Source organism: Panthera pardus, unplaced genomic scaffold (genome assembly GCF_024362965.1).
Source record: "Panthera pardus isolate Hobbes unplaced genomic scaffold, ASM2436296v1 HiC_scaffold_15, whole genome shotgun sequence".
NCBI classification, from domain to species: Eukaryota; Metazoa; Chordata; class Mammalia; order Carnivora; family Felidae; genus Panthera; species Panthera pardus.
Window position 1 is genome coordinate 33023155 of NW_026526710.1, and position 557151 is coordinate 33580305.

The following is a 557151-nucleotide window of genomic DNA, read 5'->3' on the forward strand; positions in this document are numbered from 1 at the left end:
GCCCGATGCGGGGTTCAAACTCACCAGCCGTGAGATCGTGACCTGAGCCCAAGTTGGACGCACAACCGACGGAGCCACCCAGGGGCTCCTGCCGACTATTGCTATATACCATGGTAACTGGTGTTCGTAATGAAGGCTCCCGTGTATGTCAAGATACAAAATACTTTCTGGAACAAAGATTCTAATTACACACCGTACAGGTTTAGTATGGAAGTAAATTGTCTTGCATTGTAGTCGCTTAAAAAAAATGCCTGTACTCAAGGAGGTTTGATTAAGGCTTCAGCAGATGGAGAACTTACTGCATTTGTAACTATCACATAACCTTGGGTTTCTCAAGGTAAACTGTTCATCAGATAGTTGTCACACAGTTTACCTCCAGCTAATGAACTATTGGCTGTCATCACCCCAGGAACTGGAATAGTTACTTAACAGGCACATTTAATTAAGTCAGAACTCCATCTACTCCTTTTCTCCAAACTTCTGATAACCTTTCCACCAGCACATGACTGTGGGCTTTTTAATAAAAACCATCTTGGAGAGAAGAAGAAAAAAAAAAAAAAAGCCTCACTTCATCACCGAAGATGCGGATTTCGTTATTTAACAAGTAAGTTCTGTTGTGACGACTTTGCAGACACAAGCCCACCAGATTTCTGCCCTTAATTCCCCCACCTTAGCTCATCTGAAAAGCGCATTCTCAGCAAGTTTTCACACAATTTCCACATTGTCTGATTTAGCCAAATCAGCCACTAGAAGCTTATACAGGATTAAAACATTAGCATTCTCTTACCTCTTGGTCCATGGATAAATTCTCTGTATAGCTAAGTTTAGGTGATGAGCAAACCCCCGAATGCTAGAGCACCCAGAGACTGACTTCCTGTGCACCTGCCGCCATGAAATCATGGGATAGGGAACACAGAAAACCTCCTACCAGGCTACACAGGTTAGAAAGGACGACCCTCTCTTTATCTCCTCTAACTTTAACTGTAGCGAGTTGTGTGTTTGCTTCAGTCATACAGGGAAGGGAGATACATGGCAAGGCTTTGTGAGGATGCAGGGGACAAGACCCCAAATCTCAGGAACCTTTTCTTGCAGGCCCTTACCTCACTTTCTTCCAGCATCGTGTACCCCCTCCTTCCTCCTCATAGCCTCCCCGCAATATCTGCGGCAGATCTGTTTTTAGGGGGAATGAACAGGTGTCCTTGTGAACAGACTAGGGGCTGGTTGGCAAAACTAGAGTTAAATAGAGAGTCCCAAAGGGAAACGATTAGAATGATGACCTGTGGTCAAAATACAGTCAAGGAGACGAGGCTTGTTTAAGGAGAGAGAGGGAGCTTTATTTTGTCAGTAAAACGACTGAAGTTATACTCTTCCCACTTAAGATTCTTTATTTTTTTATATATTTAAATTTTATCCAAGTATAGTCGACACACAATGTTACATTGGTTTCAGGTATACAACATAGTGATTTGATAATTCTACACATTACGCTATGCTCACCACGAGGGTAGCCACTGTCTGTCACTATGACAATACTTTGGACTGGGTTCCCTACGCTGTACCTTTTGTCCCTGTGACTTATTCCATAACTGGAAGCCTGTACCTCCCAGTCCCCTTCACCCATTTTATCCATTCTCTACTCCCTGCCCCTTTGGCAACCATCAGTCTGTGCTCTGTATTTATGGATTTGTTTCTGCTTTTCGTGTGTTTTGTTTTTTAGATTCCACATATAGGTGCATTCATATGCCATTTGTCTTTCTCTGACTTACCCAATTTAGCATAATACCCTCTGGGTCTATCCATGTTGTTACCAACGGCAAGATCTCTTTCCTTTATATGGCTGAGTAATACTCCATTGTGTTTATATACGCACACACATACACGTATATACCACAACTTCTTTATCCCTTCATCCATTGATGGACACTTAAGTTGCTTCTACATTTTGACTGTTGTACATAATGCTGCCGTAAACATGGGGGTGCATTTATCTTTTCGAATTAGTGTTTTTGTTTTCTTTGGGTAAATACCCAGTAGCGGAATCAGCAGATCGTACGGTAGTTCTGTTTCCATACTGGTTTCCACAGTGGCTACACCAATTTACATTTCCACCAACAGTGCATGAGGGTTCCTTTTGCTTCACATCCTCACCAACATTTGTCATTTCTTAAGACTCTTTTCAATCCCCCGAACTTAAGCGCTGTGGGCTGGCCTAGCTCAGCTGCTGGAGATGATGTTCCGACAAATTCAGGGAAGATGGTTAGCACAGTTTTGGAAGGAGTGTTTATGAGGCCGACACATCTTCTATTTCATCAGCTACATTTGCCAGTTATTCTAGGCGTTCTATTCTTCAGGTCATCATCGTAGATTTGATAAGAATTTCTCCGTAGAGCTCTGATAAAGCTATATCATAATACCATTTTAGTATTATGGATTATCACTTGATCAATTTAATTGGTATTAATTATCTAATGAAGCTATATTGTCCTCAAGTACCACAGTTGTGTTCCTGAGAAACCTTATATGCTGCAAAATTACACGCTAAAACCAGCGGGACTTGGGAAAAATGGGGTTGAAGGAGACCACTGGAAATCTGTGTAACTTTGTAATCAGAGAAGTAAAAACCAACAAAACAAAAAATTATTAAAATACCAGCACAGTTAAATCTCTACTGACTTTGTGTCTATGCACACAGACCAGATGTCATATCAGCCTTATACTCTGGGGCTCATGTTGCCTCTATCAAGATTTAGATCCTTGAAAACATTTACCTATGATAGACCAGTTTTGTCAATATCAAATGTATAATCTGGGGGTAGGCTTCTTCATCAATTTTTGTTGACATAGGAAAAAAATGTCTTTGTAAATGCTTCATCTGCATTTACGGCTTCCCCAGATAGTTTAACATAGAGGACAGGTTCTCAAGTGTGATCCTCAGACCGGCAGCTTCAGCACTGTGCGGAACTTTGTTAACTGTAAGTTCTTAGACTGTCCTCCAGACCCACTGAGCCACAAACCCCTGAGGATGCAGGCTGGGAAAGAGGGAGAGCCCAGAAATCTGCGTTTCAACCAATTTTCCAGGTCATTCTGATGCGGGTAAAGTCTCAGGACAATTGTGCTACTTGAAATGTCTCTGTTCTTGAAGGCACTACAGCAGCCACTTCTTGGAGAAGGCATTTTGCACGACGTCAGCTTTTCCCATAAGGTCTTCAAAATTGCTAAGACTTTGAGTTACTTGTGAGAAAGCTGGCTCCCGATCTTGTCAGAACGGGATCACACCGGAAAAACCACCTGATGTTCCAACAGGACATCTTGATGTTAAACTGAACCAAATCCCCATTGATCGGTTGCATCTGAACTGAGTCATGGTTAATGAAGCTTGTGTTTTGCTAAACATACTGTGAGAGAACAGAAGTGTTGGGTACAGCGAGAGGAACATAGGTCTTAGGGCCCAACTGAGGTGAGTCTGAAAATTCACTATCTCCCGAGACCTCTCCTCCTCCATCTGCAAAGGAGTATCATTGAGAAGCACTGTGTCTAAGTGAAATGATACATGTAAAATGTCTAGCATACAGTGGATCCGTAAGTAAATTCTAATTCCCCACCCTTCATCGTTTACCTTATAAAACCAGTTTTAGGGGTGCCTGGGTGGTTTCATCAGTTAAGCGTCTGACTCATGATTTCGGCTCATGTCATGATCTCGTGGTTTGTGAGTTCTAGCACCGTGGAGCCAGCCTGGGATTCCCAGTCTCTCTCTCTCTACCCCTCCCCTGCTCATGTTCTCTCTCTCTCTCTCTCTCTCTCTCTCTCCCTCTCTCAAAATAAACTTTAAAAATAAATAAATAAATAAATAAACAATTTTTATAAAAAGAAAATTAAAAATAGAAGCTCAATACATTTGTATAGATCTGATATCTGATTTCATTCAAGATTGTTCTATATTCTTCGTGTGCCCGACTCTTTCTGGTCCTGCCTCTTACACGATGTCAGCCTGCGATGTGCATTGTGAGTCACATTAAAGTCAAAATTCTACCTGATGGGCTTCAGGGTGATTGCTTCACTGTCTACTAAATCACCAGAAGTTATTTTAGAAATAAATTTAGTAATTTAATAATTGCTTATTAAGTATATTAATATAATATAACCTAATATAATATACAGTTCTATATAATAATTAATCATCATTTCATACTGATGAAGACGTCCCAAGTATTACCCCTCCGTAAAAGATGGTGACGGTTATAGAAATAATAGCAATTTCTTTTAAACACCTACCAACATTATAGTGGTAGTGGTAGCAGTAGATGTTAAAAGCAGTAGTTCTAATAATCTTAATTGTAATAGTCCATGTTATATCTACGAGAGCAGAGGCAAAGTCTGTTATGGCCACAGCAATATTCCCAGTGCCTGACACAGCACCGGGAATGGAATATGTGCTCGATAAATATTTGCTGAATGAATGAATGTCGTGTTTTAGGTAATTCAGAGTGATTGCATCTGTATCTTCTCTGTATCCCCATACTGCCAACACCTGGTAGGCCGAGAAGATTATTAATTCAATTTTACAAATAAATAAGAAGAGCCAGGAAGGTAAAAGGACAGACAGAAACACAGCAAGGTCTCAAAACCGCTTATTGACAGAGCTTCTGAGTTTCACAACTTAGAATCTATAGAGACACAATCTGCTCTGAAATATTTAGTCTGGAGATGCGTTAGCTTCCAAATGTGGCTTTCATCCTCTCGAAGTTTATATTTAGTGTTGGCAGTTGCCTGCCAACATATGCTTTGACAAAAACACTAGGTTCGGAGGTCCCTTGCAGAAGCATTCAAGAGAAGGTGAGAGATAATGAATTTCTTCCTGTGGGCTTAGAGCTAAAAACTTCCGCCTAATGCCGTACTATTTCTGTTTAAAATAAAGCATTCTGGAACTTTTAGTAAAATAGGTTGCTTTAAGCGTATCGTGTCATTGCTCTCATGGCTACACCACGGAATCTGTGATCTTCAGAGAAGACAGCTTCCATATGCTAAACGAGTATGTCCGACGTCATTCTTTTGTCGTTAGGCAAGTTGGCAGTCCAAAGAAATACTGGGCTATGAACAGACATTCTATAATTTATTAGTATAGATAAAGTGTGGGTAACTTTTCCTAAGGAGGATAAACCAATAGTTATGGACAGATGGGCAAGAACAAAACAAGAATCATGGAACTGAGCAAAATCTATGAGATGAGAAATCCAAGAGGTATAGAGTCAAATATTACTGAGTTAAGAAAACGGGAGACGCAATTTTTAATTGCTCAGCAGTGTCTGAATAAGATACAAAATATAAAACAGTCAGTTGCCCCTTCCCAGATAATATGAAAAACAATGAAATACCCGCATAGACTCAAGTAGAAAGTGTGAAAAATTATTGATGCAGCTTAATTTAGAATGTTCTATTCTTCCCTGAAGCGTTTGATTTTTCTTAGTCCTAGTAAAAATAGATCATAGTAGCAAGTAAAACACTATTCCAGTCCACTGCAAAATGATAGCTATGTGTAAAGGATGGTTGATATGGAGCTTGTGCTTAACAATTCTCTCTCCTAAATGGGTAAGGGGCATTAAGGAATCTACTCCTGAACTCAGTATTGCACCATATGCTAACTAACTTGGATGTAAACTAAACGATAAATAAATTTAAAAAAAGAATTCTCTCTCCTTCTCTCTCTCAGATGATGTTTTATTAAGGTAATTTTATCTGAATGAAATTTTTATTTTTAAATTTTTTTGTTGGACAGCGAGATGTAGTTCCAACATGGAGATCGGGAGACATGGAGATTCTTCTGAGAGGCCCAGACATCGTTCTGCTTTTGCTGACGCTCGCGGGCTTGATTTCAGCTAGATTGGAAGATCTGAAAATCTCAGTATGCCTTTCTGAGCAGTTTACAAGAATCAGAAATAGTTAAAATTTAGAAACTGCAAAAAATATAATGTATTTAAATCTGAAACACTAGGGAGACTTTTTAAAATTTTTTTGGAGCTAGGAGCTGATCTTGTTGGATAGGAAAAAAATAGAAAGCATTATTATCTCCCACTCCAATTCATTTGAAGCTAAGGAAAATCTCATTCGATTTCATTCAAATTATGCTCTGGCTCTGTGTGAATGATATATGTTATTTGAGAAAATGAGGGAGATGATCGCCTCTCGGCTAATAGCCCATGACGAGATGTTGTGTGTGTGTGTGTGTGTGTGTGTGTGTGTGTGCGCGTGTCGCGTGTGTGTGTGCATGCGCACACACGTCTTATAAGTGGTGGCTTATTTTTTTGTAAAATACCACAGTTAATGTGTTTCAGGGGATATGAAGAGTTCTATGGTCAAGTTTATTAGGAATAAGGTTAAATAGTAATTGATTTGTAGCACAATTACCATTTTGATTAATTTAGTCTTTCCCTTGCCAAGAGGTGGTGGGAGGGTCATGCTAATTGCCTTTTGAATTACTATTTTGTGTGTCTGGTACTGGCGTTGAAAAGTCCTTTTAAATCACCACTGTATGTCAAAGTCAAGTATTTCATTCAGTGCGGTTTCTAATTAAAGTTACAAGAGGGCTTGTCAGTCACTGGGAAGTAAGATATACATTGAACAAAAATACTCTTATCCTGAAATTTTGTCCCTGAAAATGATGAGAATTTGTTCTTAGTGGGGGAAAAAAGAGAGACTCTGCAAAGATTGTGCCAGTTCAAGGAAAAAAGTTTGGACAGGTAAGGTATGATTTGGAGGACTATTATCTTTCTCTGTCCTGCTTCTCATCCCCTTCCCACATCAAGACTGGGCCATCAGGATATGGCATTGGGCAGCCTCTGTAACCAAGAGATTCCCCCTCGAGCCGTAGAGAGACCCTGTTTGCCAGGCCCCCCAGTCCTCCATCCCAACTGAGTCCCGTCTTTCCATATATTTTCTCTTGTCTTGTCCTCTCTAGAGTGGCAGTCATTTGGTGTGGGGTGATTAGTTAACCACTCCCTAGGATCCCAGCTACAACCTTTGCATTGTAGTTGGATCTCCAGAAAAATATTGAGGAATGTTAAAGAACGCCTGTGATAATATTTCCCATGTGGTTAAACGTAGGAAGCAAGAAAATAGCATAAGACAACGGTTCCTTTCAGAACCCCTGAAACCAAGAACTAAGCTGACATTCACAGGTTCCAGGGATTAGGACATGAACCTATTTGGGGGCCATTACTCAGCGACCACAAGCACTGTGTATGAACATGGTGCTTGCTGCTTGCCTCAAGAGATGCAGACCAACCTAGGGTTTTAGATTCGAACGTATCCCTAATGATCGTATGGGTGAGTAAGGGAGGTGAGATATATGTATGAGCAACAGACAGAAAGTGAGGTTGCAACAAGATCAATGTAGACAGAAAGTCATGGATGTTCAGAGGTGGGGGGGGAAATTATTTGAGAGTAAGTGGAAAGAAAACTCCCGCTCAAAGTAGTGTTTGAGCCTCGAAGGGAAATAATGCAGAAGTAAAGACCAGGAAAGGCAGGAATAGGGCAAGCAAGTAACTGGTAGGGGGTGGCTGGACAAACCATGCCTAAAATTTTATGTTGACATGAAGCAGTGGGAAATGTTTCAAAAGAGAGTTCTTGAATGCTAGGTGAGGGGCTTTCATTATATCGGTAGATAGCAGGAAAGCCATTGAAGCATCATGTGTAGAGGCATCGAAAGATTATACTGGTGACAGCGATGTGTGCCTGGGCATTTTTGCAGTGTGGACCGCACATGCAGACCTGAATTCAACATGGCATCCTCGCTAGGAAACACACCAAGGCAGAACGTGCCAAGGAACTAGAGGTTCAGGGATGGACGCTAACACATTGCTTTTCTAGAGGAGATACTTTGATTCTCACATGCATGTGGTATACCCTGAGACAGAATCAACAGAATGCTGTAAAACCCAAGAGGACCCAACCAGCTTTGCAGACTCTCTCTGCATCAATTATTTAGGCTCAGATTATTACCTACAAAATCAGATTCTCTTAAGATTTATGATTAGTGCTGGTAGTGTTTGGTCTTTTTCATGATGTAGCTAAAAAGGAAAAGAAAAACCACTCAAACCCATGGCCACTTGAGAAGACCATCATATTTATGTTGGTAGTATTACCCATTTACTAGGTTTCTGACCTTGAATGGACCTCTTTAATCTCTTTGAACTTTAGCCATAATAGTAACACCAGTTTTACTAACTCACAGGCATGTTTTAATGAGATAATATGCAAAGTGGCTTTGTACATCCAAAATGGTGTCATAAAAATTAGTTCATATTCCAAAAAATGATACAGCATCTCTCATTTGTTGAGAAAGTATTTCTCACGGGGTATTGCTGTATTGGTTACAATGCAGATCAAGCTAGAAGAGTAAATTGGGCCACCTCGGAGGTGTTGATCCCTTAACCGGGAGCATCTAAGGTTGCCTGATGTCCATCTGACTGGTTTCCATTTTGGGAAGTCATGAAGACCACAGCCATCTGACTTGAGGCAGATACAGAGAGGGAGGCTGATAAATCAGGAATTTAATTAACAGAGTGACTCAGGTGGAAAGGTTAGAGCCTAACTGGGTTTCTGTTTACATTAAACAGATGTGATTTGTAATCTGACTCAATCAGCCAGAAATTACATGCATCTTGAGGCAGAAATATCATGGATGTAAATACTCTCTTTTGGGGGAACAAGACACACTCAGGAAAATGACAACGTTTCATCTCTTCGTGTGGTCTTACTTTAGGGATGCTACGTCTTCTCTCCAGACCACAAATAGTTACCTTCTTGCCCACCCCATCCCCACCTCCACGTTTGCCTTAATCAAAACTGAAAGTACTATTCTCTCGGTGCCCCAAAGTACTCATGGTAGATACTTACAGGTACCGTGATGAATGATTCCCTGCTCATATCTCGGCAGTTACTCCAAGAGTTCGTAGCTGCTATTTCAAGATAGGTAGAGTAAGACTTGAAGCAGGGATGCTGCCTTAAAAAACAATCCTACTATCAATCAACTCGTATGAGCTCATTGGGAGCAGATGGTGTTGGAGAAGTCTTCCCCCTCTGCAGTGCAAGAACAAACTAAGCTTCAGTTGAAACACTGGAATGTGTTCTCTCTCCTCATAGGAGACTGTTGGTTTCTGTCAGTGTAACTGAGGGAGAAAACCATTGAGGGAGAAGCTGAATCCAAACAAAAGGATGACTGAGCAGGAATTCAGGGTCTCTACCTTCAGGACTTCTCTACTGTGACCCAGAGGCTCAGAACTTGGGCTCAGAATCATCCACATGTTCTCCTGCAAAGTATTTCTGGACCCCCACTACCACAGTGCGGGACCCAAGATGTTGTTGGTGCGTAAACCACGACCGCGAACAAAGGAACATGAAGAGAGAGGAGGGCATTTCTGGAGATGAGCTTCATCTCCAGACTTCATCTTCATGACTCGGCTCGATCCAGATCCTTAGCATTAGGGTCTACAGCTCCTTTGGCGGGGGGGCCTTCTTTTGCCACTTGTCCTTGGATCCCAAAGTCATTCCTCCAGGCTAGGAAAGAAAGAAGCAAACACTCAGATCTGTTTTTTCCAGGGTGTATGTTGACATGTGGGGAAAGCTGTTGCTAGTTCTGAGTAGAAGGCACAAGAAGATGGAGACTGTGTGATCATGCTTCTCCAGAGCAGAAGGCCGCTCAGCCAGCAGGATACCTGATGCCGGGAGTGGGGTGCACCTGGAGGACGAATGCTCAGCCCCCGCGCTGGGGCAGGTACTGAGCATCGGGAGGTGAATGCTCAGTCCTAATCCTGACTCTGGGCCAGCTTCTGGCTGGTCCGCTGCACTCACACCAAAGCCAGATTATTTCCTTAAGTTCCTCCGTTTAGTTCCTGGAGGGTAAGATCATTTTCCAAAGCACCTTGGGTCTATCTGGTTTGGCACCTGCCCCCAGTGCCTCTCATGCCTTCCCCTCGCCCCACTCTAGTTCCTATCTTCTCCCTTACTTCCCCTAGCCCTGGCTTCTAGGCTCCTCTCTTGGTCTTTCCATTCTGCTGCCCTACATCATCTGAGAAAAAAAGAACTTTATTAGCTGCCTCAGCTCTCATCACTGTGTAACCCGCATGACTCCTTTCTCCAGAGCCGTTAACCTGGACAGCTGCATCAACTTACTCTCCGCCTCAGGGGTCAGCCTCCGTCTGAGACTCCAGGAGCCATTCTGACTCCCAGGGGAGGATACGCAAGTAGCCACTCTAATGCAGATCTGTCTAGACACAAGCCTTCTTGCTTAACAGTCCCCTCCCTATGTCCTCCGCGTGATGGCCTATATCTGGGAATATCAACTGTCACACTCAAGAAGTCTCTGATGGAAGATCTTTAAGGGAAAAAAGTCCGTTTGTGACTTCAAGTAGAACTCTGGGCCTTTGTTCGTTTAGAATATTGGCAGAAGATTCTTATCGCGCTACTTTGAAACATTTGTTCTCTGTTGCTGACAATAAGAGGCTTCCGGGTACAGATGTGATTGTGGTTGTCAAGAACCAGTAGAGATGAATCACCACCAGGAGTCTCTGTGCCTGAACAACCCCTAAACTGGATGTAGGGGAGGCGTGCCCTCCTCATAATGTCCTTCTGATAGTCCTTCCTCTTCTGTTTAACGTAAAGCTCAGAATTCAAACGAGCTTATAAAGTAAAGATAGGTCTCAAATCAATAACGTAACTTTATACCTTAAGAACCTAGGAAAAGAAGAGCAAATTAAGCCTAAGGCAAGCAGAAGGAAGGATGTAATAGAATAAAACAGAAATAAACAAAGCAAACAATAGAAAAACAATAGAGAAAGATCAGTGAAACCAAATGTTGAGTTTTTGAAAAGATCAATAATATTGACAAAGCTTTAGCTAGACTGGTCAAGAAAAAAAAAGAAAAAAAGAAAAAAAGGAAGGCTCCTTAGTAAAATCTGGAACTAAAGAGGGAACATCACTACCAGATTCTAAGAGAATATATAAACAAATATATGTCAATAAATTAGATAATCCAGATGAAATAGAAACTTCATAGAAAGGCACAAACTACTGAAATTGACTCAAGAAGAAATCGAAAAATTAAATATATTTCTAACAGTAAAAAGATTGAATTAGTAATTAAAAAAAAAAAAAAAAAACCTCCCGCAAGGGGCGCCTAGGTGTCTCGGTCAGTCGAGCATCTGACTTCAGCTCAGGTCATGATCTCATGGTTTGTAGGTTCAAGCCCCTCTTCGGGCTCTGTGCTGACAGCTCGGAGCCTGGAGCCTGCTTTGGATTCTGTGTCTCCCTCTCTCTGTTTCCCTCCCCTGCTCATGCTTTGTCTCTCTCTCTCTCCTTCAAAAATAAACATTAAAAAAAAAAATTTTTAACCTGCCCCAAAAGAAAAGCCCAGATGTTTTTATGGGTTTTTATGCATTTTTATTCTGCCATGGGAGAAACATTTAAAGAAGAATTAACACCCATCTTTTACAAACTCTCCCATAAAATAGAAGAGGAAGGACAATTTCCAATTCATTTATTAAGGCCAGTATTACCTTGATATCAACACCAAAGAAGTCACAAGAAAACTAAATAACAATGTTTCTTTTGTATATAACACAAAACCTCAATAAATATTATCAAACTGAATACATCATTCTATTCTATTCTACTCTATTCTATTCTATTCTATTCTATCCTATCCTATTCTATTCTATTCTGCAAATGAAATTTATCCTAAGAATATGAGTGTGGTTCACATAAGAAAATCAATCAATGTAATACACTACATTATAGAGCAATGGGGGAAAAACACATGATTATCTCAATCAATGAACTAAAAAACATTTGACAAAATCCAACAATCTTTCATGGTAAAAAACATGACTAGAAGGGAATAGAAGGGAATTGTCTCAATATGATAAGGACTAGATATCTATGAAAATCTCATAGCTAATATCATACTTATTGGTGAAAAATGGATGTTTACCTTCTACGATTAAAAAAAAAACAAGACAATGATCCCACTCTTTCCATTTCTATTTAACATTGTACTGGAGGTTCTATCCGGAGCAAACAGACAAGAAGAAAAAATAAAAGTCATCCAGTTGGAAAAGGAAGAAGTAAAGCCATGTGTATTCACAGATGATATGATTTTATAGGTATAAAATGCTAAGAGACTCATTAAAACATGATTAGAACTAACAAACAAGCTTAGCAAAGTCACAGGATCAATATACAATAATCAATTGTATTTCTATACAATGAAATCTGAAAATGAAATTGAAGAATCAATTCCATTTATAATAGCAACAAAATAATAAATACTTAGGAATAAATTTAGCGAAGAAGTACAAAAACTCTTCTCTGAAAACTACAATACATCATTGAAAGAAAGAAAACCTAAAAAATCATTAAAGAAGACCTAAATAAATGGAAAGATATCTCATCTTCATAAGTGGGAAGACTTAATATTGGTAAATGGCAATACTTCCCAAATTAATCTACATGTACAATGCAATCTCTTTCAAAATCCCAGCTGCCTCCTCCCTTTTTTGAGGGGTGAGAGTAAAAATTGATGAGCTGACTCTAAAATTCACATGGGACCCGGAACAGCCAAAATCATCTTGAAAGCAAAGAATAAAGTTGAAGGACTCACACTTTCGAGTTTGAAAACTTACTAAAAAGCAACAGTAATCAAGATTATGTGGTATTGACATGAGGGTGCACATACAGGTCAATGGAACAAAATTGAGGGTCCAAAAATAAACCTGTATACATTTATGGTCAATTGATTTTCAACAATACCATTCAATGGAGAAAGAAGTCTTTTCTTTTTTTCTAATGTTTATTTATTTATTTTGAGAGAGCACACAAGCGGGGGATGGGCAGAGAACGAGGGAAAGGGGGAACCTCAAGCAGGCTCCATGCTTAGCGTGGAGCCTGACACAGGGTTCGATCTGTGAAATCATGACCTGAGCCAAAATCCAGAATCAACTGCTTAAGTGCCTGGGTGGCTCAGTCGCTTAAGTGTGACTCTTGGGATCGGCTCAGGTCATGATCTCTTAGCTCGAAAGATCAAGCCCCCCCATTGGGGTCTGATCCGATAGCGCAGAGCCTGCTTGGGATTCTCCGGCCCTCTTTCTCTGCTCCTCCCCCACTCACAGGCTCTCTTTGTCTCCCTCTCTCTCAAAATAAACGTTAAAAAAGAAAAAGAAAAAGAACATAGGAATAAATCGTTGCGACCTTGGATTAGGCAATGACCTCTCAGATATGACACCAAAACCCATGGGTAACAAAAAGATAATGTGGACTCCATAAAAATTTCAAATACTTGTGCTTCAGAGGAAACCATCAAAAATGTGAAAAGACAACCCACACGGAAGAATATAATATTTGCAAATCACGTATCTGATAAGGGACTCGTATCTAGAATACATTAAGAATTCCTATAACTCAACGATGATGCATTGTACATTTTTAAAAACTTCCTATTTTCCTGATGCTCCAACATTCTCACAAACAAGTGTGAGCACCCTGCCCAGGGGACCCGGTACACCTGTGTAATAAGACACGTCTCTGTCACAAGTTCCATTTCTTGCCCTCCCCTGACCGTGGCCTAATGACATTCAAAACACCGGTGAAATCTCCTCCTACCTCTTGCACGTGTTCCACTCCCAAGAAAGACACTTGTTCTCTTGTCCTCTCTATCTCTTGGCTCCCCAGCTGCTGGGCTGGGCCAACTCTTTGGTGCTCCATCCACGTGGCTCCATGGGTGGTATGCCATGCCTCCCTCTTTCTGGGACCTGTGAATGTAATAAATCTCTTTCACTTACACCTGCCTCTCTTACTCCATGTCCATGCCAGACTGATAATCAAAAAACCCGTATTTAAAATAACATAATTATTCTTTACCACACAAATAAAATGACAACCCAATTCAAAAATGGGCAAAAGGGTAAAGAACCATTTCTTCGAAGAAGGTATATAAATGGCCAATAAGCACTTGACAATAACACTCAGTCTCGTTAGTCATTAGGAAAATGTAAATCAAAATCGCATTAAGATACCGGTTCCTATTAGGATGGCTATACTAAAAAAGATGAGCAGTTGTAAGTGTCAGTGAAGACGGGGCCAGATTAGGACCCTCATATGTCGCTGGTGGGGAAGTAAATGGTTCTGCCACCATGGAAAGTTTGGCGATTCCTTCAAATGTTAAACATATAGTATACAGGATATACATATCCTGTATGTATATTACCCAAGAGATTTAAAATCAAATGTCCATACAAAAACTTGCCCATGATTGTTCATAGCCACATTATCTTTCATCATTTTTAACTGAAATTTATAATCACCATACTGTACATGACATCCCCAGGTCTCATTTATCTTATAACTGGAAGCTTGTACATTTTGACCACCTTCCTAGCAGCATTATCCATAATCACCCCAAAGTGAAAATAACCCAAATGTCCACCAACTGAAAAATGGTTAGACAAAATGTGGTGTATCCATAGTATAAAATGTTTGGCCCTAAAAAGAATGAAGTTCTGATACATGCTACAACATGAAAGAACGTTGGAACATACTAAGCGAAAGAAGCCATATATTCTATGATTCCAGGTGTATGAAATGTCCAGAGAAGGCAAATCCATAGAGGCAGAAAGCAACTTAGTGGTTGCCATGGACTGAAAGGGCAGAGAAGAGGGGAGAGACTGCTCATAGGTATAGGATTTCAAATTGAGGTGATAAAAATGCTCTGGAATTAATAGCGTTGGGATGCACAACTCTGAATAGATCCCAGAGCACTGAAGTATATACTTGAAAAGAGTGAACTTTATGGTGTATGAATTGTATCTCAGTAACGTTGTTATTTACAAATAAAAGCCCCCAGTGCCTCCCCACACACACACATACAACTTGTCTCCAGTAAACAGTTCAAGCCCCATAGCAGGTGTGGTTGGTCCTGCCTGCCTTTTTCATCCACACAGTCATCTGTGCCCTCTTGGCCTTGACCCTCCAGCAAAGTGGAGCTCTCTGTGGGTCCCAGAACCCATTATACGGATTCTCACCTCCCTGCCTTAGAACCTTAGCTTGTCCTTACCCTTCTTGTTAAATTGCTATTTTACTTTCTTTAAAAATGTTTAGAATAAAAATCTCAAACACACAGAAAAATAGAAAGACTGATACACTGAACACCCACCACCTACATCCAACAATTGCTTTTTCCTGTATAACCCTCTGATGTCATGTAATGTACAGTTCAGACCTCACTTTGACCAGTCAGCCTTACTATCTTTTACGGCTTTTCTTTTTCCCCAAACCAGACTCCCACATGAAGGAACACACGCTACATCTGGTTGTTATGTCTGTTAAGTCTTTCCCAAGTCTAGAACGTCCTCCACCCCCCCCCATCACCCTCAGTTTAATCTCTTATATTAAGTCTCTTTTCTAATAGATGGGGCCAGTTGTCTAGCAGAATGTCCCATAGTCTGGATTTGTATAATTGTTCCTTTCTGGGTCCTATTTAACTAGTTTCTCTATTCTCTGAATTTCCTGCGAAGTACAAGTTGGATCTAAAAGGTTAATTAATTTCCAGTTGTTTGGAAAGAGTACTCCACGGGAGTTATTATGTACTTCATATTACATTGCATCAGGACGCAGATTATGTTATTAGCTCACATAGTTTGCATTCAGACCCGTAAAATTTCCCTTTTTAGAATACCCCTTTCATCGTTAATTGATTGTGTTTGTGAAGAGAGGTTGTCCTTGGGCATAAAGTTAATTCAGGGCTGTAACTCTAGGCTTCTCTTTCATAAGCGCTATTACCTCTGCGGCTTCATTGTGCTAGCCCATGGGCTACCGAAAGCTGAATGAAAGGTAGCGCCTGTCCTCAGGGATAGCACTGGGGGACTCTAGCATTTCCTGCATGTCAGGTGTTGGGTCACAGGCACACACGTGGACACACAAGGACACGCATGGACCCACACCACTGTGTCAAGAAGAAGAGTGCCTTCAACAATGCTGAGCAACCAACCAGGGCCTGAACCACGCTCCAGACTCAAAACTCCTGGGACACTGCTGGCCAGGGAACTCCCCGGATCCTCTGCTTTCCTGCCATGCAGAAAGGCGGAAGAGCCGGGGAGTCAGCAAAATTTTAAACATCAGTAAAATAATCTGTGACTGTTCCTTGAGCACCAAACATGGGATTTGGCTCCAGCCATCTCAACGTTAACAGTTAAAACAAACAACCAGGCAAACAAACTGGTTCACGCTGGGAACCAGCTAGACATGCCTGCTGGCTTTAAGTCAAGCCACAAACCCAAGTTGCTTTCAACTCTCTAGGCTGTATGGAATACGGTTAGAAGGAGCCCGGAGATGTTCCTCCCTCTGCGGTCAGCTGGGAGGCCAGCAGATCTGAGACCTCCATCTGTGCCTGCATATACGCCCAGTTTCCCAGTGTTTTCTCAACATGCAAGGCTCAGGCAGGGTTTATATACTGATCGCTCAGTTAAGTCGGCTTGATAGGTTTGATCCCTGGTGGCCCAATGAGGATGGATTTTAGAAATGCAGCCCTGCCTTTCTGGAATTGCTAAAAGGAAACGTTCCAGGGAAGGGAAGCCAGCACGATTTGTACAATTATGGCGGCAAGTAAACAAGAGTATTCTGGCAGTTTCTTCATCCTGCCGCAATCTGTCTTGAAGCGGTCAGCAGTTCCCAGGTGCACATTTCTGTGATGCGCTGTGTTTCTCTAGACAGTTCCCCTCGCACAGCCTGGGACGCTCCCTGAAGAAGTGCGGAAATCGATGCAAAGGGCTCTGGTCCACGGGAATGACCTAAATACCGGCTTTGCTCCTGATGAAGCAGTGCTGATTGCTTTTTACGCGTATCTTTCATCATCATTAGCCAGCTCCAGCTTCCCTTCCCCAGATAAGGGTACCAAAAACAACAGACTGAGCAGAGAGAGAGAGCTGAAGAGGCACAATTCAGCCAACAATCACGAACACACGAAAAGGCAGCAAAATATGATAAAATAAAAACAGTGCATCTGAGACCTACCAACACAGGCAGGGAATTACCAATGGCCATTGCACATGAATTCTCCCTTCCCATCAAGGGCACGGCAACCACATTCCACACCAGCACCAAGCCTTTCACTGAACATTCATCCCAGGGAAGTATCTTTCAAGATATGCTTTTTTATTACCAGGCGGTGAGATAAATGGCTCTTGGGTAAATCAAGGAACAGCGTAACTCTGTATGATCTCTTTTAAAAATTATAATATTCATCTTGCTACTTCTGCCGAAAAACCAAAATAAAGTCCAAGTTGTTTGACAAAATGCCATGCAGCTCTGAAAACGGGAGTCTGAGTGTACTGTATTACATGTGATATTATATATTTATTAGTCAGGAGTTTGCATTTAAAAAGCTGTATGGCTGCCCATTCTTATCCTTCCTGGCAGGATAGCTCATGACGATCAGGAGGGAAAAGCCCCACGTATTACGACTTTCACTCTGTCTTCGGTCATCAAAAATGAATTTCCCCTGGCAAACAGTTTATTTTGCAAATGAGTTTAAGTGATTCATAGTCTGCTGAAAAATAGCATCTTGAAATTTATTCTTAAACATAGCGCTTTATAAACTTAGTTCACACATATGGTGTTTCCCAGGCAAATATTCAGAGGCACAGGGATGGGCCTGTGGCGGGGATGAAGCTGGAAAGCTGTATGGGGGCAGCGCTCTGCTAACTGCTTGGAGGCCCTACACGGCCTCTCCAGCAGGGGTCCAGGCAGGCGCGCACGGGACCGGGACCGGTGACCTGGAAATCAGTGTGGCCAGAATCAGTGCAATAGCAGAGAGGAGAGAAGGGGCCCTCTCTCCCCTTCCTCTCTCATCCCCTTTGCTCCTAGTGCACACACAGAATGGGCCATTTCCCTGTTTTGTGTCTTGTAAGAAAGCCCCCGAATCACTGGGAATGATTCACAGAGAAAGAGTCACATATCATCTGGAGCACAAAACCCTGGAGTGCAGATGGCAGAATTCAGAAATAGAATGAAGTTCCATAGCTCCAAGCACAGGGCCAGACACCTGGCGTTGGGAACGCGATGGTTACAAAACTAACATGGGACCAGACGCTGCAACCTGGCAGACAAGTGTCCTGGGAGACAGCTAGACAGAAGTCAACCATGAATCTGCTGATGTAGGAGCGTGGCTTATCTCAGCCAACAGACTTCCCTGGCCTTTTGAGAGGCGGTGGGGCCATGTGGAAAAACAATTTATCTGGACCCAGAAGACCATCATTCTGGTCCCAAGCAAGTCGCTTAACTTCAGTTTGGATCTCAGTTTCCTCCCCTGTAAAACCTGCGTCGTGGTGCCCTGTTAATCTCCCCCACCCGCCACAAATTACACCCAATTCAGGAATACGAGAAACCCGAAGTGAGTTCAGAGACATCCCTGAGTTTTTGAGGCTTTAAGAAACTTACCAAGTGGTAAGATATGGAGTTGGGGCTAATTTATGCGTGTCCTCGCCCCCGGAACAGGGCTCTTCCTAAAGCCACAAGGAATGGGAACATGGTACCAGAGCACAGGTGGAAGGTCCCCACCTCCTTTCCAAATAGATTCCCCCTCCCTTGCCCCCTGTTTGCTGAAGGGGCCAAGGAGGAGGAGTCTTGGCTGGGAACTCTTTCCCCATCGCTGTTGATGGGATGCTAAGTGGAACAGTGAATAATGATACATTATTTACAACAATAAAGACAAAATAGCAACAGCCAACTTTTATTGGGCACTTACTCTATTCTAGGCACTGAGCTAAGTGTTCTACGTGCATCATTTATTTAAAATTTCTCGTAACAACCTCACGAGGTAGGTCCGTGCAAATAATATTATTATTCTTTTCAGAATCCAAGAAACAGTGTTGGATAAGTTACTTACTCCAAAGGAGACCGCCTGTCCATGAAGGAGCTAAGACAAGGACCCCACCCCACCTGGGGTCGTACCTGCCTCCTGGCATTCTCACTGGAGGGCGAGGATGGGTGGTTAGAGAAGCCATATCTTTGGTATCTTTGTGAGGCGGAGAATGGGTCATGTTGTCAGTCTGCAGGATGTGTTGGGGGGGAGGTCTGGGACTCAGCTGTGCTCAGTGTTCTCCTTGTTCCTCATCTGCACACTGGTCTCTGCCCCAAATCTGAAGAAAAGTGAGGGAAAATGGATCCATCCAACCAGAAGAGGAAGGGTCTCCAATTCCAGATTCTGGGAGGTGATGAAGTAACTTCATTGTCATCTCTAAGTGTGAGGAGTGACCTCACCCAGATCACCAGGAAGCCCTCTCTCCCCTGTTCCCAATAAGGAGAGGTGGGCAAGGAGCACATTTAAGCCACAGCCTTAGGGAACTGCCAGGGAAGAAAGCATTTCGTGACCGAGTTGTTGACCATGGGAAGAAGCTGCCGGAAAGGGAACATCTCCTCTGAGCTCCCTGACAGGAGGGGACATTTCTGCATGGCAGTGTGTTGCTGTTCATTGCAACACTGGAAATTTTTAAATCAAAAATGAGATTTCCAGAAATGTGTTTTCCTAAATTCTTCACACGGGTGTGCTATTAATATGGAAATGAGGAGAGAGTTTAATCATGTTTGACTGTTTGCTGGAAAGAAAGCAAACATGCTGGTAGGCTAAGTATCATCAGGTTTGTAAAATGGGGTCAGGCTGATGTGGGATTGATGGGTTTCTTGCTGCTTATTATCCTGTTGGATGGTCGGAATAAATCCAATGCTGAGAGAAAGCCACTGCGCCCCTGCACTTGGCACGGCGATCCTGAGAAGCAGGTGGCCTTGGCAGTGACCTGGAGGGCTGGAAGGTGGACCTCTTCAGGCCGGCACCTGTCCCTGTGCCTGAGCCTGGCCCCGGCCCCACGCCCTGCAGGGTGATTGTGGCGGAGGGCGGGCTCAGGGCAGGCACAAGGCTGGAGTAGAAGATCAAAGGGCAGATCAAACAAGAATGCCTCATCTGCGTATAATTGATTCCTGTTTACAAAGTGTCTCTGTGTATATTGTTTCAATTAATCCTCCTACGGTATCAGTGAGAAAGGCAAGGCAGATCTTTTTATCTGCCTGATTTACAGATGAATGAATGAGGCCCCAAAAGAAGGCAAGCGGTTTCTTCAGTGTTACTCAGCTCACAAGGCACAGACAGAACCCAGGACCCCGGCCCCACTATGCCACAGTGCTCCCTCCATGCCAGGGCGGTGCTCCGGGGGCTGGGCTCTACGCCTTCCTCCTCCACACCCCATGTGGGCTCTGCCCCTAACTTAGACTCTGTTACTTACACGTTCAGGGGCTAAGCTTGCTCCTGGACTTGGCCGAGGTAAGTACTCCAGGCTGATTTCAGCACCAACTCCCCCCAGTTAGTTAATTAATCTCTTCAGGAAATATGTTATGGGGTCATCTCGTAGCTACTGCGAAGACCATGGTGAACAGGAAAGAAAAGCATCTGTTCTAGGGAGCTTGTCGCCGAGGGCTGTGCTCCTTCCTGACTGTAATGCATGCGTGGGTCGCCCCGGGACCCTGACCGAGGGCAAATTCCGATTCAGTAGGTCGGGGCTGGGGTCTGAGCTTCTGTATTTCTTTCTTTTTTTTTTTTTTTTTTAACGTTTATTTATTTTCGAGACAGAGAGAGACAGAGCATGAACGGAGGAGGGTCAGAGAGAGAGGGAGACACAGAATCCGAAGCAGGCTCCAGGCTCTGAGCTGTCAGCACAGAGCCCGACGCGGGGCTCGAACTCACAGACCGCAAGATCATGACCTGAGCCGAAGTCGGACGCCCAACCGACTGAGCCACCCAGGCGCCCCTGAGCTTCTGTATTTCTAATGGGTGGTGTCAGTGCTGGGGGTCCACAGACCGGGCTTTGAGCAATGGGCCCCTAGCACCTGGTGGTAGAAAACTCTGTCAACAGACAGCAATAGAACCATGATAGATGTAGAGTTTCTGAATCCCGGTTTTGCTTTTCCTTCCCCCTACCCTTCCAATGGCTAAGCTCTTATTTACCCGGTAATGATCTTCATCATATTCTCTGAAATATGTGAACAGTTCTGTTTTCCCTAAGTTTTGTTCCTACTTGTTCCCAGGCCTTGTTCCCTGAGTCCCGCCTTGACTACCTGCCTGCCCAGCCCGCACTGCAGGATGCTTGTTGGCTTACAAGGCTGCCTGGAACTCACTGCCAGATGCCCCTCAGGCTCTCCACGGGTCCACCTCAACGTGCTTTCATACTGAACTGGGAGGTCCGAGCCCTTCCCTTCCAGCACATGCTGCCGTTGACTAGTGGGATCAGGACACAAAAATGTGTCCAATCAGCGCCTTGATAAACTAGGATCCAAGGCGTTTGATTCCCAAGCAAGGAGGTGTATTTTATGCAGTGTCAACCTCTTAATTAGACATTAGTTTTATTTACTGTCAATTACACAGAAGAGAACCCTTGTCCCATTGAGGATAAATGCCTCTCTGCACTCCCCTGTGAGGCCCACTTGTTTCTGCTGATGACTTTATTAAAAGGTAAGAAGATGGGCCTGCTTTATTAGCATCACAGCAGGAATCAGACCGTTGCTATAAATGAACCTCCTGAGATCCCGTCTAAAATTGCAGATTGAGAAGAACCAACTAAGAAGCCAGGGATTCAACTTTCCAAGGTAGAGAATGGAGGCGCAGGATCTGAATATTGCTGTCAAAATGCACGATCCGAAATTTCAAGAATATAAGTAGAGCTCGTTGAGGTAACATCTGTCGTTCCCAAACTGCACACGTGTTAGGGTGTGAAGACAGTCCGTGACTTCACGATCACGGACGTGAGCTTTCAGAATTCTGTGGACATCAGCCTCGGATTTGCATTCCACCCGGAGGCACAGGGCAGCCACTTGGTGATTCCTGGTTCTAGAAACACTTCTTGCCAATGTCACGTCCTTAGCGGAGAAGTCTGTTTATTTCCTACTCTAACGGGGGTCTTTGACTCTTGCGTGCTGACAAAATGAACTGTTTTTCTCTGACCCAGACTCAGCCTCCCCCTTTCTCCCCCAGCCTTTGTGTGATGAACTGCTCACCACATCACATATTTAAAAAAAAAAAAAAAAAAAAGGCTATCCCCATGTTCGAACCAGAGGATAAAAATCTTCTGATTACCAAACACTGTCTCTGAGTTCTTGTTTGCAAGTAGCATTTCTTTTTGGAACCCTAACAATCTGACCTCATCAGCTGGAAGAGAGCTGTCCATATTGAACAAAGGGCAACCACACCACACAACTAGACTTCCCGCAGCAAGGAAAGCAGGGTTTCTTTTCCTGAAGGTTCACGGGTGCTGGAGCCGTGAGGAAGGAGTCTCGGAGCAGATAGAGTGCCGTGACGTCACCTGTCCTCCTCACCTGTGCACGCTTTCAGGGGGCCCTGGGGCCAGGCCAGATGCAACACCCCAACACGGTTATGGGACAGGATGACATACACTGAATGCTTTATACCCCAGTGCCTACCTCGTTTCCCAGACTCCCCAAATGTGAGAAGTTAGTTGGAAACACGACAGACTCATCCAGAGCCCTTGGGGCCCCAGAAGCCAGAAGATCCCAGTGGAAGGTCCCTGTCATGGGTGAGAGGGGCCACAGAGGTGGATGGAGGAGCAGGAGAGGGAAGGAGCTGAGGTGAATGGGTGGGTGGGCAGCCGGAATCAGAGAGACCCGAGGGGCCGCAGGCGGCATGTTGGCAGGTGTGAAGAAATTCAACAGCGTGCACTTGGCCACCGTCTCCCGGAATTCTTTAGCAAGCGGCCCACACCCGGCCAGAGGGAAAGGCAAAGCAGACACAGAAGGCCAGGGGAAGGCCGACACAAGTGAGGCAGAGCCCCAGTGTCAAAACAAATGTGGATTCTGCTTAGAAGGCTCAGGAAGATGAGAAAGAACCCAATGACCTCAAACTGAGGAAGAAGAGTGAGGCGTTGCCATTAGACATAAGAAGCCCGGGGGCACTTGGGTGGCTCAGTCGGTTGAGCATCTGACTTCAGCTCCGGTCATGATCTCACGGCTTGTGAATTCAAACCCCACATGGGCTCACTGCTGTCAGCACAGAGCCCGTTTCAGATCCTCTGCCCTTCCTCTGTCCCTCCCACTCTCATGCTCCCTTTCTCAAAAATAAAATAAAGCATTTAAAAAAAGGAATAAGAAGCTTGAGGGAAGTCCCTGGTTCACCCAAGAGGAAGATGAAGCAAACTCGTGTGTCTGAGCCCAGGAGCACCCCCACCCCCACCCCCATGCTGTGGGCCCAGATCTGAGTCCCTGGTGGAGGCAGAGAGGGAGAGAGAACATAAGGCTAGACGCAGGGATGGAGGAAACAACTTCTTTCTTTCTTTCTTTCTTTCTTTCTTTCTTTCTTTCTTTCTTTCTCCCCTTCTCCTTCTCCTCCTCCTCCTCCTTCTCTTCCTTCTCCTTCTTCTTCTTCTCCTTCTCCCTCTCCTCCTCCTCCTCCTCCTCCTCCTCCTCCTCCTCCTCCTCCTCCTCCTTCTTTTTACAAAATGCAGGAATAGGCTGGTCAAGCAGGTATATAACGAGCATAGAATCAGACAAGTCAAGCGCAGCTCAAGTGAATGAATACACTCCTGTGCTTCTAGCAAGTGAGTTCTGGCCATTCACATAAGCAGTGGTACAACACTGTCTAGGTGGGGCTCAGAATTCCCTAGCACCGTCTAATCCTGCGGTCTCTGGCCCGGGGCACCAAGAGTCATTCCCACTTGAAACTGCAATCCAAAACTCACTTCTTCCAAGTGACTTTTTTTTCCCTGACAAATTCCTATAGTGTCCATGCAGCTCTAAGTAAGCTCTGGCTTTTGTTCCTCTTCCCACCCTAGTGCTTCCAAGGTCAAATGCACATTCATAGTACATGTAGAAAATGATTCTTACCAGGCTGGTCTCAATTCCCTGAGAACTTCTATTTCATAACGACTATTAGTATGAAAAAAATATTAATTAGCACAGGCCTGTTCTAGGAATAAATGACTTGTTTAACTATTAATAGTAATTATTATTTTAAATATAATTTACACATACTTATGAAATTCAAGCTCTGTATCGTTCACTGACAAGTGGTAATGATAATATAAAACTCAAGTAACCTCAGTTCAGATGAGCAAATAAATTTGACAGTAGAATGACTCTAATTAATGAATTTGCTAAAAGCCTTTCCCTATTAACGAGTCCTTAGTCAAAGGTGAGCTTAGAATTAGGATATAAATTTTAGGTATACTGATAATACATGGGGACATGCGAAGGATTCAACCCAACAAATATGTATTGCTTTGTACTCAGTACAACAAATTTGTATTCAACCCAACAAATATGTATTGCTATGTGTTCAGTACTGAGGGAAAACATTGATGAATCAATCGGGGCCCCTGCTTCTGAGGCTCTTAGCATCTGGGGAAGATGACCCGACAATATTTGTGAAGCAAGAGCTAACAGGAGAGAGAGAGAAGTTGAAGATACAAGGGAAACGAGGCAAACTTTGGCGGCAGGGGGTGGGCCGTGGAGAACAGAATTTGGGAAGAGGGATTGACCTTTATCTGAAGATGAAAGGGAAGAACGAAGTGTGGGCTTCGTTCGACATAGGAAAGCGTCCATGCTCTTTACTTAGAAAGTAGGAGGCTTACACTTTGCTGAGGGTGAGAGGGTTGAAAGGGGGAGGGATGACTAGGGAGTTTGAGGAAAGTGGAAAAAGACGAACGTGGTCGTTGACAAACACTAAGGAGTAGTTTCTCAGTGTTCAAGACCCAGCCAAGGCAGGGGAGCCAGGATCTGTGGTGACACCAGTGGATAGGTTGAGGAATCTTTTCCGGCAGGACTGGTGATACCTAATATCTGGGTGTATTAGCAGACATTGTATGGAATAGATCCCTTGTTGGGAGATTCTTGGGAAGGGTAAGAGAGGAAGGGGGCACCAAGGCATTGAGCGCGCTCCTGGATGGTGCTTGACCCCGTGTCGTGTCAGAGAGAAAGAAGGGCTTCAGGGGAACTAATAGAAGGGTTTGGGAACTGGCGGCCTGTCTCCAGTGGAAGAACAGGTACCATTGGTAGAATATAGGGGGTGAAGAGTTCTGTAGAGAAGCAGTTCTCAGCAATGACAAGCTCCTCGGTGTGACGCTGGGTGTAAGTAACAAGAGGGACATGGGGGTGGAATACTCTGGATCCGAGGTACCGTGAGGTTAGGTTGTTTGCTGGACCGCCTACATGGATACCGAAGTCGGGAGCTGATGATAGCAGGACCGAGTGCAGGGGAAGTCTCTGCCTGTGCTGCTAAGAGGGCAGTGAGAGACATAGAGATGGGGAGACAGAGGTAAAATTAAGAGGAAGAGAGTGAGGAGGATAGCAGCACCTGACTCTGGGAGGTGAAAGCCTGTTCAAGGATTCCCCTATCTTGGGGCTTCTGGGTGGCTCAGTTGGTTAAGCATCCGATTTTGGCTCAGGTCATGATCTTGTGGTTCATGAGTTCGAGCCCTACATCGGAGTCTGTGCTGATAGTGCAGAGCCTGCTTGGGATTCTCTCTCTCTGCCCTTCCCCTGCATGTGCGCTCTCTCTCTCTCTCTCTCTCAAAATGAATAAACTTAAAAAAAAAAAAAAAAAGGTATCTCCTACCGTAAGAGAGGCAGGAGAAGGCTGCCTTGCATTATGAAATCAGGATCGCTTTTTCAGACTCCCTGGCAGATGGCATAACGTCATGTGACCAGGCTCTGTCAATCAGACACACCTGCCCAAGCTTGTGGCAGGAAGCTCAAGCTTATACCCAATGTACAGGAGCCCTTCTGGAAGGGGATGGCCGCCAAATCCCCATGTCCAGCTGCTAGCTGCACAGGTGCTGGTGTAGACGGAAGCCTCTAGGAGTGCCTGCTGCTGAGTGGGCCAGCAGTGGCTTTTCGACGTACCAGTCCTGCAGAGCGGTTTGGGGCTTTGCTCCTGTTTGCAGAGCCTGTTAACATGGTTCTCCAACCCGGACCCTCACCCTATCCCTCTACACCATCCCCGCTGCGGCTCTCTGGCTATCTGGCTCTCCCACGAACGCATTTGTTTCTAGCCCCCACCAGCTGGCCAGTTTCCATGGCTTGGGACCCAGGGAATCCTGACTGATGCTGGGATACAGCCTGATGGGAACCACCTCAAAGGAGAAAGGGTTTCCCCACAAAGGTGAGAGGGTGATGGTTTGGAAGTGGATTGGACAGGTGGCAAATTCTGCCTCTGTCTGACCTTGTCCTCTTACATCCTTTCCAGACTCTCATCCTGATAATGCTCTGTGCTTCCGGAGAATGTCACCTTCCCCATAGCCCTCCGATAGAGAGGGTTCATGCTCCCACCCTCCAGTTGTCTATCAGTGGGGTAGGGTTCATGTTCAGGTGTTGAGCAGGTGGTGCCTGGGGTTTCTAAGTTGGTTGGTTCCACATCAGATCTGACCTTATATCCAGAGGGTGTTGCCTATGACCATGGGAGTAGTTCTTCAGGTGCCATGCACGGAGGGTGTAGTTTGTCTCCTCTGCCCATCTGAACACCAGGGGATGGATGCCAAATTCTTGTTGGATCAACCTGATTCAGGGATTCTTATACAGCAAGACCTGATGGGATCCCTGAACTTGGGACTTAAAATAGACAATAAAGGACCAGGGAAGGGGCGCCTGGGTGGCTAAGTCGGTTAAGCGTCTGACTTCAGCTCAGGTAACAATCTCACAGTTCGTGAGTTCGAGCCCCACGTCGGGCTGTGTGCTGACAGCTCAGAGCCTGGAGCCTGCTTCGGATTCTGTGTCCCCCTCTCTCTCTGCCCCTCCCCCACTCATGCTCTGTCTCTCTCTCTCTCTCAAAAATAAATAAACGTTAAAAAAAAAAAGGACCAGGGTTAAGAAGACTTGACTTTCGTGGAGTGCTTGGGTAGCTCAGTCAGTTAAGCGTCTGACTTGATTTTGGCTCAGGTCATGAACCCAGGGTTCTGGGATCTAACCCCGCATTGGGCTCCATGCTGAGCTTGGAGCTGCTTGGGATTCTCTCTCTCTCTCTCTCTCTCTCTCTCTCTCTCCGCCCCTCTCCTCTGCACACCCTCTCTCTCTGTCTCTCTCTCTCAAAAAATAAAATTAATACAATTAAATCTAATAAAAGAAGAAGAAAATTTGACTTTCATTGCAGAATAGAGAAAACGGAGTTGACAGAATCATTCATTACTTAAGCAGACATGTTAAGTAAAAATAGAAATAATAAGCAAGCATAGTGTTTTGCATACCATTGTGGTTCTGGTGGGAACCACCCGAGCCATGAGTGAGTAGAGGGTATCTCAGCACCAGTTGTATTCAAATCTTTTTTTCTATTAAGTCACCTATAGAGTATTCCTTCCTGCATTTCACTCGGATCCATGCCAGTTAAATCAGACAGTAATTATTATATGCCCATCATCCGACAGGCTCTGCTAAGTGTTGAGATATGGCACCGACTACAACCTAGGTGCCGTTGAAGAGAACCCACAGTCTTTCTGGAGACACAGGCGATTACATCAGGGAGAGCCAAGCAAGCATCTGCATTGGGAAGCGTATGGGATGTGGGGGGGATGCACATCCAGCTGGCTGTTTCTCTGTGGCTCAGTAATACACTCTGAAGGAAGTTATCAGTTGACTTCTCTGAAATTACTCAATTTTAATACTATTTTAATACTATTTGTATCATTCTCTCGATGTCTCCTTTTGCTATTTTGCAGATCCATGCCAGAACAGAACCCAGAGCTGCTGAAGGTGTTTAGCAATGCAATTCGCTCCCGATGCAAAACGCTCCATTGATGTTTGCCACAAATGACTCCTTCAAAATGCATTCTGGAAATACTTTTGCAACCAGGTGGGAGGGATTTTATAGTCTTTGCTGCACGCACGTTGGAGAAGTTCAGCCCTCTAATAACGCCACCCTGAAGCGATTTCCCCGTCCTGGGTGAGGATTCCTCATTCCCCATCGTGGACTACCCGTCAGATCCTATAGCTGGGGTTAAGAGCCACCCCTTTATATAAGACAAAATGCTACCTTGCCAGCTGTTGGCCGTTTCACTGATGTATCTTTATGGCATGTGGGTTTCAAAAGCGTTCGAACACTGGAAGCTTTAAAAATTTTATGTCTTTCCTCCCTCGACAGTCATCTCCTCTGTCCATTCCTTAAATAAAAACATTGTCCCCGATTTAGTGTTTGCTCCTCTGCCATCTCCCTCCCCATCCCTTGGGAGTCTCGTCTGCAGAGGCTCATGGGATGTTGGATTTGGGTGGGGACCTTGCGATCCACCACTGCGGTGGTTCTCCACTTCCTGTGCTATTCTCCATGCAACCCCTTCCTCAAAGCAAGTCTTGCAGAGTCCAATATATGATCCAGGCAGTGGGGGGCTTCTGGTTGTTTAGGGGGATCAGGGTCTAGACCCTGTTGGCTGCTTCTTTACACAGCCATGCAGCAGTCCCTACCTAATGCACTCAGTGTGTCCTAGCCAGTGCTTCTCAAAGTGGGTCCCGCTGTGCTTGCCAGAAACTCAGGCTTCTGCCTTCCGAAGCACCACCACCTGCTACCCACCGAATCAGAGTCTCAGGAGGGATCCTGAGGATCTTCATTGGACGAAGCTCCTCAGCTGAGTCTCCTCTTGATAAAACTTGAGAACCACTGCCTTGTCCTCCAAAGGCAGAGTTTAAAACTGCTGTTGTGACACTGCCCCCTTATCTCACCGAGGAGGCTCTCCAGTCCCAGCGCGACAGAGCCAGACCTTCAAACAGAGCGTGTAGGAAGGTGCCCAGTTGACGCTAGGCTCCCAGGGACCTCTTGCAGCTGCCTGCGGGGTCTTAGAATCAATGGGCATTTCCCACTCCAGGGTCCCGTGGCACTGGCCCTCTGTTCCTGCCACACCCGCCATCCAGGGATGGGTGGTGGTCTCCTGGAGGTCTGGAGCCCGGCCTTCAGACCTGAGCTTGTGCTTCTGACCCACGATTCTAGGGGACTCCCTGCTTCCCTGGGGCTTCCTGCTCAATGTCCTCTTCTCGGCACTGTCACCAGTGTTAATCACAGACTCTCTCCAACACCACATCCCTGTAGAAAAAGCCCTGAAGGTCACTGCCGCGCTGATGCCTGTATTCTTGTCCTCATAACAGATGCAGTGACGTACCCATTGTTGGTCTCCAGTCTTGGTTAAACATCAGCACCACCCAGGGAGCCTTTTAAAGACACCCACCGGGTCCCACCTAGAGATTCTTTCATTGGCCTGAGATGAGCACTGGGCATTAGCATTGTTTTAAAAAAGCTTCACCACTGCCCACCTCCTTCCTCTGCTCCCCCCTCCCATAAACCTGAGTGGGAGCAAAGATAGAGAAGCACTGTTCTACCTTTGCATAGAGTTAGTTAGGGGCACGTCTGTCCCCCTGGCAAGGCTGTGAGACTTGCCACTGTACACACTGTGTCCTCATCACCTTTGGATTGCGATTCTTCCTTCCTGATTGTCTTTACTGACTGTATCGAGTGCCTACAGTATGCTAGATATTAAAGGCACTATGCTGATGGACCTAGAGGTATTTTGCTACGTGGAATAAGTCAGACAAAGACAAATACCCCACGGTCTCACTTATATGTAGAATCTACAGCACAAAACAAATGACCAAACATACAAAAGGAGAAACAGGATCGTCCAGAGAGCAAACCGGTGGTTGCCAGAGGGGCGGGGTGAGACAGGTGATGGGGATCAAGAGGTACAGCCTTCCGGTTCTAAAATAAACAAGTCGCAGGGATGAAAAGCACAACGCAGGGAATGCAGTCGATGGTATTGCAAGAACGTTGTGTGATGACAGAGGATGACTACATTTATCCTGGCAAGCAGAGTATAGAATTGTAGCATCACAGTTGCACCCCCGAAACAAACCCAACGCTGCATGTCAACCGTACTTTAATAAATAAATAAAAAAGAATCAGACTAGCATTCTAACTCATCTGCAATCCCAAAAGGTAGAAGCAACTAATATTCACAGATCACTGAGAGGAAAGGACTGCGATCAAGAACTCATACCCAGATGAGACACCTGTCACCTGGGAAAATAAAAGAGGTCTGTCTCTGGATACGTAGCCTAGTGTAGTCCCATCAGAAGAAGTATGTGCAAAGGTACACGCAGAAAGACACTCTACTGATCTCATGCTCGTGCACAGAGATGACAGATAGATAAGGAGACAGATATAATACATGATTCTTACCATTACCGTTTATCGTATTTAAACTGTAATCTCCAGAAAGATCTGTGCCTAGCTTGAGCATACAACCCCACACTTGCAGCGCAATATCCTACCCCTTGAAAGAGAAGCAGTGTGGAGTGCAAAGCACTCTTGCTTTGGTAACTGGCTGTCCTGGGTTCAAATTCAGTTCTGACGCCTCCCAGCTACATGGCTGAGCAAGTTCTTTAACCTCTCTCTGAACCTCAGTTTCTTCCGTCATTCAAAATATCTCTCAGGGCGCCTGGGTGGCTCAGTCGGCTAAGTGTCCATTCAACTTTAGCTCAGGCCATGATCTCATGGTTCGTGAGTTCGAGCTGTCAGCTCAGAGCCTGGAGCCTGCTTCAGATTCTGTGGCTCCCTCTCTCTCCGCTCCTCCCCCACTCACACGCTGTCTCTCAAAAATAAATACAGGTTAAAAAAATTTTTTAAATATTATCCCTCTGTGGAATTGTTGTAAGAATTGCAGGTGGACGAGAAGCTGGCCAGGTACTCCCAGTGAGTGCCCAATCAGAGTGAAGCTTTGTCTTCCCACCTGCAGAGAGCACTCCAGCCTTTCTGGGTATGTCCAGAGTTGTCTAGATTGTGCTAGAGAAAGTCAGAGAGAAGGGAGGAGCTGCTTCTCTGCACATAGGATTGGGCAAAACACTAGTGATTTTGTTCAAGCCAAAAGAGAAAATTGTCGGAGTGTTTAAACCTGCTGCAGATTTAAGATTACCAGAAAAGATCAGGTGGTAATGCTGTTCAAAAATATGGGAAAGAGAGCAGACAATCAACAAAGGAAAAAAAAATACGAAACAAGACAAGTTAGCCCAATTTGAGTAGCAAGTAAAAACAGGAGTAGGTTTTGGGAAGGAGAGGCAAATCCTGGCTGAGCCACTTGCTAGCTGTGTAGCTTTGGAGCAGTGTATGCCCGACGTTACTCGTTGATTCAATCTTCAAAACTAGAAAGCACAATAAAAATGTTAGCTATTTTAAATCCATTTTCTGAGAATGAGCAGAAACTTAAGAAATATACATCCAAATACTAATATTTGATCCCACGACGGCAAATTTTCTCTCCTGATATTAGTTCCACAGTTTTCCCGCTAGGTCTGAGTATGAGCAAAACTGTTCTGCATCGGACGTCACGAATCGTTGAATCTGGGTCAGACAATGTAGCAGTGGCCTAATCTCTTCTTATAGCCCCCAATCTGAATAAGAGAGGAGCTTACAGATTTCCCAGAGGAAGACCTCTCGTTTTTAAATGGCTTCCAGCAAGCTGATGTCATTGGACTTCTGTAGGAAACACCATTTTTAAATATCATTTCTATTCCATTCTGGTGCTCACGGACGTGGTTCATTGTTTAAGGGCTACGGTAAGAGTGACTTAGGTGCTATTTCACCTCTATTTTCTCTCTCTTTCTTTCCTTCTTTCTTCCTACTTTTCTTTCTTTCTTTCCCCCAGTAAACTAAACTGCAGAGTAATATGGTCCTTCCTTTTCTAAAAGAAGTAAAGAGATTTTGCACATCTGCACCATTTTATGACAGAAGTAACCTGAAACCTATTTTTTTTAAGTACCATTATTACACTTTATCCCAAAGCCATTACATTGTTCCTTTTTAACCTGCCCTAAGCTAAAATGCAAAGCCGTAGTCCTCATTCTCGACCCCCTGTAAGTCTGGCTTTTTGAAAGCAAGGGTGGGAGCAGTTCTAAAGGCAAGGCAACCTCTGTAAATGACTCAAATGAGCACATCTAAGACAAAAAGTCCCCAGAGACCGGTGGTTTTTCCGCAAGACGGCCCCACCACTTGCTGCTTTCGGACTTGGCTGAAATCAAGAAAGGGACGTAATTATCATTATTTTCCAGTCAGAAAGTTAAAACCAGACGGTGACAAATCAATTCTCAAGGCATGCATTTTCACTCACGAAAGTGAGAGAAAAAAAAAAGGAAAAGAAAAAGAAATGAAGCCTGAGAATCCCTGTTGCTAGTCTTCAAAGTTAACACGCTGACCAACCTCCTAGTGTTGGAGATTGTCAAAATCTCCAATGCACTATTTTGCAAAGGGAAACTGATGACCACCAGATGGCAAATCCACTGGGTGTGGTGAAGCCGTCGTAAGACAGAGGTGGGCGGTGCTGAGGAGTTTAGCAAGGGTCATGAACAGCTCTATTAGCCCGGGGATTGGATCCATGTGAAACTTAATACTTTAATGACTGAGCTGCTCGTGGGCTCTCTCTCTCTCTCTCTCTGGATTTTTAATTCTCTGGGTCCCTAGAGAAAAATTTTCTACTCTCAATCAAATCTTCTTGAGCAGAGGAGAAAGCAAGGGTAAAACTGAGTCAGGAAGAGCCAGGAAGAGCTTCCAAAGAGCGAATCTCCCATGTGGATGGCTGGCAGCAGAGGGTGGCAGGTAAGTACTCAACTTCTAGAATCAGACTTCCCCATCCAAGTAACCTGACTGAGCTACTTACCTGATTTAAGTCTCGTTTTGGAATGAGAGCATCCCATAAAACATTGACTATAGTGCCTGGCATGTAGTGAACTCTTATTAATTATGGGGAATTCTAATGATCTCTTCTTGTCAATGTTGAACAATTTGCATCGTGGATATCAAGCGGTCAGCACATTTTGGGTGAAAGCATGATATATGAATGATGGTCTGAATGGTTCACTGTTGGAACTAGCCAATGAACTTACCATTATCACCAGAAGTTGCTGATATATAAAAGCGATCTGAGTTTATAGGCACCTTTTCTGACCATATTCCCGAGCACCTTGATATATGTGTATTTCATCCATCGAGATTGGTGGCAAGTGCTACAGCATCCCAGGCTTTAAAAGATCTGGGACCTAGAGAGAGATAGACTTTATAAATAGAATTTATCAGTATCCAAGGGACCCTCTAAAGAAAATGACCATGGTTTCCGCTGTGAAAACGATGCCAACAGTCATACCATCATGTAATGTCCAAGAGTGTAAGAATGTTTTCCAGTTGAATTAGAGCAGTTCCTGTGGTTTGCATAACCAGGGAGCAGTTGGCAGAAAGTACAATAAACAGACAAGAACAATAAAACGCATTACGCACACAGTATGTGGTTGGGGGTGGGGGGAAGGTAAAGGAGGTAATTCTTCCCTGAAGGGATTGGAAAAGCGTTTCCGGAGTCCAGAAGTCTCGATGTGACTCTTGAAAGGTGCATGTTTGCCTGACAGTTGGGGCTGAGGAGGGAAAATACAGGGATTATTCCAGACACAGAGAGATGCATAAGCAAAGATACGGAGGAAAGCATCTGCAATCCGTTGAGCTAAAATTTGACTGGAGCATAGGGTGTACATGTACATGTACATGAGCCTCAGCTAAAGCTGAGGCTTTAGCTTTCATTCCAACCCATTCGTTTCCACTTGTCTTGCTCTACCAGCCGGGATTCTTGGTTACCTCCACCAGAACCCAACTCTGGCTGTTTTAACGACAAAGTAGGTCGAAATAGTTTCTAGTTAAACAAGGTAAATTGAATACATGTGTTTACCTGGGCTCCCTACTGAGATTCCACCAGAAGCACAGGAAAACAGTCAGGAGTTTCCTTTTTTTTTTTAATAGCATAAATACAAAAAGACAATGAAAATGGTAAAGAGATAAAATCAAATGCTTTTTGGAAGCTGAAAAGAAAGTGGTTTCCTTTTAACAGACTTAGAAGACTTAAGGAAATGGACATATATATATATATGAAGACTAACTTGTTCTGCGAGTCTTCCGTAAGACGAGCAAGCGTTTCTAATAAGTTTTATTTTGATAAACAAGCGATGTCTTCTAATAGGAGTAGTAGGTGGCACTGAGTGTCACGTGATCACAACGGAGCCAATGGTTCTTGAAATTTGCTTTGATACACAAGTGCTTTTGGTTTACCCGCATGTTTCTGGAACAAATTACACTTGCAAACCAAGGTTTTACCATATATATATGCATATATATATATGTACATATACACATATATATACATATACACACACTATATACTTCTTCTCCACCCCAGAAGGACCAAAGGCTCAGGAATTGGTGGCACAGAGTAACCCTGGAAGTGAGCTAGAGGTGGGGCTGGAAACAAAGACTGGCTTGGCATCTGTTCAATAGTAACTGGACCTCCAAATCCTGGCCCTGTTCCAAAGGGTCAGACGGTTGGTCCCTCACTGCCTCCTATGAGAAAAGTGGGTATTTGTTCTTTGGAGAAGGCAAAATAGGAATCTCTGGATTGGAGTCACAACAGGCACAGATGAGGGTAGGAAAGTACATTGAAAACAAGGAATCGAATAAGGGTTTATATATTGAATGCTGGTAACACAGCCCTCTTCCCTTTAGTAACTGCCCGAAGGCTTGTGTCTAGGCACATCCCCTCCAAGTAGAAGATGGAAAGTTGTAGTTGTCGTTGTTGTTGATCATCTCAGAAGACAAGACCTGTTGATGCTACCATGGTAACACAATGGCCCGGATGGAACACCTTACAGTGAAACCCACTACGGTCCATCCCCTCCCACTTGGGGCTTCCGCTTCCAACTCAGCTCTTCAATGCGCTACTCTAACCTATAGGAAGACAGCCTCTTACATCATAGACCAGACCCTTGAGGAAAGCTTCAACATGAAGGTCAGAGACACTTATGGGTTGAATCACATGCCCCCCAAGTTCATATATTGAGGTCTTATTCTAACTCACTATCTCAGAGTGTGACCTTGTTTGGAAATAAGGTGATTGCAGATGCAATTAATTAAGATGGACCCCTATCCAGTATGACTAAGGACCTTATTAAAAGAATGTCTTGTGAAAAGAAAGAGACATGCACAGAGGAAAGACCATGCAAACAAACATAGGGAGATGATGGGAATTTACAAGCCAAGGAGAGAGACCTAGAAGAGAACCTTTCCAGGCACCTGGGTGGCTCATTCGGGTAAGTGCCCAACTTCGGCTCAGGTTATGATCTCATGGTTCATGAGTTCAAGCCCCGCATCGGGCTCTGTGCTGACAGCTCAGAGCCTGGAGCCTGCTTCGGATTCTGTGTTTTCCTCTCTCTCTGCCCCTCCCCTACTCGTGCTTTCTCTCTCTCTCTCTCTCTCTCTCTCTCTCTCAAAAATAAATTAACATTTAAAAAATAGTAATAATCTCCCACAAACTTCAGATGGAGCCAACTCTGTTGCTTTTGACTTCCAGACCCCAGAACTGTGAGACAATAGATTTCTGTTGTTCAAAGCCAGCTAATTTGTGGTGCTGTTACAGCAGCTCTAGTGAACTAATACAGAAACAAAGACAAATAATTAGGATAAAGAAAGGTGGGGGGAAAAAAACCCCAAACAATTATACACTAAGATTTAAAAAAATTAGAAAAACCCAACTCAGAGGGTTAATAGACGATATTCCCTCCATAAAACCGAAACAGTGTGCTCTTAAAGAAAGAACACTTGAGGGCACCTGGGTGGCTCAGTGGGTTAAGCGTCTGACTTTGGCTCAGGTCATGATCTCACAGTTCGTGGGTTCAAACCCCGCATCGGGCTCTGTGTTGACAGTTCAGAGCCTGGAGCCTGCTTTGGTTTCTGTGTCTCCCTCTCTCTGCCCCTCCCGCTCCCTTGCTCACTCGCGCTCTCTCTCTCAAAAATAAACCTTAAAAAAATTTTTTTCAAAGAACCCTAGGAGAACTAAAATGAGCTATTTGAAGTTAAAAAGGAAATTTAAATATTTTTGAAAGCTAAATAAAAATATTATAGAGAAAAAGTTGGGTTTATTGCCCCAACACAGATTTTAAAAATCAAAGTGATTTAAAAAGAGAGAAAGAGAGAGAGAGAGAGAGAGAGAGAGAGAAGTTAAAAAAATAATTAGGAGAGAAATGCAAAGTCTGATATACAAATATATAAACAATAAGAGCTCTAGAAAGAGACAACAGAGAAAATGGAGAAAAGGATACCATTGATGCAATGATGCAGACATGCTTCCCCCAACTGATACTCTTGTGTTTCTAAATTGAAAGAGCCCAGAAATTGCCCAACTTGATGGATGATACAAGGCCCCCACAAAAGGGTGTCACCATGAAAACAGAACATAGAAAACAGAATGAATACTTTTAAAGATGCTAGAGTGAAATGATAGTTTATATATGAGATAACAAGACTCAGAATGGTATCTGGCTTCTTAAGAACAATCTGGAAGGAAGGAAGAAGATAATGAATCAAGTTTTCAAATTTCCATCCAAAGATTTCCGAATCTTACATTCTATTCCTGATCTATCAAGTGGGAAATAAAATATTTCAGAAATTTTACCTCATAAGTGCTTTCTCAGGAAGCTAGCAGAGAATTTGTTCCATCAAAAGGAGAGTAGAGGTGCCTGGGTGGCTCAGTCGATTAAGCATCTGACTTCGGCTCAGGTCATGATCTCATGGTTTGAGCCCCCCCCCCCCCGCCCCCCCCCCCCCCGTGGGGCTCTGTGCTGACAGCTCAGAGCCTAGAGCCTGCTTCAGATTCTGCGTCTCCCCCTCTCTCTCTCTGCCCCTCCCCCACTCACACTCTGTTCTCAAAAATGAATAAATGTTTAAAATTTTTTTTTAAAAAAAAGAGAGTAAACTGGGTACTCAGGTGTCTCAGTTGGTTGAACGACAGACTCTTGGTTCTGGCTCAGGTCATGGTCTCATGGCTGTGGGATGGAGCCCCACATTGGGCTCTGCACTGACAGCACAGAACCTGCTTGAGATTCTCCCTCTCCCTCTTTCTCTGCCCCACCCTACTTGCACTCCCTCTCTTTCTCTCTCTCTCTCAAAAATAAGTCAACATGAAAATCTTTAAAAAGAAAAAAGGAGAGTAAACTAAGAAAAGGAGGGGGGAATGATATCCAAGAAATAGGGGGTCCAATATCAGAGAGGGAGTGGGAAGAGAAAGAGAAGTGGGGGGAGAGATAGAGAAATTGACAGTGGGAGAAACCCTGAACATCAGGCTTAGAGGGCAACTAATGCAAGGAATTAGTAAAAACAATAAAGGAATTCAGAAGACACGTCTCTAAGATAAAAAATAGATAGATAGGTGATAGATGGATAGATAGATAGGTAGATAGATAGATAATAGATGATAGATGGGTAGATAGATAGATGATAGATAATAGATGATAGATCGATAGATAGATAATAGACGATAGACGATAGATAATAGATGATAGATCGATAGATCGATAGATAATAGACGATAGATGATAGATAATAGATGATAGATAGATCGATAGATAGGGAATGGACATGCTCCCTATTGCATTGTAATATATTGGGAAGAGATATACAATTCTACAGACAGGTTTGGCAAAAGTAATAAATACATGGACCATGGAATAAATGAAGAAATTATTAACTCTGGATGGGGGAGTTGTAAAAGGAAGGAACTGTAATCATGGTGTAGTATATGTGCAGCTGTAAATAACTCTTCACATGCCTAATAATATAAACTGAAATTTTAACCAAAAATTAAATGAATCACGTTGTGAAGGTGGTGGGAGAGGTGTTTCTGTATGGCCAGAAGAAAGGGCTGCTATTTTTATAAGTATTTTAGAACTATCTAACTTTTAAATGGTGCACATTTGCAGATAAAAATGGGGGCATTTATTGGAAAGATAGAGAAGAAGCTTCACAGCTGCTGGGAGGGACAGGCTTGGAAAAAGCATGGGAATTAAGGAGGCTCCAGAGGCCAGGAAGCGTGAGCACGTGACTAGAGAGCTGCCCCCATATCCCCGCCCAAAAGACCCCACCCGTTTCCTTCTAGTTACATTCTCGCTGTCTCTGGCTGAGTCTGGGTCACTTGCCCAAGCCCTGGCTACCAGAGGGTGGGAGGGGAAGAGTTTCTTCCTTCAGCTGTCACAGCTGGCAGTAGGGCCTGGGTTCTAGCAATGAGGACCTTGTCCCTAGGGCAACTGGTGGGGTATAGAAAAGATAGGCCACCCATTCTCCCATTTTTGTCAAATTGGGGATAGTCAAATTTACTAGCTCCCTGCACTTATCAGTTCACCTGCGGAAGCTCCCTCTTCTGCAGTAGATAACAGGGGCCCTAAATACTTCTACCTTCATCCAAGACATCCTTCTTGAAGGACAAGGAGATTGGAGGGGACAAAGAAAAAGGGTCTCTAGTTTTTTAATCCTTCATCTTTGACTTTCCCCTGCCTGTAGTGGTTAGAGGGGGTTCAACACACATTGCTCACTGTGGAACAAAATGAATGTTCACTAATAACGCTGGGACTGGAACTCAGGCCTCTGAATGTCTCCCCACTCCATTGGAGAACAGACTAGGAGGTGGCCAACGGGGTGGGGGCGAGGGGGAGTCTCAGCACCAAGGACGGGGGAAGAGTGTGCAGATAGGAAAGAGTTAAGGCTATCGTATCCCCATGGAAAAGGAAGGAAATGTTGTTTTGTTTGAACATACTTTGGGGGTACAAAAGAAAATATCAAACCGTGAATAAGTCCCTCTTCTAATTGTAGCATGACTACTGGCACATTGTGCAGACAGCCCTTGGAATCCCTAGTAGATATGAAAGGAACATCATTGAGGTGGCCAACATGTTGGGTATGTTCTCCTAACCTGTTCATAGCCTTTGCGCATCTTTACTTTTGAGCTGTTGTTAATTGGGGTGTGGGATTCAACTGAAAGTCATTTTAATTGTACTTGTATTACTGGGTTATTGGTGGGGTTGACACTTCTTTCATTCAGGCTTCCAGGTTAGAGATGAGGAGAAAGTGGATGGGGGGGTGGGGTGGGAACAGGAAGGTGACTTGAGGACACAGGCAGCCCATTAGGTAGCATAAGGTAGTTTTCTGTTGATCAAGAGTACCTAGGCATCGAAACACTGCCCTGTACCCCAGCATCAGAAAAAGTAACTGGCTTGAGCCGAGAATGGCTTGCTGGGGCAGTAACACCACCATCCTGACCTTTGGGGTTGGTTGTGATAGCAATAAAGCAGATGTGTTTGATTACGTCACTTCATAGTCCTATGATTCTAGGAACTGTTTAATGTGATTACTCTGTAAAATAATTACTCTGCAACAGCCAGTTGCAGCCATGAAAAACTAGAATTTACTACTTGTGTTTTCACATATACACATACCATCAAAGCTTCACACTAACTGTCTACCATAAATTTCCTACAGATTCACCTCTAATAATCTGAAAGTGTAGTCAGGCTAAACTGCACACTGCTTGGAAAAGCACATTTTTTTTTTTTTCAAAACCAAGATGGCTGCCAGGAAAATAATTAGATTATCACCAGTAGTACAGCCTTGGACCAGTTGTTATTGGTCCAGTTGTGATTTCTTTTTGCAGCAAGGAGGCTGGGAGCCCAGCTGAATCTGAGAGTGGGATTCTGGGTCCCATGCACCTCTCAGATGAGTATACCTTTGCAGTCTAGTTACACAGAAATAGCAGAGGTAAGACAGTTCCAGAAGTCATAGGACTCCACTCAACATCAGCTCGGTGTTACAAACCTTGGGACTCTGCTGAGTCTAGAATTAGCCTAGGAAACCAAAGCAGCCATCAATGAATTTGAGCAGGACAGCTCTGAAGTTCATTCAGAATGGCACCACAGTATTCACCTACAACAATGTTCATGCTGTCAGGGGTAGGTAGTGGGAGTTTTAACAATCTAGACGTGAAGACTCCATGGATTATTACTATAACTGATTCTTGTGGAAGGACAAAATGTCGTCCAAGTAGACATAGACCAAATTAATGGAAGCCTGAGACACAGTTAGGTATTTTCTTCCTGCAAAGACGAAGCTAAGTGGAGATTTGCAAGTTATTAATCAGTTAAGCACAACCCCAAACCCCTAAGAATGACTCCATAGAAAGCCTGGTTGAAAACTTGTTTTTCTGTGAGCTTTCATTATAAGTGAAATTACTTTCTTAGCTGCTCAGCTCTGTACTTGTTGCCTAAGAGCAAGGGGTGTTTCAGTATTAAAACTTCCGCAAAGCCTTGAGTGACTTTGTAGGTTAATCTTTTATCGTAACATCCTATCTCCTTTCCTTGGGAGTACGTCCTCCAAGATTCCAAGGGAGGAGAAGAGAAAAGCTCACCCTTCACTTTCATTGGACTATCCAGGCAAGACAGTAGGGTTTTATAATCCTGGATTTGAAAATGCCAGGATGCCTCATAAAATTAGCCAACTGTCTGAGAGATGGACGCAGCTATTTAGGCACTGCTGATATGTAACGGGGTTAGGATTTCAAGCAACCCCATTGCTCTCCTGTTACATCACCAGCTCCTCTGGTGGCCCATTCCCCACAAGCGGTAAACATATTATAATGAGTCATCCCCACATCCTAAATCTATATCAGTGTCCCTGTCCCGTTTAAACATGACCCTATTATCCCTTGGTTTTCGAAAGTGAGGGAAACCCGTGGCAGGTATGGAAACTCTGACTTTGCTAAAGCTGTCTATGGCAGAGACAGATGTGTTTACACCACCCTAACATAGGAGAAAGTGATTTAGTCCATGCATCTCTGATGGTACACGTCCACTCTCAATTATAGGGTAGAGAAAATATGACTTATTGTTACTTATTTACGTAGGATCTGTTTCTGTCACTGCTTAAGCACTGAACGTTGGAAATTAGCTGCTTCGGAAGTTAGCGTATACTAAAGCTGCTAGGTCAAGGATGCTAATTCCAGGGACTATTGTTTTGCCAGATGTCTCCTGCCCAAACGAAACACGGGTCACAGTTACGGAGAAGGCCATGTTTAAGCGGAATAGGAATGACGGTATGGACTTGCATCGAGTCCAGCTACCATAGGCACGCTTTCAGAACAAGACTAACTTCTTCCTTCTGTGTCAGGGGCCAACCAATCACAGAGCAGTTGTAATAGTTCAGCCTTCAGTTTTTCTTTCTTGTGTTCTTTTATTTCACATAATTTTTAGTTTTTTCATTCTCTGACACTGTCTAGTAGATTTAGAATTCTTTTCGAGAACTTCATTTTCAAGAAGGCTGGATGATTCAAGCGCTTCAGTGGATTATTAATTACAATAGTGTTGGCAGTGAACCAAGGTGACTAGCAGAATGCTATTAAAATAAACCTTAAATACTTTTGATTGTTGATAAACCAAATCATTGATAAGAAACCATTACGTTATGTTCCGTAATTGCTGGTATAATCCAATAGTTTAATATTATATTATCTACTCCTGCATAACAATATTACTACAAACTTAGCAGCTTAAAACAACACATGTATGTTACCCCTGTTTCTGTGGGTCAGGAATGTGGACACACTTAGCCGAGCCCTCTGCCCAGGGTATCTCACAAGGGTGTAATCAAGGTGTCAGCCAAGGTTAGTCCTGAAGTTGGACTGGGGAGGAATCCCCTTCCAACCTCATGATTATTGGGAGGATGCCAGTTTCTTGGGGGCTCTTGGATCTAAGGCTTCAGTTCCTTGCCGGCCATGACCACCCTCAGTTCCTTGCCTTGTGGATCTCTTCACATAGAAGCTTATCTCGTCAGCCATCAAGACAGGAGTCGAGGGAAAGAGCACACCTGCAAGATGGAAATTACAATCTTTTGTGACATAAAGCGACAGCGCACCATCTTGGCTCTAATTTATTGCTGAGAAGCAAGTCACAGGTCCTACTTACACTTATGGAAAAGGGATTACACACAGACAAGAATGCCAGTAGGGAAGCATAATTGGGAAGCTATCTTAGAGTCTGTCCGCCATGAAAATATTGAGAAACAATGAAAGATTTGACCTCGTTAGGCAATCCCCCCTTAAACGTTTAGGTCTAAACCATAAAGGGGGGTAAAAGACATATTGGTGGTAGCAACTCAAAATAAAATGTTGCTGCAGGAGTAAGAAATCAGTAAATATATAGATAATCTATTAATCAGAGGGAAGAAATAAGAAGAGAGGTTAATAAATTACTCTTTGTAAGAAAGTAAGGACAAAGCAAGCCAGAGAAATACAATTCGACACACTTTTATTGAGCAGCTATATAACTTGCACTCTGCTTATATGCTGTGGACAGTGAGGAGATTGCAGGAGTGCAAAAAAAGATGAAAAGAAATAATACAGGGTCTTTTTCTCAAGCTACTTATAACAATAACAAACATTTATATTGATTTTAACCTAAGCCGGGCACAATTCTAATACCTTTACATGGATTGCCTAATTTGAGCCTCAAAACAATCCTATAAAGCCAAAAACAACCCCATAAAGCCCATCTATAAAGGTGTTATTGTTCCCATGAAGAAGAGAAAACAAAGGCCCAGAGAGATTTGTTATTTGTCCAAGGGCACAGACCCAGTAAATGAGTTAGTGTGATACCAAAGTCTATGATTTGCACCAAGGATCACCATAGGCCATATTTGAAAAGCTACTTGCTTTTATAAGTTAGAACACAGATATGCACATGTTATTACATGTCCATGACTGCTTTCACAGTATAATGGCAGAGTTGAGAAGTTGTCCCTATCTCCTGCAATGCTTGAAGTATTTACTACCTGGCCCTTTATAGAAAAAAAATTGCCAGTCCTTGCTATAAGCCACAATAGCATATCACCTCTTTGGTGAGAGACAGACATATCATGTACCCAAAATTCTTTTTTTTTTTAACGTTTATTTATTTTTGAGACAGAGAGAGACAGAGCATGAACGGGGGAGGGTCAGAGAGAGAGAGGGAGACACAGAATCTGAAACAGGCTCCAGGCTCCGAGCTGTCAGCACAGAGCCTGACGCGGAGCTTGAACTCACGAACCGCGAGATCATGACCTGAGCCGGAGTCGGACGCTTAACCGACTGAGCCACCCAGGTGCCCCAATCATATACCCAAAATTCTAAGATACAAGAAGAAATATGAACTCCACAGAGGTACAAGGAAAACGGAATAATGTTACTGTGTCTGTCCTGAACACAACAGTGGTGACGAGGTGCAGGTCTTAGGAGGATGGGGGTGTCGTTTAAGGTTTTCAGGCCCTAAAACTGATGTAATTGCCTAGAAAGTGGAAATAAGAACAGCATAGGAAAAAAAAAAAAAAAAAGAACAGCATAGGGGAAAACTAAAGATATGACACAGCTAGATTCAGTGGTTTTAGGAAAAAAAGAAATGGAAAGAAAGATGTATATCCTATACTGTTTGTAAGTAACTATTATGCAAATAAAGTAGTAAAATCTAATTAAACGTCTTGTCTAAAAGGCCATTTTCACCTCTCAACTTCAGTTTCAACTCATATGTAAGTTTCTAGCAATGGAATCAAGCAGATAGCAGGAAGAGATCACATGAAGTCTGAGAGTTCTGTTTGCTTTACAAACACGAAACTGTCCTTTGAATCCAAAAGAGCCTATGAAGACATTAGAATTAAGCTCATTGACAACCGGAAGCCAGAATATTTGTCATCATGGCATCTGTACCTGCTTCATTCAATTTCTTTAACTCTTACTCCTGACTAGACTTTCCATATATATTTTTTAATCATTTAGCTAATTCTTACCAAGGGACTCAGCAAGGGAATAGTCTTATTCAAGACATTTAAAATTGGGTGAATATTTGTTTTGATCTCTTGCTCATCTTGGTGACTTACTGATGGTTAACAACTGGATTGCTAGGTTGCTGGTCTGTTAGGTCTGACATCCCGGTCCACTGGTGGGTGTTCCGGGCCTCAGACGAAATAACCACCCTCCAGTGAGCTTTCCTGGAAAATGTAACTTATTTCTTTGATGGCAAACATCACACAGAGATGAAACTGAAAACAGAAAATTTAATAAGATAAAGACACGTTTGACCATCTTTCTCTACAGCTTCAGAAATAGTTCAGCGTTTCATAAGCAGTACATGGCATAGCATAGGCACATCCAAAGGATTGATAGGCATCCCACTACTCCAAGATTTCCCTTGGTGATCATAGCCTGGAGTTTCACTGCTTGCCGAATTGTTATTACACGATTCCTGCCTTTTCAGCCCATTTTGCTATCACTTATGTTCTTCTGGTTTTAATTCTGATGTTGTGTTTTTGGCAAAATTGAAGTAAGTTAAATGGGGTTGAAGGTACTTGGAGTCAATTGAAGTCAACTGCTGTTAAATATGTATGAAGGTTATAGGATCAGAGCCTCACTTGCCAGAAGAAAAAAAAATCTCTTATTTTGCACATTTTCTGCCCCTAGGCATTTTAAAAGAGGCTCCTCAGCATGCCCAAGCTTCGTCTCAGCTATGTTCCATTCCATTTCTGGTCACACACTTTTTATTCCTTAAATATCATCCCATTTCCAGAGAGAAGTTCAAATTATACCTAAAACTTTAGGTGCCCTTTCTGACAAGGCAGATGTTAATTGAATTATGTAAGTTCTGCATTCTCACCTGCTTCTTAATCTTTCTGGATTTCTGTCTACCTCACTCTGAAATGAGGAAAGCACGAGGTTTACCCAGGAGGCCTGCATTTAATTCCTTATTAGAATCTGGTTCCCCAAGAACTAGATGAAAGCAGGAGTCAGAAGAGTGACTGACTGACCCAATCTGTTGAGCACCTCCATTTTCTTCCAAGAAATGAGATATTAATGGTCTGCAGAAGGTGTTAAATACAGACCTGCTCCACTAGAAACAGAAGATGAGGTTTTCTTTCCATTTGCATTTATTTCTCTGTTCCATGGAAAAGCCTAATATTAATATTAAGAAAACTCTTACAAGTGAAAAGAACTATCAGGAACACCAGAAAGCATCAGAAGATGAATCAGAGGGCCAGGCCTGGGTGAAAATGAAAGAAAACCCCACAGAGGGGCAACATCATGGCATCCTAGCCAGGGGGCTCCCTTTCCCAATGTGCATGCTGCCTCATCCTGTAGGATCCTTGTTTCCCCAGGAATAAAGTTAGAGTTGTCACAATTTCTCTTAATCTGCCAGACGTTATTAGACTATGCAAGCAAGAAAATTCTCTTTTGTTCATCTACCAAAGTTTATATTTGGTAGATGAACAAAGAATATAAGACACTTATATTCTATGTCATAGATAATGTTATAATTTCAACATAGTAATTTTTCTCCCCATGTGCTCCTTTCTATGGGGGTTTGGGTTGGGGTGGATGTCTCCTTATGAGAGGATTAACCATCTCTGCCACATTGATTTCATGTTACTTGCTTTGAGGCAGAAATGACGTGTGCTCCTTCTGAGCAGAAGCTTCAAGGGCCATCTCATGGCTCTGCATGCTCTCATTTCCCTCTGCCAAGAGATAAGCAGTCCTGGAATAGGGACTGCTACAAATGCCTGGGACCCAGATGAAGAAGATGGGCAGCAAACTTGCAACAAGGATATGATATGAGCAAAAAATAAAGCTTTATTGCTGTCAGCTGCTGGAAGTCTGGAGATGTTTGTTACTGCAGTATAACTGAGCCTGAGCTGACTGGTACATATCATTTGGAAAATTCTAAAGTCTTTTAATAAGTCCAGCAGAAGTCTAATTTAGAGCATTCACATTGGCTTCATCCTACACACTTTGTTAAGTATCATCTCTTCTTAACCACTCATACATACATTTATTTAATCAGTCACTCAGCAAGTGTGTATATATATATAGATATATAGATAGATAGATAGATATCTATATATATCTTACATCTAAAGTGCTTGCCATGTATCTTGTACTCTGCTAAAAACACTTTGAACAAAAAAGTACTGTGTATGCCATTGGGAGCACACAGTCTGAAGATGGACATGAAACAACCACACAAATAAATGCAAAATTACTAACTGTGCAACTAATACGAAAGAAAAATAAAGGGCTCAGCAAGAGAGAATAGCAGGGCACCCGAGTTAGATTGGGAAGTCAAGGAAGTTCGTTGTGTGGCTCAAAAGCTGAGACCTAAAGGATGAGTAGAAGGTAGCCAGGGCACAAGTGCCCCAGGCAGAGTGAACAGAATATCCTGATCCTGTGCAGTGAGAAGGGAATGGATGTTTGAGGAATGGAAAGAAGACAACGTTGTTGGAGCATTGCAAGCGAGGGGGGAGAAGAAAAGGCAAAAATGGAAGGACAGGCAAGATCAAGAAAGACCCTGGAAATTGGGCAGCTACATGCCCCAGCTTGCCCCAGACAGTCCTAGTGAATGTTGTTGTGGTCAACATTTAGACGCCCCCCCCCCTTTTCTGTCACGGTGCCTCTACCTGGATGACAAATTATATATCCACCTTCCGTATCAGACATTGTAAAGACTTGGAGTTTATGTCAAGAGCAAGGGAGGAAAGTGAGTTAATCAGATGTAATATTTTAAAAAGAAAACTGCTGTATAGAAGATGTCAAGAGTGAAGAAATGGAAACCAGTGTGGAGGCTCCAGAGGCAGAGATGAGAGCAGTGAAAATTTATGAGCTGTATTTTTAATGGCAAACCACCACTAAATTCTATCATTTTCTTTGTTGCTGACCCCCGGCACATGAGGTGCACGACCTCAGATAAAGAGATAAAACCTTCGACTTTGGTTTTAGGTTTTCTCTAAGCCCAGTCCCACTACCCTTCCCTCCAATGTATCTGCACCGTATGAAAAAGAAACCAACGGCTTTGCATATCACACTGATACTTTATTTTCTATGGACCGCTTTGGCTGCTTGACCTTCATGGCCTCCTTTTCCTCTCATCCCACTTCTTTCCTTGGCCTCATCGTCTTCCTCCATATCAAATTCCTTTCCAAATTCCTTTCTTCCTCTCTTCTATACTTCCCTCTTCTCCTCTTAGAAAATAAGGACAAAATAGGAAATATTTTCTAAATAGAAGACCAAGGGATATGTATCTATCATGTTCATAGTGCATTTTTATGTACTTTAGATTATACTTCATTAAAAATATATAGAGCTACTTTGTATGAATAAATTATTCACATAATTTTACCACGTATTTATTGACCAGATTCCCATCACATGATGCTAGAAAAATTTAGTGCCTACCCAATATACACGGTCTAGAGTGGGTGGGAAATCAGGGAAAGCTGCATCCTCTAGGAACGTGAAGACAGCTTTCTGGGCTTCAGTTTCTCCACAAAGAAAATCAGACTTTACATAGGAGGTCCAAAAAAAACCTGATTTTATTACTCTCTGATGTCATGCTAAGACATTACTCTGAAGATAATCACAAAGTACTCCAGAGGTAGCTGAAGTTCAAATACCAGAACATAATGACTCTAGCCATTCAGTTTGGGTCTCAAGTTTGTTCATTTTTACTGAGGTGCATATTATTACTGAAAAAGTCTTGTCTCTCCAATACAAGGCAACCGAATGAGAATAAAATGTTCCTGTCCTTCAAATATAAGAAAGGGAAAGTCCGATTGTTCTTTGATGGTAGTTGGAAACCATCAACACTCACCAAAAACCCATTCGATCCGTGACAACTCCATTAGACACGCTTCTGAAAGTCAGCCAATCAGGGACACCTCAAGTATCTGAAAATCAACCAATCAGCTAGAGTCTCACTCTGGGAGCCTTGCTTCCACACAGAAGCAACCAAACCTTAGGGATTGGTTCCATAGTTAATTCCCACCCTCCTCAAACCCTATATAAGATCAGACGTTTTACTTTGACCCCAGACTGTGCCTTCCAGGTACAGCTCTCTCTGACTTTTTAAGCAGTATGTTCGGAGAGCGATTCATGGCTTTTTCCTTCAAGACATGGAATTTCTGGGGCTTCCTTCAATACCTGTTGTTTGGAACTTCTTTAAAATTTCACATAACTTTAGTCTTCTCAAACAGAGGCACTTAGTTGACTATGGAACCAAGTGTGATTTCAAAGTTTAACTAACGTTGGTAAGTCTAAAGACCCACATTTAAAAATCCTCAATCAAAGCAAGTGTTTAAAGTTTTGACCCAGAAAACAGAGACATGATTGAGAGGGCAGACTTGTAGGAGTTTGGGAAATGTGGGGCAGCAACATGAATTAGCTTTGAGCAATTGTGTTATTTTTGAAAAGTGTTCCGGCAGTCTGTTTATGGGACAAAAAACACATGGAGGCTGGGAGCTGGGAAGGAAGGAATCCAGACAAGATGGGGTATAGATTTTGGGAAAGTGCACAAGTATTCCAAAGTTCCCAGTTTAGTCTTCAGACGTATGAGTGTTTTTACGCTGTTTTAATTTTCAATACTTATTTCCTCTTGTTTCTCCTTCATTCTGTAGTCTCATGCTTTCTGAAAATGTCAGCCTGAGAGAAAGGGGGGGGATGTTCAGCGTGATTCCCTGAAGACCAACCCCTGAGGGGGTGGCAATGGGAATTGAAAATTCAAGGGGAATGTGAAAGTAATGTGAATTTAAACAACTATGAAATGACTTCCACCTTTCAAGTTAAATATAATATTCCCTGTAAGCAAACGTGTTAGGAAATGGTCACTCTCATGTTCTTCTGATGTAAATATAAAATAATTAGTTTTCTAGAGGACAATTTTGTAATATTTATCAAAAAGACTTAAACCATGCAAAGCACCGGAATCCCCCGTAGGGCTGTATCCTAAGGAAATAATACTAGATATGCGTAAGGTATATGTAGAAAGATGTTTTTGCAAAGAATAAGGGCTTGAGAGGACGAACTTCATGGGGCTAACAGTGCTTGTATCTGTGTTGTGGAATTAATAGGATTTTCATATCTTTTTGAAAAATTGTGTTCTTTGTGGTAAGGGAAGAAATACAACTCAGGAAAAAAAAAAAACAGAGGGAAATTCAGAAAGAGTTTTTGTGCCTCTCAGGTAACATTTTCCTTCTGGTGACAACAGCCTTCTGTATCTGACTGCTGTGGGAGTAACCTCAACTGGGAATTTTCTGTCAAACAGGAAGTGAGGGGATTGCCATGGGAGGAGATGGCAAGGGAGCCAGAAATGGCAGCTAGGGCCTTTTTTTGTTTTTTTGGGTTTTTTCTTTTGGCCTCACTATGCCCTTCGTACCTGTGCTCAGGACCTGGGGGATGACCCTAGAAAATAGCCTTTGTGGGAGGAAGTCTGCAGGAACCGGAGCTGAAAGAGGTAAAAGCATACCTTACATTCACCCAAGGCCCGGGGCCCACTTTCCGTTTGGCTTTCTGCCTGCTCTCCTACAGGCTTCTTCCGAGGTCTTTCGGCCCAGGGTACCAGGAGGGGTCCCACTTTCATGGCTGGGCTGACTCCCTTTCCAGTCGGGTATTTTTCTTTGCGGCCATTTTCTTGGTTCCCTCTTGCTTCTGAGGAGTCATTAAGCTACATGTGCAAACCATATTTCGGGGCCGTGCAGCTGCGGAGGCCCATGGATATTGAGCAGTGAACAAATCTCCACATTTTTCAAGCTCAGCTGTTTGAAACGCGCTGAATGCAGAAATCATTGGTGAGTTACAATGTGTTAAATGACTCTAATTAAATGCCTCTATATTATGACACAGTGCATGATATTTCATTGCCAAAATTAAAGCTGGAGCACCTAGCGTGGTGCTCCCGTTCTGTGGAACTGAGGAAGAATTGGCACAAAAGCCACACTGAAAGATAATTGTGTTACCGGAAGACGTTTATTATTCGGATTCTTTTAGCCTCTTTATAACCTTTAGCGAGTGATGTTTGTACAATGTTGCACATTGTCTCCATGCTTTTCATCTACTGGACAGAAGAATGGGGAACAAATTACATCTAACAAAATTTCCAGCAGATGATAGTGTCTAGATAACTGGTCTGTTGTTGTTTTTCTAATTTGGGTGTTTTGCATAAAGCAGTTGTGAAAACAAGACACGAAATAAACTAAACTGTCATTGAGTTCCGCATCACGTTGGCAGCTTGGGTGAAGAGCTTCCTGGTCAGTCACTAAAACACACTTTAACTTTCTCATTTAAATAAAAACTTCTGGAATTCCCTAAGATCTGTAAGTAGTATTTCCCTATTTTTGTACCTAGAAACCTGTATTTGGTGCAATTTTCTTTCTCTTGTACATACCTCTGAGTTTGGCTCTATTCCCAATGTCGGTTGGAAGGTCAGTTCTTTTTTTTTTTTTTTTAATGTTTATTTAATTTTGAGAGAGAGAGAGACAGAGCAGGAGTTGGGGAGGGGTAGGGAGAGAGGGAGACACATAATCTGAGGCAGGCTCCAGGCTCTGAGCTGTCAGCACAAAGCCTGAAACGAGTCTCGAACTCACAAACCGCGAGATCGTGACCTGAGCTGAAGTCAGATGCGTAACCGACTGAGCCGTCCAGGCGCCCCTGGAGGATCAGTTCTTAATAATTTCCATAAATGGTTGAAATTTTCAAGTTATTCTTTTTTAAAATATTTTTAAAAAATGTTTTAATATTTACTTATTTTTGAAGGAGAGAGATATAGAGTGTGAGCAGAGAGGGGCAGAGAGAGAGAGAGAGAGAGAGAGAGAGAATCCAAAGCAGGCCCCAGGCTCCAAGCTGTCAGCATAGAGCCCGACGCAAGATTCGAACTCACAAACTGCGAGATCATGACCAGAGCTGAAGTTGGACACTTAATATATTCTATTAAAACAAAAATTGTGAGTCTGATTTGGCACAGTCTCTAGTCCAGTAAATTATTTAGATTGTCGGTAGTCATTCCGCTTGAGTAAGGACCGTAGTGTCCAGCCATGGGAGATGATAAATGTTCTGGATCCCAGTCCTGCTGCTGCCTCTGTCACTCAGAGCTCATCTTTTTGTCTTTGTGTCCTGAAGGAGAAAGTATGGCTCGTAAAGCCCAACTTGTCATCGAGGGTATAGAAAGAATAAACATAATTATTGTAAAATGCTTTATAAATAAAGGGTGATGTTGCTTGCGGTATCCTGAACTGGCTACTCCAGTTTAATTCCAGATTGGAAGCCAAAAGTTTTGCCTCAGCCGATTGAGCCGGCCCCAGACCTCACTTAAGGCAGATTAACTCACTTAACTCACTTAACTCAGATTTCCCTGGGACACTTTTAAGGTATACAGATGCCCGGGTCTCACACTGAAGCAGGGTATCTGGGGGAGGTTCATGCATCTCTATGTGTGATTCCTTATTTCCTTTCAAGAGGACTGAAGGGTCATCGCCTAATCACCCGTCTACCTGGAAGGATGTTAATGTTTTACATGTATTCTTGCATTTAGTCTTTAGAACACTGTTGCTCTTATTTGACAGATAAGAACGAAAGATTTAGGATTCAGATGCTTCAAATTTGCCAAGGTCACAGTTTCCAAGCACACGGCCGAAATGTAGCCCAGCCCTGGGTGGCCCCAAACTCCAGATCTCTTCCTCTGCCATTTTGCCTCCGTAAGCGAGCGTTGACAAGGCAGAGGGAAAAACTCTGGCAAAGGAGTGGAAACATGCTGCAGTGTCTTCCTACCAGCACCAGCTCCCGTGGACTGACTGGTAGAGAGCTTTCCAGGGAAGGCAACCCCTTGCCTGACTGTCGATGAGTCAGTTCCCCACCATTGCTTATCTTTGTTACCTTCTGCAGCCCTGTGTAGAAAAACTAAAAGCTCAGAACAGATGCCGTTTGAACATGAGGTTCTGTTTAAGCAAGATATTTCCATGCGTGGCCAATAGTAACAATGATTTGCAGATCTGGTTTCAAAAGATTCTGCTAAAATGAAAATCCCATAGAACAGCTGGAATCCTAAGTCTCTGTCCATAAATGTAGTAAATATTTGTAACAAAGACCTTGTTCTGTTGCTCGCATTTGTGCTATGACTGCCCTTGAGGCAACGAAGGATTGTTTTTTCCAAAGGCATTTATTTGGCTTATTTATTTGAAAAAGACGTGTCTATGATTTTTGGTTTAGTCACAAGTCTTCCCAAAGACAGGAAGACCACTGTCAGCAGGGGCTCAGCATTTATGGAGCCCCTTACCTTCAGCACTCAGAAGGTAAGAGTGAAAGATAAATCTTTGCTAATAAGGAGAAGAAGGAACACTGAGGAGAGAAACCTCAACTGGAGGGAAATGCCACACAATGGAAAGGCATGAGCTTTGTAACTAGAAAAATCTGCGTTCAAATACTGACTTTGCCTTATGTAAACATTTATTTATTAAATGAGTTCTAATCCTGTACAGGATACTGAGTTAGGCATTAGGCATACAGAGATAAGTAAGGAATAGTTCCCGGGAGCACACAGTCTAGAATATGTACCAAATTTTTAATGTTTAAATTAATGATGGCTAAACACTACGACAATGCCTTTCATTGGGTACTAAAGAGGCACAGAGGGGGCTCAGTTGGTTAAGGGTGTGACTTCTCAGCCATGATCTCAAGGTTCATGAGTTCGAGCCCTGCATTGGGCTCTTGTGCTGACAGCTCAGAGCCTGGAGCCTGCTTCGGATTCTGTGTCTCCCTGTCTCTGCCCCTCCCCACTTGTGCTGTCTCTCTCTCTCAGAAATAAATGAACATTTAAAAACATTTTTTTGCAAAGGGGCGTCTCACGTCAGAGAAAGGGGGCCACCCGGGAAGCCTTGCTGACTGGTGACTTTGGGTGAGTTACCGACTCTCTGTAAGCGTCGGTTTTCTCAAGCTGATGGATTACTTGCCTTGCTGGATTGTTGTGAGAACTGAAGAAGCCAAACGTGATCTATCATGGTACCAGGCACTTAGTAGAATTTCTATGAGTCGTTAGATGTCAATAGTATGATTGCAATGACAAAGATGATATTGACATGAAGGACAAACGGGTCAAAGAACGGTGGTTGGAAGACCCGACTGCTTTGCCACTCAAAGTTAGGCCACGTGTGCGCGTCTCTCCTCTGTGCTCTAAAAGTGCTGCCCGGTAAGTATCGCTTAATTCCGTGAAATTGTGAGCTTCCTGAGGACAGGCGCAACTCCGTCTTATGAACCACTCTGTGTCCAGGACTTAGCCTTGATCCCAGCACGTGCTAATACCTCCAGCACGTTCATGGAGGGAAGAACATGGAAGGCAAAGAAAAGATGGAAAGTGAAACAGATGAAAGGAAGAAGGCAGAATTCAGGCAAAATCCTTCCTCAAGGACGCTACATGCTGTTGGCCCCTCACCTCTATTTCGTGTTTCACAGCAACACCTTTTGCGACTAACTCATCGTTCCAAGTCATTCTCTAACCCGGCAGCACGCACAATCTCAATCCTGATTTCCTTTTTCCTTTTCCCTCCTCCCTAGAGGGTCAAAATTGTAGCCATGCCACTTACTGAGCTGTGTGCCCTTACTTAACCTTTTAATGTCTTTGAGTCAAGTGAGGATAAATACAGTGAAACATGGCAGATTGAAATATGCATTAAGTCCACTTCTTCCTAACATTCTATTATAATTACAGTGACCATTTTTTAAATGGAAGAGGAGATAAACTTAAAAAAAAAAAAAAAACAAAGGTGACAGCAGAGAAGAGTGGCTGAGAGTTTTTGAAAGTTGGAAAGCTCGTGGAAGAAAGATAATTGACTGAAAACTTGGCCTGAATAGGGGAAATCAATAATGAGCAAGCTGACTCATTACACTGACTTGCAGAAATGCTCAGAAATTGTAGGTACCAGGAACCTCTGAAGACAAAGGTGTAGGTAAGGCTTAAAAGGAGGGAGAGACAGATAGGCAGAGAGACAAAAAGAGACAGAGACAGAGACAGAGACAAATCTCCAGATTTCCTCCTTGGTCTGCCCAGCCAGGCTACTGCCCCTTCCATGTCCTTGACTGGAAATATGAATGCTTCCCCTCTGAAGAGCTTGGACCGGAGGTGTTCTGGAATTGGAATACGAGGCAGAACCAAGTGTGGGGACATAGCACCATGCCAGAACCAGGAAAAATAAGTGAAAGTCTACACATTGGGCTGTGACATTCCCCTAAGCCTTCCCCTCCCCTTCTGCTACCAGAGTCCTGGTGGCCAGGCCTGTGCCGCAAGGAAGGAGATGGCAGGACTCCACTCGGGGAGACTCAGCCAATGAAAAACACCTACACACACTGACAAAGGAGTTCTCTAACAAAATGGCACGGTCTCGACAGCAAATTCTCCTGGTTGACAACTCCCATTCACACAAAACTGCTTCCAACCAGCATTTCAGTGCTTCACTTTTACGTAAATACAGGCATCCCCAAGTCTAGACATTTGAGGACATCTACTAATGTGAAGGAGAAAAACAAAAACAAGCAAATGGGGGGAAAAAAAAACTTAGAAGAAACAGATAGAATGTAGCAATCAAAAGAACAATTCAATGAAATCATTAATATGACCAGAGGGAGGCAGAGAGAGCTAAAGTTACCATGTCATTCAGAGTGAAAAAAAAAAAGAATATATTATAAGTAAAACTGAAAAGTCAATAAACTGTAATATAAGGAAAATATTTAGCAAGGTGGAGAAAAATGCCAGAAGAAACAGCTAACATGCTTGCAAAGGATTGTTTCACTTGAACAGAAGTCGCAGAAAAGAAGGAGCAAGTCCTCATATTTATGAATAGAATAAATATTAAATACGTAATGCACAAAGTCCCTAGCAATTGCACCACAGACAATAGGAACTCAAAAAGCAGTTTTTACAACAAAAATCCATTTAAAAACGGGCAGAGGACCTGAATAGACATTTCTCCGAAGACGACACACAGACACATGAAAAGATGTTCACGTACGTCACTGATCGTCAGGAAAATGTGAATCAAAACCACACCCAATACCAGTCAGAATGGCTAAAATCAGAAAGACAAGAGATAGCACGTGTTGGCGAAGATGTGGAGAAAAAGGGACCCTCATGCACTGTTGGTGGGAATGCAACCTGGCACAGCCACTGTGGGAGACGTTATGGATGTTCGTCAAAACATTGAAAATACAAATACCATAGGATCCAGTAATTCCATTACTGGGTATTTGCCTGAAGAAAATAAAAACACTAATTCAACAAGACTTATTGCAGCGTTATTTACAACAGCTAAGATATGGCAGCAGCCCAAGTATCTCACAACAGATGAATGGTAAAGAAGATATGGTATTTTATATTTATATATTTCCATTATTTATGTGTATATATTACATATACATTCCATTATGTATATAAAAGAATATTACTGAGCCACAAAAAATGAAATCTTGCCATTTGTGACAACATGGATGGACCTAGAGGGTATTATGCTAAGTAAAATAAGTCAGAGAAAGACAAATACCATATGATCTCACTTACATGTGGACTCTACAAAGCAAACCAAACAGGGGCGCCTGGGTGGCTCAGTCGGTTAAGCGGCCGACTTCAGCTCAGGTCATGATCTTGTGGTCCGTGAGTTTGAGCCCCGCGTCGGGGTCCGTGCTGACAGCTCAGAGCCTGGATCCTGTTTCAGATTCTGTGTCTCCCTCTCTCTCTGCCCCTCCCCTGCTCATGCTGTCTCTCCCTGTCTCAAAAATAAATTAAAAAAAAAAAAAGTTAAAAAAAAAACAAAACAAACCAAACAAATAAACAAACAAAAAGCAGAATCAGACCTATAAATGCAGAGAACAAACCCATGGTTGCCAGAGGGGAAGAGGATGGGCGGATGGGCAAAACGGGTGAAGGGGAGTGGGAGGCACAGACTCCAGTTATGGAGTGAATAAGTCATGGGAATAAAAGGCACAGCGTAGGGAACACAGTCGGTTGTACTGTGATAGCACTGTGTGGTGACAGATGGCAGCTATACTCGTGGGGAGCACAGCATAATATATTCAGTGGAGGTTGAATCACTATGTTGCACACCTGATACTAATGTAACATGTGTCAACTGTATTCAAACTAAAATACACACACACACACACACACACACACACATATACTGTATTCAAACCCCAGGCTGAAGTCCATGTTGATGGTGTCAGCAGCCTGTCCACATCCCCTCTGGAAGTATTGGAGGGACTGGGAGGGAAGGGAGGCAGACATCTGGTTGAAAAAAGAAGCATCATCATTTATAGATTTCCTCTCTGCTTCTTAAACTATTACAGTATGGGGGCGCCTGGGTGGCTCATTGGGTTGGGCGTCCGGCTTCGGCTCAGGTCAGGTCTCACGGTTCACGGGTTTGAGCCCCGTGTCAGGCTCTGTGCTGACAGCTTGGAGCCGGGAGCCTGCTTTGGATTCTGTGTCTCCCTCTCTTTCTGCCCCTTCCGCACTCATGCCCTGTCTCTCTGTCTCTCAAAAATAGATAAACGTTTAGAAAAATTACAGTATAACTAAATATGTATTTATAGTATAAAGCAAAGAATAAACATATCCCCTGCTATCTGATGCCCAGTGAGTTTAGGAGCTCTACAGATGGGGGGGCACTGGCAGGGAAAAGGGGCACATTTTGGAATGTTTCTTGCTTCCTTCAGCCCAGAGGCCATTGTGGTAGCTGTCAGGTACCGGAAACCAATACGATGAGGGAGTCGTAGCCAACTGGATGGAGATTCTTACATTATCTTTTTCTTTCCTGAAGATACAAGAGCCGCAGGTTGAAATCTGGGAAGAACGAGGTTGTCTCCATCATTTATAACTCTTCTCCGAGAAGCTGACCAGAGATTGGGACCCTCCTTGTCATTCTCCATCCCCGATACGCTAAAAAAAAATATGCATTTCGAGTGTTACTGCTCCCATCGCTATTATTCTGTCCGCAGGTGAAATCTGTTCTATAGTCCATAATGCCCATACAGGCCTAGAGTTTTCTCTGGAAAGGAAACAACTTCTACCGGCACAAAACAAGAAAATGTATGTCTGGTAAAATGGACCACAAGGGAGTACAGAGCGTTCTCAAGCCAATGCATCCAAGCAAGGCACCCCCTTCGTTGTGTCTCTTGTTATCTTAAGGACTGCTCTCCCCCGGACCAGGAGAGCGTGGCCCTCGAGAGTCACTATGACGATGATGAGCGAGTACAAGAGAGGTAGCCTCAGGTCACTGGCCTCCGGTGTCGTCCTAGCTCTGCCCTCAGAACTGTGCGTCATTGCAGAAGTCGGTCTCTCTGGGCTTTGCCCTCTTCCTCAGGGAAGCATGTGTGGACGCCGTCCGAGTTTCCTTACACCCGGACTCCTGGTACCCTGCTTTTCTCTCTCTTTCCAGAACTACAGTATCAAGGACAGGCTGAGAAGACCGGGGGGCCAGTCATGGCTGGGGCTGCCCCCGTTCCAGCTTGTCGTGTAACCTGAGCCAGCTCTGGGGCTCTCTGAGCCTTAATTTTCTGTATTTAAATGGACAAAACATCAGCGCCTTTCCCACATTGTGCCTGGGATGACTGGAGGCAGTAAGGGAGGTCCTGTGTTGGCTACACCGCCTGGCACAGAGGAAGAGAGGCCGGTGAAGCTTCCCCAGATGAGAAGCCTTGCAAACCAGCCACTAAAAGTGTGCTGAATCCTCTGAGGAGCTGGGGAGGGGGGTGAGGATGAGCATCCTAGGGGACAATGCTCATCCTTGGAAAGACGGGATTAAAGTGGTGATAGAGACAGTGATGACAGAAAGTTCCACAAAGGCAAAACAGAATTTTTTTTAAACATGGTGACCTGTTCTATAGAACCCGGAGGAGGCAAGATGAATTTTTCACAACTCTAAATATGTAGCTCTGTCCCCGGAGCTGCCGTCAAGGGCTCTCTCTGCACACCCACACTCACACACTCATACATACTCTCTCTCATACACACATATGTGCTCACAGACTGTCTTGCACACACACATACACTTGCTTGCTAGTACTCTTTCTGTGTGTATATGTCTCTCTCTCTTACATGCACACACACACACACGCATGCATACACATACACACGCACAGTTGGTGCTCTGTCCAAGCTGGCCTCATTCAGTTGCTGGCTCTGGCAAGGTTACAGTCATTGCTCATTATTCATAAAGTGTCATAAATGTCGACGTTGCCTTACAATGGGTGACGCTCTAGTGAAAAACAACAATAGCAAGATAAAAAGACTACATTCTTGCCCTGAGGAGCATACAGTTCGAAACCTGCCCCACAAAAGGTTAGGACTGAAGACCCCTGCCAGCTTCTAGAAATGTACCGTGTAGAAACAACAAACATGTACCAGGGAAGCACGATTACACTACAGGTTCTCCAGGAGGTTTTTGAGATTTTGTGAGTACAGGCTTACGTTGTGTAAAGCTACCGATACCTCAGCTAAAAAACTCTGGGGCACCTGGGTGGCTCAGTTGGTTAAGCGTCAGACTCTTGATTTTGGCTCAGGTCATGATCTCGTGGTTCATGAGGTCGAGCCCCGTGTCAGGCTCTGCACCGACAGTGTGGAACCTGCCTGGGATTCTCTCTCTCTCTCTCTCTCTCTGCCCCTCCCCCTCTCATGTGCATGCGCTCTCGCTCTCTCTCTTAAAATAAATAAACTTTAACAAAAAAAGGAAAGTAAAAGAAACTTAGAGAAAATAAGTGTTTTCCAGGGCTTAATGCACCCTGGAATCTTGGAATTTTTGTCCAATCCCAGAATTCATGGCATCTGACACCCAGGTGTCTTTCTCCTTTAAGAGTTGGAAGTGAATAAGGACACAGCGCCTAACATGAAGCAGGTACACTCACTCACGCTACACTGTCTCCTCTATGATGCATAAGATCTCCACAAGCTAGTGAGGCCTTCATTCTCCCAGCCATAGGCAGATTAGTTACTATGCCCAAGATCCAAGTTGCAAGTTGCACTTTGAACGAGGTCCTCCCGATTCTGAGGTCTTGCCAGGTCTCCATGCTACTTCCTCATCACTGGACTAGGAATATAACAACATTTCAAACACTCATCCTCTCCTTATTCTTCCAGTTCAGCTACTTGCTCATGCAAATCCAATAGGAAGAGTAGCTGGAGGTACTGTTGAGGAGGCGAAGGTACTGCTGAGGAGGTACAGTTGAGGAGGGGAAGACTTTGAATACAGCAGAGGTATCCTCTTATCAGCATCGCTCACAGACTTGCAGACAGGCTAGGGAGGCAGGCAGGCATCCCAGGCCACCCTGGACTGGCTTGTTCAGCCACAAATGCACAGCATGGATGAAGTGATGATTTCAGGGGCAGTGTCTGGGGACCAGGGGAGAGAGACAGCTAGCCTGAGTCTCTACAATATTATTTAGTGGAGTATACAGCAGATAATAAAAAAAATATGCTTATTGACTGACTAATGGACTAACCCTAACCTATTCCCTACAGGTGTATGTGACATTTATCACCAAAAAAAACTGTCCAGTCAAGGAGGATGTACGAACGGCAGAGACAAAGTACACAGCTGTTCGGGAGGTGCAGTTTTGGAGGCATCAACACCCCAGCCCCCAAATACCCATGTTTTTCTGCTGGCTGATCCCTGAAACTCCACCCTTGGAGCTTCGTCTTCACTCCCTTCACTTGCATTGTTGATTTCGATCTTACTTACCCTGTGCCAGCCCTTCCTGGGCTGGACTGGAGACACAGGCAGTGAGATGAGAACCTTCCCATTATCCCAGGGAGAGACAGATAAGTGCAAAGGCAGTTAAAACCTAGAATGAGGGGCGCCTGGGTGGTTCAGTCGGCTAAGCGTCCGACTCTCAACTTTGGGTCAGGTCATGATCTTTCAGGTTTGTGAGTTTGAGCCCTGCATCAGGCTCCCTACTAACAGTGTGAAGGCTGCTTGGGATTCTCTCTCTCCCTTTCCCTTTACCCTTCCCCTGTTCTCTCTCTCTCTCTCTCTCTCTCAAAATAAGTAAATAAAAAAATTAAATAGAGTGAGTCAGTGGGAGGCAGCAAGTCACGGGTGGAATGTGCCCCAGAAAGGAGACATCTGCCTCCAGCACAGAGGTAAGTGTGACCCTGGTCCACGATGGCAAAGGGTCCAGAGCATGCAGCACTGGAGGGAGCCTCGTCCAAGACCCTGTTCTGCCAGGTGGAGGATTCCAGAAAGGAAAGATGCTGCACGAGGGAGTGATATCATCAGATTTGTATCTTAAAATATAAACCAGGACAAAAATAAAGGAGGCTGGCACATGTAATCCATTATGTCACTCCGACTCTACTGTTAGGAGGATTCTTAGAAGGGATAATGATTTTTAAACAAGTTATGTATTCTCTGGAATGAGTAAAGGATTCAAAGACTATTTTTTAAAGTTTCTTTATTTTGAGAGAGTGTGTGCGAATGGGGGAGGGGCAGAGAGAGAATCCCAAGCAGGCTCCACCCCGTCAGCTCAGAGCCCAACTCGGGGTCCATCTCAAGACCCGTGAGATCATGATCTGAGCCGAAATTAAGAGTCAGATGGTCAACTGACTGAGCCACTCAGCTGCCCCTCAAACACTAATTTTTATAGTAAAAGAGGAAGAACGCCCAGTGGGGTCTGAGCACCTGTGGGAAGTAGCAAGGGGAGATCTGAGGAAGGAGAGGTGGAGATGTGGTGCGGAAAAGATAAATGATCGTCTTAGTCTTGTCTGGCCCGGTCTCTTAAGAGGAGGGACATAAATCACATAAATTCATTAGTTTTACTTCATCTATCAGAAATTATTATTCCATGAATTTAAAGCCCAATTTCAATCAACAATAGAATGAATAGAGTCTTTAGGGCGGAATTGGCCCTGCCTGAAAGATAACATTTGAAGAAGGTTTGGGTACCTTTGGTTTAGGTCACCTCAAGTCACCTCAAAACATTATTAAAGTTGAATTTCCCCCTAAAAATGTTATTTTGAAAAGGGCAGCTGACGTCTGTCAAATAATCATTGGCCAGACTGCAATTGTTGCCGGTATAGTGTTCCGATGGTATCGGCTTGTACGGGAAGGGCAGCCCTCACGTCGGGCTGGAGGAAAAGTACGTGTCTGCAAATATCTGGCAAGCGTCTGCCACGTAGCAGGCACCACGCCAGGCTCTGGGATAGGACCGTCAACAAAGAGGTACAGCCCGAGAGGTCATGGTCGTTACACTCCAGTTAGAGAAGTAGACAGATTCAATTCAATAAGCAGGCAAGGAGAAGAATCCTTCTGTGACGGGAAACCTAGAGAGAGTTTAACCAGACAACGGGATGGGTTGACATCAGTTTCCCCCAGAGAGGTCAAGTCAGGCTTCCCAAGGACGGTGGTATTGACGTTGAGGACTGGATTTAGGAACAACTAGCTAGTGGAAGTTCGAAAGGGAGTGGTTGGGGCAGAGAAGAAAGCATGCCCGGGAACACAATCTGTGCTGTAATCGAGAGGCAGATGAGGTGCAGAAGGTCAGGGGAAGAATCGTCAAAACCATGGAGGGTGAAAAGCAATACTTAAGTCCGCTCATTAACCCTCACACTGGGGGCCTGCTGCCATGGAGATCTTTGACTCTCCACCAGGGTGTAGGGTCCCTTGTTCACACCACTCCCGCATCAGAAAACCTACCCGTCAACACAAAAGACCATTCCCCTCTGGCGGAACGTAGCGTTACATTGTCTTTAGTGATTTGGGAAAAATAAACAAATGGGGGGTGCTGAGAATTCATTCCCAGCGAGCCAATATTCCATTAGGATTTCACAGAGAGGGTAACAGCCTCAGCAGGGAGCGGGGGAGGGACGAGCATGCATGGAAAGTTTGGATGAAATGACAGATCCGGCATTTTATTGTTCCTGAATGGATGACATTGCAATTGAATTTGCTTTTCTCTTGAGACAGAGGAATTTTGTAGTCTTTTTCTTTTCCTAAAAAAAGGAAAGAAAAAGCAAGAGAATACCACTCTCTGATTCCAGATTGCTCACCCCTAGGGAAAAGTTGTTTGGTGCCGGGAGGTAGGAGGCTCCAAGGAAATAAATAGAGCATGAATTGCTCCTGAGGTATAGATGTCTTTCTACGTCTGACATTCAGAAAAGGAGCTCTCAAGCTGTATTGTGGGAACAAAAATCCACTGCAGTTATCAGTTTCAAGCTAATCCTAGAAAGGAAAGAACTCGGAGACTCTATAATTTTACTCTATGTTTCGCTTCCTTCTTAAAAATCAAAACAGCCACCCTTCTTCCATCTGGACTTCTTAACCGGCTGGAGGGGTTATTAGTCTCGGGAAGTATATGGCTCCCCATTAGTATTGGCAGCACTGTTTTCTGAGGCTCAAAGTCCTTGCAACGAGGTCACAGTGAACGCTGGCCTCTGAGTAAGGCTCCTTTCTGATCCCACAATCCTGAAAGGGGATCCGTGTTGCCTCTGTGTACCCGCAACATGGGAAGCCAAAAGCATTCAATATGAGTGATTAGAAGGTCGCATAAAAAAGTGCTCATATCTTTCCTCCAAAATGCTTCCTCTTGTCATTCAATACTCTTGTAATTTTTCCTTTACTAAGTAACTGTTAGGGAAGATAACTACCCATCATCTGCTAAAAGCTGTGATCTCAGCGAGTCGCCCCGAGGGGACAGCCTGGTTCCCGTTTCTAGTGGCCTCTCTGGGGAAACAAGGGGCTTCTGGTTGAGAGAGAGCGGGCCTTTCTTACAAAAGCTTCTTAGAGCCTACGCCATTTCAGAACGAAAATCTGCCGTTACGTCAGTAAGGAGCTTGAAACTGTTTACATTTGCTCCCTCCCAACATCTTATGTCAGAATAATGAAAGCTGTGTGCTTCCTTGATGGAAGGCTGACATTCTGTCCTTCCTGGGCTTGTACTGGCCATCGAGAGAAATGAAGAAATAATTTTCAGAGTCCCTATTGATCTGGCATTGCATTAACCATCTGCTGAGCCAAGCTATTTATTGACTAAACGCTAGCTGGCCCCTTCTAATTAGCTCAGCTTCCCTGAGCAGATTTTAGGATGGGTGAAAAGATGCCAGAATGGGATTCTCTGAAGCTGTCAGAGCTATCTCCATGACCCCTAAAAGTCTTTCTGAGTTTCCAATCACGTTTTAAAGGAGCCAAAAGACAATGTTTGGTTCTTATTCACAAACAACCACTTGCATGAAGGAACACAAAATTGTCTCTCAAAAGACATTGAGGACCACAGGAAGGGGACCTTCTTTCTTTCATAGAGGCAAATGGCAGAGTTCGTATGGTGGGGCCAAGTCTTTCTCTGCACGGGGATCGGTTTCCTTCCAATCGTTGACCTCACTTAGGTAACACCCTCTTGGAAGCTGCTCTTGTCTATTTAGATCCACTCTTTGAAATGCTTTAGAATCAGGGAACGGTCCATTTTTACAAAGTAAACTCAGTATTGAAATAGAAGTTACATACAGAAAAATGCCCAAACCGTAAGCACACAGTTTGATATATTTTGTACAAAGTGAACTCACCTGTGTCATCAGACCACAGATCAAGAAACAGAACATTTGGGGGCACCTGGGTGCCTCAGTCGGTTGAGTGGCCGACTTTGGCTCAGGTCATGATCTTGCACTTCATGAGCTTGAGCCTTGCGTCGGGCTCTGTGCTAACAGCTCAGAGCCTGGAGCCTGCTTCGGATTCTGTGTCTCCCTCTCTCTCTGCCCCTCCCCCATTCATGCTCGATCTCCCTCTCTCAGTCAAAAATAAGTAAACGTTAAAAAAATTTTTAAAAAAAGAAAGAAACGTTTCCAGCAGCCAAGGAAGCCACCTCTGTCACTTCCTGTCGCTGTCCCCCAAAAGGGTAACCACTATGTGGGCTTCTAACACCAGAGCTTCGGTTTACCTGCTTTTGAACTTCATATAAGTGGAATGATACGGTACACAAACCTTTGTTTCTGACTTCCTTTACTCACTATTCTCTTCATAAGTTTCAACCAAGAATGGGAGAAGTTTGAGGTGAAGTCACACAGGAGATGATATCTGGTCTGTAAGTTTTTGCTGGATTTTGACAAGTGCTTATGAAACGCCAACACCAAAACCCCAAGTCTTTATTAACACAAGTTCAGCAGATGTGCCAAAGTTATTAGTGCAGATAATCTTGAACATAATGCTTTGCATAAGTAGAAACTGCTACGACAAATTACTTCAAAAATATTCAAAAGCCTGTGTGGGTCCAGGTCAACTGAATAATAGTAAGCACTCACAAATTTCAAGTGTGACATGAATTTATTCCTATTTATAAGTTTACAGTGACTCCCTGCTTTAAAAAAAAAAAAAAAAAGCTTTGCAGAATTCTCCTAAGCTTCTTAAATTCCCTGCGGCTTAGAATCACCATATAAATATTCACAGGATTTTCCAAAGCAAAAATTGCTGCTTTTCTTGGCTCCTGACAAGCAAACCAGCAAGAGACTTTACTGGAACAAGATGCAAAGCACAATCATATTGAATTTGAACATCAGTTTCAAAAGCAACTTTTTATAATTTCTGGAGCTAGTAATCAGAGGAGCAAAATATTAATGAGACTCTGTGTCAGACGGTTTAGCTCTCAGAGTTGGGATTTGCTCCTGCTTTTAAAAGTAAAAATAACCTGTAATTTATAAAAATACATTTTCCTTAATATCGCACCATGAAAGTAAAAATGACTTTTTATGATAATTAAATCATACTCCCTCATGGTAGTGGAGGGAATGGTTGACTCTTCTCTCGTCTAAAGAAGGGGCACTAGAAAAATCTGTAGGAATGCTCCCACGTCCCACATCCCACTGGCATTTGAGAGCCTCAGAGGAATATGAGAGAAAACCAAAAAGGGACGGAGAAATCAGTACGTTTCAACGACCAGCCGAGTCTCAAAACCCAGCATGGAGCAGTGTGTATATCTGCAAGAGACCCACCCATGCGTTTATTCATCGGTTCCTTTGCAGACATCTACCATATACGTATCGTGTAGCAAGCACAAGGTTTCCCAAATGAATAAAGTGCCTTGGAAAAATGCACGGTTGGCATCAATCGTGTGCTTGGTAAACAGGTGCTCTGGAGAAAAAAAAAAATCCTTCATTTTAGGGTTTGCCACATTCGACGATGTAAATATCCTCTCCATGTCTGATGTCAAGATAACCAGTGTGAAATCACTGAACGGAAGCTGGGACAGGATGCAGACTTAGGTCTCGTAAGCAGGCAGGAGCCGGCTCCAACACCTTGAACACATGGCTTTGGTGATGGGAAAAAAAAAAACAAAACCCATACTTGGAACAAGATAAAGGCAATACAAACAGTATTGGACCTTCTTATCAATGAATCAAAGAAAACAGAGTGTACATTCTAGGACTCTGAAAGCCCACATACAGGGTGTCTCATTCAAGGCTAACGGAGCTGAAAAGCAAGCAATGATTTCCCAAGGAAAAGCAACGCAAATAAAGAATCACTACAGGGCAGTGATTTGGAAGAGTGCCAGAAGGTTGGAGGGCCCAAATATCTCCCCGCATTCATTTCACCTTGATGCGAAATTGCCATGGTGAGCATCAGTCTATAGAGTTAAATCTTTGTGTGTCAGAAGGGCCTTGTGAGATGCCAGGGTGCCCTGAGACAGGTGGCAAGATGAGCCCCTGGTAAGCAGGTGGCTGGGAGAAGGGGAGTGGGTGCTGACTGGAGCGGGCTGGTCAGCTCCATTCCTGGCCTGCTAACAACTGTGTGGCATGCAGTCAGCCCCTTCGCAATTTCGAGCCTCGGTCTCCTTGTGGACCCAATGACATCCTCTTTCACCCGCCTTGGACCGCAGATCACCTCTGCATCAAGTAGCCTGGACTCGGACAGCAATTGTTGGTGGCTCTATGCTAGAAGATCCCACGCCTTGACACTCTGTCTGTTTGGAACAGGGGGGACTGGATACGGGGGCCGAGGGAGACGCCCATCTACTTTTTTACAAATGCTATTTTCTGTAAATAATTCACACTGCATCTAGCATGAGGTGGAGCCTTCTCAGGGGTTCCCGTGAACATCACCAGCTCTTACTAACGCTTCATGAAGGTTCTCGAGATTTCCGAAGAAAGATGTCATGCAACTGTGAGCATCAAACTTTCTGGAGCCTCAGAAGAACCTGAACCTTGTAAAGATGCGGCGTTCCCCGGTGGGCCGAATGAAACGAAGCATAAGAGAAATGCCCAGAATTTTAAATACCACGAATCAAGGTTAATGGCTAGATTCCGTTATTTTTAATATAGCCAAACTGGGCTTGGATTTTTTTAGTGTTTCCTGTCACTCCTTCCAACACATCTTTCATACGCCCAGGGTGTATATGAGTGTGCATTTTTATCGTCCTCGTAAGTATCCTAAAAGTGACGGCCTGGTTAGCACACAGCAGAATTCACTTTGGTCAGCAGTAATTGGTAAACAAAGCTGCACTAACTCCGCGCTGTTCATCGTAACTGTACCCCAAGTCACCACAGAGCCAGACGATGCAGAAAGCTGAGCAGGAGCAGACTCGAACCCTCCGAGTGCCCTTCCAAAACTGGGTCCCAGGTATCCTAACACGTGCCTGCCACTGCCCTGCTCCTTAACTCCTTTTTGGAGAAACACCGATTTTGCCAAATCTTAATTTTTAAATATTTGATCATTAAAAAAAAAAAGCCCCTTGATAGCTTGCTCTCTAGCCATTTTTAGGCAAAGAAATGTGTTTTTCAAAATATTTGCTTATTCCTGGTGAGGAGGCATTTGTCTGTCGGAGAAAATTTCAGTGGGCTTGAAAACGTTAACAGACTAAAGCCGCGCGTGGCCCATCACGCACGAGCTGACGTCAGCCCGCCTCTGATAGGCAGGTGGCAGGAGAACCCCAGGGTAAGAAATGCAGCCACCGTTCAAAGTCAGTTGTCAGGGGCAAAGGCCAGTTGAGGTCTTGCAATCCTAGCGGTATCAGAGTTTTTTCCAGCGACAGTAAAGTGTGTGGTTAAGAGGACCCATTGGCTGTTGGAGAGAATGGGCCTCTACAGGTGGAGAACCTTCTTCGTGTACCTATATTTGCGTCACATTCTTTCTCTGACTTTGAAAGAAATGCAAGTTTATGAAAATGCAAATGGTAAAGAATATGAGAAATAAAAGCAAATGTTCCCTGTAATCACAAAGCCCAGAAATCACCACAGTTATCATTTTACATAGACTTGCCTGAGTTTTTATGCACATATCAATACCTACATAATAATTACCATTATTTTTTAAAATGCATCATAGCGTGTGTGTGTGTGTGTGTGTGTGTGTGTGTGTGTACTGTTTTACAACTTGTTTTTGCCCCCAGTTATCTTTTTATGTCAGTCCATGCAGTTCTATGAGCTTTTGAAGGACTGGACAGAAAGAAACCTCCTTTACGATACAGGCATCACGGGGATTTCTTTGTGAGGGGAGCAAGGGGCAGGCAGTGTCCCATTTCACAGATGGATAAATGGAGTTGCAGAGAGGATGCCTGCCCTTCTCAGAGTCCGGAACAAGATGACACCCAAGCAGGGCTGAAACAGTTACTTCTTGGGTTTTGAAGCAAGCTTCCCTTCCCTGCTACCAGTCCATTGCCTCCTGCTTCCTGAAATATAAGTTAAAACGATCACTTTTGAACAGGCTAAGCTGTGCTAACCATAGATTGATTTTGCAGGTTACTGCCAAAAGGGATACTCAAATAATCATTAAACCACAGGGGATGGTCATTCATCCCTGTAAGAACTAAAAATAAACCCACTGGGTTTTCTCTGCTCCATTTTTTAGCAGAAACTCAGAGCGAACCACTGATACATTGGCTTCCAAGTGCCTGTGTATATTCCCTTAAGAGAAGGAAGCTTTGGGAAATCATAGTTATTTATTGTTCCCTGTTAAGATGCGGAGACCATGATAGGACTTCCATTTCCTCTTGACTGGGAAGACAGCTCTCCTTTCGGGTTGGGGACACTTTGGGCTGCTTTCCTGTGGAAAGACTGGAGACCTCTGTTTCTCACCCAGTCGAGGCTCTGGCCACATGACCTCTGGGACATGTGGTCCTCGTCCGCCCCTCCACCTGGAGGCCTGTTCCTCCCTATTCATCTGCTAATATACGGTGCATTCTATCAGATGCCATTCAAATCCCTTCCGCCCTTTCCAGCTTTGACCCTCTCCTCCTCCTCTCTTTTCCTGCCCAGATTCCCCAGGCTCCTCCTGGCTCCTGTTTGCTCCTTCTCATTCACTTCTGCAATCAGGCCCTCTACCTGGGCCTCATGGGCCTGTTGTCATTCTCTCTCAGTCTCAGAGTTCTGTTGATTCTCCTGATGTGTCCCGTCTGTGCTTCATGCATCATCCCCAGCCCCTCTGCCCAGCTCTGTGCCTTCCGGGTTCTCGTCCTTAGCAGACCGCCTGTCTCCTCCTTCAGTAAACCCTCCAGAAGCAAACTCCAATCACACCCTTCCCTCTTAAAAAATGTCAGTGGAACCCCATCTCTGGTATTCATTAGTTCACTCAAGAGCTGTGACAAGAGTCCTCCGGGGAAAGATATCTTGGCCCCTCTCCACCGAGGAGCAGTTTCCACCGCGGTGGGAAGAGCCAGCAGGTAAGTCATGGCAGGTCCGTGGGATGAGTGTGAGAAGGAAGGAGGCCAGGGCTGCTGGGGGCACAGCCCAGCCCAGGGCTCAGGGGGGAGCCCTGAGGAGGGACGACAGGTCACCGGGAGTCCTGAGGAGGGATGCAATGTAGCCCGGCCACAAAGGGGGTCACAAACCCCCACCACCTGTCCTTGGCCAGCTTCTAACCCCCTCCCCACCGCTCCCCCCAACCCTGACCCTCCCCTCCAGCATCTCTGTGCAGCTCCCTTAAAATGCCTCACATCTCCTCTTGGGTTTTCTCCTGCTTACAAATCCTCCATCAGGGGTGCCCGCCCTCTCACCTTCGAATCTAACCCCTCACGCACTACCTGTGGTCAACCGTCCATCCATACGCACCATGCATTCATTCGTTCTACGGTGGCTTACAGGCTTTCCGAGTGCTGCTTTGTGTCGGGTACTGAATTACGGGCTGAATACAAACAAAAGAAGAAAAAAAGACCGAGTCTCCACCCTAGGGAAGCCCCCGTCTACTCTTTTAAGCGGTTACTTCCCACAGCTGGATGTTGTCATCAGAGCACAGGTAACAAATGTTTTACATCATACATCTGATCCCCATCTATTGGTGAACGTCTTCTTGCTCCTCCCCTTCTTCCCTCTCCACATTCTCCTTCTTAATTCGGGTTGTCATTCATGTCCTTATCACTCAAGACATTTGCCCCCTTCTACCTTGCGTTGCAGATCCTCTTATGTTTGCGTTCTTTCTCTGACTCAGTCGTAAGCCCCTATAGGTCAGAAATCTCTTCTTTTACTCCTTATGATGCCTAGCAAAGCTCTGAGTACATATTTATTGTAGAACGTTGTAACGTGTCGGGAGTTCCCAGTTAAGGTTCTCGGCCTCTAGGGTCTCCCAGCGGAATAGGAAACGGAGCACAGAGAGAGAGAGGGTTTGAAGCCAGCAGACCCCACAGCACACAAGGCCCGGGGAATTGAGAGCCTTTAATGTTACGAGTGGGTGAGCGAGGGAACATCACCACCACAGGGCACAACCTTGGTCTGACCCCCTCTCCCTTCCTGCCCTGGGCTTCCTCTGGATCCTCATTACTGGTTGTTCGTGGAGAACAGTGTTTCCTTCCTCTGGCACATTCTCCCGCCGTGAATGCACTCTGACATTTCTGTTGTTCAAAGCCGGACTCACTAGCACAAGTCACCCACCCAGTTCAATAAATTCCTTTTATTGCTAAGCCAGAGTTGCAATGATTTATCTCAGGACCTCAAATCATTTTGACTCTAACACGTACTTAAATTATAAACCATGTCAGGAAAACATCTCATTTTCCATAAGTAGTCATAGTCAGGTTTAAAAGTTACAGGATAATATTGTGCAGAGAAAAGGCTGAACTCTGTTATTTCCTGCCTATGCCTGTAATAAGTAACACAAATATAATAGGTTTATTTTGTAGTTTCCAGTGACTTCAGGAAACATTTACATGGGAACCACTTCCTGTTGCCTTCAAAGATTTAAATTCCATAGACGTTAGGAAATATTTTTGAAAGTTTTCAGTTTGGTTTTGGTTGAGGATTGCTGATAACCTGCTGAAATCACATTTAATGGAATTTCTTCTGGATGCTGCTCTATCTTGCCAAAATTTTAATGAGCTCTACATGTAAAACCTTGAGAGTGTATATATTAATAATAATTTCAGCCACAGTCATATAGAAGAGTTACCAATTTGGTGAATTGTGAGAAATGTCCCTGTTACATATTCAGCTAGATAAATGGATCGATAGATAGACAAATCGAGTTGAAATAAAAGCAGAAACGTAATAATTATCAGGGTATTTTGGCAATCTCCCACCCTTATGTCTTATTTTGAGAATAAAACGCGTAGAAAATCATCTGTAAGTGTTCAAACACAGCAAATAGGGGACTAATGATAGACTCAACTTCTTACCTTTTGCAGCAAAGGTAATTTTAAGAAGGCAGAGTTGCTGTAAGAGAAACATCTGTTTCTCTACTCAGAAAGCAATTGAAAAAATAATAAAATTCGGTGGACATTATTCAAAAGGTAACCTTTCCTTAAGAAAACATTTCAGTGTACCAATTTTATTTCATTACTAACGGGTCATTTCAACTGCAGAATATTAGAACTCCATTCCCATTATCACCGCTAATCGGAATATGGAGTCCTACACGCCGATGATTTTGACAAATTTATGTTGCTGGTAAATGGAAAATCATATTTGTTTGCAACCAAATCACGGGCTAGCACTGCCTTCATAACCTGAGAGTTGAATCCCACCTATTTTCAAAACTCTGAGACTCAAAAGCTGTATTTTCTCTCTTACCTGGGATCCTAATCAGCAGTGGGATAGTGTACATTGCTCTGTGGCATATCAGTATCACTGGATGTGCTTGGGAGCACGCAGCAAGGTTAATTGGATTGGTAACATGGCAATATACAAATGGCTGAATATTTTAGCATTACATTTCCTGGAAATCCAAAAGCCATTCTTCATTTCCTACCTCTTTTCTAATTGAACGATACCCTCTAAGTTTTCCTGTCTGACCTTGTGGGTCTGACCTCTTCCCTGAAGTGTTTAACGAGTCAACTTGGCACTGACCGAGGACTAATTCAGATCGAATGGCAGGGCCAGTCTTATTTTGTTTTACGAGGAGATAGGAGAGAGAGGATACTCTGTAGTGCAGCACTGTTTGATTTGTTTTTCCATCGCGTTTCAAAAGCTCTGTCCTTTTACTGCCCAGGAGAAGGAGAGGTGTATTTCTGTGCCTGACAGAGAAACTCGTGTGCGATGGGGGATGTGTGTTTCAGGTGCCCACTGGGCACGGCCGCCGCCCGAAAACAGGGAGCCTGCTACCGCCAGGCATCTGCTCATCCAGTTTACGGTTTTGAAGCATGCTTAAAACACCCACCAGGGAGAGCTAGCAACGAGAGCCTGGTTCTGAAGCCCGCAGCGAAATCCAAGGTTCCCACCCCTCTGCAGAACTCTGGCCAGTAGCCCATCTTCACCCACATCCGTGGGAATTCACCAACCCCAGGTCCGTGACCGATCTGAAACGCAGGGGCGGGACGCACGGGTGCACTTGCAGGGCAGGCATCCGGTCAACATGTATGGAGGGGCTTCTAGGCTCCAAATCCAAAGAGGCAAGAATGAAGAAGCCCCAGCTCCTCCCTTCCAGGAGCTCGCAGTTGGAACCACTCAGACCAGGAGCTCAGACAACACGGCTCTGCTCGTCACTGAGGCCACCGTAGGATGCTGTTCTGATGAGCACTGGGTCCTGGAAAGAGCGGTAGAGTGGGAACGGATAGAGACAAAACTGAAAAGGATGAAAAATGAAATCAAAATGAACCAAATGAAATCAAAAATGAATAGTCTTCGGTGGAGCAAGGCAACCGCTGAGCCCCCACACCTTCCCCAGCGCCAGACCTGAAGGATGACGCGGGCCAGTACAGTGGCCTCTGAGCCACGAGCTTCAAATTTGGATAAGTGGGCGCTTACCGCTGCGATCATCTCTCATCGTATACGTCCTAAGCCACGACTAACTGACATTTATTAAATGCTGACTGTGCACACAAGTGACCTTATCTCCTTTAATTATCAGAACGATGTTTCCAGTTGGTACCATAATCCCATTTTACAGATTAGAAACAGATCCAGCAACTTGCCTAAAGCCTCCCACCCGGAAAATGGGGGAATCCGAATTTGACCTCAACTGTTAAGCCTTTATTTTTGCCTCTGAGCCAGACTGCCTTCCCGAGACAACGCCGGAGGTTCCCAACAAGCACCGGGTATTTCTGCTTCAGTTCCTGAGCAGTGGGACAGCCCCCTTTCACCCTTGCCCCTAATTCAGCGGACCGACCCATCTGGGGTTTTCCCAAGCCACTCGTGGCCGGGCCAGCTTTGGTGTTTTGTAGTTGGCTCTTTTCTCTGCCACACGGGTGGGTGTGCTTGGGCTGCTGGACCATCTGCTCCTCCAGCTTCTGCCAACCCAGGATTTCTCTCCCGCTCCCTCTAGCCACCTTGGCAGTTCCTATTCCTCCATTCCCTTCGCCTTTCACTCCAGTGGACTTTTTCATTCCATACCTTTCCAGAATGCTGCTGGTTCCATTTCAAATAGTCTACCTACTTGCCTCCTGAAGATGAACCTTATCAGTCCAATATTGTAAGTCCACTGAGATGTGAGGTTTTGGAATCAACAGATCTACAGATTTTTGTCTCTGCTGTTTACCAGCTAAATGACCTTGGGCAAGTGGCTTTACTTCTCTGATCCTCAATTTTCTCATCTGCAGAATGGACATCATAATACCCACCTCATAGAGTGGTTGCAAAGACTCAGTGAACTTGCTTTTGCAAAAGGCACAGAGCAGCACTTGCTATCCAGGCCACCACATTTCACAACACCAAGCCAGGATGGGAATGATGTCCCCTGGTGTAATGCCGTTGTACAGTGCACAACCTGTACAACAGTATCTAACAGTCCTGTCTGGCATACAGTCAATAATCAGTAAATGTTGTTACGCTTTCCCTTCCTTCTTATTAGTCACAGCTTTGGAAGAAAAATTGTAATAGTCCCTTAAGCTGTCCCTTGTGGGATTGGGAGAGCAGCTAGAGTCTACAGCACATAAAGTAAAAATAACTGCATTCATTTAGACGTTTAAGAAAAACTTTCATGTGGAAGAGCAGGTGGTGATAGCGGTCTTTTGGTGTCTCTTCTGCCCGTAGTTGAAATAGGCGAGGGCACCGGCATTCAACTGCTCTTTTAGCCCACACAGAATGTGCAGACCCTCTTTGCAGAGGCATGGACACGGCAGCTCCTGAGTGCTCTGCTCTCAGCCCTCCTGGAAGACTAGCTGTTTAACTCACTGCCTTGTGTGTGCATTCTGCACCCTCACCAATAAAGTCTTGTATATCGAATAGATATTTGCACAATAAACACAGATTTCCTAGGAAGTCTCTCTGGGTTCACTGTAACGTCAGAGAAATTTCTCTATGAGTGGCAGTGGCAATGTCTCCTTAAAAAGGAGTTCATCTGAGCCATTTTCCAGTCAAATCCCCTTCATTTCCAACTTAACATTATTATTTCCTCAGCCCATTGCCTGCTAATAAATATTCTTCTCATCTGTTGACGTGGACACGATTGTTGAAGTTACTGTCCCTTTTTCACCTTTCTCTTCATAGCCGATCTCAATACGTGATCTATACCTATTCTCTCCATTGTATCTGCTTCCCATACCTTGGCCTCTGTAATCTGGCTTCTATCTATTTTAAGATTCTCTCCTATCTTATTAAGGCCCCTCCTTCCCTTTTTCTTGGCCTCTCCAGACTTCCATTTTTTTTCCTTTGAGGTCACCAATGACTTTTTCCTCATCAAATGCTGGCCTTATCAGGCTCCAAAGAAATCCATTGGGGAAAGTCTCCCCACAGGGTGTCAGAACAACTAAAAATCAATCTGGGGAAAAAAAGAAACCTTAACTCCTCCTTCATGATTCTGACTTTCATACCCCAGATTAATTAAGACTTAGACATAAAAGCTAAATCCATACGACCCTAGAAGAAAACACAGAAGAGAGTCTTTGTAGCCTTGAAGCAAGCCAAGACTTCTTAGACAGGACCGAAAAAGTATAAATCACAGAAGAAACACAAAGTGAAACACTGGACTTGACCAAAATTCAGAACTTCTACTCAGCAAGAAAGAATCATGAAGAAAATGAATTGGCAAGCCATAAACTGTCAGAAAATATTCCTCTTAGAAATATATGAGAAAATTGGGGCGCCTGGGTGGCTCAGTCGGTTGAGCATCCGACTTCGGCTCAGGTCATGATCTCGCGGTCCGTGAGTTCGAGCCCCGCGTCGGGCTCTGTGCTGACCGCTCAGAGCCTGGAGCCTGTTTCGGATTCTGTGTCTCCCTCTCTCTGACCCTCTCCCGTTCATGCTCTCTCTCTGTCTCAAAAATAAACGTTAAAAAAAAGTTTAAAAAAAAAAGGAATATATGAGAAGAGACTTGTATACAGAATACATATACCAGGGCTGGTATTGTCTGGCAGCCAGAACTCCCATACATCGCTAGCTGGGGTGCACAATGGTACGACCCATTTGGAAAGCTGTCTGGCAGTTTCTTATGACACTAAAAATATAATTATATTCTACCCAGCAATTTTGCTTCTAGCCATTGCCCAAGAGAAATAAAATCACATACCAAAGAGAGAAAGAGAGAGAGCGAGACAGAGACAGAGAGAGGGAGAGAAAGACTTGTATAGCAATGCTCACAGCAGCTTTCCTAATAGTAGCCCAAACGGGGAAAAAATAGTGACCACGAAAAGGAAAATACATTTTTAAAGTGCAGTAGAGCAGTTCAGTGGGATGCCGCTCAAACAAAAAAGGAACAACGACATTTATGTCTAAATAGCGACATATTGGGCGCTCGAAAACCCACCGTGGGAAAGGCAGACATCAAAGATGTCAAATGTCCCATGTGATTGCATTTATGTGAAGTTCAAGAAAAGCAAAAGGGAGTTCTAGAGATAGAAGCCAGGACTGCGGTGTCCTCTGAGGTGGGGAAGGGGGCAGGCAGCAGGGACTGACAAGTCAGGGACATGGGGGAGCTTTCCAGGGTGGGGGGAATGTTCTACATCTTGACAGCAATGTGATTTCCATGCATGTATGCCTCTGTCAAAACTCATCGAAATCGGGCACTTAAAATCTGTGAATTCTCTGAGAACTGTAATTCACTAAAAACAAACTTTCTGAAAAACAAGACTTTCCCCTTCTCAGACTTTTTGCTAGTATCTTGTACCCCTTCAAACTGTTCCCTTGACTTTGGGGGTCCCTCTTCTTGTTCCCACACCCTCCTTCTGTGTGCCTCCAAAGGGTCTGCCCTTATTCCTCATCCTTCCCCTTCACATCCTCTCATGCACACATTCACTACAAGCACACCCGCTGGCAAGACACAATCCAGCCAACTTCATAGATTCAAGGCTCATTTCCCAGCAAGGTTGGAGAACATTCCTTCTGCAGCCTAGGACAATGTGCCTCCAGTGATTTACACACCACCGACGCTCCCTTCCCTTCTGCCTCCCACTTCAAACCTCCCTCTGAAATCAAACAAAACCAAATTGCTTACCTGGAAATATCATAAGACCCACAAATATCAGAGCCAGCTTGGCACACGGTGCCACCCTAAGCCCGTGTCACAATGTCATCCTTGCTTTCCGGAAATAGGCTCCTTTTTTGGTTCACACCCCATTGTATTCAGAGGCTGAATTCAATGGAGAGTGACCATCGCCATTTCTGGCAACCCAATGACATCAAAGTGCATGGCTGATGTTCAGTGAATACTAAAAAATAATAACTATGTGCTTGAGGAAGGGAGCCAAGCCCCAGGCACGATGCAACCAGAAAAAATGAACAACTAATTCTGAAGATTTCTATGGTCATGAATTAAGATTGGAAAGCTAGTGAACCACATAACAAAACCAAACCAAACCAAAAAAAAAAAAAAAAAACCGAAGCAATCTTTTAGAGTCAGACTTAGAAATGCCTGGGATGATTTAATTTTACTGGGTTCTCTTTGTTTTGTTTTGCATTCTTTGTGTTTGGAAAAGAACTCTTAACTCACACAGTCATAAAGGAAAGTCATCAGAAACAGCAACTGAAAACCACACAACTGTTATTTTCTTAGCTAAGCTTTATTACTCAGCTGAATACTCAGAAATATAGAAAAGGACAAAGGCTTGTAGAGAATACAACAAGGGGTCTGGTTAAAACATTTTTAAAAATAATCACCCAGACCAAGTAATTTTCTTGTTCTACCTCTTTGTACCAAAGATGTTGAATAACTTGTTCCATTTTCTGAGAATATTTTTCTGAGTCTGATTTTCTGAAACTGGTCTTACATGACTTTGGAATAAAGTTATAAGTAGGTATCGTTACTGCTTTTACTACTAATGCCTGGATATCTTTTAAGAGTGCACATTTTGTATGTCAATACTACCCAAAGCTATCTACACATTCAATGCAATCCCAATCAAAATTGCACCAGCATTCTTCTTGAAACTAGAATAAGCAATCCTAAAATTCATATGGAACCACAAAAGGCCATGAATAGCCAAAGTAATTTTGAAGAAGAAGACCAAAGCAGGAGGCATCACAATCCCAGACTTTAGCCTCTACTACAAAGCTGTCATCATCAAGACACCAGGGTATTGGCACAAAAACAGACACATAGACCAATGGAATAGAATAGAGCCTCCAGAATTGGACCCACAAAAGTATGGCCAACTAATCTTTGACAAAGAAGGAAAGAATATCCAATGGAAAAAAGACAGTCTCTTTAACAAATGGTGCTGGGAGAACTGGACAGAAACATGCAGAAGATTGAAACTAGACCACTTTCTCACACCATTCACAAAAATAAACTCAAAATGGATAAAGGACCTGAATGTGAGACAGGAAACCATCAAAACCCTAGAGGAGAAAGCAGGAAAAGACCTCTCTGACCTCAGCCGTAGCAATCTCTTACTCGACACATCCCCAAAGGCAAGGGAATTAAAAGCAAAAATGAATTACTGGGACCTTATGAAGATAAAAAGCTTCTGCACAGCAAAGGAAACAACCAACAAAACTAAAAGGCGACCAACGGAATGGGAAAAGATATTTGCAAATGACATATCGGACAAAGGGCTAGTATCCAAAATCTATAAAGAGCTCACCAAACTCCACACCCGAAAAACAAATAGCCCAGTGAAGAAAGGGGCAGAAAACATGAATAGACACTTCTCTAAAGAAGACATCCGGATGGCCAACAGGCACATGAAAAGATGCTCAACGTCGCTCCTCATCAGGGAAATACAAATCAAAACCACACTCAGATATCACCTCACGCCAGTCAGAGTGGTCAAAATGAACAAATCAGGAAACTATAGATGCTGGAGAGGATGTGGAGAAACGGGAACCCTCCTGCACTGTTGGTGGGAATGCAAATTGGTGCAGCCACTCTGGAAAGCAGTGTGGAGGTTCCTCAGAAAATTAAAAATAGACCTACCCTATGACCCAGCAATAGCACTGCTAGGAATTTACCCAAGGGATACAGGGGTACTGGTGCATAGGGGCATTTGTACCCCAATGTTTATAGCAGCACTCTCAACAATAGCCAAACTATGGAAAGAGCCTAAATGTCCATCAACTGATGAATGGATAAAGAAATTGTGGTTTATATACACAATGGAGTACTATGTGGCAATGAGAAAGAATGAAATATGGCCCTTTGTAGCAACATGGATGGAACTGGAGAGTGTGATGCTAAGTGAAATAAGCCATACAGAGAAAGACAGATACCATATGGTTTCACTCTTATGTGGATCCTGAGAAACTTAACAGAAACCCATGGGGGAGGGGAAGGAAAAAAAAAGAGGTTAGAGTAGAAGAGAGACAAAGCATAAGAGACTCTTAAAAACTGAGAACAAACTGAGGGTTGATGGGGGGCAGGAGGGAGAGGAGGGTGGGTGATGGGTATTGAGGAGGGCACCTTTTGGGATGAGCACTGGGTGTTGTATGGAAACCAATTTGACAATAAACTTCATATATTGAAAAAAAAAAGTGCACATTTTGTTTTGTGGAACTGAAATCACTGAGCCACTGGACAGGTGTTTCTCCAAGCAAAAGGACATAAATCCTTGGGGTAGGTAAATTGCCCTGTGAGTTTAAGGATGGAAAAAATTTTTCTTTTTTTCTTTTTTTTTTTTTTTTTTTTTTTTAATTTTTTTTTTTTTTTTTTTTTAACGATTTGTGAGAGAGGGAGAGACAGAGTGCAGGCAGGGTAGGGGCAGAGAGAGAAGGAGGTACAGAATCTGAAGCAGGTTCCAGGCTCTGAGCTGTCAGCACAGAGCCTGACGCAGGGCTCAAACCCACAAACCGTGAGATCATAACCTGAGCTGAAGTCGGACGCTTAACCGACTGAGCCACCCAGGTGCCCCTTTTCTTTTTTTTTTTGAGAGAGAGAGAGAGCAAGCCAGGGAGGGGGACAGAGAGAGAGAGAGAGAGAAATCTCAAGCAGGCTTTGCACTGTCAGCACAGAGTCTGATGCAGGGCTCAAACCCATGAACTGTGAGATCATGACTTGAGCTGAAACCAAGAGTCAGATGTTTAACCGACTGAGCCACCCAGGTGACCTGGAAAAAATTGCTTTTAATAACAGATGGTAGAGAGGAAAGATAAAGATTGGGGAAGGTCTCATAAAGAAGTGCATTTTAATTGGCCCCAGATAGTGATTGAATCTGGTTATATGGATATTGAAGACACGGGCTTTGCACAGAAGGGCAAAAGTGTTAAACCTTCAAAAGGCCTTTCACTGTCCTGCATTCTTATAAATGACCTGCCCCTACATTCTTCTCTGTTGCCTCTTTGCCCACCATTTTCTCCTTGTCCACTAAGCTGGACTCACTGCAGCCTTCCCTTCCATTCCTTGACATGAGATTTGTCAGCATCTCTCTGGAATGCTCTTCTCCCAGATGTTCGTGAGGCTTCTCCTCTTCACTTGATCATCTAGCCTTCCCTGACCAACCTAGCCAGCCCGCTCAGGCCCTCTATCCTCTCGCTGTATGAAATGATCTCCATGGCACATGTCACTAATTAAAACAGTCTTAGTTAGCTTCTTACACATTTCCTATAAGCTCCACAAGGACCCTACATTCTCTGTCTTCACTTCTGGATCTTCAACACCTGGAACAATGACTGCGGTAGACTAAGCACTCATTAAATGAATAAACGAATAAACGAATGAATGGACGAGTGGAGAAAGATGCCCTTGTTCCTTGAGATTCTGTGAAAAAATGCATTGAGTCATTCATGTTCCTTACAGTTTAGTCTGGATGGAAAAAAGCTGTGGGCACTGAGGGTGCAGAGTTAGATTGAAGCCCGATTTTGGTGGGTCTCAGATGCAGGTCAGTGAGTTTCCAAGCAAGGTCCAACTGCTGGATGGACCGTGGCATCCAAAACATGAATGCTACCCGCAGGCAGGAGTCTAGGCAAAGGTGACACCAATGGGGAGCGGATGCACGCTCTTGGCCTCAGCAGTGATATGAGCAGAGCCATGATTAAGGAAGACGAAGGCAGGGCTAGTGTGGAGGATAGATCTGAAGAGGAAGTGAGACTAGGGGTAATCAAAACAACAATGGCAACCACAATGTGCTAAGGGCTTTCTGGGTGCCAGCCCCATTGTTACACACATTTGCTGCACTGTCTTACTAGTGCTCACAGAAAGTTCGTGGGAGAGGTCACAAAATGCCCATTCTACAGAAAAGAAACTTGAAGCATCAAGAGACTAAGTATAGTTCAAGGTCACAGAGCTCAACAGAGAGCTGGGAGAAAACAGGGAGAAATCGAAGGAGAGTATTAGCTGAATATGAGAATGGCAGATGTTAGGGATTCCATCAAATATTCCTGGCTGCCATCATTGGAGGCACTCTCCAGTTGGGCTTGCCCAAGGGACACTGTACATGGGAAAGCCATTGGAATGTAAGTGGAACTGAGAAGTGTCACTTTTGGTTGGAGGGTCTGAGAACCAGTGTGCAGTTCACCTGAGGTCTCCTTCCTTCTGCTGCAGAGACCAGTACCTCCAGTGTGACTGTTTTGAAGCCTGCATCCCAGAGTATCTCATGTGGAGCACGGCCCCCAGCTGAGCTGTGATGGATACGTGACATAGGTTGTTTTGAACCACTGAGATCTGAGTGCGTGTGTGGGTGTGTGTGTGTGTGTGTGTGTTTAAACACAGTATAATCCAGCCTACTTTGAATTCTTTATACAAGGAGAGTCACAACAGAGTTCCTTGGACAGAATATCAGCAATTGCCCTGGGAAGACCCCTCTACAGAAGTAGTTTGCATATTAATTGAATCGTGCTGAAGATGGGACCACAGCTTCGAATTTCTGCTCCTCTCCCCAGCACCCCTAGGCATCGAAGGTTGAGTTAATCTCCCTCCTCGGATGTTACAACATTCCTTGGTATAATCAACATTCGTTCACACAGGTGCTTATTTTATTTTTTTCCCCTTCATTCTGACCCCAAAATAAATTTATCCTTAAATATGCATGTGCCCCCGTCAAATGTTTTTGTGAGTGTGTGTTTTTAATTGACATAATTGGTATTGTGTTGTAATTCTTTTTTTTTTTTAATTTATTAATTTGAGACAGAGAGGGGAAGGGGCAGAGAGAGAGAGGGAGAAAGATAATCTCAAGTAGGCTCCATGCTGTCAGGGCAGGGCAGAGCCCAAGGCAGGGCTCAAACTCACAAACCATGAGATCACGACCTGAGCCACAATCAAGAGTTGGATGCTTAACTGACTGAGCCACCAAGGCACCCCTGGGCTGTAATTGTTGTTCGGTCTCTTAAGTTGTTTTGTCAGTATTTTCTCTTCGTGTCATTCTCTGCATATGGCTGGAGGCACATTTGGTTTGTTCCCTCCCCAGCCTTCATAGTATTCCATAGTAAATGTCCATCACCTGTCACCTGTCCTCGGCCCTAATGGTGGACGCAAGGTAATCACCCAGGCACCTTTCCCACACAATGCCAAAATGATGTCCTGCACAGATTCCCTTGCAAAATCGACAAGAATTTCTCTGGGATAGACTCAAATCACCTGGCCATAAGTCTGGACAAACTTAATTCCACTGAATACTACCAAATTACCACACATTTCAAAAGGCCTGTATAACTTTATACTGCCACCAGCAGTGCTGAAAGTCCCGGTTTCCCACGTGGTATTCAGTGTTTGTTTTCATCCAAATCTGGAAAACGTTCTTACCGCATCCCTTGCTTGTCACCTCCTTGGTATCTGGCCCTTGAGGAGCCTGTGAGCCAGCTCTGTGTGGTGCCCCGAAGTCACCGCTTAGGGACAAGACCTCTGGGAGGCCACCTCTCTGGGCCTGATGGGCTCAGCCCATCAGGCGTCCCTGCACTCTTGTACGGGTCACCTGGGGTTAGGGACCCTAGGCTGTCTGTCCTCGTGGTCACAACGCCTAGTCTGGCACACAGCAGGCACTCAAGGAATATTTGAGGCTTTGCTGAATTTGCTGCGAGAGCATCACTAACTTACTGTTCCGGACTCCACTAAATTAGTCAGTTGGCCTGAGAGCCAGGATGAAACTTCCCAAGATGCCCGAGTCCCTGGGTGAATTCTCTTCAAGGAGAAGTATAATGAGCCGTACATTTTAATTATTCCAAGGACACTGCCCGGTCAGTAGCTTTCTGAACCATGTACACGCCCTGAGCCTGAATTCTCAAGATTATGTTTGTTTTCTGCGTGTGAGATTCACCGATTTCCCATTTCTGCCTTTCTGCCTTCCTTCCTCAGGGGATCTGAACCAACATACCTCCTTTGCTTTACAAACTAGAAACGAGCAAATTTAGTGTTTCGGATTATAAAACAAACAGCAATCGCAAACAGCACCAAGCCAGTCTCTTAGGAACCAAATAGCAGACTTTGGGCTCCCTGAGGATGAGCCATCACCAGCATGGGCGGGCAGCCCAGCTCTGTCCCCAACTCGGCGGCAAAGGGGCGCTTTTGTGGCGGCTCGCCACAAATAAATGCGAGGGCGCATGCTCCCCCATCTTAAAAATAATTAGTGCAGATGCCAGGTGAATAATTCTGGAAGGCTAATTGGTGCTGCGTTTGGCTTCCTCCCAGCCTCCCCTCCAGGATGGCCTGCAGAGCCACTGGTCTATGTGCCCAGACCCGCGCAGCTCACAATCCGCCTCCGCCTTCTCTTTCAAATTTGTCAGTGTCAGCAGAATGATGAATTTGATTTAAAACAATGCCCAGCGCGTCTGGGGGGAGCACGGCATCAGCCGGGTTAAGAGAAATGTTTGGGCAATGGGGTAGTTTGATGAGTTTTATGTTCTAGGTAACTGAGAGTTAAGTAAGACATCCTTTTCTCTTCGATCCCTGTGACTGCATGCATTTCTAAAATGAACTAGTGCGTTCTCCTGTCCTTGTTAAGCGCAGGGGAGTGAGCGTGGCAGAATCCTTCTCCGAGGACAAGAAGTTCAGCCGTCATTCTCGGCCATCGTTCCTGCATGTCGATTATAAGATCATTCATGTAGATTTAGAAGGTATAGAAACCGGACGTGGACAAATCCTGTTACCTTCCAGGAGCTGAGATCTGGAAATAAGTCTTTCCTTTTTCTTTTTTGTGATTTGCCTTGGAGGGTATAAAAGAGGTCTGGTTAGCGGAGGCTCTTCATGAGTTGGCATGCAGACGAGTGAAGTTTTTGTTTTCCGTTCAGAATCTTAGTGAACAGCTGTCTAATTCATTTTCTGATCAAACTAATACTGTGTTTCAGGTTCTTCATTCCCTAGACTCATGTGGATGAAAGTACCTCCTAAAAGTCATAAATGTTGTCCAGAGAGTATTAATTATAATTTTTGCCCACTGATTTATAGTGTGCGTGAGGCGAAATTGTGGCTTTTCACACACGTGCGTGTGTTTTTTTAAGCAAATAACTTTATCTAAATGTGTTGAAAAAACTTCTATCTTGGAAAGACAGCATGGTATAATGAACTGAGTTCTGGCTTCGAAGTCAGACATAATCTGAGTCAAATTTGAGCTCTGCCCCTGCTGTGTGGCCATAAGAAAATTATTTAACCTCTCTGAGCCTAAACTGCCTCCTCCGAGAAACGAAGATAAAAATCCTTCCTTTACAGGGAGGGCCAGGCTGGAGATTAAAGGAGAGACTATGTGTAAGTGCCTGGTGCCTAGTGGTTGATGAAGAAAGTCAGATCTTTCCCCGGGATTGGAAAACAGATTATACCATCTATTGTGCTGATCGAAACCAAATAACCCTTCTCTTTGCCCTAGGATGGTAACATTGCCGACTCAGGTCCTACCTGGTGCAGATTGTTAGTGATGGGTAATGGTACGTGATAAGTTGACTGGGCCAAGGGATACTTGTGTGGGCAGGCACTGTCCAATCGAAAGGAAACCTGTACGAGGAAACCATACAAGGAAAGGTGGAGGAAGAGAGGATTTGTCCCTTCTCTGCCAGCCTGCTGGAGCTGGGACAAGCCCTGGGACAGGAACTTAACACCACTGGCTCCGCTGAGGCCTTCAGACTCAGACTGAACTACACCATTCGCTTTCCCGGGCTCCACCTTGAGGACAGCAGATTGTGGGTACCGACGATCAGTGTCCATAACCTCACGAGCCCCTTCCTTATAATACATCTTCATGTGTATCTCCTATTGCTTTTCTCTCTCTGGAGAAGCCATTGTAGTGAAGCAGCCTCTATTTACTGACCTGAATTCGAACCATTGATTTGGGAAATTTTTAGCCTTCCTACCCCACCTGTTCAGGGCTCTCATCCTGGTTTTTTTATTTTTTTTATTTTTTACTTTTTTATTGTTTTTAAAATTTTTTAATGCTTATTTTTATGTTCGAGAGAGAGGTGCGGGGGGGGGGGGGGGGGGGGGGCGGCACACAGAGAGAGAGGAGATACAGAATCCGAAGCAGGATCCAGGCTCCGAGCTGTCAGCACAGAGCCCGATGCGGGGCTCGAACCACAAACCGTGAGTTCATGACCTGAGCCAGAGTCGGATGCTCAACCGATTGAGCCACCCAGGCGCTCCAATATCCTGGTTCTTCTAAACAATGTGGGACCCCACCTCTGCAGAATTGTCCGTGTGGGAATTTTCAAGATATTATTACACACAGCTATCTCACTTTTTCTTTCTCTTTTTCTTTTCTTTCTTTTTCTTTTTGTTTAGTTATGGCCCACAGTGGCCAAACCAGATTTCAGTGGGATACTAGAAACTGAAGTCTATGCTCACACAGGTTAAAAAGAAATAAACCATGTCACTAATGACATTTCTTTTGCAGGTTTTCATGACAGGTTCCTCATTTGATGTCCTGACTACAGAGAGACATGAGGCCAGGCTGCTTTATAAACAGGTTTTAAAATTTTTTTTTTTAACGTTTATTTATTTTTGAGATGGAGAGAGACAGAGCATGAACAGGGGAGGGGCAGAGAGAGAGGGAGACACAGAATCTGAAACAGGCTCCAGGCTCTGAGCTGTCAGCACAGAGCCCGACGCGGGGCTCGAACTCACGGACCGCAAGATCATGACCTGAGCCGAAGTCGGCCGCTTTACTGACTGAGCCACCCAGGCGCCCCATAAACAGGTTTTAAATCTGTGGCCTCACACGAGTCCCCTGTTTAGTCCCCCTAAACAGCAAGTTTAGGAGGAAAGTAAAGGTGCTCTTTGAGGCCCCTTGGCTGACCCACCCCAAAGCTAACAGCACAGACTGAATCCTGGCATGAATCATAACTAAATGTCAGAGTATAGGCAATTTTGACTTTCTTCCTCTGGAAATGGAAAATAAAAATACCTCCTTTTTAGGGTTGTTGTGACATATAAAGTAAAAATAATTCACAGGCATATAGGAGGCTCTCTGTAAGTGACAAGCACCTTCTTCGGGCACAGGGAGTAACATAGGAAACAGACTATCAACTGACCTTTAAAAAGACCGGACTTGACTTTTCAAGGATGTGGCACCACCGGGACTGTCACACATGGCTGACGGAGTGGAAAATGGTGTGACCGTCTTTGGGAAAACTCTTGGGAAGTTTCTGGCAAAGCTGATCACACACTTAGCAGATGACCCAGCAACACCATTTCTAGAAATGAATGTGTATGTCCCCAAAAAGATCTTGTACGAGAATGTTCACATCAGCTTTGTTGAGGATAGACAAAAATTAAAACACAGACCAAATTTCCATCAGCTGGTAAATGGATAAACAAACTGTGGTGTGCCCACACAAGGGAATAGCACTCAGCCATAAAAAAGAAGAAACTATGGATTATGCAGCAAGAGGACTTAATCTGAAAAACGTTATATTAAACTAAGGAAACCAAGCCCAAGGGAATAGATGCTATGTAATCCCAAAGTGCAAGAACTCTAGGGGCTGATGGCAAAGTAGTGGCTACCTGGGAGGATGGAGTGGTGGTATGACAGGGAAGGAACTTGGCGGAACTTTCTGAGGTGATGGGCATCACCTAAACATTTAGGTAATGGCTGCGCAGATAGGTACAAAATCATCAGCTACGCCATTACGATATGCATATTTTACACTTGCAAATTATACCTTAAAAATAAGACTGAAGATTACCTTTGGCAGTTAGTACCTTGAACAAACCCTCAAGCCGTCGACACAGCAATTCCTAGGAGTCAGAGAAGCCTAAACACGTCCCATGGCCCCTCCATCACCCCTCCGTGGACACATGTGTAGGCATTTCTTGCCTGTCTGATATATCTTCAGTCACTCATCATTTATTGAGCATATCTCTACCACATAATAAGAAATAGGAAGAATACAATAACATCTCTTCCTTCCGAACTTTATAATGTGGTTACTGTAAGTTTCTGTCGAGTGTTGGGACAGGGATTCGAAAATACATATTTGCAGGTGCCTGTTTTGGTCCAGCTGGCATTTTCTGTAGGAACATGATGAATTCATCTTGCATCATTCAGGGGACAGGAGCCGGACACCCCCCAGAGCGGGGTCTGCTTTATAAGGCAGTCCAGTTACAGCCCCAATCTGCTGGGGAGGGCAAGAACATCCTCGTTCCCTGACTCCAGATTTTTCCTGACACAACATTTCACGCTTTCATCTGCCTTCAGAGTTTGAAAGCATGTTTACGAATTACTTACTTTTGTGGAACCTATTAAATGAGAAGCCTTGTTTCTTAATAACAAGTAGATTAAAATGTGAGTAATTTCATGGTCGGCAAAGACAGTGAAATGTTTATTTAATTCAGTAACACACACTATTCGTGTTCACAGAGCAAAAGCATATTTGTCATGAACAAGGAATTACTGTCTGCAGGTGGGATGGTGGCGGCGGAGAGGGCGCTGGGGTCCCTGCCCACCCATCGTGAGGCCACCTAACACTGCCCACACGTGCTGGGCCTCGGGCAGAAGCAGGTCCTCTCTTGGAGGACCCGGGTAAGCTCTGAGAGGGCAGGGGCCTTGTAGGCTCAGAATTGTCCAGCATTGAATTTCGCACAACTGCTCCCGGAGAGTAATGACTATTAATTGACTGCATCCGAAATACCTACTGTGAGCCGGGAAACACTGACCACTTCGTAAGCCTGATCTTAGTTAATCCTTACGGCAGCTCTGTGAAACCGGGCTCGCTATTTTAGGAGCTACTATGTAATGAACACGTAGAGAGCCCAAGGCATTAATTTAATCCTTGCAACAATTCCACAAAGAGGGCACAATTATTCTCTCCACTTTACTGAGGAGAAATCTGAAGTTGAAGAGGCCACGCGGCACCTCTGAAGGTCACGCAGCTGCAAAAGCCTAACAGGCAGTTCAGTCTGAGCACCTACCTCCCCTCTCCCAACTCTAATCTCCGACCAGGTTTGCTTCAAGGTGACCGGCAGAGCAAAGGAGAAAACCGAGGCATGCCAAGGCCAGCACCCTGGACGTAGGGAGGGCAGGGGCTAGGAGAATCTGATCAGACACAGAGGCCGGCCCTGAAGAAAAACACAGAAGTAGTTCAACCAGCCCTGTAGCTGTGTGCGTGCACGTATGTGTGTGTCTGCGTGTGGGGACATCTGCGATGGTGGCCGTGACTGTGGAGAGGGTGATGTGCACGGGAGCGGGGAGGCGTGCTGGGAGGACGCCACAGTTTCTGTCCTAATTTTGGCAACAGGTGTCCTGTTTCCAGGGTGGCCAGTCTCTAATGGAAGAGTCCGGAGCCAAAAGCAGGTGGCTTTTCCTTTCCGAGAGAATTGAAGCATTTGGACACAAAAAACAAAGCCCGACACAGTGCCCCAAGATCACACGGGCAAGTCTTTAACATGGCCGTGTAATCTGAATTTTTAGCGTTCTCTGCAATTATTAAATCTTTCCGTATGTATAATTTATCTCCCCGACTGGAATATAAGTTACTAGAAAGCCTGTGTGGCGATGCCTGTCAGCGCCCTTCCCAAGGCCCTCCCATTCCAGACACCCCTGACCAAGACTTAAGGCCCCAATTCTTGACCTATACATGGCTGTCCTCTGACCCGGAGCCGGCCTGCCTGGGCCTCATGTCCAGGCGGGAGAAGCCCCCTCGCAACGGCGGACAAGATCAACACGCAGGTCCCCCCAAGCCAGGACAGCTTGGAGGTGCGTTCTATACTGTCTACCACAACCCCCCTTGCCCCGTGGAATTTTGCCACAGGGGCACCAGGTGGTCACGGATGCAACGTCCATCTTCTTCCTTCCCTTCGCGTCCTCACCCCCGATTCCCCTTCCAGGGCTTCCTGAGATCACATCCTAAAGAAACCCCCTGCTCTGGAAACTTCACCTCCATATTCAGCTCCTGAGAGAAGCCGAACTAAGAGAAATGGGCATTTAAATCTTCCAGGCTCAGCCTTCAAATGGTGATTCCCCAGATGTGGGCACTAGGCCAGAAGCATCACCTTCCCCTGGCATTTGGTGGAAATAGAAATTCTCAGCCCCTCCCCCCAGACCTGATAAGCCAGGAACCCTTGAGGGATGGCCTAGGATTTTGTGATTTAGCAGGCCGTGCAGATGGTGTTTTTGTTTGTCTGCTTCTGGTTTCCTTGAGATATAATGAGCATGTAACATTGTGTAAGTTGAAGGTATACAACACTACGGTTTGCTACATTATATATTGCAAACTGTTCGCCACAATAAGGTTAGTTAACCCACCCATCAGTTCACCTAGCAAAATGGTGTGGGTGTGATAAGAACTTTTAAGACCTACCCTCCTACAACTTTCAAATATACAAAATTGTTGTTAACTGCATCACCATGCTGTGCATTACATCCCCTTGGCTTATTCATCTTATAACTGGAAGTTTGTATCTTCTGACCACCTTTACCCATTCCCCCTCCCCACTTCCCACCTCTGGTGACCACAAATCTGTTCTCCCTATTTATGAGTTTTTAGCTTTTTTTAGATTCTACATATGAGTGATATCACACAGTGTTTGTCTTTCTCTATCTGATGTATTTCACTTAGCATAATGCCCTCCAGGTTCATCTATGTTGTCACAAATGACAGAACTTCCTTCTTTTTTATGGCTGAATAAGAATCTATTATATATATATGTGTGTGTATATATATACATACATATACACATATATATACATATATACATATATATGTACATATATACATATATACATATATATGTGTACATATGTATATATGTATATACGTACATATGTACATATGTACGTATATACATATATATGTGTACATATGTATATATGTATATACGTACATATGTACATATGTACGTATATACATATATACATATGTACATATACATATACATATATATACACATATATATACATATATATATGTGTGTGTATATATATATATATATATATATATATATATATATACCACAACTTCTTTATCCATCTGCCAATGGTCACTAATGATGTTTCTATGTCTTAGCTGCTGTGGATAATGCTGTGATGAACATGGGGGTACAGATACCTCTTCGAGAGTGTGATTTTGCTCTCCTTGAATATAATTTCCCCCAAGGGGGATGGCCCCTGCAGAGGATTCTGTTGCAAAATACAGTCTGAGAAACGCTGCCCTCCAGGTAAAATAAGCATTTGTTTACTGCATGAATATGAGAGTAAAGGAGGGAAGAGACTGCATCCTGGTCAGGACCAGCCAGAGTGGGAGCCGCACACCCCCAGACCTTCCTGGAGAAGCCTGGAGAGCCTTTCACACTGGACAAGATACAGAAGAGCTCTGCCTCAAGTGAGACGTTTCCCTTGACATGGCGGACCCTTAGCAAGCCACGGAACTGTAGTTTTCCGTGGCTGCGCTGAAGTGGCTTCGCCCCTCCAAGTACTGCGCTTGATTTAACAAGGTTTCAGCGTTGCTCAGGATGAAGTAGCCAACAGTCAAAGCCTGCGTCCATTATTAGCTATCATTCGCGGACTTACAGTTTATAGTTTTCTAGGGGGCAAGATCTTTCCGTCTAGAAAATGATGACCCTCTCAGAGATCAGTTGTGACCCTTGATTGCTGCTAGAAGCGACCACAAACGCAGGCTCCTCCCCCGGCAGGCAGCAGGGGCGCCCCGTGGCTGAGGGCGCCAACGTGCTGAGTCTGAGATGCACGGTGGACGCTCCCAAGGTTCCCTCCGCCCACTTCGCGTCCCCCTGGCTTCCCTACCTATCATCACATCACATCCAGAGCAGATCGTCAGGGCGGGTTTCAGAGAAGGTGACAGGAGCTGAACGAAGGGCCCAGAAATGGCAGCGAGGTTTGGGGAAGAGATGGAGTCGGTGGGGCCCCAGGGACGTCGGTAGCGGCCAAACCAGGAGCACAGGGATTCGATCGCAGGCTTCACTCTTCCACCAGCAGGGGGCTCCTCTTGCAGAGAGCTGTCCTGAAAGGGAAAATTCGGTGGGATCCGCACCGAGAGCCTTCTCAGGTGTGCGCAACCTGTCTTGCCTGTCCATTTGTCTTGCCAAATGGAACTTGCGCCCCGCCCCCTCACGTTTGTGTGACGTTGGGCACATGACCTTCCTCATCGGACCTCAGAGTTGGGACCAGCAGTTCTCACCAAATTCTTGCAGATCCGTGATTCTCGACTTCCACGAATTCTCTACCATAGAGCCTTCCTCATAAGGCAACAGGGCCGAACTCCCTGCGCCGCCCAGCGCGAGCTCCGTCCCTCCCTATCACAACCGCTCTGTTCTTTAGTCTCCACTGGCCCCGGACCAAGCTCTGAGCGCCGTCAGGCTGGGGTGACCTCCTGATCTTGAGTCTCAGGTGTCCTGATACAGCCATCAGGGATTATTAGTGACCTGATCTTCCCGGGAGAGAGCCACTCTCCTGAACATCGCTCCCTCTGGGACCGGGAGATCGATGATGAGCGGACCCTTGCCCTGAACTAACTGGCTGATAGGAGAGGGCATTTTGCCTTTGGCCTTCTGACCACAGAGCCTCACAGCTGAGCTAGTCCATCAGTCATGCTAATGGAAAGCCGTACATTGGATAAGGGGTGCAAAATACACGGCGTGGGCCACCTCCTAGCCTGCATCTTTATGAGCAAAGGAAGCACTTGCTAGATACTACGCATACGTGGCTTCCCAGAGAGGCTGAGGCTTAGACGGGTTCCAAGAGGGCTGTCCCAGGCTGTTCTAAATGGAAGCACATTGTTCGCTTGGTTCTTGTCAAGATGCCAGGGAAGGTCACCAAAATCTTCGGAGCTTACCTCTATGTGTTTTTCCCTGGCCTTTGTCACCAGAAAGCACGCCGTCCCAACCCTGTGATCTTTGGGAGGAAGCAGCTCGGGGCTGCTCTGTGTTAACCTGAGCGTTTGTCTGCTTTGGACTGTCAAGGGCTGCCTGAGACGCTTGAGCCGTTTGTAATCCCTTTCCCTTCCAAGCAAATCCAGAGCGGCACTAAGGAAGCCTGCATTTCTATTTCAAATTACAACTCTTGTCACACCAACTGTCACCAACTCATTACTTGTTTCTTTGAAACTGTCCTGAATTCTAACGCACTTTGCTCAAAGGCTTTGTTTCACCCAGCGTCTTTAGCTGTGAATGTGTCTTTCAGACAAGACGTTTAGAAAACAATTGGCAAACGGAAGTGGTCGCACACACAAAGGAGGAACATGTAATCTAATCTGTCCTGAAAGACTGGCAAAGCAGGGGTTCTATTTGTTGAATAGAACGCTATGTACTGTTCAGTCATTGTATTAGTTCATTTATCCTGTCCCCAAAATTTCTCATGACACACTGTAAATTAGTTCCTTCTGATAGTATCCTCTAATTTCAGGAAAGGGTACAGGCCATTGAGTTTGCCTGGCCAGGTTCAAATGCTACCCCCATCACTTGGGGCATTTACTCTTCCTGTGAGTCCATTGCTTCATTAGACATTCTAAGTTTCAATTTGTTGTATTTAGAACACAATAAAATTGGAATTCCAAGTCAATGAGGAAAAAATTATGCCAAAAAAAATGGTGCCAGAATAACTGATTACCTATTTCACTAAGATATTTTAGTTGTTAATTGTTAGGAGAGAAAGAAAGGAAGGAAGGAAGAAAGAAAGAGAAAAAGAAAAAAAAAAGATTAATTCAAGAAAATATATTCGTGGAGTATCTGGGTAGCTCAGTTGATTAAGTGTCTGACTCTTGATTTCAGCTCAGGTCATGATCTCACGGTTCATGAGTTCGAGACCCTGACATTCGGAACCTGCTTGAGATTCTGCCTCTCTCTCCTTCTCTCTGCTCCTCCCCTACTCTCTCTTTCTCTCAAAATAAATAAACTTTAAAAAATGAAAATATGTTTGGAAAATTGGGGCGTCTGGGTGACTCAGTCAGTTGAATGTCTGAATTCGGCTCAGGCCATGATCTCACAGTTTGTGGGTTTGAGCCCTACGTTGTGGTTTCTGCTGTCAGCAGGGAGCCTGTTTCAGATCCTCTGTACCCCCCTTCTCTCTGTCCTTCCCCTGCTTGCTCTCTCTCTCTCATAAATAAATAAATAAATATTTTAAATTTCTTTCTAAAAAAAAAAAAAGAAAATATATTTGGGATGTAACCATAAAGGAAATATCCGATAGATTTGATGATGTAAAAAACTAATTTTATCAAAAACACAAAATTAAAAGGTAAATGATGAGCAGGGAAAAAAAAATAACCTTTTCAAAATGAATGCATAACAAATTCCTGCTATCCTTTCAGAAAGCGCTCTTAAAATTAGTGAGAAAGCAATGAAAACTCCAGTAGAAAATGAACAAAAGGCATGAACAAGAAATTCACAACCCAAGTGGCATACATTAAAATGAAAACTGTGATAAATATTTCATTGCAACAAGAATCAGAAAAATGCAAATTGAAAATAAAAAGGAGATGTCCTTTTGAATCTATTTGATTTATAATTTTTACAAATGACAAAAATAACCTGTGTTGGCAGACGTTTTGGGAAACAGCCCTTCGCGTACATGACTTTATAAAGTTAATAAGGAAAAACTTCAGTTTTAGTACAATTTCAACAAATATTAATTGAGCACACATGATTATGTGCCCAGCACCAGGTCAGGCTTGGGGACATATGTCAGTAAGACCAGGAAGGATCCTGCTCTTCTTGGAGCCTTTAATCTAGTTGTAGGAGGTTGTAGGGAGGGAGAAAAATTACAGAGGAGAAGAAGTAGAAGATATCTAATACATATACTAGTATTAACGATACAAGAATATTCAAATTTCACAAACTTGATCGCCCCTGACTGCTGAGCTTCAGAACTTCAGGGGAAATATCCTACCACATTCACCCCATCAGGCTCCCCTCAGCTTTTTGGAGGGGAAGTCTTGGGAAGTTTCTCACACATTAAGAAAAAAAAAAATTGTCAATATCCTTCCGTTCCTACCTCCTTGTTGTCCTCCTCTTCCCCTGAATTAGTTGAGCAGCTACTTCACCATTGCATGGCTGCAGTGGCCTCTATGACGAGCATTCTGTGCTGTCCGTGGCATTGTCTCTGACACCCTCAAAGCCATAAAACCAGAGCCAAGCTTTTTGGGCCTTCCTTTCCCAGAGGGATGGTGTTCTATTCTATAAAGAAATACAGACCATCAAATTTCTGTACCCGTTTAACGTCTGAGGCTGGCCCTCTTCCCAGGATCACCCCAAGGAAAATTACAGAAGCTAGAGGGGGAAGTAAGGACTCCAGGAACTTTTAAAAAGTGACAAAAACTCAGGGTACCTGGGTGGCTCAGTCAGTTAAGCGTCCAACTTCGGCTCAGGTCACGATCTCATGGTTCATGAGTTGGAGCCCTGTGTCGGGCTCTGTGATGACAGCTCAGAATCTGGAGCCTGCTTCGGATTCTGTGTCTCCCTCTGTCTGTGCCCCTCCCCTGCTCATACTCTGTCCCTCTCCCTCAAAAATAAATAAACATTAAACAAATTTTTTTTTAACTGAGAAAAACTCTGGAGCAACTGAAGGTTGTTTTGAGCCAATGGATGTAGGGGACAGGTGACTGGAGGTGGCAGTGAGACACTGTGGAAAAGGAAGAATTAGGTTCTACTCTCACTAGTGCCTTGAGATGTCCTGAGACGATCCTTGCTTGCTCCTTAGCTGCTCCTTCTCCAGGTCAGCTGCAACAGTCCAGGACACTGGTATCAACAGGGCACTGACAAGAGTGACAAGCTGGTAAGAGAAAACAGCAGGAAGACAATACCCATTATAACCCACAGCTAGAATTTCAGGCAATAGTGACTTGATGCGAGAGGGGGCTGGGGGGATGGGGAAGTCAGATAGATACAAGAATGTGCCCAAATACTTACCAGTTAGTGGGGAAATTAAAATATTGTTGAGTTGTTTTTTTTTTTTTTAATCAATAGGGTTAAATAATCACACGCAATTTTAGGTTTAAGGACACATAAAGGACAAAAGTAGAATGCTTAGCTTTTAGAACATCGCAAGGAAATGCAATCTAAAGGAAAAGAGGAAAGGAGAAAACAAGAAGAAGATATAGGGGGGAGATGTACATGAGATACACTGACAGAAATAATTTCTAATGTTATAGTAACCAATCAATATAAATGGGTTAAGCACATATATCACAAAACAGAAGTTTTCAGGTTGGATTTAATAGAAACAAATGCTTACCATAAATTATCCGCAAGAGAATGCCTAAAACAAAAATGACACAGAAAAACGATGGGAAAAATTGAAACAGGTAAATGTAAACTAAAAGAAACCTTGCTCTCTGATGGCAGAGAATACAGATCAGAAACATCAAAAGGGACAAAGGGGCATCTGGTAAGCGGAACAACAGAATAGGAAGACGACGCTCACATACATACATATGCCCAAGTGCAGCCTCCAACTAGGCCAAGTGACACGGACAGGACATCAGAAAGAAATAGAGAAGGCCACAATTTTAGTTTTCAAGGGGCACAGAAAGTATTTCAAAAGACGTTGGCCAAAAAATTTTCTAAAATGTGAAAACATCAAGCTACAAAGGCCAGAAGTTCTAAGAACCTTCAGCCTAAACACAAAGACCTAACTCAGTTAAGTGCTGAAAAGCAAAGAGCAAGAAAAAAATCTAAACTGTCTAGAGAAAAACGACGAAAACAATAGTGAGATCAATTCCTCGTCTCTTAGTTGGAAATGAGGGAAGCCAGATGAAGTGCAGAGTTATCACAAAGTGCTAGAAGGCAATAGCCTTAATCTAGAATACTACAGAATACTACACTCAGTGAAAACGTCCTGTCCAGATTAAAAGAAAAACAGACAAAATGTTTAAATAGACCTTTAACCACAGAAGAGACATCAATGATAGATAGGCACGTGACAAAAAATGTTCAATTGTGAATGTGTTTACTAATCTCTTTCTGCCACTTCATTATTAGTATAGAGAAACGCAACAGATTTCTGTGCATCAATTTTGTATCCTGCGACTTCACTGAATTCATCTGTCAGACCCAAATTGACGTTTTTCCGAAGACATCCAGATGGTCAACAGACACGATGAAAAGATGCTCCACATCACTTGTCATCAGGGAAATGTGAACGAAAACCACAACTGAGATCTCACCTTACACCTGTCAGAATGGCTAGAATCAAAAAGACAAGAAAAAGCAAGTGTTGGCGAGGATATAAAGCAAAAGGAACCCCCACGCAAGTTGGTGCAGCCGCTGTGTAAAACAGTACGGAGTTTCCTCAAAAAATTAAAAATAGAATTAAGATATAATACAGTAATTCCACTACTGGGTATTTATCCGCAGAAAACCAAAACACTAATTTGAAAAGATATATGCACCCCTATGTTTACTGCATCATAGCTTACAATAGCTGAGATATGGAAGCACCCCCAGTGTCCCTTGTTAGATGGATGCATAAAGAAGATGTCGTGTGCATACACAGTGGAATATTACTCAACAACAAAAAGAAATGAAATCGTGCCATTTGCAACAACACGGATGGACCTAATGTGTACGATGCTAAGGGCAACAAGCCAGACAGAGAAAGACAAACACCAGACGATTTCACTCTTGTGTGGAATTTAAGAAACAAAACAAGTAGGCAAACAAAGAGAAGAGATAAACAGAAAAACAGACTCTTGAATACAGAGAACAGACTGGTGGTTGCCAGAGGGGAAGTGGGTGGGGGATGGGTGAAATAGTTAAAAGCGATTAAGATACGCTTATCGTGATGAGCACTGAGTAACCTATAGAATTGTTGAATCGTTATCTTGTACACCTGAAACTAATAGAACAGTGTATGTTAATTATACTTCACTTTAGGGGCGCCTGGGTGGCTCGGTCGGTTAAGCGTCCGACTTCGGCTCAGGTCATGATCTCACGGTCTGTGAGTTCCAGCCCCGCGTCGGGCTCTGTGCTGATGGCTCAGAGCCTGGAGCCTGCTTCGGATTCTGTGTCTCCCTCTCTCTCTGCCCCTCCCCCGTTCATGCTCTGTCTCTCTCTGTCTCAAAAATAAATAAACGTTAAAAAAAAAAAAAATTTAAAAAAGAAAGTGTTCTATGTCATTGGTCATCAGGAAAATGAGAATTAAACCCATTAGTTAGATACCACTATACACTGACAGAATGGCTAATTATATACTTTTTAATGTCAAAACTAAATGTGTTGAGGTTATAGAACAGCTGAAACTGTCATTAATTTTTGGTGGGGAAATAAAATAACATAACAACTTTGGGAAAAGTCCTGGCAGTTTTGTTTTTTTGTTTTTTTTTTGTTTTTTTTTTTAATAAACTAAACATGCAACTATGTCCCAGCCATTCTGTGTCTGGAAAAATGAAAACATGTGTTCACTAAAAGACTAAGACAAGAATGTTCATAGCAGCTTTATTCATAAAAGCCCCAAAGCGAAAATAGCCCAAGTATCCATTAACAAGAGAATGGGAAATCAAACACACAAAAAAACCTGGTAAATTCATGCAATGGAATACAACTCCACAATAAAAACTAACTCAGTTTTTTTTTTTTTAATTTTTTTAACGTTTATTTATTTTTGAGACAGAGACAGAGCATGAATGGGGGAGGGTCAGAGAGAGAGGGAGACACAGAATCCGAAACAGGCTCCAGGCTCTGAGCGGTCAGCACAGAGCCCGACGCGGGGCTCGAACTCACGGACCACGAGATCATGACCTGAGCCGAAGTCGGACACTTAACCGACTGAGCCACCCAGGCACCCCAAAAGTAACTCAGTTTTAGTAGTACTTGCAACACCATGGATGAATTTCAGAAAACATCATGCCGCGTGAAAGAAACTTTATGCAAAATGGTACACCTGTGTGACGCTATTGTGGTATTTTGTTTTGTTTTGTTTTGTTTTTTACTGTGATAAGTTTTTCCTGTTTGGAAATTCATGTATAAATTACGTCCTCAAGAGAAAAACTGTAAGTAAGCTGAACTCTTTTGAGGATACTGATACTGAAATATTTATGGAGAAGTATACTGATGTCTACGATTTACTTTAAAATGCACCTAAAATGAGACTGATTCACGTAGATAGAAAAGAGGGATAATGGACGAAGAGATGAGTAGATATGTGAGAAAAAGTAAAGTAAAATGTTTTATTTATTTTTTTTTTTTATTTTAGAGAGAGAGAGAGCATGCAAAAGTGGGGGGGGGTGGGGCGGGGGTGGAGAAAATCTCAAGCAGGCTCCATGCTCAGTACGGAGCAACTCATCAAGTTGCTGGGCTTGATCCCATGACCCTAGGATCATGACCTGAGCTAAAATTGAGAGTCAGACACTCAACTGACTGAGCCACTCAGGTGCCCCAGTAAAGTAAAACAGTAATGGGAAGATCTATCTAAGTGGTGATTACGCAGGTGCTCACTATAAAATTGCCAAAACTTTATGTCTGAACACTTTTACAATAAAACACTGGACAAAAATACATGAGACTGCAAAACTTTCCTAAAAGCCATCGAAGGTGTTATTACTAAATGGAGAGACGTTCCAGGCTTTGATGATATAACCTTGCAAAGATGTCAATTCTCCCCCAAATTAATCTACAAATTAAACATAGCCTTAATAAACTTCCAGTTGCATTTTTTAACATAACCAACTTAGATTAAACTTTATATGAAAGACTACATACCCAAGAACAGCTAACTCAACTTCAAAAAAGAAAAGAGTAAAAACTTGTCTAGCAGATTTCTAAGCACAGACAAATTGGCCAAAGAGAGAGCTTACAGGAAGATCCATATGTGTATACAGGATTATCGTTAGGGGACAGATGTGGCCTCACTGGCCAGCTGGGGAAGGATGAGTTATTTAGTGGACAGTGCATGGAGACTGGCTCACTAAATGGGGAAATAGAAAATGGAATCCCTCCCGAATAACACATACAAAATGAGTACCAGATGGCTTACCTGGGAAACAAAAACTGTAATGTTATCAAGTGACCATGCGATCAACTATTTTGTGACCTGAGGACAGAGGACTTCTTCAGAGCTTCAGACAGGCACACCCAAGACTCTCCACTTCCCCATTTTCCTGGTTGGCCCAAGTGTGGTGACTGACTTCTCCCCAGTCACGTCAGCTCCTGAAAGTAGACACCTGAGGGTCATCTGATTGTTTTAATCATCATTCAGACAGAATCCCAGTTTACAATCAGTGAAAACATCCTGCCCTATCATATATTAAAACAGAATAACAACATTATATGAAAATCATAACATTATAATAAAAAAAACCACAGAAGAGCAAACATCAAAATGTAAACAACAGGAACAGCAGGTTTGTTTTGGCGGTGAGATTATAGGTTGTGAGCTTTTACCTGCGCACTTTTATATATTTGACAAATTGACTGCATCGAGCAGATAGTACCTGTGTAACGAGGGGTCAAACAGGTTTTATCCAAATGGGCGAGGCAAAACGGAAACATTGCTTTGAGTGGGTATGTGATCACATGGCTCTAGGGAAAAAAAGATATTGATAGATGGTGCCCACACAAAGAGAAACACTGGGTTCAAATGTCTTTGGTATGCTCCATGTTCAAGATCATCATGCTGAACACTCAGTAGGTGTTGAATGGACTTGTCTTGTTGGCCCTGAAATCGCGTCCACTGGGGCTACAAAAGGATGAATGTACCTGAAAGTAGGTGCTTTTATTGTCAAAGTGTAGTGAACACACAGAGAGCTGCATGCACACACACACACACACACACACATACACACACACCTTTGGGTTCGGGAAAGTCTGTGAATCTGGCTGGAGGTGCATAGATTGTGAGGGTGAAGGGGGCTTCTGTTTTTCTATTTTCACTGGCATCTCATTCTGCCGGTTACCTCCTAACTGGGGGAAAAGGGAGCGTGCTTCACTAAGTTGAGAATATTCCTCTACTTAGACTAGTTTTACACGGCCTTTCTCGTTAATAAATATATTCGTATATTCCTGATGAAAATATTGCCAACTTTTGATTTTCAACTCAAAGATCTCCTGTTTTAAAAGTCCTCGTTACCAGATCTGAGCTCCAACAAGCAACCGGTGATGATGTGGTTAACGTCGGTGGCAAATGTGCCTGGTGCTAAGCTGGAGCTTCGTTAGCTCTGGAAGTTTCATGAACGCGGATCAGCCCACACTGATGAGAGTTTTTTTGTTTTTTGGGGTTTGTTTTTATTAAAGTCTTTGTTTTTCAGTTTGGATTGGTATCCTTAGGAATCTGTGTTTTGCAAGTGGAGTCCGAACAGATGCTTTGTATGTGTGGAAAGATGAAGAGAACCGGAAGCAGCAAAAGTGCATTTGCAACTTTAGAACACTTTTGTAAGACTGAGTATTTCTCTATATTAACCAAGCATGTGTTTTGCGTCTATTTTAAAACAAGCACTGTGCTAGACTCTGGGGTTTCTGGAACAACCATGGCCTGCCTTTCTTCATCTTTACCCTCCCTCTTCCTCTCCCTTCCTCATTCCGTTTCTATCTTCTTTTATTTCTTCCCTTCTGCAACTATGTAACAAAGAATCATCTGTATGAGTAGCAATCTGCCACCTGATTTGAGGTATAAAGAATGATCCTTCCCCTTGCTTCCAGGAACACAGAACCTAGCCAAAGGGCAAGACGTGTGCACACGAAAAGTCAAAACCCAACGTAAAGACTTGATGCACTAAATTACAAAATAGAAGAGATGTTACAAGATAACAGTGTAAGATAGATGGAAATGAAATAGAGGGTCTATAGACAGCCGGAAGAAAAAGATCGCTTTTCTGGGGAAGGTTTTTTGCTTTCAGTTAGGCAAATGAGGGTTACGGAGCAACTAGAAAGAGACAAACTGTGTTTATTTCAAATGGATCACACTGAATAGGAGGCAAGATCAGATCCTAGGTGGAGGAAAAAAGGGAGATTTCTCGCAAGGTGGAGGTGCAGGCTCGGGAAGGCATGGAATGTGGCTGCGGGGAAAAAGCATGGTGATCTGACCAGGACAGAAGTTCCTGCAGGGACATGCAGGAGAAAGGCAGGTTTTCCATCTGTTTCCTTTGTCCCGGTGAATGTGAATTCAGACAGAATTTGGACAGGAGCCCAGAGAAATGCATTGGAACAACTCACTTAAAATGTGGCATCAGAGCACACCTGCCAGGCAGTGTTTCCAGAATGTTTGTGAGTAGCTCCTTCCCTGGACCCAACTTAATTGGCCATCAAAATTGAGGGGAAAATAAATCTTAAAGGGATCTGTGTCTGGAGCATGTTGTATGCAGCCAATTGGTTTCACTGGGTGTCTATTGGACTCAAGGTTTAAATGGATCCAACCACTAAATCCATGTTTTAATAAAATCTATGATTTGTGTCATTTTTCCACAGTTGATGCAAGTCAATAATTAGCTAACAGGATGTATGGGATAATACACTTTCTCCACTTCGGTACCATAAAACTTTTACTCTAGCAAACCTAAGGGTGGTTTCAGAAAGCTATTCATTAAGTAACCATGGCTGCCTAAAGAGGCTTACTAATTTTTGGTGCGCCTGGGTGGCTCATTTGTTAAGCGTCCAACTTTGGCTCAGGTCATGATCCTGCGGTTCATGGGTTCGAGCCCCATGTCAGGCTCTGTGCTGACAGCTCAGAGCCTGGAGCCTGTTTCAGATCCTGTGTCTCCCTCTGTCTCTCTCTCTGCCCCTCCCCTGCTCTCTCTCTTTCTCTCTCTCAAAAATAAACATTAAAAAAAATTTTTAAAGAAGCTTACCAACTTTTAAAAATCTCCCTATCTGACCCCTTCCCCATCTTAATAATGTAAAGCATATTGCATAAAAGGTCTAATTTTTAAATGAATTTGGGGAGGTCACATAAAAGTTATCTGGAGACTTAGAATATTTGATGGTCTTTACATAAACAGAAAAAAAAATCAATAAGCGTAGAAGTACTAGTGAAAGTTTTCCAAGTAAAGTACACAGAAGCCACTGGATGCCGGAAGTAGCCTTCAAAGTGTACGTGTAAGATCATACGGATGCTTCACAGACACAGGGCAGCACCACGAGCTTGTAACTGGGCCCAGGAGGCTGAGACCCCGTCTCGATCTGCACTGACAAAACCCACAACATACAACAGAGTTCCTCAGAGAAGGAAGGGCAAGGGTCTCACCCATGGAAGATTCCTGCTGCAAATGAATCATGGTATTCTTTCTGCTTAGTCTCCGTACAACCTCAGAATCCTTCTCAACCCAGTCCGTCAATAGCCAGTACCCATTTACAAGAGCTGTTACATGAGAGGGAATCTATTTGCATTCCTAACATAGATCCATCCCGCATGATGTGCAGATAATACATGGGCAGAGTAAAACGTGGAATAAGAGAACTCAGTCCTCTGGAAGACGGCATACCAAGGCGGTGTTATTCTCGTTGTTGTTGTTGTTAATCCACTTGACAAATGTCTGCAGAGGACCTACCAAGTGCCGGGGACACAGAAAGGAAAAGTTACGTTCTAATAGAATTCCTTGTTACTCTCTACATATATCATTGCAAATAAAACAACAGCTGGTATTTAAACTCACATCCACAGTGTGGCGATGGGATGAAGGAGTGTTGGGGAGAGTTATCAGGTTGAATAATGTAAAGTTGCCATTTTTGCAGGTCGAGAATGGCCAAATAACCACTTCCTACATCTGAATGTATAATTTAACGAGGCAGTCAGGCAGTCCCCTTCAAGGGGATGGCACTTGGGCTGATTACATAACAAGAGGAAGACACAAGCGTATAGAGCTCTCCTGGCAGGAGAAGAGCAAGTGGGAAGGCACAGAGGCAGGAATATACAGGACTGAGTGACAGGCGGGCCAAGTGGCTGAGTCACAGCCAAACAGAGACGGGTGGGAGGCATGCCTGAAGAGGTGGGCAGAGGCTGAGGCTAGGAGGCCAAGTCTTAGGTAAGGAGTATGAACTTTCTATTAGTTGCAATGGGGGTTTTCAGCGGGGGGGGGGGGGGGGGTCATATGATCTAATAAAAGCAAATTTTAAAAGATTGCTCTGGCTGCTGCATGGGAAATGGGTAAGAAAGGGTGGCAGCAGAAAAGCAGTTCAGAAGGATACTGATGTATTCAGGAGAGGGTCGATTATGGCTTGAACTAGGCTGGCAGCCGAGAGGCAAGTGGGCATGGCTGGATCCCAGAAACGTTTTGAAGGTAGAGCTGCCCAACCTCACGGCAGTAATAATTACAGTCGTGCTAATCACAAGCAAAACCCACCAACGATTATTGTCTGTAGAAGACTCGCCATGTGCCAGGCCTGTTGCTAAGCATTTTGCACACATTCTTTATTTTAATTCACACACAAAGTCTATAAAGTAGATACTATTATTATCCACACTCTGCAAATGAGAGAGCAACTCAGAAAAGTTGAATCGCTCGTCCGAGAACATATGGCCACTAAGCGGTGAAACCAGAATTTAAAATAAGAGGGTCCGATTCCCAAGGCAGAGTTTCAGACTACTCTAAGTTCTCTGCATCCAACCAGAAGTCCACAGAGTGGTGACCATATGTAGTGGATGCATAAATGGGGGCATGAGGTCAGGGAAATTTCCAGAGAAGGCATTCCAGCAGTGAGGCATGAATGGGAGAATAGATAGTGGAGGTGGGAAATAAAACCAAACCAAAGTTGTAGTCACTGATAGCTACCTAAGCACCAAGATGTTTCTTGTCTTTTTTTTTAAATTTTTTAATGTTTACTTATCTTTTTTTTAGAGAGAGAGAGACAGAGCGTGAGCAGAGGAGGGGCAGAGAGAGAGGAAGACATAGAATCTGAAGCAGGCTGCAGGCTCTGAGCTTTCAGCACAGAGCCTGATGCAGGGCTCGGACTCACGAACCGTGAGATCTTGACCTGAGCCAAAGTCAGATGCTCAAGAGAATGGGCCACCCAGGTGCCCCAAGATATATCTTTTCTTAATCAGCCCTTTCCCACCCTATAAAGTACACTGACTTGCTAATCAAGTGAGTGTATCCTTCACCCAGATACAGTCTCTCACCGTCTCTGCAGCTGGCCCATATTCTACAAGGCTATAAGACTTAAACATCCCCAAACATGATAGTTAGTCTTTTCCCAGTTGCATCAGAGCCTTCCGGAAGCCATACTAAATTTTCTGAGAAGACCACAGTCACCAACCATGGTGCCCTGGCATGCATCCCACTGACCTGCCTTAAATCCCTTTATGCCACTGCATAGTTCAGTGGGTTGGACCTACGATCATTCTGGATGAGTATGTACCTTCATTCATTGGAAGAAACATTTTGAGTTTAAGCGAGTTTGCAATAAAAAAAAAGTTGACATGTTAAAAATGACCACTCAAAATGCGTAGTATAGTTGCAAAGCTAGTTGAATCATGTTATCAGACAGAACTGTTTTTCCTGAATTAAAAAAAAAAAAAAAGAGCAAAGCTCTTTTGCATCGGAGACTTTAGGCCTTCTGAAGGGGAAGCAGAGCTATAAATGTTGAAAGATGCTGAAAAGACAGCTGTGGCTGAAGAACCTGCAGGAAATCTTTACCTGAGCAGGGTATGGAAAGGACTGGAAGGCCCCTCCCGCTTGCTTCGTAGTTTCATCTTTGAATTCAAATGACGTATTATAGTTTGCTCTGAATAATCCATCATTGGAATCTGTCCTAGGTAAGTTACTCATTGGCACTTGCCCTGTGGTTTTCAGGAGCTAAGGGCAGGGCCTGGCTTGCAGGGAGACTCAGGGAGGCTTGTGATAGCACCTGAGGGCGGGCACCTACCTGACTGTACTACACAAAGTAATGCAGCAAGGTATTGCTCTCCTTTGAGTAATCGGTGTCTTTCTCCTTGAATAAGAATGATCCTGGGGCCCCTGGGTGGCTCAGTGGGTTAAGCGTCTGACTCTTAATTTCTGCCGAGGTCATGATCTCATGGTGGTGAGATAGGCTCCAGCTGGGGGTGGATCCTGCTTAAAATTCTCTCTCCCTCTCCCTCTGCCCCTCCCCCACTCGTGCACACACTCTCTCCTCCTCAAAAAAAAAAAAAAAAAAGGACAACCCTTAAGAGCTATATTCATATATTATTCATATATGACTAAATACAACGCTTCTTTTAGCATTTATTTGTAAGTCCAGTGCCTCCCTGTTGGGACTAAAAAGAACTGCTTTGTTGAGTTGCTTCCCTGTTGGTGTTCTTCATAAAGCTTACTTAATACGAAAAATAATGTGATTGCCAAACACTATCTTCCTATCAAGGCTCCGGGTTCCATGTTTTGCATGTTCACATCAGACAGCAAAATTAATTAACTCACAGCATTCAGAGGTCTGGGAACTTCATGAGTCAAGGGTCATGGAGAACCAGGGAAAACCTTGATTTTAATGAAATGTTAACAGCTAATTATACATCTGAACAGGAAAGATCAATATGACACTGCTGAGCCTCATTTTCTAATTGCCTAGTGGAGGAGCGTGATGCTTTGTAAATGAAAAGGTGGCTCACAAATGGATACCGGGAGCACTGATTCTAAAGACAACCAGGAGGCAGAAGGCAATGTGGGCTGTTGAGCCATGTGGGTTTTGACCTCTGTTCTCCAGCCAGGGCAAGTCGCTTGGTGTTGACTTCTTGATATCAGTTTGGTCGTCCAGAATCATCAACTACCGTCATATTGCAGCAAGACGTCCCTTTCCAGGCTAACAATGTGTCTTCCCTTTTAGTTGTCCATAATGTTTATAAAATCAAAATGAACATTTTGCATCTGAGTCCGTGGAAGAATGTGGCGTTTGTCACTTAAGAAAGCATTGAAATAGAGGTGGCACCATGATGTTAATCCCAAAGAAAGCCTCTCCGCACAGGTAACTGAGGCCAGTTTGCCTCATGCTTTTCTAAGGATGGGGGCACAGACTCCAGAGAGATCCCTTAGAGTTGTTGCGATATCTTAATAACCACAGGTATCTGCTTTCTGCCCTGGAGTTGGCTCTGATATGTAGCGACTGAAATGCATGAGGCCAAAATAAATGTTTACTGCTTCTAATTGAAAGACGCTGTTTTTGGAACAATGCTAAGCTTATTTCAAGGTCTGAATAAAATGGACCATTCCAATAAAACTTGCATGGGGGGGGGGGCGGTCTATACAGCAGACACCAAATTACCCAGAGACCTCAGTTCTGGGTAGAACTGTATTTCCACGCAGGCTACCTGTCGAAACAAACAATTCTCAAATCTCAGTGTCTTTACCCACAAAGATTTATTTTTTGCTCCCTTCACAGCTCCATGTGAATCAGTTTGGGGCTGGTCCATGGGAAGATCCAGGCGCCTTCCATCTAGTGGTTCCTTTCATCTCCTAGGATAGGGTTTCTCAAACTCAGCACTAATGATATTTTGGTTGGAATATCTCTTTGTTATATGGGGCTGCTATGTGCATTACAGGACGTTTAGCAGAATCCTTGGCTTTGACTCACTAAATGCCAGCAACATCTCCTCTCCTAGTTATGACGACCTGAAATGTCCCCAGATATTGTCTAATGTCACCTGAGAGCCAAAACCTCCTCCTACCCTCCCACTTCCTACCTCTCCCACCCTTGGTTACAACCCGTTGCTTTAGGACCTGGCAGTCCGTCACTAGAACCTCTCTATTTAGCCAGCTAATAAAAGAAAAGAGAGAGGGCCCCTGGGTGGCTCAGTCAGTTAAGGGTCCGACTTTGGCTTAGGTCATGATCTTACGGCTTGTGGGTTTGAGCCCCGTATCAGGCTCTATGCTGACAGCTCGGAGCCTGCAGCCGGCTTCAGATTCTCTGTCTCCCTCTCTCTCTGCCCCTCTCCCACTCGCAATCTTTCTCTCGCTCTCTCGCTCTCTCGCTCTCAAAAATAAACATTAAAATTTTTTTTTTAAAAGAAAAGAAAAGAGAGAAGTCCCATCCACTCATGGATGCCTCAGCCCTGAGGTGACACCCCCGCTTGGGTTCACATTTCACTGGTGGGAACTAATCACGTGTTCCCGTCTAGAATCAAGGAGGCTGGGAAATGTCTTCTAGCTGGATGTCCAGGAAGAAAGGAAGAAATAATTAGAGCTCAGGTGCATGTAGCTAGTGAAAGAGTTCTATCAGTCAAGTAGAGGAATAAAACCAGGGAAGGCTTCGTCTGTGATTGGAAAATATGCATTTCTCTGCAGTTACTGGGTCTAAAGGCTAGCAAGCATGTGCTAACAAGCACATGAGAGTCCATTTGAGAAAGCAGAGCGTTAGCGGCCAAGACGTAATTGTACACGGTCTAGGAGGTCAGGAAGACTAGCGCTTCTCAAACTTCAAGATGCATATACATTTAAATGAAGATTCTGGTCCAGTGTTTCCGAGAGAAGGCCCGAGGTTCTACCTTTCTAATGAGCTCCTGCATTTTGCCGAGGCTGCTGGCCTGCAGACTATACCTGGGTATCGAGGAAGTAGGAAAACAATACGCATTCAGAATATATGCATGAGGCTGATCCTGGTTGAAAGAATCATTTGCCCACATAGACCCAGAAACTCCTATGCTCTTAAGAACCAGTAGGTATCTTAGTTCTTTTAACAATTCGTGTGTGTGTGTGTGTGTGTGTGTGTGTGTTAGGGGCTGTACCAAGGCTTATAAACATCTGAGCCTCAAGATATCTCAAGGGGAAAGGAAGTGGGTGCAGAGTCTCCAGGGAGACTGAAGCACAGTGTGAAGCAACACAGAGCCTTTTTATGATTAAGTGCTGAAATGAAGGGTTCTCACATTTCCTTCTCCCAGCAAAAGAGAGGTGTTATTGTCCTTTACAGCAAGATGGTATTGCTTTTGAACAAGTCCAGCCTCTATGACTGAGGACTCACGAAGCCAGATAAGACCCTGGCAATAGAAGGAACTCTTAATATTGCTCCTCCTGTACCTTGAATTCTTGCATCACGGGGACCTGAACCTTTGAAAATTTGTCAAAAGGAAAAAAAATGTGCATGCCATTTCTAAGATCTTTAACCGTTAAAGAGGATTTCAAGCAGTTAGAGTTTTTGACAGCTATAGATATTTGCTCAGGCTAATCCTTCCTTTATTAATAAAACTCTATTTAGTTGCAAAACAATTATAAAATAAACATTGATACTCTTGGGATGTTTTCCCAAATGTACTCTGAAATTGTTCACATTCAGAACTATTAAGAGAATGTCTATGTAAATATTATCCTTTTTAACATGCCAGTTCTTTATTTGCCTCTCAATACCAGGGGTGATGATTCCTAGTTCCTCATCCTATGCTAATAACCGATCCATTTGTGCTGATGATAAATTGCAATTATTTTGCCTACATGCCCTTATTACTGTGCAAACTTCCCTCCTCTTTATTTTCAGGTAGTGACAATTGCCTGGACAACGCAGACGAGATCATATCATTGCCACTTACCAGCGTCAAATAATGTTTAAAATATGTCTCGTAAAATCAACAGAATACTAAAAATAAAAATTTAGGAAGTCCTCAATAGAAATTCAACACAAAGGTGCTTTGTGAAAAATGAAAGGGAGCCCCAATATGAGTGACTAGACCCTTTAGGGACAGATCAACAACACTTTGTGCCCTGAAGATGTTCGCCTCGTGCTCCACGACAGTCACCCAAATAGGCAGAGAGTGAGTTGTATATACTCCGAAGATTCAGACATCTACAGAAAAGGGCATAAACATACTGAAATTTATGTTAAATTACTTCGCTTCTCCTTCGATTGCCTTGGAAAATACGCATTAGGGGTGGTGCCAGGCATCCCACCCTGGAGTTACAGAAATCCCACCTGGGGATTCAGAGATGTTTCTCATATTTGTGCATAAGGGAAATCACAGAGAATTGAGCTCATGTTGGTTTAACCAACACTTGGAGAACCTTGGCAGTATTAATGATAATTTGCAGTTCTATCTGTCAACTCACGCTGGTATTCCTGCTACCTATCTACTTTTATTATTTCTATTTCATTAACATTTTTTAATGTTTATTTATTTACTTTTGAGAGAGATAGAGAGTGCAAGCAGGGGAGGGGCAGAGAGAGAGGGACCCAGAGAATCCCAAGCAAGGTCCTAGTCAGCCCTTCTCAGCCCAGAGCCTGACACAGAGGGGAGAGGAGACCCAGGTACCCCTATTTTATTAACATTTAATGAACACTTTAAGATAAAGGCATCTAGATCTATAACGGTTATTAATCCAAGCTGTTAGATTTTGATATTATCTTAGAGAAATAATTACAATTTGTTTTTAAGATTAAAAAAAAATCCTTAGATATTTAGGTCTCTACTAAGAAAAATTGATCCCAGGATTTTGTAATATCTTTAGCTTTTGTGTGTATAAATACAATTTAATTCAAGAAATAAAAGATCATTATTTGATTTGTTTGCAAAATGCATAAAAGAAGGGAGTACCATTAGGACATTATCAAGACAAAATAAGAACCAAGGCAATCTTTTTGATGAATATAAATAAAAGTATAAGCCCTCCAACTTTTGGACAGATTCTGTTTTTGTAAGCAGATAAAACCCACAGGAATTTACAGGCTACCAGATGCTCCTCAAAGCATTATTGGGTAATTCCAGATCTTTTCAAGAAATTGAGGATTTTGATATCCAACCCTTTTCCTATCCAATGTTAGATAGATAAATAGATAGATAGATAGATAGATAGATAAAGGCAGGGAGGGAGGGAGGAAGGCAAAAGGAAGGGAAGAAAGAAAGAAAGAAAGAAAGAAAGAAAGAAAGAAAGAAAAAGAAAAACGAACGGAAAACAAGGAAGGAAAGAAAGAAAGAAGAAAAAGAAAGAGAGAAATAAAGAAAGAAAAAAAGAAAAAGAAAAGAAGAAAGATGTGCATATGTATTTGTGTGTGTGAATGTATGTGCGTATATACATATATGTGCATATACATGTGTGCATATACACGTGCACACACACACACACACACACACACACACAATTTCCCCTCCATCTCAGCAACTTGGGAAAGCGGGCAAGGAGGGGGAAAGACAAGTACTTTGCAAAATAATTGGCTCAATGAAATTTTTGTGATTACCTTTTAATGATGGTTCCTTCTAGTGTTCTCCATGCATTCCAACCCACAGTCCTTCCACCCTATTTCAGAAAGCCTTCCAAAATAACAATAAATAAAGCCTCCCTATATTTATGGCTAACACCCTTAATTCTCCTAATTCTGGGCTTCACAGTCTTTCAGTAAAAAGGTGGGACCTCCTAATGTCATCAACTCCAAGACAGTACTTAGGTTTGAAACCATAGATGGGGAGGAGTGAAAAGTTAGCTCCTATGTTTCGGCTGCCTAATCTTCGAGTGACACAGAATACCCAGGCCTCTCAGAGCCCCAGGGGGAGGGTGGGAGGGAGCCCAAGGAGAAGACATGCCCCTGACCCTCTCCCATAAGCCCCCAGCCTGAAGTAGGCAAGGGTGGAGAGCAGGTTTCAGGCACTGGCATCCGGATATAAAACAGTATGAAATATTTATCGCGTTTTTATGCTGCCGTTCTGGGTAGTGAGGAAGTAACCTCAAGCAGTACACAATCCAAGGAGAGACACACATAAAATATTTAACTTTTTTTTAAAACTAAGATTTTAACCATAAAGAAAGAAAAAAAAAGTTTTTAAGGGAACTTTTCTAATGCCAGTCACAGCTCCCTTATTTCTTCTGGCTGATTCTGGCTTACTTTTTTAGCTAGTGCTTACTTTTCTAGCTAGTGCTTCTCAAACACCTATACCTGGAATAACCCCGTGAGGCTCCAGGGGGCCGTGAGCCAACAGGAGGTGCAGATTTCTTCCTTGCAGTCAGAGGGATCTTTCGAAAGCTCCATCATCCTGATCAAATCACCCCCTGCTTACATCTTTATGGCTCTGTTCCACCCACAGGATAAAAATCTGAACTCTTGTCAACCTGGCCTAGAAGACCCTGGGTGATGGACCCAGGTCACCTCTCAAGACTGCAGTCTCACCGCGGATTGTCCATTCTGAGCCATGCAAAGCTTCTCGCAGATCTCCCAAACCCCAAGCTCTCTGCACTGTGTCCCGAGCCCTCCTCTCTGCTAGGAGAGTTGCTTCGGCACCAATCGCCCCTCTGCATCGTCTGAGGCCACAGACCCGTGGGACCTGCAGCTCTCAGGTGTAGCACCTATCACCTGACCTAATGGCCTGTTTGTTTGGTTCTCTCCCTCCATCTGGCACCCCTGAGGGCCAAGGCTTGCTGCCGCTCTGGTGAACAGCCCCCATGCCCCACCCCCCCAGCACGGAATCAGCACTGAACCTGCATTTGGCAAGCGCTGGCTGAGCTGAAGCAAGGAATTCGTGGTCTCGCATACTTTCCCACCAGACGGCAGACGATCTCAGGTAGTAGAAAATGGCACTGGGTGTGGAATCAGGAGACCCCAGGCCTGATCTCATCCTGCTCATATGCTTGTGATTAACCCATGGGTGCCAACCTCCCCAAATCCCATTTCCCCACAGGCAAGGCAACACAGAGAAATGATTAAATGGGAAAGCACTTTAGATCTGTAACAGATTACAGGCATGTGATTTCAGCAGATGAGAACCCTGTCAGACCAAAGGCTAGGCTCTGTCTTCTCTCCAAGGCTGAGGTAGTCCCAGGGGGTTATGTCAGTGGTTCTAACCCCTCCTGCCTAGAACTATTAGGGAGTATGGCATTCTTGTCCCTCTCAGATCCCTTGTAGGGTATATAAAAATAGAAGGAGAAATAGTTGCAGCTTATTTAAAGGGGGAAATATAGCATTGGCTTCCTGGAAGATAAACAAACAGAGCATAAGTCCCATTCACCCCATCCATCGCATACCTTTTAGGCCAGCAAGCTTGGAGCTCTGGAGCCAGGAGCTGTGGTGAATGTCCTTCAGCCTCAGCATTGTTTATCCGATGGATGATTCCCTTATTCAGATAGAAGTCATATAGGCCTAGTCAATAAAGATTTACAATGGAGGTTTGAAATCCCCTTATGGATTTGAGTGGGATTGGAAAAGCAGTGAGAACAGGACCAAGAGATAACTTTGCTTGAGTTTGGGATACAGATTGGCCTAGGTCTGGCCAAGATGGTGGTCATGCTATATATCCTCAGCAGGGAGAAGAAAACAGTGACTCCTCACGTCCATTTAGGCATAGCAAGGACAAGTAAGAAACAATCTAGCTTCGGGTGAAAATTGGGAGAGAAACCATCTCGGTGTCTTTCTACTTCGAATGAGTCTCTAACCTGATCAGCACAACCAATGCACGTTCCTCTTACAAGACTGGAACTGACACCTTTGGCTACAAAGTACCTCAGGCAGTTTGCCAACGAAATCTGCTCTCCACTAGCCCGATCTGGGTCTTGGGGAAACTTGTCCACTTGGGTGAGTCTCAGTGGAAAAGAAACCCTGTTACATACTAAGTCATCAGTACATTATATAACTGGGTTCTCAATTCCTAGGGCCACCCCGACAGCAGCTCATACCAAGGGACAAAATGCACCGTGAATCTTCACTGTCATGCGAGAATTTCTAGGTTCAGATGGCCTTGATTGCCACGTAAACCCGCCATGGAAGAGAACTGACTCCAGAAGCACCCATCCGCCCAAGGCTTGCTGACAGAAAATCTTACATTTCTCTTTGATCAGGGCACTGTCACTCATGCAACTCTAGGTAAGCACCGTCACTCTCCACCCTAAACTTATCCCTCGGAGCCTCAAAATCGTCATTTTGTATGATTAAGTCTTGACGAAATCCATATTGCCAAATATGTTGCTAGGCTTTTCCTTTCAAGTGGGACATGTTTGTGAGCCCTCAGATTCTCCGATGATACCCCTTTCTAGCCTCCTCATAGGTGAGGCAGCCCTCAGCCAGGCAAAGGCACAGGAGCTGGGGTGGGTGGGGGGACGGGCCCCACGGTAGACGGCATGGTGCTCCACGGCCGTCCTCTGCCACAGCCCAGAGCCTCCACTGGTCCCGGAGTGAAAGCCCAGGACACCCAAGGGAAGACATTCTTCCCAAAATTAAGAACTCAGTTCTGTGCAGCTGGCAACAAAGCCGCCCTAATCACCAGATCATAGTCTGAGTATAAACACCCTCTGGGACTCTGGGATGAGAACTTTTCATCCCTCCCTAACCGAGAAGGCATATTACGTGCACCAAGCTCTGAGGCAGAAATGATGGCAACTCATTTGAAAGGAGAAAGTAAGGTAAAACTCTCCTCTTTTCCTTTTCTTGGTTTCCTTTCTCTTTTCCATTTTCCCTCCTTCCCTCCTCTCATCTCTTCTCACCGTTCCTCTTTTCCTTCCTTCTTTTCTCTCTTCCTTCTCACTTCTCTTTCTCCTTTAGGCAGCGACGGATTCCGGTAAAATTGGATTTTTAGGCTAAATATGTAAAACGATCTAATGCAACTGCTCTGATGAAGGCAGTGAGGGGCACCTGTTCAGGCTCCTTCGCTTCCCGTTCCTCCCGCTGCAGGGTGCTCCCCACACCTGCACACATGTGTAGACGTGCACACACCCACGCGGACACACTGCTGCACACACGTGTTCGTGCACACCTGCTCACACGCCTGTGCGCACGTGAGCACGAACCCGCACAGCCACACACCTGTACATGCACGTGCACGTGCACACACCCACGCGGACACACTCCTGCACACACGTGTGGACACGCCCACACACCCGGACACACGCGTGCACAAGCCCACGCAGACACACACGTGCACACAGGTGGGCATGCTCGCACACCTGTACACACATGCACCAACCCACATAGACACATACATGTGTGCACACCCACGTGAACACACACACACACACATTCACACTGCACAGTGGGCCCTACAGCTCCTGAAGGCCCGAGGGTTCCTTGAAGTCTGAAGTCCTTGAAGTTCTTGAAGTCCAGAAACCACTGTTTCAGCACATTCTGGAAACACCTGGCAGGGTCATACCCACTGGAATCTTGGGATAAAGATTTTGAATGAACTTGCTTCAAGCCGGATCGCCTGCCCTCCATTCTCGAAATCCACTCTCCCCTTAAACTCGAGAAGCCAGATCTCCACGCAGCCACGTGGGGTAGCTGGAGCCACAGCCTCTGCTCCCAGATCCCATGGACAGGCAGGCCCTGCGCGTGGGCACACAGCTGTGCATGCACCGGCAAGGGCTCACCCTTGTGACCGTTTTCGGGAGTTACCGGGTTGACCCGGGTGGCTGAGAAGACATGGGGCGGGGGGGGGGGGGGGGGGTCCACTGTAGAATTAGGTATGACCTTTCTCCTGTCTTCTCTGACCTGCCCTCTGTGGCCCCGAGCTGGGCAAGATGTTCATCGCGGTCCCACCAAGGTCCCACCAGGACCCTGCCACGCAGAAAAATGGAGTCCCCTACTGGTGTTTAAAAGCTCCAGCTCCAGCCTGTGAGACAGCTAACTTAGTATTAAAAATGCCTCATGTAGCATACCATATGCTGGCTTCCCTGGAAAAGCTCATAAGGTTCGGCCCCTTTCCTTCCTCTACAGCAGAGAGAGCTCTACGGGGACCATCTTTGACACTCTGTTCTCAAGCGCAGGCAACAGGTGGCCTGATGCCAAAAGGGGAGCTGTATCCTTGTCCAGTAGGCCATGTTCGAAAACAATTTTCAGGGTTTGCAGAAAAGTGACTTAAGGTCTTGTTTTCATTTCCCAAGCGTATAGAGCTCTGGACCCGACCTAGCTGAAGGCGTGACCATCATGAAGTAAAGATAAAATTTGTGCGGATGACTGAGACAGAGGTGGCATAACGGGTCACCCCAACGGTATCCAGCCCAACCGACGTCATTAATAGTTCCTGCACCAGCATTGCCCGAGTCCCCACGCTTCCAAAAAGCAGTAGCAACTACCAATCTGTCTGGTTTCCTCCACTCCCAGCTTTAGACTACCCATTTCCCTAGTTCGCCAAAAGACACCATCCCTCTGCCCAACGCAGGTTCCGAATCTCAGATGGCACAACCCGGTGATAAGGAATGTGGGTTGGAGTATGGCCAGGGACAGAGTGGAGCCAGGAAGCAAGGAGACTCCTGGAAAACTCTGCAGGACATTCTTGTTGGTGTTTATTCTGGAGGTGAGGGAGGGGACGGAGGAGGAATGGCCTGGGGAGAAGGGGAGAAGGCCGAGGAGAGTGAAGTAAGCATTTACATAAAAAGAGAGTGTTTTCTGTTTCTTACTGCCAAGCTGACATTTAAGAGATAAAATGTAAGAAATAATCAGCGTTTACTTCTTGACTGTGACAAGCATTTTCTGAAGGCCTGCGATGTATGCTGTGGTATAAATATTTTCAAAACTATCCAAGAACCATGAGAGGCGCAGCACCACCAGGTAGAGTTTTAACTGCGCCCTGCGGGGCCTCAGGTGGCTGGTCTGGGTTTTGAAGAATGGGTTCATCAGGGAGGCCAGAGGGCGGGGAGTTTTGTGCATGAAAGAACACCATGCGTTTGGGGAATGTGTTTGGAATATTAGCAGTACAACATTCAGGGATGAGGGCAGTGGCAGAAAATATGACTGCAGAGGTAAGAAAGGCTCTATAATCCTGCTGAGGAATTTGAACTCATCATGAATAAAGTGGGCCTAATGATGCAGTGCACAATTTAGACATGTAATTTTTGATGACTACATAGTAAACATATGAGTGGGAGCAGCCAGTGGGAAGAAGGCCATTGAGAAGGCAGCCGGGGATGTTCCTACAAGGAATGATAAGGGCCTGAATCTAAGGCAATAGCAAGGTGCATGGGAAGGGTTATATCTCAGGAGAGAATCTTGGGAGGGAGAAATGAGACACTGTAGGACTTGATGAATGGGAGGCTTACAGTGGAGGGGAAGTCAGGAGTGATGGCAAAGCATGCGACTCAATCAGCCAATGGTGTCTTCTCTTCCAAGGCCTGAGGAAAGGGGACCTGAGGGAGCCCCGTCCCCATTCGTAGATTTTTGAAAAGGATCCTTGTGGGTCACTCCCCTTGCTCCCCCTTCCAGAAAGATATAAAACCTTGCCAGAACTCTCAAGAGATTCATGATCTTATTCATTCAGTATCTTATTTCCAAATGGGAAGCCAATGGAGGCTGGAAATTAGCTTTAGTCATATCAGATGAGAAGGGCCAGCTGGTGAACTATATGGTACTGGCTCAGCCTTCTTCAGCCTGTCATTTCGTTTATGAGATGGGGGAAACAAACCAGAGTCTTTTTCTGCTTGAAACAAATGCTAGCTCTTCTCCTGGAAATAGCTGATCAATAAACATTTAAAGATCGAGACCTTGTTCCCATCAGTGTTGTAGCATCAGTAAACCTGACGTTCAGAAGGGACAGGGCCCTTCCTTCTCGGGGGGGGCTGGGAGCCCATATTTTCCAGTAATGCAGCCCCATGCAGTGGAATGTGTCCCTTTTTTTGGTTTAATTGTATTCTTTGGCCAAGAAATCCCACATTTGGCTTGGTATAGTCCTGGCCCATGACCAATTACTAATGGATAGTCCTGTGGCTGTGAGCCCATCATTGGCTGGTATGACTAGTCAAATTTTTAAGAGTTGACTTCAAATAGGTAGATGGGGATGTTGGAACTTGGGGGGGGGGGGGGTACAGACCAAGCCAAGTATAATGAGCTATTTCTGCAATAGCAGAAATGCTATTTTAGGTAGTTTTGAAAATCTTTAAGTCACTGGTTTGTAAAAATTCTATTAGTCCCTCAACTGTTCCATTTACCACAAACTTGTACATCTAATAAAACTATCTTCCCCATTTAAAAAGCATTCTAACCTCTTTCTAGTTCATTATGCAACTCTGGGCGAATGGAACAGAAACATCTGTCTTCAGTGGTTGTGCTGAGTTACTCTACAAGTGTAGCTTTCCCATCAAAATAAAAGGAAATAGAATCTAGAACAATTCTTTCAAGTCTGCTACCTGATTTTTATTGCAGTTAGTCTGGGTATATTTTAATGGCGGGAGCGTATTTATTTTTATCCATTGCACTGTAATTTTCAGTTATTTGAAAAAAAAAAAAAAAGAGCTTCTATATTTAAATTGATGCAGAAGTCATGGCCCGCTACAGTTTTGTGTTTCCATCAGCAAAGCATAATTTAGATGACCATGCATGTTTGTGAGAGCCTCTTAGATAAATAAATCCCCTTCTCTTAAGAGTTCTGATGTTTTTTGGGGCGCCTGGGTGGCTCAGTCGGTTAAGCACCGACTTCAGCTCAGGTCACGATCTTGCGGTCTGTGAGTTCGAGCCCCGCATCGGGCTCTGGGCTGATGGCTCAGAGCCTGGAGCCTGCTTCTGGTTCTGTGTCTCCCTCTCTCTCTGCCCCTCCCCATTCATGCTCTGTCTCTGTCTCAAAAATAAATAAACGTTAAAAAAAAAAAAAATTAAAAAAAAAAAAAGAGTTCTGATGTTTTGGGGGCGCCTGGGTGGCTCCGTCAGTTAAGCATCTGACTTCGGCTTGAGTCATGATCTCGCACTTCATGAGTTTGAGTCCCGCCTCGGGCTTTGTGCTGACGGCTCAGAGCTGGAGCCTGTTTCGGATCCTGTGTCTCCCTCTCCGTCTCTCTGCCCCTCTCCCACTCATACTCAGTCTCTCTCTCTCCCTCTCTCTCTCTCTCAAAAATAAATACACATTAAAGAGTTCTGATGTTTTTGAAACTGAACAAATGTACCACATTGTCTTATACAACCTGCTTAGGATTGATAGATTTATCAAATAAAAATATGGGATGCCCAATTAAATGTGAGTTTCAGATAAATAACATTATATCATTTTTTAGTGTCACTGTGTTCTGGGTAACCTTCGGGACATACTTACACTAAAAAATAATACTTACTATTTATCTGATATTCACACTGGATGTCCCCATCTTAACTGAAAAACCTAAACCTTCTATAAACTGAAGGTTTACATACAAACCTAATAACCTTGGATTCCTTGACATTTCGGTGTCTTTTGCTTAAGACAATTTCAACCATTGGAATATTTTCTTTTGAAAAATAACCCCTCTGTGTGTGTATTTAGAGAGTGCTTTTGACAGGAAACTGTCATGCTACAGTCTTAGTAACTGAGCATATAGACTGTCTTTAAGGGATAAATGCCTGGGGAAAAAACTGTAAAGGAAAACAAGAGTTTTGGGGACATGTGGAAAGATGGTTCCCTTTCCATTTCACTTACAACGCGTGGAACGGATTGAGGATCCAATATTCTGGGTCACCAGGGAGGTTAGGTTTGGATTTTCACAAGCATTCAAATATTCAGGCATTATTTCACACAATTCTTAGGCGAGGAAGATCCTAGCTGGGTCTACAGCTGGGACTGTAATGTGCTCGAAATACAGGCTTTTTGTAGCCATTTCCCTAAATTGCATTTGACAGAGACAAAGGATTCCACTTATATTCCAATGAAAATTGCTTTAGTATTAGACAGACCCTCTTAAGCATGTGTCACTTTGCAAGGGGAAGCTAAGGAGAGCACTTAGCATTCTTTTCATGGGTTTCCACATAGAAAAAGCCTCTTCTTTTTTTTCACTTCTAAGTTCCTTTGGAAAGTTGCTGACCTTAATTTCCCCTTCTCTTCCAGGATGAGAAGATTAAGAAAGAAACTCCACAGTGCATAAGGCCATGTAAAGATCTAGGACAGCCCAATTAATAAAGGTATTATATGGCATCCATATTAATCCAACCCCGAATTTGCTACAACCCTAGGATGCCTTCTAGGCCTGCACATGCAGGCCTTGAAGACAGAGAACAACCCTATGCTTTGATAGGTGAGGAAACAAATGTCCGAAGATGGACACGCCTTGCCCAAAGTCACACAAATAAAAGATACAGTTGTATCTCACACTCAGGTTTCCCAAATGTGAAACCCACATTGATTCGCCCATAATTTTTGCCCACAATTATTTCTATAATCTATCAATTTATATCTATAGGTGAAAAACCTTTCTGGTATATTGTTGCTTAAAAACAAAAGCCAGTATACGTACATTCATAGCATAGCAGCATTATTCTTAATAGTCAAGAGGACCACGATTCTGTAGACAGGTGAATGGATAAACAAAATACGGTCTATCTACAAACAAGGGAATACTATTTAGCCTTCAAAAGGAATGCATTTCTTTTCTTTCTTTTTTTTTTAATGTTTATTTATTTATTTTTGAGAGACAGAAAGAGTACGAGCAGGGCAGGGGCAGAGAGAGAGGGAGAGAAAGACTCCTAAGCAGGGTCCGTGCCCTCGGCACAGAATCGGATGCAGAGCTGGAACCCACCAACCATGGGATCGTGACCTGAGCCGAAATCAAGTGTCAGAGGCTTAACCAACTGAGCCACCCAGGGGCCCCAGGAATGCATTTCTGATAGCTGCTGCAACACGGAGTACACGAGCTAAGTGAAATAGAGGTCAGTCACAAAAGGACAGATATTTTGCGATCCCACTGCCGTGAGGGACCTCAAGGGGGGAAATTCATAGAAACAGAAAGTAGAATGGCCGTGGCCAGTGGGTGGGGCAGGGGGAACGGGAAGTGCTTGGTTAACGGGTCCAGGGTTTCCGTCCTCCGTGGGCCGGAAAGTGTTCTGGAGATTGGTTGTCAATAATGCTCACGTACTGACACTACTGACCTGTGCACTTAAGATCGTTAATATGGTAAATTCTATGTTATGTACTTTTTTTTAACGTTTATTTTTATTTTTGAGATAGAGAGAGAGACAGAGCATGAATGGGGGAGGGTCAGAGAGAGGGAGACACAGAATCCGAAACAGGCTCCAGGCTCTGAGCTGTCAGCACAGAGCCCGACGCGGGGCTCGAACTCACGGACCGCGAGATCATGACCTGAGCCGAAGTCGGCCGCTTAACCGACTGAGCCACCCAAGCGCCCCTATGTTATGTATTTTTTTACCACAATAAAAAATAAGAGGGTATTATGCCAAGCGAAATAAGTCAATCAGAGAAAGACAGATCTCATGTGATTTCACTCATATGTGGAATTTGAGAAACACAACAGGTGAACATAGGGGAAGAGAAGGGGAAAAAAAAGATAAAAACAGAGAGGGAGGCAAACCATAAGAGACTCTTAAATTACAGAGAACAAACTAAGGGTTGCTGGAGGGGAGGTGGGTGGGGAGATTGGTTTAAATGGTGACGGGCATTAAGGAAGGCACTTGTTGGGATGAGCACTGGGTGTCATATGTGGGGGGATGAATCACTGGGTTCTACTCCTGAAGCCAAGACTATGTTGTATGTTAACTAACGCAAATTTAAATAATTTCTTTTTAAGTCTCACCGGAAAAGAGAAATCTGATTTTGTGAGATTCTACGGTGCTCACTCCAAGTGCTTTGCCAATAACAATTGAGTTTAAAACCAAAAGCAGACCTTAAGCCTTCAACTGTATAAAGGATATACAAGTAGTTTTAAAAAAATCTGTCTAGAGCAGACTTTGGTGACCTTTAGAAGAAAGGATGCAATGCTTTTCAGGTGGCCTGGGGCAGGTAGGACAGAGAGCTGTGGGGAAGGGGTCCTGTCCTAGAGTCCCTTCCAGCACTCGGCCATTCCATTCAGGAGATTCATCTTAAAAATACAAGTAGCTCCAGGGGCACTTGGGTGGCTCAGTCGGCTAAGTATCAGGCTTCAGCTCAGGTCATGATCCCACAGTCCGTGGGCTCCCGCCGTGCGTCGGGCTCTGTGCTGACAGCTCAGAGCCTGGAGCCTGCTTCAGATTCTGTGTCTCCCTCTCTCTCTGCCCTCCCCCCGCTCATGCTCTATTTCTCTCCATCTCTCAAAAATGAATAAACATTTGAAAAAAAATTTTTTCAATGCCAATAGCTCCAGAACAGTTCTATCGCAAAGCCCTCAATGCAACACATTGGTCTTCTTTTCTGGGCTTCCCCAACTGGTGTTCACCTTCCCGTTCATTCTCTGCACTGGACACCCCCTGCTTTTAACTTCCGTAGCAGCGCACACTCTCCCCGCAAAGCCCTTAGCAAAGGATGTGCTCTAAGTGCTCTGGTTATTTGCTCAGTACCTGTCCAGCACCCCACCCCCCCACCCCCAGCTCCCTGAAGGCAGGCATGGTTCCTCCTCTGTTCTTATGACTCAGCATCTCGCATAGTGTTTAGTACAGAGCAGGCTCACACTAAATAATTTTAAGCGTCTGGGTCGATCCACAAGCAGCTTGGAAGACCAAGGGGCCTGCGAAGTTCACCTAGGCGGTGGCTACGTGAGGTTGCTAAAGCAATCACCAAAGCCCTCCCTGCCATCTGCTCAGCGGTTATAAAAAGGACTGTTCTACCCAGGCTCCCATTGAAGTACGATGTGAAGGAGGCACTGAAGATGCAAAATAAGCCTAAGGATCCAATTTCCGACTTTTAAGGTGGAGTAAGTAAAAACCAACAAAGATGTCTTTTTAATCCTTCAGTTTTCAATCCTATGTAATCATTGCAGGTAAAACACTGCAAACTGTGTGATGCTTAATGAGAACTAGCACTGCGTATACAAAATAGAAACCCCCGTACCTTTCTGCCAGTATTTTAACAGAATATAACCCGTGCGTGGATGAATGTACATATTTCCAAAACACTTTTTTGCTAATACCCTGAATGCTTGGCCTATTAAATACTCCGTTTGCTTCCCTGAGAATTAAAACGTCAAAACAAAAATCCTTTGTGAAATCTCTCTCTGTGATCACCCCTGTCCTGGAGATCTGCCTGCAGAAAGGAAACCTTCCAGGAGAGATGATGGTGTCGTGCATGTTCTGGGGCTGAGTGTTGAGATTCTGCAGCAGCGTTGTAAAGTATATCCTTGCAAAACTGAACAGAGGCCCGCATTGCAACCCAAATTTATTCACTGATGTCTTCCTCCAGCCAAAAGCAAAACAAGCTAATGGCTTATTGTATTACAAGCGATTTTAACAGAAACATTTTCCATTTGGTCATTTTTCTCCCGTGAAAAATCAATTCTAAAGGTCTTGGGCTAAGGTCGAAGGGTTACAAAGCCACTTGAAAAGTCATTTGCTTGTTTTGGAAGCTGGAAGATGGGATTTTTCAAAATATATATTCACCAAAAACTGGGAAATGTTTAATTCTCTATTTTCTTCTTTTCTGCAGAACAAAATATCCATAAGGTTAACAAAAATTGACGTGAACCTGGGGCACTTGGGTGAGTCAGTCGGTTGAACGTGCGATTCTTGATTTCTGCTCAGGTCATGATCTCACGGTTCATGGGACGAGTCCCATGCTGTAAGTGCGGAGCCTGCTTGGGATTCTCTCTTCTCTCTGTCTCTCTGTCTGTGTCTCTTCCTCTCAAAATAAATAAATAAACTTAAAACTTTTTATTTAAACTGACTTGAACCTAAAGTTCCCCTGAGGTGTAGGCAACTGCCAATGAGGATTTAACCAACCAACCTTTCTTTCACAGGCAATACCTCACTTCAAGGCTATGATGACATTTTGGATCAATTTCTGACGGGATTAAAAAAAAAAAAAAAAAAGGTGGATTTTTCATTATCAAATGGTTTCATCCCTGATGGACATTTGGTGTTTCTCTCAAGAATTCAAAAATACTTCCTCTCTATGGGCTTTCTGTTTCTGCTCTTTTCCATTACAAAATGCTTCCATTCAGACTATGTGTCACCATGAGACCCCAGGTGGGAGAACTTGTACTTTGAATTAAACTTGAGCATAAAATTGGTGTGCCTTGCCTGGAATATCATAATTTGATAGCATAATGTAAAACTTTCCAGTCTGGTATTTAAGAAATGAAAGCTAACATCTGCTCTCCTTGGGGGTCTAAGCTAATTACTCTTTACTCAGCAAAACTACCTTTTCATTCCTTCTCCCAGATAGCTAGTTTTGATAACTAACAAGGAATACTCATAGCAATATTTGTAAGGCAACAATTTCTTGATTGATGCTAATGATTTCCAGATGTCCTAGTGTCTCCTCTCTTCTTGATGTAGCATTTTAATATTTCCTTCAGCGTATTTAGGTTTCTACAACCTAAATCCTTCCATCATGAACGATCACAAAATTTGAAATTAAAAATTAGGGTTGAGCTCAAGTATTGGCATCTAAGCTGAAGTTGGACGGCAGGAATGCGATATGTAGTTATACAACTCATCTCAAAGTGAAATAACACAGAATAAATGGAATAAAATAACACAGAAATAATCTGTATGAAAGAAAGTTTTCCCTTGAATACAGTACGGCAGTTTTTCAAAAAATTGAAAACAGAATTACCATATGATTCAGCAAGTCCACTTCTGGATATAGAGCCAAAAGAATTAAAAGTAGGGTCTCAAAGAGATATCTGCACACGCATTTCCAATACAGCATTATTCACAGTAGTCAAGACGTGAAAGCAACCAAGTGTCCATCAAGAAATGAATGGATAAAAAAAAAAAAAGAAATGAATGGATAAACAAAATGTGGTGTGGCATATGTTAGGATTTCCCTCCTTTTAAGGCTATATAATTTTCCATTGTATATATATACACAATATACATATATACACATTATATATATATATATATATTATATATATATATATATATACACACAATGGAATATTATTCATACATACACTATATATTATATATACACTATATATATACTGTTAGTGTGTATACATATATATATGTTTAGAGTATATATATGTATATAATGGAATATTTTTCAGCCTTAAAAGGAGGGAAATCCTAACATATGCCACAACATGGATGAGCCTTAGAGACATTATGCTAAGTGAAATAAGCCAGTCACAGGGCAAACACTGTATGATTCCATTTATAGGAGCGACCTGGGATAATCAAATTCATAGACAGAAAGCAGAATGGTGGATGGGGCATGTGGGTGGCTCAGTCGTTTGAGCATTCGACTTCAGCTCAGGTCATGATCTCACAGTTCGTGAGTTCGAGCCTTGCGTCGGGCTCTGGGCTGACAGCTCAGAGCCTGGAGCCTGCTTTGGATTCTGTGTCTTCCTCTCTCTCTGCCCCTCCTCTACTTCCTCTCTCTCTCTCTCTCAAAAGTAAATAATAAAACATTTAAAAATTTTAAAAAAAGAAAAAGAAAGAAGAATGGTGGTTGCCAGGGGCTGGGGAAGGAGAGGAATGAGGATTTGTTTAATGGGTATAGAGTCTCAATTTTGCAAAATGAAAAGAGTCTGGAGATGGATGGTGGTGATGGCTGCACAACAGTGTAAATGCATATAATACCACCCAACTTACACATTTAGAAATGGTTCTGATGGTATATTGCCTTATTCTGATGGATGAAATGATACTGTACCAAGGGGACATGCCTGCAGGGTGTCTGGGTTGGAAGCAGAGGGCTAGTGGAGGAAGAGGGAGGGCCGGTTTAGCCTGGGTCAGGGGATGACATATCTGTGTCCTCGGCCAGGGAGGTCAGCCCCGCCCCAGTCACAGAGTTCAAACACAGGACTGGCAAACTTAACGCTGACACAAACCAGTGTCAACATATAAGGGGACAGGGAGGAGCTGTGGGACACAGTAGCAGAAGTCTCGAGATAATAGCCAACCCCAAAGGTTGGCAGGGGGCGCAAGTACTGTGGCTCTGGGGTCTGCAAGCAGTGGCTGGCTCAAGTATGAACCTCTAGGAAGGGACCAGGAAGAGGAAGTACGATTACCAGAGCCCATCCCAGCTAGCGGGGATTAGCAGAGAGCTGTAGTCCCCCAACAGGAGCTGCATAAAAACCAAGATCCACAACAGAAGCTCAGTTAATATTTCGAGTGTTCGCTGTCTGCTTTATATCCTTTATTTTACTTAATCCCTCCCACCATTAATAATAGCTATCACTTACGTCGTACCTAGCATGTGGCATGCATAGGTAACAGTTTTCCAAGGATTGGCTCCTTTAATACTCACACGACCTGTGAGGTAAGTCCTTTTAATACCATTTTACAAAGAAGGAAACCGAAGCAGAGAAGACCACGGTCCCGGAGGCCAGGAATAGGAACATGACTGTCTGCATCACAGATAGACCGAGTGCCGAAGAGGTTGAATAAATTGCCCAGGTCACATAGGAACAAAAAGAGCTGAGCTTTAAAGCTGGGATTCTGAATTCCAGAGGCTGGATTGTGATCACTGGCCTATGCTGGCTTGTGGGCAAACTGCAAGGAGGCTCAGACAATGGCCACAGCTCAGGGCACACAGAGTCCCTCCAGGGCTGCCCCAGCACTGGGCTGACGGGTCCAGAACATATGCGAGGCTCACCATTGCCCCCTTCCTCTCCTCTCTCACCCAGCCTCTGGTGACTTAGAGAGAGAGAGGGAGAGAACTGGCCTGATTGGGACAGGATTGACTCAGCATCTGGACAGGCTGAGCACCAGGTGGGGGTGGCGGAATGGAAACTCACCATCACTGCTTGCACACGCAGAAAGAAACGTTGTGCACGTGTTCTTGGTAGATAACAGCATTAACTAGCGGTAGCAACAGCATGAACTGTAGATTTTACTTTATTTTGATTCCCTTTTCCATTTAACATTGGATTCCCTCCGGTCTAGCAATGGTTGTCGTTCCAGAAAAAGGATGCCCTTGAAGCTGGCAGTGTTATCAGTTTCACTCCATTTATAAACTGTCCAACATTAGGCACATATTCATCCAGTTCACTTCAGAACATGAATACAGATGATAGAATATGCTAAATATTACTATGAAATCATTGCTTTCACATGTTTATTTCTTTTGAGAGAAAGAGCGAGAGCGAGAATCCCAAGCAGGCTTTATGCTGCCAGTGCAGAGCCCAACGCAGGGCTTGGGGCTCGATCTCATGAGATCATGACCTGAGCCGAAGTCAAGAGTTAGATGCTTAACAGACACCCCTGAAGTCATTAACACTCCATCATGTGTTTCTGAGCCAAATGAAAAAAATCTCTGGATCTGGATTTTTTGGCTTATCCCTTGTGATGATGCCTCACTCAGATCATTGCCATAGAATACAAGAGAAAGGAAAGCATTAATGATAAGCAGATAATGCCTGGTCAGTGTAAAAATGACGAGCTATTCCTCATTTCCCTTATCTGTCATTCTAAGGGCTGTGGGGTCAAATCCCCGAGAACATGTGATCTAACCCCTCTAAGATTGTGGTTACAATTCAGTTTAAACAGAATGAGCTCAATATAGCGAATTTTATCCATGTTTAACATTTGGGAGGAATATGCATTTTTAGTGGGCAACATATAGCAGTTAAAAGTACCTTATTTTGCTTCCCTATATCACGAGTACTGATTTAAAACTAGAAATGCCTCACAAACATCATAATAACATTAATGTCATTTTGATTTTGAAGGACAATATCTTATACTTTCTCATTGTGCAATTACAATCAAACTTATGGCCCAGGTGCCCGGGTGGCTCAGTCACTTAAGTATTGACTCTTGATTTCGGCTCAGGTCATGATCCCAGGGTCATGACATCGGGACTCCATGCTGAGTGTGGAGCCTGCTTAAGATTCTCTCTCTCTACCTCTATCCCTCTCTCTCCCTCTGCCCCTCTCCCTGCTCACACATGCTCACTCTCTCTCTCTCTCTCTCGAAAATAAAGAAAGAAAAGAAAAAATCTGAAAAAAAAAAAAAAAAGAATCAAACTCATGGCCTGAAAGACACTAATTCAGCTTTACAAAGTTGTAAGGAGATTTTGATAGAAGTTTATATGATCTGTCTCAGCATTAGTACTCTATTTCCCCTGATAACAAATTTACCAGACACTCTTAACACTGGAAAATGTAAGATGGCTGGGGAAAAGTTGCAGGCTGAGAAAAAACTATAAGGTAAGATTTTTCCAATATTGTAAAATATTTGAAACCTACATCATTCTACAGTTATGAAGTTTCTGGGAATTACCCATGTCTCTGATCTTTTCAGTGATCTTAGCTTTAGAATATTTTCCAGATACTCCACATTGAAAATTTAATTTCTCAAGCACTGAATGAATATAAAAGATCTTAGTCTTTGATATCATCGGAACAGAGCTTTTTCAGGCACAATCATTAGCATTGATGACTTTGTTATTGTCACTCTAGATTAAGAGTGGTAGGAGTTAAAATTTTTGAACAGGAGGGCATCATTATCGCCCCTAAGAACATTACCTACTTCTCCTCCGTTTCTTGGTTTGCACTTGACTCTCTACAAAGGAACCAGTAACTAAATGCACCAACTCAGGTGGCTGGTTCTTGTTTTCAAAAAACTCCCACGAAGAGTGCCATTCTACAGATGTTTAAACTAAAAACGAGATGCGGACTCCAGAGGAAAAAGTTCTATGGGAAACAGGTCAAGAGTTGATGCCGTCTTCATTTTTCACAAGGACCTTTCCTACCTTTACTACTTTTGTCTGTGATTCAGCTCTTAAGAAGTCTATTTTAGCATCTACCATCATGGCAAGAGCTCTTTCAATAAGCAGAACAGGAACAGCTACAATGGTGACATGATTTCAACCAGAAACTAGATTTGCCTCCAGGGAGTGAAGGCAGCTCTGTGCATATTAAATCCTGTATGTGGTTGAAACCTGCTTCCCATTTACTGGCTTTGAAAGGGAGTAAAATGCATGTTTGGATTTTTAAGGCCTTTATCTGTCATCGGGAGAATATTTTAATGCACCTTATATAATTCTCTGAAAAAATGACACCAAGAATAACCTGTAAAACATATGCTCTTCAATTTGCTCGATTGCATTCATATCTACCACACAGCATCACTGCGATCTATCTTTTATTCCCTGAAATAATCCAAATTTGACTTCCGTGAGCAGTAAACATTCTCCTTTCTGTCATTTCCTTACTTACAGGCAACAGTTTCTTATTGGGTTGTTATTGCTGAGACTTTTCTTTGCAGTTCCTGAAGGGTGTTCATAGAATCCTCCAGAGGGCCTTTTAAAAATACAGGTGCCGCTCACATAGAGTCAACTAATCTTCGACAAAGGAGCAAAGGCAAAACAATGGAGCAAAGACTATCTTTTCAATAAACGGTGCTCCAGCAATCGGACACTCACATGCAAAAAGACCAGTCTAGGCACAGACCTTACACCCTTGACAAAAATTAATTCAAAATAGACCATTTTACCTACAAGTAAAATGCAGAACTATAAAACTCCTGCACGACAACATAGGAGTATGCCTAGGTGATCTTTGCTGTGGCAATGACTTTTGATGTACAATACTAAGGGCACGCTCCATGAAAGAAACAACTGGTAAGCTGGACTTCATAGAAATTAAAAACTTCTGCTCCCAGTGTTAAGAGAATGTTAAGAGAATGAGAAAACAAGTCACAGACTGGGAGGAAATATCTGTAAAACACACAGCTGATAAAGAATTGTCCCTAAAATATACACAGAACTTTTGAATCTCAGCCATAAGACAAGCAACCCAGTTGGTTTTTTTTAATGGACCGAAGACCTTAATGGATACCTCACCAACGAATATATACAGATGGCAAACAAGCACATGAAAAGGTTTGCCATATGATATGTCATCAGGGAATCACAAATTCAGACAATAATGAGACACCTCTACGCTACCTATTAGAGTGGCCAAAACCCACAACACCGACACCACCAAATGCTGGCAAAGATGCGGAACAACAGAAACTCTCCTCTGTTGCCGGTTGGAATGTAAAATGGTACAGACCCTTTGGGTGACAGTTTGGTGGTTCCTTAAAAAACCAAACATACTCTTAGCATATGATCCGGCAATCTCCCTCCTTAGTACTTACCACGAAGAGTTGAAAATCATGTCCACACAAAAGCCTGTACATGGACATTTACAGCAACTTTATTCATAATGGCCCGAACTTGGAATCAACCAAGATGTGCTTTGGAAGGTGAATGGATAAATAAACTCTAGTATATCCACACAATGGAATACTATTCAGTGCTAAAAAGCAATGAGCCATTAAGCCATGAAGAAGCACATAGAAGAACCTTAAAAGCATAGTATTAAGTGAAAGAAGCCAATTCAAAAAGACTGCAATACTGTGTGATTCCAACTGTAGACATTCTGGGACAGGCAAAACTATGGAGACAGTTAAAAAATCAGTGGTTGCCAGATGGAAGGTGGGGGTGGTGATGATAGGAAAGAATAGATGGAACACAGAGGATTTTTAGGGCAGTGAAAATATTCTGTATGATACCAAAATGATGGATACATTATACACTGGTCCAAACCCATAGAATGTACAACACCAAGGGTGAACACAAATGTAAACTATGGGCTTTGGGTGATGATGATGTCGATGTAGGGCCATCAGTTGTAACGAACGTACCACTCTGGTGGAGGATGTTGACAATGGCACAAGCTCGGCATGTGAAGGCAGGAAGTAAGTGGGAACTGTCTCCGCCGTCCCTTCAACTTTGTAATGAACGTAAAACTACTCTAAAAAAAAGTAAAATCTTGGGGCATCTGGGTGGCTCAGTCGGTTGAGCATCTGACTTTGGCTCGGGTCATGGTCTCCTGATTCATGGGTTCCAGCCCCTCATCAGGCTCTGTGCTGACAGCTCAGAGCCTGGAGCCTGCTTCGGATTCTGTGTCTCCCTCTTTCTCTGCCCCTCCCCCACTCACACACTGTCCCTCTCTCGCTCAAGAATAAATAAACATTAAAAAAAATTTTTTAAGGAAAATCTTAATTAAAACTTTTTAAAAATGTATTTAAAAAAACAACATATGCCCAAGTCCCTACTTGAGTTCTGAATCCATATCCCTGGAAGTGGAGTTCAGTCCCATATATTTGAAAAAGGACCCAACATACTTCTGATGAACATCCTGGTTGAAATTATTAGCATTGTATAAACACTGGCTTATTCAGATTACATTTAATAATGAGATTTTTAAAAAACTTTTAACATGGATATTAAAAGGTGGGGGATGGGGCGCCTGGGTGACTCAGTCAGTTGAGCCTCCCACTTCGGCTTAGGTCATGATCTCACGGCTGGTGAGTTCGAGCCCTGGGTCGGGCTCTGTGCTGACAGCTCGGAGCCTGGAGCCTGCTTCGGATTCTGTGTCTCCCTCTCTCTCTCTGCCCCTCCCCCGCTCATGCTCTGTCTCTGTCTCTCTCTCTCTCAAAAATAAATAAAACATTCCAAAACATAAAGATAAAAGGTGGGGGATGATGGAAAATGATTAGGTTGTTATTTCACCTCTTTTGCATAAACCACGCCTCTTCTGCTGGCCTGCGAAAGTAAGCAACAATGTAGGAATTCTATAGCAATCATATACCTGCTTCCTTAAAGTTCTACTTTAAGGTGTGATATCATTTTTGAAAACCCAATACTGCTTTTCAGTGTTACTAAATGAACTCTTTTCACTTGTATCCCCAATGTCTATTTTCCAATTTCTGATTCTGTTTGCAGTTCGGACATACAACACATTCTTAGAATCTCCTTAAAAACTGCTTCCGGACTCTGAACAGGACCCTGGAGAAATGCTACAAAATGTGCATCACAAGTTCTATGTGATATAGATTTTCTTTTTAATTCCATATTACATCGTTGGCTTTCGAAGCAGCTGTCTTAAAAGAAATACTTTCTCCCTCTCCCCTTTCAAATAAATAATGCTTGGAAACTGTCGAAGGTTTTCAGCGATCTGGGGAAATAGGAACCATAGGAGATTTAAGCCTCCTAACAGGGTAGACTTTCTTAAAAGCAGAATAGATAATTCAATTTTTAAAGAGTTTAGGCATTGCAGACCACCCCAGTTACCCCCCACCCAACACACGCACACACACACACACACACACACACACACACACACACACACACAAATAGGATATTTAACTTCGAGTATGACAATGAAGGTGAGAAGTATAAAGCAAGCTTAACATACAGGCATAATAACTGGAAATTACAAAGTATTTATTGTCTACCTGTGTCGTAGTAGAAGATTAGTAAGCTGAGAACATATTTGCTAGAATTCTCAGTCATTACAACATTAAAATGAATCGAAATGTGCAATCTTTATGTAAGCTGAGGAAATTCTTTATTAAATCCAGTATTTTATAGACTCTGGGTTACAGCTTCTGTTAATGATGAAGTAGTTTGATCAGACTTACCCTCCCTGAGATAACAATTACAAGTCTGGACAAGTAGAAAATAAAACAACTATTTGAACTATTTGCAATGACCAAAAGCAGGCAGAAACCAGAATGGAGTCTACCCTCAAAAGGGCAACTGTAGTGGTGATATTTACAAGTTTGTCATTTTTTTTGTTTTTACTTTAGTGCACTTTCCAATCTCTGTGTGCTCAGGCAGCAGAATTCTGCAACCTTACTGTAACAGAGGACAGACTTAGAGGCTCACAGAGAAGACAGCAAGTTTTCAGAAAATTCCTGGAAGGAAGGGAACCTCAGAAGGTGAGCATAAAAATGTATGTTCAAAAATCTGACTAAATTCTTGGAAGGATTCTAAATGATACATGCATGGAGGAGATCACGGGAAGGCCCAACAGCAAAAAGAGGTAGAACTTGAAAGAACTGAGCAGAAGCTTCATCTGTTGCCTGCCATGTGGGAGTCAGTCGAGAATTCAAATCCAGCCAAGCCAACCACCAACTAGAACAAAAGCTACTGTTGAGAAGAATGCCACAGAATCCAGAGTCTCCACAATGTCATTCATAATGTCCATTATCTAATCAAAACCCACCAGACCTCAAAGAAACAGGAAAATGTGACACATATTTTTTAAAGTAATCAATAGTAATAGATACTGAGGTGACCCAGATATTTCAATTAACAGAGAAGGATTTTAGAGTTGCAAGTATAAATACGTTCAGAATCTTAAAGGAAGATATATGAATAATGAATAAACAGATGTGGAATCTTAGCAAAGAAATAGAATAAAAGAGAATGAAATGGAAATTCTAGAGATGAAATTAATAACTATGATTTAAAAATTCATTGGATGGACATAATGGCAATAAAAGAGTTAATGGTTATGAAGAAAATATTCATTGTAAGAAACAGAGAGAAAGAGATTGAAGAAAAATGAACAGAATTAGAGACCAGTGGGATAATCAGGCATTACACAAAGAGAAGACAGAACGAGAGTGGGAAAAAAGGTGAGATTATAATGGCCAAAAAATGTCCCAAATTTTGTAACTATATCAAACGAGAAATCTAAGAACCTCCACAAACCCCAAACAGGATAAGTACAAAGAAAACTACATTCGGCACATCATGGTCAAACTGCTGACATCTAAATATTAGGAATAAATCTTGAAGGTAGCCTACCAGAGAAAAATAATAATGAGGGAACAATGATAAGAATCGTAGTGATTTATTTTCGGCAACAATGGAGGTCAGAAATGATGGAATGATATCTTCGAAGTATTGGAAGAAAAATGTCAACCCATAATTCTATATACAGCGAAACTATCCATCAAAAAATGACTATGAAGTAGATATTTTTACATAAAAACTGAGAATTCATTACCACAGACACCATTACAAAACATACTGAAGAAATCTCTTCAGGCTACAGAAAAATGATAGCAGATGGTGATGCAGATTTAAGGAAGGAATAAAGATTGTTGTAAATTATAAATGTATGGGTAATAATAAAATACCATATCTCTCTCTATATATATAGCTATACACACATATACATTCTTATGGTTTTAGTTTCTTTAAAATACCTACAAATATTTTTAGCAAGATTTGTGACATGATTTTTTATTCTATGAATTGGCTAGATCCAGAGGCTCTCTTTATAAAGCTTTATAGCACACAAATGGATACCATGAAGTTTCTACCTCTAGGTGAACATTTTGTACTTTGAAATTTGCCATTCATTTCATGTCCATATATATGGTACAGTCTCTGAGACATAATTCAATTTTTGATAAAGAAATGAAAATAAATATTGTAGTCTTAGCTCTACTTGGGAATTAGTAAAATTTTCAGAGAAATTCCTTGTTTCCAGTCTTGATATAGAATTAGATGTTCCACATACATAAGTTTTCAGTAACTGAAACTTTAATTATAAAACATCAAGGTTTGGGGCACCTGGGTGGCTCAGTCGGTTAAGCGGCCGACTTTGGCTCAGGTCATGATCTCACGGTCCGTGAGTTCGAGCCCCGCGTCGGGCTCTGTGCTGACAGCTCAGAGCCTGGAGCCTGTTTCAGATTCTGTGTCTCCCTCTCTCTCTGCCCCTCCCCTGTTCATGCTCTGTCTCGCTCTGTCTCAAAAATAAATAAACATTAAAAAAAAAAATAAAACATCAAGGTTTCTAAAATATTTTTCTTACCATTCAGATAAGAATATCATAAATACAGTGGCACCTGGGTGGCTCAGTCGGTTAAGCATCCGACTCAACCGACTTAAGCTCAGGTCATGATCTCACGGTTCGTGGGATCGAGCCCCGCATTGGGCTCTGTGCTGACAGTTCAGAACCTGGAGCCTGTTTCAGATTCTGTGTCTCCCTCTCTCTGCCCCTCCCCTGCTTACTCTCTCTCTCTCTCTCAAAAATAAATAAATATTTAAAAAATTTAAAGAACATAATGAATACATCTTAATCTTTCCTTTATGACTTACTTTCATCTTTAAGGACACGATGCTATGAAGCTATGTAGGCATGTATGGTCTTTGATCCCTTCAGGTAATGACATCAGACCACTGTGCTTTTTTCAGTTTATATATTTCATTCATTTATTCATCCCTTTATCTATTAATTCATTCACTGAGCAAAAAACGTTCACTCTGCTAAATGTCGAAGATACAATAGTGAATAAGACTTTCCTTGCCTTCAAAAAGCTCACAGTAGAATGAGGAAGATGAACAAGTAAAAAACACAGTTTTACTAGACTACGCGTGATCTTTGCAATTAAAGCATTGCGCTATTTCTAAATATGGTTTTGTCCCTTCTTAGCTGTGTGATCCTGTGTAAGTTATTTACCCTTCCTGAATCTACATTTCCTCATCTTTGAAAATGGAAACTGGTACCTCCTTGTAGAACTCTTAGGAGGCAAAGGGCGGAGTGGGTAACATATTAGGCATTTAAAAATGCAGCTATTAGTATCAAGTATGATGATAACACCAAATACTATAAAAGTACTCAGAAGGAGGAGAAAATTTCTTAGAGATTGTGAAATTGCGTGGGTTTTTTTGGGTTTTGTTCTGTTTGTTTGTAATTTGTCTGTCCATCTCTTGGTCAACCGGTAATTCTTGTTGCTGTCAATACACCCACCTCTGAAAGTTCATTCTGGTCCTGTCCTCAGGACTCCAGTGAGCTGAGGTCCATGACCCAGTCAGGACTGACACAGGAGAAAGCAAGCTAAAAGCTCTTCCTTGCGCTAACGCAGGGGGTCTTAGGTATTTCCTTGGCCTGCTATAGCTCCGGGAAGCAGAAGACGAGGAGCTAATAAGAAATCATACTGATGGGTCATGTTTGCAGGTCTCATTCTTTCGATAAGACTGGAAGAGAAGATATTCTCTGCATTGTCTTCGAGGCTGCCTACCTCCACGTGCTGGGGAGGACTCCAGGCTGAATGAACACCTCATACAAACACACAACCGTGGCTGGGATTCCTCCCCTGCGTGAACTCAGGGCACACTCATGGAAACATACGATGGATGAGGATACTAAGACTCAAGTGAGGGGCATCTCCATGCTTAGATGGAAATTTTGGATTTCGCCCTACAGGAAAGGTAGGGCGAGGTTTGTGAATGGAGGAATCTTATGATCAAAATGATGTTTGAAAAATAGTCTTCCCGTGGTGGATGACGGACCAATTCATGAAACTGTAAATTGCTGCTATAATCTTTTTAAACAGGAGTAGTAAAATGCCCAAGGAAGCAATATGGTTTCACCACATTTCACGTCAGCTCAGGTGCCAAAAGAGATTTCAACCTTTGGATGATAATGCTGATGTTAACAATAAATAAATAGTGAAAAGTGACTGAGTGCAGGGGCGCCTGGGTGGCTTAGTCAGTTAAGTGTCTGGCTCTTGGTTTCGGCTCAGGTCATGATCTCACAGTTTGTGAGTTCAAGCCCCACATCGGGCTCTGTGCTGACAGTGCAGATCCTGCTTGGGGGGGTCTCTCTTTGTCCCTCTCTCTCTGCCCCTCCCCTGCTCTCTCTGTCTCTCTATCAAAAATAAATAAATAAATAGACAAATAAATAAATAAATAAATAAGAAAAGTTACTGAGTGCTAAATCTATCCTCACATATATTGCCAAGAAGGATGTCAGGACCATTCAAATGGGAAAGGACAGTCTTTTCAACACATGGTGTTGAGAAAACTAGATATCCACATGCAAAAGGCTGAAGTTAAAACTTTATCTTAAACCATATACACTAATTAAGTGAAAATGGATCAAAGACGTAATGTAAGAGCTAAAACTGTAAAACTACTAAAAGAAAACATGGGGGAAAGCTTTATGACATGGGATTTGGTAATGACTTCTTGGATATGATGCCAAAAGTAGAGGCACCAAGAGGAAAAATAGATAAATGGGACTCCATAAATATTTAAAACTTCTGTGCTTCAAAAGATACAATTCTCAGAGTGCAAAACCAACCCTTTACATTCTGGAGATGGGAGAAAATATTTGCAAATCACAAATCTGATAATGTGTTAATATCCAGAATACATAAAGAACTCCTACAACTCAACCACAACCCCCCCAAATAATGCTATATTTCACATGTGCAAAATATTTGAAGAGACAATTCTCCAAACAAAATATACAAACAGCCAAGAAGCATGTGAAAAGATGCTCAACACCACTAATTTGGGGGTAAATGCCAATCAAAGTCACAATGAGACATCACCTCACAGCCATTAGGACAGCTACTATAAAAAACAAAATGAAACAGAAAATAGGAAGTGTTGGTAAGGATGTGGAGACTTTGGATGGAATCCTTGCACACTGTTGGTAGGAGTGTAAATGGTTCAGCTGCTAAAGAAAACAGTATGGCAATTCCCAAAAACTGTCAAAATGGAACTACCATATAATTCAGCAATTCGTCTGAGTCCATACCCAAAAGAACTGAAAGCAGGGTCTCAAAGAGTTGTGTATAGACCCGTGTTCATAGCAGGTGGAAGCAAACCAAATGTCCACTGACAGATGAATAAGTAAGCAAAATGTGGTGTATACATAAAATGGAATATTATTCAGCCTTAAACAGGAAGGATATTCTGGGGCATCTGGGTAGCTCAGTCGGTTAAGCATCCAGCTCTTGATTTCAGCTCAGGTCATGATCTAACGGTTCATGGGTTCAAGCCTTGCATCGGGCTCTGTGCTGACAACACGGAGCCTGCTTGGGATTGTCTCCCTCTCTCTCTGCCCCTCCCCTGCGCCCTCTCTCTCTCTCTTTCAAAAAATAAATAGACATCAAAAAAAGGAAGGATATTCTAATAATACATGCCATAACATGACCTTTGGACACATATGCTAAGCAAAATAAGCCAGTCTCTCTCTGTCTCTGTCTCTGTCTCTGTCTCTGTCTCTGTCTCTGTCTCTCTCTCTCACGGTAAGATTCCACTTATAGGAGATATTTAGAATTGGCAAACTCGTAGAGACAGAACGGAGAAGAGTAGTTTCCAGGGACTGGGGGCATTGGAGTGAGGAAAGAAGGAACAAGGAGTAATTGTTTAATGGGTACAGAGTTTCAGTTGGGGAAAATGCAAAAGTTCCGGAGATTGGTTGCCCAAGACGAATATATTTAACATTGTTGAGCTGCACACTTAAAACTGGTTAAGATGGTAAATTTGTATCTTCTGTGATTTATACCACAATTTAAAAAATTAAATCTTTAAAGGTTGCATGTTTTAGCATCAGCCTGGACTTGTAAACAAAAACTCCATATCAGAACACATTTTTTGTTTGACCCAAGTGTCTGAGTTACAGCCAGTGCCAAGGGAACCCCTGTAATTAAATCTCATGACAGAAACATCCAATCACCCACACTAAAAGATTTAGGAAGAAAGGGGCTGGGTGCGTTTTGACTTTCTTCCCACATAACCCAGAGAAAATCTCGAAGATGACTTTCTAATGGGAGAACAAAGCTTTGTTGTATCTCTCTGAAGATACAAAGTCTGTACGCATTTCTGCCTTTTTTTTTTTTTTTTTCATTCTCACACGTAAGAAACAGCAGCAAAGCTAAGACCAAGGAAAGAAAAACAAGACACCATCTTTCTAACCCCAGGCCACACTATCACCACCAACTTGCTTTCAGCTGACGGACTGATGGAGTTACTGCAGAGGCAAGGATCCAAATCCGGTATGCACCTGGGAAGTAAACCCTGGGACTCTATTTTCGAAGGAAGGAAGGAAGGAAGGAAGGAAGGAAGGAAGGAAGGAAGGAAGGAAGGAAGGAAGGAAGGAAGGAAGGAAAGAAGGAAGGAAGGAAGGAAGGAAGGAAGGAAGGAAGGAAGGAAGGAAGGAAGGAAGGAAGGAAGGAAGGAAAAAGAAAGCAAGCCGTGGTTCTCAAAGAGGTTATCCAGACCAGCAACATTGGCATCACCTGGGATCTGATCAGAGACTTGGAGTGAGACTCAGAAATCAATGTGGTTTTTTTTTTTTAACATTTTTATTTATTTTTGAGACAGAGAGAGACAGAGCATGAACGGGGGAGGGTCAGAGAGAGGGAGACACAGAATCTGAAACAGGCTCCAGGCTCTGAGCTGTCAGCACAGAGCCCGACGCGGGGCTCGAACTCACGGACCGCGAGATCATGACCTGAGCCGAAGTCGGACGCTCAACCGACTGAGCCACCCAGGCGCCCCAGAGAAATCAATGTTTTAATAACCTCTGTGGAAGGTCAAGATCCTGGTAAGTAGGAAAGCCATTACTACTCACGGAATAAGAGTTTACGGAGGAAGGGGGGGGGGGGGGGGGACAGAATTGTCAAACAAGAAAACAAGCGTGAAAATTAAATGTTTACTTTTAAAAGGCATGAAATGTCAAGTACAAATAAATGCAGGAAACAAAAAGCTGTATCAGTAGAAAATTGTTATCTATGTATTTTTCTTCCAAGTTCGTTTTCAAAGAGCATCGAAGCCAATTAATGTTTATATTTTGTTGCTTTTTCAGTACAGTTTTTATTAATTTTTTAAAAAAACTTACTGAACTGTCTTTAGCCCTTTGCAAAAGACACCACGTGTGTTATCCTATTTAGTTTTCACAACAATCCCACATTACAGGGATTGTAAAACCCCATTTTACAGACAAGAAGACAGGTTTAAGAAATTAAAGTATCTTGCCTTTGATCACACAGCTAGAGTAGGTAGCACAGCTTCCATTTTAAACTGAGTCTAGGGGCGCCTGGGTGGCTCGGTCGGTTGGGCGTCCGACTTCGGCTCAGGTCACGATCTCGCGGTCCGTGAGTTCGAGCCCCGCGTCAGGCTCTGGGCTGATGGCTCAGAGCCTGGAGCCTGCTTCCGATTCTGTGTCTCTCTCTCTCTCTCTCTCTCTCTCTCTCTCTCTCTCTCTCTCTCTCTGCCCCTCCCCCGTTCATGCTCTGTCTCTCTCTGTCTCAAAAATAAAAAAACGTAAAAAAAAAAAAAATTTAAACTGAGTCTATTTAACCCAGAGTCAGAGCTGACTCGGCATTTATTCTTCTCTGCTGGGCAGATCCTCCTGGACAATGAACTTGGGGACAATCTTAGTCCCTAACTCAAGAATCAGTGTGACTCACCTTGCCCTTTCACCACTTAATTACAACCTGCTTTCTGAGCTGGCTTCGGCAGCACGTATACAATCTACTTTCACTTTCTGTCCATTCTTTCTACTGAAAATCCCTATCTCATGCCTCCCTCTGTTCAACCTAAGCTTCCTTCTACTGGCAAGTAAGCTTCTCCTGAAATGTACCTTTCAACCTGTCAGAGCTCAGGTCAAAAACTCCTAAATGTCAAACCTCTCTTTTCTTTCTGTTCTCCACCTCTCACATCTCACCCAGCGCTAACGGATTTGATGCCCACTCAGGCTCACTCTGCCCACATACCTTGGTCTGTTATTCTTTCTATTCTTTTTTTTTTTTAACTTTGTTTTTTATTTTTTTAAATTTATATCCAAATTAGTTAGCATATAGTGCAACAATGATTTCAGGAGTAGATTCCTTAGTGCCCCTTACCCATTTAGCCCATCTGTCCTCCCACAACGCCTCCAGTAACCCTCAGTTTGTTCTCCATATTTATGAGTCTCTTCTGTTTTGTCCCTCTCCCTGTTTTTACATTATTTTTGTTTCCCTTCCCTTATGTTCATCTGTTTTGTCTCTTAAAGTCCTCATATGAGTGAAGTCATATGATTTTTGTCTTTCTCTGACTAATTTCACTTAGCATAATACCCTCCAGTTCCATCCACGTAGTTGCAAATGGCAAGATTTCATTCTTTTTGATTGCTGAGTAATACTCCATTATGTGCGTGTATATATATACATATATATATATATATATATATATATATATATATATATATGTATGTATATGCACCACATTTTCTTTATCCATTCATCCATCGATGGACACTTGGGCTCTTTCCATACTTTGGCTATTGTTGCTAGTGCTGCTATAAACATGGGGGTGCACATGTCCCTTCGAAACAGCACACCTGTATCCTGTGGATAAATGCCTAGTAGTGCAATTGCTGGGTCATAGGGTAGTTCTATTTTTAGTTTTCTGAGGAACCTCCATATTGTTTTCCAGAGTGGCTGCACCAGCTTGCATTCCCACCAACAGTGCAACAGAGATCCTCTTTCTCCGCATCCTCGTCAACATCTGTTGTTGCCTGAGTTGTGAATGTTAGCCATTCTGACAAGTGGGAGGTGCTATCTCATTGTGGTTTTGATTTGTATTTCCCTGATGATGAGTGATATGGAGCAGTTTTTCATGTGTCGGTTGGCCATCTGGATGTCTTCTTTGGAGAAGTGTCTATTCATGTCTTTCTTTTGCCCATTTCTTCACTGGGTTATTTGGTTTTTGGGTGTTGAGTTTGATAAGTTCTTTATAGATTTTGGATACTAACCCTTTATCTGTCGTTTGCAAATATCTTCTCCCATTCTGTTGGTTACCTTTTAGTTTTGCTGATTGCTTCCTTCGCTGTGCAGAAGCTTTTTATTTTGATGAGGTCCCAGTAGTTCATTTTTGCTTTTGTTTCCCTTGCCTCCGGAGACGTGTTGAGTAAGAAATTGCTGCGGCCAAGATCAAAGAGGTTTTTGTCTGCTTTCTCCTCGAGGATTTTGATGGCTTCCTGTCTTACATTAAGGTCTTTCATCCACTCTGAGTTTATTTTTGTGTATGGTGTAAGAAAGTGGTCCAGGTTCATTCTTATGCGTGTTGCTGTCCAGTTTTCCCAGCACCACTTGCTGAGGAGACTGTCTTTATTCCATTGGATATTCTTTCCTGCTTTGTCAAAGATTAGTTGGCCGTACGTTTGTGGGTCCATTTCTGGGTTCTCTATTCTATTCCATTGATCTGAGTGTCTGTTCTTGTGCCAGTACCATACTGTCTTGATGGCTATAGCTTTGTAGTATAGCTTGAAGTCTGGGATTGTGAGGCCTCCTGCTTTGGTTTTCTTTCTCAAGATTGCTTTGGCTATTCGGGGTCTTTTCTGGTGCCATACAAATTTTAGGATTGTTTGTCCTAGCTCTGTGAAGAATGCTGGTGTTATTTTGATAGGGATTTCATTGAATGTGTAGATTGCTTTGGGTAGTATCAACATTTTAACAATATTTGTTCTTCCTATTCAGGAGCATGGAATCTTTTTCCATTTTTTTGTGTCATCTTCAATTTCTTTCATAAGCTTTCTATAGTTTGCAGCGTATAGATTTTCTATCCTTTTTTTTAAGTTTATATATTTATTTTTGAGAGAGAGAGGGAGGGGGGAGGGGCAGAGAGAGGGGGAGATAGAGAATCCCAAGCAGACTCCACACCACCAGTGCTGATCCCGATGTGGGGCTCAAACTCACAAACTGTGAGATCATGATCCAAGCCGAAATCAACAGTTGGATGCTCGACTGACTGACTCACCCAGGTACTCCATTCGCTCTATTCTGTTTTTTTTTAATGCTTCATTTATTTTTGAGAGAGCACAAGCAGGGGAAGGACAGAGAGAGAGGGGGACAGAAGATCTGAAGTGGGCTCTGTGCTGACAGCAGTGAGCCCGATGTGGGGCTTGAACTCACGAATCACGAGATCATGACCTGAGCCAAAGTCAGATGCTCAACTGACTGAGCCACCCAGGTGCCCTGCCATTCACTCTAGTCTTAAATACATTCCCTTCTCCCTAGACTGGTCAGTGTCCTCCCAGCCTCAGCCTCAGGAACAGCCACCCCAGCTCCATTCTTCAGCTCGTGTCATCTTCTGGACTGGAATATTCTCTCTTCTGCCCATTAAGACTCTGCCCCTCATCACCTCTTGGCTTGAGCCTGCGTTGACCTCCTCCCCCCTCCCCACCCTCCTCCAGCTCTTGCTGCTTGCAGTGGTCTCTCAACCCCGTGGAACAAGACCTCTCGGGGAAACATTCGTGCACCTAGATTTATACTCTACATAAATGTACTACCTTATGGACATTGTAAATGTGCTTTTAAAGCTTCACAAAAACAGGGGCACCTGGGTGGCTCAGTCGGTTAAGCGGCCAACTTCGGCCCAGGTCATGATCTCAACAGTTCGTGAGTTCGAGCCCCACATCAGGCTCTGTGCTGACAGCTCAGAGCCTGGAGCCTGCTTCGGATTCTGTGTCTCCCTCTCTCTCTCTCTTTCTGCACCTCCCCAGCTCATGCTTGCACTCGGTCTCTGTCAAAAAAAAGAAATAAACTTAAAAAAGAAAAAAAGCTTCAAAAAACAGAAATTAAAACATTCTAGCATTCCCTCCCTTCCCCTCAAAAGATCACCCTGAGGATAGGGCACAAACCCTCCCCCACTGTGAAGTCTCTAGACGCTCACTCATGTGGCCACTTCATCCAATGCTGCCAGATTTCCGTGAGTAGTTTGTCATGTGCCCCTAATTTGTCTTCTAAAAAAATATATTTCATGTTCTTACAGGAAACAAACCCTGTTTTTGCTGACTAAAATAGAACACCACATGGGGGGGGGGTGCCTGATTCATTATTGACAGGAGTGCATTGATGTTCACTGCATGCATAGCTCCTGCTCGTTGTCTAGAACAAGATGGTAATGGCTTAGGTTTCTCGAACTTCAAAGGAAAGGCAGGCGATTAATGGGTCTGGTGTCACTTGGCCAGTTCCTGTGAAACTGGGGATTTCCAAAAGCATAGCCTGACTTGCAGCCCAAGAGAGAATAAAATATTTCACCAAGTGCTGGCACGTAGAGAATGGCATGGCGGTTTTTTTTGTTTCCTTCCCATCTTCCGTGCTTCTCTTCCTTGTAAAAAGTTTTGTTCTTCCAGGTTTATTGGGGTATAACGGACATATAACCTTGTGTGAGTTCAAAGTGTACGAGCATATGATACAGTATGTTAAGCTATAATCACTGTGCTATACATTAGTTCCCCAGATCTCATTTATCTTGTAACTAAAAGTTTGTACCTTTTGACCAACATCTCCCCATTTCCTCCGTCTCCCAGCCCCTAGGAAGTACCCGTCCACTGTCGGTTTCTCCTAGCTCAGCTTTTTCAGATTCCATGTATATGGAGTATCATACAATATTTGTCTTTTTCTGTCTGGCTTAGTTCACTCAGCATAATGCCCTCAAGAGCCATCCACGTTGCTGCAAATGGCAGGATTTTTCTCTCTCTCGTGGCCAAACGATAGTCCATTATGTATATATCACATCTTTTTCCACGGAACACTTAACGTTGTTTCCATGTATTGACTATTGTGAATAATGCTGCAATGAAAATAGTCGTGCAGATATCTCTATTCAATTCCTGTGGATACATACTCAGAAGGAGGATTGCTGAGTCATACGGTAATTCCATTTTTAGCTTTACAAGGAACCTCTATACAGGGTTTTTTTTTGTAATATAATTTATTGTCAAATCGGCTACCATACAGTGTGTAAAGTGTGCTCTTGGTTTTGGGGGTAAATTGCCGTGGTTCATCGCTTGCATACAACACCCAGTGCTCATCCCAACAAGTGCCCTCCTCAATGCCCATCACCCATTTCCCCCTCTCCCCCATACCCCCATCCACCCTCAGTTTGTCTCTGTATTTGAGAGTCTCTTATGGTTTGCATCCCTCCCTCTCTGTAACTATTTTCCCCCTTTCCCTCCCCCATGGTCTTCTGTTAAGTTTCTCAAGATCCACATAGGAGTGAAAACATATGGTATCTGTCTTTCTCTGCCTGACTTATTTCACTTAGCATCACACTCTCCAGTTCCACCCACATTGCTGCAAATGGCCAGATTTGATTCTTTCTCATTGCCAAGTAGTATTCCATTGTATATATAAACCACATCTTCTTTATTCATTCATCAGTTGATGGACATTTAGGCTCTTTCCATAATTTGGCTCTTGTTGAAAGCACTGCTATAAACATTGGGGTACAAGTGCCCCTATGCATCAGCACTCCTGTATCCCTTGGGTAAATTCCTAGCAGTGCTATTGCTGGATCATAGGGTAGATCTATTTTTAATTTTTTGAGGAACCTCCACACTGCTTTCCAGAACGGCTACACCAGTTTGCATTCCCACCAACAGTGAAACAGGGTTCCTGTTTCTCCACATCCTCTCCAGCATCTATAGTCCCTGATTTGTTCATTTTAGCCACTCTGACCGGCGCGAGGTGGTATCTCAGTGTGGTTTTGATTTATATTTCCCTGATGATGAGTGATGTTGAGCATCTTTTCATGTGTCTGTTGGCCATCTGGATGTCTTCTTTGGAAAAGTGTCTATTGATGTCTTCTGCCCATTTCTTCACTGGGTTATTTGGTTTTTGGGTGTTGAGTTTGGTAAGTTCTTCATAGATTTTAGATACTAACCCTTTATCTGATATGTCATTTGCAAAGAAATTGCTGCAGCTGAGGTCAAAGAGTTTTTTTTTTTTCTTGCTTTCTCCTCTAGGGTTTTGATGGTTTCCTGTCTCACATTCAGGTCCTTCATCCATTTTGAGTTTATTTTTGTGAATGGTGTGAGAAAGTGGTCTAGTTTCATTCTTCTGCATGTTGCTGTCCAGTTCTCCCAGCATCATTTGCTAAAGAGACTGTCTTTTTTCCATTGGATACTCTTTCCTGCTTTGTCAAAGATTAGTTGGCCATACATTTTTGGGTCCAATTCTGGGTTCTCTATTTTATTCCATTGGTCTATGTGTCTGTTTTTGTGCCAGTACCATGCTGTCTTAATGAGTACAGGCTTGTAGTAGAGGCTAAAGTCTGGGATTGTGATGTCTCCCACTTTGGTTTTCTTTTTCAATATTACTTTGGCTATTTGGGGTCTTTTGTGGTTCCACACATATTTTAGGATTATTTGTTCTAGCTTTGAGAAGAATGCCGGTGCAATTTTGGCTGAGATTGCATTGAATGCGTAGATTGCTTTGGGTAGTGTTGACATTTTAACAATATTTATTCTTCCAATCCATGAGCATGGGATGTTTTTCCATTTCTCTGTGCCTTCTTCAGTTTCCTTCATAAGCTTTCTATAGTTTTCCGCATCCACACTGTTTTTCATAGTGGACTCACCAACTTACATTCCCACCAGCAGTGCATAAGTGTTCCTTTTTCTCCACATCCTCGCCAACACTTGTTATCTCTTTGCTGCCTGTTTTTGAATCCTGTATAGATGTCCTTGGATTACCCCTAGGGCAGGTGGCATCTCCTAAAACACCTAACAAAGTGAAAGGTGGCACCATGCACTGGACCAACATTTAATGAACAATACAATGTTTTAACACCGTTCTTTCTCTTTAATAAAGGTTTCAATCTATCATTGCTCAGAATAATAACCTTGGTTGGGAAGGGTGGCGGAGAATCCTATTACTAAGGTGTGTGTGTGTGTATGTGTGTGTGTGTGTTACCTTAAATGTCATTTTCACAACTTTAAATGTAGTCTTATGTTATTAAAGACTTCTGAAACATGTCTCATTTCTCTCTGTTCTCCCCTCATCTTTTACACCTTTGTTAATTATCCGAGAGACAGAGAAAGTAGCACATAAGTGAAATTTGCCAGTGCTGACAAATCAGATAGTTGCAAAGGGTTCAAAGAGAGGAGGGGGTAGAAGATGGGTAGGAAATAAAAAGTCACACCATTCTTAATAAATAATGAGAAAATGTCTAGCCATTGCTGTGAGTGATTCATCTGAAGCATTAATACTCTAACTTACACATGCAATAATACTGGCAAGGAAGACAAAACTCATCAGCAAGACCTGTTTTCCATATTCCTTAGCATAAAATGCCAGCAGGATTGCCCTGTGTCACTCTCAGTGGAAGGCAATGGTTGCTTTTATTGACCTTTGAGGAAAGAAATTTACCACCCAACATTGTGATCTTGCATATGATTTTGGAAAGCAGAGTCTGGCCAGGAAAGAACCACTCTCCCAGCCCCTGCAGAGCTGGTCTGGAGCGATTCCAGGGTGAACTCTCCCCGATGATCTTCCAGTCTGATGTCACGCAAAGCACGGAGATCAGCTGTGCCTGTAATATAATGCGAGGATCTCAGGCAGTCAAGGCCAAATTGGGGACCTAGGTGGCAATGAAGTTTGCTGACGCTCCCCTTTCCCTTAGACCTTTGGGGGTCTGTGGGGCACAGAGTGGACAATCACCCTCACTGTATTATCACGATGCGACTTTTCATTCCCTAACAATCTTCTCGGCTAGCACTTTTTAATCGACAACATGTGCAGAAACTACTCTCTCACCTCCTCACGATCACCTGGCAAAGCAGGTTATTAGAAGACTATTTCCCAGATGAGAAAACACATTCAGAGAGATGAAGTCCTTTGCCCAGATTCGCACAGCAGTAAGTACATGACTTCTAAACCCAGCCTTTTCCACTTTACGAGGCTACTCCTTGCCTGCATTGCAGGGTGACTATGAATTATTATATTATATTATATTATATTATATTATATTATATTATATTATGTTATGCTATATTATATTGTACTATATTATATTATTATATGCTTACTGTCTATCCACACATCTTCCCAAATGCTAGCCTGACCCCCCTCATTCTTAAATCTCGACCTTTCCTTCCGGTTTTGTTTTTATTGTTGTGTCAGTTCAGTCTCTTGTGATTCTCAGTAGCTTCCTCTCCATCTCTGACAGCAAGTGGCTTTGATAGCATTTTCCTGAAATGCCATCGACATCCCCTACCCCCTCTAACACGCATGCCTTGCACAATGAGTGTTCAAGGGAGACATTTTCGGGTCCTTATTTTGAGTGTGTTTCCAACACAGGGCTCAAATGGCCGCAAAGTCCATCAACCGAACCTCCACACAGCAGTAGAAGCAAGAAGTTTAGTTTTATATGCATTTTTATCTGCTATTTCTATACTAGACTTCTGTAACTACAACTGAAGATTCTAGTCTGACAGAGGACTAACTTTGTGAGATGTAGGAGGTGGGAAAAAATAGACTTAATTTAACTATGAGGAAAGTATCTGAGGGTTTCAGAAAATCTTTTTTTCCCAAGCACCTTTCCCACCTACATTCCAAGTCAAGAAGAATGCTCCCAAATATCTTTTCCTAAAATACGCCCTTTGGGTTCTGTGTAATAGTAATGTTTTAAAGAATATAAAGATCATTTTTTAAAAAAAGATGTATTCTAGGAGAATAGTTCTCAAAGTGTTGTCCTTAGGGGCCCTGAACAGTACCTGAGATCTTTACAGTGAGACTGCAAAGTTAAACTGTTTTCACAACAAAATTAAGACAGTGTTGCCTTTCTACTCTTATTCTGTCATGAGACTACAGTGGAGTTTTCCAGAGGCTACGTGGCACAAAATGTTATCATTGCTCTGGCAGCCTGGATTCCGATATTTTAAAAATCTCTCAGTTTCACTTTATAAGACATTACCTATTGATACAATCTCCATGAGCAAAAGCTCTATGAGGTCCCCAATACGTTTTAAGAATGTTAGAAAAAAAAAACAACAAAACACATCATGAAATCAAAAGGTCTGAGAGCTGCTGTTCCAAGAAATGCTTGGTCATTTGAAATTAGCATCTCATGAAATATGTTGAAAGAAGGCGCATGACCAGGATGGTGATGGTAACGGAGGAGGCAACAAGAGGAAAAGAAACGAGTTCCAGCATTCCCAAAGACTGGTCCAAGGACCTCAGGCTGGGACACACACTCGTAGAGCTGTGAATGTAAGCAGTGAAACCAGGGGCTAGTAACAAAAGAGTGCTCATTCAGAATTAACGCAGCCAAAATGAGCGGATCCAGATGGGGAATTCAAAAGAGAACTTTGAGTCAAACTGGGTGTCCACACGTTGGGTTACCTGCCTGGGTTCATTTGACCAAGCACGAGCACCTGGGCGGCGATCTGAGATACACCGGTGCAATGTGCAAGGTCTGTCTGCACTCTTTAAAGAGCACGGAAAGGGGCGCCTGGGTGGCTCAGTCGGTTAAGCCTCCGACTTCAGCTCAGGTCACGATCTCGCGGTCCGTGGGTTCGAGCCCCGCGTCGGGCTCTGGGCTGATGGCTCAGAGCCTGGAGCCTGCTTCCGATTCTTTGTCTCCCTCTCTCTCTGCCCCTCCCCCGTTCATGCTCTGTCTCTCTCTGTCTCAAAAATAAATAAAACGTTAAAAAAAAAAATTTAAAAAAATAAAAAATAAAAAAAATAAAGAGCACGGAAAGGAAATCAGAGGCAGGTGCCATGTCTGCCCCGCATGGACAATGCTTGGACCCACGTGGCAGATGTGGAGGGACGCTGGCTTTACAGAGAGCCCACCCGTTTAATCTCATCAAGGATGGCGCTCCCGGAACAAGTGATTCGGTGCAGTCTCAAAGCCGCTTCATTGTACGTCTTGCAGAAGCAGTCTGACTAGTTATTCCGTGTGTAATCAAACCACACGAGCACCAGGTTTGGAGGTTTTGTCTGCGGCCAGGTTTGCCGTTATCTGATAAAGCCGGAAGAAGTCGCACGGTATCCTTCCGTGATTTGTTGGGAGCTTTGGCAAGTTAAGAGGAACGAAGCGTCCACTTTTGAAGGCCAAGTCCTGAGAAAGTTATGTCCTGGTATTGACTGATGTGCCTGATACTAGCAGCTTTCTACAAAGCTCCATACTTTTAAGTAATAGCCGAGAAACTCAAAATCATTCTAAACAGTCAGTGAGGGCCACATCAGGAAGCCCTTTGTGGCGAGTGCAATTTCAAGTATCCAGAAATGCCACGTACTTCTGGTTAGCTATCCGTTGCCCTCAATCACTGCCGGCCAGAGAAGGGCACCCACAGAAAAGGATGCTCGATCTTGCGGCTTAACTCAAAAGAGCTCGAACCATGATTGCTCAACAGCGTCAGGGTACTTAATGTCACTGAACTGTACGTTGAAATATGCTTAAGATGGTAACTTTTATGTTACGTACAGGCACGCTCTGGAGATGTGGGTTTGCTTCCAGACTACCACAATGAAGACAAGGCCACAATAAAGTGAGTCAAAAGAATGTGTTGGCTTCTCAGTGCATATAACAGTCATGTCTACGCTGCACTGTCGTATATTAAGTTTGCAATGGCGCTGTATCTGAAAAGTGTACATATCTTAATTCAAAAACACATTATTGCTAAAAAAAAAAATGCTAAACATCATCTGAGCTTCCAGTGAGTTGTAATCTTTTTGAGGGGGAGGATCTTGCCTCCGTGTTGATGGCTGTTGACTGGTCAGGGTGGTGGTTGCTGAAGGTTGGGGTGGCTGTGGCAATATCTTAAAAGAAGACCAAGCTGAAGGTTGGGGTGGCTGTGGCAATATCTTAAAAGAAGACCAAGGTGAAGCTTGCCACAACCATTGACTCTTCCTTTCATGAATGATTCTCTGTAGCATGAATGCTATAGGATAGCTTTTTGCCCACCGTAGAATTTCTTTCAAAATTGGAGGCAGTCCTCTCAAACCCTGCTGCTGCTTTACCAACCAAGTTTATGGAATGTTCTAAATCCTTTGCTGTCATTTCAACAGTCTCCACGGCATCTTCACCAGGAGTAGTTTCCATCTCAAAAAGTCACTCTCTTTGCTCATCTAGAAGAGGGAACTCCTCATCTTTTAAAGTGTTATCACGAGATCACAGCAATGCGGTCCCATCTTCAGGCTCCACTTCTCATTCTTGATCTCTTGCTATTTCTTCCATATCTGCAGTGACTTCCTCTACTAAAGTCTTGAACCCCTCAAAGTCATCCATGAGGATGGGAATCAACTTCTTCCAAATTCCTGTTAATGTTGATATTTTGACCTCTTCTCATGAATGATGAATTTTTAAAAACAAAAAAAAAAAGGTGTTTATTTATTTCTTTTGAGAGAGAGAAAGAGAGAGAGAGAGCATGAATGGGGAAGGGACAGAGAAAGAAGGAGAAAGAGAATCCCAAGCAGGCTCAGTGCTGTCAGCACAGAGCCCAAGGCAGGGCCTGATCCACAAACCATGACATCATGAGCTGAGCTGAAATTAAGAGTTATATGCTTAATCAACTGAGCCACCCAGGCACCGCAAATCATGATGTTTTTAATGGCGTCTGTAATGGTAAATCCTTCCCAGAAAGTTTTCAGTTGGCTTTGCCCAGATCCATCAGAGGAATCACTATCTACGGATAGTGTATCCATAGGTACACAGCCCTATGAAGTGCATCTCTTCAATGACAAGACTTGAAAATCAAAATCACTCCTTAATCCATGGGCTGCAGAACGGATGTTGTGTTAGCAGGCATGAAAACAACATTAATCTCATACATCTCCACCAGAACTCTTGGGTGAACAGGTACATTGTCATTGAGCAGTAATATTTGGAAAGGAATCCTTTTTTCTGAGCAGTAGGTCTCACCAGTGGGCTTAAAATATTTGGTAAACTATGCTGTAAAGAGATATGCCGTCCTCCAGTGTAAGACACCCATATCAGATACTGTCCTGGAGAAGGTCTGAAATATAATTCATCCTCATTAATCACTGTAACCAAGGAGGGCTGGGATGAAATTATTTAGAGTGTAATATATGTGAAAATATGAATAAGCTAAAATGATCACTTGTGACTTCTGTTTATGAAACTGTCACACCTTCCTGGTGAGGACTTTGCCCCCCAAATAAGAATTATCTATAAAGAAAGTTATGTCACATTAGCTGGTGTAGAGCTTTGATAATTCCAGGGTGTTTTCTAAAAGTAGATGGTTAATTAGAGCTTCTGAAAACCAGTATTTTTTTTTGTTTATGTTTCACATGGCAAAAATAAAATCCCTCTCTTACTTAAAAGAGAGAGAGAGAGAGAGCGAGAGAGAGAGATGCCGTCACCCAGGCTTTGTTGTCCCATTTCCAGAGTAGATTTAGCACAATTTTTAATGGCTCTAGATCTCTCAGGATGGTAATGAGCACTGGCTTCAGCTTAAAGTCACCAGCTGCAACGACTAACAAGAGTCAGCCTGCCCTTCGAAGCTTTGAAGCCAGGCCTTGACTTCTCCACTCTAGCTGAGAGTTCTCGATGGCATCTTCTGCTAATAGAAAGATGTTTCACCTACACTGCAAATTTGTTGTTTAGCATCGCCACCTTCATGAATCACCCTGGGGAGATCTCGCTGACCTGCTGCAGCTTCTCCATCAACACCTGCTACTTCACCTTGCACTTGGATGGCATGGAGACGGCGTCTTTTCTTAAGCCTTACGGGCCTTCGCAGAACTGAAGAGAATTAGAGCCTTGCTCTGTATTAGGTTTTGCTTTAAGGGAATGTTGCAGCTGGTTTGGTCTTCTGTCCAAACCACTGACTTCTCTCCATCCAGCAATGAGGCTGGTTTGCTCTCTTAACATTCATGTGTTCACCGGAGTAGCACTTTCAACTTCCTTCAAGAACTTTCCGTCTGCATTCACAACTTGGCTAACTGTTTGGTGCACGAGGTCTAGCTTTCAGCCTATCTTGGCTTGTGACAGGCTTTCCTCACTAAGCTTCACCACGTCTAGCTTTTGACTTAGCAGAATTACAATAGTTACATTACCATCCCAGATCACTGATCGCAGATGACTTTAACAGATGTAATAATGAAAAAGTTTCAAATATTGCGAGAATTACCAAACTATGACCCAGAGACATAAGGTGAGCAAATGCTGTTGGGAAAAAGGCACCTATAAACTTGCTCAAAGCAGAGTTGCCACAGACCTTCAGTTTGTAACACACACACACACAATCTGTGAAGCACAGTAAAGTGAAGCCCAATAAAACAAGGTATGGCTGTATATAATATCACAATAAAAAGAGGGGAGGTGTTTAAGCTGCAGCAAAGAAAAAACACTCCAACCTTGCTCTGAGCTGTCTAAGTCAGGACAATTTCCAGATAGAATGTGCCAAACTACATTTGATAAAGCCTGATCTCAGCAAATGGGAATCTATACTTGGGCAGTAAAATGGATATACATCTGTACTTTGAACACGAAGATTATTTTAATCACTATATGTGTAGGTGTTATAAAACTGATCAAACTATGAACAACAGACTTTTGCACCCTGGACTGTACCTGGTGACTGGGGAACTATTTGCAAAACCTAACCCTTTGTAAGACTAATACTTAGGATCTGTGTTTGACTGCCACATTTGTGCAGCTGTTTGAACTGTTTGGATTCGTACCTAGATATTGATTTGCAGAGTCAGTAATCTAGCACTTGAGCCCTTGAGAAATATGACCTAAGAAACAGGGCAATAGTTTTAAAAACTAAGTAAAAATTGTACTTACTGAGAAGCAAGATTTTCATGATACCTATTAAGGGAAAATAATCAGGTTATCAAGCAGTATTTGCAACGGGATTCTATTTTTATATTTAAAATATATTTATGTACAAGCATAAGCTTGTCAGAAATTTAAAGCAGTGAGTTAGATAGGATAGTCTGGGGATGGGGAGAAATACAGGCTTATTTTAAATGAGAAATGGAACTTATCAAATAGCAAACAAAATGGCCTTTAATATACAATGGTTCTACACATCTAAATTTAGTCTGCCAAGGATAAACCAGCCAACAATTCAGGACATTAATTATGTTCTTCTAACCAAAATAGGTATGGGTTTGATTCACTAAATTAAGGTGTAATTTTATGTACAAAAGCCTTTTTTAAAACTCCGTAAAGCAGGCAACTAACTCATGCCCTGAGAGAATTTGGAAACTATTTGCATTATAAACCAGAGGATATTTTTCTTCAATGCTCAGCGCAAAGTCTACACATACTTATGTAGGCTTTTTATAAAATAATAAAAAAAGAATCTATCTGGGCTATGGTATACTGGCATGTACAAAATTCTCTATTATTTTGCCCAATTCTAAGGTAATAATTATATATCCAAATCATGGCTCAGTATGTTATTAGAAGCCTTTCCAACATAAGAGGCTATATTAGCATCAGGGTCACAATTATTTCTCTAAACTTTGTGAAGCCCAGAATGATAAATCTGTAATGAATGACGGACTAATACAGAAAATACCCATAAAGATGCAGTGAGCTTAAAAAGAGGCATTACAACCACAGAGAGATAAGGTTTGAGTAGCAACAAACATTATTTGTTAGTGTGCTTTCAATTCATGCAATGTATGTATTCATTTAAAGAAAGAAAAAAAGAGAGAGGACCAAATATAGGTAACTAATATTACTTAAGGCAAGTCTTGCTGACATCAGTCAAAATGTTGGCAACTCTTACGTTTTCTCTATGGCAATATCCCTAATGAATACATTGTGTTTATAATAAAAATTGGTTAAAAAAACAAAAAAAAAAAAACAAAACAAACAAACAAACAAAACAATGTATCTCTTGTCTTTATTAACAGAGATTTTCCAGGCCCTTCTTCTATTGTTCCATCAAAAGAAATGCCAAATCTGGTTTACTGATTTCAAACCTTATTACAAATCTATAATAATCAAAACGGTATGGTACTATTGTAAAACAGAAACACAGGCCAATGGAACAAAACTGAGAACCCAGAAATAAACCCACGAATAAACCTTTTCCCCATGGGAAAAGGATAGTCTCATCAATAAATGGCACAGAGAAAACTGGATATCCACATGCAAAAGAGAGAAACTATACCCCTATCTTAGACCACTCACAAAAATTAACTCAAAATAGATTAAGGACATGAATGTAAGACCTGCAACCAGAAAACTCCTAGAATAAAATAAAGGGAAACTCTTCTGACATCTGTCTTGGCAATGATTTTTTTTTTTTTTGATCATGACACTAAAAGCAGAGACAACAGGCAAAAATTAATAAGTAGTAGGACCACATCGAACTAAAAAGCTTCTGCACAGAAAAAAAATTCAACAACAACAACAACAACAACCTATGCAATGGGAGAAAATATTTGCAGAGCATACATCTGATAAGGGGTTAATATCCAAAATGTATACAGAACTCCTATAACTCAAAAGAACAAAAAAAATCCGATTAAAATATGGGCAGAGGACTTGAACTGACATTTCTCCAAAGAAAACATGTAAGTGGCCAACAAGTACACAGAAGAGGTGCTAAACGTTGCTCGTCATCAGGGAAATACAAACCAAAACCACAATATCACCTCACACCTGTTGGAATGGCTATTATCAAAAAGACAAGAGATAACGCATGTGGGCGAGGATGTGGAGAAAAGGGAACCCTCATGCGCTGTTGGTGAGAATGCAAATTGGTACAGCCACTATGGAAAACGGTACAGAGGCCTCCCAAAAAATTAAAAATAAAACTACCGGGGCGCCTGGGTGGCGCAGTCGGTTAAGCGTCCCACTTCAGCCAGGTCACGATCTCGCGGTCCGTGAGTTCAAGCCCCGCGTCAGGCTCTGGGCTGATGGCTCGGAGCCTGGAGCCTGTTTCCGATTCTGTGTCTCCCTCTCTCTCTGCCCCTCCCCCATTCATGCTCTGTCTCTCTCTGTCCCAAAAATAAATTAAAAAACGTTGAAAAAAAAATTAAAAAAAAAAAACTACCATATTATCCAGCAATCTTACTTCTAGATATATATTCAAAGAAAGTAAAATTATTATCTTGAAGAGACACCCGCCCCCCCCCCTTTTCATTGTAGCATTATTCACAATGGCCCAAACAGAAACAACCTAAGTGTCCATTGACAGATGAATGGGTAAATAAGGAAATATATAATATTATATCTATAATATATTATAATGTAAATATGTGTATCCCATTGTATTGGATGGACTGGGAGGGCGTTATGCTAAGTGAAATAAATCAGACAGAAAGACAAATACTGTATGCTCTCACTTCGGTGTGGAATCTAAAAGACTCAGTTAATAGAAACAGAGACTAGAATGATGGTTGCCAGGAGCCGAGGGAGGGGTGGGGGAAATGGGGAGATGATGATCAAAGGTCACGAACTTTCTGTTGTGAGATGAATAAGTTCCGGGGATCTGAGGCACAGTATGGTGACTTGTGCACTTGAAAGTCGCTATGGGAGGAGAGCCTTAATGTTCTCACCATGACAACAACAAATGGTAATTTTGTGAGGTGAAGGCTCTGTTAACTAGTCTTATTATGGTAAATATTTCACAAATATGTACGCATATCACATCATCACATTATACACCCTAAATTTACACAATGCTATATGTCAGTTATGTTTTGATAAAGCTCGAGGGAGAAAAAAGAAATGCCAAGTTTGGGATCCTGTGTGAGTCATTATTACAGGCCTGGACTGTGAAGGAAAGGCAAAGAAAGTATCAAAAAATATCCATTTCAACTTATGAATAGGCCTATGTTGTACATTTGGTACTTTCAACATTGTGGTATCTTTCTGCAGGAAGGGAAAGTTGTCATTCTTAATTATGCTCACCGAGATCATTTTATTTTCTCTGTATTATTTTCTATCGTTTAAATCAAGGAAGAATTACCCACAGTGAAGAAATCTGTGACCAAAGCAGTATGAATGAATTAATTCTATCAAAACTATTAATTGAGTGCCTTCGAAAATGACCATCACTGTTTATCATTTGCCCAGAATCTTTCTAGCACTTTACATATATGAACTAAGTAAAGCCTCACAATTTCCCACTGTGGAAAGAACGCACCAGAATTCTCATTTACGGACTAGGAAATCCAATGGAGTAGATACTTCAGTGGCCGCTTTTTGCTGATAAGGACGTTGACAGACAAGGGTGTTAGATCACTTACCCCAGGTCAGAAGGACAGAGTGAGAATCTCCCCAGACAGTCTGACTCTGGATCTGGACAATAGAACCACACAGAACAGCTTCTTTCTAGGTTGTAGAGACAAGAAAGCCCTCCCAGTCCCTGTCTTCAGGGAACTTACAGTCCCATCAGGAAAGCACATCGATCAATCAATCAATACTGAATGAAAAGTGCTGGGGGGGGGGGGGGGTGCAGTGGAATCTAGTTTAAACAGAGAGGTACAGAGAGAAGCAAGTCTTCTCAGAGAAAGTACACCTTCAGTCGGATCCTGCAGGATGAATAAGCCTGAGCAAGATGAAGAGCTGGGAAGAGAGGGGTCTGGGAAATAAAACAGCGTGTGAGGAAGGTCTGGAGGTGGGAGAACTCATGGCAACCTTGAAACCCAAAGGGAGGCCACCGCTGGGGCAGAGCAAGGTGGGGGTGGGGTGCACTTGCTAGGTGGGCAGCGATCCCAGACAGGGTTCCGTGAGGCTTTTGAAACTTTTATCTGAGGTGAATGGAAGGTCATTGAGAAGTATTAAGCAAAGGAGAGATCCCTCTGGCTGGTATGAGAGGAATGTGCTGGAAGGCAGCAAGGGTCAAAACAAAGCAGGACAGCACAGAGGTTAGGAGGCTCTGACAGCCCAGGCAAGGGCAGGTGGAGATTTGGAAACTAGAGAGGTGGTCCCACTCGGGCGTATCTGGAGGTAGATGGGGCCAACACCTGACACGTGTCTAGGTGACTCACGACCCCATAGGCTGAATCCTGATGTGCCCACAAACATGGGTTTACAAGTTGAGATGCTAGAATCAATATCCTTTTCTAACTTTTTTTTTTTGAGACAGAGAGAGACAGAGCATGAACAGGGGAGGGTGAGAGAGAGAGAGAGGGAGACACAGAATCTGAAACAGGCTCCAGGCTCTGAGCTGTCAGCACAGAGCCCGATGCGGGGCTCGAACTCACGGACTGAGAGATCATGACCTGAGCCGAAGTCGGACGCTTAACCGACTGAGCCACCCAGGCGCCCCTCAATATCCTTTTCTTATACATTTTAAATCCTGGATTATGCTTTAAAACAGGGCAGCTGGGTGGCTCAGTTCGTTGGGCGTCTGACTTCGGCTCAGGTCACGATCTCACAGCTCGTGACTCTGAGCCCCGCGTCGGGCTCTGCGCTGACAGCTCAGAGCCTGGAGCCTGCTTCAGATTCTGTGTCTCCCTACCTCCCTGCCCCTCAACTACTCATGCTCTCTCTAAAATGAATAAACGTTAAAAAAAAATTTTAAATAAGCATTGTTCTTTTTATGGATCAATGGCATGTGAGACAGGAAAGCACGATCAAGTTTGCTTAAAAACTGATGATGGAGCAATTCTCTGGAGGAAATTCTTCCCCTTCAGGTGTCACTCGTATAGTATCTACTTAGAGAGCTACTCGCAACCTAGGTCCTTACAGTTCCGAAGAAACCCTTCATATTTCAGAGATGTCTGAGCGATGCCTCTACTAAATCCCTTCTCATGACATCTTGGGTCTGTGTGAGCCCCTGCCCCAAGGGACAACCTACCACCTAAACAGCTTACTAGATCATCAAAGTGAGGGCTAGAACAGAGACAGAGACTAGTAAGATCCCGGAGCCACACAGTCAAGGTTATAGAATTCTGTCACTATCAACGCTGGCCAGCCATTTGCCCTAACCTGAACTGACCCCAACCGATTTCATGAGGGTATTCTAGAGATGCATGGAACAGGTAATAATTCAATCCAGAGAATATCCGTTTTCTATCTATACAATGTCTATCCAACCACAAAGCCCTTTTCTAGCCCATTCTGTTTTGACTGGCTTTTCCTCTTCTTTCTCTTCCCTTCACATAACTTCAGGGAGAGAAAGTTCAAGCCACTGTTCTTGAAAGTTCCCCAGACAAACTCGGGGGCCATTGCAGGATGGAGTTCCTGAAAGCAATCAAAACTAAGACCTGACAAGCATAATTCACTTCTTTTAGATTTCGGTGGCGCATGAACATACAGTTACTAACCTTTAAGGCCCTGAGCAGCACAAGGTGGCCAGGGAGTTCTGGGATTCAGCCGACTCCTTGCCCTGGCACAAGGTAGCTGTGTGCCTGCAGGGATGTGTTCTGCCAGAGGGGTGCCTTTTCCCTGTTTTTAGGAAAGGCAGCCTTTGGGATAGCAGTGGCCTTGCACTTAACCCTCAAATACAACAGGCGATAAGATCATTACCCATCACCTTAACAAAAATGGAGCCAGTAGACTCTCAAGTTAATTGAAGAGGTTGCTTTCTTTAGAAACTGGGATTCTGGTCCTTGTGTTCTGCTGACTGGAAGATATTTAGTGATCTCCTATAGCCAAAATAAAGATTCACTAGATCGCAATTAATGAAAATAAATATCACTAATCAGCTACCATACCTGCAAAGAACGTGGCTCTGATTTTAAAGAAAAAAAAGTAGAAATCAGATTAATACTCGGTCTAGTTATCAGCATTGGCTTAAGGTGATACAGATGTTAACAGCCAACTTTAAATCAGTCTTATGTTGCATTTTGAAAACTTCTTGCCTTGTAAAATTTGGCAAAGAATTCACTTTTCAGATAATTAACTTCTACTTATCGCTGACTTTGCATGCTTTGCCTCAGATCAGAAAATAACCTAAACAGTTTCTGCCTCCAGAGTGTTCTTTTCACGGGTGGGCATGCATCAAGCAAAGGAACAAGGAAACCTCAAGCCCTAAATCTTTACAATGAGTTTATGATCTGCGGTTATGTGGAAGGTTTATTGATCAGTCACTGTTGTTTGATATTTTGCTGCAAAGGGCAGAGCTTACTCTGGAACTTTCTGCTCTTGGCAACTTGGTTAAAATTTTATTACAATTAAGAGATACTTAAAAAAGAAAAAAAAAAAGAAAGAAAAATCATTCTGGGGCTAGTTCATGCCATGCCAACCCTAACAAATTCTGGAGCACTGAGGAGTCACTGAGAGGCGATAGTTTTAAGTATTGGCACATGACTTCACTTAGGGGAAAACTGTTTAGAAATATAGGAGTATCTACTAGAAGAAAAAAGAAAAAGACAGGATCCAAATCAACAGCACTTTTAAACTTCTGTCATTATGCTACATAAATAGCTCAATAAGGAGATGGATGGTGGCAAGTCATTCATATGGCCCTTTATCGTTTTTAAAGCCCTTTCACCAAATTATTTCCTTTAACCCTATGTAGTTGATGAGGAAATATAAGGAAATTGAGATTCAGAGAGGTTAATCCTGAGATCACACTGCTAGTAAAGAAACAGCACTGGGAGAGGGACTTGGAACGCGTTTCAAGAAATCATAACTTTGTTTGACTTTTTGCTTAACATTTCAAAGTTTGAGGAGCAGAACAGCAGCATCAGGAAGAAAAGATTTATGCTGCAAAGATAGGTCTCCAGGTCGTGCATCAGTAGGCACGGGATGCCAGCGATGGGTTTTGCCAGCCATTGTGTTAGCAATGATGGCTCCTTCGAGAAAACATGGAAAGGTCTTCCTTTCAAAAGAAGCTTAATGCATAAACCAGATAGCTATTTTTGCAGAGTCCAAAAATTCATTTTGAGGGCTTCACACTAATGAGATAAATTTAAGAGAAATAACGCTTCCTTCCAACTATCTCATTATTCCATCAAGGAGGCGCCGAAAACTGTTAAAAGTTCGAATGCCTAAAATGTCTATTAGAGCTACATATTTCATTCAACTCACTGAGTTTTATAGAAACATCTACCTAGAAATTTGGGGAGATTTATGGAAAACGAAAATAATTATTTCTGCAATTCCAAATCTAAATCACTATGTCTTATGTGTTGTCTCCAAGCTCAGTCATTAAATAATTGTAGGATTGGCCCCAGTGAAACTTGCTTTCTAAACAGTTCTTGAATGTGCACTGAGCCTTCTAAAACATGCAGAATAAGGTACGTTAAAAATTTGATGACCAATCAATGCAGAAAGTTTGTCCGATGTGTATGAGTTTCCATTTCATTTTACATAAATGTTTTCTAAGGACTTTTGGCTTACAAAGGACCAAGCTGGACACAGGGCTTCAATAATACAATAAGGGGATTTATTTCCCTTGTGAGCCGAATTGCCACCTAAAAAAAGAAGGTGCTAAATTTGAACTATTGTGAATTCTTTTTTTTTTAAGTTTTTTTTTTTTTTTTTTTTTTTACATTTATGCATTTTTTGAGAGACAGAGCACAAGTGGGGAAGGAGAAGAGACAGAAGGAGACACAGAATCCGAAGCAGGCTCCAGGCTCTGAGCTGTCAGCACACAGACCGACGCGGGGCTCGAACCCATGAACTGTGAGAACATGACCTGGGCCTAAGTTGGACGCTTAACCGACTGAGCCACCCAGGCGCCCCTGAACTATCGTGAATTCTTTTAATTAGTCCTTTTTGCTCCAAGAGGCTTCTGTTTCACAAAAGGGAAGTGTCTAAAATTCTTTTAATAGACCACACAACTTTAAAGAATAGGTTTGGAAATATTTGTAGAACTTTGAATTGTAAGGCCTGGTGATAGGTCATCTAGTCATGTGGTCAACAAACATTCAGTTCAAACCTAACAACACTTTTCTCCAGATTGCCTACTTTACCTTATATTCATCAAACACGGTCTTTTTTTTTCCCTGTCTTTATGTTTTTGATAACCTCTTACTACACTCTGCCTTTAGTGTCTATGAGACCTTTTAAGTTAAACTACGTGGCTTCAATCTTTTCAGTGGCATTGGCAACCCTTAGCATGTGGGTGTATCTATAGTTAGTCGTAAATGTATTTATGTGCTTTTGTAATGTCATCCATTCATTTAACAAATATTTATTGAGGGTTTATCACATACCACCTTCTGATATAGGTACTGGGGACGTAGCAGTAAACAAAAGAGGCTAAAATCCCCCTTTCCCTGGAGCTTCTAGTCAAGGCAGCCGGAAGGGGCCGACTGTATATAAATAAACACAACATCTACTATGTAGGGTTGTAACACATGCTATAGAGAAAAATCAAGCAGTGAGAGAGGGGCTGTGGGTGGGAAGAAGGAAGAGTAATTTTAAATATGGTACCCCAAGAAGTCTTCATGGAGGTAGACACATTTGAGCAAAGACCTAGAGGTGGCGGGAGTTACAGAGATACTCAAAGAGTGTCTCCGGTAAAGGGAGGAAGATGCCTGGAGTGTTCTAGGAGCAGCACGGAAGCCAGTGTGCCTAGAGTTGGGTGCGGAAGGTGGAGAGCAGCAGGAGATGGGAGACACCGTGGCCAAAGAGGCAGCTCTATTAGGATTTGGGCTTTGTATTTCTACAAGGTAGAAGCAGATGAGCAAGGGAGCAAAATATGACTTATATTTTTTAAAGTTCTTATTTAGGCTGCTGGGCTGGCCGATGGTAGTCTTTAGGAGAGGAAGGACCAACACCGGGGACAAATTAGGAAGGTATTACGATAATCAAGACAAGAGATAACGTTGACCTGAACCAGGGTCGCAATGGCAGAGGTGGTGTAAAAGAGTTGGATTTTGGACCTAGCTAAAGGTAGAACAAATAGAATTTATGACATATTAGATAGGGGACGTGAGAGAAAGGGTATTATTAAGGCTGACTTCGAGGTTTTGACCTGAGCACCTGCAAGGACAGAAATTGTACTGGTGAGGTACGGGCAGAAGTTGACAGCAGCAGCAGGGACCCAGGAGACTGGAAAAAGAAGAGGCTGGGGAGGGAGGGGGAGCCAGGAGCCCAGGAGGCAGCAAGTGCAATGGGGCAGCAGCTAGGGCAGGGTGCCGGAGGCGACTGGTGCGGTCAGAAGATTGTTACATAAGGCAGCTGGAGCAAATTAGTCAATACACTGAGGGTAACGGGAGTCAGGTTTCCTTCTATCAGAGAAGAGATTTATAAATATAGAAAAGTCAGAGGCTATAAAGAATCCTGATACGTAGGATTAGAATTGGAGGCATTGGCATGAACACACGATATAGATGTAGATAGAGGTATAGACACAGATACGGAGAGAGAGAAATGTTTACATGGTTATGCATTTATAGGTGGATACATAGAGAAAGAGATACATAGATATACACATAGAAATGGACATACATGTGTGTGTTTGTGCTTGGTGCACATGTATTATTTATCTTCTTGTTCTATCCACTGAGAGAGCTTAGAGGTTACGACAGGCTGGTAGTGGTGAGCCTGTTGGATGCCCAGATCTTGTTTCTAAATGTCATCCTCCGTTAAAAGGAACCAGGGCTTCTTGGAGAGCTGACTGATTCCAGGGCTGGGGCAGGGAAAGTACAAAATGAGCTGGAACATTTTGATATGCCAGAACGTAAGAAGATGCCCAAGAATAATGGGGACAGAGGGACCTAAGAGCCAGCTTGAAGAGACACCCTCTGGCCAAATCTGGGACCATTTGAGCATCAAAATAAATAATGAAAGTAGCACAATAAAGCTCACTGAATAAAATAGGAATGAACGAGGCTACACTGACATAAATCAATACATTCAGGGAAGGGAAAGATTTTTTTACAGAAGAATGCCAATTCATAAATGCGGATGGAATGATGCACACGGAAGATTGTCTTTTGAAAATCATCATCGTGGTGGTGGATTCAGGTGAGAGTCATCAATGTCTCTCATAAGGCTCGCTGAGTACAGATTCAATGAGGAACAGAATATTGGTGCAACCTCAGAGTATATTCTTACAAATACCAAGGGGATTGATTACCAATGGGGAAATGGTGACATTATACAGGACAATTCCAGTACCTAACAATCCAGGTGACCAAGGTGAACATCACAATGGTGGGATGGTTCAAAATCGTGTGCCTTTTAATGGAAGTGTATGGTGAACACAGAGTCCTTTCTTTGATATTCCCAACAAGAATGCACGACCTGGTTTAGATATGAAGAAACATCAGATGGATCCAGACTGAAATCTATGAAATCTAGAGGAGGAAATTCATCTGGTTTTTTTAAGCTGTCAAGGAAGAGCAAGAAAGACTTGGAAAGACTAAAAAACTGTAGCAGATTAAAGGAGAACAAAGAGACATGTCAGCGAAATGTAATGTGTGATCTTGGATTGGATTCTGAACCAGAAATGGAAAAGAAACGTTGTGGGGAAAGTTGGTGAAATTTGAGTGGGTTCCATGGATTGGTTGTACACGTGGTGCTTATGTGGGAGAGAATCCTGGCTTGGGAGAGATATATACACTGGAGTATTTAAGGATGATGGGAATCATGTCTACACTTGTTCCTAAATGGTTCAGAGGGAGAATACAGATCATGAGTCGCTATCTGTCTGTCTGTCTAGAGAAAGTGCAAGAGAGATCGAATGCAATATGATAACAATCGGGAAAGCCAGGAGAGAAGGACATAGGAGTTCTCTGTGCTATTTTTCCATGTTTTTGTAAGTTCGGGGTTATTTCAAAATAAATCGTTAAAAAGTGATTTCATTGGTCACGGAGCCTAATCCTATCCTACAGAAAGGAAAAAGTGAATGATGACACTCTGAGCCCCCAAAGTTCTGAACCAACAGTAACCTCTAAAGATTTATGGGTTTTACTTAACAGGCAACTCAGTAGCATCCAGAGTTAATTGCTCATTCAAAACATGTATCTAAGAAGTGCAGGCTGCACCACCAGCAGCACTTGGAAAAAAGGGTGTGTTTTGTTTGTTGGAAGGACTGGGCTGGAGAGCTACATTCTCCTGTTAAAGAGGTCAGAGGCAATTTGGAAGGTTAGATGGCGAAACGTTGTGAAACCACAGCATTGTGTGGAGAGCCTGAAGGGGCAGGGCATGGTTAGCCCCGGCAAAACGAGTCACATGGGGGAACTGTTATTTGTCTTAAGCAATTTGGAGGGCTTCCTTGTGAAATAGGTGGCAGACATTTGTATGGCAACCATGGATAAAAACAGAACCAACCAGAGGAAAAAAAACGTAGTGCCACTCACCTCGTCTTCAAGTAAGGAAGACGAAATGGGTTCGGGGTTAGTGAGGTTCTTACCGCAGGGAATGCACAGGCAGCAGGAGCGCTTGATAGAAATGTTCCATCAGAAACAAATATCAAAAGTATTAGGGGATCATGTAGCTCCTTTTGAGCACTGCTTACCATAGGAGCTACTACTTAGTGAATGCTTACTACATGCAAAACGTCACAGTGCCAAGCGGTACAGGTGCATTGCCTCAGTTCACCCTTACGACAGCTCTACCGGGAAGGTGCCCTTCTGCCCTGTTCACAGATGAGGAAAATAAAGCTCACATGCAAATCAAGCATGTCACACACGGAAGTGTTGGAACCAAGATTCAGCCCTCTGTCTGCTGAAACCATAAGCCACTCCAGGATTCTCAGCCTCGAGTCATTGGTACATCCAATGGACCAGAGTCCCTGGATTTCTTTCACTGTCAAAAGACTCTGCAATGTTCTCTTTTTTTTTTTTTTCTTCCAGGTAATTTATTTTTTGAGAGAGAGAGAGAGAGTGCACATGAACAGGGGAGGGGCAGAGGGAGAGAGAGAGAGAGAGAGAGAGAGAATCTTAAGCAGGCTCCACACTTGCTTAGCTTGGGGCTCAATACCGCGACCCTGAAGTCGTGACCTGAGCCAAAATCAAGAGTCAGTTGCTCAACCGACTGAGCCACCCAGGTGCCCCCCGTAACTTTCTCTTTCAAGTCTTTCTCACTCCTCTTCCTACACGATGTTTTCTCACTTGAGTCCCAGCTCCTTCTATTAGGAAAATGTACCTTTTCCAGTTGTTCATGCCTCACCTGACTGTCAACACATCAGATACGTATCTGGGTTAAGGACCATTACTGCCCCCATCTCCACCCCTACCCCCAATTTTTATCAGGTAATCCCCCTGTTATTGAGGCCACTTACACTCAAATCTGAACAAGCCACACCTTCAGTCTACTCATTGTTTCACCCAGTCCAGGTCAAAGTGCAATTCATTAAGCAAGCACTTTATCTGGAGTATTGAAATACCTCTATGAATGTTTTGCCTCTGAACCGTGCTACCTGGTTACGGGAGGGGTAGTTTGCTACTAGTCCCCAAAGTGGACCTAAGGTGTTAGGATCTGGACAGGGGCTATAAAGCAGCTTTCCAAGTTGCTTAGCAACAGTTGACAGATTATGGCTTCTTGACTGGTTCCAACCGTCCCAAACACGCCCTATGAAGAGCCACGTCCGTCTTCCTTTTCCTCCTGCCTCACCCTGCTGAGGATTCTACAAGGCGCCTTTAGACAAGAGTGTGCACGTGCATGCTTTATCGCAGGTAACAGTGCCACCCCCTGCACTCACAAAACATAGATGTTTCCCCAATGGGCTATAAAATGTGCTATTTGGGAAGTTAATTTTGAAATGTTGTTCAACTAATAGGTACTTGGCAATGTACCTCTTTCACATAGGTACTCCAGGAGTGCGACGTTTCTGGTTGATGGCATGGCTTTCCAGAGAAGTACTTTTCATATTTTTATAGTTTTTCTCCTCTGTAAGACTTTACCAAGTCAGCTTCCCAGAAAGCATGATTTCAGGTCCTACTGAAGAGGCAGAACGGAGCGCACTTGGATGAGAGGAAGAAGAAAGAACAGTAACGTTCCTTTTGTTTACTTAAAAGGCCCAAGAGTTGTGCAAAACACAGGCTTCCCATGTGCTCCGGCGTGAGTTTTCGTGGCCTGGACAGGAGGCCCCAGGATCAAGCAAGCTGGCACACAGGCACGCTGGCTCTTCAGGACTGCTGCCTCCATAGGCAACAGGAGGGATAGGTGGCTTTCTGGATGCTGGAACCCTAGGTTCCTCCAGGGCAGTCGCGCAAATTGGGTGAGAAAAGACAGGATCCCAGGACTTAAGTTCACATTTTGGCTACTTCGAGTGAACTTTAAGCAAACACAACGCCCAAACCGCTTTCTAGCTCACATCGCAGCACACAGATTGCGCTGTGACGTTAACTCTTTTCAGAGATTGCATACCAGCAAAAACAAAAAACAAACAAACAAAAAACCCCCACAAGTATCCAGGTCCCCCTAACGCACACGGAGGGCATTTCTCATATCCTCTCTCTTTCCTCCAGTCCCCAACCTACAGAAAATTGGGTGTGTGCGTGTTCATGTGCGTGACGGATTCTTCCCCTGCTTGCAAAGCCGAAGCCTAAGCTTCCAGACCTCGCGGCTTCTAAAGCCCAGGGAGGCCTGGAAGGAGACCCGCTCTCAGCGAACCGGCCGCACGGAGGCGGGGAGCGGGGCGGGGCCGAGCGCCGGGACCGCCCAGGCGCGGGGCACAGCCAACCAACGCGCGGGGAGGGCCGGCCGGCGCGGGCTGAGAGGCGCGGGCTGTCACAGGCGCCCGACGCGCGCTGCAGGTGGCAACTTGGAGGTGCCGCCGCCACCGCTGCAGGAGCAGCCCGGGTCTGGCGGCCCCTTCCAGCCTCCGACAGCCCTTTCCCGCCGCCGAGCCCGACACTGGACCCGGGAGAATCCGGAGGAAAAAGCCGCTGCGCAGGGACCTGTAAGCAGCCCTACCTCTCTTCTGCCCTTGCGCTACTTTTTTTCTTCGAGGAAGGTTGTGCCTGGGGGCTGCGAACAGGCTCCAGGAGAGGCTGGAGAGGAAGGCTTCGGGTGACTCAGGTGAGCGCTTCTTCTTTCCGGTGCCCTATCCCTGTTCGCAGCCGGGCGCTGGCCGGGACATCGGCTCGCCCAGTGGGCAGGAGCCGGGGCGCGGGCGCCTGCCCTTGGCTCGAGGTCGATGAGGGAGAAAGCGAGGAAGGGGCGAGGCTGGTCCGGCCGGGGGCTGTCTGCCCGGGCCCGCCCAGAATCGGCAGGGACTCTCGGGCGGGCACCCCAAGGCGGGTGGACAGGCAGAGAGATGCTCTGAGATGGCCAGAGGGCTTGCACCCTGGTTCAAGCTGGCGGGGATCGCCCCCGTGCGCGCCGTTCGGGAGCCGCAGCGGAGCCGGGCGCGGCGCCTTTGCGAAGCCCTGGAGAGAGCGCGTTGGGCCGGGCGAGCTCAGGAATCTTCAATCCCCGCGAGCCAGAGGCGCTGGAGGACGTCATCCCTCTCGGCCCCGGCAACTCCTCCTCCGCCCCTTTCGCCTCCACCCCTCCGCGCCGGCGGTTCAGCCTATTCGCAGATTCCGTGCCTTTGCCAACGCGCGAAGTGGCTGCTGCTGTCACTACCCTCACTGCCCTCGCTGGAATTGGAACGCCCCGGGGTCCGGCTCTCCGGCCTTGGCCACCTAGTTGTGCTCCAGAGACGAGTGGGGCTGGCCAGTTCTCCGCGCGGAGGGCGGAGGTGAGCGCGGACTCGCTTTCCAGTGCTCCCGCTAGCCATCCCGCCCCCCCCCCCACTCCCCTGCAGCTTGAAGCGCTAGCTCAGGAAGCAGAATCTCAGAAGCAAGACCTTTCTTGCTCTGGGAAATTGGGGGGTGCCGGTGGTGAAGGTGGAGGGGAGCTCCTAGGATGGTGCAAGCTTGGAGGAGAGGCGAGAGCCTCTGCCTCCATCTGGGCGTTTCAGCCCCTGCCTTAAAGTGGCCAGGGGCTCCGACCTCCGCGTCCCGGCTCACGGGGTGAGGGTGCTGGTGGCAGTGTGTGTGTGTGTGTGTGTGTGTGTGTGTGTGTGTGCGCGCGCGCGCGCGCGCCAGGGTGAGCGTGTGCGATCCTCCGCGAGGCAGAGGCACAGGAGCCCGCTCCCCCTCCTCAGAGGAGCCGAGCCGCAGGGCCCTTCAGCCCCTCACCGCAAGTGGCGCGCAACTGCATCCCAGCAACTCAGCGCTGCTGCCTCCTTTCCTCCCGCTCCAGTTCCCAGGCCTCTCCACCTGGGCGCGTCCCAGGGTGGAAAACATCTGGCCAGAGGTTGCGGGTAGAGGATCGAGGCGTCCTCCCAGGCCAATGAAGCGGTTTCTCAAAACCCAGGGGAGCGCCCCGCGCAGGGCATTTCATTTTCCCGCGGCGGGGCTGTAAGGACCTCGCGTGGAGGCTGGTGGAGGCTGGCAGAGGCAGGCGCGCGCTCGAGGGAGGGCGTCGTGTCACTTGGGAAGCCGAAGTTGGGGCCGCTGAGCAGCCGAACGTCCCTGGGCGCATCTTGCTCCGAGGCCAGGGAGCTAGGCCCGCGCGGGCAGGCTGGAGGCGTGCTGCTCCGGAGGTGGGGTGGCCGGGGACCCGCTGCCGGAGGGCGCCACTGGGTCGCGTTGCCGGGGAGAAGGGGGCGGGGGGTGGGCGGGTCTGGGCAGGCCGGCGAGGGCTCGTCGGGGCTGCGGCAGTGTCGGCGGCACCGGAGTTGCGCTGAAAGTTGAGGACGGGGGTCTTCACTGTGTGGTTAACAGCCCTCGCGGCCACTGCGGATTCAGGAGCAGCAGCCGCGCGGCGTGTTGGGCCTCCCCTTTGGCCCGCGGGCCACGGCTTTCGCTTTTCTTTCTGTCTCTGAGCCGGGAAAGCCTGGGTGCAGGTGGCGAAATCCTCTCGGGAACGGGAGGCGGCGTCCAATAAACGCGGAAAGGGGAAACGCCGGGATCCGGCGCGTAGTGCAGTCTCTGTAGGGCGGCGGTGAGCGCCAAAATCCCGGGGCAAGGCAAGGCTGACCCAGTCGAGAGGTCTCCGGAGGGGCCCCAGCGTTAGCGCCCCCTTCACCCCCACCCCCAGGCTCGGCGACAACTCCTGTGTAATTCCTTCCGAAGTGCATTGGATTAAGACTAGGCCGATAGAGAGAGCTGGAATCCACGAAATGAATGAAAATAGAAATGACTGTTAAGTCCCAAATCTAATTCCGGTTTAAACCTAAATTCCATTTGATTAGAAACAGACTCTAATCTGGTACAGCAGGGTCTAGGTGGAGGCCCCTATATTGCATTTCTCCGAATGACAGTTACTAAGGGGCCCAGCAAGGTTTGCTCTTCCCACGTTGCAATTGTGTTGCCTTTGGAGGTGGGAGTGGATGTGGGGTGAGGGTGAAGGTGTACACATCTCTACCCTTAATTTATAGCCAGGAGGGGTTCGAGTTCAGGTTGGTTTTGAAATGACCTTGCAGGCCTCCTTCTTCCCCTTCCTTTTTCTGCCATAGGCATTTCCCAGCTGGATCATTCACAGTAGAGACTTGAGTCACCTCAGGGGTTAAAGATCCTCTCTCCTAACGTTAGTTTCTGAAGAGGACTTTCAAACAGGCTTCTTTTAAAGGGAAGTAACCCAAAGAAAACATTCTCTGTGCTGAGGAGCAGAGGTACAAAATAAAATTATATAACTAGACTGTGACCTCTCAATCCCAATAATGGAGATAACCCTTCACTAGAATGTAAATGATTGAAGGCAGGGCTCGGTGTTTCTTATCCTTTTATCCCTAGGGTCTGAGATATATAGTAGGTGCGGTGTTCAATTAACATTTATACACCCGCGCTTGTGATTAAAAACTTTAGCCTGAAGACATTTAATAATTTCTATGATCCATCATTATTACAATCAGAATATTAAACTAATTGTAATAGTCACTTTGAGGACTAGTATGTATTATGTAGTTGTATATATTTGTAAACTTTAAACTTATTTTTACATATATTGTTAAATTTGGGGTTGGTGCCACCCCTTTAAATAAGAATGCTCTGGGTGCCTGGATGGCCTAGTCAGTTAAGCATCTTGATTTTGGCTCAGGTCATGATCTCATGATTCATGGGTTCCAGCCCCGAATTGGGCTCTGTGCTAACAGGGTGGAGCCTGCTTGGAATTCTCTCTCTCCCTCTCTCTCTTCCCCTTCCTCACTCGTGCACTCTCTTCTGTCTCTCTCCCTCTCTCTCTCTCTCTCTCTCTCTCTGTCACACACACACACACACACACACACACACACACACGAATGCCCTTAAGATATTAGGGATTTTATAAATGACAGAATGACAGCGGCATGGCTGAAGTCCCTCTATAATAGTCTGGTTGAATACTTCTAGAAACGGGGATCTCACTACTTTCACAAGTATTCTATTTTAGATATATTCATTATTCAAAGGCTAGGATGACAAAGGTAAGCATGACACGGCATCTGCCTCCATATTCTAGTTGGTGAGCTAAAAAGGAGTCATAATTTTGTTGCTATTGTATAGGCAGGTGAGAAAGGTAATAGGTCTTAGCAAAGTGAGCCCCAGCTTAGCGCAGCAACAGCAAAGGAAACTTCACTCAGGAGGGGTCTTGTGGTATGCATTTGAAGAAGTTCACCCCTAGGACCGTATGTAAACAGACTAAAAAGAAGTTCCCTGAAGGTCAGCCTGCCTAGTTACTGATTCTTTCCTGCTCTCTCTTTTGACCTGTAACACTCCACGTCCTCTCTCCTCTATGCCCACCATTTTATTCAAGAAGTCTCCATGTCTGTTTCTTCTCTTCTTGAGGCCGGGGCAGTTGACTGTGAACGGTTCATTAAAAAGACCCAGGGAGCCGAATGAGTCACAGTCCACTCCGACTAGCCACTTCCTCCTCTAGAAGGAGAATAATAATTTTCACCTGCCACCCTGTGAGAATCCCTTTATGACTTCAGAGTTATCCGAGGTACAGAGAAGGAAAGTGTGAGACGTAGCACAGGGAACATAGAATTTTCTGATTCAGAGCAAGTTAACCAAGAATCACAAGACACACAACTGACTAGAAAATATAACTTTCAGTGTAGAGCTGGGGGCTAGAGATTTGAAAGCCGCTTTAGCATGACCTCTGTAGTACAGATGGAGAAATACAGAGAGCTGTTAGAAAGTTTAGGATTTGTCATTTCACCAGGGCGAAAAAGAAATCAAAGGTAGCTACCAAGTTGCTGGGGAGAAGAAAATTATTTATATTTGGTTGAGTAGCATGTGAAACTTTCGATTGGGAGCAGCTGATGCCGTAATGACATGTCCCATTTAAAAAAAGCAGCTCTGAGGGATGTCTAGCATGTGTTCTGAAATTCATGTGTTCTGGGAGGGGGCCCCTGGCTGGCTCAGCTGGTGGAGTGTCCGACTCTTGATCTCAGGGTCATGAGTTCAAGTCCCACGTTAGGTACAGAGATTAATAAAATCTTCAAAGAAAAAATAAGATCTTAAGAAAAAGAAAGAAAGAATGGACAGCAAACGTTGAGGAGCTGTGGGTTACATAGCCCAAAGTTTATCCAGGGGGTCGTACCCTGGTGGGAATGTGGACAGAGCTCAAGGCACAGGGGCCGAAAGTATAGTATCTTGGAATCCTCTATAATGAGCAAGTTTGAGCAGCTAACTAGGTTAAGAACAGTGATGGGATGGGGAGTGGCTCTGGATATAATTGGGGCTGATCAGGAGAGAGCAGGAAAATAGATATTAGTGGGCAAAGGAGTGCGTGCTAGTCCTTACATTGGGAGCCCTGAAATAAAAGGAGGAAGAGGCAATCATTTCTTAGTGTGGACGTGGAACTTGCAAACAAAGATGTGAATCAGAACTCGGCTCCCTTGCTGCTGACTCCGGCACATGATGTAAAGTCTCTGAGCTGCAGCGTCCCCACCAGTAAAATGGAGTTAGGAATGCAACCTGGGGAGGGGTCCGGAACAGGTAAAACCCATGGCGCCCATCTTGCATTATAGGTTAGCTGCCCTGGCAACCAGCTTCTGGTTTTCTAGAAGCAGGAGTGGAGGTTGGCTGGGCAGGGTATTTGCAGATTTTAAGTCTTCAGCCTCCATTAGAAACCTATGCATTTCTTGCATTTCCACCTGCCACGTGGATATCTTTACCCAGCTGTTCCATGGTCACCTCAATCTGAATATGTCTAAAACTCATTTGTCAGTTTTATGCTTTCCTTCTTTATCCCGGGGCAACGGTGAATCACCAGGGGGAAGCTAGTTTATGGTTTCCTCTTCGCACATGGCTCCCCCACAGACACACACCTCAGAAATGTCAGTGGCCATGTTGTGGTGGCTCCTGGACTTCTAACCCTTCAGATTTGCCACCTGTTCTGCCCCAGGCCCTTGTCACTTCCTGCTTGGATTTTTGTGCTGATAAGCTTAGCCCTGTCTCCTCCCTCCTCCCCTAACTTCTGCTTGCACTTCAATCCTTTCACAGTAGCATTTTAACTACATCACTCCCCAGCGCCAAACCTCAAGTCCCTCCTGTTTTCCTAAAATCCTTAGATCTGTATTCAGAACACTGTGTTCTGTCTCCTAGCTCTCCAACGTTATATCCCACTGGTCCCAACAGGAAACCTCGCACCTGTCACCACTTCTGATGCATCTTTTTAGCTGTGTGTGTGTGTGTGTGTGTGTGTGTGTGTGTGCGCGCGCGTGTATGTTTTATCACCCAATTCCTTCAACCGAAATGCGTCTCCTCACCCTAGATCTTGAAATCCTACCGGTTTTTCAAGGCTCAGCCCAAACACTACCTTCCTCAGGAAGTTTTTCTTGGTCGCGCTCGGAAGGTCCCTCTCCCTGATCTTTTCTTCTGTAGCTCTTTGCTTTTTCTTCTCACATGGCACATCCCTTGTATTTATTCTCCAGTGTGCTCCTGTTGATTGAGAGCTCATTCATCTCTGAATTCACCACCAAGGGGTGCCCAGAGTGGGGGCTCAAGGACTTTTCATTGTGTGAACAATCATACGGAGCCTGAGAAGGGGCGACACAGGAGAAAGATGTTCTAAACCCAAGGCAAAGGCAGTATGAGGAGGAAGCAGCCAATGCTTGATCAGGTCTTTATAGGCAAAGCGGAGAAGAGACAGTCACCTGGAACCTTCACAAACCACCCTTTACCTCATTTGTGTTTCATTATGCAAATAGTTTAAGCTTTGGTAGTTGGAAGGATCCATATAATTTTTAATATCCTTCATAGTAGAGAGGCGAAAAAGCAGACTTGAATGTGGAGAGCCAAGCCGGTAGTAACCGGGCTGAAAGAAAAATGAGGCATGCTTGCTTGGCAAGATGCCTGCGAACTGCTGGAGCATCTGGAAATATGTGAGAGAGTTCTTGGTTTGGGGCTTATGACTTCATCTGCTCTAGAATCTCTTTTACAGAGCCTTTTGTCCGATTCCTAGCACGGCTCCCTGATTCACAAGATAGAATCATGGCGCGTTAATTAGCATGGGTAGTCGTTCCAATGTTTCTGATCCAGAAGAACGAAAAGACAGCCCTGCCTCTGGTGTATACGACATGTTTGAGGACAGGTGGAGAAACAAATTATCGTAAAAGGCTTGCCAGCTTCCGGATTCCGGGAATGGAAATGCTTCCAAACAGTCTTAAATATACCACCTTCACACTTGAGAGTATAAACCCGTCCTCATCAAATAGTTAGAAAGTGCCCATTGCTCAGGAAATGAGTCAGTAGAACAAAACAGGTCATGATCAGGTACTGAGGTTTTGAATAGTTGGGAATTACACACTTTGTTGTAATGTGAGAATTATATACTCAGATCTCTTCTGGAATATGAGAAAGTGGATGAGCTGTGTTATGTAGATTTTGACACATCGTGTTCATAAAGTTTACAGACATATGTTTCAAACTGGAAAATACGTTGGTCAGCCACTATATGAAAACATTTGGCCCATACATGTGATTTCTATCCGGACACTCTTCCAAACTTACTTCCTCTGACAGCTTGTTCAGCCTTTCTCTGCTGCAGCTTTCTCACTGGTAAGTGGAAATATTGGAGGATTAGTATCTCTACATTCCACCGAGGATGAAAAAGAACTTAATGTGATAAAGTGAGATATAATATTTTAATTACTAGCCTGATAGTTTTTTAAAAATCGGCAAATCTCCCCATCTCTGTCACCTCTTCCATATAAAAGCAGATCGTGGAAAATTCACAAGAACAAGTTCAAATGCAAGCAAATATTTAACCAGAGACTCATATTCACCTTTACCTAGAGAACTTATTTTTTTCCCCAATAGCCACAAAGCTCTGCAGAGCTGAATCATCAAACCAGGAGTCCCTGTAGCCAAAGACCATTTGGATAAGCTAGTGGTCTGATTTAAAACAGATTAAGATACAGGGTGCTGGGTGGCTCAGTCGGTTAAGCGTCCAACTTTGGCTCAGCTCATGATCTCACAGTTAGTGTGTTCAAGCCCTGAGTCGGGCTCTGTGCTGACAGCTCAGAGCCTGGAGCCTGCTTGGGATTGTGTGTCTCCCTCTCTCTCTGTTCCTCCCCTGATCTCTCTCTCTCTCTCTCTCTCTCTCTCAAAAATAAATAGAGATTTTAAAAAGTGTTTAAACAGATTAAGATACATTTGCATTCCACCTAAAATCATTGTGTCTTTGAATGCTGGGTGCCCTTTTTCATTTGCATTATAAATAAGAAAATATCAACACAATGTGAGAATGTTTAAAGAGATGTAGGGGTGGCTGGGTGGTTTAGTTGGTTAAGCTTTTGACTCTTGGTTTCCACTCAGGTGACGATCTCATGGTTTGTGAGATCGAGCCCCGCAACTGGCTCTGCCCTGACAGTTCAGAGCTTGCTGAGGTTTCTCTCTCTCTCTGCCCCAACCTCCCCCCGCCAAATAAATAAACAGACATTAAAAAAATTAAAAAGACGTAGCTACAAACCCTAAAAAATAGAATAAACATGGCGATCTGATACACAATGAGCAAATAGCCTGATATTATATTCAGAACCCATCCCAATGTGTAAGGAGTCGAAGTGAAGTATCTTTTTGAGGAAAGAGGAAGATGTTCATATGTGGGTGGATGCTGGGGTGGGAACAAAGAAAAGATGCCACCTTTTGCCTCTTTCTTTCTCTGTATCTCAGTGTTTTGCTTCCATGCCAATTTCACAAATTCCCTTTTATCATGGTCTTAACGATGACTTTTTGCATAGATCCTTAAGAATTGTTTAAATATGGTCGATTTTGGAGAATGTTCTCCCTTCCTTCACCTACGTTTACACTTCCGTGAGCTAAGCCTCTGTCCCCCAGACACACACACACACCTCAGTGTCTGTGTTGTTTTAGTCTGGATTCTCTTGGAAACAGACCTTGAGATAAAGATTTGGGTGCAGGAGTGAGACAGTCAAGCTGCCGTAATTATCCAACCGCTCCAGTACAAGTGGGTTCTAGCAGAGTGTCTGGGGACAGGCAAATCACCTCAGTTTTCTGAGTCTTTGTTTCTTCTTCTGTGGAACCGGTTCAGTAATGCTCCCCTAGCAGAATTGTTATAAGAAATGGAAATAACAGTTATAAAATGTCTGGCACATGGTAAGTGCTCCAACAAATACACCCATTCGTTTGTGTCATATGATGCACGTTTTGTAACAGTTAATTCAAATGTGACAATTTATATTTAACCAATCAACTTTTACTCTCAATATCTGTGTTTCAAGCTTTTGGTCCTGACGATGTTTATTTTTTAGTCATTTAAAAAAAAAAATAACCTTGAGGGGCGCCTGGGTGACTCAGTCAGTTAAGCCTCCGACTTCAGCTCAGGTCATGATCTCACGGTTCGTGGGTTCGAGCCCCATGTCGGGCTCTGGGCTGACCACTCAGAGCCTGGAGCCTGCTTCGGATTCTGTGTCTCCCTCTCTCTCTGCCCCTCCCCACTCACGCTCTGCCTCTCTCTGTCTCTCAAAAAATGTATACACATTAAAAAATAACCTTTAATCCTGAGTATATTTAAATGTAATCTCTTTGCCACTTTTCAAGTTTTTTTTTTTTTTTTAAATAGTAACCAAAGCAAAACGCAATTAGGAAGATAAACCTGATAATCCTACTGCAAAATGTTTCTGCATTTCAAAATCAAATAGAAATTATTATTTTTAGTCTACCCCCTCTGTATCTGCATCATGCGTGTTGGAAAAATAATGAGCATCAGGGACATTTATCTCTGCCTACACTAAAATAATATGTGGCAGATTTATTTAGGCTCCTTGATCTTGAAGGCATCTACACTGATGGTTTAATTACCAAGATAATTAGGTAAAACTGCTGTACCTCATTTTTTTTTTTCAAGTGGACAGAGCTGATCTGGTTTTTTTGTTTGTTTGTTTTTTTTTGTTTTGAAAGAGCTCTCTAATTGATAGTGGATGTAAGAGTAACCCATGTTTCCAAGGCCAAACAGCTTAATAAACTGTGGCACAACCGTACTTCTTGGACTTTGTCACCACCTTGCAACAATGGTAATTCTAACCATAGTCCCCTTTCTCCCGACTGGCCTTTAGGAAGCCTGGAGGATCCCCTGCTTGCAAAACCAAGCCTTCTCTGTGCTGGGCGCCCCCCACCATTTTTATTTGTTCTTGTTCTGGCCACCATGCTGACATTTCACCTCAAAGATCCCCAAGGCACCACGGATGCTCCTAAACTCGCTGTGGCCCGAACCTAACACGGAGCCACCAGGACTGCCGGCATGTGATGCGTTCCTCGGCCCGCCTCGAGTCTGGACCGGGTGCAGGTCGTGGGTCACTGCTCAGGGCGCTGTTACCCCTGTGGCCCCGTGAGGTCCACTAGTCACCCCTTGCCTTGACGACACCACCACATAGCAATGCCATTCAGTGGACTCTGTGATCGCACAGACGCGGCTCTTACCCCTGGGATTCAGGCGCAAGCATCTGGGTTCTAGAATGGAGGACAGAGCAAGACATACTCTGTATCGCACTCCGAGTCTGTTACAACTTCTGTGTTTTCATATACAATGCTTGGTACATGGTAAATCTGAGCAAGTATACCCAACTTGTAAGCTTATGAAATTGTGGAATTTATCAGATAGGCTTCCTGGGGAAACAAGGCAGGATTTTATGCCAAAGTGTAATATGAGGGGGTTAGATATAGAAAGATTACCACGACTGTGAGTGGGGAAGTCTAATGGCACAAGAGGACAGGAAGTTAGAGGGGCAGCTGGAAGGTTTTGCATTTCCTGTTGTGTCCACACTGGCCTCGGGCCGAGATTTGCCCCTTGGTTATTTTCTCCCTTGACCTGGGTCCTTTCTCAGGAGGCTCTTTGCTTTTTCTCTTATGGTTAGATATTGGAAACACAGAAGATCTTATTTTTTTTTTTTTCAACGTTTTTTATTTATTTTTGGGACAGAGAGAGACAGAGCATGAACGGGGGAGGGGCAGAGAGAGAGGGAGACACAGAATCGGAAACAGGCTCCAGGCTCCGAGCCATCAGCCCAGAGCCCGACGCGGGGCTCGAACTCACAGACCGCGAGATCGTGACCTGGCTGAAGTCGGACGCTTAACGGACTGCACCACCCAGGCGCCCCAAGATCTTATTTTTTAAAAGGCGGGATGACTTAGATACTTTTCTGCCACAAAATTTATGAATTCCGGGGAATATTATCATGTTGCAACATCGTCTGCATTGTATTTATAAGGGATGAGTAATTTGTGCTATTCTTAGCCATTTGAAAAGCATATGAAAGATGAAAATTAATTAGGTAATGCACCAATGAGTAATGCTGTACATGTGACCCGGTTGTCAGACCTTTTCCCTGAGTAAAAAACTATCATGATGTTTTGTTTTATGTCCTGTACTTTTAGCACACGAATATACTCTTGCATTTCAGCTGACTTCATGTCCTATTTTGCCTTAAGTGTAGCTTTGCTCTCCCTACGATACGGTTAGGAGATAACTAAATGTGTTTCAGGAAAAATAAACATTGGTGTAATTTTCCAGATTGTGGGTTCATCGTCACTTAATTTCCCTGGATGACAGTTTACTCATCTTTATGATGGAGTTACAGCTGCTTCAGCTTTCAAATCTACGATCCTGAAGCGTCATGATAGGTTAAAAACCTTTTGTTTTTTAAACCTGATAACACAGCACAAGTACCGTGACAGTTTTTACGGGTCAGTGTTACCGAGACAGTTTGACACGAGGAAATGGAAATAGCACTTTGCTATATAAAAGTCCTAAAGAATTCTTTAACAAGAATGGCATTATTATTATCAGCCCAAGTAATCTCACTTTAAGTCTCTGGATAATTGGTAATGTTAGCCTGATGACAGTTAATCTACTGTTTTTCTGAACCAGCTCAGCATTTCCCCTGCTTGACCATGTTACCCGGAATCTCATTTTATTTCCCTCTTCTTCTAACTCTCCTAACAAATTTAAAGATGTTCTGGGTAGGTTTTTGTCCCGCTATGCCGGAGAATCCCAGGGCTGGGAACACGAGGCCAAGGAGTGTGAGGTGGGCTGGAGGGAGGCTGTAATTTGGGGGGTCAAGAGCGGGCTGCGGGAAGCATCGATGGCCAAGGAATGAGAACAGGATCACTCCCTCCTTCCGGTTTTCTCCTCTGAACATTAGTTAGCCTCTGCCATTTGCTTGGCCACATTTTTCAGATAACTGGCTGTCAGCAGACAGAGCATGTGCAGAAAAGATAGAGCTCCCTGGGGGAGCCGCTCCAGGGGCGGGGGATCAACTCCAGGCATAGGAGGGGCTAGGCAGGTGGTTTTTAACTAAAGGAGTGAGCGAATGAATGAATAAATAAATTACTCTGAGTACAATCTTTCCAAAGCCTAGCAAGATGCTTTCTCCGTGTAGTTTCCATTGAAATCTACTGATAGGATAAACACAAGCTAACGTGTAGCCCATCTTTCAAAATGCTTTCTCCTGACTCCGTGGAAAGGCAGTGTCGGTTACATCTGACTAGCTGTTAGTCTAGTGGAAGATGAAAGTCCACCAGGCAGGGCTTGGAAAGTAGCAAGTGGCCTTTACTGTGAGTTGCTCATATGATTCTGGAACAGCTGGGCTGAACCCCCAGTGACTTTCCATGGGAATGCAGTTAACTTCCTACTTGGAAATGAGTTGATTTGAGAGAAAGTGCCTGACCCATCAAGTTATTCCTCCGACCGGAAGTATAATTTCAGCAAGATTGAGGAAAAAGAGTTGAGAATTGAAAAACACATGTCAGAGGGAAAAAGCATCATTTCCTCACGCTACACCTCACGGTGCTGGACGTGGAGGAGAGTGAATGCTGCATATCCAATTGTGTTGCGTTCACAGAAAATTAACCCGAGTCAACCCCCGAACATCATCCTAGCGCTTCCCACCACCCCCTCCCCCAAAACCCAAACTCTCTTAATAGCCAAGAGCCAGATTTTGTGACATAGGAGGTGTTCAATAAATGCAAATCGCTACAGTGCCTCAGCATTGTGAACTAGGACGAAAATTAAAGCACAGCGGTTCATGGATTTTCGGAAACAGTTGAGGTGTCAGAGTTAATCAGAGTAATATTTTAAAGACCTCTATTAAACCTTTCCCTGTAACTTCAGCAAGCATTGGCTATCCCCTTGACACCAAATAGAGTGCGGTGAGCATGTGCATTCTACCAGGGCTGAAAACACTGAGTTCTGTTCCAAATGCATTTCTTTTTTGATGGTTGGATGGTTTTGTTGTTGTAGAGACAGGCGGAATTGCGCCTGTGTGGGGTTGCTGGCTTGAGATTTATGGTGTAGTTCTTACCCACTTTTTATTGACTCGTCTCTGTTCACAAATAGACCTACTGAATTCAGGAATTTGTTTTTAGGCATTGACCTACTAAAGTATCAGTTTGCACATGATGTGAAAGCCAGCATCAAAGATGTGAGCAGGACAAGGTCAATGACCTCGGGATGTTTTGAAGCCTTTTATTGTCAATTGCCTTCACGTGGGGGTTTCAGGAGTCTCTTGTGCCCTTTAGACACAGGTTGAGTAATGCTGCTGACATAGTCTTCCTCTTTTTTGAGCCAGTGGCTTCTTTTCAATTTCTTACATTTCCCCCATAAGGAATGCCTGCCTATCTCCTACTTGGGGAGGTTTGGGTACTCCTTTTCTGAGTGAATTTTCAAAGCGGAAGACAAGCAGTGATCAAAGTGTAGTTTAATGGATGTTGTGTGTTTTGTTTTTAAGAGCACAGAAATGCTTCTTTTCTTTAGCCTCTGGCTTCTTTGGCCCTCGGGGTGAAGAGATTGGAGTGATAAAAGGCAGAGACCTACTTTCTGAATATAGGCATTCCCCATTTTACAGATGAGTCATTTTTCCAAAAGTGTGTTTGTCAGTAGTTGTTCAGAATTTTTGAGTTCTTTACCCTGAGAGAAAATGTTAAAAGTTATGGTTAGGTTTCCAGGCTAGCCCAGACGACCACATTCAATCTATATTATAAAAAAATTTTGAAATTCAAGCCCTGCGCTGGGCTCTGTGCTGACAGCTCAGAGCCTGGAGCCTGCTTCGGATTCTGTGTCTCCCTCTTTCTCTGCCCCTCCCCTGCTCGTGCCCTGCCCCTCTCTGTCTCTTGAAATATAAAAACGTTAAAATTTTTTTTTTTTTTTGGAAATATTAGCATCAGTTGTGAGAGTTTGGGTCAGGAAGCCACATGGAGAACCTCAGGTGAAAATCTTTGGCTGAGTATGAAGTGTTTTGTGATTCCCTTCCCGAACCCCTTATTTATCTCCTAGTGCTCATCTCTCTGGGCTCTAGTGTCCACATCCTGAGTCACACTCTTTAGGCTCTTCTTTCCAAAATGTATTTCTTGCTTCAAATGTAGTACCTTCTCTCTTTCTCAAACGAAACTATCATTTTCTTAGTTCTGCTGAGCTAATAGGAAAGCAATCTGATTGGATTAATCATTTTGTGCAAACGATTGATAATACCATAACCTTTCCATGGTGTTTGCATTAAGAAGCAGAAAGTCGGGGTGCCCGGGTGGCTCAGTGGGTTAAGTGTACGACATTGATTTCAGCTCAGGTCGTGATCTCATGGTTCATGAGTGTGAGCCCCACGTCGGGCTCTGCTGGCAAAGATGAGAGGATTCTCTCTCTTCCTCTCTCTCTGTCCCCCCGCCCCCGACTCATGCTTTCTCTCTCTCTCTCTCAAAATAAGTAAATATACTTAAAAAAAAAAAAGCAAAAGTCTTGTAACTCAAATCAAATACAGGTTGTTGTATTTATTCCAGTTTGGTATTCATTTATCATTTTTAGAAGTATTTTTTATAACTGATGCAGGCCATGGGGATAAACAAGAATAAAATATGATATTTATCATCTCATAGGGAGATGAGTATTTATATACCACCAAGCATGGTATAAAGTGTGATAGTGATGAGTTTCAAAAGACAATTTTATGAAAATATCAAATCTTATACATTGGGGGGAGTGGGTAATCTGACGCAACAATACGGGAAAACAATTATGCATTATGTTATAAAGATATATACACTGCCAACGTAGCATTTCTGCATATCATCTTATTAATTTAATATTGAGTGAATAAGATATTGACTATCTCAAGAAACCATTGAAAAATTGTCCCACATACACAGTATAAAATGTTTCAAAATATCCATATTAGCAAGAAATTGGAAACGACACAAATGTCTATGCACAGGAGACTGGATAAGTAAATTATGGCATAGTCACAAAATGAGATATTATACGGCCACAAAAGCGAATGAACTACAGGTGTCAACCAACCACGTGGAAGAATCTTTAACACAGTTGATGAAAAAAAAAAGTTGCAGAAGGTTGAATGATATGATACCATTTTTCTAAGGCTCAAGTTTTCCATGGAAAACTGAACAGCATCCTTTAGGAAAACCTGTGGGGGGGGGGCAGGAGGATTGAATTGTAGATGCAATGATATTGATAATATTCTTCTTATTAAGATAGGTGCTAGGCTCACAGATGTGCATTTTATTATTATGCCTCATAGCTTACACTAGGTATGAAATTATTGCACAATAAAACATTTTATGTGCATCTTTAAGTGGCCACCCCGGTTATGGGGAAACACCAAAGAGGAGCGGTTAATTCTGACAGGGAGAGCAGGAAGGTTTCCCAGGAGAGGTGATGTTCACCTTGGACTTGAAGGGAAAGTAAGGCTTTGGGGGTCAGGCAAATGTTGAGTGGTGGAAAGTGATGAGAGAGAGGGAGGAGGAGACACATACACAGAGGACTTGAGGCAGAGCCGCATCGGCGGGCTGCACGGGAGCTGTAGGTATAAAAACTGACGTGAGGAGAGGATGGGGTGAGGAAAGGGATCTGTCATAGTATTTCTATGCAAGGCAACCAAGTGACCACGATGCCTATAACCCTCCTCAAAGACCTATAAGCTTACCCATGCCTGGAAGGAAAAAAGAAGCCACATATAGATCAGAGGATAGGGAAGGGTAGTGTGGGGAAGGCGAGAAACCCAGGTAAAGAAAACCAGAGGGACCCCCTCAAAGGAACGGGTGAGACGCTGGAGGAGAACTGGAGGTCAGAGAACCAGGACATCCCAGGCAGAAATGGATTTTGCCCCATGGAGGAAGGGATTCCGTAGCACAGAAAAGGGGTTGTCTTTGGCAAAAATGGAGTAAGGAGAAGCCTTCAGAAGAGGAGGGTAAATGAAATCTCAGAAAGATTCTAGACAAACGTTAATGTTAAAGAAGTTACAGGATCTACACCTATTCAGTTACCACATCCGGTGTCAGATATCCACGGATACAGGATTGTATTTTTAATATATTCATTACCAGCATCCGTCTTCACAATATATACACATTTGCTCTCTTTCTATTTTTTTGTCTGTTAAAAAACATCTATGTGTATACATATGCATCATAGCTATCTGGGATGCCAGCTGAGAAAGTAAGAAAAAAGGGAAAGAGCCAGAGAAAAAAAGAGCTGCCCTTTGCTGAGCGCCTACTATGTGCCGAGCATTCTGCTCTAAGAGCTGGTGGTGTCTTCATTCCTGGCCTTTGCCACACCTCTGCAGTGTGTGATGTTAAGAGAGAGCAAAATCAAGGCTTACGCAGGCCGAGTGACTCACCCAAACCAAAGTCGATTCAAAAAAGACAGACTGTGTCTGTGAAATCATAGGTTCCCTCCTTCTTTACAACCCCTCCAAAAAAAGGAAAAAAAATGAAAACAAAAAAAAGAGGCACGTTTAAATATTTTTTGCAACTAGATACCCTGCAAAGTTTAATCCCATGCATGTTGTGCTTAGATGGCTAGCAATTTTAAAGCTCTGCCCCCCCCCCCCGGTCTTGGTGCTTTACTGCCCCACTCTTCAAAAAAAAAAAAAAGTTTATTTGTTTCTTTTGAGAGAGAGAAAGCATGGGTGGGGGAGGGGCAGAGAGAGAGAGAGAGAGAGAGAGAGAGAGAGAGAAAATCCCAAGCATGCCTGCACTGTCCGTGCCCAGAGCTTCATGCCAGGTTCGAACTCACAAACCATGAGATCATGACCTGAGCCAAAGTCAGACGCTCAACCCACTGAGCCACTCAGGCACCCTTCTGTTGCCCTAGTCTCGATGGAGGTTCCAACGCCTTATCTGTTGCTCCCTTTAAGGTACAGGCTGTCTCCTTAGTCATGCTGTTCTAACAGACGTCCCTGGAGAATGTACTTTGATAACATTTTTTGCTGTAACAAGCCTTGTCTCCTGGCTACGTTCCATAGTCCCTCTTCATACACATTCCCTTGCCTTGACATGGCTTAGATCTGTCTTTTCTCACTGACTTCACTAATATACAATTATTTTCTTGTTATTGAAAATCAGAATCATGCTTTTAGTTGCTATTTATTCCTGGAAACTGCATGTTAAGATAATTATTTTTATCCTGCCGACACTCAAGTTACAACTCATAAATTTTATAGTCATGGCACATGGCTAATGACTCCATAACTTCCTGCCTGTAGCTTCTCAGTGAAGAGAGAAGGGAGGTTATTTCCTAAGAGTGGAGGGAATGCAGAAGGGACTTGACATGGATACAGTTCACAACAGCTTCGGAGGGGAGAGGGGTAAAAGAGCCCAGGAGGCTGAGCAGAGATGGTTCCAAGTCGAACAAGAGGGCCTCCCCATGTGAGGAAGGGCCATTTCCTTCCACCCCAGGGCACATGGCCAGAATGGGAGTTCTGCCCCAGAGTCTGGCTCCACTGGAATGTGGGCTACCTACTGATTATTGGGAGATAAAAGTAAGCTCATCTATAAACACTTCCCGCTTCCAGATTAACCATACAGTTGGTTTTAAGTGGTGAACATGGTGAAAACACTGCATCTGACCGTGTAGGGGAAGTTATTCTTTTAGAAAGCAGCCCCAGGCCGCCTGGGTGGCTCAGTGGGTTAAGCATCTGACTCTTGATTTCGGCTCAGGTCATGATCTCACTGTTCATGGGTTCAAGCCCTCCGTCGGGCTCCACACCAATAGCGTGGAGTCGGCTTGGGAACCTCTCTCTCTGCCCCTCCCCTGCTTGTACTCTCTCTCTCTCTCTCTGTCTCTCAAAATAAAGAAATAAACTTAAAGAAAGAAAAGACGTTAGAAAGCAACCTGGAGATTGATTATAGGGTGATGGAACTTTCTTTAAAAAAAAATTTTTTTTAACATTTATTTACTTTTGAGAGAAAGAGAGAGAGAGAGACAGAGCACGAGTCAGAAAGGAGCAGAGAGAGAGGGAGCCACAGAATTGGAAGCGGGCTCCAGGCTCTGAGCTGTCAGCACAGAGCCCGACGTGGGGCCCGAACTCACGGGCAGTGAGATCATGACCTGAGCCGACGCCCAACCTACCGGACCGGACGCCCAACCTACCAAGCCACCCAAGCGGCCCTAGGGTGATGTAGCTTTCTGATGGAGCTTTATGAATTCATTTTTTATAGCGAATCGTTATAGGGTGGAAAAGTAAATTGAACCATGAGTAACTCTGTACAACTATCACATTCAGAGAAAGGGACATTAATTGCCACCTCCTACATGTATGGAATAGCCTGACATTGCTCTGACGTGAAGACTAGAATCCGTCACGTGGCCACTGGAGTATGTTCCTGCTTCTTGATCTGCTCCTGTATCCTTCTTCAGCCTGCCTTATATTATTCGCCCTCCTGCTGTCTGCTCTAGACACAGCGGTTCTCAAATATTTCCATCTCAGGACCTCTGTACTTCCTTTAAAGTAATTGACAAATGCAATGAACTTCTATTTATATGTGTTGTATCTATAGGCATGTATTGCATTAGAAATGAAAACTGAGGGGCACCTGGCTGGCTCAGTCAGAAGAGAATGCTACTCTTGATCTTAGGGTTGCGAGTTTGAGCCCCATGTTAGGTGCAGAGATTACTGAACATGGATGAATGAATGAATAAATGGACTTTAAAAATAATAATGTGTGTAAGAAATGACAACGAAGACATTTTTAAATACTTTTAATTCACTTAAAAATAACAATAAAAGTCCATTCCATGTTAACATAAATATTTTCATGACCGTTAACTATATTTTCCAAAACAAAAATAATTTAGGGTTAAGAGTGCCACGGCAATCTCTTTAATGTCTGGCTTAAGAAGAGAATGGATTCTTATGTTTGTTCCGGTATGAGAAACTGAGGGTGTGATATACATCATGTAGCTTCTGGAAACTTCCACTGTTCACTCCTGAGAGATTGAGAGTGAAAAGACCAATAATATCTTGGTATGAGTAGGAAAAAGGTTTTGATCTCATAAGCCTCCTAGAAAAGTCTCAGGGACCTCCCAGGGATCCCGGACTATAAGAACCATGACTCTAGACTCATGGGCCTTCGTTTGGTTGGAAATAAGTCAATAGGGTGACTGCCAGATAATGGAAAATAAGGTTGAAAAGTTAAGTTGAGACTGAAGCCTATACTGTCTTATATGGACATTCCTCACCTTCTGGGAAAGAACTGAGCCTTCCTGCCAAGAGGCAGACCACAAGTAGGGACATCCCAAAGCCTCCCCGCCCCCCACTCCCACCACTGCCAAATTTCCACAGATTTGTATTTCCCAAAGGTCTTTTTCAATCATCATTTTGTTTGATCTGTACCATAACTATGAGAAAATCATCACAACTGTGATTTCCACTCAAGGAGAAAGGTGTTTAGTGGCTTTCTCAAGATCATCCAGTTCCTTCAAAGACCGTACCGTACTTCGACTCCCTAAGGACTTCCCTATGCAAGTTGTCTTCCCTCATTGCAAGGTCAACCCATGTTCACGGAGGGCCGGTGACAGAAATCATGGGCAGAAAGTGATGCAAAACAGATATTTAAGCTTACTTCTGTTATAGTGACTCGGGGATGCACCATTATATTCTCTTTTCTGATTCTTTAGCAAACAAAAATGATTTATGTATGCGAGAGGATCCGTTAGACCCTTTGGTCGGTACTATTAAAGTGCGCATGTCTACAACGAGAAGAAAATTCACCATTCACTACCAGGACCAGTGAGAGGAGATTAAACACACACTATCCATGAGCCAATTACTAAACTTTTAAAATATATTAAGAATGCTAGGAAGACCTTGCATGGACTCTTTTCAAAGTGTCTTAGACTTGCATAGGAAGGGAGGGGGCTATGTGCTGACGGGCTGGCTCATCTCTGTTCTTCGCAGGCCTATCTGTCATGATTTCTGCTATAACTCCGAGAAGACCACAGCCCTTTACGTGACAACTGTCATCCTATCATCTGCTGAGAGGAAGACCAAATTTCTTGAATTCATGCTAGGCTGCCTTTGTTCTATTACAGATTACAGTCTTTTTAACACTCTACACTGAGTGTTGACTTACACGCTTGTCTTCCTTCTTTCCTTTGGAGACTGGATCTAGCAAGAGCAGCCAAGTAGTTCCAAAGTACCATTCTAACACTGGCTTTTTTGTTTTGAATTGTAGTAAATTACGTATCACCTAAAATTGACCCTCTTAACCATTAAAAATTTTTTAATGTTTATTTTTGGGAGATAGTATGAGCAGGCGGTGGGGGGGCAGAGAAAGAGGGAGACCCAGAATCTGAAGCAGGCTCTAGGCCCTGAGCTCTCAGCACAGAGCCCTACGTGGTGAGGCTTGAACATCACGGACCGCGAGATCATGACCTGAGCTGATGTTGGCCGCTTAACCGACCAAACTACCCAGGTGCTCCTGCCACCTTAACCATTTTTAAGTGTGCAATTCAGTAGTATTACACACATTCACATTGGCGTACAACCAACCAGCAAAACACTCTTTGTCTTCTCATTGAACAACAACTCTCAACTTCTCCATCACCCCCCGCCCCCCGTGCCTAGTACTTTCTTTCTGTCTCTACGAACTTCACTCCTCTGAGTACCTCGTGTAAGTGGAATCATGCAATATTTGTCTTCTTCTGTCTGGCCTGTTTTATTAAGCATGATGTCCTCAGGGTTCTTCCAGGTTGTGACACGTGTTGGAATTTCCTTCTTTAAAGGTGAACAGCATTCCGTCACATGCGGTATATCGCGTCTTGTGTCTCCGTTCGTGCGCCAGTGCACATCTGGGTTGCTTCCACTCTTTGGCTATTGCATACAGTATTTCTGTGAATGTGGGTGTACAAATAACGCTCTGAGTCCTTGCTTTCAATTCTTTTGAGTTAACGGTAGCTGGTGATGGAATGGATTAGTAGTGGAAGGCCCCAGCATACCCCAGGATCACAGAATTCCTCTAGCATGACCTTGGCCCGGCCTGGTTTTCCAAAGTGACTGCTCATGTGGAAAGCCTGTGACACATGAGCTGTTTTCAATGAAGACTCAGCATCGGGGGGCTCCATCTACTTGAAAATACGTTTTATGTGATTTAATACCGTAAATTTTCTTCCCTAATAAAGCAACCATCGTGGCTTGTAGGGTTGAAAAACAATGTGTACTAGAAGTTTTTATGCCACGTACAAATTTTTTCTGCGCCTTTATAAAAGGAAATAAATAACTTATTTCCTTGGTCCTTTCTTTGAAAAATTCAAATTCTATTCTCTGACTCTGACCTGTAGCACATCTGAAACGGTTATAATTGATATTCCTTGAGAATATAGAATTAGAATGATTTTAGTCAAGGGCTTGTTGGGATGTGTAAATAATTTTACTGGGTTTTCTGATGGTGATTTTGAGTCTGCTGAGTCTTTGCCTTGCAGCCATCCTCCCCTCCCCATCCTAGTTCAGGCTTGCTTTCATTATTTTTATGTCCCTATATGTTCATACAGCTCTTTTCATAGTCTCCTTCTGGAAACATCTATTACATATTCAAAAGTGGCTTGCATGTGTTTTCTCTTATTTGCAACTGCTAAATGAAAATGTTAATGAGAGATCCCTTTGGCTCTCTCATGAATTATCTACCTTGTTTTTCTACAGCAACTTTCCCCTTAATCCGCAGTATCTTGGCAGTGGGCAGTTTTCAGGAAAGGAGAGAACTCTAATTATCATGCTTAGTATGGGGGTAAGTTGCCGCCAGCTTTTGAATTATTCCTAATTTTTCTTCTCTTTTCTGCCCACCCTTCCTGTCTCGCTGCCTCTCGGAACGTGGAACGTGGATCTGCCCATCGTCTGGAAAAATGTCCTCTCTGCGCAATGGGACGTTGATTATGTGGGTGAGTCCCTGAAATTAATGTTTAAGTTGTTGGTTTTTCCCTTTGTGTGTGGAAGAAGAAAACTGCCAAATGAGATTGTTCGATGGGAAAATACCATCAGCATCTCAGCGCCCATGTACGTGCACCCCCATGTGCCTTCAGTTAGAGTTAATCTGCCTGCGGTAAAGATGGAGAAATCTTGATGTGTCTTATTAGGAGTACCCAAATTCAAATGAAACAAGGATGAATCATATTCAGTGACAAAAGATGGTATTTAAAATTTTGCTCTTGGTATTCTGTTTGGGGAGGTTAATACAATCTTGAATAATAGTTTTTTATAACAAAGCAATTCAAAAATATCTCATATAGTTTGAAATGGACTTTTCTAAGGCTCTTGTTCAGTCGTCTCTGTTAATCACACACCTCAAATATTCATTGGTACCAATTATGGCAGATACAAATGTATTTATTTTTGTGGTGCTGGCATTGTTTCCGATATAAATGCATTGGAAAACAACACAGTGGAAATTTTCATTGTCGATGTACTTACGTTAAATGAGTCATGAATCTTGACGTGAAAACTTCCCACTTCAGTTGGTCCTTAAGTAGATGGACAAAGTCAAAGTCGCCAAACTGTTAAATATCAAACTCTAATTTCGTTGTTCCAAAGCTGGGTGATAAGGATATATAACAGGCACTCAGCCATTCTGCGTGCAGGACCACGACTGGGGGAGAGGGTGTAAGTCTGTTGGTGGATTTCTTGCTATGGAATGGAGACTAGAAAGCAGTCAGATTTTAAATACAAAAAATAAACTTTTAAGTACATTTTTTTTCTAGTTTTGAAGCCTGTGGGAAGCGGGATTCCGAGAAAAGTCTTTGATTAGCAAGATATTATAGAAGCGGCTGGTCTCATAGCTCCTATACCTTTCTTAAAGTGCTCGGCATGGCCGATTCCTGGGGAAGAAAAGAAATCAGTTGAGGTATACCTCTGTAGGAAAATCATTGTCTTGCTTATCAATTCCACTTTAATCCTGAGTCTCCCACTAAGCAAATTTCAAACTGCCATGTCACTGTCTTAGCCAGTTGAAGTAACAGGATTTCACTTGCTGGGAGCGAACACGTTTGTTGTTGCAATCTGTTATTTCTGAAATTTCTAAAATTATATTGAGTGTGAGCATGAAATTTGGCATCAAGGTTTGTAAGATTTTCTATTCTGGTGTAAGCAATTTGTGAATCTTTCTCTTAGATGATTTAGTTGTCCATAAATAGCCTTAGGAATATGTGTCATTTGAGTTTAATCTGTGAGCTGTGAGTAGTTAATTTGACACAATTAGCACCTAATCAGCTGTTTTGCCTGTTGGGTTATGTTATGACTCTTTGCTCCGTATTAAAATTTCCTTCTGGAATTCACATTGCTTGTTTTCCTCTTTGTATCTCTCCAGGTCTTTTCATCTCCCTCCTTCTCAGAAACAATAACCAGCTAGACAATCATCCTTAAAATCTCATTTTCTCTTCCAGTAATGATCAGTAGCCAGAACTTACTTATTCTAAATTGATCATGAGCTAAATCTTGTGAATTCTTTTGTCTGAGACCTTGAATGCCTTCTGAAGATAATGCTTTATTTGTGAGAGGCTCAGAAAATCTTCAGAAATCTCTGATCCTAAAAGTAGCAAAGTGTAAGCAAGGCTGTTTTCCTATTATTTTTCAACTGCCTCTGTAACCGTCCTTGCGTGTTCTCCCCACCAGCATCTCCCTCTCCTTTTCCTAAGGCCTCCTTCTACTGAGGGACTCTTTTGTTTTTGTTTTTGTTTTCGTTTTTTTTTCTTCAGTATATGAAATTTGTTGTCAAATTGGTTTCCATACAACACCCAGTGCTCCTCCCAAAAGGTGCCCTCCTCAATACCCATCACCCACCCTCCCCTCCCTCCCACCCCCCATCAACCTTCAGTTTGTTCTCAGTTTTTAAGAGTCTCTTATGCTTTGGCTCTCTTCTACTCTAACCTCTTTTTTTTCCTTCCCCTCCCCCATGGGTTTCTGTTAAGTTTCTCAGGATCCACATAAGAGTGAACACATATGGTATCGGTCTTTCTCCGAGGGACTCTTTTGAATTGGGGGTCGTTTGGGGTTTTTAATCTGTTTTTGGTGTACTTACTGGGAGGGAGATAGGCTAACTCTGCAGCCTAAAGAATTATTGGTTTGGCCAATTAGGGACCATTTTCTAAAACAAAACAAAACAAAAACAAAAACAAAACACACACACGAAGAAACAGGTGGTAGATTTGCACCCTGACCGTGATGTGCACGATCACCTGTCATTACCACCTTCACATTCAGCGGCACATCCTCACTTCCTCTCCCCCAGGCGCTGGGTTATGGATTTTACGTGAGTCCCGTTTCATTTCATAGCAACTTTATGATACAGGAACACTCTATCACCTAATTCTATGGGTTGCGCAAGCTGAGGTACTACATAACCTGCCCAGTGCCACGAGGGTCATTGATTCATAAAGTGTTTTCCCTAGACATGTTATCTTTTAACCAGTTTAATATACTGTTTGATTCTTCTGTGCCCCCAAAGATGGAATTTTGGTGCATCTCAGGCAATAATATGTCATGTACAACTAAATGTGTCTTTCATCTGGCAGTTCTATAAAGCTCGTTCGTGAGTCAAAAGTGACAATCCTGTGGTGGCAGGGCCTTGGGGCAAGAGCGATTATAGTAAAAGACATCTTAGGGTGATTTGCCCTGTGTAAGTGATTTCTGTTTCTAGAGAAGTTGATGTTTTTCCATCTGACAGTATGATCGTATTTTAATAGAACTAAGTAGTTTTGGTGGAAAATCAGAGGCTAACTTTTTTTCGAGTGCACATAAACCTCGTACCTACAAATTCCATTTGGATTTCCAATTCTTGTTTTTGAGGGTGATCGAACTCCTTAATCTAACTATGAGTACATCTTTTTTTTTTATTTAAAAAAAAAAATTTTTTTTTAACGTTTATTTATTTTTGAGACAGAGAGAGACAGAGCATGAACGGGGGAGGGTCAGAGAGAGGGAGACAGAGAATCTGAAACAGGCTCCAGGCTCTGAGCTGTCAGCACAGAGCCCGACGCGGGGCTCGAACTCACGGACCGCGAGATCATGACCTGAGCCGAAGTCGGCGGCTTAACCGACTGAGCCACCCAGGCGCCCCATGAGTACATCTTTGATAGCTGATTTTCTGCTTTATTAGGCGGGGTAATAAGGCCTTCTCAAAATCAGAGAGACATGAAAAGCAAAAAGTTATCTTGGTCAGCTAGCTCACCTTGCTTGAATCTTTCAAGGTACTCCATTGACAGTGTGGGGGTTAATGGAGCCAAAGTATGGAAGTGTTTGGCCGGAATGCTCATACTTCTGTTGCTGAAGGTGTGCTAAAGGTGTGCATCCGCTATCTTGCTTGAGTTTTACAACAGCTCGCTCAGCCCTTCTTTTCACCTTTATTCTATCTTCCATCTGGCTTCAGAGAGACCTATCCAAACTGTAAACCTAATCGTGTTTCACCTTTGCTTTAACCACCCCAGTGGTTCCATATTGCTTCTTGTGGTGCCTCTCCGTAGGATTACAGGGCCTGCTGGCTGTTGGTCACTTGTGTGGGTGACACAGGTCAGGCGTTACTCATAAATCAAGTATTAATGTTTAAAAGGCATGTATGTTCTAAAGCATTGTTTTAATGCTTATTTATTTATTTTGAGAGAGAAAGAGAGAGAGTGCATGGGACTGCACGAGCAGGGTAGGTTTGGGGTGGGGGGAGGGGGGGAGAATCCTAAGCAGGTTCTGTGTGGTCTGTGTGGAGCCCCAACACAGGCCTCAATCCCACCAACCACAAGATAATGACCTGAACCAAAATCAAGAGTCTGACACTCAACTGACTGAGCCTCCCAGATGCCCCTAAAAGGTATATATTTTTTTTAAAGGAAAATAGACTGGATTCAAGTTTACCTCTATGGAAAGATTGTTTATACTTGCTCTTATTCTGTATTATTTTTTTGTGGGGGAGAGAGAGAAAGAGAGAGAGAGGATGCCATGGCTGGCCAGGTACTAGGGGTTGTGTAAAATCATCAGCCTTGCTTATCGGTCCCATCACTCAATTGTACCCAGTGTCCAGGTAATCATTCTGTTTATCAAGAGTTTCAGTAGCACCTGTGAGTTGTGATTTTGTAGTTATGAACTTTGTCTATGTAATTTTGCTCACAGATGATTTGTAGGTAAGAAGGAAGGCAAAGGCAGATGACCAAAGTTCCAACAATTGCATTGGATGTAATGATGTTGTGAACATTCTCACCCCAAGAAACAATGGTTTATGATTACCAAATAAGCAGCAAAATGATGATAAATGTAAAACTTGCAATGGGATGTCATATAAATAAAAGGCTCATTTGTTTCAATAATAATAAATAACATTTATTCTCCAATAGCCCATATTTATTTACCTTTTTAATATTAGCCATATAATGGAGGTCTGAAAAAAAAGTCTTTTTGCAAAATAAAGCAAGATATTTTGAAACATTTTATGCGTTGAACGTTTTCTTATAAAATGACTGATTTTGTGTATAACAGATAATGTCGTCACTTATGTTAACACCTGTGTTGTTGGCACTGTGCTTAGTCACCCAAAGTGTCTCTTTGCTTTAGTAGAGGGCAAGAGTTGGAAAAATCTAGAAGTACAGGTTGTATGGAAATGTCCTCTGTCTTGTGTTTCAGTCTGAAAAGGGGAAGTCACAACAAAAGTTCATTAGGATTACTGGCAAGGTTTTCCCTGATCTGATTACGGCTGCATTTTGCCATTTCACTCGTGAGCCCCCCCTGGTCTCCCACTGCTATGTCTTTAGTATCCCAGAACCCTCATATGTCTGTGAGTTTTCTCGTATCTTCTTTCTGACTCCAACTCCTTGCCTCATCTTTCTCTAGCACATCTTGCTTCTCTTTTACATACAGCTCTTACAGGAAGTCTATCTTGATAACCTCCTCCCTGCTTCTCTGGGGTCTAAGAACCCTTTGGCCTCGTGTAGCAGCCTGCATGTGCCTCTGTCACATCTTTGCGCGTTGGGCGGGAGTGAGGGACTTACCTGCAAATCTCCCCCCATGTTTTCTAAAATGAGAAAGAACTGGACTGCATTCTCTCAATATTTCTTTATGCCTAACACCTAAAATTTGGCAGGCTGTCACGGGTTGTGTCTCCTGAGAAGTAGGCTATGAAATGGGCACTGGTTGGCCAGTGCGTTTCTTAGGAAGTACTCCTGGGATCAACACCAAGCAAGAAAGCAGGGCGGGGCAGAGGGAGGAGTTGAGTTTACTTATGTTCCCCACAAAGGCATTACCCACCCCCCATGGGAGCTCTGGAGTTAGGGTGACCTTCGAGTTGTTTCTAGCTAGAGCAAGAGTGCCCCAGCATTTTTACTCGCGCATAGACTGGACATTTGGGGTATTGGCTGCTCTTGACAGGAGGTGTGACTGGAGCAAGGCAATTGTCTTCAGTCGAGACGGCCCACAAAGAGGACTGACAGCTGAGGGCTGCCCTCTGGCAGCACTTCCGGCGGCTGGAGGATTATAAACTCTTCCTTCCTGTCAGGGGATCTGGACCATACGTTATACCATAAGGTCCACCATAATGCAAAAAAAAAAAAAAAAAGTCCTAATATTAGGTCCTAATAATAGGACACCGTACCTATTTTTGTGATATTAACTGAAGAACAGAATACCTATGAATTAGAGGAACCGGGAGAGCGAAGGAAATGAAACAGTGGACGACTCCTATCAGCTCTATTGATAGAAATGGTTTTAATCACATGGATTTCTTTCTGGATGGTAGTTAATAACAATGTATCATCATTAGTTCATTAATTATGACAATACTGTAATAATAAGAGATGGTATGAAGGTTGGAAACTGATCTGGTCTACTTGTGGAATCCTGTACCATCTTGGCAATTTACGAAACTTCTGGAGCTATTTCAAAAGAAAAATCTATGAAACCCCACTTTATATTTTTAATACATGTTATTTTTGAATTATTTTAAAATTATTTTAATACAAATTATTTTTAAAAATTTTTAATGTTTTTATTTATTTTTGAGACAGAGAGAGACAGAGCATAAGCAGGGGAGGGGCAGAGAGGGCGCGAGACACAGAATCCGAAGCAGGCTCCAGGCTCTGAGCTGCCAGCACAGAGCCCAACGCGGAGCTCGAACTTACAGACTGTGAGATCATGACCTGAGCCATAGTCGGACACTCAACTGACTGAGCCACCCAGGCGCCCCTATACAAATTATTTTTAAATTGTAGTATTATTTTTAAATACTAGATATTACTGTTAATTTCCCCACCACCTAGTTCTATTTCTGTTTTCAAGCTAGGATTTATGACCCGGAGAGGTAAATAACTCAGGATAATACGTAAGTTCCAATAACACCTACTCTATATATCTCATATAAAATTAATGCACATGCATATTTATTTATTACATATTATGTTTTTTGAGAGTATTTTTTGGTTGTTATCACTTTATTGATCTGGCTATGACCTGGGTTCACTCTCTAAAAAGTTTGTCACCATAGATGTAGGTCAAGATTAAGACTTTAGTGAGTCTATTATTTCACCCCATGGGTAAACATATTCAGAAGGTTGGTTTGTAAAAAAAAATAATAATGATAAAAAGATGAATAATTCAAAACAATGGATTTCTTTCTGAATAAGGAGATACGATTTTCAAAGACCCCTTACGCTTTAAGCCTTCCAACTGTAAAAGCAGCAAATGCATTGTTTGTGACGATTCCAAGTATTTAAACATCTGCTACTCTTTCCGTAAACATTTATTGACTGCCCCAAAGGCACATAGCACTGTAGTAGTTGGTGTGGGACCAGAATAAAAGAAGTCAGATATCAAGGAGATTTCAGACCATCGGTGGATGAGGACATTGAGACAAATTGATCAGAATACAGAGTAGAAGGAAACTTTGGAACGCGATGTCATATGAGCTAAACCTTGAAACCTCCGGAGACCTGAGTCTGATTCTTCCAGGAAACGTTAGCTTTTACTTTTCTGCCCGAAATAATATCTCATTCAACTTTTATCGCTCCCCGACTGCTGACCTCTATGTAGTGGAAGGAGGAACACTCTTACCAGAACCTACGGTGGCTACCGAAATGACTCATGGCTGTTCCTTCTCCATTTCACTCCCAGACGCCAAATAAAAAGACCCTCATGCCTCTCAGGTTTGGTTCCTGGAGGGGAACAAGGTCCCCAAACATGGAGCTGTATTTCAATTCCAAGATCGGGCCTGCAGTCTCACAGGTCTGCCTTCTGACATTATCTTGTAATCACTTCCCCAAGTCCACTGTGGCCCTTGTCCCCTGGGTGACTGGGAGCCCTGTGCAGGTCGGAGATGTGTCTCAGCTCATTTCCACTGTATCTGGAAGAAAGGGCCTTTGTTCACTCTCTTTTCCCTTAAGGAGGCCTCCTTCCTTTTAGTGGCTTCTGTGCATATGCAGTTCCTTTGTTTTCTCTACCTTATCTTTAATTGCCAGGATGATGAAGGTGCTGATGAATAAGACATTATATGTCTCTCTCCCATAGGTTTACTAAAAAGGGGAAAAAAGGAGACGCGTACGGAATTCCAATAGCAAAGTTCTAAATAATGCTTATGAGGCAGTGTTGATGATAAGGAAGTGGTTAAACATTACTTTGCTCAGGAAGAAATTGTTCTCAGGACCAATACTGAGTGTCAGCAAAATGAAAAACAATTGATTCATCAATTTCTTCCCTCCTTGGCATATAGAGAATGAGATTATTAGCTAGACAAAGTTATTCCTACATCTATTTTAGTCTGTAGCTTTCTTAATCATCCATTTTCCCTGTCAGTCCTGAAGTCCTATTTTTAAACATTTTAAAACATCACTTACCCATTCTGTTCTTCTAACCCTTCTGAAGATATTATTCTGGAGCTAAAGAGGGGAGGGCAGAAGGACTATAAATCTGTCAGGTCCGTACTGAACCTTCCCGCTAGTTTTGACATCACCTCTCTTGCATCATGCCGGGAGTAGATATGAGGCATCTGGCTCCCCTTTATCTTTTAGAGAACAATTTGAATACAAGCTTTACTCTGGAAGTCTCCATTCCCATATTATCGATGCTGGCTACAAGGCTGGCAGGAAAGATGGAGAGACAGTGCAGTGTTGGGGGGAAAACATGTAGGTGTGCGTTTTCTAGTCTCCGGGATAGGTGCCAGCCCCCACCACACCACCTCCCACCCACCTTCCTCCCCATTTGAGAAACGAATTGGAAGACTCCATTATATTGTAGCAGAAGGACAAACTGCTTTGCCATCAACATGACAACTTGGAATGAAAATATATTTAGTGACTAATTTTCCGTGGAGACCTCTGTCATTTTTAAAGGTATTGAATAAAGCTCTCTTTCAAATATAATTTGTTCCAGGGGCGCCTGGGCGGCTCAGTCTGTTAAGCGTCCAACTTGGGCTCAGGTGACGATCTCACGGTTTGTGAGTTCGAGCCCCGCGTGGGGCTCTGCGCTGACAGCTCAGAGCCTGGAGCCCATCTCCCCCTCTCTCTGACTCTCCTCCACTCACGTTCTGTGTCTCTTTCCTTCAAAAATTAATAAACATTAAAAAATAAAAATGAAATAACCATAGTTTGTCCAATTCATCTCATCTTTATTTTAGCCAAATGGCTTGGGAACCCAAAGCTCACTTTCTTTTCTTTATTAAAAAAAAGCACCCCTGTCATCAAAGAAGATGATCCACTCCTAAGTGCTATTCTCTATTCCTACTAGTTTTGTTTCTATAAATCATTTCCGGTAGCAGAACAATAATTTGAATTTAGTAAAAACCTCCCAAAGGGGGAAAAATCAGCTTGCCAATGGGAAATATGAGGCAAACATCAAAGAATACTTGTTTTTCGTAAGTGTTCTGGTTAAACAGGTATAAATCCCACTATGTTAGGACTGGATTCTTGCCATAACGTTAACTGCCTCCGTGTCTATCTGACCCTGATTCAACCAGTTTCTTGGACTTTCTGGAGAAGAATTTATGTGCGGTCAATGATTTGTACTTGTTCAAAGGTTACTCTGCCACATTATTCAGCTGTCAGCAGAACTATGTCTTGCCTGCTCCAAGATTTTGTATAAATCTGAAGAGAAAAAAAAAAAGAGTCCACAAAATTTATTGTCCAGGAAACTGACAGCTCCCCGTTGGCTATGTCAGCACAAGGGTTTGGGAATTGGGCAAGGGTTCTCCTTGCTGCTGATCTCAACTTTGCATTTCAAGCACGTTGGGTTGGAAGGCCAGCCCTGAGACAGCACAGAGGGAGCCAACCTAGCAACGGTGGACAGAGATAGCTGTAGGGAGATAGTGATGCTTTTATCCTGCAGCAATGAGCGATCACTAAGTTTGGCCGGTTATCTCACAAGGCTTATCTCCTCCAGCGAGAGTCCACTGTGAGGCCCCAGAGTCCTGTCAGAGACTATTTTTAACTGCAAGTCCTAGGAACCCATAATTAAACATTGGTTGGTTCAGTTCAGAAGCCCCTCCCTCCGCAGACACCCTGAGATATCTGATTAGGGCTTTCTGGATTTCTGCATCATGGAACACTGGAAGTATTTTGGATGTTCAGCCTTTTGCTTCGGGTCTGGCGTTTTCAAGTCTCTCGTTTGCTTTTAATGACAATGTATCTCTAATTGGAATGTCGTGAAGCGTCTGAGTACCATGCCGGCTCTAGACACAGGAGAACGTTAACCTTGTTAAAAATATCTTTACGAGCATCCAGAAAAGATTTGATGCCCCCATGCCCTGGATAGATACCTCCCTTCCAAATGAAATTTAATGGTTTCATTGAATTCAGAACCTTATGGCTGTTGACTCTGTGGCAGCTGCTTTGCAACTAACTAGTGCCTCTCTGTAGCAAATGTTAGCGGTCCTATCAGTGTCAAGGTCTTAATTATTAGAAAGCAAAATTCTTTTCTGGTGGTGCTGTAAGTTCTGAGGATACGTTTAATTTTTTTTTTTAATTTTTTAAGTTTTATGTAAGTAATCTCTATACCCAACATGGGGCTCAAACTCATGACCCAGAGTCACATGTTCTTCCGACTGAGTCGACCAGGCACCCCAAATTTTGAGGAAACATTTTAAAAATGAAAGAATAAAAATGCTTTTTTGGTTTGGCTTCAGTTGTTAATTTTTTTCTTAACTTTTTAAAAAAATCACTCCAAATCTTGGACAAGGGGCTCCACCTAGTGTAAGTTCAAGGATAAAAAAAAAAAAAACAAAACGAAAAACCAGTATAGACATAAAGAAAGGGCAAAACTTCCTCCTTTTAAAAAGAATATAGCCCTTTATGATAAGTATGCAAAACACAAGAGTGATATATTTCATAAAAAGCTTTTGGGGTTCAGATGCTTCCTGTAACTTAGCGAGATAGAAACATTCTTTCTCATTGCCTCATTTTCTGCAAATTCTTACTTTTATACTTATTTTTAAAAGGCAAAATTACATTATATATGTGTGTAAATGCAGTTTTAAATTATAAACATTTGCTTGGCCTACGGTAAATGGATTCAGATTCAACCGTCTTGTGGTGTAACAAAACAAGAATCTTAAATGAAAGTTTGGGATGTCTTCACGGTCAGTAAACTCAAGAGTTACTGCCCGAAATCGCATTTTTTTGGTTGTTTTCTTGTCTTTTTGTTTTGCTAAACAGGAGCTTGAATTTTCGGTTGACATTTTTATTTAATACTTTTCAGAACATCATCTACTTACATTTTTTTTTTTTAAATGTTTATATTGCTTCCAACTTGAAGGTTCGGATTTTCCACTCAGCAACCACTAAGTGGAGTTGTACTACTGTTGATAATGTAATCTTTTTATAACATTGAAAATAGCACCATAGTGTGGTATTCAGTGTCTTTTTTTTTTTTTCTCATAGAGGGGTATTTCCAGTTTTTATATCTATTGCCAGTGAGTTCCAAGAACAGAAAATATATGTATCTCTAAAGGAGTAAACCCTAGACTGAAGGGACACATACAGGAAAATGACCAAACTTAATGATGACATCAATAGCCAAGAAATGGAGAGAGTTGAGAAATTCACCTGAGAAAAATGTCCTCTCAAGCGTTTGGACTTTTGGATACGCAGTCTTTGCCCTGGAACTGACCCATCATTTTCTAACTGGAGTAGTATTTCTTGTATGCCTACTGGATGACAGATGTTGTATGCATATGATACATTTACTCCTCCTAACACCCTGTGAATTAAGGACTGAGATAAGGAAACTGAGGCTCAGGGGCGCCTGGGTGGCCTAGTCGGTGGAGCATCCGACTTCTTCGGCTCAGGTCATGATCTCGCGGTTTGTGAGTTCAAGCCCCGCGTCGGGCTCTGTGCTGACAGCTCGGAGCCTGGAGCCTGCTTCCTGTTCTGTGTCTCCTTTGCCCCTCCCCTGCTCGTGCTCTGCCTCTGTCTCTCTCTCTCTCTCTCTCTCTCTCTCTCAAAAATAAATAAACATAAAAAAAAAAAAAGGAAACTGAGGCTCAGAGAAATCCAATAGCTTCTCAAAAGTGTGTCTGGATTTGAACTAAATATGTCTCTCCATTGTATGTGCTTTTTGCTCTGCACCATATTACTCACGGACACAAGACTTACAAAGTCCTTCGTGATACCACCTCTTTATGTTTCCAATTAATCACTATCTTTTTAAGTTTATTTGTTTATTTTCGAGAGAAAGAGTGCAAAAGGGGGAGGGTGAGAGAGAGAGAGAGAGAGACAGACAGAGAGACAGAGAATCCCAAGTAGGCTCCACACTGCCCACGCAGAGCTGGATATGGGTTCGAACTCACGACCCATGACATCGTGACCTGAGCCGAAACCAAGAGGCCGACGTTTAACTGAGCCACCCAGGCGCCGCCGATTAATCATTATTTGTGTTCAAGACTCCATCTGTGTTAGACTCCAAGGGAGTTAATACTATTCATGTCCTCAGGAAGCGTTCAGTTTAACCGAAGAGACTGAGTACGAGTGTGTTTCCGAGGATTACATATTCGCTTGTACATTTAGCTAAGTGCCAGATGTATGGTATTAATAATGGGTGCAATAGGAGTTCTGATTTCTAAAAGCAGGGGTGTTTCTTTTCCACCTACCCATCCCCAGCAATGAGAACTTTTCTTCTGGAATGGAGGTGATACGATGAATGAAAGTTGTATTACCTGAGAACAGTGTTCTCAAACTTTTTGAAATCGATACCCCCTTGTGCTCTTAAAAATCATTGAGGATCTGCAAAAAGCTTTTGTTGAGATAAGCTATACTGTTGGTATTTACTATTTGAGACATCAAAACCAGTAACATGTAAACATATGTGTTAATCCATTTAAAAATAACATTAGTAGTGGTGCCTGGGTGGCTCAGTCAGTTGGGCGTCTGACTTGGGGTCAGGTCATGATCTCGCGGTTTGTGGGTTCGAGCCCCGCGTCGGGCTCTGTGCTGACAGCTCAGAGCCTGGAGCCTGTTTCGCATCCTGTGCCTCCCTCTCAGTCTGCCCCTCCCCTGTTCATGCTATGTCTCTCTCTCTCAAAAATGAATAAACATTAAAAAAAAATTTTTAATAACAACATTAGTCAACACGTTATGTATTAACATAAGGGACGTATTTTTTAATGAAAAAAAAAACCCATATTTTCCAAAAGAAAAAAAATTTAGTGAGAAGCATACCATTGCTTTACGTTTTTTTTTCAAACCTCCTTAATGTCTGATGGAATTGAAGACATTCTCATCTGTGTCTGCTTTCAGTTTGTGGCCATATGTTGTTTTGGTTGGAAGATAGTCAGAAAATCCAGCTCTATGCCAAAACATTGTTGGAAGCAGAGGGAGCCTTTCAGTAGCCTTTCCAGATAATTCTTTGACCTTGCTGACCCATGAAAGGGGGTTGAGGAATCTCAAGGGGTTCCTGGACCTCACTGTGAGAACTGCTGGACGAAGTCGTCTGAGACCTACTTTCAGATCTCAGCTCTTTCATATCCCACGTGTGAAGCCCTGGGGAGAACTGTTGCGAAAATTAGAAAGAATGCACGTACAGGATCTGGCGCACAGAAGGCCCTCAAAGAAATGTTTACGATGCCGATATGATATCGGTGGTAAGGTGCTGCTGTTCCGCTGGTCTGGGGTGGTGTTCAGGCCAAGTCAGAAAATGAAGCCCCACATCCAGTTGGGGGGTGTCTACGAGCAAAACCATGTACAAGTGACAGGGAAGGACTCATCTCCTTCCTAGGTATATGGCTTTAGTCTGTCCGATCTTTAAATGAGGCTGATAGGTAGCAGCTGCACGGCCTTCCTCTATTTTGACTACACTACATTAGACAGCCAATTATGGTGGTGATTGTTGGAAGAAATGTAATGGGGTTTCTATGGGGTTCGGTATTATGTATTTCTATTTAATATGAAATGTGTCGTTTAATGCATAATTAATAACGGCAATGTTTCATTAAAGAAACGGTAGAAACTTATGTCCACGATATTGAAAGAGTAAAAAAACACACACACACACATTCTGGGATGTCTTTATAAATGCTTTTAAGTCGTTTAATGCAATGTGATGTTGGATAAAGCCCATGTCATCTATGACATGCGTTGCGCTCACTTTTCCCATAACACTTTGGAAACCATTCGGTCACTCTGACATGTGACGTGAAAGGGCTGTCGTCAGGATGAAGTAGGAAAATGGCGGCCATTTCTAAGGGAGGGTCCTGAACCAAGTCATATTACAGGGGGATGGTTTTTTGTGCTCCGAGTCAGAAAGGGGGTTCTGAGACAAGTCCAGTATATAGGTCGGAGATCTGAGAAGCAGGGAAGACCAACATGTGAAAACCCGATGGGGCTTGGGGAGGGTCTGATGCCATTGGAGGGAAGGTCAGAAACAAATATGAGCCTGAAGCTAGAGACCGGAATAGTCTGGGATGGGGCAAGGCAAGAGTTTGAAAAGTTTTGGTTGAAACCAAATCTTGTAGAGTGTGCTTTTACCTAGGGTCTTGCTTAGTTGTGGAGCTAGCTGGGAGAGAGATTTCAAAATGCTGGAAAATATACTCTGTAAAGAGAACTTTTAAAAACTTACCAAAATATTTATGAAAGAATATGACATTATTAGAACACCACGGACATGACCCCCTGACAGGAATCTTGTTATTGCATTGTCAGAAGGATGACATAATGTTTTTGCTTCAAAAGAACATTTTAGGCACAACAATAAAACGGCCATAAGAGATTCATCATTTAGACGAAGGGAAAAAGGTCCTCTTTCTCAACTCTTGTCTTGGGATGAACAGAGAGATTCCTTTCTCTTCATATCCTCAGTGGTTTCGGGTAAAACGTATTGCTAAGTAGTTTGAATGTCTCTAACTGCGATACATTTTTGAGTCTGTTGTGGTCACCTACAAGGTTCGGAGACTCAAATGTGACTCCCTTTTGAGGACCCTGCTGATCATAGAGTGTGGTTAGAACCCAGGGTTCTGACTTAGCTATGTTGCTTTGGGTAGGCCACACCCAGCTGCTGAAGGTCTCAGTCTACTCACTTATCACATGAGGAAATAATATTAGAGCGGTGATTCTCAAAGTGTGGTCCGTGGATCAGCACCATCAACGTCACCTAGAATCGCTTCGGAGTATGTTCCTAGGCCCCATCCCGGACCTACTGAAGCCTAAGCTGTAGGAGCGGAACCCGGCAGTCGGGGTCCTGACATGCTGTCCTCATGATTCTGTGCATTCCGCAGTCTGAGAGCCACTGGACGAGGTGATCTCTGATCACCCTCTAGTTCAAATGCTACCATATTCTAAGAGTCCTGTGGCTCAGTCTCCCCTTCAGGCACGTTGTTGTCTGGAGCAATCAGAATAGAGAATCGTTCTTTTTTCAATACCCAGAGGATGGAGGCTGACTTAGGTGGCTCATTTCATTGTTCAATCATTGCAGGAAGCTCTCATACCTTATTGTTTATACAAAAACATATTCAGGGCAGTGATGTTTTTCTTTTCTTTTTCTTTTTTTTTAAGTTTTTATTTATTTTTGGGACAGAGAGAGACAGAGCATGAACGGGGGAGGGTCAGAGAGAGAAGGAGATACAGAATCTGAAACAGGCTCCAGGCTCCGAGCTGTCAGCACAGAGCCCGACGCGGGGCTCGAACTCACAGACCGCGAGATCGTGACCTGAGCCGAAGTCGGCCGCTCAACCGACTGAGCCACCCAGGCACCCCAGTGATGTTTTTCAAATTGAGTTTTGGATTACAGTTACCTTGAAGACTTAAAAAGAGCTGTAAAGATTCTCAAGGCTCTGTGTGGTAGCGGGTCGGGGGGACATACTTTATATATAATTTCAAGAGGTTCATAGATTCTGTAATGGTCCTTACGGGCTTGGTTAAGAAGAAGTAAGAAATTTGTTGGCAAATTGTTCAAGTGAGCACATTTCCAGGGGTTCTAAAGCATCCTAAACATTTTCTCCAGTTTCCATTTGTTCAGACACTCAGTGTTGGGGCAAGTGCTGTTTTAGGCTCCTACTTCCTACGAGCGTTCACACAGTTATCTGCGAAAGTGGACCGAACAAGTACCAAACGAGCCAGAGGATTGCTTCTGCCAGAGAATATTTGGGGGAAAATTCTCAAAAGAGATGGCACCTGAGTTGGTCTTTGGGGATGAGCTAGAGGAGCATTTGAAGCTAAGAGGATGGTTGTGAGGAAAGGCCAGAGATGAAGAAGTGTTCCGGAGGCCCAAGTGATGGAGGAGCTCCCCATGAGGAAGCTGTGTCTCCCTTCCAGAGCCACATAGAAGTCTTTAAAAGAAGGGGCGCCCAGGTGGCTCAGTGGGTTGAGCATCTGACTCTTGATTTGGCTCACGTCTTGATCCTGGGGTCATGGGATCGAGCCCAGCATCAGGCTCCACGCTCAGTGTGGAACCTGCTTAAGATTCTCTCTCCTCCTCCTCCTCCTCCTCCTCCTCCTCCTCCTCCTCCTCCTCCTCCTCCTCCTCCTCTCCCCCACTTGTACTCTCCCTCTCTCTCTTAAAATAAAATAAATCTTAAAAAAAAGAATTTTGAAGGAGGTGAAGTGGGTCCCTTTCTTCCCACACATACAGAGCTCTCAGGTGTATGCTCTAACTCCAAGGATTCTCTTGGAAACAAAAAATTTCTGCCAACTAAGGGTATTGGATCTTAAACAATTAGGTCGTTCTTACAGAGAAGGTTATAATCTTATGCCCGCAAGATGTTTCCTAGTGTTCAAGCTAGTCCTTTTCTTCAACTGTAAAGAAGCCAAAAATGGGTCATTTTGGAGAGCTAGTAATGAGGCTGCTTGCTCTCAATGTGCCTAGCGTGAATTGATTAATTCCATACACTTAATAGGCGATCGTAAGACATTGCCTGTTAGTGTTTTAACAAGATTTTAATTAATTCTTATAGAAGAGATAATTTTCTACTTATTTTCTAGACCTTTCCAATTATAATTACAATAGTTCTGTCTTCACCTCATGTAGCCCAACATTTGGTCTTGGTTGTTTAATTTCAGAAGAAAGAAGGCGGTCTAAAGGCATTTTCTGATTCAGTAGAATCTTTTTTTTTGGTATTTAGGATGTCACTACTGATAGAGGCTGCCTCTGTTCACCAGGAGGGGAATCAGCAATTCACAGGCTGGCTTTCGAGGCTACCTCCTGGCAAGTTGGGTAAAGGAAAATGAAGCTACTGCCTAGTCTGAAGGTGAAAGATACAGAGTCCGCGGTCAGCATTTAGGATGTCATCATTAGAAGTTAAATAGCCCGTGTTAAAGTCATCTGTGAACTGAACTTTTACGAAAAACACAAATTATATCGTTTTGTACGTTTTGTGACAGTGTAAGGCCCCGAGACAAAGCCTTTTCCTCTCTGCTTGATAGTGATACTAGACCGGACAGAATGCACGCGGACAGTCCAACACCCTCACTCTGGGCGCATTGCAAGTAAGCAAAAGGTCTCCCCTGGTAAAGAATTAGCACCGACTAATTTAAAAGTGGGCACCAGATGTTGAGGGTATAGTGGGGGTCAATGATGCATTGGAGCCATATCTATACAACGCTGAAACGTCGAACGGTATTGCTCCCCGACCCCCTCCACGAAGTCAGTACCTCTGGAGAATGGGCCCAGGTGTTGGTGTTTGAACGCTCCCAGGTGATTCTCGAGTGCAGTTAGCATCGAGGCGCCCTGGCCTTCATGACACCTGCGTGGTCATGACATTTGGCAGCGATGTGATTGAGGAGAAGATGCCAACGGGTACAGCTAGAAAAATACACATACACTGTATCTTCCCAGAGACGTGACTTTTCAGGCCCCCCGAGTTCCCCGTGGCGGTTTACAGCTGTGGTTGATGAAGCCTGTGTGGAACGAGGGTCTCCCAGGGACGGGTAGCATCGCTGGCCACTCTGAGCTCTTGCCTCCCCATCCCTCTGGCGCCCCCCCCCCCTCTGTTCTGAGGAACCTGGTTACCTGTTTGCCACTTACAGGGTGCAAAGTAGCCTTTGTGACACCCACCCCCGGACATCCCGGAGTATATAGTGCAAGATTGAGGGAAGGACTTCTGGAGGCATCCAGCCAGAACCCCCAACCGGCTAAGGACCATTTCCACAAAGGCCAGTTAGTGGTTAATCTAACTTCTATGCTAAGGATCGGGATCATTTTTCTAATTGGTTTTGCTGCGGCATGACTTTTGAGGTAATAGTTGATGAGCTCCTCGTTTCCTATTTTCCGAAGATGAGAGACACTAAGAAAGTTCACCGTTGTCTAAAGCATTTGTGTTTAAGTCTAGAGCGTGCTTAGCTCGGTATTCTTCCATAGGAAAGAAATCTGGAGCGCCCTCCCAACAGCAGGTGGCCTAGTGGAGACTTGGCAATTATTTCATTTTTCTGGGAACGGTGTGGCTGTAAAGGATTACATCACACATCTATTTTGTGATGTTCTCCCTTTCCTGCAAACCATATATTGAAATACTTGGAGAGCTTTTGCTTGATTTCACTCTTCTTTCCCTCCTGACGTTTCTTTTTTTTTTTTTTTTACCCTATACTCAGGGGTCAGAATAAAGGTGACATTCCCACACATGTTCTATGAAAGAACGACGCACCCAAAATTTTGGCAGTCATTGCCATGCCATTGGAAATTTTATTTTCCTAATATTTTCCTGCCTTTCCTCCCTCCCAGGAAATGATATTTTCCCTTCCTAAGTCTGAAAAGTAAGGCATCAGAGTGTATAGATTCCATGAATATTTATGAAACGGTAAAGGAGAGAGAACATGATGGATGGACAGTGTTTTCACGTTTGATTTTTTTGTTTACTGATTCCAGGCTTGGGATTCTGTGTGTGTGTGTGTGTGTGTGTGTGTGTGTGTGTGTGTCTGTCTTTAAAGCTCTATTTATTTATTTATTTATTTATTTATTTATTTATTTATTTATTTTAAATTGTCATACAACCAATTTGAATTTTGGTTTGTATCCGTTTCGTATGTTTACTCATGTAACCAACACCACAATCAGGAGATGGAACACTCCACCACCATAAAAAAAACTCCCTTGTGCTGCCCCTTGGAAATCACTTTCTTCCCCCACACATCACCCTGACAACCTCTGATCTTTTCCCCATCACTGTATTTTTTGTGTTTTCTAGAATGTCATATAAATGGAGTCATTTACATGACATCATACGTAACCATGCGGGAGTGGCTTCTTTCACTCAGCCTAATGCCTCTGAAATCCATGCAAGTTGTTGCCTGCATTCATTATTTGTTCCCGTTTATTGCTGAGTGAATATTATTTCGTTGTATGGATACAACTCATACAATTTCACTGTACGGACAAACCACACTGTGTTTATCCATTTTCCCCTTAAAGGACATTTAAATTGTTTCTAGCTTTTGGTGATTATGAATAGAGCTGCTATAAACGTTTGTGTACTACTTTGTGTGTGTGTGTGTGTGTGTGTGTGTGTGTGTGTGAACATAAATTTTTCATCCCTGAGGGCAAACACCCAGGAGTATAAGATTGCTGGGTCATTTGGTAAGAACTTCATAAGGAACTGTCCGACTTCCCAGAGTGGCTCTCCCATTTTGCATCCCCACCAGCAATGCATGAGGCCGTCAGGTGCTCCGCATCCTTGTCAGCCTTGGTATGGTGGGTACTTTGGATTTAGCCATTCTAATAGACATGGGGTGGCCCAGCTGTGGATTTTATGGGAGAGGGGAGGAGCGGGCCCTTGGTACTCCCTGAGCTCTGCATCACTCTGCAGAATCAGAAGTGCATTGGTCTTGGGGAATTGCTCTGCTGGTCACTCCATCAGGGATGCCCGCCCTGGTCTCCTCCTGGCCAAGCTTTGTAAGCCCAGGAAGAATGGGAAAGGAAAAGGGAGGGACAGTGGGAGAGTCAACTTCAAAGGAATGGAGCAGTTGGTGTTAGCCCTCTTCCTTCTCTGTTCTTTGGTGCCTTCTTTCTGCCATGTCCCCACCCCCTTTCCCCCGCCGTGGAAAATAAATGGGTGTTGCAAGTTGCTCCTTTTAATTCAAATTGATGCCTACCCTGAGGAAGACAAAACACATTTTACTTCAGTGAACAGCGACGGAAGAAAAAAAATTCTAGCAAAAATAAGTTGAAATAATCAAAGGATCTCTGTGTTTTCATCTTGCTCACGGTGCCACCAGCTGTGAATCTGATTAATGTCCTTGAAGCATCAGAGAGTGACTGTCCTGGCAGGAATCCTCATTTAGAACAGCAGCAGCCCCTCAAAAGCCCCCAAACCAAACAAAGTGTGTATAGAATTGAGGAGAGATATACCTATTTTGGGAAACTTTTTTTCCCCCAAAGCATTGGAAGAAAACATTGGCAAAATTTAGGACTTGGGAAATCGGAAATTAAAACACAGAGAAACTGGGGAATATACAAACTATAGAAAGGTTTTTGTTCTCGTTCTTCAAATACAGTTCCTTTTTATAACGACTTTGGATGAGACTACGCAGAGCTAAGGAATCATCTAAACATAATTAAATGTGCCTAATGGAGCTCCGTGTCTTGGTATCTTTTACGGCCACATGATCCAAAAAGATATATTACATTACTTGCTATATAGCTATATTTTATACCATCAAGTCATGATCACCTTGAATAAGAGATAAAATAACAATATTATTATAAACCAAACACCGTCCTTACTAACCTTTTACAAGAGACTCAAGTATGTTTACAGTAAGTTTTTTTATGGGTGGGGTAGGCTGGGAGGGTCTGACAGGGAAGGAAGTCTGATGTGGATTGCTGAAGATTTTAATGGTTTCCCAGAATCATTAGCATTTATAAGAGTACAGTGTGTAATGAGTTGACACCATAAAATCAGCTTTGAATTCTCCTCAATGGATATAGGGATATATTCTTTTTATGTCTTTACCTATAGTAAATCCCTAGTATCACCTGTCTACTCATTTAATTATTTATGGGAACATAGTGTGTCTACATCCCTCTAAGTGCAATATAGGACAAGTATTTAAATACCCATCTCTCAGGGCGCCTGGGTGGCTCAGTCGGTTGGGCGGCCGACTTCGGCTCAGGTCATGATCTCGCGGTCCGTGAGTTCGAGCCCTGCGTCGGGCTCTGTGCTGACAGCTCAGAGCCTGGAGCCTGTTTCGGATTCTGTGTCTCCCTCTCTCTGACCCTCCCCCATTCACACTCTGTCTCTCTCTGTCTCAAAAATAAATAAACGTTTAAAAAAAAGATTTAAATACCCATCTCTCAAATTAAATACACTTTCTCGTCTACAGAGTAAGAAACTTTTTATTGAACAAAGAAGCCATAAATACTTGGGTGCCTAGAAGCACATCTTGTAATGACTTTCCTACCCTTCATTTTCTTCAAAAAATAAAGTCAACAGATTTGTTGATGAATTCCACTTTGCAAGTTTCAAGATTTTATTTAGCTATCCATTCTTTTCCAACCCATCACAAAGCCTATGGAAATAGGAACCTATTGCTTTAATTCTAGTGCAGAGGTAATACTTTGCTGTAGGAAGCTGAGTATCAGTAACAGCCTCCTGACATTTGCTCACCCCTGAAACCTGTGTGACCTTGGCCAATGTGCTTAACTTGGAAATGTTCATGACACATGAACGTGAGACGAGTACTTAAATCTCAGGGATGTGAGAAAGTAGTAGGCATTTAACAAATACTTATAGGATAAGTGAGTGGTTCTACTATCTTACTTCAACTGTTTGGACTCAAAACTGCTTTACAGATAATGTGTATAGTTACAGAGTATGTGTGTAGTTTGTGTATTTCAAATGTATAATTATTTGATCATAGCAACATATCATGCTTAACTTACTTATAACTGGGAAAAGGCCATTCCCACACTATTGAAGTCTTGTTAAAAACATACATACAATTCGCACATACAGCTTTTTGTCCTTTTGAGGTGCATCTTAGGGTACTGATTCTAACGTTGGAGTTATTAGGTCCCAGGTCGTGGTCAGTGTTTGACCCTTGTTGACTGTGGTTGTTCTCCAAGTTCATTGCACTCGTTTGCAGGAATCTGTATGAATCCTTGTGACTCCTGCCAACATTAGATTTATTATTTTCATTTGTGTTTCTTAGTTCTGTAGGTATGAGATGGTACTTTGTATTGATTTAAACATGTGTTCCGTTCATTCTCTGTAAAGCTGAATATTGTTTCAACGTGTGTTATGTTAGTGCTCCTTTGTGCGAACTGCATTTTTACTCTTGTCAGGTTGAGGATGGGAATGACCTTATGGTATTTCTTAAGGGCAGGTATTTCTTTTTAAAAATTTTTTTTTTAACATTTTATTTATTTTTGAGACAGAGAGAGACAGAGCATGAACGGGGGAGGGGCAGAGAGAGAGGGAGACACAGAATCGGAAGCAGGCTCCAGGCTCCGAGCCATCAGCCCAGAGCCCGACGCGGGGCTCGAACTCACGGACCGTGAGATCGTGACCTGAGCTGAAGTCGGCCGCCCAACCGACTGAGCCACCCAGGCGCCCCAGGGGCAGGTATTTCTAACAGGCTTGCATTCATAATATGGGAGGAATTACTGTGAGAATTGTAGCTATTTTTATTTTCATCTTTGTTGGCTGCTTTTACATCATACGGAGATTTCTATGGATGTCATGTGAGGAAATAGACGCAGAAAGGGAAAAAAGGAAGACTGTGGCTGTCTGGGTCTGCTTCACCAGTGCCCCTTCTCCAGGATGGTCTTTTTCCAATTATAAGGCCCACAGTCACGTAATTAATTTCTACCCTTCCCTGCTTCTTCCTGATTATCGCTGTTTCCTCAAAGTTGCATGAAATTATTCTCCTTGCTAATTAATTTCTGACAGGGATAGTGACTTACGTGGGTTAAATTTCATTTCCAAGATACATATCGAAACCTATTTTAATGAACTTTTAAGTGTTCTAAGCCAAAATATGTAATTCATTCATATTTACTTGAGGATAGTTTGATGAGTTAAGGTCTTACTTCTGCTTCTCGTGCAGGTAAAGGACAAAATAATTGTGAGGGTTCTGAACAGATGAAGAAATGATGTCCAAAACGACCTGTGACACCAAAAGTTCGAATATCGGCTCTGTTTTTATAATGTGTCCTATAAATGTGTCCTGTTGTCAGGCTTCATGGAGCACATTGAACACACTGAATAGCCAAGCTGCCAAATAATTATCTTTGGAAATAAGTTAAATTACCATACACAGAACCCTGTTTATCTTAAAGAGTGCCATGGCACCACACGCAGAAAAACATAATGCAATAAAATTCACTGATATTTTTAAAATATTTAGACTACTTGCGTGTACCATATGATCCCTCAATCTTTTAGCTTCTCTGTCTAGTGTGGCTTGGCCAAATAAATGAATCTTTTTTTTAAAAAGGGCATATGCTAAACTATAGAATGTTGCTCTAACTGAATTATTGAGTGGAAGGAACAAATTTTGGTGTCCGTTAGCTTGATTTGTGGGCGTATCAACCAGGAGCATCACAGGGAAGCAGGAGGCACAGCCAGCTGTGAGTTTTAGAGACTGTTAAGCAAGGAATTTTACAGAAACCAACAAGGGACGTTGAGTCACCAGGACCAGAATAGTGGGAAGCCATTACCACCCCTCGGCTGAAATGGTAAGGAGAGGAAAGTGTGAACAGAGCCCACTGGGAGCTGAAATTGTAAGAGGGAGACCATCTAACGAGAATTGTACTGGGGACAGACTCAGCCACTGGCAGCCACTGAAATAGAGAGGAAGCCTGGGGAAAATACCCCCATCTCTCTTTCCTCCGCTGCTTCCCTCCCGATGGCAAAAGCCAACCCAAGTAAGTGGGTCAGGCGGCCTGAATGATGCGGTTCATAGGGGTAGACCCTCCTGACCAACTCCCTAGTACCGAGCAGAGCAAAAACCAAATGGAAAGTGGATCTGGGTCCTTAACAGAGAAGAGTTAGCATGGTAGAATTTTGAGGTTCCCTTTGAGGAAATCTATGGATGAACACAGTCAGAAGAGAGTGTACAGCAGAATCATTTATAATTTAAATAAATCTATGTGTGCAATCCCTTGTTTCAAGGATCTTGGTTCGAGATCTTTCTGTGTGGTTTGAGTAGCGGGGACAAGTAGTAGAGATACTTTCACCACAACTAACTGGCAGAGTCTACTCTCCGTAAATGACAGTTGCGGACTCCAATTGGGAGAAATTGCCAGCACCGGAAAAGAATAAAAGCTAAAATGTAACCGCTGCATCTAGCATATGTATTTATTTTCCTCGTTCAAATTTCCGTTCGTGAGTCTTCTTTCTTGAAAAGTTACACACAATTCCTGAAGGCATGAAAGGATCATTCTATTAATTTGGGGAAATCTCACCCTTCCCCACACAAGGCAACCATTGACTGGTACAGTAAGTCACACGGGCCTGGAGTCCAATTTTCTGAGTCATCGTCTCATGCTGGACTTAGTGTTACATTCATTTTTTTTTTTTTTTCCATTCAAGTCAGCCTTGTCTTTGAAGCTGTATACCTTTTGTGTGGATTTGCTACAGATTTTCGCTTGACAGATTTCGAAGCAAATTGAAAGACTTTGATATTTCGGGGGTGTCTCACCATTGATGCTTGCAGGATATTTTCAGATGTTTGTCGATTTGGGTGGTGAGATTTTCCTCTTTGTGTTAGGAAGAAGCATAAAAGATTACTCGGGGAAGGCAGCTAACATTTATTGAACATCTATTACGTGCCACCATCTTTCTACTTTTTGTTCTTCATTTTATTTCACCAAGAGGTTTGGAATAATGTTTTATTAGCAGGCAACAATCTTTACAGTAGCTATTAATTCCACGTAACAGATGGGGAAAAGAAGATCAAGAGAGCTGAAGTAATTTTGTAAAACTATGAAGTGAACCAAATATTTAAGTTAGACTTTGATGTCTCCCTGGTGAAAATTAGCTTATCTGCTAGTCTTAAATTCAATACCACTGACAACAAAGTATGCCTTACACCACATATTCAATGCCTTCCGATCACGCCTGTATCAAATGCAGTGACATTGTCCTGTGGCAGAGCCACTAGAGGAACTTTGGGTTTGCCACACGTAGGCCCTAGCTGATCCTTAGTGACTGAATGTAGGTAATAAAGGCCCCAGAGCTTCATCACTTTCCGTCGTACTGTCATTTCCGGTTGCCTTATGGAGAGAAAGCCAATGTAGGAAAGGTCAGAAACATGTTAGGTAAGCATTTAAGAATTATGGTCCAGGACCCCATACTTTAAAATGGTTCATCTGAAATTTTCCAAGGCATTTATCGCTAACAACAAATAACACAGCTCTTTGAATTCTCAGTTGCTGTATGATCACCCCACCAATTTAAATGTTTGTTTATTTCGAGAGACAGGGAGAGAGCAGAGCCCTGCGCAGGGCTTGATCTCACAACCCTGCGATCATGACCTGAGATGAAATCAAGAGACAGTGGCTTAACCGACTGGACCACCCAGGCACCCCTACCCCACCCATTGAATAACAGCTTTTCAGGGGAGAAAACACGATCACATCGAATATATGAATCAGTTTCACATCCTGATTTCAGAAATGTTGAAATGTTCAGAGAAAAGCACAGTTAGAAATGAAGGAAATAAGGAGCTACTTGGGACATAATTTTCTTAAAGTAAACTTTTTCTCCTATGGTCGGCTGCATCCAGATGATATTCTGAAAACAAGGAGGAAGGAAAATGCGTGTTGATTCTGAATTGTGCTATTCTGGATGACCCATTTAGATAGGGATTCGGGAAAATGGGTCAGGACGGAGCAGTGCCCCTCCCCTCTAGGTGGCTCCCGAGTTAGCCGACTCAGGATAAAACTGTAACTCTGCCAAGAGTCTCAAAACTTCTCCAGGCTTCACTGATTCAGTGGGCAGTCGAAAGCCTGTCTGGTGAGGCTGGTGGAAGCCCGGCAGAGCTAATGTGTGCCGGCCACCTTGCTCAGCGTCAGGGGCGTGGTCGGAACTGTTGCTATGTGTTTGCCACGATGCTTCTGTCATCTGTTGGTGTCAGCCATCCTGCCTGGAGTGAAACAATAAACTAAAAACACAGTCAGAAAGCATTACTCCCCTGAGCCTTCTCTCTGGCTGTATCTCAGGAATTGAGAAGCCTTTCAGGTTCTCCCCTCTCTATTCACCAGCTTATGTCTGGAGTATGTCAGGTGCGGCTCATTGTCATGGCGTTCTTCGTTACCTTATGGTGTCTGCACCTTCCTCTCTGCTGCTCTCTCTCCCAGCCAGGGTGTCTGCAGGGGCTCCCCATTCCTGGGAGATGCCAGCAACTTCCCCAGCAAAGTCTTCACTGGCCCGGCTGAAATCCCAGCGTCAGTGCTGCTCAAGCTCATGTCCCTCGGAGATCCCTGGGAAATGCTTTTAGTTTGCACTTACACTTTCTTAACAGCTCCTGCAATGCCATGGGACATTTAAGTTTTTATGAGGTTAAAATATTTAAAGTGAAAATCTCCATCCAGGTCCTACTTCCCGCTCAGTTGCAGACTATTTGTGTCCAATCGAGAAGTTGCTTACCTGTCTGGCACTCAGTTTCCTCTTTCCCAAAATGAGGGCTGGAAGAGCTCGTGTCTTTGGTCCTCTCCAGCACTAATACTCTGTTAGAACCGTGTTGGCCATTGTGAAAAAAAAATACCAAGTTGCACTTGTTGTGTTTAGAAAATGTTAGTTTTAGAATATATTCAAGCAAATACTGGGTAGCATCTAAAAAGTAAGCATCTTTCCAGCACTAATACTCTGTTAGAACCGTGTTGGCCATTGTGAAAAAAAAAAATACCAAGTTGCACTTGTTGTGTTTAGAAAATGTTAGTTTTAGAATATATTCAAGCAAATACTGGGTAGCATCTAAAAAGTAAGCATCTGTTTAGCGTTGGGAGAAATTAAGTGGTGGGTTCCAGATGTGTTTCAGTTCTCTGTGGAAATATGTGCTTAAATCATAGCTCTCACAGCTGCCTGGAGGCAGCTGCCAAGACTTCCGTCCTCCCCACCTGTTTCCCTCTACCTGCCTTCGACTCTTTGTGGGATGAGGATCTGTGAAGCTCTGGCTCCGTTGGCTTCTCTGTCTCTTCTGTGTTTAACACTTTTTCTAGCCTGGTTTCCTATTACAGCCTCCCACTGCCTTCCCTCTCTGATGTCTGAGCAAAATGTAATGACTCTGGAGCCCCACTGCCTTGGGATTCAATTTGAGAGCCAACCCGGTGGCCCTTGGATTTGAAATCCCTGGGGGGGTTCGGGGGGGGGGGGGTTCCACGGAGACACCAGAAAGCAAATTTTTCTAGTTCGATATAAAACCCAGCATTCTGAATCTTTATTCTCCTTTTCTTTTCCTTTTCTCCCTTTTGCGTGAAAGGTACAGGTGAAGCCGCAGTGTCTTAGTCTTTTCAAAAGTTAAATTTTTGTGCTTGGAAGACCTGAGCGGAGTTTGATGGAAGGTGGAGGAACTCAGTCAGGGAACGTGGGTGCAAGTGGGGGAGAGGGAGCCTTGTTCGCTTTTCCCCTGGTAACAAGTATCCCTGGGTCTCACATATATGAGAGGTTCAGAGTTTGTAGAGGGTGGGTTTGTTTTTTTTTATTTCTGTATCCCACTTTCAACTCCTATACCCATTTCACTTACTTACATCAACAGAAAACACTGAAAGTTGGGACCCATTTACCGTTTCATAATTCTCCAGGGTCCCAAGCCTCTTAAAATGCAATTTGTGCTTGTAACTGAACTTAAAATCACTGAAGAACTTCATATCTAGACACTAGACAACCCCAGAATTCAGATATCAGAAACCAAACAAGGGAAACTGGATTCTTTGTAAGTAATAATAGCGAGTGTTATTTTTTTATGATGACAGTTGCTATCATTTGTTAAGCACTGGTAACTTTCCAGACTCCATCCTCTGAGATGTCAATCTAAGTAAAACTAGATTTATGTTCCATTGGGTTGTATCACACCAGGAAGGCTTGATGGATTTTCCCCAATTTTGAGGCACAGATTACAAATATTGATTAGTTCGCTCCCACTTGGTTTTCTCTGAGGTCAGTCATAGATATGGGCCTTTCCCTCCGGAGGAGCAGAGTGAGGTCCGACCCGAGACTCCTGTGCCCACTAACATGGAGGGAGAGACCATGCTGGGAAGCATATGCTGAAAATGTGAACGACGGCTACACCTAGGAGCCCCTGGATGAAAGTCACGAGACCAGGTGCCCCAAGGGAAATACATCTATGTTGAGTCAAGTCGCTTCTCACGTGGATGACTGTGTGTGATATGTGCTGGAGGGAGAAGGAACAGGGAGTCTTTAACATCAGTTCATCTCGCGAGCAGTGCAAGGAAGGCTAGGCAACATTGTGTGTGTGCGCACATGTGTGTGATTAGTGTGTGTCTACACATACGTGTGCATGAGTGTGTATATATTATGTGTGCACATACATATGTGCATCTGTACCTGTGTGTTGGAGTACGTATGTCTGTATAGAGCATGTATGTGTGTTTGACTGTGTGTCTATACTTACGTGTAAGGAATGTGTCTATACGTGTATGTTACATGTGTGTATACACATATCTATGTACATGTGGGTCTATCCATATGAGTATGTATGTGTATTAAGCATACTTATTCATGTACGAGTGTTTGTGTTTATATATATGTGGTGTCTATACATATACATATGTGTGTATACACGTATCTATGTACATGTGGGTCTATCCATATGAGTATGTATGTGTATTAAGCATACTTATTCATGTATGAGTGTTTGTGTTTATATATATGTGGTGTCTATACATATACATATGTGTGTATACCTTAGCTGTTAGGAGCTGAGGCGACTGAACCGTCAGAGCTGGGTTCATTACTCTTGCATCATAGTTGCATGACCTTGGGGACATTTCTTATTTTTTTTTAGCTGAGATATAATGGCTGTATATATATATATGAGGGAGTTTCTTAACCTCTTTTTCTTTCAATCACTTCATCTTTATATTGGGAATAATAATTCATGCCTCGTAGACCGTAGTGAGGATCATAATAAACAATGTTGGCCAAACTGTGGCTTATAAGCAACAGAAAGGATTAGTCGCTATAATCATCACCTTTGCCGTCATCCCCAATCCTCATATCCCGAGGAAACTGAGGCTGGGCAAATGAAGCATTTCCCTCCGGTGACCCCGGCAGTACCGAGTAGGTCCGGGATTCCAGCCGAGGAGAGTCTGTATATTGCCCAGAAGTATCTGGAAGACTGGTAATATCTTTCCTGCCTTTCTGTCCTGTCTGTTTCTATCCTGATCAGTTCTTGTTATGATCCGTAGACAAGGTCATTCCATCACTGTGGGCGAATGGGAGGAACTCACTCTATTTTTGTGCCTCTAGTTGAGAAAGAAAGAGTGGCCCCTTGGGGCGCCTGGGTGGCTCTCTCTCTGCCCCTCCCCTGCTCACCCTCTGTCTGTCTGTCTCTCAAAAATAAACATTAAAAAAAAAAATTAAAGAGTGGCCCCTTCCTGGTGGCAGCACAGGCTCTGAAGTCTGACAGACCTGAATTTGAGCCTTTCATAGATTCGCTGTATGATCTGGGCCTAGTGTTTGTTTATTTGTTGTTGTTTTTCTTGGTTCTTCGGGTGCTTCGGGAAGTCAGATATACAAAGCTGGACTACCAATAATCCTTAGCTAATGAGACATTCTCATCAGTGTTCCTTCTTTATTTATTTGGTTATTAGTCAGACACTTTAAATAATGCATTGAGTCCCCACGTGACCACCTCCCAAACAAAATCTAGGATTTTGGTAATCACTTGGGTCTTCCCTCATTTCATCCTGTCTCCACCTACATTGACCTCATCCTGAGTCTCGTGTTTGTTGTTCCTTTATCTTCCTTTATATGCTATCTTATTCCACTCATTAGTATTCTGAAAAGGAAACTTTCAATGATAATTATTTTTCCTAAAAGGACCTAATGTTGCATGTACTCCTTTGAGACTTTTTATTGAGAAGATTCATCTCTGCTGTGATATGCTGCACTACATTTGTTCTGTTCTATCTAACATTCTAATGCGTAAAATATACTTTATGCGTATCCTCTCTTGTCGATGGGCATGTGGGTATTTTTTAGGATTTTACTGTTGCGGAAAGAGCTGTTTTGGCATTATTGAGCGTAACTCTTCATGTCCACGTGCAAGAATCTCTCTTGGGGTAGGAGCAGAACTACTGGACGAGTGTTCAATATTAGGAGATGGTTCCCAATTGTTCTCCAAAGTTGGTTGCACCCATTTTAACTCTCACTGGAATGTGGATTCACCGTCTTTCAACGCTTAGAGTTGTTTGATTTTTCATTTTTCCTAGTTGAATGGGCATGAAATGGTCATGTCCGTGGGGTTTTCATTTGCATTGCTCTGACCACTAATGATGCCAAACGCCAGTTCTCACACCGATTGGCACACGCGTTGTCCGGCCATGGAATGTGTCTTCATGTCTTTCGGTCGGTTTTCCGTGAGGTCGCTTGTGATTTTCTTATGGGTTTTTAGGAGATGTCAGGCAAATTACTTGATCGTTTTGGGGACATTCCTGCATCTGTAAAAGTGGGGATGATAATACAGCGTTCATGGGGTCAGTGTGTTAATGGGGTTCTGTAAATATGGCACATGATGTGATAGATGATCCCAAAAATGTTAGTTCTCATTCCCTTCTCCGTCTCCCTTGCTCTGAAGCTTCCGTTTGGCTTTGTCAGACTTTGCTCGGTTTGCTCAGTGGAGAATCTTTGCTTATTGGTGTGGCCAGCGTGGTCCTGCTCATGCTTTACTCGAGGGAATAAAGCAAGTTAGATGAACTCAGAAAGTGGAAGGGAAGTGCTTCAGTGGGGCCCTCGGCAAAATGAAGGGGAACAGTCAGGATAATCATCACGTTCCTCTCAACAGCTGTGTCTGTAGGTGTTTGAAGTGTGTATTCGTAGGGCAATTGGGAAAACGAAGGATTTTAAAAATATCCACGTGCATCACTGAACTGAAAACTCTCACCAAGCAAAAGATCCTATGACGATGCTTGGGAGCCAGTGGTCAAGGAGCCCTATGCCGCTTTCTGCCTGCCTGCTGCTGGGAGCTGCTTCCATAGCACTTTCGAGACTGCTGCACAGTCATGCGGAGAAGCCACGCTGGGAACCGGGGAAAATACCGGGAGAGGAATCTGAAGGGCAGCGTAAAATGCCGTGCAGTTACTGCTTCCTGTTCCCGGCTCGTCTTTCTGAGTGTTGAATTCAAGGAGAGTGCCTGGCTGTGATAGTAAAACAATTGCTTGTACCCCCCGCCCTGGATCTTGGCGTGCCTCACGGAGAATATTCCTGGAGGCACAGAAGCCCGAATGTCAGCGCCCCGGTAACTTCGGAATTTGCTGCAATGCCATCTTTCATCTGTCTCTATCTGTGTTCAAAGTCCCTCCTAGGATTTGGAGGTAAAGTTTTTGTATTCCTAACATGAAGTATACTTAGGAGAAGTGACCGCTTTTAGTGGTTATAGCTCTGAATTTGATAAATATTTAAGCAATACCACGTGTAAATTCAACCAGGGAGACGTGGAAATTATTCTTTGTGCAGGAGGCTTCTTAAAATGTTTGCTCATTCAAGGCTATGCTAATGGTTCTCTGGGTTGTTTTTTTTTTTTTTTTTTCTTTTCCAGCTTGAATGCTCTGCTTTTCAGGGTTTAGTAGGAAAATCTGGAATTGAGAACAGGTGGACGTTAGCTACAATGTCATCTCACCTTTCCCTGTGTCCTTGGTACACGCCAGTCTGACCGATTCATCTGAAACGCTTTGCTTTTTAAGGCCTCACACTTAAGAGTTTGGGAACACCGTTTAGCTTGATGACAACTTCAATTTAGGAAGTGGTTAAGGGAAAAGTTTGAATGCTCTCCAAAGACAAGAATGCCCTGTACTTATGCTTAGCCTTTGCAGTTCACAAATGATCACGTCTTTTCCTTTGTGCCAAAAATTACACAGAAGAATAATGAAATAGAATTTAAATTTCTTGGGGCGCCTGGGTGGCTCAGTCGGTTGAGCGTCCGACTCTGGCTCAGGTCACGATCTCGCGGTCTGTGGGTTCGAGCCCCGTGTCGGGCTCTGTGCTGACAGCTCAGAGCCTGGAGCCTGTTTTGGATTCTGCATCTCCCTCTCTCTCTGACCTCCCCTTTTCATGCTCTCTCTCTGTCTCAAAAATAAATAAATGTTAAAAAAAATTAAAAATAAGAATTTAAATTTCTTTTGTAAGTAATTATCAAAACAACTTCAATAAAACATGAACAGGGAGCAGGGAGGATACCTCGGAAGGATGGAACCACTCATTTGACTAACCTAGGAACACATTTCGGGCTTCAGTTCTTTTTCAAGTTTTTTTTTTTTTTTCGTGTTTTTATTTTTGAGAGAGACAGAGACAGAGACAGAGCATGAGTGGGGGAAGGGCAGAGAGAGAGGGAGACACAGAATCTGAAGCACGCCTCAGACTCTGAGCTGTCAGCACAGAGCCTGATGCGGGGCTTGAACTCATGAATTAGGAGACCATGACCTGAGCTGAAGTCAGACACTTAACCGACTGAGCCACCCAGGCGCCCCGGACTTGAGATTCTTTTGTATGGTCCCCTCCGTGGCTTTTGTAAGCCGTTTGTTGATCACTGGGAAATAAATTTCAATAATTGGTATTAGAAGTGAGTAATGAGCAAGGGGTATATGCAAACATACCAGTTAATGCGGAGAGATTTTTCAGGGGGCTCTTGTTGAAGCCTTCTGATCTTGATGGTTTTCACAAAGGGAGTCCTTAATGTTTACGAAAGAGCTGTTTCTTATCTGTCGACTGCCTCAGCCTGAGGGACATGGGGCCCTGGCTGAACAGAAATCCGCCCCTTTCCTGCCAGCTACTGGCTTGCTAATTTCTCTTAATTCTTTTCTTTTCTGATAGTAACGTTCAAAAACAATACCATTACCCAGGAGATTATGGCCTGATATTTTGAGTATCATTCCTATTTTTGTAGTATGTTATATTTTCCTTTAAATGTCTAATTCTGAATTGTTTCTCACATTTTTGCCGGTGCATCCAGAAATTTTTGCAGAACTGCACAAAAATGGCTTTGCATAGTTGGACGGTACAGAGAAAATAGGCCTGCCTTCGCAGTGCAGTTTTGTTTTACAATACACTCTGATCGAATGTACCTTTAGCTGCAAATCAATAAGAAATCATTTATACAGAGAGCCAAAATCTTGCACCTGGATATTATATGTATCTGTAGTTTTATTCATATTGTATGTGTAAGGATATTAAGACCTAGAGAGGTTGTGAATTACTCCCAATTAAATAGGAAATAGTAGGACAAACTGAGGGAACTAAGAACGGAAACCAGGTGCCTTCGCACCTGAGAACTTGCCTTACACACTTCCATCTCTCCTGCGCCGATGATGGTCTACCTGAAGTACAGGGTCCACCTTGGAATCCGGCGGAAGCTTCTGGAGAAGTAATGTCACGGCAGGTTCTGAAGGGCTCAGAAGAGGCTAGACGTGATGTAGCAGGCCATACGAGTTGTGTCGAGAGTCCTAGGTGCGGTGGTTTGCTAAGAGGACGCACAGGATTCAACCTACCATGGTACTCACAGCGAAGGTTTCTTGCACTGAAATGATACAAGGCCAAATCAGCAAAGGGAAAAGGCACAGGGGGCAAAGGCCAATGTAGGACCCGCGACACAACTCATATGGCTACGGAGGGAACTGCAAGCTTCCAAGAGTCCTTTCCCAGGACAGTCACCTAGGATGTGCTTCCTTCCTCCGGCAACAAACTGTGACAACGCATAGAAAATACTGTCCACCCAGGAAGCTTATTATAGACTCAGTGCCCAGGATTTTTCCTGGGGGCTGGTCACATAGATAGCCTCTGCCTCGCACCTATCAAAATTCCAGACTTCCAGAGAAAAGCATGTGTTTGGCATAAACCGCATTGTTTTGTACTACCGGTTTGGGCACAGTGAGCCACCCTGATTAGTTGGGGAGTAAGTTTCCAGACTCCAGACGAGGGTCAACCTTGCAAGGAGGCCTTTCTAAGGACAGCATCTCAGGCTTGCTATGGTAACTCTGTTGCACAGGGTCTAGGGTGGTTTACTGAACAGCTACAGTAACATTGAAAACAATTATTTCAAAGAGTTTATCAGATCCCATCAGAGAGAGCTGACAGGAAGAATAAACAGATTGGAGGTAAGTAATGAAGGAATAAGAAGATACTTTCAAGTCTGGGAGATGAAATACATGGAAAGGGTGTGTGTGTGTGTGTGTGTGTGTGTGTGCACGTGTGCACACATATGCATTTCCCCTGGCAGAAGAGGATTATTTAGGAGTGGCTGGATGGGAGAGGGAAACAGTCTACATTCTGGATATATTAACTTTGAGATGACAGAGGAATCAAATTAGAATTTTTTTTTTTTACCACAAATGAAATACATTCAAGATATTGGTAGATTACTTAAAAAAAAACAAAACTGATTCTAAAATGAAGTTGATGTCCATGGTACGTTCCCATGTCATGTTTACAGACACATCCCACCATTAAAGAATTTGGGACTCCTGGGTGGCTCTGTTGGTTAAACATCCGACTTTGGGTCGGGTCATGATCTCATGGTTCGTGGGTTCAAGCCCTGCATCAGGCTTTGTGCTGGCAGCTCAGAGCCTGGAGCCTGCTTCAGATTCTGTACCTCCCTCTGTCTCTGCCCCTACCCTGCTTGTGCTCTGTCTCTTTGTCTGTCTCTCTCTCAAAGATAAATAAACATTAAAAAAAAATTGGTAATAAGATGGAATTTTGACCTTGTATTACCTGTGAGGAACGCACTGTTAACAGACGTAATTTTAACATGAAAATACTATTTTTTTTAATTTTTTTTAACGTTTATTTATTTTTTTGAGACAGAGAGAGACAGAGCATGAACAGAGGAGGGTCAGAGAGAGGGAGACACAGAATCTGAAACAGGCTCCAGGCTCTGAGCTGTCAGCACAGAGCCCGACGCGGGGCTTGAACTCACTGACCGCGAGATCATGACCTGAGCCGAAGTCGGCCGCTTAACTGACTGAGCCACCCAGGCGCTCCAACATGAAAATACTATTAATGTTATTAAAAGTATGTATGTTAGGCATTTTTTTCTAAGGACCTGAATTAGCTTCCACTTACTACTCATTGAAATTAAGTAATTCTTTACCTGAGCTGTCTAACCTGACCTTGCTATAAAACAAAACAAAACAAAACACCACACAAGTAGCTAATTTTTCCTTATTTGTTTATGAGGACTATGTGAATAATAAGAATTATAATAAGAATTCCCTAGAGGGTTGTGTTTTTTTTTTCCCCTTGGAGAAAGGTCCTGATGGGTGTAGATTTAGCACAAGAACATAGGAACTGACACCCTGAAGGGTAATGTGAAATACTGTGGAACCTGCTAATTTGCACCAAACTGGTGAAACAGTGTGTGTGTACAGGCTTCTGAACATTCTAACATAAAATCTCTTTCTCGCTGATTCACCATACAATCTGGGCAAGTTTCAGCCCCGTAGGAGTATCCACGCCATACCCCATAGTGCCTTCCGAGACTCCCATCGTTATATTTCCTTCCTCTAGTTCTTCAATTAAGTATTCAAATCCTGTTTTTTTGCTCTTGATCAGAACTGGCACAGTTTTCTTTAGCCACGACAACTTCTCTACATACCTCTTATGTGTGTGTGTTTTAAATGAAGCTTGTCTCTTATTTGTGGGGGTGGACAAGCTCGTAACAGGTTTGGGGTAATTTTTAAAATTGCATATGCGTGTGGGACAAATCAGGATGTGATGGTTGTACAGCATAGGAACATAACCACTTCATAAATATGTATTGTGGAGATGACATTCTTATGTTATACAAATTGGATGCGTCAGGACTTTAAATGTCACCTTTGGATTTAATGCACCAAGTTCCTGACTGGCATTTTCTTGACTTTCCTTGGAAGGGACCCTGTAGCCACAGAAACTTCTTTTCAGTTCCTTGCTGCCAAAGAGGGAGGTTTCTCTCCCTCCCTCTTCTGTGCCCTCCCGGCTCCCACCTGCTCCTGTTCCCCTGAACTCACGCCTTCTCTCTGGATGTCAGGACTCACAACAAGCGGGGGGATGGCACGGGAGAAACCCTTCATTCTGCTTGGAGTCACAAAATGGAAGACCAAAGACATAGTAAGAGGATTGTCTTCTCTCTCTTCCATTGACTACCTTATTTGTGGTTAGTTTTTAAAAGTCGCACACTGCATTGCTCTAAAGGACACTTGAGGTAGGCATCCCCGTCTTTAAAATAGGATAAACGAGGGGCGCCTGGTGGCTCAGTCGGGTAAGCGTCCAACTCTTGATTTCTGCCCAGGTCATGATCTCACGGTTCGTGAATTCGAGCCCTGTGTTGGGCTCTGCACTGATATCATGGAGTCTGCTTGGGATTCTTTCTCTCTCTCCCTCTCTCGCTGCCCCTCCCCTGACCCTCTCTCTCTCAAAATAACCAAATAACTATTTAAAAAAAAAAAAAATAGAATAAACGGTTGGAGAAGTCAGAGTTAAAAGACAATATAAGAGAGGAAAATAAAGGCAGGGCAAGATGTGTGTGACAGATGCCTGCCTCCGTGCCTGGTGCAGTGGAGACAGGTGGGTTGCAGATTCGATTCTCAGGTCCTGAGCGGTGAAAGTGAAGAGGGAAACATGGTCAGTTACAGATCTGAAACATCTGTAAGATACAACCCAAGGTTTTCTTTTTTTTTTTTTTTTTTTTTTAACATTTATTTATTTTTGAGACAGAGAGAGACAGAGCATGAACGGGGGAGGTGCAGAGAGAGAGGGAGACACAGAATCGGAAGCAGGCTCCAGGCTCCGAGCCATCAGCCCAGAGCCCGACGTGGGGCTCGAACTCACGGATGGCGGGATCGTGACTTGCGCCGAAGTCGGACGCTCAACCGACTGAGCCACCCAGGAGCCCCATAACCCAAGGTTTTCTAATGCTAAAACCTAAGCGGACCTTCTTCCGCGGGTACTCTCACAGGGTGACGGAAAGGACAAGGACTTCACCAACACCCTTTTAACAGAGATAGGGAGGCTCCCATGGCTATGACAATGATGCCACAAGCAGGGATAGAAATCTTCCTCCAGAAATAATTCTGGATCCACTTCAGACCAACATGGATTGTGATTCTGATTCAGGTTGTCTCACCTTTATAGCAGTAATTTGGAAAAAATTAAAAATTCAGTCTAGGAGTCATGGAACAACCACATTGCCTAGAAAGGAAATGTCATTAAAGCATATGTTAGGCCCACTGGAAAAGAAATCTTAAAATGCATCATGCTGAAATGTAATCAACTATCCGAGAGCTACGAATCCTTAGGGGCCTAGCATTTGGTACACAACGGACTGAAAAAAAATACACCCCAGAGATGATGCTTAAATTTTGATCACATTCTTTCTCATTTCAGAATAGACCAACGAACCTATAGAACATTTTGCATTCCATTCTCTAAAGAACAATTTTTTTGAGAGAGAGAGAGAGAGAGAGAGAACAAGCAGGGGAGAGGAGCAGGGGGAGAAAGAGAGAGAATCTTAATCAGGCTCCACACTCAGTGCAGAGCCTGATGTGGGGCTCAATCTCATGACCCTGGGATCACGTCCTGAGCCGATCAGATACTCAGAGCCATCGAGGCGCTCCCAAAGAGTATTTTTTACTAGGCAGGCTAATGGGGTTGAAAATGGCATATTATTTAACGTTAATAGTGGTTCAAACTGAGTAAATGTAGAACCTATTTATATTTCTCTCTTTTTTAAATTTTTAACGTTTATTTATTTTTTGAGTGAGAGAGAGAGACAGAGAGAGACAGAGCTTTAGCAGGGAAGGGGCAGAGAGAGAGGGAGACATAGAATGCGAAGCCGGCTCCAGGCTCCAAGCTGTCAGTACAGAACCTGACACGAGGCTTGAACTCATGAACTGCAAGATCGCTACCTGCGCCAAAGTCGGACACTTAACCGACTGAGCCATCCACGCACCCCGAGCCAATGTATATTTCTGATACCTCTTGGAATGCTTCCAAACGTGTCCGCAACCACTTTGCACACAGTACATGACTTCAGAAAGCCAGAAGTTTTTCACTTTAACCTTTGAAGTGTGCTAGGGTAATACAGAAGCCCATTACAGAGCAATGTGCATATTAAAATTCTGCCTGGGACTGGGCTTATATTCAGAAAGAAAAGTCTCTAAAAGACTTGGCATTTGATAAGAAACGAAATACAGACTACTCAATACAATGAAACCTATTGAATTTCAAGGGTTACAAAGCTAGATGGAAAAGGCTGATAAGGCTCGCTTTCCATAATGACTTTAGTCTGCTCTTTAACCTCTGACATCTTTTGCCACATCACTGTTGCCAGGCAACGGCACAGCAATAAAACCTGTGTGAGTAAAGAAAGTTCCCGACATAAGAATGAATTGTATTCTAGAAGCCGGTAAGCCACTTATTTAGAATTTTAAATATATTGTTTTCACGTTGAACATATCATACATGGTGGTTGAGTACCCAAAGCAGCCACTGGAAGCCTATCTAACTCCCAATGCTCTTGACGTATTGAAAGGCGGCACCTTTCCTATCCAGAATGAATCATTTTTTGATTCTCTTTCTCCAAAATGCCAAATTCCAGGAAATGAGAAAATGCCACTGAACAGCTAAAATAGATGTTACAAAGCCCTTGTATTAGAGCATATTCTTAGAGGAACATTTCGATGAATCTGTAGCCATGTACAAGAATGTCATGTATTCTTACTTCCAATATAATTTTAACAGATCTTTCTCTTTGATTTGAAGAGTGAAAAAGGATGGTATAAGGCAGAACAGAGACAAAATTAAGAAGCGATTGCTGGGGCGCCTGGGTGGCTCATTCAGTTGGGCGTTCGACTTCGGCTCAGGTCATGATCTCGTGGTTCGTGGGTTCGAGTCCCGGGTCGGGCTCTGTGCTGACAGCTCGGAGCCTGGAGCCTGCTTCAGATTCTGTCTCCATTGCTCTCTGCCCCTCCCTGTTCACTCTCTGTCTCTCTCTCTCCACTATAAATAAACATTAAAAAAAAAAAAGAAAAGAACCGATTGCCGACAACCTGAATGCAGAGGAAGATACAGAAAATCTTAGACAACTCAAAGCATAGCTTTCGACTGCCTTGCACAAGAAGGTGGCAAGCTGCATCTACCACCAGACATCTTGCACTGTTATACCTCCTTGTAAGAATTATAATAACCATCCCACAACCAACAAAATAATGCTCCTTTTAAAGAGGAATCTGTGCATTTTAGAAAGTTTGAATCATAAATAGCTAACGTTTGGAAGAAAGCACCACAGACTACAAGTTTTGAAGGGGTATGTCTTTAGCTCTTAAACAAAGCTCATTTAGAGTAACAAAAACCTGAGATTTCTGTACATCCGACTTTACTATAGAAATGCAGCAATGTAATTAGACATCTGATTTATGAGATGTTGCCATGGGGAAACATATTATGAATTCCAACTAGGGACACCAGATAAACATCCCCCATTCAGAGGCGCTGAAATTTAGCTATAGAAAACTATCTGCTCTTGGGAAATACACAGAAAAGAGAAGAAATGTTCTCACCTTTCTGTAAGGGAAATACATGTCTCTAGGTTAGTCACCGGGGTGTTGTGAACTATGTAGAAAACGCATTTGCCCCTGAAGACTCCAGGAGCCTGCTATCCCCGTCATCTCTCAGCTGGGCTGCTCATGCACAATGGGAATATCCCCAATCTGAGGACTAATTTATATATTACACCTCAGCGACGTTTTAATCTAATTGTTCAGGAGCCCTGCTGATTCTTAATTGTTGTTTTGGTCATGCACACAGCAGTGACAGTAATTCCGAATTAAAAGGTGAGTGATTGGTATTAAGCGTTGGGTTAACTTCCCAGAGTAAGCGCGGATACCTGCTAAACATATCTGGAGGCAGCCCACTACCTCTTTAAGATGCAACCATCTAACTAAAAATGTTCGGCTTACCAAAATGGAGCCCGCTGTTACTGTTCTGTTTCATTCTTGCTTCTTCTAGTGGACTGCTATAGCTGGAGGACTAATTTTGAGTTATTCCCATTCCAGATTACTGAAAATTGTTCCAAAATGCCGTGCAGCCTTGTTGAAAGGCAATGTTGCCCAATCAAATCTACAGATTATAATCAAGATACATTTTGTAAAACCGCATTTATGGAAATGTTCCCTTAGGAGATTCCATAGCCCGCGCTGAATTTAATCTTTACACAGTTCCTCCCGTTTTGATAACTGCACGTCTTGATTTCCTTTCCCGATTTTTCAGTTTGAGTTTCTTATAGAATTCCTTAAGTTTAAAGCATGTTGGGGCTACGCCAGGGCTCTTGGAAGTACCTGATAAGAAGTGGGCAGTGCACAACATTTTCAGTAACAACTTCTTAATTTGGAAATTCAGGGGTCTGAAAGTGTGGACACGGAGAGTAGAATGTTTACCATGCTTCCTCCATTGTGGAGCCAGGGAGTGGTTTGAATACACAAGCGCGGCCAGAGGATGCCTTGGGGGAAATTAACTGCAACTAAGTCAGCCCCTCCTGTTGTCAGTATCACCCAAGGATGTTTTGCCTGTAATCAAGGCTTGGGTGTGGGGGCAGCTCCAGTTGTGGCGATACCTCTGGGAAATCTGCATCCATATTTCACATTTAGTGTTTCAGAAACATTCTTTGATACCTCAACAAAGCCTTTCTTTTCTCATACCTGATTTTTTTTTTCTTTTTAACGATTCGGAGGAATTGATAGAAGCCATAGTGGAGACAGAAGGGAAGCTCCTGGATGTGGATTGGGATGGTGCTCCACTGAGGACCGGTGGCCTTCACACTTTTTGCTTCGTACCACTTAAAAAAGTGAAAAACTATGTATCTCTCGCACATTTTCAAGCTCGCATCTAAAATCGTTATCTTAAACTTAAATGGCTTCAGATAAAATTTCAGATCTCATGCACATATTGGGCTTTTTATAATCCAATAAATACATCACTTCTTCATAGATACCTTTTAAATATCATAGCAACTGGCTATCCATCATCATCTATTTCACAAGCACAGGAACAGACTTTTCTTTTACAGACATTTTGCATCATTTCTTTTCCTCCTTAAACTTTTATTTCCATTCTACTTCCTGCACAGAGTACTATCCTAATGTAATATTTTTACGCTTGGAAGTATCTTATTGATTACCTATCAAAATTCCCTGCAATAAAATGGGTGTACAAATTGAAATTTGAGCTTCATTTTTCATTTTATGTGGCCATGATGTTCTAAGTCTTAGAACTATTTTCTGGATTAAGTGATGATTATAATTATTAACAGTAGACACTTTAGTGCGAACAACACACATATATTACAAACTATGATAAATATTACACATAAAAAGTAATCTGTTATTGGAAATTAATCTCTTAGTAAAACGAAGAGAGCATTTTTTCCATTAGTTCGTGCATTTGTGGGTAAATATTATGGGTCGCTAAAGTGAGCCATGGCTCAGCGTCCTCTTCTTTCCTTCCCCCTCCCTTCTTTCCTGCCTTCCTCCTTGCCTCCTTCCAACCCATGTTTGTTTCTTTCTTTCTCTCTCTCTTTTCTTGTCTTTCTTTCTTTCTTTCTTTCTTTCTTTCTTTCTTTCTTTCCTTTCTTTCTTCTTAGATAAGTACAAACAAAAGTATTGAGGCACAAAGGTAGATGCAAAAAGGGGCAACTGGGTGGCTCAGTCGGTTAAGTGTCCAACTTCGGCTCAGGACATGATCTCGCAGTCTGTGGGGTCGAGCCCTGCGTCAGGTTCTGTGCTGACAGCTCAGAGCCTGGAGCCTGCTTTGGATTCTGTGTCTCCCTCTGTTTCTCTCTGCCCCTTCTCTACTCATGCTCTGTCTCTCTCTGTCTCTCAAAAATAAAAAAACATTGAAAAAAAAATTGAAAAAAAGGTGGATGCACAGGGAAGAAAAACTATATTACAGCAAATATCCCCTAATTCTTGGAGCTAATCTATTAGCTACTTCATTTTGTCCTTCAGTTTGGTTGAAAGGAAAAAAATAGAGTTTACTTGAGCTGGGAAATATGTGGGAATCAGTTACCGAAGCGATTCCAGTCCCAGAAGAAATTTTTATCCGTCTTCTAGCTCTTCGTTTCTTGCCTTGCAAATGTTTGCTGTCCTGGGACAACGCATTGTGGAGATTGGGCCTGGGGATTGGTTTGCCTTTTGCGTTGCCTAGTGGGAGGAAGGGCGTGCTAAATGGGACGGAAGAAAGGAGAACCTCAGTTGACTGTTGCTCTCTCAGGCAGATCAGTTTTAGGATCTAGAAATTGAGAATCTGGAAACCGAGTCCCTTAACACTAGACAAGTGCCAGCATATTCCTTAAAAAAAAAAAAAAAAAAAAAAAAAAAAAGTTGTGTGCTCCCAGAGGTAGCCATATTCCAGTCTGAACACCATTGTGGCAGATAATGAATATTTTGCTACGTGATGGTTGGTTTGAGGGAAAAGTTCGGATTCTCAATTTAGCTGCCCTGTAGATGTTACCATTATTGGGGAAAAAAAGAAAAGCCCTATGTCTGTGTCCCACCCCACATTGTCTGATGTCTCCCCTCTTCCCTTATGACACAAGCCCTGATAGAGGCTGTGGGTGGCTACAGGGGACGGGGCACCACTGGTGGCAGGAAATTCAGTAGGCGTGGAGCAGCTAAGGAAAGACGGGAGAATTTTTATTTCCTTGGGGACTTAGGTGAAGCACAGAGGTGATAAAGGTGAGCTAGCTCCACTTCCCGGACCCGTCGCTCCCAAGCTTATTTGTAACTAAGCTCATCTTCCGGTCCTTCCTTCTCGTTTCCGAGAGTGGGAGGTCCTTCCTGTGCCACTTGTGCTCACGACCCCACCTCTTCCAGTGCTTCGCCCAGAGACCCACCATCTGTTCCACATTCCCTCCTCCCCTCTTTCCCCTTTAGGTATGATTACACTCAAAACTAGATCCATTGCAGACCCTTTCATAGTGAGTTAATTCAGTCAAAATTTGGACGTTGCGTGCAAACTGGGTCAAGAAACGGGACATCAAGTCCTGCTGGGTTTTTCTCTGCCTCTTTCTAAATCCATCTCACTTTTTCCCACCCCTACTATTCGTGCCCTACTGACAACTTAATGTCCTGGTAATAATAATCATAACTGATTTGTTAGTATCAGTCATTATTTCTTGTTTAAAGGATAGCAGAAGTCTTCTACCTGGTGTCTTTCTAATCCATCCTGTGTCTTTCTAATCCTTTCTCCTGAATGCTGTCAGAACAATAGCCCTAAAATATAAATCTAACTGCGTTGCCCCCCTCGCTACAAACCGTCGCCCACAGGTTAAAATTCAAGGAGTTACCTTGAAATACATAGTCACCAATCAATGAGACCTTATCTACCTCTGTTCAATTTTTTCCCTTCTTCTGTTTTCACAGTGCTTCCCATTCCCTTGGCTATTTCAAGGATCCTGTGCCTTTTATGATTTAGCTGTTTCTTGTGCCTGGAATGCCCTTTCCCCACCCTCCTCTTCTCCTTCCTTGCTGTCGAAACTCCCATTCATCCAGAAAGCCTCCACTCAGGCTGTGTAAGGTGCTCTTGCAATAGTACCTTGGCCCACCTCCAGCAGAACGCTCCCTGCATTCAGTGAAATGATTTGTTCACATCTGTTCTCCCATCAGACAAGTAGCATGTCAATTTTTTCCCTCCAAAGCAAGAGATCAGCTCTCTTTTATCTATTTCTGCTCTTCTAACGTAGTCCTAAGTCACACAGTGAGTGTTCAACAAAATCTGAACAAAACTGGGTAGGAACAGGGCCAGGAGGGTTTCAGGGGGTCTCTGAGAGAATCCAAATTGGTGGTATCCAGACCAGAGCTTTGGCGACTTCTGTGGCTGAGGGGTGTGGATGGGAGATCCTCAGGGGCTTTACGGAAGGAGAAGATGTGTGCCAGTGGCCGGTCATGGGTGTTCATCCGATGTTGTTGCCATCATCTCCAGCAGTATGGCTAACACCGATTGGATTTATACAATGTGCTGGGGATGCTACTCTCCTTATATGGTGATTTCATTTAGTCATTATTTCTAGCTCCATGAGATAGGTATCCGGCCTTGTCCCTTACTTATTGATGAAGAAACTGAGCTTTAGAGAAATTGAGTAACTTGCCCAAGGTCACACAGCTCATAGTTGGTTGCATGAGAAGTGGAACCAGGTCATATGATTAATTCTTATCTTATCTAAGGTAGTTATGATTCCCATTTTAGTTACCGAACCCCAAGTTTGGCTGTCCATCACTTGAAAGGTCGATACTCAAGAGACGAGTGTTGACTGGAAAGGAATATAAGCTTTATTCAGGAGGCTGGTCACCTGGGGGGAAGGAGGACTCTTGTCTAAAAGCCAACTCCGTGGTTTCTGACTAGACAAGAGGACTTTAATAGGTCAGGGGGTCGTTGATCAGTAAGGGTATGTAGTGACCTACAACATCTCCAGATTCTGTGTAGATTTTGTGGTGCCTGTTTACAGTTTTCAGTGCTTGAGGGTTTTGCAAGAAGTCAAATTCCTGTTCTAATTCCTGCAGGGGCTTTCTATTCTCCTCCTAGAAAGGAATGTAAGATTTCTAGATATGCAAGGAGGGTTAGGAACTCAGTGAACTTAAGAACACCTATTAAAGATCACCATGCTAGTTAGGAAGATCAAGGTGGCCTCATTCTCATTGTTTAATTCCTGTTCATCCCTCAAGATACAACTCCGTTTAGATGCAGAGGAAGCAGTGAAGCAGTTTTTCAATCATTTATTTCAGTTTTAACTTTTTATTTTGAAATAACTTCCAACTTAACAGAGGAGTTGTAAAAGTAATAGAGTATAGCCCTCACCCAGCTACCCCTAGTTTTAACAACTTACAGAGACATAGGACAATGATCAAAACCAAGAAGTTGACATTGGCACAATACTATAAACTACAGACTTTGTTTATATTTAGCAATTTTTCCACTAATGTTGTTTTTCTGTTCCAAGATCTATTCCGGAATCACTTGCATGTTAGTTGACTTCCTGGAATCTCCTTAGTGTCTTCTAATCTTGTTTATCATGGTGCCGACCCTCTGAAAGAGTAAGGCATCTAGGTATTATGCAGAATGTTCCTCGATTTGGATTTGTCTCATGTTTCTCTATGATTGGATTGAGGTGATGCGTGTTGGGGAGGAATCCACATAGGCGATGTGCCCTCTCTGTGTCCATCACGACAGCTAATGACTTGGTAGTGATGATATTAACTACCTTGGTTAATATCAAGGTATATTAACTACCTTGGTTAATATCAAAGTTAAGGTAGCAGAGAAGGGTTGCTAGAGGGTTCTCTAGAGGGTTCTCTGCTAGAGGGTTGACATTTTTTTGTTGTTGTAATTAAGAAATATTTGGGGGGAGATATTTTGAAACTGTGCAACTTAAACTTTCACCGACTAACTTGAACATTCTCCAGTGACTCTTGGCTGAAGCAATTATTCCTGCGGTTTCCTAATACTGATTTTTCCGTTTCCTTCATCCATCCTACAATCATTAGTTGGAATCCTTCTGTAAGGAACAGTTGTTCCTTTTCCTCCTTGTATTTATTTATTCAGTCATGTATTTATAGAATATGGTCTCATGGATATTTACTTTATTCTTTGGGTTATAATCCAATATTATCCTTATTGAATTTTTTGCTCAAATCGTTCCATCCCTGGCCATTAGGAGCTCTTTCAGATTGGCTCCTGTGTTCTTTCTATATGCCCTTCTGCCCTGTTTAGCACTTCTTTACGTTATGGTACCACAGGATGCACCGGGCTTACCAAATGGAGCAAAGTTTAAAAATTAATTACAACTGTATTTGAAAAATAGTATTTCTCATTGGACATTCCATTCGGTGTGTCACTGGCCTTTTAGAAGTTTGGCACTTCTCATGAAGGATTTGCCTTGTATGGCCATAAGAAAACCACAGAAGATAGTAAGCTCTTTGTTTTCCTTTTCCCCCAATGTAAAGTCTTGAAAATTACTATGTAAAGTATGGAATGTAACATTCAAGTCACATAACAACGCCTGCCATTTAATTTCCTTTCAATAAATGTGCAAATGTTCCTTTTCCTGATCAATGTACCCGAACAAATGTAGATTTTTGGAATGGTGCAGCGGGGCATCCTGCAGTGTTCTCTAGAACTTTTAGGATCTGTGTGCTTAATTCCCCTATTTAGATGAATTTGTACTTTACCTGAGGCTTTGCCTTAGTTCAGCAACTGGCTGTCTCTTCCTACAAAGTGAATTAAATTTGAAAAAGTTAAAATTACAAAGTTGCTCTTAGCAGGTAGATTGTGCTGCCGAAATTGTTTAGTCTTTCTAAATGTTTCTCTGGGGGAGCTTTTTCTGAGAAATTAATTTTAAGGTAGGGATGAGAATTCTTCACTCTCAAAGCTCCAGAAATCTAGATTGGTGTGGATTGGGACGTTCTCCACCTGTCACTCATCATCGTTGCTATGCCATTAATCAAGGGAACCCATCTAATTTTAAATTTAGCTTTAATCAGCTCTTGTGCTATTTCCATTTTTATATCACCCATTTATACAAACACCTTAGATTACTTTCAGCATCTCTGTAAATCAGAATTCCAGAAAAACCTAGTCTAGCACACAGATTCTGGGAGGATTTATAGGGAAAGGAGCATTTGGGGGAAGCTCAGTGGAGTTACATCTGTTTTTACACTGGGATGGAATCATAGTGTTTCAGCCAAAGATCACAATAAGATGAAAAGAAAAATCAATAAAAAGTTAGGCTAAATAACATATTCATGCTGTAGAACACATGAAGGCAAAATTTTATTTTATTTTTCTTTTTATTTTTTAGTTTTTGTAAGTAGGCTTCACGCCCAGCATGGAGCCTAACACAGGGCTTGAACACACAACCCTGAGATCAAGACTGGAGCTGCAATCAAGAGTTGGGTGCTTAACCAACTGAGCCACCCCCACACGCTGCCAAATTTTAAATATGATAACCATTGTCATGATAGAGATGCCATATAATGAATTTTCTCTGGTCTTAATAGAAAAATATGTCAATTATGTAGGCGAAAAACATTTTATTTGGATCGCATATAAAGAATCTGAGATAGTAATTAACTGTTAGGGATTCTGTTTAGTCTTCCCAGACTTTCCTAGCGAGGTAACCAAGTAAATGTTGCATGATTCGCATGAACTGCAAGAGGGTTTCAAATGAAACCCAGTAACTGTGAATTTATGAACATTTACATCCATGAGTTCATTTGTAGATTGATTATTTGGAACTCAGCAGACATTTTCCCACAGAAAGACTATCTTAGTGGTTGTCTTCCCAGGTAATTGGACAAAAGCCTCTTTCGTCCACGATACATTTAACGTCTGGATGAACTGTAGTATGTTAATTATACCAAATTGCCATTTTTTGTATTGCCGCTATGAAGCTTTGCCGTTAGGGTCCTACCTCTGGTGACTGTTGAGTAAGCTAGGAGTTCACAGAAAGCCCCAATGTAACATTCTCTCTCGTTCTCATTGTAAGGTGGGGGAAAAGCAGGGCTCTGATGGCAAAAGTAGAGGCTTCCTATAGTTAGGGTACATAATCCAGAATCCCCATCACTCCGTCTCTCTCATTTTGTATAAAATCGGCATTCTAAATTAGGAAACCAGGGAAAATTTCCCTCTGCATTACTTTGTAAATAGGGGGGTTAATACGTCCAGATCTAATGATATGAGAACATTCCATGGTAGAAAACACTATCTATCATCTACTCTATTGATCTGCAGCTTTAGACCGACTGTGGCTGCCTCCACTTCATAAAAATGAAACTGTAGTAGGCAAATATTTTGAAGATCACAAAGTTCTCTGCAGGGAAAAGAAAGTGTTTATTCATCTTCCTAAGGAGTATATGCCAAATTATTGTTTTTTTGAAGGATTCTACAGAAATGGTCCTGGAAACGTTCCACTTTAGCAACTATCATTTAATGAATTTCAGACACTATGTAATGTTGGCAAGGAAAATCCTCCTAAAGCTCAAAAAACTCATACCTGATGTAGGGTAATTGAATTAAAGCACTATTGTGAAAGACTAAGTACACTTATAAAATATGAATGTCTGTCCTGCTGTACCCTCTCCCAGATGATGATGCTTAGAAAATTAATGTATTTTTACATAAATATGAGTAATAATAGCTAACATTTATTATGTGCCGGGCACAACCGGAAGAGCTTAACATGTTTGATTCTCATGCAACCCCACGAAAAGGGTGATGTGGTCATCCCCACTTTGCAACTAAGATACGGAAGCCCTGAAGAATAACTTACTCCAGAGCCAGCAGATTCCAGAGCCAGGTTTAAACTCAGCTCTTAAACACATCGGCTGTGCAGTTTCTATATAATTAAATATAATACATAATTATTCTATTTACTACCAGCTTAAAGTTTCCATATAAGCATAACGGTATCTGGATACGGATGTCGTTATTCGTTGCTCATTTCGAGGTTTTTATTAGGCTCATTTCTGCTTCCTCTTGGACAGGCTCTCATAATGGTTCCCCTAGGCATTGGGGATTTCTGTACATTTGCAAAGCCCTCTTCCTAGTGGTTTAGGCCCTAGGCTCCATTAATCTTGCATACTTGTTTGCAGTGTTTTTGTATCAATTAAAGGAAGCATGAGCATTACATGATAAATTAAAAAAAAAAAAACCAAATATATCAGAGTGCATTCATTCAAAGGATTGGTGACTTCTTGGAAAGGAGAGATATTCAAGTAAATACCTCTATGCAGGTCAGTACAGTTCTACTGTTTACCTGGTTATGACCATGAGCAGTTACCTAACCTCTCATCTGTAAGATGGGTATAATAGACTTAAGGGTATTTTGTTTTTGTTTTTGTTTTTTGAATCTGGAGTGATAGAATGTGTGTAAAAGGGCTTAAGAGTGCCTGGCAGATAGTAAGCACCTAATAAATGATAGTTATTTTTGCAGGTGAAGATGACTGTGTTGTTCAAGATCTTTTTGGAACTACTCTTTGAACCTCCTTCCAAGTTGGCACGTTAAACTATTCCAAGAATTCTGTTGAGTGTGCTTACGGTTAAAACTCAGGGTTTTGGTTTCGTTTGGTTTGGGTCCGACGTCCGATGACCCTGACTCTAGCTGACCTCCCCATTCATTAGCTTGGTGCGAAATCATTTTGTCTCCCTCAAAAAAAAAAAAAAAAAGCAAAAACAAAACAACAATAATCCATTTCACCAACATGAGTACTCGCAGTTTTTGAAGCGATTGCCCCATAATGAGGCATATGCTCTTAAAAGAACTTCTCAGATAAGTGCCTTAAAAATGCTTCTCACCATGGCTGCAATACTGGAAAGAGAAAACAAGAGAGTAGGACCCGCACACGTGTTACTGTGTAAGTTCTTTATTTGGACCCATGAGTCTGTTCCCTGCGAGCAGGTGTGGTTTCCTGCACTTACCCCTTTTCCATCGGGCAGTGTGACCAAGTCAGCAGCCCCAGCGGATTAGCTATTAAGGGCTCTCGGCTGCTTCTTTCCCAGCTCATCTGTGGAGTTACAGGTTCAACACCTGCTTCTCCCCACCACCCTGAGTGAGGGTTGAGGGCCATCCTCCTTCACTTTGTCAAGTGGGCTGGTTCTCCAAGGGCCCCGCTGCTCTGCTTCTGCATCCTGAAGTCCCCTGAGGTGCCACGAAGGGAGGCGGGGACCCCAGGGCCCTCTGGGGGGGGGGGTGCTGAGGAGGGTGGCCAACAGGTATTACTGTGAGCTGCCCTCATAACTGCAATACCATTGTATGACACTTCCGTTTACTAAGTGCTTTTTAAATCAATTAGTTCATTTAATCCTCTCAATAGTCCTTGAAGCGGGTTTAGTCATTCAGTTTAGAAATGAGAAAGGAGATACACGGAGATGAAGCTACACGCTCCAAGCCGAGGTTAGGACGCTGGCGCGTGGGAGAGCCCGCAGGCTGACTCCAGGCCCCGTGCTCAGTCCCCCACGTGGGGCCACGGGCGGACGCAGAGACTCAGGGTCTGCCCGGCTTTCCCTCAGCCCATCCCTGAGGTCTGATGTATAAACGTCTCATTTTCCTGCCCTTCAGGTTAACAGGATTAATCGCTGACATCCAGAGAGCCAATGGCATTCAGTAGTGAAGTCCAGAGGCCGACGCTCTCCTCTGAGGGAGAGTTGGGTCACTCTCCCTCCTAGACTGGCAACATTTCAGGTGTCAAATGTTCCTACTTCAGCCACGCTGCTAGGTGTGTTTCTCCATGGCAAGGTTTTTGTTTCTCCTCAGTCCCTGTTTGCAAATGATACAGATGAATATTTGAGTGCCCCCTATGAACCTTACCGAAGTGCCCAAGATCTGAAAAGCCTTGTTGATTTGGGGTCTATGCTTCTCATTTTCCTTTGTGTCATGCAGAAGTAGAGGGCCCCTCGCAACCACCTGCACAGGCAGCCACTTAAGTATATGGATTGAGGTGTTTCCAATAATGACAGTCCACTGGTGTTGATTTCTCATAGACGGTCGCTGACTGTCTCCTACGTGCCAGGAGGTGTGCTAGTTGGGGACATCCTGGTAAGCGGAAGCAATGCCGTCCTCAATCTCATGAAGGGAGACAGTGGTTCCTTCGGAAATCACACACATACACGCACACACATACACAAGCACAATGCATTGTTGCAGTGGAGGCAATGCTGGAAAACAGAGGGACTGGTGCTATCAGAGCCCCTAATGGGGATAGGTGACCTCGTTAGGGAATGGAAAAGAGGAATGGAAAAGTGGCCAGTCGGCTCAGAGCAGAGTTAGGGGTATGGTTCAGGAGCCTGGAGAGGACTCAAGGCATTGAAGCTGCATTCGTGGGTGTTGTCCTCACCCTGGAACAGTGGGATGGGAATGTTCAAAGCAGGGGGCCACAGCATCAGCCTTACATCTCTGAGAGTTTAAGCATGCTGGGGTGGGTGGGGGGAGGCTGGATTAGAAATCTGACAAGAGATTATTATAGAACGGAGGGCAAAGATGGGGCGACATGGGCAGATCCAGGAGATGAAGGTAAAATGCAAAGGAGTTGGTAATAGATCTGATAAAGGGGTTGAAAGAGAGCAGGTGCCAGGAAGAGACCAGGGTTTCCAACTTTCGTGACTGAAGATTGGTGGTGTCATTCACTAAGCTCTCTACTACCTGGTGCTAGGAGTTTTTTCAGGTTTTTTTTTAAAGGGTTAATGTGTCATGCTGTGCATTCTGGAAAATACAAATATGAGTAAGAGATACTCGCTGCCCCCCCCCCCCCCAGAGCTTGCAGTATAGCACTGGGGGGCAGGGAGAGTGGTTGAGATACTCTGTCTCCTAAAACTTATTTAAATTATGGCTGTTTCATAAAGTTGGCAATGGTCACACACACAGATCTTCCTTCCAGGGGGGTGGAGGCCTTAGAACTTGGGTGCCCTGGTAGACGAAGAGCCTGGGAATGAGGAGACATTCTTGGCAGAGGAAGGAATGGCCTGATGACCTTGGAAAGGCACCGTGAATCACTGAATAAAACCTTAATGCAGACCAAATGGAAAAACACAGTACAGGCTTCAAGCTTGAAATTACAGAATTGAGAACTCATCTTTCATGGGCATGCCAAGTACAATCAAAAGAAGTGGACCATTTATTGGGCACAAGTGGGATGAGAGTGATTTGTGAAGACAGAGGGTACGTTGCAACTTCTTTTCCTCCAGCAGCCTTTTAAAAGTATTCACTGCCCGATCGTTGCTAAATCTTTATAAGTATCACCATGGCAACCATTGATATGAAAAATAATATTAGCCTGGACACTTCCGCTTCGGTTGATCTGACATTTTCCGCCACTGATGGTCAATTTCATTGTTTGTGCAGATGAGTAAGGAGGATCCTGCTTGGATCCTGTCAGATTTTCTTTTGTCCTGGGAAGATGAACGCTGGTTAAATCCACCCGGATGTTAAGTAATGACCCAGCGCCATTTTGGGGAGGTGTGGCTTTCCCATCTTTTCATCTCTGGGGACGTGGTGGGAGGTGCAGCCGACTGCTGTCATCTGTGTTGGCTCAGGGATGAGGATGGAGAGTGCTTTAGGGTGGTTGGGAGATTTTGCCGAAATCACTTCCACCAGTGGGCGTGGAGGAGGGACGCTGCGTAGAACGATGCACACACTTCTATCATAGGCCCACTGTTCTTTCTTGTATTTAGTTTCTTCCTTCTGAAGCTCTTCCTTCTAGTGTCTAAAACCAATCTGGGGCACCTGACTCCTCAATTCTGTATTTTCTATTCCTCTAATCACTCTTCTCCCCAGAGTCTCACATTTTATAATCCCTACTGCTTTCTTCATTCCTTCATCCAACAAATGCACGTTGAATGCCTTCCCTACACCAGGCACTGTTCTAGGTAGCTGGGACACCAGTGAAAAGGGGCCCAGAACCCGTCTTTGTGGGACTTAAGCTGAATGGTGGGAGACAGGCAATAAATATAATAAGGAAATGGTGAGTATGTTCGGTGATAAGGGGAACCAAGTGGATAAGGGGTAGGAGTGCTGGGGTAGCCCAGGCCAAGATTTAATAAGCTTATCGGGGTAGGCCCTTTCGAGAAAGTGATACATGAGCAGGCACGAAGGAGGTGAGGATGTTAGCACAGGACGGAGAGAAGCCTGCTCACCTGAAGAGCTGCAAGGCCAGGGTGAGTGAGACAGGCAGTGTGGATGGGAGATGTGCTCAGACGGTAGTGTGAGATAGCATGCGGTGGGATGATGCAGGTCCGGGGGCCTTTGGGGCCTTTGTACGTACGTGTATGACTGACACGATCCGGTTTGTTCTACTGGGATCACAACACCTCTTTGGAGAATGACTAGAAAGGACCCAGGTGCAGAAGAGAGAAATGCGGCGAGGCTGTTGCAAGAACCAGGCGAGGGACAATGGTGGCTTGCGTCACAGTGCTAGTGGTGGGGGTGAAGAGAAGTGGTTAGATTCTGGATAAATTTTGAAGGTAGGGCCACTAGGATTTACCGAGGGATCGGAGAATTCCCCTTTGGTCTTTTTCTCAAGCTGTAAGGAGTAGGACAATGCTCTTGCTTAGTAAAATCGATACAAATCTATAGAGGAATTCCACTCATGCTGCCACTTTTTAAATTTAATATTTCCCTTCCTGTAGAGGAAATCCCAACTGAACATATATGGAATTCTGTAAGAACAATTTAGCATCATGGTTAAGAGCACAGTTTGCAGAATAAAATTGACTGGTCCCAGATGTGTGACTAAGGGCAAGTTAGTTAGCTGCTCAGTGGCCTCAGTTTTATCCTTCCTAAAATATGGACCATAAGAGCTCCTGCCTCATAAAACGGTGAGGAATGAAGAGAAAATACACATATGAAGTGCTTAAAATCATGTGGCGTATACTGTATTAAAGAAAAGTTAATAGTAATGGTTATTATTTTATTAGCATTTGCCTTATGTTCTTTCAGTAGCTTCTTAAACTATAAACGACCTGAGTATTTTTTTCTATATTAGCGTTCTTAGAGATCTTTCAGAGAACTTTTCTGTTCTCTAAAATGTCCCTGGTAGTAGAGAGTCATTCCTTAACTCAGTGCTTCTCTGCATTCACAGTGAATGCAATGTTTCTCATTGAAGTGCATTATTGTACTGTAAACTTCCCATTCTTGAAAGTCAAAAAGCACAGTTGAGTATTGGCGATTTCATGAAATCTAACTAAATATGTATGTATGTGTGTGTATTTGGTTCTCTAGTTAGAGACCTTACAGGTCCAGCTAAGGAGTTAGATCACCCAAGACCATCCTGGTCCTACTGGCCATTGTGTAACCCTGGACACGTTGAACCTGCTTCTGCCTCATTTCCCCATTCTCTAAAATAGGGGGGATCAGAGAATCTAACTCCCAAGGTTCTTGTGATGGTGAAAGGTAGTCTCATAGAACAAGAGCTTGTAAAACAGCTCTCGCACACACACACACAAAATGATCAAAACATTTTGACTCTTAGTACAAATAATGATCCCTGGGCTGGGTGCCATGATGTACTATCCCAGTGCCTGCCTGAACCCTCCTGGGGAAAATGGCTAGCTCCCATTCATAAAACATTAGGATTATATCTATTTAGACATGATTTCCTATAGACCCCTCTAATTTTTTTCAAATATTTTTCATGAGTTTCATCAAAAAGTACATGCTGGAAACGTCTATTAATTTATCACTTAAGATAATCATGAGTGCTCATGTGTATTTTCTCTGTCTCACACAAGAACTTGGAATAAAACCATGAATGATAATTTTTTTCTTTGGAGTGTTTGAAGAGCTGTTGAAATCTTCGTCATGATATTTAGTGTGTTAGGCGTTCTTTATGCCTGTTGTTAAATATGCCATCACTTTACTGACACATTACAATGAAGTGGGCAGCCAGCTATAGTAATGGGTTTCCCCTGAAAAGTGTGAGTACCAACAAATCTGATGGTAGGCATGACCAGGAAACCAAATGTGTTCAAAAAACCAGCTAGTTTTATAGAGGATAATGGGTACATGCATGTGTAAGCCAATGGTTTTTATCAAGTACTTCAGGTAGTCTTTCAAAGGACATAAATAGGTAGCCAATATCTGCTAATTAATTATTAATAATCTATATTAATTCTATTAACATTTACTTTTATGGCACCTTTCTTTTGAAGAATTATGAATATTCAATTTTGTGATTTTTACTCCTGTTCTTCCACTCTGACTACACATAAAATTCATTTGGAAAAGGTTAAAAAAAATACTGATACCTGGGTGGTACTTTCTAAAGGTTCTGATCTAATTGGTTTAGGGTGGATCTCAGGCATCAGTATTTTAAAATTATACTTTTAATTTAAGCTTTTTATTATAAACTATGTCAAATGTACACAAAGTAAAGAGAATTGTAATAATAAGCCCATATGTATCTATCACCCAGGCATGATAGTGAACTTCGGTTGCTATCTTTTTTGGGTGCCTATGTGGCTCAGTTAGTTGAGCATGGAACTCTTGAATTTCAGCTTAGGTCATGATCCCAGGGTCGTGGGCTCAGGCCCCATGTCAGACTCCGCACTGAGTGTGGACAGTACTTGGGATTTTCTCTCTCTCTCTCTCTCTCAGAAGATAAAGAAAGGAATACATGAAGTTTAGTTGCTGTTTTTTAAGTGTTCCTGTAAGTGATTCTTCTAATGTATAGGCATGGTTGAGAACTATCACATGATTCTGTTTTTTTAATGTTTATTTATTTTGAGGGGGGATAGGGGCAGAGAGAGAGAGGGAGAGAGAGAATCCCAAGCAGGCTCTGCACTGTCAGTGCAGAGCCCAACGCATGGCTCCATCTCCCAACCCCTGAGACCACGAACTGAGCTGACATCAAGAGTCGGTCACTTAAGTGACTGAGCCACCCAGGCGCCACCCCCCCCATCACATTCTTCTAATAAAATAGAAAATGGAAGGAATAATTTCAATGCATATTGATAACAAGAAAAGCTGAAATTTGCCCAAGGCCACATATCATGATTTTAATGTATCATCTAGTACTCTGTTCATTGAGCCCTAATGGTGTTCATGGGCATATATGTAATATGGTAGGTGTATGCCTGATTTTGTTAAACAGTGGAATAATTTGGGAATGGGCATTGAAACACCTGGAAAAAATTCAGGAAAAGGCTTGAAATATAATGGTTTCCTAGGTAGAATTTTTATACCTTGACTCAGTATCATCCTCGGCCACCTAAGGTCACTCTGCAAAACCTGGCTCAGAGATAAGAAGGGTCTGATGAGTAAGGGTAGGACAAGTAGATTAAATTTATTAAGCAGAGAAAACATGTGGGAGGGGAATGGACGGTGGATACTGTCATCAGATTCGCAGAGAAAAAGCCCTAAGCCAATGGCAAATGAATCTCAACCTATAGCAAAGAAGTTTTGTCGGAAATGCCATAACATGTAAATATATATCAATCTGTGTGTTTTAATGAAGTCAACGTTTGAGGTTCTACCTCAACAGTGAGGCATTGTGGACAATTCCTGGTTTCTGAGTGGCAAACACTTGGAAAACAATTTGATCTCAGAGTTGGACATAACTTTATTTATTTATTTATTTATTTATTTATTTTAATTTTTTTTCAACGTTTTTTATTTATTTTTGGGACAGAGAGAGACAGAGCATGAACGGGGGAGGGGCAGAGAGAGAGGGAGACACAGAATCGGAAACAGGCTCCAGGCTCCGAGCCATCAGCCCAGAGCCTGACGCGGGGCTCGAACTCACAGACCGCGAGATCGTGACCTGGCTGAAGTCGGACGCTTAACCGACTGCGCCACCCAGGCGCCCCCATAACTTTAAATATGACATTGCCAAAGTGCCCACCTGACGGAGGACTCTATTCTGGGGCAATACTGACATTATGGTATCTCTTTGAACATTCTAGGCGGAGAGCCTACTGCTCATAAGATAGCCTGATGCACATTTCAATAGCAACCCTCTTTTATTGAGCTGAAATCTCCTCATTCTTTAACATCTCTTTTCATGAAAGAAAGTATTTCTGATGCCCCCAATGCTGTCTTTTTACCTAAATATAGGTAGATGTAGTGCTAGAATACAATTTTTCATGCTTCTAGGTCTCATCGACTATAAAATTAAAAGAACCTTACGAAGCCATATGAAAAATGTAAGAACCTTACAGTAAACCATTAATTTAATGGGATTAATGATACTGTTTTTCTGAAGCAAAATTCTTCAGGTTGTACTTAAGGGTAGAAAGATACAGCCTCTGGTCAATTTCTTTATTTATTGTTCATTAGTTTCCACTCATCAGTGCAGGGGGTGTCTGTTTGCATATGTATGTTAAACCAGAATGTATTCATAATTGAAAGTCTCCCTTTGCAGGGTTTGAGATCGTCAAGTCTCACACTTAACCAAAACTGCCAGCAATTAGTTCTCCATTTCCTGTTTTAATGAGACATCCCTTGGCAACTTTGTAAAGATGTTTTGTGCACTTGGAAATTAAGGTCAGAGTTGTAGTTTTACTGCAATCTTCAATAAATGGGCATCTAATCCAATTATTGCTGGAATTGGGTACAGAACAATCTTTCATTGTTATTTATTACTATACTTACTGCTAATGAACTGCTGTTGCAAATTGATGCATACGACAGGATCCAAGCAATAACTCTTGCAAAGTGCGTGCTGACTTGCAGTGTAGACTCCCTTTAGTTCTGCTCACCTCTATGCCTGACTGAGGCTAACCTCCCACCGCTTGTCTCTGTTCCAACTTCTAGGAAACATCTGGCCTAACACTACACTAACTTTGCCACCTGCGGGATTATTGTTGTGTGCTGGTCTCCTGGGTCCTGGGACCTTGTTAAAAGTGTCTGCTCTCTGGACTCCAGAGGTTCTTTTTTTTTTTTTTACTTTTATTTTTGAGAGAGAGAAAGAGACAGAGCACGAGGTGGGGAGAGGCTAGAGAGAGAGGAAGGAGACGGGAGACACAGATCCAAAGCAGGCTCCAGGCTCTGAGCTGTCAGCACAGAGCCCGACGCAGGGCTCGAACTCACGCACCCCAAGATCATGATCTGAGCCAAAGTTGGATGCTTAACTGATTAAGCCACTCAGGCACCTCCAAAGATTCCGCTTTGCTTAGTCTAAGGCTGGACCCAAGAATGGGTGGTATTAACAAGCACTCTGAGTGATTCTAATGTAATTAGTGTGAATACTTTTATGACTCTCCAAGATTATTGTTGACATGAAAAGTATAAAATTTCAGCTCTTTCCAAACAACCTGGATTCAGAAACTCTGGCATCCTTCTCAGATTTGCTATCAGCTGCAAATAAGCCCACCTTGCATGTTCCAAGTTCACCTTGAACAGGAAAGAGTCAATAGCAGAAGCTTTTTAAAAAATGGCTTTGACCTATTAAACACCAGATTTATTTCAAGGGACACAGATATTCTAGATGATATTTTCCTTGATTCCCAGAATATTCTAGATGCTGTGGACTAGAGTGGAATCACATTTTCAGGTTGTACCCATGCAGTTAAAGTATGTAAGTACAGTGAGGTAATTGGAAAGGGGGAAAAAAAGTGCTGGAAAGCAGGAATCAAATTAAAAAGCACAGCTGACATTTTTCTTGGTGTAGTTCTAGCTGTGTACCTCTTAATTTATAAAGTTAATTATGGCATGTTTGCCTGAAGAGGGTAACATAAACCTGGAGACAAAGTTAAGTTAATAAACCAGACATATGAATGCGTCTTATTACCCGTTTTTTTTTCTTCTTCAGCTAATTCTTGTTGATTGCTGTTAGGAAAAAAATATAATAGATGGTTAGGATTATTTACAACTTTATAGGAGACTGAGAGGCTTGCTGGCATTTATTTTATGTCCTTTGGGGCAAAGTGATTGAAATGTTAAGTGTCTTAGTATAACCCAATATAGATCATGTTTGATATATCACAGTAGTCTCAGATGGTGATAGTTTGGGAGTTGAATTTAGCAATTTTATAGGTTACCAACTTCCATTCTTTATATTTTGCCATTATATATAAACTGGCCAAATTAGTCTTAATGGATTTTTATTTTTACTTAAGGGGAGAAGAGAATTGAGCATTTAAACTTTATAAAGAACCAAGGATTAGAATAACCTTAAATTTTTAAAAAATTATTCTATTTAAAAGTGCTGAGATTTCTAAAATTTACTTGAAATGTAAAAAGTAAAAAAAAAAAACTTAGTAAGTTTTTGTATATTTTAATACAGTGGAATTTACACAATATGGATTGGCCCTACCTTTATGACTAATATTTTTACAAGAGTATAACATAAAGACAGAAAGGAGGCAAATATGAAATTCTGATGAATAGGAGTGATTTTTTAAAGTGATGTGTAGGCATGTCTAAACTTGCTTCTTCGCATGTGTACATATTTTTGTACATTTTATGCTGCATTTATAATTATTGGTGGTTTTTTTACTTCATTTTGCATCTGTGCTCTGCATGTATACAGACCCCAGAAATGATGTATACAAACCCTGAATGAAGACAGCATCTGGAAGCTTTAACGAGCTATAAACTTGACACTATTCTGAAACCCCAGAAATTCCTAAACAAATTTTTATTTCATTAGAATAAGCTTGTTGCTTTTGAATGAGGCATTAATCCCCATACTTCCCTCATTTGTTGTCCCTGGTAAGGCTGTGGCTGAAGACTTTGTATCCTGATTTCAAGGACTTGATATGCAATTCAGGCGCCTGACATTATCCTGAGCATACAACACGCCTTAACTAGTTACTGCAAATGTGGCTAACATTTTACTAAAGCATTCTAGCTTGAAAAACAGTCAACTTGAAGTGCTGGAGAATACAGAAATTTTAAAAAGTATCACAGTGCTTTATGTGATGGTAGTCTGAGGTTGTCAAAGAAGGCAAATGAGTGTTGTATGTCTATTAGAGTGGCCACATTCGTAGGGTTTGGTGGGTCTTTGATACTCTTCTAAGCCTCATGCTGGAGGGCAAAGTTCTGATGTATTCACTGGACAGATTCTTTGCCATTTCTTTCTGGGGTCTTGTTGATGAGGCTGACCGTAGGGCCGTGATACAATCTGCAAATTCTGCCCTTGCCGTGGCTATCGGGTTGGAGTTCTCTTTGCTCAACAGATAGCAGAGCAGAATACCGATACCAATGAGTCAGTATGCTGATGACACCCGTGGTTGGGTAGAGGTTTGGGGACATCCTGTTTCTATGGTTTGGGGTGAAGTTTCACACACGTCTTTTACCAGAAGTTAGCTATACCCCTCTTCTCTGTACCATGGCTAGATATCTAGATGGCTTGTTGGCCTTCAGTAATATATTCCGTGTGGAGTAGAATAATTTATTCTACTAGATGGATGTGGCAGGGTAAGCCTTAGTATGGTGCTTGAGACCAGAACAGGCATCCTGAGACGTGGGCTGGAGTCATGGAATCCTTGCCCACGTTTCTTGGATTATTTCGGTGGATAGAGTAAACTGGGAATCTGACGGACTGGGTTTGCAGGACAAATCTCTACTAACTCTAGAACTGTGTGAAAGGTATTCCCTCAACCTAAGAGCTGCATTTCTGTAACTTACTGGAAAAGCACCAGAAGGGGTTTCATACTGGTAAGAATAAGGGCTTCTCTAGGGTTACAGGTGGCTTCATTTTTGGTAGTAAGAGGGATGCAGGGAGAAGTTAGTCTTTATGAAAGAAAGCAAATCCAACTGTAATGGGATCATCACCCTGCTTTCTACTTAATTTTGTTACTTTCCTTCTCTTTTCCATGTAGAAAAGCGCATAATTAAGTTTCCCGATAAGAGTTAAAAAAGGTTTTTCGTGATTGCTTTTGCTCAGCAGGTATTGACAAGTGATCGTGTCTTTTTATTTTATAGACCCCTAGTATTTTTGAAGCATAAGGAATGTTGGAGACAGGCTCTTATATCATACATAAGGAAACTCAGCCCTCAAATATAGTGACAGTTGAGCCCATTGGTCAACATCCATTTATTTAGCAAAAATGTTCAGGGCTTGGCTTGCAATGTGCTCAGTGAGGCACTGTGGGGAGACAGAGAGGACTATGAGGGGCTCCTGCATATTAGTAAGGTAGAAGTAAACATTTATTACAGAGATAGGAGCATGTTCCCGGTAGAGCTGAATGTTGTACATGAGTTTTTGTTTGGTATTTTTCGATCTGTGCTAGGAAAAACAAAAAAGACAAGCTGAGAGCCAAAGATTTGCATAGCAGTTGTTTCCCAGATTTACTGTTTAACTATGAAGCAGTATGGTTTTTACTCCAAAATTTGAATTCGTGGGATATTAGGATAATTAGCTAGGTACTTCTAACTTTTAAAAAAATAGTATTTAGTATTCTCACGTTTTCTCCCAAGGAAATAGACATCTGTACGTTTTTGCTGATTTTCTCCATCACCAGAAAGAATACGATTTGTGAATCAGGGAGAAAACAGTTTGCTTTCGATTTAAAAAAAAAAAAAAAAAAAACAGCAGAAATATGGCAATAAAGTGAATGAAAATATGAAGCCATCTGTGTCTGAAATGATAATGTCAACTTGGTTTTTGTTGTAAACAATACAATTTGTTCAAGTCCACTTCTAAAGGAGAGCGTTTCACACAAACATGGAAGAAAAGCCTTTCTTCATTCACAGATCTGACATGCCACAAAGCCATATACGTACAAATCTGGTATGTGTTCTCCTGTAGCCCAGACAGAAAATTAATACGGGTAGTCCCCAGATATATCTTCCAGCATTTGAACTATCACCTTTATCTGTCACTTGACACTTCAGGTCCTTGTTACCCGTGACACTTGAGGCAATGCCAACATCGCTTCCTATCAGCGTCTTGTATTTGCCTATGCATTCTCCAGGTCACCAGCTTCTTTTTCCTTTGCCAGAACTTAAGCCACATTCTCTTGCTTCGAATTTCCCAAAGCTGCACATCTCCCACAGGATGCAGGTTCGGAGACTCCATAGCAACATAGCAACCGTGATTTTCCAACCTTCTCTCCCACGCCACCTGAAAAAGGCCCCCCCTCCCCCTTTCTAGTGCTTTTGCCCTGTCCTAGAAACCCAGGCCAAGTCTCCCCACCTCCAGAGCCCTCACTCACAGACCAAGCCTGTTAATCTCTGCCACAGGCTTTGATTCTGCACCACATCTTTGGCACCCAATAGTAAATGCCATAGTTTTGTGAATCCATCACCCGCCTCTCTCCCCTTAAGTGAGAGGGTGCGTCCCAGAAAGGGTGACCAGGACTATTTAAAGAGGGCCTTAAACACTTTAGTAAATATGCCTTGGCTGCTTGGCTGGAGTTCAGGTGTTGTGACCCTACTCAGAATAATTTCTTTCACTTGTAAATCAGAGCATCCGCCCCCTCCTCTCCCTTGCTGCTGAAAGCCTGGCCGATAATGACTTGCTTCCCTGAACGACTTGGAAGCTTGGGAGACCACCTGTAACTTGTGGACTTCTATGGTGGGAGGTGGGAGTCGGGAGGCGGGAGCTACCAAAAGACAGAAAACCTCTTCCGTCCCCCTTTTAATTCAAGTGTTCCCTATTAGCTTAATATTTCTTGAACACCCACCTGAGCAAAGAGGCCACCAATTTGAATTTTATCTTTAAAAAAAAAAAAAAGGAACATTACTGCAGTCCCTGAGCCTATAAATTACTCACCTGCTGGTCGGGACACCCTCCCCCCGCTCTCACAGGGACTGTCTGGGAGGCGTGAGGAGGGGACAGAGAGCCGGGGCAGTAATCTCAAGTGGAGACCCAAAGGCTAACGCTATTGGCGACTGTCTCGAGGCGTTGTCCCCGCGTCTGCTACCCCTGCGCCAGGACGGAGGGGCCAGTTACAACCTAACTGTCCTAAAGTGCCGCGGTGGCCCCCGCCCCCGCCCCCGCAGCTGGGAGGCGAAGGCAGGACGCCGCCGGCTTGCTCTGCGCCGGCTCTGGGCGTGTGCCCCCGCCGCAGCTCCGCGGAGCCTCCGAGCCGCCTGCAAAGGGGGGCGGGGAGCGGCGGCGAGCAGCCCGCGTCTGCGGCTTCCTCCCCACGCCCGAGCCTCCTGCGCACAGCCGGGAGGACGCGAGCCCGAGCCTCGTCCCCACGCCGCGGCGCGCGGGCTCCCTGCCCAGCCGAGGTAACTTTTCTGGCCGCCGGAGCGGGGGGATCCGAGGGGGGTCTCCGGCTTGAGAGGCGCGGAGGACGAGCCGGAGGCCGGGGGCGAGGCGCGCGGGGTGCGCGGCTGACGCGTGGCTCCGGCGCCGCACGGCCGCCCGAACTGCGGGAGCCCGGCCCCGGAACCCGCCTGCCCTCCGGCCGGGACCCCCGCGGGGCCGGGCCGAGCCGGTGCGCTGCGCGCCGCGCCGGGGACGTGCCCGCTCCGCCCGCCGCTCTGCAGCATCGGCTGGGCCGGCGCGCGGAGCCTGAGCACCGGCCTCCGGCCTGGGGGCCTCCCCCGGAGCCCTGGCCGGGAGGGGCGCTCGGTCCCCGCGTCCCTTCTGCACCAATTTGCCCAGATCCCCCGTTTGGGGCGCCATGTTTTAAGTTACCCCTCGGGCCGGGGGCGAGGGAGAGGCGGGCTGCGCGGGGAGGGGCGGGGGGACCGGGGGCGACACTGCGGCGCCGCCCGGGGCGGGCGGCCGGCCGGCGGGAGGGGCCCTGCGCTCAGCGCGCCGCGGTTTGCGGGCTCGTCCGGGTTGCCTGGCGCGGGCACGGCGCGGGGCCGGTAAGGTGCGCTCGCCACAAAGCATCCCCGCTCGGGAGCGGGCCGGCCGCTTTTATGTAACTTGTCGCCTTCCTGGAACTGGGGCGGCGTCCCCCGGACGGCGGCGGGGGCTGCAACCGGCCCCCTGGGGGAGGAGGAGGGAGCGTCCTAGAGAGGTTGCTTCTGGCCCGGCACCTGCGGCGCCCCCAGCCCCGGCCTGAGCTCCCCTTGCCCCCTGCGTTGGAGCCGGAGCGCGGGGAGGCCGAGGGGCGGGGACCCGCACTGCTCACCTGGCGCTCGAGGGACTGCGAGCGGCCTCGGGAGGTGTCTGCGAGGGCGGCTTTGCGGCGCGTGGGGGTGGGGAGGCCGGGGCTTCGGACCGCGCGAGTCGTGGTCTCAGCCAGTTCCGGGCGGGTGTTTCCCGGCTCCTGCCGTGGGGGCTCGCTCTCTCGGCTTTCGCCTCTCATCTCGCCCTACTTCTTCCCCTCCCCCTTTTCCCTCTCGGCTCCATCCCCCGCCAAGTTCATGGCTTCTGCAATGCGGTGGGTGTGGTTACCTAGTAAATTGTAACTGGTCCTTTGCAGTGCGAGCAGTCTGTTCTTTCGGGGGGTTTTATACCTACGAATCCAAAGTTTTCTAGGGTTTTCTCCTCCAGTTGCAGCCAGGGTTAAAGTTGGAAAGAGATTGTTGCAAACAGAATGATAAAGAAAACATGTGGTATTAATTACGTGTGGAGGCTGGGCTGGGAAATCCTGAGAGGGCCAGGCAGTCCAGCTAATGCACTGCTTCCATTACGTGTTTAAGTTGGTGTTTCAGTGTTTTTACATTAGTCTTGCAGTCCTGCAGAATTGCTTTTGCAGATATCCTGCCTGACCTTTTTGGGGGCTCCTTTCAGCCTCTCTGAGGTGGCTAGGTGTACTGGTGGTTCCCTTCGTTAACATTAACATCCCTGATGGCAGAGTCTTCACTCTTAGTCCTAAGAACATTCTTTTTAAGTTTTACTCTGATACTGAAAGTCTCAAGGGATCAAACATTATAAAATTACGCTTATACCTGGGAGCCCCGGACCCAGGGCCAATTGCTGCAAATTAAGCAGAGAAGCCCCATCAAACGGGAGCACATCAAGCTTGAGTGAACTCTGGGGAATAGGAGGTGATTTATATCTTGACTCAGAGTTTTTAAGAAATGCATCTTAATTTTGGTTTCAAACTTTAAAAAAAAACTTTAGTTGGCTTAACAAAGTTGTGAAAGGAAATAAAGGCTAGATTGAGAAACCCAACTGTAATTGGTTAATTTCACAAAGCACTGATAAAAATGTCTGAATACCAAAGACTTATTTGCATTATAATTTTCTGATGGTTTTGAAAAGCAAAATATATCAGATGCACAAGTTACTGCATCAAGTTTAGCTAATCCACTTCAGGCAAATAATTTTTTGCAAAAAAGGACGTTTTGTGAATGATTTAGCAGTAACAAAAAAAGTAGCCACTTTAATTTGTAATACCCCTTTTAGGTGAAGGATTGAGAAGATACAGGTCAAAAATCAGTGTCTCAGCAAACTGTTTACATTTAATTTTCAAGCCATTTCTTCATGAATGTGATTTAGGCAGTTTTTGTCAATTCCTTACAGTGCTTGGACTTTGGCCAGCTTTGAATTGTGTTGAAACAGAAAACCAGGGAGATAGATAGATAGATAGATAGATAGATATTTTTTTTTTTTACTTGATCAGAAGCTAGTTTATACATATGTTGGTTTTTTAAAATTGTTTGCTCAAATGCACTAGGGGCTGCCCAGATGGAAGAGGGGCAAGGCTTTGTATATCGAGAGATGTGATATTGTCATTATCTTGTGAATCTTTTCTGGATTTACTATATGTGGGATTAAAATATGGCAGGAACTTTTTGTCCAGGGTATTGTCTTACATGTTGTAATATACATATTCATCTTCTGCTTTAAAAAAGTCTTAAAATTCACAAATTAGAATTCATGTCCTCTCCATGAAGTAAAACTGCAAGAGAGGCTGAAAAATATACATGTTTCTCTTCTGTGAGAATTTGACTCTAATGAAGAGAGAGGCTTCTGATTTACTCGACTGCCCTGATCCTCTTTAATTCCCATAGTGTCTTCCAAGTTTCCAACTACAGTTTCCCCCCCTGAATGTCAGCTTTATTATGGAAGATAGACTTACTATTGAAAACCACGAATCAAATTCATCTTTAGCACCACTTCCTTTTAGAGAGATCTTGGGTGGTACAGTTGCTACATCTTTCAAAAGGCGGGCTAGCTGCTAATTTGTTGGGAATTCATCAGACACTCCTGTGGGTTCTGCTGTCATTTGCCTTGGCTGCAAAGAATTGTGTGCTCAGAAGGGAGAACTGGAGCAGTGAAGTCATTGCCCTGCCTGGTGTTGTGACATCACTATGGCTCAGAGGAAACAAGGGTGGGGCAGGCAAAACCAGACGGTCTGAAGCATCTTGCTGCCTTTAACTTTGCCTGATAAATGAATGACACTCCTTTCTCAAGTTGAACTGCGCCATAAGGTATTGTGAATTCAAGGCTGTGTAGGAAAGTATGTTCCATAGATCAAAGAAGAAGAGGGTTTTTTGTGAAATAGTAGAACCCATTGAATATTCCTTTTATGGGGGAAAATACTGTAATCTTTAAGAAGGGTCATTTCAAAAATTATCTAGAGAGCAAGAATAATGAGTCTATATAATTATGTTTATGCACAGAGCCAATGTATCTTTTTTTTTTTTTTTTTTTTTTTTTTTTTTGCTATTCTTTGTACTAAAAGAGCATTCTTATTCTTGCTAAATTTTTGGTTTAGGTAATTAGCGTTGTGTTTTAAAAGTAGCTGTGGTCTATAAAGATAGTGTATTTTCTGGGTAGGCAGTATTCTGATTTATTTTTAAGTGATGTGATTGCAATTGGCAACTGGCAACGATGGAAAAAGCTAGAGATTTCACAAGCTTGCAAGATATCTGCAGTGATTTGGGGTAGTTGATTTCCATTTAAAGTTTTGTTTGGCAAATTATTTTATAATTTAACATTTTAATTCTAACTTAGATTTCTGGTGCACAGATGATCACAGACACATTTCCCCCAAATTAGTATCGAATAAATTATAAGCAGAAGTCTGAAATTCTGAAGCTGTAAAGTACATTTCGTGTTTTGATTGCTGAATGCAGTGTGCTGTGAGCATGAAGAAGTGAAGACCTATAGAATGGCTGCAGACCTTCATTGTCTTTTTTTCTGCCTCCCTGGTTAAGATGACTGTCGTGTTTTTCATGTGAGTGTATTATGCCTGTGGAGGCCCTGGGCAGTTCTTAACTGGGTAGCTATTCCAGAGCACATTTCCAAAGCAAGGGGTGGGCGGGTGGGGGGGGGGGGGGGGAGGGAAGCTGGAAATGGGAAGAATAACACAAGTAGAGAAGTTGAAATTAGATACCAGGACTGCAGATCACTTGGTGGAAATGTCTTCGGTATTGCATTTTTAGACCCGGTGGTGATTGGTTAAATTGCACACTTTAGAATGGTAAGCTTCTATTAGCACCAAACCTCTAATTCTTTTGTAATTTGCAGTAGGGAGAAAAAGCTGACAACTTAATTTTTAGATTGCTGACATTTTGATACGCTGTTCTTGTAGCCCTTCCTTACAGACTTAAAACAAAAAAAGGAAAGAAGCGGAAAGGTCTGAATTGGACCTAGGAAAAAATGCAGTATGTAACCTGCTTCGCGCGTTTGTTTTTTCTCTCCAGTTTTACTTGAGTGAGCGAGTGCCTGATGTGAGTAGGATCTTCTTTTTCTTGGAGCTTCCTCCCCCGACCAAGTACAGGTCTAAACACTTATAGCGTTGAGTAAATACTCTTGGACTTGAATGAAAAATGAGGTCGCTTGTGACTTCTGCCTCCCTACAGAAAACATTTGAAAAGGCTTCAAAAGCACTGCTGCTTTATTTAAAAATGAGAATTATCGGGCCCGTGTGTGCAGTCATTATTTTTCGTGGCATGATCCTTTTCATAACAAGCTTGCTATTCTGCCCATAGCTTGAATGAGGTAGGACCTGGAGGTTTTCCCCTATCAGAGAAGAGAATACTGCAGGTACCAAGAGAAAAAAAGAATGGCTTCTTTAAACGGAAGATCTGCAGGCGGCCTGCTTCCTCTCCTGCCAGCTCTAATTGCTGTCATGCAGGACATCAGTATGGAGGGAATTCTCAGAAGACAAGGAGAGGGATCTCTCTGAGTGAAGTGTGGCAAAAGCTGAAAATGGATTAGGGCTGGGTGACGATCTTGATCCTGACGTCGGACTAAAACAGAAAAACGATTTTTCTGTTGTAGATCTCTCCTCTGCGGTCATTTTTGTACATAGCGTTTACATTGTCAAACAGGGAGTTTCTGTGTATTTCTGCGAGCCCCAAACTTCGTCATTTCTGGGACAAACTTCTATTTTGGCGTTTTGACGTGTCTGAAATGGGGATGTGACTTAACAGTTATCCTCAGCCATGTGGCAACTTATTTCAGTGATTGGAGCCTGCATCAGAAATTGGAGATTGGAGGTCAGCTGATTGGAAGAAAATCTCAGAGGAGTAATGGCCCTGGGAAGAAATAGTGCCTCACCAATGATATGTAGGAGATGGCTGTGGAAAAGCACAGACCACAGTAACTGAGCCGGCCTGCCATTCAAAGGAGTTGGAAATCTGACCCAGTAAAGAATTTGTAGGAATACCTTGGCCAGATGATTCTGTTTCTATGTATTTATTTATGCAAAGAATACCTAAATATTCTAAGAGTTCTTTAACTTAAATGAGAATTCCAACATATGAGTCACAGCTCGATTGGTGGAGTGCTGTATAATGTGATCTCTTGCAACGAAGGAGGTCCTGAATTTTACGGAAGCTGGTTTGTCACTTCGCTATGCAAAATTTTTTAAATGCTTTATAGTGCTCAGTGCTTATTGATGTGGCTCATTCTGTGTATTAGCATTATGTTTCTTACGTGTATCCCTTTATAGGAAACCTCTATCGAATGATCTTCATCTTCTGTTTTGGTCCTTGGAAGATGGTCGGACTTTGATTGAGATTTGTCATTGAGAAGACATTCCTGATTAGGACACTCCAGAAGTCAACAGGCCTAAATTTAGCTGGAGTGTGGCTTTTACACTAGGGAGTAGTGGGAGACAAGTTGAAGGAGGAAGAGTGGGGCCTGATCATGGAAGGTTTTTAGATACGAGGCTAAAGAATATTTTGGGCTTTACTGGATAGTGGGGAGCCCATGAGGGAAGTTGAGTAGGGAAGAAGAGTGTTTGGCTGGTGATGAATGTAAGGATATATTGGAAGAATAGGAGTCTGGAGATAAATGGTCTTGTGTTAATGGCCTAATCCAGAATTTTTCCGAAATGCATTGTAAGGATTTCTCTCCTCAGTGATTGATATTTTGGCAACTCCTTATATTTTTTGTGGTCACATTTAGTCGGAGATCAGTGGCCCACTTTGGGGCTGTTTAGAGTGGAAATTAGATCTATGGAAGATAGGAAGATTTTCATGCTGCTTATTTATCCTTCCAAATAAAATACCTTTGTTATTTGAGATTTTAAAAATAGTGCTTAAAATGGCTTCGAATATATTCTAAAATCCTGAAAAAGAGAAAAAAAAAACCTCGTCCTCTAAAGACAGCTGCTTTAATATTTTGGGCAAACACGCTTCTGAAGCTATCTCTTGGAATGTATAATATGCTGTAGCGGGTCCAGGAATCGGACAGACTTGAGTTGGGCTCCCAGTCTCGCCGTTGGATGGTTCTGTGACCCGGGTCAGGTCTCCCCTTGGAGTCTGTTTCCTAATTTCTAAAATGGTCTTAATGCTTACATCTCCAGGATATGAGTATTAACTGATAGAACACATGCTAAGCACGGCTCATAGTCACTGATACATAAGTGCTTAGTAAATAGCAATAGCTTTATTTTGTGTATGTATGGATTCAGATGGGTACATGATATTTTACAAGAATAGATTTCTAGCTTACACATTAATATGTAACCATTTTCTTTTTTATGTAACAGTATGTCCTGGGAAGCTCTCTCCTGTATACAAATCTATATCTATGTCGTTATTTTTAATGGGAGATAATAATTTTCTTTGGGTCCTATGCAGTAAGGTGAAGGATCATTACCTTAATGATAGTGGTTATTTGAAGTCTTGTCATCCAGCCCCTCCTCCTCCTGCTACTTGCCTGTACTTTTCATCATTTGTCTTGTAGTACACACATCAGAGGGCTGCAGTAAAAACAGAACACTTAAGCAAAATTAAAATCTCGAATGGCAATTGTGTCCATCTCAGTGTTGTGTGTGCATATTTAGTTATACTTAAACAGTCGGACTTTAGCCATATGTTTCTTTGTCACAGACGAGGAGTCTGGAGTTCTCTCTTGTCCAGCAAGAGAGTGGATGCGGAAGTGAATACGAGAGAGGCAAATGTCCGGGAGGAGACAAGAGCCCCAGACGGGTTTCATTTCTGTATTTATTGATTACTCAAGATCTTACACACGTGGTGAACGTGAAGGAAACCATCAGACCGTAATCGTTCACTTGTGTATAAGAAGCGAAGGGTCTGGGGGGCAAATGGAGTTTGTGATCAAGGCACGTTGGCACCAGATGGAAAGTTAATTCCTGCAGGTGGTAGAACAAGTTAACTTGTGATCCCACTACAGTATCTCACTAGCTAACCGGGGGCCCTCTCGCCCTGTGATGGCGGCTTTCCACCCTAAGCTTTTTTCTAACCCATCTATGTGAGCAGGGCCCGTTTCCCCACATTTCTTGATTTCTTTTCACCTGTAATGTGTAGTCTGTTCACAGTGATCTCCCACCAGCACAGCTTAACCTTTAGGTCCCAGGGACCCACGGTCTCCCCACATGCATTCTGGCACATTCCAACAGGCAGCAGACACCACAGCCTGTAACTGAACTAGACTCTGAGTTCAGAGTCTAGATGCTTGAGAGTCTGGGATAGTCTAGGAGGTGTGGTGGGGGCATCGGGCTTCCAGAGACAGCCTTGTTCTGACGTCTGAGCCCTCCCTTTGTCTTCAGCAGTGAGGGTTAACAAATGTCAGACTCGGTTCACGGATTTCATGCAGGTGCTCCAGGGATGTGGACCACTCTGTTGTTTTATAGACTAGCCCATGTTTTTGACCCATCTTAGGTTTACTTGAAATCCATCTGGTTTTCCCTACATTCATGTGGCTGAGGCAAATAGCTTTATGGTCTCAAGATGGCACTAACTGGAAGGGTGCACCTAGACTTCTGCTAGGTTGCCATTGTGGAGTCTGAGCTTGAGGATGGCCTGGAAGTTGCTTGGTGATTTGTATCTGGAGTTACATCGTGGGGAGAGAATTCTAGATTTTTGTTTACTTCATGCCATTATTTTGTGCTAATAGGTGCTGACTTTTATGAACTTGAGCTTAAAAGGAATACTGTTAGTGGACAAAGCATGGGGTTGGAAAAAGGATAGAACTGACTGGTTTGCTCAAGGCATTTGGAAAGCTCTTCCCCTTAAATCCTGAAGTCGAGGTAGCAGTAATTCACGGGGAGGAGCTATGTTGTAGAATAAAATACAGTGAGCTGGAGTAGATATGGGTCGAAACATCTGCTCACCTTCAGCTAAGTAACTTTGGGCAGGTTGCTTCATTTCTCCGGACAATGTTTCCCAGCTGTGAAATGGCGGTGATCATGCCAACCAGAAGGTTGAAATGAGACCTATATATCCCAAGACCTCTAGAGCCATGTGCAATGAGAGTAGGCACATAGTAAACATTTTGCCATTTAAGCTACTTTGTTGTTTGCCTACTTTGCTTGCTCCTAGAGACCTGTTAGGAATTGTGAGCCTCCAAAGCTAAATCTGCAAGAGGAGTATGGAATTTGGGGAACATTCCACCTCAAACTCCATAATCCTAAAAGATGACCCTCAATGAGGCTATAGACTTTTGTCAAGTTTGCAACTCCAAATGACAGCTGTAGGCGTTTGCAAGGAATTAGCCACGGTGGCTTTCAAATTTTCATGTGTAACAACTAGTGGGGGATTTGTTAAAAAGCAACTTCTAGGGATCTGTCCATAGTTCTCACTCAGTAGATCTGGAGCTGGGTCCAGGCATCTGTATGTCCCAACGGGTGCTTCAGTGGATATTAATTCTGTGACCTCTGGACTGCATTTTGTGATTGCTATCTTACAGAATCTTTCTCAACAACCTTCTAGTTTATTGGCTTTTTTTTTCTAGTGAATATGTAATCTGGAAAGGTAATGTACTAAATAGTACTAAGGTTTGAGAGAATGCTCTGCATAGAGAGCCCTGCCTCGTTTTCACTGTGGCTGGTCTACCGCTTAATCCCTCTTGTGGCCCTAGGAAATTAACTTACAAGACTAAGGAAGTTAGGATTAAAGGTTAGTTTTCTTATCTGTTCAAACAGGATGATGGTAGTTCTGTAGCATAAATGTCGGGAATATTAACTGAGTAAGTAAAACTACGTGGCTCAGTATGTCTTCGGTTGGGTTAATTTTCTTTCTTTTAAAATAGAGTGGAGAAGATATGCTTCCATGAGTAAAGGTGATTCTATTGATCAAAATCATACTTAGCTATTTGGGTTTTATAGATATTTTTAAGCTGCTATGAAGTTCTATATGTGAAAATTAAAAGCTTTGTGTGTGCAAATGTTACCATTTTTAGTGGTATCATATAAATGGTAAATGGCCCGATTACATAATGATGCATGTTAATTAGCACTATTTTTCTATATTCCTGTCCAAGAAGGACATACTTTTCACTTCTCTATGTACAGAGGCAACAAAAGTCAGTTGTGTTTCATACTTAAGTTACATCAGTTTCTCAGGATCTAAAGATGAATTCCAGAGGGAGTTTCCAGACCTTGGAGCTATAGTTACAGTGCAGCTTGAAGGGTCTTAAGGAGCTTTCCTGACAGCATGGCTCTTGGTATAGAGAGGCAGCAAGTGAGATGAGTTGTTTAACCATCTTCAGACATTGACTTTTCTCCCTCTCATCGCTATGTCTCCAGATGTCACCAAACTTGCATCTTGGAACCACCTGTAAGAGTGCCTAAACAATAAGATCATATATGGGAAGGGTAAAGGCTGGAATATACAGATATCAGTAAATTAAATTTCATAATCTCTTTTTCTACTTAATTTCCAATGAAATGTTCCTCTGAAACATTTACTAGTTTTACCGGCTCACCATCATACCTGTTATTTCCACATGCTCTTATTTAAGAGTTGGCTTTCAACCTAGTGATCTCCTTGCCCGCAACTTCCTCTGGCTAGAATCGTAAACCACCTTCTGTGGACTTCTACTGTACCAAAGAGTCCGTGTTGCTGGTCAGATCAAACACAGCCCCCTGAACGAGCCCCTCCACTCTGCCCTTGGCAGCTTTCCACACTCTCTGTCTCAGTGAATATTTTAACTGTCCTCCACGGTGAATCCAGGTCCTCTCCACCCGGGCCAGCTTCTGTCCCAACTATTCCTTCTCCAGATGACTCCGGTTCCAGTGTCTGGCAGCCTAAAGAAAGAAGCAAAACAAACCAACCCCGTCTTTTGACTCCGCTTCCTCCTCCAGCTTATTGCCCGTGTTTCTTTTCAGCTGCTTGGCGGTGAGCCAGACTTCTTTGAAATTATGATTTGTCCAAGCAGGATGCTCATTTGGCAACAGTGATAGTTAATTTTAAGACTCACTCTAACGTATACCAAAATACACATCTAGACTCTAAAGACCGGTGATATGCGCCAAAACATGGCACTTTGAGCCTTTGTAAAGTTTTGCTCCTTTATTCGTTTGTTTACTCCACAGATACTTACAGAAGGCTCCTTATGAACCTGGTACCTTGCCTGGTGCTAGGATTACAGTACTGAACAGGACAGAGCAGACCTATGCTTTCCTGTTTGCCCTGGATTTTAAGCAGGGGGACAGGCAATCAGCAAATAAGTGTGGTTACAGAGAATGATGAATGCTCTGAAGCAGGACCAGATCACAGACGGTGGGTGTAGAGGACTACTTGAGATACTATCACGTGGGGACTTTTAACATTATACAAAGTCCTTTCTGTTTGTATCCCTTCTCTTTGGGTGCGACACCAATTCTCCGTTGTAAGTGGCCCGGGGGCAGGAACCGCATCTGTAATCATCCTGTGTCGTTTCATTCAGCCATGTCAGTGCTGAATTAATAGCTTTCACTCTTGTCACGCCTTTCCTGTGCGTACCTTTCCGGTGCCGTTATTTTGACTTTGAATACACATTCTCTTCTTTCTTGTTTAGTTTCTTCTCCTGTCCCACTCAGGTGTCGGCCAACTGTGAAACTAATGATGCTTGTTACTTAAGTTTGAGTTCGACATTTTATAATCTTAAAGAACGTCCCCCAAATCGTAAAAGCTTTTGCGCTTACAAAACCCACATCTGCCTCTGAGCCTAACCCACTTTCAGCTGCCCCTTTGCTGAGTTCGGACTGCAACTCTGGTTAACGGGATCCAGAACCTTGGCCGTGTCCCAACTCATTCATGTTCTGAAGTATCTCACGGGTATACACGGCAGACATTCCAAAGGCTTGTGTTTATGTGCAACTTGGCTAAAAGAAGCCCCTGAACCTCTCTGAGCAAGAGTTCTAAATTTACAGTAACCTCTTGCTTCTTCCCATAGAATTATGATGACGAGGTGTGTAATTGATGTGAAAGCACTTTTCCAGCTGCGAGGATGCATACGATAATAATCAACAGTCTTGGTAGGGAGTTAGGATGGCAAACGTTAGGGGAAGGAACATGTTTGACTTCTTTCCTGCTCTGCTCCCACAGTTCTGTGCCTTCACTTGCGCTGCTCACAGTGGAATGTGTGCTGAGTACTCACTAAAGGCCAGCACCATGCAGGTGTCAGCAATAGAGCAGGAGGGAAACGAACAGCAGTACTGACTCTCCTGGGGCTGCCTGTCCCCCAGGGCACAGAGATAAGTAATTGCCTGCTTGGCAGTTCCCATCCACCATGACTGGTGCGTAGTAGGGGAATTGGGGCACTAAATGAGACAAAGGAACCTCACCTACGCAGACTTGGGTGTGTAGTCCTGGAAGGAGAGGACAAGATGTCAGACCTAAGACCTGAGCACCGTGACCTAGCATGGGCGTGTGATAGAAACAAGGGAGGGCTGTCAGGGTCTAGGGTAGGCTAGGAGGGGGTGTTTGAGGTGACTGGGAATCCTGTACCAAAGCCGAGAGGAAAGAGGGAGCTGAGTCACTTCAGGGAATCGAAGGAACTTGCCTCTGGCTAAGAAGCAGGATGGGATCCAGGGATAGTAGGGAGAAGATAAGATGAGCTTTGGAGGCCGCTAGGGTCAGCGTTCAGGGCCCCATGAGCCATCACCTGGTGGGTGGTACGGAGGCAGTTGCCCTGTTGGAGGATGTGGTCAAATGTGATTTTCAGAAAAGTTACTTTGGCTCTCGTAGTAACCTGGGGAATTTACTTTTTTAAGGGACGATGTATCAGGTGTAGTTAAAATTACTGTTTTTGAGTCATTTGAGTGAACAAATGAATCAATAAACTTAATAAGTCCTGACTGCACAGCAGTCTAGATTCATAACTTTGGGAAATACTTAGCCTTAAAAATTTCACTTTGGTTTTCTATAAACTAGGAATAATCACACTTCACAATAAATCAGCCCTTCCAGGAACCCTGTAAGTCCTTTACACGTAGTAAGTACTCACCGCCCAGGGAAGAGTTCAAGGTAGTTTGAAGTAAGGACATGGTCCTGGAAATGGAGGGAAGTGAGTCACTCGGGGAAAGTGTTGAGGAGGTGGGACTTAGGAGGTGGAATTGGGACGCTAGGTGATGCGTCAGGTTGGGGAGGTGGGGGAGAGGGGAGTGGCCCCACTTACTGCTCCTGAGCTTACATGCACCAGGGGGAGCCCTGGGGTGATGGTGGGGTTAGTGACGGTGGCACAGTCGTCAGGAGTTGGGCCCAAGGGTCCTGTGGGACCTCCAGGAAGAGATGTCCAGGAGCCTTTACACAGGAGTCTGCCCACTGGAGAGGTCCAGCTTCAGGGTCAAGACACGGAGTCATTAAAATAGGAAGGTCATTAAAGCCGGGGAAGATGAGTGCAGTATCCTACAAAGAGGACGTCGGGGAAATGGGTTTCAGGAAGGAGCGGTGTCCCGGGCTCCTGAGTACCCAGGAGATCCCGTTCCCGAAACAATTTTGCATTTAGTGGCCTCGAGGCTGGCCAGCTCTCAGTCAGGAGCCCAGAGAGGTGCCCATTTCCCTGCTCTCATTTCTCTCCCCGGCCCAGGGCGTCCAAGGGTGGGGTGGACTGCAGTGGGTTCAGGAGAAGAGGAAAGTAAGGAAGTAGGAGAAGCACACACAGTTGCAGGGCTGGGTTAGCTGGGTGCTCATAGAAAGACTGGAAGCATGGGCTATGAGGTATGAGACACCCTATGAATTTCTGTCCACAGTGTTTTATTATTCTTTTTAAAGAAGTGTATTGAGAAGCAAAGGTGACATTGCTAAAAATACCACCCATGTAGAGAAGGGGCTGTATTTAAAATTGTGACAGGCAGCTTACTTTAAAGCACTGAGCATAGATTTGCCGTATTTTCTTTTATACAGCCCTATTCTGTAGACCGTGAAAGGTTCTAATTTGAGAAAAGTGCCAGAAAAGTGATGACGGCCTTTTCATTCCCTTCATTCGCCCCCTTTTCTCCTCGTGATAACAAATGATTCTACGAGGGGTAAAATATTCTTGATCATAGCTGAACACAAGTGCTGCCTTTTACTCCAAGGTGAATGTCAAGACGACCCACGGATGCTGAAGGAACCCAAGGATGCTGGGGTAGGGTTGAGGATTCTTTTCTGAAAACAGTGCAAAATATTTCGGATCCACAGAAAGGTTGAGGAATAATATGGTGACCCCCTGTGTACCCACCGTGCAGCTTAAGAAGTAGAACAGAAGTGCTGGATCTTGCCAAGCTCTCCTTCTCAGTTGTGCCTTCCTCCTTCCCCTGAGCGGCCATTTTTCTGGATTTGTGTTTAGCCTAATGATAACCGTTCTTTAGTCCTTTCCACTTATGATTTATAGTATCACCAAATTACTTGTGGTATTGTTTTTAATGTTTAAGAAACCAAGTGATGTGCTGTATATATATCCTTTAGCAGCTTGCTTTTGTCAGTCAGCGTTACGTTGTGTTCGTGCACATTGACATCTGTCGTATTCTACGGTGTATTTCTTGGTGGGGATCAGATGCGTTAGCCAGTGTTCGTGGCTTCCTTACTCATCCTGGAACAGGGTCATGCTTCCACCTCAGAGATGTGGTACTTGCTGTCCCCTCAGCCTGGAACATTCTCCAGCAGCATAGTTACCCAGCTTGCTTCTGGCACGTAAGCCCCCCCACCACCTCGCATTCCATCCAACACTACCTGTTCCCTTCCTTGCTGACATTTCTTTATATTAAACATATTTTACTTATTTATGTTTCTCGTGCATCTGCCCCACCCAGAGAATATCAGCTTCGTGAGGACAGGCCTTCTAGCTGTTTTGTTCACTGACATAAACCCCAGTTCTTAGAACAGTGCTGAGCATATAACACGTGCCCAGGACGTATTTAAATGAAGGAGTTGTTTAAAATATAATGTGAGACCATCTCATGAATTTATGAAGGAGAAGCCTAAGTCAATCTTTAACATTTAGTGGTTCTGGTTTAGTTACAAGTGATTTTAACTTTAAATTGTAAGTATAACCTTAAAAAAGTGAGATCGTCTGATGAGAAAACATGCCCGTATGGCCTGCGGGATGATTCTTGGGATGTAAAAGAATTGGTATGTGTGCCAGATCAAGACATACGTCACTGAGCAGTGTCATGCTTCCAGAGTGACAGTTGGGTTCCAGTCATTTTCGATTAACTTGGACTTGGTATTCTTGATGGCTCGTTAGAATGTCGTAATTTACCCCCTCCTTAAGAATTAGCACTTGCGCGTTGTCAGTACCTTCCCAGACATACCATCTGGCCTGCCCCCTTTTTCCCCTTCCAATTTTAGCACAGTCTAAGGTAAACAGCTTTTTTTTTTTTCCTTGCCAATGAATATTCCATTGTCTTGTAATTTAGAAAATCATTTGTACATCTCTCGTGTTCCCTCTTTGTGCTGGGAAAATCAAGGTGCAGTTGGTTTTTAATTCTGAGCTCTTCCGGGAAATATCAAGTAGATAAGTGAGGTTTTGATTAGGCATGCATTCTAATGAAAGCAAACTGAATGATAATTTTTCATTTGGAATACAGTAGGAGGTGGAAAGGTATAAAGCTATTTGTATTTTCACAGCTGGCAAAATCAGCCACAACTTAAAGAATTTCTTATCCAAAAGAAAGTTCTCATTACTGCCTGATTTCTGTTTCTTTATAGGAAACTTAATTTTTCTCTAAATCTAAGTATCGTGTCTAGAGTACAGGAGGGCGGCAATCCAGAATTTCTTTCTGTCTACCTCCACATAGTCGGCATCAGTGAAGTGGAATGGGCTCTCTTCGTTCTTCAGTTTGTTTTCAATTACAGTTGACCTTTGAACAACACCGGTTTGAACGCAGGTCTACTTCATGTGGATTTTTTTCGGATAAATATAGTACAGTGTGTTCTGATTTTCTTAATATTTTCTTCTCTCTAGCTTTATTATAGGAATACAGTACGTAATATGTATTACAGAATCGTGTTAAATCACTGTTTGTTATTGGTAGGGCTTCAGTCAACAGTAGGCTATTAGAACCAAAAGTTATACACAGATATCCAGCTGTAGGGGGTGGATAACCCTCATGTTGTTCAAGGACAAACTGCATATTCCTTTTTTCTTGATGCCAAAAGTGACTTATTCCTTCATGAGGCTCTGAGATTAGTGTGAGCTGAGCATGTCCGGTTGATAAAGGACGGCTGACTGATAAGATGCCAAATTAGATATTCTGACAACTGACGATGTGGGAGTCCCACACCCCCCCATAGCCGTTCCTCGTGAGGTTCTTCAGCTGATGGCCCACAGGATTAGGTTTGCCCAAGACATCCAAGTGTTCCACCCCTTAGGGTCCATCTGCGGTTGGCTTCACAGAGTCTAGGATGCCTGATGGCCACCGCGACTCCATTTGAAGCCATTATTCTTCAGCGTGGGCTTTAGTCAGGATTCCGCCTCAGGCCCGGGTCGGCAAAGCTGGTGTTTTGAAGTTCTCTTTAAAGAGACTGTGAGGACATAGATCATTGTTTTTCTGGCTTTCTCGTGAAATGGAATGGTCTGGTGAGACAGTCTTGTTTCTTGGTGTTCTTTTATCTGATACTGAAAGGAAGATGAAGTTGAAAACATTTTAGTAGAAATACTAGCATCATTATGATCCTCATAAGCCTTAAATATGCATCGACCATTTCTCCTATAGAAAGTATCTTTTTTGGAAGAGGTAACTAGAGACACTGACTGCAACGATTTTAATGCATCTGCCTGATAGAGAAGTTGATCGAGTGGTAAAGATGTCAATTTAGGTATTGCTTAATAATGCAAGATTTAGAAGGCCTGTGTGCTTGCAGATCATTCTCTTCATGTTTTGTATTGTACATGTAATACCTATATAATAATCGTACATATGTATTGTGGCTATAATATATTTATATGTGTTATAATTGTGGGAGTTTGGGATCAGATTTGTGACAGCCAGTTCATTGTCTGTATATATCATACAACGTGTATGTTTAGTCCCAGCTCAGTCACTTTTTTCTCACAGTGCAGTCATGAGCAAGTTCTTGAGTTTCTTTAACTATTTATTTATTTATTTATTTATTTATTTATTTATTGAGAGAGAGAGAGAGAGAGAGCGAGCACATGATCAGGGGAGCGACAGAAGAGAGAAAGGGAAACAGGATCCGAAGTAGGCTCTGGCTGACAGCAGAGAGCCCGATGCGGGGCTGGAATTCACAAACAGTAAGATCATGACCTGAGCAGAAGTCGGATGCTCAACTGACTGAGCCGCCCAGGCGCCCTCTTGAGAGTTTCTTTACCACGGTTTCTTCACCTGCCAAGTGTGAATGGTAATACTAGCCTTGGGTTTATGTGACATTTATGCGCATGTGCATATCCAAAACGGGAATTGTAGTAAAGCTGGCCTGATTGTGTTGTTATATGGGTTATTAATAGTACTAATACTTCCTAGAGTTGGATTCAAAATGTGAGTTCACGGAACAGCGCTGATCCACGTGAAAGCTTTCCTAGGCCATGCTGTTGCTCTTGGACAGACTCCTCATTGCTTTGGTTGTCTGGCTCCTACACTGACCACCCAGGCCCCTGGGCTGTCCAGCCCTGCTCTCCTTGGGCCCAGCAAGGAGCAAATGTTGAAAGGGCATCAAAGAAGGGGAACTTATGTTACTTGGCTGCTCTCATTATTTCATTTCATTTTGAATGGAATACAATGAAGTGTGGCGTATCAGTGCTAAAACTGAGTTCCCTGCAATGCATGATTAAAAGTGAAGAATTGAAATAAACTAGACAGGTGATCTCACCGTGTTAACATTTGTCGTGTGCATCTTTCAGTCTGACCAGCACCTGCTCCCTTTTGCTCCAGAGAATTGCTCCTGACTCCTTTGTTGTGATTATCTGGGACTGCCAATCCAGGCTGCCTGCTCCCTGGCTACAGCGGTAGGCTGGGTACCCAGGCCTTGTCTGTCACGCTCCTCCGTTCCAGCCATGTGATCGGGCCAGCTCAGCAGATCCTCCCAGGACGTGTCCACAGATAGAGTGAAGGGGCCTTAATTTTCCGAGCGGTGGAGATAGAACAATGTGGCCTCCTTGCGTGGCCCAAAGGGCATCGAGTCAGAAGGAGACATGAGATTCTATTTTAGCAGCATAGAATCCCTGATCTGCCCTGTTTCCTGAAAATGACCGAAGGAAGTAGTTTGTTTATATTTGTTAATTAAGGATGGCAGGAAAGCAGCTGTCAGCAGTATAATATTGTAGTTAAGAGCCCAGCCAATTACTGTCTGTATGACCAGAGGAAAGTTAAATAACCTCTCTGTGCTTCAGTTTCTTCATTTGGGAATAGTGATAATACCCACTCCATAGGTTTGTTGTAAGAATTAAGTAAGCAAATATATTTAGAGATATCTGTATATATACACATACACATATGTATTTGTAGGGCATTATAAAAATATATACATATTTTTAAGATCCTTTTTATTTTAATCCAAAAGCTTTTAAAACAAAAAACCTAGTAAGGGCATGATCTTGGACAGCCTTTCTCAAAGAAGACAAACTGATAACCAACAGGTATTAAACTTTAAAAATTGAATATATCTTGAAAATTAAATGGGGAAGAATTGCATTTTATTTTGCAAAAAGATTGTACCTAACCCTTTTAGGCACAAATTTACGTATACATTTATCTATAGCAGTTTGAGAGTATCAGTATGTTTGACTTGGAGTGTTGGTTTATTGTTTTGATTGACAAAAAACCCGACTCAAATAGTTTGAGGAAGGAAAAAGAGAATTCATCAGGAGGAGGCTGTGGTGGTCTAGAATCGGAGGAAGGCATGGGGGCAAAACGGAACTTGGAGAGATCCACTTTAAATAGCTTCTGTCCAGAAACCACTGTGGGTGATGTTTGGCCTAGTAGCCACATCCAGTGCCATTTCATGTTCTGTGATGTCCGTTTACCAGTTTGTGAAATCGGAATATATGGAAACCGTTGCCTTCGTGGTCATTGTGGCCCGTGTAGAACGTACACAGACCTGGCCTCGTGGAAATTTTAGTGGGTATCACTCCTTCTGTATATCCCTGCTGGCTTGACCTGTGATGCTTTTGAGATTGGGTCCTTGTTCTTTCAGTCTTGAAATACAGTCTGTGTAATGTGATTTGTGGTGCACTGAAGTAAAATGGAAAACCTGTCTATTGTGTCTACGGCTTTGCTTTGTTATGTTTCATTGTTTACTATTTGGCTCCTCGTGGGATGACTTTTAGGAGCGATGTTAGTTTTTCATGGTTTCAAATCACTGAATGTAGACGTGGGTCAGAAACCAGGGGAATAGATGTGTTCTAAAGGCTTTGAACTCTAATGACATTTTATGGTGAGCAGGCTGATGAAAGCACTTACGTGTTTTTGAAGTCGAGCACAAAACAATGAAACCTACAGCCTCGAAAAGAGAGTCTATCGAGTATGACTTGCATGAAAAATACCTTTTATCCAGATCACCATTTACGTCCACAGATATTACATTGTTTGTGTTATTATACTGTAACTATAAACTTCTGTTTGGTATTGAAAGGAGTAAATGTTTCTGTTCTACAAAGATAACCCTTTTAGTTACGGTCAACAACCTCCTGAGATGCATTGTTGGATAATGTTTAATTGTGTTCTTGCTACAAGTTAAATTTTTGTTTATATTGTATATTATGTTTAAGGCTTTTAATGGCTGATGTTGAGACTAGGTGTCAGTATTTCAACATCTTGTGACTAAGGTAATCACAGTGATATTGAGTGCCAGCTGAATTGTTTATACTCATCCACTTATTCACCATATTTTTTCATGAGAACCTATTATATGCCATGCACTTTAGTACCTAGTGGTGAGCGGAAACCAGAAAATTTCTGCCCACATGGAGCTTATATTCTAGTCAGATTTTCTGCTATCTCCTCTGAGCCTGCAAAATCCTTGTTAGGTAGGTATTATGCCCAGTCTCTAAGTTCTGAGTGCAGGTTTGAGCTTTAAACTCTTTGAACCTGGGAGGTGAGGGAGGGAGGCATGGGTGACATTACCTGGAAGAGAAATAATACAAAAGCTAATGAGTGTCGCATTTTCTAATTGTGTTCCCCTAAGTGATGAATGTCAATAAGGGTGTTATTCTGTGTAACACAGATGGGGAGACACTAGTTTAAAGTGTTACTGTTTTATTATTTAAAAAAATGTTTTAATGTTTATTTTTGAGAGAGCGAGAGAGAGAGAAGGAGGGAGGGAGGAAGAGGAAGAGAGGAGGGACAGAGAGAGAGGGAGACACAGAATCCAAAGCAGGCTGCAGACTCTGAGCTGTCAGCACAGAGCCTGCTACGGGGCTCGAACTCACAAACCGTGAGATCATGACCTGAGCTGAAGCCAGACACTTAATCGGCTGAGCCACCCAGGCGTCCCTCTGTTTTATTATTAATCAGATTTCACATATTAGTTTTTAGATATTTTTTCTTCAAATAGGATTTTTACCATGGAAACGTTGGGTTTAAATTCCTGGAAAATATTTGAAGTGAATTTATCTTTAATTTTTTTATTTGATTGGCAGTGACCTTCATAACTAATATTCATACGGAAGATAGATGATTATACTTTGGCCTTTCCTAGCCAGGAGATTTTTAACTCCTGGGGAGTTGTTTAACCATCCCGACCTCGCTCCCTTCCTTTCTCATAAGAGGCAGGCAGCTTAATTGTCTCTCCTAGATTAATAGTCTGTGACTCAGAAACATGTCCAACTGACACAACTCAGAGATAAATCTGTCAACCTAGTTGATTTGACCTTGATTATTCTTTCCATGACTTGAAGCCTGTTTCTTCTGGGGGCATGTCTGGTTTGACACCCTTGAAATGTTGTCAGTTACCGTGTCTTGCCGTTAGTTGGTATGTCGTGAAGCCCAAACAGTGAAGGCGGAGATGCGGCCACAGGTCGTGGCAAAGGCCCTTGACTCGCCTCGGAAGACCGAGAAGTCTCCTAGCGGAGCAGCACTCGCCGCTTTGATCCACGCGGATGTTCTGGGTTTTGGTTGTCCTCACCAGCGTTTGCATTGCTGTGGACAAGGAGGATATTCGTCATTCTAGTGATTTCCATTAAGATTGACCAGTGTACAGCTTGTGGGGTGACCAGCTACTGGAGGAAAAGTTATTCCTCAGCTAAATCCACCTCAAAGATGGAGGGAAGGCGTAAACGCTTTCTATGGGGAAACAAAGCCTGTGTGTTGGATGGACCTCCCAGCTGAAAATGAAGATCCTACCTTCACCTCTGGCAGAGGTCCTATGGTGACTCAGTGAGGAGACCTTGCAAAGGTGTCTTCAGAGCCCAGTTCATGACTCCAGGGGTGGGGGACACCGAGCTGGTGGCTTCAGCACTGTCTTTTAGGAAAGGCATCCAACAGTTCCATAGGAACCGACCTTTGCTATTAAAACCTACTTGGGGGCACCTGGGTGGCTCAGTGGGTTAAGCATCCGACTTTGGCTCAGGTCACGATCTCACAACAGTTCGTGAGTTCGAGCCCCGCGTCGGGCTCTGTGCCGACAGCTTGGAGCCTGGAGCCTGCTTCGGATTCTGTGTCTCCCTCTCTCCTGCCCCTCGTCTGCTTGCACGTGCTCTCTTTGTCTCGAAGATAAATAAATATTGGGAAAAGAAAAGCATAAAACCTATCTGGCACTTTGTTTGTTGAGGCCTAGCAGTTCTTGGTTACAGGCGATGGCTAAGTGACTATTTGCCTGAGGAGTTTGGAAAAGGAGAAAAATGAGAGACGAGATGAACACATCAGAAGTAATTGAGGGGTTGGGTGGGCAGAAAAACAAGAGGGTTTTGTCGTCATCGATCTCCCCCTTCCTTTACTGGAAGTGGTGAGGAGCAGTTTGACAGGCTGGGAGGACATCCTCGCACGTGTCTGCACCTGTACAGGGCGGAAGAGCGGGCCCGCGCCACGTGGACCGTGTTCGCTGGGAACGTGATGTGTGCTTTCACCGCAGAACAACTGTTGAGGATTTGTTGTTGTTTCGGTCATGTTTTCTTCTCCTCAAAGCTTCGCGTGGGTCGTTTTCCCTGCAATTTTTCTCTCTTATCAACCCTATAATTTTATTGTAATAATTCACTGTGGGATGTCACTTGACACACAGCCGAGCCGACGTCTTTGCGGAGCATAACAGATTGCCTGCTAATTTGCCAAACAAACGGGTTCAGACACTTTTTCGTGAGCCGCCCCTTATTCTCTGAAACTTCTGAGATCCTCGTACCAAAAGAAAAAGTTGGAATCGTCCCATTCGAATACTCCTTTTTGTCTTCAAATACGTGTCCACGTAGAAGGACGTTTGTTGTGCCATCATCCCTCAGTTGAGAGCACAGGGAAACCCTAAACGACAGGGGGAAGCCAGTTGCCTGAGTGTTTACATCCCTACAGTGGCCACTGGTCGCTGTTAAACATTAGGGGATAGTCTCATCCATCTAGTACGGAAACTGTTAAGAAATCGTATTCACGCTACGCTGCTTATTCGTTAGTTCATTCAGCAAATATTTTCCGAGTGCCCGCCGTTGAGTGCCAGGCATCATTCTGAGAACTGAAGGTAGAGCAGCGAACGAGCCAATGAAAGTCCTCGCTGTCCCGGTGGTTGCACTGTAGCGGCGAGAAACCATACGTAAACGATACATTAACACAGAATGTGCGAGGTCTGAGAAGTGTCACGGAGCCAACAAAGCCGGGAAGAGGAATCGGAAGGGCAGGTTGAAATTCTGAAGAGCTTTAGGGGAGGCGCTGCATGGGAGCCGAGCCCTGGATTGGGGGGAGGGGAGGCCATGGGTGCCTGTCTGCGGGAGGAGCACTCCAGCCTAGGGTGTGAGGTGGAGATGGGCCTGGCGGCTTTAGTTGCTCCAAGGACGCAAATATGGCCGGAACGGAGAGAGGGAGAGTAATAAGGTGGGAGGTCAGGGAAGAAATGGGGCCGCGCACGGCACAGCTTTGGCTTCCCCCTAGTGCGATGAGAAATGTTTGGGGGCTTCTGAGCAGAGCGGTCCCCTGACCTGAGCTTCGACCCAACCTTCTGTCTTAAGACACAAACTCTAGGGGCGCCTGGGTGGCTCAGTCGGTTAAGCGTCCGACTTCGGCTTGGGTCATGATCTCACAGTTCGTGGGTTCGAGCCCCGCATCAGGCTCTGTGCTGACAGCTCAGAGCCTGGAGCCTGTTTCATATTCTGTGTCTCCCTCTCTCTCTCTCTCTCTGACCCACCCCTGTTCATGCTCTGTCTCTCTCTGTCTCAAAAATCAATAAACGTTAAAAAAAAAAAATTTAAAGACATGAACTCTAGAAGATGTGTAAAGAATCGATTCTGTGGGGAGGAGAAAGGAAGGCCAGAGAGAACAGTTAGTTCAGTACAGTGATCCAGGAGAAGGAGACGCTGTCTAGAGCCATGAGACTGGTTAAGCTCTTCGAAGACTGAGTGTAGGTAGAGAAGAGCAGAGCTCTAAGGACTGAGCCCTGTCGTACTCCGGTGTCTACAGACCCAAGAGCAGTTGGGTAGGGGGAAAACCAGGAGCCTGGTGTCGGGAGTCCTAAAGGAGAAAGCGTTTGAAGGGGGAGATGGTGCCTGTGCCCTGTGTTGCTGATAGAAAAAGCAGGGTGTGGAGCCGTGTCTAGAAGATGTTTGCCTTTTGTTTAAAACAGGGGAGCTGGGAGACATCTTTGTGCTTGACAACTGAGTATCTGGTGGGGGGGCGGTACTCAAAAACCTTGACCTTGTGTCCTCCTTAGAGGCACAGTGGGGCTCCAGTAAGGTGAGAGGGAGACTTTGAGTTTAAAAATCACAGGAGCGGCGCCTGGGTAGCTCAGTCGGTTAAGCCTCCGACTTCGGCTCAGGTCACGATCTCACGGTCCGTGAGTTCGAGCCCTGCTTCGGGCTCTGTGCTGACAGCTCAGAGCCTGGGGCCTGTTTCAGATTCTGTGTCTCCCTCTCTCTGACCCTCCCCCGTTCATGGTCTGTCTCTCTGTCTCAAAAATAAATAAACATTAAAAAAAAATTTTAAAAATCACAGGAAAGTGGGTGATGGGCATTGAGGAGGGCACCTGCTGGGATGAGCACTGGGTGTTGTACGGAGACTAATTTGACAATACATTTCCTATTAAAGAAAGAAAAATCAGTTAATTTGGGGGTGCATATAAGCTGTTTCTAATTTCTAATTCTTCAAAACATTTAAGCTGAGAGCAACTACCACGTGTCCCTTCTTTTTTCTTTCCTTGGCACTTTGAGCAGATCTTCCTGTGGGACCATGACAGGCTCTCACCCAGTCAGACTCTCAGATCGTACTTGGTGCATGCTCTTCATCCATTCACGCGCTCACAAACATTGAGCGCTTAATTGTGCCAGGGATTGCTTGAAATGTTGGGCGACGGAACCGTGAACCAAACAGACAAAATGATACTGCTGGTCTTTGATACCCAGCCCTCTTCCCTCACAACTAATCCCTGCTTGATTTATGGAGCCATATGGATCTTAGAGATTCTAGTAAAATATTGTTCATACGCATCTGGCTTAAGACTCTTCCAGCTTAAGGCTTCCTTGAAGCCTAACTCTAATTTATGACACTGTTTCTGTGAAAAACAGGATTGTTGGCTCTCGACAACCATTTTACAAGTAGCATTTTAGAAATAATTAATTGGCAAGTGGGACCTCCCCTTACCCTACTTTAGCCATTCTGATCAGCAGCTTTTGTGCAATAATCAACCCTTGGTTACCTCTGCTGATAGAAATATGTAGCAAATAGTATACATCTTGACTGCCGAGTTAAAAGAAATCAAATCTGTCTCACTAATTGTTTTGCTTAGGTCAGTCTTAAAATGAGTTTACGTTCGTCAAATCAGCTGATACCTAGGACAATAATCTAGCTACACGCAGTGAAGTGGAAACTTTGGAAGTTCATGGTGTTGAGCGTTTTTGGTTTAAGGAGTCCCGGGGGGGTGAAAGGAACAGTGACCCATTATTTCCATCAGAGATGGTTTTAAAGCCCTATTTTGATTCTGGAAGAAGTAAGCCAGTTTATTGGGAAATTCACCGGGGAAATAACTGACAGTGTCAGGAACCAGCATGGACATGCTAGTCCCCTGTTGACCATGTGATTTCTGGCTGGAGAAATTCTCTCTCTCGTCAATAGAATGAGTAAGAGGAACAAGAATTCCCAGATGCTTGCTTCATATAACAGAGGGTGCAGGGAGTCCTCGGGCGGGAGAGCTGTTCTTCACATCCATTCCTTAAATATTTCCCTAAAGTATCCTCTTAATTTTGTATTAACCATGGCATTTCAAAACCCACAAAACAGATGAGCCCTTGGTCTTCGTCGCTATCCTGTGCTTTCAAGTAGCAGAACGTGTTAGTTCCCAGAGGAGGCCCGGTGTCCGTTGCGTGGGAGGAACACATGCGTAGGTTGTGTGAGCATCCACCCCGGACTGGGGCGCTGAGTGTGGTCCGCAGACCAAAGGCATCTGTAGCTTCTGGAACGTTTGTCAGTAAACACCATCTTACCATCCCAAGGAGCCTGTTCCAGTTATTAGCTCCGGAGGGATCTGACTTCTTATGGGCCCTTGAGGGTTGGTTGATTATAACAGTCATTGTTTTGGTCCGAGAAATGGGTTTCCTGAGGTTGAGGACGACCGCTCCCTGCAAACGCAGCAGGTCCTTCTCTGTAGAGAAAATCTGCTTCTGTACATTTGTTTCTTGTGAGTACCGAGACCAGAATCAGAGGGGCGGAGGACGGGGCTGTGTGTTTTGAAAATGGTTTCATTTTCTTAAAAATCAGACTCCTTTTTGTCTCACAGACTGACTCCAATTTGAAGCGTGCTTCCTCTTTGACTTTTTCACTTGCCCCTGTCTCGGACTTGTACTCTCTTTGCGGGCACTGTTGGCCTTAAGGATTTTTGAAATGGTGAGATTTTTGATGCTCTCTCCTAGTTCCTTCTTGCCACACCGTTTTGGTTAATCCTGCTGATGGTGCCTGGAAAGGAGAATTACGTAAAAAGCTGGGCGAGCTGCTGTAACTGGTTCAGTACTGATGTTCTCTGCAGCTTTGAATTAGGAAGTTTCTGGTATCATTTTGAACTTCCCATTTTTTTATGCTTAGTCTCAATTTTCCTACTCATGTAGTTGGCTCAAGAGTTCATTCTAAAGCAAACCTCGCCTGTAGAACAGACCTATTCGTTGCAAACAATTCACATTTGCTCCCCAAGCTGAATGCTGAACAGTGGTATTCCAGTGGTACCATCTCGAAGAGGACTTTTTAGGGAATGCTGTAAAGCAAAACATTCTCAGTTCCACCCAGCAGTGTATGCTGCGGCAGCTGGAAAGTCTAATTATAGGCTGGGAAGTCCCTTAGGAATTACAGAAAGTGTTAGCAGAAGGACTGCGTGTAAATGACAGCTGTTTGCCTTGGGCACCCGGGAGCCAGAGTGCATATAGACTAGATACAGTGTCCTGTCCAGCATCTGTTGGCTTTAGACATTTGCAAAAATCACCCTACTTAGTGTTAGTAATAATAAATTGATGGTCAATCACCGTAATCGTGTTGGCTTAAAAAGCCCTGTGAGGAAGAGAACGCACACCTTCCTTGTGTAGGTCAGAATTGTGTGTCTGAGAATCTGACTCTTCGGTTCATGTAGACTTAAAGATAGCACAGAAATTAAATGTGATATACCTGTAATTTGGAATAGCAGACTATGTATGGGTGCAGCTGGGCCCTGTCTACACTAATGGATGCTAGGACCAAGGAAATCCCACCTCCCTGTCAGAAACATATGGCATGAGAAATATTCCGTCTGTTTAAAAAAAAAAAAAAAAAAAAACCCTCAAGCACCAAAGTAATACCAAGAAAGTGCTAATGATTCCTCTGAATATACTTCTCAGATAGCATTTTTTGTAAGTTCATTTGAAAATCTATGCTTTCAAACTGAGGGTTGATGGGGGGATGGGGGGAGGGGAAAGTGGGTGATGGGCATCGAGGAGGGCACCTGTTGGGATGAGCACTGGCTGTTGTATGGAAACCAGTTTGATAATACATTTCATATAAAAAATGAAAATATATGGTTTCTTTATAACTTTCATTAATGTTTTGACATTTCTTGATAAAATACATTATGTATTTTATTACCACATACATTAATAGTATTCAATGCAAATAAACTAGCTTTGTGTACTTGTCTTTGAAAGAGAAGAAAATGACACTGAAAATGAAAAATAATTATTTACAGGTGGGCGGTAATGCTTATGTGTAAATGGAGGAAGAAAATGTATTTCAAGAGTAATCATATTACCTGTATTTTCACCACTCACACAGTACAATGTCTTATTTTGGTTGTATTTTCAAATTTTTTTTTTAACGTTTATTTATTTTTGAGACAGAGAGAGACAAAGCATGAACAGGGGAGGGTCAGAGAGAGGGAGATACAGAATCTGAAACAGGCTCCAGGCTCTGAGCTGTCAGCACAGAGCCTGACGCGGGGCTCGAACTCACGGACCGCGAGATCATGACCTGAGCCGAAGTCGGCTGCTTAACCGACTGAGCCACCCAGGCACCCCCTTTTTGGTTGTATTTTCAAATTCCTCTTCTAAAGAGTACAAGAACGTGTATGCTATTTGTGATTGGCATCAGATACAAAAATGTATGTCAACTTTTTTTGTTGTTGCTCTATCCTGTAAAGGGAAAATGAACCTCACACCATAATCAATGGTGAGGATTATACTATATTAACAGCTGTTCTGGCATTCTGTTTCAGTTAGGTTGGGGCCGGAAGGAAGAATTGCTCCATACTGAAATAATCATTGCATAAGGGTTGATGTCAGCTATGTTGCTGTTGAGAGTTGTAATTTAATACAGAAGATATACTAAGGAAAATGCTCATTTTCTTCTACTTTTGTAACCTTATAATTATGCTTTTGCCTCTGTATTAACCAAGCCAAAGTCTTACTGAAGTGAATTTCAAGTTGAAAATGCAACTTTAGCGTTATCATTTTAATCATCAGCTTTCTGTTAGGAAATACATTTGACATGATTTTCTACACTGGATAAGCCGTTATTCCTGTAAGTCACTATATCCTGTACACTTTGGGTTTAGGAATCTGAATATATGGTAAATAATGGCTAATGTTTGAGTACTTAATAAGTATTTATATGTGTCAGACTGTAAATTAAATGAATTCTCTCATTTGATCTTCAACCTGGTAACAGGCCTCGGAAGTTAAGTAACTTACACAAAGTTACACAGCTCATTAACTGTGGAGCCAGTTGAACTCAAGCTCTGATTCCTACGTAGGGTTTATGCTCTTACTGTCTCTGTTGTACCATGTCTCTAGTAGAGGGAGACCAGTGAATGGTGTGAGCAGTTTCCTGACATGGCCACAGAAGAGATACCCCGTAAATATTTAAATGAGAGAAAAGTCTGTCCGGTTTTCAGGTTGCCACCTTCAATTTAATCTGGTCATCCTCCCCTTTTCTTTTTTCTAGGTGTTTCAAATGCAGCACAGACTTACTGGGGTCTCTCTTCTCATTAAATTAGATATGTGGCCTTCTCCAGTTCAGCCCATTAGGATAGGTGAGATGATGCTGCCATAACCACCCCAGATCTCTGTGGCTTAAAATAGCAGAGATTCACTTCTTGCTTGAGCTTTATGTGCCTAGGACAAGGAGAACCCAGAAATACTTGGGAGAGACCGCTGTTAACTACCTCAATCACTAGGCATGTTTCCTGACCAGGAGAACTTCCTACACCATCCTGCAATGCCCAGGCACCCTGCTTAGTGCCCTTTACCCTGACCCACTGCCTTCAGTGGATCCCCTCTCTGTGGAATGTACTCTTGTCCCCTTGCTGGTGGCTCCAGCATTCTTATATAGATGGGACTTAGCCAGGTAGGCTATTGGGAATGGGAACCTGGAGGATCTGTCTGGCACCTGCATTTGCCCTTTTTAACTATGTTTTTGGCATGGGGGGAGGTGGTTTATGGTTTAATTTATAACTGATGGAGATAATGGGGAGCGCTACAGTCCCCGTTCTCCCTGTCTTTCAGCCCCAGGTCTGCTCTCTAACTCATTGTCTCCCTTGTAGCCAGCCCCATGTGTATAAACTACCAGTCCGACCTCACCACTCCAAGTCCTAACCCCCCTGAATTGTCCTCCAGTGTTCCCACTGTGCATGGGGTTCCTTTTGTGATTAGATTCCTGCTTGCCTCATGAGCCTCAGCTCTATCTTACCATCCCCAGCCCCCTCCCCAAACTCAGACACTCTCTCTCCACCTTGCTATCTTCTTTGGGCCTCACATCTTTCTTTCTCTTGAAAGGAATTCCTGGTCTGCCAAGTCGAGGCTGAGTGCCCGGTCCCTATGTCTCCTAGCATCCAGGGCTTCCCCATGCCGTGGCATTTCTCAACTCTGTTTCAGAACTATTTGCTTGTCTGTGTTCTCTCTAGATTATGAGATCTTTGAGGGTGGGAACGCATATTCATGTCTTTTTGTGCATCTTTCCATCCCTAGCATTAACACGCGGTGCTGTGTTGGTTGAAGGAACAACCAACATGGCTGTTCATAATAAAATCCACACTAATGGCTGTCTCATTCTTCTTCCAACCTGTACCTATTTTCTTATGTTGCTGAATTTGGCCATAAAGGAAGTTCGAACTCTACCTGACCTTGTCTTCTTGAAAGCTATTCTCATATATTGCTTTGTTCCTAAAACTTTCGGAATGATGTGGGTACAGATTATTGTTTATACATTTTTAATCTCTAGCAACGTGACCCTCCTGTGATTTTTCAGCCCCATCCCTGGCCTACATTTCTAGCCAGGAGGTGTTGTGTGTGTGTCTGGAAGGTCAGGATGTTGAGGACCCTTGGAAACCAAGCACTGGGAATCACCACTTTGATGATTACTCTAATCACACTCTAAAACATTACTCTAAATGTTTTATATGATAAATGTAGAAAAGAAACAAACAAAAAAAAACCCCCTGCCATTTAGCATCATGAAATAGAGATTACATATTTGACCAAAACTTCTCTTGTTTGAATCACTGTGGAGAAAACAAAACAAAACACGTAAATCTGGGCCAAAGCCTAGTCTCCTCTCTTCCCATCTTTGAAGGAGCCTTTGACCACCTTTGCAAATAAGGGAACGTTGTGTGTATAGACAAAAAGCCATAGCTATTGAAAGAATGGGATTCAGATCCTTTTAACGTCTCTTTGTATCTTTTCTTCAGCTCTATTTTTCTAAGGAGATATTGGAAGGAAGTCAAAGTGATTCACTTGAATTCCACATATTCTTTTTCTCCTTCCTTACAATGGAAGTTCTAAAGCGTATCAAACTCAACAGTAGGTCCACGGCAGGCAAGATGGAGGCACATGGTTAATAATCCATTGTCGGCCTCTCTGGGTTTATTGGGAATGTAGGTCTTTGATCAACATAGATTATTTCCATTCTTTGTACTTTCCTTGTGGGGCAGGTACCCCAAAACTTCTGGAATGCTGACTGGTTTTTCTTGACTAAAGGGACAACACACAAGTATGGTTACTTCAGACACTCTTTCTTTTTTGGGAAATTGATGCCTCCAATGAACTTTTGATTCCTCATGCATTTCTCTCCTAAATTAACAGGCAAATGGAACTAGCATTTAAGTAAAAAAATATATATACTGTTATAAATTTAATAATTCTTAGATAAAATTTGAGGGTGATGGGGTAGACTTTAAATGAATCTAGTAGTTCTCTCTTATTCAGTATACATCTGTTGAAAAAATATGTGATCTATGTGCTAGGCACTGAAAAAGCTGAAAAAACGGCTTGCTCCCTGCTGAAGGAGACCCTGTTGTCCGTTTGGGTCCTAGGTATCACCGGGGCAGCGTGGCCTGTGTCCAAGAATGTGAGCACTGCCCCTGAGCACAGATGCTCTGTTGGAGCTCCCCAAATGCCGGGCGTTTGGTCTTGGCTTTAGTAAGGGATGCTCCACCTGGGTCCTTAAGAGAATTGCCACCTCTGGGCCCTCTTGTCCCCACGACTAAGTACGGTGTGTTGGACTACATGACATAAGGCAGGTTAGTAGACCAGCTATCCTACAGATAATAGAAATTCTCTGGGTCCTCAATCCTAGCTTCATAACAAAATTATTCAGTACAGATGTAGTCCTATCACATTAATGGCTTTCCGGATGTGCAGAGGAGTTCTTTTTCAGAACTACAAGCCCTCAGGTATTATTTTAAAACTGATATTGCAATACTAGTTTTCCCTTTCTATGTCAAAATAACGCATCTGCAGAGTGGGGCGAATACTTGTGTTCTAGGAGTACACGTGCCTTCCGACCTGGGGCTAGGCTGGTGTTAGCTGTAAGTCACTCATTCCTGTGTACGCATTTATTTATTTTAAAGTTTTTATTCATTTTGAGAGAGTGTGCACACCCATGCACAAGCAGGGGGAGGGGCAGAGAGAGAGGGAGAGAGAGACTCTCGAGCAGGATCTGCGCTGTTAGCACAGAGCCGGATGCAGGGCTCCATCCCATGAACCATGAGATCATGACCTGAGCCAAAATCAAGATCGGATGCCCAATCAACTGAACCACCCAGATAGCTTTGTGTTTAGGTATTTTAATAATTACAGTGTACAACACGTTCAGTGGTTAAAAAAAAAAAAAAGCCAAGTCAAAAGTGAAATATTAGAGCCTCACATCCTTAGGACTCAGCATATAGCATATAAATCTTATTGAATGATGGGTTAAATAAGTGAATGTTTATGAATCAAGGGTGATTATAAAGAGAAAGATCGAACAATTATCTTACGTAACAAAACAGAATAATAGAAAACAACAAAAATCCTACAGGAGAAATTTACTTACAGTGCTTTGGAAAAGAAGGCAAAGCAGAACAATTTGAGGATGATTCCAATGTTTTTATGTGAGCTGGTATCTTGGGCTTAAGCATATCCGGTCAGAGGCCTACAGACTTAACTTTTTGATCTCTTTCGATTTAACCTTTTAGATTAGTGTGATTCTAAGGTAGCAAACCGTGAAATAGAAAGATTAATGTCTTCACTCTGGTTTAAATTTCCAACCGTTTCTTTCTTCCTACCACAGTTAAGTCTCTCCCCTCAGATCCCTGTTGTCCAAGGCAGCTGTCCCTGACTGATGGAGTCACCAGGAATGGGTGCTTTGGTGTGGCCCTTTAAGACTCAGTCCTGAACTCAAGGAAGTGTCACCAGGGGGCTGGTTTGGACCAGAAGAGGAGCTGAGCCCACCAGTGCTGCGGAGGCCAGCCTCTTTGGGGGATGGTCCTAATTGCCCTCTGGTTTATCTTCTCCTCTCAGAGTTAAAGCATCCTCTCAGGCGAATGCAAAACCAGTTTAAGTGTTCCTGAAGAGTTTCTCAGCATTACACAGCGTCTGATTATGAAAACTGTTGCTTTTATTACCTTCAAGTGCGTTTGCCTGACTGGCTCTGAAGTCTGGCCTCTTCTAGGTTGGTCTTTGTGACTCTCACAGGAGGGACTGCTCAGCACTCCAAGGCTGAGGGCATTGAGGAGAAGTCTCTAAATATCGTCTTTGTTCTCACAAGTAAACGCAGTATGCTTTTCTGTGTTCACATGTAATCTGTGCTTAACTGCCCTGGGTGTTGGCATCACAATTAAGTAATAAACAGATCAAGTAGCTCTGATTCGGATTAGATGCTGTTATGTATAAGAAGCAGATACGTGGTGATGGGGAATAAACGGATATGCGGAGAAAACAGAAAAATGGAAACAGAAATGAATACTTTGCAAAAGTTTCAGAAGAAATGGAAGATAGTCCAGCGGGAGGTAGATCTTCTGTGTTGGATAATGTTAATATAAAAATTATACTGCGGTTTTAATTGTGGTCTTTTTTCCCCCATCACCAGGGAGAACATAATTTAGAAAGTGGAGTATGTTGGGTTCTTTTTTTTTTTTTTTTCCATTCCTTTGTTTTAGCATGCCTTTTGGAAGCTAAATGAAGAAGAGGAAATATTTATAGGATCAGATAAGGATTCAGCTGTAGTAATTATGACTTTATAGTTGTGGCTCCTTGATGCCCAGAAAATTTATTTTCATCATCTTCCTGGCTAACCAAGGGCGTCATTGTTCCATGTAACCTTTGTCTGAACTCTTTTTCCTTATCTCCCTCTTGAGAGAGCCCTGGAATAAGATCATTATCACACAAGCTCTGATTTTCAACAGAGTTCACGGAAGCACGTTACTGGTAAGCAGCAAGTCCATGGACTTGATGGATGCTGCTGTGAGTTTTCTGACAGAGTGGCAGGAGGGTTCAACCTTCCCTTTAATTTGCTTTATTAAATGTGATTATATTCACACTGGCAGCCCTTAAGGCCTATAGAGCTCTAAAGGAGGCGATAATATTTCATAAGCTTTAGGAACTTGGCCCAAGTCATCATTGGATTTTCACATAACGTTCATTTTCCCCCCTCACTAACATTAGAATAAATTCTAGCCCGGAGATAGGAGAGGACTTGCTCCACTGGTTTAAAATTAATCCCAGTCCATTTCTTGAAGGCCTCCGATGCGTGTTGTACTCTATTAAATGCTACCCTACGTGCGTGATTTTACTTAATTCTCAGCTATTGTAAGAGGTATTTTATCTGCACTTTACCCTTGATAAAAATCTATTTTCAGAGAGTTTGAGTAACTTCAATTCACAAAGCTGCTAAGTGGCAGTGAAAGTTTGAACATGGCCTGTTAGATTTTAACACTTTGTGGGAGATTGGTGACTTTTACCAGCTGGCAAAAGTGGTTGGTTAATGGCTCTTCTTAATGTCTCTTATAATGTCTTTTAAAAAAATGTCCTTTTGCCATTTACCGTTAATCCCCTTTGAAAGAGACCAGTCTTGGGCCAAACTGTCAATGCTAAATATTAGCTAGATAGGTTATCTTAGGCCGCTTGGAGCTTCCACTGATGTTTTCCATGTCCCTTGGTTGCTCTGTTACTTGACAAGCTTGGACAGGCCTTAGCAGAGCCTCCTCATACGGGGGACACTGTAAGGGACGTCAGGGTCAGGACAGGGCATGGATGGGGCATTCTTTGAAGTGCCTTTCTGAGTTTGACTTGACGCGGGATGGAGTCCTCCTCTTTTAGGTAAATGTGGAGCAGGTGCGTTGTACGCGAAATCAGGGGTAAGTTATTAGCGTATAAGTACTTCTAATTCTGGCCACTCCCAAGGTGTGCTTGAGGCTTGGCTTTATTCAGCCCACCAGCCAAACTGCCCTGCAGATCCCATGCATTTGAGGGCCAGCCGTAGCCGTGGTTGTGAGGAGAATGGATTCCAGAAGTTCTTAAGGCCCAGGATCTGGAGACCCTAATGCTGTCCGCTTCATTCTGGACAAGCCCTAAAGGAATCCACCCCAGTCAAGGAAGCGTCTGTGACTGCAGTGTGTCTGGATGATCGGGCACTAATGGGCTGATTTCCCAGGTATCAGCACTAGAGATCACAGCGACTGCTTTCCCTGGTCAAGGACCTGCATGTGCCTTTCTCTCCTAGTGGACCGAGCCCTCTGGACTTTTGTCCTGTCTGCTGTCCTGTTGAAGAATAGTCCACATTGGGCAATGTCTCCAGAGCATTCCAGGGAATTAATAAGGGAAACAATAATAACAGTAATAATTAAGAGCTGTAGTCTATCAGGGGTCTGCTACGTGCCAGATGTTTTATATACATCATCTCCAGTCCTCAAAGCAGCCTTCTGGGGTAAGATGTTAACTCATTTAAAGACCAAAAAAAAAAAAAAGCTTAGATTTGCAAGGTCGCACTGTTCATTTACTAGGCCGAAGAGCTAGAATTCCAGCCCATGCTTGTCTGACATCAGCACCCAAGCTCCTTTCACTAGGCCACAGTGTCTTTGTGTTAAAAATGATTCTAGGAATTTGAACAAACGTGTTGATTGTAGTGCCATTTTGCCTGGAATAACTAACAGCACAATTTCAAATAGTGTTTCAGGAATTCAGCAGATGGGTGTCCTAATTCAGTAAGCATCATCTAACGAGTGCCCGTTAAGTGCCTGACATTCACTGTTCAAGGGCCTGCACACCCGAAGCTGAGTCCATATGTTCGACAAATATGCACTGAGCACCTACTGTGTGCCAGCCACTCTTCTACACGATGGGGTTGCTGGGGCTTGGAGCTTCCAAGGAGGAGGCAGAGAAAAACAAATAAGTGAAATAGTTCATAGGTTAGAGATGTGTTGTAGGAGAAGAGCAGGGAAGGAGGGTAGGTAGTGGAGGAGGTTACCAGGGATGCCTCACTGAGGTGGTGAATTTGAGCAAAGACTTTGATGAGGTGGGGGAATGAGCCAGGGGAGGACATTCCAGCTGGAATCGCAGGTCCTAGAGGGGAGGGTCCCGCTATTTCAGAGATGTGATGGAGAGGTATACCCGCTCAGAGCAGGTAAGTGGGAGAGAAGTAGAAGATGAGTAAGCATTTGTGGATCATTTTTTAGGTGGGATAAAATGACTCTACATGAAATGGGGAGTCATGGAAGGATTTGGGGTGGAGAAGTGACACGATTTGCTTTATATTCCACAAGGATCAGCCTGGCTATTGTATGGAAAACACTACAGAGAGTGCAAGGGCAGCGGTAGGGAGACTAGTTAGGAGGATAATGGAGTAACTGGCAAGCCAAGATGGTGGGCTGGATGGAGCGCCAGTGGTGGAGGTGAAGGTGAGGTGTGCCAGGAGGGGTGCAGTGGCCACACTTGGATCTGTTTTGAAGGTAGAGCCACGTGATCTACTGAAAGGACTGAATGTGGGCATTTTTGTTGGTTTTTTTGTGATTGTATTTTCTTTGGCCTGAGACTTCTTGAAAGATGGCGGACTGGCCCGTGGGGTAAGAACGGGGGGACGACATGATTTGGGGGAGAAAACTCAGGAGTTTACTCCTGGGCACCTTAGGTTTGAGATAGACTTCTAGTACAGAGAGTAAAAACCATTCCTTGCCTTAAAAAAAATGTGTCTAGTAGCAGACTCTCAGAAGAAGCAAATGTTGCTACAAATACGGTGAGATCCACATAATGGTAGGAACGTGCACAAGCGCAGTGGTCGCCCCGCCGAGACTGTTTCCAGGGAGGCGGCAACTCAGCATCCGAACTGGAGGTGGGGTCAGGGCCAAGTTTTGAAGCATAAGGTTCAGCAGTGCTCGGGGAAAGTGGGTGGGCTGGAAGCTTCTAGGGGGGCAACACATTCGGCCTGGAGCTCTTGAAGAACGACATGCTATTTAGTAGGTCACGATTACTATAGCTCATGTTGTGAGGATAAAAGTAAAGCTTGAGGGTCAGGAAGGCTTAGGATGTGGCTGCCCTTAGTGTTGAGTCAGGGAGAAGAAAGGGATGGGGAGCTATTGAAAATATTGCATAGAAAGAAATAGCTTCTCAATTCCAAACTTGTCAAGAATCCAGCTAGGGACAAATATCGGTAGAAAACAATAGCAAGTAGGTTATAATTTGCCTTTATTTTGTTACTCTGTTATACTTTTTTTCTTTTCATAACTGGTGTTTCTCAAGCTATAAAAATGCTAGGTTCCTAGTTCTTAGTTGGGGTAACAGACTGAATTTGGTGAGAAGTGCTTGAAATGTCCTTGGACCCCCTGGCCGCTCCACTCCCACGCTGATACTCAGGGGAAAGCTCAACAGGGCTGCTAGGATGAAAAGAACATAATCAAGATGTTATCAGAAAAGGGTGTGACAGGGGCGCCTGGGTGGCTCAGTCACGTAGTTAAGCGTCTGACTTTGGCTCAGGGCACGATCTCATGGTTCATGAGTTCGAGCCCTGCGTTGGGCTCTGTGCTGACTGCTCAGAGCCTGGAGCCTGCTTCAGATTCTGTGTCTCCCTCTCTCTCTCTACCCCTCCCCTACCTACGCATGCGTGTGCTATCTCTCTCTCTCTCTCTGTTATTAAATATTCTGTTGGGAAAGAGACTGAGCATGACTGAGACACAAGAATATATCTATTTTGGAGTGTAGCTTATAATGAGTGTTACAGATTATTAAAATGAAGTTCTTAAAATGCAAAAACATACACTCTGCATGCACCTTTTGCATAAACCAAAAAAAAAAAAAATGTATACATCTGTGAAAGGCACAAAGCAGCAAGACTGCTGACTCGATTTGGTGGCAATAATCAGAAGAAGGACAGACAAATTGATATAGCCTTGACTGGGGCCAGTGATTTGTTATCTACTTGTCATTTCTGTCTCCAAATGCAGTGGATCCAAACAAAGCTTTGGGACTTGTAATTTCCTTATAGAGCAGTGGTTAGCAAACTTTAGTGTAAGAATCCCCTGGGTGTTCATTAAAAGTGTAGAAATGCTGTCCTGCTGTTCTCCATCCAGCCTGTATTCTAGAATCCCAGCGTAGCTTTTAAAAATTACCTACGCCTGCGACCTGCCACCTGGTTGAATTGGTGGGGGTGGAGCCCAAGGCATCTGAGGCCAGAGGTTCCCCACACCTGCAGCTAGGTCAGGAGAATATGCAGTTTTTCCAGAGCCCCAGGGGATCCGATCCGAGTGGCCTATGACTATCGTTCTCTGTAACCTTAAAGCTTCAACTGGTTTGCTCTATCTGCTGAATGGTGGCACCAAGTTATATGTAGAGGAATAATAGGTGTATTTCAGAAGTATGAAAACATTTTATTAGAATCCTTTTTTTTTTCCCCCTGTAAACAAATTAAGTTAAAACGTGGGAAATTCACCTAGCTGAAAGAGTATTTTAAAGAAGTGATAAATAGGTCTAGGTGCGCCCAGGTGGCTCAGTTGGTTGAGCATCTGACTTCAGCTCAGGTCATGATCCCACAATCTGTGAGTTCAAGCCCCTTTTCGGGCCCTGTGCTGACAGCTCAGAGCCTGGAACCTGCTTCAGAGTCTGTGTTTCTCTTTCTCTCTGCCCCTCCCCACCTGTGCTCTGTCTGTCTGTCTGTCTCTCTCTCAAAAAATAAACTTTAAAAAATTTCTTAAAAAATAAAGAAGTGACAAATATGTCTTTATGAAGAGAGATTTGGTAGATTTGTTTTCTTCTGCTTATGAAAGTCCTTTTATAGAAAATCTGAAAAAGACAGGGATTCAACCCTCCATAAATGATCACTCTTATTATTTTGGTCTATCACGTAAATTTTGTCTTCTCGTGGGGAGTCTGGATGTTAAATCCACAGCCTCTCCAGAGTCCTTCCCTCTCCAACTGTACAGCCACGTTTGGTTGTCACCCACCTCCTCCGTGAGGAAGAATGGCCTCCCTGCTCTCAGGGAGTAGTTTAATCTGTCCTCCTCTGTCCCTCCTAGATTAGAAACGCCAGTGGGAGTCCAGGAGACTCCTTTGCCCTGAATGTGTAGGACCCTTCCCATTAAGGATAGAGTTCCCCTGGGGCGCCTGGGTGGCTTGGTCGGTTAAGTGTCTGACTTCAGCTCAGGTCATGATCTCATGGTCCGTGAGTTCGAGCCCCGCGTCGGGCTCTGTGCTGACAGCTCAGAGCCTGGAGCCTGTTTCAGATTCTGTGTCTCCCTCTCTCTGACCCTCCCCCGTTCATGCTCTGTCTCTCTCTGTCTCAAAAATAAATAAACGTTAAAAAAAAAAAAAAAAAGATAGAGTTCCCCTGGTAAACATGTCAGGACCTACATTTATCCTCTCTTCTTATTGGTCCCAATTTTGCTTTGCAACTTTTCCTTCTCTTCTGCAACTGACGAGTTTGAGGGAGCAGACCCTCTTTCCCTGGCCGTTTGAAGACCCCTCTCAACAAAAGAGTTTGAAGCAAGGAATCTTTACAGATAAAGTTTTCACCTAGACAGATTTATTTTGCTTCCATTTTAAATGGACAGGTTGAAGGGTTTAAAATGAATTTCATTGTGAAAAGTTTAGTAATTAAAAAAATTATCAACATAGGAAGTGAAGCAGGTGTTACTGTAATTAAACCTTAAAAAAAAAAAAAAACCTAGACCATGAAGAACCTATAAAACATTTCTTAAGATGAACTGCCTTTCAACCTTTCAGTTTTTCTTCAAATTTATTTTTGTCTGTAGGGTTTTAAGTTAATCCCCACTGAGCTGGAAATATGTGGATTTAAAAATTGAAAGAGCTGTTTATTGGCTTAGTTGCCCATTAGAGGAAAAGAATATAAATGTATAAATGGAACATCACACCTGTAGCCGTTCAGTCATTTTTAGTACATTGTGTGGGAAATTCAAGCTCGGTAATCAGAATATCCGAAGGCGGCTCCAACCATGGCTGCGTTTTTATCTCCTGAGTCACCTCGGAGGCAGGAGGCAAGATGGTGGCTGAGCTGGGCCCCCGAAAGCTTTAATTACAAAGAATTGGAGCAGCCAACGAGGAACCCTTTCAGTGCTTCAGGCCCTGAGTGAACAGCCCTGGAATAAGGAGTCCTGTCTTCTCAGCACCTTCAGAGAACTCGGTGGGGCACTGTTCTCAGGCAGCTCACTCGTGTGCCAGGGAGATCTTTTAAGAACATTCTTTGTAGTCTTCATCCATTACCAGCAGAGAGATAAAAGCTGAGGCATTACAGTAAAAACAGAATAATTAAGTCCTTGGCCTCGCGTTTGAATTGAAGGATGAAAACATTCAACATTCTGTCAAAACCCCCAAAGTACAGAGGAGGATCCGGACTGCCGGAGGGGCTCCCGTTTCCTCTCTCTGTGTGACTTGCGATAAGAGTCAGCGAATGCTTGGTTAATTAATTGTGGGATGGCAGAGGCACCCTGCTGTCTAACTTTGGGGAAAACCGGGTTCTGTTAATTTGGCTTTGGAGTACAGACAGGCCCTAGAAAATATCGGGGTTAAAAAAGGAAACTGATCAAATTGAGCGTCGTCTCCGAGGAGAAGCTGAGAGGTAATAACTTCTATTCATTTCTGTCCGGTGCGGTATTCTAGGGTACCACAAAACAGCCAAGGGCTTTGGGGGTGAGAGTGAATCGGGTGTGATTTTGCAAGACTTCATTCGTAGACTTGTGGCTCGGCGCGTTTATGTTAAATGAGGCTGATGTATTCAACCATTCATTCGTTTATACATTTATACATTTAATGACCACTAGGCTGGCAATAATGGTGACTCTGTACGACTTGATAAGTATTAAATGGAAACTATAATAGAATGGCTAGAATTTCCCCGTGTAATTGGTTTCTTTTTCTTAGCAATGGAAATGCCCTCCCTCCCCCATATTTCTCTATCGATTCGATCAAATGTTACTCCTGCTGTGTGATCTCGTCTGGACTCCTCCGAAAGACTCGGATTTGTAAAGATGCAAACACTTACAGGCAGCCCACCTTTCTGGGGTTTTCTCTTTCTTGTTTTCATCACATATCCTTCTGGTGACTAGTTTTGGGTGCATGCAGGCAGCTTGCCGTGAGGAGCGAACCACAGAGATAAAAGCCTGGAGACATGCATGCAGTGACCGAAAATGGGACAGGCCAGCTCGTGCACCTGAATTTACTGGGCTCCGGGATGGAAGTGAGACCTGCTGTTCTGTCTCGTATTCGTGAAACTCAGAAACGCAAACTGTTTGTTCCTTCACGATTTATTCACCGTCTGTTTGTATGCAGCATTTCTCTGGACAGACAGGGACTTCGAGGACAGGTTATTTGTTCTTCGGTCATTTTGAGACAGCCATTCTTCTTGCTCTGGCTGTCCCCGACACCCATAAAAAGAATCCTGAAGTGTGGATTCTCGGCCAGCTAGCCCCAGATGTCAGAGGGTATATTGCCCCTCACTAGGGTGCAAAGGTTGGAGGTTTTTGCCATAACCTTTCCCTTATTTTTAAAATGAATGGTTCCGTGGGAGAGAGACCCATTTCAGAAAAGAGTTGGAGAGCTGTTTGCTGGTAGATGACTGTATGGAATCTGACTCTGTTTTAATTTATTCACTGTCTATATGGTTCACACCTCATTTCTCACAGATGCAGAGTCAGATGTTGGGTAATAGAAAAAATATGCTCCTGCATTAAGGTGCCAAAGATACTTTTTGCTAATACGTTCTTCCCGGAGATAGTGCATTTCTTCTGCACTGTTGGCCAATTCTATCTCCTTTTCTCTCCTCTTTTCATTTTAGCTGTGAAATTCTTGAAAATCTTAAACAGTGGCATTGGACGCTTATACACTTGAAACGTGTGTTCCTGGCTTCTTGTCAGTTTGAGGCCTTCCACCCACACACTTACAAAGTGGAAACTGATTAAAACTTAGGTGTGTCCGTTGGAAGCTTAAAATTAGCCACTTATCAGTGAAAAGTTGTAAATAGGAATCTAGAAGCAGAGTGGGTATCGTTCACGTTTTCTCTAGGCGTGACAGTGATCATTTATTTTTTGGTTTTCCAGGAATAAAATGGCAACCTGGGACAGAATCCTGAAGGGTCATACGAGATTAGAAACCTTTTTCATGAAGGAAGAAACTAGTATTGTCATTTTATATTATGTATATGTTATATATATTGTATATTATATATAATGTATATATAATATATATAAATACATAATTTAAAATAGGGAAAAGAGTAGAATTTTATACTTTATTATTGTTTGGCTTACGTTAAGTAGAAGAGTAAAATAGCATATTAGCAATATGGAATCATAGATGATCATATAAAACAATAACTTTGAGGGGTGCCTGGGTGGCTCAGTCGGTTGAGCGTCCAGCTTCAGCTCAGGTCATGATCTCACGGTCCGTGAGTTCGAGCCCCGCGTCGGGCTCTGTGCTGTCAGCTCGGAGCCTGGAGCCTGTTTCAGATTCTGTGTCTCCCTCTCTCTCTGCCCCTCCCCCACTCAAGCTCTGTCTCTCTCTCTCTCTCTCTCTCTCTCTCTCTCTGTCAAAAATAAACATTTAAAAAAAAAGTAAATGAAAGTACAAAAGGGTTATGAGAAATTATTTCAGCTGTTAATTCAACTCATGAAGGTCCTCTGCGTTTGAGAAAGTGAACTTTGCTTTTAGGAAGCCATATAAAGCAGCACTTTATAATATTTGTAGAGTGTTTAGAAGCAAAAATGCTGTTTGAATTATGATATACGTGTTGAGGACTTAATGACAGTTTCTGCCTAAGAAAGATTTATTTTTAACAGAAAGTGGAGAGAATAGTTGCTATGATTAGCATATTCTCTCCCACTTTCTAGGATTCACTTTGCCATAAGGGCTAAACACTCTGCTCTTTCTTTTGTATTTTTTTGGTGGCCTGAAGTTTCCATTATGATTTAATTTTTTGCTTAAAAGCTCAAGAATAGTATGGGAATGCCTTTGGCTAAGGGAAATGAAGTCCTCATCCAGTCTGAACTCTATTTCAGAGATAGGGAACGCTAATGAACTGCTATAAACATAGCTATCAGGGAACTAAATTCAAATATTCATGTTAACTCCTGAAAATAGATAGATATGTGGCAATTTCCTATCCCTGGGAAAGCTCTGTAGAGTGTTTTTGCTGTATATCGAATACTACATTCAAATGCTTGTCAAAGTGACAAACATATAAACATGTTGTGGGGGAAAGCACTGCCCTGTGTTTTGAAAGGTGTTTTTTCTGTTTTGTTTTGTTTTGTTTTTCTGTGTCCGACCCAGAGCAAGATACAGTTCATATACGGACAGTTTAGGAATTTAAATAAAACCCTTTAATAGCACCAGCAGGGCTCTTGTGTAAAGCTCATAGACTAGAAACTCTACTGACAGTTCCTGATAATGACAGCATCTTGGTGGTAATCACATTAAAGCTTCACGGGGACTAAGATTCTCTGCCAGATTATGTGTGAAACAAGCATATAGGTACAAATGCCATTTAGCCATTAGCTAGGTTCTCAGATGAAGTCTACAAAAGCATTCTATACCCAAAGGGCCAAAGCTTTTCAAGTTAATGCCTTTTTTTTTTTTTTTTTGAAACAGGAGCTGTCCCCTAACCCATCAGAATACTTGCATTGTAAATAAAGGGAGGCATTGTTTCTCACCTGAATGAGATGTTTTTATTTTTTAACGTTTATTTATTTTTGAGACAGAGAGAGACAGAGCATGAACGGGGGAGGGTCAGAGAGAGGGAGACACAGAATCTGAAACAGGCTCCAGGCTCTGAGCCATCAGCACAGAGCCCGACGCGGGGCTCGAACTCACGGACCGCGAGATCATGACCTGAGCCGAAGTCGGCTGCGTAACCGACTGAGCCACCCAGGCGCCCCGAGATGTTTTTAAAAATGGTGTAGGGCTCACCGATGAATTCCCTTGCTGAAGGTGATGGAGTGCCGCCTAGAAGAGTCCTGGCTGACCCCTGACCTGTGACGGTTGGGGGCTCCCTCCCTACCGGAGAATGCATTCTTTGCCACCTTCTCATCTTGAGGGACCCCTGTGTTTCTGGGAGACCTAATGCTTGTAAGGGAGTTTGCCTGCCAGCGTAATCCATTCCTCCTCTCATCTCACAGCCCCAGAGTTTCAGCTGGCACTGGCAAGGTGCCCCTCCTCTCTGTCTCCTCTTCTACTGCCCTGCTCCTTGTCTGGACTGTTGCCACAGCTGCTAACTGCTCTCCCTGCTCTCACCCTTGCTCCTTCACTTGGAGGCCAGACTGTCTTCTTAAAGTATCAGTAAGACCTCATCTTGAAATGTTCCATTGTGTTTAAAATAATACCCACCTACATAAAGTGGCTTGCCAAGACCCTTACCGTCTGGCCCCGGGTCACGTTTTCTACTACGTTGGGTGCCATTCTTCCCCGCACCTGCTGAGTCCCCGCTACCTCTGCCTTCTTTTCATTTCTTGACCACCCCAAGCTCATTTTGTCCTTGCGGGCCCCAGACACTAGTCTTTTCTGGAAGGTATTATCCCAGCCCCTGTATCCTCACAGGGCAGATTATTCTCGATATTGGAATACTGACTTAAATATCTTTTTCTTGGGGCACCTGCATGGCTCCGTCGGTTAAGTGTCCAACTTTGGCTCAGGTCATGGTCTCATGGGTCGTGGGTCTGAGCCCTACATCAGGCTCTGTGCTGACAGCTCAGAGCCTGGAGCCTGCTTTGGATTCTGTGTCTCCCTCTCTCTCTGCCCCTCCCTAGCTCGTGCTCTCTCAATAAATAAATGTTAAAAAATATATATATCCTCTCCTTGGAGAAGCCTCCCTTACTGCCAATGTAAGCAGCCATCCATCTGCTTTTTTTTTCTTTTTTCTTTTGTTCTCTTTTTTTTTTTTTAAGTTTATGTATTTTGAGATAGAAAAAGAGTGCTGGGGAGAGGGAAGAGAGCGTGAATCTCAAGCAAACTCTGAACTGTCAGTGCAGAGCCTGACTCAGGACTCAAACTCATGGACTCAAACTCATGAACCACGAACCCAGTGATCATGACCTAAGTAGAAGTCTGGAGTCAAGAGTCAGATGCTTAACGGACTGAGCCACTCAGGCGCCCCACCCGTTTACCCTAGATTGGATTATCTAATAACATCTATCTGACTCTGACAGTTTTTCTTTTTTCCAGTCAGAACAAAGGCTCCACTAAAGCAGAGACCCATTTGTCTTTATCTGATGTATCCTCAGGCCCCAGAACAGCTATTCAGGAAATGTTTGTTGAGAGAGTGTATTAATGGATGAAGAAATGATGCAGCCAGTATTTCTAACCTTAACTGATACATTTCCAACCACAAGTAAAGAAACTTGGTTCGCGTGAGCAGCTCTGTCATTGCCATGAATGTACACTTTCCTTTGCAATCTCAGAACAACCTCTCAGACCGAAGGTTCTCTTTCCCCGTCTCTAGGGTTCAGGAATCCCCATTTGGGAACTTTATTTCGTTTATCAGAGTGGTCATAATGCAAGCGTCCTAGAATGGAGCCTGAACCGGCTCCTCTACCTGTGTCCCTGTTGATTTTATTTGCAAGGGGCTTGTCCCCTCAGGAATCTGTGTCTCCTGCTTGTGCTGTCACTGAACTCTGTTCAAGGCTCTTCACTAACACGAGCCGCCATATAAATAGCAGTCAGCTGCTTCCTTGGCTTGTTGAAATGTATTCGGGCACTTCTGGGAACAATCAAATATTCTTGACACATCAAAGATATGTGGGGTTTTGTACCCCGGCGTGTGGCACCAGTCGGATTAGCAAATATGAACCCATATCGATAAGGTGGTCACTTACATAATCATAACCATCATCTCTGTCTGTCTGCATTGGTTAATTTTTCTGCTCACACCTAGCGCTGAACGTTTTTGAGCTTTTGAAAAGCTAAAAGCCTACCAAAAACGAACCGGGTTTTCCAACGTATTACGTAAACTCTGAGTAAGTTTCCTTCAGCTTTTCCAGATTATCTGGGTAAAGCGTTGCTTCGGTGAAATGAGACCTTAATTGCCTCAGTTAACGAAGCCTTCAGCTGACCGTGCAGTGATGGGGAGGTGGGAGGTTGGCTTTCTCGCCAGTGCCTGAGATTACCTTGCCCTGTTTGCGTTCTGGCCTTTGGGGCCAGTCGGTAAGCACCGTATCTGTCTTTTATCTTGAAGGACAACGTTTCCTTAGATTTCATGCTGTTAATACAACAGCATCTCCGGCCCTCGGGAATCCTAGAATTTCAGAATTTTGGAACACAAGAGAAGACACATTCCATCAAGGTCAAGAGCCTGTGGCGGACTTGAAGATGGTTTGTGCCCTTCTGCCCTGGCAGGGTGCCTCTCCTGCCCTTTGGTTTATCGCTAATTTCCCTTTTATCTTCCTGAATTGGCCTGTGATTTTTACAAAGCTTAAAACTAGTCCTTTCACTTGGGACAGGAGGTTAGTGATTATTTTTCCATCAAACTAGGGTTATTTCCTGTGTAAACCCTCTCTGCCCCCTCAGACTTGTTGAAAGCCCTCTTATTGCATCCTGGGCGCCGTGGTTGGTTTGCTTCATAGGGTCACCGTCAGAATATACACTCCTTGAAACGGGACTGTGGCCTTAGGGGCGGCGGGGTCGGGGTGGGGATGGGGGTGGTCATGTTTTTTAAATTCCCAACTCTGAATTGTAGATGTACAGTCCTGTCAAAAATCGGTCTCCATATTGATGGATCTGGGTAATCCTCTGCAGGCTTACACTGGTCATCGTGAAGTTAATTTTTGAATGATTGTGTCATCTTCATTAAAAAAAAAAAAATCCAGCTTTCTGCTTCTTTGATCTTAAAGTCAGCCAATGCCATAGGAATTTCCATATCGGCTTATAAGAGTTGAGGTTCGTATGGCCAAAAAGCTTGTTTAAAGAAAAAATATATATATCCATCGCCCCTGCTGTGAGTCAGAAACACGTAGCACCTCAGTTCTCTGTTGTCAAGTTGTTGAAGATCTTTTGTAACGACCAGTCCTTGAATTCCACTGTTTGGTGCTTTGAGGAGTAACTGGTCCACTGCTGCCCCATCAAGGCCTCCTTGCTTTGTTAATTTGATCTGATTTTGAGGTGAAATAATGAAAAAGTCCGGCTGGCCCCTTCTGCTGTTAGTTGTCCTTGTGGCTGCCAGAGTGGTCTCTGTGTGATGCCACAAGTCTCCTTAGCGGGATCCGACAGCCTCGCAGGACCTGACTTCCTCCCCGCGTGTCTCCTCACCCCTCGCCACTCCCCACACACCCCTTATGTTCCAGCTGCAGCAGACTGCACACTCTCACACAAGTAAATGCACTTGACTTTTCACGCTGCTCTGCCCTCGACTGATGACCTCTGCATAGAACTCTCTGCTGTTTTCCTTCTTTGCACACGACTCAAGAGGTGCAGTAGCCTGCCGTGAAGCGGATTGCGTGGGGGGGCAAGGAGAGGGGTGCTGGTCCAGTCCCTGGCTTGAGCAGCTGGACAGATGGAAGCCCACCTACTACTGAGATGGGGAAGACTGCTGTGGAAGAGATGGGGGGTTGGGTGGGAGTGTGGGGGCATCAGGGGTTTGGAGGGAGAAGTGCTCAGTTGGGCTGCCTCTGAGATATCCAGGGAAGGGAGGTGGGAAGTCAAGTTGCATATATGGATCTGTAGCTCAGAGAGGTCCCAAACTGATGAACTTCTATTTGGGAGTTATCATTACATTTGAAATGAAGTAGACGAGCTTTCCAAGGAAGAGGGTTGGGAGAGTGTGGCGGACTCCTAGAGAGCTATCAAGTTGAGAAAGAGAAAATCAGAAACAGGCCGTGAAGAGGCAAAGGGAGATGAGAAAGAGTAGCCAGAACAGGCAGAAGGAAAATCAAGAGAGTGTCCAAAACACAGAGAATTCAACGAGAAGGGATGTCCCCTTCACCTGGGGTCTATTGGCTTGCGGGGAGGTCATTGGTAAGGTGTGATAGAATAGCGGGGGACTCTCTGAAGACTGGGTGGGAGGGAGGCTTTGGTGACAACACGAGAGTCCAGTTCCTTCCATAAGCATGGCTCTAAAGAATGAGGAGGAGCTGGGACAATGCTGGAGGGGGAAGATGAGGCCGTAGTGGGGTGGAGTGCGCGTGAGCCCAAGAGCAGGCTGATTTGCTTTCCTTGCTGTCTTGGGTTTGTTTTTTGTTTCTGAAGATGGATGGTACTAGGGCTTTTTTTTTTTTTTTCTTTCTCCTTTTCTAATGCAAATAGGCAGGATCCAGGAGAAGGGCCTGGAGATATTACTGTCTTGTAGTCTGCTCACAGTTGATGGTGAATACTATTCTGTCATCACAAATGTTAACTTTTATACAGCTCTACTAGCTTCTCTTCTCCTATGAATTGATACTTGAAATGTAAGAGGAAAAAAACCTTGCTTTTTAAAAAAACAGTTTGTCCATTTTAGTCTTGTATCCCCGATAACAAGTAAATGGTCTGAAGGGTTGTTGTTGTTGTTGTTGTTTTGTTTTGTTTTGTTTTGTTAACAAAGTGCTTGGTTATTCAGTAGGAATCCTGCTTTGTGCAGGTAAATGACACTGCACATTTTCCTGTCCTAAGTCCTAGCTAGGTTGCTGTCTTTTAACATGATTGAATTTTCATATCAGCAAGAGGGGGAGGTAAATTTGAATAGAGAAGCTAATTAAGCAGTCAGGAGATGGAGATTTTAAAATGCTCCTTCTAAAAGTGGGAAAGATGAGGACAGAGTGGCTTTTTTTTCTCCCCACAAATAGAAAATTAGAGCTGCGGAGGGAAGCCATGACCATTTTTTATAGGTGAAATGGAACCATGACTTCATTTATACCTGCACGCCGTCTTCTTTGAAACTCCTCACCATTTCCTTTGGTAGTCATTTCCTAAATCTGTCCCTGAGAGAGGCATAACGAATACAATCCATGTTTTCATGAAAAGATAGAGGACCCTTCTTGCCATCCCATGGGAATACTTAATGAAAGTCCTTCCCCAACTTTTAGGATGCAGAGTTTCTAGCGATCCAAGCCTTTTTTTTTTTCCTTAGCTTAAGTAAAACACAGCAGATCAGGTAAATTTGGTTTAAAGAAAGGGCGGAGTGTGTCCACCAAAGAATTTTGTATCTCTTTCAATTTAGAATTACAAGTGCTGGTGTTTACTTCCAGTAACTGAAATAATTGACAGCTACGTTTACCCCCAAGTGAATGTATCAGAAGGGAAGGGGACATTGGAAAATAGTGGCCTTTAGTGAGCTGGAAAGGGAAATGTTCAATTTTAAGTGGAAAGGGGCATCCAAGAAAGCAAGGAGTGAGTATAAGAAACATCGAAGCAATGCAAATACCCTACAAATCTGCTTTAAGAAAATGCTTTGGCATTTTGGTACAAGACTAGAAGTGCACGCTGTAAAGTTACAAAAACAATGAGTTAAAGTTAAAAGTACTGTATTTAGGGGCGCCTGGGTGGCTCGGTCAGTTGAGCATCCAACTTCGGCTCAGGTCATGATCTCGCGGTCCGTGAGTTCGAGCCCCGCATCGGGCTCTGTGCTGACAGCTCAGAGCCCGGAGCCTGCTTCCGATTCTGTGTCTCCCCCTCTCTCTGCCCCTCCCCCACTCATGCTCGCTCGCTCCCTCTCTCTCAAAAATAAACATTAAAAAAATTTTAAAGTACTGTATTTAGATGCTTGTGTTTTTAATTGTTTGCAATTTAAAAAGCAGTTTATCATTTGCTCATATGGGCAGGCGGGTAGGGAAGAAGCTTAAAAGTTTTGAAACCGAATTGATTGATGTAGGGTGCCGATACTGTTTACTCCTATATACGGTACGAACTTACACCCTTTCAGATATGTGGAATTACATACTGACTCTAGTGAGATTCCAGAACTAAAATGCCTTGCATTTTTAGGGTTTATCACTTTACTATCTCTCAGCAGCAATGAAAATTTTATTACAATTAGTCAAGAAACAGCAATGATTTTCATTCATTATATTATGCATATAGTGCTGGCGAAAATCTTATACTTAAGAAATATTTGACAAGTGCCTAGAAGTTTATTCAAGGTTTGAGTTTCTGTGATTTGTGTGATATATGGCAGGTAAAGTATTACGTGGTAGGTAGGTAGAAAATAATGGTAGATTATTTTATAATTGAAATAGTTGATAAGTGGTTGCTGGGTTCTATCCATTTTGTATTTTTATTCAGCTTCTGTATAGCTGGCTCTCTGCCTTGGGGACAAGTCATGAAATCACAGAGAAAAGCAGGTCGCAAAATGGTTTCATGACCAGAATAATAAAACTGAAACTCAAAATTGGGATGTTTCTGTACTAATTTTTCTCTTTTAGTTCACGTATAGCAAGGAGCGAAGGCCATGCATTTGGAAAGATTCCTATTTTAACATCTATTAGACAACTTTAAAAAAAAATGCTTTTTAATATTTATTTATTGAGAGAGAGCACGAGCGGGGGAGGGGCAGGGAGAGAGGGAGACACAGAATCCGAAGCAGGCTCCGGACTCCGAGCTGGCAGCACAGAGCCCCACGTGGGGCCAGAGCTCACAAACCGCGAGATCATGACCTGAGCCGAAGTCAGACACTCAACTGACTGAGCCATCCAGGTGCCCCGTGGACAACTTTTTAAAGTTGAGAGTGCACTGATACATCCACCCCAATGGAGGCTATACTACCAATACATATTTGTAAAAACTCCTTACGTTTATAAAGACAAGGAAGCTGAAGGAAGAGATGGTGATAGAGGTGATAGACTTGTTGGCTTAAACTGTAAGAAGATCTGACGTTTGGGGCCTTTCCCTTCCCTCCACTGCCCCTTCCCCACGCCCAGCGTCCTTGGTCATCACTAATTTCTAGGCTGAACCCTTTGTTTTATGGAAGAGGAAGCAGGAGACTAAAGACATTAAGTCAGTCACCCAGCCTCCCCACATGAAAACTTACTTGCTCCTAATTATTTTCATGTATTAGATCTATAGATTATACATAGATTTATGAAATTAGCATAGTTCATGAAATGAACTAAAATGTTTATATTTTGAGATACGATTCTGGTTCTACTTCTGTAATCATTTTGACTTTTGATTATTAAGTTGTAGTTATTATTTGCTGAAACACACATAATAACAGAATGTGAAATATAATACTCATAGAAAATAGAAGAAGATACTGAAGGTATCTTTTTTTTTTAACACGCGAGTTGGGGAGAGGGGCAGAGAGAGAGAGTGAGAGACAATATTAAGCAGACTTTATGCTCAGCGTGGAGCCCAACTCTGGGATTGATCCCGTGACCCTCAGATCATGACCTGAGCCGAAATCAAGAGTCAGACACTCAACCAACGGAGCTACCCAGGCACCCCTCAACATATGATTTATGCGCAAAAACGCCCTGTCGAGGAAGAAAATTAGGCATCTTTTTAAATGTACTTTTTTTAGTAGTTGTTTGCATCTTTTTAAACATTTTATGATCTAGTGACTCTTTGGTTACTCTTCTAGAGATTTTCTAAGCCACCTAAACATTTTCTGTTTGAGTTTTTGAAAAACCCTTTGGTCTCCTGGTAAAAGCATTAGCGTGTGATCAGACCAATAGTGTCTATTACCTTGTAGGGAGATTTCAGTTCTGAAAGTTGTAACTGAGTTCTGTTTTCCATTAAACCTTGAAATACCTACTTTTTCATCACTTGAGAGATTTTACAATGGTTCAAGACTGTAAGGAAGAGTTATTACACATTTACATAGGTAGGTAGATATGATAATGGGGTTGGTTTTATTGTTCTCCAAAAAAGTATTGAAATACCTACTCTGTCCTAAGGTACTATGTTGGAACTGGGTATATTGGGGTATAAATACACCTGTTTGCCACTCATGAGGATGTTGGAAGGAGGTCAGGGGAGGGTTTGAATAACCATTAAGTTTGATAGATAATAGGTAAGAAACCATGAGCACACGTAGAGTAACTGTGTAAAAAGGGAATGCCTCTCTCAGCTGACACTTGGGGAATGGGGAAGTTGGTCACTTGAAGGACAGGAAAGAACATTCTTGCAGAGAACAGCATACCTAAAAAATCTGGAGGCAAAAAACTTTGCTGGGCTTTGCAAATCAAAAGGCAGTCACTTGGCTGGATCATAGTGGGGGAGAGGGGTAGGCAGTGCCTCTGGGCAGGGATAGGGTGTTGAGGCCGAGGCTTGTGCTTGAAACCCATGGCAATTACAAGTTTGGATTTTTCTTTGTGCACATCGGGAAGCTATTAACAGGAGTGATATGAGTACATTTATGTTTTATGAAGATTAGAATTAGAGGTGGGTAGGAATCGGCAGGGAAGAAGAGGTTATTAAGGAGTTCAGGAAAGAAATGATAGCTTGCATGGTGGCAGGGGGCCAACTCAAGATATATTTTGGAAACATGTTTTTATGTAGCTATTTGAATATGTGCAAAATTACATATTTTGCCAAAGATGGGGAAGGTAAGGAAAAGGAAATGTCAAGGCTGACTTGTGGAATTGTGGCTTGAAGGAATGGCATTGCCATTTATTGGGGTGAGGAAGAAGAGTGAGGGGAGGAACAGATTTGGAAGAGGAAAATTGATAGATACTTGTGAACTGTTCGCAATGTCAAGTGGGCAGCTGGGTTTGAAACCTCAGAGGTTCAGACCAGAGTTACAAATGCACGAGCAGTTGGCTTCTAGGAAGTATTTAAAGCCCCGGGAAAGCGTATCATTAGCTGGGGAGCAAGCGTAAAGTGAGGAGAGAGCCAGACGGAGTTTTCCAGGAGATTCCCACATGTAGAGGTTGGATAAGAAGTTGCCCATAAAAGAGAATGAGAGGGTGTAGCCTGAGAGACTGGAGAAAGGCAGGAGGGTGTGGTGCGTTCTGAATCCCAAGAGAAGGAAACGTGCTGACAAGAAAAGTCTTACCACCCTTGCCGGGGCTGCTAAGAGATCAAATGTGATGAGGATGACAAGAGTGGGTTGTCCATGGCATCATCCACCCCAGTGGAGTCAGACTGCTGTGGTTGTAGGGAGAGGGGAAGGGAGGAAGTAGACGACGATAAGGGTCAACGATATTTTTTTGAGAAGCTAGGAGTGGAAAGCAGAGAAATCCGGTCGTAGCCGATGGAGGACGTGAGATTGAGGGAAAGCTACTTTGTTTTACTGAGATGGGAACCACTGGAGTATGACTGTATTTTAGTAGAATTTTAGTCAGAAGAATATGTATTAGATTGGCTCTGAGCTAGCAAACTCACGTTCAAAGAAGACAGAAATGGATTTCTGCCTCGTGGCACAATACAGAGCAACTGAGCTGTGCTCCATGGGTTCATCCAGGGGCCCAGGTTGGAAGGGACAGCTCTGGCATCCTTCTGAATTTGAGGTCTCCATGACTGAGTGTGTGGCAGTCATGTCCACCATTTTTTTCTAGCCAATGAGAAAAGGAAACCTAGGGCAAGGGCCCTTGCCTTTAGGAAAATGACCTAAACATTTTGAATACATATGCTCTCTTTTCTCATTGATCCACACTTCATCACATGGCCTCAATTAATTGTGGTCTGAAGCTGGGGGGAGGAATACCAGTTAAAACAAAGTATTTATTTATTTATTTATTTATTTATTTTAACGTTTATTTATTTTTGAGACAGAGAGACAGAGCGTGAATGGGGGAGGGTCAGAGAGAGAGGGAGACACAGAATCTGAAACAGGCTCCAGGCTCTGAGCTGTCAGCACAGAGCCCGACGCGGGGCTCGAACTCACGGCCGCGAGATCATGACCTGAGCCGAAGTCGGCCGCTTAACTGACTGAGCCACCCAGGCGCCCCCAAAGTTTAATTACTATAAGACGGAGAACATGGATTCTGAGAAGAAGTCATTTGTGCCACTCCTTGGGGTGAGGAGGGGAGTTACAAACATGTTTATTTCTAAACCATGGACAGTACTTGGCTTCTATTTGGTACTTAATAAGAGTTCAGTGAATTGAATTGACTGTTAAAATTAATCTTCCCCTTCTAAAAGGTAGACTTTGATCGTAGGCTCTGAATTACACAATACCATCACCTTTCTTCCTCCTCCACTGTCTTTTCTGTAGACTTGATGCTTTCTAGTGAAAGCACACAACAGAGAATATACTGTTTACTCTCAGATTTGCTTAAAAATCTAAAAGGTAATGTTAGAGGCAGGAAGGAAATCCGATAGTTTTATTTGGATCACTATCTTGTTCTGTGTTTGGTCTTGATCTTTACATATGCTTTGGGCAACGGCACGCTGCCAGGTTGACGTCTTTTGTGCAAGAGGGAGAATAGCTGCTGATTGTTAAAAATAAGTAAATAAATAAACAAACGAATGAACGAGCCCTAAATAGCATGGATGTTGAATTCCATTTATAACATAGACTGGCATTTGTGTGCTCCCTCTTCTTCTAATTATTAAACCTATTCCAGCGCATATTGTGAAGATCGGAACTCCATGGTGATTTTACTGTGGAGTAGTATTTTGTGTAATTCTGTATTTCACTAATGGGTGTGTCATTTGCTTACAGTGTTATACTAGCCCTTTGTTCCTGATATATTTTTTTACCATGAAATTAGAATTAGGAAAGGAGATTCCAGGGTAGGCTGGGATATTTGTTTTTGAGCTATTAACCACATGCTCAAGAAATCACCTAAAACCACATGGTAGCCACTGGCATAGCACCTCTCTTGCTCTTGAAAGCAGAAAACTGCTTTAAACACAGTGGTGTGCCCCTTAGTTAGGGGGAAGAAGTAACCACAGAAAATTAAGTTCTCTGGATACGGTCACGTTCGCTTCCCTCATTTGGTAGATGTAGAAACGAAGGCACAAAATGCTTGGCTCGCAAGCCATTACGAGATGGTGATTATATACTTTTTAACGTTTTTATTTATTTTGAGAGAGAGCAGGACAGAAGATCTGAAGGCGGCTCTGTGCTGACAGCAGAGAGCCCAACGCGGGGCTCAAATACACGAACTGTGAGATCATGAACTGAGTTGAAGTTGGGTGCTTAACCCACTGAGCCACCCAAGCGCCCTGATGGTGGTTATATTTTAGTAGGGGTCTTTAGATGTAAGAGCAGATTACGATATGATAAGATCTGTTGTTTGAGTCCCCTAAAGAGCTGAGACAGACTCCTTTTTCAACACTCAGGGGAAGGAGGAAGCCAGGAAGAAGCAGTGAATTTTCACTCATGAAGGAGGGAGAGGTGAGACTGCTCAGCCTCCCTCCAGCCCCAATCAGGGCTGGTGCAGGGTGGGACACCTTCCACGTCACCGAGGAAGCCTCTGGTGTAGTTGTCATTGTTCATTCACACGGGGATAACAGGGTTCTGAGAAATCAGAGAAAAGGCATTTGCTCATGGAAGTAATGGATAGTTTCAGGGGTTCCGGAGGCAGAGCAAGGGGCCCTGTGTAGGGACAGAAAGGGAGAGGGAATGAGAAAGGATATCCACTTCCATTATTAGATCATCCTTCCCAGAGATTAAAATATAGACCCAGCTGATGGGGCAGATTCATTTTCTGAAATTAAATGTATCTCAGTTATGTAATTATTGTGACGTTACCTTAATGACATTGTACGGCCATCTGTGGCAAAAATCTAATAGGAATAAAACCTGTGATCATTACAAATAAATTTTGACTTCTAGTTAAGCATTAATTCTGAACCATTCACAGGCACCCGTCTTTGCGGTGCATTTAGGTCGTCTGCTAGGTGCGTGCAATAGGATTGCGTTCCGATTGCAGGCCTGTTTCGCTCCTTTTGCAGAAGTGGCTCCGCGCAGCCCCTCAGGGGAGCATCCTGGCTCTCTTGCCTAGGGAAGGTAATCGCACCAAGTGATGGGACCGTGCCATTTTCTGTTTGCAGAACAATCAACCATGACGACCGAATCCGGCTCAGACTCAGAATCCAAGCCAGAGCAGGAGGCCGAGCCCCAGGAGGCAGCGGGGGCGCAGGGGCAAGCCGGGGCGCAGCAGGGGCCTGAGCCCAGCGGTGAGGACCAGCAGCAGGCTCTGGAACAGTTCGAGGGCGCGGCACACAGCACCCCCGTGAGGAAGGAGGTGAGCCCCGGGGCACAGGATGCAGGCGGCCACCGGCTCCCCCGCACCTGCTAGCATCACCCGGAAAGCCAATTAAGGAATGTTTACTGACCTTTTCTGGGGTCTGGGGGCCGACCTTGGTCTCTTAGCACTAGAGGCAACTATGAGGGGTCATCTGTTTCCCCCTTCTGGTCCCAGGCAGATGGAAAGTTTTTGCTATTTTGAGACTTTCAATGAATGACATTCCTCAGTCTTGCTTGGTAACTCCTTCATTTGATTAAAGCACTTAAACCCACTGAAATCTGCACTGCAAGTTATTGGTCTTGTCTGGATTTCCAGGAAGGACAGACCCCACACCTTCTGATTTGGCTCCTGAGTTTTATTCAGGCCTATGGGTTAGAGCTAATTTGATTCTTCCCAGGGGTCACTCTGAACCTAATGTTGCCAGCTACTTTTAATGGGTGTTCAGGTGGATCTCTTTCCCTCTCCTATGTGCACGTATGTTCAATTCTGTTACCAAAATAGACACACTTAAGTTGCCACATGTGGTGTGAATATTTCTTTTAAAAGCTTTCATACAAAATATAAAGCATGGTTTATACTGGGCTTTGAATGAATCCATTTTTAAGTTATTTTGGCTTAAAACTTCAAACCTGAAATCAGCATGTGTTAGAATACTGTCTCGTGTGGTAAGCAAACCCAGGAGTTCCTGCAAACAGTTGGCCTTTTCTAGGTTGGAATTATATGTATCAAGCTAGAAATTCGAGATATTGAGGGAAGAGACACGAAATTCTTTGCAAGGTGCAACACATTATTATTACCTTAAACTGTGTTTGCATCCTGATTATGTTTTTTCCCATGCTATTTAAGTTCTGCCTTTAAACAGTATTAAAAATAACATTTATTGGAGCACCGGGGTGGCTCAGCCGGTTGAGTGTCTGACTTCAGCTCAGGTCGTGATCTCACAGTTCGTGGGTTCAAGCCCCACATTGGGCTCTGTGCTAACAGCTTAGAGCCTGGAGCCTGCTTCAGATTCTGTGTCTCCCTCTCTCTCTGCCCCTCCTCAGCTCACACTCTGTCTCTATCTGTCTCAAAAATAAATAAACATTAAAAAGAAATTTAAAAAACATTTATTTTCATGCTCTGTAAATAGATGCTGTGTCTAGTCTAAGCTGTTTCATGATGGGGAGCTGAGGGATATCCTTCCAACTTAAGGAGCTGTGCTTGCCCTCATGTTTTTTCTTTAATGTCTCTCTCTCTCTCTCTCTCTCTCTCTCTTTTGGAGATGTGATGGTGTTTTGCTTGTTTTTAAAACTTCAGAAATGTCAAATTATTAAGACTGGATTTTTTTTTTCCCATTCTTTTCCTCCTAACTCTGAAACGAAATAAACGTGAGAGTGGGAAATAATTGTAGAGAAGGAAGAGTTTCTGTGCCAGGACGTGATACATGTACTTGATCTTCTGGAAGTCAGATGTTGGAAACAAACTAAGAGAGATGATACTAAGCCCTTCGAGGGAAAGGTAACTGGCGGTGGAGTCCAGAGAACTAGTAAACTCCTGCCTCTTCCCTATTTGAGTCATCTCCGAGAACTTGTCTAGCCTTTGCCCCTCGGCTTCCTCGTTCACAAAGTGAAGAGATGAGAAAAGATGGTTTCCTTGGGTTCTTCTCCCCTCGGTTTCTGTGATTCATACTAGGAGCCCAGTATACTAGAGGTGAAATGAAGCACATTTTGGTTATCAGTGATGATTAAATCATGGGCTTGGCGGGATTTGAATTCCAGGCTATTAGTTTTATGACCTGGAGGAAGTTTGTTGAGGTTGTGCCCTGCACCCCCCCTTTCTGTCCTCAAGTGTAAATGAGGGTAAGGATACCTAGATACCTACCTCCCAGAGCTGTCATGAGAATTAAGTGAAACAGGATTTGCCTAAAGGGTTTTACTGATATTTTTAAATCGTAATGAATTATATGTGACTACAGTGGACGTTTCATTTGAGGTCCTTGGTCTGCTCGTCTGAAGTTAACGTTGTTGAAAAAATGGGCGTGAGAGACTCAATGATGGGTGCGTGGAAACGACCCCTGGAAACACCTCCCTTTGCACACTGGTGGTTTCAGGTGCGTCTGGCGTTGACTGATGAATAGCCCAGAAAGCTTTTTCTCACACAGATACTTTTATTTTATTAGAGGAAAAATGAAATTTCACCTTCCCTAATACATTGAAAAAGTTGATTCCAGGTAGTAAAATTTAAATAAAAATGTAGCTTCTGGTGACTTTGCCTGCGATGAGATGAAAATGTAAATTAAAAGTGCAAAAGTCTCACGGAAGTTATACGGGCACTTAGCAAATGTGCGGTATAATATTCCAAGGTTACCAGACTTCTTCAGCTGGCCTAAGCCAAAATTAATGTTTGACTTTTCTGTGGCACTATTTTAATGCTTTGATACGGAAAGACTAACAGTCAAAAAAAAAAAAAAAAAAAAAGTTGGACAAAGTCACCAGACCTGCAGGTTTTCTAATATTTACTTGTTTTAGCTACGGCTAGCCTTCTCAACTCTTTGGGCCTTTTGAAGTTGGTGTTTCCATTTTTCTTGGTTTCTTCACTCAGCAAATGGGTGTCTTTTTATCCTGAAGAACTTCTCACAACTTTGCCCTGACTTCCTGTGCAAGGTAGTGGAGGAAAAGACTGTATTTACAATATTCTGGATGGAAAACCAGATGGAAGATGCCACTTTAAAAGCAGAAATCCGGGGGTGCCTGGGTAGCTCAGTCGGTTAAGCGTCGGACTCTTGATTTCAGCTCGGGTCATGAACTCATGGTTCGTGAGTTCGAGTCCCACATCAGGCTCTGCACTGACAGTGTGGAGCCTGCTTGGGATTCTCACTCCCCCCTCTCTCTCTGCCCCACTCCCTGTGCTCTCTCTCTCTCTCAAAAAATAAACTAAAAAAAAAATTTTTTAAGCAGAAATCCATACCTAAAATCCAAAATAAATACATTGAAAGAGAACTTTGTGATTAGAGTGTCGCAAAATGGTAGCCACTGAATAAAAAGACAAGTTGAAGTGATAAGCTGTCAAGACTGCCTTCCTGCCAAGGCCATGTGCTTTCAGCTACTAGTATAATAGTATGTTCATGAGAAAAGAAATTTCATGCTTACTCAAGGGGCCTAACCTGAACTTTGGAACACGTCTTTCTTTGCGTTGTCAGTGTGTATTTGCAGACTAGTGGAAATGATAGTCTGGCCCGTGAGTTGGATCAGCACTAATACCATTGGTAGTTTTTTCATAGATAGAAGAGGGCATTGGAGGGTGACAGACGGCAGCTATCCTGTGAGCACAGCATAACGTATAGAAGTGTTTAATCACTGTTGTGTGCACGTAAAACTATTGTAGCATTGTATGTCAACTATACTTCAGTAAAACATAAGTATATAAACACACGCCCACACACATCAAGAAGAAGGCCGTAACTAGAAGAGTCGCACAGAAAGATTTCCACGGGGATTCACGGGAGAATTTCACTGTTCCATAGGATGTCCTCTGCAGTTTTGAGTCTAGCCTGGGCTACACTGTTGTGCTTTGAAAGCAGATTAAAGCTTTTGAACAGATTTGATCTGCTCTTACAGTGGCTCATTACAGTGGGGGGGAGGGGGGCTGGAACAGACTAAGGGGATTACTTTGTGATGAATTTCAGTGCCGCTGGCTGCATTGAATTGATTTAGAGCTAAATCAAATATTTTAACAATTGTAAAATTACTGAGAAGGTTAACACTTGAAGCTCTCTAGGCCTTACCTTGTATGCATATGAGGTGTCGTGGGTCGTGGAATATAGAAGGACCCAGTGAATGAAGACAATAGAGTACAGTTAGATAAACTCTAAATGACTTAATTTTTTAATGTTTATTTTATTTTTGAGAGACAGAGACAAAGTGTGAATGGGGGAGGGGCAGAGAGGGAGACACAGAATCCGAAGCAGACTCCATCCAGGCTGTCGGCACAGAGCCCAACACAGGGCCTGAACTCACGAACCGTGAGACGAAGCCGGACGCTTAATGGGTTGAGTCACCCAAGCACCCTTAAAGGATTTATTTTAAAGACCGGTACTATCTAATGCGTTTTGAAAAAGTCAGGAGTCCATTTGTATCGTCCTTTACTTAGTGAAGTCTTGATGCCATTTGCAAACTCAGTGTTTCTAAACTAAATCCTCGAGTCAAACTGAAATGAAGCCTTATTGGTACATTTAAATGGCAAAGTTATGTAGGTGAAACTGTTAGCAGTTTAAGCATCTGTATACGTATATGTGTCCATTCACAATATCCTCATCCAGACATCTCTCCTGCTCTTGGAAATAGGAAAACCAATGTCTGAAGGGTTCTGCTATTGCCTGAGCAATGCAATATTTATTCCCTGTCTTGCAGTGAAAACTGTTCATTGTTTGCTCTTCACAGGTCACTGACAAGGAACAGGAGTTCGCTGCTGGGGCTGCAAAACAGCTCGAATATCAGCAATTGGAAGACGATAAACTTTCTCAGAAATCATCTAGCAGTAAACTATCTCGATCTCCATTAAAGATTGTCAAAAAGCCTAAAAGCATGCAGTGCAAAGTGATACTTCTGGATGGATCAGAATATATCTGTGACGTGGAGGTGAGTGCACGTTTTAAAACTTTTGTTGTCCCAGATATTGAGAACTGGAGAATGTTGGTGTAAAGCATCCAAGGCACTTTCTTGTTTTCAGAACTCTGGAAAATTATTCAGACCTGGTTTCTAAATACAAAATTATTTCCAAAGTCCTTAACAGATCATATTACTAAAAATACTTATAATGTCTCCAAAATGTTACAATCAAGAGAAAAATGTGATCTTAATTAAAAAAATATATATTTTTCTAACACTTCCCATGGTAGGAAAAAAAAATGGGGCCTTAAATCAAGTTTTCATTAATATCTTGTGAGTTATCATTTAAATGAATTTACTTTTTCTGTTTGAATAGTTATACTTTTTAATTTGAATGATTTTATTTTTTTCTATTTTAAATTATTTAATATTTTTTGTATTTGAATAATTTCAACCGTTCATCGGTATAAACTTGTAAATTTCTGTACACAGCACTGTAGGATAGTGTGAACTGAATATGTCCTCTTAGAGTAACTTTTTTTAATGTACATCGTGGTGGGCATTGCAGTTTGAGTGTAAAAAGGTATAGTGGCTTTTGTTTGTAAAGAAAAAAAGTAAAATTCCTCTCAGAGAAGGAGCAGTGAGATGACTTTTGTCAGAGATATTTAGCAAGATCGAGTTAACAGATGGGGACAACACTACCTGTCCATAGCGGTGGAGACGGATAATTTGTTGCATTCTCCGTGTAGCACAGAGGACACACAGAGGGTGTGAACTCAGGCCACGGGAGCGGGAGTGCGTGTGCACCGGCCACAGTGCCTTCCCCCCACAGCTGGGAGGGAGCAGCTTGTTCTTTCCGCAGGTGATTCAATTTCAGATTTAACATTTTCTTTCGTTTGCTTATTTATTTGTTATTTTTTTAAGTTTACTTATATTGAGATAGCGTGAGTGGGGGAGGGGCAGAGCAAGAGGGAAAGAGAGAGAATCTTAGGCCAGGCACTGACAGTGTGGGCAGTGACGACGTGGGGCTCGAACTCATGAACTGTGAGATCGTGACCTGAACTGCAATCAAGAGTCGGACGCCCCACCGACTGAGCCACCCAGGCGCCCCAGATTTAACATTTTCATTCAAAGAGGTTATTCCTCCCACCTCAGCCCCCTGCCCTTGGTCATACAAGGACCTCGCACATCCGTCTACACCAGCTCCTCCCACCGCATGCTCATGGAGTTCACGTCTTCTACTGGGTGTGCTATAAGTCTGCCCCGAGGTCCCCTTAAGACACAGCCGGTACCAACCCCACCTGATTTGCTGTGTCCCTCATTCACTCCTCTCTGCTTCCTCTGTCCACAATGCCACATCATTCCTACTTTATTTTGCATACTGCACTGCTGTACCCAGTCCTTTTCTTGGATCAGAAGATTCAAATCCATTTCATGTTGATAATGTCATTTGTGGTGGGGATGGGGTTGGGTTACTTTGTAGGAACGTAGAGGAAAAAAGATCTTTTGAAAATAAACTCTTAGATCAAAAGTTACTTGATCACATATTAACTGATAGAATTTTTGTCATCCTGTGACCTCATAAATATTGATGGGTTGCTGGAGGGAGTGAAATACATGCTCCAAGGATCCTGCCTAAAGTTTGCCATGCACAGACCCTTTTTTTTTTTTTTTTTTTTTTTTTTTTTTTTACATTTTTATGGCTTTCATTTTGGCTAATGTCTTAGTTCGAAGTGTCCCATTATTGAGTTAGATGTTTATTCTGGGAATTGGGAGATTCAATAATGTACTCCTCCCTGGGTTTTACTCTGAAGTGTAAAGGACTTCTGTAACCATGAGAGAGATTGTGTTTTTCCAGTGTGGATCCGCTTTCTGGAAAAATTGACCGAAGAGAAACTTTTTTCTTAGTTTTGAGGAGAGTCTTTCTATTGACTGTATTATTAATAGAATAAATAGGGTTACCCTGCAGCCCTCTCGTCCTACCTACCAGAGCTTTCTAAAGAAGAGTCTAGAAGGAAGTTTACTGAGTTTTGTGTGGGGGTGGCGGATAAATGCTGCAGGGCTGACTGAGGTGCATGTAAGTGTTAACCATTCTGCTAAACTTAATTTATATCCCATGCTTCCAATGTGTTACAGGTAACCTGTGGTTTTGAGTTCAAAATTTTTATTTTGTGATTAACTTTGGATACAATTCAGCGTTACTGTTAATGCCCCTGTGAGCATTTTGAGTGACGTGGTCTTGTTGGTCAGTTATTTCTCTTTTATAATTCTTTTTATCAATTTGACAGCTTCTTAAGAATAATTCTTTTTTTCTGGGGCACAAAATCCTTTGCCAACAGGATATTTTCAGTTTTTCCATGGACGTTGGTAGTAGAGAAGGATGTGGCCACTATGGACTGACAGCCTTGTCGAGATAATAGAGAGATTTGGGCATATGGCAGAGTGAAGTGGACTTATTTGTAGCTGACTGGTTGAAGGAGAAAAACGGATTGTGAATCAGTGATGTGGTTCTCAAGGTGGCAACAGGATTCTAGTTGAAAAAGCACATTCAAAATGCCTCCTGGTTTTAGATACGACGGCACATAAAACTTGGCTGGCAAGGTGCGTGGGATATAATAGGTAAACGGTGCTGAAAAACCTTGCCCTAAGGAAGTGTCCTTCAGTCTTGCTCTCCTCTAAACTGAGTTTTTATCCATGTATTGGTTCATGACACTCACACACACACACACACACACACACACACACACACACACACACAAAGCTGAACTATTCCTTTCCTTTTTTTTAAATTTTTTTTTTTAACTTTTATTTATTTTTGAGACAGAGAGAGACACAGCATGAACGGGGGAGGGTCAGAGAGAGAGGGAGACACGGAATCGGAAACAGGCTCTAGGCTCTGAGCGGTCAGCCCAGAGCCCGACGCGGGGCTCGAACCCTCGGACCGCGAGATCATGACCTGAGCCGAAGTCGGACATGTAACCGACTGAGCCACCCAGGCGCCCCTGAACTATTCTTTTCAAGGGACACAGGCCTTTAAAAGTGACTAGTGGCCTGTGTGTCAGAATGCAGGCATCTCATGAAGCAGACAGTGTGTGACACTAAAGCAAAGTAACAGGTCAAACTTTGCTCTGTTTTGAGGGATCAGATGCAAAATGGAAATGTGTTGGAGGAAGGGGGTGGTCAGACTTCGTAACAGTTTGGGTGAAACTTATCTTTGGGTTTAAGTCGATTACAAACTCGGCATTAACCAGTTGCGTGGTGTAGCTGTCAGAAACATCCGTGCGGTCATGGTTGTTTCTGTTTAAGTGCAGCGTGTGGTTTGCCAAATGTGGCTGGCAGCCCCCTCTTCCTGGGCGGGAGAGATCCCGTCCGCAGTGTCTTGTCGATTAGCTCGTGCAGGATAGCACTTGTTGGAGCCACCAGACCCGGGTGTGAAAATAGATTTGTCTACTTGTAACCTGTGTGATTTCAGGGAACTCAAGCTTTCTGCGCGTCAGTTGACCGGAAAAAAAGGAGGTGAAAATACTTGCCTCAAAAAGCCATTATTGAGAAGATTAAGGTAGATATTTAGTTTGAACACTTTCTGCAACATGGCATATTCTTGAGAGAAACCGTGAACTCTGAACTGAGCTTATTCAGCAGAGAGTTACAGGATGGTGAGGGATCTGGAAACCTCTTCTCATGAAGAATGATTAGAGAAATAGAATGCGTTGAAGAAACAAAACATTTCCACGTGTCTCCTTCTAGATTTGGAGGGGACAGGATAGCGACTTACAGTTACTCGGAAAAGTTGGCATTGAGTGTCTGTCATAACACACAGATATTTTTTAAAGTATAGAGAGCAGAACTAAATTAGAAGTTACAGGAAGTCCAGTTTTTCAGTAAACAGAAAACGCATGTTTTAAATTATTGTTGTCAACCTGTGATCTATGTTCTGCAGTAGGATTCCAGCAGAAACTGTAGGTGCATTTATGGAAACCATCAGCTCCTCAGATGTGGTCTCAGACCAGATAACTCCCAGTACCTCTTACTACTCTCAGACTCCTGGAGAGAAGAGACACACAAAAATCTGAATTGAAAAAGCAGAATTGTTGGGGCGCCTGGGTGGCTCAGTCGGTTGAGCGTCCAACTTTGGCTCAGGTCATGATCCCGCGGTCCGTGAGTTCGAGCCCCGCGTCAGGCTCTGTGCTGACCGCTCAGAGACTGGAGACTGGTTCAGATTCTGTGTCTCCCTCTCTCTGACCCTCCCCCCATTCATGCTCTGTCTCTCTCTGTCTCAAAATAAATAAACGTTAAAGAAAAAATAAAAAAAAAAAAAAGCAGAATTGCTTCCCTAAATCCCTGTACCTAACACATAGAGTTTCAGGTGAATTAAGAACAGGACGCAGGATGGGGCACCTGGGTGGCTCAGTCGGTTAAGCGTCCGACATCGGCTCAGGTCATGATCTCACAGCTTGTGAGTTCGAGCCCCACGTCGGGCTCTGTGCGGACAGCTCAGAGCCTGGAGCCTGCTTCGGATTCTGTGTCTCCCTCTCTCTCTGCCCCTCCCCTGCTCATGCTCTGTCTCTGTCTCTTTCAAAAATAAATAAATGTAAAAAAAAAAAAAATTTAAAAGAACAGGACGCAGGAGACAATAACAGGCATAACTTTTTTTTTTTTTTTTTTTTTTTTTTTGCATTTAATACTGCATCAAGAAAAGCATTTTATTTTACTGAAATCTCGATGCCTAAGTGTTTTCCCCCATGGTTTATTTAAAGCCTTCATTACTTTACCATCAAACTCAACAAGGCTCACCTCTGCCATGACTTTATCACTAGACTATATAGTCACATATAAAGGACCCCCGTGAGTACACTCACATCCACACACATACACACTCCCATCTTAGAATACCCTGGCCCTGTTCTCTTTTCCTTCGAAACCATAAGGTAGCATTTCCCCTCTCCCCCCAGTGCTGTAGTGGTCTTCAACTCCTGCCTCCTTGTGGTCAGATGGAAACCTTTTTCGGTTGTGCTGGCTTTCTCCTATTTTCCTCAAGAGTAGTCTTAGGTCGGGGAGCCTGGGTGGCTCAGTCACGTAAGCGGCCGACTTTAGCTCAGGTCATGATCTCGCGGTCCGTGAGTTTGAGCCCCGCATCGGGCTCTGTGCTGACAGCTCAGAGCCTGGAGCTTGTTTCGGATTCTGTGTCTCCCTCTCTCTCTGACCCTCCCCTGTTCATGCTGTGTCTCTCTCTGTCTCAAAAATAAATAAACGTTAAAAAAAAGTTTAAAAAAAAAAGAGTAGTCTTAGGTCATTGCAGCATTTGGTGTTTTTCCATTTGACTATTAATAATTTTTTCAAACTCTTAAATCTTCATTATCTAAAATATATAAAAAAATTACTCCTAATAAAATATAAAAACAGATCTTATCATAATAAAAGGCCTTTTAAACAACTTGGTATATATGTTGGGAAATGTTTGCATGCTAACCCTATTTTCTTGTACGCCGACAGAATAAGTACTAATAGCCATTCCCTTCCCATTTTTCTTGGACCATCAGAGAACACAAGCAACTTCCTGTAGCCAGTTTACTCTCACAACGGCTGTTTACTTCCCAGACATAAATTTTAAAAGAGAAAATAAAAATACCCCCTCACATGCGATGAAGGAAATAGCGCTCCACCCCGCTTTCGTCCCATTGCTTCTGTGTCGTGCGGACTCATCTGAGTCTGACTGACGGGCGCGCGATGTATTTCCCAGTGACCATCCGGTTAGAAATGTTTTCTCTTGTTTGGGCGCCATTCTGATCGAGTCTGACTTGGTTTTAGGAAAGTCAGACATGATCTGAAATTTGAGTCCGTATTTCATAATACGAGTTTGCCTCCGCGTGTGTAAGACGTTGACGCCATTTTATGGTGTAGTTTGGTTCTCTACAAGAAAGCCGATGGCTGGAGGAGTCTAGTGCGTCACTGCAGAAGCTCCACGGGGTTTACCTTGCAGGTGTGACTTACAAGGACCCTGCTGTCTATGCATGGGAAACCGCAGCTTAGTCCACTTCAGCCGTAAACGCTGCTGGCCCGACGGTAAGGGGACACCTAGTGCTTCTGGGCCCAGGTAAATCCACACGGGGCTGGCACCTCCAGGGGTAACTGCCAGGGAATCAGCCACACTGGAGGGAGAGATTTCTATCCAGATTGGGGCAGATCAAAGAGAGCTACTTAGGCGCAACGCTGAAACTGTAAAAGCCTGCCCCCCAGGTTTGACCCTGTCTAGAGGGCCACTGGTTGAATGGGCTCCATGCCTGAGTATCACTCGGGTCACGCCAGGATGGTTCAGAATCACAAGCAAACACAGAAATGGGGCAGTTTGCTCCAACAAGCATTTCTTGCTGCCATCCAGAGATGCTTCTAAGGAGCCAGAGAGGGTAAGAATATTTATGGCTCCATATCCTAAATGTGCTTTCTGTTACCTTCTAACTGTTGGTCAGGAAGGGAATGTGTGAAAAACTTTCAAATGTTCTGTCTTGCCCATGATTCAGTTAACTGTCCAAGCCATTCTTCTGTTTCGTATTTTCACTTACTGGGATTTGGTTGGAAAAACAATCAGTGTCTGAATCTTCCAGTTGCTGTAGGTTATGCGACTAAAATACCTGACAGTACCTTTGGGGGTCCTCGACTGGAGGGCACATAGAATTGTCATAATCCAAAAGAGTCTGTTAGGGCACCTGTTGCTTTTCATGGATTGTAAGAAGTAATTAACTGTAAAAAGTAGAAAATAAGGATGTTTGCCAAACCAGTGCGAGTACTGTTCATTCGATGCTGCGTAAGTCACAGGGTGTTTGAGTCTGTGAAGTTGCATAAATTCCGATTTAACCTCTCAGTGGGTCTCTGCTCAGCTGAATGCCTGACCACATCGTGCCATCTGTCATGTGCTGTCACTGTGTCCTGTACAGCACGGCAGCTCCCCTGCTTGAAGATCGATGCCCCTGGGGACTCCCAGGGATGGAAGGACTTTAATTAACTTGGTTTTCTCATGCGACGACTCTTTGGTGCAGCTATGGGAACACTTACCTACAAGGCTCGTTACCACACACCCTCTCGTTCACCAGACAGAGCCAGTACTGAGTGTTTCCAAGGTGTTCAGATTTGTCCTCATTAAGGCTTGGCTAAGAAAAATGAACACTTTTTACTCAAGTTGTTAAATCTTTTTTCCTGGTTTTCATTAAAAAAAAATAAACTCTCATAGTCTGTCATGAGTGTAGACAGTGATCTGTTCAACACTTTATTAAGTTTAAAATTAGGAGTATAGGGGCGCCTGGGTGGCTCAGTCGGTTAAGCGTCTGACTTCAGCTCAGGTCATGATCTCACAGTTCGTGGGTCCAAACTGCACATCGGACTCTGTGCTGATGGCTCAGAGCCTGGAGCCTGCCTCGGATTCTGTGTCTCCCTCTCTCTGTTCCTCCCCTGCTTGAGCTCTGTCTCTCTTTCTCTCTAAACAAGTAAATAAAAGCATTAAAAAAAATAAGGAGTATAAATGTGAAAACATAGAACTGGTCCCCCGGCCAGGTGGTGGTGGTTTGGAAGCTGTGTGAATTTTGGAACCTGAGCGTCTGTGCACGTTGGGTGGTCGAAGCCATAGCAAAGGTACAATCACTGAGGATTCTTGTTGCTTTGCTGCCGATGGTCACGTGGAGTTAAGGCCTGGCAGGCGATTTGTTCTGCGGATGTCAGGAGTCTGACCATGTGCTGCGGGAACACTAGGTTTGCTCTTTCCCCTTACCGTCCCCCGCGCCCTTCATGTCCCCACGGTGTTGTCCGACCGCTTCCTGTTGCTGAGTTGTTGATGTGAACTTTCCCGTTCTGCTGGCAGGCAGGTGGGAGTCGCACTTTTCACGGGCACGTGGTCCCCTGCTCTGGAGAGCGGTCTTGTTTATTTCGTGCTGCTTACTTACCATAGGGTGCTTGATTTTCAGAGATGGTCATTACCCGATTGCTTAGTGAAGGGCGTGCGTGATCTTTCAGGTTGAAAACTAATCCTGGGTTTTCTACCTCTCACAGTCCTGTGATTCAAACTTCAGGTTATATTTCATGCTGTTTGTATCTGGTTTACTTGCTTAGATGTCACCTCCTTCAGAATCTTCCCCACTTTTATCTCTGAGAGTTGTCATGTGTGCTCTGGACAAAATCTTTTAAATTCCTTTACTCTTTGTGTGACCTTCTTGTCGCAGACCCTTCTGAGATGGCGGGTTGGCCACGGACCCCTTTCTTTGGGCTCAGGGGAGGGGTTGCTCTCTCTGCTGCTGCTTCAGAAATAATTCCCCATAGCACCCTGGCCTTTAGGCTTAACTTGAGGTTTAGGGAAAGACCACATAAAAGAAGGAATACCTGTTAGTGTAAGTGTCATTCTTGGGTGTGACAGACCCGCAGCCATCCCACCTGGCACCCATTCTGCTTCCACCTATTAGGTGCCAGTTTAGGCCCCCCATAACTCAGTCCTGGCCCTGAAAGCCAAGGAATTGCTTCCCTATATTAGACCAAGACAGTCCCCATTTCCCTCCTCAGGAAGAGTCTCCCAGCATGGCGGTAGCTTGTGTGGTGACCACAGCCTCCCATTCATACGGGCTGAGCTGGCGCTGTGGCCCCAGCGCATCAGGCTCCTTCCTAGCAGTGGACCTATGTCACAGCTTCAAAACATCGCTTAAGACATTGTCTCCACCAGACACCCTGTTAAAATCCTTGCATTTTCCAGAATACGTTGATCAGATTGTACAGAGTAGGCCCAACGAGAAAGTTAATCATTTGAGTTTTAATTAGCATTTGCCTTAATGCAAATTCTTTTTTGGTGTTTACAACGATTTCAATCTGTAGAACTAACGTCACACTGTGTGCACAATCTTCCCCAGGGAGTTTTACTAAGTTTGTAGAGGCTTTCCTATGAAGTATTTCTTGAGGACCTATTATGTTCTAGGCACTGAAAACTAAGTGAGTAAGACTTCAGGCTTCGACAGAGGACTGTCTTACTCATAGAGTCCCACAGTCTTAAGTCTGGAAGGGACATTGGAAATGACATTGTCTTCTGTCTCGTCTCACTGATGAGGAAATAGACCCAGAGCAGTTAATGTGAGGAAACACAGCCTGGAACCGATAGGGAAGGACTAGAACCCAGATCTCCTGCCCTCTGCTTCAGAGGTCTCATTACTATACCTCCAGAAACATCCCAAGTCTTTGCAGAAGGAGCAAACCGAAACAGAGTATTTATGTCCAGCTTGGGTTTGTGAAATAGTGGGATGAAAAGAGAAGGAGGAGGAAGATCCACTTTTCAAATTAATAATATATTAGATTCTTGAATATCTCCTTTACTGGTAATTCTGTATGCCTTTGACATCAAAATTGATCACTTTTTCTAAATTTTGTAGTTAATGGATGTAATTTGGGGGTAAGTAAGACCACCAGAGTCGCTCTTCCTTCTCTCTCTCCTTCCCTCCCCTCTGCTGGTGGCTGGAGAGCTTTGAAACCTCCTTGAAGCACATCTGCCATAGACGCTCTAAAAAGTGTCTCCTTTTAATAAACCGGCAGCTTGACTCTAAGCCTGGAGTGGCTTAATCAGGCCTCCCTGGGAACAAAAGGGCTCTGAGGTTGTAAGCAGATCCTGTCCAAGAGAGACAGGTTAAGCCAATGGAAAGAATGCCATTCTTTTAAAACTTCTTAAACCTAATTTCTAAAAGTGGTTGTCAAGTCTTTGCTTCTGATTATACTAATCTGGTCATAGGGATCACGAGATAAGATACTATGTGAAGAGTAGAACTTAAGAAGCAACACTGTTTCATTTTGAATAAGAAGAGGAACCTAATACAGAAGCTCTTGAAACTGGTACGTGGAACAGGGTTCAGGCTTGGCTCAGCTCTTTGCCTTCATACAGAATAATTTTAGGCAAGTTCTACAGCTACCATGGTCCAGCTCCAAGTGGAAAGGCCAGTTTAAACTGAAGACCCTAGCCATCCCCCAGAGAGCAGCAGTTTTCATTATCCTGTGATTTTTTTTTTTGTTTCAACTTTCCTGATCAATTGCCAGTTCATTTTATAATTACAGCATTTCCCCCATGAAAGACAGGTTATAATTTTCAAGATTATAGCTCATCTCCCCTTAGTTAGCACTTAAATTGATGCCTTTCTTTTCATAGAAATACTCTCGGCCCTAAAGGAAGTTTAGGAGGGAGACTCCTGGTATCAGCCATAAGATTAGAAAATCTTTTCATTAGATGGGTAATAACCTGGGACCGTTTCTGTGTGGGGTGATAGTCTCTTGATTTTGATATCACTTTTTTTTCATTAGCTTGTTTCAGCAGGTGTCTTTTGACTTTGTCTCCAAGGTCAGACATCTAAGAACAGCACCTGTGACCTCTTTTTCAATCCAGAAGTGAAGTCCAGTAGAATCCCAGTTTCTTCTAGTAGGAGGAGAACGTGAACTCTAGTTCAGTCCCCGCCTCCAGTATGGATGGATGGGTGTGTGTGTGTGTGTGTGTGTGTGTGTGTGTGTGTGCGCACGTGCGCACCCATGCAGTTGTCCAGCAAAATATAGAAGTGGGGTCAGGGAAGACTGGAGTACAGTATGATAATGAAGGCCTTACTGTAGGGACAGGATAAAATATTCACGAAGAAGTAGTTTTCACTTGACTCCTGGCATCTACTCACTGATCCAGTCAGTATGACATATAGTTGAAAAAGGAAGCACCTGCTCAGGCAGTACTTGGTTTCAGGGTTTGGCTGGCACACAGGCGTTGTGGTCCTGTGTCCAATTTGCATGTGAAGGGAGGTCGACATGCTTCCATGTTACTTTAAAGAATATTTATAACCCAAAAGGAACATTAAGTTGTATTTATAAGTAAACGCCTTTTTGTCATTTATTATGTCTATGATCTTGTTAATTTTTATAGCAGAGGGAAAGGGGAGAAATCGCATAGTATGTCAGCTCATTCACATTTGCTGTTTGGGTATGGCGATTAAATAATTCAGCAGGAGACAGGAAGCATGATGAAAGAGGGGCGAAAGCTCTGCTAAAACGTTTCATAGTGATATTGAACAACTGCATATTTTTGTTAGTGACATATCCTGTGGCTAATATTTATGGCAGCCACAATTAATAAATTACAGCAGCCAAGCTTGGCACCTCTTTCAAGGCCAGTAGTGCATTCAGCTTTGAGTGTGAGCCTCATTTGGGGCTATCGTACATGAAAAATAAATTGTTCATCATTCTTGCCAGAGTTTTATATTTTTTCTTACATTTACGCCTTCTCTCAAGTTTTCCAGATCAGATAGACACGCTCAGAGAGTCCAGTGCAAGTTGCACCAGTAATAAATAGGGGGGCCATTTTAAAATTCTTATGTGAATTGAAAACTTAGATTCAGCTTTGACCTATTTTTTATTTTTTTTAAATAGCCAGAGACTTTGGCTAAGAAACTTGGCCTCTCAGTGTTGATGCTGTGCTACTCAAAATATTCAGGTTCTTTACAGACAGCCTAGTAGAAATGTTGAACTGTAGTTGTACTTTCAATGCATGCACTGAGTAGCAGAACTAGCATTTAATACTTCAGTTAAAAGGATCACTTGCAGGCAGGCTTTTAAAAGTGCGTTTATGGGGGCGCCTGGCTGGCTCACTCAGTTGAGCAACTGACTTCGGCTCAGGTCGTGATCTGATGGCTCGTGATTTCAAGCCCCACATCGGGCTCTGTGCTGACAGCTCAGAGCCTGGAGCCTGCTTCGGATTCTGTGTCTCCCTCTCTGTCTCTGCCCGTCCCCTGCTCGTGCTCTGTCTCTCTCTCTCAAATAAACATTACATTAAAAAAAATTTTTTTTAATAAAAATAAAAAATAGAAGTGTGTTTCTGAAACTCATAATATGGAGGCACCTGGGTGGCTCATCCGGTTAAGCATCTGACTTTGGCTCAGGTCACGATCTCATGGTTCGAGAGTTCAAGTCCCACATCGGGCTTTGGACTGACAGTGCAGAGCCTGCTTAGGATTCTCTCTCCTTCTCTCTCTGCCTCTTTCCCACTTGTGCATGCTCTCTCTCTCTCTCTCCCTCCCTCTCTCCCTCTGTCTCTCTCTCTCTCTGAATAAACACACTTAAAAATTAAAAAAAAAAAAAACTCATAATGTGTAGATGTCCTAAAAATTGCACACATGAATATCTGTGGAAGTACCATGAAACAGTCAAATCAGACCTCAGGATTGTTGTACAGTAGGATAAGCTTTCACAATTGATTCTGTAAAGAATTGAATTTGAAGCCTAAGGGGATTAAACTTTGGGAAGCAACCTGTAATAGTGACAGCCTGTGACATCTTGGCTTCACCATTTGTTTGCACATCCCCTAAGTGTTCTCAGTTTTCTCATTTGCAAACCAGAGCTCAGGGGGTGACTGCGAATGGCCAGGGGTGGATGTTAAATGCTTACAGGTGCCAGGGACCCTGTTGGACCTATAGTGGCTAGCAGATTTGGAAGCTTCCCTAACTTGATACACTTCCACCCCATAAAGTATAAACTGTATACTTCTAGGCTTTGCCTAGAAGAATTTAAATAAAAACACTCTGTAGAGTGGAGACTTTTTAATATAAAAATGGGATCATAGCCTTTACACTGCTTAGAGATTTGCTTTTATCCTTCAGTAGGTGAATGGGTAAGTAAACTGTGTTGTAATCCAGACAATGGAATCTTAGTGCTATGGAAAGAGCCATGAAGAGACATGGAGACTTGGAGAAGCCTCAAATGCATGTTTCTAAGTGAAAGGAGCCAGTCTGAAGGGCTACATACAGTATGGTTCTGATGATAGGAGATTCTGGAAAAGGCAAAATTATGGGATAATAAAAGACTAGTGGTTGCCAGAGGATGGGGTGAGGTGAGGGGCACATAGATGAACAGGCAGAGAGCACACAGGATTTTTAGGGCAGTGAAAGTACTCTGCAGGGCACCGTAATGATGGATACATGTCACTACACATTTGTCCAAACCCATAGGAAGTACAACACCAAGAGTGAAACCCAATGTAATCTACGGACTGGGTGATAATAACGATACATACGATAATAACGATAATAACGATAATAACGATAATAACAATGAATCTGTGTAGGTTCATTGATTGTAACAACCCTGCCATTCTTGTGGGGGCTATTGATAGTGGGGGCGGCTGTGCGTGTGTGGGGCAGGAAGGACGTGGGAAAACATTTCCCTCGACTTTGCTGTGTACCTAAAACCGCCCTAAAACAAAGTTCAGTCTTAAATAACAACAACGACAAAACCACTCACCTAGAAGCTTGTCAGGATTCAGAAATGACCTGGAAAACAGGAAATTTGCTTTTGCTCATACTGCACAGCTTGAACCTGCCGAGAGGAGACAGAAGATGTAGCTAAGGTGCTATTACTATGGTGTCAGAAATCAGGAGGTGTTTAACAAGCCTGAGTGTGTTCTAAAATAATTATACGCACTCCATTTCTGGCTTTCGGTGCCAGTCTCTTATCCTGCACTGACTCACATTTTACGGCAAGCAAGGAGGTAGTGTTCCTTGGCCTCAGTAATGAACTCTCTCAAATCATGCAGGAGAGTCCATTATGGAAGGGGCCTGACGACATCACTCTGTTCTTCCTTCATGTCTAGTCCCTTTGGAAGTTGGCGTGAAACATTCTTTCTAGTTCTACTGAGCCTCGACTCACTGTGTTTTCTGATTTCTTTTTTTTTTTTTTTTTTAACATTTATTTATTTTTGAGACAGAGAGAGAGCATGAACAGGGAAGGGTCAGAGAAAGAGGGAGACACAGAATCTGAAACAGGCTCCAGGCTCTGACCTGTCAGCACAGAGCCCGACGCGGGGCTCGAACCCACGGACCGCGAGATCAGGACCCGAGCTGAAGTCGGACGCTTAACTGACTGAGCCACCCAGGCGCCCCTGTGTTTTCTGATTTCTTACCTGGCGACTCTGAGCGATGTATTTGAAGAGGCTTCTTTATTTTCAGTTTTATTTTAAGTGTCCTTACAAATTCAGATCATCCTTTATTTGTCCTTCGGTAGCAAGTATAGGCTATGGGACGGGGTTGCTCTGTTTTGGTTTTTTTTGGTTTTTTGTTGTTTTGTTGTTTTTTTGTGTGTGTGTTTTGGTTTCGTTGCCTCTTACCATATTAGGAATTCTGTGTGGTGTGCTGGGTGTTCATGAAATAGCTAGGGACACAAGAGAAGTAGCCAGGAAAAAGGAGAGAAATGGGAACCTACCCAGCTCACTTCATTTTCGTGTTGGGGCAGGTCCTCTACTATCGGTGAGAACTTCTCTCTTGCCTAAAGAAATTCAGAGCGGCTCTTTGAGGTGTGTTTCCTGGACTTTTCTTTCTCTTTTCGGACCTAGGTTTTGAAACCAGGCTATTGACAGAAAAGCAAAAGTGCACATCTTCAGCTGGTTGTAAATACCTTCTTTGGAGCAGAGGTGTTCTCAGCCCTGGTTCATCGTGTTAAAAATGGTACACGTCTGTGTCACTATTTGTCAGGTAGACACAAATTACTTGAAAATGTCAGCTGACTCCCTGAGGTGGTGTGTAAGGCCCCCTAACGTCCAGCGGCATTCATGTATTCTATTTTACTTTGTTTTTGAATTTCCAGAGTGATTCTGCTTAGGCTCGGGATATTTACATCATTCTGCTTAGAGCTTGGGCAGGGAAGGAGACATGAAGAGCGGGCATCGAACACATTTGAAACATCAGGGGTACTTGAGGCAGACGAGGCTGGAAAGGAAGGCCAAGGACCCATCCGAGGGGATAGGTTTGATGTGCTAACAAGGTTGGGTATCGTTTAGATACTTTGACTTTCTATCGCTGAGTCCGTTACAAACTACTATAAACTTAGCAACGTGAAACCACATGTTTGTCATCACATTTTTCGGCCGGTCCTCTGCATGGGTCTCCTACAGCAGAAATCAGATTATTCACTGATTGAATCTTCATCTGGAGGCCGAATGAGGGAAAGAGCCACCTTCATGCTCCTTTGAGCTCTTGGCAAAATTCGTGTTCTCCTGGTTGTAAGCCTGGGGACCTGGCTGTCGGCTGGGGACCTGGCTGTCGGCTGGGGACCAGTCTTTGCTACAGTCTGCTCTCGGGGCCTTGCCACGAGGCCCCCCCTCTGTCTCAGCAGCACAGAACCTTCCTCACTTTGAGTCTGGTTACCTTCAAATCTTTCTGCCTCCCCTGATGTTACCAGCCTGAAAAAACTCTGCCTTTAAGGGCTCACACAGTCAGGTCAGGCCCACCCAGATTATGTCCCGATTTTAAGGTCAGCTGTGCCATCAGAACATAATCTGACCATTGGAGTGAGATCCATTCTATTCACAGCTCCAGGGATGGGGATTATGCAGGAAATCTTAGGGCCGTCTTAGAATTCCACCCCTCACAAGAGGTGATGGGGTTTCTGGGGGTTTCTGGGGCTTTACCTTGGGGAGCTCTTGGGCCATTTGTGTTTTTAAAACATACTTCTATTAAATAGTCATCGAAGAGGAAGAGACTCGAAACAGGGACGTTAGTCAGCTCTGGCAGTGAATGCGGCAAGACATGCTAAGGACCAGAACTGAGGCAGCAGCAGTGGCATAGAGGGGAGAGAATGGGTTTTCAAGAACTGTCCTGAAAAGGAGCAGAGTTGATTAATTAGATGTAGGGTGGGGATATGGGTAAGTGATAACAGACAGTAACTTATAATGGCTTCCTAATTTCTGGATCAAGTGGAGTGGCTGCATAGACAGATGTAGACTACAAGGAGAAAAGTTGATAGGGGAAGATAATGAATTTAATTCAGAACGATCGAGTTTAAAGTGCCCGGAATATGAAAGTAGCAATCTGCTACTGTAAATGGATGTGTCGTTCAGCATTTGGTAGAGAGGCCGGATTGGCAGGCTTCGTGGGAGCCATTATCTTCTATACTAATTCACACTTGGGAGTGGAGGAGATTGCGAGGATAGTCAATGAATGAATAAGAAGAAGGAGGCTAGCAGAGCCCTGGGGGAACACTAGCATTTAAAGTTGGGAATGGAGTGAGCTTGGTCAAAGCTCCTCCCCACGCCTCCTGTTCTTCCCTACACCCAATCCCCCGTCCCTTTTTGCCATTAGCTTGTGCGCTGGGTGTGCATGACCCCATAGGGACATTATAAGAGTGACTGTGGTTGGCTGAGTATCCTTCAAATAGTTCAGAGAGAGCCTATGTAGAAAAGCATCCCGGATATCATTTTATAAATGCCATTAAAGCATTGGTTACACTATTGGGTGTAGAAGGCAGGAAGCCGGAGATTGTGTAAGGTACCATCCCCTGAGAAAAAATGAAGTGTTGGGCACAAGTCTTGTGCCCCCCTCCAGTTTGTTGTCTGTTCTCCTTTTATTTCTGTAATTTGGTTTTTTGCCATCCTTTGGGCTTTAGGCTTTCCATTACACAAAGTGGTAAGAACCGTAACATTACGCTCCTTACAAGGAATGACTGATCCCTGATTTCTTTGAACTACTTAACAACTATTAGGAGTAGTTTCACCTCAGCATACTGTATAGTTGTGATTTTTAAGGCACCATAATTATACTTTAAGCTGTGAAGGAGTGGTCTTGTTCAGAAAGCTTTCTTAAAATGTTTATCTCAAAGTTGAAAAACTTAAACTCTTTATGCGTAGCGTCCCGGAGCTTTCCAGTTTGGACTATGGTGAGGACCTGCTTCTCTTTCAGGTATTAACCCCTGCCCCACCCCTGTCTCACCTTCTCCCTGGTCCAGGGAAGAAGGCATCTCATACTGAACTCTTGGTTTGCTTCCCTCTCTCTACAGCAAAGAAGCAAAGGACTCTTTTTCTCTCCAATCTCTGAGCTGTGTGGACCAGCCAGTGCACTTTAGGCTTTTTATTTGTTTTTCCTAGAAGAGGTCATGGATTCCAAGCTGTGGGAGCTCTCTTTTGGAACGCATAACATTTCCATCCATAAAGCTAGCTTCCTATAGCTTGTTGGTATGGTCTCCCTTACGTGACGACTATTAGGGATATCGTATTTCTAGATAAGTGAAATTTAGGTCTTTGTCTTGCTTCTCCTGCCAAGGCGGCTCTGTTTTGTTGGCGTTGCCTGGTGACTGTTTCCTGCGGTCTTGGTCCAGGATATCTCTACAAATGGCAAATTAAAATGGCCAGATTAGATATTAATTCATGAATTGCTTTGATCAGTGGAGGTTTCCTTCTTGTCAACAAGTAACACCTCCTTGCTGTGTGGGAATGTATTGTTTTCAGTGTGACAGACAGCTGTGTTTAACTGGTGTGTACATTTGGTGTCATTTTCTAGCAGGAGTGAAAGAAAATCCTATCTCTAAGTCCCGTTCCCACTTTGGAATGCCCCGCATTTTCCCTGCTGCTGCTTATGGGAATGAGTGATGGTGTCCAGATGGACACAGCCAGTACAAGGAACTGGTTCTTATGATGGTGTTTGGAAAACTGGAAAGAATAGAGACTTGTTATTTCTTATGGAATGCCATGGTGACAGCAAATAAAGTCACTAAAGAGCCACCACATTCTTCAGGGAAATGCCATTAGACTGAGCATGTCAAGCTCATGAATGGTTTTAGATGGTTACCCCAAGCAAAATGCTTCAGTCTAATGTGCCCAGTTATTCCTTTGGGGGAAAAAAAAAGGTATCTAAAATGCCATGATCTGCAGACCTTCTTTAATAGTACACTGGCCAAGAATTGATCAGGAGAAAGAAGCCCACCAAAATCACATTTGGAAATGTGATGCATTTCAGAAATACATATTATTTAACTTGGGGCTTCTATTCATCCCCTGCCATGTTCTAACAAGGACTTCGGGTGTTTTTATGTAAGTGCACATAATGGCATGAGAAGAAAATAAATTGATAGAGAACAGCACCAAAAGAAAATGGAAGAAGCCAGGAAGGAGGTCAGTCCCAAAACACACGTCCTGAGCTCTTTACCAGACCCTGGGGAGGAAACCTTGACTCTCAGTGTCTGCACTATAAAAACACATCAGTTTCAAAAGCTTCCAAAGAAGCACGTTTTTTCCAAGTCCAGTTGTTTGAGAAAACACTCCACTGCAGCTCTCTGCTAGCTGCTGCTTCTTTCCTGAATAGCCATCAGGAAAGTCTCCATGGCTGTTACTTCTCAGTCTAACCTTCAGTAAGCAGTAAGTAATGATCTGTCAGTTGGAGATTACATTCCTCGTTAATTATCTGAGATGCAATGCCTTTTATGTTGTCCCGTTTATTGCAGAACTGTGTTTTTTAATAGCAGAACCAGAGGGGATATAGACATCTCTCAGGAGAGGTGAGAGCTTCACAAAGACATGTTCCCAAAGACATGTTCCTTCTGGAAGGACTTGGGCCAGGACGTACTTGAGGTCAAGCAAATAGTTGGGGTTAATATTTGGATCTAGGCCATTGTAGAGACAAAAAGATGCTCCAGGTCCCAACTCTGTACTCTATAGAGCATGACTTCAATGATTTCAGCTCAGAGAAACCTGAAAGCTTCAGGAGTTTCTTGTACACTCTTCAGGATAACCTCAAAGCAAACTCTCTGCCCAGGTGTGTAAATATAAACCATCTCCTTTATACAGGATTATTAAAACTATAAGCCCATTAAATGTTGGGATTGCCACAAAAATGCTGAGTTCAGTTTTAGGACAGCTTTCAGGGGGCGGGCCGGTTGCATACTTGAGGGTGAACTCCCCAATCTGCTGTTGACATTGATTTTGTATTGTCCTCAATTAGATGAGGGAAAAGAGACCGTTCTTCCTACTTTGCCAGAGAATCCAGAGAACTTCCCTGTCCTGTGTGTGGGTTGCCATCCACTCTCGTCGCAAGACCCTACCTACACTGTGTGGTGTGAAAGTGCGGGTCTGTTGATCCTGGAAGATCAGGCTGATCTCATACAGTGGAGTCCAGGGAGGTCCCTGGAAACCATGATCCTCCTTACATTTTTCTGTTTCAGAGTGAGGGGTAAAGGGTGTATCAGATGGTAGTAATGGAGTGGAACCATAGCTCCTGGAGGAAAACTTGAGAAATTTATTAACAAGTTAACCTGCAACATTGGAACGAGAATTTTATTTTATTTTATTTTATTTTATTTTATTTTATTTTATTTTACTTTACTTTACTTTACTTTACTTTACTTTACTTTACTTCACTTCACTTCACTTCACTTCACTTCACTTCACTTTATTTTTTGTTAAATAGAATTTATTGCCAAATTGGTTTCCATACAACACCCAGTGCTCATCCCAACAGGTGCCCTCCTCAATGCCCATCATCCACCCTCCCTCCCTCCCACCCCTCATCAACCCTCAGTGTGTTTTCAGTTTTTAAGAGTCTCTTATGTTTTGGCTCCCTCCCTCTCTAACTTACTTACTTATTTATTTTTCCTTCCCCTCCACCATGGTCTTCTGTTAAGTTTCTCAGGATCCACATATGAGTGAAAACATATGGTATCTCTCTTTCTCTGCCTGACTTATTTCACTTAGCATAATATCTTCCAGTTCCATACACGTTGCCGCAAATGGTCAGATTTCATTCTTTCTCATTGCCAAGTAGTATTCCATTGTATATATAAACCACATCTTCTTTATCCATCCATCAGTTGATGGACATTTTGGCTCTTTCCATAATTTGGCTATTGTTGAAAGTGCTGTTATAAACATTGGGGTACAAGTGCCCCTCTGCATCAGCACTCCTGTGTCCCTTGGGTAAATTCCTAGCAGTGCTATTGCTGGGTCATAGGGTAGGTTTATTTTTAATCTTTTGAGGAACCTCCACACTGTTTTCCAGAGTGGCTGCACCAGTTTGCATTCCCACCAACGGTGCAAGAGGTGAACAGGAATTTTAAAAACTAGCAGGTTTTTCATTTGTGGGAATACGGTGTTGCCTTCATGCAAAACATGGGAGGAAAAAAAATTTGCAACATTCTAAGATCTGGCTAGAGCAGATGATACCCACGTGGTAGGAAAATACAAGTAAATTGGTCATGAACAAATCACAAAGATCAGAGCAGTTTTTGAAGAGTTTTGAAACAAGACATCAACCCCAGATGCATGCATTTATTTAGCTTGATTTTCTTCACTAAAAAAAATCATAATTCTGCTCTATGCCAGGCCCTGTGCTAGGTGTGGGAATCCAGTCATGAGTAAAAGCTGCTTTCCTGAGCCTCAGCTGTTAGTAACACTATAGAGATCATATAGAAACCAGTGTAAAAGTGCCACCCTGACCAGTGCAGTGCAGGGGCTGTTTAAGCATGTCCTCTGGGATTTGAGCCAAGTCCTGGTGCTGGAGGAGAGATCTGAAAGATGGGCAGGTAGAACGTTCCAGGATGCAAAGATGGCTTGTGCAGGTTTTTTTGTGTGTGTGTGGTTTTTTTTTTTTTTTTTTTTTTTTTTTTTTTTTTTTTGGCAGGGGGAAGCCTGGGAGGAGAAGGGGCTGAGAGAAGGCTGTCTATAGAATCTGGAAACAGGGGAGGGGCTTTGTAGTAGAAAAGCCAGAGAGGCAGGCAGGGCCTCCCAGGCTGCAGTGGTCCAACCTTCACACTTGGGCTAGCTGTGTCCCAGAGCGTCTCTTGCTACTGAATCTGACAGTGAAACACTGGTCTTCCCACACGGACCTATTCTCCCTGAGGTTTTTAACGTAAAAACAGAAGTTAAAAGAAATGTGGTAACATCCCAGAGGGGACCTCCCTGGAGTTTGACTTCACATCCCACAGTGCATCCAGGATCACAGGCATTTTGCTGCCTGGCCATCCTTGGGAGACGTGGATAGGGCTAGTTTATAGAACCAGCAGTAAAAGAAGGGGAGAAGGCATCGCCTGAGACCCTGGGAACGTCTGTAAGTCTCTCAGGCCCAGACCTCCCAGTTTAACCTGAGTGCAGGTAAGCTCCAGAAAAGATAGTTGCTTTCTCTTGAGTGCAAGATAAAGCAGACTGATCTGGACGAGCGTGTGATACTTTGCTCTTTGCTTGAAGAGAATATTTTTAATTTTCTTGTCATAAAAAAAACGTTAGGGTTGTTTCTTCAGACAAAAGCCTGGGCCTGCTTGAAAAGCAAGTTTTCTTGATTTAATTTGCTGGATCAGTTTTTATGTGATTGTTATTTACTACCATTTGCTAATGCTACTTACCGCTTTTTTTTTTTTTTAACCACAAAACTTAAATAATCATCTTAGATTCAGTTAAGAGCAGTGACTAACATTCTTTTCAGGTTAAATGAGTACTTAGAACTGTTGGAGTAAGGGCGACCTTCTGCCCTTCTAACTTTTCCTAACGCTGCAGACCTGAGGAAGAGACGGGGCCTGTCTGGTCTGATTCTAGAATTAGGACCAGGCCTCCGTTTTCCTTAGCTGGGATGAGCAGCCTCCTCCCCATCCCCATTCACAGGAGGGGGGACTGACAAGCAAAGAGGATTAGTGCTGGCTTTCCAGGATTGTGAGCTCAGGCAGCATTAAGGCTGGATGCCCCCAATACAGCGGTGAAGAAAACAATACTGACCTTTGACACGTAGAGCCAACTGTACCCCAGAGTGGCCCATATGAGGCCTTAAACACGCCAGAAAAAGTTGAAGTGTATATCAAATCAAGATATTTAATGATCGAAAAGGCTTTTTCTCTCTCTCTCTACTGGATTTTAAATACTAATCTAAATTATAATATGCTCACATGAAGGCTGATAGAAGTAACACATAGAGTCAGATCATCTATCCTACTTTTTCCAGAGGTTTGTGTTTCATTCTAGGTCTTTCGTACACTGTAATATCATTTAAATTTAAAATGGTAAAATGATACAATTACGTCTTAAAATTATGTGAGTTGTTGATACCATAGCCCTGATATCCTTCCTCTTCCTGCTCTCAGCCTTGCCCTATGAATAGGCTAACATAGTTGATGGAAAGCACATAGGTTCGCTTGTTACCTATTTGTTTAAAGCAATGACAATATTATTCTTACATTTTTTGATCATCGATGCCTTATAGACTTGAAAAATGACCATGCTGCAAATTGATACTCATGAAATTGATATTAACAGAACTCATGTTTTCATTGTCAACATTTACATTGCCCACAGCTCTTTATTTGACCAAATGAATTATACATCACGATTTGAGTTTGTGCGTGTGTGCGTGCGTGTGTGTGTGTGTGTGTTTGAGAATTGTCTTAAGAAAGATATTAAGTACTTCCTCTGACAGGAAAGAATTCTCAAAGTTCCACGTCATTCAGAATTAGACCCTGTGGTTATTTTACATTATTCAAGTTTGTTTCTCTTACAAACATTCTGCTTCCCTAGGCCTCCTTTTCTGCATTCATTTTGCACACTTTGGCTTAGTGACCTGAATCCTTAGCAGATTAACAACAGGAAATGTTGTCTGATAGTTCACTGCCAACATCTCATATGTGTGATGTGAAACTCCTTGTAAAAAAACCGAGCCCAATGTTTTTGCTGTCCAAGAAGAAGCATGCTTCACTGGAAAGCTATTATCTACCACAGTGCATGTCTCTGAGCACAAAAGTCTGATTTCAAATAGAGACTGAAATTGCTTCAACAAATGAAGGCAGAAACAGATTGTGGCTGAGTGAAAAAGGCCTCTTTTTAAAAAAAGTGGAGAGGCTTCCCGTTCAGGAAGGGACTCTTGTCGCCAATGTGCTAAAAGTAACTGTGCACTGAGTCTGAGTCAAAACATAGGACAACTCCATTGCGTTCGAACAATTCATTCTTGTTTTGCCAGGACTATATGCCATATGGATGATTCTGTAACCATCTTCTGTTTTGGCCTGGAATGTACCAAAACAAGCCAGTGCACCCAATATATATTAACCAGTGTGTGTGTGTGTGTGTGTGTTTGTAAATGATAATTGAATGTACCCTCAGCTTATGGATATAATACTATTTTTCAGCAATTTCCCAGCTTTACCTACACAGTGATATTTGTTTTTCACAAGAGAAATGGGATGATTCCATTGCTGCACTATATGCTAACTAACTTGGATATAAATAAAAAAAATAAATAATTTTTAAAAAGAAAGAAATGGGGGGGGCGCCTGGGTGGCTCAGTTGGTTAAGCGTCCGACTTCGGCTTAGGTCACGATCTCGCGGTCCATGAGTTCGAGCCCCACGTCAGGCTCTGGGCTGATGGCTCAGAGCCTGGAGCCTGCTTCTGATTCTGTGTCTCCCTCTCTCTCTGCCCCTCCCCCGTTCATGCTTTGTCTCTCTCTGTCTCAAAAATAAATAAACGTTAAAAAAAAATTAAAAAAAAAAATGGGATGATTTCACTGCAGAAGGAATAGGCTTCCCACAGTATGCTGTTCTCTGCACCGAATTTCAGCATTAGAAACCCCAAATTTATTGGGCTCCCTATTGAAAGGGCCTACCCAGAGTCAGCAGCATTGATTGCCTGTGTCTTTCCATGAGCTAGGCAGTGTGCCTTCCTGTTTTATCTCAAGTGTTGGTATTCTTTCCATTTGATAATGAAGGCAGTGAAGCTCAGAAAGGTTGAATAACTAGTCCAACCTCACAGAGCCAGCTAGTTATAGAACCAGGGTCCATCCTCAGGGCTGTCTTCTATTCCTCAAATAGAGCATGGAATGTTGAGAAAACAAACTTGAGTAGGTAATGATGCCCATTTTAAAGATGTTTCAGTAATGCTAGATGAATCATAATCTCTGGGTAACTGAGACATGGACGGGAATCACTATTTTGTTTAAAAACTTACCAAGACCAGGGTCGCCTGGGTGGCTCAGTTGGTTAAGCATCTGACTTTGGCTCAGGTCATGATCTTGTGTTCCATAGGTTCGAGCCCCGTGTCGGGCTCTGTGCGTACGGCTCAGAACCTGGAGCCTGCTTCGGATTCTGTGTCTCCCTCTCACTGCCCCTCCCCTGATCGCTCTCTGTCTCTGTCTCTTTCAAATGTTTTAAAATAAACATTTAAAAATTAAAAAAAAAAACTTACCAAGACCAGAAAAGAGTTTCATATTCATATTTTAACAGAACACGCCAGATCATCACTGCTAACTTTACTGAGCACGAAGTGTGGCAGAATAATTACTAATGGGCTGATTGTGGTAGAGTCGTTCAGAAACATTGATTTGAAAGAGGTAACCACCGAGACTTTCTGAAAAGCTGATGGCTCATGGATTTAAAGAAAGGGCTGCAAGTATATGGGACATGTAGACAGAGGAAATTTCATGTCTGCCTCTCTTGTCAGCCCTGTCTAAATATACTGTCTGGATTACATGTGGGATCAGCACAAAGGCTGGAAGGTCCCATTAAATCCCGTCCCTGCAGGAATGGATTCTAGCAGTGGCAATGTGGATGATGCTGTACTGATTACTGAACTGGGTGTTGAGCTACATGTCAGCCAGGAAACCCAAAACGGAGGTAGGTCCACATAAGGCAGCTGGAGCCATTTCTTGCTTCTTAGACCTTTCCAGGCCTCAGATCTCTCAAAAGGGTTTTGTGGACTGCTGTCTCCGATCAGACACCATAAGCTTTTGTTCCTGGGTTGACCAAGGCCCCTTGGTATTTTCCAGATGTGGATTAAAAAAAAACAAAAAAATCCACTTCAATCTTAGGGCAGACAGTAGAATGTTTTTCTATCATGAGTCCAAAAGAGAAAATGGTAAACCTGGGAAAAGCTGACTGACATAGAGTCAGGGTGTCTGATTTGGGCTCAAGATCTGGCCTAGTTAGCCAAGCGTTTCAGATGTTCCTAAACTCCAGGTACGCCGTGATGCAATCATTTAGAAATAGAATTCTGATTGACCTTTGGAAATAAGGAAAATAGAAAAAGCATTCAGTGCAGACAAATGCTATCAGGGCAGGAAGCATGAAGAAAAATGATGGCATTTTGCTTGAAGGTAATGTGAGGGAAAATGATTCAGATTCATGCCATTAGTATTTATTAGGCACATATGTTGAATGCCTGCTGTATCAGGGAACACTCTATCAGGAGCATTAAAAAGATGGACAGATGGGGCGCCTGGATGGCTCAGTTGGCTAAGCGTCTGACTTTGGCTCAGGTCATGATCTCCCGATTTGTGAGTTCAAGTCCCACCTCAGGCTCTGTTGAGCACAGAGCCCACTTTGGGTCCTCTGTCCCTTGCCCCCCCCCCCCACCGCCCCTCCCCCACTTGCTCACGCGCGCTCTCTCTCTCTCTCTCTCTCTCTCAAATATTTTAAAAAAAAATTTTTTTTAAACTTTATTATTTTTTTAACATTTATTTATTTTTGAGACAGAGCATGAACAGGGGAGGGTCAGAGAGAGAGGGAGACACAGAATCCGAAACAGGCTCCAGGCTCTGAGCTGTCAGCACAGAGCCCGACGTGGGGCTCGAACTCATGGACCGCAAGATCATGACCTGAGCCAAAGTTTGGACACTTAACCGACTGAGCCACCCAGCTGCCACTAAAAAAAAATTTTTTTTTAAAAATAGACAGTTTTCTGTCTTTGGGGAACAGAAATACAAGTTCACAACAAACAGCAGTACATAGAAGAATTTAATCTCCGGAAGAAAATCCGTGGTCTGTTCAAGGAAGATACATGACAGAATAAACTACCTATATTGACACACCCTCAGATTTCAAAATAGCTAAAATAAGGTACAAAAGTGTCAGTTTTCCTAAAATGTCATACATTTTCCCTTGTATTAACACAAGTGGTTTTAAATCGAAGCCAGTGTCACAAGAGGGTTTTTCCCCCCATTTTTCAGTATGATAGTTAAAAGAAATGCATATGTGAATAGCAAGACTTGAAACACACACATACCCGGTGCCGGTTTGCTCCCCGTGCCCTTCCTGAGAGAGCGAGAACTGACGGTTAGCTCCTGTTCTCAGGCAAAGCAGCTTGCTCTGCCTCATTTTCCTCGTGATTGTGAAGCTTCAGGTAGATAGGAACCATAACCAGCTTCCAGAGCTAGGAGATGATATTTGGCTTTTGCAGATTTCTCTAATTTCTCCTCTTCTTTGGAGGAGAGCTTCGCTCTGGCCAAGTTCTAGCTCCGTGAGCCTGAAGAAAAAAAAACACAATCTACGGTTAAGTCTTATGTCGAGACTTAGGACAGTCTGTGCTCCCTGCTTGGGCACACGTGGTCTTAAGCACAGGTTAAGAACTGATTTCCGGAGACGTGAGCATCAGGGCAGTGCACCTTTGGGGGACCCCATGCAGGGGTAGTTGTTTCCAGGTCAGCTGAAGGCCATGTACAACCAGCCCCTCACTGGGCCCTTCTCTGTGTTTGCTCCTCCCAGTCACCACCTTAACCTGATAAGGAAGCCGTTAATGCTTCTGTGCTATTGCAAAAGGGGAAACCAGGACATTTATTAACCTACCGGGGCTTATTCTTCAGTAATGTAGCAGGTTGTAGAGGACAAGTCCATATTTAGCTCTGCAAAGGCAAAACGTCATCCCTTGGAAAAGAAAAATCTCAAACTCACAAACATTTGTTTTGCATATCCGTGGCTTAAAATTTAGCAAGTTTTTTTTTTTTTTTTTATCATGGTTTATCATTTCTCATTTGTACCATTTTATTCCGGCACTGGGCTTGTTTGTCGTTTCTTGAGAACTTATATTTCTTAAGAAAACTTGTTGGATTAGAGGCCCCTGGGTGGCTCAGACAGTTAAGCGTCCGACTTTGGCTCAGGTCATGATTTCATGGTTTTTGGGTCTTGAGTCCCGAATCGGGCTCTGTGCTGACAGCTCGGAGCCTGGATCCTGTTCAGATTCTGTGTCTCCCTCTCTCTCTGCCCCTCCCCTGCTCATGCTCTGTCCCTCTCAAAAATGTATAAACATTAAATATTTTAAAAGCTCGTTGGATTACATTTTAATTATGTGTGTGCATGTACATAAATTTTATCATAATGTAGCTATGAGTGTGGGTACAAGAGTCTTAAAGGAAACTAGGTCTAAACTCATTCTGAAAAGTTACACATTTTCTTTAAAAAATGGCTTTAGAGTCCTCATATTTAAGATTTTAAGTCATAAACATAATTTAAAGTGACCCTTTCAACCGTGCCTACATGAATCACCTAGGAATCTTGAAAAACGTGTAAACACCTTGGGGCCAGCTTCAGAAATTCTGGTTCAATGAGATGGGTTTCTGGGCATTGGCATTTTTAAAATATGCCCAGGATCCATGGTTGCAAACCATGGCTTTAAAATAGTGCTTTTACAACATTGGTTATGATAGGCTAATGAGTAAAATTTTACGTGAAGTTTTATCGCGTCACCTCTTTGATCTCTTAACGGTGTTTGACCGAAACGAGATTCCATAAAAGATGAATGTAGGATGCTGCTGCCGGTAGGCTTATCTCTGTGGTCAGTAGGGATATAAGTTGCATACACAGATAGGCAGCTGTGATACAAGGCAGAATATGGCAGGTGCCTTCTTGGTGCTATATAGTGCCATAATATCCAGAGGAGAGAGAGAGAGTGGCTGGGAGGACAGGAAATGCTTTAACGAAGTGCAGTAGAGAAGCGTCATGACAATGAGAGAGACTTGACATGCAGTGGGCAGAGTAAGTGGGGGACATTTAGAACGTCAGTATGGATAGTGCCTGATACGATTGAGACACATCAAACCCGATTCAATCCATGAGTTCATAGTGGTCATTTAATTGATGGTTTGGGATGATGCAGCAAGGAGCTCATTATCTTGAAACTGGGTAACGGAGCAAAGGAGCGAGCATTGATCCTAACCTACCTTTCATCATGAAACTGTGTTTATGCAGCAAATAATACTGACAGAGAAGTAGCTCCTCATAGACGTACTCCAACTAATAAATGCAGGAGGAATCATTAGGATTCATATATGCTCATCTTGCAACTTCAAATTAATGGATCTAGGGCAGTGATCATCAGGGACTGCTAATATCACAAAAAAGGCAAGTGTCACTTTTTGCCTCCTGATGAAATTGCATAGCATCACTCGATGGAAAATAGTCAAACCAGAATCAGATCAAGCTTCTCAATTTAACTGCCAAGTTACAGGAAATACAGGAGACAGAGGAACACGTGAAGTTATACCATGGAGATGCAAACAGTAAGGTCTAGACTGAGGGAACTCTACGACCTGGTCTCTTACATTAATCCCAAGGGTGAAGCCAAGATAAATGGAGAACTTGCAGATTGAGGCTAAAGAGATATGTCAGCCAATTGCAGTGTATAGACTTCTCAAACTGAAAAAGAAATAAAAATGTTTGAAACAATAGGGGAAATTAAAACACAGGCAGTCTCTGACTTACGGTGGTTAATGTAACTGGCTGTTTTTTGACTTTATGATGGTGTGAAAGTGACGCTCGTTCAGTAGAAACAGTATTTCAAATTTTGAATGTGGATCTTCTTCTAGGCTAGTGATATGTGGTAGATAACAGGCTATAGTAGCCGCTCCCAGGCAGCTGGGCCACCAACGGGGGTAAATAACCCATACACTTTACACCCATACTCTGCCCTTGCAGCCCTTCTGTTGTTCCCTAAACCACCTGAGATACTCGATGCTTGATTACAGAATGGACTTTGTGTCAGATGACGTTGCCCAACGATAGACCATTGTAAGCGTTCTGAGCATGTTTGAGTGAGACTAGGCTGAGCTATGATGTTTGGTAGGTTAGGTACATTAAATGCATTTTTTAACTTAGGGTATTTTCAACTTACCCTCAGTTTGTGGAGCATAACCCATTGTAAACTGAGAAAGAAAGGTCTGTACTCACTACATATTTGATGATACCCATGACTGCTAATTTTGTTTAAATGTGACAAAGGTATTGAGATTACTTTTTTAAAAAGAATAGAGGTGCCTGGGTGGCTCAGTTGGGCATCTGACTCTTGGTTTCGGTTCAGGTCATGATCTCATGGTTTGTGAATTCAAGCCCTATGCCAGGCTCTGGACTGACAGTGTGGAACCTGCTTGGGATTCTTTGTCTCCCTCTGTCACTCTACCCCTCCCCTGCTTGCGCGCGCTCTCGCTCTCTCTCTCTCTCTCTCTCTCTCTCTCAAAATAAATAAATTTTTAAAAATAAATAAAAGAATAGGGTTACATACTAAGACATAGAGATAAAATTATTTGCTGACATTCTTCAGAATAACCAGGGGAAGGATGAAGTGAGTGGAACTCAAGGTGACCCAAGCTCGTGGTCCTCAGAAGGCATTTGTTGAGGTTGGGTGACAAGTTTACAGGGCTTCATTATATGTCCGCTCTACTTCTGTATGTGTTTGAAATTCCCCACACTAAAACATTTGCAAGTAATTTTTAAAAATTACTCTTCTAGGGGCACCTGGGTGGCTCAGTCGGTTAAGCGGCCGACTTTGGCTCAGGTCCTGATCTCACGCTTCATGAGTTCCAGCCCTGCATAGGGCTCTCTATCAGCACAGAGCCCACTTTGGATCCTCTGTCCCCCCTTCTGTCTGCTTCTCCCTCTCCCCCTCCCCATGCACGTGTGTGCACACGCTTTCTGTCTCAAAAATACTTAAATTGCTCTTCAAATGGACAAATAAAAATAATAAATTTTATCACGGACTTGCCAGAGGATGCTGGTTGATGAGCAGTACAATTGAAAACTAATGTTTTACAGGCACTATTGTTAAAGATACTGAATGACCTTTGACTTGGGGGAAGTTTCATTGATGCTGCCGAAAATCTTATTTTGTTTGCTTGTATTTGAGTAGTGATGGCAGCTGTGTCCTCTCGAATTTAGCGCTCAAAGAAAGCAAAGCCTCTGAACCTCAGCTAATCTGCCGTTTTGTTGTTTGTAGTTTGGATTTCCTAGTTGTGCAGGGTAGCTCCTGAGCAATCACTTCGCTCCATCGCCCAGCCTGTGTTTGTTACCAGATCACGGTGGGTTTTCTTGCAGGCATTTTATTTAGACTCGGGGTTCCTGTGTGTGTGCACAGAATACAAGGCGCATGGCAGCTTTTCCTAGGATGATTTAATTTTACCATTGGCATGTGTTGTGATTAAAGTTTTTGATTTCTCTAAAATGTTTAGTCTTAATAAAAATTTCAAGTTTTCCAGTATGGAGTTTCATCAAAAACTTAAAAACAGGGGCGCCTGGGTGGCTCAGTCAGTTAAGCGTCCGACTTCAGCTCAGGTCACGATCTCGCGGTCCATGAGTTCGAGCCCCGCGTCGGGCTCTGTGCTGACAGCTCAGAGCCTGGAGCCTGCTTCCGATTCTGTGTCTCCGTCTCTCTCTGCCCCTCCCCCATTCATGCTCTGTCTCTCTCTGTCTCAAAAATAAATAAACGTTAAAAAAAATTAAAAAAAAAAAAAGCTTAAAAACAGAACTACACTACGACCCAGCAGTTGCACTACTAGGTATTTATCCAGGGGATACAGGCGTGCCATTTCAAAGGGACACATGCACCCCAACAGCAATGCTATCGACAAAAGCCAAAATGTGGAGAGAGCCCAAATGTCCATCCACAGGTGAATGGATAAAGAAGATGTGGCGTATATATGCATATACACACACATACACAACGGGGTATTACTCGGCAATCCAAAAGAATGAAATCTTGCCATTTGCAACTACATGGATGGAACTGGAGGGTATTATGCTAAGTGAAATTAGAGAAAGACAAATATATGACTTTACTCACACGAGGACTTACAGACACAGAACAGATGAACATAAGGGAAGGGAAGCAAACATAATATAAAAACAGGGAGAGGGACAAAACATAAGAGACTTTTAAATATGGAGAACAAACAGGGTTACTGGAGAGGTTGTCGGAGGGGGATGGTCTAAATGGGTAGGGGGCATTAAGGAATCAGCTCCTGAAATCATTGTTGCACTCTATGCTAACTAACTTGGATGTAAATTTAAAAATAAAAGTAAAAAAATTAAGTTTTCATTTACTCGTGATAAAAATAAAATCATTTGGAGCTCAACTTTGTTAACCTTAAGTGCTTAATGAATTATTAACCATTTAAAATAAGGCATTAAGTATTTTTGTCCTTGTTCTTCTCCTTTTAATGAATAGAACTTTTTTGAGCAGTTTTATGTTTACAGAAAAATGAAGCAGAAAGTACAGAGACTTTTCATATAACCCCCTCAGACTCTCTTCTCCCTGTTCCCCTCTTTCCCTGGTTTTAACATTTTGTATTAGTGTGCTACATCTGTTGTAATTGATGAACCAACGTTGATACACAATTATAACTAAAGTCCATAGTTTACATTAAGGTTCACTCTGTGTGGTATAGCCTATGGGTTTGGACAAATGGGTAATGACATGTAGCCACCAACATAGTATCTATCATCCAGTGTAGTTTTACTGCCCTGACGATCCTCTGTGTTCCACCCGTTCACCCCTCCCTCCTCCCTAACCCCTGGCAACTGCTGATCTTTTTATGGTCTCCATAGTTTTGCGTTTTCCAAAATGTCATATAGCTGGAATCATACATACAACCATTTCAGATTGGTGTCTTTCACTTAGTAGTAGGCATTCGCGGTTCCTCCGTGTCTTTTCATGGCTTGATTGCTCGTTTCTTTTTAGTGCTGAATAATATTCCGATGTCTGGATTGTAACAGAATTTATCCACTCGCCCGCTGAAGGACATCTTGGTTGCTTCCAAGTTTTGACGGTTTTAAATAAAGCTTCTATAAGAATTGATGTGCAGCCTTCTGTATATACATAAATACATGAGTATGACAGCTGGATCATATATTAAGAGTCTGTTTAGTTTTGTGCAAACTGCTAGACTGTCTTCCAAAGTGGCTGTGCCATTTTGCATTCCCACCAGCAAGGAATAAGAATTGCCGTTGCCCCACACCCTTGAAAACATTTAACGTTGTCTGTGTTTTGAATTTTAGCCATTCTCATAGGCGTGTAGGGGTATCTTGTTTTAATCTGCAATTCTCTAATGGCATATGATGATGAACATCTCTCCACATGCTTTTCTTGACATCTGGATACCTTTGGTGAAGCATCTGTTCAGATCTTTTGCCCGGCTTTTAATTTAGTTGTTTTCTTATTGTTGAATTTTACGAGTTCTTTGTGTCTTTTGGATACCAGTCCTTTATCAGATATGACTTTGCAAATATGTTCCCCCAGTCTTTGGCTTGTCTTCATTCTCTTAAAGTTTTTCTCTTTTGATGCGTTTCTCCTAATGTTCAACACTTTCATGAGTCAATTTAGAAAAAATTTAAATTAAAATAGTTAAGGGGCGCCTGGGTGGCTCAGTCGGTTAAGCATCCGACTTCAGCTCAGGTCACGATCTCACGGTCCGTGAGTTCGAGCCCCGCGTCGGGCTCTGGGCTGATGGCTCAGAGCCTGGAGCCTGCTTCCAATTCTGTGTCTCCCTCTCTGTCTTCCCCTCCCCCATTCATGCTCTGTCTCTCTCTGTCTCAAAAATAAATAAAAACGTTAAAAAAAATTTAAAAAAAAATAAAATAGTTAAGAAGGAAAACTGTTCATTTTGCTTGGGGAATTTACCATTCTTTAGATATTTAAAGTCTTTGACTCCTGGGGTGTAATATCCCCATTTACTTTATCAGAAACAGAAACCTCACTTTTTAGTGGTGAAAAGAGGACAGAAAGAAGGCAATCCACCATTGGTTTGTTACTCTAGGAGAGCAAAATCAACTTTCCTGGATGTTCAGGGGTTAATACTCAACGGTCTGAGCTATGAATGCCCTTGAGTCAGAGACATGACTTAACTCATAGGAAACAGCAAACAAGACTAAAAACTATTATCTTCTCTGGTTAGGTAAATTATCCATTAATTTAGAAAAACCTCTGTCAACATTTATTTAACCTACTCAATTCTGACTCATTATGGCTATATATAAACACACCTAATGACAGCAAAGTACCTAGATTAGATTTGATCACTTAATGAATATCATGTCTTCAGTAACTAAATATTTAATGTAAATCATTTAAAAGTTTCAGTCTGATTGTTGAGCTTTAGTTGTATTTTAGGTGTTATTACCTAAAGATACACACAAGTATCGTTAAGTAGAAATAACTGCCTTGCAAAGTTGAACAGTGTACAAAAATAATAATAATCTGAATTAGAAGAGTCAAGAATTTGGGAGAGTTGGGCGTAATCCTATCGAGGGCTGGAAAATAATCCAACTCCGTCCACTGGCAGTCTTTCTCCTCACACATGCAGGAGGGTGCTGAAGCCACATCTGGGCTCCGTGGGAAAGAGCCTCGTACCCCTTAGTAATGTTTGCCACGACACAGGGGACCCAGTCATAGCCTCGAGCCCATGGCACCCTTGCTTCACAGACTCTTGTATTCTCACTCAGGGATGAGGAAATGAGGACCCAAGTAACTTAAAATACTCTTCCAGTGTCATCTAGCTAGCTGGTGGGTTGTGGTGATAGTTAGGAGGTAGGAATTTTAGGGTTTACAATAGCCATCTCCAGTAGACCCCAGACAACTAATCTTGCTTCTTAGGGGGGACAGACAAACAAACGCCAGCGTAAAGAATGGGCCACTAGGTAATTGTCTTAAGAACTGTTTGTAATGTTCAAAATAGGCTCAAAATATTCGGTGAGAAAAAAATCCGGTCGATTCAAGAGAGAGCTATGAATCATTAATAGAAAGCAAATTGTGAGGAGCCAGAAAAGTAAGATCTAGTTAGTACAGTGGTCTGTCCTTCGGCTAATCCCCGCCACCTGCTAGACAAAGGGAAGACCACAGCAGCCAGAAGACCGCTAACTAAGACAATGCCCAAGGCAGCCTGCGGCATATCCAGAAATGATTCCACCATTGAAGGGCTGCTGGGTCAAAGAATATTGGAGGCTCTGTAGAGAAGAGTTTCTTTATTTGTTTTTGCTTTATTTCTACTTATTGAGAAAGTAGTTGGGCCAGACTGGTGTATCGGGTGGTCGGGGGAGAGCACGTGTGTGTAAATATTGTGGTCTGGGTAGTAAGCAGGCAGTTAACTATCTAAAGAAAGCGCGGGACACGTTAATACTGAACTGCCTATTGGCACCACAAGGAGCTGTCTATGTGCTCCGTCAGCAAAAATGCATACACAGTAAGTTCCACGTTCTGTACCCTGCCCTGTGTCAGTCACTTGGGCTGGAAGAGCTAATGTTTATGGAATGCTTGATACGTGCCATCACTGGCCCAAGTTTGAATTCTTTGTGTTATTTGAATGTCAGCCATCCCGAAGAAGAGGGTGGTACCACACACATTTGACAGAGGGAAAAACAGAGAGGCTCACATAGCTGCAAAGGGCCTGATGAGGAGTCAAACCCAGGTTGATCTGCTAAAGCCACCGCTCGGCCATTACATAATGCTGCCTCTCTCATCTGCCTTTCCTGAACTTGGATTCTTGTCTGTAAACTGAAGATAATACCAGTAGAGGCATTGGAAGAAACAAATTTTTATGAAAACATTATAATTTGTTCGACGTTCAGAGATGATATGCTGTTTATTAAATAAAAGATTCAAACCAGTGAACAGCATTTCATTGTCATACCATTTATTCATATCCATGCAACAATGTAGTTTTGCTATTTTCATGCATTATTAAACTTTTTTCAAATACATCATTGAGTATTTAGCTAGATACAATTTAGGCTTTACTTTTGTATCATAGATTTATCTTTTTTTTCCTAAATAGTCCTGCTTCAGGGGGCTGAGCAATTTACTTCCAACATAATTATAGTTGCTTAGTAATAAACAGCACTTACAGGTTTCTGAATTTTTACTATTTTGGCATACACAGTGTTTATCAATTTTCCTATCTCTCATTGTTACTGTATTAAATCTTAGAGGTAAATGTGCTTAATGTATTGGCGTGACATGTTGGCACTGTCCAAACGAAACATAATTTAATTGTTGCCAGTTAATCCATCTCTGTCTCCAAGACCAGGTTGAGAGACCTTTGAAAGATCCCATGAAAATATGATACTGGGTATCACAGTAAATTAAGCTAATAGATAGTTTTGGGTTTTTTCCCCCTCAGATGACTAACTTTTTCTCTTCTCCAAATGACTGTGTTATGGTTAAAATATATATGTATAAGTGTATAAATGATAACTAATATATATGTATAAATGATACACATTTATCATGTATATGGTAATGTACATGATTATATGTATAAATGATATGTATATGTATAAATGATAACTATATAGATGTATAACATATACACATGTATATATGTATAAATGATAACTAAAATAGTTATGTGTATGTATGTATAAATGATATGTATATGTACCTTATATGTATAATGATACCTTATATGTATAAATATATACATTTATATCTTCTATGTATAAATGATCTATGTACATCATTTATACCTTATATGTATAAACGATAACTAAAATGTTTAAACTTCATGAACATTTAATGTTTAATAGGAAGGATTTCTCAGAAAGAAATTCAGAGAAAATTGAACACTGTAATACAAAACTGAAGTTTGTGGCCAAAAAAAAAAAAAAAACCTGTAAAAATAAACCAATGAAGTTAATGGGCTTTAGAAAGCAATCGGTAGCTAGAATTTCTAAGTAAGCATTGGAATAGGAAGTCTTAAGGGGAAGTCTGCCTAAGATAAGGGATGGGTTCGATTCTTCAAATCTGGTCCTGTGGGGACTGAGTTAGGGCATTCTGAAACACGGCTTTTGCTGGTCCTTTGTACTCTTTCACTCTCAAGATTTTTCTATTTCACAAGATAGTTGAGGCTTCTAAGCCCCACGTCATTTCCCCAGCTACTTCTATTTCGAAATCATCAGCAGGTTGCCTGAACTCACTCAGCGGTACCAGTGAGTTTTGGTTTCATTAGTTGGTTGTCAGGGCAGAGTTTTGTAGGCGTGGGCCCACGTTATTGAACGTTTTCACTAGTTAGGAGATGGTGAAGTGGTCAGACTTGAGTGTCACGTACTGAACAGTTACAGCAAGCAATATTTCAAATTTTATTGACTCTTACCCGTGGCAATTGAGAGAACTTGGTGTGTTGACTTGTTTTTGTTTTGTTTTCCACAGAAACGCTCCAGAGGCCAAGTGCTCTTTGATAAAGTATGTGAACATCTGAACTTGCTAGAAAAGGACTATTTTGGGCTTACGTATAGAGATGCCGAAAACCAGAAGGTGAGTCATTAAAAGCAATACAAAACGTATGTCTTGAGTATTGCTGCAAGAAAGGGGATGAAAACTGAACTGGTAGATCATTTTCTCCATCTCCCTCATCCTCCTACATTTACACCTTTGAGTCCCAAAATGCTGTTAATCACCTCATTTCTTTATTAAAGATATTATTGATAACTTCCTTTAATCCTGACTATTCCAGAAACAGTAAGTCGGTATTTCACACATGAGTTATTTATGGTTCCAGGAAAGCATCTTATGTGGTTCTTTTCTTGGATGATGTTTTTCAGTGGATTTGAGCCCATGAAAATCAAATACGTTGATACTAACTAACATAGAAAACGTATTCCCTGACTGATGTCCTGTACTTAATTCATCTTTGTATGCTTTCATAGCCTTACAAAACCAAACTGTGACACGGGTCGTTTGCTGACCAGACCCCTGTCTGGTGTATTCAGCAGGTATTTAACATAATACTTCTATAGACTCTTACACCTGAGTAATACAGTCTATTCAGGGCTTTGTCTCACTGATTCCCACAACTACCTGAAAAATAAAGAAGAAGAAATTGTTTCTGTTGTATTCGTGCTTGAAACTAAGTCACAGAAATTTTGCTCATAGATGTTACTTTGTTTTGACGTTGTGCATTGAATCATACTTAATACCTACCCAATTCACTGAACAATGTCTAACTTCGTTACTAAACAGCTGAGTTTTCTGATGAGGAAAATAATAAATCTCAAGTGAGTGTTCATTTGTTAGAACACTGTGGCTAAGAATCTGTAACCACAGAAGTCACTCTGTGGGCAAAGGCATCAGTATGTCAACCTACATGTGTCTTTAATTTATTCTAGTAACTTCTTTGAACATAGAATCCACTATTGTATTTCTCCTCTGTTTCTGCACTGGCTCGAATCTTTGAACGTAGTGTTGTAAAAGAAAATTATCTTGTCATGCACGAATTGTGCATACACACACATTGTCTCGTCACACTGGTGCCTGAGCCCTCGCAGGGCCTGGGGAAGGGGTACCGGAGGTGGGGGAAGGTCGTAAGTCCAAGGGCCTGCCAGCAACAGTTCCCTCTCAGATAGGCTTAGTGCATGTCTCTACCTGAGCATCGTGAAGTTATTTTTATTTTTCTCTGGTTCAAATTCAAACTGTCATTTCCTTTTCAGAATTGGCTGGACCCTGCTAAGGAAATAAAAAAACAGATTCGAAGTAAGTTCTTTTGGATTATTTTACATGGAGATGCGAAATGAGATGTTCAGAGAGCATGGTTGTCTGACTTGGTGGCCCATACACACAGCTATGAGTGAGAACACTGATTTTTTTAAAAGATTAAGATCTCAAATTTTATCTTTGACAGGTTGGCCTGGCTTAAATACCCATTTTTAATCATCACAGCTCAGGAATAAAATGACTATGACATTTGACCTATTTCCCTGCTTGTGCACAGAGTGTGAAATGTGATTTAATCAGGTGATGCTGCAGTTGACAATTAACCATTTAAAAGTTCCAAACTTAATTAATGTTAATTAAGCCTAACTGCCACAAAAGTATAAAAGTCAAGTTAAAGGTAATAGTCACTGACTAGTTGAGAAATAGAGTAACAAGTCAGACTGAAGTTTACTATCTGGTAACGGCCTCTATTCTTCTTTCTTTTTTAATGTTTGTTTATTTTTGAGAGAGAGAGAGAGAGAGAGAGTGTGTGTGTGTGTGTGTGTGTGGGAGCAGAGGAGGGGCAGAGATTAAGGGAGGCACAGAATCCAAAACCGGCTCCAGGCTCTGAGCTGTCAGCACAGAGCCCGATGCGGGGCTCGAACCCACAGATTGAGATCATGACCTGAGCCGAAGTCGAACGTTTAACCGACCGAGCCACCCAGGTGCCCCAACAACCTCTGTTCTTGGTCCCTAAAGGCAAGTTAAGAAATGCATATTTCCTAACGGACAAAACAATTGCAGGAACAGCCCACGAAACTGAAATACAGGTAGCTAGAAAGTATGAGACAAGTTGCTACATCTTACTAATAGTTAAATGCAAATTAGACATCCTTTTTCACTTACGCAGATTAACAAAGATTGTGCAAGTTTACTAACGCACTGCACTAGCAGCTACGTGCATAGCTAGTAGAGTGTGAATTGGTACAACCCTTTAAAGACGGTACTGAGTCAGTATTTATTAAAATTTAAAATGCGCTTGTTCTTTGACCCCGAATTTTACTTGTAGAAATTTATCAAGGATTTCCGGTGCCTTTGAATGTGCTGAGATATTAGAACACACCATGTTCTAATAAAAAATAATGAGTAGTGAGCCGTGTGAAATGGCTTAATAGTAGATATCTCAAAAAAGTCACTCTAATGTAGATATTAGAGAGACTAATGATTATGTATATAGCTAAACATGTTTATCATATTTTTAGGAGAAATTTGATATATTTGCTAATAAGAAACTTGGTAATCAAGTTTTTCATGGAGTTTTTTCATGAAGTTACTAAAAGCAGATGTGTTGAATGTGTATCCTAATATGTTGCCCATAAGGTCTTCTGTATTCATCTAATTAATGAAATGCTATTTCTTTCTTGGGTGATTTGTAATCACAAAAAGCCCTTTGAAAATATTTGGTAGAAATAAATTGGGATTGGGGTGCCTGGGTGGCTTAGGTGGTTAAAGTGTCCGACTCTTGATCCCGACTCGGGTCATCATGTCACAGTTTGAGTTTGAGCCCCGCGTCGGCTCTGTGCTGACAGCCTGGAGCCTGCTTAGGATTCTGTCTTTCCCTCTCGGGGCCCCTTCACTGCTTGCTCTCTCTCAAAATAAATAAACTTAAAAAAAAAAAAAAAAAGGAACAAGAAGAAGAAATCGGGATTGAAACCAGGGATAGCTCCAGTTGTGAAAACACTCCTTTTCATTCCGAGTCCTAATAAAAAATGTGTGATGATGAGTGTGTCCTAGGAATTTTTTCATGAAGTTACTAAAAGCAGATGTGTTGAATATGTATCCTAATATGTTGTGCATAAAGTCTTCTATATTCATCTAATTAATGAAATGCTATTTCTTTCTTAGGTGATTTGTAATCACAAAAAAGCCCTTTGAAAATATATTAAATGTCAGGGATAAGTCACAATATTGGTAGAAGAAAAGCTGTATAAACATCTATTTTCTTCTCTCTTGCTAATGGAATTCTTTTCTTTTTCCTTAACTTCCCATTTATCCTGTCCTCCTACCTTTCTTTCTGAGAGAAGAAACAGGGCAATAAGAACTGAGATTTAAAGGATATTTTCATCATGCAGCTTAGGCGATACTTGTGACTGCAACATAAAGAAAGCTAAGTGATAATCCTGCAGATAGAGGAGGAAACAAGGAAAATTGGAATTTTTTTAAATTGAATCTGGTATTTTTATCTGTATTCCTTTTGGTTCCCATGCACCAACGTGCCCTCTTTCCACAAAATTTACATCCTATCAACGCAAAGAACTGTTAAATCAAATGGAATTATTGTACCATCATCTCCTTTTCATAAATATAAATGAAAGCCAGGAAATACAGATCAAAACCACAAGGAGATATGTATCACCTGTCAGAAAGGCTAATACTGGGTGGCTCAGTTGGTTGAGCATCTGACTCTTGATTTCGGCTCTGGTCATGATCTCATGGTTGTGAGATCGAGCCCTGTGTTGGGCTCTGTGCTGAGCACGGAGCCTGCTTAGGAGTCTCTCTCCTCCCCGGGTCCTCTCCCCTGCTCACGCCATCATGCTTGCTTGCCAGCTCACTCGCTCTCGAAAATAAAAAAAAAAACAACAACAATAAAATTTTAAAAAGGATAACGTCAGAAAGACAAACAAGTGTTGGCGAGGATGCAGAGAAAAGACACCTGTGTGCACTGTTGATGGGAATGTAAATCAGTGCAGCCGCTGTGGAAAACAGTACGGAGGTTCCTCAAAAAACTAAAAATAGGACTAACATATAACGCAGCAATTTTACTTCGGGGCATTTAGCCACAGAAAACCAAAACACTAATTTAAAAAGATATACTCACACCTGCGTTTTATCACAGCAATTATTTATTTATTTTTTATTTCTTTTAAATTTTTTTTAATGTTTATTATTTTTGAGAGAGAGACAGAGTGTGAGGGGGACAAGGGCAGAGGGAGAGGGAGACACAGAATCTGAAGCAGGCTTCAGGCTCTGAGCTATGATCACAGAGCCTGACGCAGGGCTTGAACTCCTGAGCCACGAGGTCATGACCTAAGCTGAAGTCGGACGCTCAACCGACTGAGCCACCCAGGTGCCCCTATTGCAGCATTATTTATAATAGCCAAGATATGGAAGCAGCCCAAGTGTCCATGGACTAATGAATGAATAAAGAAGAGGTGGGGTGTGTGTGTGTGTGTGTGTGTGTGTGTGTGTGTGTGTGTGTGTGTGTGTGTGTGTAAAATATTACTCAGCCGTAAAAAAGAATGAGATTTGCTATTTGCAACAGCATGGATGGACCTCGAGTATGTTATGCTAAGTGAAGTAAGTCAGAAAAAGACAAATATCGTATGGTTTCACTTCTGTGTGGAATCTGAAAAACAAAATAAACAAAGCAGAAACAGATCTACAAATACAGAGAACTGATGGTGGCCAGAGGGGAGGTGGGGGGCGGGGCGGGTGGGGGGGGTCATGGGCAAAAATGGGTGAAGGGGAGTGGGAGATAGGGGCTTCCGGGTGTGGGATGAATAAGTCACAGGGATGAAAGATACTACGTAAGGAATATAGTCAGTGGATTGTGATGATGATGTGTGGTGATAGATGGTAGCTGCATTTGTGAGCACAGCATAGCGTAATGTCTAGAGTTGTCCAAGCACCATGTTATACATCTGAAACTAATGTAACATTGAGTGTCAAATATACTTGAGTTAAAATGCATATATACATGCATATTTTAGAATACATACACATTTATGTATGTATGTATGTATGTATGTATTTATTTATTTATATATTTAAATGATTGAAGGAAGTTTTCTTTTCATGCTGTAGCTCCACAGTATGTCTGTAGAATTAGGTCTTCTCAGAGAAGGGCAGTCAACCTGATATGTTAAGTTACTTAAGAATTTAAGTTACAGGGGTGCCTGGGTGGCCCAGTTAGTTGGGGGACCAACTTCAGCTCCGGTCATGATCTCAAGGTCTGTGGGTTCAAGCCCCGCGTCAGGCTCTGTGCTGACAGCTCAGAGCCCGGAGCCTCCTCCAGATGCTGGGTCTCCTCTCTGTCTTCTCTTCCCCCCCTCCCTTGTGTTCTCTCTATGAAAAATAAACATTTAAATATTTTTTTAAAAAGACTTTAAGTTACTAATTGATGAGAAATAGTAAATTCTGAAACTGAAGAGTTTGTTCTTACCAAAAAATGATAATTCTAGTCATTTTAATGCAGACCAGATGTTTAAATTTCTAAAAATACTGTATTTTGTGATGTAAATATATTTATAATATAATCATTTCATGCTATACAGTATATGATCTATATAGTGTATATAGTAATTTATAGTAATTTTATGCCATGAATGCAGCATACTTAAAAATTCAAGATTTGGCAGCCATACAATACTAAGTTAGAATTTTCAATAAGAATGAACTCTTCAGTTTCATAGTTTTCTATCACAAATTTGTGATGAAATCCTGTGTCAACATTTTAGGAATATCATTTTAACACATTCAAGTGGTTTCTTGTTTCTAAGCAGGGCCATCATCTGAGCAGATTCAGGCTTGTGAGCCCATCATTACATAATCATAGTTTCCCAGTTGATTGGTTTCTATAAGATTCTTTTTTTTTTTTTTTTTTAACGTTTATTTATTTTTGGGACAGAGAGAGACAGAGCATGAACGGGGAAGGGGCAGAGAGAGAGGGAGACACAGAATCGGAAGCAGGCTCCAGGCTCTGAGCCATCAGCCCAGAGCCTGACGCGGGGCTCGAACTCACGCTCCGCGAGATCGTGACCTGAGCTGAAGTCGGACGCTTAACCGACTGAACCACCCAGGCGCCCCATCTATAAGATTCTTTATGGGAATATATATTCGAGCCGTAATCTGCCTCTCTCGTTAATTTCAAATCTTACGCCTCATTTAACTAGATTTTTTTTTCTTGATGGGGGATAGATTGTAGTTTCCTTAAACATCCCACTTCAAAGTATGGTCCCCAAGCCCACCTGTCTTGAAACCACAAGGGGGTTTATTAAAACCACAAGTTCTGGAACACCTGGGTGGCTCAGTTGGTTAAGCGTCCCAACTCTTGATTTAGGTTCGGGTCATGATCTCACCGTTTCGTGAGTTTAGGCCCCATGTCGGGCTCTGCGCTGACAGTGTGGGGCCGGCTTGGGATTCTCTCTCCCCCTCTCCTCATGCTCTCACTCTCTCTCAAGATAACTAAACATTAAAAAAAGAAAAAAAAAAAAAAAAAAAAACCACACACACACACACAAGTTCCTGGGCCTGTACACCAAATCTTTTGAATAAAAATCTCTGGGTAGACAAGGGATACAGGAGTACTGATGCAGAGGGGCACATGTACCCCAATGTTTATAGCAGCACTCTCAACAATAGCCAAATTATGGAAAGAGCCTAAATGTCAATCAACTGATGAATGGATAAAGAAATTGTGGTTTATACACAATGGAGTACTACATGGCAATGAGAAAGAATGAAATATGGCCCTTTGTAGCAACATGGATGGAACTGGAGAGTGTGATGCTAAGTGAAATAAGCCATACAGAGAAAGACAGATACCATATGGTTTCACTCTTATGTGGATCCTGAGAAACTTAACAGGAACCCATGGGGGAGGGGAAGAAAAAAAAAAAAGAGGTTAGAGTGGGAGAGAGCCAAAGCATAAGAGACTCTTAAAAACTGCGAACAAACTAAGGGTTGATGGGGGTGGGAGGGAGGGGAGGGTGGGTGATGGGTATTGAGGAGGGCACCTTTTGGGATGAGCACTGGGTGTTGTATGGAAACCAATTTGACAATAAACTTCATATATTGAAAAAGAAATAATAAAGGCTCATTTAAAAAAAAAAAATCTCTGGGTAGAGCCTAGGAATTGCCATTTTTAGCAAGCACCTCAGGCCAACTATAGTTTGAAATTTATTTTCCCGCTGTGAGGATTTTTGCATTGAAATATCTTTCTTCTACTTTTATTATGTCTTAGTTTCCAACCTAGAATGTTTATCTTAAATTTATTATGAGATTGTTTAGTTACATTGCTAAACTATTCATTGGATTCGAGGCATACTTTGAAATGGATAAAAATTATAAAAGAGCAATAAATCCATTTCTCATAACTAATCCGTTAACTTTCCTTCCAGTTGCTTGGGGGGGAAGCCAGCTCTCATTTATGAACCTCACCACTGGCAAGCAGTGAGGAGATCCATCATAGCAGAAAATGAATAGGAATCAATAGGAAAGTAAAACCAGATCAGACCATTTTTCAAGTAACAAAAGGACTTGGAAGAATAATCACTAGAAATATATTGGATTGACCGATAGCTTATAATTCTTACTGCCCATGTTTCAGTAATATTTTCTGAGTGATTTAAAAATGATATTAAGCAGCCAGCGATACCTGGCCTTATGCCACTTCTTTAAAAGACAACTCGGGGAGTGATCCTGCCGTGTGGAATTTTAAGTATAATATGAATGGTAGCATCAAGAATATGCTAGAACTAATAAATGTACCTGTGCCGTTAAGATAGAATATAGGTATCCTCTGCAGCTAAGAGTGTTTGCCTCCTTCGCAAGAGAGTGGCCCAAAGAAAGCAGCTAGCACTTAAAATGCTACCCCTTTCTTCTGAATGTTTGCAAAGGACTTGTGGAGAAAATGGAAGTTTCCAGAAGTCAATTAATGGGGAGAAGAGGGTGTTAGGGCATCTTTGGGGAATATCTGAAACATAAGGGCTGGACTGTGAGGTCACAGAATCACAGAGTGAAAAGAGTGGCTACAGCTTGTGGTGTAGAGGAAAGGCTTCCAGCATGGAAGCCAGGGAGACTGGGAGGAATTTTTCAGGAGCACAGTCAGAATATAAGCAAGGTCTACACTGTGGCACTTCTGTGGTTACTACACGGAGGGAACAAATGTCTGGTGAAGGAACAGCCAGACTTTAATAAGGTCCTGCCTTAAAAGCCCAGAAGAGAAAAACGAAGTGAATGTGAATTAAAGGAGTGATCCGTTAGAGAGAAAGTACATGGAGAAAAGAAAAGGCTGTTTTTCCTTGTTTATAATGATAAACCACACACAGTTAGAGACAGTATTAATAAAACGGAGAGTTGAGTAGAGCTTAATAACGTTTCAAGCAGAAGTGTGGACAGTACAGAGAGTACGTGACTGTAAGCTGACACCTGGTTGATTCTTTTCCTTGCCGGAGAGGCCAAAAGTCGATGCCATAGGATAAAGACAGGCAAGACGTTAAGAGCATCAGCCCAAGTCGTGGCCTCATAAGGAGGTGTGGAACTTAGTAAAGTACAGTTAATACATTCAGGCCTCTCTTGAACCAGGCATTTCCCCAAGTGAGAAAAGAATTTTCAGCAGCCTAGAGAGCAGCTCACAGAAATATTGACTACAAGAAACCTTCCATTAAAAAATATCTTGAACGGTTCCTTGCCGTGTATTGTAATGGGATTTGACCTACAATGGCAAAGCAAGAAGGACAAAGGAAATGGGATTGTGCCTGTACTCTTGGTCTGTGAGCTATCGAGAATGTCATAGCAAAAGAACCAGTCAATTCCGGACTTGTCTGATTGAGGATTATCCGTACCACTCCTGTTTTGTCCCTCTTCCAAAGGCTTACCCTTGTCCCTGAGAAAGGGAGGAAGCCTAGTCAATTTCCAAGCTAGTTAGAAGCACCAGTACAGGATTTGGGCAAAAGACTAAAAACTGGATGAAGTTTCAGACCTATCTGGACTTCATTTGATGGAGACTTTCCGGTTTTCCACTTGGGAGCAAATGTTGCCTGGGTGTTAGTGCTTGGAGTTGAGTGAGGCAGTTCTAACTATCAGAATAAGAAATACAAAGGGCTTTTCTAAGGTTCCATTCTAATGTCTCCTCTCTGCAGGTGGTGCTTGGCACTTTTCATTTAATGTGAAATTTTACCCACCAGACCCTGCCCAGCTCTCTGAAGACATCACCAGGTATTTGAAAGTTGGCTCTGAAAAAAGGCAGGCATGTCGGGAAAGCTGCTTCTCTTTATTCTCCGGAGAAAAGCGTGCTTACGTCTGGTAACCTCACAGTCATCCCCACAGAAATGGCAAACCAAAGGCAACAGAGTGAGAACAAACATCTGATGAGAAGATTTGCCAAATCCTGTCTGTTCACAGTGAATCTTTGGTGCTAAGCTGATAGTTCCCTCTGCCTGACCGTGGCGGGAAAACACACAGCCCTGAGAAACTGTCATCCACCTGCCACGATCACAGTGGATGGGATTCAGCATTAAATGAAACAGCAATTCCTAGCAGTCCTGCTCTCAAACTCCGAGTCAAAAAAGTGTGCACGTGTGTATCATTTTTTAAATAGCTGCCGTGTATCTGATTGGTTTTATAAAAGGCATAAGCATCTAAGCAGCGATTTAAAAAAATGATACATACATGCACACGTATGATACACATAAACGTGTACATTTAAGAGTTTATTTTCCATGACCTGTCTAGACAAAATGATTAATTCATTTTGGCGAAAGAAGACCCAGAGAAAGGAATCGAATGTAAAACTATTCTTGTGCGATGACTGAGCTCCGGGTGTGAGAGGAGTTTCCTTTATGAGGCTGGCCTGGGTTTGCTGTGTGTTCTGGGCTTTTCCGCATCCTGCCTTGGAACCCCTGGCTCTCGCACCCTGGTTGGCAGTCAGTTTGCAGCCAGTCAGGGTGACGTTGTGCCATGTGTGCTGGGTTTTCTGTGTAAGCCTCACATCCTCCTTGGAGGGCTTTTCAGAAAAGGGAAAGGACTCAAAACTCTGGTGCCTTGCTATGAGTAAAAATAATTTCAGCAGGCATGTTAGGAGAAGGGCAAAAAATAGTTACAGAGGATTTCTTTTACATGTGCATGAAATCGAAGAAAATGTAGGATTTTTTATTTAAAGATAACTTTTTTTTTAAATTTTTTTTTCAACGTTTTTTATTTATTTTTGGGACAGAGAGAGACAGAGCATGAACGGGGGAGGGGCAGAGAGAGAGGGAGACACAGAATCGGAAACAGGCTCCAGGCTCCGAGCCATCAGCCCAGAGCCCGACGCGGGGCTCGAACTCAAGGACCGCGAGATCGTGACCTGGCTGAAGTCGGACGCTTAACCGACTGCGCCACCCAGGCGCCCCTAAAGATAACTTTTTAATAATATTGAGGAACCACTTAATTGTGGCTGATTGATTGGTTATAGAGCCAAATACACCTGGATTTGAAATGCAGTGCACGCACGGTTCCCATCTATTTGTGCAATGTTTACAGAGCCTGTGAGTCTGTATTACATGGAGTTTCCTTCACATTTAGAGGGGACCTTAAGACTTTAACCATAGTCTTCAGCTTCAACCGATTAACAGTTTATCTCTTATATGAAAGGTATTTGTATATTTTATTATACCTCCATGCTGGGCCTTGAAGAGTATTTTTAAACGTCATCGATGTTAACACTTACCTTGGGGTCTTCTGCAGTTAGTATTAGATCTATAGATCTTGAAAAGCAGAGTAACAGGGGAGATAAGTCTGCTATGAATGGAGATACTTGCATGATTTCTCGGCCAAATTAGGTGGAACATGTTTTGTATTCCTTGAATAGAAAGCTGTTTACTTTTAATGAGGAGGTTCTCAGATTTTAAAGTAGTAAGTCTTCAGAGTTAATCTTCCTATCAATTGGATTCTAGAAAGTCCGCTAAATAAAAAAAAAAAAAAAAGAGAGAGAGAGAGAGAACTTGAAACAGGAGAAATTGTTCTCATAAAGAGACCACTGCATGAGGAATGCAGGAGGTTGAGAGCAGAGTTTATGATGGTGTAGCTGTTGAGTTACCTGAAATCTGGTCGTACGGCAGGACCTTTAACCGAGACTTTAAAATGATACTTCCTTAAGGCTGGTAGAGACCTAATAACTGCATTTAACAGCACCATTTTTGTATGATAATTCCCCCAACCAGAGATTGCAGTGAGTGTGTTGAGGGCTCATTTATTTGATTTTAAATGTTAGTTCTTGTAAAAGATGTTAAAGGAACAGGTCTTGAGGTTTCTTTTACTCTGTGCTTTAGTTATAAAAGCTTGTTTTATTATGAACATTGGCTTGCCTCTAGATGCCCTTAAATATTGTATTTTGTAGCCAAGCATTTTCCCCTGACATCCCAATCAAAATACAGATGAAGGAAAATTCTAGTGAGATTTTTCAACAGGAAGAACTCGCTTACAGTGCAGTATATATCAAGTGGCCTGCTTTTCACATGTCCTAACGCTGGCTCTTTGCCTTGTCTTTTGGTTCCTGGAAGGTACTACCTCTGCCTACAGTTGCGAGATGACATCGTGTCCGGAAGGCTGCCCTGCTCCTTTGTCACCCTGGCCCTGTTGGGCTCCTACACTGTCCAGTCAGAACTTGGAGACTATGACCCAGATGAATGCGGGAATGATTACATTAGTGAGTTCCGCTTCGCCCCAAACCACACGAAAGAACTGGAAGACAAAGTGATCGAGCTGCACAAGAGCCACAGGTCAGTGCAGAAACCCTGAAGACATGCGACTTAGCGTGTGCCTCGGTGGGTGAGCCTCACCGGCACTACCTGCTTTTCCCAGGACTGATGTCAGTGGCATGCAGGTTGGGACTGCAGCAGAGTGAAGTTCTGTACTTGGTGCAATTCTGGGTAGTTACGTTGTGGCTCCGATGCTCTTTGAGAGCCTTTTGTCTTGTTATTCTCCCCCAGCCCCTGCCGACCACAAACCTGCTAGTGCCTCTTCGGGGACTTGCTTAGTATATAGCCAGGGGCTACGTGGGAAATATTACAGAGAGCAAAGCAGCATTGTAACACGTTTTTTTTTTCTTATCAGAGGAATGACGCCAGCAGAAGCAGAGATGCATTTCTTGGAAAATGCCAAAAAGCTGTCCATGTATGGGGTCGATTTACATCATGCCAAGGTACGCATTTTTCAAACCCCAACCTTCCTATTCAGTTGTATTAAATTCAAGGTTATTATTAATACAGGCCGGTGATTTTTACTACAGGCATTATAAACAGAAACTGGGGGATTCCAATCCGTGCTTGCTTTTAAGGCCTGCTCAATGATAAAGCACATTCAGCTCTCTGATACTTGGACTGAAGGGTTTGCTCTGCATGGCTCAAACTCCCATTGCTCCTGGCCTCGGCTCCTGAAAGGTCACAGTAGGCAAAGCCTCCGATTGCCTGTTGGTTCAGTTATAAATGTATCTTCACATCGCAAGCTCCTAACTCAGCCCCCTTCCCTGTCACAGTTTTATCTCCCACTTTGTGCCAACACGTGCCCTTTGCTTCTGCCAGATCCTGTCTCTGCCTTTTCCCTGAATATGCCTATCTTTCTCTGGGCTGTCCTCCTTCCTGTCTACCTGTCCAACCTTGGCCAACTGTCCAAGACCCAATCGTCACATCTCTTATGTGCCAAGTGCTCTTTATGCCTCTGTCCTGGATGATGACCCGGCACACAGCAAATACCCATTAAATTGAAATAACTCTCTAGAACTTGGGTTCTCTGACAGACAATCAGTGCTTTGAAATAAGGTTATAATTTTGAAGTTCCACTAAAATTAACCCCCCAGGCTAAGGCTTGCCTAGTTGATTGGTGGCCGGCGAAATGTTAAAATTCTATCTTGGCTACGGAGTCTTTTGAAGAAGTTGGGACCGGGCTGTAGGAGGGTTGAGGTGGCGAAGTTGCGTAAAGCTGTTTACTTTGGGTCACACTTTTCCCAGAATCTCTGTATTTTTCAGCAGTGAGAGAATGACTGTAGGGGCTATTAGTCTATTATTTGAGCAGCTATGAACAAAGGTACTGGAGAAGAAGCACGGGAAGCCTTACGAAAACTTTCATCCAAAACATAGGAAGTTTGTTAGGATCGTGGGGGTCGATGCTGGAACTTTTAGTAGCCTTAAAAAGATGAGTGTTTGAAGTTCAGAGGCAGTTTCTTCTGACTTGGGCTGTCAGGAGACCATCACTCCCGTATGGGAGCGTGCCTTTAGTACTAACGGACTGCATAGTCACCAGTTTTGGGACCCAAGGAACACGCAGTTAACGGGCTTCCAGGCATGCAAGTATCTTACACCGTTACGGTTGGGGCCAAGAAACGAAGAGAGTTTCAGCTGGCTCGCGACAACCCAGGGGACCCGTCTGTGATCTGCAGGCTCTGTTGATGCTGGAAGTGGGGCCCCTCCCTGCTTGGCTCTCAGTGAGCAGACTGATCCCCACTGAGTTTGGACAAGGAAATGGTGGCCATCCGATAAACACAGGTTTGATTGCTTCTGCCTGCAGACCATGCTGTAGATCATACAGGACAGGCACTTCCAAGGCCTGAAGGCCTGAACACTAGCAAAATCTCATAGACTCGGCTGGGGCATACCTACCTGAGGGATGTGTCGGTACATGGAATGCCGAGCTCTTTGACATTGGTGTGTAATTACAACAGCAGGTATAGCTCTGTTTACTTGCCAGTTTGTTATTCTGTTTTTTCACTTCTTTCTCACTCAGATAAGAAAATGTTGTGTATTTTATGCTATAGAAGGCAGGATGAGGATTCAAAAAAAGGGACATACGCTAAGATTGCTTTTCTCTTCGAGCTTTTCCCTAGGTGGCTAACAGATAAGGAAACAAGAAGGAAATGAAGGTAGCCTGAAAATTCGAGCAAATTGAAAGCTTGTTTTTTGAGTTACATTACTCACGATGGTTCACTTACTGCCCAGGAAAAATAAATAAGTAAAAGATTAGGGCATACATTTGGGGCAGTACAGCTCTAGATTTATCAGTGGTCCTATCAGTACAAATAAAAATCACTTAACATCGCTATAGCTACTAAATTAAAATAGATCACTGCTTTTTCATTCACTAATATGATATGAAATCACTCCAATTAAAAAGAAAGAGTTAAGGAAGCACCATTGCAGCCCATTACAGGATTTCATCTGAATATTAAGTATAACGAATGTTCAGCTGCGGACTCCCATTTTCTGGCACAGCCACACTCCATCATTTCAAGGAGGAAATTTACTGAATTAAATTACAACTGATTTCCGGTTATAAGTGAGATGCTTCTCTTCTGTGGATGGTATAAAGCCCTGGGCTTTAGGGCCTATTTAGAATTTCTGAATTGTGATTTTGGACTCCATGGCTCTGTATAAAGAATACATAACATATTATTAGATGCGGGTCTCTAGTTTTGGAAAACCTATTCTAAATGCTTTGTCTTTTTGTCTTAGGAAGACTGCCTCTGCTTGTTTGTCATTTAATGTCAGTCTGAGTAGGTGCTGTCAGAGTCATTTATTCCACATAAGATTCTGAAATACAGATAAAACTCCTTATTGGGTAGCCCATGGACCGAGTGATAAGTGAAGGATGCAGAGTTTGAGCAGTGATTTTAAATTAAGGGAAGAGTACGCTCATTTGTTTTATTATTTTTTTTTTAATTTTTTTTTTCAACGTTTTTTATTTATTTTTGGGACAGAGAGAGACAGAGCATGAACGGGGGAGGGGCAGAGAGAGAGGGAGACACAGAATCGGAAACAGGCTCCAGGCTCCGAGCCATCAGCCCAGAGCCTGACTCGGGGCTCGAACTCACGGACCGCGAGATCGTGACCTGGCCGAAGTCGGACGCTTAACCGACTGCGCCACCCAGGCGCCCCTCATTTGTTTTAATTATGATAGACTGAGACCATCCAGATCTCCCTTCAGTGCTCCCTGCTAAAGGGAGCATCTAATGTGTTTATTGGTAGGGAAACACCCACGTCCCCAGTAAAGACTGCTGTGACAGCTTTCGGTACAAAAAAATTACCACGCTGACGTCAGGACTACGGGCTGTGGCAGAACACTTGATAATCAAACGTGTTCCTCTGTTGTTACTTCGGAGTAACGACATGGAAACGTTGGTTCAGTTTAAAACCCCACCTATTCCTGACGTTTTCTTTCTTCCCTTGCCCTCTCTTTCAACAAACGTGTGATGGCTTAATGCCTGCTAGGGAGGTGCTGTATGACCGCTGATTGGGCAAAGGTAAAACAGAGCTCCTGCCCTCAAGCAGCTTCCAGTCTTGAGGAGAGCACGGTGTGGGAGGGAGCTGATTGGAGCGCCACTTGCTTGGGGTGTGCTGGCGACGACAGCATGGTACAGGGATGCGGGAGGCCTGTGTGGTGGAGAGGAGGGGTCAGAGGAGGCTTCTTCCCCCGGAAGGATTCTGGCTTCTCGTTACTCAAAGACACTAATGGGCGATTTAAAAATAATAATAACAATGAAAGAGCTTTTAAGTGTCCTTTCTTCCGTAGGTCAAAGGCCTAGTTCCCCAACTAAGCTCTGTATTTATCACCCAGAAAGCGAATCAAGGACCTTTAATCAAACAGTCCTCCCCTCGTGCCTGCATTTCTGCTCCGGCGTGAGGAGTCACCTCTGAGCGGCCCTGTGAGCACATTGGCTGGTTCTGAAGGATCAATAGTGCCAGCTATTTGTCAGTATCAGGCTCTAGCTCTTCCAATTGCTCGTTCAGATGAAAGCCCCTGATAAATGGTGGACAGCTTCTGATCTTTGAGCTTCTCCTCAGAATTTAATTATGTTGTAATATCCTGCCATCAAGTATTTCCACTTCTGTAGAGTAATTTTGTACCTTAATGGAGCGATCTGTTTCCAGGGTAAAATATTTCATTTTAATCCAGTTAGATGGTATTTGTAGACTTAAGTTTCCTAGAGATGGACCGAAATATTTATTTTTGATTCTGGAAATGTTCATTTTCTGCCTTCCACTGGCAAGATTGAGGAAGTAAATGCCCACAGTGGGGATGAGTCAGACTCTCCTGTTTGGATTCTTCCATATCCCCCTCCCCTCTTCACCGCTGCAGAGTGACTCAGTTCCAGGGACAGTCCTGCTGATTAATACGTGGCAGAAGACCTCAGCTTCACCTCCTATGTGCCCCCTGCTTCCGACATCCAGTGTGACAAGGAGATGGGGACGGAGCCTCACACACAGTCCTGCCTTCTGTCCTTTGTGTCTCCCCTACTCAGGGCCACCACATGTGTTGATTTTACCCCGTTTGACCCAAATACAACATGTAGGGGGCATAGGCTGTACACATTCGGTCTCCTGAGCTTTATATGACCTCCCTGATGACCTCCGATCTCTGAGACTTCTCATCCCACATCCCTAGGAAGTGACCTAAAGGTGAAGTAAATGTGCCAAGTAGCAGGACAACAAGCTATAAATATAGCATGCTCCCACTTAAAAAAACTATATACCTATAGAAAATGTGCTGATATTCATGTATGTGAACCGGTTTTCAAATGTGACTGCAACTGGGCAGTGTGTGTGTTCCAGGCACGTTGGGGAAGTACGCTCATAATTTAAAAAATGATTTTATATTTAAATTTCACTCTGACACTAATGGTATGTAAAAAAGATTTTTTTCTAAGGCTCTCTTTTAATGGAACAAACTCCAAAACACTCTTTAGAAGGGGCAGAGCCTCTCTGTTAGTATACATAACAGCTGAACGTTCTATCTCTGCAGCCAGGCTGCTCATATTCAACTGAGAAGGACCCTTCACCTCTCCATGCCTGAAAAGTGTCCTCCTGTGTAAACTAGGAACAGTCATAGCAACTCTCTCAAAATATCACCGTGAAAATGAAAGGAGTTAATACACATTAAACGGCTGTAACCATTTTAGAAGGGCAGCGATGATTTCTTCCTGCTATTAACACATCATCTGGTCGACCTTCTCTGTGTGCGGTATTTACGTTGTAAGATACCTGAGCGTGAGCCAGTTTTACTCTGACATATCTCCATGATGATTAATATCTTCATTAGGAGCCTATTACTTTAGTGGCAGTGTTTAAAAAAAAATGGCTGCAGTGTTCTTCGTATTTAAATTAGAGCTATAGGTAGTCAATTATAGGTTCTTTCATGGAAGCTTAAATCCCCTACTCAGCTGTCAGTGGAAAAAAGTGAAATACTGATCCATTGTTTCTTGGTGCTCTTTTCCAGGATTCTGAAGGAGTAGAAATCATGCTAGGAGTTTGTGCGAGTGGTCTGTTGATATATCGTGACCGACTGAGAATAAACAGATTTGCCTGGCCTAAGGTTCTAAAAATTTCATACAAACGGAACAACTTTTACATTAAGATCCGGCCAGGAGAGGTAAGTAGCCCCGCATTTGCATGTACCTTGAACAAAAAGGTACCTGATGGCAAACAAAAATTTAAATTGCCTGCGCCCAAGTTCTGAACATCATAGGACATGGTGATTTCTGTCTCAGTGCCGAGGAGAATTTATCGTAGACTTGTCCGATGAACAGCAATAAATAAAACATTTTCTTCTTTTCAGCGGTTTGATTCTAATTTTGTCCCAGTGCATAGATTGAAAAAGTTTTATTTTTGGAGCTTTTAATGTAAAATCGGGATTTGTGAACAATGTTTTGTATATTTCCAACTGCGGTATAAAAGAAACTCTTAGGTGCTAAACCTTTTGTGAATAAAAAAATAGATTTCTTCCTGTTTGTCTCTGTTTTACATGTCCATGACCTGTCTTTGTACTCCAAATCTGTTGGCACCCTAACATGTATAGCTTAGCGATAATGTGATCAAAGCACAAGAAAGATTATAGCAAGAGACACCAAGGGTACATTACATAAGTGTCTCATAGCCTCGTACATTTCTGCCTTTTTCTTTCAATCAGGTAGACTGATGAGAAAATCAAAATCGTTAACTTATCGTTGCTCCTCGGGTACAACCATCCTGAACTACTTATATCCTCCAAAGTGGTTTACACATAACAGGAGATATTTACCACCTATGATCTGTTTAATGATGAATAAACATCCAGTTTCTAACGAGCATGCATAATCTAATGGAGGCAGGCAGAGTTCTAAGATGGCAGCTCATCCGTGTCTCTGAACTTTTTCTGGTACGATCCAGAATGATCTCCTGTCTTCCAAGTCAGCCTCTCCATTGGTGGAAAATGTAATTTAAAAATCAGGTTATATGTGATGTAATGTGATGCATGGTGACTCCAGTTATAATGCTGTACAGTATATGTGAAAGTTGCTAGGAAAACAGATCTTAAAAGTTCTCATCACAAGAAAAAAGATCTGTAACTATGTGTGGTGATAATACACATAAACACTGAATCATGTTATACACCCAAAACTAATATAATGTTATATGTCCATTGTACCTCACTTTAAACATTTTTTTAAATCATTCTATAAAGCAAGGAATCCTGTTTAAATATAAAGTCAAACTTGTCTGTGAAGACAGAAATAATCCGGAAGCTTTTCATGTAAATACCTGAAATTAGTTTTTTTTTTATTCCCTAAAATTGCATATTAAACTTATAACCGATAATATATTTGGTTCATCCAACATTTACTAAGTGAGCACCTGTTTATCGTTAAGCACGATGTTGGTCCCTATCCTTAAGGGACTTTCTGTTTGGCAAAGAATCAGTCTCGTGCACTTAGAATTCTGTCGTCATGATACGTATCACACATAGGATAAAATTCTACATACGTGGAACAAACAGGCTGGGGTGAGGGCCCAGATGGGAACGCTGGAGAAATGCATCAGGAGACAGTAGTGAGCCATGGGAGGTTTTCAAGAGGACGTGATACGCTAGATGAATAATTTGGAATGAAACTCTGCAGGTTAGCAATGAGATGTGGTAAGACCTAAACTAGGGCAGAGGCTGTGGGAATAGAACAGAAGGAGCAGCTGTGAGGGAGGTTTCAGAAACAGAACCAGTAGGTCTTGAACACAGGGTGGAGGAAGGTGCTAAAGAGGGGAAGGAGTCCATGATGATCAGAGGCCTTCCCTCGGCATGCGTGCAGTTGATGGACGTGATATTATTAGACAAGAGGGGAAAACGGAGAATTTCAGAAAAAAAAAAAATTAAATTCCTCTGAGACATTTTCAGGGGGTGATTCTTGCATAGTAAGAAATACAGGTTTGAAGGAGTCATCCACTGCATCCATTCTATTCGAGGCCTCAGGCAGGAAATAAGTTGCCCAGAGAACAAGGGAAGTTAGGGAAGAAGGGACCCTCAAACAGAAACCCTGGGTGACATCACTTTTTGATAGGGAAGAGTAGGCAGAAGAGGACCGTAGGGGGATGAAGAAAAGCAACCAGAGAAAGAAAAGGGGCAGGAAACAGTCCCAAGTGACAAGGAGACGAGATTCTGGGCACATGATGAACCAGCGGGGCCAGATGCTATTGACAAGACGTGTGGGCTAAGAACTAAGAAAAGTGCGTCAACTTGACAAAGCCCGGTGTGACACTGAAGAGTTCGAGAAGATGGTGGGAGGACCCTGCAGGTGGCAGTGAGGTAAGGGGTGCAGTAGCCAAGGCTTCTCCTTCTTGACCTTTGTCAAGGAGCGAGATGGGGTTGTGTTTCAGGCAGAAGCAGGCTCCAAGAAAGTTGCGCCCCCCGCCTCCCCCGCCGCCACTTTTTTACAATCATGTAAATAGGCTGAGAAGAAGGAGTGAGGGAGAAAATGAGTGGTGGCACAAAGGCTCTGAAGAGGTTGAGAAATTGGTACAAAGCACAGAGAGAGAAAGAAGCATTCAAACAGCGTGAGGATAGCAGGAAAGAAAACCTTCCCGGCTTCTTGGCAGCCGCGAGCACGAGTATGGTGCCTATTAGATGCGGGATGAATAACTGAAGGATGGTTTAGTCACGATCCAGAATGCTCTGGTCTGCTGATTGGCTGCAGCTGTTGGCCAATAGCGGTTTTTACAACTTACCACTCCGTGTGAACGTCCAGAGCGAGTGAAAAATTGGGAAAGGCAGTTGTAGTTGGAATAGCTTGTGATGTATTTCCCAGCCTCCCCACCCCCAACCCCAGCTCGTCCCTCTCAAATAAGAAATCGGGGCGCCTGGGTGGCTCAGTCGGTTAAGCGTCCAACTTCAGCTCAGGTCACGATCTCGCGGTCTGTGAGTTCGAGCCCCGCGTCGGGCTCTGGGCTGATGGCTCAGAGCCTGGAGCCTGCTTCCGATTCTGTGTCTCCCTCTCTCTCTGCCCCTCCCCCGTTCATGCTGTGTCTCTCTCTGTCTCAAAAATAAATAAACGTTAAAAAAAAAAAATTAAAAAAAAAAAAAAAGAAATCGAAGTCAAGCATAGTTATATCTCCTATGCCACACATAAGGCCCCTCTTCTTGGTTCTTTGCTATATAAATTACTTTTTTTCTGTTGACTATGTCAACAGTCCAGTTGTTCAATGCTCTTTTGGAAAGCTTTTACTGTTTAAAATGATTGCCCTCTGGTGGCCTGATGCATACTGTCGGCAGCAAATAAAAAAATACTGAACATTTGCAATAATAATATTAAAATACATTAGGAAGTCGGATATTTTGCCTTGAGAAATCAAATGGCTGATAGATTATCATCTGAACTATACATGCTGAAAGATAGGAAATCGTGTTCTCCCGATCTATGTTCCTATATATAATATCAAATAATCCATAGATTAGAATTCATAAACAAACTCAGCAATATCTGATACCAAGTCATCAAATACCTAGGACATATGCATATATTCCGACCAGATCCTGGGAGAAAATGTCATCCTGAAAATGCTGTAGACTCTAAACATTGTGTTTATTCCTGTATGTATATTCCAGTTGAAGTCATGGTGTCATAGAGACACCATGAAAATAAGGCTTAACAATGAGATCAGGACAAATTGGCCTCTGGAAGAAATCCAGATGCTGTCTTTTTTTGCATTCCGTTTTCATAAAATCCATACTTGGACATAAAACACGCATAATGCGATTATCTATGTCTGCAGCATTTTAAGGAGAATACAAGATTGTTTTTTTAATGAATAATATGTATAGCATGAATTCTGCAAATAGCGCTTGATTTTGTGAGTAAAGGAAAAAACTTGTGGGGGGCATGATTTGTAAATGATTTTCTTTTATTTGTAATTGCAAACCTGACTTTACTCCTCAATATGTGTTTGTTTTTTTTTTTTAATTTAGTTTGAACAATTTGAAAGCACCATCGGGTTTAAGCTGCCAAACCATCGAGCTGCCAAACGTTTATGGAAAGTATGTGTTGAACATCACACATTTTTCAGGTAGGTCAAGATGATTTCATTTCTTCCTCAGGAAGAATTAGAACAATTAATTGGAATCACTTCTGAAAAAGTTTGTTGGGAAGAATGTGGAAGAATATCCTTTCTGTTCCTTCAAGTTCACTGTCACCAGGTTTCTTGACAAGACATCTTTATCTGCCCTGCTTCCCCTTTCTTTATTACCTTTAGTAATAATGAAAGGTCCTTTCATTATTTTTATAAGATGCCCACTTCAAGGATTCAATCCCTTCCTTAACATTTCAGTCATTTCTTAATACGCTGGGCTCCTTTGTTTACTCAGACTATCAGATTTGTTTCTACAAAATAGCAAGTTTTATCACCGTCTTCTTCACCAAGATCACCTATTTAATTGTTCTTTGGGTTTATAGAACCATAAACTCTTCAGTTGCATGAGATGTTAAAGTTCAAGGAGTCCAGGCCAACTGCCATTGTATTTATAGCCTCTCTACAACTCCCTGGTTGACATGTACTGCGGCAGTTGATTTTTTTTTCCTATAAAATCACATTTGGGGCGCCTGGGTGGCTCCGTCAGTTAAGCACCCGACTCTGGCTCAGATCATGATCTCACGGCTAGTGGGTTCGAGCCCCACATCGGGCTCTGTGCTGACAGCTCAGAGCCTGGAGCCTGCTTCGGATTCTGTGTCTCCCTCTCTGTCTGCCCCTCCCTGTTCGTGCTTTGTCTGTCTGTCTGTCTCTCTCTGTCTCTCAAAAATAAATACTTAAAAAATTTTTAAACCACATTCATTTAACATGTTATATGTTAAACGCACAAAGCACTTTACCTTTGACTGAAAAAGTTGAGATAGCATTCTTAATGTTTGACTCAACAGTCTCTCTGGCATTTTTTCTTTAATATCTTTAGACTGTTGTTACCGGAAGCACCTCCAAAGAAATTCCTTACCTTGGGCTCCAAGTTTCGTTATAGTGGCAGGACGCAAGCCCAAACGAGAAGAGCCAGCGCGTTGATAGATCGTCCTGCCCCTTACTTCGAACGCTCATCCAGCAAACGCTACACCATGTCTCGCAGCTTGGATGGAGGTAGGCATCACTTCCTAACCTTTAGTAATAATAATCACGAATGGCCACCCAGAAATAGTATGAAACCATCCCAAGCTTTCAGTGAACGTAGGTCCTCTTGAGAAGAGAGTGAAATAAAAAGCACTCGGTCCGTGGACCAGTGACAAGTTGTAACCCCCACCCTCGGGGACAAAAAAAAAGAAAAAAAAAAAAAAAGGTGCCTCGGTGAGTGTAAGGTCTGTTATTGGTAGATGTATATAAAATTACTCCATAAAAGAATGATGCTTAGGGAATGAAGAGCATAGCTTTCATCAGCCAGCACCCCAAATTTGGAGAAAGATTATCTCATTCTAAATACAGTTGTCACGTACTCTGTAAGTAACTTGGTTCTCTTATTGGCAGATCTTAAATGATTGCCGGGTTTGTTTCAGACAGTTTGTTTCAGAAGGAAGACCATAAGTTAAATTTATCTCTGTTTCTGCAAAATTTTCAGGGATAAATTGTGACTGTTTCCAGTCAGTGCATGATAGCTGATAGAAAGGACGACATTTAAATGGTAGAGCCAGAGGCTGCAAGTTAAATCCTCCTGTTAATATTAATTACTGCACCAGATGGACTGGGGGAGCATTGCCGTGTAAATGTTCTCCACCGTTAAGTCAAATGCGGAAGTTAAACAGGGAGAGGATCACGTAAATAACATTTCTAAGGAAGGACATAGTAGTGAGTTTTTAGCAGGTTTTTGTCTTGTGTGACGGTTTTGTGTTGCCGTCCATAGTTAAACACAAATGTGCTTCCTTCAACAACACATGGCAGCTGGAATAATACTTAGAAAGTGATTCATGGCTAGGGTGCCTGGGTGGCTCAGTTGGGTAAGCCTCTGACTTCGACTCAGGTCATGATCTCGTGGTTCACGAGTTTAAGCCCCGCATGGGGCTCTGTGCTGACAGCTCAGAGCCTGGAGCCTGCTTCAGATTCTGTCTCCCTCTCTCTTTGCTCCTCCCCCACTTTCTCTCTCTCTCCCTCTCTCTCTTTCTCTCAAAAATAAGTAAACATTTAAAAAAATTAAAAAAAGAAAGTGATGCATGGCCAAGTCTCTGCTTCTAATTCCACCTGGAGATTAGTTGTTTTATAGAAAACGTATCTGTGTATATAAAAATAGTAAGTTTCTAGCATGTGTGTACAACTTTAATAATAATCAAAAACATAAAATTAAAATAGTAAAAATAGAGTAAAAACAAGTAAAAATAACGAAGTTACAAGTGCCTGGGCTCCCCTTCCTCCTTACATTTTTGGCCACCGCTCACCACAGTCCCGGCTCTCTCTTCCCTTTCCCTGTAGCCCAATGTGGCTGGTTGGGTGGCCACCTGAATCCTCTGATTTAGAGGATTGTATTTTGCTAATGGAATACTTTATAAACAGTTGGTAGAGGAAGTCAAAATTGTGTCAGTTGTGCTATATTATGTATGTTACTGGTGAAGAAGAAAAGCACTCACCTGGTAGGTAAACCCAGACTGAAGTCTATCCGAGTAGCACCTGGCAAGTGATTTAAATTTGCCAGGTCTCAGTTTTTGTCACCATCTGTAAAATGGGGGTAAGGCTATTTGCAAAGAAAGAGTGAATGAGACGTGCGAAAGCGTTCTTTCAGGTGTGATAATAATTACATTCATGATTATTCTTACAGGCTTTTGTGAGCTGGCCTATGATGTTAATTAACCATTCTGTATTTTCTAATAGTTGCCTGTTTTTCAAATCTCTAACGTGGAGCTAAACCTTGGGAATAAAGCGTTTATTGGGGCCATTTCGGGTTGAACTCAGATACTGAAATATTCACGTTAACACTGAAGCTTTTCTTACTGCTTTGTTCCATTTATCCTTTCTCCTTTAGAGAATCTCTGTAAACTCTTTGTGTATTCCATAAGTCAGTGTCGAAGGGACTTTCGTAGAATCACACCTTTTTTCCCAGGCTCTCATCCACTTTGTTCAGTGATGTGTACCCAAGGGAACACATTTGTTGTGTACGTGGTTTTCCTCATGGCCTTTCGTGTGATAATGATTGTTGACAAGCAAAAGACAATTGTGAAACAAATGTACTAATAGCATACTGTCTCTTCCTCCCTGCCCAAAAGTGATGTTAGTATGTGTTGTCTCTCACTCTTTGGGGTCCTGCCAATTCCCGTATGTTTCCTGTGCTGTTGAGCGGGGTGCCGTGGCTGCATGTTGGAACACAAGTGGCTTTTTGCAAGTTTGCATCCTATGTACAACAGCCTAACTGACCCATTGGGAAATTGTGTCTCGTATGAGCTTTCTCTCATCAGTATGAGGAAATATAAAATATCTTAGTGAAGATACCTTAACGAAATGGTTTAGCTTTTATGAAAGGATTTCAGAATATTTTCTTACGTTTACATTTTAAACTTCCTAAACTATGAAGCTGGTTACATTTTTCCAAAGATCAGCTACTGTGTATTGAAAAGCATCATTTGTAAGTTTAAATAAGTTATATACACCTACAACCTAAACTAATGAGTACCAGACTTTAAAAATGTCACTGAATTAAGCATCTTTCACTAAGACATTTCAGCAGGGCTGAAAGGCTGTGTCTTCTACCTTTTATGTTTGCATGTCTTACATCTGCATGGATTTCATTAGCAACATTTGTCTTGTCTTCCCAAAATATCCGAGATGAAGGAGTGTATGCACATCACGGTAATCTTTTTAACGTGCGGTAGAAATTAAAACGTTTCTGCACTCCAGCTGAACAGAGTTGCCGTCCAGATTCTATAATCTCTCCAAATTTTATAATCCCACGAAGATAGTTAATTTCCATTATCAGCCATGGGACTTTTGATACAGTAGGAGTGATGGGCTCTTGTAACCATTGCTGACGACTAATTAAAGCACCCAATTCGGTGCTCCTTGTCGAATGGCACTTCCCAAGATGCGTTCAGAGTCAAGTGTATGAGACCAGTTGTCCGCTGCAGATACCGCTCTTAGCTGTGGGACTCACCACCGGCGCCTGGTGCTGGAGCCAGCCAGTTACTCTGTGGGGTAACAGGCTCGCAGCAGCCCAGCCTCCCGCCCCTCCGCTGCCGCCACGCCCGCGCTTGTCCTCACCGCAGAGCCTGAGACTCACTCTGGTGGCTTCGCGACATGAGCGTTTAAGTCATTTGAAAACACTGGTATAGAAGACACACAAAGCTGTGTCTCGGAGAGCGCTTAGGTGCGGGTGCCCGCGGCGCTGACTGGAGTTTTCAGACAGACGTGGGGAGGGGTACTTTTCGCCATAACGGGACAATCGGTGGTGCTCTTCAGCCTTCTGACTTAACTATTTCAGACTTTTTTTTCTTCGGTTGTATTTGCTTTTAGCGTCAGTGAATGAAAACCATGAAATATACATGAAGGATTCTGTGTCTGCTGCAGAGGTTGGTACTGGCCAGTACGCCACAACAAAGGGCATCTCTCAGACCAACTTGATCACCACTGTGACTCCGGAGAAAAAGGCCGAGGAGGAACGGGACGAGGAAGAGGAGAGACGGAAGAAGGCAGAGGAAGCCACGCCGGTGGCCGCAGTACGGCACGAGGGAAAGGTACATCTCCCAAGCTCCCTCCGAGAGCTTGCTTAGACTTTCACGAGCTACTTAATAATTCTGAGGCTAGAAACCAGGAATGTGTTAATCAGTCAGACTTAGGGTAGTTCCAATTCCAGCAGTAGTCACGTTCATAGGGTCAATTTCTAAATTATGGTTTCCTCTGTCAACATTTGCCTTCTGGAAGATTCCTCCTTAACGTTTTGAAAATTTTTATTTGAACTGATATGCTATGTAAGACTTTCAACAGCCGTCCTGTCCGTGTATCTTAAAAATACATTTAGGGCCATATGACACTTTTCTGTTTGGGCTCACGTTTCAGAACTGTCACTAAAATTATTTTCTTTGTTTCTGGCCCCATTCTCCTACCCAAGTACTGTATATTTTTCTAGATATACAGTAATCACATTGCCATTCTTCTGAGCGCAAGTTACTGAGTGACTGTAGCCTGTGTATTTATACACTATTTCCCCTCTTACCTTGTGACCATAATCTAATCATCAGAGCAGCGAGCAGACATGTTTTGAAAAGAGCTATTAAGGCAGAACTTTGCAAGGGAACATGGAAGGTGAATTTGGCAGCAATTTCTCCAAGGTGTTCTATTCATCAGATTTTTAAACTTCATTTCATCCAGTATTTCTTACGGTATGTTTATTTTTGGTCATCTGGCATTATAAAGCAACTTTTCAGAAAAATAAAAGTCAGGAAACCTATAGACAATCTGCTTCTGCTACAGGATCCTGTAGGTAGCAGAGCAGCTCTCTAAAAGTAGAAGAAGAAGAAACTATATTGGGAGGTTTGTGGGTAATGATGATGGTAAAACAGAGTGGCTCCTGGAATGTACAGAGTGAAAAGAAATAGAATAAAAATGTTGTGCAACTCACAAGAATAAAAATGTTGTGCAACTCACAGGTATGCTAAAACTTGCCCAGATGTGACTCAAAAGTGTTCGTTTGAACTGGGGGTCTTCAAATACAGATTTCTGTCGCTGGGACTCACCTGGGTCTCTAAAGAAAAATGCTTCTTTGGACAAGAGTTACACAGGGATGGGTAGATCCACAACATATTGTAGTTATGTCAGAATATTCCACGTGAAACCCTATCCATTTTTTTTCAAGGTAAGATCATTTATTTACCAAACACAAAGATAAAAACAGGATAGGACATGACGGCAAGGATATTGGATCACTCTTGCTGTTAAAACAGGCATGCTTTGTTCTGAGTTTTGTTTCTACACTCTTACCCTCCAATTAAGTCAAGGCAGCTTGTAAATAGGACGTGAGAAAAAGGTAGTATGCCTGAAAAGCAAACGATTTCCATGATTTCCTGAAATCACCCACACCAGCCGACAATTCTCGTGGATGTATAACCGTGATTAAGTGGCACATTAAAGGAAATGACTTTTAATTTGCTCCCAAAATAGACCCAGGCCGTGTCTCTTTATCGAATTTGAAAAGACCACCAATTTGTTTATATAAAATACAGCACTGAACTATCCTCCCTCTTGCCATTTATGCTAAGGGGAAACAAAAAGACAAAAAATTGTGACTCTCCTAGTCTGAATCTCTGAGAAGCCAGCACTTTGACCCAAATGCCTTCAGAAAGGCAGTGGCCCCAACCTTGTGCTTAGGTAGGCAGATGGCAGTCTTCATTTTCCACAGTGCAAAGCTGTCCTTGAAAAACCACTTAAATAAGTGGCATGGAAAATTAAACCTTCATTTTATTCTTCTCCCTCCTCAAAAAGTAACAAAGAGGGAACTCATTTTTTAACCAAAATGAAAGTATATTACTGAAAACAGTTCTTAAAAGACTGGTCCCCTAGATTGCTTTGAGAGGAGGGATGTTTCCCAGGCTAATGATCACCCCAGGTGACTGGGCAGCTGTCCACCACCAGGGGAACAATGGTCTGCAGGCAGAGAAGTCAGCTTGTATCTTTTATACATTGTTCTCGCTTGAATGAGATGTGCAGGGTCGTGTTTATTTCAAACACAGCGCTTCACGTCAAATGTGAGTTTTGAGAAAAGACCTACTTGTCTAATACCTAAAAGGAGACGCTTCTAATAGATCCGTGATACGATTTTATTTGTGCACGTTCTTACCCTCTTTTTATTTACCAAGTCAGGATTGGGAGTTACAACCCAGGGTGACTAATTTCCATGCTCTCAGGTCTCTAGGCAAAACACACGTGTACATGCACACACACGTGCACACTCACACAGAGTGTCACAGAGAGCAGTGGAAGTCTAGCTTCAGGCTCTGCGTGACCTTGAATTGAACTCCTGGGGCCCAGCAGCTTCTGAGCTGTGCCAGGTCCTGTGTGGAGCTTGCTGGCTTCCCTCCACGCACACCCACCCCCACCCGGCTCAGCAGCCCTCCACCACCTGCAGAGGAAGCCGGCTGTGGTCCTAGAGGCTGCCGGGGCCAAAGAGAGTGAAAAGGGCCTCTCTTTGCCCTGCAGAAGCCTGAACTCCCTGGGGACACTTTTGTGGGGATGCCTGCCTTTATCATTCATTCTGTTAAGGACTCAAACCAGGGGAGTTACATCTAGTGATCACTCGCTTAAGAAAACCCTGAAGGCTGGGACATTGTACCTTTCTGTTATTTACGGACCACAAATAATACAAAGGGAAAGGCTGATGGGCCACATCACGTGAAAACACATTGTTTTTGCTAGTTAGCTTATTGAAACCCTCCTTTGAGTTTTAAGTTCTGTTTACATCCTGGAGAAAGGAGCCCAAATAGAAGTTTTCAAAGGAACCTCAATTCTGCATGGAGCATGAGCTCCTTAAAATGCTAATTGTCGAGTTCCCTGAGTGGCACTCCTGATCAGATGGGAGTGGGGCCAGAAACTTCTTGATTTGGAAACCCACCTGTTTGGGATGGAATTGACTCAGTGAGGAAAGGTAACGCTAAAGATTTTTTTCTTTAAATAATCAAATCTTGGATTCATTTTCATTTCTTAATTCAACCAAACTTTTAGTAACAGATCTATTAGCTGGAGATCAGGAGACGTTATTGAAAGTCTTGATTTTAAGTTATCTGAGAGTTATGTTTGCTTTCAAAACCCTAAAACTTTCTAGAATTGTTGGTCTAAACAGACTTTGTGGATGGTGTGAAACATGTAGACTTTGAGATTACCCACCAATATCTTCGGTGCTGACTTAAAAAAAAAAAAACAAAACGCAGCCTGTAATCGACAGTCTGATGGGGGAACAGTAGCCATGCGTGGTATCTTTGGCATGTGGCTTGAATACTTTAAGTACATGAACAACCATAGTGCTAAAATTCTTGTTTTACAATTTTATATCGATACCCATAAGAAAAGTAACTAATTGCAGTTTTCTTTTTGTCCTTTTGCACCTCTGTTTGCTGCTTTCTGTCTCTCTCTGTCTCTTTCACATCAGTCACCTGGGCTTGGCACTGACTCATGCCTTCCGTCCCCCCCATCAGCCCATCGTCCCCCTGCACCCCCCCCAGAGCTCCGTAGGAGGTGTAAGGAGAATGACCGCCAACCCCCGGGTGTCGAGCCGGCCCAAGGCGCCGTGCCTGTGCGCGGAGAGCCCGCCCTGGACTCTGACCACAAAGGGAGGCCGTCCTTAGGGGACCAAGATGTGGCTTTTAGCTACAAACAGCAAACCGGCAAAGGGACCACCCTGTTTTCCTTCTCCTTGCAGCTCCCAGAGTCGTTCCCTTCTCTTCTAGATGACGATGGGTACCTCTCTTTCCCCAACCTGTCGGAAACCAACCTCCTCCCCCAGAGCCTGCAGCATTACCTCCCGATTCGCTCGCCCTCCCTTGTGCCCTGTTTCCTCTTCATCTTTTTCTTTCTGCTCTCCGCCTCCTTCTCAGTGCCATATGCCCTCACTCTCTCCTTCCCTCTGGCTATGTGCCTCTGCTACCTGGAGCCCAAGGCGGCCTCCTTGAGTGCCTCACTAGACAATGACCCGAGTGACAGTTCAGAGGAAGAGGTGTGTACCTCGGCACAGAGCACACTTCCCTGTCGTGGTCGGGGCTTCGGGCCGAAACAGTGTTAGGTGCCGACCGCACTAGCGGCCCTACTTTCAGAGCCTCATTTATTGTCTGTGCCGACACGTGAGAGGTTTTTGTGTGTCGGGGCGTGCGACCCGGCCCCAGGGTTAGGCACAACGCCATGTGGATGGAGCAGCCTGCACCCAGCCCGGATTCGTTCCGCTACCCGCTGGCTTCTCCGGATGCTGAAGGACTCAGACGTCCGTTTCAAATAACCTGTCAGCTATGTTAAACAATCAGGGTTAGGTTCAAGTTCTGGTCAGTTCTCGTGTCGTAAAGGAAACGAGCCAGGAGACCGAGAGATAGGTTTAACCCAGGTTTACGGAGCGTTACCAGAATGCGTCCTGGGATAATCACACATAGTGGTGATACCAGGAGGTACGTGATACTCAAGGTGAGGTGGCAGCGAACCCCGTCGGAGGTGTGCCATCCTCATCTGGGTGGGTGGCTTCCCCAAACTGGCAGTGCCTCTCCTCCCTGGGGATTCTGAAGTGTCCCCACTCTGCCCTTCTGTGGTCATTGCCAGGCTGTCACTGTGACTCACGGAGGTGAGCCAGACCCCAAGGGTGTGTTGGGCCAGAGAAAATGCTTGGGTAGTTTCAAAGGCCCACGTGACCTCCGTGGCCGGTAGGAACGCAAAGAGGACCGGAAGTAACTGCGGTTTTCACACTTAGGAAGAGATTCCTTTAAGATGTCCGCCTGCCGTAAAAACGGGCTGAAACTTCATCAGCACTAACAGTGCCAATGGATAGATTGGGTAGCTGGGGTTCTTTCAACCCCAGCAGAGGCCAAAAGATCCACACACACCGGACAGTCCGGGAAGGTCAGGGAGGCTGGATAGGCCCCTGTGGCTCTCAGCCCGGCGTGTGCTCAGTGGAGAAAGGACGGGGCCTGCAGCCTCTGTCTGAGAAAACATGCCGCCTGTCTGTCTCCTGTCCCTTATCCGAGCCAGTGGGTGAGTTGACATGGCAGCCATTAGCTTTGCCTCTTAACTGCTCTCCTGTCTCACGACTCCGCAGCTGTATGAACAGCCCAGCAGTTCCCTTCAAACAGCGCAGGGGAAAAGAACAGAAGTTGCCAACAGAGGGCCTGGCTGCCACCCACCCCCCTGCCCACACCTTCCCCAGGCCCCTCCAGCTCTTCTGTTCTCACAAAGCAAGCCTTTTTGTGGCAGGAGACAAGCCCAGCACTCCCAGCATTAAAAAAAAAAAAAAAAGTCACAAAGTCAAAGCAACACTAAAAAAAAAAAAGAAATCTGTTCAGTTTTCAGCTCAGCTAGAAATCATAATTTGAGGTACACCTGTGAGTATATAGAATTGCGAGGTGTGTATCTATATTTAGTGATATTATGACCATTTCTTAGCAGCAGAAGGGAAAAAATGGAAATGGCCTCATAGATGTTTAAATAAAAGTTTGGCCTTTTCAACCATTTTCAAGGTTCTTAGGTCGTATGGCTCCAAATCTATTTAATACAGAATTAAATTTTCATGCATGGAAAATATTCCAAGAGAATGAATCCTAGCTTTCAATATCGCTATTTCTCATAGTGGCAATATTATCAAATAATGGAGGACTAGAACAGACAACATTGAGAACGCAAGATTATCTGCAAAGACTGTAATGTTAGCTGGATTCCAACCTGGACATGTATTTTTCCTTTAGCAATGGAGTTAGTCGTCAAGCTAACACAAAACAAAAAAGATGGCCATTTTGTGCTTTTCTGAATTCTCAAGAACTGAACTTTCCCGTAGCAAACCACACAGATCTTGTGCCTAATCCAGGGTGTACATCTTGTTGTAATCAGTGCATGAAAATTAATGTTAAATTTGGGCATGTCTGCATTACATCAGCAAAACAAATCACAGCAGTTACCCGGCGCAAGCCAGTGACCACGTGACTGGAGCCTTCCAGCAGATAACTGTCCCTGTTCTTGCAAATCTCTGAGACTGCGAGCCAGCTCTGGCTGGTGCAGTCCTTGTAGCCCTCCTCTCCGGCCTGGGTCAACCATTACAGCCCTCCTGACACAAGACTTCGCGTGTGGCCATCTGTTCAATGTCGTCTCTTAACCCTAAGTGTTAAGAGCTGTGCCCTCCGGGTCGGGCTGAGCCGGAGGGCTCCTATGTAGGTCATTCCATTTAAGAAGAAGAAAAAAAAAAAATTTGTTTACATGGCCTGTTTTAGTCGCTAGGCCTCAAGCACTTTGGCAACTAAACAATGATTTCGTGTAGCATACGGTTCAGCTATGTCACGTTCATTTTGCAAAATCACTAATGACTATAATTCTTTTCAAACATTTTATCATCCCTGCTTCAAGTTTTCACGTCTTGCAGTGTGGCTTACTTAGTTCCAGCCTTTCTCAAGAGTGAAACCCAGTGGAGAAAGGCATAATCATTTCAACTATAACGCTTGTTGACCAATCATTTTTTTCTTTTGTACCTTCGAGAATGGTCACAGAAGAAAGGGAACAGAATATTAAATCATCGGTCAAGAAACATGAGCTGAATTTAGCTCACTATACTGTAGATTGTAATTATGTGTTAATTTGTGAGGAATTTTTTTCATAATATAAAAAAGATTCAAATTTGGAGGAAAAATTAATAGATCAGCTGATTTTTAACATTTTAAGTTATGTAAACAGAATTATATGATAGTTTGCAATATGTTATACATTTCATAGTTTTGTTCAGTCATATAAAGAACGGTTGCTGTAAAAGCTGCTTTATTCAGCTTTCTTTTATGAACTATTTATTGATCATGCACTGTATTTGTTGAACAACCGATTACATGCTCAGTAAGAATTTAAGGGACTTTAGATATGGCCTAAGCTATTTTTTTTTTGGTATAGCTAGAAAAAATGGTTGTAATAATTATGTAATATCATAATGTAACTAACATTATATTAATATCATTACAATTAGCATAGGCACTTTTACGTCTGTGTATGTCAGACATTATATAAGGCACTTAGTCTCCATTACCTGATACAGTTAGGGCTGTTACTTTCTTCACTTTACCAGAAGGAAATTGGGATTAAAATGTGAAACATGCCCAGTGTGTCACAAATTTAAATGGCAAGGATTAGAACCTATGTCAGTCTGACATCAGAGCCCCCGCTCTTGACCATGACTGTAGTCTAAAGCCAAGATGCTTTAGTAAATTTTAAAGCCACGAGGGAAAGTATGTAGGAGGAGAAATACTTTCAAGCCCTTTGGAAGCGGTTCACAAAACTGGGCAGCGCAGGAAGCACAGGTCATGCTTATTTGTCCTTGAAAGCCTAAGGTTTCTTTGAGCTACTCTGTGCACTTGTGCAATAACCCGTGTCTCTCCCCCTAAGTCAAATCGGCCTTTCCCTAGGCTGGCAGTTGGTGATGCCATGCTACTGCCATAGCAGTGATCACCCTTAAGAGAAGACCAATAGTCCCCCCCCCCCCCCCCCCCCGCCACCAGGTGTTGCCAAGGCAGTCAGGTCATGAAAACGTGTCTGCACACATTCTTTACCAAACTCCTGGAAACTGCCTTCCACTGAAGTCATGGTAGCTGGCCGCCTCGGGCGCACGTGCCAAACATGAATTTTTAATGTATTTTCTTTTAGGAATATATACAACGAAAGCTTGGGATAGTGCCAAGAAGCCAGCCTAGCCAGAGTCAGGTTGGTGTGAACATCGCACTGCCCCTGTCGTCTTTCTTGCCAGTCCTTATCGTCAGGATTGAAAGATTACTTGAAGAGGCAGGTTCACAGGTGTACAGCCCCCCAGTTTTGATTTTTGTTTTCAAAATATTAATCGTTCATCTTTGCTGAAGGGAATTTTATTAACGATCAGTTGACATTAGTGGAGGGAAAGCCGGCTAATATTGTATTATGGCATTTAGGCGTCCCATTTTCAATGGCGATGGTTCTTCTATACTCCAGAGAAAATAGTTTGTTTTCGATCATAAACCTCTCTGAAGCAGCTTCAAAACCGATCCTGAAATGGCTATTCTCATTCTCCCTTAAAAACTTAGGCTCTGTCAAATGCTGTGCTTTGTTTTATTTGTTTACAAGTAGATGTCTCTCTTTCTCTGTTTTTTTTTTTAATTATTATAATTTGCTTCATTTGAATGGTTGTTTTGGAAAGAGATGTTTACATATCTCGATACACATCTTTATATTGGAGGGTGGGGCAAAATAAACACATTTAGTCTATTAAAAAAAAAGCGAACACTGCTACTTGAAAATTGAGTTCTATTTTTCACGTATAAAACATATGCCTGTGAGTCACTGGCATGTGCTTTTTATAATTAATAGGTAATGCAGACAGCCTGATGGTCATAAGTGGGCGTAAATTATCAACATGATATAAATGAGGGGCTGAAAGTCCAGTGACTGTTATAGTAGCTTTTCATTTAAATTTACATCGTAATTTATCATTGAAATGTGACCCATTACAAGAATAGGAAAATATATATAAACGTCAATTTTATTTGCATTAAACATTTTTAAGAGATCTTTCTCGGGGGTTTAGTTGAAAGGGGGGGAAAGAATGACAACTTGGTTTTCCTGAGACATGAAACCAGACAAGTCAGCTTGGCTAATGCAGTTCCTGCGGCTCCCGCAGGCTGTGCGCCTCTGGTCTTCCTCTGAGTGGCTCTGCTGAGAAAACCTAGCTCTGGCCTTTCTTTTGCTTTTGCTTGAACCTGCATCCTTGTGGGAAGGTAGTAGGATACTGATCACGTAGAAAGAGAGTGAACTGTTTGACCCGTGCCATACCTTATTTGACCAAACGGGTTTGTTTTCTATTCCCGCCTTCCCCCCGGACCCTGGTCACTTCTGTGATCAATAGACCGACAGTGAGCGCACGGACACCGCGGCCGATGGGGAAACCACCGCCACTGAGGTTGGTATCATCACTGCAGGTGTCTGATAGTCGCCTAACGAAAGTGCCTTGTGAAGGGGTCTCTGCAATCGGGAACTCGGCATATTAGCTTTTTGAGTGGAGCTAAGTTCTAACTTGGAAAGTAGGAGTTAAAGATACTCTACTGCCTAGACCAGTGGTACTCAGACTCTGGCCTGCATCGGGATAGTCCTCTGCAGGGCCCCATCTTCACATTTCTCAGTCAAGGAGAAGGTCTAGGGTGGGACTCGAGAATTTGCATTTCAGACAAGTTCCCGGGGATGTTGACTCTGCCCATTTTAGAATCACATTTTGAGAACCCTTGGATAAACCAATAATACTTAAAAAAAAAAAAAATATATATATATATATATATATATATATATATATATATTCCCCTGTCCCAAATGAGAGGCTGTTTATGTGTGATAGCCATGATGAGGGAGGAGGAGAGTTCACAATTAATTAGCTTATTTACTAGCTACAGACCTATTTTTGAAATCCCTTAAATCCCAGATGGTCAAATAATAATTATTAAAATACGCAATTTTGTAGATTGGATGGATACAACCTAGGTCACTTAAAAGAAATGGATTCTCAAAGAAAAAATTGGCAAATTACTGTTTGTATTTTATTTAAAAAAGTGATCACATCGAACAGTGATAGGAAGATACTGTGCTATCATTTATCCATTATAAATTCTTTAGGATACATTTAATATGTGCACTTGTGTTTTTTAAATTTTCTCTACCAGTAATGAAAATTTCCATAAAAACAGTATCTATGGTAATGGAAGCCAAGACATTCCTTTCCTAAAGTGCTAGCAGATTTTTTTTTTTTTTTTTACTTTGTCATATGTTCACTCTGTTTGGGTTTTTTTTGTTTTTTTTTGTTTTTTTTTTTGTTTTTTTTCCCATTATCCAGGTAGAACGGTCTTTTCTAGTTAGATATTCAGGAACTAAAAATGTGAATAGCATTTGTATAGTACTTAATTGAAAATATCTTCAGAAAAACTTTTTAAAAAGGAGTTTTGTTAAATTGCATCTTTGGGAAATGCCAGAGTTCAATTCAAAGTTTGGAAATCATAATTTTTTAAGTTAAAAAAACAGCACTGGCCTTGAAAAAAAAAATCATCATCATCACCATATTGTAGGGGCACCTAGCTGGTAAAGCATGTGACTCTTGATCTTGAGGTCATGAGTTCGAGCCCTACTTAGTCATAGAGCCTGCTTAAAAAAAAAAAAAAAATTTTTTAAATAATACTGTAAAACCACTATCCAGATTCTTTTAAGCAATCACATATAAATTTATTACAAGTTAATAATTTTCGGTGCTGAACATAGCAAAATTACATCTTGATTTTATAAGAATTATTAGTTACATGTTAATACATTCAGTAAACTTCACTGTAATCTTAATGTGTGCCCTAAATGGAAAATATTTTGATAATACTCTTTTATAGCCGTTTTGTAGGTTGTTAGGTAATAAATATTTCAAGCATGCAAACCCTTGCCTGCGACATAGGTGACTGTGAAGCGTAAAGATAAAATAAAGATCTGTGAATGCAGGATACCCTCAAGAATTAGTGTGTTGCCAGCACCGTGTTGGTTACCTGTGCACTCTTGTGCTTTTTAAACACTTTCCCCTCCGTCCTCTCCGGAGCCAGGACAACAGTAGTGCAGGCAGTTTTATTTCCTTAGAAACAAAACTGCCAGGCAGGCAGTCTTGCCCCATTAGGAGCTAAGAAGATGGAGACCATGATGGACCGATTTGTGGCAGGGGTCTCCCTCTTCTCACCTGTAATTACACTGTGGACAACTCCCGTAGCACAGAGCCCAGGCCCTGGGTCAGATGCCCCCCCCCCGCCGGGGAGAGACGCAGGCTTACTACTGCCTGCCCTTGTGGTGAGGCCTAGTTACCGGCACTCAGACGCCAGTCCGAGGATTAAGCAGGTCCTTGAGATGAGAAATATAAGGATACCGAAGTGGCTTTTAGACAAATGTTGTATTTTTTAGGAACATTTTAAATGATGGTAATGTTGATGGTAGATGATTTTTTTTTTAACTTGTTGACTTACACCGTATCAGTTTTCTCCCTTCCCAAATGTGTTTTTTAAGTACATGGGTTTAAGAAATTCAAGGTTCCAAGAAATTCTTTTTTATTGTGTTTTATTTTTTAGTATCATTTTTTATTTTTTTAATTTAAAAAAATTTATTTTTTAATTTTTTTTTAGGGTTCCAAGAAGCTCTTAAGTGTGGGGACCTCTGTGTTAAAGTCTTTGAGCTTCTGTTCTCTGGCCTACAAGTTGGGGAAAATAATAGCTAACCCCATGGGATTATAAAGATTCATACATTCCCAGGGAGCTCTCATTACTGGGTGACCATAACCATTCTTGTGAATTTTAGTTGTAGTGTGGCTCCCCACACTTCCTGAACCATTTCCTAGTGTTCATTAAGGGTAACAGGGCAGGCCCTAGCTGTCAACCTCCCACTTATGTGTGTGTGCTGATCTCACTTAAAAGTCTCCGGGTTAAAGTGTCAAAGACCCACTAGGCAAGGAATCTTTTGCTCCTGTCTTCCATTACATGTGAGAACGTCGTGGCTTGCATATAAGAAATAACTCTCTGTATACAAGAACAAACTAGTGCCCCCTTCTAGCAAGTTGATATAGACCATAGTTCTGCAATCCTAGAGTCAATTACATGGTAAGACTTTATTTCCCACTCTTTCTTGATGCTGGCAGTCGGACCAGGAGGAAGATGCAGAGCTCAAGGCACAGGTAGAAAATTAAAAAGAAAACAAAAGCAAAAATCAGTGTGTGATAAGTCATTGTCTGTCTACGGTGTTCCAGTCTTCCAGCATGCTCCGTAGCCGGTTACCGTGTTGTCGGTGCAATGTGGAGGACGGCATTGGTTCCCGTGACTACCGTGTCCCTTACTTTTCCCTTTCTTCTCCACTTTTTTCAGAATAGTCTGATTAAGCGAATAAAGGGTGAAAATGTGTATGTCAAACATAGTAATCTTATGTTAGAGGTTGGTATTGGTATATACCAGTGCATGTTTGTGCGTGTTGACATTTCTTTTAGTGGCATACCTGTGGGCTCATACAATGATGCATGAACTGTGTGCTCTCACCTGTGAATAAGTGGGGATACCTTCTCAGCCTACTCTGATTCCTTCCTCTCTCCTAGATATAGATCCCTTTTTCTGTGTGTATTCATTTTAATTTTTTCTGGTTACATGTGAATTACACTCTATGGTTTGCCTTTCAAAAACGCTTTTGATTTTTATGCTTGCGTGAACTGGATTTTTTTTTCTTCTCTTTTCCTTAGAAATATCACATTTTCACCAAAGTGCTTGTGGTAGTGTCATGAGCCCTGATCGGAATTCTTTTATTTTGACTACTAATGAGATTGACATTACTTAAAACACACACACACACACACACACACACACACACACACACGCAGATAGGAAGGCAAATGTAAAACGTTGACTGTTGGATTCTTTATGTTCTGAATATAGGAGCTAGATAAAACTCAAGATGACCTGATGAAACATCAAACCAATATTAGTGAGCTGAAAAGAACCTTTTTAGAAACCTCCACAGACACTGCCATCACAAACGAATGGGAGAAGAGACTCTCCACCTCCCCAGTGAGACTAGCCGCCAGGCAGGAGGACGCGCCCATGATCGAACCGCTTGTACCCGAAGAGGTCGGTATTCAGGCGCTGCGTCGCCATTGTCTTCTGTTCACTCACTAGCCTTGCCTCTCTGCAGGGTGTGCGCCTGGGGACCCGAGTTGGCAGGCTTCTGAGTAGACAGTCTCACCACCTGTCTGTGTATACCCTGAACTGACATAGTCAGGGCTGCAAAAGTAAAAGGATGTGGTGGCTGAGGAGTGAGTAGTCACGCCACAAGGTGCTTGGAGTGAACAGGGAGGCTCCGGGGAACCACGGTGCATGCAAATGGGTTTATTCTGACTGTAAACCTAGATTTCACAGCTGGGAGAAATTGAGATACTGTCTTAATGAGCTGACGCTTTTTCTGAAAATGCTTTTTCTGCTGCACTAAGAAATGCCCCGAAACCTCACGAATGTTTCTCGTCAGTTGCAAGACGAGGTGTTACGGAGATTGTCTAATGTTTGAACGCTCATCTGAAGTTGACAGAATCTCAGGACCTCTTTTACTCTGGGGAATACCACACCAGGCTTTTACTGATGCAGTCGGTGTTCGATTGGATTTTGATTCTTAACTGATTTTTAAAAATATGCCTGATTGGTTATTTTAACTGATTTATAGTCAGTTTGCATTTGGCTTGAGAGCATAGAGCCCACAATGTGTTTTCATGTAACAGCCTTCCATATTGGAAAGCTGTCTTTAAGTGTACAGCCAGCCTGGGAGGATCCAGCCGACACTACGTCTCGGCCTCCTCCGTGGGACCCACACATGACAGTGGTGCCACTGTCAGCTGTTAGACGTCATCGTGCTTGTCTTTCAAAAGAAGTCGTTTTGTAAAACTACCTTTCTAGCATTGTATCGATTACCTTCTTTCTTCTCAAGACTCCTTGACTGTAAGAGACTTGTCCAGAAACCTGAGACAGAAGAAGAGGAAAACTTAGGCCTTTAGGGGAGAAAAATTCTTTAAATGGTAGTCTGTATGCAACGCTCAGGTCCTTGCAGTGAGAAGAGGAATATCATTACACTCATTTTCATCATTTTCCAAGCTTCCCTTGAAAGCTGTTTATCAAAAGTGACCACAGTCCCCATGCTCACGACAATTCCAATCCCAGCTAAAAAGTGACAAGGTATATATCCATTTGAATTACGTTGAAAAGGGCCCTTTTACGCAGAATAAATGAACTGTTGCCGGAGTATTCCTGTAGCGTTACACATCAGTTTCCTTCAGATTACTTGAGTAATCTAGAGTGAGCTAGTAGTGGTGATTATATTCTAAGAATATTATGTATGTTTGCTATAAAATGGGAATGTTATTGCCAGTGGCTTCAACTTTCCAGTATTGAGTTAATAGAGAAGTAGCAAGGATGCCCCAAAGCAGCTCCTCGTTAACGCTGGAAAGTAGACAAGCCCGTATACAGGGCCCAGCACACATAGGAAAGATAGAGGTGTGGTACGTGAGGGGTTCCAGGTATGTCTTCTGTCCTCGGATCTCTCCCTTTACAGCCTTTTATGATGCACCTAGGCTTCGTCCCTGCTACAGGTTCATTTCATTTAATCCAGCACCAACATGTATACTGATCCCAGTCACTTGAATACTAAACGTTTCCAAATCCCAACCAAAATGCAATACCCGTTAGCACCTATGCAGCATCAGTACGTTTTTTAGTGTAGGTGGTAGTTTTATAGGTATTTCAGCTTAGCGCGGCCAATCCTCCTTATTCACGGATTCCATATTTACACATTCGCCTACTTGCTGAAATTCATCGTAACCCTAAAATCAGTGTTAATGGCGCTTTCACAGCCCTCGGCAGACAGCCACAGAGTAGTGAAAACTTTGAGTTGCTCACTGTGCGCATTCCCAGCGTGGGTTGAACAAGGCAGTGTTCTGCCTTCTTGTTTCCATTCTCATACTGTAAACAAATGTGCTTTTTACGGCCTATTTAGTGCTGCATTTTCGAGGGTGATTTTGCTGTGTAATATGACCCCCAAACCTAGTGCTGAAGTGCTAGCAGGTGTTCCTAAGCACAAGAAGGCTGTGATGTGCCTTTTTGGAAAATACGTGTGTTAGAGAAGTTTCATGCAGGAATATGCTATAGTGCTGTTGACGGTGAGTTCAACGTTAATGGATCAGTAATAAGCATTAAATAACGAGTCTTGAAACAAAAGCACATATAAGGCGAGGTTATATATGGAGCAGTCGATGACAGTATCGTGACCAGAGGCTCACAGAAGTCTTAACCGTGTATTTCCCACAAAATCAGTGGTTCACTAATTCACTGTTCATGGTGATTTCATTGAACATGATTACCGGGAATAACTAGAATCGGCTCTATTTGTGCATTTGCTTGCTTTCTAGTCTACCCTTGCTACTCAGGTCTTGCATGGGCTTCGATTTGGGCCAAAAAAACAACTATACACCATGACCATCTATTTACAGATAGGGGAGAGTTCTCTTCATTCTCTGAATCTGACTTCAGTGACCCAGGCCTTGGGGGTAACTCTAAGTGCATTAAAATTGCCCACAGGAAAATTTTAAAATACTGATGCCCAGGATCTATTAAATCAGAGTCTGGGGGCACCTGGTTGGCTCAGTTGGTGGAGCATCCTACTCTTGATCTCGAGGTCATGAGTTCAAACCCTGCTCGGGGTGTGGAGCCTACTTTAAAACAAAGGGAGGCAGGATCAGAGTCTGATTTAGTCTGAGCTGCACCCTTTATCATTTGAAACCTCTCCACGTAATTCTAACGGAAAGCCCCTTTTGAACAACCCTGGCCCAGGGAGAAATGAGGGTTATGGCTCTACAGAAATCCCTAATCCCCTCAAAGTGAGTAGCACCTCTGTACGTTTTGCACGCCAGTAAACGCCTTATTTCCCAATTATGATGTAGCGATGAATGTTTAAGTAACGAAACAAAACGTTTGGGGTACACAGCTGTGACTCTGTTCTGACCCATATTAAAAGTAAACATTTTGATTCTTTTTTTATGGGCATCTCTTCACTTGTCTTTAGCCGAACTAACTGAATTGGGGTTGACCATATATATAGGATTTTATTTTAAGGTTTATCCCCTTCATGTTACCCTTTTCTCTCAGTGGACATACACAGTCCTGAACACAGATAGTGTTGATACATTCAATTAAAGACAAAGACATTTTTGAAATTAGGTGATGTCAGATAACAGGATATGCTGAAAACCACTGTTTTCCTGCTATTATTGGGTTTTTTCAGGCTTTCATCTTAGGAAAATAATCTTTAGTTCAGTGACTATAATTAGAGGCCTAGCAGTGGTATTCTGAAAAGTACCTATAATTTTGACCTTTCCTTCCTGTTTCTTATTTCTCTATGAAAAAGAGGCTACAATTGAAAGTGAAACAAACCAGAAATCCATATTTTATGATTCCACATAGTACATTTTGTCTTTTCCAATACCTTTCTCCAAAATGGGACAGGATAGGGACTTTTTTTCCCTTTGAAAAATCTCTTACTTGTTCCTCATCGAAAAAGGAGCATAGGAGAACGGTGCTGTCAAAATCTGTCAGTAGGTCCTCCAGGAGAATATTCCAGAGGCTCCCTTACAATCTCTTATAGGCAAACTTAAATGCAGTACTGACAGATTTGTACAGACGTGGACATATTAAATAGCACTCACTAAATTATATTGTTTACAACAATAGGATTTACTTTAAAAGTTCCGTTCTCCCAAAAACTTTGAGCTTTCTGTTATTATTTGTTATATTACTCTTACTAAATACCTTTCTCTCACTGCTGCATGGGGTAGTATACGCTATGCATAGAGATAGGCTCAGTGGCTAATTCATTGCCACTTGAATTATTCCTATCTAATACTAAAGAAAGGAACAAAACGTAGATGAAAGGAAAAAGCTAGTGGCTAACATAGCCTATCACTTCAGCGTTTCTTAATGTTGTTATAGGTTAAAGAAAGCAAGATCTAAAGTACTTACTTTTTACCGAGATCTTTTGAAGTGGACTATTTAAAGTCATTCACCATCTTATAGAAGTTCCAGTCAACTTTTGAGTTCACTTTGTTTATTCGTGGAATAGTAAAGAAAGCCATGTAGGTCTGACAGGGTTTGCTCAGAGTAGTCACTGATGCGGTGACCCATGTGCATTATTTTGCCTGGGATTAAGCAGCACTTAAATGGGGAAGACCGTCCAGGATTTGTCCGATGTAAGAGTGAGGATTTTTGTTCCTCACTTAATTTTTTTTTTTAATCTTAATACTTCCTCTCACTCCTCGCTGGTGCAGTTTTGCAGAGGACTGACCTAGACACTGTTCAGATGCCAAGGAGCTCTTTCTATTGCTTGCGCGTGTTTTGTGTTTCTAGAACTAGAAAACGGGTGAGCCCTACGCTAGTGTTTCAGAAAAGAATCTGTTACTTTTTGGAAATAATTCTTAAACTTGGAGATGGTTTCAGACCGTTTTTCAAATTCGTAAACAATGATTCGCTTCTTCAGAAAGAGATGAATATTATATGTACAACACAATCAAAGAACTCTCTTCCTAACTTGCCTTTTTTGGAAACTGTCTACTTCCTCTTCTCCAACCCAACCCCCTTTATTCAAACAGACCGAAGAAGAAAGAGAAATTTCTGAGAAAGTTATATTTTTGCAGCAAGAAAGCTCTCCATTCCTTGAGTCTCAGGTAAAAAACAAACATAAAGGGATTTCCCAGGAGGGAATTGCTCTTCAGATTTCAGTGTCATTAAAGTGTTTTTAGTTTTTATTTTCCTTTTTAAATTGACCTTAAAACTAAGGTAGGTATATCATTTTTGCTTAGATTCTGGGGAGGGGACAAAGGAATTTTCTTACCATTTTCGTTACCAGCCATCATTTCTTTATGGCTTTTGTGCCTAGGTGATTATATCTGTGTATGGCCAGTGAAGCATTATAATTCTGCTTTCTAATGATATTATTGGGGCTTCTTACTGTCTGCTTTACCCATAGAGTGATACTAATTTAGATGACCTTGACTGATTTTGAAAGTTCTGAACTTTTATTGGTTTTCCCACTAGCCGAGTATGATAAAGAAAATGCAGGAAGGAGACACCGCGGTTACCTCTCGTCAAATCATTTTCCAGAAAACTGTCCCATCGACCCTAGAGGTTATTTTTCAATTCATTTCATTTAATCCAGCACCAACATGTAGACTGATCTGTAATTGTTTTTTTCCTAAGGCACACACATTTCCAGATTCAAGTTTTCAGAGTAAGACAGACCAGAAAGTAGAAAACACTGTAGTTTAAAATGTAAACCAAGGCGCTCAGCTGCCCCTGGTGTGATTTTGCTTCCCTCTGTGATCTGTAAGACTAGTCAACTGCCCGGCCTCATCCTTGTAGCCTTCTCTCTTAATTTTCACTTCTTCTGTCGTATTGGAACTAAGACTAAGGAGAGTGGCAAAGAAACTATTCACACCATGAGCTTCACTTGTAGATAAGATTGGACCACCATGACCTATTTATAAGAGGCCCCAACAATGCCCCCAACTATAGTCCCTTGACGACCGGCACACTCAGTATTTATCGGATAGTAAGTGCTATGGTAGATTTGATCTCCTGTATATATAAGGAACTATAATTTACAAACATGAAAAATGATAATCACAGAAATTTGTGGAATGCTGGCAAGTTCTTTGTGAAAACAGCAGATACGACGCACAGTGTTCTAGTTACCATGGAAAACTGTCTTTTTGTGTCCACACAAGCTAAATAACCTGTACAACACCTTCAGTAACGTCATTCAATTTTGAAATCTAAAATGATGAGACGCTTAGCATAAGGCCCGGTATATTCTTGCAAAAATTTACCACCAAGTTATGTTCCTATTTAAAGAAACCTGAAATTGCAACTCTACGTGCAGACTGTATTCCAAGCTGAAGGTTAGAGTTTGTAAGTTTCAGATAAGAAGAGATTTGCAACCAGAATTATTAGATAATAACACCAGCCCTGTGCAGTCACATCACAATGTAGCTTTTGCCCTGGTTTCTTAAAGGATTCTTATTTTAGAAATGAGACCATCAGCATTTCTAATTTAGCTTTTATATTTCAAATATAGGGCACAGAGGATTGGGTTATTGTAGACAAAGTACCCACTGAGGTAGTTGATGGTGATTCGAAAAAGATTGTGACTTACAAGGTGGTGACCGTGAGCAGTAGAACCGGAGACATCCCAGCCGATCTGTTGAGATCTGGTGCCATTGAAATGCAGAGCTTCGAGGACTTGGCCCGGGAAATGCAATTGAAAGGAGAAAGCAAACAGAAAATATACACTCTAGGAAAATCCTACGACACCGTATCCGGCAAGATCGTAACCATGACTGGAAAGGCCAAGGAGGGGGAGAAGGCAGTACAGCCCTGCAGTCTGGAAGCCCTTCAGAAAGCGGACAGAGCGTTGTCGGAGTCGGTGAAGATCATCCCGGTCACGGCCGATTACGAGGTCCTGGACGTCGCCCCCGATGAGAAATCCAGGAGAGGACCCGAGGTGCACACCCCCAAGCGGAAACTGTCCGAATCGCTGGCTCCCATCAAGGAAGCCGATTCCCGGCGGCCGAGCCCCGAAGAGGACGAGCTCCAGAGAGCCCCGGGGCCGGGCCGGGACGCAGCGCCCCACGCCGGCCCGGAGGGCGCGCGCCCGGGCAGGACGGAGCCAGCGATGGAGGGCGAGGTCTTGAAAGTGGGGCTCTTTGGTCCCAGGAGGAAGAGCCTGTCCGAGTGGAGATACTCACAGGAACCGGCCTTCACCATGGCCACTGCTCATTACGTTACCGAGTCCTCCTCATCTCGAGTTGTGGTAACCAGTGCCTTTCCCTTGGACCACCGTTTCAGATTCCAGCATGACGTTTTTTTTTGAGGCACTGCCCTTCCACCCTAAACTTTTCTGTTCTTCTCGCTGTTTGGCTTTTTGTTGAGAGCAGCCAACCCAAGCTTTTTAAGTTTTGTCATGGTTAGATCAACACTGCAGTCCAACGTAGGCGTTAAAACACTTGCCGTTTTATTTCCAGCTCCCCGATCCCGAGATGTGATAGTGCTGCTGTGGCTTGCAATGAAGGGAAAATGGTCTGCTTAAACCAGCACCGCCCATGTCCTAATAACTCTCTCTGCTTTACCAAACAAGAGCTCATGGTCACCTCAATTTGCTATTTTATTTCCCATTCTTTTCTGTTTCCCAACTTTGTCTGGTAGATTCCCTCCTCCCCCCTCCCCCCTTCCTCCCTTACAGTTTTGTCTAACCGGCTGTGAATGTGAATGTGCCCGCCTATGTTCCTGTCTCTGTGCTTGACTGTCCGTTTCTTTGTTCACCCAGACTAAACAGTCTTCTGCCGAAAAGCTCATGGATGGCTCTGAAATCTTCAGTTTATTAGACTCTGCGAGAAAACCAACGGAATTCATAGGAGGGGTTACTTCTACTTCTCAAAGCTGGGTTCAGGTGGCCAGTTGCTTCCTCCTTGCTGTTCCTGACTCTGCCCATTTGCCTTTCTTTGTGCCTCTTGGCTGTGTGCGTGCAGTGTGTGTGTTTTGCATCCCAGGGGCTTTGCCTTAAACGCCTCAGAGGTGTCGTCGGTTATTTTCCTTTGTGTCTGTCTGGCATAGCTGTCGTGGGCCTTTAGCCCCACCAGTAGAACATGCTTCAGGTATTCCAAAGGCAATCGTGTTGAGAAATTGTAATTTGCATTTAACTTTTTAAGCATTTTATGCTCTCTGTTAGGCCTAAGAAAGCTGCCAGAATCCATGGGAGTGTGCTGCGATGCTTTCATTTTGTTTTATTTTAATTGCATTTTATACTGCGTCCCGTTTCTTTTGCGGCTATCCGGACATAGCACAGGCTTGAGGGCGTGTGTGTGTGTGTATGTGTCGGGGGCAGGGGGCACGCATCAAAGATTCTGGCAGGAGGAATGAAAGCTAATTTATGTTTTGTATAAGCGTTTCTGGTCATAAGCACTTGACACTGGCTTTAGGCGTCCTGGCGAGTGGCTGCGTTTGTTTTTATTCTGGTTTTTTGACCCTCGGTTTATGGAAAGTCACACTGACCCTGCAATCTTTTCCCGTGCAGAAAACGGAAACCAAGACGGGGCCCAGCAAAACAGAGCCGGAAACAAGCCAGCACCCCCAGTCACTTAGCACCGAGAAGGTTGTGCAGGAAACCGTGTTGGTGGAGGAAAGACATGTCATGAATGTGCATGCGAGTGGGGATGCTTCTTACGCAGCTGGAGAGGATGTGGATGCTGCGGCACAGGCAGCATCTGCTGATGCTTCTGGCTTGAAAGGGAAGGAGGGCTCTGCCCTGACAGAGGGGGCTAAAGAGGAAAAGGGGGAGGTGGCTGGCAAAGCTGTCCTCGAACAGGAAGGAACGGCCACTGCTTCCCATGAGTCAGAGGAGGAGCAGAGTGCAGCAACCCACGTTTCTGAAACTTGGGAACAAAAACCTCATTTCGAGGTAACTAGTAGTTGATGTTCCTTTCAGCACTAACATAAAACTGATAGGTGTGGGAGTCCCCGAAATTTAGTTAAGCATCAAGATGGAGCTAAGTTGAATTTTCGACCTTTTCCAAATGCAGTTTGTTTCTCCTCTTATATCCCTCTTGCATGGCAATCTCAGGAGTCTCCATGCTGGTTTCCATCTTTGGGGTCACGTGCATACACATTTAATGATTATTCATAACGTGTAGTTCCAGGAAATGGTTTCTACCTTTGCTGTAATTACTGTAATGGGCAGTAAACCTGGGGACTGCGTGGCCAACAAGAGCATAGAACATTTGATCAATCTTCTTTTTTTGGTCAGTGTACTTACCCAGAAACTGTGCTTGCCCAGGTGCCAAATGCCAGAACTTTGTTCTTTATCTCTCCCGAGATTCCTGAATTCTATGCTGTTGGAGGTTCTTAATGTCTTAGCATCCATTCCTTTTTTCTAAGACGTTATTAAACAGAGGCTGATTGATTATTTTTGATCTATCTATGCAGTAGAGGAGGGGGAACACAAAAACAGTTTTTTAAACATTTCCTTCAAAATGCCTTCCTTTACCTGGAACATCCCATGTTTAAAAAAAAAAAGAAAACTAATCCTAAAAGACTGACATCTATTTGGTGTCTGCCTCATTCCTCAACTTTCTCTCCCCATGTAATACATAAACATTTATTTCATACTAACCTGTGCTTATACATATCCACTGGGGGGCAGGGAGGGGAAAAAACCCAAAAGCGTGCCTTTGTGCAAACTGTAATAGCCACTGCCTACTTCTCATTGGTACAGTCATCGACTGTGAAGACAGAAACCATCAGCTTTGGCAGCGTTTCACCAGGAGGAGTAAAGCTAGAAATTTCTACCAAGGAAGTGCCGGTAGTTCACACAGAAACGAAAACCATAACGTATGAATCCTCACAGGTAAGACCGTCTGTCGAGGCCGGAGCCCTCCTTGTTTTGCCGCATTTACTGGCTTGCTGCGTTTAAGTATAAGTGCGTGATGCTTAATGTGCCGGACTTAGAGGGCCCAGTAGCCAAGCTGTGTCTATCAGGAGCGATCATGGTGCTAAGCATAACTTTATTACCGAGCAAAAAAAACATCAGGTGACTTTAAGCAGGTCTTCCTGTATCTCACAATGTAGAACAAGGCTCAGGAGCCTATCGCCTTAGCCACAGGTCAGGGAAAATAGCAGCAGCTCAGGCAGACACGACTCACCTTTCTGAAGTCCCGGTGTTTTAAGGATGGTTCCCTCTGGCTGCCTTGGGTTGCGTCGTACCCATAGCCAGAGCTCCTGTGTGCTGACTGAACAGCGCGGTGGTCGTGAGAGAGAACTCGGTCATCCTAATGCCCTGAGCTAACACAGCAGACCTCTGGAGAGGTCAGCGTTTGAGTGCGGTGTCTGTTCCTCTGCTCGCACAGGTCGATCCGGGTGCCGATTTGGAGCCGGGTGTGCTGATGAGCGCACAGACGATCACATCTGAAACCACCAGTACCACAACCACCACCCACATCACCAAAGTAAGTGGGGCGGGAACAGGTAAAAGGAAGGCATTCACACGGAACTTCTTCCCGGTTGAGCTGCACAGGCCCAGGGTTCTGTGAACATCAGGAGCCCGCGTTGCGCTCTCTTCACCCAGTCTCTGGGGCAGTTGTCCTTAGGTGCTAGTTTCTGTTGAGGAATATGCATCCCAGTACCTTTTGCTTAACACAGAACTCCAGCGCTTAGCACGTGGTAGGTGTTCCAGAAGCACCGGCCAGCCTCACCCCCAGAACTGCATTCCAGGCTCACGTCTGAAATTAACCATTTTAAGTAATTGCCAAAGAATCGTTTCCGTCCTTAATGATGTTACTGAAAACCCTGTTAGCGTTTTCTCCCAATTCCCCCATTGAACAATGACTGTTCCTCCAGTGAGTGAATTTCTGACACTTGCCTGTCCCTTGCAGACTGTGAAAGGAGGCATTTCAGAGACGAGGATTGAGAAGCGCATAGTCATCACAGGAGATGCGGACATTGACCACGATCAGGTAGTGTGGGCGAGATGGCAGAGCCCCTGGCAGAGAAACAGAGGGGGGGTCAGCCTCACTCTTCCCAGCGTTGTTCTTTTAGTCCGTCAGGCGGTCTAAACCGTTTTCGGAATTAACTTTCCAGTGTGCAGCCTACAATTCCTTTTGCAGTCATCGTACCTCATTTGTAAATGACGTATATAGATCTAGCTCCTCAGCCTCCACCTTGCTACTGATCATGCATGTTCCACCTCCTTTTTGTCTTTGCCCTTCTGTGATTTCCTGGGGATAGGCTCTGGCTCAGGCAATTAAAGAGGCCAAAGAGCAGCACCCTGACATGTCAGTGACCAAAGTAGTGGTCCATAAAGAGACCGAGATCACACCGGAAGACGGAGAGGATTGACCCCAGGTAAGAGGCGACGCTGATTTTCTAGACTTGGCCTTGGCTGGCATGTAGCATGGGACACTTCCCTCTCTCCTTCCCCTGCCTCCTCCTCTCTCTTTCTTCTCTCACTGGCATTTTGCAGGGCTGCTCACCAAGGGGATGGAGAACTGGTTTACAGGCGCTGGTTTGTTTCACATTTGGGGGCTCCATACTGTGGACATTTTGCATATTCTGCCAGTTAGAGGATCAAGAAAGAAGCAGTCTTTGCGTGCATGTCCTCGACTGGTGTTTCCTTTTCATCCATGCCCTGGACTCTTCATTATCCAAATTCGAAAGGTCAAATTTGATTTCACTTGCCACGTGGCCTAAGTAGAACTAAGGCCATTTTGTTCTGAGACGTATAATTTGTGTGTTCCAAATATTCGGAAAATGTACCCCTTTCTCCTTTGGACAGAAAACTTATCCCACTTATTGTAAGCTTTCTCTGCAGCTATGTTTGCTTATGCTCCTATTTATGCTCTCGTTTTTGCTTTGTTTCTTACTTTGAAACCCAGGCATTCACTTCCATGTTGGATGTCTTGTGTTTTCTGTATTCTTTGGGATGCCTTTTTTGCTTCTTAGTATAGCATCGTGCCTCGGGAGGAGGCAAAAATGCAGTCTTGTTTCCTGCTTTTCTGCAGAGACCGTGTGCATGCCTTTTCAATGGCCGTTTGGCTCGTATCGTGAGCAGATAGCATCTTGTGCTTGCGCACAGACGTGTTAGACACACTAACCCGCCGTGCAAGGACTCCCAGGCCCCGACCATCCCCAGAGGGCTTGGAATGCCGAATGCAACAGTTGCACTACTTGCACACTTGCTTACGTGATAGAAGTCTCTTGAACACTTCACGTGTATAAAGGAAATAAGGAGGTTCTCTACCACTGCTTTAGGGCATAGAGATTGATGAGTGGCCTCTCAAAGAAGATAATGCAAAGGTCACTCATTACGTTCAAACGAGTCCTATGACCTGGAAGACAGAGAGCAGAAAAAGGTTTCTTCAGTGAGCTTCCGCCACGTGGGTGACGTTGTAGTTATTTCAGAGAATGCGGGTCCGTGACTTAGGCTGGTATTTTACAGTATCTTGACAAAAAGTGCATTTAATAACCTGCCTGCACGATAGGTGTTTTGTGGCCTTCATCTGAGGAAGACTCTCGGGTGTTTTCCAGGGAGTAACTGATCAAATCTCTTTCCTACAGGAATAACTTAGCCTGCACATGAATCCAGTCATGCAAACCATTAGGAAAACCAGAGCCTATATGGAGTCCCCTCTTCTAACCCAACTGACTTGTATCTGCCCATGGAAAATTTCAATCTGGAAGAACTGACCTTGACCGTTAACAAAGACACTGGCAGAGAGATCTTCCCATAATAAAGCAATCCGAATCAGCATCACGAAACTGATATTGCATGAAGCAACGATAAAATTACAAAAAGAGTAGCATTTTTAATTTCCACCAAGTGTCTAAGTTTTCAGCTATACCTGCACGTTCATAACCAACAATATAAACCGTGATCTCATGTAACACATAAACAATCCATGCCTTTCATAGTTTATCCAAGTCTAAACAAAACTGCAGTTTCTTAGGTGACAGATCTTTTGTTTACAGACAGACGAAGATGACCCTAAAATGCTAGAAGCTGTCTAGGTCCGATGTGTCAGGTTTATCCCAGATTAGATGTGCCAATAACCGAGTTTATTCAGTAAACAACTTGGATCTTGTACTTGTTTCACCTGGTTTTATTACTCCGCCCGTAAACAGCAACGACTCCCGATCGTCTGGAAATATTTAATGCTTACAATCCTGCTTTGTGTATCTGACTTAATCCGTTACCGGGTAGTACTGATTTTAGCATATTAATGTGAAATTTCTTCCTCGTTCGCTTTGGTCTGCGTCCAATCCGGAAAGCTTCCAAGAGTTCCCTGACAAGTCCTAAATATATGTGAATTGTCACTATTTGGGGAAGAAAATCTGTATTTTTGTTAGTTTACAATATTATGAAATTTCACCCCAGAAAAACCTGTTGGGCTTCTGATGCTTCGTTTTCTTTCTTCGTTCCTTCTTCCTTGTGTTTTTTTAAGTTGATTTTTTTTTCTTTTACTTGAAAAACAGCGTTTTATTTCCGAATCTGGTCCATATTTACAATCTAGTTCAGAGCCAAGCCTTAAATTGTACAGAATTTCCACTGTAATTAAAGTATTGAGTGTTTAGTTATAAATAGCCTTCAAAAAGATATATTCTCCATTACACTGTCAACTGCATCACACAGCCCATGGTGAATGTATGTTTCTGCAGAGCAAAATAAAAATGGTAAATGCATTTAAAGCTCTAATTCTCTGTGTGTAATACTTTCAGTACTGTATATATCTAGCCAAGAGGCAGCATTCGCATGACCTCAAAGGCTACTTCATCTGCGTGACAGAGAGCTTGTCTTTTTACAGGACAAAAGGTGTACAGGGTGACACGAGGACGTGTGGACCCCTCCAGGTGTCAGAGATGGGAAACAAGAAACATACACATAAATGTTTGGTTGCCTACGAAGGCCTTAACGAGTACAACCGGTTACCACAGAATCTCATTTTCAGAGTTTTAGGTTTTTTATAAGAGGTTCTCCTATAAACCCCAGTGTTTCTGGGTGCCGTTAATCTACCAGAGAGAGCGAGACCTCCCTCACGCCTGCGCCAGAGCTGAACAGATGAGCTGGTGCGTTCTACAAGGGCCCACGCAGCGTGTTCCCAGAGTTCATCCACATCAAACTCCTTCATGCCAGGGCCCGAGAGTAAGACTTTTATCACCAACTGCCAATCTAACGCCTGAATGCACTCGCTGGCTATAGGCCATCGGGTCACACTTTACCTAACTTGCTGATTTTTTTAAAAACTTCAATTAAAAAGATTTTCTGCCCCTGAAAATTGTTAGATGTGACCACGCACCTTAGTCTTCGTGAGGGGGTCAAATTCTTGTCATTTATCTATGAAGAAGTTACCATTTGTCCTTATTGTCAATACTACCTACTCATTTTAGGAACTGAAGCATCATTTTGTGTTTGAAGCTAATCAAAAAATGTGTTGAGGACCATACACAAAAATACAGTGGAATGAAGACCTAAATGTGAGACCTGAAACCATAAAAGTCCAAAAGAGAACACAGGCAGTAATTTCCCTGACATGGGCTGTAGCAACATTTTTCTAGACACGCCTCCAAAGGCAAGGGAAACAAAAGCAAAAATGAACATTGGAACTACATCAAAATGCTTCTGCACATCAACAAAACTAAAAGCCTACTGAATGGGAGAAGATATTTGCAAATGATGTATCTGATAAAGGGTTAGTATCCAAAATATATAAAGAACTTACACAAATCAACAGAAAAAAAAAATCAGATAATCCAATTAAAAAATGGGCAGAAAACATGAACAGACATTTCTCCAGAGACATACAGATGGCCAAAGACACGTGAAAAGTTCAACATCACTCCATCGGGGAAATGCAAATCAAAATTACAATGAAATATCACCTTACACCTGTCAGAATGGCTAAACACAAGAAACAGGTGTCGGCGACAATGTGGAAAAAAAGGAACCCTCACGCACTGTTGGTGGGAATGCAAATGGGTGCAGCCATTTGTGGAAGACAATATGGAGGTTCCTCCAAAAATTAAAAATAGAATTGCCCTGTGATCCAGTAATCACACTGCTGGATATTTACCCAAAGAATACAGAAACACTAATTTGAAAGTATCTATGCACCCTTATGATTATTGCCGGATTATTTAAAATAGCCACATTATGGAAGCAGCCCAAGTACCCAGCAAGAGATGAATGGGTAAAAATGTGTGTGTGTTCATGCATGTATGTATATATACATACATACATGACATCCATGCACACACACACACACACACACACACACAGTGGAATATTACTCAGCCACACACAAAAAAATGAAATCTTGTCATTTGCAACATGGTTGGAGCTAGAGGGCATAATGCTAAGTGAAATGAGTCAGAGAAAAACACCACATGATTTCACCCGTACGTGGAATTTAAGAAACAAAACAAATGAACAAAGGAAAAGGCAAACCCCCAAAACAGACTCTTAACTGTAGAAAACCAGCAGAGCGTTGACAGAGGGAGTGTGGGGGTGGGTGAGTGAAAGAGGCGAAGGAGAGTAAAAGTACACTTACCACGATGAGCCCTGAGTAATGTATAGATTTGTTGAATCACTACTCTATACACCTGAAACTAATGCGACACTGTGCGTTAATTATACTGGAATTAAATTGTTTTAAAAATTATAGGAAGTTGAAATTTTTGGAGAAAAATTAATACTTTTTTGATAGGAGAATGGTCCATAGCCTCCCAAAGATGACTGCACCCAGTCTGCTTAGTTTATATCCATCAAGCTGTACCCGTGTTAGCAGTTTGAATCTTAATTTTTTTACTCAAGTGCAAATGACATGACGTTGTGTTAGTTTCAGGTGAACAACATAATCATTTGACATTTGTATATATTGTGAAGTGATCATAATAAGTCTCGTCAACATGCATCACCATACATAGTTACAGAATGTTTTTCCTGGTGATGAGACCTTTTAAGATTTACCGTCTTGGCCACTTTCAGAGAGTCAGTACAGTTTTAACAATAGTCGCCGTGCCGTCCGTGTTCACTGTTTAAAACCACGCCTAGTGTTTTCGTGTTCCTCTGTCCCCAGCAATAAGTGCTTATCCATTTTCGTAAGATTATACATTATTAAGGTTTCTTTTCCTTTATTATGCTCATAGTTTTTCTAGCCTGCACCCACTATTATGTGAGGGTTCCAAAAACACTCCCACATTCTGGGATATTTATGACAGCAGTGCCCCACGGCCAGTACCAAAATCAGTACCTGCTTATATTGCTTGATAACAAATCACCACACAACGAGCAGCCTAAAATAATGCGAGTTTATCATCTCTCGGTTTCTGTGGTTCAGGGGTCTGGGCATGGTTTTACTGGCTCCTCTAAAAGGCTGCAGTCGAGGTGTCAGCCAGGGCCGGGGTCTTATCTGCTAGCTCAACTGGGGAAGGATCCACTTGCAAGCTCTCTGTAGTTGTTTGCAGAATTCATTTTCCTGTGGTTGTAGGACCCTCGGAAGCTTACTTTTTTCAAAGCCAGCAAAGAAGGAGGAGGCTCTCGAGTGTATGCTAGGAAGACAAATCTTCTATAACATAACATAATCAAGGGAGTGGTTTTTCATTACTTCTGCTGTATTCTGTTGATCAGAAGCAAATTGTGATGTTCTGTCGGCAGCACCAACAAATTTAGATTCAGAGATTATTAATGACTCACATTCCTTAACTCAACAGTTTTAAAGGTAGATCCCAACTAAAATTGGCCTGTGCTCATTGCTCAACTCTCAGGTAATCTCAGAACATTTCTTAAACCATTACCTCCAATACAGAAAAATGCAGCATCGCATTGGGTGCAGAAAAGTCCCTGGAGATCGCCCTTCCTGAAACTGAAGAATTCCACCTAGTTAGCAATTTCCCCCACAAAAAAAGAAACACTTTGCTTCTCAGTTTGCTCTCAGATTCAGTTTGTAAGAAAACGAGCATCTGTGGTTCTCTCAAATGAGCGGAAAAACAAATCGCAAACCTAAAAGCAATATGGTGTCGCCATTGGTAACCTGCGTTCCCAGGCTGATCACACAGGGACCTGAAGAAACTTCACTTACAGAATTGCCAACCTTAGAACAACGTGTAGGATCCTTTCTCTGGAGTCGTGGAGCGAATTGGGCCTAGTGAGTTAGATCACACACCTTGTAGAACTAGTCAGCCTTTTGTTTGTTTGCTTGTTTTACAATTACTGTAATCCATTTCCTCCGTTTTGCTGACTTCTTGCCAGCACATCTCTTAATTTAAAAACACTAACATGGACTCTGGAACATGGATCTGCGATTGCTGCTGAATTACAATGAGGGTTATATGTACCTTCCATTAAAAGCTTTTTTATTGGTCTCACTCCTGTAGATTAACCAGTGTCAGAAGCCTCTGTCTTGGATTGCCATAGAGGTGGTCTTATGTTTTAATGAGCATTTACTCTTTGAGTGAAATTGGATTACTCCATTTTTTTAAAAAAACTAGATTTTGTGGCAGGCCATTGGTGCATGTAAAACTGTATTCTCAAAATGACATTTCATTTCAACAAGTAGTTTTTATCAGAGCCGATTAACTCTAAGGAAGGGTAAGAAAAAGAGCTAATGCTTCCCGAGTGTGGTTATGAACACACGCACGCACAGTGGCTTGTCATGTTTCTTTGAGATAACTGTAATCTTTTAAGAGATTGAGCAGGTTCTTGTAGCACAAGCTTAAAGAAGAGCTTATCGGCCAAGATAATATATGGATTTTTTTTTTTAACGTTTTATTTATTTTTGAGACAGGGAGAGACAGAGCATGAACGGGGGAGGGTCAGAGAGAGGGAGACACAGAATCTGAAACAGGCTCCAGGCTCTGAGCTGTCAGCACAGAGCCCGACGCGGGGCACTAACTCACGGACTTCGAGATCATGACCCGAGCTGAAGTCGGCCGCTTAACCGACTGAGCCACCCAGGCGCCCCCTGGATTTTTTTTTTTTTTTTTTTTTTTTGAGACAGAGAGTGTGAGCAAGCAGGGGAGGAGCAGACAGTGAAGGGGGGAGAGAATCTTACCCAGGCTCCACGCCCAGATAGAGCTCCGACACGATCCTGAGATCGTGACCTGAGCCGAAATCAAGGGTCAGACACTTAACCAACTGAGCCACCCAGGCACCCCTATGTGGATTTTCGTAAGTGCCCTGTGCAACAGGAAGGAGCTAGAATGTTTTTTTGGCTGACTTTCAGGCTTACTCATTCCCCTTGAATAATACTGAAGTCAAAATGATCTCTAAAGACCAGCAATGACAAAGAAATGCACATTTTAACACAATATAATTTTCCAACGATCGATTGGCCAAAGCATCCTTTTAATTCCATGCCTGGTGAGGATGCAAAGCAAAAGCCATTTCTGGTGGGAGTGTAAGTTGGTAATTTGTCTGGAGTAGGATCAATAAAACATATTCTTAAATTTTTTACAAAGATTTTGACCCAGCAAATCCACTTGTGGGGATTTTTCCTAAATAAGACACAAGAGTTGTACAGGATTTAATGTACGAGGATGTTTATTTAGCTCAGTGTTGCTTCTAAACATGAAAAAGGTTTAACAGTAAATAGGAGGAAATTTGTAAGGAAATAATGGAAACGACATGAGATAGAATACTGTGGAACCACCCAAAATTGTCAAATACTGACCTTTTAGAGGAAATAATCCTAACATATTAATTAGTGTAAAACCAGATAAAACAGTTTACATGTTATGGTGTTAAGCAGGTAAAAATGTTTACTCACAAAAAAATGCATAGACCTATACCAAAATGATGGCAGTGACTTCCTGTCTCAGGGCAGAGTATGTAATGATTTTCTTTCTTCCCTGTGCTGTTCTATTCTTCTAGTCATTGAGAGTGTCTGTAACCATTATTATATATATATTTTTAAGTTTATGAAAGAATACCAATAACTTTATTTAGTGCCTGAGAATAATGGAGAGTGAGAGATATGTAAATGAGAAGGAGGCTGGAAAAGTGACGTGTCCTTGGAACTTCAAAGCCATTATTACAGTCACCAAATGCTACAGATGCCTTTGTGAACTACTTACTTCTTTAGTCACGTACTAATTAGAATGGTGATAGATGAGTTTCTGTTATAGAGAATGAAGTTATTTATAGTAACACCCTATGCTGGATCTTTTCAAATGAATAAGCCTTGCCTTGAATGCACCTTAGCAGTTTAGGCAGCATATTTGCTTTTGAAGGGTAGTAGTTAGTAAACCATAAAAGCAATTTTCAGTGTTTCCACAGTGTAATTGAAAGATCATGCTTCTTTGGGTTTGCTTAACTTTTGCTTCCCTCTGCATAGAGCCGCCTATCACTAGCCCCATATTTAACTAAGTATGGTCTCAAAAAAAAAAAAAAAGACGACTCTGGGCTCAGCAATCCTGTGCCCTGTCACTAATTTTGTCACCATCAGCCAGTGACTTAGACACTTTGAGCTGAGTTTACTCATAGTTAAATAGGGAATGATAGCCAGCTGTAAAGACTGTAAAGGTGAAAAGCCTTTAGACCCATGACAAAGTACATGACCAAGTAGGAATGTAGGAGAACATTCTTCGTAGAATATAAAATGGAGTTTTATCCCATCTTTTCTCCCCTCAACACCGTGCATCACTTATTCTGTGCACGAGAACCCAAACTAGTTTATCGCAGAAATAGCTAATTGCCTCTGTTGGAGAAAAAAAAACATCCCTCAGCTTGGGGAAAGAAGTCAGAAGCTGCAAAATCCCCTTTTCTTGTTACGATTCCTTGTGATGTCGGTGACCACAGCTAGGGTCCTTCCTGTATCGGGGCCAATTTTCACTTTGTTCCAAGGCAGAACAACGACAACAAAAAGCATGTGTATGATGACCCTTATGTAGGTGGTTCGTGCTTTTCTATGGGGGAGGCTGTAGCTAATATTGTCAGCAATACAGTGAATATAGAGCAGCTAGCTCGCCTGATATCAAGCATAGAAGTGTGCATCGAATCCAGAACCTAAGCAGGCCGCTTCCTATGATCATTGCACTGCTTGTTGGGTAAGGTGTGTATGTGTACAGGCATGTACATATTTGTGGATTAGCTATATTTACTGTATTTGTTAGGACACTTACTGTCTGAATACGCAGAATTAACAGGTTGATAGCATTGCACAATTCGAAAAACCATTTGTGTGCTTGACTATGTTCATGTCATACCTTTCCTATGAATGCTTCTTTATATATATTTTTAGGCATATATATATGTATATGTATGTATATATACACACATATACATATATATGTATATATACGTATATATACACACATATACGTATATATTTATATATATACACCCATATACATATATATATGTATTTATATATACACCCATATACATATATATGTATTTATATATATACACCCATATACATATATATGTATGTATTTATATATATACACCCATATACATATATATGTATGTATTTATATATATACACACATATACATATGTATGTATGTATTTATATATATACACCCATATACATATGTATGTATGTATTTATATATATACACACATATACATATGTATGTATGTATGTATGTATGTATATACACCCATATACATATATATGTATGTATGTATATACACCCATATACATATATATGTATGTATATATATACACCCATATACATATATATGTATGTATGTATATATATACACCCATATACATATATATGTATGTATTTATATATATACGCACATATACGTATATATGTATGTATTTATATATATACACACATATACATATATATGTATATATTTAGGCAACCCTTTCTTTTTAATACTTATTTTTGAAGAAGAGAGAGACCAAGCATGAGTGGGGGAGGGGCAGAGAGAGAGGGAGACACAGAATCCAAAGCAGGCTCCAGGCTCCGAACTGTCAGCACAGAGCCCGATGTGGGACTGGAACCCACAAACCACAAGATCATGACCTGAGCTGAAGTTGGATGCTAAACCGACTGAGCCACCCAGGCGCCCCACCTGGGGATGCTTCTTGAGGACCAAAGGAATTCACAGTCAACATAGACTCTGCATCATCCAGAGCCAAGGATCTTACATCTAGTGGCACGTTACACTTGTAGATTTTTTTTTTTTTTATTAATGATACTGAAGTCCGAGCCTCTAAAGATTCTGAGCTAATTGGTCTGGAGGTGGGGCCCTGGCATTAAAGTTGTTGTTGTTGTTGTTGTTGTTGTTGTTGTTGTTGTTTAACACTTCCCAGATGAATCTAATGTACAGCCAGTGTGAAGAATCACTGGTCTTGTGAAGTGACTCTCAGACCTAAGCTTGCTTCAGAATACACGGAGGACACATTGAAACCCTGGGCCCATGGGACACCTGAGTGGCTCAGTTGGTTAAGCATCTGACTTTGGCTCGGGTCATGATCTCACAGTTCGTGAGTTTGAGCCCCGTGTTGGGCTCTGTGCAGACAGCTCAGAGCCTGGAGCCTGCTTTGGACAGTCTGTCTCTCAAAAATAAATAAACATTAAAAAAAAAATGAAACCCTGGGTCCCACTGCCAGTGTTTCTGATTCAGTAGGTCTGGGGCAAGGTCTGAGCATTAGCATTTCTGGCAAGTTCTCAGGTGCTGCTGCTGTCAAAGTGTGCAAACCGCACTTTGAGAACTACTGGCCCGGTAGAAAGAGCAATGACTTAGAATTGAGGATTGCCGGGCGGCAAGTCTCTTAACCTGTGATTCATCGTTGATAAAAGGAAATTAACTTATCCCTGGACAAATTATTGTGGGGATTTATTGAGACCATATTCTGAACGTCACACATGGAATGTTTCTAGTGCTAAATGTGCCCAGGGCAATACTGTTATCTGCCTTGCGTTGGGAGGCTGTGAGATAGAGTGGAGTGATTCCCAGGAACATTGAGAGAGACCAAGGATGGCAAAATGACAAAAGCAGCAACTGGCAATGCCACTGGTCAAGATGAAAATAAGGGCGCCGGGACAAGAGTTGTGTCTTTTTTTTTTTTTTTTTTAATTTTTTAAATGTTTATTTTTGAGAGAGAGACAGAACATGATCAAGGGAGGGGCAGAGAGAAGGAGGCACAGAATCCGAAGCAGGCTCCAGGCTCTGAGCCGTCAGCACAGAGCCCGACACAGGGCTCGAACCCACAAACCATGACCTAAGCCAAAGTCAGAGGGCTTAACCGACTGAGCCACCCAGGCGCCCCAGGAGCTGCGTCGTAAAGGCACAGCTGGAATGGCCTTGCAAACACCAATAAGAATAACCAAAATGGCAGAAAGTCACAAGTTTCCAAGGAGGCACCAATAATAAAAATTATTGCAGTGAGGCCCTCAAAGTGCTTCAGCGTTTGTTTGTTGTAATCACACAAGACTGGCCTTGCACGCAGGCCCTTCAAAAAGCCTCCAAAAAGCACTGGAGAAGAAGCAATCGTGGCCACACAAAGCTGTTCATAAAGAGGCGGGCAGGCAGACAAAAGCAGCAACAACAACAGCATGCAATAGAATGTGAGGGGAGATGTAATAGTGGTGGAGGGAAATTAGAAACCCAGATGAGAAAAATCTCCTAGGTGAGATATAGGAAGTGACCCTGGAATCGATCCTTGAAAAATGTATACTGTCCAGCAAACACCAGATAAAGAAGGTGGTGGGGGACGAGGAGCAGGACTCTCAGAAAACGGAAGCCTGTCCCCCAGGAATGCTTCATAGATCTGGCACCTTATGACTCCAAACAGCTGCCATCTGCCAGTGCCACCCTCTGCTCTGGTAACTGTGGGAGCGTTAACCTAACTGACAATTTAACGGAGACAAGCAGAGGTATAAGGGGGAAGGTCCCAAGAGAAACACTCCGGTGTTCGTGACTGAGGGTCACCAAAGGGCGCCACCTGCCGGTTCTGATTGCAAATCCTGCTACCCGAGGAGCCGAGCTGAAGTCTCAAGACAGGACTGGAGGGGGGGGGGGGGGGGCCGGATGAGGGAAGGATGGGGGTGACTTGGAGCAGGGGATGTGGGTGGTGGGGAATCTCCTGTCTAGAGATGGTAAAGGAAAAACAAGATGGAGAGCGCATGTCTGCTTTCAGAACGGGCTTATGATATCCTGCAAGCGGTGGGGAAATGGGCTGGAGTTCTTATCAAGCGGTTCTTCCAGTTTTACGATTCCTGGTTTGTATTGTATAAGTGACACGTAAGGGAAGGTTAAAAATAGAGCAGGTGCTTCGAGCACGAGGATAACCTGAACCATTGGAAAAGATAGAACTAAGAATTCAATGGAATTTCTTTTGTATGAAACCTGTCAATTCTCAGAAATAGTTGGGGAAAACTGGTCTGATCAGTTCATACTCTGTAGTTCATACGTGACTTGACGATGTTTAAAGACTGACAATACCAGGTAATATGCTAATGCCGATGACGCTATGAATTTCTGATTTGATGATTCAGAACACCCTTCCAGGATTTCTCCATGTATCAGAGTCTTCGTATTAATATTTCTTCTCACTATACACTGTTGTGGATACAGGGGGTGAGGGAAATGGACAGGAATGTGTACTGACTTCAGGACAGAGCCTGAAAGTTGCTTTTCGGAGTAAATTCCTTGTAAAAGTCTGTTTGTTATGGGCCTTTCGCATCAAAACGTGATATAAAACTCACTTCACGTGCAAACATTAGGTGCTTTGAACTTTTAAAAACTTAGACTTAAGGTGAAGAGGAGTTTCCTGTGACCAGAAATACGGACGATCCACTGGAAGCATGAAGCATGACATCACCTCTGACATTTAGCGATTGGAGAGCCCCAGATAGATTGCCAAATAGATTATGCAAATCTGACCAACTTGGATATTTTGGGTACGATTGGGATGTTCTGACATTTCATTATTTTTTTAATGTTTATTTTCGAGAGAGAGAGAGAGCATGAGCAGGGGAGGGTAGGGAGAGAGGGGGCCAGAGGATCTGAAGCAGGCTCCACGCCAACAGCAGATAGCCCGACGCGGGGCTGGAACTCACGAACCGAGGTCATGACCTGAGCCGAAGTCAAACGTTCAACCAACTGAGCCACTCGGGCACCCCTCTGACATTTTTAAAATAGAAGGAATTATCCCTAAGATTGAAGACTTCCTCACACAGCCTGGCTTCCTTCTGGGAGAATAATTTCTCATGTTCCAGCTATTTCTGAGAAAGGCCAAGTTTCCCACATATCACTATCAGCAGATGGGAGTCGGTGGGGGACGGGGGCACATTGGAATCTGAGGGCCATTGGGAACAGGAGGGACCAGCCGACACATCCACGAGTTACCTGGGCCTGAACTTCCCTGAATCACAGAGGCCAGAGTCAGGGGACAGTCACAGGTCGGAGCACATGAAGACTACAGGTCAGAACAGCAGCAAAGGTTGGCAACAGACAGGTAAGAAGACAGAGGATTGAGAGAGGAGTCGAGCATGGCTGGCAGAGTCCAGAAGCTTACCAAGGGCTTGCTCCTCTGGGCACAGATGGCTTTTTAAAACTCTCATATTAGCGTGTTGGCTTGTCATTGCCCCTTCCTCCTAAATGTGAGCTGGCAGGGAGCAGAAGATGAAGGGGACACAGAAGTCTAGTTGAGTGTCCTGGCCAGTTGGATACCTATTAATTAAGGCTTGACAATAAATGGATGTCTTTTAAGAACTAATGACTAATTTCTAGCTGTCGTTCCATTGCCATGGCCCATGAAATGCCCCTGCTGTGCCCAGAATGGCGCCTATGGAATTTTTTGACAGGGACTGCGTATTAAAAAGAATAAACACCTGACTCCAGACCTTTTAGATACGAAAAAGGAAAAATGCTAACGCCATTTATAAGGCCATGCATGAGTCATGGTGACTTACAGCCCTCCCCTCCACACACACACACACACACACACACACGCACATCCCTTTGGTATTTTGTTCAACTCGACCCTTCTTCCAGCTCCAGCCGTCTCCCAGTGCCCACTCTGTCCTGAGGTCCGTACCCATTCATGTCCGTTTCCTTTACCTCTCTAGGGTGGCTTTTCCAGGAGGTTCCCCCTCCTTCTTGATTTCTCTTAACCCCATTTGTAATCAATCTCTCATTACATTTCTTCCATCATCCCCTTTCGAGTGTACCATTTGTCCCTGCAAGAACACTTGATCTGTAGCTACTCACTAGCTTTGTGACATTGGGCGAGTTTTCAGCAAGTCTTTCAAATCTGTCAGGTGGGAGAATGTGTGAAGCGATAGTTTAAAACCACGTCAAAATGGCGATATTTGACCAGCCCGGACCGACAGAAATGGCAAGTTCACCTGCGCCGTGAGAACTAGTTAAGCATTAAGCGCTTCAGGTAGCGCCCAGCATCTTGTAAGCGATGACTTCTTTCTGCTTGCGACACTCAGACCTGATGAATTCCGTGTTTGGCCAAGGAGAGCAACTCTATGCCGCCTTCTCTCCCCTCTCCCAAGTAGGTGATGCTCATTTATCGTACGTCCGACTCCTCACCGAGCCCAGAGGCAAATTCAAACCCTTTGAAGGTAAGAGGCACTGCTTCCCAACCCCTCCTCGGCTGGTCTCGCCCCACAAAGGGATTTTCACTCCCACCGGCCGGCTCGTGTAGCTCCAGAACTCTCCGCTGCCATTCCCATGGGCACGGCCCACTCCTGGCATCTCTCAGCGGGATTTTTTTCACAGAAACGTCCTTCCGTGCGATGGTTTGCTCTGCCCGGCCCTGTTAATACTTGATCCCACAGCAGTTACCTTCAAGCTTCTGTGGGCTCACCTACTTGCTCCAGAACTTCTGTGTAATTTTGTTTTTCTGGAACAGGTGTGTTCTGGATTTCAGACGTTTTATAAATAAGCGTGACTTGCGGGGCTCCGGGTGGGAGGCGGGGTGATGAGAAGCCACCTGATCGGCTGAATATGTCCCAAACAGGGCTGAAGCAGAGCTCAGGTTGTCTCTGGGCGTGTCTGGGGGTAATTTGCCGCAGGTAAGAAGATCCCAAATAAATCAGAACACACGTATGGGCCTATTTGCACGCCGCTGTCCCCGTACTAATGGCAGCCTTGTCTTTTCAGCTCAATTGAGCTTTACAGCTCAATTATCCCAGCTCTGGGCTCACCCTGTAATCTGTCCCTTCTAAATAATACCACAACATCTCAAAGGTCCTTCTTTACCTTGACGGTAAAGAGGTTTTTTGAGTTTAAATGCATTTTATTTTTAAACAACCTGCATGGCACGTTTTCTTAGAAACGATGCCTCCGCTCCAGATAAAGCAAGGTCAGAATAAATGAAGAGCTCAAGATGACGTCAGTCCCATCCGTCTTCAGTCCTGGTGTTGTGTGAATGAGCAGCGGCCAGCTGTGATGACAGGTGATAACGTCCAAAGTTAATAGCCAAATTCGTCAACATTTTTCCATTTCTAAACCATCCTTAAAGAAGATCATATATGGGGTCACACCCTCCTCGCAGTAGGCCAGCGGGGCAGCCTTGCCTCCCGGATTCATGTTTTCACCAATAAAGGACTGGTAGTTTTTAAAAATAGCAAGGACATGCTCGATTTGTCCTGCAGCCCCTGTCATAGAAGGTTTCACCCTTTCTGGCCTCTGTTCTTCAAGTCTGCCTTTGACTGATTTCACGTAATCTTTGATGTACTTCTTGTAGGCTTCCTTTGTGAAGCTGGTTTCCCGCAAGTGATGGTTTATGACAATACCCACGCCAGTGAGGACTCAAACTTTCTGAAATCCTGCTTCTCGGTCCTAGGTCCCAGCCAGGTCCAAGGTTCCTTCACCTTTGGATTGAATTTAGAACATGTTCATGCAAATAAAATACGAAGGAACCAAAGCATGCACAGAGATTTAAAGAATCAAAACAAGATAACAGGGGTAAAACATCTCCCTCCCTTCTGAAATAATATGCTCGAATACAAAGGAGGTACTAACGAGGCCAGACTTTCCTTACTTTTGTTAGGTGGATTGCCAAAGAAACCGTCCCCACCATGAACACCGTGCAGCCTTTGGTGTGTATGCGGCAAACGTCGCTCAGAGGTCCTGCTGTTTCGGTGGAGTCAGTGGTTTCCCTGCCGCATCAGCAAACTCTATTTGACATTAACTCATACCAAGAGCAGCACCGGATTGATGTAGCATATTAATTAATTTAAAGCGGAAACACTCTTCCTGCGCTGTTGCTAAGAGATGTAAAACCCACCCACTGCTGGGTGGGGTGGAAGGAGGTGGGAACAGGCACATACTTCAGACTGCAGACCAGGATTATCCGGCTGGTTCCGGGAATGAGATCAGGGCGGATAAGACCGCTCACCCAAATGCGGTGGGGTTTTTCCCCCCCTTGTCTACTAAAATTTAAAAATTTAGTTGTCCTATCAACGTCTTCATTTTGCATGCGGTTATTGTGTATGTACAATTGTGATTCCTTTTTACACCGAGAGAGTCCGTGTGCATTTCCACACTATATCCTGAATGCATACACTTAGCATACTAGTACATTTTAAGGATATATAACTTTGCCTATGAAGAGTAATCCAAATAATGTTGTAATTCCTTTTCCTAACTCAGAGAAGAGAAAATACTAGTACTAGATTTTAGAGCCTCCTTAGGGTGTCTTCTGTCTGAGCCAGGTTTAGCCCATGCAAATATCACATGCGTTCTATATTTAAATGTTGCCAGAATCGTATTTCACTTTCCAGTGTATTCGCTGCAATGTTGCAAGACATTGCTATATTTCGGGGATCATTTTGCTCTGCTTTCAACGGTTTTGTCAGGCTTGAATTTATTTGGGGGAATGCTACCTAGTTTGATTTCAGAGGAGTTGTCCTTGAGGATGGAGAAGCCAACGGCCCAAGGCGGTTTTGGACACCGAGCTTGCTGCCTCCTGACTAGACGTCAGGTGCTGCCCAACTTCTCATCCACGTCTGGCCTTCCATAGAGCTCAGACTTTCAGAGTACCTCATGGTGACTTTAAGGTGAATTTTTTCATTAGCCTCAGCTATTGGGCTATATTTAAATAATTATCTCTGGAATACTACTCAGCAAGTGTGGCTCAACTCTGATGACATCTTGAAGAGCACAAATGGAAAGAATCTATTGATCAGCAAACCTCACGGTTCCAGCTTAAGTCTGCGGCCCTCAGCCTGGATATGAACAGTGACCATGGCTGTGCTTATAGGAAGCCTCAAATCCACATCCTGGCAAGCTCACCCAAGTTAAGGTGGCCAAGATCCTGCTCAGAATACCTCTCTTCAAAGTGAAGCCCGAGTGAATTCCTTCCCAGGACTCCCCCCCACTGCTACAACTCCCCTGGTGGGATCCACCATGGTTCCCTGTCAGCAATCTATAATCCATAATCTATAATCCCAGCAATCTATAATCCCAGCAGCCGGTGACTTTTCAAGCAAAGACAAACTACATTATGTTTTGTATTCCCAGCAGCTAGTACAATACCTGATACATATATGTTTAGCAAACCACTGAAATGAGTGCAGAAGTTGGATAAGATCTGATCCTGATTCCTAGACAGAAATAAGGGCCCACCTGAGCTGAATCAAGGGCATGGGGGCACTGTGGGGAGAATCCAACCAGCTCTACACCTGGTGGGACCCAGAGAACCATCACCCTCCTTCCAGATCTTTCTGTATGACCCGGGACCTGAATCTTCAGATCCATTTTCCAGGTCATTGTATGCCCTATCTACTCGAAATTGAGGTTTTGACTTAGATTTTATATATGCTCTGAGACCACCCTCCATGTTTAAGGGTTACTGTCGGTCAGCTTTTAATCAGCTTGATCACATGACCGCCAGCACCCCTGTGGGGCATGCTGTCCGTCATCAGGAGTGCTCAGCCTAAACATCACCAGCTCCTACTCTTTTCTGGAAACTTTTCAAGTCTTTTAGATGGACAACAGGTCTGGTCATCCTCTATAGAAGGCCCTCGACAGTATGATGCCTGCAGACTCTTTGCACCCAGGGGTGATAACTCAAATCACCCACAAGTGTTGGGAATCACAGAATGTCTTCAGTGCTGCTGAGATTTATATAACTCTTTTTTTTCACCTCCTTTCCTTCACCGTGACTGGAACACCAACTAATGTCCTGACCACGAAGGCATGGGCTCCACTCAGAAGAACCTCTTCTTTTCTGAAACAAAATAATCAGGAACGTTGACAGTCACAGCAGAATTTATATGAACAGCTTCCTCCCCCAACCGAATCTTCTCACACTCTTCTCAAGAAGAGCAAGTAGCTTTGGCCTTCTGTATACCTGCCCCTCCAAATTAAAACAGGCTGTGATCAAGGCCTGCTTGACAAATTAAGGAGACAGTTATCTCTAGCAAGTTGATTTTTGTGCAGGAGGTGATGCAGTATAGAAAAGGGCAGAGGGTGGATCAGGGCTTGCATATGAAAGGGTGAGACCCATGAGTAAAAACTCGTATTCTAGCAAATCATGACCACTCTGAATATGTGGCTGTATCATTTGGCCTGTGAAATGCCATAGATGTGGTCTAATATTTCATGAACAAATTTGCCACTATTTGCTCCGTCCCTATAAATTAAAGGCCATACGTCATTGTGACATTCAAGGCAACTCACGCTGAGAACCTTCCCACCTTTTCAGCATCAACAGTAGAGACTTCACAACTCACCCATAGCCTAGAGTGTAGACACAGCGGGTCCCCATCCCTCAAGCCCACGTTCACACTTTGGAATATTGGTTCATGGTGAGCCCTCTAGACCAGAACTTGCCACCCTTATTTACTTAATAACATACATAGTAAGTCATAATTTTGCATGGCAAATGGGGTAAAGTGGAAGGATTTGGGGATGCATGTTAGGCTGTGTGAGAAAAATAATGGTTTTCCTTTATATAATTATGAGTAAATATACAGACAGTACCTTAAGATAAATGTGATTTTTAAATAATATTTTTAATATATTTTCAATGTTTATGATAAGTTTCCCATAGTCTTTACATGAGCATATGTTTTCAGTATCTGCTTTTAATGCCTGAAATGTTTCCATATGATTCCTCCACAAGAAATTTTGATGATGACTTATTCAAATTCTGATGGTCTCTCTTGGTGTTATTTTTAAATAACAAGGTAATAAAAATATAGAAGCCATTGACTTTATAATCATTCTAAATTTATAAGGCCTTGTTATATTTAAATACCACAACAGCTCTCCTACTGACAAATGTAATTTTTAAATTCTTCTGATAATGGATTTTAAATCCAGTTGAAGTTTTTATTCCATTATGTCAAAATTTATTTGCGTATTCATTCATACAAAAACACTGTTATCGAGCTCTTATTCTTTATCAAGTTCTCTAGGTAGTAGTAATTCAGCAATGAATAATAACAACAACAACAACAACAACAACAAAACATCCCTGCCACCGTGGAGTTCACATTCTGGTCAGGGGAGACAAACTATAAACAAACTAAAGTAAACATTAGGGTTGTCTTTAGCAATGGTAGTGCTGGCCAATTTTGAATAGCGTGGTCAGGGAAGACCTCACCAAAAATATGATATCTGAACAAAGACCTGGAGGAGATGAGGGAATGAGTCAGGGGGCTCTGTGGGAGAAGAGCACTCCAGGCGGGAGTCAGAAGCATATGCAAAGTGGAGATAAAGAATGTCACCAGCTGGTTTAAGAAACAACATGGTGGCCGTGGTGCACTGAGCAAAATAACCACGGCAGGCAATCGTGTGATATGAAATGGGACAGGTAACAGAGGTCAGATGATAGGGAGCTCTACTGGCCACTGTGAGGACTTCCTCTAAGTGAGACTGAGAAGCCAAGGCAGGTTTGGTAGCACAGGAGGGATAAAACATATATGATTGAAAAGATGACTTTATCCTCTGTGTTGAGGATAGACTCTGTAATGGTCAGGGTTCTCCAGAGAACCAGAACCAATAAGACATATGGGTGTGTGTGTGTGTGTGTGTGTGTGTGTATATATATGGAAATTTATTATGGGAATTGGCTCACACAGTTATGGAGGCCTAGACATCCCACAACAGCCTGCCACCTGCAAGCTGAAAAACCAGAAAAGCTGTGGTGTCCTTCTCTAAGTACCAAGGCCTGACAACTAGGGGAGTTGATGGTATAACTGAGGTCTGAGGTCAAAAGACTGAGAACCAGGAGCTCTGATGTCCAAAGGCAGGAGACGGTGGATGTTTCAGCTCAAGAAAAGAGGGAAGTCACCTTTCCTTCACCTTTTTTTTCTGTTCAGGACCCCCCTGCACTAGGGGATGCCCACCCCATTGGTGAGGGCAGACCTCCTCACTCAGTCCACTAAATCAGATGCTAATCTCTTCCAGAAGCACCTGTATAGACACACCAGAAACTAATATTTTACAAGCTATCTGGGCATCCCTTGGCCAGTCGAGATGACACAACGTTAATTGTCACAGACTACAGGGGGGCAAGGATCGCAACAGAGAGGACATTTAGGGGGTCTTTGCAATAATGCAGGCCACAGATGATAGATGAGAAGAATCAGCATTTCACAACGCTCCTTTTGGCCCGTTTATATTATTCCTCGGTGCCACAGTTCACCAACTGGGAAGCTGTGCTCTGCAGAATCCATAGACGGAGCCAAAGGACGGTACGTAGGGACCTTAAGTGTTTCTGTTCCAGATTTTAATTTTACATATATCCCAGGAACATTGAATCCGAGGTTAAACAACCCTAAGCCCTGAACCCAAGTTTAAACAATCAAACCATAATTCTTGAGCCTTGACGTTATTGAAATGAGATAATTTTCCTATGCCACAGCCTTAGCTTGATCTGTTAATTCTCAAGTACGGGTGAGAGCATTAGGCTCTGACATGGGTTCAGCCATGTCCTCATCCTGGGGACACACAGACTCAGGCAGTGCTCTCTGCATTTGCACTTATCCCACCTGCAGAAATCACTCCTGGGTCCTCCTCCATGTGGTCCTTTCTGTGCATACCAGCAAGACCTTTAGTCTGCCTGGAGATGTGTGCCTAGGAGAAGGAGAGGTTAGGAGACCAAGAGTCCCCTGTCATCCTCCAAAGGCTTGCTTCTCTGGCCCTGCCCTAGATCCATGTCCTGTTCGACCCCAGTTCCTCACTGACCCACTGCCCATGACCACCTATCTGCACAACAAGATTCAGACCTGGCCCCGCCTTTTGCCTACCTTTATTCCAGAGTAAATAATTTATGTTCTCCACAGACTGATTGCCACCTCACAGCTCTATGACTTTCTTCTCGTTACTCCCTCTGCATGGAGCCTCTGCCCACTTTCTTTATCAGGTTAACTTTTACTCATTCTTCAGAGCTTCATCCAGGCATCGTGGCCAACTGTTCATGGCTAACACTCCAAACAAAGTGCTCCTTTGCATTCCCCTGCTGTTAGAGGCACAGCATCGTATTGAAGGCATTGCTTTGTACCTTTCTTTCCTACCAGACTCTTTAAGTTTTCAGGGGCCGGAGATGATATCCTATCTACTTCCACATTGCCATGAATTTCCACATTGTTTGTGAAACTCAGACTCTCCTGTCTGTAAAGTTTACCCAACAATTTCAGTAGTCCAAACTGATTTCTTCCTTGTCTGAATTCTCACCAGAACCAAGTGACTTTGTAAGTTGTCTATATTCTGTGATGCTGTGTTTTTCACCCACTGCTCAGCTCGATCCAGGTTTCATGCAGATTAGGATCATGTATTCAATACATACTCTAATGGCCAGCAAGACTTAGCACAGTGATACACACAGACCACAGATGCAAAATCCTTACAGACTGTTCCACAAACTCTAGTTTCTAGTTCCACAAACTATGATTTAGGGAGTAATTGTGAACATTATTTAGTAAACATTCAAGGTGAGATTTGATTCTTTCGGTGAAATGTGGTTAAAAAACAGGTGAAGGAGATGAAGAGGCACAAACTTCCAAATGAAATAAATGCATCAGAGGAATGAAAGGGAAGTATAGGAAATACAGTCAAGAATATTATAATAACTTTATATGGCAAAAGGGGGTAACTACATTTGGAGTGAGCATTTTGTAATGTGTGCAATTGTCAAATCGTTAAACTGTATACCTGAAACTAATTATAATGTTGCATGTTAACGATACATCAATTAAAAATAAGAATTTTTTAACTATAAAATCTAGGGGCGCCTGGGTGGTTCAGTCAGTTGGGCGGCCGACTTCGGCTCAGGTCGTGATCTCGCAGTCCGTGAGTTCGAGCCCCGCGTCGGGTTCTGTGCTGACAGCTCAGAGCCTGGAGCCTGTTTCCGATTCTGTGTCTCCCTCTCTCTCTGACCCTCCCCCGTTCATGCTCTGTCTCTCTCTGTCTCAAAAGTAAATAAACGGTAAAAAAAAAAAAAAAAAAATTAAAATTAAATAAATAAATAAATAAATAAACGTTAAAAAAATTTAAATATAAAATCTAATTATGACAACCCTTTTTCCCTATTATATTCATGTCTTTCCAAAGACTAAAGAGAAACCCTCAAAAAAACATAGAGAAAATCCCAAAGGAAATGACATCAGTATAGTTGGTCATTCCTCTCCAAAGTCTGTGTCTCTTTGAAGCTTCCACGTTAGAATTGTCATAAAAGCCGATATTTAGATATTTACACGTTCCATGTTGACATCATTCTGCTCACTCACGTGTAAATATAATTTGATGGCTATTACAGTCTCCCAAAGTTAACAGTTATCAACATAGGAAAACATCATTTATAATAAAATTGATCAATCAGATCCATATTTCATTTTTTATCTTTCTGGTCTGGGGTACCAAAGATTAGTTTAATTAGTAATTCAAAGAACAGACATAGATGTAACTTGGGGTTGTAATTATATAGTGACATTTGGAAATTTCCAATATACATCTTATCTAACAGTATTGGGTAATCCTTAAAATATTGTATAGTAAATTCAATGAAGTAGAATATTATTACTTAAAAAAAAAAGAGAGAATGCTCACAAACCATTTGTAATCTGGGAGTAACTGCATACTCTTAGCAGCCTGCAGAGTTTGGAAGAAAGCTTACTGATGTAGTTCTTTTTAGATGCTTTGATTATCGTGCCTGACTTTATATTTAGCAACTGTCCTGTCAAATCGCTGTGTGTGTTGTTTCATGTCACATACTTACAAAGTGACAGGGACTTTAAGTTTATTAAACTAAGCACCTGTTATAAGTGATAGAATACACTTATATATCTATCACTATATATACTATATAGATATACTATATATAGCATATATATATAGTATATCTATATAGTATATATATAGCATATATATATAGTATATCTATATAGTATATATATAGTATATCTATATATATATACTGTATATAGTATATATATAGTATATCTATATATATATATACTGTATATAGTATATATATGTATACTATATACAGTATATATATATAGTATATATGTATACTATATATATATGTATATGTATATATGTATATATATGTATATGTATAGTATATATGTATATATACTATATACAGTATATCTATATATATAGTATATCTATATATATAGTATATATATAGTATATATATAGTATATATATATATAGTATATATATATAGTATATATATAAGAATACACTTATATATCTATCACTATATATATATAGATATACACTATCTATATATAGATAGAAAACACTTATAGAGTTTATACAACAAGAAAACTTACCCTTGAAACACTTTTGTAGCAGCTAAAGAGCAATTAATGCCTCTGCTCATATAATTCCTTTTTGGTGTGTAAAAATTGTTCTTCTAAATGACTCAGCCTTTTAAACAAGACGTTCTTATGTTTTATTCATATTTATGAGGAATAAAACCCTATCACATAATACGTGTCCTTCTGGCAGTTTATTTCAGATCATTTTAATGAGATATTTTAAATTTTAAAAATGTAATGTACTTTTAAGGAAGAGATCAAGAACAATAAATATTCCCTACGTTCAGCTCTGAAATATTTCTCTAAAACTCTCTGAAAAAAAATTCATGGCCTGCAATGACTTAAGGTGTATAGAGTGAATACATTGAATTCTGCAATTCTATGTCCTGGACTTAGACCTTGGGTGTTTCTAGTGCTATTGGAATTGTCCATGGTGTTCAGTCAAATTCAGAGTTAGTCCTAAGCAAGTGGTTCTCAAATGTTTTGCTTTTATGACTTCTTCATACTCTTCAAACTATTTAAGAACCCAACAAGAGGTGTTTTTTCAATTATATCTACCAGTATTTATGTTATTATATATTTAAAAGAAGTGTTAAAATATTTCATTTAAAAATGATAAATATATGTTAGCATAAATAGCATATTTTTTATTAAAAATAGCTCTATTTTCCAAAACCAGAAAAATTCAGTAAGAATAGTGGGATTGTTTTACATTTTTAAAGCTGTCCTTAATGTCTAGATTAATGGGAAAACAGGTGAATTTTCTTATCTGCTTTTGCATTCAATCTGTCGCAGTATATTACTTTGGTTGAAGAATACGAAGAAAATCAAGCCTCATACAGATGTATTTTTGTGGTATTCTTATAAAATTTTGGACATTCTTTTTTTAATGTTTATTTATTTATTTTGAAAGAGAGCATGTACATGAGCAAGAGAGGGGTAGAGAGAGAGGGAGGGAGAGAGTCCCAAGTAGGCTCCATGCTGTCAGGGCAGAGCCCAACATGGGGCTCAACCCCATGAACCATGAAATCATGACCTGAGCCAAAATCGAGAGTTGGACATTTTAACCGACTGAGCCACCCAGGTACCCCTGGACATTCTTAATACGACACCAAAACTCCACAAGCGATATATGTAGAATCTAAAGCCGTATCATCATACTTCTTATGTTCTTTTATATCATAGTACATTGGCTTGTATCTTCCACTTCTGACTTAATTTATGATTTTAATATTATGCATTGGTCATTTGGAAAATATTGGTTCACTGGGTTATGCAGATCTTTTAAGTGGATATATTTCATTATACAATACCAAAAAATCTCTTTCATTAGTATATTCACTAATATTATAATACTCGAAATCTTTAAGCTACAGAGCTGAAAAGTTTACAGTGGCAAAGACAAGTTTTCTATGACTCTCATTTTAACTCGAAAGCCTAAATTTCATCACTGGCAAAAACAATTTCACTTGAAGTCGTTTTCCTTGAAGTGGCCAGCTCTTTTCATTTGTCTTTGGGAAAATGTCTGCCAAAACCCAAGTCTGAGTAAGTGTGGTTTGTCTCTTGATGAATCATATCCCAAAGCATAAACCAGTTAGTTTGCTTTGCAACTCAAATGGCCACACAGGTGCTTTTCCTCAGGGCAAATATCATATATTGGTAGGCAGCAAAAATGCTCTTAGGTACTTCCAATCTCACCATCAAACTACTAAAAGACGTATTAAGGGTTGAGATCAAATAAAATTAATGATTTTTATTGCTCTATAAAAGGCATCTTTCTTCATTACTCTATCTTTCTCTCTTCCCTTCCTCCTTTCTTCCTTCCTCCCTTCTTCTCTTTCTTTCTTTCTTTCTTTCTTTCTTTCTTTCTTTCTTTCTTTCTTTCACTACAAGTGCATTGTGTTAAATAACATGACTGCTGGGAGAGTTTTCCCCCACTACCTGGGCTTGCTCTAAACGGCCAGCAGTTTCAGCCACCATTGTTTTTGCACCTTCAGTGCAAATGTCCACACTGTAAAAAGGGTAAGTAACATCTCAGTATTATTAGGAGAACAGTTTGACTGAAAGTTCGTTGAGAATCATTGTCCTAAGAAATCACAAACTCATAGGCCACTGGATATGCAACGGACACCCCAATAGAATCACAATCTTAGAAGAGGCATTGAGAGACCATGTAGTGAAATTTTACATCTGTCCGACATTTTCAAGTATTACAGAGCACCGAGTACTAATACGGAGTATAGCAGTCTGCTTTCTATAAAAATAGAATACAGCTTCCATTTTACCATACTATAGATGAGTATTTTCAACTAGGGACTTTTCATTCCTGAAACATCCTACCCTATGCATAAATGAAATTCCTCATTCGTAAATTTAATCCCATCACTTATTCTATTTTCAGTAGAGATGGAGGTTACTCTGCACAAGACTATTTCTAAAAGCATGTGAAGTCAGTCCTCCCTGCCTTCTCAGCTTATTCAATCCTAATACGATCCTTACACGTTTGCTTTTACAACCAATTGATATCCCCTTTTCGACGCACCAGTCTTTCCCGGGATGCTTTTTCACGCACACCTATTCTTTCCCGGTCCATCCCTTTATCACTGGCTTTGCTGATCTGAAATATAGCCCACATCTTCCTCCAGCACCATTCTTACGTGCTCTGCCGTAAGAATGTCTAGCTTGCAAACGCCCTTCCTCATGGAAAGCTTCGGAACAATGGCTGGCACCATTGTCAGAGCATTTCTCTGCACGCAGAGGCTGAAGGGAGGGGTATAAGGCTAGAATTTGGGCACACAAGGGAAAGGAGATCAACCGTATACTGGACCAGCCTGGTCCGATAGAGCTCTCTGCGGTGATGGAAATCTTTCACACCTCGGCTGTCCCACTGAGGAGCCACGAACAGCATGTGGCTTCAGACCTTTGAAGTATGGCTTCTATGACTGACTTCAATTTTATTTTGTTCTAACGAATGTAAATTTAAAGGGCCCTATATGTGCAGTAGTTACCCTATTATGCAGGAAAGTCAAGACTCTGCTGTGGTAATGGGAGTGTTCCAGACAATGGAGCCCATGTGATCCTGAGGCCTGAACGACTGTGAAGCAGAGACCCTCTCTCCATTACAACCCACACGGGACACGTAACGTGAGGAAGAAATACACTTTTATGTGTTAAGATGTACGAAATTCGGAATCCTCTCGCTGCTGCAGCAGAACTTTGGCCTCCCTGACTGAAAAGAGTCCATATCACAACCACCTGAGCACCAAGGCCCCCTCCCAAGTTGGGACCTGGGCACCTGGGTTTTGGGTTCAAAACCTAAACTGAAGACCCCTCCGGGTGAGCTGGATGCATGCTCGTCTGATGGAGAACAAGTGTGAAAGGCAACATCGTTGTTACTCTGGATACTACAGAAGGGAGGCTTGGAAACACAAAGGTAAGTTTTGCAAGGTCACTTGGCTATTAAGTGAAGGAAATACAATCTGAACTTGCCCTTTGCCTGCACCCTGCTTCCTTTCCTCTTGTTAGAACTGGTGGGAATGGTGGAAGAGAGCAGAGGGATAAGTCCTGGCTTCCAAACTGAATTTGTTAATGCTTTGATCCTTATTCTAATACTTTAAAAAAAATTAATGTTTATTTATTTTTAGGGGGGGGGGGAGAGAATCCCAAGCAGGCTCTGCACTGCTAGCATTGAGCCCGATGCAGGGCTTGAACCCCCCAACCATGAGATCATGACCTGGGCTGAAACCAAGAGTAGGTTGCTTAACCCACTGAGCCACTGAGGCGCCCCCCAAACCTATTATTTTTATGGAGATAATTCTGTAATACTATATACTAATAATGTTTACCTGGAAGAATAAAAGACGAATGCTAGCCAAGAGAAGGCTATGGGGTTGCAGCTGCGGATAAGGAGAATCAGCCTTAGGTGTCAGCGCGAGTCCTTGAAAAGCAGCCGCTGAGCCAGAGCTAAGAGTTGAAGAGGTTAATTTGAGGAGGGGGAGGACGGCCTCTGAAGGGTAGGAAGCAGGACTGGACAGGAGAAGACTCAGGCGCCCGGTCAGATCTGACACCCGTGAAAGGCAAGAGCCAGGAGGAGCCACCCCTGCCATGCAGCCGTGACAGAGGCCCGGCCAACCCAGTGGAGAGCTCTTGAGCAAAAAACGATGCCATTGGTAGAGTCCCTCCCCTGGGCAGAAAGGGCCGGGCCCTAGCAGTGCCTTCCGGTCAGCTCCTCACAGCTGAATGGCAAGCTCTCCGTGAGGGAGGCCTGAGGGGGCACCTGCCGGCTGCACCGGACCAGGTATTCGCACACACAGTAAAGCTACTGCCACCGGGACAAGATGGCGTTGGTGTAAGGACGGAAAGGGGGTCAGTGCGATAGAGCGAGGAGGAAAAATTGCATCAGCAAATGAGAATCACTATGTGCGAAAAGTTTAATTGAGTGGGAGAAATCGATTATTAACAAATGGCGTTGGCATACGTGGCTAGAAAATAAAAGTGTGCTAACTTAGGCATAGACAAAAATTCATGCCAGAGGCATACAAGATGTACCTATAATTAATAAAATAATTAAAATACTGCAGGAAATTCCATGAAGTTGTACCCATACAATCCAGCAGTGAGGACGAACTTATTATTCAAGGCTGGAAACCTAGAAGGTAATACCAAAAAAATATATAGGGATATATAAAACCTCTGTTGGGAAAAGATACTACAAACAAAGTCACTAGATCGATGATAGAACAGGAAAATCATTTTTAACTCAGATAAGAGAGCTGGCTTCTTATATGGTACAGCCGTAAGTGAAGAGGCTGATTTCTTTAAGCTAGGAATGAAAATCAGTTATGTGTCTTGTAGCCAAAAGATATGCCTGCTGTTTACGGTTTCCGTGAGAGTTCAGTGAAGAAACACAGAAGTAGGCACAAATTCTATGACCTAAAACTCTTAAGTGATACCTAAGGAAGAGCCATGGTGACTTCCTCCAGTTCCCGATCCTGCTGAACAAATGGAAGTTGCGAGAAAATCTGACCCTCCTTGTAGGGAAAGGCACTCCCCACCACAGGCATGCCTGGCTGTGTGACTCGTTTATGTAATTGTGGGGGGTTTGCACCCGTATCCCTGTAGAATATAACGAATGCCCCTGCCTAGGAATATCCCCTAGCCCTGTGGGGAAGTCCTAATTCACCCTAGAAGGTATAGTCATGTCCTAGATGTGGAACACATGAAAGAGGTTAGTCTTCAGGAAACGGAGTCTAGAAAGGTAGGTCTCAAGGGTGTAGATACCCTTGAAGTGACCCACACCTCGTAGAGGTAAAGATAGACTCAGTTGTCAGACCGGAGAGGGTCTCAACTCCTAAGCCACCTGTAACAGAAGACGCATGAGGTAGATTAAGTGAGATATTTAAGCACCGAGGTTCCCTGCAGCAACTTCCCATTTGTTTTCCCAAGCCTCTGGTAAGCATCTCAGCCCTGTCCCTGCTTTACAAAGTTACTGGTGGACCACAGCATGAAAAGCCCAAGGATTTGGTGACACCATCATAACCTTCGCCACCTGGGACAATGCAACCATAAGCTTACTATTCCTATGCGAAGTAGAATTATTTGCTTTCGTTCTTTGTTTCTTCAAGCTTCAAACTATACCCCTTTATCCTAGGATGACAATATTTGTCGAATAATTCAAAGTTCTTCTCAATCTCTATAAATTGTATTTTTATGTACAAGCTCCAAGACCATCAATACGCATTTGAACTAAATTTGTTTGGAAATATTCACGGGAATAAATCATCTTGGTATCACAACCACCGCACATCAATGTATAACAATAATTTTCATTAGATTTCCCTCCCTCTAAAATGTGAAAGAGAAATAAATCTTATCCATATCTGTGATGATTGCAATCACAATAGAAATGGTAATTTAATTTCAATATTTACACGAATGCATGAATATTCCTGCACGTATCATTCACGTGATTTATGCACAGCACATTCTATTGAAGCTAAAAGTATGCGAGGCCTAAAGGCACAATTATATTTTTAATCCTGACCTCTTTCCAGTAGTTTTCATTTACATTACAGGGAACTGTCTGGCTTTAATGTGACATTTTATAAATTATTGTAAGCCAACGTGGGACGGTGGAGAGAGAACAAGATCTGGAATTTCTAAAAACCTGTGCAATTGTCGCACAGGACAGGGACCTGAGGCTCTGAAGCCAGCTCTGATCCAAGGTCGGCCATTTAATAGACAATCCACTCTACTCTGGCCGGTCACCTTACATCTCTGCACCTTATGATTCCTTGTTTGTAAAAGGAGGTCTGAGGTGAGGAATAAGGGAGTCAGTGCAGAGAAAGCACTTGCCCTGTGCATGGCCCACAGTAATACTGGTCCTGGCCTGGCCCCTGGCTGTGTGATGCGACACCAATCACAACCTGTAAGGGCCTCGGTTTCGTTATGTAGAGCTAACAGGTTAGACAGAGTAACCTGCAAATTCCCTTTCAATGTTGCATTCTATATTCTTATATCTGGAAATGGGGTTTTTGTTTTGTTTTGGGTTTTGTTTTTGCCCAGAATCATCTACTCCCTCTTCAAGTTTCTTTCCTGCTAAGACTCCCATGACCAGCACCCTGCCATCTGCACGTGCCATGGAGAGTCCCTCCCCTCTGCGTCCCCCAAGTTTCTTGTCTCCTGGGATTAAAAGCTCTTAGAACCAGAGATGGTTTCCTTCTCATCTTTGTTCCCTCAAAACTCCTGTGCAGTATACAGTGCCTAGTACACAGCAAGTGCTACATAAATGTTGTTTGAATGAATAGGTCGATGAATGGATAGATGGAGGCAGGGATGAATGGATAGATGGGTGGTTTGTTAATTTCCTAGGGCTGTGTTAACAAGGACCACAAACTGCGTTGCTTAAAACAGCAGAAACGTACTATCTCACAGTTCTGGAGTCTGGACGTCGGACATTAAGGTGTTGGCAGGACCAGCTTGCAGCAGAGAATCTTTCATTTCTTCTAGCCTCTGGTGGTTTGCTGGCCACCCTTGGCATTCCTTGGCTAGCAGCCGCATGCTTCAATCTCTGCCTCGTATGGCGTTCTTCCCTTGTGTGGCTGTGTCTGTGTCTCTTTTCTTCTTACAAGGACACCAGCTTGCCCTGGGGTGGTATTACCTCACCTTAACTAATTACATCCCGTAACAGCCCTATTTCCAAATAAGGTCCCATCCATAGGTGCTGGCGGTTAGGATTTCAACATATCCTTTTTGAGGATACGATTTAATCCATACCAGATCGTTAGAGAGCAGAGAGGTGAATCCCCTTTAAAAGCAGCCTAAGTAGGATCTAATGGTCAAATATATTTAGTCTTCTTTGTAAGCAAAGAATAAAAACTAAGTGAGGGGAAAGAAAGAGGAGTGAGGTAAAAGCCACATTCCTAAATCTTAAAGATAGAGTATAATCAGGGAAAAAGAAAGTCGAAAATGCAATTGTAGACTATCCCTGTGATATGGATCTCTAGCAAAGCCTTCTGTGGAATGAGCTTCTAGCAAGAGTTGGAGGGTTCAATTACAAGCTTTCTCTCTGTCCCACCACTAGAACCTTAGAGTTACAGATCTTGCTTCTGTTGTGTCTTTGAAACTTCACCCCCCTCCATGAGACGTCACTGAAGTTATTGCCACTAGCATTTCCTACGTCCTATGTAAGTACTATGCATACACATGAATATTATAAAATATAAAGTTGCCCTTGTTTTTAATTGCTGCATTGTTTTATACGCAGTAGGAACGATGCTAGGAATTTTTTTTTTCTTCTTGAGCATCTTGCTCTTAAAACACACACACATACAATAGTAATTTTACTCACTTTACTTCGGTTTACCCTTGACCTTTATATCCATTCATAATCTAGGTCAACATACAATAGGAGAGTGTGTGATGCAAGAGAAAGGAACAAAGGCATACACAGCTTGTGATGCAGGTAAAACCCTCAAGGCATTTGCCTTCTCTACCTTTTATAATAATAGTTCAAAGACCTTCCAGTTTTAATTAAAACCTCCAGTGTGAAGTTTGCTGTTATTTTTTCTGTTAGCCCTTTGGAGAATATAAAAAAAAAGATGGATTGAGAATCTACAGCACAATGAGAATTTGCCTGTGGATCCATTCAGAAGTTTCTCCAGCTCAGCCCTGATCACCACAGCATGTCATGTCACACACAAACGACAGATTTGGGAGGGCAGGTGTCTTCCCCTAACTTCTCAATGGCCCCTGAAACCAGGCCCTTCTAGAAACAGCATACCTTTATCATTTTATGCCAATCTGAAACTGGAAACTCTGGCACTAGGAAGTCCATTATTTAAAAATGAATTAATTAAATGTATAATATCTTCAGAAATATGGGAACCTTACTATTTCTGCCAACCCGAATAAACTTTAAGTCAAATATATGTTTTAAGACATAATGGAATGTTTCCTCACGTGTGCTATTGTTTAAACTTAGAATCAGAGGCATGTATCACTATCAGTCTTTGCCAAACGATTTTAAAGGATGGTTGGAAACAGTTTAATGCATCACTAAATCCTATCCATGTTGCCACTACAGTATCTCCTGAATCTGTGTACTCCTTCCCAATCCACCCATCCTAGTCCAAGTTACCAGTATGGCTAACTGGGAAGTCCGCAGTAGCCCCCTGGCTGGGGCTCTGTGTCCTCTTTGGGACCCACCTGTCACTGCATACAAGGTGATCTTTAGAAGATAAATTTGATCAATATTCCTGCCAGTATCCCTTTATCCTTCCCTTCTCCTGTTTCTTCCTGTTTCCTTCTCACAATAAGAACGTGTGCTTGGAATCTGACCTTCTGCCTCAGCTCAAATGCTCCTTAAGCATAACTGGGTTTGTATGGACCTTGATTTCATCCCCATCATTCTATAAGTACGTATTTGCCTTAGTACGTATGAAAATTTAGACTAATGCCTGTTAAGGTCCTTTTCAGTTCAAGATTACCATGGAAAAACAACACATTAAAACAAGACTTTGGAAAAAGTCTGTGTTATATACTATATTTTTTACATTTTGAGAAGCACATTTTTCACATTCTTAAAATCTCCGTAATCAAGGTGTATATATCACAATTAATGGTGGGTCACAACTTAATCAGCAAAATGTTTTCTTTCTTAAAACTTCCTAAACTAATTACTTATCTCACAATCACTGGTGTCCTAAGTAAAAAACAATACCTATTCCTTGAGGTCCCGGTGGGTTTTATTGTGCCATCCTAAACGTCTATCTCAACTAACGTCTGTTTTTTTGCATACGTAATCAGATCAACAACTACTGATTATTATTATCTACCTCGCATAAGGTACTGTGTTAGGTACTGTTAGATGTAAAAGTCAATTATTCATTCAGCAAGTATATATAGATACTTACGCTATGCTAGATTTTGTTGTATACACAGTGATGCATGGTGATTTTGGTAAGATCTGTATCTTCATGGAGCTCGTATTCTGGTGTGACAGTAAAGAGGTAAACAAAACATAACAATAGTAATGACAAATTGTAAATATTGCCATGAAGGAATTCTGTGTTACTTTTTAAAAACTTGTTTTAATGTTTATTTTTATTTTTGAGAGAAAGAGACAGAGCGAGCAAGCACAAGCTGGAGAGGGGCAGAGAGAGGGGGAGACTGGGAATCTGAAACAGGCTGTGTGTTGAGAGCAGAGAGCCTGATACGCGGGGCTCGAATTCATGAACCATGAGATCATGACCTGAGTGGCTCAACCTACTGAGCCACCCAGGTGCCCCCTATGTTACTTTTTGAGAAAAGTTTTATTGATCAGTTATCTGTCTGCCTTTTCTGTCCCTGAACACATTTCCTCACTGGCCCAGAGGCCTTTCCAGATAAATCTTTGAAGGCAACATTCCCAGAAATAGTTCAATACAATCTGAAGCTTAGAAATGTTTCTGAGAATTCTCTTTGGAAACAAATGTACTTCTTCCTGTTAATACATTTTCTTCTAGCTACTGATTATTCTGGAAAAATATGTTTAATTCTGGGTATTTTGCCTTCATGTTTCTAATGCTTTCACAATATAAGTATGGGAATCAATAAGTCAATATTTTTTTTAAATGTTTATTTATTTTTGAGAGAAGGAGAGAGAGAGAGAGAGGGAGAGAAAGAGAGGCGGGGGGGGGGGGGGGGGTTGGTTAGTACAGAGGATCCAAGGCAGGCTCCGCATGCCGAGAGCAGGGAACCCGATATGGGGCTCAAACTCACAAACCACAAAACCATGTATGACCTGCGCCAAACCCGACGCTTAACCAACTGAGCCCCCCAGCCGCCACAATGAATCAATAATTTTTAAGTTTCTGTTTTTATTGCCCTAGGTTGCAATGTAGAAATCAGAACATATTTAGATTATATAATACCTCTCTCTGCATCTAACGTCAATGTGATACATGTCATACTTACAGAGAACTTTTTGTGTTACTTTATCAGACAGGATACACAACAACCTCTGCTCTTTAAATGACTGTATCCGAAACCCTACTTATAAGATTACCTGCAATTTTTTTGTGCTGCAATAAACATAATAGAAGATATACCATTGTTAAATGTGTATTTCAGTGGCATTAAGTACATTCCCATTGTGTACAACCATCACTAGTATTTATCTCCAGAACTTTTACATCATTCCAGAGAGAAACACTTCCCATTAAGCAATAATTTCTCATTCCCTCCGCTGCCCTCCAGCCCCTGGCAGCCACCATTATCCTTTCTTCTTTATAAATTTGACTTCTACTATTTCAGATTCTGTCTCTCTCTCTCTCTCTCTCTCTCTCTCTCTCTCTCTCTGTCCCACTCATACTCTGTCTCTCTCTCTCTCAAAAATAAATAAACATTAAAAAAATTTTTCAAAAAGGGGAGCCTGGGTGGCTCAATCGGTTAAATGTCCAACTTGGGCTCGGGTCATGATCTCGTGGTTCGTGAGTTCGAGTCCCACATCGGGCTCTGTGCTGACAGCTCGGAGCCTGGAGCCTGGAGCCTGTTTCAGATTCTGTGTCTCCCTCTCTCTCTCTCTCTCTGCCCCTCTCCTACTCATACTCTGTCTCTCTCTCTCAAAAATAAATACACATTAAAACAAAAATTTATAAATTTGACTTCTGTAGGTACTCATGTAAGTGCAATCAGTGCTTACCCTTTTGTGACTGGCTTCTTACACTTAGCATAGTATCTTTAAGGTTCACCCATGTTGTAGCATGGGTTAAAATTTGCTTCCCTTATGGGGCATCTGGGTGGCTCAGTCGGTTAAACGTCCAACTTCGGCTCAGATCACGATCTCGCAGTTTGTGAGTTCGAGCCCTGGGTCGGGCTCTGTGCTGACAGCTCAGAGCCTGGAGCCTGCTTCGGATTCTGTGTCTGCTTCTCTCTCTGCCCCTCCCTGACTTGTGTCTCTCTCTGTCTATCAAAAATAAATAAATGTAAAAAAAATTTTTTTTTAATTTGCTTCCCCTTAAAGACTGAATAATATTCCATCATACCATATTTTTGTTTATCTGGTCATCTATTTTTTTTTAAACGTTTATTTATTTTTGAGACAGAGAGAGACAGAGCATGAACAGGGGAGGGGCAGAGAGAGAGGGAGACACAGAATCTGAGATGGGCTCCAGACTCTGAGCTGTCAGCACAGAGCCCGACGCGGGGCTCGAACTCACGGATCATGAGATCATGACCTGAGCCGAAGTCGGACGCTTAACTGACTGAGCCACTCAGGCGCCCCTATCTGGTCATCTATTGATGTGCACTTGGGTTACTTATGCCTTTTGGCTATTGTGAATAATGTCATTGTGAACCTCATTATGCATATATCTCTTTGAGAGCCTGCTTTCAATTCTTTTGGGTCTATAACCGGAAATGGAAGTGTGGGGTCATATGATAATTTTGTTTTTAATTTTTTGAGGAACCACTATACTGTTTGCCATAGTAGAGACACCATTTTATGTTCCCACCAGTAATGCACATGAGTTCCATTTTTTCCACATGCTCAACCACACTTGTTATTTTCTGTTTTTGTTGTTGTTGTCTTACATAATAGTCATCCTAATGGGTGTAAAGTTATATCTGATTGTAGTTTTGGCTTGCATTTCCCTAAAGATTAGTGAAGTGGAACATCTTTTCATGTGCTTATTGGCCACTTGTCTGCGTTTGGGAAAATGTCTATTCAAGTCCTTTCTCCATTTTTTTTAAATCTGGTTGTTTGGTTTTCTGTTGTTGAGTTATATCCATTCTTTATATATGCTGGGTATTAACTCCTTATAAGATATGTGACTTGTAAATATTTTCTCCCATTCTGTGGGTTGCCTTTTCTCTGTGTTAATAGTATCCTTGAAAGCACAAAAGTTTTTGGTTTTGATGAATTCCCACTTACCTACTTTTTCTTTTGGTATTCATGCTTTTGATATTGTATATCCAAGAATTCACGGCTAAATCCAATGTCATGTGACTTTTCCTTATGTCTTTTTTTCTAAGAGTTTTATAGTTACAGATCTTACAGTTAGGTCTTTAATCTGTTTTGAGTTAATGTTTGCATATGTTATAAAATGAGAGACCACCTTGTTCTATTAAATATGGCTACCGTTTTCCCAACGACATTTGTTTAGAAGACTGTCTTTTCCCCATTGAATGGTCTTGACACCTGTGTGGAAAATCATTTGACCAAATATGTGAGGGTTTATTTCTGGACTCTCCAATCTATTCCATTACATCTGTCTTTATGCCAGTGCTACACTGTTTTGATTACTGTAGTTTTGTGATAAGTTTTGAAATTAGGAAGGCTGGGACCTCCACCTGTTATTTTTCAAGACTATTTGGCCTATTCAGAGTCCTTTGAGATTTCATACAAATGTGAGGATAGATTTTTCTCTTTCTGCAAAGAACATTAATGGGATTTTGATAGGGATGACATTGGATCCACAGATCACTTTGGGTAGTAGTAACACCTTAACAATAATTAAGTTTCCAATTCATGAGTACAGATGTCCATCCATTTCTTTGTGTTTTGTTTAACTTATGTCAACAATGTTTCATGTTTTTTCCGGGCATAGCACTTCTGCCTCCCTATTCCTAAGTGGTTTTTTGGTTTTTTTTGTTTTTTTTTTTTTGATGAACTGTAAATGGAATTATTTTCTTACTTTTCTTTTTTCTCATTGTCAGTATTTACAGATACAACCAATTTGCCTGAAATGTTTTAAGGGATTTTATTCAATAGGTTAGTTCACCCTCTCCCCCTTGCCTTCTAAGCTGTCTGCCCTGCTACGCCATAGAGAGACCACACAGTTGAAAGCACCCTTACTATGGAAGCGGTTTCTAATGGGATCATGTCATGTTTCACAGACTGTTTCATTTTATCGCCCCATACTTCATGTTATGTTTTACTTTTATCCTATTGGAAGAAATGAAGACAAAGATGAAAATGTACCTCTGAGCCTCTGCGACCTCGTCATTGGACTACAGACAAATGACTACGTAACAGTATTTCTTATACGAATTTGGCCTCCACTAAATCATTTTGACTCCCTGTGTTGCGTTTTTTATCAGTCGTATTCTTACGCCTTTGGGTGAAGGGCAGGGGTCAAGGTGAGTGTAGTTTTTCACTTAACCAGAAACTTTAATGTGACATGACGTTTTTCATTTACATCTGTCATTGGAAACTACACATTGTTCTTCCGGCCGATACTTGAATGGAGTGCATCAGTCTGGCATGAAGCCAGAAGATATCATCTAGGAATGCTAACCTGAGTATCAAAAGCAGTTTGCCATTTTCAAGGGTCCAGAAAGACCCTCCAGCACCTTTGTTATTGCTTTAATATGGTTTACTTTTCAGCTTGACATATGTGCTACAGATAAAATCTTGCATAACCTGATATTTTCCTTTGAACTATAACATCTCGGTGACAGTCGGTAGTACTGAATAAATGATTCAATACAGGAATATTGCCCAACTCGTCTTGTGACATTTTGAGCATGAGTTGTCATTTTTCTGGGACAATTTGTTATTGAACAAATTAGATTTCCTGAGACCATGGCCATTCTTTTTTTTTTTTGCTGAAGTGGTAATACACTTGCTTAACGTGCTTTAGGTAGCTTTGCCAATCTCTACTATGTTCTGAGAGCTTGAATGAGAATTGTCCAAAGTAAACATAAAGCTCCAAGGTCCTAAAGCAGTATTTCTCCAAGAGACCATAGGCCACATCTGCAGATGGCCCAGGTCCCTGCTGAGTGTCACAGTTCTTAAGACCTCCTGTGTCCTTTCCGCCATGGGAGGGGGGCTTGTAGGAGCTCCTGAGAAGTACATGGATTTTGGAAGTCACGTCTTTTACGTCAAGGTGCACGGCTGCCTCTCAGGAAGGAGTATAACTAACAAAAGTCATCTAGAAGCTACTGAATAATTCAGTAAATCACAACTTTGACCTGGCACCATGACTCTGCCAGAATCAGACTGGAATGTAGGTGAGAAGGGAGTGACAAGGCAGACTTATAGACAGGTAAATAGCAATTCACTCTGAGCCCTGCACTACACATGGGGTGAAATTGGCCAGGAAAATCAGCAGGTTGCCACCTTCCTTACATCATCAGAGTTTGAGTCTCCTGCCATGTTTCTAATCTTCAACTACCACAGAAGGACAACCTCAGTTGCTAGGCGCAGTGGGATGGAGAAGTAGACTCCATTCTGGCTATTAGAGGAGAAGGGGTCTGGCCTTGGATGATTGTCCCCTCCCCGTCATTGGTGGCTGTTTGGGTTCTCCTACCCTCTTCTTCTAGGGTCTCATCTGCCTTCAAGGAGGAGAGGCACAGGGATATGAAGTATGCAACCCGTGGACCCATGTACATGGTTCTGCCTTATTCAAAAAGTGCAATTTTGAAAAACCCACATCAAGGTGAAGGTAATTTGAGCCATTTTATAAGGCAAGTTATTGTCTTTGAAATAACTGATCTAGAGAAATGATCAAATTAGACCCTGTCAGATTAGTCCTTAAAATACATTTAAGAATTAAGTACTGTATTAATGGAGTGGAAAACCCTTTATAACAGGAACAATTGTCACATGCTAGCCTGTTCAGAATGGTCTTCAGTGACTCATATTGGGACAAGTGAGTCGACGGGAATTCATCCATGCCTAACTTATCAAAAGGAGGATGCTTGCCTGGACTTATTTTCTTCTTTGCTATCAGAATTCAAGAATTAAAGTACAATAGCAAGAAATGGGGGCACTTTTAAGGCAACTTAGACCAGTTAAAACAGTGATGTATTTGATGTTGTGGCCAAGAAAGAAATTAAGTTTGTACCAGCGGTAAATCTGTCTAAAGCAAGTATGTACCGGATAGAAGCAAAAGAAGAATAATCAGATCGAAGAAAGAATGAAATATAGGTAAATTTGGAATAATCCTTGTTTTTGAGTTTTAGCTTGACTGGCCTTATTGGTGCTACAGAGATTTTGTTATTTCTAGCTTTTCATATTTCCCAGATGCAATTATCTCATTTAGCCACTGAGTCCACAATAGGGAGATGAATCAGGCAGTAGCAGTCTGGCATCCCCTTCACACCGACCCCATGGGTCTCCTTCTGTGTCTCTGGGGCAGAATGTTCAGGAAGCTGATGGGACCGAAAAGCCATGTAGTGTGGGCCAGTCTGCTTTGCAGTAAAGACTATATTCCTCAGGGAAATTTTGGTTGAGAATAGAACTACAGAGTCTTTATAATGGGAAGACGGGTATTTGAAATCCTGGGTGGACTTGAACAGAAGGACTGCTGCGGAAGGGGTCTGGAGTCAGCTGACGACACAGACTCCATCTTTGGCCCTCCCTCTTGGTCATGCCCGCACCACGACCTCCCTCAGGGCTCTGTGTTCCGGGCCCTTTGGAGGTCCATGAGTGCCCTGGCTGGATGCGGAAAGGCTTGTTCTGATATTCCCTAAAGTGGTGACCAAAGGCACTACTTTAGATAACTAGTAGAGGTGACTGGCACACAGATGACACCACTTTAGGTAGCTACCCTCTGACCTCACCACTGTGCCCCTCGCTCTATTCCAGACGTGGATTAAAGTCCAGACCAGGTGGAGAATAGCTACCCAGCGCTCGGATCACCTGCCACCCAGCCGGCCGGCCAACCCAGCCTGCCAGATGCCTCTTGCCAGTAAGTTACCCTGAATAAAACTGTGTAGACGGTGTGGAGGGGCTTGCTTTGTTTTTCGGTTTTAAAGTGTCTTCTCGGTCTGGAGGATACTTACTGTCCCTCCTCCAGCTTCGAACAGGGTCCTTGCTGCCTGGAGCCTGGTCTACCCGGGGACTTAATGCGACCCCAGAGGTCTGTGTCCTTCCGCCTTTGATACTTACTGGTAAAGCAGTAACGCTGGTGTCAGAAATATCTGTAATCCTCCCCAAATTGCCACAGCAGCTTAAGATTCCCTCACCATGCCACGCGCTGTCATAAATATTAGAAATACAAAGATTAATGTCATATTGCTTGTGTTCCAGAAAGTCACAGTCTTCTGGAGAGCTAAGCACACGATACAATAAAGGATGTATTGGATGAAGGGTAAAATTAAGGAGGACACCTGTCGGGTGAGCCCTGGGTGTTACATTTAAGTGATGAATCACTAAATTACTCCTGAAACATTACTGAAATACCCCTGAAACATTACAAAACAGAACAAAGAGAGAAATAAGTGAGAATGAAGGACAAGAGTGATCATGGGGTAGACGCGAAGAGGAGGACATGGAGATTTGCTTGAGGTAGCTCTGGAAAGAGAACTAGAAACTATTCCAAACTCCTGGAAAAAGAAAAGCCACCACAGAGCATGGCTAGTGTGAAAAGGTCCGAGGAGCTATATGTTGGCAGGCACATAAGCTTGATTGGCCAAGAGGCGAGGGAGGGGCAGGAACCAGAACTTGGATAGCCTCGTAGATTGTGCTGGGCAAGTCGCATGCACTTACCTTGCATGCACTGGAGTGGCCTCAAAGGGTTTTAAGCAGGGGGGAATAAGCATACGTGCCTTTTATTTTGTTATTTTCTTTCATATCCGCATTTTGAAACCTTCCGGTGATGGGGTGTGTGAAAGAAAAATTGGAAACACACCAGACCGGCATTAAGGGGGCCGGCTGGGAGACCAGGGGCAATGACCCATTTGAGCCACCGGGAGGCTTAGGAATGCAAGGGTGCGAGTGAGGGGATACATGAGGAAAGAGATCTAAGCAGTATAACACCAAATGCCAGGATGTAAGAGGCCGTTGCCACCGATCATACTTCAGTGGAATGTATGAACGTGCGTAGGGGGCGGAGGGGTTGGAAGGCAGTGGGCAGAGGAAGAACCCCAATGTTAACTCAGGAGATTGGCCTTGACGTTCGCACTTCCTCCTCTCACCCCAGCTACTCCACTACTTCCTCTCCTCTCGCATCTCAGCCCACTGTCCCCCTGTGGGTCTCCACCCTCAGCGTTCCGCCAAACTGCTTTTGCCAAGGTCATCGAATGCCTCCCTCGTGCTAAAGCAATCTCGCTCACTCTCTATGAGTGCCTCTCAGCAGCATTTCACACCACTGAAATCTCCCTCCGACTACAGCTCAGGTCACGATCTCACAGTTCGTGAGTTCGAGCCCCGCATCAGGCTCTGTGCCGACAGCTTACGGCCGGGAGCCTGCTTTGGATTCTGTGTCTGCCTCTCTCTTTGCCCCTCCACTACTCACGCTCTCTCTCTCTCTCTCTCAAAAATAAATAAACGTTAAAAAATTCAAAAAAACTAAAGTACGCGGGGTGATGATTTGACACACATGTGTTTTGTGAAATGATTACCCCAAGGTTAGTTAACATCTCCATCATTGCACATAATTACCGTGTTGTGTGTGTGCTGAGAATATTTAAGATCTACTCTCTGTGCAACTGTCTAGGATGCAATACAGTATTAACTGTTCTCACCGTGCTGTACCTTCCATCCCCAGAACTGATTCATCTTGGAACTGGATGTTGGCACAGTGTGATCACTACCTCCCCATTTCTCCCAGTCCCCAACCACCGGTAACCACCAGTCTACCCTCTGCTTCTCTGAGTTCTGCTTTTGTTAGATTCCCCAGATAGGCGAAATCACGTGATATTTGTCTTTTTCTGTTTCGCTTACATCACTTAACGTAATGCTTTCAAGGCCCATCCACACTGTTACAAAGAGCAGTATTTCCTTGTTTCTATGTCTGAGAGCCATCCCATTGCATATACACTTAGCCCATTTTCTTCATCCGTCCATCTGTCGATGGACACTTAGATTGTTTCCATGTGTTGGCTCTTGTAAATAATCCTGCGAGAAACATGGGAGAGAAGGTATCGCTTTGGTGTCTTTTCATCTCATTTCCTTTCATTTCCTTCGTTACCTAGAAATGGGATTGCTGGATCTTCTGATGGTTCTATTTTGAAATTTTTTTTTTAATTTTTTTTTAACGTTTATTTATTTTTGAGACCGAGAGAGACAGAGCATGAACGGGGGAGGGGCAGAGAGAGAGGGAGACACAGAACTGGAAGCAGGCTCCAGGCTCTGAGCCATCAGCCCAGAGCCCGACGCGGGGCTCGAACTCACCGTCCGTGAGATCGTGACCTGAGCTGAAGTCGGATGCTCAACCGACTGAGCCACCCAGGCGCCCCTATTTTGAAATTTTTGAAGCAACTTCATACTGTTTTCCATAGTGAGTGCACCAATTTAAATCCCCACAAGGAAATTCCTGATGGTTCCTTTTTTCCCCCCACAACCTCACCACCATTTGTTAGCTGTGATCTTTTTTTATAATATCCATTCTAACAGGTGTAAGGGAATATTTCATTGTGGCTTTAATTTGTATTTCTCTGGAAATTAGTGATGTTGAGCATTTGTTCATGTACCTTCTGGTCACTTGGATGTCTTCTTTGGAAAAAAATGTCTGTTCGGTTCCTCTGCCCTTTTCTAAATCAGATTGGTTTTTTTGCTACGGAGATGTAGAAGTTCTCTCTATATGTTGGATATTTAACTCCTTATGAGATAAATGGTTTGCAAATATTTTCTCCATTCTGTAGGCTGGCTTTACATTTGGTAGAACCCATGCAGAAGTTTTAGTTTGATGTAGGCCCCGCTTAACAACTTTTGCTTTTTATTGCCTTTGTTTTTGGTGTCACATCCAAAAAATCATTGTCAATACCCTTGACAAGAGCTTTTTCCCTATGTTTTCTTCTAGGAGATTTTTTATTTATTTTATTTCATTTATTTTTTATGAATATAATTTATCGTCAAATTGGCTTACCTATGACACCCAGTGCTCATCCCAACAAGTGCCCTCCTCGGTGTCCGTCACCCATTTTCCCTCTCTACCCCCCCATTCACTCTCAGTCTGTTCTCTGTACTTCATAGTCTCTTGTGGTTTGCCTCCCTCCCTCTCTGTTTGTATCTATTTTTTTCCCCATCCCTTCCCCCATGGTCTTCTCTTCAGTTTCTCAAGATCCAAATATGAGTGAAGACATATGATATCTGTCCGTCTCTGACTTATTTCACTCAGCATAATACCTTCCAGTTCCATCCACGTTGCTGCAAATGGCATGATTTCATTCTTTCTCATTGCCAACTAGTATTCCATTATATATATAAACCACAATTTATTTATCTATTCATCAGTTGATGGACATTTAGGCTCTGTCCGTAATTTGGCTATTGTTGAAAGTGCTGATAAACATTGGGGTACAAGTGCCCCTTATGCATCAGCCTTCCTGTATCCCTTGGGTAAATTCCTAGCAGTGCTACTAATGGGTCATAGGGTAGATCTGTTTTTAATTTTTTGAGGAACCTCCACACTGTTTTCCAGAGTGGCTGCGCCAGTTTGCATTCCCAGCAACAGTGCAAGAGGGTTCCCGTTTCTCCACATCCTCACCAGCATCTGTTGTTTCCTGACTTATTATTAATTGTAGCCAGTCTGACTGGTGTGAGGTGGTATCTCAGTGTGGCTTTTATTTGTATGTCCCTGATGATGAGTGACGTTGAACATTTTTTCATGTGTCTGTTGCCCATTTGGATGTCTACTTTGGAAAAGTGTCTTTTGATGCCTTCTGCCCATTTCTTCACTGGATTATTTGTTTTTGGGGTGTTGAGTTTGGTAAGTTCTTTATAGATTTTGAATACTAACCCTTGGTCAGATATGGAGCAAATATCTTTTCCCATTCCATCGGTTACCTTTTAGTTTTGTTGATTGTTTCCTTTGCAGTGCAGAAGCTTTTTATCTTGATGAGGTCCCCAATAGTTCTTTTTGCTTTTAATTTCCTTGCATCTCCTTTGGAGATGTATTGAATAAGAAATTGCTGTGGCTGAGGTCAAAGAGATTGTTGCCTGCTTTCTCTTCTAGGGTTTTGATGGTCTCCTGTCTCACATTTAGCTCTTTCATCCATTTTGAGTTTATTTTTGTGTATTGTGTAAGAAGGGGTCTAGTTTCATCCTTCTGCATGTTGCTGCCCAGTTCTCCCAGCACCATTTGCTAAAGAGATTGTCTTTTTTCCAGTGGATGCTCTTTCCTGCTTTGTCAAAGATTAGTTGGCCATACATTTGTGGGTCTAGTTCTGGGGTTTCCATTCATTCCATTGGTCTATGTGTCTGTTTTTGTGCCAATACCATGCTGTCTTGATAATTACAGCTTTGTAGTAGAGGCTAAAGTCTGGGATTGTGATGCCTCCCACTTTGGTTTTCTTCTTCAATATTACTTCGGCTATTCAGGGTCTTTTGTGGTTCCATACAAATTTTAGGATTGCTTGTTCTAGCTTCAAGAAGAATGCTGGTACAATTTTGATTGGGATTGCATTGAATGTGTAGATTGCTTTGGTAGTATTGATATTTTAACAATATTTTTCTTCCAATCCATGAGCATGGAATGTTTTTCCATTTCTTTGTGTCTTCTTCAATTTCCTTTATAAGCTTTCTATAGTTTTCAGCATACATATCTTTTACATCTTTGGTTAGGTTTATTCCTAGGTATTTTATGGTTCTTGGTGCAATTGTAAATGGGATAAATTTCTTTATTTCTCCTTCTGTTGCTTCATTATTGGTGTATGAAAATGCAACTGATTTCTGTACATTGATTTTGTAATGCAACTGATTTCTGTACATTGATTTTGTACCCTTGCAACTTTACTGAATGCATGTATCAGTTCTAAGAGTCTTTTGGTGGATTCTTTCGGGTTTTCCATGTAGAATATCATGTTACCTGCAAAAGTGAAAGTTTGACTTCTTCTTTGCCAGTTTTGATGCCTTTTATTTCATTTTGTTGTCTGATTGCTGCTGCTAGGACTTCCATCATTATGTTAAACAACAGTGGTGAGAGTGGACATCCCTGTCGTGTTCCTGATTTCAGGGGGAAGCTCTCAGTTTTTCCCCATTGAGGATGATATTAGCTCTGGGTTTTCACATATGGCTTTTATGATGTTTAAGTATGATCCTTTTATCCTGACTTTCTTGAGGGTTTTTATTAAGAAAGGATGTTGTATTTTGTCAAATCCTTTTTTTCTAGGAGTTTTATAATGTTTAAGTCTTGAATCCATTTGAACATTTTTATTTATTTTTGAGAGATAGATACAGAGTGTGAGTGGGGGAGGGTCAGAGAGAGAGACACACACAGAATCTGAAACAGGCTCCAGGCTCTAAGCTGTCAGCACAGAGGCGACCTGGGACTTGAACTCACAAACCGTGAGATCATGACCTGAGCCAAAGTCAGATGCTCAACCAACAGAGCCACCCAGGTGCCCCAGAGTCTTGAATCCATTTTGAATCAATTTATGTAAGTGGTGTAAAATAGGGGTCCAGTTTTATTCTTTTGCATATAATCATCCAACTCTTCCATTATCATTCATTGGAGAGACTATCCTTTCTCCACTGAATATTCTTCGCTCCCTTGTAAATATTATTTGACCATATATACAAGGGTTTATTTCTGGATTCTTGATTCTGTTTCCTTAGTCTATGTGTCTGTTTTTATGCCAATACCATACTGTTTTGATTATTATAGATTTGTAATATATTTTAAAAGCAGACAGTGTGATGCTTTTGTTCTTCTTGCTTAAAATTCCTTTGGCTAGTCTGGGTCTTTTGTGGTCCCATACAAATTTTAGGATTGTTTTCTCTACTTCTATGAAAAATGCCATTGGAATTTTAATAGAAATTACATTGAATCTGTATATGGCTTTGTGTGGTACAATAGGCCCCTCTTACCCATGATTTCACATTCTGCAGTTTCCGTTACCTACAGTCAACCATGGTCTGGAAACAGACAATCTTCCTGACACATCATCAGATGATCAATAGTAACCAAACGCTACATCACAATGCCTATGTCAGTCATCTCACTTCATCTCGTCATACAGGCATTGTTTTATCTCACAGCATCACAAGAAGGATGAGTTACAGTACAATCAGATATTTTGAAAAAGAGAGACCACATTCACATGGCTTATATTACAGTATATTGTTAAAACTGTTCTATGCTGTGACTAGTTATCATTGTTAATCTCTTACTGTGCTTAATTTATAAATTAAACTTTATCATAGGTTTGTATATACAGGAAAAACACAGCATATTTAGGGTTTGGTGCTATCCACAATTTCAGGCATCTACTAGGGGGGTCTTGGAACATATTCCCCACAGATAAGGGGGTAATACCCATTCTACTGTACTGTTATTTAACACTATTTTTCTGATCCATGAACATGAGATGTATTTTCCTTTATTTTATATTTCTTTGATTTCTTTCATCAAAGTCATACAGTTTCAGTGTACAGATTTTTCACCCTTTGGTTAGATTTGTTCCTAGGTATTTTATGTCTTCTTTCTTTTTCAGATAGTTTGTCATTAGTATATAGAAATGCAATTGATTTTTTTATGTTGATTTTGTATCTTTCATGCTTACTGAATTAGTTTAATAGTTCTACTAGGTTTTTGTTGGTTGTGGTGGTGGTGGTGGTGGTTTGGTGGGGTCCTTAGGATTTTCTATACATAAGATCATACCGTCTGAAAACGGAGACAATTTTACTTCTTCCTTTCTGGTTTGGATACTTTTTTCTTTTCTTTTCTTTTCTTTTTTTTTTTTTTTTTTTTTTTTTGCCTAATTTTTTCGGGTTAGGACTAGCATCCTTGTCTTGTTCCTGATCTTAGAGGAAAACTTTTTTTAAGTGTTTATTTATTTTGAGAGAGATAGAGAGGGAGCACGAGTGGGGGAGAGGCAGAGAAAGGAGAGAGAATCACGGGCAGGCTCCACACTGTCAGCACAAAGCCCGATGCAGGGCATGAGATCACAACCATGAGATCTTGACCTGACCCAAAATCAAGAGTAGGACGTTTAACTGACTGAGCCACCCAGACACCCCGAAACTTTTTAACCTTTCACCACTATGTATGATTTTGTTGTTGGCTTGTCCTATGTGGCCTTTATTATGTTGAGGTGTTTCCTTCTATAGCAATTTGTTAAGAATTTTCATTATGAAAATATGTTGAATTTTATCAAATGCTTTTTCTACATCCGTTGAGATGATCATGATTTTTGTCTTTCAGTCTAGTAATGTGGAGTATCACACTAATTGATTTGCAGATGTTGAATCATCCTTGCATCCAATGGATAAATCCCACTTGACCATGGTCTGTGATCCTTTTAATGTGCTGTCGAATTCTGTTTGTTAATATTTTGTTGAGAATTTTTACAGGGATATTGGCTTATAGTTTTCTTTTCTTGCAGTATCCTTGTCTGGATATCAGTGTAATGCTGGCCTTGCAAAATGAGTTTGGTAATATTTCCTTCTGTTCTATTTTTGGAAAGAGTTTGAAAAGGATTGGTGTTAATTTTTTAAATGTTCGGTAGAATTCACCAATGAAAAAATATGGTCCTGGGTTTTCTTTTTTGGGACGTTTTTGATTATGGATTTAATCTCCTTGTTATTGGTCTGTTCAGATTTTCCATTTCTTCATGATTCAGTCTCAGTAGGTAGTATATTTCTAGGAATTTATTCATTTCCTCAAGGTTATTCTTTAAGGTTATCCAAGTCATTGGTGTGGAATTGTTCATAGTCTGTTGTGATCCTTTGTATTTCTCTGATATCACTTTAATGTCTCTTCTTTCATTTCTGATATTACTTATTTTCTCAGTCTTTAAAAGTTTGTCAATTTTGTTTATCTTTTCTTTTTAAACAACCAACTCTTACTTTCACTGATCCTTTCCATTATTTCTCTGGTCTCTATTTCCTTTCTTTCTGCTCTGATCCTTATTTGCTTCCTTTTGCTAGCTTTGGGCTTTGTTTGTTCTTTTTCTACTTTCCTGAGAGGTGCATTTACGTTGTTCATTTTTTCTTAATGTAGGCATTTATCACCACAAATTTCCCTCTTGTAGCTGCTTTTGCTGCATCCCAAAAGTTTTGGTGTGCCGGATTTCCATTGTCATTCCTTTCAAGGTATTTTCAATTTCCCTTTTGATTACTTCTTTGACCCACTGGTTTACCAGGACTGTGTTGTTTTATTTTCATATATTTGTATCGCTTCTTGGCCTTTTGGCTAAGATCAAGTGTATTTTCATATATTTGTGAATTTTCCAGTTTTCTTTTCATTATTGATTTCTAGTTTCATACCATTATGGGAAGAAAAGATACTTAGTATAATTTTGATCTTCATATATCTGCTAAGACTGGTTTTAGACCTAACATATGGTCTATCCTCAAGAATGTTGTGTGTGCGCTGTTTTGCTGGTGGTGGTGAAATGTTTTGTAAATGTCTATTATATCCATTGGTCTAAAGTATAGTTCAAATCTACCATTTCCCTTAATGATTTTCTGTCTGAATGATCTATCCATTGTGAAAGTAGGGTCTTAAAGTCCCCTACTATCGTAATGTCTATTTCTCCCTTACAGATTTTCAGTATTTGCTTAATATATTTAGATGCTCCCATGTTGAATACATATATATTTTCAATTGTTACATCCTCTTGATGAATTGACCCCTTTAGCATTAATTATCTTCTTTATGTACATACATATAATTTTTTCTAGTCATTTCTATGTCCAGTGTGGGGCCTGAACTCATAATCCCGAGATCAGTAGTCATATATTCTAAAACGGAGCTAGCCAGGTGCCCCTTTGCTGTCTTTTATTACAGCTTTTTTAGTTCAAATATATTTGCCTGGGAAAACTATACCAGCCCTAATCTCTTTGTTTCCACTTGCATGGATTATCTTTTTTCAAACCCTTACTGTTAGCCTTTGTGTATTCCTTAAAGCTGATATGAGTCTCTTGTAGGCATCACATAGTTGAGTCTTGTTTTTTTAAATCTATTCAAGCACTTATGCCTTTTGATGGGAGAGTTTAAAATACTTACATTTAGGGTAATTCTTTTACTTTTATTTATTTATTTTTTTAACATTTATTCATTTTCAAGAGACAGAGAGAGAGACAGGGCATGAGCAGGGGAGTGGCGGAGAGGGAGGAAGACACAGAATCCAAAGCAGCTCCAGGCTCTGAGCTGTCACCACAGAGCCTGATACAGGGCTTGAACCCATGAACCATGAGATCATGACCTAAGCCAAAGTCAGTCACTTAACTGACGGAGCCACCCAGATGCCCTTGGATTAATTATTGATAGGTAGGACTTACTAATGCTTTCTTATTGATTATGTTCTGGATGTTTTATAGTTTTCTTGTTCCATTTGTCCTCCTCCTGTCACTATCTTCTTTATGAAAGAATTGACAATTCTGTGAATGCCATAGTGGTATACTTTAATTCCATCCTCTTTATCTTTTATGTATCTCCTGTTGGTGTTCGCTTTGTCATTACCAGGACGCTTACACAAAACATCTTAAAACAGGCTATTTTATGCTGATAACTCAAATTTGATTACATACAGAAACTGTGTTCTTTTACTCCACCCCCACCCATATTTTATATTTTTGGCATAACAATTTACCTCTTTTTAGATTGTGTATCCATTAACAAATTCTTGTTGCTATAGTTATTTTTAATACTTTTGTTTTTTAACTTTCCTGCTAGAGTTAAGTGGTTAACATACCATCATGTTACAGTGTTAAAGTATTCTGAACTTGACTTTATACTTACCTTTGCCAGTGTGTGGTATATTTTTATATGTTTTCACGTTACTAATTAGTATCCTTTCACTTCTGCTTTAAGAATTCCTTTCAGCATTTCTTGTAGGGTGAATCTAGTGGTAATGAACTCCCTCAGCTTTTGTTTCTCTAGGAATATCTTTTTCTCTCCTTTATTTGTGAAAGACAAATTTGCCAGATAAAGTATTCTTGGTTGGCAAGGATTTTATTTTCATTCAGCACTTTGAATATATTATCTCACTTTCTTTAGCCTCTAAGATTTTCTGCTGAGAAATCCAGTGATAGACTTATGGGGAGATTTTTGGTAAGTGACAAGATTCTTTTTTTAAAAAAATGTTTACTGGGGCACCTGGGTGGCTCAGTTGAGCATCCAACTTCAGCTCAGGTCATGATCTCATGGTTCATGAGTTTGAGCCCCACCTTGGACTCATTGCTGTCAGCTTGTCAGCACAGAGCCCACTTCAGATCCTCTGTCCCCCTTTCTCTGTTCCTCTCCCACTTGCACTCTCCCAAATAACAATAATAATAATAATAATAATAATAATAAATTATTTATAATGAGAGAGAGAGAGAGAGAGCATGCATGAGCAGTGGCAGAGAGAGAGGGAGAGAGAGAATCCCAAACAGGTTCCACATTGTCAGCTCAAATCCCAATGTGGGGCTCAAACTCACGAACTGTGAGATCATGACCTGAGCGTAAATCAAGAGTTGGATGCTTAATCAACTGAGCCACCCAGGTGCCCTGGTAAATGACAAAATTCTTTTCTCTTACTGTGTTTAAGATTGATTTTCTCTTTGTTTTGATTTCTGACAGATCTATTATAATTTCTCTTCAAGAAGATCTTTTGGAGTTGAATTATTTGGGGATCTGTGAACTTCTGTAACTGGGATAACCAAATCTCTTTCTATATTTGGAAAGTTTTCAGCCATTATTTCTTTAGATGAGCTTGCTGCCCCCTTTCCGTCTCTTCTACTTCGAGGACTTCAGTAATTCACAGATGACATCCCTTGATGCTATCCTGTAGTTTACATAGGATTTCTTCATTCTTTTTCATTTTTTTCCCCTCTGACTGAATAATTTCAAATATGCTGTCTTCAACTTCACTAATTCTTTCTTCTGCTTGCTCTGTTGTGATAGTGATGCTCACTATTGCATTTTTCTTTTCATTCATTGTATTCTTCAGCTCCAGAATTTGTTTGGCTCTTTTGTGATTTCTGTTTGCTAAACTTTTTATTTTCTATATTCTGAATTTCATTGAATTGCTCTTCTGTGTTTTCTTACAACTCATCGGGCTTCTTTAAAACAGCTATTTTGAGTTCTCTATTGAGTAAATCACAGATCCTATGTCTTTGGGTTGTCTACTGGAAATTTATTATGGTCCTTTAGTGGTGCCACATTATGTAGATTTGCCATGTTCCTTGAAGTCTTGCATTGCTGTCCTTGCATTTGAAATAGTAGTCACCCCTTCCAGTCTCCACTGACTGCCCTCACTGCCCACAGTATTTTTTATGGAAATAAGAAACCCCTTATTCATCATCAAAGAATCCCACAAAACATGGCTTCTGGTCAGGAAAAGCAATTTGCAGCATGAGAAGAGAATGATGGAATTCATTGGTCTTACAATGTACCCTATTACCGAGAAGCTTCTAGTCTGACAGAGCCATTGTATAGCTTCCTGAAGATTCACTATGGTGCAGTGAAAAGACAACATTCTACGAGATGGAACATTATCATAGGGAATATGCTTTGAAATAACACTCAATATACAATGCCATTTCTCTAATTGCCATAATATATGGGTCTGGAGATAAAGAGGTAGATGTGGGAGTGGCTTCTGTCATTATTAAAGGTTATTAAATCCTCACTCCCAGGATTTTTGTTTCTATTTCTATGTATTTGACTCTGATTTAAAGGTTTCACTTCCCAAACAAGGAATGCTTCCACCTGAAGACATAAGAATACAATGGATAAGAAGTAGAAACTGCTATTTGTCCATTTCAGGGTCCTCATGTCTCTGAACTAACAGAAACCAGTTGGGGGAAATTGATTCTGATAACCATGCATGTGAAAAGTTGACTTCTAATATACAATGGTGTCAGAAAATAATATATGGGGAGTGAGATTTTTCTGGAGCATCTCTTACTATTTCCCTGTCTGTAAATAAAAGTTAACACAAAACTGCAACCGAGCAAAGACAAAACCATTAAGAGCTAAGGCCCTTCAGTTATGAAATATCAGATTACTCTGTAAAATAAAAATTCCCTGACTTGGTGGCTGAGGTCCCAGAAAACCATGAGGTTGGAAGTAGGAAAATGAAGTTACGAGTTACCAACTGCAGCCTTGCAACCAATAATAGAAATGAAGATTGTAGCAGCTATGCATATTTTTTCCTTGCTTGTTATCTGTGAGTCTGCATATTTTAAGTATTTTTTCCATCATCCTTCTTTCTGTATTACTTGGTATAAAGGATTTTCATGGTTGTTAACTTTACAATTTAGTCTTTGTGTGATAGAATATTCAGTGGGGTTGTAAATGAGCTAGGAAAGCAATTAACAACACTTAGAAATGCATATGCAGCTGGTGGGATTTTATGTCTCTCTTTTGGGGATACAGGTGATGTCATAGTCCTGTTCACATTGCTATAACAAAATACCACATAGACTGAGTGATTTAAATAGGATATATTAATTTTCTCACAGTTCTGAAGGCTAGAAGTTTATTATCAAGATGTCAGAAAATTCAGTTTATGGTTAATGTTCTTTTTCTGGGCTGTAGATGGCTGCCTTTTACATGTCCTCACATGGCCTTTCCCTGGTGCATGCATGGTGACAAAGAGAGAATCTCTTTCTCTTCCCCCATCAGATTAAGGCCTCACTCTTATGACTTCATTTAACCTTAATTACCTCCTAAAGATCCTATCTCCACAACACAGTTGCACTAGAGACTAGCGTTTTAATATATGAATTTTGAGGGGACACAATTAAGTTCATAGAAAGTATTGCATTTGTACACAGAGCATCTTGTGGGGGAAGAAGCATGAAATTGTTGTTATTGGGAAGTTTAAATAAAATTAAAGAATGTTGCATTGTCAATACCTCTTATAAACTTAGAGGTAAAATCCTTAAAAATTAGTAAATCAAATTCAAGTTAAATGAAAATGATAATTTATCACAAACAATTGGGTTTAGTCCAAGGATATGGGTTGTTTTAACATTTGAGAAGTAAAGATTTCAATTTATTTCATTATTATTATAAAGAAAAAAAAATATATTATATATGGTCATAAGGAACAATACCAATTAATGCATTTGATAAAACTCAATATCTAAGGTCAATACTTTTTGCAAATTAGTAATAGATCGGAACTTCCTAAATCTAATGAAGACTACCAAAAAACTCTACGGTCAACACCATACTTCAAGGTAAGGTAAAAGAAAGCTTCTCCTGTGAGATTGGGAACTTTGTCTAGTTCTCTTACTACTCTTACTACTTAAACTCAACATGGTAACGTGTCCTAGCCAGCACAGTAAGGCAGTAAATAGGCAAGCAAATAAATGAAATAAAGAAAAATTATAACAATTACAATAAAAGATAGAAGTGTTGCTTGCAGATGACACAATCATGCACGTTGAAAATTTAAAATAAATACACAGATAAACAAATTGCAACCTAAATATAGCAAAATCATCAGGTACCCAAGTGTATTCCTTCATACCTGCAATAAACAATTACAAAATATAATTTTAAGTGATTTCGTTCAAAATGGCATCAAGTATATCCAATTTTTAGGAATGAAAAATGTGCAAAACCGTTTCATCAAAAACTAAAGAAAAGTTAGTAAAATTTAAAAAACCTAAGTAAATGGAAGGATGTAAGATGTTAAATGGATTAAAAAGTTGGATTAATAAAGGATCCTGGCTGGCTCAGTCTGTAGAGTGTGCAACTCTTGATCTCTGGGTCATGAGTTCAAGCCCCACATTGGATGTAGATATTACTTCAAAATAAATCTTTAAAAATAAAATAAAAATAAAAACTTGGATTAACGGATTTAAGACTTGTAATTCTGACTGTTAGATTAAAGTTAAGGACATCAGTGCTCCCCAAATTGATCTATAGATTCAAAATGATCCCAATAAAAAATTCTACCAGCTTTCCTCTATATAAAATTTTACAAGCTAATTCTAAATTTTACTTGGAAATGCAAAGGGCCAGTAATATTGAAGAAAATGTTGAAAAGGGGGGGGAAAAACACAGGAGGGATTCATTCTAGTGGATAACAAGATTTTTTTGTAAAGCTACAGTAATTAAGAGAGCATTGTTTTTCTGCAAAGGTAGCCAAATATACCAGAAGATTAGAGCCGAGTCTGTACAACAGCCTGTATACACTTAAATGGATGACTGATTTATGATAAAGGTCACATAGGTCAGCACTATGAGAACAATGACTGTTCAGTAAAATATGTTGGGACAATTGGATATCCAAATATACAAAATGAATCTTGACCCCTAAACCATACCATACACACAGAAAAATCAATTCCAGGTGAGTTGTGGAGATAAATATGAAAGAAAAATATAACACAGATTTATAGTATGACATAGGAAAGGCTTCCTCAATGAGACAAAAGAACACATACAGAAAAAATTGGATAAATGGGGGCTGCATTTAAATGAAGAAATTTTATTTATTGGAAGGCACCGGTGATGAGCGCTGGGTATTGTATGTAAGTGTTGAGTTGCTAAATTCTACACCTGAAACTAATATTACACTATATGTTAACTAACTGGGATTTAAATAAGAACTTGGGGAAAAAAAGAAATTTTATTCATCAAAATACACCATTGTGGAAAAAAAAATACATCACTGTGTATTCATCAAAATACAGCCAAAAAGTAGGACTGTATGTGGGTAACCATGGGCTTAATTTTAGAATATATCTTTTTTTATTTTTTTATTATTTAAAAAAAAAAATTTTTTTTAATGTTTATTTATTTTTTGAGACAGAGCATGAACAGGGGAGGGTCAGAGAGAGAGGGAGACACAGAATCCGAAACAGGCTCCGGGCTCCGAGCTGTCAGCACAGAGCCCGATGTGGGGCTCGAACCCACGGACCGCGAGATCGTGACTTGGGCTGAAGTCAGACTCTCAACCGACTGAGCCACCCAGGTGCCCCGAATATATCTTTTTTTTTTAACTCCCACAAATCCAAAAAAGAGAAGAAAGAAAGAAGAAGAAAGAAGAAAGAAAGAAGAAGAAAGAAGAAAGAAGAAAGAAAGAAAGAAAGAAAGAAAGAAGAGAAGAAAGAAAGAAAGAAGAAGAAAGAACCTAGAAGAAAAATGGAGAAGGGCATTTAGGCATTTGTATGGGAACTCCACAGCTAACCAAATGTCCAGTAAACACATGAAGATATTTAACACCATTAGTAAACAGAAAAATGCAAATTAAAACTATAATGCACTATAGGTTATACTGCACATCAGAAGGGCTAATTTTCTAAACTTAGGAAAAAAAAAAAAAAAACAGGAGAAAGTGTTCACAAGAATGTGTAAGTCCTAGAAGTAGTGTAAAATGGTATAACACTGAAAATCTGTTTAGCTTTTCCTATTAAATTTTGAAATTCACATTCACCGTGTACTGCTAATTTACTATTAGGTATATATGTACAAAATATACATACATATGTAGAAATGCAGAAATATATACAGTATACTAAAAAGAACATACATACCAATGTCATTCATAATAGTCTCAAATTGAAAACCTTACTGACCATTAACAGAATGGATAAACAAATTTTGGTATATTCATATAATGGTAAACTAAAACAATGATAAAAATGAAAGAACTGTTATACTCAGCAACATGGTTAAATCTCAGCAACATTGCATTGAGTGGAAAAATTCATATACAAAAGAGTACATACTAGATAGATAGATAGATTTAGATAGATTGATTTCAAAAACATGCAAAAGTTATCTATGATGCTAAAAGTCAGGATAGAGGTGAGCTTTGGACACACTCGTGAGTTTACTTTCTGTCTTTATATCTCTGTGTCTCTCTTTCTCCGTCTCTCTCTCTCTATACATATATTAATTACATTGGCTTCTGGACATATATCCAAAAGAAATGAAATCACTATATGTATTCTGTTGGGTCTGTTTCTGAACAGTTTTCAGAGTTTGTCCTGGGTTTCTGAAATTGGTTCTCCAATCTGATTACATTTTAAGTCACTAATGACTCTCTTTCCAGTAGTAAAACATCACTGATAGTCCAAGGCATGATGTTGCAATAGAGATACATAAAATACCATCATGGGATACTTATTATCAAATACTTAACAAGAGGTAAGGTTCTGGATAACCATGTGCTTGATACATTTTTTGTCAAACTAACCATTATAATGAGATTGGCTGGTTGTTCCAGTTGCACTGGTCAAAATGGGGAAAGGAAACGATGAGGTCAGGGATTTGATTTCTCAGCTCACGGGCCACCTATAGGACCAGAAAGTCTCTGCCCTGAAGGAATCTCTTATCTCGTGTAGCTGCAGAGGTGAGGCTGCTGAAAATGAAATCCAGCCTCTCCTCCTTTGAGTAGCTGAATTAACAACACAAATTGAATTCCCAAATGTGCACAGTATCTGCTAGTAAAGTGAGGACATTGACCAGGAAGAAATGGAATCCTGGAAATTGGAATGGAGATATATGGGATGATCTTAATGAAGTTTGGAACACTGAAAACCCTACATTCTGTCGAGCCTTCTTAGGACTCTTAACAGTTTGGTTAAGAAATGAAATGAGGGGCGCCTGGGTGGCTCAGTCGGTTAAGTGGCCGACTTCAGCTCAGGTCACGATCTCGCCGTCCGTGAGTTCGAGCCCCGCATCGGGCTCTGGGCTGATGGCTCAGAGCCTGGAGCCTGCTTCCGATTCTGTGTCTCCCTCTCTCTCTGCCCCTCCCCCATTCATTCTCTGTCTCTCTCTGTCTCAAAAATAAATAAAACGTAAAAAAAATTTTTTTTTTAAATAAAAATTAAAAAAAAAAAAAAAGAAATGAAATGAAATATGGTCTACTCTAAATGAAGTGGATATACCAGGACTGTCTTGGTATAGGGTAGTAGAAGAAATCCAAAGGCTTAGAGATATTGGGATGTTAAAGTGGTTTTATCACCTGAAACATACTCGCTCACCCTGGGAGGGTCCAGAAGATACATCTTGCCCCACAGCTGTGAGAAATAAATTTGTGAAGGGAGTCCCAGCATCCCTGAAGAGCTCTGTGATCACTCTTCTCTGTAGGTCAGAGTTACAGTGGCTTCTGGGAAATGAAATAATAATCTCAAAGAGATATTTGAGATGTTTATTGCAGTGTTATTTACAATAATAATGTAATACAACACAATTATACAACTATATAATAATGTAATTATATATTATATATTATAGTTATATATATATATAATATACATATAACATATATATAATAATGTAATTACAATCAGCCATAAAAGAGAAGAAAATCCTGCCATTTGTGACAACATGGGTGGACCTTAAGGGCAGTATGCTAAGTCGAATAAGCTAGACAGATAAAGACAAACACTGTATCATCTCATTTATATGTGGAAGAAAACAGACTGGCTGCCAGGGACTGGTGGCGGGGAATGGCGAGGACGGATGAAATGGGTGAAGGTGGTCAAAGGATACAAACTTCCAACTGTAAGATAAAAAAGTTCTGGGGATGTAATATACAACCATGGTAACTATGGTTAACAATACTATATTGCATATTTTGAAAGTTGCTAAGGGAATAGATTTGAAATGTTGTCTCTACCAAAAAAATTATTGTAACTGTGAGGCGATAGATGTGTTAACCAACCTTATTGTGGTAATCATTTCACAATATATACACATATCAAATCATCGCATTGTCTGTCTTACACAATGTGGAGGTCAATTACATCTCAATAAAACTAGGATGGGAAAAGAAGTTACCGTGGGCACTGCTGCTATTGAATTATGAAACCTAAATGGAATGGGGATAATTGGATCCCAGGGTGGCAGGAGCCAAGTGGTGCACTTAGCTGCCAAAGGCAAGGTGGGCATGGTTACCATAATGGACAACAAAGTAGAATCAGAATAATCTGGTTCACAGAGACCTATGGCATTGGCTAGTTGATCATGCTAGCCCTAGAAGTGAAATAGATGGGGAATCTACTGAACTCTGGACTTGATCTGTATAAGCGGAAGGGTTCTAGGTCAAGTGAACAAAAGTCCAACCTGAATCATAACAGAGTCATGGCTTCCTAGTCAATTCCAGACTTGAGCCAGCTTACATTGCAGATCCAGAACCCCTTGAACGAAGGAAAGGCACCCCCGCTACACTGCCCCCCAATTCTGCTGTTAGTCTTTCTCCCAACCTTCCTCCCGAGGGACACATATCCTTTCACCAGGACGACTGTGCACTGGGGGTAAAAACAACCAAAAGGAAAAAGGAAAAGCTAATTTCTGTCATTTCCCATTTCGCCAATATCCTCTTCTATGATAAAGATGTTTATTGCTCTGTTTGGTTCGTCTGATGGTTTAACACTGTTCTAACAGTATATTTCTACCTCTATTTCTTGATTTATTGACTTTTAAGCAGTGTCCATTAGTGCCCACACTGAAAGGCAAAGGGATGGCTTATTTTTCATTAGCTCTGAGTCTCTCCTCCCTCTACTAAATGTTAGTTGTGTATTATTCTGTCCTCATTTTTCTCCTTGTGGTTATTTTTGTGACAAAATAGCAGAGTCTATTTTGATCCTCAGGGTTAAATAGTAGCCCTGAACTTAATTGGGTTCATACTGTTACCTACCTACCCGAAAAAGGACTTAACTCTAATTTGAGGAATATAGAGCCAATATTTCGGGGAGCGTTTCTTTAAAAAATTTTTTTTACAAAATGCATACCAGTTTGACAATGAAGTCTTAATTGTATTTGCATAGCCGTATTTTGCATTGCCTAACATAAAATTCATAGTCCAGAAGGAATGCAAAAATAAGTAACTCCAGCGTCAAATAAATGATACCTTTTTTATTGCCATTGGTTTCATACCCCGAGGAAAATTTAAGGCAATCTCAATAAATGAGGAAAACTCCTGAAGGTGAATTTGACACTGTTGTGTCAATATTAATTAGCACGTATTAGACAAAGTGGTAATGACACCCAAATAGCTGAGAGAAAAGCTTTGTGTCAATGCCCCAGATCCTCAGATCTGTGAACCAGGTTGCTGAAAAACTGATTTTGTTTACAAGGTGACTTGACAGCTTTTCTCCTCCCAGGAAAGGAATGCCTCTGGCAGGTGGGTGTTGCCAAACAAAACTGACTTTTTCCCACATTCCCCTTCTCCACAGATGTTAATGATACCCAAGACACAGAAAGAAATGGAATCCTGCTGAGAAGTCTGCTTCCCAAGACATTGTGCTAACAGTTTTCAAACTTTACCCAAGCAATGGTTCCCAGGAAAAAAAGCACTTAGAAAGAGCCACAGCATCTGTTTCTGTGGTTTATTAAAGTGGGGATGGGGGGGGGGGGGAGAGGGGGAGGAGCTAAAGCAGTGCTTTCCTTTAAAAAAATTTTTTGGGGCGCCTGGGTGGCTCAGTTGGTTGAGCATCTGACTTCGGCCCAGGTCATGATCTCACAGTTTGTGAGTTCGAGCCCCGCATTGGGCTCTGTGCTGACAGCTCAGAGCCTGGAGCCTGCTTCAGATTCTGTGTCTCTCTCTCTCTGCCCCATCCCCACTCATGCTCTGTCTCCCTCTGTCTTAAAAATAAATAAAACATTAAAAATTAAAAAAAAAATAAATTAAAAATAAATTTTTTTTTACATGTATTTATTTTTTGAGAGACGGAGTGAGACAGAGCACAAGCGGGGGAGGGGCAGCGGGGGAGGGGCAGAGAGAGGGAGACACAGAATCTGAAACAGGCTCCAGGCTCTGAGTTGTCAGCACAGAGCCTGTCGTGGGGTTGGAACTCACCAACTGGGAGGGAGACCATGACCTGAGCTGAAGTCCAACGCTTAACCCACTGAGCCACCCAGGCGCCCCAGGCAGTGCTTTTCTTAACGCGATGCCAAGAGCGAAAGAGAAAATGTTGCCACCCAGCCCTTAGGTGTACTACAGTCTCTTTTATGAAATTCAAGCATCCCTGGTACCTTAGTTTCTAATTTTACTAGGTTATTGACCTTTATCATTTTAATCTCCCTGGTAAATTCTACTTCAAAAATTACAAAAGCACATATGCTTCCTGTGGTCCCTAGAACAATGCCAAAACAAGAAAACCCTGAAAGCTCTGCCCCCCATTTCCCCCCACCCATCTGCCCTTGGGGAACCAACAGTGATAGCCTGGGGTGTCTTCTTCCACACCTCTCCATATAAGGGAAAGGTTTTTTTTTTTTTTTTTAATGTTTATTTATTTATTTTGAGAGAGAGGGAGAGAGAGCAGGAGCATGTGTGCAAGCCGGGGGAGGGGCAGAGGAAGGGAGGGAGGGAAAGAGAGAATCCCAAGCAGTTTCCACACTGTCAGTGCAGAGCCTGATGTGGGGCTCGAACCCACAAACAGTGAGATCATGACCTGAGCCCAAATCAAGAGTCAGATGCATAACCGACTGGGACCCAGGTGCCCCATGGGAAAGGCATTTTTAACGGAATGAGAATATTACTTGCCATCTTCTCTTTCCTCTTTCAGAATTCATGGTGGATGTTCATCCAGGTCGATGAATATGGAGCTAAGTTATTTTAAAAATAACTGCATGTCATCAGTTACCAATTGCTGCCTACTTAACAGCTAATCTCTCCTGCTTCCCTGAAAAAGGAACCTTGATTTTATTCAAGTTTTAAGTGAGCAATAATATGCTTAGAGAAGGTTAGACTCTCCCCAACCCCAAGGAATGACTCACGATAGGTCTGTAATGTGGGCTCTATATCAGTCATAGTAATTCATTCCCTTGGTTGCTCGTTGGTTTCTATACCATTTTTATTGAAGTGTAATATTAATACATAAAAGTATCTACACATCAATAATGACCTTTACCAAGCAACATGCTCATATAAACATTACCCACATTAAGATAGAGAACATGATCTGCATCTCAGAAGCTACCTCATGGCCCGTCTCATGCATCACCCTCCCCCAAGGCCATCGGCTTTTGATGTTTGTAACTCTAGGTTAGATTTTCCACTTTTTGAATGCTATGTAAACTGAACAAACAGTATATATTCTTGTGTGCCTTGATTCTATTGTTTAACCTTCTGAGATTCACCCTTGTACTTATTTTATGCCATTATGTTCTCTCTTTCTCATCCTCCTCTGCCTTGAGATCTTGAGTCTCTTTAAAGCTCAGTTTACTACTGATTTCCCATATCAGCCCTCCCCCATTTGGGAGCAAAGTCATATCCAAACTTCTGAGGCCCCAGCTATAATGCAGAAGGCTGACTATATACTCCCTCCTCCCTTCTCTGTTGTGCACTGCCTCAAGCATAAGGGCATCTTCTCCCTTGGCCAATCCCTTTTTGCCCTGAGCCATTGTTCTGTCTCTTCTGCCTTGTTTTACATTCTCAATCCAGATGTTGAAATAACTTAGCCTGGTTCTTTTTCATTCGGTTTCTGAATGTCCCTCTACTCTGTTTTTCCCTGTTCTCTCTCCCTTTCAACTGCCTTCTACTCAAAGTCAACTTTAACACCTCTTTTTTGAAACATTCCTGTGACAGACGCGAGTTAGTATATGTTACCCTAGAATGCATCCTCCCTCCTCTCTTTCCAATATGGCAATATTGGAAATATTCCAATATGGGAGAGGGCTGTTGGTGGTCTAGAACCTCTAAGGACTTTCAGTGTGGGGGTACAGACATGGCTGGTGGTAATGACAAGATCAGATCTGCCTGATAATGAATAGGACGTTACAGACATGGAGCTGATATGATACTGACCACATTGGTGAATGTAAGGACAGGGCTAAGGTTCCAGATATTGGTGATAAAATGACCGGTAGTCTCGCATGCTGACAAGAGCATAGAGGGTTTAGGCAGCAGAATGACTTGTTCAGTTTTGGAAAAGTGAAACATGTTAGAAAGTTGGTAAGAGAATCCACCCATGAAAGAGGAGCCTGAGACACTATCGTAGGGGATATCCACGTTTAAGGGATAGGCCGGGAAGGAAGCTCAGAGAGAGAGCTCATAAAAGCCAAGGGAAAGAACATTTCAGTGCACGTGCTATTAGGCCAGAGGGCTGGAACATATCTTCTGGCTCTAGCAATAAGGCAGGTGATGATTTCAGAGAGGCGTTCACTGGGACCGAAGGGGCGGAAGCCAGGCAGAAGTGAAAGAAAGGGGGAATTGGGATAAGAAAGTGGGTATGATCATTACAGACCACCCTTTCAAAGAGCTTAACTCTTAAGAAGGAAAACTGCAATCGGGAGACGAGAGAGGAGGGTTTTGTCTTGTTTTGTTTTTTTAAATAGATTGTATAAATATTTAATGCTCAGAAAATTCTCTAGTCAAGCGGAAGAACATAATATCCTAGAGAAACGATGATCAGTGGATCATCCCACGGAGGTGGGAAAAAGGAAGCAATTGGTGCTTTGGCAGTGAGCCTGTGGAGTCAGCAGTAGGCAGGGATGGGAGGGAGTTTTCTGTTTTCTCTAAACTGAGGGGGGGAATCTCTGCCGAATGAGGGTGGAAGATGCTAGCTCCGGATCTGGGACGGCACTAAGCTTAGTTGTGCCACTCTCTTCCACTCTTTTCCAGCTGTCTGGGAGTCCTGACGCAGCGGGTAGGACAGGTGGGTTGGCGGGGGAGGGCTTTGCAGGGAGAAATGGAGGAAAAGATAAATGAGCAAGGGAAGTGAAGGTTTGGGGGGAAAACTAATTGAATTAGGTTTCTTTGGAGTTTACTGGACAGGCATCTTATAAGCCTAGATTTATTCAACTTCTTCATTCTGTAAAGGAAGAGACTGAAGAACTTGTCCAGAGTCACAGCTAACTGCTGGCGGAGCAGGGTCCAAAATTCAGAGCTTCTGATCCCGTGTCTTTTGAGGTGTTTCTGTCCCAGCCGTTTTTTTGCTCCATACTTGGCCTCGGACATTACCTTGCCCGGCAGATGATGAGAACACAGTCGTCTGTCATTTGGGAGAAGCAAGTTTGCTTTGTCTCTGACCTCGCTTTTGAGCATTGTTGCTCCTCGTAGACCTGGGCTGCTTGAATTTACCTATTATTAGCATTTGAAAACCTTTTCTCTCTCTGCTGTTTTCCAGCAGACCTCAGGGAAGCCAGCAAGGGGTTAGTTAGTACAATAGGAAAGGAAATTTTGTAAGAGACAAAGCCAGAGACTGTAATGTGCCCCACGACAGAGAACTTCTAAAATCTTTTCCTGTTTTTTTCCAGTCATTATGCAGTCTTTCCTACCATCTATTCCTTTCATCCCACTTTGAATATTTCCTCTTTGATTTCACTGTCTTCTTTGCTACAAGAAAAAACAGTCATCACTGGGATTACGATCTTTGTGAAATTGCAAGGGACCGACTCCTTGTGATATGTCACAGATATTTCAATTGCCACCTTCTGGACAAATGACACACTGAAAAAGTATTATCATCCCTCTGATCCAATCATTTTCTGGATTGAATATAGTCTCGTCTCCCAGTGATCATCAGGCTAATTCTAAAAATGAAAAGGGCCTGCTATCAATTAGAATTCTTAAATGTGGAGGATATATATTCCAAGGACTTTAAGCTCAATCACACTTACACAAATGATCTCAGATCAGTAGTAAAATCATTTTCATTCCAACAAGTGAAAGATATCATTGAAGTTTACAGATCCCCAAATGATGTGAATTAAGAATACTATAGAATGTCTTATAGTTATGGACTTATAGTCTTATAGTTAAAGACTACTTATGTCTTTAACATAAGACAGTGAGAACTGGACTGGAAGTGTTTAAGTGCTTACATTAGATTAACATTTTATTGTGTTAGACATCATCACTAACTCAGGATTAGGGTTAACCAAGTTTAGCAAATGAAAATACAGAAATGCTCAGTTCAGTTTGAATTTCAGATGAACGACATACAATTTTTGGTATAATTATGCACACTTACGTACAAATGTATGCCTTGCTATCTGAAATTCAGATTTCACAGGGCTGTCCTGTATTTCATCTGGCAACCCCATACAGGATCCACGTAATTCTAGCGTGCTAGGAAAACTACCTTCATCGCCAAATTGGATGGGTCCTCAGTGCTAACTTCTTAGGCATCTTTGGGCTTCTGTGAAATTATGGTCGGGCCAGTGTCTGCTACACAGGCTGAAGACAGGGTCAGAAATTCAGCGGTATCCACAGAATAAGTACATGTGGAGAGTTGCCGGGAAGCTGGAGGGCAGGAGGCAGAGACTTAGGACCCTCATAGAGCTATTTCATCTTCTACAAAACATCCTCTATAAAACTGTTAAGACTTCACACCTGCATCCTGTTATTTATTTGTTTAAGAAGGCACAATCTTAGAATTTTTTAAATTCAAGTATAGTTGACATATAATACTAAATTAATCTTAGGTGTACATAGTGATTCAACAATTACATACGTTAGAAGGTGCTCACCACCATAAATGTGTATAAACGCATCCTTTTAATGCGTTTACCCGGATGGAACTCTCTCCTTTCAAGTCAGCAAACGAGCCTTTGATCTAAATGTATTCCCGACCAATATTAATGCATGGGTATCAGTGAAAGTTCCTCAGCCTTTTCCCAACCCCTTCCAGATCTTGATTTTACATTCCTGGACGGGAAGCCAACAACTTTAACTGTGAGGGTTTTCTTTGTCGTTCCTGCGAGCGGTGGTTGGTGAGGGGGGGTTGGTCAGGATATGGGGACAAGTTATCTAGTGGCCGAATAGAGGACAAGTAAGATTTTCCCCAAACTTTAATGTTTTGGGTAGTTTTGTGGGGACTGGAGTGGGAAGTGGAGTGGTGATTGTCTACTTAAGCCCGTCTTTATCCTCTGCCCCATCTTAAATAACACCCTGAGGGCCATTTGATGATTCATAGACCAGTGACCATTGTGGAGCAGTCTATCTAGAATTGCAGAGCCTGTCAGGCTAAGAAAAAATCTTATGAACCTCCCGCCCCTCCCCCAGTCTTGTACCCCTTCAGTGATAACACTCTGCTGGCGATGAGGTTATGATGGCACCACGTCCCTACCAGGAAGATACTGACTCTTAAAATATTCTTCTAAGTCACACACACATCTATACATATAATACCTTGTTAAGAAGAAATATCATGTATAGTCATTGCAGAAAAGTTAGCAGATGCCAAAAAGGTATTCAAAAGGAAAAAAGCACCCACAATCCAGAGATGATGACTATTAATATCTTGAAATATTTTCATTCAGTTTTTTTCATGCATAATCTTTGCTACATATTTGAGATCATATTTTCTCATTTACTATTCAATTATCATTTCCTAGCCTCAGACCTTGCTCTATAAGGGGATGGGTGTGTCCTGTGACTCTGTGTGACAGGTTGAGAAATTAGCTATTGAAATTTCATAATCCCTAAGACTCTCCCAAGTGATCTTTCGGAAAGACACTTAGCAGCGATGACCTGTGCCTTCAAACTTGTAACCTCAAATTCTCATTAAGGAAGTCATTGTCACTTTTGGGAGAACATTTTTTAGAGGAGTTCATAAAGTCCTATTTGGGTTTTTTTTAGGTTTTGTAACTCGTAAATACTACATACAAGCAGCATTCTCGCATAAACGTCCCTACTACCCTCTAGTTCTTCAGGTGTTTAACTCACCATGTGAATGTCTAAGGGAAAATTAAGCCCAGTTTAAGGAGTCAAACACTGATTTCATCATGACACTCTGCTCAAGAGGCAGCAAGGGTTGCCTGTGGTATCTGCCCTGTAGCCAGCCCAGTCCGTCTCTGCTTCGAACTAGGCGGGTAATCTTAGGCACACCTTTACCTCTATGGACTTCAGTTTCCTTACCTATATAATAGAGTTATGGACTAGATGACCTAAGCCTCCTTTCACCTTTGACATTCATGATTAAAATCAGAGTCCAAATCAAGAGGAACATTCTTATGTTATTTTCCCAGGGGTACCCAAGAGTCTGGGGCCAGATGCCCTGAAGGGAGCATTTCATGAACATGTAACCACTGACTTCTGGCAGAAGTAACATTGTTGCCACTAACCTTAAGGGGCCCTTTCCCCATCTGCCATCATGAAATAGCTGGACTGTCACAGGGGTTCCTAGTTTCCAGTCAATTTTGAATTACTTGAATTCCACATTCATCTGAAGCCTATCTTTCTCCACATCAACTGGAGACAGATTAAAATTCAAGAGTTCCTGTTGTAACTTTTGGTTGCTTCCCTACCTAGAAACTAACCAGGCTCCTGGAAGCCAGACACATAATTACAATTCAATAAGTGTTTAATAAATGAATGAATGGTAACTAACGAGGTACACTTAGGGTCATGCCTCCTTTCTGGGTGAACCTGTGGTATTGAATCGAAAGAATCCCTGCATTTTTCATAAGTTTCTAAGAGTAACGTTTAAGCTCTTTGCATGTATAAATTACTAAGTAATTTTTTACTTCAGTAGGAGATTCCAAAGGCTTTAATCCGAACTCATATTTCCGATACAGATGTTGGGCCAGATGAATATTATATTTAGAGAATGCGTATGGAATTTATCTTAGCCTTGTCTTCCCCTTATTATTCCCTCAACCATCATTGTAGTGCACTGTAAGTAAGTAACCTAAATGCACACAGAAGACAGAATATGAGCATGGCAAAGGAAAGAAATTTACATTTGTGGGTTACCTTCATGGTGCCAGGTACTGTGCACGTTCTGACTTAATTATCATTGCAAACCTCACAGCAATTCAACAAGGAGGTAAATTTTAATTCATCTACTCTTCTGCTAAGGAGAGATGTTTCATGCCTTAGGTCACACAAATGGTAACAGAATTGAGCTTCAAGCACAGGTGGGTAAAATTTCAAAGCTCATCCTATTTTCATTGTCTGAAATAAAAGCAACATTAGATAAAAGGGCATCTTTATCAAATGGAATTGGTTAAAGGAGTGAAAGAAAATCCCAAGGGACCACAGACATCAAATAAAAGATAAAAGATCATGGGTTTTTAACAGAACCAAACAAAAGGTTATAGTTGCTGGTCTGTCTCAGCAAAGAGATCCTTTTGTGAACTGTCAAATATATCGCCTCTGTTCTCTAACCTTATTGTTTTATTTGGTTTTTCAGGGAGTGGAGAGTGGAGAGCAGTGATCAGAGAGTCAGAAGATTCTAGCATCAACAGGGCCACTTGCTACCTGTTTCATCCTAGCTGACTCATTTAGCTTCTGAGTCTTGGTTTCTCCATTTCTAAAATAATGACTCCCCCAACCTGACAGTGTTTTGTACATGCAGGGGACCCAAGTGAAATATACATAGGAATGTTAATTTCACAGCACTGTACAAAAACTCATAATGACTGCCTCAACTAAAGCCTCCTGAGACTCATATTTTGTTTATCTAAGACGAGCAAGTGTGAGGGAAGGAAAGAATTGGGATGCATAAAGGATTCTAGAGATAATTTGGATTCTAGTTCAGTGTGGCTGCTGTGGTCACTATAACGATTTTGGATATACTTGATTATTGTCCTTTCTATTCTGCAGGGAAATAAATCATTTTATGAGTCTAGATTGCATTTAACACCTCGACAATAAAAATGAGGGATTTCACATGAAGCATTGATTTACTTGTGACTAGAGCTATAGCAATTCTGACCAAGTTACCGAATTTGACAGCAGAAGAAATATAAGCATCCAACAGTGGGTTGTTCCAAATGAAAACAACCATGCTGCTTCCAGAAACATTGGCAAGCAATTTGTGTGGGGAGAAAATAATAGCAAAGGCAAAAATGAACAAATGACAACCCAGTCATCGGTGGATGTCCTGTGGAGTCACCAAAGCTAAAAGAGAGATCTCCTGTTGCGATTTCAGAATCGTAATTCCTTCTTGGGACTGCGTGCAAATTAAGGAAGTGTTGGCTTGACATGACCATTATCAAGGAATTTGTGAGTCAGCATAAATAAATAAAAATGCTGAGTAGACGACTAAATAATTGCTTCTCTTCACTGTCGAACTGCCTACTCTTAAAGTGATATCAGAATCATAAATAATGAAGTCTGAACAGCACGAATGCTTGCCTATTAGCTGGATTAGAAGTTCAAACTATAATCAGAATTCTACATGAAGATATTTTGAAGATGAGTTATCAGTATATCCTGTTCCACAAACCTTACGCCAGGTTGAAGATAGCATAGTCTCCCTCTTGTCAGCAACCAAAAACTGAAGAATTCTTCTGGTTTAAATCTCAGGTACTAAATTATTTTCAGCCGCCAGAGATGACCAGGAGATGGTAAGGTATGTTTGGAAATTTTTGTCTTTGGAGTAAGGGGCTTGTTTGGCGTCAGAAGAGAATGGACCTAGTCATTAATTTCAAACATTTGGCAATTTACTTCCTCTCAAATGAAAACATGATAAAAGACTTTCTCTTTGAAAAATATGAAACAACCGTTGACAGAGTTTTTGAAAAGGAATATTAGAAATCATCTTACTGTCGGACATGGAATGAAGTGAATCTTACAAACGATCATGTCTTATATTAGCTGCTATTACCGTACTAATTACTGTCAAAGTCATGATGGCCGTCTTCTAAAACAGTCGTACCTAATATTTAGTTGTGAATTTATTAATCTATTCGGGACAACTTTATTTACAGCCGCAATCTGCTACATGTTTGTTTGTGGGGTTTTTTTTGTTTTTGTTTTTGTTTTTGTTATTTTTTTCCAACAAGTGATCCCTTTGCTCTGGCATTATTAGAAAATTTTACCTCTGCCATCCAAAATTCCCCACCTCCCACCATGACTAAATTATAATCTCCTTGAGAGCGGGATTATGTCTGTCTTGTTCATGGCTATGGCCCCAATCCCTTATGCATAATAAGTGCTCAATATGCATTTGGGAAGGTGTGGCATGACCAGATCCTTCAGTGTACTGTGAAGTCAAAAGTGGAAGGGACCAGAATAAGGAGAGATTCAGCAACGGTAGCTAGTGTCACAAGAAAGCCGGGTCCTCTCAGCCTGGCTTCGGAGACTCTCCTCCACACTGATTGCGCTAAAACTCAAGACTCCTGTCTCCTAACCTCATAAGGAGCTTCCCCAATGTAATCTGAAACCAGCCTCTTACGCAGAGAGCAAGGAAAGACTGTGACAGAGGCAGGCCATGCCAGATTGGCAGGTGGCAGTTTTAATAAGCACAGGGAACTTGTAGGGGAGGCTTGTCTGGGGCAGCAGCAAGACGAATGGGTCCCTGCACCCATCTGCCAAGTGTTAAAAGTTTACCTTAACTGGATTCAGCCATGTATATTGGCAGGTGTTTTCAACACCACACCCCTATCCCAAGGCTGTGTCCTTGTGGCAGCCTCTGGGAGGAAGAAGGACAAGAGGAACACACATCCCAAGAACAGGGGAGGAGGCCAGCAGCCTCTGAGCACCTGGGTCCAGCTCATGGTTCAACTGGCAGTTTAGAGGACCTCTCCCAACATCCTATGAATGCTGGAGGCAACAACAACAGTTCGAAGTTTCCTGTTCCTGCAAGGGCAAATGTAACTAAAAGGTGAGGAAATCAACGTTTGAGTTAGGGCAGTTGGTACAGTGCCTGAGAGACGCTGGAGCCGGGTGATGTGGGTTCAAATCCCTGGCCTGACGTTTGTTGGGCGTCTGATGTCAGGCAGATGGCCTAATTTTGATGTGCTCTCGCTTCATCGCTTATAAATGGGGATTCCCGCCTCACAGGGTTTTGTAAGGATAAGTGAGATAATGCACGTGAAGTGACGAGCATTCACTGTTGCTGTTTTACTTACTCTGAAGCAGTCAGCAAGCAGGCCTGGAGGGTTAGGTGAACGGAGATTCTTTTGTGCTCTACCATGAACGGGCTACAGGTGTTGTAACAGCCCCACGTTTCTGTTGTCTTATCTGTGAAATGAGGGTATAGGCTGCAAGGAAGGGCTTCGGGCTTCCAATCCTATAACAATATCTCATTTTGCCCTACATTTCTTCCCTTACGAAACAGAAATAGAAGCATACAGGGTATTGCAGCGATCAAATTGAATAATGAATGTATGAGCATCATACAAATGCAAAGCAAACGTAATGTCAGTTTTTAGTGTCGCTATAGGCTGTATTCAGTACTGGATTCAGTCTGAGGACATTTTAGTATTAATGTCCAAATCTGATAAGTCCCAGTGGCTCTGAAGAATAAAACTGAGGGGGCGCCTGGGTGGCTCAGTCGGTTAAGCGGCTGACTTCAGCTCAGGTCATGATCTCGCGGTTTGTGAGTTCGAGCCCCACGTCGGGCTCTGTGCTGACAGCTCAGAGCCTGGAGCCTGTTTCAGATTCTGTGTCTCCCTCTCTCTGTGACCCTCCCCCGTTCATGCTCTGTCTCTCTCTGTCTCAAAAATAAATAAACGTTAAAAAAAAAAAAAAAAGAATAAAACTGAGTGGTCATGAAAGACAATAAGATAACTACAAAATCTTTTTAATGGCATGGTTGGTCTGCTGACCAGTGATTTCCTCTCTGTCTTGTCTCTTCGCTTTCCTCCTGTTGCCACTCAAGGAGTCCTGGATTCCTCAAGCTAGGAGCGTCTTTCTCATTCTCGATGTCCCCAGAATTGAATACACGCCTACTTTTTTTTTTTTTTTCAATTGGATTTTTTATTCTTTTCCTTTTATTCTAAAATCTGCTTGGCCTGCTGATATATCTGCCTCACATGAGCCACTTTAGCCAAGGACGGGGATATCATAGTGTACTGGTAAAATCAGGCCTAAATCTGTAAATGCTAGAGTTGCATACAGAGCACATGGCCTGTGGGAGAAGTATAGTGTTAACCTGTTCCAGCCGATAATTGATTACATGAGCTTCCCTGAGTGGGGGAGAGCAAAGAGAGAGGGAGACACAGAATCTGAAGGAGGCTCCAGGCTCCAAGCTATCAGCACAGACCCCTACATGGGGCTTGAACTCACAAACCGTGAGATCATGACCCGAGCTGAAGTCGGACGCTTAACTGACTGAGCCACCCAGGCGCCCCTATATTTCTTTTAAATATATACGTATTTGCTTAAAAAATAGTGGGCTCTATAAAAAATATGACCATAGCATTTTAGGACTGGAAAGGATCTTAGAGCTTATTCTGTCCAAATTTAGTGGTTTTAAAATAGTTGGATGATGCGACAAGGTCACTTCACCTCTGTAGTATTCTTTCCAAAATCCCATAATCGTGGTGTAATCATGAGAAAAACAGACAAACCTAGGTCAGGGGAACATTCTACAAGATGCGTATTGGTGCTCCTTGCCAAACTCATGGAAAACAAGGAAAGACTGAGAAGCTGTCACAGACCAGAGGAGCCTGGGAGGGATGACAACTAAATACAATATGTGACCCTGGATTGGATCCTGGAGCAGAAAGAGAACATTAATGGAAAAAAATGATGACACCCAAACAAGTCTGGACTTTAGTCAACAGTAAGGCACCGATGTCAGTTTTTTCGTTTGGACCCCTGTACCGTGGTAAAATGAATGTTAACAATGGAGAAACTAGGTAGAAGGGTATATTGGAGTGCTCTGTACTATTGTTGCAACTTTTCCATAAGTCTAAGATCATTTCAAAATAAAAATGTATTAAAATACAGTTAGAAACGTAAGTACCCTTTTTTTTGTGGAACATCGCTCTAGTGATAGCTTAGTGTATGGACTGTTCAGAGGTCAAACATACTAGTAAATAACCCCCTTGGACGGGAAGTACGAACATACCTAACTGCTCTATTTAAAAAGAATACTACTCATGCCTTTCCTCATGAATATTTGTTTAAACTATTCTAGATGCTACTTTGTGAACAGTAGAGTGAAATTTCATAAATAAACGTTTCAAATTATAGTATAGACTGTTTCAAAAAGATCTGTTTAGAAAGGTAATCTGTTTCACTCTGAAACTGAAGAAAGAATGAGAAGCCAATGAGAGAATTTGTCTAATCATTTCCTTTTCCAGTTACTCAAATGGTTGAAACATTAGCTCTAAAAAGATCTATGTGTCTTTATGAATTTCTTAGGACTTTGGTTGAATTGTTTCTTTTCTAACTGGAGATTGAGGCCATAACTTTTATTAATATTGGATAAGAGGAGCATGGGAAAATATATTAGCTTGTTCGCTAACTATAAAGATAGTCATTCAATATTTATGGTCATTTGTTACTTTTATTATTCCTCAGTTTGAATATAGTAGCAGCTAATAAGTCAACTGGCTTAAATTCATGCTTGGCCTGTTCATCCCAAAGAAAAACTGGAATTTAGATCTAATAGGGTATCTAGTTTTACAGACAAATCTGCTTGGTTCCCAAACTTATTATGAGGAGAAAAGGAATATTCCATTTATTCAGTTCAACCTTGTCTGTGGTCTCATTTGTAAAGCATATTAAGGAATGGCTCACTTCCAGACAGAGCATTGGCCTGACCATGGAAAGATGGGAGAGTGTTATAAAGATATCACCCTGGATGGGGTGAAGGATCCCCGGAGATGTTCTTATCCATTTCATGTCAATCCCATCCTGCAGAACAAATGTCACCTTCTTACTTCTGCCAGAATTTAAGCATTGGAGTCTGAAGAAGGAAGTCCAGAGCTGACCATGTACCGGGAACTGTGTTAATATCTTAAAAGTATCATCTTATGTGAATCTCTCATTACCCTGAATGTTCCTGAATGGTCCCCTCACCTTTTTTTTTTTTTTTTTTTTTTTGCTATAAAGAGACGGCATTTATTTATTTATTCATTTATTTAATAAAGACTTGGATTTTAACCGTGGCCGTGGCCGTACCTTACAATCAATCACCTGCAGAGCTGTTTTAACTCCAGATCATTCAGGCCACACCCCACAGCAATTAATCAGACCCTCTGAGGGTGGGGCCAGTCCCTGTATGTTTAAAGTGCACGTGAGCCCCGCACCCCATGATTACTGTGAGCAACCAAGGTTGACAAGGATTGTTGTGCTCAGTGGTCTGTGGGAATCCTGGCCCTCACCAGAGGCCGTTGTGCCCATAATTCTCTCAAATGGGACTCTTTGTACTCCTGCCTGGAGTACAGCGGGCATCCTTCCCTTTCCAAACTTTCCCCCCTGTTTTCTCTACGAAAGCCCCTAGCTGTGATTGTCAGGTCATCTGACTATCCAACCTGTCCCTCCTCCTCCTTGTTCCTGTCCCCTTCCACCTACCGCCCCCTCCCAACCACTGTCAGCTCCCCTTATTCTCTGAAGATTTTAGTTCAGGAGCCTCTGAAGCCATGCTAGAATTTGTCCCGAAATATATCAAGTCATTGTTCAATTCGAGTATGTTAGTCATTTCACGTTCAACAGACATAAATACAGTGTCTCAGCAGAAAACTGAAGCAAAAGTTGTCACATTATCATATGTCCCTCCCAGGATGATGCAGAGTGGGGGGCTGGGGTGTGTGTCTTCTGGTACCCCTTTCCTCTACTTCTCTCTTGGCTGTTTTTTCAATGGAAAACGCATGCTCCCACCTCACCTGCTTTGTGAAAGCTGGTCTTTTCTCCCTAGAGGAAGGCTCTTGGCCATGATCTTCCCTTGCCCGGCCTCCTCACTTCCTTTAGGCCTTTTCATAAATTGCATCTTCTCAGTGAGCTTTTCCTGATGATTGCACTGAAACTTGCTCACCCATATTTACAGCCCTCTGATGTCTATCCCTGCTGTACTTTAATTCACAGCACTTATCATTAGATATGATATACATTTCAATGACCTATTTGTTTCTCGGCTGCCTCAATCTTTGTATGGTTTGTTTATGTTGTAGCCGCAGGGCCTGCTACAATGACTGGTACTCATCACTATTGAATTCATCCATTAACCCTAAGAGATAGGTTCTATTTTTGTTGTGATTACGCAGATAAGGAAACTGAATCTTGAACCACAAAGTAACCTGCTTAGGAACGCTGGTTGGAAAGTGGTAGCAGTGGGATCCAAGTTCAGTACTCAGAGACTGGGGAATCTCCCATCAATTATACTGCTTTTCTTTTATGGGTTAAGTGAAAGATTCACCTCCTAACTGTGTAAATGAAGGCTGAATGCTGAAGTAGTTACAAAACTAAAGAATACGATATTGTAATGGTTGACCAAACAGTCTGGTCTCTTTCAACGACCATTTGGCCAACTATTACAATTTTATTTAGATAATTAGAATCTGAAATAAATTTCAACAATTCAGCCTGAATATTGCAGAGGTACACAAGACCCTGAGGGGAAAACATAGCAGAGGTGCTTGAGGAACAGCAAAAACATAGAATTGGAGGCTGGAAGCAGCATAGAGAAGTAATGTATCGTTTGTACAAATCTATAAGAACAGATGGCGATTGGAGACATTTTTATTTCAATTTTCACTGAGTTACTTATTATACTGGAGTGAAGTCTTTATGATTCAAAAATAATACAGCTTTTTGATTGTAAAAGAGGAAACTAATTTTAGCTCACTAAAATTAAGAATAAATGCTTTCCGTTTTTTTTTTTTTGGAAACAGCTTTAACAATATTTCGCATCATGATGATAATTTTGGTACGTTAAAATATTACATTCTAACCCAAACGGATGACTTGATTCTATATGTGATATGTACACTAAACAGTTTACTAACCATCAGAGATAATATAACAGAGAGTTTGCATATTTTATGGAGGCTTATGCTGTCAATATGACAGATGGCCAGTTCCGATACAGGAGCAGGAAAATGACCCTAAGTAGTTTGGGTCACAGAAACAGGAATTTGACAATTAATAGAGAGGCAGATAGATAGATAGATAGAACTTGGTAGATATTTCTATTTAGCATCAATAGTAGGAAATTTAACTTGAAATCCAGTTGCAAACTAGAAAACTGTCGTCCCTTGACGTAGCATGGTTCAGCCTGGTGTGTCCCATATCCAGACACTGCCGCAGAGTGGGAGAAGGGTAATTGACAAACCTCAGCCCATATTATGGATGACAATCTGCTCCGTGCATCGAAAGTATTCACAGTTTTACAAAAGCCCAGAGGAAGCCAATTCCAGCTTCATAGCATGCCAGCTCAAAGAGAATAACATATTTTGAATATTAATATAAGAGCATGTGCTTCACTCCAGAGAATGAAAGATTCTTGCTTAAGGACAAAAGTCAAGTCTTTAAGGTTTGTCCTCCAGAAATGAAGAAAACTCTCTCTGCCCTGGTGTAGATCAAGTAGCTGAGCTGTGGAACCAATGCGAGATAGAATGAGAAAGAAAGGCAACTAAACTTATCTTGAGATTTTAGGGATGCTGGACTATAAGAAGGTAACAATAATCTTTAGTAATGGGGAAGGCTACGGCAAGGAAGAGGGGGTCTTGCTGTTGGTGTACTAAACTTAAAAGGATACAAAACATTCTCATAGACATGTTTTAGCAAAATGAAAATCACAGAATTTGAAAAGGGACCAGTACTGGCATTGAGGCATATGAAAAAGAGTCAGGAAATAAATGACAAAAGAAGAGTGCCTTGATAGCCAAATGCAATAAGGTAGTCCTGGAATGAATCCTGAACAATTTAAAAAAAAAAAAAAAAAAAAAAAAAAAAAAAAAGCTATCTAAGGGTGCCTGGGTGGCTCAGTTGGTTAAGCATCCAACTCTTGATTTTGGCTCAGGTCGTGATTTCATGGTTGGTGAGTTCAAACCCTGCTGGCAGTGTGGAGCCTACTTGGGACTCTCTCTCTCTTCCTCTTTCTGTCCCTCCTGCACATGCTCTCCCTCTCTCAAAATAAATAAACTTTTTTAAAAAGTGGGGGGAAAACCTATGCAATATAATGGGCATTTGGGGGACAATTGGTGCAGTTTGAATTTTTTAAGTTTATTTATTTATTTTGAGAGAGAGAGAGAGAGAGAGAGAGCACAAGCTGGGCAGGAGCAGAGAGAAGGAAAGACAGAATCCCAAGCAGGCTCCACAACATCAGCGCAGAGCTCGATGTGGGGCTCGAACTCACCAACCATGAGATCATGACCTGAGCCGAGATCAAGAGTCAGACGCTTAACCGACAGGGGCCCCCAATTGGTGAAATTTGAAGATGGACTTTAGATTATAGTATTGTATCAATGGTAAATACTTGATTTTTATCATTGTGCTGTAGTTATAGAAGAGTTTGTCTTTGTTTTGGGGATCACACACTGAAATAATTAGGGGAAAAAGGCATGGTATCTGTAACTCATTCTTTAAATATGGTTCAGAAAAAAAAATGTGTGTGTTATGTATGTGCATAGATACTGAAGGAGAGAGAGAGAAAGACAGCAAATGATTAAGCAAATAGGGGCTAAATGTTAATAATTGGTAAATCTGGATAAAGGTAAATTGCATATGTGAATTTTTTTAATACACTATTTAAAAAAAGTTTATTTATTTGGGGGGCGTGGGTAGGGACAGAGAGAGAGAGAGAATCCGAAGCGGGCTCCTCACTGTCAGCACAGAGCTTGACGTGGGGCTTGAACCCATGAATCTTGAGATCATGACCTGAGCCTAAACTAAGAGTCAGACACTTAACTGACTAAGCCACCCAGGCACCCCCGTGGGAATTCTTTTTACTGTATTCTTTCAAAATAAGAAGTTACCAAAAAAGAATAACTAAAAACAAATTCCCATATAATTAGAAAGAGAAATCCACACTTGGATTATTCAATAACACTGGTTAAAAAAGGAAATAAAGAAATCTAAGAAATACATAGAACTGAATATGAGTAAAACGACATGGAAAAATGCATCGAAAAGGAAAAAGCAGTTCTTGGGAGAAAACAGGTATTTAAAATAAGTGTATTAGAAATAAGCAAGCTTATCACTAAACCGGCAGTGAGTTTACCATTTTTTTTTTCCTCCTGGTCCTTCTAACAGAAGAAGTCTGGTTATAGACCAGGTTTAGCCATAGATGTACCTGAACTTTCTAGCTGAAAAATAGGAAAAGGGGGCTCTAGGAAGGCAGAAAGTATCAAAGAGAACATAAAGAGGAAGGAGCCCAGAAACAACCCCACAATATCATTGACAAATCTTAGGCTCACCTTGGAGCTGCACGTGAGTGGATCTGATCCCAGTCAGCATATCAAAGACTTTGAGAACTGAACTGACTGATCACAGCCCATATCCCAGACTGGCCAATGAATGGAAAACACTTGAGACAGATCCAGACAGCGTCCCAAACGTACCAACCCACAGCCCACAGAAAATGTGTTGAAACTTGTGACCAGAAACTAACCTGGTTGATTGCTAAAATTAACAACCTTTTCCATACTATTTAACAAAGCCCCGGGGCGCCTCAGTGGCTCAGTCGGTTAAGCATCTGACTTCAGCTCAGGTCACAATCCCGCGGTCTGTGAGTTCAAGCCCGGCATCGGGCTCTGTGCTGATGGCTCAGAGCCCGGAGCCTGCTTCTGGTTCTGTGTCTCCCTCTCTCTCTGCCCCTCCCCCGTTCATGCTCTGTCTCTCTCTGTCCCCAAAATAAATAAAGGTTAAAAAAAAATTAAAGAAAAAAAAAAAAAAACAACAAAGCCCGGAGTCTTACAATATTTCAAATGTCCAAGACACAACCCAAAATTACTCACTATAAAAAGACCGAGGAGATCTCAACTCATTTGTGAAAAGACAGTCAACAGAAGGCAACACTGAGTGGACAAACATGTTGGAATTAAGCAACAGACACTTAGAGGCACATTTTATTAAAATTCTCCAACAAGTAATTATAAATATTCCTAAGACAAATAAAAAAATAGGAAGAATCGGCAAAAAAAAAAAAAAAAAAAAAAAGGAAGTCTCAGCAAGGAGGTAAGAGCTATAAAGAAAAAGAAAATGAAAAATTTAGAACTGAAAAATACAGCTGAAATGAAAACACTCACCAGATGGACTAAACAGCAGAATGGAGAGGACAGAAGAACAAGTTAGTTAACTTGACAAATCAATAGAAATTACTCAATCTGAATACCAAAGAGAAAGCAGTCTTTTAAAAAATCAAGTCTCATGATCCTATGAGAGAATTAAAAAAGAATCCCAACATTCCTGTCATTGGAATCTCAGGAGAAATAATGTGATGGTGGAAAAAAATGTGAAGATTATGGGGCTGAAAACTACCCCCCAATTTTTTAAGTTTTTATTTTAATTTCAGTGAATTAACAGACAGTGTAATATTAGTTTCAGGTGTACAATACAGGGATTCAACACTTTCCTACAACACCCGGTGCTCAATCACAAGTGCCCTCCTTAATCCCCATCTCCTATTTCACCCTTACCCCCACCCATCTCCCCGCTGGTAACCATCAACTTCTCTGTAGTTAAGAGTCAGCTTCCTGGTTTGCCTCTCTTTCTCTCTCTTTTTGCCCCCTTTGCTCATTTGTTTCTTAAATTCCACATGTGAGTGAAATCATATGATATTTGTCTTTCTCTGACTTATTTCACTTAGTATAGTATTTTCTAGCTCCATCCATGTCATTACAAATAGCAAGATTTTTTTCTTTTTTACGGCCAAATAATATTCCACTATGTTTATTTGCCACATCTTCTACATCCATTCACCAGTTAATAGACATGGCTGTTTCCATACCTTGGCTATGGTAGATAATGCTGCTATGAACATAGAGGTGCATGTATCCCTTTCAATTACTGTTTTTGTATTCTTTTTTTAATTTTTTTTAATGTTTTTTTTAATTTATTTTTGAGACAGAGAGAGACAGAGCATGAACAGGGGAGGGTCAGCGAGAGGGAGACACAGAATCTGAAGCAGGCTCCAGGCTCTGAGCTGTCAGCACAGAGCCCGACGCGGGGCTTGAACTCACGGACCTCGAGATCATGACCTGAGCCAAAGTCGGCCGCCCAACCGACTGAGCCACCCAGGCGCCCCTGTTTTTGTATTCTTTGTGTAAATACTTACAAGTGTGATTGCTGGATCTTAGGGTTGCTCTATTTTTAACATTTTGAGGAACCTCCCATCCTGTTTTCCAGAGTGGCTACACCAGTTTGCATTCCCAGCAACAGAGCAAAAGTGTTCCTTTTCCATCACATCCTTGATAACATGTGGTGTTTCTTGTGTTTTTGGTTTTAGCCATTCTGACAGGTGTGAGGTGATATTTCATTGTAGTTTTGATATGCATTATTTCCCGGATTGTAAGTGATGATTAACATCTTTTCATTTGTCTGTTGACCATGTGGATGTTTCTTTGGATAAATGTCAGTTTGTGTCTTCTGCCCATTTTTTAATTGGATTATTTGTTTGTTTGTTCGTTTGTTTTGGAGGGGGGGTTGAGTTTTACAAGTTCTTTATAGATTTTGGATACTAACCCTTTATCAGATGTGTCATTTACAAATATCTTCTCTCATTCTCTAGATTGCCCTTTTGTTTTGTTGATCGTTTTCTTTTCTGTGCAAGAAGATTTTATTTTGATGTAGTCCCAATAGTTTATTTTTGCTTTTGTTTCCCTTGCCTCAGGAGACATACCTAGAAAAAAATTTACTACAGCTGATGTCAAGAGGTTACTCTCTTTGTTCTCTTCTAGGATTTTTATGGTTTCAGGTCTCACATTTAGGTCTGTAACCCATTTTGAATTTATTTTTTGTGGATGGTGTAAGAAAGTGGTCCAGTTTCTTTCTTTTGTTTACTGCTGTCCACTTTTCCCAACACTGTTTATTGAAGAGACTGTCCTTTCCCCATTGGATATTCTTTCCTGCTTTTTTCAAAGATTAATTGACTGTATAGTTGTGGGATTATTTCTGGGTTTTCTATTCAGTTCCATCGATCCATGTGTCTATTTTTGTGCCAGTACCATACTTTGTAAAATAACGTGAAGTCCAGAATTGTGATGCCTCCAGCTTTGGTATTTTGATAGGGATTGCATTAAATGTGTAGAATTCTTTGGGCAGTCTAGAAATTTTAGCAATACTTATTCTTCTAATCCATGAGCATGGAATGTCTTTCCATTTCTATGTGTCATCTTTAACTTATTTCATCAGTATTTTTAGTTTTCAGAGTACAGATCTTTCGCCTCTTTATATTTATTCCTTGGTGTCTTATTATTTTTGGTGTAGTTGTAAATGGGATTGTATTTTTAATTTCTCTTTCTACTACTTCATTCATTTGATGTATAGAAATGCAACAGATTCCTGTATGTTGACTTTTGTATCCTGTGACTTTACTGAAGTTGTTTATCAGTTCTAGCAGAAAACTACCCAAATTTAGAGAAAGATAGAATCCCACAGATTCAAGAAGCTCAATGAATCCCAAATAGAATAAACTTAATGAACTCCATACCCAGAAATGCCTTAATCAAAATGCTAAATAAAAACTAAAACGAAGAAAAAATCTTGAAAGCAGTCAGAGAAAAAAAAAAATTACCTGTACAGAAAAATGGTCTGTTTTGAAATAATACACTATTTACAGAGAGTGGTTAAGATAGTACAGAATGTTCCCATAAAGAGTTCACCCAGCTCCTTCTGATGTTAACCCAAGAAGATCATGAAGGAACCCTCTGGATGACCAGATTTCAGAGAAAGGAGACGCAACGGGCTATCTCGCCATGGGGATCCAGGGTCTGGTGTCCCGGTAGACCTGATGCTTCTTCAGATTCAAACCCGCACTGGGGGGATCCCTCTGTTCAGCCAACCCCATGCTTATACAGGGGTTCCTCCACAAATACAAGGCACACTTGTGCTTGTGCACCTTGCCCTAGCAGATATTCAGAACTTTTTCTTGACTTAACTCTCCCACCTCAGAGAGGAGCTGCTGGCCCAGACTCTTCCTTCAGAGTTCAGATGTGACAGAGAAGTCTTAGGGGGCAGTTTCCGAGAAGAGAATACCCTGTTATGTCCTTCTTCTAGAAAGTGAGAACAAACCTCTCCAGAAATTCATCCCGCCAAGCGACTTCCCTGGCCAGCACGTCCGAAATTAGCAACAAGAAATGTCTAAAGAAAGTGCTGGATTCAATCTTCTGTCCACAAAACCAGAAAACGGAAGTAAATCACATCTTAAGTAGACCCTATCTTCCCAAATGCATACTTCTGAAGATATAGAACAAAAACAAGGTACTTTTCCCCCTTTCTACTAAAGTAACTTTGCTTTTTTGTCTCTTCGTTTTATTGCTATTAATTAAGGGACTATTCAAGGCCTAAATGGAAGTTTGATATAATTATACTTCTTAGAATAATGTTCTATATTTGAATGTGACTCTTATAAATTAATTGCTCCCATTTTATTCCATTTGTAGGTAATGTAATTACAGTATTTTTTTTTCTTAAGGAGACCACTAAAATAATCCAGAAACATAGCAATAATATTTCTTTCTTTCCATTAAATTTTTTTAAGGTTTATTTATTTAAAAAAATTTTTTTAACATTTATTTATTTTTGAGACCGAGAGAGAGAGAGCATGAACAGGGGAGGGTCAGAGAAAGAGGGACACACAGAATCTGAAACAGGCTCCAGGCTCTGAGCTGTCAGCACAGAGCCCGACGCGGGGCTCAAACCCACGGACCGTGAGATCATGACCTGAGCCGAAGTCGGACGCTTAACCGACTGAGCCACCCAGGCACCCCTAAGGTTTATTTATTTTTGAGAGAGAGAGAGAGGGAGAGAGGGCCAGAGCACAAATGGGGGAGGGGCAGAGAGAGAGGGAGACACAGACCCAAAGCAGACTCCAGGCTCCAAACTGTCAGCACAGAGCCCGATGTGGGGCTCAAACCCATGAACTGCAAGATCATGACCTGAGCCGAAGTTGGATGGTTAACCGACTGAGCCACCCAGCCACCCCTCCTTCTTCTAAAATAAGTTTGAGTTTGGGGGCACCTGAGTGGCTCAGTCGGTTAAGCATCCAACTTTGCCTCAGGTCACAATCCCGTGGTTAGTGAGTTTGAGCCCCATGTCAGGCTCTGTGCTGACTGCTCAGAGCCTGGAGCCTCCTTCAGATTCTGTGTCTCCCTCTCTCTGCCCCTCCCCTGCTGATGCTCTGTCTCTCTTTCTCTCCCCAAAATAAACATTAAAAAAAATTTTTTTTTAAATAAGTTTGTTTTTCCTTTTTCAGTTCCACTGCTATTATTTAAGTACCTATTGAATAGCTCCAATGAAACTTCTTAGGATGATGTTTTACAAATGTATATTCTGTATATGTGAGTCTTATTAGTAATTTGTTTTCTTTTCATTTGGTTTTTAGATAGTGTATAGTATTTTCATTGTGGTTAATCAACAAGTTTCTTCTACTGATCCAGAAACAGCAAGCATACAGCAGCTCAAATGCAAGTTTGACTGAAATTATACTACTTAGGATAGTATTTAATAAATATATTTTATTTAAAAGTAAATTTCACGGGGTGCCTGGGTGGCTCAGTCGGTTAAGCCTCCGACTCTTGATTTTGGCTCAGTTCATGATCTCAAGGTTCCTGAGATTGAGCCCCATTTAGGGCTCTGTGCTTACCGGGGGGAGCCTGTTTGAAATTCTCTCTCCCTCTCTCTCTGCCCCTCCCCAGCTTTCTCTCAAAAATAAACATGTTTATTTTTGAGAGACAGCTAGATAGAAGTGAGTAGAAGAGGGGCAGAGAGAGAAAGAGAGACAGAATCCGAAGAAGGCTCTGGGCTCTGAGCTGCCAGCACAGAGCCCGACGCGGGGCTTGAACCCACAAACTGTGAGATCGTGACCTGAGCCGAAGTCACAGTTGGGCGCTTAACCAACTGAGCCACCCAGGCGCCTCAATAAACATTTTTTTTAAGTAAATGTCGTGAGTAAATTGTTAACTTTTTTTCCTATTGCTAGATAACGAAGGCTAGTATTTCACTTGATTGTATTTAAAACATTCCCCACAACCTATACTATGGCAAGAGTTTTACATGAGTGGTCTCACCATTGGAGGTATTTGAAATTCAAAGTCCATGTCTGTGTTCCATGGGCCTAATCTATTATAGTCGTGAGACTAATAAATTCACCAAGTAAATGTTAGTTTAAAAGAAAAACCCTCTGATGGCTCTCACTGTGCTTAGCGTAAAAGCCAGACCCCTCACTGCAGCTGCAAGTTCCTGAACGTGCTGGGCCCTGCCGTTCCCACTGACCCAGGCCATGCTCACTGTGCTCCCGTCTGCAGGACAGAGTGACTGGCACTCTGTCAGAGCCTCAGGCACACCTAGCTCCTTCCACCTGCTCGTTCATAGTGTTCCCCCTGTGCCCGAAATGCTATCTCCCCTCTTTGCCTATCCTTCATCCTTCAGACCTTAAATGTGTATCTTTCCAGACACTTTTATTGATTTCTCAGTCAAAATTAATTCTTTTCCATCACATCTTATGCTTTTTAACTTATTAAAGCATGCGTTACAATGTGCAGTTCTATAATTATGCATGTGATTATTTGTTGAATGTGTGTATTCCTACCTCTGTGTTATTAGGGATTGGATATATTTATTGTTCATTTACTGTAGCCAGTGTTCTCAGAGCAATGAGGGCAGGTTGCTTATTGGCCCTTGATGGGACATTCTTCCTTGTGTAGGCATATGAGGTGTTGCTGGGATAACAAATCACAAAACACAATCTCCCAGGGATTTACAAAAACAAGTGTTTATTTCTCACTCATGGATCTGCGGATCAGCCTGGGCTTGCCCGGGCTCAGGTTCTGGATCGGCTTCATTCTCCCAGGTGTGCCTGTCATTGAGGGGCCCAGGCTGTAGAGGCAGTAGCATCGTGGGCATGGTCCTCTCACTGTGGACCACACAAGCACAGGAGTCAAAGCAAAACACACACTGCTTCTCCCAGCCTCTGCTCCAAACTCATTCTCTTGTCTGCCCATCTTCCACTGGGTCAAAACCAGTCAGAGGGCCCAAGGTCGGTGTGATAGAGAAATCAGCCTCTCCCCCCCACCCCCGGCCCCGACTGTGAGAACCCCAATGATCTAACACTTCCAAAGGTCTCTGGGAGCTGCTCCATCACCACCCTAGGCCCCGGCACCTCAAATTCCATACCACAGACCCCATACATCAGGCCTCACAGTTCTTAGAAGCAGGCTCCACTCAGGAGGAGTCTGTGGGCATTCCAGGGGAGACATAAGGGGCTCCCAGCCAAGTACTTGGACAGAGAAGTCCACACAGAGTGATAGTAGGAGAGAGAGATTTCCTTCAAGGGCCTCAGGTTGGTGCATTTCAGGAAGGCCCTCACCTCCCCCTCCCCATCAGTCCCACAATGCGCCCTTGTAACTCTCCTTGGTATCGAGTTCTGGGTTGTCACTTATCTGTCACCAATATTTATCGAGGGCCTAATGGGTGCTGCACAATGCCGAGTTAAGGCTGGTGACCAGGCAAAGTGCCAGGTCCGGGTCAGGCCCTTCCTGTATGGTTTCCCAATCCTTCCCTCTGCCTTCCCATGGAGTTGCCCTTTTAATTTAGCCTCAGACCCGTGATCCTCATGAAGCAAGGAACAGATGGGCAGAGCCCATAAAACGAATGAGAGAAGAGGGTTAATTGACGCCTAGATGTCAGGAATCTGCCACTTGGGAAGTGCAGTCTAGTGCTTGAGATCTCTTCCGAACTATTTTCATTTCCTCAGATGAGTCCGGTGCTGGGAAGACTTTACCTAGCCATACGCAAACAGACTGTCTTTACATAGGAGGCAGACCAACACACGCAGACTGAGTTCGTGAACCTCGGCAAGTACGTGGTATGGAAGAATGGGGAACGGTAGCAGACGATGAACCGTAAGTACTAGCCACGCCCACCACTGGTACAGGCAGTCGCAACCTTGTTGCTTGATAGCATAGCCCTATGATACAGTACTATTATCATCCCCTTTAAATACAAAACAGGATTGAAGCGTAATCTTAAAATCTGTGTAAATAGGAATAAACAGGCCCAGCCGTGGCGTTAGAGGGAAGGAGGCTACATAGGGATCCGGTGCCAGCATGAACTTCGGCCGTTCCGGTCCTGCCCCGCCACTTAAACCCACTCTGTATGGAGAGTGGGCAGGTCACTTAACATCATGGAGCTAATATTTGAGCTAGGCGCTTAACCAAGCGTTATTTCATTTAATCCGTGCAACTGCTCTAATAGGTCCTTCCTTTATCTCCATTTCAGAGAATAAGAAGGTGAGGTTTAGAGAAGCTAAACAATGTACCTAATATTGGAACTGGATGTCTGACCCCTAAAACTGGTCTATGCTGTCCTTTTTCATTCAGCAGACCTCCTAAATGCCATGCTTTTGTGAACATCAAAAAGGATGTGCATAAAATTATCTATCGTTCAGAACATTGAAACGAATGTCAAATATTATAAAATCCACTGAAACCCTCTAGAATTTCTTTAGAATTGAACACAGCCAATGATATTATTTCTTAAATGTTTGCTATGTAATCACCACACAAGCCCAAGAGGAAGGTCCTATTCTAATTTTTAGATGTCAAATCATGCGTGCTTTTGTGAAACGCTGTTAAAGCAGGTATGATAAAGCAGCATAAGCAACTCCAAGGACATGCGGTAGTGCTGTCCCGCTTCCTATGTTTGGGTGAAGAGAAAACCTCAGGAGCGAAAGGGACTTCCCAGGTCCCCATATGCCAGACACAAGCCCAGCCACACCATCAGAAGGAACAAGACATACTTTGAACACTAACAGAGCCATTACTTTTGCTGAACAGGGATGTTAAGAACAGTGCTGTTCTCAGAGTTCTCTGAGGAAGCTTCAAATGAAATTAAGTCCAATCTCACTACTGCCACAAAAGAGCGAGGGCCTCCAGCCCCCGAGATTTCAGAGTGTTCGGGTAAATGAGGGAGCGGGGGCACAGGTTTGGCTGGATCCAGAGCTTTATGGGTGTTCCCTTTCTCCTGGTGACTCGGGTCACCCCTCACATTCCAAATGAAAGATGTCATTTTATTCATTTGCTTTGCTAACGTTTGTCGAGCGCCTATCATTCTCCCAATACACACAAGACACCAGCAACACCAGCCAAGACACAACGTCCGAAACCTCGTGTCCGAGCCTCTGCCAGTGTGCGCGAAGGGCTAAGGTGCCCGGAACCCCCACGCTGGAGCCGTGGGCGAGCCCCGCAGGCGCAGCGCCCGACCTGCGCGCGCCCGAGGGCGGCACTGCCCCACGAACATGCACACGCACGGGAGCGCCGCGCTCCCGCGTCCCCGGCGCAGCGCCGGCGGCGGGCGCGGGCGGGAGCCCAGGAGTCTGGGCGGGAGGCGGGAGCACCAGGCAGGGCGGGTGCCCGCGAGCGGCGCTCGTGCTTACGCTCGTCTGCTCACGAAGCCCCGCCCCCGCCCCGCCCACCCCTTCTCCCGCGCGCGGGCTCCGCGCGCCCCAAGCCGCGCGCGTGCGCGCGCGTGCGCAGGCCAGGGCCCTCGGGGGGCGGCCCCGTAGACTCCATCCTAAAGCGTCGCAAGGTCCCGGATTAACCCTTTCCTTGCAGGCCCATTTAGAGGCCCTGTCGGGTTCCGTGCCTGCGCAAGCCGGCGGCGCGCCTTCCCCCCAGCCCGCACCGCGCATGCACGGGAAGGGGGGGGTGCCGGTGGGGGTGTTCACGGCCGGCTAGACATTCTGTGCTCGTGCAGGAGGAGGGCTGCTACCATCAGGGACGTGCACGATTCCCTCCCACCCCGCCCCCTCCCCAAACTCCAAAAAAAAAAAAAAATTCAAAATACACTGCCACCCACCGTGCCCCCGCGCCCCGCGTCCAACCCGTCCCCGGCCTGCGTGCAGTGAGCGCGGGGAGCCCACGGCGAGTGTCTGTGGCTGTGCCAGGCTGCAGGTAAGCGCGGGCCGGGGGTGCGGAAGGGGCCCGGGCCATCCGCGAGGCGGCCGCGGGGGCGGCCGGCCGCCGGCGCGGCGGGGCGGCCCGGAAGAAGCGCGTTCTCGCCGAGCTCTGGGGCACCAGCCAGTTCCAGGATGTGCGGGCGGCCGCTGGCGGCGCGATGCGAGCGGCGCCGGGCGTGGGCCGGGGCCGGGCCGGGCGAAGGGACCGGGCGCCCTAGGGACCGCGCAGGCCGGCGAGCGGGCTCCGGTAGCGGCCGGGCGGCGGCGGCGGCGGCGGCCCCGCGCGCGCGCTCGCCGAGTCTCGGCGGCGGAGTTCATGGCCGCCCCCGCTCGCACCGCCGCAGTGCACCGCGGTGGGGGTGGGGGTGGGGACGGCTCAGCCCGGCGCGGAGCGCGGCCCGCCGGGCGCCGCCCCTACGAGCCGCGGGCCCCGCCGCGCCGCCCCCAGCTGCCTGCCGCGGAGGGGGCCGGGACCCCCGCGCACGCACTCCCGGGTGCGCCCGCGGAGCTTGGAAGCCGGCCGCGCGCCGCCCCCGCCCCCGGCCGCGGGAGGGCGGGGGAGGGCCCGGCGCGAGCCGGCCGGGGAGTGCGCGGGGCGCGAGCTCCGGGCTCGCGGGGCGCGGCGCGGGGCTGCGGAGCCGGGCTGCACGCCCGCTCCCGCTCCCGCTCGCCGCCGCCGCCGGCCCTCCCTCTTGGGCGCGGAGCCGCGGCCCCCAGCCTGCTCTGGACTGCGATTTTGAAAGGGAAAGTGGCTCTTTCACCTCCCGGCTGCGAGGCGGGGAGCTTTTGTTTAGGAAGGGATGCAAAGGGCCTTATCCGACCTCCCACCTCCCGGGCCGAAAGGGACGAGAGCGAGGCCTGAGAGGCTCCGAAGTCCTCTTGGGTCTTGCGCTTCGTTCCCTGCTTCCTCCCCATCCCGAAGTTGCGAGCTTTCAACCGGGAAGTCGCGCCGCCGCCATTGTCGCGGCTGCTCCGGGGTAGGGGAGGCGGCTGCCGCTGCTTATGTAAGTTTGACTTTGCTGGAGCCCCTGCTCCCTGCTCTAACGGCGGCCCAGCGCGCCAGCGGTTTGGAGAACCACAATAAAGGGGCAGCTTTGTTTGGAGGTGTAGTTGGGGCTACAGCTTTCCCTGCACCTACACAAATACTGGCAACGGCCGTCTTCCAGTTTAACTCACCTGAACTTAGCAACTGGAACGTCTCAGCAGAAAGTAATGGTCCTCGGCGATCTTGCGAGAGAGTGGGGACCAAATATCACACTGCACCCTCCATCCCACCAAATTCAGCACCGTGGTGTGTCGCCATGGGTACTGCAGGGCCACTCCTCTCCCTAGTCCCATGCACTTTTATCCCACAAGCCTTAGGGAGAGTTACAACAGTGGGAAGCGACTAGGTAGGAAGGTTTTGCGTGGCTGCCTTCCCTTGGAGATGACTGCAGGCCGAGGTGCATCGAAGGGACTGGCGGGGTCCGCAGCTATTAGTAATGTTGCCCAGCTCTCACAGTGTGCAGATGAGAAACCCCCTGCTACTTTAGGCAGCTTAGGGGTGTGTTTGTTTTTCTGGAGAGGGAACTTGGGAGGGTTTTCAGAATGTTGGTCTCTAAGTTCGGTTCTTGCACCACAATTTTTGTGGAAGAATATTGCAGCTCAGTCCTTGGTTCTATCACACCGAAGTTTGCGTGCTCACTGTTCAGTCGAGGAAAGATGTTTTTCAGAATATAGGTCTGCAGGATGGAGTCCCTCTGGTAAGAGTTAAAACCCCCTAAAAGCTAGAATTTTTTCAGTCTCCCAGTAGGGATAGAGGTGAAAACACCAGGATTTCTCAGTTACAACAATACACAGCAGTGTAGTTTAAGTGGTAGGTGCACATCACATAGAAGCGTGGAAAGAAGAAAGCAGCTACTGTTCTTTCTCCTCCAAGGTTAATTGTGGGGTATGGGCACGTCTATGACTTTATATTGATTTTTAAAACGTACACACTATATGCTTCTATGAGCCTAGAAATAAAGGTGGAGGGCTACATGCCCAAGCAGGAAATGGTGGGGGTAGGGGATACTTACTGGCTTTTTCTGTATCTGTGTAGCTATCAACCTCTGTGCAAATCTGGGCATGGGCTTTGTTAGGACTTCCTTAGTGGTTCTCCAACCCATTCCTTTAATCCCAGTGTACCGCCCCTGCACGCCCCAAGTGCCACAGCCTTTATCTGTTCTCATTCATATCTGTTCAGAGCTGGACCTGATGCTGCCAGTCACCCTCCTCTCTGTTCCCAACCTGAAAATGGGTACATGTGCAAGTGGCAGGACGAGAAAGGAAAGTTTATTTTTTAAAATCAATTCTTGAAAATATTCTGTTTAGAATTTGGGATGGGGGAAGGTCCTACCTTATTCTTGTTTGTCCTTTTCTCTTATAGGACTGGCGCATCCCTGATCAGAGTTATTCTGATCTGAAGAATTTGGTGTTTGAAGCATTAAGATAATAGCCTGAGTTGTTCATGGTAACTATAACTCTGGATATTAAATCTTGAAAATATGGTTTGGTGTTTGCTTTAAAAAACACAGTGTGTATAACGTATACAATATATAACGTATATGCACAGTAACATGTGCACAGTATGATATATATACGTATCGGTTATGCATTAGAACTTCTGTTTCTTTGGGGAGAATGCTTTGTTAAATAAAAGGAAAACAATGTTTCAAAAAGAAATCATACAGGACACATTCTTTTAAAAAGATAATTCTTTAGAACGGTCTTTTGCGCCAGATGTCTCGTGCCAGTTCAGAAGTTTTTTAGCTTATAAAATACAGCACTTGCCAAGCACATCCAGTCCCGATGACGCTTTCGTCCGGATGGCAGATAGATTGGCATCCAGGTGGACTGAAGACACTTATCACTGTCCTCCCAAATGCCATCTGATTGTCTGAGGGTCATATTAAACCATAACCCTCATTCAGAAGTAGCCCAAGGCCAGTGAGGAAAAAACCCCAGAAGACAACACTAAGTGGGATGTTTTGGCAATGATATCTCTTTCTGGTTCTACGGGAGTGATGCGTCTCTTCTGTCCAGGAAGTAGAACACTGAGTGCTGTCAGTTGCTTCGCGGAATCTCTTCTGTACACGGAATTAGAGTAGACACGACAGGAGTAGAGGCTCTTGGCCTCGCACCTCTTTCTTAAACCTTGAGGTTATTTGTTGTCATTACCTCTCCTTGTCAGCAGCACAAGTTTTGGGGTAGGTTGCCTGGATTGGAGTCCCAGCTCTCCAGTAAATAACCAGAGTATTGAGCAGGTTCCTAAAGTCATGTATAAAGGGCGGGTGGAGGGGTGGGTGGTGGGTAGGAATGCCTGTGTCCTAAGGTTATTTAATCAGTACATTTGTGAAGGCACGCAAAGCACACAGAACAGGGTCTGGCATGTATTACGTGCCCACTCAAAGTGGCTGTTATTATTACTAAACAAATACTTTTTAAACTGAAGATGAATACAAGTGACAACATGGCCATCCCCAAGCTGGGATGGATATCCCAGTCTTTCGTACTCCTGTTCTTGAACCACTCCTAACATTGACTTTCTGAAATTGCTAGCTACTGAAAATTCATAAGGAAATGAAAGCCCACCTGTGTTTTGTATGTGGAAAAAGTATTGGTCGTAAATCTCAAACTCTGTTTTTAACAATTTTTTTGCAGGAGTTTTTCATCAGTATGTCTGAAACCATTAAATATAATGACGACGATCATAAAACTCTGTTTCTGAAAACACTAAACGAACAACGCCTGGAAGGAGAATTCTGTGATATCGCCATTGTGGTCGAAGATGTGAAATTCCGAGCACACAGGTGTGTTCTTGCCGCCTGCAGCACCTACTTTAAAAAGCTTTTCAAGAAGCTTGAGGTTGATAGCTCTTCGGTAATAGAAATAGATTTTCTTCGTTCTGATATATTCGAAGAGGTCCTGAACTACATGTACACAGCAAAGATTTCTGTGAAAAAAGAAGATGTCAACCTAATGATGTCATCGGGTCAGATTCTTGGTATCCGGTTTTTGGATAAACTCTGTACTCAGAAGCGTGATGTCTCCAGTCCCGATGAAAACAACGGCCAGTCAAAGAGTAAGTATTGCCTCAAAATAAATCGCCCCATTGGAGATGCTGCTGACACTCAGGATGATGACGTGGAAGAAATTGGAGACCAGGATGACAGTCCTTCCGATGACACGGTAGAAGGCACCCCCCCGAGTCAGGAGGACGGCAAGTCACCGACGACAACGCTCAGGGTTCAGGAAGCAATCTTAAAAGAGCTGGGGAGTGAGGAAGTCCGGAAAGTAAATTGCTACGGGCAGGAGGTAGAATCCATGGAGACCCCGGAATCGAAAGATTTGGGGTCCCAGACCCCTCAAGCCTTAACATTTAACGACGGAATGAGTGAAGTGAAGGATGAACAGACGCCAGGCTGGACAACAGCTGCCAGTGACATGAAGTTCGAGTACTTACTCTATGGCCACCATCGGGAGCAGATAGCCTGCCAGGCGTGCGGTAAGACATTCTCTGACGAAGGCAGGTTGAGGAAGCATGAGAAACTCCACACGGCAGACAGGCCGTTTGTCTGTGAAATGTGCACAAAAGGTTTTACCACACAGGCCCACCTGAAAGAACACCTAAAAATCCACACAGGGTACAAACCCTACAGTTGCGAGGTGTGTGGAAAATCATTTATCCGCGCCCCAGACTTAAAGAAGCACGAGAGAGTTCACAGTAACGAGAGACCTTTTGCGTGCCACATGTGTGACAAAGCCTTCAAACACAAGTCCCACCTCAAAGACCACGAACGAAGACACAGAGGGGAGAAGCCCTTTGTATGTGGCTCTTGCACCAAGGCATTTGCCAAGGCGTCTGATCTGAAAAGGCACGAGAACAATATGCACAGTGAAAGGAAGCAGGTGACCCCCAGTGCCATCCAGAGCGAGACAGAACAGTTGCAGGCAGCAGCGATGGCCGCTGAAGCCGAGCAGCAGTTGGAAACGATAGCCTGTAGCTAGAGGTGATGGGACAGGACCCCGCTTCGCCTGAGCCCCGGAGACTGAGACTGCATTGTTCGTCATACATGAACGCCAGTCGCTGTATTTTTGTGGAAACTTACGGAGCATTGTACTCGCTGGACTTAAGGCAGTGCTTGGTTAGGTAGTTTTAAAACTTTGCAAGGAAGTCAGGTTCCTTGGTTCCGACCAAACAGTGTCACTGTCCTGTCTGGTGTCTGGTAGTAATGTTGCCAGTAAGTCCCCCTCCCTCTTTTTTATGATTTTAATTTGAGAACTCCTGTGTCCAGTCCAGAAGTAGGAGACTTCTATTCCATTTTTAATTCCTCTCGACACTTGCTGCGCTGGTGAGTGTATTGCACAGAGTGATAATTGAGTAAATTGATTTCCTGATCATCACGCTTATTTGTGACTTCACAGTCAAAACAGCCTTTTTAATAACTTAATAAGAGTACGTCATGTAGATGCAGAAAATACTGGTGGGTGGTTGACCAAGAACACCGCGTGGATACGAACACAAGTTCCAGAAGTGCAGAATGGCATTAGATTTGTATTCGGTTTGTTAATTTTATATCACTGTTTTTCACTATTTTTGTGGACAAATGATGGTTGCTTTGCTAAAATGTTTCTTCATTTTGATTGCCCGCACTTCCCCCAAAAGATGTAGTCACAAGTCCCGAACACGAGGCTGAGCAAACCCACAGGGATGATGGTGGTCTGGGGGCTGAGTTCTTTTTGTTCCTCTCTTTTGGGGCATTGTCACTCGGCGGCAGATGTGGTTTGTGGGGTAGACCAGTTATTAGAGGGATAGCAAAGGGGGACTAGGAACCTGCTCTCAGGGACAAGGTTTTCATGTTTGCAACAATTCCAAGATTTTCTAGATCAAAATAATTCTCAATTGATTTTTGAACTTGGATTTTTATTTAGGATCAAATTAGGACAAGAACAGGTATGCTTCTTCGGATACATTTGTGTCACTTAAGAGAATGTCATCAAGCGTTTGGGCTCTCTGCAGCACGTGATTTATAGGAGATGTAATATCGTTACTTAAATTAATAAATTGAAAATCTTTTAAGTGTGTAAATAGTGTAGAAGTGTTGGTCTTATGTATTTCAAGTAAAAGTAGACAGCTGCACTTTTTTTTTTTTTTTGCACATTGGATTAAAATAACTTTCATAAGCAGCAAACATCAGTCTCTTTTTTAACCAATATTAAAGACTATCAGACCAAATTTTTATTTTTTTGAAGTATATTTCATCATTGGTGGTTACAGTTTTAAGTAGAATTTGGTTGCCATTTCATAGTCATAAACAGAAGTATAAACACTGTTCCAATTTTGGTGTATGAAAACTTTTTTTTTTTAACCATTTCTTTAGGAATATATTGAAATGCCAAAATAGTTTGAATTATGTTCTGTAATAAAGTATTAGTCAATTATTTTAGAATGTACAATTTTAGGAAAATGTCATTTTTCAAAATTTATTTTTGATTCCTAGAACTTTTTTCCTCAAGATACATTAAAGTAATTTCATTTCATGCTTGTTGCATTAACACCTGTAATTGCTGTTACAGGAGAAATTTTATTTTTTAACTTGATGTATATGTTGTGCCCAAGATCATAGGATGGAGATGCTACCTTTTAAAGAAAGTTATTTATTGGTAAAATGTTTAGTTTAAAATTAATTTAATCTTCTTTCTTAAAAGTCGTTTATTCTGTCCGAAAAGTAGTCTTGTCACTGTGTTTATATGCTGTTAGTGGAAGGGGAACTGATTGGCGCTCCTTGGCTGTTTTAACCAAAGCAGAGGAAAAATAATTTAACGTCTTGTCGATAGCTACTGCAACAAACCATTTTTGGGGGCTTCATTTTTGTATATAAAAGAAAATATACTTCCGTTATTCCTGTTTTCATTTTTTTCATAGCAACGTTTCACACACCCAGCTTTCTGCCGAAGCACATTTTCTATGCTATCTTCATCATGGTTTTACACAGAGTTGCAAGTTAAACACATGCTATTGATCCTCAGTGAAACCAGAGTCTCGGTGGTACCCCAAAACTTAATTTTCAGCACTTGATTTGTATTGTGCACATACCTATCATCTGTCCACTTTTGCATGAGAAATGAATTTGTGGTTTACCGTGGCTAACACCGGTTACGGGGTCTGTATGTGTGCTAGCATGCTTGTTCCCTTTGTTTTTTGGTGGCAGCAAAATCATGACGTGGAACCTTTCTTGTTCTCTGGTCTTTCAGACTGCCTCTCCCACCCAGCTAACTTGAGTGGTCCCCTGGATGGTGAAGCCTTCATGTTAGACCTCCAGTCACAGGGCGTTAATTCTGAAATATGCTGACCCTGAATCTGCGATGTGAGAGGAAAGGAGATTCTAAATGTTAATGTTACTACCTTTACATTATCTGAAAGTCAGCCACTTTTTTCCTTTTGTACAAAGAAAATGTCGGTAGGCTTGGTTTTAACTTTTATGCCAAGGTGCAGTGTATTGGCAGTGACAGAGAATTTTAGGAAATCTGAATTTTAGGGAATTGCCTGTTGATTAACTTCATGAATTTGGGATTGTTAGAAATCACAGAAGTTACCATCAAGTGAGCCAGATGCTAACAAATTCCTACTATTTTGTTGAAGAAAAAATTGAGGTGCACATTTATGCAGTCTCCAGCTCAATGGATTATGTTGTACAAGGATAGCCGAGTCACTGGGAACCTGGAATTCAGTTTTCCTGAGTGATGCTGTTAGTGGTGACCAGTTCCCGGAGCAGCCATGAAAGCCTTCCCTGTAAGTGTGTTATAGGACTGGTATAATGTAAGGAGTTGAGGCTTCCAGGGAAGTGAATAATGGAGAACTCTCGCTTTCCTGTCATTTACCTTGAACCTCTACCTCCCTTTTCTCCGACGCCCAAACCTCCAACCCCCTCCCCACCGCCATGAATGGGAGACAAGACGGCAGGCTGGAGGCAAGGTGACCACTGACAACCATCGCAGAGGTGAGGGCCTTAGGTCATTCTGCGTCATTCTCATACTTCATGAGCACTTTAGTGATTGGCAGCTCCCCACCCCCCTCATGATACACTGCCATTTTGAGATAGCCCTAACTGCCCATTGTTTTCTTGCATTTTGTCTTCATTGTAGCATACCCCCTTGTGACTGGGAATTTCTGCCTCTTGAAGCTATACACACTAAGTTTAATTCTTCATCTCTTTGATGACCCGAGATGTGTCAGGTAGTGTATCATTCATTGAACATCTGTTGAGCATCGTGTATGAGGCCCTAGGCTAGATCCTGGAGATACAAAGGCCGAAGAAATGTGGCTCCTGCCTAGCAGACTGTGCTTCCTTTCTCGGTCTTAAGTGTTCTTTTTTAAAAAATGAAGATGCCATTTGGCCATCAACTATTATCCATGATTCGTTAGAGGTTGCCGCGCTAATTTTATGTCGGCTTCTAGATGTAACTTATCTGGGTTATGACAGTTTTCAGCAGTGGTGTATGTTCATGATCTCTTCAAGAGAGATCATGAAAATTAGCAATATTCATGCAAATTTTTTCATCCTGATAAGGAAATGTGGTTTAGTGGAAAGACTTTTGGAAGCAAACTTGAATTGGATCCTGGTTCTGCTTAGAAATTAGATGGTGTAAATTTAGGCAAGTTCTTAACTGCCCCGAGCCTTAATTTAGTTTTGCCATTTCTAAAATAGGGATGGGGATTTCTGGTATACTGATATACTTTAGTTTTACTTTGTAGAAAGAATTTTATGTAAGATTAATGGAAATATTCTCAAAAGAAGAGCAAAGTGATTGAGTAAACTGGAATTCTGAAACTAAAAGGAAGACCAAGATTCCTGGGGTTGTGTCTTTGGGGGAGAAGGCTACACATCACCCTGGAACTCATACAGACTAGGAAGGAAAAGGTCGAGTGTCGTCTGAAATACGCTCAGTTTTAGAAAAGCAAATATCAACACGCTAGGAAACAAAAAATGAAGGTATATCACATGTGACGATTATATGTGATAACCGATATGAAATATCTAGCCTAGCCCCTACTGCTTTTTAGCTGCCCTGTAAATGTTCCCTTCTTCCCAAAGGACATCCTCATCAGAGAGGTAGAAGCAAAGTTGAAGTTCTCTTTTGGCTAACATCTGTCAGGTCTATAATCTTTAGCCCCAAGCTGTAGACCTAAACCTCACTTAGTCTTCTAAATTGGAAGTGTCTCCAGATGCACTTCTGTAAGCTTCAGTCCCTTCATGGCTCACTCATGTATTCATTTTAGAGTTGTCTTTGGTTTTGTAATCTCCCATCATTCACGTGGATCCTTGGATTGTGGCCAAGTGTAAACCCTGGCCTCTGGATGGCTCCTTGCTTTCTGGGGGGCATATCTGATGGCAGGGTCAAAGCTGAAATTTGGAGAGCTGGCTCTCGAGTTTGAAATCACTTAATTTGTTTTAATTTTATTTTTAAGTAAGCTTGATGCCCAACGTGGGGCTTAGAGATCCAGAGTCGCATGCTCCACCAGGCACTCTGAAATCACTTTATTTAATGTGTTGATTAAAGTGTATCGGTCAACAAATGCTTATTGAATGCCTTGTGTGTGCCAGGCACCGGAGCAGGCGCTAGGCCTACAACAGCACTGACCCTATTCCCGCATCACAGCTCACTCTTCAGGGGCGGGTTAAATGATTGCCTTTCTAAGTTTTATAGAATGTTACAAAGATTTACAAATAATTACCACACATATATAAAATGCTTTTTAAAAAAAGTCTGTGATATGTATTTTAATCCAGTTCTAGAACACACTTGAGAGAGTAATTAAGGGTTTTAGATAGTCACGAAATGTGTGGTTACCAAAAGGAGCATTCTCGAATGACTTTTTTGAATATACACTGGAAACGTATACTTGTTAAATATTACCATTTCCATGGAATGGTTCTCATTTTATCTCACTGGTAATTTTGGAAAGAGGAATGGTAATATGAGACTAAGGATGATATATTTCTTAAAAATCATGGATCCTGACATCAAGAAAGGGTACTGATAGAAAGAAAATTAGAAGTATAAAAGAACAATAATCTGGGCTTCTAGCAGCTTTTAACAAGTATATTAATAACTCAGAAGGTCATAGTGAAGGCAGCTCATTGCGCAATACAGAATATGTTCAGCAGCAGCTCTGAAATGACAACACAGTCAGTAGGCATTCCCTTAGAGCCCACCAACAAGTTAAGGATGACGATGTGCAAAGCATAGGATAGCAAGTCAGCTAATGGAAACCGGAATAGAAAAGGTATTTCTTCTGTTGGTTTCAGATCACCATGAGATAGCCCATCATTCTGATGGAGTTCTGCAAAAGCATCTTCTGTTATTAAACTTATTGGGAATGTAGTCATGTTCTGTTTTCAATCAGAGGGAAGAAGCCTCAGATGGATGATTTCTTTTTTTTTCCTTTTTAAATTTTTAATTATTTTTTATATGAAATTTATTGTCACATTGGTTTCCATACAACACCCAGTGCTCATCCCAACAGGTGGCCTCCTCAATACCCATCACCCACTTTCCCCTCCCCCTCAACCCCCATCAACCCTTAGTTTGTTCTTAGTATTTAAGGGTCTCTTATGCTTTGTCTCCTTCCCTCACTGTAACTTTTTTTTTTCCCCCTTCCACTCCGCCCTGGTCTTCTGTTGAGTTTCTCAGGATCCATATATGAGTGAAAACATATCGTATCTGTCTTTCTCTGCCTGACTTATTTCATGTAGCATCACACTTTCCAGTTCCATCCATGTTGCTACAAATGGCCAGATTTGATTCTTTCTCATTGCCAAGTAGTATTCCATTGTACATATAAACCACAATTTCTGTATCCATTCATCAGTTGATGGACATTTAGGCTCTTTCCATAATTTGGCTGTTGTTGAAAGTGCTGCTATAAACATTGGGGTACAAGTGCCCCTATGCATCAGCACTCCTGTATCCCTCAGGTAAATTCCTAGCAGTGCTATTGCTGGGTCATAGAGTAGATCTATTTTTAATTTTTTGAGGAACCTCCACACTGTTTTCCAGAGTGGCTGCACCAGTTTGCATTCCCACCAACAGTGCAAGAGGGTTCCCGTTTCTCCACATCCTCTCCAGCATCTATAGTCTCCTGATTTGTTCATTTTAGCCACTCTGACTGGCGTGAGGTGGTATCTGAGTGTGGTTTTGATTTGTATTTCCCTGATGAGGAGTGATGTTGAGCATCTTTTCATGTGCCCGTTGGCCATCTGGATGTCTTTAGAAAACTGGCTATTCATGTCTTCTGCCTATTTCTTCACTGAATTATTTGTTTTTCAGGTGTGGAGTTTGGTGAGTTCTTTGTAGATTTTGGATACTAGCCCTTTGTCTGATATGTCATTTGCAAATATCTTTTCCCATTCCATCGGTTGCCTTTGCAGTGCAGAAGCTTTTTATCTTGATGGTGTCCCAATAGTTCATTTTTGCTTTTAATTTCCTTGCCTTCAGAGATGTGTCAAGTAAGAAATTGCTGCGGCTGAGGTCAGAGAGGTTTTCTCCTGCTTTCTCCTCTAGGGTTTTGATGGTTTCCTGTCTCACATCCAGGTCCTTTATCCATTTTGAGTTTATTTTTGTGAATGGTGTAAGAAAGCGGTCTAGTTTCATCCTTCTGCATGTTGCTGTTCAGTTCTCCCAGCACCATTTGTTAAAGAAACTGTCTTTTTTCCACTGGATATTCTTTCCTGTTTTGTCAAAGATGAGTTGGCCATACATTTGTGGGTCCAGTTCTGTGGGTCCTATTCTATTCCATTGGTCTATGTGTCTGTTTTGTGCCAATACCATGCTGTCTTGATGATTACCGCTTTGTAGTAGAGGCTAAAGTCTGGGATTGTGATGCCTCCCGCTTTGGTCTTCTTCAGTATTACTTTGGCTATTCGGGGTCTTTTGTGGTTCCATACGAATTTTATATGTATTCTTCCAATCCATGAGCACGGAATGCTTTTCCATTTCTTTGTATCTTCTTCAATTTCCTTCATAAGCTTTCTGTAGTTTTCAGCATACAGGTCTTTTAGATCTTTGGTTAGGTTTCTTCCTAGGTATTTTATGATTCTTGGTGCAGTTGTGAATGGGATCAGTTTCTTTATTTTTCTTTCTGTTGCTTCATTATTAGTGTATAAGAATGCAACCGATTTCTGTGCATTAATTTTGTATCCTGCAACTTTGCTGAATTCATGTAACAGTTTTAGCAGACTTTTGGTGGAGTCTTTCGGGCTTTCCATGTAGAGCATCATGTCATCTGCAAAAAGTGAAAGCTTAACTTCATCTTTGTCAATTTTGATGCCTTTGATTTCCTTTTGTTGTCTGATTGCTGATGCCAGAACTTCCAACGCTATGTTAAACAACAGTGGTGAGAGTGGACATCCTGTCGTGTTCCTGATCTCAGGGGGAAAGCTCTCAGTTTTTCCCCATTGAGGGTGATATTAGCTGTGGGATTTTCATAAATGGATTTTATGATGTTTAAGTATGATCCTTCTATCCCGACTTTCTTGAGGGTTTTTATTAATAAAGGATGCTGAATTTTGTCAAATGCTTTTTCTGCGTCTATTGACAGGATCATATGGTTCTTTTCTTTTATTAATGTGATGTATCACATTGATTGATTTGCAAATATTGAACCAGGCTTGCAGCCCAGGAATGAATCCCACTTGATCATGGTATAATTCTTTTTAAATGCTGTTGAATTCCATTTGCTAGTATCTTATTGAGAATTTTTGCATCCATATTCATCAGGGATATTGGCCTGTAGTTCTCTTTTTTTGCTGGGTCTCTGTCTGGTTTGGGAATCAAAGTAATGCTGGATTCATAGAATGAGTCTGGAAGTTTTCCTTCCCTTTCTATTTTTTGGAACAGCTTGACAAGGATAGGTATTATCTCTGCTTTACATGTCTGGTAGAATTCCCCAGGGAAGCCATCTGGTCCTGGACTCTTATTTGTTGGGAGATTTTTGATAACTGATTCAATTTCTTCACTGGTTATGGGTCTGTTCAAATTTTCTATTTCTTCCTGTTTGAGTTTTGGGAGTGTGTGGGTGCTTAGGAATTTGTCCATTTCTTCCAGGTTGTCCAGTTTGTTGGCATATAATTTTTCATAGTATTCCCTGATAATTGCTTGTATTTCTGAGGGATTGGTTGTAATAATTCCATTTCCATTCATGATTTTGTCCATTTGGGTCATCTCCCTTTTCTTTTTGAGAAGCCTGGCTAGAGGTTTGTCAATTTTGTTTATTTTTTCAAAAAACCAACTCTTGGTTTCAGTGATCTGCTCTACAGTTTTTTTGGCTTCTATATTGTTTATTTCTGCTTTGATCTTTATTGTTTCTCTTCTTCTGCTGGGCTTTGGGTGTCTTTGCTTTTCTGCTTCTATTTCCTTTAGGTGTGCTGTTAGATTTTGTATTGGGGATTTTTCTTATCTCGAGATAGGCCTGGATTGCAATGTATTTTCCTCTCAGGACTGCCTTTGCTGCATCCCAAAGCGTTTGGATTGTTGTATTTTCATTTTTATTTGTTTCCATATGTTTTTTAATTTCTTCTCTAATTGCCTGGTTGACCCATTCATTCTTTAGTAGGGTGTTCTTTAACCTCCATGCTTTTGGAGGTTTTCCAGACTTTCCTGTGGTTGATTTCAAGTTTCATAGCATTGAGGTCTGAAAGTGTGCATGGTATGATCTCAATTCTTTTATACTTATGAAGGGCTGTTTTGTGACCCAGTATGTGATCTATCTTGGAGAATGTTCCATGTGCACTCGAGAAGAAAGTATATCTGTCACTTTGGGATGTAGAGTTCTAAATATATCTGTCAAGTCCATCTGATCCAATATATCATTCAGGGCCTTTGTTTCTTTATTTATACTCTGTCTATATGTTCTATCCATTATTGTAAATGGAGTATTAGAGTCTCCTGCAATTACCACATTCTTATCAATAAGGTTGCTTATGTTTGTGATTAATTGTTTTATATGTTTAGGGGCTTCCGTATTCGGTGCATAGACATTTATAATTGTTAGCTCTTCCTGATGGATAGACCCAGTAATTATTATATAATGCCCTTCTTCATCTCTTGTTACAGCCTTTAATTTAAAGTCTAGTTTATCTGTATGGCTACTCCAGCTTTCTTTTGACTTCCAGTAGCATGATAAGTAGTTCTCCATCCCCCCACTTTCAATCTGAAGGTGTCCTCAGGTCTAAAATGAGTCTCTTGTAGACAGCAAATAGATGGGTCTTGTTTTTTTTATCCATTCTGATACCCTGTGTCTTTTGGTTGGACCATTTAGTCCATTTACATTCAGTGTTATTGAAATATATGGGTTTATAGTCATTGTGATATCTGTAGGTTTCATGCTTGTAGTGATGTCTCTGGTACTTTGTGGTCCTTGCAACATTTCACTCACTGAGTTCCCCTTAGGATCTCTTGTAGGGCTGGTTTAGTGGTGATGAATTCCTTCAGTTTTTGTTTGGGAAAACCTTTATCTCTCCTTCTATTCTGAATGACAGACTTGCTGGGTAAAGGATTCTTGGCTGCATATTTTTTCTGTTTGTCACATTGAAGATTTCCTGAGATGGATGATTTCTGTAAGTGATTTGGTGGCTCTGCTGGGTTTTTGTTTGTTTGCTTTTTGCTTCTACATCTCACTTTGAACTTCCATCACTAGATGGTCAGGAGAATCAGGAATTTACCAAAACCTAGCATATATTGAATATTTACCAGGTATCAGGCACTGTATACACAATCTCTTTGTATGCTTTATGAGCTCTCTGATATACATATTAGTACTGACAAAGACATCACGATTCAAGTTAAAAATCCTGCCAGGGTCAAGTTGTTATCAGAGTCAGAACAGAACATCAGGTCCATATGCCTCCAGATGGATGTGGCCCTGTGCACATCTTTACCAACATCAGTCTGCTGTTAGGGAGGTGGATGGAAGAGAGAGAGGGGCATTGATGCAAACAGCTTCCTTGGGTTTCTATAATAAATTCGTCCCAATAATTTGACTTCTCAAGGACATTTCCCATGCAAAGGACCAAATACTAAACATTGTTTTACCTTGATTCAGATCTAGAGGCTGCCCCCACATAACAGAAGGCTGCAGATAGAATGTCATGGATGTTTTGCAGCACAGCACAAAGCTGCCCGTCGGCCTTCTACACAAGTTCCGTTATCTGGTGAGCTGGACAGACCACAGCAGGAAAAGGCCTTCCAGTTTGATGTCAAAATTAACTCCGTAAAAATGGTTATCTATGTTAGGAGTTCCCACCTGCCTCTCCTTCCACCCCCTCTCTCTGAAAAGCTCTAGAAAGTTTTACTTCACATTCTAACTCTGCTTTCGAGCTATGTCACCACCTCAGGTTAGTTGCATAATCTTTCTTAATTTCTTCAGCCAAAGTACAAACGGTGAGTCCCTGCAGTTTATAGCACTCTTGTTTATTTCAAAAGATAAACTCGTTTTTTCCCATAAGTAATAGATAAGAAATTTAGCTTAAAAATGCTTTTCAAGATCAGATATAAATGATTTAAAATATCACTGACTTCAAACAGGGCGGCAGAGATGGTTGGAAGGTTAATAGTTGGGATTCTTAATTATACTTCATTTTTCTGCTGTTTACATAATTACATGTAAATAATGGGTAGGTGTGTGCGTGCTGTTTCTCTGAAAATTGTGAATGCTTTGGCTGTTTGGATTCTTCCCACAATCTTTCAGCTAATAAGAAACAGAAAATATTAATCAGACTGGAAAATTATGGGATCAGTTGGCCTGATCAGTGCCAACAAGATTATATTTAATAGTCTGGATACCCTAGAATAAAATATGGGCTTCAGAAGAGAGGAATGAGAACTGGTAGGGATGAATTAATTTTAGATGCTCTACAATTTATCATTATTTTCCCAAACTCACTTATGTGAATTTTGAGATCATAAGAGTTTTCTTATTTTTTTCAGTGATATTAATGCAGAGAAAGCAGTTTAAATTTGGTGATAGAGTTGAACTAGACCATATGCTAATTATTAATTATCAGTTATTAATGGGCATCAGATAGCTTTATAGTTCACAGTAATTAATTCACAATATTAAGAGGTAAATATCATTCTGGGCAAAAGTAAAATAGACTTAATCTAAATTCTTTGATTCTGCAAACTGCAGAGAGATTAATCTCTGAACTACAAGTGACCTGAAGTAGAATCATTAAATATATATACAGGATCTATTTAGTTTATACAAAGCTTTGGCTCTTTCTAAAACTTCCTAATATAAAAGAGTAAGATTTGAAAGATTGGATTTAAAACACTTAAAGTTTTTAATTTTTACTTTTTGTAAGTTCATTTGTTTTGAGAGAGAGAGAGAGTGTGAGCAGGGTAGGGACAGAGAGAGAGGGGAGAGAGAATCCCAAGCAGTGCAGAGCCCAATGTGGGGCTCAAACTCACAAACTGTGAGATCATGACTTGAGCCGAAACCAAGAGTCTAATGTTTAACAGACAGAGCCACCCAAATGTCCCATGGATTAAAATTTTTTTTAAGTTTATTTATTTTTGAGAGAGAGAGTGAGAAGGGAGGAGCAGAGAGAGAGGGAGACAGAATCTGAAGCAGCTGTGGGGCTTGAACTCAAGAGCTGTGAGATCATGACCTGAACTGAAGTCGGAGGCTTAACTGACTGAGCCACCCAGGTGCCCTTAGCGTCCATGGATTTAAAACTCTTGAGTTCCTAAAGTTTGTTGTTTCTTATTTTTACTCTCTATGAGGATCTACTAGTTATCTTCAAGTATTGTTTTTGCTCTTGGTCTGTATACAGCATCTGAATTTTTAGCTGGGGCACTGCACTTCTTTTTTTTTTTTTTTTTTTTTAAGTTTATTTATTTTGAGAGAGAGCGTGAGGGCAGGGGAGGGGCAAAGAGAGAATACCAAGCAGGCCCAGCACTGTCAGCTCAGTGCCGGATGCAGGGCTCAGTCTTAGCAACCCTGAGATCATGACCTGAGCCGAAATCCAGAGTCAGATGCTTAACTGACTGAGCCACCTAGGCACCCCTGGAGCCCTGAGTAAAATCTCTGAAGCTAGTTTTGTGAGGATTTTTCTCTACTGAAAAACTTTTGGACTGTTCGTGCAAGTGACACATCCAATATGTAATTTAGGGTGTGGGCTCTCTGCGTAGACTGGCTGAGTGTGAATCCTGGTTCCACCACGAACTGCATGGCCTTGGACAAGTTATAGAACCTCTCTTGGTTTCAATTTCCTCATCTGTAACATGAGATTTAATCAAGGGAGAATTATGTGAATAATCCGTGGAAAGTTCTTAAGCACGGGAAACACAATATCCTTGTTTTCAGTCCATCAGCAAAAAGATGAGACTCCTGAATTTCAGTTTCTTTTTAGCCTTAAATTGATTGTACAAACTTTGAGCAACTGATTTGATCTTCCTAAATCATCTCCCTGTTTGAAAAAGGGGGCTTGTATTAGATGGTCTTTAAAGTTATTTCAGGATTCAAGCCTATTGTAATTATTTAATTAGTTGGGATAACCCTGTAGGCGTTTGTAATGTAATTGCTTGAAGTCGACCTACTTTTAACTCCAAATGGGCACCAAAGATGATCACAACATCCAGGTTCCTCAATGCCAATGAGAGATAATAAGGGAGAGGCGTTTGGAACTGGTGACCGTTTCTTAAGTTTATGCTACTGTTCAAAATGTAGGGAATGTGAATGATTCCACACAAACTGTCACAGACTCTTAAGTGAAATAGCTCAAACTGTTGCAGGATTTTTTTTTTTTTTACCATAACACCCAGGATTCATTGTCTCGCTGCTTTGAAGAATGAAGAGGTGGACACAAAATAAGCAGCAGCCAAAAGTTTATTAGAGTATAAGGTTAGAAAGGAAGAAGAGAGGGGTGCCTGAATGGCTCGGCCAGTTAGGCTTCTAACTTCAGCTGAGGTCATGATCTCATGGTTTGTGGGTTTGAGCCCTATGTAGGGCTCTGTGCTGACAGCTCAGAGCCTGGAGCCTGCTTTGGGTTCTGTGTCTCCCTCTCTCTCTGCCCCTCCCCGGCTTGCTCTCTGTCTTTGTCTGTCTGTCTCTCTCTCAAAAATAAATAAACATGAAAAAAAAATGCTTAAGAAAGGAAGAATAGAAGGAAAGCTCTCTCTAGAGAGGGGACATTTTAAAATGATTGCCTAAGGACTGTAGGCAAGGGTCCTTGTTTTATAAGGTTCTAGTCAGCCTTCTCCCTTCCCTTCCCCCTTGTTCCTTCTCAGGTTCTACTCTTACTGGCTTGATAGCTCGGGGTGCTGGGTTGTCCATTCCTGATTGGCTCATTTCCATTGTATGAGGGGTGGTCTCTGGCCATACTTAGGTCTTTGGTCAAATCCCTGAGGGGATACTTGAAGGGGGAGTAGGTGGTATCTGTGACATTGTTAAGAGGAACCTTATGCCTGAGGGGGTTGGCTGTGGTCAGACACTCCCAGCATTGTTCAAAAATAGGTGCTTTTCCCTACCCAGGGACCTCAGGCCCTAATCTTTCCCTCTCTGGCTACTGAATCCTATCTTCTCCTATCATAAAACCGTACTTCCTGCTCCTGTTTTAAGGACATTCTCAGACTTTGGAGATGCATCTAAAAGAAATGCAAATTTTACCGAAAAAAGGTATTCTTTTATCCCAAGCTGTCCTCCTTTTCTTGATTTACTCTCTGGCTTTGGTGGAGGAGCACATCCGCAATCTGAGGAGTGAACTGAAGGTGAACTTTTTGAGATTCATTTTACCTTCACTCTTATTGATGGTTGGCCTCGGGCTAGAATTCTAGATTGGGAAATAACCTGTCAGGAAGTGAATAATTTCATGTTCCTGCACAATCAGAGCTTCTTGAGCAAACTTTTAATGGCACCTGGGTTGAAAAACTAGCCTTAGAGGCTAAAGGGTAGTTGAATAGCCTAGATAACTCACTCCAGAAAGACTTGGAGCTTTGTCTCCCAAAGTGTGCGCATTTGAAAGGGGATGAACGTGCTGAGCCTAGAGCCAATCATTTACATTCCAAAGGATTATTAATGACTCGGGATCCACCGTGTCCAGGCTTCTCTCAAAAGGTCAGTTTTAGGGCCTGTATAAACTCCCAGATTTATAAGCTCAGACAGACCTCTCTGTACAGGGTGACATCTGACTCTCATCATGTGACCTGTAGGGTGTGGGGAGCCGATGCAGTTACTGCTGTAAGTAATAACAACTTTGATTTCTGCTCCACCAATCTCACATCTGCTTTGAGGGTAAAAATGTGAGTAAATATAGATATTAAAAACCTATAATCTATCTTCAAAATTTCAGACATATCTTGAGAAGTTTTGTTATGCCCAGAATTCGTGATCCCCAAAGACCACCGGGGAGCCGAGTCCGATGCAAAAGCAAAAGAGCCTTTATTCGAGCTAGCTCGAGCTCAATCCCCTACCTGCACCGACGCAGCGGTGAGATACCAGGGAGAGAGACCGAGTTTCAAAAGGACAAAGGTTTTATTGGGGTCTAGGGGCAGTTGAGGTAATGGCTGTGGCCTCAGCCGATTGGCTGGGGAAGGGTCGGAGTCCTGGTAGGCAGGTTGTTGGGCGTGTTTTGATCAGGAAGTTTGAACGGGTGAGCGGGAGGTTACTCAAGGGGAGGAGGCGTGGTCTAGGTGAAGGACACAGAACAAGATGGAGTCGGCCGGCGTAGGCCCGCCCTTTCAGTTTGAAGTCATTTTGATTTCTTTTTCTCATGTGTAGCGTGTATATTTTTCTCCCTTTAAAGCTTGAAGAATCTTCTCTTTATCCTCCTGTTCTGAAATGTCATGTTTCTTGGCGTGAGTCTTTGTACTGGAAACTGGTAAATCCTTTTAATCTGGAAACTGTCCTTCAGCTTCTGCACAGTTTTCTTGAATTATTTCATTTATAACTTCCTCGCCGTTGTTTTCTCTTTCTTCAGTTTTCTTAAACAAATCTTCTAAAATCCTTGTTATTCCTTATTTTCCTTCTCTGTCCTTGATCTGATTTCTGAGAGATTTCCTTAACCTTATATTTTCAACATTTATATTAAGGTTTAAGAGAAAGCTTTTTATTTGAAATAATTTTAGATTTACAGAAATGTTGCAAAAAGAGAGTTTCCCTATACCCCAGTAAATTTCCCCTAATGTTAACATCTGACATAACCACAGTATGATTATCAGAACTAAGAAATTAATATTGGAACAATTCCACTAGCCAAACTACAAACTTAATTTTGGATTTCACCAGTTTTGTTGTTTTTGTTGTTTTTTTACCAGTAATGTTTTTTGTTTTGTTTTGTTTTCTGTCAATGGATCAAATCTGGGATATTGGGTTGCAGTTATTTATTCTCTCTTTAAACTTCTCTAATCTGTAATGGTTCTCATTCTTTCCATGTGTTTCAGGACCTTGACACTTTTGGACAGTGCTCGTGTGTTATTTGTATAGAATGTGTCTCAATTTGAGTTTGTCTGATAATTTCTTATGATTATGCTGAGGTTGTGCATTTTTGCCAAGAATACCACAGAAGTGATGTGCCTTTCTCTGTGAATTATATCGGGGTTCCTGATGCTGCCACGTCTTATTCCTGGTGACCTTTAACTTGTTCACTTAAGTAATCTGGTTCTTGTAAAGATGCTCAAATATAAACTTACTATTTTTCCTCTTTCTAGTTAATGTCTTGGAGATGGTACTTTGAGAAGATGTAAACATCCAATTCCTCCTCAAATTTGAGGTCACTAATTTTAGCATCCAACTTTGGTAGAAATTACCTGTAATAGTTATTACCATGGTGTTCTAATAGTGATTTTTTTGTTTTACTCATTCTTTCTAGATACATTAATTGAAATTTTTTATAAGGAAGAAATGTGCCTTCTCCCCCAATTATTTACTTATACAATTATTTATATCAGAGCTCATGAATGTTTATTTTATTTTATGGGCGATATGCCAATGCTAACATTATTTTGTTACCCAAATTGTTTCAACTTTGGCCATTGGGCTATCGTAATTTTTAATTTCCATGCACTTTGTTTTGTTTTTGAATGCCTCCCACCTGCTCCCTTTCACAGCATCCTGTTCTTGTCTCATGGCTGCAAAATCTTCTCTTATATTTCTGAAGATACTAATGATAGTTTGTTTTTGAATGTTCTCCCTGGATCAATCATTTGTTTACTCCAAGTTTTGTTGGTTTTTTTTTTTCCCCCGTTCATTTTCTTGTTTGACTTGGTTTCTCTTTTTTGTGTTAGAGACTTTCCTCAGATGACTGGTAATATTTCTTTGTCACCTCATTTCTAAAACTGGGTAATGAAAGCTGATGGGAATCTCTGAGCCCACTGAGGAGGCTTCACTCTGGTGATCTCACTGGGATGCTTGTTGGTTATCATCTGATGTCAACATCTTTAGATCCTTCCTTTTGAGGTGGTCAGACATGGCAAAACATATTCTCACATCTCCTGGTTGGGAGGAAGGTTTTAGCTGATAGTGTTCTCAGAATCTACAGGAGAAGAAGGCTGAAGAATCCCATCATTCGATATGTACGTGCTCCTGCTAGTCTTGTTTTTTATTATTTTTTTTAATGTTTATTTATTTTTGAGAGAGAGAGAGAGAGTGAGTGAGGGCAGAGAGAGAGAGAGAGAGAGAGAGAGAGAGAGAGAGAGAGAGTAACACAGAATCTGAAGCAGACCCCAGGCTCTGAGCTGTCAGCACAGAGCCTGACACGGGCCTTGAACTCAAGAACTACAAGAACATGACCTAACGCTAAAGTGGGACACTTACTTGACTGAGCCACCCAGGCACCGCTCTAGTCTTGTTTTTTAAATTCCCACCTTCAGCTGGCTCTGGTGTCCCACAATCCAGAGACTTCCTATTTTACCTCAATCTGGAGAATGTTTTTAAAAAATCACTTTATTGTCATTTACTGGCAGTATGAGGTGGTAACATAAGTAAATAAATACCTGTGTTTGTCTATCAGAAGTCCCAGGAACTATTTCAATATGAAATTTCTCAAGGGAGTTATTAGAAGATCTTAAATTAGAATGCGCCAAAATGTACCGAGTCCTGCCTGTTAAGCCTTTGGAGTCAATCAGTAAGTCTGAAGTTCTTATTTCTTTCCTTTGAACTAAATTAACATGAGAACATTCAAATTCTGCACTTAGATTGTAGGTCTTTATTATGTAAAGTTTGGAAAGAAATCAGCACACAGCTATGTTACTGGCTTGGATGTCATGAGACTCAAATAAGTTATAAAAGCGTTACTGACCTTTTTCGTTCCCAGGTAAAAACATTTTAGCAAGATGTTTCTAAATGAAATATAGAAAGATATTTACCTTATTAGTAACAATAACTTATGTGTCTATGGTAACGTTCACTGGCTTTAGTTCCCTACTTTTTTAAACCCCTTTCTACAGACACTTGTGCTTTATTTACAATCCAAGTCCTCTAGCAGCAGGTGCCAGAGACGCAGTGAGAGCATCCTCACAGTCTAGTGGGGGTGGAAAAAGGTTCATAAACAATTCCAATTTCATGAAAGGGGCATGTATGGGAAGGTGGGGGCGTGGGGGGGGGGTGCCACACAGGGCAAGTGTAAGTAATTCAAACAGGGGGAAGGGAGGGGAGGGAGAGCTCTTGGAGGGAGATTCTTCAATATAAATGATCTCCATATTGATTTCTAGTAGGCATCTCAAATATAACCTATCCAAAACCATACTCCTGACCTGACCCTCACCTCTCTTCCCCACATCTTTCCTATCTTACTAAATGGCAACTCTGTCCTTCCCCTTGAGGGTATAAATCCTATACTCTTGCAGCTAACATCCAATCCACATGCAAGCCACCAGCACCCCCTGTTGGCCCAGACTTCAAAATCTGCCTACCTTCTAAATTGTCGTTCTCTCTTGCCATGATATTGCAGTGGCCTTCTGGGCTTCCTATTTCTACCCTTGCCTTGCTCCACTACATGCTGTGCTAAATATAACAGTAGAAAAAAAAAATTTTTTTTTTTTATATATAGAAAATTTAAATCTCTTCCATCACTTTCCTGGGGTCCTTTCGGGCACTACTCAAATGTCACCTTATCAGTGAATCCTTCCTGGACCACTTTATACAGACAGCCCTGCCTACCTCCACCTGGATACTCATTACTCACTGTACTCATCACTACCTAACACGTTATATCTTACTTTTGTGAATTTACTATTGTCTATTTTCTGTATTTCCCTACTGGGATATGAGCTCCAGAATAACTACAATTCAGTCTAGTTTGCCCATTGTGGTATTCCCTAGATCATCCTAGAGCTGTGTAAATTTCTCTTAACATTTCTGTGTATGCCTTTCAGACTTTTTTCTATAAAAATAAATGTATTTAAATACACATAGGATCATGCTGTATATCTTGTTTTGATCGTGATTCTTTCACTAAACAGCATATAACAAATATTTTTCAGTAACAACACTAGTGTTGTACGATAGGATTTTTATTTCTGCATAGTATTCCATTATTTGGATATTGCCATAATGTACTTATTCAAGCCTTAACTTTTACTGTTTTTGTATGCTTAATTTTTTATGCACATAAAGTATGCCATTCTTTACAAAAATTTTTAAATTTATTTTTGAAAGAGAGACAGAGCACGGACAGGGGAGGGGTAGAGAGAGAGACACACACACAGAATCCGAAGCAGGCTCCAGGCTCTGAGCTGTCAGCACAGAGCCTGACACAGGCTCGAGCTCACGAACCGTGAGATCACGACCTGAGCCAAAGTTGGGTGCTTAACCAACTGAGCCATCTAGGCGCCCCTAAAGCACACCATTCTGACCAAATATTTATTCATATCTCTGGGCACAGTATATATTCTTGGGATGCATCTTAAGAAGTAGACTTTTTGGGTCAAAATTACAAAGCTTTGTTACTGCCTGCCAAATGGCATTTCAGGAAGTTGAGTCACTCATAGTTCTCCCAGTTGTGTTTGACAGTTTTTTGTTTTGTGTTTGACAGTTGTTTTTTTTTTTTTTCTTTTAACACTTAACATTAGAAGGTTTAGGAGGTATGGAATAATACCAGTTTTTCAAGATGAAACTTAAGAAACCAGAAAGAACTGGAACCTTTTCTTTAAAGATAAAAATCGTCCTCTTTCAGTCTATTGCTTTATTTGTCACTCTAACACCTTGTGAAAGTCATTTAAACATGGTGAAATAAACTTTTCTGTGGTTTCCTGAAGACTAGCTTTACCTTTCATAAGACTTTCTTATACTGATACTTTCATTGGGCTCCACTTGTTTTCCACAAAAGAAATTAAAAAAAAATTTTTTTTTTAACGTTTATTTATTTTTGAGACAGAGAGAGACAGAGCATGAACGGGGGAGGGTCAGAGAGAGAGGGAGACACAGAATCTGAAACAGGCTCCAGGCTCTGAGCTGTCAGCACAGAGCCCGACGCGGGGCTCGAACCCTCGAACTGCAAGATCGTGACCTGAGCTGAAGTCGGACGCTTAGTCCACCGAGGCACCCAGGCGCCCCTCCACAAAATGAATTTAAAATAATAAAAAACAATAGTACTTTTTGGAAGGCCACCCTAGAGCAAGAAATAACTACCAGTCACGTGTAGGCGCCACATTTTTTATTTGCGTTCAGGAATGCCCGGGCACCAGAAAGTGCTACTACTTGTGTTGTCATGGAGTAATAAAAAGAGGATGCAGTGAAACGGGTGCCTGGGTGGCTCAGTCGGTTAAGCGTCCGATTTGGGCTCAGGTCATGATCTCATGGTGTGAATTCAAGCCCATCATTAGGCTTTGTGCTGACAGTGTGGAGTTTGCTTGGGACTCTCTCTCTCTGCCCCTCCCCGACTTGTATGTATGCTCTCTCTCAAAATAAATAAATAAAGAACTTTAAAAATTAAAATAAACCCCACAAAATTTAAGAAACCACAAAACTACAGAATAGTTATTGCTTAAATTTTGGGGGCTGAAACTTTGTATTTGTCTCAACTATACTGTAGCAGGATTCTTGCCTAGAGGGACAGGACACCGATGCTCTTCTTTCCAGGAGGCAGCTTTATTTCTGCTGGACGGGCTCAGCAGGCTAAGACCCGCAAAAAGGCTGAGGCCCAGGCACAGCGGGGTGTAGCCTTTCATGCAATTTCTACTTCTTCGTCTCCCATTTATGGCGACACATAGAGTCTGACTGGACCCAGTCCAGGTTACAGAGTTGCGTCAGAGTCATGCATGTGGGTATAAGAGTTGGTTGGGCCACCTTGCACGTTGCCTTCCTTTGTTCTGAGAAGGCCTCCACCACAATACATAATATAACAACTTAGCCATTCAATTTTTGTTAAGTATGTAAATAATTTTTTAAGAAGCACACTTTCTCTTTCTTGTCATAATTATTGAGCAGTTGGTAAAATACTTAATTAAGTTGCATATTTAACTTAAGAAGTACAACGAGCATACGACGTCCAGGGTGGGGATAGGGCAACACAACAGACTCTTAGTGGGCATACACTCAGCTGACAGAGGCAGGAACGTGTGACTCTTCTAGAAAGTAGCCCACAGCCATGAGACTGCACTGGGCTCTAAGCATCAGGCAAGGGACATAGTGCCATTTATAATTAGTATCACATTCATGTCATGAAGGAGTCATTTATTTTTAGGGAAGCACATCATAATTCAGTTTTCACTCCTGTTGTTCATTTGAGTTTTGTGGGTTTTGAAATTTGTATTTAATTTGTAGTTAGAATAGTTGCTTAAGAATTATAAGCATAAGGATTTATATTTGGTTGAATTTTTATATGCTTAAGTAACATTCTAATGAAGAGAATTGACACCAACATCAGGGAGAGGTGGTAATTTTTGGCTTTAAGTTTAAAAAGGGATTTGGGGGCACCTGGATTTGGGGTGTCAGTTGAGCGCTGGACTCTTGGTGTTGGCTCGGGTTGTGATCTCATGATTCTTGGGATCTGGCCACGTTTGGCTCTGTGCTGATAGTAGGGACCCTGCTTGGGGTTCTCTCTCCCCCTCTCTCTCTGCCCCTCCCCTGCTCGCTCTCTCTCTCTCAAAATAAATAAAGTAACTATCACTCACAATATATCTTACTTACTTTTGCTAAAAGCACAGTATTTTCATTCCAAACTTTCCTCTCAGACCCATCACACTTCTTTGCCCTGGCTCATCTTTTTATCTTTCGTCCTTTGGACTATTACAAGTTTTTGTTTGTTTGTTTTACAGGATCTCTCTGGTTTTAGTTTCCCTCTATCCTGTATAATCCATTGTCTACTATTTCCAGATGTTTCTTTTTAAACGTTTACGACAGTTATCGTTGGCAAACACAGTCTGATTCCATCCTCCTCTTCCTCCCACACCGTTTTCAGTGAGCGTGGTCATTCACCTTATTTTCTTGTGTTGGTAACTGTTTTGTTACCAGTTACTTAACACCAATAAATAAAGTTGGGTTGCTTCGTCTCTTTTTTCTCATATCTTTTAAATTACGTGTCAGATTGACTGTATCTGTTTTTCAAAGTTTTGGTAAAACTCACCTATAAAACTACCTGGACCTGTTTGTGTTTATTTATATATTTGTCCTTTTTTGTGGGTAGGTTTTATTGCTCCTTCAGTTTTTTTTTTTTTTTAATTATTCTAGATCTATTCAAGTTTATTTCTTCTTGGATTCATTAAATTATATTCTTTAAAATCATGGATTCCTAGAAGTCTTCAAATTTTTTGTCATTAGGTAATTTATACCCTTTTCATAGATTAAAAAAATCTCTACTCAATTTGAAGCTATAGCCCTTTTACATTTTTATATTGTATATTTGTGTTGTCTTCTCTCTTCTTTCTGATAGTCTTCCTAGTGCCTTGTCTATTTTTTAAGGAACCTGTTCACTTTTGCTGCTATATTCTGTTTTTCTTGGTCTTCTACTTCATTAATCTCTGTTCTTATTTTTTCAAAATTTCATTCTATGCCTGTGCATTTATTATTCATCTTTTTCTAAGCTCTTCAGTAATATAAAACTCATTTATTTTTATCTTTATTGTTTTTATTTTGTAAGTTAAAAATTAAACAAATTTTGATATTAATGTTTTTATTAGTTAGTCCTAAATATCTTACATGTACATTGTAATTCCATTCCTGAGTTATTAGAAGTTTGAATTAAAAAAAATTTTTTTGGGGTGTCTGGGTGGCTCAGTCGGTTAAAAATCCAACTCTTGACTTCGGCTCAGTCATGATCTCACAGTTTATGGGTTTGAGGCCCATGTTGGGTTCCACACTGCCAGCGTAGAGCTTGCTTGGTATTCTGTCTCCTGCTCTCTCTGCGCTTCCCCCACTTGCTCTCTAACTTTCAAAAAAAAAAAAAACTTTTTGTAGTAAAGTTCAAATTTAATTACATTGTGGTTTAAAAAAAAACGTGGCCAGTACAATGTTAGTTCTTTGCAATTTACTTTGTAGTTTACTGAGATTTCCTTATGACCTAGTAAATTTGAAACTTAAAAAAACAGTCTCTATTTGTTGTATGAAGTTTTCTTTTCTTTCTTTCTTTATTCATTCATTCATTCATTCATTCATTCATTCTTTTAATTTTAAGTAGGCCCCATGCCCAGTGTAGGGCTTGAACTCATGACCCTGAGACCAAGGGTCTCATGCTCTACTAAGCCAGCCAGATGCCCACATGAGGGTTTCTAAATCCATCTTGTAGATAATGATTTTACATTTTGTTTTGCACATATTTTATATGAATGCTAAAATTTTTATAACCCTGTGTATTAGTTTTTAATGATTGTGCATGTAAAAATGCCACTCTTTTTGGTTTAATAACTCATTGTATTTGGTTCATTTTACTGTGTATGTTTATACTATATTGTGAGGTGCATTAAGTTTATGATTACTGAAGTTTAAGATTGTATCTTTTTGGTAGTTTTTTTATTAATTACTGTATAGTATCTCGCTTTTCTTAATGCAATTTTGCTTAAATTTTTAAATGAAATTAGCATTTGCTAATTAACTCTCTTTGAGTTGTTATGTACCTAAGATACCTATCTTTATCCCTTTATTTTTTTTTATTTTTTATTTAAAAAAAATTTTTTTTAACGTTTATTTATTTTTGAGACAGAGAGAGACAGAGCATTAACGGGAGAGGGTCTGAGAGAGAGAGGGCACAGAATCTAAAACAGCTCCAGGCTCTGAGCTGTCAGCACAGAGCCCGACGCGGGGCTCGAACCCATGGACCACGAGATCATGACCCGAGCCGAAGTCGGATGCCCAACCGACTGAGCCACCCAGGCGCCCCTTCATCCCTTTACTTTTAACCTTCTGATTAATGTGTTTAGGTGTGACTCCCATCACTATATAACTGAATTGAAAAAAGAAATCCAGTCTGATAACATTTATCTTTTAACTGGTGGATTTAATTAGCACTTTTTTTTTTATTCCTAATACAGTCATACTATTTCTACTATGATTTTGAGTCTTCCCTTATTCAACTTTTTCATTTCATCTTTTTTCTCCTGTTCGCTTTCTGTTGAAGTTCTCACTACTGACCTCTGTTCATTTTTTTTCCCTAGTATTTAAGAAAGTATAGCTTTTATTCATATTTTGTAGTGATTACCACTAAACATTTAACATACGCATGCTTAGACCTAGAAGTTTCTAATAAAGTCTAAAGTTATTTGGAATCTCTATTGTGTTCTTGAATGTAGTAAGAACCTTAGTTCAGGAGCACCTAGGTGGCTCAGTTGGTTGAGTGTTTGACTCTTGATTTTGGCTCAGGTCATGATCTCATGGTTTTGTGGGTTCGAGTCCCACATTGGGCTCTGTAGTGACCCTTCAGAACCTACTTGAGATTCCCTTGTTCTCTGTCTCTCTCTGCCCTTCCTCTGCTCATGCTCTGTCTTTCTCAAAATAAACTAAAAACAACAACAACAAAAGCAAAAAACCTTAGTTCATTCTAACTACCTATTGAATACTTCTCCCATCTAGTTATTTTAAAAAAATTTTTAAAATATTTATTCATTTTTGAGAGAGAGAGAGAGAGAGAGAGCACAAGCAGGGGAGGGGGCAGAGAGAGAGAGAGGGAGACACAGAATGTGAAGCAGGCTCCAGGCTCTGAGCTGTCAGCACAGAGTCTGATGTGGCACTCCGACTTACAAACCACAAGATCATGACCTGAACTGAAGTCAGACGCTTAACTGACTGAGCCACCCAGGTGCCCACCATCTAGTTATTTTTTAATAGTTTTTGACTTGCCTTTTTAGAAACTTACAAAAATTATTTTTTTTTTACAGTCAATAGTTAAATTTAGCAAAATAACTTAGCAATTTTTGTTCTTACCATTGTTTATTGATCCATGACCTTTCCTCTTAATTCATTTTATACACATATACACAGTCTTTTAATAGTTCTTTTAGTGAGACTCTGTGAATAACAATCCTTAATCTTTATATCTTTGGAAATGTCTTTACTTTGTTTTAACTTTGGAATAACAGTTTAGCAGGGTATAAAATTCCAAGTCATTTCCTTCAGCATTTTGCAGACATAATTAAAGTGCCTGGGACACCTGGGTGGCTGAGTCAGTTAAGTTCCAACTTCCTCAGGTCATGATAGTACGGTTTATGGGTTTGAGGCTCACATCCACTCTGTGTTGACAGCTCAGAGCCTGGAGCCTGCCTCAGATTCTGTGTGTGTGTCTCTCTCTGTCCCTCCTCTACTCATGCTGTCTCTCCCTCAAAATAAATAAATAAATTTAAAAAATGAAGTGTCTCCTGTCACCTATTGCACTGATAGGAAGTTTACTATTAGTCTACTTGTCATTTCTTTCCAGATAACTAGTTCTTTATCTCTTAGATTTTTAAGAATTCCTTTTTATTCTTGATATTCTAGTATGGACTCTATTTTTTTTACCTCTATAGTGTACATTTAATGAGAGGACTCATCTTTATTTAATTCAGGCAAATTACGTCTGGAATCTCCTAAATATTGCTTCTCCATTAGTCTGTTACTCTTTACATTCTGTTTTTATACAACTTATATCACACACACACACGCACATGCACACACACACACTAACTGTTCAATCTATCCTTCATATTTAACAAATGTTCTTTTAAGTTTTGGTCTTACTTTGCTTAACTCTTTATCTCCCTGAGCAAGATTCTGGGTGAATTACTAAGTACTATCTTCCATTTCAGTAATTCATTCATGTCCAGGCTAGCATTTATGTCATCATTTGCATTCTTCAGTTTTCATGCATATTAGTTTTCTATTGCTGTGTAACAAATTACAACCTTAGTAGCTTAAGTTAACATACATTTATTATCACTATTTCAAAGGCTTAGGAGTCTGGGACAGTCTAATTGGGATTCTCTGCTCACTATCTCACAAGACTGCAGTGAAGGTGTCAGCTAGGGCTGTGATGTCAGCTAAAGCTCCCGGCTCTCTTCCAACCTCAGTGATTATAGGAAGAAGTCAGGTCTTAACGATTGTAGGACTGAGGCCCTCAGCAACAACAGGCTGCCTGCTATTCCCTGCCACATGATAGTTTGCTCTTTCAAGACCAACAGGAGAGTATCTGCTGCTTTTTGTCTCTTACCTACAGATCCTCCTTTAAATGGATCACCCAATTAGGTCAGGCCTACTGAAGATAATAACCCTTTGATTGACTCAAAGTTAACTGATTTGAGACCTAACTGCAAATGCAAAATTCCTTCACTGTTGCCATAGAACGTAACCTGATTGTAAGAGTGATATCCCAACATATTCACAGATCCTACCCAAAGTGTGGGATTGATACAGAGCATGAGCACCAGGGAGCAGAAACCTAGAGGGCCGTCTTATAATTCTGACTAACATGCTTGTTTTTTTTCCTCAGAAATTGTAAATGAACTATTTTCTCTATCTTTTTAAATTTCTGCTTATTTCCCAATAATTATTTTTATTAATTTTTTGAAATATATTTGATATACACTAAGCTCCATAGCATTAAAATGTACAATTTGGTTAATTTTGACGTACATATTACATGACACTATCCCTACGTAAAAGATAATGCACATTTCTATAACTCCCAAAGGTTTTATTGCAAATACACTTCCTATGAATGTTTCTATACAAGCCTCTGTGTCGACATGTGCTTTCACTTCTCTTGTATAATCACCTAGGAGTGGATTGGCTGTGGTGCTTGGTGGTTGTGTGTAAGAAGCCACCAAATTGTTTTCGAAAGTGGTTGCACCATTTAAAATTTCCATCAGCATTGTATAGGAGTTCAAATTGTTCTATGTCCTTGACAACACTTGGTATTTAGCTATTCCAGATATGTAGTAGTATCCCATTGTGTTTTTAATTTGCAATTTCCCAGTGATCATGATTTTGAGCATCTATTCAGGTGCTTTTTGACTATCTGTGGATCTTCTTTCCTTGTTAAAGAGTCTATTCAAATATATTGCTCATTTTTTTTTGATTGAGTTGTTTGCCTTACTATTTATTTTTAAGGGTTCTTTATATATGCCAGACACAAGTTCTTCATTCCTCCATTTCTCTTCTCTCATTCTAGGGCTCAAATCATACATACATGTTAATCTGCTTGATGTTTCACAGATCCACTTAGGTTTTCAGTTTTTTTCCTTCTCTGATTTCATTTTATGTAGCTTCATTTTATGTACTTTGTTCTCAAGTTCACTGATCTTTTTACTGTAGTTGGTAACCACTTCCAGGATGGTTTTTATCTCAGACATTATCATTTTTATCTCTAGAGGTTTGATTTGGGTCTTTTATTTTTTAATGTGTGTTTGTTTGTTTAGAGAAAGCCTGTGCACATGCAAGCAGAGGATGGGCAGAGAGAGAGGAAGAGAGAAAATCCCAAGCAGGCTCCGTGCTTTCAGCACAGAGCCTGACGTGGGGCTTGATCTCACAAAGGGTGGGGTCATGATGTGAGCCAAAATCAAGAGATGCTTAACTGACTGAGCCACTCAGGTAACCCCTGATTTGGGTCTTTTCTATTTCCTTTTTGTTTTCTTATACGCTTATGCTTTCCTCCGCTCTCTGGAACATATATTTATAATAATTGTTTTTAATACCCTTGTCTACTAATTCTACCATCTGTATCATTTCTTGGTCTGTTTTTTTTTTTTTTTTTAAATTTCTCTTTGTTATGAGTCATATTTTCTTGCTCCTTTGTATGACTGTAGGTATGACTTTGTGTTTTGTTATTTTAATTCCAGTATAGTTAACATACAGTGTTGTATTAGTTTCAGGTGTACAATATAGTGATTCAATAATTCTATACATTGCTCAGGATCCATCATGATAAGTGTACTCTTAATCCCCTTTACCTACTTTACCCATCCCCCCTCACTTCCCCTTTGGTAACCGTCAGTTTGTTTTCTATAGTTAAGAGTCCTTTACTTGGTTTGTTTCTCTTTCTTCTATTTCCCCCTTGGATTGTTTATTTTGAAAAAAAAATTTTTTTTAACGTTTATTTATTTTTGAGACAGAGAGAGACAGAGCATGAACGGGGGAGGGCCAGAGAGAGAGGGAGACACAGAATTGGAAGCAGGCTCCAGGCTCTGAGCCATCAACCCAGAGCCCGACGCGGGGCTCGAACTCACGGACCGCGAGATCGTGACCTGAGCTGAAGTCGGACGCTTAACCGACTGAGCCACCCAGGCACCCCTGGATTGTTTATTTTGTTTCTTAAATTCCACATATGAGTGAAATCATATGGTATTTGTCTTTCTCTAACTAACTTATTTCACTTTGCCTTATGCTGCAAATGGCAAGATTTCATTCTTTTTTATTCCATTGTATCTATATACACCACATCTTTATCTGTTCATCAGTTGATGGGCACTTGGATTGTTTCCATATCTTGGCTATTGTAAACAACGCATTAATCATAAGGGCGCATATATCTTTTCAAATTGGTTTTTTGGTATGCTTTGGGTAAATACTCAGTAATGCAATGACTGGATTGTAGGGTAGTTCTATTTCTAACTTAAAAAAAAAATTTTTTTTTATTAACGTTTATTTATTTTTGAGACAGAGACAGAGCATGAATAGGGGAGGGTCAGAGAGAGAGGGAGACACAGAATCCAAAACAGGCTCCAGGCTCTGAGCTGTCAGCATGGAGCCCGATGCGGGGCTCGAACCCACAGACTGTGAGATGATGACCTGAGCCGAAGTCGGACGCTCAACCGACTGAGCCACCAGGCGCCCCTATTTCTAACTTTTTGAGTAACCCTCCATACAGGGGCTGCACCAGTTTGCATTCCCACCAGCAGTGCATGAGGGGTTTTTTTTCCTCCACATCCTTGATGACCCTTGTTTCTTGTGCTGGTAACTTTATTTTTTAATCACGTGGAAGACACTTTGAATTTTACCTTGTTGGATGCTAGACTTTTGTATTCCTTAAATTGTTTTGGGCTTCCTTCTGGGATGCAATTTACTTGAATAGTCTGATGTCTTTAAGACTTAATTTGATACTTTGTTAGATTCAACAAAGGGCTAATGTGGTCCCTCTGTGAGAGTGCCCCCTGTGGATTTTCCTAGATGTCCCAAGTGGTCGGTCTTCCACCCTGGCTGGTGGAAATACATTCTATCCTTGGCTCTCTGTGAGATTCACAGGTTGTTCTGCTTCTTTCTGGTCATCTCTTTCCTAACCTCCATAGTTTCTTCATTTATACGTGTGGATCAGGACTCAGCTAAAGACCTGAGGGGATCCCTCTACAGATGTAGAGAACTTAAGGCTCTCTGTTGCTCTGCCCCATGAATACCAGCTGTCTTGGCCTCCACCAATTCTGAACTTGGCGCACATCTAGGCTATGATTGTGTTCTCCCTTCCTGCTCTCTCACTGGAAATTCTCTCCAGGCAGCAAGCTAGGGCAATCATGGGGCGCATGAATATTTTATGCTGTGGGTTATAATCCAATACTACACTACTTTATTGCTCAAATTATTCCAGCTTTTACTATTGTGAATTTTTTCAGGATGGCTCCCAAGTTCTTTTGAGAGGCCCATCTTTTTAATTGTTTTGAACACTTCCTTATTTTCTGGCACTGCAAGATGCTCCAGGGTCATCTTGTATATTCTCTGCCCCATCCCTAGAATCAACCATTTCTCTCTGGTTCCTTTTATTGGAGAATAGTATAAGAAATCAAGATCTGGGCATTGGATGTCCATTATCTCTTTAAAAGCAAATTCAATGAGCTTCTGGAACTTAGATGAAGCTCACAATAATTTCCTCTCCATCTGCATACTTTAACATGAATGGTGGTATACAGTATGATATTTTTTTAGTTTATTTATTTTGAGAGAGAGAGAGAAAGAGTGAGCGAGCAAGTGGGGGAGGGGCAGAGAGAAAGAGAACGAGAATCCCAAGCAGGCTCTGTGCTGTCAGAGCAGAGCCCGATGCGGAGCTGGAGATCAGGACCTGAGCCAAAATCAAGACTCAAATGCTTAACTGACTGAGTTACCCAGGCACCCCTACAGTAGGATATTTTTAATGACATTATTAAAATATAAAAATTTAAAAATGACAAGATTGTACAATTGAGGATAGATGCACTTCATTATAATTTAAATGAACAATAGGGTAGCTTCTCAACCATTTAGTTACTAATTTTAATCAGTTGTATATTAGGATATAAACAGTGTTGGTTTTTAAATTTAGAGTAATAGACTTTTAAAGTAAATGGTAATTGAGCATTGACTGATGGTATGTAATTTAAAATAATATAATTTCCACGTTTTGTTATGTTGAGAGTTAATTACAGAAGTATTATTAAGTAAAGAATGATTAATTTGAAGCAAAAAATTAGCTCCTAGACTCATACATAACAGCTTCACAACTGTCTCACGTTTTTTACTTTTCATATCTTGTTACCAATCTACATCTTTGAGACTATTCATGGTCACAAGCCCCTTCTTGTTGTTCGTAGTTAACAATTCTTGAATCGGGATTCATCCTAACCCCACAGTAGTTGACCACCCTGAGTGTCACAATTCCACAAGAAGATATAAACAGAAAGCAGGTGAGGCAAAGCAATGCCAAGTGCTTGAGCAATTGCCCAGTTATCCAGAGCCTGTTACAATGGATCTGTAAAAGAGAGCTGTGTTTAAATATGTTTACCCCCTCTCATTTGTTTGTTTGTTTGTTTGTTTTACATTTTATTTATTTTTGAGAGAGAGAGAGAGCGGGGCCAAGTGGGGGAGGAGCAGAGAGAGAGGGAGACACAGAATCTGAAGCAGGCTCCAGGCTCTGAGCTGTCAGCACAGAGCCCATCGTGGGGCTTGAACTCGTGGAGTGTGAGACCATGACCTGAGCCGAAGTGAGACACCAGGTGCCCCTGAGTTTTTGTTTTTGTTTTTGTTTTTTTATTAAACTTTACAAAATTTCAGATACTGTTTATGCCCCACTAAGTTCCTTGATTCCCAGGAAATATGTGCAGTGACTTCGGCCCATCCTCTTTTTCATGCTTAGTAGCCATTATAATTAGTATCTTCTCTTTTTGACCTTAACTACAGCCTAGTGTAGTACTTTGTAATTTATCATCTTTTATTATACTAAGTTCCTTGGTTATTTAATTATTCATTTATTTATCCTAACAGGTGAAGTTACCTGAGGTCTGTAATTTATACATTTCTCCTTTTTAGTACCCCCAGCTCTTAGCATTCTTAGGTTCTAATGGATCATTGGATATTTGTTAAATAGAATTGATATTCAAATATAGGCCTATTTATGACTTAAATGACATTAGCTCACAGATTTGGGCAAATATAATGATTGAATTCAATATTTGAGTTAGGTAAGTCTAAAATCAAGGAGGCCTGTAGGGGGTTGTTTCCTCTGAGATTCTAGGAAAGAATATTCCCATGCCTTCTAGCTCCCGATGCTTGCTAACAATCCTTGGCTTCTTTGGTAGCAATTCCTTAGCTTACAGCTCCATCACTAAATCTCTGCCTCTGTTGTCATACAGCTTTCTTCCCTGTGTGTTTCTGTGTCTCTCTGTGTCCCCTCCTCTTATCAGGACACCAGTCATACTGTATTTAGGACCCACCCTAATCAATATGACCTCATTGTAACAATTACATCTGCAAAGATCCTATTTCTATGGAAGATCACATTCTGAGTTTCTGGGTGAACATGAATTTTGGGAGGACATTATTCAAACAAGTACAGACCCCTTTCCATTGTTCCTTTTCTTTTTTTCTTTTCTCATTGTTTCTTAGAACCTTAATCACTTACAAGATAAGCAGTGAGATGGTTGTGTTCTTACTTGCTTTTGATGACCTTTTACAAATCATTCCTTGTTATGTTTTTCTCAGCATTCATGAATTATAAGATCATCAATAACTCATGAAGATACATTATTTATTTTGAACATGCTCATTAGTCAAGCTTCATATATTTTCTTGGGCTTTTTGCTTGTCTTCTTTAATTATTCTGCTCTTTTTGAGCTTGTATGAACTTCAAAGGTCAGTCAATGCATTTTTCATAACTTGTAATGAAGTTTTTGGTTTCATTTTGAATAGGCCTTTCAAAAATGGAAAATGTCTCTATCAACCTATCCTTTACCATTTTTAAGACAACTGAAGATTCTGTATGGCTGTATTTTTTTTTTTTGATGCAAATATTTATGGCTGCCAAACAAAGGCTTGGCTTCAAACAACAGAGTCCAGTAAGAGAAATGTGAGACATACATAATATTACATCATAAAAATGGCAATGCCACCCCTGCATCAAAATGAACAGTGAACTTGACTGGAGATACTTCTGACTACTGTCCCCATTTTTGTAGACCAAACAGACTTCCAAATCTCTTCAGGTAAATCAAATGAGCTATTAGAGGAAATTGAACAAAAGGTGTAATCATGGCTGGTGTGGACAATGCACCCGTAGGGAGTAGTTAGAGTCAGTTAGGAGGCTGTTGGCCTCATGACACATTGCAGAGTGACAAGAAGCCCCAGAGGACCAGCTGTGCCTGGGCACAGGAAGCCTGTCTCCCAATCCCATCCACAAAGAAAAGGATGTCCAAAGACTAGTGATCTCTAACCAATCACTTCATCCCCTTCTCCTCCCTTGGGGAGAAACAAGACAGGAGATGTTGAAAACTGGAGAGAGAACCTCCAATATTCCTGACTGGAGAGAGGTGAAGAAACACTTCCCATGCATTTATTTGTAAGGCCTGTCATTTCTGTCTCCAAAACATACCTCAGATCAATCCCCCCTCTTTCCACCTCTGCCACCCCTACCTTAAGCCAAAGCCCTTTCCTTTCCCACTTGGATTATTGCAATGCAGGCCTCAGCGGCCTGAGCTCCAGAGGAGAGGGTGTATGAAGTCCCATGTAGCCTCCAAGTCTATCAGAAACCTACATTATAGGGTGTTTTCCTAGGAATTAATCAATGATGCTGCCTCATTCCCATCTCCCAGTCTGCCCTATTGTGTGTGCTTCAACAGTCAGGACCCTGGAAGGAAGAGAGTTGGCTCAGAACATATTTGGATCTGCTCAGCATGCCTAAACGTTGCTCCCTCTTCCTCTGTCATATGCAATAACTTAGCATTAAGTCAAAGCTCAGATGTCATGTCCTGGACTGGCAAACACCTTCCCATCCCATTTTCTCCATCCATAATGTATCAACTTGATAGCGTATATGTAGTTTTCTACTGCTACATACTGTGGCTTAAAAATAAATGTATGATTGCACAGTGTCTGTGGGTCAGGAGTGCAAACGCAGCTCCATTAGCTACTTCTGGCCCAGGGTGTTTCATCAGGTTGCAGTCATGATGTTGGCTGGGGCTGTAGGTATCTGAGGGCTTGACCAGGCTCACCGTCTGCTGCCAAGATGGCAAGTTTATGTTGAGCATCTGAGGCCTCAGTTCCTTACCACATGGACTTCTTCTTAGGCTGCTTGAGTATTCTCTCTATATGGCATTGGACTTTGCCCGGAGCCAAGAATCCAACAGATATCAACGTGAAAGCCAGAATACCTTTCATAAGTTAATCTTAGAATCCATGCACCATTATTTCAGACACGGTCTATTCATTAGAAGAAATCACTAAATATGGCCCACAAATATGGGAAGGAGAACTACACCTTTTGAAGAGGGGAGGATCAAAGAATTTGGGGGCGTATTTTTATTTTTAAAGTTTATTTATACATTTAAAGAGAGAGAGAGGTGGGGATTGGCAGAGGGAGAGGATCCCAAGAGGCTCCTCACCATCAGCACAGAGCCAGACATGGGGCTTGAACTCACAAACCGTGAGTGGAAACCAAGAGTAGGTCACTTAACCTACTGAGCCACCCAGGCACCCCTGGGGAGCATATTTTTAAATCCCCCCACAATGTATCTTCTCTTTCTGAATTCTGTCCCTGTCTTATCAATTCAACCCCTTTGCCCATTCCAAACCTCAGCTCCTCACTCACCCATCCCAAACACACACACGTTTGCTGATCTATTTCTGGTATCAGTTAGAATTGGTTTGGACTGTAGTAACAGGAAAGTACAAAATAGCAGGAGCTTAAACACCAGTAGACGTTTATTTCTGTCATGCTGTTAAAAACATCTGGAAACAGGCAGTGCAAGGCCGGTAAGGTGATGCCTTCCTCCTCACAGACCTGGGCTCTACCATCCCCAGATTATGGTCCTGATCCTTATGATCCCGAGATATCTGTTCGCGTTCCAGTTATCACGACTGAAATCCAGGCAGCAGGACAAAGGAAAGGAGGAAAGAAAAGTCTGCCAGCAGCCATTTAAGAAGGCTTCCTGGAAGCTACAATACTGCCTACAATCTCAATGCTCAGCACTTAGTTACTTATAAACATATGATACAGGGGCACGTGGGTGGCTCAGGTAAGTGTCTGACTTCAGCTCAGATCGTGATCTCGTGGTTTGTGAGTTCCAGCCCCACGTCAGGCTCTGTGCTGACAGCTCAGAGCCTGGAGCCTGCTTCAGATTCTGTGTCTCCTTCTCTCTCTGCTCCTCCCCTGCTTGCACTGTCTCTCTCTCTCTCAAAAATAAATAAACATTTAAAAAATTAAAAAAGAAACATGATACAAAAAAATGGGAGCATATGATTTATAAGGTAATGTGAATGTAGTTTTGTTTTTTTGTTTTTTTTTTTTTTTTGGCAGGTGGCCATATGCTCAGCTAAAAAATCAGAAGTTTTCTTGCTAAGGAAGAAAGAATGAATATTGGCCACGGCCGTGAATATTCCTTTAGCTACACGAGTGCTTTTTTTCCCCACATGGGAAACACTGCTTCAGTGTTCTGGTATGGCAGTTGACTTCCCCCAGCACTAATAATGATCCAAGACAAATCAAGAACACACATTCACAGAACAAATTGACTTCTTTGCCCAGGGAGACAATTCCAAAATCTTTCTGAGTTCCCACATCCTGCTCCCAGTCCAGGGTCTCTGCATCATATACAATCCCTTCCATTACATTATATGTTGCTTCTTACGGTATGAAAGCATATAAATTAAAAGATGTACCTGGATATGCAACCAAGATACCACAGTAAAAATTCCCATTTGGGCAAGGGGAGGAGGAGAAACTGGGAGGTATCAATGGTCAAATACCTCTGAGCAATGGTGAGCACTCTCTCTCCTAGTAAAGGAATGGATTCTTTGCTTAGCTCATTTGGTAGTCCCCGCTGAAACTCTCTTGTCCATTGTCCTTTTAGATCCCTATCTCTGCTCTCCGGGAAAGCCATCCTCCTCTGTGGCTGCGTCTGAAGTCAGCACTAGGGCTGGGGACCGCTTTGTGATGTTTGCAGTTTTGGAGGCTTTCTTCCTGCTGCTGTGGGTTTTCTGACCCAGGGATTTCCTTTTTTTTTTTTTTTTTTTAAGAGTTTAAATGGTCACAGGCCAGGGTTGAAATTTCTCTTGCAAAACTGTTTCTTTAAAATTTGATAATCTTTTGATCTATTTGCTTTTAGTTAGTTTCATATGTGTTAGTAGCCAGGGATAATGTCTTAGATAATTTTTTATGTCCTGGCATCTAAGCTCTGCCTATTCTCCTTTTTCCTTCCTCCCAACACCTCAGATCTCCAAAAATTGTCGGCAATCTTGAGACATTTTGAAACAATAGGCAGAACCTGATCTTTGCTAATGGTCTAGGTCCTACTGATTGGCAATTGCTTGATGGAGAAAAGCTTGGGCTTGGGGTACTTTTACTGGATTAATGGCCTCAATTTATTACCTTTTCCCCTATACAAAATGTACACATATATTGTATTATAAATTTTAATGAAATAAAGGATGTGTAGCACACAATTGACAAATAATGATAAAATATACAATACTCTATTGCAAATTCCTTATAGCCATTGAGTCTTACAGAATGCTTTCTTTGATTTTTGCTGAACTCTCACTTCTGTAGCTATCCCATGGTTGTAACTGAGGAATAAGCATAGTTCCAACATGAAGGTTGGTTGATATTTTCATTGTTAATGAGTAAAAGGAATTTTGAAACAATGAAGTTGGAACTTCAACTGTTGGTTAGTAAGGTGACATCTTTGTGGAACTGGGTAAATTTCCAAATATTGGGAGAATATTTCTGTAATTTCTTTTGGTATTCACAATATAATGGCTACAGACTTAATACACTTTAAAATTTAATCTGCATTATTATGTTCTCTATCACTTTCTTTTTAAAAAAATGTTTTTAATGTTTATTTTTGAGAGAGACAGAGTGTGAGCAGGAGAGGGGCAGAGAGAGAGAGAGAGAGAGAGAGACCCAGAATCCAAATCAGGCTGTCAGTACAGAGCCCTATATGGGGGTTGAACCCACTAGCCATGAGATCATGGCCTGAGCCAAAGTGAGAGGCCCAACTGACTGAGCCACCCAGGTGCCCTGTTTCTCTATCACTTTATTAAGCGAGGCAATCAACAAAACGATAACTCAACCACTGATTTGTGATTTGTCAGTTTCCATGTATAAACACTTTAGCAACAGCTGGTTTCAAGTTCCTAGTGACAACTGAAACATGATATATTTCCAGAAGACACCATAAATGCAAATAGGAACATAGACAGTAGTAAAATGTAGTAAAGTAACTAAACAGTCATAAATTTTGAGTATTTATTATCATTGTCTTAATATAATTTAATCATAATAATTTAATTTTAAATAACGGCTGTATTTAAAATCTGGCTTGCCAAAGTCCTGAGAATGTAGCAATAGACTTACGAGCTGGCAAGAATTTGCTCCAGCACACCCCTGCCTGACTCTGCCCCTTCACCTTAATCTTAGGCTTGGCCATTAGATTTGCCTTGGCCAATAATAGATGCTTAGTATATCTCAATTTTAAGTAATTTGACCAAGTTGTAAGGTGGGCACATGGATAAAATGGAGAAACATGGCACAGTGGTAAAATTAGATGGATTTGCAGGTGTTTGACACTGTTCCTAAATGTAGCAATCTGGCCTCTGCCTATTCTCCCATAGGGTCCCTAATCTACCCCCAGCTTTGTTGAACTACCTACAATTCCCTAAATGTATCACATTCTCATACCTCTGGGTTTTGGAAATACTAGTCCTTCGCCTAGATGTTCTTTTCCTCCTTTCCTCATTGCTACTCATCCTTCCCGTATCAGCTTTGGCATCTGTCTTAGGAAGCCATCCCTGGCTCCTTATCTTAGTCTACTCCAGTTGCTGTACCAAATGCCATAGACTGGGTGGCAGAGAAGAAACATTTCTCACAGCTCTAGAGGCCGGAAGTTCAAGAGCAAGGTGCCCGCAGAGTAGAGACAGGAAGCAAGATCTCGTGCCTCTTTTTAGAAGGGCTCTAATCTCATTCATGAGGGCTCCACCCTATGGCCTAATTGTCTCCTAATACCAGCACATTGGGGGCTAGGATTTCAACTTACAAATTTTGGAGGGACACAAGCATTTAGTCCATAAGACCCTCCAAGGCTGCCCCCCCCCCCCCTTTGTACTACCACAGGCACATTCTTCCTACCTCCCTGTGGCATTCCTGCTTTATAATGGCCTGTTTGTCTTCCCAGCTGTAAGCTCCTGGAGAGTCAGGACTGTCCTAGTTGTGTCTTCAGCACCCATAGCACATCACCTCATATGTAATTGTCTGATGACTAGTATGCGTGCACGGCACGTTACAGACGTGCTTGCCGCCTCTTCTCAGAACTTACTAATGGAATGGAAAACGTAAAACAAACGTATCAATTGTGTACATGATATGAAGTATGGAGGATGATAGGATAAAAATTCAATCAAAGATTCAAAAAGACTTCAACAGGCAATAAGAACAGGGTGAAAATTAACAGGGTAAAATTCTTAAAAAAAATTTTTTTTTGACACTTTCCACTGTTTTGTGAAGAACTGCATTTATAGATTTGATTTCTATTTTATTCTTTATTTTTTTAAAGTTTATTTTTTAGAGAGAGAGAGAGAGAGAATGTGAGTGAGGGGCAGGGAGAGGGAGACAGAGAGAATCCAATGCAGACTCCCGCACTGTCAGCGCAGAGCTGGACGTGGGGCTTGATCTCATGAACCGTGAGATCATGACCTGAGCTGAAGTCGGATGCTCAACCGACTGAGCCACCCAGGCACCCTAACAAGGGGAAAATTCTAGAGAGAAATTTAAAGTTATGCGTTTAGGTTCATATCGTGCAGTGGTTCCCTGACCAATGTCAGGGAAATGTAACTAAAACCAAAATCTCTTGTTAACCTAGAAAAACTCTCCTTAAAGGCAGAGGAGAAAGAAAACAGGTTTATTATTGAGTAAACATTAAACCAGAATGTGGATCACAGGAAAGCCACTAAAAAAATGGCAAAGACAGGAAAAAATCCCACCCATTTTTTTAGGCAGGCAGATGAACCCATCACAACCATCTTCTCAAAATAAACGGTAACTAATTCTCAAGAAGCCTGATTGTCTTCATACAAAGGAAGAATAAATTTCTCATATGTTATGACATAAAATAGGTTTGTAATTTGGAGCCAGGTACTTTCTGAAGTTAGCCTCTGATTCTCCCAGCAAACTGGCACCTAGGCGCCCTGTCTTCCCTGATGATTACATTTCAAAGTGATGGCTCCAAGTCCCATTTCAAAGAGAAATTCCTGGATTGTTGAGAGAACAAAGGGCCCACTTAGCCTTTAAAAAGATTCCTGCACATTTCAGGAGGCAGAGGAAGAGCATACAATGATAGGTCTTCTCAAGTAAACCTTTCTTTTTTCTTTGCACCGGGGAGAATTAAATATTTTTCTTCTGATTTGTTTTATCCTTATGCCAACAGCATCAGCATCACCTAAGAACTTTAATTAGAGATGCAAATACTCAGATCCCAAGCCAGGCCTACTCAATCAGAAACTCTGGAGATCAGACCCAGCGATCTATGATTTTTAATAAACTCCTCAGGGGAGACTGATGCTCCCTCACGCTTGAGAATCGCTGCACAGGACAGCGGACAGCGGGCCATTTGAAAGGGGTCTAGGGAAGATGAAGAATTTTATTTAACTTGAGTTCATAATTATCTGCAGTTTGCATTACCTGCTCTGCTAGCAGATTACCTTTAATTAATTGGCACAAAATCAAGATGTCTGAAATAAAGAGATTGAATGAATTACACTTTAGCTAAGACAGTCAAATCTTAACTACTTGCATAAGAGGGAAATAAAAGCAAAAGCATTACCAATAAAATAAAATAAATAAATGCTCATTTGGCTCTGGAGTGCATTCTCTAACTTAATATACAAAGAGTTGCCTGATTTTCTGGCAACTCAAAATGCTCAAACCAAGTAAAGCTATAGAGTGAAACTTATATAGGGAAAACTTATATAGAGAGAAACTAAACAATTGTGCAACTTTTTTTCACATTGGACCCCTTCTTAGGTTCACCTGGCTCTCTACAGGGGTGTGAGGGGGGCAGTCTATCTTTTATCAGTACTCCTCAATTTTGGATGTCGACTTGGAATCACTTGAGGATAAAAAGCCACACTGTCAAAGCGGTCTCCAAAGCAGCAGGTGAGGGAGGAACAGTGGATTGTTGGGGTGCATCGGCTCACATAAGCAGTCTGGGCAGTGAGCTCCACACCCCCCTCCCCCACTTCCTCAGCATGGGCAGAACCAGACATGGACCCAGAGGAGAGTTTCACTTTCATGAAGACAAGTGCAGAAAGCTTGAGGTTGGAGGCTGCCCGCATCCTGGAAACTGTCCTCTAGCTTGGGCCTGAGGACACACAGTCGAGCTCCTTGTGCACGCTCTGAATTTGTACTTTTATTTGAAAGACCTGCAAATAGACCTGTGAGAGGGTAGACTGTTAGCTTTGTGTTCTAGAGAATTACCAAGATCAGGAAGTGTTTTGCATATTGTTGGTGCTGAATTAATTTTTGTTGGATAAATGAATACAGTTCTAGAAAAAAAAATTGTAATTCTTACAATCAACATAATTTCAGTTTTGTCATCAGAGGCTTTTGGGGGGTCTTAACACTACCCAGCATGTAACAAAGTTGAGTGACTTAGTTGTTTTATGATAGAGCAGCGTGCAGACCTGATGTCTTATTATAGTCTTAAATTCTATCCCTCCAAATTTAAGTTCATCGTGTCAAATGTGCATTCTGACATATAAATCTATAGTGTGAGGAGCTGAAGGACAAAAACTTCTAGAAGTATTAAGTGAAGGTGTCTTTAGATGACAGCATTTTGTAGTTTGCTGCTACTCAGGTGTACAAAATTGCAATGGACTTTCAAGCCAATAATTACAGGATTAATCCCAAAACATCTTTTAATTATCCAGTTGTTACTGCTGGTGTTGATCCCCTGTATTCGTGTTAAGTCATCCCATTAAGAACCTTCTAAAGCTAATCCCCTACTATTAACTCTTAAGTGGCGGTGGAAATGGGACAATAAGTTTACTCTTCTCAGTGAGGCTTCAGAGAAGGGCCACTGGATGAAATGAAAACAGACTGCTTTGCCTCTTTGCTTTTCCTGTTGAAGCTAGTCAGGACTGCAAAAGTGCTTGTGCTTTAAAAATACTTGGGTCTCTATCAGAGGGAAGTGGTGTGGTTCTGAATGGTCAAATAGGACTCCTTTGGAAGTCTCATGAATTGCTATGTCGGGCAGAACTCACACAGTTGTGTACTTAAAATATACAAGATGTATCAACTTGGACTTGGACTTATAACTGCGAGGTTTAATCCTCTCCCTTAAGGGTGAGAAATGCTGGGCAGAAAATTAACACCTGATGCAGGTGGTCTAGTGGTCAGAACAAGTATGACCCCCTTGCTTACTAATCATGCATCCATGGGCCAATTTCCTGCACTGCTGGCTTGTATGTAAAAATCTCCCTTCCAATGTCATGTGTGAGGTTAGCTGTGTCTAAATTCCTCCTAAGTACTGAATAAATATCTTTTGTCTGGTGGGGGGGGGGGGTTGAGTTGGTGGGGAGGGAAAGAGGAGAGCTTCAGGGATCCAGCTGAAGTTCTAGCACAGGGATGGAGGTGAATTGTTTGGAGCAGTTTGAAATGTCATTTAAAGAGTCTGCTTTATGAACAGTCTTTTTTTTTTCTTCTTCTTCTTCATGTCAGGTGTCTTTATTGGAGATTGTTTACCATGGCTTCTATTTGGTAGCTGCTTTTTGTTCTTTTATTTTTTATTTGTTTTTTATTATTCAATTCCACTATAATTAATGTTGTTATATGAGCTTCAATATACGTGTAGTGATTCAACAATTCTATACATTACTCAGTGCTTATCACGATAAAAGTGTACTCTTAATCCTCTTCGAGAAGAGTCTTTTATACCTCTAATTTGACCTGCTGCTGAATGACAGCCCTAATGAATTGGTTTCTGTGGCCACTGAAACAAACAGCATTTATTATGCCAAGAGTTCCTGAGGAAGTCCACTTAAAGTGAGGCTGGTAGCATTTGATTTCTTATGAGTTCTGGATTGTCCTGTTTTAGACTCTCCCCCACGTGTCCTTGGGCACAGACCTGCCTCTGTCCTTTGTTCCCATCATGGATGTACTGCAGTTTAGCCAGAAGAACTTGGATGTAGCAGTTAAAGCCAGGTAAATGGAAAATCTGGAATTAAAAAGCAAATATGAGGAGCTCCACAAGCAATGCCTGGAGATGGGGGAAATTATGGATGGATTTTCAGGGGCTGTACCTGAGGTGATGGAGGAGGGTGAAACAGAAGGAGCTTGCCAAAGCCAAAATCTAGGTCTCAAAGGAAAAGATCCACTTACTATAGACACGAACTCCACAAAAAGATCTTTCTCTGAACTTTTCAAGAGATTCGAAAAGCGCAAGGTGACTGAAGACTGTCCCAAGAATGAAGAAGTGTACTGAGCACTACATATTATGAATTGAAATGTCAGGCCAAACATATCAAGCAATAAAGGCCCACACAGAAGAGAAATTCAACCTAGCAGATAAGGAAATGGCACAGGTCTGGAGGAGGGCCCCAGTGTCCTGTTGGCCCTCTAGGTGAGCCTGGCAAGGGACCAGATACAGAACCATGCTTGGAGACCATTCAGCAGAACGCTAAAGAAAATGATGAGCTGATCATAACTGATCATAAACTGATCCATTATGATCTGATTTCAGAGGTGGAAAAATCTGATGTGGAAGTCACTGACCTGTGGCCTTCTCTCCCCCCATCCTATCTTTCTATGTAACTATAAGAAAGCCTCATGTGCTTTCTTCTGTTTTTAGATCTCAATGATCCTCCCCCCCCCCCCCCCCGCCAAAAAAAGGGTAGAAAACTAAGTATGAGACATTTTGACTTCCGAGTTACATTTTCTTCCAGCTGTATTTGACTTATTAAATGTTGATGCTGGCCTTTCCTTAAGAAGTTTTTTGTATACTATCAAATATGTGAGATTTACTGAAAAAATATTTTGGTGCCATATCTTATAGATTTTTTTTTCCTGTGAAAACAAAACAAAACACTCCTTTGAACTATCAGTCAACATGTCCAAGATTCATTTTGTTAGTACATATATGCTGCAAAAATGTGGTATATAAAAGATCCTGTTGAGGGGACCAGTTTCCTTATAAACTCCTATAATGCTAACCAGCAATGATAAATATAATTGTTATAACCTGTCTTTTAATCATATCTCACAATCTTACAAAACTATAGAGGTTTTTACTATGGTCCTAAGGTATATAAATTGTCCATAAAAAAGGCAGTGATGAGTTTTTCAACTCTTCCTCCTTCCTCTCTTTCTTACTCTCTTTCTAGAGAGCGAGAGCGAGAGAACACACACGTGTGTGCATGCAGAGTAGGGGCAGAGAGAGGGGGAGAGAGAGAGAGAGAGAGAGAGAGAGAGAGAGAGAGAGGGAGAGAGAGAATGAATCCTAAGCCTAAGCAGGCTGTGCTCTGAAGGAGCACATTGGGCCCTGCACTGACAGCAGGGAGCCTGCTTGGAATTCTCTCTCCTTCTCTGCCCCTGCTCTGCTCACTCCTCTCTCAAAATAAATAAGCATTAAAAAACCAAAACAAAATAAAACAAAAACCTTTAAAAGGAAAGGCAATTCCAGATTTTCCTCACTAGGGGGTTTCAAGAACCCCTTTGGCAACAGGACGTCTGGATCTTCCTTTTTCTTCCCTTTGACCCCATGAGAGAATCACAGAATTTTGAACCTAAATTTAATAATCAAGCCATGTCTTTAATTGTAGAAGAAAAACTGAGGCAAAATGTGTAATTAAAAAAAAAAAGAGTGCTAAGTAATTTAATATAATAAAGCCAAGTGGCTCTACTTTAAAGAATGTACCATCTTTTTTTTTTTTTTTTTTTGCCACAAGTCATATGCATCTTTAAAGAATCAGTAACAAATCTAAAAACTGTTTAAGTTGGGTTCTGCCTCCTTTGTAAGCTGCACATGTTTTTAACTCATTCACTATGGGGTAAAAAGTTAAAAAGACCATGAAAAGAATCCAATATGCACGCTTCACACGGAATATGCACTTAGAATTTTTTCTCAGGACAAAATCGTGTTCCTGAAGTCACGTATTTTGTCGTCTTCATCTCTGCCTTTCCTGTTAACACCTAGTACTGGGCATGTGGTAATGTTAAGACTTATATGTAAGGTCTTAAAAGTAAACACTTTTTCCATGTAGTGACCAGCGCCTGGGTTTCTCTGCCCAAAAGGCACGATCTAGGAGACTTGTGGTTCCGGAACAGAAATGAAGCATGGAACCAGTATGGAAAGCTGATTCCTGCGGGAGAAATGTCAACTTGGCTGCCAGGCTCACTAACCCTACAAGCTGTCTCCTGGCCTGAGCTATCCAGAATCAGAGAATCAGTCTCTACAGAGGTGTGACAAACCCAGGCACTTCCTAGGTTGGCCCTGATTTTCAAAGGCGGTCAGCGGCAATCTTCAGAGACGGCAGGTGGCAGAGGGTGATCCTGGGGGGCCTGTTCAATTTCTAACAGGTCTCCTCTGACAGCTGGGCAGGGTACAAAGGCCGTGGGGCTGGCCAGAACAGGAGGCGGACAAGCTTCCAAGCGAGGGACGGGGCCCAGCAGCTGGCCACTAGAGAGCTCTCCGGAACCAAAGCCGAGGGAAGAGGCTCGAAGCCTTCTTTTCTACTCATTCCGGCCAACGGCCCGCTCCGGCGCGTCCACGAAGCGTCCTAATGAGCCAGGATGGGGCTCTCCCTCTCGATGTAGGATACTACCCACTCCTCGGCCGCCCCAGTGAGGCGGCTGATTAGAAATACCACCTTCACGGTGTCGCTGGAGAATCTGGCCTCGAAGAACCTCAAGGAAGAGGCTGCTTCGATAAAAACTCGGGAAGCCGGGAGGAATTACATTAAACGTTTCGGGCACGGGGCAGGCAGGCGGGCGGACGCACCTAGGCCAGCAGCTTGGCCGTCTCGCACAGACGCCGCCGCACCCGGCCCGTGAGCTCGTGGCGCTCCCCGCGCAGCGCATAGTTCGGGGTCAGGAGGTCCCGCATCCTGACCATCAGGGCATCCGTCACCGCCCGCCGCCCCGCTCCCCTCCCCTCCCTGCTCGGCCCCAGCCGCCGCGTCGCCGGAAGTGCGTGTCGGCCTCGGGGAAGGGGGGCGGGGAACGGATCCCGGCAGCGGGTCCTCGCGGGGCGGCCCCGCGGCTCGGGCCGGGTCTAGTCCCAGGGCCGAAGGCCGGTGGGCGGGCTCACCGGAACTAGCGGCGGAGGGGAGTGCGAACCCGGAGCCCCGAAGCCCGCGGGCGGGAGCGGAAGGAGGAAATCTGGGGAAGACGGGCGCCGCGCTCGGCGGAGGAATCTGAGTGCTTGGCAGCGCGCTTGAGCCTCGCGCCGCTCCCTCCGCGGGATGGGCGCGCAGGTGCTTAAAGGGAAAGCGGCCGGTTAGGCCGCCGCGCACAAGTTGGCTGGCTGCGGTCTCCCCCTGCTCATCGCCAAGATAGTATAGTCCTAATGTTTCCTGAGCGTGTTCCGCGTTCCTGGTTCTTCACGTGTCAGGCTCAAAGCTTGACAGCTACGGGGAGGCGGTTCCCCGTATCTCTAGAAGAGACTACACGGGGGGCGGGACTGGACGGGACGAAGAGCATCCGTCTCTTTCCTATGGAGTTTCTTCTGTGCGAGGCGCCGTACAGAATCCCATCCAATCCTCCGGACTCTGTTAACCCCCAACTGTTTTTCCTGGAAGCCCAAAGGCAGCTCGGGGAGTACACAGATTTTACTCCGCCTACAAAATGGGTGGAACACTGGGAAGAATGTTTCCTGAGTGCCAGGTCTTTGGACGCGAACTTAACCTTCAGGTGGTGGGCAGGGTTCGTAGATGGGAAAGGACCACGTTTAGGTTAATGCTGTATATATTTATGGCAATGAAGGGAAAGTATACCATCTGCTTCAATTCAGCCACCATCTACAGTGCTGGTTGTGAGCACTGCCTCCCTCCTGTAATAAGACTCTGCTCTGGCCCACCTAAACAGACTCATTTTTTTCCATCCATGTTGATATATATACGAAGTAGAAAAGGCTTCAACTTTGTGTGCGTCTGCAACTAGCAATTTGTTAAACGATCACCAGCTGCATGTTGCCTTACGACGTGGAAAGCTCTGCCAAGAACCACTCTCAGACCCTGGGACCCCAGGTCTTTGTCCTCCTTTATCCAAACGTGAGCCCCTCAAAGATTGACCCTGTGGACCCTCCCTTGCCAGAACCACCAGAGGTGAAATAGGGTCGAAAATTTCGGTAGCGTAGTTCAGGGACTGAGAAAGTTAAATAACATCTTAGAGGAAACATTTTTTTAAAGAACATGGTTTTTTCCTTTTTTTTTTACTTATTTTTAAATTTTTAATATTTATTTATTTTTGAGAGAGAGAGCGCAAACAGGGAAGGGGCAGAGAGAGAGAGAGACAGAAATCAAAGCAGGCTTCAGGCTCTGAGCTGTCAGCACAGACCCCTATGCGGGGCGGGAACTCACCAACCACGAGATCATGACCTGAGCCGAAGTCCCACGTTTACCCCACTGAGCCATCAGGGGGCCCCTTGAATTTTTAGAGATGAGAACTAATACTTTATGCCAGAAGCTTCCTCATGTCATTTACGTGGGTATAGTAGGTTTTGATTCTGGCTTTTAAACTGATTTATTTGGTATTTTACTGTTAGAGATTACTTTTTATTAATAAAATAATTATTTCCTAATGAGACTACAGGCATTGAACTGTGTTAAAATACTTTCAAAAGCAAAAAAAAAAAAAAAAAAAAAAAAAAAAAACCTTCAAAAGCAAAATGCCAAACTAGGTGAATTTTAACGTATCTGGAGAAAGAAAAATATATACAACAAAAAAGTTATCAATGGGTGGTAAAACTTTTATTGTATATGTTTTTGTATTTTTGAAGTGACTATTGATTTTACAATTAAAAAACAATACAATTAATTAAAATAAAAAGTTAAGGAAATATAATAGAAATGCTTTCCATCGTTGACATGCTAGTTATATAAAGGGAATTTTGGAAACCACAAAGGATGGAAATAGAACTTAATTCTGATTGCATTTCAGATCTCAGGCTTAATCTAGAGAACATGTAGTGTTCTTGTAATCCTTTATAGCTAGAAATTGATTTTTTTGTTGAGGAAAAAGATAATATGTCATCATATTCACTTCATCTAAAAAAGGAAAGCCATTTACTGAGTCAGTATAATTTACAGAATTTCTCTGGAGCTACAGATAGAATCAAAATGTCATTTAAAGTTTCAGAGCCAAAATGAACTCTTACTTTGGCCTCAATGTGAGATTTATGAACCCAAATACAAGACTGGGCAATCATGCTGAAAATACTCAGGATGTGCCCTGCTATTAACTAATGAAAGCCACATATATTCTTTTCCAAATACCATACATTACAAAATACATTAAAAAACTACATTGCCAGACATATGATAGATGCTTAATAAATATATAATGTATATATTTAAGTTATGAAATTTACTAATAAAGCAAACAATCTTGAATGACTCAGGTTAAGACTTGGATTGTGGAATTTACTATGTGATATTCTCCTATCCTGTCTTCCTGAATTAACCAATATCCTGAAGTTTGTTAATCATCCTGACTTTTAAATATGTGTAGTTTATATTTATCTATACCTATAGATCTATTTGCTTAGCATTGCTTATTTCTGAACTTATAGAAAACTTGTATCAGATTGCTTTAGATTACTGCAACTTGGTTCGCTTATTCAAAATTATGTTTCTAAAATTGCTTCAGGGGTGCCTGGGTGGCTCAGTCAGTTAAGCATCAGACTTTGGCTCAGGTCATGATCTCGTGGTTCATGAGTTCGAGCCCCACATCGGGCTCTGTGCTGACAGCTCAGAGTCTGGAGCCTGCTTCGGATTCTGTGTCTCCTTCTCTCTCTGCCCCTCCCTAGCTCATACTATGTCTCTCTCTCTCTCTCTCTCTTTCTCTCTCAAAAATAAAAATACTTAAAAAATTAAAATTGCTTAAAATTGTGCCATTCATGCATTAGTTTGGCTTTTTATGAACTTTATTTATTTATTTTGAGAGATATAGGGAGAGGGAAGGAGGGGCAGAGAGAGGAAGACAGAGAATCCCAAGCCGGCTCCACTCTGTCAGCAATAAGCCGAACGTGGCACTCCATCCCACGAACCTCGAGATCACCACGTGAGTAGAAATCGAGAGTGGGATGCTTAACCAACGGAGCCACCTAGGTGCCCCTCGTTTATTTCTCTGAGTTGCTATACAATATACTGCTGTGTGAATGTACCATCATTCATGTGTGCATTTTCCTGATACTGGATATTTGAATTGTCTCTAGCTGTTTGCTATTACAAATGATATTATTATTATTGTATGTATCTCCTGGTGCACATGTTAAGAATTGCTTTAGGGTTACAATTAGGTTTAGGAGTGGAATTGCTAGATTAGAGGGCAAGTGGATATTAAACTTTATATGATAATGCTACATTGCTTTCTAAAATGATTGTACCAGTTACATTTTTACCAACACTTGGTATTTTCAGACCTCTTCAACTTGCCAATCTAGTAGGAGTAAAATAGTGTCTAATTGGTTCTTTTAATTTGCATTCTTTATTTTTGAAATATATTTGAGCAGCTTTTCATATGATTTTTGACCATTTACATTTCTTATGTGCCATGCTTGTTTACGAATTTTAGCTATTTGAGAGAGGTTGTTTTCTTTTCTTTCTTTCTTTCTTTCTTTCTTTCTTTCTTTCTTTCTTTCTTTCTTTCTTTCAAGTGTAACTGACAGAAATTCTACTGTTATACAAAAATTATAGTGTTAGTTTCAGTACATCACAGTGATTCAATACTTTTTGTATAGTATGAAATGATCCCCATGAAGAGTCTAGTTATTATCCATCACCATACAAAGTTATGATATTATTGGCTATATTCTCTATGCTGTATATTACATCCCCATGATTATTTTATAACTGGAACTTTGTGCCTCTTAATCCCCTTTATCTCTTTCGCCCAATCCCCAAACCTACCCCCTCCAGTAACCAACAGTTTATTTCCTGTATTTATGAATCTGTTTCTGTTCTGTTTGTTTTCTCTTTTAGACTCTGTGTTTGAGTGAAATCATATGGTATTTGTCTTTCTCTTTATTAATTATTCACTTGACATAATGCTAAGTCCACCCATGTCATCACAAATGGCAAGATTTCATTTTCTATGACTAATATTATATATATATATAATTAATCTCACTATGTGAGATATATATATAAATATATATATATCTCACATAGTTTTTATCCATTCATCTATGGATGGAATCTTAAGTTGCTTCCGTATCTTGACTATTGTTAAGTGATGCTGCAGTGGACATAAGGGTGAATATATCTCTTCAAACAGATGCTTTCATTTACTTCAGATAAATACCCAGAAGTGGAGTTCTTGGATTGTCTGGTAGTTCTTTTATTTATTTTATTTCATTTTTTTTATTTTTAAAGGAATCTCCATACTGTTTTTCAAAGTGGCTGCACAATTTACATTTCTACCAATAGTGCTTGAAAGTTCTCTTTTCTCCACATCCTCACCAACACTTGTTATTTTTTGTTTTTGATAATAGCCAATCTGAAAGATATAAGGTGATATCAAAATCAGCTTTGATTTATATTTCCCTGATGATTTGTGATGTTGAGCATTTTTCAAGTGCCTGTTGGCCATATGTATGTCTTCCTTGGAAAAATGTTTGTTCAAGTTCTCTGCCCATTTTAAATCAGATTGTTTGTTTTTGATGTTAGGTTGTGTGAGTTCTTCACGTATTTGGATATTAACCCCTTATCTGATGAATGATTTGCAAGTATCTTCTCCCATGCAGTAGGTTGCCTTTTTGTTTTGTTGATTGTTTTCTTTGCTGTGCAAGGCTTTTTAAAATTTTTTAAAAAATGTTTTAAATTATTTTTGAGAGAGAGAGGGAGGGAGGAAGAGAGGGAGACAGAATCTGAAGCAGGCTCCAGGCTCCAAGCTGTCAGCACAGAACTGTGAGATCGTGATCTCAGCCGAAGTCGGATGCTCAACCAACTGAGCCACCCAGGTGCCCCACTGTGCAGAGGCTTTTTATTCTGGTGTAGTCCCAATTGTTTATTTTTGCTTTTGTTTCCCTTGCCTGAAGAGACATCTCCATATATATGTTGCCAAGGCCAATGTCTATGAGATTACTGCTTAGGTTTTTCCTTTAGGACCTTCAGGTCTCACATTTAGTTTTTTTAATCCATCTTGAGTTTATTTTTTGTGTATGGTATAAGATAGTGGTCCAATTTCATTCTTTTGCATATTGCTGTCCGGTTTTCCCAGCACCATTTGTTGAAGTGACTTTTCTCAGCATTGTATATTCTTTCCTCCTTTGTCATAGATTAATCGATCATATGAATGTGGGGTTATTTTTGGACTCTCTACTCTGTTCCGTTGATCTATGTGTCTACTTTTGTGCTAGTGCCATGCTGTTTTGATTACTACAGCTTTGTATTATATCTTAAAATCTGGGATTATGATACCCCCAGCTTTGTTTTCCTTTCTCAAGATTGCTTTGGCTATTCAAGGCCTTTTGTAGTTCCATACAAGTTTTAGGATTCTGTTTCTAGTTCTGTGAAAAATGCTCTTGGCATTTTGATAGGGATGACATTGAATCTGTAGATTGTTTTGGGTAGTATGACATTTTAACAATATCAGTTCTTCCAATCCATGAGCATGGTGTAGCTTTCTTTTATGGTTTTGCATGTTATTGTAAATGGAATTTTTTTCTCAACTTTCTTTTTAGGCTATTCATTCCTAGTGTATGGAAATACAACTGATTCCTGTATCCTTCAGCTCTGCTAAATCAATTGCTATTTGATAAGTTGTAGTAGTTTTTCTTTGGATTCTTTGGAGTTTTCTATATAGAGGATCGTGTCATCAGCAAAGGCAGGTACTTTTACTTTTCAATTTGTATGCTTTTATTTCTTTGTCTTGCCTAATTTCTCTGGCTAGAACTTCCAGTACAATGCTGAGGAAGTGGGGAAAGCAGGCATCCTTATCTTGCTCCTGATTTTTGAGTGAAAACTTTAGTCTTTCACCATTAAATATGATGATTGTCGTGGTTTTCCATATAAATCTGTCCTTTATCAGTTTAAGGAAATTTCCTTGTTTTCCTAGTGTGTTATGTGGTTTTTTTTAAATCATTAAAACCTGTTAGATTTTGTCAAATGCTTTTTTTTTTCTTTAACACTTTTAGAGAGAATGTGAGCATGAGAGAGGGACAGAAGGAGAGAGAGAGACAGAGAGAGAGAGAGAGAGAGAGAGAGAGAGAGAACCTTAAGAAGGCTCCACTCCCAAGGCAGAGCCCCATGTGGGGTTTGATCCCACAGCCCCAGGATCATGACCTGAGCCAAAACCAAGAGTTGGACACCCAACTGACTGAGCCACCCAGGTGCCCCTGTCAAATGCTTTTCCTGCACCAGTTGAGGTGATCATGTGTTTTTTTCCCCCCTTCATTGTATTAATGTGGTATATAGCATTGTTTTTCATATATTGAACCACCTATACATTCTTGGGCTACATCCCACTTGGTCATGATGTATAATTATTTTGATATTCTGCTGGATTTAATTAAATAGTCTTTTTTTCTGAGGATTTTTATATGTATATTCATAGGGGACATTTCTTGAAGTGCCTTTGGTAATAGGGTAAAATTGGCCTCATAGAATAAGTTAAGGAGTGTTCCCTTCGGTTCTTTTTTTGGAAGAGTTTGATGGGTATTGGTTTTAATTCTTTTTTAAATGTTTGGTAGAATTCACAAGTGAAGCTATTTGGTCCTGGACTTTTCTATGTTGGAGGATTTTTTTCTTTTCTTTTTTTTTTTCAAATCACTGATTTAATGTCTTTACTTGTTAAAGGTCTATTCAGATTTTCTATTCCTTCTTGAGTCAATTTTGGTAACTGTATGTTTCTAGGACTTTGTGTATTTCATCTAGGTTATCTAGTTTATTGGTGGACAGTTACAGTATTTTATTTTTAATTTTTTTATTTCTGTAGAGTTGGTTGTAATGTCCCATTTTAATTTCTGATTTTAATTATTTCCATCTTCTCTTTTTTCTTTCTTTGTCAGTCTAGTTAAGGTTTGTCAATTTTATTGATTTTTTCCCCCTAAGAACTACCATATTATTTCCTCCTCTTGTTTTTCTATTTCCTATTTCCTTTATTTCTGCTCTAATTTTCATTATATCCTTCCTTCTGCTCACTTTGGGTTTAATTTACTCTCCTTTTTCTAGTTTCTTAAAGTGTGTTATGGTCTGAATTGTGTCCCCTCAAAATTCATCTGTTGAAGACCTAAACCTGAATGTGGCTGTATTTGATAATAAGGCATTTAGGGAGGTGATTAACATTTAATGACGTCATAAGTATTGTTACCTTTCTCTGGAGAACCCTGACTAATACTTTCTTCTTTTATTCATTTCTAAATCTTCAATCGAGGGTATATTCATGGATATATTCTTTTTTTTTTTTTTTTTTTTTTTTTTTACGTTTATTTATTTTTGAGACAGAGAGAGACAGAGCATGAACGGGGGAGGGTCAGAGAGAGGGAGACACAGAATCTGAAACAGGCTCCAGGCTCTGAGCTGTCAGCACAGAGCCTGACGCGGGGCTCGAACTCACGGACTGCGAGATCGTGACCTGAGCCGAAGTCGGCCGCTAAACCGACTGAGCCACCCAGGTGCCCCCATGGATATATTCTTACAGGAAAATATCTTTGAAGTGTTTCCTACCAAAAAAAAAAAATTCCTCATAACAAGAACCAGGATAATAATTTCTTGTGTGTGTATGGTTCTACTACCTTCTCAAGATATTTTAAAAGGCTTAAGAAAAAAATACATTGAATGACAGTACATGACTCCTTTGGACAGGGACAATGTTTGAGTAGAGGATGTTAAATTTATTAAAAGGGGTGTGTGTGAAAATTGCCATTTTCAGGACTGGCAACTTCAAAATTTGTAGACAAACTGGCAGGCTGAAGATTCCAGTATGAGTTGATGTTGTAGCTCTGAGTTCAAAGGCTGAAAGCTTGGGCAGAATTTCTATGTTGTGGGCTAGAAGGAAGCAGAATTCTTTCTTTGGCAAACTTTGGACTTTTCTCTTAAGATCATCAACTGATTAAATGAGGCCTACCCACATCACAGAGGGCAATCTGCTCACCTTAAAGCCAACTGATTTGAAATGCTAATCACATGAAAAAAAAAATACCTTCACAGCAACACATAAACTAGCGTTTGACCAAATAACGGTCACCATCGTTTTGCCAAGTTGACGCATAGAATCATCTGTGTAGAAATTCGATCATTTTAGAATAATATTTGAAGATATTCAAAGAGATGGCCAAAACAAAAGTGGGAATTTATGAGAATTCACCTTAATGTTGGTTTTATTTGACTTCTACTTCTATTAGAAAACGAATCAGGAATATTTCCAAACAGCCACTTCCTTTAGGCAAGTAAATGAATAACCATGCCCCTATCTAGTAAGGAGTTAGTCAGAATACATTTGAAACTACCGGAAGCCATTATGACAAAGGCCGCTGCAACTGTCAAATAAAGGGCTGTTTCTGCTGTTGAGGATGCGTCCTTTATCACTTGCTCACTCTCTTTGGGGGAGCATTGACAGTGACTCAGACTGTGAATCAGGAAGCAAGATGTCCCCCGATGTCACATTAAAAAGACTTGTGAGACTTACAAACTACAGGGGTTTGATGAATGGATAGACTATGGGATTGAAATAGCATTTTTAAATGAGTATATTTTTCTTGCAGATGTCCTTGGGAGACAGTTCTTCTGCTTCCTGGAATTGGCTTTGTTTTGACATGGGCCCCATACTAAGGTAACAGCCTCTTTTGATCATTTGTCAGCATGTCAGGAACCCCAACTACATTCACCAACCTTTTGGATTTGTTAGGGGCATCAAATGAATAATGCATGTGAAAGCATGCTGAAAGGGATCAAACATGAGAAGGTTGATGAGACAGGAGAGACAATGTCTGAACCAAAGAGATTATAAAATGTGTCAGAATTTATCAGGGGGCACTTGTTGGTTTCAAAGCTTTTACAATATTTAAATGAATTTTGGCATTTTAGGCAGGAGGGATGGTTTTATTGAATTTTAGAGGTTTCTGTATGGGAAGCAAAGCATTAAGGAATTCACTGAATTCAATCTTTACGTAGCAGAGGCAGTCATATGGCTTATATGCCTATGAGTTTAACAAGGGTAAGTCGTCCTTAGAAAGAATTCTAAAAGCAACTATTTTAGTTTATTGTATAGAGTAGCATTTATAAAAAAATTTTTGAGAAGTGTTCTCTTCTGATTCCTCTCTTTTTTCTGCATTCCTGTACATTCAGATACTCCCCGTCCTATGCCCTCATCTGTCCTTCCCCTATGCCCTCTCTGTTACATCAGTCTGGACCAAGGCTTCAGTGTCTTGTAGCCCCAAATTTTCCAGATCTTTGCTTCTTGCTTCCTTCTGATCTCTGGACCACTATTTCCAGCTTCTCGGAAGTGTCAAAAGAATTTATCTTACCTCTGCATCAGCTTCTGCTTCTGAATCTGTATTTTGGTATCACCATTGTATTAGTTCAGTTAACTAGCTCCCCTAGTTAAGTTAATCTCCAAATCCTAGTGGATTAACATAATATATGTTTATTTCTTACTAGTGCAAAGTCCAATGAACAGAAAAGGAACATGAGCTCTCCTTTCAGGAACCCAGGCTAACAGAAGTTCTTCTTTTCTTTTCTTTTTCTTTTCTTTTTTTTTTAATGTTTATTTATTTGAGAGAGAGCATTCGAGTGAGTAGGGAAGGGGCAGAGAGAGAGGAAGGGAGAATCCAAAACAGGCTCCACACTGTCAGTACAAAGCCCAAGAGCCCAATGTGGGACTTGATCTCACCACTGTAAGATCATGACCCAAGCTGAAATCAAGAGTTGGATGCTTAACTGACTGAGCAGCCAGGTGCCCCCAGAAGCTCTTCTTTCCATCATCCCCACACTGACATATAGCTGATAGGAGAAGAGAATGGAAGAAAGGCCAGGCGAGATTTTTATTGATTAAGACAAAATGGTGCTCATCATCTCCACTCACACTCCTTTGACCAAAATCCAGTCACACCTAACTGTGTGGGAGGCTCTGGTTGTGGGCTCAAAAGTAAGAAGAAATCATTTTAATGGGAATTTAAGAGTATCTTTCATAACATCTTCCCATTAAAATTAAAAACCTTCTCATCTTTAAGTTTCCCTTCTTTTGTAGCCATCAAATTCAGTAAGTAAATTCTACTCCACGTGATCTGTCTTCTCTTTTTAATTTTCGCTGTCACTATCCTATTCTGGACCTTGATCATTTCTTCTTGATACTTTGGAACAGTTTTCAAAATAACACTCTTGATTATGATCACTGTAATTCATCCTTCATGTTGCCAAGATTGTCTTTCTGTGATACCAAACTAATGATGTCACTCCAATGCTTAAATATGCTTCAAGAGGCTCAGGAGAAAATATAAACTCTGATAAGGGATCATTCCGTTTTCATGCCTCATCCTCTGTGTGGTGAGCATTTACTTATATACTCATTGCCTTTCTCTGGGGTCCCTACTCCCTAGAAGAAGAAACTAGTTACTTCTTCCTCAGTGATACTACATATCTCCAGAATAACAGGTAACACATTCTCAACAGATTTTAAACTTCACAAGGGCTTGCTGTCTGCTATGCTTCAAGGGCCAACAAATCTTGTCGCTTAATAAGCATTCAATAACCACTGAATGAATTGATTGTAGTTTTTTGTGTACATCCTGTTTGCCTACTGGATTATATAAAAATTAAAGATGAAGATTATGCCTATTAATTTCTGAATTCTTTATGCCTGGCACATGGTTCGTACTATATAATTGTTACTGAATTGAGTAAAACAGGTCATAGGACACATGAGACAAAATTAATGAGGATGGTCGACTTAAGATGTAGTAAGAAATTCTGAAGAAAGAAAGCATTAGACATATACATGCAAATAATGCTGTTATTTATTTATGAAAAAAATATTTATGACTGCCAATTATGTGTCAAGATCGTCTTAGGTGCTAGGGATATGACAATGAATAAAAACAGATACAATTGCTGCTATTCTGGAGATTGTGACCTATGATTAGAGAAAACTGGGGCAAGCATACTGAAAGAAAATTAGTGTTGAGAGCACATGACAAGGGACCAACTTATACCGTGGAGTCGGAGAAGTGGGCCTTGAAGAAAAGGAATTTAAGGTGAGATCTGAAGCACATGAAAGTATTAACTAGGTTGAAGGGAGGGAATGGGGGCTTTCACACAGGCAACAGGCAAAGTCTCTGTTAAAGCAAGTGTGGTATGTTTGAAGATTCAAAAAAATCCCAGCGTGTCTAGAGCACAGAGAGTGAGGGGGAGAGCAGTGCAAGGTAGGGCTGGAGAAAAAGGCAGGGACTAGACAGTGGGCCATGTTCCAAGTTTTGGTCTTCATCCTAAGAGCAATAGAAAGCCTCTGAAGCGCTAATTAACGGGGGACAGGATTACTTAGTTGTTTTGAAAAGATGACTCTGATTGTAGCTGGGATCAGAGTAGACTAGACGTGGGGAGACCAGTTAAAAGGCTACTGCAGGCGTCCTAGCAAGGGATGAAGGTAGCTTGGATTAGGAGAGTAGCAGGAGACAGGAGAGAAGTGGACAGCTTTGGGAGTTCCATAAAGGGTCGCACAGACAAGAGGTAGTGATGGATTGCACGCAGTGAAGGAACAGCTTTACGCTTTCATTTACTAAGTTAGGGAATATTGGAAGAGGATAGTTTCATTGTGGAGTCTGCCACTGTGGAGGCTGCCATCACCAATAACCAGAACCGTCCTTAGTCTCAGTTTCAACCAGTTGTAATGTTTCCAGCACACTCTCTCTAATTCCTTTACTCCAATGTTGTTTTTTTTCCCCACCAGAACCTATAATACATTGATCTCTCACCGTTTCACCACAAGCCCACTTACATTCAATTCTCCTCCGTCTGTTCCTCACCTACCCTCAGGCTAGAGAAAAACTCAAAACCATGGGGGATGGGCTCAACTTAGGTGATCACTAACATCAAATGTGGCCATCATGCTGCCTGGAAATCATACTGGCTTTCACTAGAACTCAGTCTCCAGCTCTCCTTGATGACTGTTTCATACTGACCACACCCAAATCTTTCTTCTGCAGTCCTCACTCTAAGCTGAGGAGCTTGCATCCATTGCCCTGAGAAACACGCAATCAAAAGAGAACTTCCACAAACTCCTGCCACTACATCTCCCCACCTGCAGGTGTCTGTATTCATTTATGTCTTCTTTCCTTCTCTTACTCTAGATGAACTATACTTACCCCTGGCATAGGCTAATTTCCTCACCTGTAGTCCCATTTCCTCTTAGGATGGGACTACTCAAGGGCAAGGGCGATACGCCGCAAACTCTCCCCACCCCTTCCCTGCCTCATCTCTTCTCTCCTTGACCGAAATCTTCTCTAGATCTCACTTTTCTCCCCAGCTAATGTCCCTTGCCTTCCCTTAACAGGGAAGCTCCTCAAAAGTTGTTTGTATTCACTGTCTCTGTTTTGTCTCCTCCAATTCTCTCTTGAACCACTACAATCAGACTTTCGTACTTGCTACTTTACTTATCCTGAATGTATCAAGGTCACTGTGACCTCTATGTCATTTTTCAATCCTTGTTTGACCTGTTGGTAGCATTTGGTATAGGGGATCACTCTTTCCAACTTGAAACTCTTTCTCTTGGTTTTCAGGTATCACACTCTCTTGCTTTTACACCCATTTCTCTGGATGCTACTCCTTGTTTCCTTTGCTGGTTCCTCCTCACCTCCCTGAGTTCTAAATATTGAGAGCCTATATCTCATTTCTTGGACCTCTTTTCTCTTTTCTTCTTTAGTGATATTATCCAGGCTTATGGATTTAAATACCATCTATGTAACTGAAGACTCCCCAGTTTTTCTCTTCAGCCTAGACCTCTCCTTGAACTCTAGACCTGTATATCCAACTGGCTACTTGAGAACTCCTCTTGGATGTCTAATATGTGTCTCAAATTTAACATGTCCCAAAATGAGTTTCTGCTCCTCGTTTCTGAACTTGCTCTTTCTGAAATCATCTCCGACTGAGTAAATGGAAACTTCATTTTTCCAGTTGCCCTGGCCAAAAACCTGGGGATTATCCTTGACTCCCCTCTTTTCTTCTCAAGCCCTGTATCTAATCCATCAGCAAATTCTGTTGACTCCATCTTCAAAATACATACAGAATCTGACCACTTTTGACGACCTTACTTGCTCATGCTTTGCTCCAAACCAGCTGGATTATTGCAGTAGCCTCCTAACCAGGCTCCCTGCTTCTGCCTTCACTCCCCATCTGGTCAGCTCTCACCCCTGCCCAAAGCCAGAGTGGTACTTCTAAAACTAAGTCAGATCATATCATTTTCTCTGCTTAAACGCCTCCAATAGATTCTCATTTTATTTAGTGTAAGAGCCAAATTCTTTACTTATGCCTAAAGGCCCTATGTGATATAAACTTGTTAACATGATTTTACCTCCAGCTTTCTCTCTTATTCGTTCAGCCTCACATATGTGGCCTGATAGCTGTTTCTTGAAGACACCATGCCTGTTGCCACTTACAGGACTTTGCACATTTTGTTCCCTTTGCTCATGTGTCCACTCTGACTACTTTCTCAATGCTTTTAGAAAAGTCTTTTTTCAAATGTCACCTTCTCAGTGAAGCTTAACCTGATCACACTATTTAAAATTTCCAACTTCCTCCCAACATTCCCTATTCCCTTCTCCAACTTAATTTTTCTCCATAGCATTCATCCTGGTGAAAACAATGTATTTTCATATAGTTTTGCTTTCATTGATCTCCCCTCAAATGGAATGTAAACTCTGAGGACAGGAGCTTTGTCTGTCTCATTCATTAATACATCATCAGTTCCTAGAACAGTGCTTGACCTACAGTAGATACTCAGTATTTATTAAATAAATGAATTGATAAATTCAAGTGCACATAGTGAGTAGGCAATTCAGTTTGTGAGTCTGGAGCTCAGAGAAGAGGTCTTCACTGGGGAATAGATTTAGGACTCATTGGCACATATCCAAATTGGCTGTGACCAATTTAGGCAACATTGCTAATAGTATCCCATCTTTACTTTTAAAAATGGTCTGGTTCAAATGATAAGTTATATAATTCTCCTAAAAATGCATGATAATTGAAATCAGAGGACTGGAGGGGATTGACTACAGAAAGCCTATAAAGTGAAAACAGAAGAGGAACTAGGAAGAGCCCTTAGGTTCCCTAACTTTGAAAGACTCGTAGAGGAGGAAGAGTCTGAAAATAAGATTGGGAAGGAGCAATCAGAGAAGAAGGAGAAAAACCAGAAGAATGCACAAAAGAGAAAAGAGAAAAGAGTAGTTCAAAAGGGAAGAGGGTGGTCAGTAGAGTCAAAATCTACTGAGAAATCAAATAATATAAGGACTGAAAAAATACCTGTTACATCTTGGGAGTCAATAATAATCTCAGTAATAGATCTTTCGGTGGAGTGATTAGGGCAGAAGCCAGACTGATGAGATGGTAAGGGGAGAAACGAGGAAACGACTGAGTTATAGGAAGCTCGAAGATTTTGGTTGTGAATATCAGAAGAGAATGAGCAAATTCTGGATTACCCACTTAGCATACTGAGTTTCGTGCCTACAGCTCCTAGCAAAGTAGGAACACCAATATAAGACAGACTTGGAAAGAATGTAGTACTTGATAGTTTGAAGACAAGGAGTTAAAGGAGTTATAATTAAAAAAACTCATAATTTTATTGGTTTTCTGTGAGTAATTTTAAAGTTTGCACTACATTTGCGCTTCAATATTGAGGTCCTCTGAACAATGTAATCCGAATATGGTTATAGGTGCCAGTGGGCAAGACATAAAGAAATATTGTTTTCTATTTTTGTTTGGAAGAGATTGGAGCTTGTTGAAATGTTGGTAGAAATGATCCAGATGAGAATACACTCCAGAATACACTGCTGGAGGGGGAAGAGAACATCGGTTGGTGGCATTTTATCTGAGGAGGTGGGAGAGAATTAGATCTGCAGACGGATGAAGGATTGGCTTTACCTCTCTACTGTAACTGCACAGATGAAGACGAAGGAAAGGCTGAGCACATAGATAGCTGTGTTTGTAGACCTCATCAGGGAGGGAGAGAGCTTTGCTCTCGGAGTTCTTCAGTTGCTCTGAGAAGGAATGAGGGAGGTGTCTGGTGCTTAAAGCGGTTCAAAGAGAAAGTCACAGGCCAAGGAAACGCTGTTAAGGGTTCTTTTGAGGTTGGTGATCATGACTCATCAGTGAACATTTCTTCAGTCACCTAGGTGATGACAGGAAATAATAGACTTCTTCTTTGATTAAGCGAAGCTCACTGAGGGAAAAGCAGTTTAGAGATGGTGTTATCGTAAGTGACCAAATGGCCACTTCTTTTTTTTTTTTTTGCTATATAATGAGTCAACATATGCATGTGGGGAAGTAGGGATCGTTTGGAGAAAAACTCTCTGGAAGACACTTAGGTTGTTTCATTTTATTTCTCCTTCAGGAATGAATGAGATGGAGTAGACCGTGCTTCTTACTGGACTGGGTGGGAATCAAGACACCTGGCTCACAGTTTTGGCTTTTGCTGCTGGCTAGCTTCTCTCTCGCTGGGGTCTGTTTTGTCATCAAAAAGCTACAAACAGATGATCTTATTTTCTTTCCACTTCAGAAATCTCCAAGTCTAGATTTGGCTTCCAACTGACAGGCAAGGATGTAAACCATAGACTTCTTTTAGAGTTGGGAGTGTACTTATAGATCACCTGAGTCTGAATTGAATTTGTGTTCCATGGTATTGGCATTCAAGGGGATCTGATGAACTTGAAACTTTTTGATGGCCAGAGTTTTGAATCCATTAGGAGATAAGGCAAAGGAATCGGGCAGACATAGATTAAAACATTGCCTTTATTGGGGCACCTGGGTGGCTCAGTCAGTCCGACTTCGGCTCAGGTCGTGATCTCACTGTTTGTGGGTTCGAGTCCCGTGTCGGTCTCTGTGCTGACAGCTCGGAGCCTGGAACCTGCTTTGGGTTCTGTGTCTACCTCTCTCTCTCTGCCCCTCCCCCACTCATGCTCCGTCTCTCTCTGTCTCCAAAATAAATAAACATTAAAAATCAAAAATTAAAAAAAACCACTGTCTTTATTACTGGTAAATCTGATATTGGAAAATGTGGCTTAGAGCTACATAGACATGAGCTTTTAAATACTGAGTTCCAGAATGAGACAGACTTGCCCACTGGAGTCATAGGCAGCACAGAAAATTGCAGACCTTTTCATACTGTCCCTGAGGATTATTTTCACATAGGGACACCGAGCAGAACAGGCTTTCTGTAGGCAGCCTCCTCCCTAAAGGTAAAGAATGAGGAAGGAGTAGTGCCATCAAGTATCAGGTTCTCTCCTGGATTTACCAATCAAGTAAGTTACTCCTCCTTAAGGGAGAAATACAGATGGGGTGAAGAGAGAGACAGAGGCAGAGAAAGGCCAAGAGTATGAAACTACGTCCTTCGCAGCCTCCTCTGTTGATTTATTCACATCTTCCTGAATTCTAAATATTGGAATGTTTCAAGGTTCAGTCTTGAGAATTCTTTTTTTAAAAAAAAATTTTTTTTTAACGTTTTATTTATTTTTGAGACAGAGAGAGACAGAGCATGAACAGGGGAGAGTCAGAGAGAGGGAGACACAGAATCTGAAACAGGCTCCAGGCTCTGAGCTGTCAGCACAGAGCCCAACACGGGGCTCGAACTCACGGACCGTGAGATCATGACCTGAGCCGAAGTCGGCCGCTTAACCCACTGAGCTACCCAGGCGCCCCTCAGTCTTGAGAATTCTTATCTATCCTATTCTCTTTCCATTTGGTCTCCTCTAGTCTCATGGCTCTAGATACTGATGATTCCCAAATTCATATTTCCAGACTGAAATACTTTGAACTCCAGAACCTCATCCTCCTTAGGTCTTTGCTCAAATGTGCTTTTCTCCATGAAGCTTTTTCCGACTCTCCTATGTAAAAGACCTAGGATTCTCTACCTAGAACTGTCTATCCCTTTATGCTACTTTATTTTTCTCCACAGTACTTATCACCCCAGCTATCACATATGCTTAGTATTTTGTTTGCCTATTCTCCACAGGCAGTGTCTGTACAGTGTAAGTTTTATGAGAGCAGGGTCTAGAATGTGCCTGGTTTATACTTATCAATAAATATTTGTTGGTTGAATAAATGAGTGAGTAAGTGTTATGGTGCTTCTACTGGGAAGGAAACATCAAGAGTGGGGAAGAAACATTCCTTTTTCCAACACAATAGGAAGTCCTGGCATGCAATCCTGTGACTGGGGTCCAATTTGAACGGGGCACTAGGGTGGGGAGAGACTAGTCCTAGGTGGGAATGCATCTAAGAGCCAAGTGTCCAGGGATGAGATCAAATTTGAAGATCAGGTCATCCAAAGGGGCTGCCCCTAGGGTTGAGTCTAGGTACAAGGCAACAAAGCACCTAGCATTCTGTCTAGTCATCCTGTTCAAAGAGCACCAGTTAAGACATTCTGGGGAGTTTTCCTTTCTCCTCCTTTCCTACTTGAAGTCAAAATGAGAAGAGTGGAGCTACCCACATTCAGATCCTCACCTAACTTTACAAAGTGAATAAGTCACTCCTTCCCACAGTGATGCCCCTGTTTTTGGATATGGTGGATTATGTCACCACTTTATTGTACTTCTTCTTCTGCCTGTATCATTATTTCTTTAAAATTGCTTTCCTCCACCCTAGGGTAAATTTCTTGAGTACAAAGATAGCCTTATTCATATTTCTATTTCCAAGGCTTAGCACAGACATACTCAGCAAATGCCATTAAATTGAATGAATTTTGGAGGGTCGTATGGAAGAGGGAGGAGATGAAGCTAGAGGCCAGGGGTAGCTCATTTCTGGGTTCTGGGTGCTGGGTTCTGGGTTTCTATATGGAAATTCCCAAGAGCACAGTGAACTTTCACTTTCCGTGACAACTGCCCACTTGACAACTTAGTTCAATGGAAGCGTGAAGCTGTGTAGGTAGAAGAAAGTCCTGGAGAAGAGAGAAAAAGGAAAGTCTTATTTCCAGGCTAGTATCTCATCTCTCTTTCAAAAGGATGATTACTATTACTATTTTTCTTTATTCTTTCACCTCAGTAGTAGTTTTGGTAAACAGAGAATCTCCTTGATTGGGAGCCAGGTTATTTTGTGGCTATAGTAAGCCAGTGTTTATGATGGGAACTTGTTTTCTCAAGAGTTCTAGAGAAAAGGAAAGAACAAGATCAGGAGAGGTGTAATTACAAAAGCTGAGAATTGAGGATAAAGGCTTTCAAAATTAGGTGGAACAGGAGCAGTGGGTGGGAAGGCTATTTCCCTCATGCCGTTCAATGTTGACATCGCTAAAGGATTATTCTATACATCCTTCTGAATCCCACTTGTGTGATAGAGAGCAGCTCACAGAAAAGCTTCATCCTCGGTAGTGGGTTATGCCAACCCAACTTCTGAAGCTAAATGCAAGTTAAAGATGAAATCATACAATACCTCCACTTTTTTTTTTTTTTCCAATGTTTTTTACTTATTTTTGGGACAGAGAGAGACAGAGCATGAACGGGGGAGGGGCAGAGAGAGAGGGAGACACAGAATCGCAAACAGGCTCCAGGCTCCGAGCCATCAGCCCAGAGCCTGACGCGGGGCTCGAACTCACGGACCGCGAGATCGTGACCTGGCTGAAGTCGGACGCTTAACCGACTGCGCCACCCAGGCGCCCCTCCACTTTAAGCACAGACCTGGATCTGCTTATGCACTTATGGCTCAATTTGTCCTATATCAGAGCAGTGCTGTAAACATCAAAAAATGTTGAGCAGTTATAACAAAGTTCCAGATGGCTTGTGTCAGGAAAATGTGCATAGTAAGGATTTCTCACATAAACCTGAAGAACAAAGACATCCCAGAGGTAAAAGTGTCAGAAAGTTTAGGAAATGCCTTGTCTTGGGCCATCCTTTATCTTGGCACATTTTAGCTGAACAATCTGAGACTTTCAGCTCTTTTTCTTTCCTTCCTTCCTTCCTTCCTTCTTTCCTTCCTTTTTCTTTCTTTTTTTCTTTCTTTCTTTCTTTCTTTCTTTCTTTCTTTCTTTCTTTCTTTCTTTCTTTCTTTCTTTCTTTCTTTCTTTCATCCAAATTAGTTAAAATATAGTGCAACAATGATTTCAGGAGTAGATTCCTTAGTTCCCCTTACCCATTTATCCCATCCCCCCTCCCACACCCCCTCCAGTAACCCTCTGTTTGTTCTCCATATTTATGAGTCTCTTCTGTTTTGTCCCCCTCCCTATTTTTATATTCTTTTTGTTTCTCTTCCCTTATGTTCATCTGTTTTGTATCTTAAAGTCCTCATATGGGTGAAATCATATGATATTTGTCTTTCTCTGACTGACTAATTTCACTTAGCATAATACCCTCCAGTTCCATCTAAGTAGTTGCAAATGGCAAGATATCATTCTTTTTGCCTGCCGAGTAATACCCCATTGTATATATATACCACATCTTCTTTATCCATTCATCCATCGATGGACATTCTCTTTCCATACTTTGGCTGTTGTTGATAGTGCTGCTATAAACATTGGGATGCATGTGTCCCTTCGAAACAGCACACCTGTATCCCGTGGATAAATGCCTAGTAGTGCAATTGCTGGGCCATAGGGTAGTTCTATTTTTAGTTTTTTGAGGAACTTCCATACTGTTTTCCAGAGTGGCTGCACCAGCTTGCATTCCCATCAGCTATTTCTGAGACAAAGAAGCAAGCATTAGAAAGTTGAACTGTAACAAATGCTGGCTCCCAATAGTCCCAGAGGCTGCTCCTGAGGTCTGACTTTGCTTTTCAAAAGGCAAGGCTCCCATGACTATCTGCTAACTCATTCTACAGTGTACCTGCTTCCTGCATTAGCCGGACCTCAGAGCCCTTTTGGAGAGAAAACTCTATCCCAGGGCTGTGGGAGAAAGGGGAAGATTGTGCACAAGTTGCTCTCTTTACCAGTGCATCCCTGGATATAGACTTTTGTTTTAAAGGCCCTGGTGCTCAAAGCGCTTAATTTAACCAGTTTTATCTAAGGTAAGAACTGAAATCCTGGTAATTAAAAAAAAAAAAAATTTTTTTTTAATGTTTATTCATTTTTGAGAGACAGAGCTCAAGCAGGGGTGGGACAGAGAGAGAGACACAGAATCCAAAGCAGGCTCCAGGCTCTGAGCTGTCAGCACAGCCCTGACACGGGGCTTGAACTCACGAACCATGAGATCATGGCCTGAGCCGAAGTCAGCCGCTTAACTGACAGAACCACGCAGGTGCCCCAGATTCTGGTGTTATTTGACAGAGTTAAGATTTTACCTGAATCTTAGGCTTAGTCTGAGCCCATTCTGAGTGGGGAACAGGCCCTCTTCTACATTTGCTGCTACAGGTGTGCAGATGGGAAGCACAGGGTTGATATAATTAATGGAGTTCTTGTCCCAGTCTAATCCAGCCCTGTCCAAAACTAAGATGGAGGAAGGGTTGGTGAACTGAGAAGAAAAAATATCAAATCAATCCAAAAACTATGTAATAAAACTATCCTTCAAGAACAAGGGTGAAATACAGACATTTTTAGATAAATACAATCTAAAAGTTCATTCTAGAAAGATCTCACACTAAATGGATTTTAAAAGCGAGCTAGGGGGCACCTGGGTGGCTCAGTCAGTTAGCATCCGACTCCAGCTCAGGTCATGATCTCACAGTCTGTGAGTTCGAGCCCCGCGTCGGGCTCTGTGCTGACAGCTCAGAGCCTGGAGCCTGCTTTCAGATTCTGTGTCTCCCTCTCTCTCTGCCTGCTCTGCTCCCCTGCTCATGCTCTGTCTCTCTCTGTCTCAAAAATAAACAAAAACATTTAAAAAAAAAACTTAAAAAAAATAAAAGTGAGCTAGCCATTTGTATATATGTTGATAAAGAAATATAGATTCTATAAAACAATAATATCTAATTTTAGGGGAGAATGGCTGGAATTTAAATATTAGTTGCTCATAATGTATACATTCAAAGGAGTGGGATCAGAGTTAAAGTATTTAAGGACATATTACTGTTGGTAAGACGATGAAGATGCTGATTTGGACGACCTTTATGGCTAAGAATCATTTTTTAAAGGCACGATAATGCAGTGATTATGTTAAAATGTTTAAATTCTTAATTTTTAGAGATACCTAATGAAATAGCTTTATGTGAAATGACATATTTGCGATGAGCTTTAAAAATATCTGGAAGTGGGAGGATTGGGGATGTGGGTGCAGGTACAGTAAAACAAGGTTTGCCATAAAGTATTATATATTGGCACCAGGTAAGCAGTGGTAGTAGATGGGGTGGAGTTCATTAAGAACAAATAGTTCTTTTTGACTTTGAGATCTTTGAAATTTTCCATAATAAAATTGTATATAGATAATATATATGTTAAGTATATATAATAAATATAAGATACAGATGAATATATATAATAAAATTATATATATAATTTCTAATGGGATACATACACACATGCATGCACATATTGATATAACTAAAGATGTATATGGCAAACAGGATGCTAGTATTCAATAAGCCCTATTATTTCATTTATATAAACTCTTTTAAAAAATCAGTTTAGTGCATTTATTAAAATATTCATTTATTCAATAAACATTTAAAAGTATTTTTAGTGTCTGGGGAGCCTGGATGGCTCAGTCATTTGAGTGTCTGACTCTTGTTTTTTTTTTAATTTTTTTTTTTTTTTTAACGTTTATTTACTTTTTGAGATAGAGACAGAGACAGAGCATGAATGGGGGAGGGTCAGAGAGAGGGAGACACAGGATCCGAAACAGGCTCCAGGCTCTGAGCTGTCAGCACAGAGCCCGACGCGGGGCTCGAACTCACGGACCGCGAGATCATGACCTGAGCCGAAGTCGGCCGCCCAACCGACTGAGCCACCCAGGCGCCCCCTTTTTTTTTTTTAATCTTGGTTTTGTCTCAGATCGGGATCTCACGGCTCATGAGTTAGAGCCCTGTGTCAGGCTCTGCACTGACAGTGTGGATCCTGCTGGGATTCTCTCTCTCTCTCTCTCTCTCTCTCTGTCTCTCTCTCTCTCTGTCTCTCTCTCTCCCTTTCTGCCCCTCCCCTGCTCTTGCTGTCTCTGTCTCTCTCTAAATACACTTAAAAAAATATTTATAGTTTCTACTATGTGATAAGAAAATACTGGGCATTGAAATGAAAGGTAAATGAGATACAGGAACCCTTCACTGAGGAACTCATAGTTAAGAGGGAGACAGGCAAATGATTGTGATCAGGTGCAGTACTAACAATGACAGAGATAAACAGATTCCTGGGAGACAGGGGACGTCACTGCTCCTGTGTGGATTATGGAAAGCTTCCAGAAGGTGGCCCGGGTCTTGTCAGAAGAATAAACAGGAGTTAGCCAAGTGAAGAGGAAACGTGAGCAGGTCATTCCAGGCAGAAAGAAGAGTGTGGCTAAGGATATCAGACTAGAAACATCAGTTTCTAGTCTCTGTGTGCAGGGAACTAGCTATAGCTCAGTGTTACAGGAACACGAAATGAAAGGGAAGGAGTGGTGAGATATAATGTTAAGACAGTAGGCAGGGACCAAATCAAGCTCATAGGCCATATTTAGAATTTTGGATCTTCTATAACAATGTGGCATTATCAAATACTTGATGATTTTCTAGGAGAGGAATGATATAATTACATGGTTAGTGCTGCGTTCTCTACAGATAACTCTGATAACTATGTGGTAAATTAGGGGTTACTCTGGCCCTCCATGTGCTTTTATAAATAAAGCTTTATTGAAACACAGCCACGTGCATTCATTTACTCACTACGACTCCTTTCCCACTCTGAAGGCAGAGTTGAGTGGTTGTGAAAAAGATGAAACAGATGAATGTAAATAAGCAGATGAATATGGAGACACGAGAGCAGGAGAGCAGTTACAATGCTATTGCAATAGTCTAGGCAAGAGATAATGGGGGTTTCATGAGGGGAGGGGTGATAGGAATGGAGAGTAGTTGTCAAATTAAGAAATATTTAGAAGATAAAGTCGACCAAGTTAAGGGTCACTTGTAGACTTCTAGCATAGACTAAGATGCCACCCCTAATGGAGAAAGAGAATATAGGAGAATGTTAAATGGGAGGGAAGCTGATAAATTCAATTTTAAATAAATGAGTCTAAAATCCCCTATCTCCGCCCACTGGTCATCTCATTCAGGAACCTCAGGGTCAGGAAGTTCTGAAGTTTGGGATTGGGACAGGGTGGCTGCTGCAGTAAGGTAACTTAAAAAAAACATTATTCAGGGGCGCCTGGGTGGCTCAGTCGGTTAAGCGTCTGACTTCAGCTCAGGTCACGATCTCGCGGTCCGTGAGTTGGAGCCCCGCGTCGGGCTCTGGGCTGATGGCTCAGAGCCTGGAGCCTGCTTCTGATTCTGTGTCTCCCTCTCTCTCTCTGCCCCTCCCCCGTTCATGCTCTGTCTCTCTCTGTCTCAAGGATAAATAAAACGTTAAAAAAAAAAATTAAAAAAAACACAACATTATTAAAAAAAAAAAAAGTTTTTTAAGCTGTGCCAAAATATCCCTGTGTCAAAAAATGCCCCACCTCACCCTCATTCGTGTAGCCTGTTGCCCTATAGACCTGAAGTAACACCTGAAACCTCTACTCTGTCAATGAACTCCTGTATACCCTTGGACTGAATAGTTCCCCCATTCATTAACTCTTCTAGAAACGAAGTAGAAACTGTTTGGCCCACCTCCCGCTATCTTGGCTTTGGGGTGGGTTCACTGGTCATTGTCTTCCCAGTACCGCAGTGATGGTGAGGCCCAGGCCATTGCCTTTTGTGTCAGTGAAAAGAGAAAATGTCCTGTAGGAACAAGAGAGCTACGTGCTCTGGAGTCAGACATGCTTTGTTTCTTTCTCCTTTCTACCTGGGTTTAAATTCTGGCTCTACCATTATCTGGCTTTCCAAAGCTACTTAATTGCTCCGTGGCTCATTTTCCTTGCCTTTAGAATGAGAACAATAACAGCATCTCAGGATCAAGTAAATTTAGGCAAATAACAGCATATAGCTTGGCGCATTAATGTGTGTTTATTGAATGGCTGTTATACAGTGAAGACCATGCTATGCACTGCGAGTATTGTGATAATAAAACAGGAACAGTTTTGCCCGTGTAGAGATAACAGTGTAGCACTAGGCAGGTAATTAAACAGACATTAAATAGGTAATCAAACAAATAGGTATGAAATAGCAAACTGAGAAAAGTGATACAAAGGAAATGAATCTAGGACCCTGACAGAGCATGAACAGTGTGTGTGTGTGTGTGTGTGTGTGTGTGTGTGTGTGTGTGTGTGTAGTGGGGGATGGGTGTTGGACCTTCTGAACCTGGTTTGACAGGAAAAATCTCCCAGAGGAGTATTATTTAAACTTGGATGAGATAGAGGCAGCTGTGTGGAATGGAAGTAATAACATTTCAGGGAGCCAGAAATGCTGTGTGAACGTACTAAATGGGCACCCCAAAATGTTAGAGTTTGGTAGAAATGCGTGGGCCACTAAAAAAAAGATTTGTCTCTAACTAATGCTAATTTTTTGTCACGTTGTTTGATAGCAGAACACTTAATCCAGTAACTTCTGGGCAAGGTCAGTCAAAATCACTGATTATTGTCTTTTCGGAAACCTGAGTAAAACTCAGGATTTTAGATAGCCAATAAAAGACTTTCTCTTGAGGTTGTGTCCAAACTAACGGGGGGTGGGGGGTAAGGGGGTGGGAGAGGTGGGAGGGTGGGGGGGGGGTAGAACATCCAGTTTTCAGACACCACCTGTTCTCTGGCAGCTACTCAGTTGGGACTTGACTTTGTCCTTTGCTTGTGGGACTAGATCCCTGATCCATCATCTTAGATGGCTGTGTCTCACCAAGGCCTTTGGTCTCTTTGCTTGGGATCCTTTCTTATTCTGACCTCAAGAGCCCAGCTGGGTATGTGTTCAATCCTTCCCATGTGTTAAAAGAGAAACTGAGACGTATTAAACATTTTAAGAGTTTATCTGAACAAAACCTGATTGGTATCAGGCAGGTATCTACCAGATAGAAAGGAGGTGTACAAAATGAAAGACTTTTTTAGGCAGAAGGGAGCAGGAACAAGGAAGTTCAACGAGGCAAAAAAGCGCACAGTTTTTGCTAGGTTACTTTCCTTTAGGGGATAGCAGGGGTCTGTCAGGCACATTACCTACATACTGCTGATCAGGCAATTCCTGATTGACTGGTGTAAGATTCCATTACTGGGAAAGCCAAACCCATCACTTGGGTGCTTGGCATAAGTGGCTCCATTTTGGGCCTGTTGTCTTTTTTTCACAGATTCATATGAGAGTTCGCTGGGGTTAGGAAGGACATAGGAGGGGGCCTTAAATTTTATCTACCTGGACAACTCACTCTTCTATTGGTATTTATTCCTCCATCCATCAGCCTGGAAATTTTCAAGAGGCTGGAGGTCTTTCTGAGCTATATATATCCTTGGGAGTCAAACGAAGGTCTTGGGTCTTTTCCAAATTCATCATTGCTATTAGTCACTTCCCTTCTGAGGCATTACCCCTTTGTGGGCTGACCATGCAATCCATGGGTTGGATTGCAGACTTAGGATAACAGTTTCCTTTTGTGGAGACCCTGTTAAGTCTGTAGTTTCTTATCTGTTCTTGTAAACAAAACAAAACAAAACAAAACAAAAACAAAACTTGTCCCCAAGCCCAGAATGAATTTTCAAACTTGCTGTGCTTCTTCCCTTTTTTTTTTTTTTTTTTTGCTTTTCTCACCCCAATTCTGCTTATTTTACAGACTTTACAATTTGAGTCCTTGAGGCTAGGACTCAAAAAAACTTTTTCCCCTCCACTTTGGCAATTAATTGAAAGCCTTGGCTTTCCAGACTTTAGTCCCTACTGTGCATTTCAGGTGCTTATTTTAAAATGCAAATGCTGGGGCGCCTGGGTGGCTCAGTCCGACTTCAGTCCGAAGTCCGACTTCGGCTCAGGTCATGATCTCATGGTTCGTGGGTTCGAGCCCCACGTCGGGCTCTGTGGTGACAGCTCAGAGCCTGGAGCCTGTTTCAGATTCTGTGTCTCCCTCTCTCTCTGCCCCTCCCCCGTTCATGCTCTGTCTCTCTCTGTCTCAAAAATAAATAAATGTTAAAAAAAAAATTAAAAAAAAAATAAAATGCAAATGCTGAGAATTGGCTTGTTTATTTTCTGAACTCATTTCAGTCTCTAAAGCAATAAGAATCAGCCTAATGTCTACCATTGTTACGTAAATTGGTGTAAAAAGGAATTACCAACTTTGAAAAATATCTATTTCAATTTCCAAATGTTAATCATGCTACCGAAGCATTATAAGCTTATTCAAAGAACTTTTAACTATTTTCTCCTTAGATTTATCTGGTAACATCTCAGTACATTTGACTCTTGAACAACATAGGGCTTTAGGGGCACCAACCTCCCCTCCTCCACAGCTGAAAAGAGGCTTGTAACTTTTGATTCCTTTAAAACTTAACTACTAATAGCCTACTGTTGACTGGAAGCCTCACCACATTTTGTGTGTTATATGCATTATATACTGTCTTCTTACAATAAAGTAAGAGAAGATGTTTAGAAAACCATAAGGACAAGAAAATACATTTACAGTACTGTCCTGTAAAAAATTCATGGATAAGGGGGCCCGTGCACTTCAAACCTGTGGTTCAAGGGGCATCTGTGTTTCTAACTTCCCACCGATAGAAGCCAAGCTGTGAGGCTCACTATCTTCTCCACCCTCTGTGCACCTACCATCCAGGAAGACTTCAATAGCCCAGTCACTTCTCTCTCAGGATTCTTTCATTTCCTCTGCCCTCAAGCAGTCACTTCACAGAGCTGCTCTCAAGACCTTGTTCTCATGCAGAACAGCTTCACCTTAAACTCCCAAATCCTGCCTGAGTTTTGTTAGTCTGATAGGAAAAAAAAAAAAAAAAAAGGATAAAATAGGCAGAGAGGGAAAGGGATTAGGACCTGAGGTCCCTGGGTGGGGAAAGATATTTTGGAACAATGCAGGGAGTGTCTGGCCAGAGCAAAGTCCCTCAAGGCAATTCCCCCTCAGGTTTCCTTCAGGAATTTGACAAAAGACCTGACTAAAAATAAGTAGATCCCAAGGAACTGGTCTGGCCAGAGACCATGGAAATGAGCCAATCAGGAATGGACAACCCAGCACCTAGAGTTATCCAGCCAGTAAAGGGTAAAACCTGAGAAGGAACAAGGGGGGAGGGAAGGGGTAGGGCCACCAGAACCTTAACAAGGACCCTTGACTATAGTCCTGGGGCATGTCCCCTCTCTGTATAGAGAGCTTTCCTACTATTCTTCCCTTCTGATCTTATAACTCTAATAAACTTTTACCTGCTGCTCATTTTCTGTCCACCTCTTCTTTCTTCAAAGCAGCAAAACAAAGAATCCCAGGTATTGTGGTAAAAAGTCCTGCAATATTAGACTCAGCTCTCCCTCTCCTGGTGCCAGCCTTTCAACCTCACAACTTATAGTCCAGAATGACCTCTTGTTTTCTGTCTCCCTTAGAGAGTTCTCATGCCTTAACTTCTTTACCTCCCCAAATCGGATATAGTGGCATTCTCATGTGTTAAAGGAAAAATACAACAATCATAAATTTTGAAAAGATCATACTGGCTTTATGCAGTGATTCTTGAATTGGGCACTGTCCAATCTAGTAGATAGAAAGCTCTGAAGAGCTGCGTAAAGTAGGGGATTTTTATAGACCAACGTGATCAGGAACAAGGAAGTCATAGCGGGCATTTGCTGATTGGTGAAAGCAGAGTCACTTTTCTTGCAGGGAGCAAAGGGAAGTCTTGGAGGCTGGCCAAGTAACGTGCGCTGAGCAGGCAAGCGCTGATTGGTTGCCCGAGGCCTTCCTTTGCTGGGAGAGCCAAGCATAGACAGTTGGGTAAGGTTTGGTCTGCGGGCATGGGGGCTTAGCATGCACGACTCCATTTTAAGCTTACTGTAGATATTTTAACACATCTGTACCCTGATTTCATGAAACCATGCCACTGGAAACCTCTGTAGATAAATATTTGCAGACCTCAGCTGTGTCTCAGTGTTCTTCTCTCCCTTTGCCTCTCCTTTGCTCCTACCTTCCCCTGTTTTTTTTTTTTTTTTTTTTTTCCTACTAGACTCTAAGCTACTTGAGAGCTTACCTGTGTCTTATTCCTCTGAATCTTTAATATCTGATACTGTTCTTAGTATTGATCCCCTGATCAGTAAATGCATGTTGAATAAATGAATAAAGAAAAGAATGCTTATTTTGAAAATAAATTGTAAATTTGATAACTATTTACTCATTCTCCAGTCACTCATATTGACTAAATACAATAATTCGAAACCATTGAACAGAAAATGTGAAATTTGATTTAACATATTTTTAAAAATTAGGTGACATTGAGTTAGCATATTTTATAGTTGATTCTAGTTCTCAAAATATTCCAATTTTAGGATATTCTT

General features: G+C 42.5%; 3 protein-coding genes and 2 long non-coding RNA genes across 45 annotated transcripts; 3 read left to right on the forward strand and 2 right to left on the reverse strand.

The window, feature by feature from the left end:
- The first annotated feature begins 164271 nt into the window (after positions 1-164271).
- On the forward strand, positions 164272-395465 carry EPB41L3 (erythrocyte membrane protein band 4.1 like 3). 37 transcript variants are annotated; one of them, XM_053902422.1, is made up of 27 exons: positions 164272-164454; positions 302956-303116; positions 307538-307735; positions 343654-343758; positions 344931-344973; positions 352836-352911; positions 355236-355454; positions 355789-355876; positions 360940-361092; positions 364930-365027; positions 365908-366083; positions 369429-369649; positions 373054-373617; positions 378499-378552; positions 381292-381327; positions 381515-381580; positions 382073-382264; positions 386818-386892; positions 387263-387352; positions 388302-389036; positions 389550-389672; positions 390297-390680; positions 391494-391625; positions 392125-392223; positions 392650-392730; positions 393002-393118; positions 394331-395465. In XM_053902422.1, exons 3-26 carry the CDS (start codon positions 307682-307684, stop codon positions 393110-393112), a joined length of 3975 nt encoding a protein of 1324 aa, XP_053758397.1. In that variant the 5' UTR covers positions 164272-164454; positions 302956-303116; positions 307538-307681; the 3' UTR covers positions 393113-393118; positions 394331-395465. The 37 variants fall into 37 exon arrangements, with proteins under 37 accessions (XP_053758397.1, XP_053758400.1, XP_053758391.1 ...); XM_053902425.1 differs by lacking the exon at positions 164272-164454 and adding an exon at positions 164461-164573; XM_053902416.1 differs by lacking the exon at positions 164272-164454 and adding an exon at positions 186130-186149 and having other exon boundaries at positions 302923-303116.
- LOC128777066 (uncharacterized) lies at positions 215383-219375 on the reverse strand. The gene is made up of 2 exons (XR_008422227.1): positions 219101-219375; positions 215383-216492 (listed from the first exon to the last, which is right to left on the reverse strand). It is a non-coding gene; the product is annotated as an uncharacterized LOC128777066 (long non-coding RNA).
- Positions 395466-431245: 35780 nt separating the features above from the next.
- On the forward strand, positions 431246-452090 carry LOC109248603 (uncharacterized). Its single transcript, XR_002072138.2, has 3 exons — positions 431246-431394; positions 432540-432642; positions 451971-452090. It is a non-coding gene; the product is annotated as an uncharacterized LOC109248603 (long non-coding RNA).
- Positions 452091-476278: 24188 nt separating this feature from the next.
- Positions 476279-480768, reverse strand: LOC128777067 (atherin-like). 2 transcript variants are annotated; one of them, XR_008422228.1, is made up of 2 exons: positions 480654-480768; positions 476279-476435 (listed from the first exon to the last, which is right to left on the reverse strand). XR_008422228.1 is itself a non-coding variant. In XM_053902452.1 (2 exons), the coding sequence occupies exons 1-2, from the start codon at positions 479793-479795 to the stop codon at positions 476296-476298; spliced, it is 558 nt and encodes a 185-aa protein (XP_053758427.1). In that variant the 5' UTR covers positions 479796-479900; the 3' UTR covers positions 476279-476295. The 2 variants fall into 2 exon arrangements, 1 of the variants encoding a protein (XP_053758427.1); XM_053902452.1 differs by lacking the exon at positions 480654-480768 and adding an exon at positions 479378-479900.
- ZBTB14 (zinc finger and BTB domain containing 14) lies at positions 479357-486399 on the forward strand. Of its 4 annotated transcripts, none has more exons than XM_053902451.1 (4): positions 479361-479472; positions 481702-481788; positions 481885-481968; positions 483159-486399. In XM_053902451.1, exons 3-4 carry the CDS (start codon positions 481966-481968, stop codon positions 484503-484505), a joined length of 1350 nt encoding a protein of 449 aa, XP_053758426.1. In that variant the 5' UTR covers positions 479361-479472; positions 481702-481788; positions 481885-481965; the 3' UTR covers positions 484506-486399. The 4 variants fall into 4 exon arrangements, with proteins under 4 accessions (XP_019273965.1, XP_053758426.1, XP_053758425.1 ...); XM_053902450.1 differs by lacking the exon at positions 479361-479472 and adding an exon at positions 480891-481219; XM_019418420.2 differs by lacking the exon at positions 481702-481788 and having other exon boundaries at positions 479357-479472.
- The last annotated feature ends 70752 nt before the right edge of the window (positions 486400-557151 follow it).

Coding starts and splice junctions, on each gene's coding strand:
- EPB41L3 (XM_053902411.1), top strand. CDS start 304,543: ATGTACTTGATCTTCTGGAAGTCAGATGTTGGAAACAAACTAAGAGAG. Junction 381,581..382,072: donor ATAGTAATCTTATGTTAGAG/GTTGGTATTGGT, acceptor TTCTGAATATAG/GAGCTAGATAAAACTCAAGA. Junction 382,265..386,817: donor AACCGCTTGTACCCGAAGAG/GTCGGTATTCAG, acceptor TTATTCAAACAG/ACCGAAGAAGAAAGAGAAAT.
- LOC128777067 (XM_053902452.1), bottom strand. CDS start 479,795: ATGAACTCCGCCGCCGAGACTCGGCGAGCGCGCGCGCGGGGCCGCCGC. Junction 476,436..479,377: donor ACGCGGGGCGCGGGGGCACG/GTGGGTGGCAGT, acceptor TGTGGTCCACAG/TGAGAGGACCATGCCCACGA.